We start from the raw sequence: 576716 nt of genomic DNA, 5'->3' as shown, positions 1-576716 counted from the left end.
CAAGCATGTCACGATCAAGTGAGTGAGGCGTCTAATCCAATATTTTTGGATAGCCAAGAGGTTCAGTGAAGGAACCGATTTTCCCCTCAATCAGCAACATCACAGTCAACAAGTCAGCAACTATGACCTGGACAGACCATGCCCTCATTAGGTTCAGCATACCCATCAGACACCACCACAGACCTGCCACCACTGGACCCACCCGCAGCAGCAGAACAAGCATCACAGAAGGGGACTAGGCTTCCACTCTGTGAACTGGCCCAAGCACACCAGCAACTTGGTGACAACGATCAAGAACCCTAACAACTGGATCACTGCATACACCAACACCCTGACTCCTCTGAACTGTGAATTTCTTAATGACGCTCTTAATGATGATTCAACAAACTTTGTTTGCGATATATTTTTCCTCTGTTAACCTCTGTAGAAGAAAATGGGTATTCCAATATACTCCAGCCATTTCTCAAACTTGTCCTGTATTGACAAAGATAACCATCAGGGTTGGGTGGAATAAAAAACAGGGAGGGATAATATTAGCCTCTGTGTCTTTAATAAAATCAAGATTTTCAGTCCACCAAGGTTGGAAAATCAGCATTTTATGTCAAGACCCAGAGGCCAATAGTATGCAAGTTCAAAGCTTATTCACTAAACATCTTGCTGCACTTTCAATAGGTTTGAAATAAAAATGTCTAAACAGAGAGTCTGAAGACCAATCAGCACAACGTAAGATGTCTTGCAGCCTTCCACCCACCATACAGGATTTAGAAGCAGCTGCACCTCAAACTGATTGTGCTCCAAACATACTTATATCTATACCACATTTTTTCATCATTTCTTTCACCCACCTCGCCAAAGTGGGTGGGGAGATGGCCTTGTGGGGGTATCTAAAGAAAAAAGTAATTGTTCCCCCCCAGGGGGTCTTAACAACCTAATTCTACCTTCATATTCCTTCACATAACGCACCACACACAATTTTTCATTTTCCTCCAAATATCGGTAAAAAAATAGTTGAGGAATTAGTTTTTGTTCTCTGTTTTATACGGAAACAAACAACTTCAGGCATAAAACATTGACTAGCAATTTGCAAAGCACGAACATCTGAGACTCTACAGAAAGGTAACAAGCACATCAGCATCATCAATTTGAAGGATAACTGCTTTAAATTTTAAGTATGTGTTGCCATTCCACAGTTCCAGAAAAAGGAGAACATACGAAACATCCCAGAGGGCACCTGGAGATTTAGCCAACGTAATGCTTCTCCACAATCTCCTCACTGTCACATCCTGTCCAACAGTTGGGCCACTTACCAAAAAGTGGCCTACTGAAATAGCTAATCTATGCAAGTTCACTGATCTATACGCTAAACTTTTTGAAAACAAATCAGTAAAAAAATGTAACACTAGAACTACATCTTCTGATACGAGATCAAAATCCCTTCCCACACATCAACTATTCCATTTATTCCAGGCCGATCTGTAGGCCTGCTTAGTTCCAGGTGTCCAGGATTCCTCACAGAGTCTTGAGGTCTCTGATGAAAGTCCTGTCTTTTCCAGACTGTTCTGAAATTTTCCATGCACTACTCGACCGGTGTCTACTAGGCCATGTACCTCTCCTTGAGGTCCCTGTAAGAGCTTTGGAAATATTGGAAGTAGTACTGGAAAATCCACACTCATCTCTAACATTATAGGGTACCATGCCTGAGAACTTCAGAACAGGGTGATTAGCACCATTGTCCCTCTCCACTTGCGAAGCATACCTGCCACTCTGCTGATCACAGCAAATGGAGGAAAAGCATAGGGATGGAGCCCTCTCCAATCCTGGAGATAGGCATCTATCCCAGCCACCTCCAGCCAGCCCGCCAACTGAAGCATCTCTTCATCTGAGCAGTGATTCTGGTCACAAATAGATCTTTCGGGCCCCCCAGTTAGTTCAATTTCAGAAAGACACTTTTGTCTAGCGTCCAAAAGCTTAAATCGTAAAACTTTCTCGAGAACCTGTCTGCCACTGAATTTGATGTCCCTGGAATGTGTTCTGCCTGAACGAATATTCCTCTTTCCATGCAATACTCCCAGACAACTCTTGCTAGGTCCGCCAGGCCCTTTGAACGAGGGCCTCCCAGCCTGTTCACATACATTACCGCGGACACTTTGTCCATTCCGAATATTACTGAACATTTGGCAGTTTGTTCTCCCAAAGCATTTTATCACAAAAGAACCTGCTAAAAGCTCCAAACAATTTATATGTAAGTTCTTTTCCTGCTCTGTCCAACAACCGCCAGTTCTCTGCAATCCGCAGCTTGCACCCCAACCTTCCAAGCTTGCATCTGCTTCCACAATTAAAACTGCATTTTCTCCAAAACTTGCAAGCCCATTCCACGCTTCCATATTTCTTAGCCACTAAGCTAACTTCTGTTTCGCTTCCTGAAAAAGCCATACATTCTCTGAATATTTCAAACCATTCCTCAAATGCAAAGCCTTTAGTCTTTGTAACATGAAGGTCCAGGGAAGATAGCATGCATTGGTGTTCTCTTGTCATCTATAATTCAAGCTAACATCCTCAAAGAAACACAGTGTGACCCAAGTGTATTTCTTAACTCCTTTCAAATCCTTTTCAGTCTTTCCCTTGGTAACCTCAAGACACCCTCCACTGTGTCTACCACAAATCCGAAAAATTGGGTTTGTGGACATGGTACAAACCGATTTTGTTCTGATCACCACAAAGCCCAAATATTCCAGAAAACCCACTGCTAGCTTTGCATGTGATAATAGTTCTACTCTATCCTGTTCCACTATCAACATATCGTCCAAGTAAATTATCAAACGCACACCTAATGGAGCAGAATTCCTCTGCAGTCAGGCATTGTTTTATTTTTTGTGCTTCACACAGACTGCATTTAAATTGCCACGCACATTTTGGTGCAAGTTAAAAACATGGCACATGAAAAACATGAAAGTGAGGCCTATTCAGTCTGAAATGATTTTGCTGAATTAACATGTGTTTTTTTCAGTGTAGAGAAAAGTGGCCTTTTTAGCTTTGAAGATTAATAGAATGTGTTTCTCTCTTCCCAGCTCATCCCTTATAATCTAAATACACTATTTCTGTCTTAAGAGACTTTGACTTGTTGCATATTTTGATAAATATTTTCAGTTAATAACACCTCTTTTTATAATGTGTGTGAATTAATAATGCACCAAACACTACACAGGGGGCTAAATGCTTTTTTGCATCTTGAGTTGGGCACTCTTGGTTCGGCGCTCTAGTCGCCAGTATTTAAACAGCCCCTTGAAAGCGACGCGAGAGAATTGCTCATTACTCTCCTGAGGCGGAAGCCGGGAGGCACTGTTAGTGATTGTGCTTTTATCTCTTTTACTCTGTCACTTGCTCATTGACCCTTTGTGTCCGCTCCCCCCCTGGCACCTAGCGCTTGCGGATCTTATCGTGGTGCTCCTTTCACTTTTAACCTCACATTGCTTGTCACGGGCAATTTCATTTTCTTTGTCTTGCACATTGCTCCGTTGACACGGGTGTTATCCTCTTGATCCTCGCACCCTGGGCGGTTCTCGGCCGATCTTGGGGCTGAGTCTCCCGGGATGCGCAAATCGGCGGCGGCCATCTTGAGTTGGGAACTCTTGGTTCGGCGCTCTAGTCGCCAGTATGTAAACAACTAGTTATGGCTCCGCGCAGCAGACGCGCCGCAATCGTGCCGGAGTCGAGCCAGAGTCTAGCCCGTCTGCGCCCGTCAGCGACAAGGAGGCACCAGGGGCCAGGTATGCTGTCCGCTCGCCTTCCTACACCTTAGGTGAGCCCCTATACGCCTCTTTGCTCTGCGAGCGCTTAAACCATCTAAACTGCCTTGCCATTATTCCTGCGCCCCTGAAATGTTTGTATCCGCTCTAATCTGTGGCTGCAATGACACTACTACCCAGTGTAAAGTCTCTGATACGGCAATTCACTGCCGCCCTCCTCTTATGCCACCTCCTCCGTCCACTACTGTTCATACAGGCTTCCTCATTAATTCCCGCTCGCTGGTCAAAAATAACATCTCTTTTAGGGATTTTATTTCACAGAGGAAACCCTCCTGGGCTTTTATTACTGAAACATGGGCCACGGACTCGTCTGAACCTGACCTGTTAAATGCCATCCCGGATGGGTACTCTCTGGCCAGAATGGACAGAGTGGGTAGAGTGGGAGGAGGCTTGGGGATACTGTACCATAACTCCATAAAATGTCGGACTGTTCATCTGCCCTCCTCGCTCGACCATCTTCAGGCGATGTATTTCACCCTTAATCCCTCCCCCACAATCTCCTTTACCGGGATACTGATCTACAGACCTCCTGGCCTTATGTCTGTTTTTAGCTCAGAACTTCTTAAGATTATTGAGCCCTATATTGACAGACCTAGTCCAACTATTTTAGGGGATCTTAATTTCCATTTGGAAAATCATAATTCCCCTGATACGATTCATCTGTTGGACTCTTTAGCCTCTTGCGGCCTGTCACAATTAGTGACTGGTCCTACCCATTTAGCTGGGCACACTTTGGATGGGGGATTTAGTAACGATTCTCGCCTCCAGACTGGCATCCCCCTTCCCTTGTCATGGTCGGATCATTTCGCCGTTCCCCTTGACTTTTCTTTCTCCGCTCCCACCGGCTTACAGCCTGAACACACCAAGTGGGTTCTGAGGAGGAATTTTGGGGAAATTAACAACGATTCCCTTACCCCCTTTCTATCTACTCTTAAATCCCGGCCTATTGGGGATGCTCATACTGCGGCTCTTGACGTGACTAACATCATAGCGGAGGCTGTCGATTGGCTCGCGCCAGTCCGGCAGCGCTACTCTGCCAGGAAACGGCCCTCGGCCCCTTGGTTCTAGGATTCCTAGACAAGGATGCAGGAGGCAGGAAATGCTCTGGAGGGCACATTCGGACCCCTTAGAGAAGAATAAACATAAAATCCTTCTCAAAGACTATAAAGCCTCGGTACTGACAGAGAAACACGCGTATTACTCTCTTAAGTCACCTAGGGATTTGTTCAAGATAGTTGATAACCTCTCTCTTATTCAGACTCCTGATCCGATAATAGCCTCCCAGGTTTTGTGTGATGAGATCTCCACATTTTTTCACGTGAAGATCTTGAATATTTATACAGACCTGGAGGCCCTTAATTCCATCTCCCCCCGTCCACTCCCTCTGTCCTTATACCGGAAATCCAACTGCCTGCCCCTTCCCATTCTCTCTCTGTTTCCCCCTATCACTCTTGAACATTTTAGTATGCAGCTGGACAAGCTTAAGTCTGGGTCGCCGCTTGACCCTTGTCCTTTAAGGGTTCTTAAAGATTGTTGACAGACCATTCTGCCCCCTTTGAGGGATATAATGAATCTGGCCATTTCAGAGGGGGAGTATCCCCGGTCCTGGAAACTGGCCATTATCAAGCCCTTACTTAAAAAATCCACTCTAGATCCTGGGATATTAAAGAACTTTCGTCCCATTTCCCTTCTCCCTGCCTCTGCTAAACTCCTGGAGACTTATCTGAACTCTCATCTGAGTGCTTTCATTGACAATACCAATGCTCTGGATCCCTCACAACATGGCTTTCGTAGGATTCACAGCACTGAGACGGCGCTCACAGTGGTTGTCGATGGCATCTGGTCTAAGGTCAACACCGGCTAGACCACCTTGCTGGTGTTATTAGACCTTACGGCGGCCTTCGACACCCTGTCCCCTACCATTCTGACTAACCGACTCAGTGAGCTGGGAGTCAAGGGTCCTGCACTCAGTCTTCTGTCATCCTTCCTTGTCCAATGGAAACAGAGGGTTCAGCTGGGCGAATTTAGGTCACCCTTCAAGCCTGTGAAGTGTGGGATGCCTCAGGGCTCTTCGTTGAGCCCGACGCTTTTTAACGTCTACGTTGACCCACTCGTCAGGCTCATAAGATCCTTTGGGTTGGAAGCTCTTTCCTACGCCGACGACACACAGATCATGGTCTCTATTTCTCAATCTGGGGCCATAACTGCCCATAATTTTAAAAACTGTATGGAGGCGGTCGCCGGATGGATGGTCAAGAACTTCCTTAAGCTGAATGGGGAGAAGACGGAGGTCCTCATTTTTGGGGGCAAGAGTGAGATTTGGTCTATGGACTGGTGGCCTTCTGTTCTTGGTACCTGCCCCATGCCGTCCCTCTTTGCCCGCAATCTTGGGGTTATCCTGGACACCACTCTTTCGCTTGACAAGCAGGTCAGCAGGACTGTGTCCACCTGTTGCAATGCTCAGAGGATTCTCAGGAAAATTATTCATTACCTCTCCCCTGATGCACGCAAACAGGTTGTAGTTGCGCTTATTGCATGTAGGCTAGACTATTGTAATGCACTTTGTTTGGGCATTAGCAATGGTCTGGTCCAGCGCCTTCAGACTGTTCAGAATGCGGCTGCCCGGTTTGTTGTGGGGGCTCCTAAATGCTCCTCTGGAACGGCTATTAGAATGAACCTGCATTGGCTCCCCATGCAGGCGAGGATTAATTTTAAGGCTCTCTGCCTTACACATCGTGCCCTTAATGAGTCTGGGCCTGAAGCCATTCGTGCTCTTGTGGCCTATTACACCCCCGGTAGAGCACTTCGCTCTTCCAGTTAAAATCTGCTGGCTGTTCCCCGAATATCTAAAGCTAGATGGGGGGAGGGCCTTTTGTTTTCTTGCTCCCAGACTCTGGAATACGCTCCCCAGTGAGCTTAAGGGGATCTCTTCCCATATCTTGTTTCGCAAAGCTCTCAAGACCTGGCTATTTCAAAAAGCATATCTGTAACTTTTTCCTTGGTGACTCTTGAGTTCTTGAGCTCTCTTTTTACCATCCTTTAGCGCCTTGATGCCTACGGGTTAAGTTGCGCGTTATAAGTCCCTATTAATAATAATAATAATAATATTAAAACACTAAAGCATGTCCACAGATTTCCTTATACACCTTATCCAGATTAACTATCGATATCTGAGTAATTACAGCGTTGGTCCGGGCTCCCATTAAACATCTTCGGGAGGGTTAATCTTATAAAGATGATTATACTACCAAAAGTAACTTTCTTGTTTAATTCAATACCCTTATCTTTCGACACAAAGGCGGTGGGAAAACTACAAGGAAAAATAGGCTCATTCATCTGGAATTCCAAAATGCCCAGAATTTCTGCTAAAAAGTTAAGAAGACAATTAAAAATGGGAGGTCTGGCGCTACCTGACATCTTGCATTATGCCCATTCCTTCCACTTTAAAAATTTTAGAGTTATGGCAGGTAAGGCAGATACATCTTTTTTGGGACGTTTGTTTCAAGCAATATTGCATGGTATCCCCCAAGGTCACGAATACTTTTTATTCAAGTTTGGAGACCCCAGATTCTACAAAAAGGTCAGGCTAAAGGTTTTAGTCACGGCTCTGAAGAATTGGGTTTTCTTCAGGAGAAAATTACAAATTCCATACTACGCCTCTCAGGCCCCAATATGGGACTCTCCAGGGACCCCAGAATGCCTTAGAGACCAACTGTCAACCCCTCTCAAATTAGCAGGGTTAATGCAGTGGAGAGATTTACAAAATGATCAACAGCTATTGGGGTGGGACTCCCTCTCTCTGTTGACGGGAGGAACCCTTACAAGATTTAAATATTACCAGTTGTCAAGCTGGTGGTCTACGGAAATATGGGATTGTACATCTAACCCGAAATTTGAGCTTGTAAATAGAAAGGGGCGTTGGGATAAAGAACTCGCTTTTTGGTATGAGACTTTGATGGAAAAAGAGGGAGTTACTGATTTGGAACTTCAGAGTCTCTGGGGAAATGTTGTGGGGCTGGATAGCAACAAACTGGTAGATTTGTGGGGGGGACTCTTTTAGTCTGGTGAACCGAATAGTAAAATCCGCTCCTCTTAAACGAAACCATCTGTTCACACTGTACAGGGTGTATTTCTCCCCAAAAAGACTGACAAGGATCACAAACATACAATATAGCTGCCCAAGGTGTAAATCTTTAGAGGCAGATGATTTGCATATGTTTGTAGAATGCCCTAGCCTTAACTTGTTTTGGAAAAAAATTGAGGGTTTTTTGATGGATGTACTAGGAACTCGGATCGTGGTTTCACCGGCAATGATTCTGTTCGGTCTAGGGACGGATTACCAGCTTGCGAACCAGCAGACTCAATTTATTTTCTATGTGATGTTATTGGCTAGACGAGAAATATGTAAAGAATGGAAATCTGAAGATGCTCCTACCTTTTCTGAGTGTTTAAGGTATATTATTTATATTAGTGAATCTGATATAGCATGTGATAATTCCTCAGAGTCTAAGATCTGGGAGCTCCTTGTGGCATGGCGGAACAGATGAGAGTATTCCGATGATTTCACCTGGGTACTGTTGGTGCTTAGTCCTCAACCAATCCGAGGGTCGCCAAGTCACAGAGGCTGAGTTGGATAAAGCAAACAGTAAACACTAGAGGGGAGTATCTTTTTCCGGCTCTCTCTGGCGTCGAATTCTGTGGGCGTAACATCGTGATGCCAGGGGGAGGGGAGAGGATCTCCGTCTAGAGCACCCAAATTGGTATATGAGGAATAAAAAAAAAAAAAATATAAAAAAAAAAGAAAATATAAAAAAAAAAAAAAAAAACACTAAAGCATGTTGCTGTGTGTGTTGTATTAACTGTGTGCGCTATATAAACTGTGTGTGCTTTTAAATTTTACACTAAAGCATGAAAATGCTATGTTGCACATTGCACATTTATTTTGCATGTTGTCATAAATAATAGAAAAGTTGCTTGAAACTAATAGCTTGGCTAGGTAAACATTTATAAGGGGTATTAGTATGGAGTTGGGAAACATAATGGTCTGATTTACATGAAATTAATATTCTATTTGTGTTTGTTTTATTTTTGGGCCTACCATTTAATGGCTGCCTGTGAAACCAGCAAGGTTATGGCTTGCTTTGAAAGAGAAGAGAGCATGCGCAGACACCAGCTTGACTCAAACTGCGGAAGGAGTCAAGGACATCTTGAACTGTACATTCTTGTGATTGTGCCAATGAACCAGTTTGATAAAGTATCCGTCCTGCTGCGCTGTGACAGGAAGGAAGGAAAACTATAGAAACATTTTCCCTAGCAATTGTTGCAAACTTATAAAATGTATTTATTATGTATGCTTCTTTTGTTAAGACTGGTTAGTCAGGTTTTTAGAATGAGTCAGGGTGGTGAGAACTCATGCTATTGTGGCTGACCAATCACGTACAGGTTTTCCTGAAAATGCAACATTTTTGTGTGGACTGCCAAAAATTAGAGTATAAATAATGACCTCTCCGAAGGGGCTTTGGCTTCTAGGCTCATTAAGGGGGTGTGAGTGCTCTTGAGAGAAGGAACAGATTAGACCAGACATTCTATGGGTTAGGTACGAAAAAAACGTCCCGGGAGATTGCTGAAGGGCGGAGTTTGCGTCCGAGAAGGGTCAGGGGGAGGTTTCTTGCTTCCACGTCATATTTTGGCACTGCAGGCCACATTCCTTTGAGGCCTGGTGAAGGAGGGGCTGTTTAGCCTCTTTAGACACAGACAGACAGAGAGTGCAGCTGATTAAGATAGAATTAGATGCTAAACTTTAAGTTTATGCTTTGACTAATTAATTAGGTCTGAAAAGATTTATTTGACTTATGCATTTATTTCTCTTAATGGGAGATTTTTGCAAACTATTTAATTATTGATTAGCCTTGCAAGACTATTTTTCTTAGAAACTCTTTAAGAATTTTGACTGATATTTTGCGCCACATTTTCTTTCCTATATGTAATGCTTATATGCAGACTGTAATATGTTCTGTATTAATGCTATTTTTCCTGTTTTCCAAATTCTCTAACCTGATTGATATTTCACTAATGAATAAAGGGTGAGAGAAAAATTAACTTTTGACTAGAAAATAAAACCCTTTAAATACCCAACAACTCTCTTTATTGGCTTAAAATAATAATTGCATTTTTGACTGTTCATCTTTTTTTAAAGTCTCCTGAAGGTAATACATGGTGTGAAGGGCCCAACACCATTTACAGTGGTAAATTAGAGGTAGCATGAGGGTTTTGCATTGAGAAATTACCAGAAGAAATTACCGCTCCATCACAACCCTTTCTCTCATATAAACTGCCACAGGTTGAAGGACCTTTGTAAAGCACCAAGGTGCCGAAAGGCAGACATAAAAACTTTCACATCTTTTTCCACACAAACCTCAAAATCCCTTGGTGATTTTTCCATATTTGAACATTGAGGTAGGAATTTTCCAAATCCAAACATGTCACCCAACCCCCCTTTGACTACACATCCTTCAATAGGTGAATCCCTTCCATCTTGAAGTGATGGTAAACTACCCAGTCGTTCAGTGCTCGCAAGTTTATTACTGGACACATACCTTAGTCTTTCTTTTCTATAAGAAAGATATTGCTTACAAAGAAATCCACTTGATCTCTTTTCGTCACAATGGCTCAATTTTTTATTAGCTCCTGAACTTCTATGTCATTTGATCTTTTGGAAACAGTACATTTCTTGCCAAACATTCTTCAATTATTTTTTTTTTATTGTTTTTATTTGATTTTATTACAAACAACATAACATTAGCCAGTACATTGGGATATACATATTGCATTTTTAACACGTGACAATATAAAATCACATGACAAGAAGTCTGGGCATCCATGGCCTGTATAGAATTCACAACCCCGTTATCCATCACCTGGGTGCGTTCACTGCTAATATCTTCCATACCGTGCAAGTTTTCTGGCGGGGTAGGGGGGAAGGGGAGGACAGTCCCATCCTCTCTTCCCCAGACCTTAGTATGTTAGTGGGGATTCTCCTCCTCCGCTCCTCCATCTCTAGTCTGTAAAAACTCAACCAGGAGGACCAGATTTTCATGAACTTTTTTGGGGCATCCTCTTCCCTTGTATGTCACCCTTTCAGTGACCATATACAGGTCCATGCTTGATCTCCACTATGCCAGTGTCTGGCGCTTGGGTTCTCCCCAGCATCAAACTACATCTGTCTTCGCCACCACCAGTCCTAGATCACATAGTAGGAGTTTACTACGGGGAAGATCTACATCAGAAGGCACCCCTAATAAAACGAATTTTGCATCCACGAGGATTTCCACTCCCAGTATCTTGCTTAACTCTTCCAGTATCTGGGGTCAATAGGTTTTAACTTGTTGAGATTCCCAAAGTGTGTGTATAAATGTGCCCCTTTTGGTCTTACAACGCCAGAAGCTGGGTGCCTGCTCTTCCAATTGCATGCAGGTGTGCCCTGTCAAAATATATCTTGTGCAATATTTTAAACTGGATCTGGTGAAGTCTTGAACTGATGGCCACCTCTCGAGGGTGAATCAAGGCTGCTTCCCGATCAATATCGTCCAATGTTCCTGTGGTGTTCTCCCATTTAGATCTTAATGCTTTCAAATTGTCGGGGTTATTATTAAATAAAGTTCTGTATGTCCATGAGACTGTCTTACTGGGCATCTCCTCCTGCAATAGTCTACCCTCTAGGGGCGCAAATTCTGGGATATCTGTGATGTCTCTCTTCTCCGCCCACCAGGCATGTTCTAGTTGGAGATATTTATATCTTTGGGGGTCGCTCAGTTGGTATTCAGATTGAAGTGCCACAAAGGAGATTTGGGCTCAGTCTTATAAGATGTCCCGCAATCTTTGGCAAACATTCTTGAATCAGACAACTTACAAATTAGATCGAGAAATCTCCGAACAGTTTCTAGAACCCAAAAAGGATACCTTGTGATCAACAACCATCTTCGATAAAACTGGGCAAGTCTGCTGCACAATTTTAAAGGGTAACAGAAGTTTTCCACTTACCTCTGTTTCTTCTATCCCCCATGGTTATATCTTCCCCTTACTCTCTGGGGATAAAAACCTCCTCCACGGAAGGAATGTTGTCCCAGATATCCTCTAGAGCCAAGAAAGAGCCTCTGGTGATGCCTTGCCCTCAGCCAGGGAACCAGCTTCTTGTTCTCCCGGCTGAACCAAAAACACAATCATTAAAAAAAATTTGATCTCCTTCTGAGATTTTTGTAGTGAGCTGAAGGCAACCACACACCTTGAGAGGTCTTTAATAAACGCCTCTCCGAAAAGGAGACCATTAGCCGAAAGCCCTTTTTCCTTATTAGCAAGATCCACCAACTTAGGATCTATTTTGAGCAAGATATTCTTTATCCTTTCATTAGAAAGAGCTGTATTTGGCATTAGCTATTAGACAAAACGCTCTCTGAACCCAATGACGTAATTCATGGACATCAGTATTATTCTTGAAAACATAGGCTTGTTCATCAATATCAACATTTTTGTCAAATGATTGATAGGTTTGTCAGTTATTTGGATTCGGAAGGATGGAAGGGGAAAAAGGTTTGTATTTATATAGCGCTTGTTACCCCAGATGGGGTGTTGAAGTGCTTTTTTTTCCCTTTCTTTTTTGGGCAGTAGCACGCTACTCCGGAAACGCATAAACGATTAGTGGTGAATTAGTATGGTGAAATATGTAAGTAATTTGAGTGGTGGATAATAGTCAGTTATTTTGAGTGAGGAGGATAGTGGAGGGATAGAAGGGGGAAAAAGGTTTACATTCACATAGCGCTTGTTGCCACTGAAGGGGTGTTGAAGCCCTTTTCTGGCAGGTAGCACGCTACTCTGGAACCCATAAAAGGATTAGTGTTGAAAATTACTATAGAGAAATATGAAGTAATTTGAGTGGTGGATAGATTTAGTTTTTTTAATTGGCATTTAGTCTCAATTACAATGCACATTATTACAGGACATAGCAAACTACAATACTCTGCTAAGTGTCAGTCACAATTCAATTCAAATAAGCGATACATAACTTTGTGACATCATCTCCACCCTATACAGATACAGACGGTAGACAGCTCAAAACGTTGGGGTGTGTCCAGCTTTGGTGCCAATAAATTGTAAATCTGCAATGAATTGATAACAAAAACTCCCACCTCTCCCATCCCGTCCTTTGGAGCAACACAGTTCATAACGACATGACCACCCTCAATAGAGTGTGAACCACCTGCTCCCTTCCCGGACTGAGCTATTGGTATTCACGCAGCCCTGTGTAGTGTTCCCCCGCACAACATGTTGGGCGGTCTGATCTTTGTTCCCCTGGTGGTCTGTTATCATGGAATTCCACGCCAGTTTATCGTCTTCCGCTTTGTTGTCCTTTCTTACAAATTTCATCCTAACTAATTCCGCCATCGCCCACTCTTTCATATCTCTTAACCAGTCAGTGTACGTCGGTGGGTGGGGTTGCATCCATCATATAACTACTCGACGTTTAGCCAACACCAATCCTAGATTCACAAATGTCCTACTCAGTGCCTTTTTTGGATTTAGGTAGTAGGCCCAAGAGCACCTGTCTGATTTCCCCTGGTATAGTCCACCCCGCCGATATGTTATTCAGTTATTTGGATTGGATAGGATATCGGCAGGATAGAAGAGGGGAAAGAGGTTTGTGTGTGTATATATACATATATATATAGCGCTTGCTACCACCACTGATGGGGTTTGAAGCCCTTTTTTTGGTGAGTAGCACGCCACTCTGGAACCCGTAAAGATTAGTGTTGAATTAGTATAGTGAAATATGCAAGTAATTTGAGTGGTATATATGTTAGTCAGTTATTTGGATTGAGAAGGGTTGGGGAGGGGTACAAAAGGGAAAAGGTTTGCATTTATATAGCGCTTGTAACCCTGATGGGGTGTTGAAGCGCTTCATTGGCGAATAGCACGCTACTCCGGAAACCCATAAAGTATTAGTGTTGAAAATTAGTATAGTGAAATATGAAAGTAGTATGAGTGGTGGATGTGTTATTTAGTTAGATAGAGAAAGGTAGCGGAGGGATAGAAGAGGGAAAAAGGTTTGCATTTATTTAATGCTTGCTTACCTCTGATGAGGTGTTGAAGCACTTTTTTGGCGATTAGCACCCTATTCTGGGACCCATAAAGGATTAGTGGTGAATTAGTATAGTGGAATATGAAATTTGAGAAGTGTACATGGTAGTCTGTTATTTTGATTGAAAAGGATAGGAGAGTGAAGGATTTGGATTTTTTGTTTTGGTGGTCCTAGCAGTAGGAGGAGGCTTTTGGATGAGTAAAAAGGGGTTGTGGAGGGGAAGAGTCACAGGGAAGAGTTTAGAAAGGTTTATTTTGGGGATTGGTATAGTAAAGGAGGTGTCAGATGATGCAAGGAGGGGTAGAGTAAGGGAGAGTCTAGAAAGGGTTATTTTGGGGACCATAGTTGTGGTATGGGGTTTGGGATAAATGAGAAAGTGGGTGTAGAGAATATATTGATAGATGTATAGGGTGAGAAATAATAGTAGAAAGAAGTTTGAGAGGAGTCAGAAAGTTGGGTTAGAAGATAAATTTAGGGTAGTATAGTGTGCGAAATAGGGTAGTGCATTGGGTATGCTGAATTAGAATAAAATTATAAATATATAGATCCATAAGTACATTGAAAGTATATAGATGCATAAAGGAGGTAGGTACATGTAGATATAAGATACTGATAGAGGGGCAGGATGAGAAATAGGGTAGTGCATTGGATATGCTTTTCAGGAGGAAAGTAACAAACACAAAGATCCAAGTACATGGAAGGTACATAGATGCACAATGGAAGGAGTACTGTAGAACAAAGATGCACCAGATAAACCCCGGTTTTCAAGTGTAATTGTACTTTAATTTATTTTTGTTTTACATAATTATTCTACAAAGCAATACACAAATATAGGGACATATCTATAGGAAAAATAAATGATTATATACAGGGGGATATGCTGTAAATTTCGGTTTGTGTATGGCGCTTATGTGGGGAAGAGCCAATTCTTGAGCAGTTTTCTAAAGATAAGGTGGCTGTCTGTGGATCTTATGTTGGGGGGTAAAAAGTTCCATAGTTTGGCTGCTTGAACAGAGAAGGATGTGCCACCCAAGGTTTTTGTCTTGTATCTTGGGATTTTGAGGCGAGTTGCCATTTTAGAGCAGAGGATCCTTTGTTGAATGCGTTTGGTGATTTTATTTCTGATAAAGAGCGGTCCCATTCCATGTATTGCTTTGTGGGTGATACAAAGCAGCTTGAACGTGGATCTTCTGGTAAACAGTAACCAATGCAGGGCTTTCAAGGCAGGTGAGATGTGGTCCCGCGGTTTGATATGCAAGAGTAGTCTGGCAGCTGAGTTCTGAATCCAGTGTAGTCTTTTGATGGTCGTTAAAGGTGATCCGTGGTAGAGGCTATTGGCGTAATTAAGTTTGGACAGAACAAGGGAGATGGTAGCTTGGACCTTGTGTGGAAATCCCAAATGAGGGAAAATTTTATTGCAGTGTTTTTATAGTGACTAACCTTGAGCTTCCATACCACTTTCTCATTGGTTCTTTTCCTTTCCCTTCAGTTCCCTAGCAAGTGTTCTTCCCTTTTCCAAACCACTTTCCCTTCCCAATGCCCTTCCCTTCAGTTTACGTCACTACTACCTTAACCCATCTATGTATTTATCCTTTCCTAGCTATTCCTTTCCAAAGCCAGTTTTATGCATACCCTATCCATATCTTTGCACTCTTACTTCTCTTATTCTTTCCGTTTCCCCCTTGCTAAATTCTTGGTGGTTTCCCTTTTCCTCCCCTTCCTTCCTTTCTTTTTCATTCTCATCTCCCCTCTTTTCTTATCTTCTTTCTTTCTCTGGTCTTCCATTCCCAACCCCCTTCCCTTGGTTGTTCATTTTTAGATTTCCTTTAAGCCACAAACTAGTATTTAAACATGCTGAAGTTTTAAAGATCATCTTAATACAAAACCTCCACATAGGTTTTCTCCGCATCAAATAATCGGATCCATCCATAATGAAAAAAATACTAGATTTAATTAAAGGCTGCAAGCTGATGAAAAAGCAAACCTGTTACAACAAAGATATGCCCATTATTTCGAACAAGCTTCCAGATTCTTGGCACACAAGGAAATGTTGGTTATTCCACACACAACGAACAAATTAAACTGCTACTGTCATGATCATCCTAGTACTGGTCATTTTGGTCAAAAGCAAACATAGAATTAGTACAAAGATGTTTTAGGTGGCAAGACATACATACGACGATTCTGGAGTACGTAAGTAAGCACGTGTCCCGCAATTGGAGTTTTTAAGACAAGCTCCCAACTTCAATCCAAATTATTTACATTCTGGAATCAATTCAACTTTGGACAGATCTCTAGTAATTCATTACTAATTTACTTATCGCAGACAAAATGAAACAATAACGATAATTGTGGACTATCCTTTGGCACATTTTATATCTTTCATTAAAATACCCGACACCATGCAATAAGCCTGCCTTTTTCTTCTGTATTAGGCATGCAGATTGCATGGCTTACTGTTAAAAAACGTTACTAATCAAGGAACAGTTTACCTTAACGTTTTGGAAGAAACTAAGGGTCTGGTTGTGTTTGTTGGGCAATTTCTATGTAGTGGCTATCCGTCCGCTGTATTTTAAGTGCCTGGTATCCGTTACACTTGCAGTATACTAGACCAAATATCAACCACATTTGTGATGGAGTAACCCGTCTGCCAAACTCTAAATTGTGCCCCAACTCATTTACAGCAATTGAATTAGCATATTCTACTTCTTACCATCCCCAAACTGATGAGCAAATCGAGAGGTTGAAACTCATATTAGAGAAATATCTATGTTTATAAGCTCAAGATCAACATGAAAGATGGAATACATTTTCTGCTCTTATGAAATTTGTATACAACTCCATTGATACAATTCTGGGAAACTTGCCATTCTTTAGCTCTTACGACTATCTACGCTTTTTTTGTTTACCCATATAGTTTCCAAGATGCTTAACTCCTCCTGCTTCTAAATTCATACAAGACACAAAAAATATATAAACATCTTCTGCAAGATTTCATCTTTGTTAAATTGTCCAATTCACATTGCTTCCTTGCCAGCCTGTAGTCTTATTCTTGCCTGCTTCAGCCTTTCCCATGCTTCAACGTTTTTGAGTTATCTGGTGAAGGAAAAGGGTAAGCAAAGTAGAGGTCATTTAGCAAAGGATGAAAGGGGAAGGAAACAGAGAAGAGTATCAAAAAGGAAATGGATACAGAATGGTGTAGAAGGAAAGGTGAAAGGAAGAGGGCTGGGAAAGGAAAGCAGAGCAAAGTGACTACAGCAAAGGAGAAAAGGAAAGAGGGACTGTAGGAAGGAGAGAGAGGAGTATGAAGACAGACATGGATGCTGTATTGTGTAGAAAGGAAGGGTAGAAGTGAAGGGCAAAGGACAAAAGTAGGAGAGGAGTAGCAGAGATCAAAGGAGCAGATAGGAAGGGATGAGACAATGTGCGGAAGAGAGGGACAAGGGAAGAGGGAGAGGACGTGAGGGTCAAAGAGAAGTTAAAAAGAAGTGGGGAAGGGAGAAAGCGTTGGTTGGTAAAGCAAGAAAAAGGAAGGGAAGATGGGTTGGAAAGAGAATGGGATAGAAGGGGCTGGGAGGATAATGAATAGGAATGGCGCAGAGACAAGGAGTGAAAAGGGCAAACAAGAGAGGACAGGATAAGAGAAGATATATAACACAACGGTGGGTAAGGTAAGGAAAGGATTAGAATGAGATGGGGAGAGAGGAACAGAGGAAGAAGAAAGGACGGTAGAAAAGAGACGAGGGGAGGTACGAGAGGAAGAGGGAGAAAGAAAGATGCAACAAGAGGACACTAGAAGGGATGAGGGCAGGTGGTACAAGAGCAGAGAAGAAATGAGGAGGGGAGGAAGGGAAGGCAAGGGGAGAGGAAATAGAGGGGACATGAGAGGAAAGAAAGGCACGGAAAGTGAGGAGGTGTATATGCAAGGGGAGGAGAGAGGAGGGAGGAGAGAGGATGGAGACGAGAGGAGGTAAGGGCGTAGAGGAAGTAAGGGAGAGTAGGGGAGTAGGCGAGTGGGAGAGAGAAGGGGGAAGGAGAGAGGCGAGGGAAGGAGAGGAGAAGAGGGAAAAGAAAGATGAGACCAGCAGAGGTACAAGAGGACGGGGAAGAGGAATAGAGAAAAGAGGTCAGTGGAAGGGATGAGTGCAAGTGGTACAAGTGTAGAGAAGAAAGGATGAGTGGAGAGGAGGAAAGGGGGGCGGGAAGGGTAGGGGCAAGGAGACCAAATCAAACAAGAGACGAGGAGGCGAACAGAAGAGGGGGAAGAAGAGGGGATGGGAAGAAGAGGGAATAGGGAAGGGCAGAGGATGGGAACAGAGTAGGAAAGGAGAAATGAGGAGAGTAGGGAGGTGGGATCAGAAAGGAGACAAAGGGAAGAGGCAAGGGTAAAGGAGGGGACAGTAGGGGTGGAGAAGAGGAGGGAGGCAGGAAAAGAGGGAATGAGAGGGGACAAGAGGTTGGGAGACTAGACTAGTGGACAAGAGACTAGAAAAGATTAGAGGTGGGGGAGAGGCACTAGAGACAACAGAAGAAGGGATGGGAGAGTTGAAGGAAAGAGGAGAGGGGGCATATGATGGGAATGGAGTGGGGAGGGAAGATGAGAGGATGAGTTTGGGGGAGATAAGAGGACAGGAAGCAGCAAGTGTAAAGGAAGGGTTTGTAGGGGTGGAGAGGGACGAGGGGAGAGATAAAGGAATGCAAAAATAAAGACTAAGAGGGAAGAGAAGGTGATGAGAAGGGAAAATGGGAGGGAAGTAGAAGGAAAGGGAGTGGAAGGAGGGGGCTGGGAGGGGAGAGAAGAGCATGGAAGGAGGAGAGGAAGAAAGGGAAAAGGATGGAGGAGGGAAGTGGAGGGGATGGGAGAGGAGCAGATGGGAGTGGGGGATGGGAGGGAAGAGGGCAGGGAACAGGAGTGGATTGGGGATGGAGGGAAAGGAAGAGGAGGCAGTAGGGAGGTGAGTGGAAAGGGACTGGAGGGTAAGGGATGTGGAAAGAGAAGGGGATGGGTGCAGAGAAGTGAAGAGGGGTGAAGGAGAGAAATGTCAAAGGGAAAAGGCGAATGAGGGGGAAGAAGAAGGGAGGGGTAATACGGAAAGGGAGAGGAGAGTGGGCCGATAGGAGTAGGAAGTGGAAGACAAATGGAGTGGGGAGGTGGGAACTGGGGGATAAGAGAAAAATAGGTAGTGGGGGAGGGAAGTCTAAGGGAAGGTAAAAGGGGGAGTGGGCAGGACGGAAAGGGAGGGGGAAATAGTAAAAATGGGTTGTAAGAAGTGAGGAAGAGGGGATAGGGAAGGGGGAGGGATGAGGGGGGAAGAGGGCTGAGGAAGGGAGTGGGAGGAAGAGAAGTGGAAAGGAAGAGGTAAGAAAGGGAGAAAATGGGAGGGAGAAGAACAGGGAAGGGGAGGAATAAAAGAAGTGGGGATGGGAGTAGGCAAGTATAATGGAGAGGAAGAGCGAGAAGAACGCATCAAAGGGCAGCAGCAGAAGAGAAGAGGGCAAGAAGCAGATGAGAGCTGGCAAGGGGAGGAGGGGAATGGAGATTAGATGAGATGGAGGATGATGGAAATGGAATGGGAGGATGGAAATGGGAGAGACATGGAGGAGAGGGGGATGAGAGTGGAAGAGAAGAGTAGAGGATGGGAGGAAAGAGGAAAGTTGAGGAAAGGAAGCGGGGAGGGGACAAGTGGGGTTGGGAGGAGTAGTGTAAGGGAAGAGAAAGGGAGAGGAAAGTGGAAGAAGAAAGGAGGGGATGGTTAGTGGAGAGAAGTGGACGAGGCGAGTGGGGAATGGGAAAGAGGGGTAGGAGTGAGGGGAGGAGCTAAGGGAGGGCGAGGGAAGTGGAAAGGAAATGGGAGGGAGTAGAGACAGGAAGAGGTAAGAAGAAGAAAGGAGAGGATGGAGAGTGAAGGGGGTAGAGAAGGGAAAGAGTAACGGAAGAGGAAGAGGTGAGTTTGGGGTGAGAATGGAGGTGGACCGAAGTGGGAGTGTGAATGGAAAGAATAGAGTGTATAGTGGTAGCAGGGAATAGGAGAATGGTTGGATGAAGAGAAGAGGGTAGTGGGGAGAAAGGATGTAAAAGGGAAGAAGGGGAGGAGGGAAGAAGATGGGAAGAGGAGTGGGGAAGGGGGAAGAAAGGAGTGGGGAAGGGGGAAGAAAGGAGTGGGGAAGAGGGAAGAAAATACGAAGAGGGAGGAGAGGAAAGGGGATGAGGGAGAAGATGGGATCAGATGAGGCAAGTTAAACGGAGAGGATATGAGGGAATGAGGGGAGAGAAGGGGATGGTGTGAAGAGGAGAGGAAGGGATGGGAGGGAAGTTGAATGTGAAGGGAAGAGGACAAGATAGGAGGGGCAGAGGAGAGGATGGGAAGGAAGTGGATGAGAAGAGAAGAGTAGAAGGATGGGCCAAAAGAGAGGGAAGGTGGAAGGGAAGAGGTGAGTGTAGAAATGGAGAAGAAGGGAGGGGTAAGAGGACTGGGAAAAGTGGGGGATGGGGAGAAGAGTGAAGGATGGGAGGAAAGTTGAAGGGAAGATTGGGGTGGTAGAGAAGGAGGATGGAGGAGAGAAGCAGGGAGTTGGGGATGGCAGAGAAGAGGAAAGTTGAGAGAAGAGCAAGAGCGGACGAGGAAGTGGAAAGGAAGAAGCGAGAAGAAAATGGGATGGAGGAGGGGAAGAAAAGGAAGGAAGGAACAAGGAGAGATAATGGGATGAGGCAAGTGTAATGGAGAGGTGGTGAAGGGAAGAGGAGAGAAAGGAAGATGGGAGAGAAAGGAAGAGGAGGGGTTGGGAGATGGGGAGGGAAGTGGAATGGAAGAGCAGAGGGGAAGCATAGGCTAGGAAAAGAGTGGCGGGAGGGGGCGAAGGTAATGGTAGAGAAGGAGACAGAAGGGGGTGGAAGGAAGAGAGGGTATGAGTAGGGCTAAGGGAGGAAGAGGGGAGAGGAAGGAGTGAGGAGGGGATGAGAGGAGGTAGGGGCAGAAAGTGAAAGGGAAGAGTGCAGTTGGCAGAGAAGAGGAAAGTGGAAGGAAAGAGGGGAGTGCACAGATTAAATGAATGAATGAAAGGAGTGAGCAGGGATGTGAGTGCGAAATATGGGAGCGCTGTGAAACCGAAAGATGAAGGAAGAAAGGAGTGGGGAAGAGAGATGAAAGGAGTGGGAATGAATGAGATAGAGGAGGTGGTGAGGGAAACCGTGATGAGAGGGGGCAGGGAAGTGGAAGGGAGAGGAGTGGTGGGAAGAGGGAAAGATGAAAAATGGACAGAAAGATGGGGAAAAGGAAGGCAGAGAAATGGATGTGAAAAGGAGGAGGGACGTAGACAGGAGGAGTGGGGATCCGGGAGGTGGAATGAAAATATGAAGGGGAAGGGCAGTAGAAGGGAAAAAGAGGACGGGCTGGGGAGTAATGTGGAAGGGAAGACTGGGGGAGAAAAAAAGAGTGGAGAAGAAAGGAGCTGGGAGGAATGCAGTAGAGGTGGTGATAGGGAGGGAAGTGAAGGAGGGGATGGGTTGGAGTGGAAGGGAGCAGAAGGGATGGGAGCGGGACATGAGGGAGGTGGAACGGAAGAGGGGAGTAGAGAAGGTGGGAGAAAAGTGGAAGGGAAGAGGTGAAGGAAGGAAGACAACAGGATGGGAGGGGAAAGGAAAAGATGAAGGAAGTGGAAGAGAAGAGTGGGAGGATTAGGAAAGAGGGGGAGAAGGGAATAGGAAGTAAGAAAGGAGAAAGAGTGACGATGGGAGTGGAGTGGTAGGAAGAGGGGAGTGAGCTGGAGAGAAGAGGAAGGGGTGAAAGAAGTGGGGGAGGGAAGAATAGAGGACAGGTGTAGGAGGGAAGAGGGGAGGGTGGAGACCGGAGCACAGGAAATGAAGGGAGTAAGGAGGAAAGATGATGGGACAGGAGTGGGCAAGGGGACAGTAGGAGAGAAGAGGCAATGTAGAAGAGGAGGAGAGGGGAAGTGGGGGAAGGGAATTGGAGGGAAGAAGGGAGTAGAGAGCATGGGGAGGAGAAGAAGTGGGCAGGAGTGGAAGTGATTATAAGGTTTTAAGTTTAAGTTTATTTATTTTGCATAGTTATTAAAAACCATTGCAGTATTTGCTTTTAAAAAGATGCAATAAAATTGTTGTTACACAATAAAAAAAAAAATCAAGCAGAAGCTAACATTATTGTGGATTAAAAAAAAGCGGAAACTGTACAGATGAATGTTTTTTTTTTTAACACAAGTGCTAGTGCTCTGTCCTCATGCAATGAATAGAAACCATAATGAGTAGATAACATTATTATACATTTAAAACAAAGAACCGTTGCTATACAACTGATTATTATTCAACGAAAGAGCAAGTGCTCCGTCCTTTGGAGAAACCCTGTCCCAAATTTTAAGTTAGTTGCGCCGTAGAGGGTTCTCACTTGTCTGTCTGTTGTTCCGCTATGATGATTTTAGGTGTTTTTTGTTCGGCCAGCTTTAAGTATTTTACTAATCTGCAATTCAGCTGCATGTTTCCTGGGTTAAATCAAGCCAACACCGCTTGTCTTCTTGTGCGGGTTCCTAATTGCTTGAGGGAAGCTTTTAATAGCAGTAGCCTTTCTTGATGTAAATTCTTACAGGTGCAGAATGTCTCCTTGCTTGTTGTCACTCAGCTTACACGTGCTAGGAGTTGTAACCCTTAGCCATGGTGGAAGATGCTGAGTGCATGGGAGGATGCCAAGTCTGTACCTTAAGAATTTTGTTTTTAACTCTTTGGAATAGCCCTGATTAAAGTACTTCTGTGGTGCAAGTGAATTGTACAAGTTAAAGGTCATCCAGGCATGGGAACGGTCTGTAAAGGTTGCCTTGTCCTCTACAACTGCAATTTGTTTTACACTTTTCCTTGCCAATTCTTTTAAAGTTGAAGGAGCAAGTGTTCCAGAAGTCCACGAGCTTGGTGCTTTTCAGAGATATCTGAAGATATCTCCTTGCTTGGATTAAAGGGGGTAGTGGAGAGAAGTGAAAGGGAAAAGGAGGGATAAGAAAGTAGAAAAGGGAAGGTGAGAAACAGTGAGAGGAGGGGACGCAGAGAGGGAAGTGAGAGAAGTAGGAAGGTGAGAGGGGAGGAAGGAAGTGGGAGGGAAAAGGGGAGTGGGGGGTGGAGAGAGGAGGGAAAGCGAAAAGGAAGTGAAGAGGGGACTGGAGGTGGAAGATAGGAGAGGGGAGGAGGGAAGTGGAAAAGTGGTGGATTGGAAAGAGGAGAGAGGGAGAGGCAAAGAGGAATGGAAGAGGGGTTTGAGAGAATTGTGGGGAGTAGGAAAGTAAAAGGGGAGTGGAAAAGAGGGTATGAAGAGGAAAGTGGAAGGGAAATTGGTTGGAGGACGACAAAGGAATGAAAATGAGTAGGAGGAGGAGAGCGGATTAGATGGAAGTAGACAAATGGAGGGGAGAGAAGAGTTGAGGGAATGCAGACGAGAAGAGATAGTGAAGGCTGGGAAAGGGAAGAGATGGGGCGGGATGGAAAAGAAGAGGAAATGGGAAGGAGACGAGAAAAGATCAGGGGATGGAGAGGAGAGTGGATTGGAGAAGGGGGCAGTAATGAATGAGGGTATGATATAAAAGTTGAATGGAAAAGAAGGTAAGGGCAGTGAAGGGCAGCGTAACGGAAGTGGAGGAGAAATAAGCATAAATGATGGATGGGCAAGGGTATTTTAAAGAAATGATTTGTAGGGAAGGGGTCCGTCTGACCTTCGAAGAGAAGGAAGGGGGAGGAATGTCAACTTGCAAGGCAGAGGGGATTGAACGGAAGAAGTGGAGAGAAAACACACTGCAATAGGAAAGGGAAGGAAAAGCAGAAAGGGTAGAAAGTTTGAGGGGCGGGTAAGTGAGCTACAGGGAAGAAAAAGTGGATGTAGTAATGGCGGTTTTGGTTATGAAAGGGAAGATGAGTAGGGAGAGGATGAGGATGAATTAACCCGTTCGTCTCAAATGAGATAGCACCCACAAACATAGTTGAAAGTAAGCTTAAGATTCATTAACAAGAATAACACCAAGGAATACATGAAGGTTTAAGGATATAGACAATGCAAGGGCACAGGAGCCGGGTTCCCTTCCATGTGGAAACATCATGGTTCAAGGCATTTCAAGCATTATGATAAAAAAGAGGACTACAATATGATATGAATTGTTTTAATGACTTACAAACATGTTATCTAATTTTACAGTAGGCTGAACGGGGTAGTTTAATATATGATAGGCAATGAAACAGGAATTATATTGCATCTTGGGACATGTAGTATAGCTCTAAATACAAGTCGCATGGGGGCGTGGCCAAGATGGCGGCGGAGTAAGACGTCTTGTTCGGTCCCTCCGTCGCCGCTTTATTTATAGCCTTGTTTTTAGCCCTGTGGCGCTCCCTGTCCGAATACTGCGGTCGTCGCTGGGCGCCTGGACACTGCCTGGAGGCTCCCTGCGAAACGAGCGGCCTTTTGGAGGCAAAGAGAGTGGCCTACGGGGCGCGGCCTTTCATCGGCGCGCGACCGGGGTGTTGCGCCTGGTGCCGCCGGAGCTTGCTTCCGGCGGGCTGCTACTGGAGTCCCCTGCGCGAAAGGCTAGCATCAAGAAGACCTGCGCGGAGAGCTGACGGACACCGTGGCGCCGCCCTGAAAACTAGCGGGCGCTGCTGGGAGCCCTGTGAGAGCGGTGCTGCCCGGAGAACCATCGGGAGGGATTGTGCGGAGCCCGAGGAGCCGGGTGAGCAGTTCACCGTGTGGGGTGCGGATCAAACTCAAGTGGCCCCGCACTGCATACCGGCGGCCCCGGGATCCCGGGGCTCGGCCCCACAAGAAAGGCCTGCCTGCCTTAGGGACCTATGAAGAGAGAGTGCCTGGCGCCTGAAAGTTGGCGAGGTGACCCGGGTGGGTGGCCGCACGGTGGAAGTAGCCTGCGCCCACAGTGCGCCATACGCTGGGTGGACCCCTGGACAGCATGCTACCCCGGGCCCTGCCTGCGACAGAGGGCCCCGGGCCCACAGTTGAGCTCCTCCCGCCTGGGATCGCGCCGAGACGCACCAGCCCAGCAAAGGCGTCGAAGGGTCGGCAGACTCAAAGATTTGGCGTGGAGCCATTGGCGAGAGGCCCTTGCCGAGCTGAGCGTTGTGCCCGTGGTGTCCAAGTAAAGGGGACCGCCACACGAAGCAACCCCTGGGTCTCGTAACGCTACTGCGACCTTGGGGCCCGAGACGGAAGGGAGTGACAGCGCGCCGGCTATCCCCTGGGGGCGCCGAAGGCGAGGAGGCATCATGGCGTCGACCAGGCCTAAGAAGGATAAGCCACCGAAAGATGGGGTTTTGAAGGCCTCGCCGCTGCGGCCCGCGCCAGTGACCGACAAGCAACATACCCCGGACGACAGTGAAGCCCCTGCCACCAAAGCCTTTATGCGAGAACTCTTCACGGCCATAAAGGAGGATATTCAGGAGTTGCGAACTCAGCTGGCCTTAGATCTAAGAGAGGTGTGGATGGACGTCGACGCCATTGGAGATAGTCACAACTCTGGAGGAGCAGGACCTGGAGACGGCTGCTTCAACAAGATGTCCTACGCCTCACGGAGCAGAACCTGGACCTGCAGGCGCATACAGAGGACTTAGAGAATAGATCCCGGCGCAACAACGTCAGGATCAGAGCTGTCCCGTGGAAGGGTGAGGGGACAGACCTGCGGGAATACATCGATAGCCTCTTTCGCCACGTCCTGCAGGAAGAAGACCTCCGTGAGATTCAGATGGACAGGGTCCATAGAGTCGGCCTCCCCCGTGGATCAAACGCACCTCCCCCTGATATCTTGGTGTGTGTTCACGACTTTCAGCTTAAAGAACGGATTCTGAAGAAAGCGCGTGAACAAGCCCCTCTTCTGTTTCGTGATCACCGCCCAGTACTCTACCAAGACCTGGCTGCGTCCACCATGGCCAAGCAAAGAAAATTTCGGCCGATCACCACCTTCCTGCGTGAACAGGGGGTCCCCTACTCCTGGGGGCATCCCTTCCGTTTGGTCTTTAAGTGGAAGGGCAAGTTAATCCAAGTGCGATCCCTAGAGGTGGCTCGTGACCTGTAAGGACTGGAGGGTGCTGAGGACAAGAAGGAGGCCTCGTCATTCCCGTCGAGGCAGCTTCGCCGCTCCATGGAGAGGCAGACAGTGGGCAAACCAGCGAAACCCTCAGGCCCGGACTTATCCATCAGCCTTAAAGAGAGGGGGGCGGCGGTGGCCTCTGCGGCGCAGGCGACGGAGACGCCAGAGGGATACTGATCTCTACCCTTGAGTGCCTGATCTCTGCAGGATGATGGCTGGCGTCGGAGGGACCGGAAGTATAGACTCTGATGGGTAATGTAATGCCACGTTCCCCGAAAATACTGTCCTGTATCAGGACCTGGGTGGCTGGTGGGGTTAAGTCCATGCCCCCAGCCCTTTGGACTTCTGTGACAAACTATTGTTCCCTCCTCTTGTCTACTACTTGGGAGGGTGCTGTCAGACTGTTGGGGGTTTTGTTTTTGGGGTGGTTCCTGGGGGGGGGAGTAGACTTCGCATCAGCCATTGAATGCCTCCATTTTGGAAATGACCGATCTAATGTCCCGTGGTGGTGTGCCCAGCCTTAGAAGAATGATTTGTGTTTTGCTTTTACGATGGGGAAGGATCTGAAAGTGGTTAGTTTGAATGTAAGGGGCCTTAATAGCCCAGTTAAGCGGGTGGCGATTTTGTCACTATTAGAGGGGGCGGAGAGTGATATTTGTCTGTTGCAGGAAACGCATCTCCTTTCCAAGGACAACAAAAGGATGAGAGATAGGCGTTTTCCGATTCAAGTATGGTCCTCATGCACTACGAAGAAACAGGGAGTAGCGATACTGATCAGTGCGAAAGCGCACTGTAAAATACTATCTCAGGTGGTAGAGGTCAGGGGCCGATTTCTAGCGGTCAGGATCCAATGGGGCGACACACGCCTTACGGTGGGCTCCCTCTATGCTCCCAATGTACAGCAGGAACCCTTCCTGACCTCTGCGCTGGCGGACGCTCTAGCATCTCCTGACCCCTGAGTTCTAGTAGGGGGGGATTTGAATATGGTGATGGACTCGTCCCTCGATAGGTCAGAAGCACGCTCCCACCAGACGGGGGCCATGTCCAAAGGGGGTCTGCTGTGGCTACAGGAAGGGGGGCTCAATGATGTTTGGCATTCCTTGCACCCGCTAGAGCGCGACTACACCTATTACTCCGCGGCCCATAAGACCTACGCGTGACTAGACCACTTCCTTGCCTCTACTTCCCTGATGCCCCAGCTCTCCTCGGACGAAGATTGACCCGCGCTCTTTATCCGATCACGCTCTTATCTCCGTGAAGGTGTCGGGGGGCAGCGGCTTGCGATCGCCCGGGGGCTGGCGCCTGCGCGACTCTCTCCTCAATTCCGCCTCGGTGGTGGATCGCCTGCAAGACACTATCACACACTACCTCGCCACCAATGATGTGAACGGCATGTCACTAAGCTCGGTGTGGGAAGCGCTTAAATTAGTCGTGAGGGGCAACTGTATAGCGGTCTCGGCATCGCTAGCTAAACTGCGCAAGCAGAAACGGGAAGAACTCTAGCGCGATGTGCAGGGGTTGGAGGCGATCCACAAGCGAACCGGGGCGCAACGGGTCTGGAGGGAGCTGGAGACGAAAAGGCGCATGCTTAAGCATCTAGACCTTGACCGCGCCAAATGCACAAGTTACTACTTGTGTAACGATATATCTGTAAGAGACATTAGTTAGTGATAGATTCCTAACCTTAGAATATCCCCAGGCGTCAGACTGGATCCGGAAACTTTTGCGTAGCAGTACCCTTGTGCGTCGGTAGGCGTCGTCTGCGGCTCCGCGTCAGTCGTCGGCGTCGTGGGCGCCGTGATGACATCGTTGGAGTACTTAGACGCCGCCTCTGCGTGCTGACGTCAGTTCTTAGACACAGCTTTTCTGCGCCAGAAGCGCTGAGCCATGTTAAAAACCAACACTGGTGCCATTGAAACTAGGGCCCTGAAAGGGATGACCCTAACCCAGAACGGGGAGGATGGGTGGGTCGGTAAGGAATCTATCACTAACTAATGTCTCTTACTGATATATCGTTACACAAGTACTAAATTGTGCATCTGAAAGAGACACGTTAGTGATAGATTCCTTACCTTAGAATAGATACCCCAGCAATACCTACCCCGGTGGTGGGTCTGCGAATCAATAATCACACCAGAAAGTCCTGGAGGGCAGAACGGCAAAAGAAGCCATCCCTCCGGACTTGACTGTCCAGGCAATAGTGTCTTGCAAACGAGTGCTCCGAGGCCCACGTAGCTGCCTGGCAAATGTCCTGCAAGGGCACTCCCCAGCCCAGGGCAGTTGTCGCCGTGGCTCAGGTGGAGTGAGCCCGCAATCCACAGGGGGCTCCTTTCTAGCCAAGGAGTAGCATGCCTGGATACATAAGATGATCCATCGGAGGATGGTCCTCTTATGTACCGCCTTCCCCTTCTTAGCGCCCACGTAGCCAACAAAGAGTTGGTCATCCACCCGGAACTGGCGTGTGCGATCCAAGTAGAATGAGAGCGCACGTTTTGGGTCCAGACGGTGGAGCCGCTCTTCCTCTTTAGAGGGGTGCGGTGGCGGAAAGAAGGTTGGTAAAGTGATGGACTGCCCGATGTGGAAGGCTGTGACAACCTTGGACAAGAAAGATGGCTTAGTACGCAACACAACCTTGTCCGGATGGACAGAAAAAAAAGGAGGAGTACAAGAGAGGGCCTGGAGCTCACTCACTCTCCTGGCAGAGGTGATGGCAACCAGGAAAGCAGTCTTCAGTGTAAGAAGGCGGAGAGGACAGTTGTGAAGTGGCTCAAAGGGAGCGCACATCAGAAATGTAAGTACAAGGTTCAAGTCCCACTGAGGCATCACAAACGGAACAGGTGGAAATGTGTGTGGGATGCCTTTCAAGAATCGATTTACAATAGGGGACTTGAACAAGGATGGTTGATCAGACAGCCTTAAGAAGGCTGAAAGAGCAGAAAGATAGCCCTTGATATTGCCCAGAGCAGAGCCCTGCTGGGCAAGAGAAAGAAGTAAGAGAAGAACCTCAGAAAGAGGGGCAGAGAGAGGATCCACAGCCTTTGCTGTGCACCATGCCACAAATCTGTTCCACCTGCAGGCGTATACCGACTTTGTGGAGGGACGCCTGGCTGCCAGAATGATGTTACAGACTTCAGGAGGCAAGTCAAATGGCCTCAACTGTTAACGCTCAATTGACAAGCATGGAGGTGGAGACTGGACAGGGTCGGGTGGAGGACCGTCCCCTGTTGCTGCGACAGAAGGTCCTCCTGAAGAGGCAGACGAACCGGGGGATCGACTGACATACTGAGTAGCTCGGGATACCAATACCTTCGTGCCCAGTCCGGAGCCACAAGGATGACTTTAGCCCGGTCGCGCTTGATCTTCTTCAGCACTCTGGGCAGAAGTGGTATAGGCGGAAAGGCGTACAACAGACCGCAACTCCACTTGCGACAAAAAGCGTCTCCGAGCGAGTGCCGCCTTGGAAATTCCAACGCGCAGAACTGATGACATTGCACGTTCTCTTCGGTGGTGAATAGATCTAACCAAGGCTCTCCCCACTGCAGAAAGAGAACTTGCGCCACATCCGAGTTCAGACGCCATTCGTGATCCATCATGCACCGGCGGCTGAGTTCGTCCGCCCTGGCGTTCAGAGAACCTGCCAGGTGTTGAACCATCAGGGTCACGCCCTGATGTTCCAGCCATTGCCAGAGGCGCAGAGCCTCCTGGCAGAGGGTCCACGACCCCACCCCGCCCTGTTTGTTGCAGTACCACATGGCGGTGGTGTTGTCCGTGAGCACCTGCACTACACTCCCTCGGACAGAGGGGAGGAATGCCTTCAGTGCTAGACGAATTGCCCGCAGCTCCAAAAGGTTGATATGGAGCCGGGACTCCTCCGGAGACCAGAGGCCTCTGATCTCCGCCTCTCCCATGTGGCCTCCCCAGCCCTAGAGGGACGCGTCCGTCACAACTACGTGCTCCGGTTGGGGAAGGGATCTGCCGCAGACCCAATCGCGGTCTGTGAGCCACCACTGCAGCTGTCTCGCAGTGCCCTCCGAGATCAGGACGTGGTCGGATAGGTTGCCCTGATGCTGGGCCCACTGAAACTTCAGGTCCCACTGTAGAGCCCGCATCCGCCACCTGGCGTGATGCACCAGTAGGATGCAGGAGGCCATCAGCCCCAGAAGCCGCAGCTTCAACCTGACCGAGATCCAGGATAACGGCTGAAAGATGGGAATCAGAGCCTGAATATCCAGGACCCGCTTTTCGGGCGGATAAACCCGAAACTGCGCCGAGTCCAGAACCGCTCCGATGAAGAGGAGCTTCTGAGAGGGGCACAGGTGTGACTTCGGCACATTGATGGAGAACCCCAGCTGGTGCAGGAGGTCTGCCGTCGTCTGGAGGTGGTTGACAACTGTCTGGGGCGAGCCCGCCTTCAACAACCAGTCGTCGAGGTAGGGGAAGACTGAAACCCCTAACCTGCGCAGATGAGCTGCGACCACTGCCATCACCTTTTTTGAACACCCGTGGGGCGCTGATAAGGCGGAAGGGGAGGATGGTGTACTGAAAGTTCTCCTGGCCAACTGTGAACCGCAGGTAGCGCCGGTGGGCCGGCAGGAGGGGGATGTGGAAATAAGCGTGCTGCAAGTCCAACGCTACCATCCAGTCTCCTGGGTCCAGGGCAGCTAGGACCTGAGCCAGTGTCAGCATTTTGAACTTCTCCTTCCGGAGGAAGCCGTTGACGTTCCTTAGGTCCAAGATAGGGCGTAGACCCCCTTTGCCCTTCTTGGGTACCAGGAAGTAGTGGGAGTAGCAACCACACCCTACTTCTGGCCAGGAATGCGCTCGATGGCCCCCTTGGCCAAGAGGGCCGTAACTTCCTCCTGCAGAAGTCGCAAATGATCCCCCGATACACGGTGGTTCTGCGGTGGCATGGCTGGAGGAGTCGCCTCGAAGGGGAGGGAGTAGCCCCTTCGGACGATTTGCAGCACCCACCTGTCCGACGTGACAGTGCGCCAGTGGGAGTGGTGATGGCGATCCCTGCCACCCACTGGCATCACTTGGGCTGAAAAGCACGGACTTGGAAGGTTTTGAGGCGGATGCTGCGGGGGAGGGTGTGGACTGGCCTCGCCGTTGTCCCCGACCGCCTCCACGGCGGTTTCCACGGCCGCCACCGCATTGGGTATTACCCTGCGGGGCGTGGCTGGCAGCACGCGTGGGTGCACCCCTTCCGTGGGGAAAGGAGTGAAAGGCAGCCAATTGCTGGTGTGCGGCCGAGAGGCCCAAGGACTTGGCCGTAGCCCTGGAGTCCTTAAAATGCTCGAGCGCATGGTCTGCCTTGTCGCCAAAGAGGCGACGGCCATCGAACGGCATGTCCATAAGTGTGTTCTGGACATCGGCCGAGAAGTTGGCTGACCTCAACCAGGAGTGGCGTCTGACCGCCACCGTCGTTGCCATCGCTCTACCCAGTGAGTCGGTGGTATCCAGTCCACACCGCATCGAATATCTGACTGCATCCTGACCTTCCACAAGGGTTTGGCCGAGTTTGGCCCGTACCTCCAACGGACACTCAGGCAGCACTTCCGCGACCGTATCCCACAGAGAGTGGGTGTAGCGGCCCAAGAGGCATGCGGTGTTGGAAGACCGCAGTCCCAGACTAAGGAATGAGAAGATCTTTTTGCCATACTGCTCATACCTCTTGGATTCCCTGTCCGGCGGAGCCGACGGGAATGCGGTTTGGGAATTGGAGGCCTGGATGACCAGGCTCTAAGGGGTGGAATGGGTGGACAGGAAACAAGGGTCACCCGGGGCCGGGCAGTGGCGTCTGGCCACGTTCCTATCTACGGGCAAAACCGTAGCGGGCTTGGACCAAGTGCCCAAAAGAACGGCAGCAGAGGCTCGGCTGAGCATGACTGCGGCTTAAGGACCTCGGTGAGGAGGTTAGTCCTCACGGCCGCGACGGGGAGCTTAAGGCCCTGGGCCTTGGCTGCCCTCATCAGCACCACACTATCGGTTGCCCCTCCTCTGCAGCCACGCTAGGAGGGGAGACAAAGCCAGTGTCAGGTGAAGTGTCTAACCCACTGGCTTCCCCAAGTTCACCTGCCCAGTCCTCATAAGACTGGCACTCACGTGTCAGAGGGTCCTCAGACCCTTCCCAATCCTCCTCATCACCCCACCTGGTACTCAGGTTCAGTAAAGGATGGGGCCAGTTCATGGAAAGTGAACTCACCAAACGGCGTCTGAATCGGCGCCGGAACCGGGTTGAGGGAGGCATCAGGGACGGCGCCGCCTGAGGACGGCGCCGGAGGTGACACCTGTGGGATCGGTGCAGGGGAGGTCGTTAAATCCACCGGCGACGACCCGGATTCGGAACCAGATCCAGCGGGACCCTGCGGTGCCGGGCCCGAACGTGCAGGCGGCATCGGGGCCGAAGAACCCGACGGCGTCGGGGCCAAAGGCCCCGACCCGCTAGGACCCCCAGACGGGGCCGCTGGGCCCGAAGGAACCGCGAAACCCGTCGGGGGAGAGAGGGATCTCATGGCAATGAGGAACCGCTCGATCTCCCCCGGCGTCCCATTAGGCCCAGGGACCGGATGGTATGAAGCCGGACGCGACGCTTGAGACTCTGATGCCACCTGAACCAAATCCCCCCCCGTCCCCGCCTCATGCGAGGGTCGGGGGGGGGAGGGGGGAGGCGGAAGAGCGATGAAGTCTCTTCAACTTCTTGTGCTTACCTGGCGAATTTGATCCCGAGGAGTGATGTCGACTCCCGGAGCTATGATGGCTCCGCTCCCACGACCGGTCCCTAGACCTCCGTTCGGACCGGGACCTCTCTCGGCGCGGGCCGACTGCCGGAGTTCGAGTCGCTTACGGGACCGCTCCCGTCTAGCTTTCGAAGTAAGGGCCCGGCAGTCGAGGCAGGTCTTGTCGTCTTGGTCGACGCCGAGACAGTGGAGACACCGACGGTGAGGATCCGTGACCTACATCAGTCGATCGCAATCTTCACAGGGCTTGAAACTAGGCATTTTCCTATCGGCACCGATCGGAGTCGAAGACTCGAAAAATGGAAGATCAAAAGATCAAAAAGAGTTAGTCAAAAAGTGACTAAGGTACCACTTTTTCCGGATCTGCGCTGCTGGTGCGGAAAAAAGAAGAACTGACGTCAGCACGCGGAGGCGGAATCTAAGTACTCAGACGACGTCATCACGGCACCCACGACGCCGACGACGGACGTGGAGCCGGAGACGACGCCTACCGACGCGCAAGGGTACTGCTACGCAAAAGTTTCCGGATCCAGTCTGACGCCTGGGGATATTCTAAGGTAAGGAATCTATCACTAACGTGTCTCTTTCAGATATGCACTCTTGCACCTGCGCCACAAGTTCTATCTTAGCGGCGATAAAGGGGCAGAATGCTCGCGCACCGCTTGCGGGCCCGCATGCAGCAGGCGGCCATCCCGGCTATTAGGGACGCACACGCAGTCGAACGGACGGCGGATGGCCACATAGCGGAGATCTTTCAACGCTTTTATCACACGCTGTACACATGTGAGCCCCCCGAACCCGATCGGGTCCAGGCCTACCTAGCAACCTGTGGAGTCAGGCCCCTCTCCCAGAGCTCGGCAGCTTCTCTTGACGCGGAGATACTCATTGAAGAGGTTATCTCTGCTATTTCGCGCTTGAAGACGGCCAAGTCGCCGGGGCCGGATGGTTTCTCAGCCACTTTTTACAAGAGGTTTTGTGGGGTGCTGGCACCCTTCTTGACGCGCCTCTTCAATTCCTTCAGGGAGACGGGGAATGTGACTCCCACTATGGCCGAGGCAGTCATTACGGTCATCCCCAAGGCGGGTAAGGATGCGAAGGAGTGCGTCTCGTATCGCCCCATCTCGCTCCTCAACATTGATATGAAATTGTTCTCCGGTATCCTGGCCGCGCGCCTTAGCCCGTTCATGGACGGAATCATTGAGCCTGACCAGGGGGGATTCGTCCCGACACGACAGGGGGGTGAGAACACCAAGCGACTTCTACATCTGATGGACTCGGTACACCAATCCCGTACACAGGCCTTCTTCCTCTCCATAGACGCCGAGAAGGCGTTTGACCGAGTCGACTGGTCATACATGTTTGCAGTCCTGAAAACTTTTGGGTTGGGGGACACCTATGTCAACTGGATACGCTGTCTCTATGCCTCCCCTAGTGCGGCGGTGAGGGTCAATGGCTGCCGCTGGGAGCATTTTCCCATCACGCGCGGGACGCGACAGGGTTGCCCCCTGTCGCCCTTGCTCTTCGCGCTCTACATGGAGCCATTTGCTCAACGCCTCCGGGACAATGAGGCCATATATGGGGTCCGCTTCGGTGCTGAAGATCACAAAGTGAGCCTCTACGCTGACAACGTGATCTTGTCCCTCACCCAGCCTCATTCCTCTTTGATTAACTAGAAGAGGGCAACCCAATAGTCCCCAAGGAACTGGGTAGTATAAGCTTATTAGAAAAATGCACCTTGAGGAATTATTTCATACAATCATTCGTTTAACATCAAGTCATATCCATGTATCATTGATTAAAGAGAACATAAGAAAGTAGGTATCTCTTGTTCAGCTTTATATCATACTTTAGACAAATAATTGTCAAGAATTGTTACTAAAAAAATAACAACGACAAGGCAACAAAAACACTACAGTCTTCAATACAACTTTTTGTAGTGCATTATACCGTTGGTACAATATGTATCACACATATATATACATAAAGTGCTCCTGATACATCAGTCAGCTGATTATTCAATTGTTTGCACAGATCCTGTTGTTGGTAATTGCAAACCAAACGGTATAGGGGCGTCAACGTTTCGGTCTTTACTCCTCGTCTCTTTCAGTCAGCTGACTGAAAGAGACGAGGAGTAATCCCGCCGTTAGCTGTGCGTACAAATGAGATGGTATGCCCTTACATTGAATAGCGGACTTATCCCCATTTACAGCACTACCTCGACACGTTTGTGGGAGGTTTATTTTTTAACCATACTGGTCTCCGGTGAGATACCTTGATCTATAAGGCTTATTTGATTGACTTCAGTGCAATATCATGTGCAACACAGAGTCCTGATGATGGTCTTGGTGTGAATTGTACGATAAAGACCTGTTCCCTCAGCCGCACTCCTCCCACACCTTTGAAGTGAAGCTTCGCTTCACTTCAAAGCCCCCTGCTGCTTTCACACCCTCTCCCCGCTCTGCCCCCTCCCCTGCCCGCTGTGTCGCATTTCTCCTCCCCACCTTCTCTGCCTTCCCTCCGTCACTCGGCCCCCTCCCCTGCCTGCGTTTTACGGACTTCCTGGAGGAGGGAGAGAAACATTTGCTGCTTTAGGCTACCAGCTGTGAGGGACTGGTATACAGAACATTGTACACCCAGTATGCCAAAGTTTTCGGTGGTAAACGTGATTCGTCCTATATTAATATTTTAGGACTAGCTACACAGAGATTTTAAGAGTAAAGAAGGCGGTTGCTTAAATAATCCATACAAAAGGCTTTACGATCTCCAGTTACAGCTTGCAATGCCGTGCTGCATAGCTTTGTACTGAATCACAGGCCCGTTGCATGTGCAGACCCATCCTTCTAGATAAACACACTTTCGAGCTGGGATCTCTATTTGTAATGTGCCTTTCACGCACTCAGCTGGCCAGAATTGCTGCGCAAACAGCTTTTCATTGTCAGAGTAAACTTTGAGGAAAATTACACTCCACCAGTAGGAATACTATAAAGATAAATGCCTCTAAACGGCGAATAAAAATTAAACTGGCTAATGTCGCTGAGCTGTTACCAATGCGCCATTCCGTGTTTATTTCTTTTTTTTAAATTACTTTTACTCATGCTTAGATTGGAATTTCTGAAACCGGAGCATGACTTCAGCATTTCACTTCCTTCCAGAGATGATTTTTTAGGTCTCGCCTTTACCATTCCGCAGGAATGGGAAATGGGGAGAATTCAAGTCGGCAATTTTCTCTTCAAACTAAGGGCTTTCAGCCGCGGTTTTCTTGCAGTTCACGTGAATCACGTGAACAAACATGCACGAGCATTCACGGCCAGGGCTTCTCCTCCCCTAGCAGCATTCCTCCCACACCAGCAACTCCCCCCTCCCACACCAGCACCTCCCCTCTCTCTCCCCGCCAACACAGCCTTGCCGTATCAGCACTCCTCCCACACCAGCACCTCCCACACCAGCACCTCCCCTCTCTCCCCGCCAACACAGCCTTGCCGTATCAGCACTCCTCCCACACCAGCAACTCCCCCCTCCCACACCAGCAACTCCCCCCTCCCACACCAGCACCTCCCCCCCTCCCACACCAGCACCTTCCCTCTCTCTCCCCGCAAAGACAGCCTTGCCGTAGCAGCACTCCTCCCACACCAGCACCTCCCAGTAAATAATGGCGGCCGCGCATCTTGTTTGTTTACATCTCTGCCATATCCCACTCCGTGTCTTTTCACGTCCCAGCGCTCATTTCTCCCCCTTCCTTGACCCAGCTTGCTTTCTTTGCCTTCCCTTCCTCCTGCTCGGTGTACCATCTCCCCCTGCTACTGTCGCTTCCTACCCCCACCTCTCCCTCGAGCACGTTTCAGACACATCTTTGTCTTTGTTTTAACAGTAAATAATGGCGTCCGCGCATTTTTTAAAAATATATATTTTGTGGTGACTTGGGCTGTCACCTACAACGCCCTACAGGGTCCTTCAGAGTAAACAAGAAGCACAGCTCACCATGCGTCTCCCCTCTCCCTTGCACACACTCTTTCAGAGAGACGCTTTCCGTTCGTGCAGCAGGTGCAGTGGCACCGGCCTCAGAAATCCATAAAATCGAATAATTTCCCTGTCTTTCACTTGCTGGGACACATACACGAAAAAACATCTCTGTTCGTGTCTCTTGGTTATCCTATCCCAATCACGCCCGCCAACACGCACAACACGCACAAACAGCCCACAGACTTTCTCTCTTTTCCATTGACGCACGGAAACACGCACACGTTGACCACATTTAGACGTGCATCTTGCAAGCAAACCCCCCCCTGCTACTGTCGCTTCCTACCCCCACCTCTCCCTCGAGCACGTTTCAGACACATCTTTGTCTTTGTTTTAACAGTAAATAATGGCGGACGCACATTTCTTTTTAATATATATCTTGTGGTGACTTGGGCTGTCACCTACAACGCCCTACAGGGTCCTTCTGGGTAAACACCAAGCACAGCTCACCATGCCTCTCCCCTCTCCCTTGCACACACCCTTTCAGAGACACGCTTTCCGTTCGTGCAGCAGGTGCAGTGACACCGGCCTCAGGAATCCATACTATCAAATAATTTCCCAGTATTTCACTTGCTGGGACACATACACGACAAAAAACATCTATGTTCGTGTCTCTTTGTTATCCTATCCCAATCACGCCCGCCAACACGCACAACACACACAAACAGACCACAGACTTTCTCTTTTCCATTCACGCACGGAAACACGTACACGTTGACCACATTTAGACGTGCATCTTGCAAGCAAACCCCCCCTGCCTTGTGTCTCATTCATTCATCTACACGTTTCTGCCTTTCATATTCAGACGTGCACTTTTTTATTACTTAAGCATAACACCCTGTCTTTCAATTCCTGAAACAATTACACCAAATCATCTCTCTGTTCCATTCACCACGCAAGACAACTTGCACAAACAGTCCACCAAAATCATCTTTCTGGTCGTGGCTCTTGCTTATCCTATCCCAATCAGGCCCGTCCACACGTACAACAGTTACAAACATCCCTCAGACTATCTCTTTTCCATTCATCCACGGAAACACGCACACGTTGACAACATTTAGACGTGCATCTTGCAAGCATACCCACCCTGCCTTAGCTTATCCCACCCTGTCTTAACTTCAGTCTCATTCATTCATCTGCACCTTTCTGCCTTTTACTCGCGACAATACGCACTAAAAGAACTAACACTCTAGACTCTTTCACATTCATGCACGACAACTTTTTTTTCTTCTTTATTTTCCCCTCTGTAAGGTGGGGAGGGGGCCAGAGCCAAACGTCTGGGGCCTAACCACCCCAGGAGACTGAATTGCTTTCATCACAGTCGTAAAGATTGTAATCTGTTGTCGGCTATCCGCTGGGAAATGCAAATGTTAACTAAAGAGACCGAAAGGCGCCTTTTCCCTGCAAACCATAAAGCAAGGGAAGCAACTTTAGAAACAATGTGTCAAGCGGCACGTTCTTTTACACATTCGATTACATGCACGTACAATGGTCTTATTGTTGTTGATTTATAGTTACGTTTCATAGTGCAAGTTACACACAAAACACGCATAGCAACATCCGTAAGGGCCTGCTTAGGCCATTCACCCACAACAAAACGACGATAATGAGAAGACATCTTACGTGTGCGGACAAAGTAAAACATTCAGTATGAGCCTAGGAAAATGTACTAGGATTACGAAAACCACTATTGTATTTGGATAAGAGTGTTGGGAGTGATGCTTAAACACGGAATCACACATTTGTAACACCTATTTTAAGAAACCATAATCGTGCAAATATTGTGCCCCCACGGAACTCATTGCCGAACAGAGGCAAAATGAATGACTCCCGAATGTGCTATTGCTGCGTGTTGCTTGCTGGAGCTCAGTGATGCTGTTGTTGGGAGAAGTGCTACTGTTGTGGTGCAGAGTTATGCTGTGGTGGTAATCATTGAATACCACTCTACAACGACACTGCTGCACTCATCACCACCACTCATCACCACTACAACATTACTCACCAGACAAACGTCACAGAAACAGAACATAAACAGTGCATACATACTACGTATAAAAAAAAATGAATGTGAGAAAACAAAGGAGAATGCAGAGCGGCGAGACAAAACACGTACGGCGAAACACAAGAGAAAACGAGCCAACAGCGACATAAAAAAAAATACAGGATGCGAGCTCAGACGGAAGTAGACTACAGGACCCGCATACCAGAACGACACGCGCAAACATAACTCAATGCATGGCGAAGAGACGAACTAAATAGCAGCCATTGATAGCATCAAAAAGCACACTCACAATAAAGGAGCCGGACACAAGCCAAGTGCGAGCAAACAAAGACACATAACAATAATTACATTCACATCACAAAAATAAAATTCGTAGCCAAAAGTGTAAAAACTCACAAAGGCACTCTTTAATGATATTAAAAAAAAATAGTAATTACCTGTCGATCGTAGCAGCTCATTCAGTGAAATGTACAGATTAAAAAAAACAACACACAAAGAGAACATAAACAGTGCATACATAATATGTTTAACTAAAAGAATAAAAAACAGCAACAAAAAAATGCCAAAAGCATAGCGGCGAGACAAGCCATGTACGGGTCGAACACCACCCAAAGACAAGCCAAGTACGAGATAAAATTAAAAAAAAGAGTGCGACCTCAGGCGAAACGAAACTACAGGAACAGCATACCAGGACGACACTAGCAAACATGAGTCAATCAGTTCAATACGAGCCAGTGATAGCATAAATAAGAAGAAACGACCCAGACACAAGGCAAGTGCGACCGAAAAATATGCAAACTCCATAATTACAATACATTCACAGCAATGAAAACGTATACAATTTTGAGTAACAAATAACAAAGGCACTCTTTAAATATATTTATTCAAAAAGGCAATTACCTGTCGATCGTAGCAGCTCAGTCACTGAAGTATAGAGATCAGAAAAACTACACACAAACAGACACAGTGCATACATAATACGTTGAACAAAAAAAGTAAAACAGCACCAAAAATAGCACAATGCAAAGGGCCAAAAATAGACAGATACGAGACAGACACTAGCCAAACACAAGGCAGTTGCGAAATTAAAAAAAAAACAGGGTGCGAGCTCAGGCCAAACTACACTACAGGACCCGCATACCAGAACGACACGCGCAAACATAAGTCAATGCATGGCGAAGAAACGACCTAAACACCAGTCAGTGATAGCATTAACAAGCCACATACGGGGCAAACACAAGCCAAAGACGACCCAGGTGCGAGATAAAATAAAAAAAACAGGGTGCGACCTCAGGCGAAACTGTACTACAGGACCCGCATACAAGGACGACACTAGCAAACATTAGCCAATGCATAGCGAAGAGACGAGCTAAACACAAGCCAGTGATAGCATAAAAAGGACACTAATCAGAGACGACCCGGACACAAGCCAAGTGGGAGGCCAAAAAAAAGACTAGTACATCATTACATTACATTCACAAAAATGAAATGTATACAATTTAGTGTAAAACTTCACAAAGGCACTCTTTAAATATGTTATCCAAAAAAGCAATTACCTGTCGATCGTAGCTGCACAGTCATTGAAGTGGAGGGACGATACGGAAAAGAACATAATAACATTTAGAATAAAAATAGGAAAACATACACTAACACAAACATTGCAATTAATTAAAGACACAATGGTGAAAAGGCTAAGAGTAGGCATGTACATTATTAAAACAACATTCCAAAAAATTAAAGAGATACAATAAAGTAGAAGAAGAAAAAAATCTGCATCAGAAAATATCAAACAAAAATAACATTAATTACCTGTATGTCGCTTGAAATAAGTCCGTGAAATATACAAATATCACCAGCGGTAGACGGAAAGGACCCTAAAAGTCAATAGCTGTAAATACAAAAAAAATACATCAAAACATGTACAAAAACCCCTACAATACATTACATCAACAGACAAAAGTTGTTTTTACATGCAGAACTTCACAAAATATATACGTCATTAACATTTACGTCTAAAAAATCACCCAACAGTTACGTATTACAATCAGATAATCACCAAAAAATATTAGGAATAGCACTTTCGACACCTAAATACAGTTAACAATTAGAAGATCATTTTTCATAAATAAAATAACTGATAAAAAGGGAAAAAAAATGTAATACACAATACATGCAAATTCAATATCAACATTTATTTAAATAAAACATTTACCGGTATGTTGCAGCAAGTCGCCCATTGAAGTCGAGAAATATCACAATAATGACACAAACATAAAAAAATAACACATTTACAAAATATTACAACTACTTAGCAAAAACAAACATTATTACATTTATTTAAAAAAACATAATGTTACCTTACCAGTAGAATTTCACAAACATCGGAAAGTGACTTTCACGGACTCAAACAGGAACGGTACACTCAAAAGCTGAAAATAAACAAAAAAAAATAAATATTAACGTATAGAAAAAATAAAGAAAACGTTATACCAACAGACAACATTTGGCCTTACCGCGAGAACTTCACCAAAGATATCGGTAACTGGCATTTACGTAAAACACCTGCCACACCCGTGACGTATTACAATAAAATACTCCTCCTTTTCCAATTATGAAATGCACTTTCGGCAAATATATAAAGCATACAAATCACAAAAAAAATTATATCTAATGCAATTACAGCTATAAGGCAACACAATACATAATACAGAATATAACTGAATGGTGACAACAAAAAAAACATTTTTAGTACCTGTATCTCGCAGCAACTCCGACATTAAGTGTACAAAACCCACAAGCAAAACAAATACATTACATACTTACAAATTTTACAAAGATTAAAAATACCGCTTAAATAAAACATTCTTCCATTACACAGAAACGCATTATCACACAACAACAAGACTTTAACACTTACCTACATGTCCTAATCAGGAGCAAAAAAGGACTCGAACAATGAACAGCTAAAAATAAAAACATTAAACAGGTATCTGATTGACAAACATCCTAAAAACACATTACATTAACTGACAAAAGTTACTCTTACCGGTAGAAATTGGCGAAACATAACGGGAATTAACCTCACAGCAGCAGAGACGGACAAGTGTCGTAAAATCCCAAACGGTCAAAACAGAACACAAAGAAGCTAACTTCATCGAATGAATACCACTAAAAAATTACATCCTAAACAAAATACATTATATTACATTCACATAAAAGGTGTTCTTAACTGCATCAATTGGCAAAATAACTAGACATCTGACCTTTACGTAACAAAAAAATCCCCCCCGCACGCTCGTATTCACATTAAGTATTCAACATAGTAAACGCGAAACAACACTTTCGTATATTAAATTAAATATATATATAAAACTATACATTGGAGATTACATCAACAAACAAAACTTGGTCTTACCTGCAAAAAAGCACGGAAGATATATGTAACAGACGTTTACGTCAAAAACGTCACACAAGCATAACGTATTACATTCAAATATTCAACAATAACAATTAGGATTAGCACTTTCGACAAATATAAGAATTACGAAATTCCTAAAACATTTTAAATAATTAAACATACTGATTAAAAGGAAAAAACACAGTAAAACACAATACATTCAACATCTAAATTAAAATGGATTTTATAAATAATTACCAGTATGTTGCACCATCTCGCACATACGCTAAAGGAAATAATACCAATACATAACACAAATACATAATAAAAGGAATTTACATAACCATATACTACATAAATAAATAATACTAATTTAGCAATTCACAAACTTCTACTATTTCAAGAGATAAAAAGCAAGTACATACAACTAATATAACAACGATCGAAATTTATAAAACAGAACACATACAAAAGTATACATTGCTATATATTACATTTCTAACGATTACAAGTATTAGAACATCTATAGTTTAAAACAGGTGAAAAATAGATTCCAAGTACATACGCTCGGAAATAAACAAATCGCAATACAAAAACATCAATAATACATCCTAATAATTAATATATTTAATAACAATATAAACACAAGCAATAATACATTCAGCTTCATGGACTAAATGTTATAAAAATGTAATCTTACCTGTCAAACTACGCAGCAACAAAAACGGAACAACAACACGCCTTTCCCGCACGAACATTCACACCAATCTGGAAATTTCAGTTGACGCATTGAAAACACAACGCTACGTCACCAAACTTAGCGCTGCAATTGGCTACATAGTAAACGCGGGACAACACTTTCGCTGAAATAAATAAATACATATATATATAGAACAATAAAAATTAACACATAACACATTACGTCAAAAAATAATCATTGCTCTTACCTGCACAAAAAACACGGAAGATATACATAACTGACGTTAACGTCAAAAACGTCCCACAAAAATAACGTATTACATTCAAATATTAGACGAAAACTATTAGGATAAGCACTTACGAGTAATAAAAATATTAATAAATTCATAAAAAATCTATAATAATTAAAATAACAGATATAAAGGAAAATACCAAGTAAAACACAATACATTCAACATCTTTAAAAAAATGCATTTTTTAAAATAATAACACTATGTTGCACCAACTCGCACATACGCTAAGGGAGGAATACCAATACATCACAAAAATACAGAATAAAAGGAAATAACATAAGCATATACTACATAAATACATACTCAAAACTATGCCATTCAAGAACTTCTAGTATTTCCAAACATAATAAGCAAGTACATACAAAAAATATAACAACGTTCGAAATTTAAAAAACATAACACATACAAAAATATACATTGCTATATATAACATTTAGAAACATTACAATTAAAAGAACATCTATCGTTTAGAACACTACAACACTCTATTCTAAGTACACACGGTAGAAAATACACAAGTCGCAATACAAAAACATCAATAATACATCATAATAATTATTTACTTTTTTAAGTATATAAACACAAGTAATAATACATTCAGCTTCATGTACTAAATGTTATTAAAATTTAATCTTACCTGTCAAACGACGCAGCAACAAGAACGGAAGAAGAACACGCCTTTCCCGCACGAACATTCACACCAATCTGGAAAATTCCCCGTTGACGCACGTCAAACGCAACGCTACGTCACAAAACGTAGCGCTGCGATTGGCTAGAAATTACGTCACACTAAACATAACAGAAAAATAAAAAAAAGACTAGAACGCTAATCTCACTTACGTAACAAACGAAAAGGGAAAACATAGCATACGACATTTTTACTTAATAAAAAAAAAACACAGTTTAAAAACATTCACTCAACACTTATAATCCCAATATAAATACACAGATACACACACACATTACATTAAAAATATAAATTAACACATGCAAGACACTCACATATGCCAATAACGCATGCAACTCCACTCACACATGCAACGCCACTCAACCACGCAACGCCACTCAACCACGCAACGCCACTCAACCACGCAACGCCACTCAACCACGCAACGCCACTCAACCACGCAACGCCACTCAACCACGCAACGCCACTCAACCACGCAACGCCACTCACACATGCAACGCCACTCACACATGCAACGCCACTCACACATGCAACGCCACTCACACACGCAACGCCACTCACACACGCAACGCCACCCTAACACGCAACGCAACTCTAACACGCAACGCCACTCTAACACGCAATGCCACTCTAACATGCAACGCAACTCTACCACGCAACGCCACTCACACATGCAATGCCACTCACACATGCAACACCACTCACACATGCAACGCCACTCTAACACGCAACGCCACTCTAACACGCAACGCCACTCTAACACGCAACGCCACTCTACCACGCAACGCAACTCACACATGCAACGCCAGTCACACATGCAACGCCAGTCACACATGCAACCCCACTCAACCACGCAACGCCACTCAACCACGCAACGCCACTCACACATCCAACGCCACTCAACAACGCAACGCCACTCAACCACGCAACGCCACTCTAACACGCAACGCCACTCTAACACGCAACGCCACTCTACCACGCAACGCAACTCACACATGCAACGCCACTCAACCACGCAACGCCACTCAACCACGCAACGCCACTCAACCACGCAACGCCACTCACACATGCAATGCCACTCACACATGCAATGCCACTCACACATGCAACGCCACTCACACATGCAATGCCACTCACACATGCAATGCCACTCACACATGCAACGCAAATCACACACGCAATGCCACTCTAACACGCAACGCCACTCTAACATGCAACGCCACTCTAACATGCAACGCCACTCTAACACGCAACGCCACTCTAACACGCAACACCACTCTAACAGGCAACGCCACTCACACATGCAACGCCACTCACACATGCAACGCCACTCACACATGCAATGCCACTCACACATGCAACGCCACTCACACATGCAACGCCACTCTAACACGCAACGCCATTCTAACACGCAACGCCACTCTAACACGCAACGCCACTCAAAAACGCAATGCCACTCAACCACGCAACACCACTCACACATGCAACGCCAGTCACACATGCAACGCCACTCAACAACCCAACCTCACTCAACCACGCAACACCACTCAACCACGCAACGCCACTCACACATGCAACGCCACTCACACATGCAACGCCACTCACACATGCAACGCCACTCACACATCCAACGCCACTCACACATCCAACGCCACTCACACATCCAACGCCACTCACACATCCAACGCCACTCACACATCCAACGCCACTCAACCACGCAACGCCACTCAACCACGCAACGCCACTCAACCACGCAACGCCACTCAACCACGCAACGCCACTCAACCACGCAACGCCACTCAACCACGCAACGCCACTCAACCACGCAACGCCACTCAACCACGCAACGCCACTCAACCACGCAACGCCACTCAACCACGCAACGCCACTCAACCACGCAACGCCACTCAACCACGCAACGCCACTCAACCACGCAACGCCACTCAACCACGCAACGCCACTCAACCACGCAACGCCACTCAACCACGCAACGCCACTCAACCACGCAACGCCACTCAACCACGCAACGCCACTCAACCACGCAACGCCACTCAACCACGCAACGCCACTCAACCACGCAACGCCACTCAACCACGCAACGCCACTCAACCACGCAACGCCACTCAACCACGCAACGCCACTCAACCACGCAACGCCACTCAACCACGCAACGCCACTCAACCACGCAACGCCACTCACACATGCAATGCCACTCACACATGCAACGCCACTCACACATGCAATGCCACTCACACATGCAACGCCACTCACACATGCAACGCCACTCGCACACGCACGCAACACACACATCCAACGCCACTCACACATGACACGGAACTCACACATGCAACACCAATAAAAAATGCTACGCCACTCACACATGCAACGCCACTTACACATACAACGCAAGTCACACATGCAACGCCACTCACACATGCAACGCCACTCACACACGCAACGCCACTCACACACGCAACGCCAATCACACATGCAACGCCACTCACACACGCAACGCCACTCACACACGCTACACCACTCACGTTGCCAATAGGTATCGCAGTAGGAAAGTTGGAGCCATTACTAGTGCAAATAACAAGGCCTTTTATTTTTTTATCATTTTTAAAACAAAGGGCTTTTGTCATTTACAAAACCAATAGCTCAAACTTTCCTACTGCGAGACCTATTGGCAACGCCAGTGCTTGTTTTTTCCATCAGCCTACACTCCTGTGCCTCGCGATTGTGACTCCAGCAGGAAATGGGAGGCAGAAAAAAAGCAGCTTTTTAACTTTGTTGAAACAATGAAAATGTGCTTCGGAGTTCCTTTATTTTAGTTCGTATTCGTAGCCGCAGGAGCGCTTTGCACGAACCGTATAATTACACTCAGATGGCGGTTGAAAGCATGTGCGTCTAAAAATAAAACTGCTTACCTGGCGATTGGTTACTTTACTTCCTGTTTGCACGTGACTGGATAGGTAATCCTGGTAGTGGGATTTTTCAACTGCCCCCCTATGGTATCTGAACTTGCAATCAAATATGATGGCTATGGTTTAGTAAACTATACATTTACGGAACGCTTTATTTGTATCCTTTCTTGGGCCGTGCCCCCCCCCCCCCCCCCCCCGGCCCCCATTCCGCTGGAATGCCCAGTACTCTGGGGGCTCGGCGATCAAAGTAGACCTGGCGTAATATTTCATGTTAATGATTTACTGCACTTAAATAAATATCTAATTAGCAGTTTTTAGAAGTTGTATGATCCCCTCATCAAGGCCAGCACTTTTAAACATATAAATAGTATTCAATGGAGTCTGTTTAATAACATACTTTGCAGCTAAATTTCCTGGGTCTGCACATTATTCCTACACTTGTACAACCGACCTATCAAGATGAGACGTTGGTGAGTACCTCCTAAAATGTATTTATATTAATGTAGATTTTATTTTAAATATATATATTTGTACTGATTTACCTTGTAACATTACATTTGTGTTGGTTACAGTGCATAGGCTCTCAGTACTTAGATCAGGACACCATACCTAAATGATGTAACTCACAGACCACGAAGATACAATGTTACTCACAGATGACCCGGGTAATAAATGAAAATACATTTGGACTTCTAAAGGTCACATTTTGCTACCTACATAATATTAGTGGCACTCTCCAATATTCCCCATACGTGGATAATAAAACTGTGGCAGCTTGTAATATTGAAACCAGAAGGAGCCTTCTCATACAGGCTTATGTTGATACTTATGACAAAGAAGAGGAATTCCAACACACAATACATTTCAGGATGCCACGACCACACCCACCACCACTACATCCACCACCATATCCACCACAACCACCACCACCACATCCACCACCACCTCCACATCCACCATGACATCCACCGCCACATCCACCACCATATCCACCACATCCACCACCATCACATCCACCACCACCACATCCACCACCACCACCACATCCACCACCACTTCCACCACCACCACATCCACCACCACCACCGCATCCACCACCACCACCGCATCCACCACCACCACCACCGCATCCACCCCCACCCCCACCACCACTACATCCACCACCACATCCACCACCGCATCCACCACCACCACCACCACCGCATCACCCACCACATCCACCGCATCCACCACCACCGCATCCACCACCACATCCACCATCACCACATCCACCATCACATCCACCACCACCACCACATCCACCATCACCTCAACAACCACCACCACCACATCCACTATCACCTCCTCATCATCCACCATGACATCCACCACCACCACATCCACCACATCCGCATCCACCACCACCCCATCCACCACCACCACCCCATCCACCATCACCACCGCATCCACCACCACCGCCGCATCCACCATCACCACATCCACCGCATCCACCTCCACCGCATCCACCACCGCATCCACCACAGCATCCACCACCACATCCACCATCACCACCACATCCACCTTCACATCCACCACCACCACATCCACCACATCCACCATCACCTCCACATCCACCATGACATCCACCACATCCACCACCACCACACCCACCACCACTACATCCACCACCCCATCCACCACTACCACCACCACCGCATCCACCACATCCAACGCATCCACCACCACATCCACCACCACCCCCACCACATCCACCACCACCACATCTACCATGACATCCACCGCCACATCCACCACCATCACATCCACCACCGCCACATCCACCAGCACCACCACATCCACCACCACCACATCCACCACCACCGCATCCACCACCACCACATCCACCACCACTTCCACCACCACGCATCCACCACCACCACATCCACCACCACCACCACTACATCCACCACCGCATCCACCACCACCCCATCCACCACCACCGCATCCATCACCACCACCGCATCCACCATCACCACATCCACCACCACCGCATCCACCACCACATCCACCATCACCTCCACATCCACCATGACATCCACCGCCACATCCACCACCACCACATCCAACACCACCGCATCCAACACCACCGCATCCATCACCACAACCACATCCACCACCACCACTCCCACCACCACTACATCCACCACCACATCCACCACAACCACCACCCCATCCACCACCACATACACCATCACCTCCACATCCACCATGACATCCACCGCCACATCCACCACCACATTTACCACATACACCACCATCACATCCACCACCATCACATCCACCACCGCCACATCCACCACCACCACCACATCCACCACCACTTCCACCATCACCACTTCCACCACCACCGCATCCACCACCACCGCATCCACCACCACCACCGCATCCACCACCACCACCGCATCCACCACCACCACTACATCTACCACCACATCCACCACAACCACCACCACCCCATCCACCACAACCACCACCCCATCCACCACCACCACCGCATCCACCACTACATCCACCACCACATCCACCGCATCCACCACCACCGCATCCACCACCACATCCACCATCACCACCACATCCACCATCACATCCACCACTACCACATTCACCACCACCTCCACATCCACCATGACATCCACCACCACCACATCCACCACATCCACCACCACCACCACTACATCCACCACCACATCCAATACAACCACCACCCCATTCACCACTACCAACACCACCACATCCACCACCACATCCACCACCACCACCACATCCACCACCACATCCACCATCACCACCACATCCACCATCACCATCACTACCACGTCCACCATCACATCCACCATCACATCCACCACCACCACCACATCCACCATCACCTCCACATCCACCATGACATCCACCGCCACATCCACCACCACATCCACCACCACTTCCACCACCACCGCATCCACCACCACCACATCCACCACCACTTCCACCACCACCGCATCCACCACCACCACATCCACCACCACATCCACCACCGCATCCACATCCACCACTTCCACCGCATCCACCACTTCCACCGCATCCACCACCACCTCATCCACCACCTCATCCACCACCGCATCCATCACCACCACATCCACCATACCCACCACCATCACTTCCACCACCACTTTCACCACATCCACAACCACCACCACATCACCACATCCACCACCACCACATCACCAGCACATCCACCACCTCCACCACCACCACATCCACCATCATCACCACCACCACCACATCCACCACCACCATATCCCCCAGATCCACCACCACCACATCTATATGTGTGTGGCTCTGTGTGTGTTTAGGTGCAAATGCAATGTTCTAACAAAAGTTATTTACAAACGTTTAAGCTATTGCCATTATAAATTACAAGAACTTTTATTTAAGTATTAATTATTTACAAAATTAAAAGCCATTGTTATTTGTAATATCAAGACATATAAGTTACGTAAATACATCACACATTGCATTACAAATGCTATAGGTGTCACATTTGCAAGAGTTAAAACTATTGACATTGTAACTGACAAAGCTATTAATTTTGCTACTTTCAAAACCAACACATAAATAAAGTGTCATTTACAATACCAATAGCTCAAACTTTCCTAATGCGAGACCTATTACATTTCCAATGCTTGTTTTACATGGGAGTTAGGGCTATGTAGTATGTGGTCACTCTCCAGGCCCTCAAGCAGTGTCTCTTTCAGTGCCTCCAGCAACCACTATGGCACAGAGAGGCAGGAGGCAGTATGGCTGTATTTTAGCAGTCATTTTGTGGGAAGGGGAGCTGTTGGAGATGTATTTGTATTTGTACTGAAATTTCATATTATTGCACTGCACCTTATACGTTGTACTTTGATTATTGACAGGTTTATCAGCAAACAACAAGAGGACCCCAACCTCCTTTGCTGCTCTCTCACCCCGGCTGCAACCCAGCAAACACTAGTGTTAAAGGTAATCAAACTGATGCTATATATTTTTCCCCTTTTCTTCCCCCGCCTTTCCTTGTTTTGTTTCCCTGTTTTCCCCTGGTGTGTCATTCGTTACTCTACAGTCTTATAGAGTCGGAAGGCCGTAGGGGAAGACTGTGGACTTTTCTTCAAGTTCCTGACACTCCTGCGGAACGAGCCTGGCAACCATTACACTGTTGTGCAACTTCTTCTACTCTTAGAGCTGAGATTTCCATGAAAGTCTTATAGTCTGAATTCAGCACCTGAGCATAATAGGGCGGAATGTATGAAGCTCTGTGGTTATACTGAATAAGCGGCTACCTATGTTATGCCATCTATTAACGTAATAACTGCACTTTCACAATTGCTTTATTAATGTGAATAGAACAAAAAAGAACACCCTGCCTCGAGATATAATGGCCCTAACTAGAGGGTCCAACAAATATATATGGAGGGGTGATTAACCTAGGAGTTGACACTACACACAACAATCACAAGGTCAATCCAAATAGACTCTACAGATCATGTTAGAAAAATATATATTTTTATTTCTTTTTGGGATAACAAGGATATAAAAAGTAGATAGTACTTTCGTATCACAAATACATTTAGAGCATAAAAAAGACAAACATAGATATAGGGGCAACAACGAAAGGGAAGATAGGGCTACATTAAGACCTACCCAGTACCAGCCACACTTCAAACACACTGTCTCACTTACTTCAGTCTCTTCTCACTCTATCTCATCTTATACCATTCACCTTTCATTCTTCCATTCATTCTTCTAATCCTGGCGAGTACAACACATAGATGGTTAATGTGTTGTATGGATCGGGGTGTTGGTCCAGGTAGATGATTTTTACTACGAGTCCTGATGTAATTAGGACAATGACCGTATTCCTGGTGATACGAAAGTACTATCTACTTTTTATATCCTTGTTATCCCAAAAAGAAATAAAAATATATATTTTTCTAACATGATCTGTAGAGTCTATTTGGATTGACCTTGTGATTGTTGTGTGTAGTGTCAACTCCTAGGTTAATCACCCCTGCATATATATTTGTTGGACCCTCTAGTTAGGGCCATTATATCTCGAGGCAGGGTGTTCTTTTTTGTTCTATTCACATTAGTTTCTCCCCCCTACGACCTGCCCATATCTTAAAGTTACCCACGGGGAACCCCCTTCTATTGTTTACAATTGCTTTATTAACCTTCCTGCTTTCTCAAATTTGCTTAAAAATGCACGATTTTTCTTCGTTTTTTTTCAAAATTTTCTTGGGGGGGTTAACCCCCCCCAAACCACCCTTTTGGGGTTCGGGCTCGCTTGCTGCGCTCGCTCGCTACGGTGCTGTATGCAAATCACTTTCCGCCCCCCCCCCCCTTTAAAATCTCACCCACCGCCCCTGCACACTGCTACTAATGTGGCTGGGGCCGAATCTGCCTACAAAATGGTGTCCTACTGGTTTCATACACTGGCCAGGATTCACGGGTGGGACCCCAAATGTCCGAGTCTTTGTTGGCGGGGCTGCGGTGTGACGGGTACCCTGACACATTTGCTTTGGCACTGCCCCAAGTTGGTGCGCTACTGGCAGGTGGTGCTGGATGACATAGATAACGCCTTTGGTATTACATTTTCCAGGGCCCCGGAGCTTGTGCTACTAGGTCTCCCTCACCCTAAAGCATTCCCCTTGCGCTCCCTGCGAGGTAGGCAGATAGCCCTAGCTTTACTGGCCGCGCGCCTAGTTATCCTTGCGCAGTGGCGCTCCCCTGCTGCCCTCGACCCGAGAGATTGGATTAGGTGGCTTTGGTTGTTGTTGGGTATGGAGAGGCTTTCCCTCTGTGTGGATGGCAAAGGGGAGACATATGCGGAGCTGTGGGAACCATTTATACATTTGCTGTCACGGGATATGCAGGAGGTAACATGTCCAAAGTTCCTGCAAGTTTTGCAGCTTATCCCGTTGGAACCAGCGAAGGCTAGTTCATAAAGGGATTGGAATGGCTTTATGAGGGCGGAGATGCGGTGGGGAGCAGAGGCAGAGTCGGAAGAACAGGTAAGGCTGGTGCAGAGTGGGAGGGAGGGGAGGAAGGGGGGGTCCATGGTGGGGGGGATGGTGGGGTTGGGTAGGTTTCTCTTTCCTTATTAGTGTTTGTCTTTCCTTTTCTGTAAAATGCAGCACCAGCACACAAATTGGTTGCGCCATATGGCTGTCAGTTTATCTTCGCCGGGTCGCCCTCCGGGATGTAGACCCCATGGCTGTGTTTCAATGTTGTCAAACTTCGCTCTGCCAGCCGGTGGATGTAGGCAGCCCAGCTGTGTTCATTGATATGTCACTGCTGAATAAAAAATGTTTGATTCTAAATACAAGTCGCATAAGCATCGTGCACTTAGTCCATTATCAATGTTAGCAACAAGCCTTTTTCACACACAGGTGTTATAAATTATTTTGAGGCAACAAGGGCAGAACTTAAAAATAGCTGCTACAGACACAGAGTTTAGCTTGAAGTAATTCAAGAGGAGACGCGCGGCTGTAAGCCAGGAGAAAAAATGTTAGGAGGATTTAATTATTGCATTTGGAGTACCCAGCATGCTATGGTAAGCGTAAAGCGATTAATAATTGCAAGTCTGTTTTTTGGCTAAAATTACGATCTTGAGCATTATATGCAGTAGAAGGAAGTAATTTTGAATTTAAATGCTAAGCTAAACATGGCACAATAATGAAGGGGTACCAGGAAGCAGTATGTGTTTGGAACAGAATGAAAACACTTTCTTTATATAATGGTTATGATTAACATTCACAAAATAACACGTGTTTGGCAGATCAAAGTAGAATTGGTCTTTTAAAAAATAATGTGGAGCATTAAGTTGCAAAAAATGATTGAAATATGTTTATGCTTGTATTTGTAGATACCCCTGACAAAGGGAAGTATATCCCGAAATGCATTGGGTTGACGGAAATAAATCATGGCATGTGAAACCCACTGTGGACTCCTGAACCTTTTATGAACATCGGTGAAATAATGAATAAGATTGAATAAAATGAATTGAACTATTAAGTATGGATGAAAGATTACGGTTTAAATTTGAAGAATAAAGTAAAGAGAAAAGCATAGGAATTTAATTCCTTTGATTCAAATGAAGAAGTGGCAGTGCAGCTCGGTGGAATCGAAGGAGGTTCTGATCGTGGATTTGTAATGTTGCGCGCGCAACGAGACGAAGCGCGGACGAGCTTTGCACGCCTTAAAAAGTGGAATGTGAGAAAAACTGGTTAAAGTTTGAATTAAGAAAAAAAGGAGTGCATCTCATCTTCTTTAACCTCAAGGGTATTTTAAAGAAATGATTTATAGGGAAGGGGTCCGTCTGACGTTCGAAGAGAAGGAAGGGGGGAGGTATGTCAACTTGCAAAACAGAGGGGATTGAACGGAAGAAGTGGAGAGAAAAGACACTGCAATGGGGAAGGGAAAGCAGAAAGGGTAGAAAGATTGAGGGGCGGGTAAGTGAGGTAAAGGGAAGAAAAAAAGTGGATGTGGTAATGGCGGTTTTGGTTATGAAAGGGAAGATGAGAAGGGAGAGGAGTGTACGGCCTGTGTATTGAAGGCTTGAAAAGGACATGGGAAGGGTTTAGGGGAAGGGTCAAGGGACATCGACGTTGTACGAGAAGAAGAAAGTGAAAGAAATATGAAAGTTAGGGGATAAAAGTTGTGGAGAAAGAATGGGATGAAGGAAATAGGCAAGGATGGGAAGGAAAAGTCGTAATGGGGAGGAACGATGACTCAAGTCAACTGCAAGTGATGGAGGGATGGAAAGTGAATAAAGAGAAAAACGTTAAATGAAGGAAAGTGTAAATGGAAAGAAAAACAAGCAGTTACAATGCAATGGTTTCGCCTTTGGAAAAGTTAGAGCTATTGGCATTGCTCACACACAGAGCCCCACACACAAATACACACACACACAGAGCCGGACACACAGAGCCAGACACACACACAGAGCCAGACACACACACAGAGCCAGACACACACACAGAGCCAGCCAGACACACACACAGAGCCAGACAGAGCCAGACACACACACAGAGCCAGACACACACACACAGAGCCAGACACACACACACAGAGCCAGACACCCATTCCTAAATATAATATTTCTACCATGAATAGTTTGCAGGTTTTGCTCTGAAGCATCTGGACGCGACATACCATATTTTTCGTGAAATCCTAAAATAAAAGGTTGATCGGGTTGTGATGAGAGTTCTTCCAATTAATAATGCTACCCGTTCACAGCAGTCTAGCGGAGGAACAGGCGACCTTCACGGAAATATCAAGCTTTGGCTCCTGACTAGGGTTGACATCTTTCTTAGAAAAAATACTAGTCATTGATTACTTTTTGCTATTCTGGAACAGCCAATGGAGCTGGTGGGTGAAAACGATTTAGTGTTAAATTATCAGAATTCTTTTGTAACGTGGCATTTATCCTTCTGTTTCCTCTAATAATTCTGAAACGATTTTTTTTAAAACAGATTTCTTTGTGATTTTGCTGTTTACGTTTGTGCATGAGAAGGGGAAACAATATCGGATTTTTGTGCATTTCCAACATTTTTTACCGGCCTGTATTCTAATGCATTCAACACAAAACAAGCGCCCCACACCGCAGCAATCAAGGAGGCAGTGTGAGGTGCTGGCTAAGGAGGCAGTGACAGAGGAGAGCTGCGGGCTCTAATATAAATGAAAGATTGATTGAGCCACATGGTATATTCTAACCCGTAGAATCCAGGTTAAACTCAGATATTTTGCTGCAGGTGCATTGTCACTTCACCATTGTACCACTTCATCTTTTGTGTAATAAGTTATATGTATTAATTCTAAAAAGTTAGCTTATTTATGCCAAATGTCATTCCTAGCCCATGTACTAGTCACATAGATCAGGCTGGGCTGAAAATGGCGGCATTAGAGACTGCTTGGTTTATTTAAATGAAAGCCACAAAACCATTAAATAAGCCCACGTAAGCATTTAAGGCCTCTAACTGCATTCACGGTGTCATTGGCGCAGGATATCGGTTTCCCCTTGCTGCAGCAGCCTGCTGTGCTCTCATTCACAATGAATTCTGCAGCACCGGCAAGCTACTACCCTCTTCAGAAGCTGCTGTACTAGAACACTGCACGGTGGGTACTCTAAGGGGTGTTTTTGTTTCACAAACTGAACAATAGGTGCAAGGGGAATGCTGATTTGCATAATTTATCTCCTACATATTCATAAAAGACGCATAATCTCACTTATTTTGGAAACACTTTCATTTTGCATTTAGATTGTTATTCCTCTGACTTAAGAACAAATAGTTATGAGGGAAAAGTCTGTATCGCAAATGCAGCAGTCTTCAAAATGCCACAAGTAAAAATTAAGACAAATGTATTTAATTTTTGTATTTATTTTTTGCCTTGCTTGCCGTGCACATAAGTAAAACAATCTTCATATTTCCTGCTTTTTTTCCCCTTTGTTTCTCCATAGAGACTGGTAGTCTTTCTTTCCTGCTTTTCACTCCTGTTTTTGAATGATATTTCAAAGATTTACAACCATTAACCTATCAAACGGGTATGTCCCTTACTTCTAAGCCAATAGGTCTCGCCTACGCGAGAGCTATTAGCTTTGCCAATGACTTTTGGCTGTGTAACTTTTTAAACTAAGACAACATCCTTATTTTTACAATTTAGTGTAAACGTAGCTGTGCCGTGTTTTGGATTGTTATCATTGATCTGAAATTATTGTAAGTGGCAGTGTTTGTATATCGCAATATGACTGTAATAAAAAGTGGTTGATTGACTTTACCAGGTATTTGATTTTTTACCGGCCTGTAAGGAGATGTGATTATGGGCAGAGCTCTGGGCTTTGGAACTGGGGAAGGAGAGCTGCGGGCGGGGAACGGACAGCGGGAGGGGGGCGGGAACACGAGCAGCGGGACGGCATGAGAAGACAACATCCTTATTTTACAATTTAGTGTGAACGTAGCTGTGCCATGTTTTGGATTATTATCATTGATCTGAAATTATTGTAAGTGGCAGTGTTTGTATCTCGCAATATGACTGTAATAAAAAGCGGTTGATTTGGCTTCAAAGAGGACATAAAACATTTGTTGCTTGCTGTAAAACTGACCGAGGGTTTTTTACTCTGAGGATGAAGCAAGGAGATGTGATTACGGGCAGAGCTCTGGACTTTGGAACTGGGGAATGAGAGCTGCGGGCGGGGAACGGACAGCGGGAGGGGGGCGGGGGCGGACAGCGGGAGGGGGGCGGGGAACGGACAGCGGGAGGGGGCGGGAACACGAACAGCGGGACGGCATGAGAAGACAACATCCTTCTTTTACAATTTAGTGTGAACGTAGCTGTGCGGTGTTTTGGATTGTTATCATTGATCTGAAATTATTGTAAGTGGCAGTGTTTGTATCTCGCAATATGACTGTAATAAAAAGCGGTTGATTGACTTTACCAGGTATTTGCATTTTTTACCGGCCTGTAAGGAGATGTGATTACGGGCAGAGCTCTGGGCTTTGGAACTGGGGAAGGAGAGCTGCGGGCGGGGAACGGACAGCGGGAGGGGGGCGGGAACACGAGCAGCGGGACGGCATGAGAAGGGGAAACAATTTCCGATTTTTGATTGTATCTAGATGTCAGAGCGTTTTACACGGACTGCGGGAGGCGGGGCGGACGGGCACACGGACAGCAGGGGGGGCAGGGAACGGCACACGGACAGCGGGAGGGGGGGCGAGAACGGGCACTCACCTGGACTTCTTCCGGCGGCGGTCAGCCTGGAATGAAGAAAAGAAACATTAAAAAAAACCAACACGCCCACCGCAGAGATGACGAGCACAGAGGGGTGGAGAGGGAAAAAATCTCGGGAACGCCCACAAATCTGGTCCGGCCATGACGGACAGATCTCTGTTCCAATGGCTAGCCTCCATTTAAGGAGCTAGCCAATGGAACAGAGGGCGGGACTAAGCCCCACACTGTAGGGACATTAGATTTCTCCTGGGCGGAGCTAGGAGCTCCGGCCCCAGGCGAAACCTAAAATATGGGGCAAAGATGTGTTTAGGAAATGGAGAAATGCGTGGGTTTAGGAGGCAAGAGAATGGACAAGAAGAGACCAGGAAAGGAGTAGGGCAGAGAGAGAAGTGAATCGCAGAGGGTGGAGGGAAGGAAAAAGGAGAACAGGAGTAAAAGAAAAGGGATGAGGTTGAGAAAAAAATAGGTCGAGAAACAAAGAGTGTGAGTAGAAAGGGAAGCGAGTTTTAGAATATGGGTGAAGAAAGGAAGGATTGAGGTAAATTAGAATTTTAAGGTAGTTTTCATTTTGGTTTCGACTTAAGTTTTCATTTGGTTCATGTACTCACCTTGTTCCCCTGCCCCACCCAGTGCCCCCATCCTTTTTGGAACCTGCTCAGCCCCTGCAGTTTACGAATTCTCAGTGCTCCCAGGTCCAGTCACCCACAGTGATCCTCCCGGTCAGGTGTCCTTGTGTGGAATGCTAGAGAACCCTAGATACCCGCCTTTTATATCAAGGAAACGTCACAATGTAGAGCTTTCATTGTGTCATACTACTGAGGGCGATAACAAGATTTTCATGTACAGATGGGGGTCAAATCAAATTCAAAATCCGATATCTTGACGAGATCCGTCTATTTCACACTCACAAATCCACCTGTGAAATTGAAAGACGAACTTTAAAGCTCCCGTGCTACCAGACATAACGTCCCCAACAGTGACTGGTCTTCCATGTTCCTCTGCGGCAGTGGAGGCCACCCCTCTACAGTACTCTGGACCTCTATTCCAGACGTCACGTTGCATGCATGGCCTGTGATCTCATATGTTTTCTATTCCCTGGGTTCTGCTTCTGGTGTGAAGGAGCAGACGCGTTCACATTTTAATGTTGAAATGTTTTTAGGTCGAGCTCGACCTGCATTCAATGCGAAGCATTGATTGCTGTCTGCTCGGCAACTATTGTCAGCCGTTTCTGGGAATGAAGACACGAGTCAGACGTGCGCTTTGCAGTCTCAGTTTTGACCGCGGGAGCGCGCCTCTGAGACGCGCTTGTGCAGATGCACACACAGCCCCTGCTTTCGCTTGGCTTACATGCAAACACAATACAGAAAAGGGGGTGGTGATGAACAGAGTGTCTGAATTAAGCAGACCACCCTTACCCAGTCCAAAGATCAGGGCTTGATCCATCACCGTTATTTATCTCACTGCACCATCCCAGCTCAGAACCTGGCTATATGCAAATCAGTCTGTCCCTGACCCAGTGCATCATGGGAACAGGGCAGACTAAACTACAAAGCCAATTCTTCACCAGAAAGGAGACAAGCTACCGGGGACCGGTTTCTGGCATTTCAGCCTTCTTCGGCCCGGCTTGCTTGAATCCTGATGGTGCAGTGAGAAAGGGACTCATGTCTGAGTATACCCTGCCACACCTATAGTGGCCAAAAACAATACAGAAAAGAGGGTGGTGATGAACAGAGTGTCTGAATTAAGCAGACCACTCTTACCCAGTCCAAAGATCAGGGCTTGATCCATCACCGTTATTTATCTCACTGCACCATCCCAGCTCAGAACCTGGCTATATGCAAATCAGTCTGTCCCTGGCCCAGTGCATCATGGGAACAGGGCAAACTAAACTACCAAGCCAATTCTTCACCAGAAAGGAGACAAGCTACCGGGGACCGGTTTCTGGCATTTCAGCCTTCTTCGGCCCGGCTTGCTTGAATCCTGATGGTGCAGTGAGAAAGGGACTCATGTCTGAGTATACCCGCCTCTGAGACGCGCTTGCGCAGATGCACACACAGCCCCTGCTTTCGCTTGGCTTATATGCAAACACGGCACACACACACAGCCAGCCCCCCACCCCCTGCACACACGCACACACAGGCGCGCGCGCACACATACACACGCTGCCGACCCCCCTGCGCACGCACACACACACACACACAGACACACGCATACACCCGCCGCAGCCCCCTACCCCCCCTGCACGCACACACCCCCCGCCCCCCCCCCCCCTTACAACTAAGCCCCACTCACCGCATCGCCGCCACTCCTGACTTCGGCAGCCACCGGGAGCCCCGCCCGCGTCACCAATGCTGCTCTCTGGCTCTCCGTGGATGGGGCTTCACGCAGAAGGCGGAAGTCCCGCCCCACGACCGGCTTCACGCTGCCGAACTTCCGGTTGCTAGGTTTTGTTTTGAGATTTCTTCTAACGGGGATTGGACTTGATGTCTCGTCTTCCAAATGCTATTTTTTCTGTCATGGTTTCACTCTGCTGCTCAGGAAGTTGCTTTGTCGCACTGAAACACCTCCTCCTGCCGGGCTCTGGTACCCTTCGTGGTCTGTGGGTTAACAGCCCGCAGTCGATTCGTCGGGTGTGGCTCTCTTTAAACAACCACAAGATAGAGCTACCCTGCAACCGTGCCTCTCCGGCAGTCTTCGGACTCATGCCTAATCAAGGTGCCGGTTTTCACTTAGCTGTCCGTAAGCCTCAGCTCTGCTCAACTCGCAGGAAAATAAATTACATGCATCCCCAGACACATATTTATTTGCTCTTGATACATGCACATTTGCCACTATTGCCTTATGTAACGTAACGTTTGCTTTTGTAACATGCTGACTTGTAATTTTTCCTCATGTTTCACTACTATTGTGAAGCGCTCTGACACCTTCGGGTAAAGTTCGCGCTATAAAAAATCTGCATAAAATAAATGGGTAAATTAAATAATACCCCTCCCATTGTTCCTTTACAGACTGGTCGCCCCCTGCACGGGACAGGAGTACTGCCCCAAGGCCCCCCACTGCTCCTGTCCCGGAACAGGAGCTTGAGGTGGAGTCTGTCAGACCAGCCCCACTCCAGCGGTGGCTCCATCCAGATGTGCACGGCAGTAGTCCACACCTGCAGGCCTGTGCCCTGCCTCTGGTGCCTCCTGGGGGGTGAGGCTCCCATGGGGCTGGGGCGCACTGGCAGAGGAAATATCGCGAGGCGACTTCCTGGGGGCGATGCTGACGATTAGGCACCCAGGTAAAGCAAAGCCGAAAGGGCGGAAGGGCACTCCTCTGTTTAGGTTCGTTTCAGATTACAGCCCATGTTTTGATGATTCTCAGCCTCCCACGTACATTGCCAGTAAGGTGAGGAGAAACCTGGAAAGATGGACAGGAAGCTCGGTGTGCAAGTGCACCTACTGCTGAGAGCTGCGCAGACTCATCCAGCGGCCCCTCATTCCAAGGTATAAAACAAGGAAAGAGGGCCGCGGAGCTGGGAAGCGCCTCTCTGAGAACACTACTTAATGCAGGCTTCTAAATCCAAAACAATGGGAAGCAAGCAGGCTGCCGACTGAAAATTTTACAAAGTATGCTGAGCTGCTTTAAGGCCACGAGGCTGAGCTCCCAGACAGTCCTTTCAATCTAGCCTCTTAAAAAAATCACCCTACCTGATAAACATATACTTTCAAATTCCTTACCTCAAAATTCCCCAATGAAGTAAAGTCTCTCGTTTTAATTTTTGTTTTTTTTACACAACACAAACTTTCCACCACCGTGCTTATAAAGTGGTCGTATTATAATAGCACACCAGCTGACCAGACCCATTACAAATCGTACTAATTAATAATTTTCTGACCATCATTAACAATCAGACTGATAGTCTGCCCCTTAAATTAGATAGGTAGCTTACTAAAGCACTGTCCTTGCTTGCTACCAACAAGCATTGTCATAGCCAGTAGGACTCGCATTAGGAAAGTGTAAGCTATTGGCTTTGTGAATAACAATGCTATTAATTTATATATTTTTAAAGCCTACACATATTTAAAAAATGTGTAATTTACAATACCAATAGCTCACACTTTCCTAATGCGAGACCTATTGCATTGCAAATGCTTGTTATTATTATATAAAGAATGAGAAACTGTTGACATAGTTGAAAGTGAATTTTAGAATGTTTGTTTTTCTCCGTTTAAAATTAATTATATTACATACACAGCGAGTACATCATGTTTATTGATGAAAGGCATAAAATATTTTATAAACAAGTGGTTCCGTTCCGTTCAGTATCATTATTATATTGTTATACATCAACCACTGACAGAATGCATTTTCATTCTACATTAATCACAACATTCGTATCATCATTCATATCACCCAACATATTTAGCAGTGTACACAAACTCTATTCAATAGTAATGCAAAATATCTAACAGTAACCCTTGATTTTGAATTATCGCAAAAACAGTCATCTTGATAATCCATTTAAGAGTACAACATACTTATCCAAAATCTATAAAGTGACTAAGTCAACTAGTGCCCATTATAGCTGCCGTATGTTCAGTCTTCTTGTGGCTTTGATGAAAGCCACAAGACTGAATATAAGGCATCTATAATGATAATTCAAAATCAAGGATTTCGGTGTTAGATATTTTGCATTGCCATTGTATAGATTTTGTGTACACTGCTACATATGTTGGGTGATATGAACGATGATACGAATGCGCAACTGTGGCCTTTACTGTTCTTTGAGTTTAAGGGACAATACTACCACCAGACCCAGGGCACTTCCATGGGGAGCACATTTGCCCCTAGTGTGGCCTGCCTCTACATGGCCTATTTTGAGAGACAGCACATTGACTCACAAACGAACCCATACCATAAGAACATCAAATTATGGAAGAGGTTTATAGATGAGATCCTGGTGTGCTGGGAAGGCGACCAGGAGTCGCAGGAGGAGTTCTTCAATTGGATTAATACCCTCAATCCATACCTACGCTTCACGATGTTAGCTTCCACCACACAAATCGCATTCTTGGATCTGACCATCAAATTGGAAGAGGGGCAACTTACGACCACCATGTTCCGAAAAGCCACAGACCAAAACAGTCTCCTGCATTTCGGAAGCCACCACCCGAAATCACTTCGGGAAAATTTGCCTGTAGGCCAATTCTTAAGAATCAGGCGCAATTGCAGCAAACTGGCTGATTACAAGATCGAGTCCAGTATTCTCTCCACGAATCTGTTGGACAGAGGTTATCCTACTAGAGATGTGGCTAAAGCCAGAAAGCGAGCCCAGAACAACAATAGGGAAGTCCTTTCTAGAGAGGAGAATACCAGATCCAGATAAACAAGAACCCATGACTTGTGTCACCACGTTTACACCAGCATCCAACGCGGTGAAAAGGGTACTGAAGAGACACTGGCCAATTCTCAATACCGGCAACCTTGTGTTTGAGCCGCCCAGGTTCGCCTTCAAAAGGTCACAAAACATGAGGGACATCTTGATACACACAAGACCCAAAACACATAAGACTAGAACACAGTCAACCCTGTGGCAACTTCCACCAGTCCAGGGCCACTACCCCTGTGGGTCTTGTATTGTTTGTCCGTTGACCAGCACATACAAGAACATCCAACTAACCCCCACCTTCTCATGGAAAATACGCAGCCACACTAACTGCAATACTGCAAAATGAGTCTACCTGATCTTATGTCCATGCGGACTTTATTACGTGGGCATGACCACTCGCCCTGTGAAGACCCGCATGGCTGAACACTGTAGCAACTTCCGTTGCAAGAAAACCAACACAAAAATGAGTAAACACTTCAACCATAATATGTATCGTCTTTGACCAGGTGCGTTACAGGCTCCTACCAACTTACTCCAGCCACTAATGTTGCTCCATACCCATCCAATATGGCCACTACCTGCACTCTTACCTAGCCCCAACTATTATAATCGGAACCATGCCTGCAATATTATAATAATACCGAAATGCAAGCACAATACTTATCCAGTGGTTTATCAACTTTAATCTAGGGTGGTCCTGGTGCAGTTTATAACACTTAACTACCTGCACTCTTACCCACCCCTTACTATGACATACTCCCCAACAATCTTCATTGGAACCATTTCAATATCGAGATTACAGTGCAATATATACTAATTGGTTCATAAACTTTAATTTAAGGGGTTCCTATCGTAGTTTCCCACATTAAACATTAGACTACCTGACACAGAGAAATGGCCGCTGCTTTCGCGATGCATTTCACTTCCGCTTTTCATGGAACAAGACAGCCCCCACGTGATGCCGGGCGCGGTTATTACCCCGCTGTGGCTCCCGTCCAGCTACCTCCCGGACCTAGCAGTGAGGGGTAGGTCTATCTTTGGAGACCCGGAGTATCATAAGTAAGTGTTTTTATAAGAAGGGGCATTAGGGTATGATCGCGTGTCCGACTGTCCGTTTTTTAATCGGATTTTACATGCCTGCCGATCGCACTACTATGCGTGCTGACAGTGACTCTGACCGGGTTTCTGGGTTGTCTCCAGGCACACCACACCCACGCAGAGGGTACTCCTCTCATTCCCCAAGAGAACAGTATACATACACAGACCTAATCGGTGGGGATTAACCCCGTAAATTACTATTGGCACATGAGACAAATCCGAATTCTAATCATGCCCAAGAGATTATTTACAGATCACCCGTTTGTGCTCCCACGAGCGCCGGAACTAATATACCCCGGTCTTTGGGCTTACACTAGAGAGCCACCGTCCCACTCCGAGGGTATCGCCTCCACTCCCTTTGGCAGTGGTGATAAACGCTTGTGCACAGCTAGTTCAATTTACCCCGAGAATTGCTTTAGGCTAAACAAGTCTGTTGCAGCACTTTAATGTGCCCGGTTTGACTGAGCATCAATCGATACCTATTTATGTGAATGAGTTGGACTGACATTGCCGCCTCCAGTATTTTCCACATAACAGCAGGAGGGGCACACTTTTAGTTTCAAAAGTGTTTTTTATTGAAATTTGTAACAGGCATATAGTAAGACATCTCCGTGAGAAAAGTAAGCTTAGAGCATACATTGCGGGCGGGACAGACAAGCATGTCTTCCCTTGTGCAGCAGAATAAGCAATGAAGATATGCCCAATGAGTGATTTGATATCATGCTTGGAAGGGCAAAAGATTGACCTGAGAAAAACAACACGAACCAAAAACCCCCACCCCCTCCCCACAAAATCCCCCTTCCCTCCGCCCCGACCAGTGTGCCCAGGAAGGTCAGTGACATCTGCATTATGTCGCGGGAGTATGACAAGGCCAGGAATAGAGTCACCGGGAGTCATCGGTGGTGTTAGTGAGACGCAAAACCCTAAGGTATTTGGGGCAGGTAACTTCATTGAACTCCTTGGACAAGAGGGTCAGCAAAGGAAGCCACGTTTTGCGAAAGGGGTCTGTGGAGCTGGTGAGAGTGGCGTGGATACGCTCCATCCCAAGGGTGAACCACAGTTTGTGGAGCCATCTCGTGTGTGTAGGTTTAGTCGTAGTGCCCCATAGTGACAAGATGTGTTGTGTGGCTGCCTGCATAGCAATGCCCATCTGTCGACCTCGCAGTGATTTGAGGGGAAACATTAAGGCATTGGGTAGCCCCAACACGTTGCATGCAGGGAATCTCGGGACTTCAGTTTCGAAAGTGGAGTCTATGTCATCTAGGACTTGTTTCCAAAAGTCTCCCAGCTCGAGGCACTCCCAGAGGATGTGGGTTAGGGTACCTCGTTCCCCGCACCCTCTCCAGCAAAGGTCGCTGCGCTTCGGGTTTCCCTGGTGTAGTCGGACTGGAGTAAGGTGCCAATATATGGCGAGTTTGACTGCCGCTTCCCTTGCTTTGGTGTTTCGTGTAGTGTGTGAGGCTCTGTGGTAAATGTACCCCCATTCTTTGGATGACAAGGTTCTCCCAAGTTCAGCCTCCCAACGCCGTTGACCGGGTGATTTAGCCTGGGAGGGTGAAGGGGCAAGCATTTTATAGAGTTCGGAGATGAGGCGCTTGTCTGTGGTTTTAGTAAGCAGCCACTTCTCGAAGTCCGTCATGGGGCGGCCTACTAGGGTAATGACGTTTGGGTCAGTGAGCCAGTGTCGGAGCTGAAGGTATTGGAAGAAGTGGGGGTGTTCTATCCCGTATCCTTGTTTAATGTCGTCGAAGGAAAGAAATCCGTTCAGGTCAAAAAGGTGACCCGCAGCTCAGCATGCCGAGCCCCGCCACTGAGAAAATGCGCCCGGGCCCACACCTGGGGGGAAGTCAGGGTTGTCCAGTAGGGGAGTGAAAGGGGAAGGGAAAGTAGTCAGTCCGCGTTTAAGTGCTACCCGATTCCACACCTGTAGGGTCGTGCGAGTGATTGGGGACCGTGACATGTATTTGGGCCTGTGGTGTTTGGCCAGGAATGGAACCCGCCACAGCGGCGACTGCGCCATAGCTCTATCTTGGAAGAGCCATCTCTTCTCCGATTCGGGTCTGTACCACTCCACCAGGTACCGGAGTTGGGATGCCTGGAAGTATCGCACCAAGTCCGGGATTCCGAGACCGCCCTCGTCCATGCTCCTGTATGCAAGCAGTTTGTGAAGTCGGGCTCTCTTCCCCTCCCAAATAAAGCCAGACAGTAAGTCTTGTAGGGTTTTCAACGTGCCCGTCGGGGGCATAATTGGGATTGTTTGAAACAAATATAAAATCCGCGGCAGGACTGACATTTTTATAGCCGCCACCCTCCCCAACAGAGAAAGAGGTTGTTTGGACCATCTCGTCAGGTCTGATCGTATCTGTGTGGTGAGAGCTGCGTAATTAGTGGAGACCGTGAGGTCGGTTGAGGGAGTCAGGGTGATACCTAGGTATGGTATCCGGTCGGCCACCTGTAGGCCGCTGTGGTGACCCACTGCCGGGGGCCTGCGGGCGCGCATGTTTGCCTAGAGGTAAGATGAGGGATTTTGCGATATTAATGCGGAAGCCTGAAACAGCCCCAAATGAGTCAAGTTCCTCCATGAAGGCAGGTATAGAGGTATCAGGGCTGTGTAGAGTGGCTATGACATCGTCTGCGTATAAACTGATAGGATGAGGTTCGCGCCCGAAGTCGATGCCCTCTATCCTCGGGTTATCTCGGACTCTCTGTGCTAACGGCTCGATATACATCGCGAATAGGAGGGGGGAAGAGTGGGCATCCCTGCCTGGTGCCTCGCTGGATCTCAAACGGAGGCGAGTGCAGGCTCCCCAGGCGAACCGTGGCCTGCGGGTGATGATAGCAGCTCGCTATGCGCGAGCAAAAACGGTCACTGAGACCGAACCGGCGGAGTACGTGTTGTAAATAATCCCAGTTCACGCGATCGAACGCTTTCTCCGCATCGATGGCAAGAAGCGCAGAGTCCGAAGCTCGAGAATGTGTCTTATCAATAAGGTGGAGCACCCGTTTAGTATTGTCTCCACATTGGTGGCCTGGAACAAAGCCAGATTGGTCTGGCTCCAAAAGACCAGGAAGGCACGGGCCAAGGCGGGCAGCAAGGATACCTGTAAAAAGCTTTAGGTCTAGGTTCAGTAACGAGATGGGGCGGAACGCAGAGCAGTGCGTGGGTTTTTTCCCCGGTTTAGGAAGCACCACCACTTCAGCGGCTAGCATGTCCGGAGGTATGGCTGCTGCCCCCTCGAAGGAGTTGAAGAGGCGAGCAAGCACCGGGGACAAACGCCGATTGAAGAGCTTATAGAAGCCCGCTGAGAAGCCATCCGGTCCTGGGGATTTAAGTGGGCGCAGTCGAGCTATGGCAGCTAAGACTTCTTCCTGGCTTATGGGGGCATCGAGAGCTTCTGCAGTAGACTCAGGGATCGCTGTAATAGCCGCAGTATTTAGGTATGCCTCAATACCCCTGGATGAGACTTCCTCCCCCCCCATATAGGGAAGCGTAGTATGAACGAAACGCCTCGGCCACTTGGGCGTCGTCTGTGAGCACTTCACCATTGGCGCCAACCAAAGTGGTGATTTTGGCCCGTTGGGTCTTGGCTTTTAGAGCACTGGCCAGTAGACGACCCGTTTTGTTCCCTCCGACATAGTAAGTATGTCGTAGGCGGAGAGCTGCAAATTCCGCCCTGTCTGTATCCAGACTGGAGAGTTGGGCCCGAGCCGCCTTTAGCTGTTTCCACACGCGAGGGGCACATGTGCGGCTGTGTACTCGTTCCAACTCCGCCACCCGCGCCGTAAGGTCCTCTCTCTTGCTTTTGCAGTCTTTAGCTTCCGCAGCCGCAGTAGCTATGAGTTCGCCCTGCACGACCGATTTCAGAGCCCCCCAAAGAGCCGTCGGTGAGATGCCCGGTGTGTCGTTGGTAGATAGGTAAGTGTCTATGCAGTCCCCAATACGTTTAGTGACATCAGGGCGTTGTAGCAAGGTTTCGCGGAGGCGCCATGGGCCCCGGGGGCGGCGGGGTGCGCGGAGAGCGAGGGAGAGTTCCACTGCGTCATAGTCAGAGAGGGCTACGGGCGTGATGGTAATGTCCTCAAGGGTTGTAAGGAGGTCTGAGGAACCCAGGAAGTGGTCAAGCCTGGCGTAGGTGCGGTGCACATGTGAGTAAAACGTGAATTGTGAGGCAGTCGGATGGCGGGCTCTCCAGAGGTCTACCAAGCCCCTTTCGGACAGCCATTCATGTCCGGCAGATGACAAGGCCCCAGTATCTCCGTAGCGGTGGCCAGATCGATCGGCATGTGTATCCATAACAACGTTAATGTCCCCGCCCAGGAGCAGGGGTGTATGTGGGGTTTGGAGGGCTTCGGAAATGGCGCCTTTTAAGAAGGCTTCCTGACCTGTGTTTGGGGCGTACAGGGAGCCGATTGTGAGTGTTGTGTCACCCATAGTGAGAGTGTATGCCAGGAGGCGGCCTTTGATTTCCCCCACCTTGCTACCCACCCTCCCTCTAAAGGAGCTAGAGATTAGGATCGCAACCCCGGCCTTCTTTGTTGGAAGGGAGGAAAAGAATTGCTGTGGGAAGGCTCGCGAGCGCATTCTGTGCCAGTCCTCCTGGAGGAGATGCTTCAGAGTTTTCCAAGTAAGAGAGAACAGCTCTCCTCTTGATCGGGTTGTTAAGCCCCTTCACATTAAGCGTTATAATCTTAAGGGTGTTGTCTGTCATCGCGCAAGGGGTGTGTGATGCAGCGCTGATTGGGCTATAGGCATGCCAAGGGAGCACGTGGCGGTCCTTGGCGAATAGTGCATGGTGTGGTCTCTAGTTGTGTCTGGGTGCGAACCTTTTGTGTGGGCGACTACCCCAAGTCGACATATGCACCTTGGTGAAGGGTCTCTCCGCGCGAGAGCAGAATTAGCGTGGCACACTGGTCCCCACCCTGGATCCCACCCTAACCCAACATCCCCCCCAAAAACAGCCCACAGCCACCAAAGTATGCAACGTAGTACATGCAGATAAGGACAGTAGCAGGCCGCAGCATAATAACAAAACCCCAAACCCAGCACCCCCCAACCCAATCCCAACAAAACTGAAACCTGTAGTCCCAATCCTGTCAAGGCACACAGGATCGTGGTAAAGAACAATGAAGGGGTCATTTCCGATGGCGGCTCCTCCGGGCCCCCCGCCCGACCCACCCGCCGTTAGGGCTGAGCAGGTGCGATACACAATCTCCTTAGCAAGAGTTATTATCACTCTGGGGAAGAGGTCTCCTTGATCACCTCTGCCACTGCAGTCTCACGCTCCCGGGAAATGACAGAGGCATCGGGCTTGAAGCGCTGAGGAGGGGACCGTTTGCGGTGTACAGTCTGCCAACCCCCTCTGGAGGAGCCCTGCGAGCTCCTGAAAACCGGTTCAGTATCAACTTGGTCTAGACCCAGGAGATCACAAGTGCCTTTAAGAGATCGCAGCTGCTGTAGCTGTCCGTTCCACTTGAATATGATCCGAAAGGGGTGCCCCCAAGAATATGAAACTTCCTTTTCCCGCAGGAAGTCCGTGACTGGCTTGAATTCCTTCCTATTCTGGAGAGTCGTGGCGGAAAGATCTTGGTAAAGGGCAATGGAATGGCCCTGAAACTGGATGGGCTGAGCTCTCCGGGCTTCCCGGAGGATCCGTTCTTTTAGCGGGAAGTCCGGAAGAAAGGCCAATATGTCCGGCGGCGGGGCTGGGGCTCTGCGGGGCATTCCTACGCGATGTGCCCTGTCAATGCGGATGTGGAAGTCGTCTGCCTCTCCCAGGATGCTCCTGAAGAGGGTCTGCAGGTACGCGGTGACATCAGCCCCCTCTTCCTTCTGAGGGACCCCCCGGACCCGTATGTTGTTCCGTCTGGAACGGTTTTCCAGGTCCTCCGTATGGGCCTGGAGGTCAAGGTGCTGGTCCGTGAGCCGCAGGACTTCTTGCTGGAGCAGTTCGATCTCGGAGCTCCTGGCTTGATCAGCCTCCTCGACCGCGACCACCCGTTCGCCGAGCTCCTCCACATCTCGCCGGAGTTCCCTTACTTCCCCCGCCACCTCCTGTTTCAGGGATTTCAAATCTTCCTGTAGCGAGTTGAAGAGCATCTCCAGAAAGGCTTTGGTGATGGGCACTTGGTCATCCGTGGCCGCAGGTGATGCCTTCCCAGTCCCAGGGGACGGTGGGTCTTTGCCAAGCTTGGGCTGCGATTTAGCCAACAGTTCAGGGAGAGTTTGTGATCCTTTCTTGCCTCTTTGTCCAGTCATGGCGTGTGAGGGGGCAGGGCCTTGACAGGCAGTAGGGCAGTGGAGCGCGTGTCCTAAGAGGGACCAGTGAGGAGGCGGACGGGGAGTGGAGGGTATGGCAGTGTCCAGGCGGCTATATATGCCTGTGCACGGGCAGGGACCAATGTCTCTAGATGACCGCAAGCCCAGGGGGGGGGGGCAAGGAGGCGGCAGACCGCAGTGAGTGGAGTGCGGCTTACCCCCCCCGGGGAGGCGCTCCAGAGGTACCAGTTAGTGTTCTGCGGTGGGGGCCCACAGGGATGTCCGTTCGCCGGGGACTCGATTGCGCCCCCCCCGAGGTCTCCCACTCCCTTCTCCACTCTCCTCACCTGTGGTAGGTCGGTGTGCTCAGGGACTCCTTTCGCAGGCCAAGTCAGCTGTGTTGCCCCGGGTTGCTGGGGGCCATCAGGAGATCCAGGGGGCAGCGTCCAGGGCCCCTCCGGTTGCGGGGCCTGTCGGAGCTCAGGTCGGCTCTCGGCAGGAATCTGAGGTAGGTGGAGGAGTAGCCTAGGCCCGAAGCCGGGGCCTCGAGTTGTAAAGCCACCAGGTCGTTCACCGGGCTGCTCGGGCGGCAGCCGCCGCCTCCGGCGACAGGTGTGGCAGCCCGGAAGGTATTCTATGAGGTCCGCTGTGGAAGGGACGGGCCGGCGCCTTGCTGGACTCGCCGCCGGTCCGATGCACAGGCCACTCGCGGTCCGCGAGTAGGCCAGAAGCCGGGGTCTCGCGTGGTCCGCCGCCGGATCAGGGCGGCCCGGGCAGAAGTGTTGGCGTGGCGGCAAGCCCCCAGGGCCCGAGCGGGCGGTGGTGGGGCTCAGCAAAGCCTTGCCGGGTGTTCAGGAATGCCCCCACCTCACAGGGGGACAACGGGCCTCCGGTGGCCGCAAAGGGGACCTCCTCCGGTCCGGCGGCGCGGCCGTTGCTCAATGGCGCCAAGGGCTTCAGTATCTCGGCAGGCCTTACACCAGCGGTTGAGTCCTCTGACCTCTGAGTGCCGATTAAGGGAGAATCGCGGCTATTTCTGGCGAAATGGCGGGATCGGGCAGGGAGCTCCGGAGACCTGCGTCCGATCACGCCGCCATCTTAGACACGCCCCCCGAGGGGCACACTTTTGACTCTAAATAAGTGCTGTCCATTAATATCAAGTTTGGTATATCCGATGTTTTACATCATCACAACCCTATGTTTACTATCAATAGCCTGCAAATCAAGCGGTTGTTTCCCGGAACTTACCTGCCGGGTACTGATGTTATAGCTTACACCCACATTGATAGGTGAGTGCCAGATCCTTATACTTGCATTAGAGAACATATTGCTGCTCACCGTTTTTAATTGGTTCTTTAGGTCTCTTCACACCGAGCATTCTTACAACTTTACTGTCCTTGAATGAGACCATTCACGTCTGAGTGCATGTTTAGGATACACTTACTGAAGCATGTCACATTTTAATTTGTTTGGTGTCACAATTTGTAGTCAGTGATATACGCGACCTGTTGTGATTTGCTTATTTTGTCTCCCTCTACAGGCAATTACAGCACAACACAGGTACCTTTGACCTTTACATACACTAATATATTTACCTTATCCATGTAAAGGCTCTTTGTAGACAGTTTGAAATAGCACAGACTATCCTTTTTATAGATGGTCCTGAAGAATCGCTGGTCAAGAGACCTTTAGCGAGAAACATGTCTACCTATTTGCACTAGTCTAGACTCGCACTAGGGAGCATTATTTCCCTTCGAGTTTATTCTATCTCTTTTTTTAACTTGGAGTAAGGGACCGCTAGAATAAACTTGATCCTGGTACCCTTTACCCCAATTTTAACCTCCAATAAACGTCTACTGTACTAATCCTTTCACCCGCACTTCACCAATACGGCAGTTGGAAAAAGATCTCCGCCAAAGAGCCCCTCTTTGAGGTGTTGCCCGTTGGGTATTGCACCGCCGACCCAACGAGGAGCATTGCCGATGATGAAGCATGACACCTGCAAGGGTGTGTGAGGCCATTATATCCAACAAATTGGATACCCAAGCGTTTTATCATTACGCACGGGTGTCACCAACACCAAACGTCCACCGGTGTCCTTCTGTGACCTGGCTGCCCTCCCTGGTGCTGCTACTTGCACATCATCACTTCTGAAGAAGCGCTCCTTTGCCTCAGAGCCAGCTATAAGAAATGTGTTACCTGTAACTGCAGTTATCCACTATTGGTATCTTTCATAGATTCACATGCCTGTATCGATCCCAGTCGTCGGTATGGGAGTCCCCTGTACATAAATAAAGTAATGTCCCATTAAACATACAGAGTAATAGGCCAAAGGCCTCACATTAGTAACATATCCAGGTCCTTTCGTAATAAGGACCAAACTCTAGAGAGCAACCAATCAGCTGCCACCACACTCTGGAACCTTCCTGGAAGGAGCTCTAGTCCCTCAGATTTTCTTAAGCACAGTGCTATATAGAGGAACTACTGAGAGTACTAGGTGAGCCCTTCCAAGGGAGGCGGGTGGGTTGCATGTGAATCTATGAAAGATACCAATACTGGATAACTGCAGTTACAGGTAAGTAACGCATTTCATATCCAGTATTAGGGTATCTTTCATAGATTCACATGCCTGATTCAGAGTAGAAAGCAATGATAAGCACATTTCCCTTGCATAAAGAACTTGAGACACTGTTTAACAAATGCATACAAATCTATGCATGTACATATGCAAACATCACAACATTAAAATGCAAAGCAATAAGTTGCAAATGTATTAAAATTGGTAATAGTGATAAGGAAATGTGCGTGGAAAAATAAGAGAAAGGTTGGTGGGAAGGAAGGCTCACCTTTATTGAAATAGATGACGTAACGCCGCCTGTCCCACATAGCATCCTTCGTAAGTTCTGTATCCCAGCATTAATGTTTGGGAAATGTATGCGCCGTCTTCCATGTTGGCGCTCTAAAAATCTCCTTGATGGGCACACCTGCAAATAGTGCCGTAGAGGTAGAGACTGCCCTAGTGGAATAGGCATGTATCCCTGATTGTAAAGGCTGACCAGCCTGCTGGTGACAGAAGACAATAGCACCAGAGATCCATCTGGAAATGCTTTGCTTTGTGAGAGGAAAACACTTCCTGGGTAAGCTGTAAGCCACAAAAAGTTGGTTGGACTTGTGGAAAGTTTTTGTTCTGTCAAGGTAGAATTTCTTTTTTTTTTTTAAAACAGATTTTATTGGTCTGAACGCACATATGAGGCATAGCTCCGAACACCGGGGACTGCTGCAAACATTGGCATGGCAAGAATATCATATGCAGACTTTTGCAGGAAACACAACCCCCCCAATTGCACTGCTGCTAAGATAGAGAAAAAACATTTGTACAAAAGACATGCAGAGTCCAATCAAGACACTTCACAATATTACCAAATGTCCGGGTGTCAAGGCGACGGGAGGGCAGTTCTGTCAGGCAGAGGGTCCAAGTCCAGCCCCTGGTAGTCGGCCCACCTCTTCCAGATTTTAAAGAGCTTGCCAGGGCATCCCCTGGCCAGAAATATATGTTGCTCCAGCCCCATGCAGAAGTCCATGCCGTTACTCCAGGTGGGCAGAGGCGGGGCTTGGGGCGCCTTCCAGGCTTTGGCAATGTCTCGTTTAGCTAACGTAAGGCCCTGAAGTAACAAATGACGCTTGTACCTGTTGCCCCCAATGCCCTCCATAACATGCAGCAACGCTAGTTTGGGGTCCCGAGGAAGCATCCAGGCCAACACCTCAGATAAACATCTAAAGACCCCATCCCAAAACCTTTGTAGTGCTGAACAACCCCATGTAGTGTGCAGGAGTGTGCCCACCTCTGAGCCGCACCGAAGCCAGTCCGGGGAACACACCATGCCCGCCCGCCACAAGCGCTGCCGTGTGAAATATGTGCGATGTAGATATTTAAATTGGATCTGGCGCAGGGGAGTGGAAATTGCAGCAGCCCGCGGGCTTGCCAGGGCTTCATCCCAGTCTTCCTCCTCTAGATCCACCAGTGTCTGATAGATGCGTGAGATTTTCTTATCTGGCAACTCACCCATGAATAGTTTGGCTTCTAGCGGACTAAAGTCGGGGAGCTGCTCTAGAGCAGTCAAGTAGGGTGTTCGAGCATGTCGAAGATATTTAAAAAACTGGGAGCGGGGCATCCCAAACTCGTCCTGCAAGTTCTGAAATTACTTCAGGGAACATCCTATCATCACATCCCCAGCGAGGAAATTCCTATTGCGTCCCATCTCCGGAAGCCCAAAAGCACGGCCAGGTGGGGCAGGCGACCATTATGCCAAAGAGGAGTTTCCTGAGTGAGCACATACCCCCATCCCATTCTACGTACCGCTTGCCTCCAGACATAAAACACCACTTGCGTGGCAGAGGGAAGACGCCGCGGAAGCGCCGCCGAGTACAGCAGCGTGTGGACCGGAGCTGAGCCCATGAGGAAACGTCCAACGGCATATGCAGGGTCACCCCTGTCTCCATACCACCAGTCATTCAAGACCAGCAGATGAGCAGCCTGGTAATATGAGAGCATGTCAGAAGTGGCCAATCCCCCGGTATATGTAGAGCGGAAACAGGTCCGCAACGTCACACTGTCAAGGTAGAATTTAAGGCAGTGTTTTAAATCCAGAGAATGGAGAGTTCTTTCTGCTGCCGTTTGAGGATTTGGAAAGAAAGTTTTTAAGACAATTGGCTCATTTCTGTGGAAGTCCGATGGTATTTTTGTAATACATTTTGGATTAGTCCGAAGAATTACCCTTTCATTTTTAAATTGTAGAAAGGGATCCTGTATCGTGAAAGCGTGAAGGTCACTAACTCGCCTTGCGGATGCACGGGGTAAAAGGAGCGCAGGCTTCCAAGATAGGAACTTGAGGTCAGCTCTGTATATCTGCTCAAAAGGGTGCTTCATCAGTTAAGCAAGGATTGTGTTTAGTTGCCATGTTGGAGATGGCGGCTTTACAGGAGGGAAAGTCCGAAACAGACCCTTGAGAAACTGTTTTATTAATCTGTTCGACCAAAGAGAAGGTCCAGTATAAGATCTCCTGAAACAGGATATTGCTGCCAGGTGAACTTTGATGGAAGCGTGGGCGAAACCTGAAGCAGCAAATGAAGGAGGTATGGTAACATCTCTTCTGGAGAGGAGGTGAAAGGATGCACCTTAGCCGACCTGCACCAGATACAGAATCTCTTCCATTTAAAGGAATAAGTCCTGTTTGTGCTATCTGCTTGGGCTCAGGATAGGACAGCTCTGCATTCCAGAGGAATGTTAAAATCTTGAAACTCGTGGAACTCAGGAGCCAGGTCGATAATTTGAGAGATGCTGGGTCCAGGTGCAGGCATTGTCCCTGGTTCCTTGTGAGGCGGTATGGAATTAGCGGCAATGGATTAGGTGTTTGCAGGGAGAGGAGATGAAGCTCTGTGAACCAATGTTTGCAAGGCCATACTGGGGCTACTAGAATCAGCGTGCAAAGTTTTGCCTTCATCTTCCTGAGGATCCTGGGGATCAGTGGAATCGGCGGAATGACATAGGCGAATACACCAAACCATGCTATGCTATGCTATTGAAAATGCATTTCCCAGAGATCCCTGTTGGGATACCATCTTGTGAAGTGTTGGCATTTAGTGTTTTGCCATGTGGTGAAAAGATCAAATAGGGGTTCGTCCACAGAGGGAAGATGCTGTTGAGTGTGTGTTGGTTCAACTCCCACTCGTGGCAGGTGGTCTGTATTCTGCTCAGTGAGTCTGCCAACGCATTGTCTTTTCCTGGAACGTACTCCGCTCGTACAGAAACTTTGTTCCGAAGGGACCAGTTCCACATTTTTTGCGATTCTTGAGAGAGTGAGAGCGAACAAGTCCCTCCCTTCTTGAATGAATGGGAACTTGTATTGCGCATACTTAACCCCAAAGGGCATCAAGGCGCAAGGAGCACAGACAGACAGAGAATAAGAAAACAGATAATGCAGTTAGTAAGACTGAGAGAAGAGCCATGTCTTTAAGAGTTTACGAAAAATCCCCAAAGAGGGTTGGCTAGAAAGTTTGAGGGGGGGGGGGGGGGGGGGTGTTCCATAATTTTGGGGCCATAGTGGAAAAGGCTCTGCCTCCCCATTTCGCCTTTTTGAATCTAGGGACAGTAAGCAGATTTCTAGAAGCCGAGCAAAGGGTTTTATTTGGGGTGTAAGAACTAACAAAGGTCTTGATACCCGCGGGACCCGATCCAAACACAGCCCTGTGAGCCAGACAGATAATCTTGAAGGAAATCCTGGCATGTATAGGTAGCCAATGGAGATCCTTCATGGCCTGGGTTGCAGATGAAAGCCTGGGTAGGTTTAAGACCATCCTGGCTGCGGCATTCTGGACCATCTGGAGGCGATGGGAGAGATTTCTTGTTATTGCCACCATAGAGCGCATTGCAATAGTCTATCCTGGAAGAGACCAGGGCAACTGTTGACTGTTTGAGAGCGTCGAGCGATAGATATGGGGCAATCTTTTTCAGCATGCGGATGGTATTACAGCAAGTAGAAACCGTTCTATTGACCTGGAGGTCAAAAGAGAGAGCAGGGTCTATGAGAACTCTAAGATTCTTGGCCAAGTTGGTCGGGTGTGGGTAGTCTCCCAAGGAGGAGGACCACCAGTCCTTCGACCAAATGTCCTGGCTTCCTCCAAAGATTAAGACCTCTGTCTTTTCCCCATTTATTTTTAGATAGTTACGCACCATCCATCGCAAGAATGCATTGTTGTTGGATTGTCCGTCCTGACGAGCACTTGTGAACCTTTTATTTTGGGAAGGATAGCTAGGAGGGCTAGGTAGACAGCTCTAAGTTATAGGAGGTTTATGTGTAGTCTCCATTCGAGAGGAGACCACTTCATCTGAAGCTCCTGAAGGTAGGCTCCCCAACCTTCCTGAGACGCATCTGTAGGTCTAACCCGAGGAGATTCTTGAGTCAGGAAGGATAGGCCTCGAGATAGATTGTGTGGCTGAATCCACCAGTTGAGAGCGGCGACCATCTGTGGAGTCACCTGCATGGTGTCGAAGGATCCGCTGACTTGAATCCATTGTGCGGAGAGAGCCTCTTGAAGAGGACGCATGCGGAGACAATAGTATGGAACCAGGAGGATGCAGGAAGACATCATTTAGATGAGGGATTTGAAGAGGAGCACTGAAAGAGACTTTATTATGCGCACACGTTCTGCTAATCGTAGGAGTTTTTGTTGCCACTTCTGCGATGGTTAAGCTTTTTTCTGGACCGTATCTAGGACAGCTCCCAGAAATGTTATCCGCTGAGAAGGCTGTAAAACTGACTTGTACGGATTGAGGGTAAGACCTAATCTTCTGAAAAGACGCAGACAGGCTTTGGAAGACCTTCTTGCGCTGTCGAGAGAGGGTGCCTTGACGAGCCAGTCATCGAGATATGGAAAGATTTGGTGATGCTGTTGTCTGAGAAATGCAGCCACTGGCAAAAGGCATTTTGTGAAGATGCGTGGGGCTGATTTAAACCCGAAAGCCATGACACGGAATTGGTAATGTTTGCCCGCCAAAGTGAACCTGAGAAACCTTTTGTGGATTGGAATATGAAAGTAGGCATCCTGGAGGTCCAAGAATGCCATGTAGTCGTTAGCATTGAGAAGCTGTAGGACTTCCTGGATAGTGACCGTGCTAAATTATTGTTTTTTCAACTATTTGTTTAGACTTCTCAAACATAGGATCGGTCTCCATTTCTTTTCCTTCTTTTGCACCAAGAAGAACCAGGAGTAAAAACCTTATCCTCTTTGATGGACAGGTACTTTTACTATAGCACCCTATGGAGCATTGCTGATATTTCATGAGGAAGAGGGGCAGATGCTTGTGATTTCTATGTTGAGGGGGCGTTTGCGGTGGGGTTTAGACAAATTCCAGGGAATGTTCGAACTGCATCAGTTGAAGGACCCAACTATCTGTTGTGATTTGACTCCAATTGTGAAGATAGTGGGAAATTTTTCCTTCCACTCTGGAAGGTGAAAAAGAAATAGGGCCTGGCGGTAGAGAGAAGTCATTGACGTCGCTCGGAATCATTCTGCCGTCCGGCTTTTCCACGAAAAGACTTGTTGTATGAAGTCTGCGCTTGTTGTCTTTGCTGAAACTGCGGCCTCTATTGATTAGAGGAGGAATATGAAGACCTATATTGCTGGAAGGCTCCTGTATTAGAGTATTGTCCTCCACCCCTTGAGCCACGAAAAGTGGTGTTTTTATATTGAAGGGTACCCAGGACTCTGGCTGAATCAGTGTCTTCAATGCCTTGGAGGGCCTCATGAATATGGGTACGAAAAAGGAGTCGTCAGTCATAAGGCAGATCAAGGATTTTGGTTTTAATTTCAGGTCTGAATGTTGTTGCCTTAAGCCACCCTTGGCACCGCAGAACTGCCGGACCGGCCAATTGGCGGAAACTAGTTGATGCGATGTCCATAGCGCAATCTAGGATTTCAGAAGCTGGCCTTTCGCATTCCAGAAGCAACTTTCTTGCTTTGTCCTTAGATTCTTGCGGCAAGGACTCAAAGTATGGTGCAATATCTGACCAAATTTGTCTATTGTAACGTCCCAATAGCGCCAGTGAGTTAGTCGCTCGTACGGTTAGCACTGACAGAGGAAAACAGTTTCCCCGAGATTGTCCAGGTGCCTGCCCTCTTTATCCGGGGGAGCTGAAAGTGGGACAGAAGGGTTCTTTGATCTGCATTGCGCTGCCCGAGTAATCACTGAATCAGGCTTTGGATGCCCAATGAGACAGGCTGGAGCGTCGTCTGGAACCCTGTATTTCTTGTCCAATCTTGGCGGAACTGGAAGAACAGTAGAGGGATTTTGCATGATCTTGATGCCTTGATCCTAAATATAGTCTATGATGGGCATAGACCTAACAGACTTTTTAGAAGGTTCCTTGAAATCGTAAAGGAAACAGTCTTGTTGGTGAGAGGGCATTGGTAGTTTAAATCGTTGGGCTGCTCTCTCCAGGAGATTATGGAAACCTCATATCTTCAGGAGGAGAGTCCGCCTGAGGAGGTAAAGGCGATGCGGGAAGAGGGATAACGTAGTCGTCCCATTTGTCATGGTGTGACTGCGTATCCTGAAGCTCTCACTCTTCCTGTCCTTCATGCTCATTGTCCATAGATGGAAGGGGTGGCACCGACACCTCAATAGGAATAGGTGGTAGATGTGGTGGAGGTGGGACGTGCACTCTATGTGGCGGTGATAACACTGGAGCAGGAGAAGGCGCAGATGTAGGAAACTTCTTTCTGTAGGCAGATATCATACATTGCAGATCAGAGACTAAGGCTTGAGGAAGACAGTCTGTGGTTGTTGCTGAGGAGTGTCCTCATGATAATACTCCTGCTCATCCATCTCCTGATCATCATAATCAGAATCCTGATACTGAACATTAAGTTCGGAGGGACTTCTTGCAGCCGTAAATATGCTGTCCTCATTAGAATCCTCCTCCTCATCCAAAAGGTGCGAGGGTGGCAAAGGTTGAACCCTACTGGGTGATGCAAGAGAAGGTGACAGGCTAGGTTTTGTAATTTTATGATGAAAATATGACATTTTTAGTCCTGACGTAGGTGTCGTGGACAAGGCAGTAGTCGGTATAGTCACTCCAATGGCAATCTGTGGAGATTTCGTCGACGTCAATGCCATCGTCGACGAGGTAGTCGTCGACGGGGCTGAGGAAGGCTTTTGGACAGTATGCTTCACCCTCGGGGTGTAGTTAGAGGGTCTGGAGTTGGCTTCTTTGACCCTGGAAGGGTAGAAGACTCTTTTGCAGGCAAATCTTTAAGCTTTGGAGCCTCTGAAGACTGTTTTTGCATCTTCCTTTTGAGGTTGCTGCATAGAAGGTCCTGGAGAAACTTCTCAAGGCCTTTTCTGAGGAGTTTTTGAAGAAGATTTTGAAGATGTTTCACTCCCCTCATAGGACAAGGGGTCTTCTTTGTTCTTAAGTCTCTGCAGCCAAGTCAAAAGTCTTCCCGCACAATCTTTTAACGTTTTTGTAGAAAAAGTCTGTCATACCTTGCAGTCTTTAGGAGAATGGTCTGGATAAAGACAGTAGAGGCAGTCTTTGTGCTGGTCATCAAAGTGCAATCTCTTCTTTTTGCAAGTCTCACAGGGTCTAAAAAGGCCTTTTTTAGGTGTATCCCACATGAAGACAGTAAAGACTTCACTCGGATAGAGAAATATACAAAGAAAATATCTTAATTCTAAATATAACGAAAGAACCTGAGCTGAGTGGAGACTCCCTTAGCACGACGTGCTGTAGAAAATCTGAGGGACTAGAGCTCCTTCGAGGAAGGTTCCAGAGGGTGTTGGCAGCTGATTGGTTGCTCTCTAGAGTTTGGTCCTTATTACAAAACGACCTGGATATGTTACTAATGTGAGGCGTTTGGCCTATTACTCTGTATGTCTAATGGGACATTACTTTATTTATTTACCGGGACTCCCATCCCGACGACTGGGAATGATTCAGGCATGTGAATCTATGAAAGATACCCTAATACTGGATAAGGAATATGCTACTTACCAGTATGCATCTGTTCTTGGCATGTAGGGCCGCTAACATTCATATCTTGTGCATAGATCGCCGCCTAGTGTTGGGTCCGGATGATTGCACCTTGTTGTCCTGGAAGAGTCTTTGAAGTATCACAAGATAGGTGGCTCCTCCCCTGGACTACAGTGCGCATGGGCATCCTCAGATTGTTTTTCGCCATTGTGGCAGAGATGGAGTCCAATACAATACTTGATGACCATGCTTATAGATAATTCTGACTACTACAGCTGCGACAGGCACCGGGGAGGATGGGCGGGCGATATGAATGTTAGCGGCCCTGCATGCCAAGAACAGATGCATACTGGTAAGTAGCATATTCCGTTCGAGGCATGTGGGCCGCTAAATTCATATCTTGTCCATAGAATAAATAGCAGTTTCTCCCTTAGCGGTGGTTGCCTGACCCAGCTGCAGCAGCCTGAAAGAGGGACTTTAGAACAGCCTGTCCTACAGCAGCTTGCTGCTTGGAATGTACATCAACACAGCAGTGTTTGGTGAATGTATGTATGTTATTCCATGTGGCTGCTCTACATATGTCCTCTAATGGAATGTTACCCAGGAAAGCCATGGATGGCCCTAGCTTGCTTGTGGAATGCGCTCTTGGGGGAACTGTTAGTGTGCGTTTAGACTTCTGATAACAAATCTGAATACACTTAACAATCCATCTGGCTATACCTGATTTGGAAATGGGTTTGCCTTTGTGCTGTGGTGAGAAAGCAACAAAGAGTTGCTTAGTCTTCCTGAAATCCTTCGTTCTGTCTATATAGTACAGGAGAGCTCGTTTGACGTCTAACGTGTGCAGTGATCTTGCTAGAGCGCGCAGTTTTCCCCAGGTCACCCGGGATACCAATTCTCTAACACGCACTGGGCCCTCGGCGTGAAGAACACATTAATTTCGTTTGGGTGAAAAACTGGGTGAGGATTTCTCCTCCTGCACGCTGCTAGGAGTAATCAAGTTTGGATTTACCTCTGCTTACCATGCACCCGACTTACCACGGGCGCAATTCCTTGACGGACCTGGAGCTGTTAAGAAAAAGTAGACAGGCCTAACATCCAATACACCTAAAAATCCGTAAAAATACTTTCCACAGTTTTGTAAAATGACCACAGACACCTGATTAAGTTTGAGTTTTTATATAAGATTTCAAAGTGAAGAAGCCAAAATAATAAGCGATACACAGAGTAATATATCAAACATCAAAATCAATACCAAAAGGTAACTTTGCACAAAAAATATGACCATTAGAATATATGGGAAACTACAGGGAGAAGTTTAGCACATACTATTCACTGCAACGTTATACTAGAACATAGGAATGAGATGGGACCTAGAACATGTACTTAACCTAAGTGTTCAGATTATTCTTGCTAAGCTCACTGCGATCCACTAAAGGAAAGGGAAAAACGGGAACATGCTATGGTTTTATAAAATCAATGAATTTCCAAAGGAGAGGGGGAGAGAAGGAACCAACTAAAATTCAGGCACATATAAGTTCAATGGCAATAAGGCAATAACACAGGTAAGAATGCTTTAACAGATCAGAGAGAGAGAGAGAGAAAAAGAGATACGCAAACCCACAATCTATATTTACCTAATTTAGATTGAAGACCAACCCTGGCCACGGGTCAGTTGGGAAGACGGGGACAGGGACCCTCAGAAAAGGAATGCCAGACTGTGAGCAGGTACAGCTCACGGAGAATAAGGACAGGATACCCCTCAGGTTCGGATCAAGGACTGGGCCTCCCAGGGTACGACCAACACCCACAGCTTCGGACAGCAACGCCTGCGTTACCCCCTCCTGCAAGTAATCTGCCAGAAACCCTGATCGGATTTTCGAATTCCCCAGCAAAGTGCTTCGCCAGCACTTAGGATTTTCCACCCCTTGGGAGTTTGTGGAAAGTATGGACAAAGTGCTCCGCAGCACTTTCAGGCTTGAACACCTATTGAGATCGTAGGGTCAGTGACAGGTCTGCTACTCGGACAAGTCGGACAATTTCCCTAAGCTAAACTAGGGTAGTTATACAGTTTTGGGGACCCTCAGACCACCCCCTAATGTTGCAAGTGACAGTTTCCCATATTGTGATTGGTCAGGAGAGGTGGTGTGGTCTTTACCACCTCCTGAATTCAACGTTCCCATCATAATTATTCAATTTTTCATACCCGCCCCCTTGGTTCACGTTCCCAGGCATGGAATACAACAGTACAGGATAGACTACGGTAGGTAGCAACAGTATTGCTTTTTCCAAGGTGAGACGCCGTATTCCCAGCGATGTTCCCAGGCGCATTGTGCTTCAGATGCCAGCTGGCTAGGTTTAGCTTCTGCGCAGTTGGAACTTTCTCCGGTCATGTGACGGTGCCCAGCAGAGCTTCAAGCATGGCTCCGCTTATGATCACCCCAGCCCACAAAGACGCGGTACATGAAAAGTAAGCGAAAACAAATTAAAATCATACATAAAATGATCGCACTGTATACCATGATAAAAGATAACCAACCCTTACTTTTATAATAACTATAGCATTAAGGATTAATGCGAAAGAATAGATAGGCTAAAAGCTGCTGCAGTAAGCAGAGAGCGTGGTAAGAGACAAGCGGCCATATTTAGCATCAATGCGCATGAGCACAGAATCCCTCCAGAATGCGAGTGCGTCACATCACATGGGTATGACCGACGCATGCGCAGACTGAATTTGCGGCAAAGCAGCCATTTTCAGTGCAAGCTTCGTTAGTACGTAAAAAGACAAACAAGCAAGCATCCTAGGGACACCCGCGTGTAGGGGAAAACACTTTACAAATGACGAACAATGGTGTTAATATTATTATGCAATTCAGACAAGGGTTTTGCATACGAGCAAGGCGCTATACATGCGAATCCTTGCTCCATCAATCCCCTCTTTGATGATATTTACTATCATCACTACATGAAGGGAACAGATGCCAACTTTTCTCATTCATTCATATCGTCCATTTCGATTTCAACAAACTTATTGTTTAGTTTTCTTTCAGCTTCCCTATGAGAGTGGTGATTTTTCGCCTTCTTATAAATTGCACTCTTCAGCTCCTCTAATTCTAATTCATCAATGTTTCTTTTCACCCCCCTCGGATTTACTGTATATTTCTTTTTACACTTCTGACATTTGCAGCAGATAAAAATGATCAAGACAATCACACCTATTATGACTATTGGCATCAGTATTTTCCACAAAATATTTCTACCTAGATTAGTAAACCAACTACCTATAGCGGAGAGACCTCCAGTCAGTCTCGTCCAGGCACTGTCAACCTCCAATGGTTTGAGTTCCTTTTCCAAATTAGTTATGTTCCTCACATATTGTTTTAATTCGATACTCTTATCAGGAATGTAGGTGCAACAATGTTGCGCTCTCAGCATTCTACAGACTCCGCCCTCTTTTGCTAATAGGGTGTCAAGGGCAAGACGGTTTTGTAAAACCATTGATCTGATCGCAACCATTTCAGTATTGACCAGCAGGAAACCAGCAGCAGTGTCCGTTGATAACCGGTCCACTACTGTAGACAATTTGCAGATTCTATGGGTGTTCAGAACTACCCCCATTCCAGGTATCAGTGCACTAAAAATATCACCTACAATTTCGCCTACACTTTCGCGTTTACTACGCACTAAGCCATTAGTTTCATCATCGCTTCCAGCTGCATTGTTCACATGGTATATTTTCGGGAAAACAATGCCAAAGTAGCAACTCCCATACCAGTGATCCGGCAATTTGAAATAAGCCTTGTTCCCACATATATAATATATTCCGGGAAACACAGGTTCTGACCCGTTTTTGAAACCCCAACCTCCGATTACCTTATAATTATGTTCACACTCGCTGGAACCGATGAATACATTGTTATAGTACTCTGTCTTTTCCCTATGGATACAAAGTTTCCCCTTTCTTTCAAAATCCAGCAACAAGGCAGGACTGGCTTCGCCTTCTGAGGTGTTATCCATGTGCTCAGCCCACCTAGGGATTCTATCTTTCTCGTCATTTGCCTTCTTCTGAAACTTTTCTCTCCTTCTGTCTGCCATCTTTATAAACATCTTTTCCTGCTCTTGCAGTGAACAGGTCAGATTGTCTTCCTTTGCTTGATCTAAGTCTATGGTACCTATAGTCAGGAAATATTCTCCCATATAGCGGGTCACGTCACTTGTAGTATGTACACGGTTCAAATGTCTTCTAATGGGAAGTTCAGAAAATACTACGTCATCATTTGAATAATAGTACTGCAAGGTGCTTCTATAGAACAAGCTAGCTAATATACTGCAGGATATTCCATAGGTCAAAGGTAGATGGTGGTATGTCACGCCTTCAGCCACTGAGGTTGGTAGCTTCATGCAGACATAACAGTCCTCTATTTCCATAGCTTCTACATAATGTACTAACAAGTTAGCAAAAACATTTAAGTGCGTCCTGTTCTTCATTTTGTGAAAGTGTAGTCCATCCTCATCTGGTGCTTCTAAGTCAGGTCGTGGGTGTGTCAGTCCTACTCTTTTGTCGCGTCTTTCTAGTCTTCGTGGTGTTTCTGCAGTCTGTACATCTCCTACATCTACTACTTCGGGTTCAGTGGGGGACAAGTTAGGATTCTTACTTATCATGAAAGGTAGAAAAACTGTTAGTCCTATCCACATTACTATTAGCATAGCTACACTACACAAACATATCTTACAACAGGTTTTGAGACACCCACAGCGGGATCTCCCAGAGACACTCGGATCAGACATTTTAGCTTACAGGTGGCTTTTGCTACCCCTCTTCGTTTCTTTGCACCAAAGGCTCACTTCAGGGCTCACTTAAGGAGGGTCTTCGTCCGAACTCCGATCAGCAATGGACTCGTTGTCACTGTTGCCACTGTGGTGAGGCTCGTCAATCTCTTCCAACACAAAGTACGTCCACTCAGGGCTCCGATACAGTCGGTTCTGTTTCTTTATTCTATCGCTCTTTCTCAGCGATTTGCCTTGGGCTGCATTCCTTTCACTTAAAGCCCTTTTTCGGTCCTTGTCGTTTTCTTCGACTGTTTTTAGTCTGAGCCTTAGTCTCTTGACGTATCGGGGTGTACTTCTTCCCCCGTGCCTCCCAGTAGTTGAGGAGACTTCTCCTTCTCCGTGCACTCTTTTCACTTTGCGTTGTGGCACTTCGGTTTCCCTACCTGTCTGACTAGTTCCAGGACTTTCGTCTATCTCTTCTGCCTGGTCGCTAATCTGTCCCTGCTCAGATTCAAATCGCACTTTCTTTTTACTTCTGGTTACTGTCGCTTCCGTTGTCTGAGCACTTTGATCTAGTTCTATCTGTTCCTGTTCATGCTCTTCGACCTCTTCGCTTTCTTCTGCATGAACGTCAGCCCTAATTTCTAACTGTCCCTCTCCCCTCTCGGGAGTTTCAGGAGGAGTGTCGATGTCCTGATCTGACCCTACTTGGCCTACTTCCTGATCAGGTGGGTTATGGCTTTCATTGACCTGACCTTCTTCTTCTACTCCTGACTCACCTGGACTATCCCACTCACTGTCTAAGTAGGAATATTTCCTTGTTCGTATTGGGTCATGAACTGGTTCGTCGGCGGGATACCATTCATTGTCTCGACTTGTGCTCGGCAGTTCGATGTCAGCTAGCTCCGGACTCTCTTCCTCGGAGGTCTCTTCAGCTGTGCTGCCTTCAGCTCCAGTCGCGTTTTCTCCAGATACCCGCTTTGTGTGGCTGGCGTGGATCCACTTCGGTACACCAGCGCACTTCACAGCAGTGGTAGTGACGAGGATCACTTGTCGTCGCTTTCCCCACCTTGGCTTCAAGCAGCTGCTCCGGGTGTGTTTCTTTAACACCACCCAGTCTCCTGGCTGCAGGTTGTGTGCTGGAGTCTTTGGCCACTCGTCTTCAGTCTCTCCAATCTGCTGAGAGAGAGAACGCACTTGGTCACCCAGCTGCTTGCAGTATTCTAGCACCATATCATCAGAAATGCTTAGCAGTTTGTTTCCGGGTACCCATGCCTGGCGCATCACTCTTCCCATCAACACTTCATGGGGACTTAGGCCAGTCTTTCGATTCGGGATACTTCTCAGACTCATCAGCACCAGGGGTAAAGCTTCTATCCAGTTCATTTTTGTGGAATCACACATTTTCCCCAGTCTGGACTTCAGAGTGCCATTTATTTGTTCCACTACCCCAGAAGCCTCTGGGTGGTAGGCACAGTGCAATCTTTGCTTCATTTTGAATGCTCTACAGAGTTCCAATAGGACATCGTTGGCAAAATGCCCACCTTGGTCCGTTTCGATTGTCTCTGGGATCCCATACCTAGGTATCAACTCCCTGAGCAATAGTTTGGCTGTGGTAATAGCGTCATTTTTCTTAGCTGGATATGCTTCCACCCACCTAGAGAATAGACAAACTATGACTAAAACATATCTATATCCGTTGCATCTGGGCATGGTTATGAAGTCTGCCTGGATTCTTACGAAGGGACCTACTGCCTTTCCAATAGTGCTCTGTTTCACTACAGTCTTCTTTCCTGCATTGAATTGCTGACACACTAGACACCTCTGGCAAAGCCTGTCCGCCTGGTCCCTGAACTTTGAATTGCAGAACACTTGTTCAAACACCCGACACATCGCATCTCTTCCCATATGTGTTGGCTCATGTATCATTCTGACCATGGGATCGATCAAGCTATCAGGCAGTACAGGCACCCCCTCCGGATTTACCACCACACCATCTTCTCGCAACTCGCACTCCTTTGCGGCCCACCTGCCTTTTTCTTGCCTGTCTGTGGCTTGTTGTATCTCTCTTAATTCTTCCCACGTTGACACATTATCAAACAACATAAGTTGGCAGCTGGTTCCATCCCACCGGGCAATTTGTAGGGACATCTGGTGTCGGGCACAAAACTGTGCAATTTGTTCAGCGTACCTATTACCGGCAGTCACATCATCATTTCCAGATCTGTGAGCCGCACACTTGACCACAGCCAATTCTTTGGGTAATTGGATGGCTTCCAGTAAGTTATGCACTACTTTCCCATTTCGGACAGGTGTGCCAGAGGAAGTCATGAATTCTCTTTGCAACCACAATTGGCCGAAGTCATGAACAACCCCGAAACAGTACTGACTGTCTGTGTAAACAGTAATTCTTTTGTTTTTTCCCCTCTTGCATGCTCGGGTTAACGCTATAAGCTCCGCCACTTGTGCAGATTTCACCTCGCGCATGTAAGATGCCTCGACGACTCCTGTCAGAGTAACCACAGCATAGGCAGCACTCAGACTCCCACTCTCATGTCTCAAACACGAGCCATCCACAAACATTGTTTTATCCCCGTCCCGTAGTGCTATTTCACGAATGTCAGGACGGGGCTTGGTGCTATATTCAGTCAGATCGATGCAATTATGTTCCCCACCCTCATCCGATTCTGCATCCAGAGGGACAGGTAACAGTGTCGCAGGATTTAGGACATTGCACCGGGAGATAGTTACATTTTCAGCACCAATCAAAATTCTCTCATACTTAGTCAGCCGACTAGGTGTGAGGTACTGGGTCCTAGTTCTAGTCAGTAGGATGACAACAGAATGAGGAACATAGACAGTGACGGGATGTCCCATGACAATGCCCTCACTCTGTTCCAGGCTGACGCAAGTAGCAGCAACGGCTTTTAAGCAGCCAGGCAATCCAGCGGCCACTGGATCTAGGGTGGCCGAAAAGTAGGCTACTGGTCTCCTGACTGATCCGTGCTCCTGAGTCAGGACTGAAAGAGCACAATTCTCTCTTGTGTCACAGAACAGTTCAAAGGGTTTATTGTACTCAGGCATACCCAATGCAGGTGCGGTACACAGACAGTTTCTCAGAGTTACCCAAGCATTCATGCTCTCACTGTCCCAGTGGACGGGATCTTCCACTCCTTTCTTTGTCATATTTATCAGGGGTCGGGCTAGAGCCGCAAATCCTGCAATCCATTGCCTGCAGTAACCCACAACTCCCAAGAACATTCTCACCTCTTTCTGGGTCGTGGGCAGTTCCATTGCTTTAATTATCTTGATCCTTTCGGCAGTGACCTTCCTGATTCCCTTTTCTATCTGGTGCCCCAGATATTTTACTGAGTTTTTACAGAATTGTAATTTGTCAGGCGACACCTTATGTCCTCCTTTTCCTAGGTGATTCAGCAAGGCAATTGTGTCAGTGACACAGTCGGACTGGGTTTTAGATGCCACTAACAGGTCATCTATGTACTGCACCAAAACAGACTCTCTTGGCAGTACTAGGGATTCAAGGCACTTTTTCAGTATCTGGTTGAAAATCGATGGACTTTCGGTGTACCCTTGAGGGACACGATTCCAGACATAGATATGGCTGTCGAATTCAAAACTGAAAAGGAACTTGCTCTCTGGGTGCAATGGGATGGAAAAGAATGCGTGGCACAGATCGATGACAGTGAACCATTCTGCGTTCCAAGGAATCTGGTAGAGTATCACTGCAGGGTTGGGTACAATAGGACAGCAAGGCACAACAATTTGGTTTACCTTGCGCAGATCTTGCACCACCCGGTACTTCCCACTAGGCTTTTTGATCCCAATGATAGGCGAGTTACAGGGGCTGCTCAGCACTTCCTCTATTATTTCTGCTTCTAGCAGCCTCGTGATTTCAGTCGCTACTCCTGCCTTCACTTCTGCACTCATTTTGTACTGCCTGGTTTTGGGATATACAGCATTTGTTTTTATTGTTACTTTAACCGGGTCCACATTTGCCATCAGGCCTACATCTCTTCCTGTGAAATCCCACACTTCGGGTACTACTCTTAGCTGGAGTTCCTCAGGTAAGTCCTCAATTGTCAAAGGCTTAATATCAGCATCTTGTCTGACTAACATCAGTTTGTACAGGCCATCTTCATCGGGGGTCTGAATTTCAACGCCATTTGGTGTGCAATAAATGGTACAACGCATCTTGCACAACAAATCACGTCCTAGTAGATTTACAGGACTGGAATCACAGACCACAAATCTGTGCATTTCCTTGAAATTTCCTATAGAAATCTCCATTGGTTCAGTTACAGGGGTACTTATTATCTGATTTGATACGCCCACTACTTGGATCGCTTCTCCCGAGAGGGGTAGGTTAGGAACATCCACTGTTCTTACAGTGGATCTGGTAGCACCAGTGTCCAACAGAAAGGTGACATCTCTTCCTTCAACCTTTCCTTCAATGTATGGTCCAGTCTGGTCTACCGGTAAGGAGGCGCCAAGTACGCACTCCTCATCCTCCCCTCTCAGGCCCCGTCAATCTTGATCTTCACAAAGGAAGGTATCACTTAGCAAGTACTGTGGAATGACTGCATTTCTTTCACTCTCAACCTCCCATACTTCCGCCCTCTCATTCTGCTGACCCTGACTCTTAAAATTCTGTCTAGGAGCGCGAGGTACTGGAGGTAATTTTACCTGTTGCTGGGTTTTCCTTGTCCCCTCTTTCGGCACCTGTGGATTTAAACCATTTACAGGGGCATTACCAGCCTGTAGGTGTGGACACTCGTCTCTCCAATGCCCCATCTGGCCGCACCCATGGCACGGAAACTTTTTCATGGCCTCCTCACGACTCATTTTAGGTCTGGGCTTTCCTCCCCCCCCCAGAATTGGTATTCGGAACATTGTTATCAGAAGTCATTTTACTTAACTGTTTTTCTTGCTGTTCGGCTAACTTTACCTGTGCCCACATCACTTTCTCCTTGAGGGCTTTCTTTTTATTTTCAATTTCATCTTCGCAGTATTTTGCATATTTCAGGACATCATCTATGGGCTTTCCCTGCCAACTGATTTTGTTATCTCGAATCCATTGTGATATTTCAGGCCTTAATCCTAGCACAAATCTGTAACTGAAATGGGTCATGTCTTTCATGTCCACATTATCAATACCACTGTAAGTTTTGAATACCTGTAGTAACCTTTCGTAAAAAGAATGCACTGTCTCATCACGTTCTTGGGTTGTTCTATCTATTCGGGTCCAATCTGTCTCTTTGGCTGGCACCTTTTTCTTAAGATACTGTATGACCTGGTCATATTTCCTCATTACATCCGGTGAAGGGGCTCCCGTTCTCTCATCTCTGGGATATTCATCACTAGGCCAATCAATCTCTATTTTACATTCCGTCCACAGATCTACAGGGACCACAATATCGAAAAACCCATCCAGGTCTTTCAGCAGGCATTTCTGAACTTTTATGAAACGCTCTACCTGTCGGTACCAGTCAACTGGTTTCTCCCGTAATTTCGGGAAGTCATTTGTAAATGACACAATGTCTTGTCTGGACCAAGGGACATGGACATACTTTCCTCCCGGGACCTCTCTCATGGGACACAATTTTTCTGTTGGGGTTACTTCTTTTAATACGAATTCTGAAGTTACTGACCCAGCCCTGCTGCCTTCCTTTTTCTTTGCCCACCTTGTTCTCCACTTCCCCACTTCGCCCCATTTCTGCAGGAGTTTCAACAATTCCTTTACTTGGATCTGTTTCCCCATCACATTCAGGCTTTCTAAGTCTTTGTCTGAAAAGTCCACTCGGTAGGGTTTCTGAAGAATTTTGGAGCGACTAACATCAACTCCCATTTCTGTGGCGGCATCCATTATCTTTTCGTGGAGCACCCTAGCACTCCGGGTAAGATTTTTACTGATGAATAGTAACTCTTCTTCATTATACGAGCTCAGGCGCTCAACTCCCACGTTCCCAGCCATCATTTCTTCTATTTCTATTCTTAATTTATATATTTCCAATGTTTTGGGTTGAGAAGTGGTCTCTTTCTCTATCTCCTTTGTCCACCTGTCTAATTCTTCAGGGGAAACTAAAGAGGCGTTCCTGATTCCAGATGCACTTTCAATCACCACTTCCTTTTGTCTAGGCTGACTTCTTGCCCCTACTATACAGGCCCTCGACTCCCTTATGGGCAAATCCATTAAACTTCCAGATTCACACTCACTTTCCTGATCCTCATCTATGAACACTTCTTTCCTCGGGGTCTGGAAGCTAGGAGTGGGCAGTATTGGGGTGATAACAGGAGGAAGGGGACTAATCAAGTCATTCTTGTACATCGGGATAGCAGGACCAATAGTTACCGGAATGGTCAAGGAATCAGGATGGGGATGCAATTGTGCAATGGTTCTGGCTAAATCCTCTCGTTGTTTACAGAGGGCTTCTCTCTCTTTTTCCTGCAACCCCCTTTCAGCAGTATTGCCATGTAATACCTGGGGTACTAAGGATGGATAAATACTCGGGGCAGTCGGGGTAACCAATCGAGGGGGACTTTCCCCGAATGGCTGATAATTCGGGACTGTGGACTTAGGTCTGCAAAACTCATCCCTTCCACTATGTTTACTGCTTGTAGCTGTCCTGTCTGTATCACTTTCCCTCCTACTCCGGGGGTAATTGGTAACAGAACTTTGAGAATGCACCGAATCTGATTCTGCCACATAGGGAGGGGGATCCTTCATTAACAAGTCTTCCAGGTGTTCATCCTCTACATCCCCCATAGGTGCTAGGTGATGGGTTTTTGCTTTACATTTTCCTCTTTTCTCTTCTAATACTCCCATCATGGGAAACAGTCCTTCAGTTAACATAGACTGCCTCCACTGTTTCATTTTCTGTTCTTTGGTTGGCGTTGGAAGTCTGGGATACCACTTACTCACTCCTTTATCCATTCGGGGTTTATCTCGCTCTGCAGCCTCAATCTCCCATTCCTCCAAAGCTTCGTACTGGGTCAACCTAGGTCTAGGGTGTAACTCATTCATGCGGGTCCTTAAGTTAAACAGGATCCGACCATTAAATGTACCTTCAACAGGGAATGCCAGGACTCCGTCATCTACAGTATACTTTGCCCAATTTTCTAGCCAGATACAAGTGTGATACCCTTTATCAAACATCATAAAAGAGGCAGGGGTATTTGGCGGGGGAATGAGTACACCTTCCCTCGTTCTAATGGGCTTGTCAGTTTTAAAGAAGTTCTTCAATTTATCCGAGAAGGACAATTTTCTCTTTATTCCATACATCATGTGCGGTCTACCTCGTATAAGCTGATCCTTATGAAATCCTAGGTACTTTGGATTCGGTATGAAGTCTGGATACCACATACAACTCTCCAGACTCGCTTCTAACTCGGCTTGATTAATTTTGTTTACCTTCGTGCTTCCAATGCTAGCGCGACTTGTATTTCGCGCCACCCAATCAGGTCAGAAAATACAACTACGGTCAACCAATGGGTGCGCGGCCTTTTCGCAAGACAGAGCCTCACACTTCGGCGCTCACCCCTCCTTCACAAATTCAGCTCCGCTACACGCCCGCTATCCTGACCAATACCAGCGCGGCACGGAGTGACGTCAGGGCAGCTCTCCGACTGACTCCCGCCTTCACAAGGTAACGGAAACTTTTTACTCTCTCTAAAGTGCAAGTGCAGGTTTTAGTTAACAATACACAACGTTTGCCACTATGTCTGAGTGTTCTAAAGAGAGAAAAGACTTTTCTTTCGCTACTAGTAAACCACTTCTGTCTACTTTTCATTCACTCTGGATAGACTTCTTTGCCTGTCCCTACACACTAGTAACATAGAACCCGTTATTCTTCTGACTCATCCACCTTGATCGGGGATATGTACTGAGCCAGGATTTCACCAGCGAACTATTTTACTTACCAGACAAGCCTCGGAGACCCTATTACTCCTTCCGTATGCGACCCTTACTAGGTGATATCGCAATGAAAGTTTTATAATGGACTCGTAGCTATCATTCACTCCAGAAACAAAGGTCCTAATTAGTGCTTCCAGTTACTCCTTTAAGCCTGCACTAATGATTCAAACCTAGTGACTTCAACAGCTAACCGGATTCTACTCACCGTTAGCTAAAATACTTCCCCGGGGATTCAGACTACACTGAACATTTACAAACAATTCTGGGTTAATTCAACATGCAGTATTTATAACAGTAATGCAAATTCATGAACATTTACATATAAAACCACATTTCAAAAATATTGTAAAAATACAGTAACAATCAGCAGCACGTTTTTGTATTCACGGTTTGTCTATGACTATCCTGTCTACCTAATCTAACTAGTCCAAACCATCCTCTGCTACCAGAAATTACTGCTAGAGCGCGCAGTTTTCCCCAGGTCACCCGGGATACCAATTCTCTAACACGCACTGGGCCCTCGGCGTGAAGAACACATTAATTTCGTTTGGGTGAAAAACTGGGTGAGGATTTCTCCTCCTGCACGCTGCTAGGAGTAATCAAGTTTGGATTTACCTCTGCTTACCATGCACCCGACTTACCACGGGCGCAATTCCTTGACGGACCTGGAGCTGTTAAGAAAAAGTAGACAGGCCTAACATCCAATACACCTAAAAATCCGTAAAAATACTTTCCACAGTTTTGTAAAATGACCACAGACACCTGATTAAGTTTGAGTTTTTATATAAGATTTCAAAGTGAAGAAGCCAAAATAATAAGCGATACACAGAGTAATATATCAAACATCAAAATCAATACCAAAAGGTAACTTTGCACAAAAAATATGACCATTAGAATATATGGGAAACTACAGGGAGAAGTTTAGCACATACTATTCACTGCAACGTTATACTAGAACATAGGAATGAGATGGGACCTAGAACATGTACTTAACCTAAGTGTTCAGATTATTCTTGCTAAGCTCACTGCGATCCACTAAAGGAAAGGGAAAAACGGGAACATGCTATGGTTTTATAAAATCAATGAATTTCCAAAGGAGAGGGGGAGAGAAGGAACCAACTAAAATTCAGGCACATATAAGTTCAATGGCAATAAGGCAATAACACAGGTAAGAATGCTTTAACAGATCAGAGAGAGAGAGAGAGAAAAAGAGATACGCAAACCCACAATCTATATTTACCTAATTTAGATTGAAGACCAACCCTGGCCACGGGTCAGTTGGGAAGACGGGGACAGGGACCCTCAGAAAAGGAATGCCAGACTGTGAGCAGGTACAGCTCACGGAGAATAAGGACAGGATACCCCTCAGGTTCGGATCAAGGACTGGGCCTCCCAGGGTACGACCAACACCCACAGCTTCGGACAGCAACGCCTGCGTTACCCCCTCCTGCAAGTAATCTGCCAGAAACCCTGATCGGATTTTCGAATTCCCCAGCAAAGTGCTTCGCCAGCACTTAGGATTTTCCACCCCTTGGGAGTTTGTGGAAAGTATGGACAAAGTGCTCCGCAGCACTTTCAGGCTTGAACACCTATTGAGATCGTAGGGTCAGTGACAGGTCTGCTACTCGGACAAGTCGGACAATTTCCCTAAGCTAAACTAGGGTAGTTATACAGTTTTGGGGACCCTCAGACCACCCCCTAATGTTGCAAGTGACAGTTTCCCATATTGTGATTGGTCAGGAGAGGTGGTGTGGTCTTTACCACCTCCTGAATTCAACGTTCCCATCATAATTATTCAATTTTTCATACCCGCCCCCTTGGTTCACGTTCCCAGGCATGGAATACAACAGTACAGGATAGACTACGGTAGGTAGCAACAGTATTGCTTTTTCCAAGGTGAGACGCCGTATTCCCAGCGATGTTCCCAGGCGCATTGTGCTTCAGATGCCAGCTGGCTAGGTTTAGCTTTTGCGCAGTTGGAACTTTCTCCGGTCATGTGACGGTGCCCAGCAGAGCTTCAAGCATGGCTCCGCTTATGATCACCCCAGCCCACAAAGACGCGGTACATGAAAAGTAAGCGAAAACAAATTAAAATCATACATAAAATGATCGCACTGTATACCATGATAAAAGATAACCAACCCTTACTTTTATAATAACTATAGCATTAAGGATTAATGCGAAAGAATAGATAGGCTAAAAGCTGCTGCAGTAAGCAGAGAGCGTGGTAAGAGACAAGCGGCCATATTTAGCATCAATGCGCATGAGCACAGAATCCCTCCAGAATGCGAGTGCGTCACATCACATGGGTATGACCGACGCATGCGCAGACTGAATTTGCGGCAAAGCAGCCATTTTCAGTGCAAGCTTCGTTAGTACGTAAAAAGACAAACAAGCAAGCATCCTAGGGACACCCGCGTGTAGGGGAAAACACTTTACAAATGACGAACAATGGTGTTAATATTATTATGCAATTCAGACAAGGGTTTTGCATACGAGCAAGGCGCTATACATGCGAATCCTTGCTCCATCAATCTTTCTGCTACTGAGTCTGGATTAGGGAAGAAAACTGGCAGTTCAATAGTCTGATTAATGTGGAACTGAGAAACTACCTTGGGCATGAATTTAGGGTTAGTGCGTAGCACCACCCTATTTGCGTGAACCTGTATAAAAGGTTCTTGAATGGTTAGGGCTTGCAGCTCGCTAACACGTCTCAGCGACGTGATCGCTACTAAGAAGGCAACCTTCCAAGTTAGGCACTGTATCTCACAAGAGTGGAGAGGTTCGAAAGGAGGTCCCATCAGTCTGGTCAAAACTATATTAAGATTCCAGACCGGTGAAGGAGGTCTTCTTGGTGGGATGACTCATTTGAGTCCCTCCATAAAAGCCTTTATGGCTGGCACTCGGAACAGCGAAAGGTGTTGCCTGTTCTGTAAGTAAGCCGCTATTGCCGCCAAATGAATACGTATAGAACTGTATGCCAGATTGCATCTGTATAAATGTAACGGGTAACAAATAATGTTCTGTGTTGATGCATCCAGCGGGTTTATGTCATGGTTGGAACAATAAATGACAAAATGTTTCCATTTGGCAGCATAGCAGGTCCTAGTGGTAGGCCGTCTTGCCTCCTTGATGATGTCCATACAATCAGGAGGCAGATTCAGATACCCAAATTCTATGACTTCAGGAGCCATATCGCAAGGTTTAACTGTTGCGGATCTGGGTGCTGAACTTCGCCATGGCTCTGGGTGAGAAGACTGAGTGTAAGACGCAGTCTTTGATGAGGCACCACGGAAAGTTCTAGGAACGTGGTGTACCGTGCTTGCCTCGCCCACGTTGGAGCAACAAGGATGAGAGTCATCGAGTGCTGTCTGAGTTTCCGTGCCACAAGAGGTATGAGCAGGGCCGGCGGAAAAGCGTACGCAAATCTGCCTGACCAGTTCATCCATATCGCATTGCCCTGAGACCGCGGGTGTGGGAACCTGGCGGCGAAGTTTGGGCATTTTGCATTCTCGTTTGTGGCGAACAGGTCGATGTCTGGATGTCCCCACTGCTGGAAGTACGGTTGCAGCACCGAGGGATGAATCTCCCACTCGTGCACCTGATGGCTGTGCCTGCTGAGCAGATCCGCCATCTGGTTGTCCTGGCCCGGGAGGTGCTCCGCCATGAGGAAAATGTTCCTCTGAATGGCCCACTTCCACATGCTCTGAGCCAAGTTTGACAACTGTGGAGAGTGAGTACCTCCCTGCTTCTGAATGTAATACATGGCCGTCATGTTGTCCGTCCGGATCAACACGACCTTGTTGCACAGATGTATCTTGAAAGCCTTCATTGCCATGAAGATTGCCATCAATTCCAGCAGATTGATGTGCATCTTCTGTTGATCCGACCATAGTCCCTGCACAGTATAATGAAGGAGATGCGCCCCCCACCCCAGGAGGGATGCGTCCGTCGTGAACACTATTTGTGGTACAGGCTCTTGGAACGGTCGTCCCTTGCAAAGGTTGCATGGATTCCACCAATGCAGAGAGTTGTGCGTACGACCGGTCACCAACACTAGGTCTTTCAATTGTCCTTGAGCCTGATTCCACTGTCGCGCTAAACACTCTTGGGGCGGACGCATGTGCAGTCTCACGTGCGGGACTATGAAGATGCAGGAGGCCATCATGCCTATCAACTATATGGAAAGAGAGTTCTCCCAGGTTCTTTAAGGCCCAGAGGGGGGAGATAAACCAAGCGAAAAAGGAGACAGCGAAAAAGGAGAAAGTACATTACAATATCATTATGAGAAACACACTCATAATGATATTGAAATGTACTTTTGCACAAATGTCTTTCTATAAATGTTGAAAAATGTTGAAAATGAAAAAATAGTCAAATAAATATCTCATGTTTGAATAATACTTTATAGTTTCTCGTTGGCATCTTTCTAAAAAAGTGTTTGGATATATTCCATGTTAAAAGAAATATAGGTCCGCACAGAGGTACTGCCTCCTTTTTCGCATCATGCCTATCAACTGCAGAAACACTCGCGCCTGTAGTGAGTGTTGTGGTCTGAATTTGCGAATCAGCAGTTGCATGCTATCGATTCGCACTGAGTTTGGCTGGGCTGCAGCTGTCACAGTGTCCAACGTTGCTCCCAAGTATTGCTGTACTTGAGCGGGTTGAAGATGCGACTTGGGATAGTTTAGAGAAAATCCCAAACTGTGCAGAAGATGAATTGTGCGAGACACGTGGCTGGCGCACTGCTGGGCCGACTTCGCTTGCACAAGCCAGTCGTCCAGGTAAGGGTAGACATGAATGTGTTGTCTCCGAAGGTGTGCCGCCACTGTCGCCAAGAACTTGGTGAACACTCTGGGAGCAGTGGTCACTCCAAAGGGTAGTACCTTGAACTGGTAATGCTTGTTCTGTATAGTGAACCAGAGGTATTTCCTGTGTGCCTGATGTATGGGTATATGGAAATATGCATCCTTCAGATCCAGAGTTGCCAGGAAATCCCCCTGACTGAGCAACGACATGACCTGCTGCAGAGTCAGCATGTGGAAATGTTCTGAAAGGATGTATAGGTTTAAGGGTCTCCGATCCAGAATGGGTCTGAGAGACCCGTCCTTCTTTGGGACTAAGAAGTAGAGAGAGAACACCCCTGTTCCGTGCTCCTCTAAAGGCACCAGTTCTATGGCCCCTTTTTGCAGCATGCTGGCCACTTCTTGCTGTAATAAGGTTAAGTGCTCTGCGGACATAGGATGGTGTCTTGGTGGTATGTTGGGTGGAGTGGATGTCAGTTCTAAACAATACCCGTACTGGATAAGTTGCCTCACCCACCTGTCTGTGGTAATGCCTTCCCAGACTGGCAGGAACTGCTGGAGTCGTCCCCCGACCGGTGTTACATGGTCCGGGGGCAGTGACAAGACGTCACTGTTTGGTATTTGCTGAGGACCTGGTGTTATTATTTCCACGTCCTCTGCCTTTGGCGCTGTTACCACGGTATCCACCTCTATTGTTTTTGTTAAAGGTGGTCTGTGCACCACCTTTATTGTATTGTGTTTGCTGAGATGTTTGCCCCCTTGACGGCCCTCTACTACCTGAGCGACAAAAAGAACCCCCTCTGAACTGTTGAGACTGCAAGGCCCCCATAGACTTAGCCGTCTCGGTGTCCTCCTTGATTTTTCAAGAATTGCGTCAACGTCTGGCCCAAACAAGAAATCTGGGTTCACGGGGTGATTGAGCAAACTTGTTTGTATTTCTGGCTTAAACCCTGAAATTCGTAACCATGCCTGCCTCCTTAGCATTACACTAGTGTTAATGGCCCTGGCTGCAGTGTCTGCTGAATCTAGGGCACACTTGATAGAAGCGGTTGATATCAGTTTGCCTTCCTGAATCAACATTTCCGCCCCCTCTCTATATGCATCAGGCAAGTGTTGCAACAATTGCTCTAGGGTATCATAGTGAGCCCCATCGTATCTAGCCAGTAGAGCTTGTGTATTGGCTATTCTCCACATATTCGCCGCCTGCGCAGCAACCCGCTTCCCAGAGGCTTCTAATACTTTGGATTCTTTGTCTGGGGGAGGAGCATCACCACTTGTTTGTGAGTTCGCCCTCTTCCGGGCATTGGAGACCACCAAAGAGTCCAATGGCAATTGACCCCTGATATACGTAGGGTCCACAGGAGCAGGCCTGTATTTCTTTTCAATATGTGGGTTCGCCACCCTTGCTCTGGTTGTGTCCTTGAAAATGTCAGTGGCGTGCTTAAGGACACACTTCAGCATCGGCAGCGTCTTCTCTGATCTGTGCGACGTAGAGAAGGTACCAAACAGAAAGTCCTCCAACTGGGTCTGCATGCATGACCACATCATGGTTCAACGCTGCCCTTTCAAGTAGAGCGTTGAACGCCGCAGTATCCTCTGCGGGGGCTGTCTTTACTTGGTAAGACTGGGTGTCTGCCGTGCCTTGATCGTCGAGCACATCCTGCGAGTCATCCTGATAAGATTCATCAGGATAGTTGAATTGCTAGTCATTCTGGTCATCGCTCCCACCATCCTCATTGCGAGTGGGTGAATGAGTAAAGGCTTGTCCATAAGGCCTTACGGACTCGAAAAGAACTGGCGAGGAAACAGAGTCTCTTTTCCTTTTGAGTGGAATTTGATAGGATTCCATTGGCTTTTCCGGCAAGATCTTCCGTTTGAAAAGGGTGAGTCTTCCGGTTGCAGAGTCAATGTACAACTTCTTTGAGCTTTCAGAAGAAGGTGGAGTGGAACCGATGCCTTCAGGAGTGGCGGTCGTTCCTTTAAGTTTCGACATCATTGTACCAGGGTCGGTGCCCTGTGCCGGCGTAGACGTTTTAGGTCTTGCAGTCGGAGGCAGTCCAAAAACTATAGGTGGAGGCCCCGAAGGCTGTTTGACTTTTTTCACGGCCCCCGCCAACTTAGAGCCAGGTGTCGCGCTGGGATTCCCAAAATGGCCGCGGCTTGATGCGTCACGTTCTAACGCGGCCATTTTGTGCTTGCCTTCGAGAACCTTCACCAGCATCAACTTGTATGCTTCCGGACTGAGGGGCGGCTGCGACTCAAGTCAGTCTTCAGTGTCCACGCCCCAGAGGGCAGCCTTAGATGACGTCACTCCGTCTTTGGGCCTTTGGCACTTTCTTGGATGTACCGATCTTCGGGTTGGCACCCTTTTGTGACCCCCGAAGGGGCAATGACACTTCGAGCCTTCTTAGGATCCAATGGAAGAGGCTTTGCGAAACGAATACTGCTTTGACCAGTTTCAGTTTCGAAGGCGTACCCACCGAAGGCTCTGAATTATTCTTAGCCGGGCCAGGTTGCCGGGCTGTAGAATGAGTATAAAGATCTTGGCTAAGGCCTTCCGGCGATGCTTCGACCTGAGCCTTTGACAAGACAGTGTCTCTTTCGACCCCCGAAGGTTCGGTCGGGTCTTGCTCATCGCTGGAGCCGCCCTCTGCTGCTCCAATGGCCATACCGTCTCTTACCTCGACGGCTTCATCGTCTTAGACGTTCTCATCGTCTACCTCTTCTCCGTAGTAAGAGCCTTGACAGGAGGCAGGGTCGGAGAAGTGCTCCGGTTCCTCCTCTTGGACGCCTTTGTCGTCCCCAGCCTTGAAGATATCCTACACATCCGACGCTGTCCGCGCCGGTAGTCTCGCCTCACGTCGAAGAGCGAGCGCCTCTTCCGACCTGAATTTCGAACAGGCCAAGCAACTCTCCTCGTCGTGGTCTGGAGACAGACATCTGTTGCACACAGGGTGCACGTCTGAGAGAGGGTACTTCGCGTTACAGACTGGGTAACGTTTAAACGGCGCCTGGAATTCCATCGTCTATGTCAATCTTCGATCGGGTCTAAAAGCTGGGAGCAGAGGGGAGGAGCCAAGATGGCGATCGGAATGGAGGCGTAGGCTCCCGGCTCCTCAGGCTTCCGAGCCCCGCACGGAAATCCTGTTCACGATCCTGTGATTGAACTGCAGCGGGGTGAATGTGCGCAGACATCGCTCGCGCAATCCCGGAGCCTCTGCCGGCCTTATAGCCGGAGAAATCCACGAAATCGATTTGCGGACCAGACGATCCTGGAGCCGGGACCTCGACCGCGAAACATGGCCGGGTGCTAACTTGTCAACAGCGGCCAGCTGGGCCTGGGCGGAGTCGGTCCGCCGGGACGAAGTAACGACCGAGGAAAAATTTATTGCAGGAGCTCTGATTGCCACACGACGCGGCCGGAGTACACCCTCGAGGTGGGGGCTAGGTGGAAATACTATCTGACTGCGGAGTGCTGAAGGTGAGCTGTGTCTGCTCGGTCTTAGATTCCGCCCGGTTTTCCCGGGCCGCTCCCGAAGTTGCTGCTGGTGCCGAATCGGAGAGGGGATGGCCATCGCCGGAGACGGCTCCTTGGATGTGTTTTTTGAAGGCCCCCGAGAGTCGACTTGTAGTCTATCCGAGCCGGACTCGTCCCTGTCCTACCTTCACTCTCCCTGCAAGGTGGAAACGCTTGATGGCTGCCTGAACGAGATGCAGTGCATTTACCTGCCTATCGAAACACAATGTGATGGGGAGTGCGAGTTACCGAGTAGTGCTGTGGGATATACAGCCTACCCTGTCTTGCGGTGACATTCTTGCAGCTCTTGGTGACTTACAGTCCGTTTGGTCGATATTACGCTCACACTGGGGCGATTGCGGTCAGATGACTCCCAGGTGCGCGAGGATTTGCCCTTCACTGTCCTTGAGGGGGGTACTGTGGTTGCACATGGGTGCGGAGGAGAACGGATGATCCCGAACTGTGTTGGTACCTATGAACAGATGTCCGATGCCTCTACTATACTGAAGGATTCCTTTCTCAGCAGAGGATGGTGGCCTCGTCCATCGTATCGCCACTAATGGCCCAGACACTGTCTCAGCAACTGTTGGCTCCTGTGACTGCTTCTTCTTTCCTCGCCCTTGTATTCTTGCTATGGAATACGTGTCATGGGATGGAACTGGGGGTGACGGTCGTAAGCGAAGAAGACTGTCGGTGGTTGGCGACGTCCATTTTGTATTTGCATGTTGCTCTTCTACCTTGTGTCGACATTCTGCTCTCCTATGTCGGCTGAGACGGTATTTACTCGGCGGGCTTGCCTCTGAGGACTTACAAGATCAGGCCAAGGCAAGGTGGTTTTCTTTACCGGTTGACATCTGTTTGGCTGGCGGGGGAGCGGGCTGGCGTGTTCCTATGACACACCTATTTGCGCAGTATATGATAATTCTGCCCATTTCTTATCGTATTACTTGATTACTGTTCTTGACTGTTGCTTTTGGGGTAGAGAATAAATTCATGGCAGGGTAGACCGGGAGCCTGTGTGCATGGGTGGCCCTTCTCTAGTTTTATAAAACTTTTTCTTTCTTTCTCTTTTCTGTATCTATATTTCGGGTACTCGTTTTCTGGGCGACAGGCACACTGCTAGGGGGGGTAGGCCGTAGCCTCTGCAGGCGTGCAGGTTGGGTGGTTTGTTTTGTCCTTTCTTAGTTTCCATGGGCCTTCATTTCTTCTCTCTTCTTTTCTTAGATCTTCTCATCTTTCTTCTTCCTTATTTCGGGTCAGCATGGAGGCTAGGTGTAGTGTCGCTCGCCGTTTCTGTTTTTTGGTGTCAACGTTAACATTATTGAGGTTGTTCTACGTTTATGGGGTGGGTAATGCCTGATACGAAATCTGAATATATGCTCCTATATCCTGATCAGTGTAGTTTTATGGCGCTCTTCCGATTATGACTCTCTGCTTTGTTGACATCCTGCTGTGTGCATTGCCCACTCTGTGTCTTCGATGGACTATATGGTCTCTGATCCTTCTTACTTTATATTTAAAAAATGAACCTTATTCACTCCTGGACTCGGTGGTCGCGTCCAACTTAAGTGATATTTGGAATGCTTGCTGTTTTTCGTCTTTGGGGACTGCTGAGCTTTCTTATGGTTGCCTTACGTGCTATGATCTGATTTCGAGGCCGGCCAGATTGGTTGTGGGCCCGTAACTGTATGCTACTGTTGCACAATAAAGGTTTTTTTAAAAAAATTAAAAAATAAAAGCTGGGAGCACACGTGCTCAAGTATCCGGGAAACTGGATAAAAGTTAACTCAGAACCGAACGAAGTACAATACCGACGCTTAAAGAGGCCTTTTGGCCTGAAGAAAACAAGTTTGCCCATGCGCACTGTAGTCCAGGGGAGGTGCCACCTACCTCGTGATACTTCAAAGACTCTTCCAGGACAACAAGGTGCAATCATCCGGACCCAAGACTAGGCGGCGATCTATGCACAAGATATGAATTTAGCGGCCCACATGCCTCGAACATAAAGGATTCCTTTTCCTCGCGCATAGTCATGTTTACATAAAATAACATGAATTACATTTCTCAAGTTGAGTGCCAACAGAACCCCGCCATAGTTATGGAAACAACAGCAGCTTTCGTGAAGCGCGAATCCGCATGCTCAAGCACAGCTAATCATTCTGTAAAGTGTGAAGAAGCTTCCAACTGGAGTATTACAAAAGTTTAGCTTTATTTCTTGTACTTTTCATAATATTTCACTGTAGTGTTTTGCCATGTACTACAATATGTAATGCTTGTATGCGCTAGAGTGCTAATCTTTCACGGAGTGTAGGTGATCTTTATTAGGGTCCTAACACGCAGAAAAAATGGTCACCTATACTCCTCACTGCCTGTGGGGATAGATTATCCGAGCTCTTCCGTGGTTCAACATCATTGTGGGAGCGAGGTGGGTTACAAAGTCTTTAGAAGTCATACAAGCATCTGTGCCTCTACCCGGCTTGGTAAGAAAGTGTGTGTGTGAAATCCAGCTCCAGTGTTTCCAAACTACCCTTGCGAGTTTTTCGGGAAATCGAGTCCTGAGAGAGAGAGATAACAGACCTTCATTCTAAAACCAAGGTACGGAGCGGATTAGACCCGTAGAGAATTCTTGGATAGGTTCTTGGCAAAAGAATACTGACACTAAGCTACACCTCACTTACTTCTTCCCTTGTACTAGACCTAGGTTAGGTACACTGGGGTAGGTGTATTTTAGAAGCACCAGTTGAGTACTTTTTAGTCTTTATTTATTAATGTATGAATTATATTTATGTTATGTCTTAGAAACCATATCATGCTTTTACAGTATTATTTTATAATACTCTTCGTACTGTACGCATTGTACTTTGCAACCAGTATTACGATTGTAGCAGTTCATTTCCTCTGCTTGAGAAAGAAGACTGTTCAATAAATACCTTTTTATTGAAAACGCCAGTCTCTCTATTTCTCTGCACCTCTGGTAAAACGAAGCATGCACGATTGACTGAGTGAAATAACTATCTATTGTTTCTGCAACTCTTGAAATACATTTCTTATTCTTGGGAAACAAAGTGGTCATGTTTATGCGGTTGTCAGAAACGAATACCTTCTTGTTCATTCAAGAACGTTTCTAGTGACCTCTGAGCTAGCTGGCACTCACAATTAAGTCTAATATATTCAATAGAGACCTAGTAGACTTCAGTCCCACGTCAAATCTGTAGTATTTATTATTCCAATGCGCAGAGCCTATTGGGAATATAGGAACTACACTACAGGTAGTGGTAAATGGAGGTTAATCATAATGTTAGGGTTTAGAGGTGGGGAGTGGTAAATGGAGATTAGGCATATTTTTTTTAAGGGGGGATGTGTGTTTAGTTTACCTTGGCTTACTATACTTACCATGTGTGGTAAAGGCATCTGTATTATAATTGCTGCGTGGAAAAAAGGCATGCGTTGTAATGTCATTCATCCATGCTGAAGACCCAAGCATCACATACAAGGTCAAGGGCATCAATCTTTTTCAACCTCAGAGCATTTGCTTTAGCTCTGGCAACCAAAACTTTTTTTCCCTTAGTGAGAAAAGAACAAAAATATATATATTTTTTAAATACATCTAAATAAATGTAACCGTTGGACAGGAGGCAAATGCAGTCCAGTTCACATATGTAGGAGTAGAAAAGGATTACAACCAAATACACTACCACTCTACAGTAGGACTCTCTCCACATACCCACACTCATCATACGGCTGTTCTCTTAAAAGATCTCAGACAAAGTGACCCTTCGGGCGACCCGTAGGGCATTGCAGCGCCGGCCTGACGAGGAGCACTGCCCAATTATGAAGCATGACATCCTTCGGGGTGTGTGAGGGCAACAAGAGACAAAAAATGTTTCCCCCGTCCCTTCTTGCTTCACTTGAGGGGGTCCGAGACCATACCTAGCTTTCCCCTTCTTCTTTAGGATTCCTAACCTTTCGCTTTTATTTATCTGATGTGGGTGTTAAAGTTCACAGCACACACTCGGATGGAACAGTGACCCCCGTATTTGGTTGTAATACTAGTATCAGGAGCAGGGGCACTGGACCTCAACCAGCTCCTGGTCCCCCCACCCCCCTCTTTTTTTGATTTAGTAGAAAAGGATGCTGAAGTCAGACAGGGCACAGCCTAAGACCAAGATGGCACAAGTGAGAGACCATGTACATGGGTACCAGGGTTGAATCCTGTGTCTGTGGCATTTTAAAGATAAAGAAACTATAGAAGTAACAGTATCCACAAGAAAACTGAATTTTAAGGTCGGCCATGCAAGCCATCACACAGTCACCTTAGAAACATTCTTTACTTACCACCAGTTTGTGTTATCTGGCCAGGATAGAGCACATAATCCTTGTAATTTTAAGTAGTTCATAGAAAGAAAAGATAGTTCACCTGATTTATTTCAATTGTTAAAATAATAAAAACAATAAAACCTGTTTATACAAATATTTGTTGCCTCAGAGTAAAAATCTTTTATAAAAGTTAGGAAAATTTGAATACATAAATACATTTATAGATGTAGAGCAAAGACAAGGTAGAGATATCATGTAAGGGACAGAAGTATTTTTTTGCACAAGAAAATAGTCTTTGAATGTTAGGCTACAGGGCAACAAAAAAAAGGTGAGGAATAGAAAGCCTTTCATAAAGCATTTCATATGATTCCACGGTTTTATTACCCAATCTCCAAGAAGCCCCGGCACGTCTCCAACACTCCATGGACAACCCTAGGTCCGTTGCTGTCTCCATAAAAACAATGATGATTCCACAGGTAGTGCCATCGGGCATGCCATCGGGCATGCCAAGGGCTGCTGGGTGAACCATAGAACACATGACTTCCACAGGAGCAGATATTAAACAATTCAAAGGCTTTCAGATCACGGGGCCTAGTGCCAGCAGAGGACAATATCAGGTTGCTGTTAAGTAAGAGTGCTTGTCAATACAAGACATTTGCAGGGACTGCTGTGGAAGGAGTGGCCTGCTTTCACATGGTACCCCTTGAGGACAGTTCATTTTTAGGTTCTGCAGAAAAAAAAATCAGTGTTCATAATCGAGGATTTAGGGTTATCAAAGGTGCAGTTTGCACAATCCTTGTTCTAGAAATGTCTAGAAGCACAAATAAATGCTGCAAATCAGAATGAGAACGTCATTTGGCAGCCATTCTACACTTTCCCAGTATCTGGCGTGAACATAGATTTCATTAGGTGTTTAGTAGGAGACTGCTTCCAACGTATATATCTGATCTGAGCAGGTGTGGATACAGACAACCAGAGTTGATGGTGAAAGTCATTTGACAGGAGGAGTGCCATGGTCTTCAAGAGCTGTAGATTCCATCATGCCTGCATCCAACGCTCGTAGCTTTACAATGTTGCCAAACACTCTTTTGTCAAAACTGCGACTCAGTTCCCTTGTGTGACGAGGACATCTGAGAGGTCCTCCACTCCGCTCAGCTTCAGGTTCTGAAAAGGAGGAAATAAAAAAGACTTTCAAAAACTGGCTGAGAGATTGCCTATCCACTCTTTGCAAGAAAATACGGGGTCCAAGGAGGAGACAGAAGATGGGGTTCAGAGAAATCCCTAGCCAGTGATCTTGTGACCAGAATGTTGACCATTTTAAATTGCAGGCTAAATTCTAGTCCCCAGAAAACCACAACATACTTATAACTGGCATTGCTGCTTGTGCAATACAGATTCACATCCCTTGAATAACCATGTAATGCGGATAAAGGCTTGGATACACTAACAAAATTTATGTGAAAAAAAAAAAATGGATGGAGTCTCTGGGGCTTGTCTAGTCAAAACCCTTGTGATATCAACAAGAACTCCGTCACAATACTAAAATCAATTCAGATATACAAATCTGATTGCGAAGATATGCTGAGCACTCAGGCCCAATTCTCAAATTGTTGGGTTTGTTGCATTAATCCCTACCAAACATCAGAGTTACAGATAAGTAAAAGAAATTTTGGCTGCGTGAATCACATGCGATAGGTACAGAAATAAATAGTAAAACATTTTAAGGCGGTGGGTAGCTTCCTGAACACTGCTTGTATTACCCGGGAATCCTATCTGACACCACAACATAAAGCCAAGTTTTGTGAGGAATAGCAATTACTGCCTGCTGTGTGCCCCCATTACGCTGCTTGCTGGAACTGCCGCTTTGGCATTTTAATCATTGTTTTTACTGATTTGCCGATTGTAAGTGCATTTGTGCTAGCGTGACTCATTGTGCATTTGTGCTAGCGTGACTCATTGTGTGTTCACCTCGCCGCTTTTTCTCTTCAGCATTCGTTTGCCCTAGCGCTCCTGCCGCCCTGACCCCCCCACCTCCATTTTGTTGTTGTTGTCGTCGTCCTTTGCCCGCCCCGCCTCCCAGCTGAAGCGCCCTCCCACAGACAACAAACAGCGCGCCCACACCAGGAAGCGCCGTGACTCACTCTCTGCTTCCAAGCTGAGTGGTCGCTCCCCTGCTGATGCTGCTCAGGTATCGTTTCTGCAGCGCTTAAGCCCTGACCTGGTCTGCATTCACAATTACTGCCTGCTGTGTGCCCCCATTACGCTGCTTGCTGGAACTGCCGCTTTGGCATTTTAATCATTGTATTTACTGATTTGCCGATTGTAAGTGCATTTGTGCTAGCGTGACTCATTGTGCATTTGTGCTAGCGTGACTCATTGTGTGTTCACCTCGCCGCTTTTTCTCTTCAGCATTCGTTTGCCCTAGCGCTCCTGCCGCCCTGACCCCCCCACCTCCATTTTGTTGTTGTTGTCGTCGTCCTTTGCCCGCCCCGCCTCCCAGCTGAAGCGCCCTCGCCCCTCCCCCCCACCTTCCATTTATGGCCAATGCCCCCACGCGCAGCGTCCACGCGCTTCGGACACGCCGAAGGTGCGCCAAAGGTAAGCCCGTCTACGCCCGTCCACGCCTGGACCGCGCCCAGCGCCAGACCCCCTGCCCCTCGCGCTCCCCAGCCCCCCCGCATTACCTACGATGCCGCCGCCCTCCTAGCCCTTAACCCCGGTCGCGCCCCCAACTGCATCCAAGCCGCTCCAGGACGCACCCATGGATCGTTCTCCTGCCTCTCCTGCAAATTCAGCGGCACCGTCAACGTCTCCGCTCCGACCACACCACAGATTCCCGACCCCAACCACCTAGAATGCATCCTTCTCAACACCCGCTCGGTCCACAGGCACGCCATTGACCTTTGGAACCTACTAGACACCATCTCTCCAGACGTCGCCTTCCTAACGGAAACATGGATGAACGCCTCCTCCGCACCAGACATCGCCATCGCTATCCCTGACGACTATAAGATTACACGCAAAGACCGCACCGACCAAACAGGAGGAGGAATCGCTATCGTCCACAAGAAATCAATCCGCATCTCAACCAGCTCTGACGCCAACCTCGCCAACTCCGAACACCTCCACTTCCAGATCCACATCGACCCCAAGACCACACTCAGAGGCACCCTCCTCTACAGACCACCAGGACCACGCGCAAAATTCAGTGAAGACATCACGGACTTCATCACTCCACACGCGCTCCCCTCCAAAGAATACATCCTCCTGGGAGATCTGAACTTCCACCTTGAGAAGATCAACGACCACAACACCGCCACCCTCTTAGACAACCTCGCCAAGCTCGGACTTAAACAACTGGTCACCTCCCCCACCCACATCGCAGGTCACACACTCGACCCCATCTTCACCTCTAGCAACCATGTCTCTTTCAACCACACTACGGAGCTCCTCTGGACTGACCACAGCTGCGTCCACTTCACCTACAACAAGCCGAAACCCATCATCCACCTCCAACCAACTCTACAAAGAAACTGGAACAAAATCACCACGGAACAGATCTCCTCATCGCTCCTTCAAACCTCCCCAGCCCTCTCTTCTAACGCCAACGAGGCCGCCTCCAACCTCACCCTTTGGTTATCCAACACCGCAGACACCTTAGCACCACTGAAAAAACGCCAACACAAAATCAAGAAGGCCTCATGGTTCAACGAGGACCTCAAGAAATCCAAGAAACTATGCCGCTCCCTTGAAAAGGCCTGGAAAAAAGACTCATCCACCAGCAACAAAGTCACCTTCAAAAACGCCATCCGTACTCACCACCAACTGATCCAAAAAGCCAAAAAAACAGCATTCAAGGATCGACTCGACAACAACGCCCACAACAGCAAGGAACTTTTCAACATCGTCAAGGAATTCTCCAACCCCTCGGCCAACTCCAACGACATCACCCCCTCTCAAACCCTCTGCGACTCCCTAGCCTCTTTTTTCCACAACAAGATTGCTGACATCCACAACAGCTTTGACAACCAACCCGGAAGCCAACCCACCCCACCATCAGCTGACTATCTTCCCCCCGTTAACACCCTTAACGCCTGGAACCCAATCACCACTGAGGACACCATCCGCCTGATGAATTCCATCCACTCTGGATCCCCCACAGACCCATGCCCTCACCACATCTTCAACAAAGTAGACTCCGTCATAGCTCCGCACCTCCGAGACGTCATCAACTGCTCCTTCAACTCCGCCACCTTCCCAGAAGACTGGAAACACGCTGAACTCACCGCCCTTCTGAAAAAACCAACAGCAGACCCCACCGAACTCAAAAACTACCGCCCCATCTCACTTCTTCCATTCCCGGCCAAAGTCATCGAGAAAGCTGTCAACAACCAGCTCGCCGCCTTCCTCGAAGCCAACAAATCCCTCGACTCTTCACAATCTGGCTTCCGAGCAAAACACAGCACTGAGACCGCCCTCATCGCAGCAACAGACGACATTCGAACTCTACTGGACAATGGAGACACAGTCGCCCTCATCCTCCTCGACCTCTCTGCAGCCTTCGACACAGTCTGCCACAGCACCCTTTTACAGCGCCTCAGAAACATCGGAATCCAAGGAAAGGCACTGGAATGGATCACCTCGTTCCTCTCCGGAAGAACCCAGAGAGTCCGCCTCCCACCATTCAAGTCCGAGGCCTCTGAAATCATCTGCGGCGTACCACAAGGATCCTCACTTAGCCCCACCCTCTTCAACGTATACATGAGCCCCCTCGCGACCATCGCCCGCCAACACAACCTCAACATCATTTCTTACGCGGATGACACTCAACTGATCCTTTCTCTCACCAAGGACCCCAGCACCGCCAAAACTAACCTACACGAAGGAATGAAAGAAGTCGCCGAATGGATGAAACAAAGCCGTCTGAAACTGAACTCAGACAAAACAGAAGTCCTCATCTTAGGTAAATCCCCCTCTGCATGGGACGACTCCTGGTGGCCGGAAGCCCTCGGAAAAGCACCCATCCCGACAGACCACGCACGGAACCTTGGCGTCATCCTGGACTCTTCACTTTCAATGAACAAACAAGTCAGCGCCGTATCCTCATCCTGCTTCAACATCCTTCGCATGCTCAGAAAAACATTTCGCTGGATCCCCACCGAAACCAGGAAAACAGTCACCCATGCCCTGGTCACGAGCCGACTGGACTACGGAAACACCCTCTACGCAGGTACCACCGCCAAACTCCAGAAGAAACTACAACGAATCCAAAACGCCTCAGCCAGGCTCATACTAGACATCCCACGCAATGAACACATCTCTGGCCACCTTAAAGACCTCCACTGGCTACCCGTCAATAAGAGGATTACTTTCCGACTGCTTACCCACGCACACAAATCACTCTACGACATCGGACCAGATTGCCTCAACTCTCGACTGTCCTTCTACACCCCCTCCCGCCAACTTCGCTCTTCCAGCCAAGCACTCGCCACTGTCCCTCGCATCAACAAAACCACCATGGGAGGCAGATCCTTCTCATACCTGGCTGCCAAAACATGGAACTCACTCCCCGCTTACCTTCGCCTCACCCAGAATCACCTAGCGTTCAGAAAACAACTTAAAACGTGGGTATTTGACAAATAATCCCCCTCCCTAAGGATATCTAGCCCCCCTCCCCTCCCCAAGCGCCTTGAAACCCTCCGGGTATGTAGTGCGCTATATAAATTTTATGACTTGACTTGACTTGAAAGCGAAATCTTGCTAAATTGTCTGCAGGATTTATTTATTTTGAAAGTTTTATATAGCGCGAACCAGATCTTTGCAGATATCAGAGCACTTTACAGAGCATACACAACAGGCCATTAGATATGACGTAATTGTAGGTAAAAAGTGGGGTGGGGAAGGCATAGGAGGGAGCATAGTAGAACAGTTACGTCAATAATGCAAGTGGTACAAAAAAGTGAAAGCATAGACCGACAGGTAAATCAACAACACAAGTAATACAAATAATCGAAGGGATCGACCAGATCATACAGATCGGTGCAGCTACTTTAAAACCGACGTCTTTACTTGACGTCAATAACTCAAGTGTATTTATCCATGAGGATAGCTTTTACTTCTCTCAAAGAGTGTGATGGATGATATGAGCCTGGTTTCAGGAGGGAGTGAGTTCCAGATCCTGGGTGCCATTCCTAAGAAGGAGCGTTTATAAGTTTTTTCCTTCCAGAATCTACGAGGTTTTAGCAGAAGATTGTTTGTGCCTCTAGTGTTTCTAGAGCCGCCAGAGATTGTCAGCTTCTGGGTGAGGTATCCGGGTGAGCTCAGGTGTACAGCCTTGTGTGTCATGCAGGCGATTTTCAGATGTATTCTGGCTTCAAAAGGCAGCCAGTTCAGAGATTTCAAGTCAGGGGAGATATGAGAGTGTTTTTTTGACCCAGTGATGAGTCTCGCTGCAGTGTTTAGAGAAGCTCTTAGGGGTGCAGTAGTAGTTAGAGGGAAACCGCAGAGAGCGGTGCTGCCGTATTCAATTCGAGGAATGACTAGTGCTTGTACTGCAGTTTGGAAGTCTTTGGCTGGGAGGAAGGGTTTAAGTCTCCTCAGGCTATTGATTTGGTAGTTCGCTCCCTTAGTTGCCTTGCTGATATGTTGCTGCATGTTGAGATTGGTGTCGAGTGTTATGCCTAAAGATTTTGCTGAGTCCACGATGGTGGGTTGGACATTGAGTGCAGTTAGGTGTTTAAGCCAAAGTTGAGTGGTAGAGATCTTCGCTGGAGGTAAGATCAGAAGGAACTCTGTTTTCAGAGCATTGAATTTGAGATGATTATCGGCAAGCCAGGATTGGGTGCTTCAGATTGTTGAGTTCAGGAGTAAAATGTCTTTGGGGGATTGTAATTTGAGATATAGTTGGGTGTCATCGGCATACATGGGAAAGAGTACATTGGATGCTTGAAGCAAGGTGGTGAGAGGTTCCATAACTAGGTTGAATAAAGTTGGGGATAGAGAGGATCCTTGGGGGACGCCCAACGATACCGGTATTGGATGGGGGCGCTAGGTGGCGCTTGACCAAGATGGCCGCACTGTAGTGGGGCTCGCGCCTGGTTGAGCCGCTTATAATCCAACAACTCATCCTAACCGGCTCTAAACGCTCTCATAACACCGGGAGCATCTTCTTCACATCGAGCTGAACGCTCCGACACGAAGATACCCTCTGGGAGACCTCAGAGGCGGGAGTTGGCTGCTGCGGAACTGGCGAGCGACCCTTCGCGTTCACTTGCGTGCCTGCTCTCCCGCGGCGGAAGACTACGCAACACTGGGGACTCTGGGCCCGGCAGCCTGTGCACCATCGGTGGTCCGGGCGGCTGGCCCTGAGGGTTCGACTGCGGAGGCCCGTACGGCGGTGAGAGAACATCCCCCCCCCGTGGAGTAACCCTCCCGTGCACCGCTCCCGCATCAGCCACGTTCCCCCTGCGCAGAGACTGGGCCGAGCGCGCCTTCCTGCTTGCGGCCGCAGCCCCCTCCTGCCTGCCGCGAGCCCGGCTGTTCCCCCTGCATGACTTGTTTACCGCTGCCTGTCGGAGCCGAGAGACACCCCCGCATTAGCCTCTGACTCCTGTGACGCTTTGAGGGCCCCTCCCCGGCCGCACTACTGCCGTGGGGGTCCCTGCAGGTGAAGACTGAGTGGGGGCTCCGCTCCCTTGTCCAACAGCCGCCATTTTGGTGAGCCCAGGCTCGTGAACCATCACTTCGCATACCCTGCCTCTGCAATACCCTCTGCCCTCTCCCCCCTGAACAGGCACCGCTGGTACCCTAACCTCCAACGGTCTAGCGATAGCGGCATCAGGGTCTCAAGGGCGTGCCATGGGCCGTGGCGACGCCAAAGAGTCGAAGATCCCATTCGAAACTCGGAAGGCGACCAAGATGACGCCCGGGCCGGGCGACAGCCCTACTGCTACCACACCGCCAGACGAGGACTGGAAGTCCCTACTCCTGGGCATGAGGCACAGCCTAACCAGTATTGATGCCAAAATCGATAGCATGAACTCTCGCATTGATGGCGTTGTGATGAAACTAGACCAACACGATACGCGTCTTAAGGAGGCGGAGGACAGAGTCTCTGGGCTGGAAGATGGGGCCGCCGCCACGCGCCGCCAGGTTTCCCAGATGGACAGACTCCTCAAAGTTATAGCAGAAAAGAACGAGGACTTGGAAGCCAGGTCCCGAAGAAATAACGCCCGCATCCTAGGCCTGGCGGAATCCACCAACACTGGGAAAATGGAGCCCTTTGTGGAGGCCTTAGTGGTGGAACTATTTGGGAAGGACTCCTTTTCCCCACATCTAATAGTGGAACGGGCGCACAGGTCCTTAGCGGCTAAACCACCACCGGGTGCTACCCCCAGGCCCATCATTGCCCGATTCCTTAATTCCAGGGACCGCGATACAGTGCTCCGCCGTGCCCGGGAAATGGGCACCGTGGCCTATGGCAACGCCACACTATCCTTCTTTCCGGACTTAACTCCGGCAGTGCAAGAGGCCCGGCGGAAATTCGCGCCGATTAATAAGAAATTGCAATCTCAGGACATCTCCTATGCCATGCTCTACCCTGCTAAACTGAAGATCTCCTACCACGGCAAGCAGCACATCTTTACAACTCCGCAACAGGCTGAAGATTTTCTGAAGCAGCGAAGCCGCGACCGAGCTGGGCAAGACACAGAGGGAAGCAGATCGCGCTCATGCTCGCCGCTGGAGCAGCAGGATTGACTATGTCCTGAGATAACCAGTCATATGCAGGCCGCATATACTCCCTAGGTGCGGCTCCAGGTCCTTCATTCCCGGTGAGGTACTTTTTACTAACTTTCTTAATGCCGGTTTGAATACTAGACTTGGTTCGACAACCTACCTCCATCCCAAGATGGGCGATCCGGCTGTCGGCTGGTGCCTTTTGGGTGTGACTTGTGAGGTAGGGGGCTGGTCGGGCGCCCCTGGCAAAGCTTCCCCAATGGGTGATCCCCGATATTACCTACTCCCTTCAGGGGAAAGAGTGACTTTGGAATTGTTGGTATATCATGCTTTGTTTCTTTGGGTTGTTGGGCGGGGTGGGAGGTGTTCTATGCCCGGCGGGTTGGGGTGGCTGGGTCGGGGATTTGATTTCTTACAGTCGTACTCACTGTTACTCGACGCGCATTCTGGTTGGGTTGATCTGTGTGGGGTCGATGCTTACTATCTGTTTACATGGCGTGGCATTTTACACAGGAACTGAGCCTCTGCAATATAGGCATGCCTATTTATGTCTCTTGTCATGGGTGAGATAGAGGGGACACAACTCATTCAACAAGTTAAATTGATGTCATAGAATATCCGGGGGCTTAACGACCCAAGAAAGAAGAGATTGGTGTTGGGATATCTGGTAAGGCATGATGTCTCTGTCGCAATGCTGCAGGAAACACACTTAATGTCAGGAACGTCTCCTCTATTCGCGGCCCGATGGGCCTCCAACAGAGTGTTTTCCTCATACTCCAATTATGCTAGAGGGGTGACAATTTTGGTGAAACGTGGTGTGCGTTTTGTTCTGGAAGGTTCAGAGGCTGACTCAACGGGCAGATTCTGCATGGCATGGGGTAGGCTATACTCACAAAAGGTTCTCTTCGCCTGTTATTACGGCCCCAATGTGGATGACCCGTCCTCCCTCATCACGCTGTGGGGTAAGATCCAATCTATGGGGATTCCGCACATAATCCTGGGTGGCGACTTTAATACGGCGCTTCACCCTAATGTAGACAGATCCCACGCTCAGTCCCTACATTACACGCATTCCCAGCGCGCTCTGTTGAATATAGTTGAGGAGTGCCGCCTGCTTGACATCTGGAGGCACCTACACCCAACACAGCTGCAAGGCACACATTACTCTGCAGTACACTCCACCTGGGCGCGCCTAGACTACATCTTTTGCTCTGCAGGGCTCTCCTCTTGGATAGTTTCAGCATCCCACCTTGCTCGCACCCTCTCTGATCACGCTCCGGTTTATGTTTCATTGCATATCCCGCAAGATGCGTCTCCCTATCTGAATTGGCGTTTTAACCCGGCGCATCTCACCGACTCCGCCTTTAAGGCAGAGCTCGAGCAAGATATTCAGGACTTCTTTGACCGTAACATTAACTCAGTTTCTAGCATCACCACGGTTTGGGAAGCTTTTAAAGTCACGGTCAGGGGATGGTGTATTGCCAAAGGTGGGGGGGTCCTTAGGTCCCTTAGAGACGAGTTGCGGAAACTTGAACGTGAGCTGAAGCAACTCGAGAAGGAGGTGGAAGGTGACCCAACCAGTTACACAGCTAGAGTGACACTACGTGAAAAATGTTATGAATACGCAGATCTGGCTGACAAGGAATGCAAATTCCTGGGTAAGCCGTATGTGGCACGCGTCTTTGGTGAAGGCGACAGGCCTGGTAAGGCGCTGGCCTTCGATGTAAACCCCCCCAGATACCAAAACTATATAACGACTCTGCTGGATGAACACAATGTGCCTCAGCGATCACTGCCGGAACAGCTTCGGGTCCTCTCCCACCACTACTCCAAACTCTGCACTTCCCAGCGGTCCAACCCCACTCCCTTGAACACCTACCTAGACGACACTGCACTAGCGTGGCTGGGTCCATCCCAACAAAAATTCCTTCATCACATACTCGAACTGGAAGAGATCACGGATGCGATCATGCCTATGAAGTCCGGAATATCGCCAGGTTCGGACGGTTTGCCGATTGATTTTTATAAGGCCTTCATGCATATTCTTGCTCCAATCCTACAACAGGTTTACTATGCAGCGCTGGAGGAGGGTATCCTGCCGACTACTATGCGGGAAGCTCTTATAGCGTCCTTGCTAAAGCCGGGCAAGCCGCCAGAGTCCTGTGACTCGTACAGACCCCTATCCCTCCTGAATTTGGATGTGAAAATACTAGCGAAAGTGCTTGCATCACGTCTTAATTTGTTGGAGCGGCTGGTTTTACCTGACCAGGCAGGTTTTGTCCCTAACCGCGCCACCTCCCACAAACTGCGCACCCTCCAGGCTGTCATCCAAGACATCACTCCCAAGTGTGAGGCTGCAGTCGTGTTCTTAACACCACCAAGGCGTTTGATTCCTTGGAATGGGACTATCTATTGGCTCTGTTGGAGCGAATGGGGTTCCCTTTTAGCTTCCTTGATTGGATACGACTGCTTTACCGCCAACCGATGGCCTCGGTGCTGCTGAGCGGATCCCGGTCTGATTCCTTCGAAATCCACCGTGGCACGAGGCAAGGATGTCCACTATCCCCGGTTCTGTTTGCGCTCGCTATAGAACCCTTAGCGGCCAAACTGCGACAGCACCACAACCACCGTTCCCTTATATACCCGGATAGGCAGTTGCTCATTGCCCTCTAGGCTGATGATCTGACCCTCTATGTCATGGGTACTCACAAACTTTCCCTCAGGGGCCAAATTTACAGTGTGGTATGCGGCAGAGGGCCGCACCGGTGGGGGCGTGGTCAGTGAGAGAGGGGCGGGCTACAGCCCAAAAAAAACTGTGACCATGAGGTTGAACACAGGCCCCTGCAGCAGATGTCTTCGTCCACTGAGCCACCAGACCCAGCATACACACATCTCTCTCTCTCTCTGTCTCCCTCCCTCTCTCTCCGTCTCCCTCCCTCTCTCTCCCTCCCACCCTCTCTTTCTCTACCTCCCTCCCCCTCTCTCTCTCAACCCTTCCCTCTCTTGTCTCCCTCCCTACCTCTTTCTGACTCTCTCCCTACCTCTTTCTGACTCTCTCCCTACCTCTTTCTGTCTCTCTCCCTTCCTCTCTGTCTCCCTCACTCTGTCTCCCTCACTCTGTGTATCCCTCACTCTGTGTATCCCTCACTCTGTGTATCCCTCACTCTGTGTATCCCTCACTCCCTCTGTCTCCCCCCCCCCCCCCTCCCTGCCTCCCTCCCTTCCTCGGTCTCCTTCCCTCTCCCTGTCTTTCTCTCTCTCTCCCTCCCTCTCTCTCTCTGTCTCCCTTCCTCTCTCTGTATCCCTCCCTCTCCCTGGCTCCCTACCTCTGGATCCCTCCTTCTCTCCCTCCCTCGCTCTCTCTCTCCGTCTTCCTATCTCTCTCTTTCTTTCCCTCCCTCTCTCTCTCTTTCTTTCCCTCCCTCTTGCTCTCAGTCTCCCTCTCTCCGTCTCCCTCCCTCTGTCTCCCTCCCTCTCTTTCTCTCCTTCCTCTCTCCATCTTCATCCCTCCCTCTGTTTCTCTCCCTCCCATTTTCTGTCTCCCTCCCTCCTTCTCTCGGTCTCCCTCCCTCCCCCTCTTTCTCTCTCTCTGGCTCCCTCCCTCTCCCTCCCTCTCTTTCCATCCCTCCCTCTCTCCCTCCCTCTCTCCGTCTCCCTTCCTCCCTCCATCTCCCTCCTGCTCTCTCTCCTCCCTCTCTCCGTCTCCATCCCTCCCTCCCTTTCTCTCCCTCTGTCTGTCCCTCCCTCCCACTGTATCCCTCCCTCTCTATCTCCCTCCCTCTGCCTCCCTCACTCTCTCTGCCTCCCTCTCTCCGTCTCCCTCCCTCTCTCCATCTCCCTCCCTGTTTCCCTCCCTTTCTCTGTCTTCCCCTCTCTCGGTCTCTGTCTTCCTCCATCTCTCTCCCTCCTTCTCACCCTCTGTCTCCCTCTCTCTCCCTCCCTTTGTCTCCCTCCTTCTGTCGGTCTCCCTGTCTCACTCTCCCATGACTCTCGCCCTCCCATGACTCTCTCCCTCCCTCGCCCTCCCCTGACTCTGCCTCCCTCTGTCTCGCCCTCCCCTGACTCTCCCTCCCTCGCCCTTCCCTGACTCTCCCTTCCTCGCCCTCCCCTGACTCTCCCTCCCTCGCCCTCCCCTGACTCTCCCTCCCTCGCCCTCCCCTGACTCTCCCTCCCTCGCCCTCCCCTGACTCTCTCCCTCCCTCGCCCTCTCCATCTCAGTCTCCCTATCTCTGTCTAGGCGAGGTGTAATAATTCTATTAGAAATATCACGAAAAGCAAGAGCTCTTTGCTGCACACATCGAACCACCTTCCCCAGCCTTCCCAAAATCTGCAGCACATTATTAATGACACCCTAATGTAGAGGGTGCCCGAGAGCTGGCTGGACCGCTGCAGCAGAGATCCGGTGTAATCCGGAAGGCAGAGATTCCAAATAAGGCTGGGCTGATTCAGACTTCCATCCCTTCAGTGTCGATAAAAAAAATGCTACCCGGGGGAGCACGAGCTGCGCTGAGTGATCTCCAAGTTCATGCTGGTTCAATTAGTCGTCTTTGAGTCCTGGTCACTGTAATTGTCCAACAATTCCCGGATTACAAGAAAGCAGAGAAAGAAGCGAAGTGGGAGGACTGCTCCCCGCAGCCGCAGATGCTTCCCAAGGCCCGGCTCCAACCATGCGCTGGGTGTAAAGTGAAGCTTTGCCCACTGTTAAAAGTAGGTTGTGAAGGACAGCACTGCCTTCAGCCAGGGGCAAGCAAGCCCATGTCTGTGACCAATAGAAACCTGCGTGCCAGGCCAAAGCCCTGAAGGAAATATATGTGCCACATACGGGCGTGCAACGCCCATTGAGTTCGAAGGCCTACCTTCCCCCCTCCCCCCTGCCCCTGTGTGGCAGCCCAGGATGAGACAGCTTGCCTGGCTTGCACACAGCCGCACCGGAGCACTTCACAGGTCTTTAAAAGACCATTAAATTGAGGCTTTGTTCCGTTTCACCTCTTCTGAGGCCCCTGCAGCTCCACTATGTGTGGAATCTCCCGCCTCCCCCCCCCCCCCCCCCCGCCCCCGAGCACAGCCTCACCGAGTCCAGGATGCATCAACCCTTTACAGACACTCTTGAAAAAAAATTTTTTTAAACTGGTACCTGTCTGCAAGGTCCGCGGGCCGCCAAGGAAGTTTTGCCGGGCCGCTGGCGGCCCGCGGGCCGTACTATGAGTACCCCTGCTCTATGTCCATAAACCCAAAGAAAACCTTAATCCCCTTCTCCGTGAAATCACTAAATTCGGTGGTTTCTCAGGCATTCAAATTAATTGGTCGAAGTCAGCTCTATTTCCACTCACTGACATAACACAGTCCCCCCCCTAGATTACCCTATAATCTGGGAAGCGGATGAAATCAAATACTTGGGTATAAACGTGACGAGGTGTCGTGGCACTACTATCAGAGCCAACTATGGTACGGCCCTAGACGCGCTGACGGATAAGGTCACCAGGTGGATTCACCTTCCGCTATCAATGGCTGGCCGTATCTCGATCAAAATGGTCGTGCTGCCCAAATTATTATACTTGTTCACCAACATCCCATATAATCCCGGCCCCCACTTCTTTCGCTCCCTCACTTCCCAAATGTCCAGGCTGATCTGGGGTGGTAAGCAGCCACGAATTAGCATGCGCACACTAATGCTTCCTTACAACCAGGGGGGCTTCGATGTACCGAATTTTCATAGATATTACGACTGTGCACAGGCTCACTTTGTTGCCTACTGGCTCCACCCCCCTCCATTTATGGCCCATTTGGCAGTTGAAGATGGCTACATGAGGCCGACTCCACCGTCGGGCTATCTGTATACAGAGACCAAAATCTCAGAACACGACCCCAGCACGGTGGACTGCACTGTCCTTGCTTGGAGACGCCTGGCTGAAGCATTAGACACACCCTTTCTATACTCGCCTCTGATGCCACTTTCTCATGACCCTAGACTTCGTATTGCCTGCGAGGAAATAGGACGCAAGATGCTCACACGCTTGGCGGTGCACACATGGGGCGACCTGTACCTTCAGGGTACCTTCAGAACGTCTGCACAGTTCTTTGGGGATGATTCCCCGTCTGGTATGGATACCTTCCTGTATGTACGCTTACGTCAGAATGTGAAGGCGGTCACGCCAAACTTCCCGGACGAACCAGAGAAGGTACAGCCCCTTCATACCCTCCTCCAAACCGACTCTCCAAAGCATGTTGTCTCGCTATTATATAAACACACTCAGGCAGCCGGTTCCCCACCTGCATTAAGAGCTAGACATGATTGGGACGCTGATCTGCAGACCCAAATGACGGATGACCAATGGACGGAGAGCTGTGCCCATGCTGTAGCCGTAACAGGCAATGCACGCCTCCGCCTTATACACTACAAATTTTTGCACAGGCTTTACTATACCCCAGCTAAACTGCATCGTTACCGGCTCCGAGAGGATGACAGATGCGCCCGTTGTGGGGCCGAGGGTGCGGATTTTTTCTATCTCGCATGGTCCTGTCACAGGGTGACTGCCTACTGGGAGGAGATTCGCGGCCGTATCGGACATGATTGGCGTATCTGTCTCTCCCTGCCCTAGGATAGCATTGTTGGGGCAGACTGACCTTCCTTTGCAAGCCCATCGTAAATTCTTTGCTCTGAGTTTCCTCCTAGCAAAACGCCATGTGGCGTGCCGCTGGGGGCGTGGTCGCGCGCCCAAATTTAAGGAATGGCTCGCGACGATGTCTACCTGGCAAGACCAACAGCATAATTACGCCGAACTTCTACCCCTCAAGTCAAGGCCTAAAGACATATGGGGCCCACTTACTGCGTACCTTCTGCGACTCCAGGCTCTCACGCCCATGGACTGACACACCAGACAGAGGGGAGGCCTCTGGGTCGCCCCATCTTGGGCCTCACTCCTAATCTTTCACCGCCGCACTACACTTTGGGTTCCTAGGGTGGTTAAGGTTGCAAGCTCCGTCACCCACTCCCCCACTTTTTTAATGTTGGCCTGATGAGCACTTCATGACCTTGCTCCGCTTGTTAATCCTCTCAGCTTTGGTACGGCCTACTACCCCCCCCCCCCTCCCCCGCAAGAGACCAGTCTAAAATGGCCGCCCGATAGGGAAGATAGAGACGGTAGTCCTCTGTTTGTTGTTGGTGCCTTGAGAACAGGGAAGTGCAGTTTCAGTTTCTATTTGAGCAAGCCCAGTTCCTGGCTTGCTGGGAGGGAGTCTTATCTCTGTTATGGAGGTCTTGTGTGGGGGAGATAAGTTGAGGAGCCTCGTGAGCAGCGGAGGTACAGGAGGGGATTACTACAGTTTTATGACCCCAGCCATTTTGAACAAAGGGGGTTTTTCAAAAACGTGTACAGGCGAGTGGGGGTAAATAAATACCTTTTTTGTGAGTTCTGCTCAGCAAGTGCATTGATGTTGATAGCAAGGTTCTTTATCAATGGTCTAGTCGAACAAGTTACTTACCTTCGGTAACGATATATCTGTAAGAAACATTAGTTAGTGTTAGATTCCTTACCTTAGAATATCCCCAGGCGTCAGTCTGGATCCGGAAACTTTTGCGTAGCAGTACCCCTGCGCGTCGGTAGGCGTCGTCTGCAGGCGTCCCCTGCGGCTCCGCGTCCGTCGTCGGCGTCGTGCGCCGTGATGACGTCGCTGGAGTACATAGACGCCGCCTCCGCGCGCTGACGTCAGTTCTTTGCACACAGCTTTTCCGCGCCAGGAGACGCAGAGCCATGAGAGAACCAACACTGGTGCCATGTACAAACTAGGGCCCTGAAAGGGATGACCTTAACCCTAGGTATCAGTTCGCAGAACGGGGAGGATGGGTGGGTTCGGTAAGGAATCTAACACTAACTAATGTTTCTTACAGATATATCGTTACCGAAGGTAAGTAACTTGTTCATCTGAAAGAAACACGTTAGTGTTAGATTCCTTACCTTAGAATACATACCCCAGCAATACCAACCCCGGTGGTGGGTCTGCGAACCAATACAAAACTACACCAGAAAGTCCTGGAGGACAGAACGGCCAAAGAAGCCATCCCTCCGGACTTGACTGTCCAGGCAGTAGTGCCTCGCAAAGGTGTGCAGCGAGGCCCACGTAGCCGCCTGGCAAATGTCCTGCAAGGGGACTCCCCGGCCCAGGGCAGTAGTAGCCGCCGTGGCCCGAGTGGAATGGGCCCTCAGCCCAACAGGAGGCTCCTTCCGAGCCAAAGAGTAGCACGCTTTGATGCAGAGGACGACCCATCGAGAGATGGTTCGTTTACAAACCGCCCGTCCCTTCTTCGCACCCACGTAGCCAACAAACAGTTGGTCATCCACCCGGAACTGGCGTGTGCGATCCATGTAAAATGAAAGCGCACGTTTTGGGTCCAGACGATGGAGCCGCTCTTCATCCTTTGAAGGATGCGGAGGCGGGAAGAAGGAAGGGATGGTGATGGACTGCCCGATGTGAAAGGCCGAAACAACCTTGGGCAGGAAAGAAGGTCTAGTCCTCAGAACCACCTTGTCAGGATGAATGGACAGGAAAGGAGGTTGGACAGAAAGAGCCTGGAGCTCACTCACCCTCCTGGCAGAGGTGATGGCAACCAGGAAAGCCGTCTTTAAAGTCAGGAGGCGGAGAGGGCAAGAATGAAGGGGCTCAAAGGGAGCACACATCAGGAAAGTTAGAACCAGGTTCAAATCCCACTGAGGCATCACAAACGGAACAGGTGGAAACATGTGAGTGATGCCTTTCAAGAATCGAGTTACAATCGGGGATTTGAACAAAGAAGGCTGATCAGGAAGCCTCAAAAAGGCTGAAAGGGCAGAAAGGTAGCCCTTGATAGTGCCCAGAGCAGAGCCCTGCTGGGCAAGAGAAAGAAGAAACAGAAGAACCTCCGAAAGAGGGGCAGAAAGAGGATCCACAGCCTTTGCTGTGCACCATGCCACAAATCTGTTCCACCGACAGGCGTATACCGACTTAGTGGAGGGACGCCTGGCTGCCAGAATAACATCACAGACTTCAGGAGGCAAGTCAAATGGCCTCAACTGCCGCCGCTCAATCTCCAAGCATGGAGGTGGAGACTGGACAGGTTCGGGTGGAGGACCGTCCCCTGCTGCTGCGACAGAAGGTCCTCCTGAAGGGGCAGGCGGATCGGGGGACCGACTGACATGCTGAGTAGCTCGGGATACCAGTACCTTCGAGCCCAGTCCGGAGCCACAAGGATAACTTGGGCCCGGTCGCGCCTGATCTTCTTCAGCACTCTGGGCAGAAGTGGTATAGGCGGAAAGGCGTATAACAGACCGCAACTCCACTCGCGCCGAAAGGCGTCGCCGTGCGAGTGCCGTCTTGGAAACTCCAACGCGCAGAACTGATGACATTGCGCGTTCTCTTCTGTGGCGAATAGATCTAACCAAGGCTCTCCCCATTGCAGAAAGATGCCTTGCGCCACGTCCGAGTTCAGACGCCATTCGTGATCCATCGAGCCCCGACGGCTGAGTTCGTCCGCCCTGGCGTTCAGAGAACCTGCCAGGTGTTGAACCGTCAGAGTCACGCCCTGACGTTCCAGCCATTGCCAGAGGCGCAGAGCCTCCTGGCAAAGGGTCCACGACCCCACTCCGCCCTGTTTGTTGCAGTACCACATGGCGGTGGTGTTGTCGGTGAACACCTGCACTACACTCCCGTTGACAAAGGGGAGGAATGCCTTCAGTGCCAGACGAATCGCCCGCAGCTCCAACAGATTGATATGGAGCCGGGACTCCGCCGGAGACCAGATGCCTCTGATCTCTGCCTCTCCCAAGTGGCCACCCCAGCCCTGGAGGGACGCGTCCGTCACGACAACGTGCTCCGGTTGGGGAAGGGAGAGGGACTTGCCCCTGACCCAATCGCGGTCCGTAAGCCACCACTGCAGTTGTCTCGCAGTGCCCTCCGAGATCAAGACGTGGTCGGACAAGTTGCCCTGATGCTGGGCCCACTGAAACTTCAGGTCCCACTGCAGAGCCCGCATCCGCCACCTGGCGTGATGCACCAGAAGGATGCAGGAAGCCATCAGTCCCAGCAGCCGCAACCTGACCGAGACTCGGGATAGCGGCTGAAAGATGGGAATGAAAGCCTGAATATCCCGAACCCGCCGTTCCGGAGGATAAACCCGAAACTGCGCCGAGTCCAGAACCGCTCCGATGAAAAGGAGCTTTTGAGAGGGACACAGGTGTGATTTCGGCACGTTGATGGAGAACCCCAGGTCGTGCAAGAGGTCTGCCGTCATCTGAAGGTGGTGGACGACTGTCTGGGGCGAGCCCGCCTTCAACAACCAGTCGTCTAGGTAGGGGAAGACTGAAACCCCTAACCTGCGCAGATGGGCTGCGACCACCGCCATCACCTTTGTGAACACCCGTGGGGCGCTGGTAAGGCCGAAGGGGAGCACGATAAACTGAAAGTGCTCCTGGCCTACCGTGAACCGCAGGTAACGCCGGTGGGCCGGCAGGACGGGGATGTGAAAATAGGCGTCCTGCAAGTCCAACGCTACCATCCAGTCTTGCGGGTCTAGAGCAGCCAAGACCTGAGCTAACGTCAACATCTTGAACTGAAGCCGTTGACGTTCCTTAGATCCAAGATAGGACGTAGGCCCCCCTTGTCCTTCTTGGGCACCAGAAAGTAGTGGGAATAACAACCACGCCCTACTTCTGGCCCAGGAACGCGCTCGATGGCCCCCTTGGCCAAGAGGGCCGTAACTTCCTCCTGCAGAAGTGTCAAGTGGTCCCCCGACACACGGTGGTTCTGCGGTGGCATGGCTGGAGGAGAGGTCTCGAAGGGGAGGGAGTAGCCCCTTCGGACAATTTGCAGCACCCACCTGTCCGAAGTGATCGTGCGCCAGTGAGCGTGGTGATGGCGAACCCTGCCACCCACTGGCGTCACATGGGGCCGAAAGCACGGACTAGGAGGATTTTGGGGTAGATGCTGCGGGGGAAGGTGTGGTCTGACCCCGCCGTTGTCCCCGACCGCCACCACGGCGGTTTCCACGGCCGCCACCGCGTTGGAAGGATTGTTGCGGCGCGTGGCTGGCGGCACGTGTGGGGGCGCCCCTTCCTTGGCCACGAAAGGGACGAAACGAACCCGGTTGCTGACGCTGGGTCGAGAGACCCAAGGACTTGGCCGTGACCCTGGAGTTCTTGAAGCGTTCCAGCGCGTGGTCCGCTTTGTCACCGAACAGGTGACAGCCATCAAACGGCATGTCCATCAGGGTATTCTGGACATCAGCCGAAAAATTGGCGGATCTCAGCCAGGCGTGACGACGAATCGCCACCGTCGTAGACATAGCTCTGCCCAGCGAGTCGGTCGTATCAAGACCACACCGAATTGAATATTTCGCTGCATCTCGGCCCTCAGCCACAGCCTGACCGAGCTTTGCCCGCACCTCCATGGGGCATTCTGGCAGCAGCTCCGCGACCGTATCCCACACAGAGTGGGTGTAGCGGCCCAAGAGGCAGGCGGTGTTGCAAGACCGCAGGCCCAAACTAATGGACGAGAAGACCTTTTTGCCAAACTGGTCATACCTCTTGGATTCCCGGTCGGGCGGGGCCGACGGGAATGCGGACTGGGAGGTCGAGGCCTGGATCACCAGACTCTCAGGAGTGGGGTGGGTAGACAGGTACTTGGGGTCGTCCGGACAAGGACGGTGGCGCCTGGCCACGTTCCGATCAACAGGCGCACCTGAAGCGGGCCTGGACCACGTGCCCAACAGAACGTCAGACAAGGCTTCATTAAACGGCAGCAGAGGCTCCAGTGGGCATGACTGCGGTTTGAAGACCTCGGTGAGGATGTTAGGCCTCACGGCCGCGACGGGGAGCTCAAGGTTTAAGGCCTTGGCAGCCCTCATCAGCACCACAGAATAGGCAGCTCCCTCCACCGATGCCACGGAAGGAGGAGAGATCAAACCAGGGTTAGGGGAGTCGTCCAAACCACTGGCATCCCCCAAGTCACCTGTCCAGTCCGGGTCATACTGGCACTCGCGAGCCAGAGGGTCCTCGGACCCCTCCCAACCTTCACCGTACTCCTCATCCTCTCCGTATTCGGAGTCAATGATGAAGACCGGCTCCTCGGGGTTCATGGGCCCCATCGGCGCCGGGACCGGCGTCGAGCGACGCCCGTCCGGCGCCGCGTCCGGCGTCGGAGAAGGTAAGGGGACGGCGCCGCCCGGAGCCGGCGTCGGAACCCCACCGCCGGCCGGAACCGGCAGCGGAGAACCGGCGCCGCGCGGGGGCGGCGTCGGGGGTAACCCCGATGGCAACGGTCCGGGGAGGCCGGAAGACCAGCCGGCGCCGATCCCGAAGGCCCCTGCGGCGCCGGGGTCGGAGCCGTCGGCGGCGCCGGAGCACCCGACGGCGCCGAGGCAGGGACACCCGAACCGCCAGGGCCCCCAGACGGTAGCACTGGGCCCGAAGGCGCCGTAGGCCCCGTCGGAGAAGCGAGCGCCCTCATGGCCATGAGGAACGCCTCGATCTCCTCAGGCGTCGCACCATGCCCAGGGACCGGAGGGTATGAGGCAGGCCGCGCCGGCGACTCTCGCGGAGCCGCGGGGTTGGGGTCACCCGAGCCCCCGGCCGCATCGCGCGAGCGTCGGGGGGAGTCAGGGGTACGATGACGACGCCCCGACTTCTTGTGCTTCTTACCTGACGAGGATGACGAGTGGCGTCGACTTCCGGAGCGCCCGGCGCGGCTCCGCGACCGCTCCCTCGAACGCTCTCTCGACCTCCGGCCGGACCGGGACCGCTCCCGGTCCCGACGTGGGGCCGACACCCGGAGCTCCAGTAGCTTGCGGGACCGCTCCCGCCTAGCCTTGTTGGTAAGGGCCCGGCAGTCGACGCAGGAGTCCACGTCGTGGTCGGGGCCCAGACACCGGAGACAGAGGCGGTGATGGTCTGTGACCGACATCGTGCGCTCACAGCCATCGCAATTCTTAAATCCTGGCATCCTATCAGGCACAATAGAGAAAAAAGACAATCGAAAAACTTGGTCAAAGACCGGAGTACTGCTCTTCAGATCTGCGTCCACTGGCGCGGAAAAAAGAAGAACTGACGTCAGCGCGCGGAGGCGGCGTCTATGTACTCCAGCGACGTCATCACGGCGCACGACGCCGACGACGGACGCGGAGCCGCAGGGGACGCCTGCAGACGACGCCTACCGACGCGCAGGGGTACTGCTACGCAAAAGTTTCCGGATCCAGACTGACGCCTGGGGATATTCTAAGGTAAGGAATCTAACACTAACGTGTTTCTTTCAGATAGAGTGTATCCAGCTGCAGTGTGCATCGACTTCTGGCAGGTTGCTGGATAATGATCGTGCACGGTCAGAGCAGCAGGGCTGCAGCCCCTACCACCTCGGTAGGCGTTGATGTGTGTTTCCCGATTGACTGTTCCCCCTTTCCTGCAATTCCCCTGTGTTTCTCAGTCCGCCTCAGAGCTCACTCAGGCATCCCCCCCCTGGGCGGCGCCGTTACCTCCAGCTCCCAGCGCGGAAAGGGCAAGCTCCCGACGACCGTTGTCCCCACTGATCCCGCACGCTTCAGGGCTCCACTCCGGCAGCTCCCTGGGCGGCGGTGCCACACCTCCGATCGCCTCCAGCACTCGGCGCAGATGAGACAAGCTCCTGTCGTCCGTCGATGTCCCTTCTGTTCCCGCCCGCATCAGGGCACCGCTCCGACAGCTCCTGTGGCGGCGCCACACCTCCAATCGCCTCCCGCTCCCGGTGCCTATGATGCACCGTCGTCCTTCTGAACCCCGCAGATATCTCCCCGATCCCGCAGTAGTGGTGGTCCAGGCCAGCAATCCGACCCCTGCAGCCGGTACCGGTGGCGGTTCCCTCAGGCGTACCGGACGCCTCGGATGGCCAGATCAGCTCGGTCCAAGCCTCCGACGGGGCGATAAGGGGCCCCTGGATGGCCCCACGAAGGCTCCAGGCAGCGCCCCAGCAGGCTCCGTCCCAAGCTCCGCCGATGGTCAGGGGCCGCCAGGCAGGGCAGCCAGGGACAGCCAGGTGTCCGGAGAAGGCGGAGTCGTCTCGGTCCTCTCCTACGATCACAGCTCCGTGAAAATGAGGGAATACTCAGAAAACTCCAGCCATCGCCAGCCAGGTAGGGGCACCGCCAATAATCCAGTTACTTGATGCAAAATGTTCCTGTTACTTATGTTGTTTAAGGTCCAGTTCCGTTCCTCGACATGCCTGGTGCTAACAGGGATTAAATCCAAAAATTGGAATCCCAAGCACTCGGAGTAATCTTCGATTCAGCTCCATGGTCAAATGTCAAGTTGGAAGGTGCCTCCATTAGACGGTCCAGTTAATGTAAAACTTCAGCATGTATCTAGGCTTGCAAACAATTCTGACAATACAATTATTAGCATCCAATTAAGGATCAGGAGTGGCTGGTGGTATTGAAGTACAAGTTACTTACCTTCGGTAATGATGTATCTGATAGAGACGATTCTAGCCACAGATTCCTTAAAGTAGAATTATCCCCAGGCGTGAGACTGGATCCGGAAAATTTTCTTTGCCACAGCCTTTCTGCGCGCCTGGGGCGGTACCACATGACTCCGCCCTGACGTCGTCTGCGGGCGTGACGTCAGCGAGGTCACATAAGCCCCACCCCGGCGCGCGGACGTCAGTTTCCTTCTGAGAACTTTTCCATGCCATAACGCGTAGCCATCACAAACAAAACTGTGGAGAGTAAGGGAACAGTGTGCGAAAAAGCAGTGAAAACAGAAAAGGGAGAAACAGCACCAGTTAGAAAAATGCCAGGCACTAAAGGTACAGAAAGCCATAGCAGTGAAAGAGCAGAGCACCGCTCTGAGGAGAAACCTTGCAAAGCTAAGGTGACATCCTCCCTGGAGGCAGAAAAAAATTTGAAAAACGTCATAGCAGATGATAGAGAGTCTGCAATCACAATCCACAATCGTGAAGGTCAAAAAGTCTGGAACAGATGAGTAACAGCAAATTACCCCAAGACAACACCATCAAGGAGGGTCGTATCCCCTGGAAGGAGCTAAAGGCTTAGGTACAGCCAAAAGCCCCAAACACTGAGGACTGCAGAGGAATCAGAAACCCCAAGCAATTAAAAGGGAAGAAGAGTAAAAGTAGGCACCCACACTGCAAAAAATCAGGGTGTAGGGATGCATTAGTACACATGAACCAACCGGCCTTGTACCAGCAAGGAAGGGGTGGAACAATTAAACAGAACAAAGCACCCCGTCAGTGAGGAAGTGAAGAGGACACTTGCAGAAGACAAGCCACCCGGAAGGAGGCGACTGCAGAAAACCAAGCTGAAGGTCTTCGCAGAATGAGGAGGAAGGGCGGGTCGTGAAGGAATCTGCGGCTAGAAACGTCTCTACCAGATACATCGTTACCGAAGGTAAGTAACTTGTACATCTGATAGAGACTACTAGCCGCAGATTCCTTAACATAGAATAGATACCTTAGCCATACCCAGAGGGGTGGAGGGCCTGTGAGAGAACCTCCCCAGTTAGGAAGAAACAAAGGGCCACAGCCCCGTCAAGCAGAAGTAAGCAAGTGAAAGGCGAAAGGAAGGCCAGGATACCCCATTTCTCTCCAAGGTACAAGGGACATCCGCCAGAAAACCCTGGAGGGACAGACAGCACCAGAGGAGTACCAAGGAAGAAAAGAACCACCGTAAACTCCAAGGAAAAGAGGCAGAAACCTATGCATTGAGGCAGGATGCGAGGAAGCAGGCACACTGACAACACAACCGGGAGGTGGACACAGTACACTACTATCCTGGATACGACATAACAAACATAACCGATTTCCTCATGGCACACAACTCACAACCTGATACTCTTGGGGGTGGGACGCGGGAGAACCCAGTTGCGCCCCTGCAGATCCTTACATGGAATGTGAGAGGACTAGGGGACAAAATCAAGAGAGGACTGGTACTACAGGCTATAAAACGACAAGGCCCTGCACGGGTCCTTTTGCAGGAGACACATCTAACAGGGAGGGCGTATCAGGCGTTGGATAGACTGGTTTACAAAATGGTAGTGCACTCTGAATTCACACCGGGCTCAAGGGGGACGGGCATCCTAGTAAAGAAGGCCTCTCTCTCCATTATCCTACACACCAAAGTAGATGACCAGGGTCGTTTCGCAGCTATTCAGGGACAGTGAGAAGGCAGGCTGCTAAATATAGTATCGGTTTACATACCTCCAGCCAGTCGCCATACCTGCACTGGGGAAGTTTCTCTTAGATCTACCAGCAGGGGAACTTGTTATAGGGGGTGATTTTAACAGAGGCAGATGAAATAGTAGACAGATTCCCTGTCCGACCCCAAACACCCGGACCCTCCCGATTCCATGGCTTCTTAGAGGCGCTGGGACTGTCAGACATATGGAGACGCATGCACCCCACCATGAAGCAGTACACTTTCTACTCCACGACACACAATAGCCTTTCACGGATAGACTATTTGACACTACGAACTGGGTCACTAACCAGCGACAATGTATATATTCAACCCAGGGGAATATCAGACCATTGCCCCATACTATTAACTCTCTCATGTCACGAAAGGTCTCGCAAGAGAATATACCCAATATACCCTGGTTATCTAAAGATCCCTAAAATGTGTAAAGAACTGAAGAAAACGACAATATTATTTTGAAGAAAACACGACATCAGTGACATCTCCCTCGGTCCTTTTGGAAGCATACAAAACAGTCTTGCGAGGGCAAGCCATAACATCCATTATGGGACACAAACTACTGCGTCAGCGAGACTTGACAGAGTTGGAACTAGCGCTCCACACTGCAAATGCAGCGTATATGGCGGACCCCACACTAGATTCGCCGCACACCCTGCAATTGTGTCAACAGCGATATAGAGACCATCTAAAGCGATGGACTATCGATAATATTACAGCAACCACACACAGAATATATGATGTGGGAGACAAGGCGGGAAAAATGCTAGCATGGCTAGACAAGAAAGGTGGAGGCCCTAAAGGCATATTACAGCTACGCGCGTCGAATGGGATACTTCGATCTCGCCCTGAAGAGATAGTCCACACACTAGCAGAATACTTTGACAGAGTATATACCCCAGACAGAGAAGTGACGAAGGAGGCAGCAATGGACTCCTTCAGCCATATAACCACCCAAACACTTACGCCGGAAGCGGCCAAAGAGCTGGGGGCAGACCTCACACCTGACTAAATACAACTAGCCATCAATGCTGTGCAATCCGGGAAAGCGCTGGGCCCCAACGGGATCCCCATTGAGTGGTACAAAGTAATGTCTGATACACTTAGCGCACCACTACTAGCAATGTATACGGAAAGTTTGGAGAATGCCGAACTCCCGCTAGACCAACAAACCGCGACAATCGTGGCAATTCCGAAACCCGGAAAACCACAGACGGACTGCACTTCTTATCGCCCAATATCGCTCCTAAATGCAGAAGGAAAAATCCTAGCAAAGCTTCTAGCTACTAGGTTGATGTCCCACCTTCCGCAATTGATCCACCCGGATCAATCAGGCTTCATGCCTAATAGAAATACTGCTCTGAACCTCAGACGAGTTCATGGTGTGTTGGTGCGGGCGTCACAGCTATCAACATCGGCGGTGATACTGTCTTTAGACGCTAAAATGGCATTCGACATGGTAGAATGGCAATATCTCTTCGCGGTACTGTCACATATGGGGGTTGGCCCTAAATTTATAGCATGGATACAACTCTTATACACTAACCCGATTGCACATGTCACGGCTAACGGCCACATCTCTCACGCGATTCAACTGGCAAGGGGGACCCGTCAAGGGTGTCCCCCGTCTCCTTTATTGTTTGCACTGGTATTGGAACCACTAGCAACATTGATCAGAGCTACTCCCTTGCTAAAGGGAATCAACTGGGGGGAGGGGTGGGAAGGTCGTCTCTCACTCTACGCTGATGACATGTTAGTGTATTTGACAGACCCGGAGAGTGGTATACCGGAGCTTCGTACACTATGCAATACCCATGGGACAGCGTCGGGCTACACAATAAACTGGGCGAAATCAGTGATTTAAGTACTGAAGGGACCAGAACCAGTCCTTGCCACTGATTGCCCACTAGAGTTCGCAGCAACTTCCTTTAAGTATCTTGGCATACACATCACTAGGAACTAGGCAGAGTTCTTTGACAAAAATTTGAAGCCACCACTAGAACGTCTGCGGAGTGATGTGAAACATTGGGCATTGGGCGTCCCTGACGCTGCTGGACAGGGCAGCATGTACAAAATGATGGCATTGCCGAGATTCCTCTATGCACTTGACAACACAAAGTACCCGGTGTCACCGCGCTACTTTCATCAGGTGACAGCTCTGGTCTCCAACCTACTGTGGGGAGACCGCCCTGCACGTATAGCACATATCAAGTTGAATAGAAGCTGGTTTGAGGGAGCGATTGCACTGCCGAACTTGCAAATTTACTACTGGGCAACACAGCTTAAGACCATCAACCAATAGATACATGCGCCCCAGGATGATCCAGCCTATAGGGATGACAGAGCACAAATGGGCACACACAGCTTGTTAGCAGTACTCTACCACAGGGGCTTGGCAGCGAAACTAATAGGACCCACAAAACACTCAGCGACAATATGGTACGCAGCACTGACTAAACTGAAATGGAAAGGAGTAATTACTAAGCTTACCCCATTGTGGGATACCAAGGCACTGGGTCATTTGAGACGTAGCAAGGGTTTCACACAATTGGGACAACATCGGAATATCGACAGTGGGAGACTTGTGGGACGGGGGGACGGTGATTCCGTTCACTCAACTCCAGCAACAATATGAACTAGGCCCCAACGAAACTTACTGATATGTACAAAATAGGCATGCATTGTTGGCAGCCATACCGGCAGACACCGAAGTCCCTGAAGCCTCCCTGCTGGGGGACCGGCTACTCACAGATTATATGCAGCACAACGCCACATCACTCACATATCGCAAACTGATAAACAAGTTCCCAGACCCTACATCAAAACTGCGAGAGAAGTAGGTAGAAGACGTGGGCGACAGACGATTCAGAGTGGAATGAAGCACTGGCATCCCCGAAGGAGGTAGGAATATCGGCCAAGTTCCGTCTAGTACAGCTTAAAATCCTGCATCGGATATATTACACCAGAACCACTCTACACAAGCTACAATGGGCGCAACATCCTTACTGTCTCAGAGGGTGGGATGGATATGCTGCTGACAGAGCGCGCGGTATACACGATCAGTGCTACTCCACGTAAGTGGAATAAAATCTGGACTCCTTGGAGTGTCTATAGAGGGGACTTGTGTGATCCACTACCAGAAGAGGACATTGCAGATTCTGACGAAGAGGATGAGGAGGAATGAGATAGGTTAACTGAGAAAACATGAATAGTAATGACAGGAATTAACATTAGTAACTGATAGCGAAATGTTGTGCTGCCTCCGGTATGGTCGGTGTGTCAAGGAATACGAACGAATGTATACTTGCAAAATAATGATGTATATTCTGTCAGAACTGCCATTGTTCATGTTTGGTTGACGTTTATCATAAATAAAAAAGGTTTAAAAAAAATAAAATAAATAAAAAAGGCAGAAACGAAGGCAGAGCCAGCCGCAGGAGAACAAACACACAGCGAAGGGACAGCTAAACAGGCATCAGCCTTGAGGCAGCGGACAAGGCAGGAACGGCTCCACAGCCAAGAAGCACAGGTGTGAGAAGAGAGACACAGACGAGCAAAGATCAAGCAGAACAAGAGGCAGGAGCACAAGGGTACACGCCAAGGCCAAAGTCGGTGGACCATAATGAGCAGGCGTGCGCAGCCGGCAGCTGTCAAATACCACGAAGCAGTGTGCCCAGAACAAGCCAAGCGCAAGACGAAGGCAGAAGCCAGGGGAAATCCAGAAAACCCCCCAAAGGAGGACCGTTCCAGAGACACAAACGGACCCACGAAGGTAGTAGGACCAGCCAGAAGAGAAAGAATGGAAATATGTAGGACGGACCGAAGCCGTCAACCAGAACACAGGAGAATACTAGGAGAATCCTAGCCCCCCCTTGGAACACAAGACAGAGGACCAGGCCGAAAATGCTGGACAAGAAGGCGAAAACACCACAACACGACGTAGTAGACGGCATGCCAAGCCGTTCTAGCGATGTAGAGGATACTGAGAATGACAGAACCTGGAGCAGTGCAAGCTGCGCCTAGACAAAGACAAAACAGACCGCACCAGCAGTATACAGTGATGCCAGGAAAGGCGAGGAACCCGAAAAAGAGTGTCCACACCCTCCGAGCTTAGGACAGGGCTATACAATAGCTACAAGTACCCCACTTAGGGTATGACCCGTCCCAAAAAAAACATGGGAACATCTCTTAGGAAAAGAATCCCGCAGCAGAGGAAGAACATAAAAGTCCTGCGGTTAGTACCACAGACGGCTTACCAATCAGCCAAAAAACACACAGAGGGCTCAACCTGAGGACCTATACGGCTTTACCAACACCCAAAGCCACAAGAACCATGGGGCTGTACCAGCAGCCAACAGTACAGAGAGGCCAACCTAAGGACCCCGAAGGCAGGCCAAACCACACAGTCGGGCCAACCGAACACTAGACCCAGAAATAAAGTGGGAGAACACTTCCCACAAGACACCGGCGGACCGACAAGCCAAGCTTACGGAAGGGGAGGAGGCGGAGCCCCGCAAGGAGCCGTTGAATGGCGGAGTCTTAGTGGGTTTTAAACAAAAGAACTCCATCAAAAGGCAGGTCAACCAGACACTCCCTGATATTCTCTGGGAAAACGCTATCCCGCAACCAAGCATGGCGGGGAGAGCCACAGAACACGCCATAGTGCCGCTGAGAGCATGTTGAGCGCTCGCAAAGCAGCACTAGAGGACGCGAAGATCTTTCACCCCCATGAATCCAAAGACCGGGCCTCCCGTGACAGAGGAAACAACAACCAAGGCAAGGAAGGAAAAGCAGTCTGCAGAAGAGGGCCCTGGTTAGAAGGGTGGAAAGAGGCAAACTGGGTCGTGCGGAGCAGGACAGTGGCGGTGTAGGAGCGGCTGAGGCACCTGTGGCAGGACGCCCCAAGCCCCCAGAAGAGAATTGTGGAGCGAAGCTTTGAATGGAAGAAGCAGCTCCCATCCACCAGAGCCCTGGTGGAGAACCTCTAACAAAGGGTCTGTAGGGAATGGGTTGACGAGGTCATCCATTTGCAGAATGATAGCAGCTGTGGAAATGGCCTGGACAAAAGCTGCACTCGTCTCCATAGGGCGTCGCGGAGGAGAGAGCAATTTGCGACGGCTGTAAGCTAAGCCGTCCATTCTGACCTCCGCTGGAGGAAGAAACGACCAAACCCCGAAAGAAGGAAGATCCACGGATGAATGGGGGGGGGGGGGGCCCCCGAGGGGCCTCCGGGGAAGGTGGAGAAGCCAGCGGAACAACCAACAGCGAGTTGAGGAAGAGAGGGTCAGAGGGCTGTGGTCGCGGAGACGGCGAAGAGCCCTCCCTAGAAGACGTCGGGGAGAAAGCAACAATGCGGCATCTAGTCTACGGGGAAGAGGAAACAAGACGACAACAACCCTCCGGAGAGGAGTTGAGGACCTGACGCCGGCACGGCACCTTGGAGTTTGCCACCGGCACGACGCCGGAGCGGACACCGGGGGCACAGAGTCAACCTCCACCACCACTTGCGTTTTAGGGGAATGGGGCGAGGGGGGAGCCAGGGCCGCTAAAGAACTGCGTCGAAAAGGCGCTGACTCGACCTCAGACGAGGCAGCCGCCTGCGTAGAGAGCCGAGAGGGATGCGGGGAAGCGCCCCGGACCCTAGCCACCACCTGCGCCGCCATGGCAGACAGCCGTCGGCGCCTGAACGGCGTTGACTTTGCCTCCGGCAAGGCAGCCGCCTGCTCAGAGGACCGAGGGGGACTATGGGACGAATCAGGAGTCCTGGCGACCTCCGGCAACACCACAGGCACCCCCTGGGGGGTTTGCGGCAAGGCAGAGACGCCATGGGTCGAAGAGGGGAACCCCGTAGGGCCGTACTTAGATGACACCACACCCTCAAAACCTGAAGCCGAACTCTTCGGCGCCGAAGCCGCCGGCAACTCCGCGGAAGGCCCCGCACGTGGCAAGGGATTCGCAGAAGTCTCAGGAAGAGGAGGAGGGGCTAAAGAAGCCTGCAGAGCCATAGCCAAGGCAACGAGTGAGGCAGTCTGTCCCGAGGAGAACCCACGCCCTCCGCAGAACAGGGACCAGGCCTCGGGGACAAGCTGTAAGACTTATCAGTGGGCGAGCTACGCCCCTGGGGCCTCGGTGAAGGACGATGTCTAAGTCGGAAACTGCGGTTTCTGGGCCCTTCTGTAGGGGATGGACACGGCGATGCCACCAATCTGGACAAGCAGGCCGAAAGTAATTAAATAGGAAAAAATGTATTTCTTTACTTTTGCTCACCAGAGCAGAGCATGCACTGGCTCAGGCGAGACCTAAAAAGAGGGGCCATTAACAGCAAAGTGTCATATTGTGTTCCAAGAATGTAATGGGTTGTCTCATTCCAATGAAATTCCTTTGCAATACTCACATTCTAAAGCCAATCTCCTTCACACGCAAATACATAATAGATGAGCCATCCTCGTAAAACCATTGTTTTACATGACCCAAATACTCCATAGATAACATCTATCACATCAGTTTAGCTGTTTAGAACACATTTGCGGCGTTTTTTTAATTATATTTAAACGTCTGGTAGATGAAGAGTTTGATTGATCAAAAAGGATTTATGAACTTACAGGAATTAGCTTGTCCATCGGAGAACTTTGTTTTATTTTCCAAGGTCAGCCAAGCATACCGTAAAAGATTAGATTACCAGATCCCTAACAATCATAAGCAGGCACCGCATTAAGAGTAAGAAGTTAAACAGTGCAGATCACTCATTCCTACAGCAACAAATGGCAAATCAGAGCTGTTATAAGGAGTAAAATATTTACTTGCAGCCCAAAGCCTTCTGATTTCAACCAATTTAGGGCTGGATGGAATATGATGTGGTGTTCTACAACCCATTCCAGACAGTATGTTTTTGGCTAGCAGCAATTGGTTTTATGAGTGCAGTGATATGTGGCTCAAAAGTGAGAAAAATAAACTTTCTAGCGGGTGCCTCTTTACTTCGAATCTGTGGTTCCTCTTCTTTACACAAACAGTTGATTTGTTGCCATCTAACATCATGATGAGTAACTTCCCCTCAAAGATAATCTAATCAGAGATTAGCATGGCCAGCGCAATAACATTTGTTTACAAGGACAGATAGGTGCCAATGGAGCTACCATATATGAATATGGACTCCCCAGTTCCCCAATAGATAGGAGGCTAGAAGAAAGAAGCAGACTGACGAGTTAGTTCTACAATACCGCTGACCACAACTGCTTGAGTAGTACCGGTACAGCATCAGGGCCATACCGGATACCATGATTGGCCCTGGAAACAATGTTCAAGCCAGTCCAACACTTTAGGAGGCTGTGGTTAGAATGGGACCATGAGGGGAGTAAGTGCAGCCCATTCTGGTCTGAAGGCTGCCACCAGCCTACCAGAGAAATTAAGAGTCGGAGTGACTGGTCCAACCTTGTAAACCACCATCTACTGGATATTCATTTCAAATTCTGCAAGGCGTAAGGGATCTACAGCGCCCCTTAACCGCCCTTTCTAAGGTCAAGCCTAGTCCAGAACATTACCCTCTGTGAACCTCCAATGAAACCACCTACCTTTTCATTCGCTAAATGCAAGAGACACGCAAACGCCAACGGAACAGACAAGTTCTGAGCCATGACTGCTGGCAACCTGGAAAACAGGAAGAGTGCAAAAAGATTAATGTGTAAAAACACTGAACGAGCACATAACTGTGAACAGCAGTAGACAGTACGATTCAAAAGTAAAACAATGTTATCCTGAGGGAACGAAGCGCACCCTGAACAAAGAAAAGTGGCAAAGCACAATTTTTTACAAAAAAAACAGTACTGTGAATACATAAATGGATAAAAATACAACAGGGTGCAGAATGCACCCAGAACAAGAGAAATGAAAAAGTGGCACGGTGCATCGGAGGTGGAGAAAGGAAAGAAGGCACTGTGCATCCATGTTAAAGGATTAAACAGAAGGGGCCATCTTGCACTCCTCCAAGTGGGAAATAACAGCCACCCCCAGTGTACCAGGACCTCAAAGAACAGAAAGCAACAGCTGCTCTGTCCACTTCCAAAGAGAGGGAATCCTGTGCAGGGCCAGTGTGCCACTCACGCTGTAGGTGGGTCTGATACTCACCTGTGTAAGACCCCCTTTGTGATGTTGCTGAACACCTTCTCATCCGGCACTGCTAGGTCTGCAACTATATCCGCACAATCCTGGAAAAAAGAAACAGGATGCCATGAGACAGAGAAAGTGTCACAGACAGCAAGTTATGATGCCCTCGCTTCACCTTTATTAGACAGAAACGGGGAGAATCTACTCCACCGTATTACAACAGAGCTGGATTTTTCTTCTACTGGTCAGGGCATTCCAATACACCCCCTAGCTAAAATTCGAGTCAGGTGGCACCTAACCAGAAGTCACTGCTCGGGATGAACAGAAGGCTTTCATGGCCAACAAGCATCATGAGAACTAGTTGATTTCTTTGTTCATTCTTGCAGAGTGAGAAAATAGATTGAAGAGCTTAGAGAAATCACATGAAATCTTTAAAAGCCTATTGGAAGTTAACGTTGCTCGAAAAAAAGAAAAAGAAAAAAAAGCATATTGGGCAAAACAACCGAGGCACGGAGGTGCACAGCAAAGTATGGCAATTCGGAAATCAACAGCTCAGTTCATTTTCTGCCACTGAACTTTCTATTGGCCAACCAATAGAAAATTGCAGTCTTATTTCGAGGCTGTCCATGGTGCAGAATGGAACATAGCTATAACATCAAGACTGTCGTTTAAAAAGGTACTAGAAAGAAAATCTTACAAAGACAAGAACACACTAAACAGTAATACTGGAGTATTTCGAAATCATTCAAGAGTGAAGTATAATGGAGACATTCTTTAAACTACTGAGGTCTGTTACCTAGAGATGTGCACAGCTGGAGCTCGTTCCTGGTCATTTGTAACTATCTGGAGTGTTAACATGTCACAGAATAGGTTTAAAGGCCATATTCTTGAAGATCCAGGACACTATCTCCTTACGGACACGGAAAATGTTGATGTCTCGGAAAGCAATTATATGCATCCTTTCAGAACTATAAGCTAGAACTTTGTAAACAATATATTTGGAAACATGTTCTGGAATCGGGAGAATCTGACCCCACCCTTTCAAGGATTTCTCCACCAAGTCCTCCTGGAGAGCATCAAGAATCTTCCTTTACTTGCTCAGTGATACTGGCATTGCCTACTCCTATGCTATTTGTGTGGTATCAAGGAAAGTCAGAACCCCACTCACACTCTTTAAGTACAGATAAAGCGAATATGAACCCCGGTAGGCCGCTCCGAGAGTGGACCTCTAACGCCCTTTACTGCAGAAAAGTTAGATTTGGTATACCCCATACTGTAAACTGGCTGGAAGCCCGTTTCTTACAATACGCAGGTAGACAACTTTGACATAAAAAAAAATTATAGCAGTCAGTCAATCTGGATTTCTGTAGGAGACCACCAATATTACAGCTTAGGATCTTTACACAACAATCAAAATCAGACTTTCACCTGGCCGCTGATCGCTTTGGGGCTGCAGCAAATGTAACTTCGTGAGAGCTGTCCGTGTCAAAAGTTCTATGTTAATGTGCCCTTTGCAGTGCCACAAACTCAAGAGGCGTTAGAGGAAAAATATATTGTTTCTCTCCTGCACCCAATGAGGATAGCACAAGGATTCTCAGAGCAAAGAATAAGCTACCTATCAACCAGCTCTATGGGCATCAAGTACTGACATCTTCGTCTCATACAAGTCGTAGCATATATGCAGGCTGGGACCCATGGTTACGAAATTGTGCTCTGGGTTACTGGAGTGGACTAATCTTCTGCTTACCAGACTTGTTCGTCAATTATCAAAGTTGGAATTAATGCCCGAGCTGGACGTGGTTCTGCGAGTCCTCATAGGAAAAAAGGGTACATTCAAAGGGACACTTTGTGACCTTAAGTCCAAAATTTGGCAACTTCCATATGTGGACCCACGAGATGTTACAGTGCTCACTGCTCCCAGACACCCAACGTAACCTAGTTTTCCCATTGTGGTTTTCTTCAGCACATGTGCAAATTTCAACACAGGCTGCATCACTCAAAATCCTGTCTTGGAGGGAATCTAAAGACTTATTTTTCAAAGGGAGGAACCAGCACTTATCGGTTCAGCATATGTGCTCCTCTTGGGCTTAGATATTTCAACAAAGGGGATCCGATTCCTTATGGTGTAAAAAGAGTAAATATGTGGTTGCTCATAAACTGGGGAGTCAGTTTCCTCGGGAACAAGAGCCGTCACACCCAGATGGGTGTCATGCTTCATCATAGGGCATGCTCCTTGTCAGGCCGTCACTGCAATGCCCACCAGGCATCTACAAGGGAACTCTTTACTGGATATCTTTTGTTCAACTCCGTATGTGAAGTGTGAGTGTAGGGCTACTCGTGTGGAAGAGTGTAAATGCACGAAAAGTGCATATTAAAATAGACTAAGTAGTCCTCAAATGAAACTTTAATAGGAGTCTACTTGTCCAATAAAAAATGGCAACAGAGACAATGACCTGTGATAGCTCAGAGGGTCAACATGTTTCTTGCCATTTGTAAGTCACGAATGAACTATTGGCAATTCATCAGGACCATTTATCCCTAATCTACATAGTTGATGGGTTCTGAGATTGTGTGATACCAACATTTTTTCCAAACAAGTTACCCAGATTGGTATAGGTAGATGCCTTCATACAAAGGTTTTCGTGGTAGCAGAAATCGGGTAGGTCATCTTGTGGATTCTGCACTACGATGTTCACGCTGTTAGCGTCAACTCTGCTCCCACTGGAGGAGGCATTACCGCTACCCGAAGTGGGTCGGCTTGTAGAAAAACATTACATGAAGGCATCTACCTACACCAATCTGGGTAACATTAATGACTGGCAGAACAATACGGCGCTAAGGTGATATCTTACACCGATGAAACATAGTTATTGGTCACCTGCGGTAAGGATGATGCCCTGAATGGGAACGAGTTAAACATCTGCCTGTCCGAGGTATTAGAGTGGTTTAAACAGAATCAATTTTTGTGCAATCTCAAAAAATTTGAAATTATTTTTTTGAGTGAGGAACGGCGCAAAAGGTGGCCACAGAATATGTCCCCCCCCCCCTGCAAATCCAGTCACAACCGTGAAGAACCTCAGGGTGAAAATGTCGCAGACATGTCCATGAAATCCCAGGTCCAAGCAGTGGCTGGCACATGTTTTGGCCTACTGAAAATGTTGAAGAACTTCCTCCCACTACTTCCGGTTTCCCATAGGAAAACAGTAGTCCAAGCATTGATTACATCCTGCCTCGATTATGTTAATATTCTGTATGTGGGCCTCCCTGATTATCCTCTTGGCCAACTACAGGTGGTGCAAAATGCTGCGGCAAGAGCCATACTCATGGTGGGCCTCAGGACACACATGACCACTCACCTGAAGTCCTTGCACTGCCTTCCGGTGCGCAAGAGGACAATTTTCAAAGCCCTGGTGCTGGCTTATAAGGCCTTCCATAATATAGGGGACTCACTCTTGAGAAACAGATTCCAGAGCTATGTTACACCTAGAATTTTGAGGTCTTCGAGCCAGCAGCTTTTGTTGATTTCTAGGTTCTCTTGCTCTCGCCTGGGTGGTCAGTCCTTTCAGGTGGTAGCCTTTCATTTTTGAAACAGCCTGCCGCCCGCCTTACGTCAGGATCAGGATCTCCTCAGTTTTAGGTGAGGTTTGGAAACCTGTTTTTTCTCACAGTAATCAGCTGTCTGGTGGGTGCCTGTACTGCTCTGTCACTGGTTCTCTTTCTCAGCGCCGGGACACTCCAGGGAGTAGTGTGCGCTTTACAAGTGCCCAGTAACATTAACTTACAAATGGCAAGAAACATGTTGACCGTCTGAGCTATCAGATCATTGTCTTTGAGAGCGATCACATTTTTAATTGGATAAGTAGACTCACCTATTAAAATTCCATTTAAGGACTACTTAGACTATTGTAATATGCACTTTCACACACACACACGCTTCTACACTAATCTACACGAGTAGCCCTACACCCAAATTTCACGTACAGCATTAAGAACATAAGATCTCCAGAAAAGAGCCCCTTGTGGGTGCCAGTCGGGCATTGCAGCGCCAGCCCGACGAGGAGCATGCCCTATGATGAAGCATGACACCCATCTGGCTGTAAGGGCTCTTGTTCCTGAGGAATCAGACCCCTCAGTCTGCTTCCCCAGTTTAAGAAAAAGCACATATTCTCTCTTTTCATTATTAGGAACTGCATACCCTTTGTTGAAATACCCCTCAAGAATTAAACAGATGGAAACAATTACTTCAATGTTAGTTTGTACCTAGCCATCAAAGTATTATTGCAATTCAAGTCCATATGTTATAAAACAGAACATTTGCTCAAAAACATTCTTTGAGACTGCATATCTTTTCAATTTCCATATCCAAACCTCCACCACAAATCCAAATAGATTCAACATAATTCATTACCAACCGATGCATTTTGTTCCGATTGTGACCTTCAATTGGCAAAAATACATATAAATACCACACCAACTATTAAAAACACAATCACCTTAAAAACATCTTGTAAACATAGCGACTTGTCTAACACAGGACTTGTGATTACTCTTTAAAATCCAGGGGTTCGGACCATTACACCACTCCCTCGCAATATAATCCCATGAGCAAATAGACCAGAGTATATTTATAATACCAATATTGCTTTATTCAAACAAATGCAATCATACCTCACTTTATATCAACATTCCTTGTGCAAGCTTATCAAAGTAGTATATTCCTAAAAATCCATATACTACATTGCCAGAATTCAATACTCCATTCCAAGATTATAATTTCTATACAAGTAGTACTTCTCACAAGTTTACATTTTGTGTACAAACAGTGGGAGACCTTCATTTAGATATCCACAAACTGATATTCTTAATACAAATCCATCTGATTTATTAAAAATTAAAGAAAAAAAAAACGGTTATTTCCGGCCTATCAATATTCACAATTGATTACCATTTTTATTGTCACATTCATGAATACAGCACAATTCCAAGTTGTGTTCAGCTGTGACTGTATTGGTACAAGAGTGGAGTGTTACCTGGTAAAAATATTATGAATTAGATCTCGGTGATAGATTTAAGTTGCTAGCTATCACTGATAGACTGTTTAGTGTTTTGTATCATTACTGCATACAACTGAATAGATGTTTTGATGGGCGGCTAACAGTCGAGAGAAGTCATTAATTGAAGATAATTAGGGTGATTTTATACCTTGGGCTTGGGGTATGAAACCAGGATTGAAAGAATTTTCGAAAGAGGTTCTATGTCACTAACTTTGTTTGACACAGGGAGCAGAATTATAGACATGCTACATTCTTTGTGCAGCCAAGGATATTATGCATGTTCTGATTACATTAACTAATAGATCTGCTAACACTGAGACTGCCCTCATCGCTGCCACAGACAACATCAGGCGCCAACTAGAAAACGGCAAAACATCAGCCCTCATCCTCCTGGACCTGTCAGCTTCCTTTGACACGGTCTGCCATCGCACTCAAGACATGCCTCCTAGAAGCCGGAATCCAAGAGAAGGCCCTCGACTGGCCCTAGTCCTTCCTCACCGGCAGAACCCAGAGCGCGCCTCCAACCCTTCCAATCCTAAGCCACCGACATCTGCGGCGTCCCCCAGGGCTCATCCCTCAGCCTGACGCTGTTCAAAATCTACATGCCCCCCCCCCCCTCCCACTAGTGGCCCGCCACCACGACCTCAACATCATCTCCTACGCCGACGACACCCAGCTCATCCTCTCCCTCACCAAGGACCCACACACGGCCAAAACCAACCACCACGAAGGAATGAAGGCCGTCGCCGACTGGATGAGGAGCAGCCATCTAGAGATTAACTCCGACACGACTGAGGTCCTCATTCTCGGATTCACCCCCTCAGCCTGGGACGACTCCTGGTGGCCGACAACACTGGGAACAGCACCAACACCCACCGACCACGCACGCAATCTAGGATTCATCCTCGACTCCTACCTCTCCATGTCCAAGCAGGTCAACGCCGTCTCCTCCTGCTACAACATCCTCCGCAGAATCTACAAGTGGATCCCGACCGAAACAAGAAGAACGGTGACACAGGCCCACGTCAGCAGCAGCACTGGACACAGGGTACAGAAATAGACTGTGGGGGTGAAAGGGCACAAGCTGATATAAGACTAACAAAATTACCCCTGTTCTGTGTCATGGGGCCCTTCAGAGAATTTGGGGTCAGATCTAGTTTAAATTGGTCAAAGGCACATTAGGGTTCGAATGTCATACGGTAACTTGCCACTTTTGTCGATTGGGGCACAGGAAAAAGACGTCCATCGGCATACAACCTTGTACCTAATTTAAGAGACTGCACATCACTTTAAATTTAAGGATGCTCTGTAGTCTGAAAGCAGATGATAATATGCTTAGGGTTAAACACGGGTTTATTCATCACCTAAAGATAAAGATTTAAATATGAAAAATTCTGTTGTCTTCCTCCAGAGTGTAACTCCCTTACATTTCATTTTGGTATAACAAAAGCTAATAAAGAGGAGGCAGCTACAATATCTGATGGTAAAAGGTTAGGAGTGAAAAGTGGGAATTGCATTTACTCAGTTTATTTGGCATTCAATAGATTTTATTTATTTATTTGTAGAGCGCGACATTTATCCCGAGGGATGTCACGGCACTGAGGACTATGGTAGCAGGTGGGAACTGGGGTGACCAGATGTCAAGAATCATTCTTTAGGGAAGAAGTGTGATTTAAGTTTTTTTTTTCTAAAGATGTTGTAATTATTGGTTAACCGGAGTTCCACTGGGAGTTCATTCCAATGTCGTGCAGCCAGGTAGGAGAAGATGCGTCCTCCTGCTTTGGTCTTTTTTATTGTCTTTGTTTTGTCAAGAGCAAGGTGTTGTGATCTTAGTGGTCTGGTGGGGGAGTAGAAGTGTAGTCTATTCTGAAGAATAGTGGGTCCTGTGTTATTGAGTGTCCTGTGGACATGACCTATGAGCTTGAAGCAGGTTCTTTGGCGCATGGGCAGCCAGTGAAGCTGTTTTAGGCATTCTATGGCGGAGCTGTATTTGCCTTTGCTGCATACTAGCTTAGCTGCAGCGTTCTGCACTACCTGTAGTCGTTGAAATAGGTAGTCTGGCATGCCTACAAAAAGTGCATTGCCGTAGTCCAGCCTGCTGACCAGTAGAGCCTGTGTGACTGACTTCTTGCTTTCTAGGGGGATCCATGGGAAGAGCCTTCTCAGACGTTTTAGAGTGGCAAAGCTTTTCCCACAGGGTTCGAATGTGGGCCTGAATGGATAGTGGGTCGTCCCACTGCTTCATTCTTGTCTGCATGTTTCTGCGGTCACCATTGTGCTGCTGTAATCATCTAGATTAGGACACTGGCTCCGCCTAGTTTGGCAAAATGTTAAAACAAGCACCTTGTCTGTGTGTCTGATTGTGGCGCTGCAACCGGGTGAGTCAGACTTTATAGGAAAGCTGCCATTTCCGGTCTTGCAAGACACGATAATGGTCACCTTTGTTATTTCCCAAAAACAAAAGGCTACTTTTTACCGTTAAAAATAATCTTAACGTCCAAAAACGTCGGTTTTGCTGCGCATCAATATGAGAACGCTGGTGTTTGTTTAATTTAGTGACTGGCGACTCTTTATGCATCATTTTGTGCTTCATATAGTTCCCAAGGAGTTGTGGTTCCCTATGTGCTGTCGTCGTTGGGGTGACGGGATCTGACTATCTTGGAAATTGCTTTTGTGTGGCACGCAGGACACTCCGAAGCATCAACCCATTGCCTGTACCGAGAAAATAGAATTCTGCGCCTGCTACTGTTACGTTAGGAGCATTCTTGAACCAACCACTTGAAATTCTTTTTTTAATTGAATGTCATTCTTCAGGAAGTGACATAAAATCGTTAAAGTGCTGCTTGATTTATAAGCTGTACTCCTCTGGTCTTTGGGCCTGCCCTCTGAGGAAGGTAAGCCCCGTAGAATGACAGTGCGGACATTATTAAGGGACAACACACGGCCCATGAGCTTCAGCAATCGCTTAACTAGGTTCTTGTCCTGCAGCCCAAAATCAGGCAACGCTAATTGTTTGTGTTTTTAATTATTCATCTGGGAGGGAATAAATAAATAACAAAAGCCCTCTGCTTGCATGCTACTTTTGCGGCTTCTTTGATGTGCGTCCATTTGCCACCAGCCACTTAGCCACTTTGTGTGCGCGCGCCGCCTCTGCTGCCAGGCTTCAGCACACCAGGCTGCACACCCCCTCACCCCCAGTCACTTCATCCACGCCCACTTCACACGCGCTCTGCAGGTCATAAACAGGACCATCTGCTCCACTCCCAGCGCTGCATGACCGTCTTCAAAGCAAGCTTGTAACACGAGCTGCCCTCAGACGTTCCAAGAAACACACTTTTCATGCTTCTGAGGTCGATAACATGAGCCCCGTTGCATTGACACACACAAGTAACTGTCACACACACAATGCTCTCAGACACACAGGCTGCTCACACATACAGGCACTGTTCACACACACACACACACACACATACACTGCTCATACACACAGACGCTGCTCACACACACCGGCACTGCGCGCACACACCGGCACTGCGCGCACACACCGGCACTGCGCGGACACACACAGCCAAGGGTGCCAGGGAAAACGTATAAATAGAGATGGTTTTAAAAGAAATTTTCACTTGTTGTGCCTTTCTGCCCTCTGCATCACCACACTCACTCAGCGCCACCACATTCTCACTCAGCACCACCACATTCTCACTCAGCACCACCACATTCTCACTCAGCACCACCCCAGCATCACTCAGCACCACCCCAGCATCACTCAGCACCACCCCAGCATCACTCAGCACCATCCCAGCACCACCACAGCACCACACAGCACCACCACAGCATCACTCAGCACCACCACAGCATCACTCAGCACCACCACAGCATCACTCAGCACCACCCCAGCATCAATCTGCGCAACCATTCAACAACTGGTTCAAATATGTTCTCTCAATGGTTCAAGCTTTATTACAAATGTCACAAAAAGATGTTAATATTTCACTTATGTTCTTGGATTTTCGTCACAATAAAATACACTGAACATAATCTTCACAAAAGTTATTTACAAAAGTTTAAGGTATTGCCATTATAAATTACAATCACTTTTATTTAAGTATTATTTAAAAAAAATTAAAAGCAATTGTTATTTGTAATATCAATACATCTAAGTCACGTAAATACAACATATGTTGCATTACAAATGCTATAGGTGTCACATTTGCGAAAGTTATAACTATTGGCATTGTAAATGACAAAGCTATTAATTTAGCTATTTTCAAAACCAACACATAAATAAAAAAATTGTCTTTTACAAGACCAATAGCTCAAACTTTCCTAATGCGAGACCTATTGCATTGCAAATGCTTGTTTAGTAGTGGGGTGACTATGGCTTGTTTCCATATTTCCGGGAAGACGGCTGTTTCTAAAGATTTGTTGAAAAGTTGCATGATGGCAGGGGTTAGGATAGGTATGAGCTGTCTAAAGATAAAATGAGGGCAAGGATCAAGGGCTGATCCAGATTTGATTTACAGCATGGTGCTGGTAACTTCATCTTCTGTTATTGGGGTGAAGCTATTTAGGTTAGCAAGGTTTTTGGGGGAGGAAATGGATTCTTTCGCGCTGTTAGTGTTAAATGTGGCATATATTTCCTCTATTTTATCTGTAAAATAGTTACTGATCATTTTGCAGTTCCCAATTGAAGGGTGTAGTACTTGGGACAGGCAGTTGGGTTTGCACAGTTAGTTTATGATTTTATATAATTCTTTGGCAGAATTTCCGTTTTCGTTTATTCTTTGTGCATAGTGTTTTTTTGAATTTTTTTATGGCTAAGTAGTACGCTCTGAGCTCAGCCTTGTAGGTTAGTTTGTCCGTATCTGAACGGGACATTCTCCAGGTATGCTCCCTGTTTTTACAGTTTCTTTATAGAGTTTTAATTTCTGGGGTATACCATTTTTAGAAAGGAAAATGCTACTTACCAGTATGCATCTGTTCTTGGCATGTAGAGCTGCAGAGTCCTACACTTAGCAATAGATCGCCACTTGGTGTTGGGCTCGGATGATTGCAGGTTGTTGTCTTCTTGGAAGAAGTCTTTGTAGTCACGAGATAGGGGACTCCTCCCTTGGACAATACTGCGCATGGTCATCAACTCCATCCTCAGATTGTTTTTCGCCATGATGGGAAATTGTGTAGTTAGTAGAAGTAAAGAGAAAGGATGTCCATGTGTGTGCAACTAAGTAAGATGAGTACTGGAACGGATGCAAGTCCAGGGGAGGCGGGAGGGCGTGTAGGACTCTGCAGCTCTACATGCCAAGAACAGATGCATACTGGTAAGTAGCATTTTCCGTTCGAGGCATATGAGCTGCAGATCCTACACTTAGCAACGATTGTGCAGCAGTGTCTCCCCTAGCAGTGGTCGCTTGTATCCGTTGCAGCATACTGAAATAGTGTTTTAAGGACAGCTTGGCCCACTGCAACTTGCTGCTTGGCTTGCACATCAACAAAATAGTGTTTAGTGAAGGTGTGTATTGTAGATATTTAACAAGATTAGAGAGTAAAGGGATTTTATCCACTGGGGTGGACGGAAGGGTACTCCCAATCCCCTGGTTAGGTAACTATATAACAAAATTAAGGAGTACCACCAAAGACAAGGCTAGACAGCCAATATTGGTGGAATGAGACGCTAGTGTAAAAGAAGAAGTCCTCCTTTGTTTTTAAGGAACCCCTCACTCACCGACCTGGTCGGTGACATGCTTCATCATCGGGGCCACCTCGACAGCCGAGTGCCGTCAAGGTGTGCTGCGACACCTGAGATACAGTGGAGCGGGTATGTGAGTGATGAATGTGAAAAAAGAAAAAAAAGTCAGTGGGTTAAAAATTGTCCTGGTATGACTTATCCAAACATTATTTATTCTAAGGCTACTGGACAATATTAAAAACAGTGTATGTTGATACAATAAAGGCTTTAATAGGACCTAGTGTATCTGTGATATGTGTTCGGTCTACATGTTTCAAACCAAAATGGGAGTTACTTAGGCATGACACAATCGTGCTTGTGTAAGACTGGTTAAAATATAGAATTATATGTGCCTGCTCACTCTCACACCCATATTGATAGGTGTGCCTTCTCAGGAACAATCAGTTCCTATTTAGAAATTATGCTGATACACCGCACTATGGATAATTCGCATTAACTGATTGTGGAATGAATCACAGATAGAGCGGACTACGTCACTTCACTACGTTACAGGCATGTAAACAGCCTTTATGACTTATGATCCTCTCTCTTTTCACAGGTTTTTGCATTTTTTGTAACCACATTTGGGTTACAATTATATTTACCCATATAGCAATTTTGCTATTTAGGGTCCTGAAAGGGTTGCAGGTATGGCAGGGTGTTAGTGTACCCTGACCACCCAACTCCTTTTACATCTTTTTGGTCCTGAAGAAAAACCGGTAACTCCCATTTTGGTTTGAAACATGTAGACCTAACTCATATCACAGATCACTCACATACCCGCTCCACTGTATCTCAGGTGTCGCAGCACACCTTGACGGCACTCGGCTGTCGAGGTGGCTCCGATGATGAAGCATGTCACCGACTAGGTCGGTGAGTGAGGGGTTCCTTAAAAACAAAGGAGGACTTCTTCTTTTACACTAGTGTCTCATTCCACCAATATTGGCTGTCTAGCCTTGTCTTAGGTGTGTATTGTAGACCATGTTGCTGCCTTGCATATGTCCTCTAATGGTATGTTTCCTAAGAAAGCCATAGAGGCTCCTAGTTTGCGAGTGGAGTGTGCTCTAGGAGAAGTGTACGTTTAGCTTTTTGATAGCATATTTGAATACACTTTACAATCCATCTGGCAATTCCTCCTTTAGAGATGAGATTGCCTTTGTGTGGGGGAGAGAAAGATACAAATAGTTGTTTTGTCTTTCTGAAGGATTTAGTCCTGTCTGTGTAGTATAGTAGAGCTCTTCTAACATCTAATGTGTGTAAAACCCTTTGTGCAACAGAGTCCGTTTTTTGAAAAAATACTGGTAACTCTACGGATTGGTTTAGGTGAAAAGGAGTAATCACTTTTGGCAGGAATTTAGGATTGGGTCTAAGAACCACTTTGTTAGGATGTATTTGAAAAAATTGTTCTTCTATTGTGAATGCTTGTATTTCACCAACTCTTCTGAGAGAGGTGATGGCAACAAGGAAGGCAGTTTTCCATGTTAGAAATTGCAGTTCACACTTCTGTAAAGGCTCAAAAAGGGGGCCCATGAGTCTTGTAAGGACCTCATTTAGGTTCCATACTGGAGCAGGTGGTAAACTAGGTGGGATTATTAGTTTTAATCCTTCCATAAATGCTTTTATTGCAGGTACTCTCAAGAGAGATAGATGTTGTCTATTTTGTAAATACGCTGCAATTGCTGCTAGATGCAGGCTTATGGAAGAATAAGCCAAATTGGACCTTTGTAGGTGTAGAAGGTAGCAAATGATATTTTGGATGGAAATATCCAATGTGATTGTTGTTACAGTATATTGCACATCTATCTTTCCCACTTAGCAGCATAACATGCTCTGGTAGTGTGTTTTCTAGCTTCTTTAATGATATTCATACAGTCTGATGGTAGGTTTAAGTAACCAAACTCTAGGACTTCAGGAGCCAGATCGCCAAATTAAGTTGGCTTGGTTCTGGGTGCCTTATATTTCCATGGTTTTGTGTTAACAGGGATGGCGTGAGCCGTAATTTCTGATGTGGAACCAGTGAGAGATTTAGTAGCGTGGTGAACCACGGCTGGCGTGCCAATGTGGGGGCTGTGAGAAGTTGGCCTGATATGCAGTGCTCACTATTCTAGTGATCACTATGTATCAGTCCAAACAACCCTCATTGATGATTGGTTGTAAGTCAACCGTAGACCAGCTATCATAGTAGCATGGACAAGAGCAGTCTTTAGGCTAGACTCTAGAGGGCGTGTTAAGCCACCTGTTATACCATCACATATACCCCTTGAACACCAAGTGAAAGGACACCACACAAGTTGTTATGAAAAATAAAGTATATTTATTTAGAACACAACAGCCCTGGACTCTTGAGGACAGGGCGCTAAGCACAATACAAAGCTCTTAAGAAAATACACAAAGTCGCACAATTTACGCAAATGCCCGAGGGGCACGAAAAACCATATACTCTAAAAGTGGAATGCGAAATTACTAGCAGGTAAGTACTACTCTAATAGGCTTTAGGATCGCTAGGACTGGACTACTGAACCTTCAGATTACTAGCAGGAGGTCTAGGGAGATCGGGTGCAGAGTGTGCACTCTCACGCGGGATGCGGGACAAAGTCTATGGATGCTAGATTTCGTAAAGTTAGTGTTATCGGACGAATCCGACTAGGTAGAGCTGAAACGAAAAAGGATCTGGACCCTTGGATAGCAAAGCTATGCTGGAGCACCGAAATGCTGAGTTTACCTAGCCATGGGGCTGCGGATGCATAGGTCTGGAAAGACGTCGGGAATCCTCGTTGCAGTCTATGGAGCCTGAAAGAAGAAGTTGCTGGCAGGCGACCAGTGTTGAAGTTCGAAGTGATCCAAGCCTGGATCGAAGATGGAAGACACCTGTAAGCAGAGGGGACCAAGTTCTGAATCACTAGCCAGTGATTAGATGGGCACCAGGATGGCACAGGATGGAGTCACCTCGACCAGGTGAGGGGGCGACGCTGGGCTCTGCAGTCTCACGGACCAGGAGGCGTTGTCGCCGACCAGGATGGATGTGCGAGCTGTCCCACGATGGTATCTGCTGTCGACGTCGCTGGAGCCAGGATTGGGGCAACAAGTCTTGGCAAATGCAAGCCCACGCGGTGGACTCAAAATGGCATCTGGAGTGGACCAGGAGGGTCCGGGGTGCTCCTCTGTTGGAGGGGAGCAAGGCCCAGTCCGGAGCAACCAGACCAGCGGTGTTGTCGTCGTGGAGCGTCGTCAAGAGGGCCACAAGCCAGCAGGCAAGTAGCCGGACAACGCGGTGAGCAGCAAAGAGCAGAAGGGCCCCACGCAGATCTGGTGGATGCTGGGGGGCTGGACTTCGGTGCTGGAGCTGCTCAGGGTTAGGGCTTCTCGAACCCCAAAGCACTCACTCGAGGATCCCTCGGCGGTCGTGCTGGATAAGCGTCGTGCAGTTCGGAAGATGGCCGGTCCCTCGAGGTCTCGTCACACCCACGGATCTCAGCTGGGCTGATGATGTAGGTAGAGGTCAGAGGTGCCAGGGAAGCCGGGTCTCGTCGTGCTGGTCGGTCGGATTCCGGAGGAAGGACGTGCAGCAAACCGCAGTGTTCTTAGATGGTGCCTGCGGGTGCAGGGTGACTACTCCTTAGTCACAAGGGAGAAATCTTGAGAAGAAGTCTTGAGTTCCTTTCGTAGAAAGTAGTTTCAGGATTCAAAGATGATCTAATTTGGAAGGGTCCCCGCTCCCACCTTTATACTAAAGAAAGGGGCTGGTACGGGACTAGGTCCGGCACATGGATGGGACCAGGAAGGGGGGTGGTTACACCCCTCTCCCATGCCGGACTTTCCCCAGCTCAGGGGCTGGTGTGCCCCTGGAACTGGTTCTAGCCGGCAGATGCATAGTGAGCACCGGGGTGCCACTTGCAGTCACCTTCCTCTAAAGCCCTGCCTACCCAGGATACACAAAACCCTGTCTGGGATGGTGCTAGCACCGCCCCTGACAGGAAACCCTTTGTCCAAGCCTCCCTCGCTGGAAGGACTCCCAGCAGCAGGAGGTCAGACTTGTGTCTGTGGTGGCAGCATCCATTTTGTGATGCTGAGGCTCGAGTTAACTTTAACCGGGGTTCACAGTTACATACATGTGTCCCTCTAGAAGGGTGGAATGCTAACCCCGTCACCAGAATTGGCGAGGGGTTAGTATTCCAATTCGTATGACACCTTACTCGACAGGTTTTGATAAAGCAATACCAGAGTTGGCATATAACCGCGAGGATTATAATGCACTTAAGAATACATGGTACGCGTTATCATAGAACAGCTATTAGGACTTGGTTCTGCAAGCTGCAGACGGGCTCAGCTCATGCCAGGGCACCATCTCACATGATTTCACGCACTCTGCCTTCAGGATTGTTAAGGCCTGCCATAGGAGTGACTGATAGGAATCTATGTGTCCATTTTAGGGTTAGATATAGGTATACTATATCTAAAGCAAAGGGTGATTACACCACCTTGCCCCAGCTGTCGTGCAGCCAGTTGTGTCAGATTTAGATGGCCAGCCAGGGGTGGCATAATACATGCTGCAGCCCCTGGTAGGCCCTGGGTACACCTATGCCCTGAGTTACAGGGTCTGATAAGGTGGCCCAGTACCAATTGGTAAATGCACCTAAGGTACACGTGTCAATTTAGTGAGAACAGCAAGGCTGTGGGTCTGATTAGCAGGCCCACAGCCAGAGAAGTCGTAAACCAGTGAAGCAAAAAGCAAAAAGCTGGGGTGATCATAGGATTGCAGACCCTACTCTCCTACAGGGGCCACTAGTATTAGTTTGAGAGACTGTTGTCTGAGCTTGCGTACTACTAGTGGAATGAGTGGGAGAGGCGGAATAGCGTACACAAATTTGCCTGAACAGTTCATCCATATTGCAATCCCCTCCGACCGTGGGTGTGGGAACCTGGAGGCGAAGGTTGGGCATTTTGCATTTTCGTGGGTGGCAAACAGGTCTATCTGTGGATGCCCCCACATTTGGAAGAATGGTTGTAGAACTTGTGGGTGCAACTCCCATTCGTGAATCTGTTGTGACTGACGACTCAACAGATCTGCTATCTGGTTGTGAATTCCTGGAAGGTGTTCTACTGTGAGGTGTATGTTTTGAGGGATGGCCCATCTCCAAATGTTTTGTGCAAGCTTGGACAGTTGCAGAGAGTGTGTCCCCCCCTGTTTTTGTATATAATACATGGTTGTCATATTTCCGGCCGGACTAGGACAGCTTTGTGCTGTATTTGTACTTGAAAAGTTTTGCGTGCTAGGAAAATTGCTAGCAAGTCCAAATGGTTGATGTGGAACTGTTTCGGTTGATTGTTCCACTGACCTTGTGTGGTATAATGCAAGAGATGGGCTCCCCATCCTGTGAGGGATGCATCTGTCGTGAGCACTATCTGTGGAACAGGGTCTAGGAACGGTCATCCCTTTGTCAAGTTTTTGGTGTTCCACCACCATTGCAGAGAGCGATATGTGCGGCTGTCTACTAACACCAGGTCTGTGAGCTGACCTTGAGTCTGTTTCCACTGTTGTGCTAGACATTCTTGTAGTAGGCGCATTTGCAGTCTTGCGTGAGGAACTATAAAGACGCAAGACGCCATCATGCCTATTAGTTTCATGAACACTCTGGCTTGGAGAGCATGCTGGCATTGAAAAAGTGAGACTAGGTTCTGAATACTTTGAATCCTGGCTTGACTGGGATACGCTAGAGCTGCAGATGTGTCTATGGTAGCTCCTAGATATTGATGAGCTTGCGAATGCTCTAGGTGCGACTTGGTGTAGTTTATCGTAAACCCTAAGTCGTGCAATGTTTGAATTGTTTGTTTTGTGTGTTGTACACACTGGTTGAACGATCTTGCTTTTATGAGGTAGTCGTCGAGGTAAGGGAAGACATGTATTTGTTGTCTTCTGAGATGTGCTGCTACCACTGCTAAGCACTTTGTAAACACTCATGGTGCTGTTGTGACCCCAAATGGAAGGACTTTGAACTGATAGTGTTGTCCTTGTATGACAAACCTTAGATACTTCCTGTGCGTGTATAGGAATGTGAAAGTAGGCGTCCTTTAGGTCTAGTGTTGACATGAAAATCTCCCTGTTGTAGTAATGGGAGTACTTGTTGTAAAGTGATCATGTGGAAATTATCCGAATGTATGTAGTGGTTGAGGGGCCTGAGGTCGAGAATTGGTCTTAATGTCCCGTCCTTTTTGGGAATTAGGAAGTACAGGGAGTAAACTCCTGTTCCTTGTTCCTCTAAAGGAACTACTTGAATAGCATCTTCCTGTTGAAGCAGAGTTATATGGTCTGTGGACATTGGACGCTGCCTGGGTGGTATGTTTGTGTGGGGGGGGGGGGGGGGGGGGGGTTGCTGTGAGTTCTAGGCAGTAGCCATGTTGGATAATTTGTCTTACCCACCTGTCTGTTGTGATGGAGTTCCATACAGGTAGGAATGTAACTGGTGATGTCTGAGGATGGAGTCTATGACCATGCGCAGTATTGTCCAAGGTAGGAGTCACCTATCTCGTGACTACAAAGACTTCTACCAAGAAGACAACGACCTGCAATCATCCGGGCCCAACACCAGATGGTGATCTATTGCTAAGTGTAGGATCTGCAGCTCATATGCCTCGAACATAACTTTTAGATAATTTAGATTTGATTTTGGGGGTGCATTTGGCGTTGATAGAGATGGTCTGGCGGGTAGTGAGGGTTGGGCAAATGAGAAGGAGATTAGGGAGTTATCTGTCCATGTCGCTGGTTTAATCTCCTCGATCAAGGTGGTATCTATGCTGGTGAACAGTAGATCCAATGTGTGGCCTGCACTATGTGTGGGTCTTTGAATCCACTGTTTAAGCTGGAGGATGGACATGTAATTGTTTAGGTGTGTGGTGGCTTGATTGTCGGATTTTTCAAAATGAATATTGAAATCTCCAATTATAATGAAGTTTTTGTATTTGAGGCAAGCGGGGAAAATTTGTGAGAGTAGCCTTGCACTAAAGTCTGCATGATGGCCTGGGGGATTGTAAACTACAGCTCCTCCTAGTAGGGTGTGATTGTCTTTGGATACTTGATAAGCTAGTAGTTTGTGTTCATCGTACAGAGCAGTTATGGCGAGACAGTTGAAGTTGTCCTTAAATATAATGGTGAGTCCCCCTCCTCTCCTCCCTTGTCTGTCCTGGCGTATAGTTTTGTATCTTGGAGGGAGGGTGGTGGCAATGTCAGGGCAGTTATTGTCACTTAACCAAGTTTCAGTGATGAAGACTAGGTCGGGATTCGATTCGTTGATAGTGTCCCAGATCTCCAGAGAGTGTTTTGGTACTGATCTGGCATTAAAATATAAACATTTAATTCTTGAGCCGTTTTCCCCTATGTTGTATGCGAGTTCTGTGGTCGTTAGGCTGCTCTATTTGCATTTCAAACAGGTGAATGGTCCTTCTGTGAGTTCGAGTGAGGCCTTGATACAGTCCGCGTGGCTGTGTTGGGTATGAGTATTCCTAGGGTTGGCTCGGCTGGGAGCAGGGGTTCTGGCCCCTGGTCCCAGTCGGACACGGACGGGCTTGCCTTTGGCGCGGCTTCGACACGCCAGCGGCGCGCGTCCTCCGCGCGCACGCTGACAAATTGATTTTATGGCGTGTGAGGCTCAGAACTGGCTGCCGGAAAATGCCCTGCGCGTTCTAGTGCCCGGTCTCCACGCCCTCCACACAAACAGCAATCCGCTGCGGGGACCGAGGCGGGAGCCAAATGAAGTACAGGTCGGCAAGTACAATTGTTTGTCAAGGCAAATATGCAAAAAAGGCAGTTGAAACAGTTTTTAAAATCGCTTTTTAAAATCGCTACTGCATTATTTCCTAGAATTTCATACCAAGCGTCTTTTACCCCCAGTGAATGTTGGTGAGGTCAAGCAGCCGCCTACTCACCGCAATCCTCTGAGGACAATGCTGTATTGGGCGTTTTGTTGAAAAATGAGAACCCGCGCTAGTGGTGGAGGATTTACCAGATGGGGCAAATTAGGTTCCCTTATGGCTTGAAGTATCTGGCTGGGTCTCTTCAACTGGCAAAGTTTCCTCAGCTTCTTTTTATTACAAATCAGTACAATGTCATCTTCCATTGGTAAACTGGCACCATCTCCACTTCATTGGGTATTCAGGATTAGGACTTCTGTCTCTAATGGAACAACATTGTCTCCTACTTTCAATGCAATACCTTGGCAGGTGTTACCTAGCATATGGGCAGTTTCGCTTAGCAAACATGGATCAACAGAGGTCAAGGGGGTTACCTGTGCCAAGAAAGGCTCCTTAATGCTGACGTAGAACATCAATTTTCCAGCTTTGTTTTTAAGAGTCTGAGCTCTTCGAGAATATCAGCTCTTAAGTGTTCAGGAAAGCTTTCAACCAATTCAGGCAAGGATTTTAGTTTAGACTCTGCAGCTGAATGATTCTTGTAAAGAGAATCAGCAATTCTTTTCAGCTGTATCAGTTATAGATTAATTTCCTGGGTCAGAGCCAGCAAGGACAACGATAGAGTTGTAGGTTTAGCAATTGCATCTGTAGCTGCAAGGACTGGGATGAGCAGTGGACTGTCATGTGTGCTCTGATCACTAGCACAGCTTTTGGCAGCAGGTGACCCCCCTCCCCCCGCCCTTGCCACTGCCTGCCTGGGCTCACCAGTCTGAGAAACACATCAGCTTGATGATCTCCACGCTTAGGTGTATCTTTAGTCATACTTTCAAGTTATTGGAGAGCATCTAGGGTCACAATGGTAAATGCCTTCTTGGTCCTGAGAGGGAGATGGCGATCCACGTACCCACAGCTATTATAGTGGACCTGTATTGAGTCAGGACTACTGTTGAATACGGAGGTCGACAGTGTGCCCTCTGGTGCCAGTGAGCTCACAACCAGGAGGTTTATGTCACCACCCATGGTGCTTAAATTCCTGCCATCCATATCAGTGAGATCAGCAACAACCTCGCAATCTAATTTAAACAAACATTGTTAAATGCATTAGATTGTGCCTATGTGAATATTAATAAGCTGTTTATTGTTCGAAGTTGTAGCTCACTGAGTAGTTGTACAATTTAAGCTACAAGAAAGTCTTTTAAAGTGTTACGACTTGCTCATGTGCATAAAGGCAATATATTGTGCGGTTACTAATGGCACAATATGAGTAACAGCAACATTATGAGGTTAGAGGAGTTATGACAACTTTAGGGCCCAGTGCCACTGCACCACCATTGAAATCATGGCGCCAGTGCCAGCTAGATAACTGCACTTGAGTCTTTCTGTTTAGTAGTAAAGATTAGCTTTTAACTGCAAGATAACTGAAATTGTGTCTGCCTGTACAGTAGTAAGATTTAGCAATATTAGGGGTTCGAGGATGTCATGACAATTGTTGGGCCCGGTGCCACAGTACTAATCAAATCATGACCCTGTTGTCTGCAAGGTAACTGTACTTGTGACTGCCTGATGGTACTAAAATACAGCAATATTAGGTGTTTAGTGGAGTATCTAAAGCTGTTGGTCCTGGTGCTACTGCACCTGCTGCACCATTCAAATCATGACCCTATTGCCTGCTAGATAAATGCACTTGTGACCGTCTTGTTAAGTAGTAAAATTTAGCAATAATCTGGGTTTAGTGGGGTCCCTACAGCTTTTGGCTCCAGTGCCACTGTACCTGCTACACCATTCGAATCAAATGCCTTTTAACTGCAATTGTGACTGCCTGTTTAGTAGTTAAATATAGCAATATTATGTGTTTAGAGGAGTTCTGACAACAACATTTGGGCCTGGTGTCACTGCACCTGCTGCACCATTCAAATCATGACCCTAATGACTCAAGATAACTGCACTTGTGACTGCCTGCTTAGTTGCAAAATATGGTAATCTGTGCTTAGTGGGGTGCCTGGAGCTTTTGGTCCCGGTGCCACAGCACCTGCTGCACAATTGAAATCAGGATCCTAGCACTTGATAGATAAATGCACTTGTGGCTACCTATTTTGTAGTAAAATATAGGTGTTTAGAGGAGTTCGGATAATGTGGGCCCAGTGCCACTGCAACGGCTGCACCATTTACATCAAGCCCTTTCACCTGCAAGGTAAATCCAATTGTGACTGCCTGTACATTAGTAAAATATAGCAATATTAGGTGCTTCGAGGAGTTCTGACAACCTTTGGGCCTGGTGCCACTGCACCTGCTCCTCCATTCAAATCAAGTCCCTTTTAACTGCAAGGTAACTGCTAATGGTACTGCCTGTTGAGTAGTCAAAAATAGCAATAGTATGCATTTAGAGAAGATCTGAAAACTTTTGCTACTGCACCTGCTAAACCATTCAAATCATGACCCTATTGCCAGCAAGGTAAATGCAATTGTGGCTGTCCGTTTAGTAGTAAAATATAGTATAGCTCTTGTATATTAACATTTTCAACGTGCAATGTTTATTACAACATTTAGAATTTGATGATCATTACCAAATAGATGAAGTTGAAAAAAATCAATCCGATTATGTCTACAAAGTGCTAAGAAAGGTTCTGAGGCATGAATAGAAAAGGCCACAAACTTTCTAAGGCTAAAAATTCTGTTTTACACAACTAGGTAATAAAAAGCAAGCATACTCTTAGAAGCGGTCGGCCTTTTCTGTGGGTAAAGATCTGATCTCGACAGTGAATGGGACTTAACAGCTTTAGTAGAAGTATCGTAAATGTGTGTAGCCAGGGGAAGTTCACCAAAAAAAAAAGTGCCACACAAAAGCGAATGAGCACCTTTTAAGATGTATTAAGTACAAGAGATTTCATAAGCCCTCTGTTATTGGGACCGGCCTCAATAGGTTTTCAATGGGTTTTGAACGGACAACATAGAAGAACTTATCTCTGTTGGACAATGTGGAGCTTTGATGTTACCGGCCTGTCCAAGGTCAGGGGACTGCACCGCCGCCATAAGGAGGCGGACTGCTACTTTCACGATTTCGGAAAGCGGCAGAATGTAGGTCTCTTTGAAGCATACTGGCAAAACCAATTGGAGGCTCATTTGAGCTTATGATGAAGGACAACATTTTTGTCTGAGGCAGTGGAACCTATCTGTGGGTAAATTGGTGGCACTACAAGTCCCAGAAGGACCATCTGTGGGTGTGATGTATAAACATTTTGGGACTGTGCGTGCACACGTAAACCACCTGCTGCATCCCCGTGATCAAGGGGATGGATCCCCGAAAAGCGTTGGGCTTTAGTTTTGCTCATTTGTGTGCGCTGGATGAAAACACACACACACACACACACATTCGAAGGTAAGAAGCCTCAATGGGCAACGGTGCAAGGGTTCAGAAGGAGAAACCTTAAGAAATGAATGTACAAGATTTAGAACCCACTGAGGCATTGCAACCGGAGTGGGAGGAAACTTATTAGTGAGACCCTTAATAAATCTCATAACTATAGGGGCTTAAAAAGTGAAGACTGATCCAGCAAACAAAGAAATGCCAGTACCCTTTAAGAGTTGCATCAGAGCAACACTGTTGCACCAGGAATAGAGCAACATTTAAACCATCAGATAAATGGGCTTTCAAAGGGTCAATTGACTTCTCTCCACTCCATTTAATGATTTTCGCCCACTTGTAAGCATAAACTGTCTTGATGGAGTGTTTTCTGGCCGATAAAATTACGTCCACCACAACAGGTGGTAGAGAGAGAAAGAACTCTGGTTCAATCTCCAGGCATGAAAGTGCAGGCTCTGGAGGTGGGAGTGTAGAATCTGCCCCTTCAATTGCGAGAACTGGTCAGCCCTGAGAGGGAGACAGAGTGGAGGGCACAATGAGAGGTAAAGAAGGGCCGTGTACCACACCCTTCGTGTCCCCCAACGCTCCCTGCATTGGATGCTGGAGGCTGAGGAACGACAGGTGGTGCGTGCGCTCGCGAGTGGCAACTGAGGAATCCCTCACATCTCGAAAACGTGTTGTACCACTTCCGGATGGAGACACCACTCATGATCGGCTGCATACCGCTGACTGAGACTAACTCAGAGCTTCCTGGTGAGAAGTTATGACCCTACCCCTCCCTGCTTGCTGATATATACCACATCACAGAAGTATTGTCTGTGAAACGAAGATACTTCAAATGCAATTTCAAAATAGAGATGTGAAAATACGCATCCTGCAAATCGATTTAAGCCATTCAGTCTTCCTTCTCTAGTGCAAGAACCACCTCTTCTAGGATAAGGATTTTGAAAATTTGTTTGTGGAAGAAGTTTAAGATCCTGAGGTAGAGGATCGGCTGCAAACGACTGCCCTTCTTGGGAATCAGAAAGTATCAGGAAGAACATTCCTGACCCCCATTCCTGCTCTGGAACCAACTCTATTGCACCTTTTTGAAGCAGCATTTGTACCTCCAGCTGGAGGAGTAGAAGATGCTCTTCAGAGAAAGTCCTTGTCAGGGGTAGGGGGTTGGGGGGTAGAGAAATGGAAGGGGATAGTCCTGGAAAGGTAGGGCATATCCATTTATTACAATGTCTATGACCCAGAGGACTGTAATGACAGACCTCCAGTGAGGCAGTCAATAGGCCACCAGTTCTCCAACTCGGCAAGCATGCTAAGATGGTGAAGCTACAGCTGCTTTCCTGCAATATTGGCCGGGGAGGGGGAGGAGGCTTGTTGATGGGCAGGACCAAGCCGACTACCTCTTCCCCTTCCCCTGTAGCTCTTATAAAGGGGATTTGAGCCCTGCTGCCAATTTCTTCCTTGAAAATACAGGTTCCTGCTAAAACATTGAAACCCATGAAACGGTCTATAGTTATTAGGCTGTTAATGAAGCCCTAAGGACCTCGCAGTCGCCTTGCTATTTTTAAATGTCTGCAGTGCAGCATTAGCCTTGGCCCTAAAACAGTTGAGCCCCATCGAAGGGCAAATCCAAAAGTGTAGCTTGAACATCTAGTGTGAAGCCTGAACCCCTCAACCAAGCATGCCTTCTTGTAGCCACAGAAGAACCCATGGCTCTTGCCAGAGTCTGCAGTTTCCAGGCCCGATGGAATAACCTGGCGGGCCACCTCCTGGGTATCCTTCAATAGCTCTGAGAAATGACCCTTGAGCTCTCCAGGTAACTTTGGAACGACCTCCTTTGCAGAGTCCATTAGGGCATGCACATATTGCCCCAAACAAGTGGCGTTTGAGGATTTGAGGGCCATACTTCCAGAGAAGATCTTCACTGACTGCTCCATCCTCTTAGATTCCCTGTCCATTGATGTAGTAGTGAATGAACCAGATACAGGATCACTTGGAGCCCGCTTATATCTTTTGGTCACTAATCTCGACATTGAGGCAGAGGACATCAGCTTTTGCAATATCTCAAGGATAGACTCCACCAAAGCTTCATTAAAGGGTAACAGTGGTTCTATAGATGAAGCAGTGGAATGAAGCACTTCTGCAATATGTTGGAGTGCAAGTCTGTAGGAGGGAAATAAATCTAAGATATCTGCCGCCTTTATTACCGCATGATAGTAAGTGCCCTCGGGAGATGCCAAACCTTTAGGAGCCAATAACTTCCACGCAGGAGTTATCCAGACCACAGGCCTCCTCTAAACCCTAAAAATCAGGATCCAATCCTACAATCTGTCCGTCACCCTCATGCTCTTTCAAATATCTCTCTTCCTTCAGCAATCTCTGTGCCTCCCTACGGGATCTGATATTTGGCAGCACCAGCATCTTCAGTACTGGCGCCGTAGGCTGATCAGAAGGGGTTAGAAGCGGAGAAGTCTAATCTGGACGATGCTGCGTTGGTTCGGATTCGGACAGCGCTGGTGCTGGTTTATATTTATTTATTTATTTACTCAGAGTTTTATATAGCGCAAACAAGATCTTTACAGATATCAGAGCGCTTCACAGAAACAGGGGTGGGGGTAGCATGAAGGTGACGCAACATAATATTGGGTGCAATATAAAATTCAGTAGCATGATCGGATGGCAGTCATGTTCTAATAAAAGATCAATAAACAATCAAATAAGCGATAATATAAGACGATACTGAGTCTTTCATACAGCTACGATAAAAATCAGGAGAACTTATGCTAAAGGGATTGCTTATGCCAGTATCTAAAAGTTACGGGGAGCAAAGGGGACGGGCATCGAGATTCAGTAGGCTAACGTGAATAGTCTAATAATAGATATTTCGTGAGTAGTATAAAAGGATCGACTAACCATCATGGAATTATGGCAAACAAGAAGAATAAACAAATCTAGATCCTGAATAATATGACATTATTTGACATTAGACAAACATGTAAACAGTAATACCTAAGCGGTGCGAAGTCTCTGAGCAACAAACATTAAAGTTCAGGTGAACTTAGCCATGAGGATGGCTTTCACCTCTTTCTTAAAGACGGCCGTGGAGGAGATAAGCCTGGTTTCAGGAGGGAGTGCGTTCCAGATCCTCGGTGTCATTCCTGAGAAGGAGCGTTTGTATGTTTTTTCCTTCCGGAATCTGCGAGGTTTCAAGAGTAGATTTTTTGTACTTCTATTGGATCTCGAACCTCCTGATATAGTCAGCTTTTGAGTGAGGTAGTTAGGTGCCTTGTGGTGTACGGCCGCATGTGTCATCACAGCAATTTTCAGTTGCATTCTGGCTTCAAAGGGCAGCCATTTCAGAGATTTCAAGTCAGGGGTTATATGAGAGTGTTTTCTTGAGCCCGTAATGAGTCTCGCGGCATGGTATTAAAGACATCAGCTGTTTCAGTGCTGGCGGAGGCCAGGCCACCGGAGTAATCGGCATCAAAGGCATAAAGGGTGCCTTTTGAAAATGGGCCAGATATCCTCCAAGAGAATAAGAAAGTGGACCCATGGGGCCCGCAGACACACCAGCTGGATTTGTAGCCCATGTAAAAACACTAACCATAGCATTCAGAAAGGAGGAAGGATAGGATGCAGGAACACCGGGTACTCCGGAGTCGTGTGCAGAGCAGTGGTTTTAGGAAGTCCTTGTTGATTTGGGAGAGCTATGGGGAAAAGTTTCTGTGGAATGCTGCACATGGGGTACAGTCAAAAGGTGAGGAATCTACAGGCAGATGTATACATCTAAAGGACATCACACTGCGAGGTCTCAAAAGCCTCTCCAATCTCTAAAATTTGTTAGCCCAAATTCCAACCAGCTCCCTGCAGCACCCTAGCTGGCGTAGGCCATGCTGCTGCAGTAGGAGCAAAACTCAACATGGACTCACACAGATCTCGTAGGTCAGCAGAGCCCACCTGAAGCCTGCTGCATGCCCAACTAAAAGGGGTCAGGCAGTGAAGAGAGTCAGTCTTGCAAAGTACAAAGAAGCAACAACACAGCCAAGCAGAGATTTCGGAGGGAGTCTCAAATATACGGCAAACACAGATACTTGCCTCCCACACAGGAGAAAATAAAGAACCCCAGGCTCCCCCAGATATCCACAGATTTGTAACTTTGCTACACCGAGATGTGTTTTTCATGTGCATCAATATACCACAGTGTGACTGGGTCTCGTTGTCAGCAGCCTCAGTGATGTTTTGCATCACTTTGGGGGAAGGGCCAGGAAGTGGGGGTGGAGGTTGATGGCTGGGAAGGCCCGAGCAAGGCTTTGTCAGAGCTGCACTCCATTCTACATTCGGAGTACTCAACAAATTTATATGGTAAACTGTTGTGTGTGTGAGAGCTGGCTGCAAAATGTGAAGATCAGTATTGCAGCTTCCTTCTCTCTACACAGCTTTACTCTCATATACAGGTGACAAACCGATGCATAGTACCTTGCCATTGAACTACATGTTCACTATTACACTGCGTCCAATTTTGCTACTACTCTGGCTAAACGTGCTGATGGAATCAGTGTTTAGATCGGTCTCCACCTCATCTGTAATGTGATTTGACAGCATGTTTCCTATGTTCGGAAATGTAAACACATGGTTGAAATAATTAATCTGAATACAAAGCTCTTTAGTCTGCACCTGTATAGCTTCTGTCAACATTTCCCTTTGAACCAACGGTATATGTTGGTCCCTCGATTAGTGTTAATAAATCCTCATTCATCAGAGGTTCTGACATTGGCTTCTAGAAGTCCACAATCTGAAGTGAGAGAACTTGAGTGTCATCCAATTATTTGCAGTTCAGAAGGGAAAAAAAAGCGCACATTGGCTAGGTGTTTTCCGATTATTGACCACAAATATGCAAAAGATAAAATAAAACCTAAATATATCAAAGGTAGATAAAAAGTTTCAAAAAAATGGGGCAAATGTAAAGGCAAAAAAATACACGCAGTAACATTCCAGATCAATAAGAGAATCTTCAGAAGCTATACCTATTAATCCCTTCCAAAAATAAACCGGCGGTGGGGGCACCAATTATAGTTATTCCTATGCAGTTCCCCATAACGTCACTACATACTTCCGTCTTTCTTGCCAAAGAGGTTTCACTAAACAGCAGACACAAGTTGCTACATTTTAAATTCCTCCGCAGGATATATTACACCCCTGCCCGCCCTCACAGATTAGACCCAGTTAGGCCACATCACTGTCCGAAGTGCTTGTCTCTCTACGCCGACTTAGACCATCTTGCCTGGACCTGCCCTCAGTATTGGTTAGCAGTTCACGCCACGTTGGGGTATATTTTGTCCATGCAACTGCAGCCCACCCCAGAGATAGAATTGTTGGGCTATACAGCAAACCTCCCCCTGAAGGTCAGGAAACTGTCGGCACTGGGTCTTCTACTGGCCAAGCGCGAAATCGCTTTATTATGGGGCAGCAAGAGGGTCCCCACTTTGCAGGCTTGGCTCCGCAGCCTAGCTTACTGTAATGTTAATTGTGAGGTATTCTCCACCTTGATACCCAGCGCCTCCCACCCTGTAGATATTTGGGGACCATATCAGGACTATGTTGACAGAAAGAGCCGAGCTGGATACGTCGGCTTCTAGCGGCATCCCACCTGAGGGCATTGGCCCCCCGTTGCCTGTTATGCCAGAATGGATTACCCTGTGAGAGCTCATGCTCAATGCTAATATTGTTGCCCATGCACAGTATGCATGTCTCTGCTTGACTGTCGTAATGTACCTCCCTTTTTTTCACATTTATTGAATTATGCTGGTCAATTATGTGCAATGCTCTTATTTGTAAGAAACCTGTTGCTCTTATTGCTGCAATTACCACTGTAATGCCAATTCATTTATTATGCAAAAATCTGAAAATAAAGGTTTAAAAAAAAAAAAAAGGAGGGAAGGCTAGTCTGGAAGAAAGAAATGTCAACAAGGCTGTAAAGTAACCCTTTACTGTGCATACCACCAAAAACTGCTGAGCTAGTGAGATGACAAATCAGAAAACCTGAGAAAGGTGAGCATTCAAGGATCTACTTTGTTTTCAGCACACTAAGTAACCAATCTATTTCACCTTTCAAAGTAACACCAACTTACACTTGCAACGTGTAGACAAATTGACATCAACCATCTACAATGGTAGCTGAAAGGAAACTAGATGTTTCACTCGCTCTCAGGAATGAAGGTCTAGACCCTATAGGCTGCGGGGTAGGACTTGCCTCTCTTACAGGGAGCGGAAGTGCACGGAAAGACCGCCCAAGCAGGAGACACAGACAGACCTAGAAAGAACGCATACCACACCATTCTCAAGCCAGTCTATGGCAATTAAAAAGGCCTGGGTTCAGTACTGTCAACTCCTTAACACCTGAGGAATCAAAAGTATGGGAAGAAGGGCGTAGTGAAGTGGAAAATTCCACATCAATGGAACCAGGTCCCCCAGGATCTGTGTAGAAGATACTGGAGAGTACAGAACAGGTAGCAAGGAGCATTGGCACAAGTGGCAAAGAGATCCACCACAGGGTTGCCCCACAGGTCAAAGATATAGCAAACCACCTCCGAATGGAGATGCCTCTCATGGTCGGCAAACTGGCGGTCACCAAAGTTCAGGGGGCCAGCCAGATAAATGGCAATTAGCCGAAGCCCATGGCATTGCACCTACGACTAGAGCTGCAACACCTACTGACAGAGAAGACCTCACTCCTGTCTGCTTATTGACATACCACATCACTGTCCTATTGCCCGTCAAGATCTGGATGGACTAAATACAAAGGGAAAAGAGGAAAACTTTCAGCTCCAGCCAAAGCGCCCTCAGTTCGAGCAGGTTGATCTAAAACTACCTGCTTCTCTGGAGACCAGAATCCTCTGATCTTCAGCTCCTCCAGCTGGCATTTGTCTTCACTTTGGCCACGGGAGGTGGAGGGTAGAAGGACAAGTTCTTCTCCACAGACCACTGTAGGAAAAGTGGATCAACTGTCTTGGCTGTGCAGCTTCCTCGTGTAATAATCTCACAATACCAGTTCAGGCCCAGTAACGTTTTATTTGATAAACCGTAGCTTAGTACAGAGTAGCTGTGGCACAGAGTAGGCACATCATGGGCAGCAAATAAGTAAGAGACAAAACTCTAACACCAATTTATCAAAAATATAGAATAATTTTATCTTTCATTTGAGACCCTCACAACAGGAATCCTACGGAGGATTCCAGAGAAATTGATTTTTTAAATAAGTTAACAAACAAATCCGCACAGGGATGCATTTCACATCCTCTTGTCATGTGGAGCTCTGTGGTCACGAACAGATCCAAAGTACAATTTCACAACAGACTTCGAAGTCATTTTTGGTGGGCAAACCGCAGTCATGGAGACCCACCCTGAGTGCCCCAGGCAGCTACCAGTGGTAAGTCCGCAGATTAAGATGGCCTCCTCCATCATTTTGGATCAGCGAAAGTGGTTGTGATGCTACACAGAGTAGTTGTCCAGTGAAGCTTGCGACCATCTGGCTGTGATGTAGGGGGCAGTCCTTCCAAGGCCACTTAGGAGTCCTCCAACATCGGGAGTGGCTTCAGGCTCTAGGACTGTCTTCAGCAATGCATTTGTGGGGTCCCGTGCCAAACGAATTACAACTGAATGTTAAGGAAAACTGCAGGTGCCTTGTAATCCTGGCTGCTACCTCAGCTGGGCTTAGATGTAGAGTCTACTCTGACCCTTAACAAGTTTTAAATGCCCAGGGATGCATGCACAGGCCTTGGCAGCGGAAATCCCAAGTGGCCACGATGGTCAAAGGGCAGTAGCTTCATTTTGCCTGCTGTGGTCCTGTGGCTTGTAACAAGGAATTAGACCAACTAATTCTTGGATAGCTCTACAGAAGTGGTTCTTCCATTAAGGCAGATGGCCAATACCGTTTTATTATTCTATGTGCCGTCGTCCACGCTAACTCAAGCAGGATGGTGGGGCGGGGCAGACAGATTCATGGATCTTGCACATTACAGATCGGCCAGCTGTACAGCTGGCCTGTCATGAGCACTTTAAAGCCTGCAATCCCAATGCTGTATAACAGCAGAGGGATTGCAGGCACAGGCCCGCAGCTTCAAAATGAAAGCTGGGTTAGCCTGCTGCAACCAATCCTGGAGAAGCAGCTCCAGGATGGGTTGGATTCATAAGCAGGGAGAAAACAAGTTACTTACCTGTAACTACAGTTATCCAGTATTGGTATCTTTCATAGATTCACATGCCTCAATCATTCCCCGTCGCAGAGGCAGGAGTCCCATGGTAAATTACAAAAGTAGTGCCATAAGTAAATAATAGTAGTAGGCTAAAAGAAAAAAACCTAAGGCCTAAATCTTAGTAGCCTATCTACATCATTATAATAAAAAGAACCAAAAGTTAGCTCCAACCAATCATCTACCAGCACCCTCTAGAACACTCTCAGCAGAGGCAGTTCTCAGATTTTCTTAGCACAAGTGGGAAGTAAGTATCCCAAATAATAGAGAACTGACTCACTGGGGAGGAGGGTGGGTGCATGTGAATCTATAAAAGATACCAATACTGGATAACTGTGGTTACAGGTAAGTCACTTGTTTTCTTATCCAGTATTGGGGTATCTTTCATAGATTCACATGCCTGAATCAATGTAGCAAGTAGTATGCCAAATGTACTGTAGTTTGCGGATGGTGGGAAACAAGTGTTCATAAACTCCCAAACTGCATCGCATAATGTTGAGAAATTTAAAATAACCAATATAAAAAATGAATACATAAACATTAAAATATGTGAATATATATATACAAATTTCTTTAGACATAAATATGAATGCTGCATGAATTTTTAAAGTAATAGAACAGCATATAAACAAAGAAAAAATACCTGAATCTGACCTTAATGAAAGATGAGGTAGGACAGCCTGTCCAACTGCAGCATCCTCTTGTTGTGCAGATTGAAGACAGTAATGCTTCGTGAATGTGAGGACATTCTTCCATATCGCAGCACGACCGATATTTTATAGAGTCACTGCAGCAAACAATGCTGTAGAAGCTGCCATAGTTCTTGTAGAAAGAGCTTTGGCTTTCCTCTAACGGTTTGTTGGCCTTGTCATGGCAGAAATTAATTGTAGATGCCAGCCATCTGGCGATTGTTGCTTTAGTCACTGCACTTCCAAGTGTTGCTTGACCAAAGGCCATGAACAGTTGGTTGGATCGGCTGATGTCTTTAGTTTTCTATAGGTAGAATTTTAAACAGCGCTTAATATCCAGAGAGTGTAAAGCTCTTTCAGCTGGAATGGATGGGTTCGAAAAGAAAGTTCCTAATCTAACCGGTTCATTCAAATGAAATTGAGACGGTACCTTAGGGATGAATCTAGGATTTATTAGAAGGGTTACGTAGTCCTGAGTAGAATGCAGAAAGGGTTCCGTGATAGTGAAAGCTTGGATTTCACTAATCCTTCTAGCAGAAGACAGACCCATTAATAGGAAGACCGTCCAAGTGAGGAATTTGAGTTCAGCTTTGTGGATCGGCTCAAATGGACGCTTCATTAATTGCGCTAGCACTGTGTAGAGTTCCCACTCTGGAGGAGGTGCTCGTACTGGAGGAAACGCTCAGAAAAGCCCTCTCATGAATTGTTTGACTAGTGAAGACGAACAGAGAGAATGAAGCTTAGCGTATTTTCTGAATCTGGAGAGGGCAGCAAGATGGACCTTGACCGACGATAAGGTAAGCCCAGACTTAGCTAGAGAGTAAATAAGGGAGAATTTATTCTGCCGGAGCTTGAACTGGGTGAATATTATTCGCCTCACATCAACAGCAAAAACACTTCCATTTCAGGCGATTAGTCTTGATTGTGCTCTGGGCTCGAGATTTTGCCAAAATTAAACGACAGTCTGGTGAAATGTTATGGTCCTTGAACTCTAATAAATCAGGAGCCATGCGTGCAAGTGTAGGGACTCCGAGTCCGGGTGAACCACCTGGCCTTTGTCCCTCGACAACATCATCTACGTTGGAATAAGGCGAATCGGCTTGTCCTGAGATAATAGCAGAAGTTCCTGGAACTAGTACTGCAGTGGCCTACGGGGTGCAATCAGAATCAGACGGCAACCCTCCAGCTTCATCTTGCAGAGCACTTTCGAGATCAATGGTATTGGGGGGAAAGCGAATGCACAACTCCCTGACCATCGCATAGACAGGGCATTCCCCCTCGAGCCCTGCTGAGGGAACCTGCTGGCGTAGTATCAGCATTTCTTGTTCTCTCTCGTTGCAAATAGATCCAGTGCTGGTTTGCTCCAAGCCTGGAATACTCTGTCCGCCTGTTCCTGTTCCTACTCGTGACAGTCTGATTAAGACTTGCTCAGTGTGTCTGCCAGAGTATTGTGGAGACCCCTGACGTGCTCGGCTCTCAGGGTTATCTTGTGGTATGTGACCCATTCTCACAATTCTTGAGCTTCCTGCGAGAGCGTAGCTGATTTTGTTCCTCCTTGTTTGTTGATGTAATACATGCTGGTCATATTGTCGGTACAGACCAGCACTGAGGAGCCTGCAATCCTTGGAAGGAACGCTTGCAAAGACAGAAAGAGTGCGCAGAACTCCAGCCTGTTGATATGCTGTTGCTTGTGTACATGAGACCATTTTCTTTGAATCTGCAAATCTTGCAGATGACCTCCCCATCACTCCATGGAGGCATCTGTAGTTAAAACGAAGTCTGGAATGGTTTGATGGAATGTGAGATACTGGGCTAGATTTGCTGTTTGTGACCACCAATGCAGAGAGTCTATCATGGGCGGTGTGACCCGGATGGAATCGTCAAATGAACCCACAGCTTGTTTCCATGGAAGGTGTAACTCCTCCTGAAGAGGCCTCCTTTTGAGCCGTGCCAAGGGTATGAGATTTATTGCAGAAGAGCACATCCCCAGGAGTGAAGCAAAATCCGGACAGAAATGGACCTTGAAATTATAGTTGCCAGTTTTTGAAGACTTATTTAGCGGTTGTGAGATAAGAATGCTTTGCACTGGACCGTGTCTAACATTGCTCCGAGAAAAGGAATGACTTGGAGCGGACGCAACTGTGACTTGCTCTGGTTGAGAGTCTGCCCCAGAGAAGCGAAGAGATGAAGACATGCTGTTGTGGCAACCTTAGTTTCGTGTTCCGAAGGACCTTTGAGCAGCCAATCGACTAAATGAGGGAATACTTGGATTCCTCGAGATCTTAATGCTGCTGCCACTGGTGCCAAGCACTCCATAAAGATTCTTGGTGCCGATTTGAGTACTTTGAAATGATAATGGGTGCCAGCCACTGTGAAGCAAAGATATTTGAGATTTTTGGGGTGGATAGGTATGTGGAAGTACGTGTCCTCCATATCCAGAGACACCATAAAATCTACTTTGTTTAAACAACTTAAAATCTCGGAAAGCGTGACCATCCGGAAACTTTGCTTTTTGAGGAATTTGTTGAGTTTGCGAAGTCTAGAATCGGTCGCCAATCCCCTGACTTCTTTTTGATCAGAAAGAAACGAGAATAGAGACCTGTTCCTTTCTGAGATGATGGAACCTTCTCTATCGCATTCTTGAGGAGCATCGTTAAGGCTTCTTTGAATATTAAGTGAAGACGAGGGGGACCCTTGGCCGAGTACTAGGTGGCTGTTTGATAAATTACAGGGTGTGACAGTTGGTTACTAGGTTTAGAACCCATCGATCGGATATAATTTCCTGCCACTTGTGAACAAAAGCTGAAATCTTCGCGCCCACTAGTATGGAGGGTAATATGGTTGGCGCCCTGTGGAGATCACTGTTTCCTGTTAGAGACTCGACCTTGATTCTGTGATCGCTTTCGACCACCCTGACGGGAGAAACTAGTCCTAGAGGATTGCCGGTATGACGACTGGTTATAAGGCTGTCTATACTGGGATTGGTACTGCCTGTTTTGTTGGTTTTGATATCCTCCTCTTGATGAAAAACCACTTCCTCTTGCGCCTCTGAAAGATCCGTGCTTGTATTGAAGGGCGCCTTATGATCTAGCGGTATCCGTGTCAGTTTTGATAGCTAAGAGGGCTTCATCAATGTGTTTCCAAAACAAAGATTCTCCGTCATTTGCCATGTCTAAAATCTTTGTTTGCACCTCAGGTCTGAAAGCAGTGCCTTCAAGCCATCCCTGGTGTCTAAGCACTGTAGCATCAGCGAGTTGACGAAAGTTGCTATTCCAATAGAATTTGCCTTGCTTCCTATCGATGGTCCTCAGGAATGAGGTCAATGGGACCCGCCATGTCGGACCATAATTGGCGGTCATAACGGCCGATTATTGCTAGAGAATTAGCAGCTCTAATAGAGGCCGCTGCCATGGTAGAATTTTTTTCGCCTATAAGGTCCAGTCGACGTCCTTCCTTGTCAGGCGGTGTAGTAATAGCGTTGCTGGATTTTTAGATCGCTGTTGGGCGGCTTGTGAAATTACAGAGTCTGGTCGTGGATGGCCAAACAGACAAGCTGGGCTGTTTGCAAGGGGCACGGTATTTCTTTTCTATGCGAGGAAGTACTGCCGGAATGGATGCAAGTGTCTTCATGATCTTAACTCCCTCATTCCAGATATAGTCTATGATTGGAACAGCTCTAGTGATTTTCCTGGACTTCCTTGAAATCATGTAAGGAGCATTCTGTCTGTTCGACAGTAACAGGCAGTTGAAATCTAGCTGCATTAAATTATGAAAGCCCCCGATGTCCTCAGGGGGAGAATCAAAAGATAGAGGAAGGAGTGGAGAAGGCATTGGTATTACATACTCGTCCCAGGGATCTGTAGCATGAGTATTTTCAGGCAATTCGCCCTCTTCAACCTCCTCTTCAGAGGAGGTAGTGTCATGCTGCACATGTTAAGAAAAACCTGAAGGTTGAGCCGGTGTAACAGGAACCTCATACTGAAGTAATGGATCAGGAACTACCGCTGGAAGGGGTGGATTTTCTGGAACAGCCTGTTGTGGGGGAACCTCTGCCAGTAATCCGACAACATGGCCTGGAGATCCTGTATGCGCGTAGGAGGTACGCGACTCATTTCCCTCTGGCGTGACTCTGTGGTGTAATCTATGGCGTGGAACCAAAAGTTCCTCCTGGTAATAATGTTCCTGATAGTCGTCATCACCTTGACACTTGATGTTGAGCTCAGAAGGATGGTGAGCTGTGCCAAAAGGTCCCTCATCCTCCATTTAAGTTTCTAGGAGATGCGAAGGCAGAAGCGGAGAAATCTTGCTGTAATCCTGATGTCTCTGAAAAGTTTTGAGTTGGTATAGTCCAGACGAAAAGGGTGTAGACGGCGTAGGTAAAACTATCACAGTCGATACATTAGACTGGATTGGTAAATCCGTTGTCGACGAGCTCTTCGTCGGTTGAGGCTTCGATGATTTTCTGGTCAATGATTTTTCAACAACAGGCTTCTTGGAAGTGATAGAGATTCTGGTAGTCAGAATCTGCGAAGTAATGGTCATCGTCTAAACAGTAGCCGTCGATGAGGGAGCAGAAGTCACAGAAATCGTCGACGATTGAGTCAAAGTGACAGATTCAACGTGGCTCTTACTCAGTTTTTGAAGAAGACGCCTTCTTGGATTCCTTGACTGATGAAGATGTTGAAGACAGCATTGACCCAGAGGAAATCTTAGTTGACCTCTGTGAAGGGTCAGAAACATCATGGGAAGATTTATGGTGTTTTCTTCCCTCACTTGAAGAGCTATCATGGGATCTAGCTCTATTGCTAGAAGTTGAGGCTCTGTCATCCTCCTCAGCCTAAGAGGATTTGAGCCACAAAAGCAATCTTGCCTCTCTATCCCGAAGAGTCTTGGTAGGGAAAGTACGGCAGATCTTACACTACTTTGCCTCATGCTTAGGATAAAGGCAATACATGCAGTCCTTATGTTGATCAACATGGACCCTCTTCTTATCCCAGGTCCTGCAGGGCTTGAACAGAGCTTTTCTGTCAGACATTCTGAATTTGAAGAGAAGAAAACCGAGTGGCACTCAGGGAGACTCCCTTCCATATGACGTGCAGTGAAAATCTGAGGAGAACTACCTCTGCTGAGAGTGTACTAGAGGGTGCTGGTAGCTGATTGGTTGGAGAGGACTTTTGGTTCTTTTTACTATAATTATGTAGATAGGATTCACATTGTGCTGCCGATCCTGCAAAGGAGTAGGTCACATATCTCCACCTGCAGGTCTTTTGTTCCAGCTCCTGGAAGTAGTTCACACCGCCTGTCAGAAACTAGTCTCAGACAGCAAATGTGTATCACCGTCTCAGGCCCTGTAAGTCTGAGGCGAACAAAAAAATTTAATAAAGTGTACAGTTCAGATAAAAGGGAAAAAACGCAACTCACCCAAAATAGCCATATTTGATTTAGACAACTGGTCTCATTCAATGGTTGTGACCATTGGCAACATGGTTGCTGGGCACAAGACCTGACCAATCAAATGGTGGTGTGCTTCAGCATCGAGCTAGGCTACTCGTTGGGCTGGCGCTGGAATGCACAATAAGCCCCACAAAAAGACTCTTTGCCAGAGATCTTTTTCCAAAAAGCCAACAAAAGCCAGGTAAAAGATACAGAGATCCTGGATTCACCCACGAAGTTTCAACCTTTTTATTAGTAAAGGGTGACGTCTACACGTACCCTTTCCAGATTTTTGCTTTTTCATGAATAATTATAGTGGGCTTTGCAGTCACATGTGCTTTCTAGTGCTTAAAAGTAATTCAAATGACCCGTACTTAATAAAAAAGCTAACACAGAGCATTTTAGATTTGCTTTGTAAAATCATTAAAACATTTTTTTAAAGTAACCTGAGAAAATGTGTTCCGTGATAACGTATGGAGATATTCTAATTGTTAGGATTTCATAGAAAATACCCATCGTGAAAAAGTAGTCTTTCAAAGGGATGTAAACACTATCCCTACCACTATCCCTACCAGGACCTCTATAAACAATATTTAACTGGCCCCACTTCCAAGACTGTACTGCATGACACACGATCAGGTGGCTGCCAAACACATCCCACTAAATCACAATGGTGCAAACGACTCCCAACTGCACAGAAAGAGCACAATTAAAAACTGAAAAATAAAGCAATGCCCTTTAGAAGACATTTTGAGTTACAGACCACCTGTCTTTCTACTAAAATGTACGGAAGAAATATTAGAACTAATTAACGAAAAGGTAATGAAATCGTTACTTAAATGTAGGAGTAGTTTTGCAGCTCAAAAAGTGTTCTGGATTCACATGCTATGAATTATTCTGTTATCTAATGATTGGGTTAGGAACTCGTCTCTTGTAGTGGTCGTTTTCTCGCTCTCTTTCTGTGTAGGGTCTCCCTCACTGCTTCTATGCTACTTCTGCATTTGTTGAAGGAACTCTCCTTTACTAGCCAGTCGTCCAAGTATGGATACATGTATATTCCCTTTTTTCTCAAGTGTGCCGCCAAGCATTTTGTGAAGATCCTGGGTGCTGGTTTTCAGCAAGATAGCACTTTTAACTGGTATTGTGTGCTATCTGTCATAAGCGTAGAAATGTCTTGTGTCTGGGATTCATCAGTACGTCCTTGAAGTCTATGGTTGCCATGTAATTCGTCTCTCAAAGCAATGGGAGTACTTCTCACTTCTCGGCCGAGGAATTACTTTTCCATCTTTGTATGGGTTGTTTCTTTGGTCCCCATTTTGGTGGGTGTTTTATTAGTTCTATGCAATGATGTTGATGTTGAGTATCCACCTGTCTGACGTGACCTCCCTCCACTCCTTGGAAAAAGGCTATTCTACTTCCCCCAACAGGTGCTGCGTGTGGGTCCTTGATGTGCAAGTTACTTGTTTGTTGGAGCTGCCTCACTAGATGGTTGATCTCTGCTCCTTGCTCATTTGCGAAAGCTCCTTTTGGCTTGGCTGCCTTTCTTGCTCGATAGTCCAAGATGGAGTGTCTTTCTGCCCCTTAATGGCGTAAAGTGGCTGCCTCTGTTTCTCCTTAGCTCTGTGCGTTGGGCTTGAAATCTGCCAAAGCCTTGCAGCCCTCTATCTTGCGGCCTTTCAGGAGGCAGATATTACACACCTGATGGTTGTCTCTCTGGGCAAACTTGTGATGGCACTCAAGACCGAATCAGAAAGGTGAGTTTAACATCTCCTTCAGAACAAAGGGCCGCCCTGACCCTGCATTCTCCCAAAGGCTGTCCACATATCCCACCTATGTCGGAGTTGTTTTGGGGGAACATTTTGATTTCACAACAATAATCTGTCTAGTGGTGTTTCTTTCCCCTTAAACCACAAATTTCCCTCGATGACCTATCACCTTATATCTTTCGACGCTTGGAAAGCTTCCAGACCAAAAAGGAGAAGATTCTGAAGATGGCACTACATGCTGAGGTTCCAGGGAGGAGCATCTTACGGTAAGAGGAGGCTGAACTAAGGATCAAATGGTGGAAACAGTCAACATCCAACAACAACAAAGAAAAAAAATAGAAAAGGGACTACTACAAGACAGTATTGGACCCAACCACCATGTAGCGGAATAATGCACAGCATTTGAATCTAGAAAATATTCATGCTGCAAAACTGTATTCACAACTTTCAAAACACTGGACTGGTCAGAAAGAACAAAGTCTTCTTCCAAAAGAGCATCATAATCCCTTCTAGACCCATTCAGGTCTGTGTCAACCTCCAAAATTCTATCTTGAAGGCCATTTGCCTGAGAATTTTTTGCTTGAACTACTTAGCACTTCTTTCACTCACTGGTGATTGTGCACTTTTTCAGCTCACATGTTAAATTGTTATCTGAAATATGAAGAATGCGGTTGGTCTCTCTCTGATGTACTGCTAATTGAATTTGTAAAAGGTGTCTTAATAATGTATAGCTGTTTGATAATGTGATGTTTCATTTGACCTTAATAGGTCCTTTGTGAACACAGATTAACTAAAAACAGTGCATGCCAGGCCCTTTCGTTTTCCTGAATCCATGTACTATGTGATCTAACCTCAGCAGCATCATGGAACCACCTCCTTCTTAGACCATTGATCATCCCAGCCATGGCTATCAGTTCTTGACCCCTAGCCCATGGTTTTAAATGCTTCACCCTATGCAAGCCAAACGTTGCCCATTCCCCCTCACCCTCCTTATCTTGTTCTTTCCTCAGCAACTGAAACTACATTAAACAGGCTGAGTATGATTGCCTCCCTCAGCCACGGTTCTGTGTGTTCTACTTCCAGAATGTATCCTTCTTTCCAGTCACTGATGGCACCACTCACTTCAATCTCTAGTTGCTTCTCCTGTGCACTTGTCAACAGATTCCACATGACATGTTTCAAACGTTTCATGTCCATTTTCTTGGCTGTCTTTGCATAATGCAGCTCGATCTTGTTCACCTGTAACAGAGGACAGAAAAGCAACTTTCAGTCAGCAAGACAGCAATGAATACGGTGATCATGCAAGCCTCTGTCTCAAGCAGTATTGCCAATGGACCACTACACTGACCTGCCAAAGTATGACATTTCAGCACTGGGTAATATTGAGCCCTGCCAATGACCAGCAGCACAGGCTACTATTCCAGCCCAACACACATGTATCTACACACCTCTCACCTGAAATCACTGTTTTAACACTTAAATTGCCATGCATTTGAATGGCCACCCACTCCTGCACCAATCTACAGTTTTGCTCTTCTGCCTATGAATCAATGTTTCCACTGAATCTCATGACCCCGGAAGACACCCAGGTTCAGGAACAGAACTCCCAAGCTTAAGACCACTCTTGTTGAAGGCTCCCACTGGCTAATACATCTACAGGTATTTCCACCAATAATTTTCTATTCACTCAGAGTAGCAGCATGGTTCAAGGAAAAGCAGATTTAAAGTACTTCAAGAGTGAGCTGATCGCTATAGAGGAGTAGGACTGAACAGTAACACCCAACAGCTTTTTTTCAGTCATTAGAAAGTATCTTTCTTTCCCAATTTGAATACACTACACCTCTTATTGGAAAACACTCCACCACTCTCTCCAGACTGCTAAAAACAGAAGTACGGACACATTGCATGATCAAATCATCATGGTTATTTAGAGATCCTAAACCTTAATTCTTACATTTTTCTGACAGACACGCACTCTGAAATGATCTTAAGGAGACATGACGGGCTCAGTAAAATATCAACATAAATGAATTGTGGCAGTAACAGAATTTGACTCCTCTCAATCCCTGCCATGCAAATAGCATTTGTCCGCATCTAATACAGACTACCAATCTCTGCAGCCCTCGTCGCCATCCTACCATGAGATTGCCCTTTCTAACTGTAATGACTATTGGCGTCTCATCTCTGCGAGCATGCGCCGTTTGCCGTGTGATCAGATTATTGATTAGAGATATTTACCTTTAGCGGCTCAGCCACAAGGTTGTCCTCGCCATATGTGGTGATTACTAATCTGTCTGCATGTGCACCCTGCTCAGGGTCCAGATCACCCATTGGGTTGGCAGTGAACTCAAACATTCCATTTGGGCCCATGAAGTCGCCAGGGCCATCATCATCATCATCACTGTCTGCAGCCTAAAGAAAGGAAGAAAGCATAAAATGAGCAGGATAAACAACTTTCCAACTGTCTCTCATACTCAAGCTCTAAACTCAACAACACCTTATTGATGGCCCCTTAACCATCTCACCTGTAATCCAGGACAGAAGTTGGAAGTGTCATTGGGATTATTGTAATCGTAGTCCCCAATTCCATCATCCTGCTCTGCAGTCTCACTTGGTGCCATCATTTTTTTTAACTGGGCAGAAAAAACAAAAAGTAGGTCAAAAACCAAGAATATCCCCGGTCCTACACAGTGCGGTGTCAACAAGCATCCTTTCTTGCAAATGGCTTGCTTAACAGCACTAACCAAGCAAGCTCTGTGCCGACTAAGCACAAACGAACACCCTCCCTCCCCGAATAACTCCCTCCCTCCCCCACTCACAAGCAGTGCCAGCCATCCTCCCCATCAGTCAACATATGTACTTTCTAGATATGAGCACAGAATCCCCAATACCAGCACATTAACAAAGCTGATCATATGATTCATACAAATAATAAGGTTTCTTCACTTATGGAGGATGTTAAGCCAGAACCAGACATGTTGCTATGTATAATTTGGAAGTCAATAAAAATTATGCAAGTAAAACCTCATAACTGAATTGTTGTACAGTTTAACACATCACAAATATAAAACCTGGAACTCATCTCAAAGTTAGCACAAGTTTAAAAAAAAAAAAATAAAAAAAAAAAAAAATCACCTCATCGAGATAACCCTAGGTTTCCAGAAAAGATTTAAAAAAGGAAACTGCCACTTCACCCATCTAAGACCAAAATCATCTCCATTCTGCACCGTACTGTCAAAACTATCTGCAGTTTAACCAACAAATTAAAAGCAACCGGAAGCAACAGTACCAACACTTTATCCAGTTTTATTTAAATCAATATGGACGACGAAAGTAAAATAGGTATACTGAAAGATTTTGCAGCCATTGGGGACGCGCGTATGAAATGGAAACCTCATAGGTATGCTTTCGCCAAGCTAGTTGAGCAGTTTATCCAACAAAAAGCCCAACTGTTGTCTTGAAGATGCGTTCAACAAAACAAATACCCAAATTCAATAGTGACGGTGCAGGGGAATGATGCAGAGATCCTGGAGGGACAGTTCTGCCAAGCAAAGGTCTGGGGGAAGGGGGTTGACACAGTGATCACAGAGACCACCAACATGCACATAAATTGAGGAAGTAAAAGCAAGAGAATAGCCGCCGTAGGCAAAAAACGATATAGGAAGGTCGATGTAATGCAACTAAGGGTTTATGTGGCAAACATAACAAAGTGTCCTGAAAGGCGAGGAGACATGGTACACCCAAGAAGTGGCAGAATGACCCAAGCTGTCTAATGTGTTAGACAAGGGTTCTTCAAAGTCAGTCCTGGAGGGCTGGATCCATACCAGATACATATATATATATATATATATATATATTTTTTTTTTTTACATATTTTATTACATTTTCCGCATACCAGATGGGCGAAGCCCAACAAGAAAGATACAGTGGAAATGCATAAAATGATATCTCTGGATACATTATACAACCCCCCAGTAGCCTGCAGAACATCAGACCAAGGAAACATGACCCCCCCCTCCCAAAGAGCACCATACAGACTTCAGAAACATTACATGTAAATGCCAAGGAAGCTCCCAGCCACGTTTCAATAGCCCCGATACACTAAACCGGTATATTATTCACCACTAATTGTTCAATAGGATCACAAGTGGCAGACTGCGGCATTGGGGGCAAATCTATACCTCTGTAAGCGGCCCACCGAGACCAGATCTTTCCGTGCTTCTGTGGCATCCCCTAGCCTGAAACACTACAACCTCTACAGACATGCATCTACCCAGTGCTTTTTTCCAGTTAGTGACGCTGGTTGGGGACGGGTCCTTCCAATGTTGTGCTATATCACGCTTAGCTAAGGTGAGGCTTAAAAATAAAAGGAGTCTCTTGTAGCGATTCCCCCTAATGTCCTCTGTGCTGTGTAAAAGCGCCAGTCTGGGTCCCAACGGGATATCTCACGCCAGGACACGACCTAGGCAAGAAAACACACCGGACCAGAACGGCTGAATTGTCACGCAACCCAACACCGTGTGTAATAACGAACCATCATCCGTGTGGCAGCATAGACAGACTGGGGATTGGATTGCTCCCATTTTCCAAAGCCTAGTGAGAGTGTAATACACCCTATGTAGGTATTTAAACTTGATCGGTCTGTATCTGGTAGACATGGCTGCATACCGAGGGCTAGCCAAAGCCTCGGCCCAGTCATCTGTAAGGGTGTTGATAAAACTGGGATTCACGCTAGATTTGAAATGACCCAATATGATGGGGGTACGGGTCTCACAAATGGCTAGACCCAAGAGCCATTATAGGAAGGGTAAGTTTAGGCCGTTGGTGGAGGTTTGTACCCCTTAATTTTGAAATAATTGAAAAGGTGTTATCCTTATTTTTTAGTGTCTTTATTTATTTTCATCATTACACCTTGTCACGGTGAACAATGCACAGAGAAACAGCCGACACGTGATTCGCCCGGTGGCCCCTATTTTCCCCCCAGCGCCTTGAGACCATCACGGGTAAGTAGTGCGCTCTACAAATTCTTGATTGATACTGGTTAGAGTATTGCCTGCTAGGGGGGTTGGGGGGCACCGGCAGCGTGGCAGGCGCTTCCCACTTCGGGACGCAGACAGGCTTGTCCTTCGGCGTGCCCGCACATTTTTACGCTGCCAACCCCCTTGGACGACTAGAGCAGGCACTGATCACAATGGCATCCCATGGTGGAGGGGACAGGGGATGGGGGTTTGAGTCAAGAATGAGGAAGTGGAATCGGGCAGAGTAGAGGCGGCAAAGCACATTAACATCAAATTCATCAACAAGTAGGTAGATTCCGTCAAAAAACTTAAAATAACTAAAAACACTTCCAAATTAGCAGCGAGTAAGAACGGTGCTAGATGGGACGTAGCTGCTAACACTATGCACAACTGTGTCAATGTAAGTTTAGTCTACCACCCTTGCACCTCTCATATGTAGAATTGTCCAGAGATAGGCATAATGCACCTATAATTAAGGCCTCCCTCATTAATGCCCGCTCGGTCTAAACACTTCCAGGACATCTTTGATCTACTCACAGATGAGTCCTTAGATCTGCTCTTCCTTACTGAAACCTGGCTTACGCCCCACTCCAGCCCTGTGATCAAGAAGGCCATCCCAAAGGGGTTTAAAATCATTAGAGCAGATTGCAAATCTGGGCGAGGGGGTTGTCTAGCGGTGGTAGTGAGGGAAGAATGGGCATGTGTAGTATCTTCCTGTTGTATTTATAATGTTCTTTTACCTAGGTCCTACCTGCTCAGCCAGTGTGAGTGTTCTGTATGGAATGTTGGTGTGAAAGACATGGGTGGAATGCTTGGGTGCCTGGTGTGTGTGTTGACAGTTTGAAGATGGCCTGAGCAGCTAGCAGGCTGCTTCTGGGGGGTCTGCTACGATTGATTTTATGGACTCAAATAACTTAAGACACTACTCGTCTGCTGTTTCACCTCTGCGCATGGGACTTACTTATTACAGAATGCCAGAGCAATGAAGTAGAGGACACACTGGTCATTGAAGCTGTGGATTTTTGCATATAAGTCTCCCCTCATTACTTCCTGGGGGGTATTCGGTTATACAGACCCCGGGACCCATGGCCAATTTTCTTAATTTACTTAAAGAGTGGATCATGCCAAGGGCACTCGCTACTCGCACAATGCTTCTAGGAGATTTTAACATACACGTCAATAACACGGGGGTGGGGGAAACTCATGATTTTCGTGCCTTGCTGCAGTCGGCATAACTAAAACAATGTGTAACATCCACCACACATAGCGGGGGCCACACTCTGGAGGTTATTTGTGCCAGCTTTTCACTTGTGGTGGCTGCCCCTCTGCTGGTAACATGGTCTGACCATTACCAGATTCATTTCTCGTGGCATATCCCTAACAAATCTCAACCAGCTAGGCCCCGCAGAGACTGCCTGGGTAATGCCACTCATAGAATTGATCCGGGGGTTTTCAGTCAAGTTCTTGATTAATCTCAGCCTGAGTTAGCTGGTGACCTCAACTTGGCACTTGTGAACTTCAATAACTGGATCAAGAAGGTGCTGGAGCGCCAAGGCAGAAATAGAATAGAGACCGGATTATAGCATCAAGGCTAAAGCCTCCCTCTAAACGGCCCAAAAGTCCTAGTATGCCACTATTGTGCAAGCTAAACACAACCCACTATGGTGAACGCATTGCCCTATCTGGCAATAACGTCAAAGAACTTTTTAATATTGTGCAAAGTTATTTAACACCTAAGGCCATGACTAATAACCATACACCATCCCTCATGGTGTGAGGAACTGTCTAATATCTTTATCAACAAGGTTCGGGGACTGCAATCACACTTTGGTGAATGGAACAGCCAGGCAACTAATGGGACATCTTGCCAACAAGCACCCTCCCCTTCCGAGGCCGCCCGGTCTACTCTCAAATCGGGTTTCCCAAACGACCCTTGCCCTGCCAAACCTTTGGCTAGCGGAGCAGCAGTGATCAAACCCCACTTGAATCAGCCACTGTTCCTCCTCCTGGAAGCAGGCATTCATTATTCCCCTTCTCAAAAAGGCATCCCTCGATCCCAATCTCACGGCCAGCTATCGCCCTATCTCTTTGCTCCCTGCAGTGGCTAAGGTCTGTGAGAAAATGGTCAATCAACTGACCTAGTTTGTGGAACAGCATGGCCTCTTTCATCCAGCCCAATCAGTTTTCAGAGCCTCCTACAGTACGGAATCGGCATTGGTGCAAATCGCGGAGGCCATACGTGAAACATTAGGTACTGGGTGCAGGGCAGTTCTGGTCCTGTTGGACCGGTCGGCTGCTTTTGATACTGTGCCGCACTCGCTACTCTTAGCCCGCCTTCAGAAGCTTTGCATCACTAGTTCTGCCAGAAAGTGGCTGAACTCTTTTCTGAAAGGCAGAGCACAGCAAGTCTGGATAACCCCTTTCACGTCAACTACCCAGAAACTACTGACTGGGGTTCCCCAGGGTTCCGTTTTGAGCCACTGCTGTTCAACGTTTATAGGTCAGCCATCATCCAGATGGCAGAAGACTTGGGCGCTAAAGTCGTCGCAAATGCCGATACACTCCTCTTCTCTTCACCTAGAAGAAACAAGAGTCATCATCTTCCCATGTCAAAATCTGTCTCACAGCATTGTTCAATTGGCTCACCACCGGCCAGCTCAAACGTAACGAGGATAATACAGATTTTATTCTTCTGCAATTTTCCCCCTCTGTACTGGCATGCCTTCTGGCCGGATGAGTCTCCCAAGCCTTCCCCTTGGGGCCTTCCAGTCAAGAACCTTTGAATTTGGTTAGACGAAAAGCTATGTTTTAGCAGTCAAATTAATAAACTGACAGGAACATGCTTTGGCATACTGAAATGTCTGCCTCTTCTGCTATTAGCAGCAAAGGAAACAGTCACCACAGAGCTCATCACCTCCCGTATCGATTATGCCAATGCACTGTATGCCGGCCTGCCTTGTTACCTGCTGGATAAATTACAGATGGTCCAAAACGCTGCTGCTAGAATGAATTTAAATCTCCATAAAAGAACCAGTGTCAGGCAATACCTGTGTAACTTACACTGGCTACCTGTGAAAGCATGGGTCAAATTCAAAGCCCTGGTAACGGTTCATGCTGCTATTTACGGTTTCGGTTCAGTCTATTTTAGTAAGCGTTTCCAGTTTTATGCCCCAAGCAGGCAACTGCGCTCTTCCAATATGATGAGGGCGTGCATCCGAAGATTCTGCCTTAAAAGAAAAGGTGGCAGTTGCCTGGCCTATACGCCTGCGGTGGCCTGGAACTCAGTCCTATTGGACTTGTGGAGCCTGCAGGATCCAAACAAATTTAAAAAGAATTACAACTTTTCTCTTTAACTGACTGTATCTCCTCTTTTGCCAAGTCCTTTTGTCACTGCCTTTCCACTCTGGGGCTCACGCAGGACACTCGAGTGTAACTGTGCATGTTACAAATCTTATTAACATAACAAACTTAATTAACATAACTTCTTGCCTTTCTTTGCCCCAAAAAATCCTACAAAGAGCTGATCGTCCACCCGATGTTCCTTGGTTCGATCAGTGTAGAAAATTAAGGCTCTTTTAAGATCCAAACTATGAAGTCTCTCTTCGTCCTTAAAGGGAAGAGGCAAAGCAACGACTGTTGGAAGGGCAAGAGTACATGAAACAGTGACTACTTGTGGTAGAAAAGAAGCTTGGGTCCTTAATACCCACTTGTCCAGAAAGAACTTGGTGTATGGGGGGTTGACATAGAGGACTTGTAGCAAGGAAAGACTGTCTTAAGAGAGAGAAGCTGCTGTGTAGTGATTCAAAGAGGTACACATTAGGACTATGAGGACTAAATAGAAGTCTCACTGTGGCATAACAAAAGGCGCAGGTGGGAACACAAGCTGTAAACCTTATAAAAAAAACCCGCATGATTTCAGTCTAGAAAACCAATTCAGCAACTGCAAACAACGTGCCCAAAGCAAGCACTTGCTGGGCTAAATATAACACAAAAAGCACAAAAAGCAACACTTCAGATAGTTTGGCCTGCAGTGGGTTGATATGCTGGGTCTTGCATCAAACCACAAACTTGTTCTAACAGCTGGCTTATACTGAAGTTGTCGAGAGACAACTTGCTGCCAAGATGAAATGTACATCTTTAGGAGGGAAGTCGAATGCAGTCAACCGTCGCCCGCTCAAGATGCCTGTGTAGAAGAAGGATGACTTTTGAATGTTCACCCCCTCTTTTTAAATGACTTTAGGTGATGGTGTACTGATTGCACCCTGGTGCGCTGACATCCAGCACACCATGTACTTTGACCGCTAAATGTTTGTACCAGTTAGCACAAATTGGCTAATTCGTCATTGGCAAGGTTAAAATGCATGCAAGTCCCTAGTAAAGGGTATTAGAATGCTAGGGCCTGTAAGCTAAGGTGCCTTTAAGGGACTGCAGCACTATTTGTGCCACAACTTAACTGGCAAATGAAAACTTGACAGTTGAAGCACTGTCAAATTCAACCTGTCAATTTAACCTTTTTAATAGTCCAAAACATCACAATTTATTACTATCTTTAAAGTTGACCCCAAGTACCCAGAGGGAAAATTCCATGGTTCTAAATAGCAGACCATGTATTTATTTTATTTATTTATTTTAAAAGTTTTATATAGCGCGAACAAGATCCTTGCAGATATCAGAGCGCTTTACAGAGCATAGAATAGGCCATAGGGTACATCACAGTTGTAGGTATAGGTGGGGTATGTACATGGGGGAGCATAGTAAACAGGTACATCAATAATGCAAGTAGTAAAAATTGTTGTAAGCATAGACAGTCTGGTAATTCAGTAATGCAAGTAATACGATAATCGAGGGATCATAGATAATACAGATCGGTGCAGAGACTTTTAAAATTCACGTTAATAGATCAAGTGTGTTTAGCCATGAGGATAGCTTTTACTTCTTTCCTAAAGAGTGTGATGGAGGGGATGAGTCTAGTTTCAGGAGGGAGTGAGTTCCAGATCCTGGGTGCCATTCCTGAGAAGGAGCGTTTATAAGTTTTTTCCTTCCGGAATCTGAGGTTTTAGCAGAAGATTATTTGTGCCTCTAGTGTTTCTAGAGCCGCCAGAGATTGTCAGCTTCTGGGCGAGGTAACCGGGTGAGCTCAGGTGAACAGCCTTGTGTGTCATGCAAGCGATTTTCAGATGTATTCTGCTTCAAAAGGCAGCCAGTTCAGGGTTTTCAAGTCAGGGGAGATATGCAAGTGTTTTTTTGACCCAGTGATGAGTCTCGCTGCAGCGTTTAGAGAAGCTCTTAGGGGTGCCGTAGCAGTTTGAGGGAGACCGCAGAGGGCAGTGCTGCCGTATTCTATTCGAGGGATGACCAGTGCTTGTACTGCAGTTTGGAAGTCTTTGGCTGGGAGGAAGGGTTTGAGTTTCCTCATTGTATTGATTTGATAGTTCGCCCCCTTCGTTGCCTTGCTGATGTGTTGCTGCATGTCGAGATTGGTGTCGAGTGTTATGCCCAGAGATGTTGCTGAGTCCACGATGGTTGGTTGGACATTGAGTGAAGTTAGGTGTTTAAGCCAAGTTTGAGTGGTAGAGATCTTCGCGGGAGGTGCGATCAGAAGGAACTCTGTTTTCAAAGCATTAAGTTTGAGATGATTATCGGCCAGCCAGGATTGGGTGCTTCTGATCGTTGAGTTCAGGCGAACAATGTCTTTGGGGGATTGCACTTTGAGATATAGTTGGGTGTCATCTGCGTACATGTGAAAGAATACATTGGATGTTTGTAACAAGGTGGTGAGAGGTTCCATAACTAGGTTGAACAAAGTTGGGGATAAGGAGGATCCTTGGGGGACGCCTAACGACACAGGTATTGGCGAGGACAAAAGGTTGTTGCACTTGAATTTCTGCGACCTGTTGTGTAGAAAGGAAGCAAACCACTTGAGAACATTTCCAGATATACCGATTCTTGTGTTTAATAGTTCGAGTAGTTTCTCATGTTTAACGGTGTTGAATGCTGAGGAGAGATCAAGAAGTTTGTTTTACATGCCCTGGTAGTGGAAAATCTGCAAAGTCTGTTTTCCTTATGGAATAACATTGGGAGACGTATTAAGTCTAATAAAGTAACTTCCCAATAGAACCAGACTGGGTAGTCACCCCTCTAGAGTGTTTCACACGGAAAAAGAAGTGTCTGGGCATGCTGGTAGTGGGTAGACTAGTGTATTCTGGAACAGTCAGATACCACATGTACCCGGAAGTAGTCACAAGGTGGGTGGAATTGCCCAGGGGAACGGTAGCCCTATTAACGAGCAAATCATCACCTCCCACAAGCTCTGCAAAGGATAAAATTGGCAACCCTGCCAAGAAAACTGATTCCTGCTGCTGGACCGGTGGAAAACACGACTATACAGACTTCCAGATTTTTTTTCAAGTCCCCCCGTTGAGGATTTCAGAAACAGACACCAACACCGAGGAACAAGCAAAAATATCAAGCTCTCCATCGGATCCCACAGGCCGGCCTCACTGTCGATGACAGCAATCCTTCAAAAAACAAGTCGTTGTCCAAAATTAAAGATTTGACTGGGACGAACATGGTACCTGAGGCAGATTTGCACTCCATCGCGGTGAACCTGAACTTTTGACTTTGACCCGGTCTAGTGCAACCAGATACCAGTGGTTGGTGCTTTGATTTTTGGGGGCACTAGATTCAAGTTTAAAAGCACAATTGTTCTTTAAAAAAAATAAAAAAAAACTTCTCTCCGGTTCCCTACAATATATTTGTCGTTTTGGTGTCACTTCAAAGATTAAAATTTCGCTATTTTTATGAATCTGATTGGGATTTTTATTGTGTTGTGTTTCTTGCTTTAACGGTTTTGGTGTTGTTAAATGCTTTACACAGGTGGTCTCCTGAGTTAAGCTGGACTGCTCTGTGCCAAATTACCAATGATTGAGTGCAGTTTTAATTTACTGAGAACTAACTAGATCTCATAGTAAATTGTGTCATTCTTGCGGGATGAGATCATGCTACCCGATCAACTAATAACCCAGTTTCCTATAGAAAGCATTAAAACGCAGATTTATTTTTTAGATAGCGCGAACTTGACCCAGTATCGGGTATCAGAGCGCTTTACATAGCAACAGTTGCGTTCCATGAGGACACATTCATTTTTGTTAGGCATGGGGAGATAAAGTTATTTACCCAGAATCACAGGATGTTCAGCGTCATTGCAGAGACTAACCCGGTTCCCCAAATTCGAGGTTGACCGCCCTAGTCGTTAGGCCAACTCCTCTCCCCAATCCAGATTGCACAGGCCAGACGCAGTTCCCTGCTCTGCTGCTGTAACCGACTATCCTTCCAAAGCAGCAGAATGATCGGAGGATGGATACTCATACCCAGGTGTTCCGGATACCCCACACTCATTGCCCAAACCAGTGCCACTAGAAGGACATGAGGTGGTTTCTCCGGATCTTCTTCAGAACTCTGGGAAGAAGAGACATAAAGGAAACCCACTATAAGTATAATGAGAGAGAGAGAGGGAAAAATGGTTGACACTGGCAAAATTGGTGGTGGCGAAAAGATTGAGCCAGGTTCTCCCAACTTCACCACCTCCAGGTGTAACTGCCAATTGTGATCCGCTAGGCTTCAGGAGCTGAGTTTGTCCACCCTGGCTTTTAAAAGATCCCACCAGGTGGTGTACCACCAGGAAAATCTCTTGACTGCTCTGCCACTTCCAGAGGTGCAGTGCCTCTTGCCGTAGGGCCCATAGCCCAACTCTACCTGGTTTGCTGCAATACCACAAGGTATTAGTGCTGTCCTTGATCACTTGTACCAACCTTATTTTGATGCTGGGCAGGAAGATCTTCAACGCTAAGTAATTTGCCTGCAGCGCCAACAGATAGATGCCTTCTGCCGAGGACCAGAGTACTCCAATCTTCATCTCTACTAGGTGGCCTCACGAACCTAGAAGTGATATATCTTTCACCACTGTCAGATCTTGGTGGGGTAAGGAGAGAGGTAGGCCACTGACCAAAACACAGTCAGGTAACAACCACTGCAGAGCTTTGCAGCCTCCTCCGAAAACAGGGAATAATTAAACAGATTCCCCCACCTCCATCCTGTGCTACGTCCACCAAGACTACAGATCCCACAGGATATCATTGAGTAGCAGGATACAGGACGCTGGTTGCCAGTAACACTCATCATGGAGATATAGGACAGAGGATAAAACATCGGATGGTAGCCCGAATGTCATGGACTCTCCGCTCTGGGATAAAGGCACAAGACTGTACTGTGTCCAGAAAACCTCAGATGAAGGGGAGTGTTTGATAATAAGTCAGGTGTGTCTTTGGCATGTTGATAGGGAACTCAGCAATGTTAGGAGGTTTGCTGTCTGGAGATGGTTGAAGACTTCCAGGAATGAACCACCTTCAACAGCAAATGGTGAAGATAGGGGGAAGACTGGGACCTCTGAAAACGTGCTGCAACCAACGCCATCACTTTTGTGAATACCCAAGAGGCACTTGTGAGGCCAAAGGAAAGCTGTGCAAACTAAAATATTTGTTGTCCCACCAAGAACCGAGATAGCATGTGTGAACCTGCAAGAGGGTGGGGGGATGTACTAATAAGTGTAACGCAGGTCCAACTATACATTCCAGTCTCTATGGTCCAGGAAATACAGGACCTGGGATATGGTGAGCACCTGTAATTTGTCCTTTAGCAGAGAGGCTTTGAGAGGGTGAAGGTCTAAAACAGGACTAGGTAAACAATGGTATGCGTAAAAGATCAACATTAAATTCCATAAAACACATTTAAACCTAAAATAGGACAATGGTCTTTGTTCTTCATCGGCACGAGACGTAAGTCAAGTACCATCCAATTCCTACTTCTGGTGCTGGAACCCTTTCTATGCCCCTTTAGCCAAAAGAGTGTGCACTTCCAACTGCAAACTAGACAGATAGTCCTCCGTCAGCAAGCCTGAAGACAATGGTAGGTGTGGCAGAGTTGAAAGAAATAGAAGGGAGTAGCCCCCAGTGGACAATTTGAAGGTTCATCTTGTCTGAAGTGATTGCTTATCACTCTTGGAGGAAATTCTGTGCCTTCAACAGGGTGAATGTGTCTGGAAGGCCACCCTTAAGCATTGTTGCAGCCATAGTAGCTGGACAGGAGGGTGCATATCAAGACTATGGCCGTCATCACTGGTTTGTCAGCATACCCAATAACCAACTAAAACTACAAACAAGCTGACTGACAACCATCTGGCATAGTCCTAAAACTACAAAAAACACACTAACTTACAGTTGGAAAACAAGACAGCCCTTCTGAAAAAGGCTAACAAGGATCCTCACAACGCAAATCTTCTACCTCAAGGGTTTATGCGAAATGGTGAACAATGGTAAAACAATCCACTTTAAGGTAATTTCAGCGATTCTTGTAACAAGATATTTCTGTACAACCTTTAAGAAAGCTTATTGACAAGCCACCCTTAAAAGGCATATTGGCTTTAAGCAACACTTATTACAATAAACTGGTCAGGCCTATTGAATTAGCTATACCTTTTCATAAACAATAGATAAGAAGTATGGCATCTAAAAAATGTACCCAATGAACCAGTCAGGCCTGTAGGCTTTATAATTGGTTTGTCGATATAGCCAACTCATGCATACTGAATTCTGCATAACTTTTCCAAATAAAGCAGCCTTTAGGCATAGTCAGAAGACAATACAAGTGCGAGTGGCAAAGCAATAGTCGGCTTCTCGTAAGAGGATTAACAATGATTATCAAAGTGCAAGTCTTCTACCCACAGGTTTGCCAGAGTGGACAACCAACACTCTGGCCCACTCTGAATACCTGTAGCATAGACTTTAACAAAGTTTAAACAATCCACCCCTAAAGGTGTATTGGCCTCAAAATGAACAAGTTACTTACCTTTGGTAACAATATATCTGTAAGAAACATTAGTTAGTTATAGATTCCTTACCTTAGAATTATCCCCAGGCACTAGACTGGATCCGGAAAGTTTGTCAGCAGTACCCCTGCGCTTCGGAAGGTGGCGTCGCGCGGCTCCGCGTCAGTCGCTGGCGTTCTGGTCGCCGAGATGATGTCGCGGTAGCTACTCGTGCCCAGACGTCAGTTCTGTACACAACTTTCCGTGCCAGAAACACAGAGCCATGCAAGACACCGACCACTGTTGCACAAAACTAGGGCTATGTAAGGATGACCTTAACCCTAGAAATAAGTATGCAGAACAGGGAGGATGGGTGGGGTGGTAAGGAATCTAGAACTAACTAATGTTTATTACAGATCTACCGTTACCGAAAGTAAGTAACTTGGTCATCTGAAAGAAACACGTTTGTTATAGATTCCTTACCTTAGAATAGATACCCCAGCAATACCAACCCCGGTGGTGGGTCTGAGAACCAAGATCACACTAGAAAGTCCTGGAGAACAGAACAGCCAAAGAAGCGGTCTCTCCGGACTTGACTGTCCAGACAGTAGTGCTTCGTAAACATGTGCAGTGACGCCCACATGGCTGTCTGACAGATGTCATGTAGAGGAACTCCTCGCCTAAGGCAGTAGTGGCTGCCGTTGCCCTGGTGGAATGGGCACATAGCCCCACAGGGGGTTCCTTTTTAGCCAGAGAATAGCATGTTTTGATGCACAAAATGACCCATCGAGAAATGGCTCGCTTGTGTACGGCCCGACCTTTCTTGGCGCCAACGTACCCGACAAAAAGTTGGTCATCCACCCGGAACTGTTTTGTGCGATCCAGATATAACGAAAGCGCACGTTTTGGGTCCAGACAGTGGAGCCTCTCTTCCTCTCTGAAGGATGTGGAGGCAGAAAGAAGGTGGGCAAAGTGATGGTCTGCCCGATGTTAAAGGCTGTGACAACCTTAGGCAAGAAGGATGGACAAGTCCTGAGAACTACCTGGCCCGGATAAACAGATCAGAAAGGAGGATTGGAGGAAAGAGCCTGGAGCTCACTCACTCTTCTGGCAGATGTGATGGCTACCAGGAAAGCAGTTTTAAGTGTCAGAAGCCTCAAAGGACAGTTGTGAAGCGGCTCAAAGGTAGCACACAAATAGGTTAAAACTAGATTCAAGTCCCACTGAGGCATAACAAAGGGAATAGGAGAGAAGAGGTGAGTTATGCCTTTCAAGAAGCGATTCACCACTGGGGACTTGAAAAGAGGGCTGATCTGGAAGCCGAAGGAAGGTAGAGATGGCTGAAAGATATCCCTCAATAGTGCCCAGAGCAGAGCCCTGCTGGGCTAAAGAAAGAAGAAACAAGAGACCCTCAGAAAGAGGATCCACAGCCTTTGCTGGCTGCCAAGATTACATCACAGACTTCAGGAGGCAGGCCAAAAGAAGTCAACTGTCGCCGCTCCATCTCCATGCAAGGAGGTAGAGGCTGGACAGGTTCGGGTGGAGGACCGTCCCCTGTTGCTGCGACAGAAGATCCTCACAAAGAGGCAGTTGGGTCGGAGGATCGATGGCCATGTTGAGCAGCTTGGGATACCAGACCCTTCGTGCGCTATCCGGAGCCACAAGGATGACTTGGGCCCGGTCGAGCCAGATCTTCACCACTTTGGGCAGAAGTGGTATAGGTAGAAAGGCATACAACATACCTCAAATCCACTCGCGACGGAAAGCGCCGCCTTGGAAATTCCAACAGGCAGAATTGCGCGTTCTCTTCAGTGGCAAATAGATCTAACCAAGGCTCTCCCCACTCGTGAAAGATACTTCGCACCACCTCCGAGTGAAGACGCCATACGTGATCCATCAAGTACCTGCGGCTGAGTTCATCCGCCCTGGCATTTAGTGAACCTGCCAGGTGTTGAACCACCAGGGATATGCCCTGATGTTCCAGCCATATCCAGAGGCGGAGGGCCTCCTGACAGTCCACGACCCCACCCCGCCCTGTTTGTTGCAGTACCACATAGCAGTGGTGTGGTCTGTGAACACCTACACAACTCTTCCCCGGACAGAGAGAAGAAATGCTTTTAGTGCAAGACGAATCGCCCGGAGATCTAGAAAGTTGATGTGGAGTTCGGACTCCGCCTGAGACCAGAGGCCTCTGATCTCCACCTCTCCCATGTGGCCACCCCATCCCAGAAGGGACGCGTCCGTCAGCACTGTGTGGTCTTGTTGGGGAAGCGAGAGGGATTTGCTGTTGACCCAATCCTGGTTCGTGAGCCACCCCTGCAAATGATTTGCACTGCCCTTCAAGATCTGGACGCAATCGGACAGATTCCCATGATGCTCCCCCCACTTGAACTTCAGGTCCCACTGCAGAGCCCACATATGCCACCTGGCATGATCGACCAGCAGGAGGCCATGAGGCCCAGCAGCCTCAGGGTCATTCTGACCGAAACCCGGGATAGATGCTGAAAGATCAGAATCATAGCCTGAATATCCCCGACTCGCTGTTCCGGAGGATAGACCCGAAACCGCACCCTGTCCAGAACCGCTCCAATGAAGAGGAGCTTCTGAGAGGGAATCAGGTGAGACTTCTGCACATTGAAGAAAAACCCCAGCAACTGCAGGAGATCGGCTGTAGTTTGGATGTGGGAGATGACTGCCTGGAGCAAGCCCGCCTTCACCAGTCAGTCGTTGAGATTGGGGGAAGACAAACTCCTGGTCTGCTCAGATGAGCTGCGACCACCGCCATCACTTTCGCAAACACTGAAGGGGTGCTGGTAAAGCCAAACGGGAGCACTGTAAATTGAAAATGCTTGTGGCCTACCGTAGGTAACGCCGGTGGGCCGGCAGGACAGGGATGTGAAAATAAGAGTCCTGCAAGTGAAACGCTACCATCCAGTCTTCCGGGTCGAGAGCAGCCAAGAGCTGAGCAAGCGTCAACATCTTGAACGGCTCCTTCCAGAGGAAGCAGTTTAGAGAGGACCTGAAAACATGGCTTTTCATGAAATAGACCCTTTTCTTTCTCTGCTTTTTTCTGTTGTGTGACTGCCGTTTTTATGCTGTTATTCTTTGCTAAAGCGCCGGGATGCTCCCTGGAGTAGCCGTGCGCTATAAAAGAAATAAAGTAACATAACATAACATGTCCCGGAGATAAAATATAGGAAGCCCTTGTCCTTCTTGGGGACCAGAAAGTAGTGGGAACAACAACCACGACCTACTTCTGGGGCAGGAACACACTTAATGGCTTCCTTGGCCAAGAGAGGCGTAACTTCCAGCTGGAGATGGGCCAGATGATCCTCCTACATGCGGTTGTGTTGCGCTGGCATGGCTGGAGAGGTAGCCTCGAAGGGGAGGGAGTAGCTGCAAAACCCATCTGTCCTACGTGATGGTGCACCAGTGAGGGAGGTGATGACAAATCCAGCCGCCCACTGGCATTTGATGGGCCTGAAATGTCGGACTAGGACGGTTTGGAGGCTGCTGCAGATGGGGGTTTGGTGGACTGGCCCGCCCGCTGGCCCCCGGAACCACGACGGTTGTTCCCATGTCCCCAGCTGCGCGAAGGTTGCGCAAGTTGCTGCGGCCTGTGGCTCTGGGCGGGACGTAGCGGGGTGCCCCTTAAAAGGGACGAAGAGCAGACTGCACAGGCCGGCTGGAGAGACCCAAGGACTAGGCCGTAGCCCGTGAGTCCTTAAAACATTCTAGAGCGTGGTCTGCTTTGTAGCCAAAAAGGCGACGGCCATCAAGAGGCATATTTATCAAGGTGTTCTGGACATACCCCCGAAAAGCCAGTCGACCTCATCCAGGCGTAGCGACGAAGGGCTACATTCGTGGAAATCGTCCTGCTTAGAGAGTTGGCGGTATCCAGCCCACAATGGATGGTAAACTTAGCCGCATCCCTCCCGGCAGCGACAGCCTGGGAGAGCACTGTCCGGGCCTCTTCCGGAAAATGGGGCAGCACCCGAGCAACCATATCCCACACAGAGTGGGAATAACTGCCCAATAGACATGCAGTGTTTACCAACTGCAGTCCCAAGCTGGCTGAAGAGAACATTTTCTTCCCAAGATGGCCATTTTCTTGGATTCTCTTTCCGGTGGGGCAGTAGAGAATGCGCTCTTTGAAGTGGAGGATTGAACCACCAAGCTCTCCGGGGTGGGGTGTTGGGAGAGGAAAGTGGGGTCGCCCGGAGCTGGCGTCGGGCAAGCATCATATCCACGAGAGCTCCCGTGTTGGGCCTGGACCACGTGCTCAAAAGGACGTTGGTAAGGGCCTCATTAAACGGCATGAGGGGCTACGAAGAGCTCGCTGCCGTCTGAAGCACCTCTGTCAGGAGGTTAGTCCTGACCGCCAAGTAGGAAGCTTGAGGATGAGAGCCTCGGCAACCCTACGCAACACAACGGAGTACGACGCTCCCTCCTCTGTAGCCACAATACGAGACAACATGCCACGGTCAGGAGATGTGGCAAGACCACTGGCTTCCTCCAGTTCTTCTCTCCAGTCCTGCTCAGATCCCATCTGATCAGTTAAAGGGTCACCTGAACCCTCCCAGTACTCCTCCTCATCCGAAGGTTGCCAATCAGGCCAAAAAGGGACCCCAGGAGGGAACAGGGGCACAAAAACCCCTCTCGGCGCCGGTCTGGCTCCAGGTCCACTTCGGGATGAAGGCTGGGGATGACGCGGGCCGGGAGCACGACAGGCGCCAGTGGCAGTGCCAGTGGCAGCAGCACCGGACGAGGTGTAATGAGGTCAACCGGCCAGGATCCAAGGGGGGCCAGTGGCGCTGTGGCCGGAGCCGACAGCGGAGAAGGCACAGGCCCCCGCAACAGAGTACACGTTGCCTGAAGGCACGCCAGTGGTTTCGGGCTGTCCAAAGATGGCAAGCATCGCTTCGTAGAACGTACGAAGTTGGGCGGGAGTCGCACCAGTCCCGGAAAGGGAGGGAAGCCCGGAGTCGACTCTTCTGGCTCCGCGCGCGGAGCAGCGGGAGGGGTACTGCCCACATCCCTCATCGTGTTAGCTGACCAACTGGGAGAAGTCGAAGAGTGACGATACTTCTTCAACTTCTTTTTGGGCTTCGACTTACCCAACGCAGAGTGCGAAGACTTCGATGACTTGGATGAGTGGCGATGGCTCCGCGACCGGTCCCTCGACATCCCTCGTGACCTCTAACAGCGCAGAGCCGACTGCCGGCGCTCAAGCTGCTTGCAGAACCACTCCCACAAAGCTTTCTGAACCATCGACCGGCAGTCAGAGCATGACTTGGGGTCGTGGTCGCGCTCCAGGCAAAAGAGGCACGCGGTGCGGATCCGTAACCGACATCAGTCGAGGACCGGAGTCGTAGGCCTGGAAACCGGGCATCCTTCGTACACCAGGAGTCATCCAAATGCGTCAACAAAAGTCGAGAAAAATTCAGTCAAAAAGTGACTAGAGGTACCGCTTTCACCGGATCTGCTCTACCTGGCGCGGAAAAAGAAATAACTAAGTAGCTACTGCGACGTCATCTCGGCGACCACGACACCAATGACTGACGCGGAGCCGACCAACGCCACCTTCCGACGCGCAGAGGTACAGCTGACGAAAAACTTTCTGGGTCCAGTCTGACATCTGGGGGTAATGGTAAGGTAAGTGATCTATAACGAACATGTTTCTTTCAGATATCATTTTTACAATAAATTTGTCATACTTACTGTGTTTGTCGCAAAGTCACACAATAAAATAATTAGATTTAAGTCCACTGACAAAACAAGTCAAGGTACTAATCGGCCCCAAAGCCTTCATCTCCGGCATTTTACCATAACCAACACCAGCTTACTGTATTCTGATTAACCTTTCCCACAACACAAATGAGCAATACAAGCCTACTAGCTTAGGTGGAGAAACAACTTCCGATCAATCAAAGTCTGTACTCAAGGGAAACAGTTTAGCACAATTTGGGCAGAGCCAACCCAAAACCCTCAATAGTCTTCTAAATCAGGGTTTATCATATGAGGTAACAAGCATTGGAAATGCAATAGGTCTCGCATTAGGAAAGTTTGAGCTATTGGTATTGTAAATGACACTTTTTTTATTTATGTGTTGGTTTTGAAAGTAGCAAAATTAATAGCTTTGTCAGTTACATTGTCAATAGTTTTAACTTTTGCAAATGTGACACCTATAGCATTTGTAATGCAATGTGTGTTGTATTTACGTGACTTAGATGTATTGATATTACAAATAACAATGGCTTTTAATTTTGTAAATAATTAATACTTAAATAAAAGTTATTGCAATTTATAATGGCAATAGTTTAAATGTTTGTAAATAACTTTTGTGAAGATTATGTTCAGTGTATTTTATTGTGACAACAATCCATAACATTGCATTTGCACCTACACACACACAGCCACACACATGTAGATGTGGTGGTGGTGGATCTGGGGGATATGGTGGTGGTGGTGGATATGGTGGTGGTGGTGGTGGATATGGTGGTGGTGGTGGTGGATGTGGTGGAGGTGGTGGATGTGGGGGTGGATGTGGGGATGGTGGTGGTGGAGGTGGTGGAAGTGGTGGTGGTGGTGGATGTGGTGGTGGTGGTGGAGGTGGTCGATGTGGTGTTGATGTGGTGGATGTGGTGGTGGTGGATGTGGTGGATGTGGATGTGGTGGATGTGGTGGTGGTGGATGTGGTGGTGGTGGATGTGGTGGTGGGTGTGGTGGATGCGGTGGTGGATGTGGTGGTGGTGGATGCGGTGGTGGATGAGGTGGTGGTGGATGTTGTGGTGGATGTGGTGGTGGATGTGGTGGTGGTGGATGTGGTGGTGGTGGATGTGGTGGTGGTGGTGGATGTGGTGGTGGTGGTGGATGTGGTGGTGGATGTGGTGGTGGTGGTGGATGTGGTGGTGGTGGTGGATGTGGTGGTGGATGTGGTGGTGGTGGTGGAGGTGGTTGTGGTGGTGGTGGTGGATGTGGTGGTGGATGTGGTGGTGGTGGTGGATGCGGTGGTGGATGTGGTGGTGGATGCGGTGGTGGAAGTGGTGTATGTGGTGGTGTATGTGGTGGTGGATGCGGTGGAAGTGGTGTATGTGGTGGTGGATGTGGTGGTGGATGTCATGGTGGATGTGAAGGTGATGGTGGATGTGGTGGATGTGATGGTGGATGTGGTGGATGTGGTGGTGGTGGATGTGGTGGTGGTGGATGTGGTGGTGGTGGATGTGGTGGTGGTGGATGTGGTGGTGGTGGATGTGGTGGTGGTGGATGTGGTGGTGGTGGATGTGGTGGTTGTGGAGGTTGTGGTGGATGCGTTGGTGGATGCGTTGGTGGATGCGTTGGTGGATGCGTTGGTGGATGCGTTGGTGGATGAGTTGGTGGATGCAGTGGTGGTGGATGCAGTGGTGGTGGATGCAGTGGTGGTGGATGCAGTGGTGGTGGATGCAGTGGTGGTGGATGCGGTGGTGGATGTGGTGGTGGTGGATGCAGTGGAAGTGGTGGATGTGGTGGTGGATGCGGTGGTGAAGTGGTGGTAGATGTGGTGGTGGTGGTGGATGCGGTGGTGAAGTGGTGGTAGATGTGGTGGTGGTGGTGGATGTGGTGGTGGATTTGGTGGTGGTGAAGGTCATGGTGGATGTGATGGTGGATGTGGTGGTGATGGTGGAAGTGGTGGTGGATGTGGTGGTGGTGGATGTGGTGGATGTGGTGGTGGTGGATGTGGTGGATGCGGTGGTGGTGGATGTGGTGGATGCGGTGGTGGTGGTAGTGGTGGTGGTGGATGCGGTGGTGGTGGATGTGGTGGTGGCTGTGGCGGTGGATGTCATGGTGGATGTGGTGGTGGATGTGGTGTTGATGGTGGATGTGGTGGTGGATGCGGTGGTGGATGTGGTGGTGGATGTGGTGGTGGATGTGGTGGTGGTGGATGTGGTGGTGGATGTGGTGGTGGATGTGGTGTTGATGGTGGATGTGGTGGTGGATGCGGTGGTGGTGGTAGTGGTGGATGGGGTGGTGGTTGTAGTGGATGTGGTGGTGGATGTAGTGGTGGTGGGTGTGGTGGATGTAGTGGTGGTGGATGTGGTGGTGGATGTGGTGGTGGATGTGGTGGTGGATGTGGTGGTGGATGTGGTGGTGGATGTGGTGGTGGTGGATGCAGTGGTGGATGCAGTGGTGGATGCAGTGGTGGTGGATGCGGTGGTGGTGGATGCGGTGGTGGAGGATGCGGTGGTGGTGGATGTGGTGGTGGATGCGGTGGTGGATGTGGCGGTGGATGTGGCGGTGGATGTGGCGGTGGATGTGGCGGTGGATGTCATGGTGGACGTGATGGTGGACGTGATGGTGGACGTGATGGTGGACGTGATGGTGGACGTGGTGGTGGATGTGGTGGTGGATGTGGTGGTGGATGTGGTGGTGATGGTGGATGTGGTGGTGGATGCGGTGGTGGATGCGGTGGTGGATGCGGTGGTGGTGGATGCGGTGGTGGTGGTAGTGGTGGATGGGGTGGTGGTTGTAGTGGATGTGGTGCTGGATGTAGTGGTGGTGGGTGTGGTGGTGGTGGTGGTGGTGGTGGTGGGTGTGGTGGTGGATGCGGTGGTGGTGGATGTGGTGGTGGATGTCATGGTGGATGTGGAGGTGATGGTGGATGTGTTGGTGAAAGCACAAGGAGGCAATAAGGCTTCAAAGGGTGCCTGGCATAACACCCTCTTCCCCTATTCCCACCCCCAAAAAGATTCTGCTGACTACATAAACCCATTACTGACGTGCCAAAGTCTAACCCAGTATAAGTATACCCTACGTGGTTTTCAAACAGTTGGTGTGCAGGGGTATAGAAGCTGAAATTAAGAACAGAAGAGGACTGGGATGGATAAGCAAGGTTGGAGGTCAAACATGCCATCTCAAATTCTTTCGGGGTGGGGGCAAGGAACGCACGGCAGGAAGTGTCGGCCTGTGTCAAAGCAGCAGCCAGCTGGGAGATGAGCACGTGCCTTTTGGGGGTGGGCTGTTGCAGAGAGTGCAAACAATGCACATTCAAACCCTCCAGGGGAGGGGGCGGGGAGGAGATGAACAATAAACCTCGGCCCTAAATGTGCAGCCGTGCTCCAAAGCATGCATTGGTTTTAATGAGGTAGAGCCACACAAAGACTTCACAGGACACCATCACTGAGAAGGAGTTCAAAACTCGGGTACACGTAAGGAAGAAAAAGTCTAATTAGTGAAGGGGTTAATCAAGTTGAAAAAAAATTAAGTAAAGCATACAAATGAACTCTGGAACACACAGAAAAAAGCAATTTTTCTAGTCAGCAGAACTGCAAACTGCCAAAAACAAAAGAGACATATCGCTCTCTAAACATCCAGCTTCAAGGAACCTAGCGGACCAAGAACAGTAGGTAGGTTTCGCAAGGGGGTATGAAAATGGCTACATTAACGCGCAGACAGGACCGCTCTATATGCTGGCAATAAACATGTTAATTTAAGAATAAAAGCAAGCTCTGCATAGGAGTTTAGCATAACACCACGGGTGCTTCCTAGCAGACACGGTACTCGGAAAAGATAACCCCTTTCTAGTTTTAATTTGCAGAGGAAAACAGGCTACTTATTGGCACAGATAAAAAAGGTACTTATTGTAACCCGAAAAGATCGTTTAAACCCCCCAAAAATATTTAAAAATTGAAGAAAACGATATTGTCCCTGCAGCACTGGCAGTGAAGCACACTTGAGGCAGATGACGTGAGGAGACAAAATGCTATAAGAGAATACGAACCGATTTGTTCAAGTACGGTGACTCACTGCCCCATATTGTATGATGTGGTGAGATTGACAGTTAAAAAGATCAATGGACGACAATTACTGACTCCGAGCCCCTCTAAGTATGCGCACATGCATGCATTATTTTGATTACAAGCGAGAATGAGGAAGGATTGCTTTAAGTGGCCGCTGCCAGCCACAACAACTAATCTTAAAGCAGAAAGCTATACACGACCCCTTCCCCTCCTAGCCGTGTAATATCTATGAGGGACAGAGCGAAACAAGGAGAAACACGAGAGACGGCCAGCGGCCGTCAATGTGAAAGTACGGCCGGCTGAGGGCATTGCAGAGGGGAGGGGGGATGAGAAATGCGACACGGCGGGCAAGGGAGGGGGCGGAGCGGGGAGAGCGGCATGAGGGTGTGAAGCAGCAGGGGAGGAGTGCTGCTGGCGATTGACTGGCGATTTGATGATGTGCACACGCCAGTCTAGGTAAAGCTTATTTAAGCCCCTATAGAGCTTCGTCAGCTATGCGCATGCGCACAGCAGGCGAGCCCTAACAAAAAAACCTTCCCATCAAGGTAATGTGTGAGACTCCATGTAACTTAATACGGGTGTGCAAGCTTTAACACAGTGTAATGACAATCCACCCTTACATGACTATTGGCTTATAATATATACCTTTCATAATAAATAAGTATTGCCTTGGTCTAAACTTTTCGTAATCAACAGGTTGAGCCTATAGCCTTGATCATGGTCTAGTGATGGTCTTGTAATGTTTTGTTACTCAGTCCTATTGTGTAAGTATAGGATTTATCACAAGCTAAAAAGTGCAATACAAGTACCCTATTTCAGTACAAGTACAAAGCTTGTGCCCAATTAATGTCTGTGCTCAAGGTAAGCAACATTTGGGCGGAGTCAAAGCCCCTCTTGCAGTAGTTCTATTAGCTCTTTCTGTTATCACATAACCATTGCAGGTACACCAATGCATTAGTGCAGTCCTGGTTCATGTAGCAAAGCAGGGTTGGACACAAACACCCATTGGTCATTTCCATTTTTAAGATTCTCACCCTGTTGACAGGCTTAAGGCTGAGGCGGATAATGTTGTCTGGATCATAGTGGAAGTCAGCAGGAAGAGTAGTGGATTTCTTGCTCCAGCTTTCTAGGGTCAGCTTTGATAATGTTGTAGCTGCCTGTGGGAGAATAAAAAACATTAAAACAAGGAACCAAATTACTCAAAACAGATGAGAAACCGCTACACACATACAATCGGGTGTGGCAGATCTCTCAACAAATTGCCCATTAAATGTTTCCCTTAGCAAACACCAGAGCCTAGAAATTACAAACATTAGTGTAACCACAGATAAGAGAAACAAAGATGTATCCAGCTACGTCGCCATTGATGTTTACACTAATCAGTCAAGTTTTGAACAATCGTTCTGCCACAACTACAGGAAGCATAAGAGAAATTACCTACCTAAACATTTTTTTTTTTTTTGGTGTAAGAAGTTTATTGCACTTTCCAGATAGATAACTACAGGTTTTCACGCCTACAACCTCAACAGGCCGGCTACATTCTCGTGCATCATAAAAAGAACATTTAAGTTGTACAAAGCCCATCAGCCGACATCCATTGGACCGGCGGCGTCGTGAGTGGTAACTCGAGAAATATAGATCAGTGCTATACTCGCTGACATCTATGTTAATTTTCTTACTTTTTCGCATTTTTTGCATGTGATAACAAAACATAACAGTTTATAACTTAAATAAAAAGTAACCTCGAGTGACAAATTCCCTGCGTCACAGCATCCTCCCTCCCCATCATCACTTTACAGTTCAGTGCTCCGTTCTATGCATACATCCTTAGATCCTACCCTTAACCATCTTCTGTTTCTGTCGCGCCATGTTCCAGCAAATAGGTTCGCAAGTACAGCCAGTAGTCCCTGGGCCGAGATCTGACCGGTAACTCTTCTTCGTATGTGGACAGTGTGTCTCGACAATACGTCAGATCTTCTAGCCAGTTTTTTACCTTTGGGCCCTTCCTGCTGTTCCAATGCAGTGATACCCACCTACCTAAACATTTAAGTGTAATGTTTAACCAACTGGCTGCCGTACTGATGTCTATACATATTAAACTAGAAACACAGGATAGCTTTATGACATATATGCAGGTCATGGGTAAACAATGGAGACATTTTCTGGAAGTAACATGAGCAGAAATGCACAAGTTACTTACCTTCGATAATGATATATCTGTAAAAAACAGTAGTGAGAGTCCTTACCTTAGAATTACCCTCAGGCATCAGACTGGATCCGGAAAGTTTTCATCAGCAGTACTCCTGAACATCGGTAGGCATCGCCGTGCGGCTCCGCGTGCATCGTTGGCACCCGGATGACGTCGCTTGAGCTTCTTAGATTCGCCCACGCGCGCTGACGTCTGTTCTGTACACGACTTTCCGCGCCAGGAACGCAGAGCTAGGCAAGAAACTGACCACTGGTGCCATGAAACTAGGGCCCTGAAAGGAATAACCGTAACCCTAGAAATCAGTTCGCAGAACGGAGAGGACGGGTGGGGCGGTAAGGAATCTATCCCTACTAATGTTTCTTACAGATAAATCGTTTGCGAAGGTAAGTAACTTGTGCATCTGAAAGAAACACAGTGATAGATTCCTTACATGAGAATAGATACCCAAGCAATACCAACCCCGGTGGTGGGTCTGCGAACCAAGATCACACCAGAAAGACCTGGAGACAGAAAAGCCAAAGAAGCCGTCTCTCCGGGCTTGGCTGTCCAGGTAGTAATGCTTGGTAAACGTGTGCAGCAAAGCCCACGTAGCTGCCTGACAGATGTCATGCAAGGGGACTCCCCGCCCCAAAGCAGTTATATCTGTCGTCGTCCTGGTAGAATGGGCGCGCAGCCCCACCGGAGGCTCCTGTTTAGCCAAAGAATAACAAGCTTAATGCACAGAACGACCCATCTAGAGATGGTCCGCTTGTGCACGGCCCGACCTTTCTTGGCTCCCAAGTAGCCAACAAAGAGTTGGTCATCCACCCGGAACTGTTGTGTTCAGTTAAAGTAGAATGAGAGCGCACGTTTTGGGTCCAGACGGTGGAGCCTCTCTTCCTCAGAAGCAGAAAAGATGGGAGTCCTTAGAACAACTTTGTCCAGATGGACAGAGAGAAAAGGACGTTTAGAAGAAAGAGCCTGGAGCTCACTCACTCTTCTGGCAGAGGCGATGGCAACCAGGAAGGCAGTCTTTAAAGTGAGAAGACGAAGAGGACCGTTGTGAAGTGGCTCAAAGGGAGCACATATCAGATAAGTCAGAACCAGGTTCAAGTCCCACTGAGGCATTATGAAAGAAACAGGAGGGGAAAAGATGAGTAATGCCTTTTAAGAATCTATTTACAACGGGGGACTTGAAAAGGGAAGGCTGATCTGGAAGCCACAAAGGCTGAAATGGCAGAGAGATCACCCTTGATAGTGCTCAGAGCAGAGCCCAGCTGGGCCAAAGAGGAGAAATAGAATAACCTCAAAGAGGGGCAGAAAGGGGATCCGCAGCCTTTGCAGTGCACCATGCCACAAATGTATTCCACCTACAGGCGTAGAAAGGTTTTAGTGGAGGGATGCCTGGTTACCAAGATAACATTACAGACCTCAGGAGGCAGGTCGAAAGAAGTCAACTGCCACCACTCAATCTCCACGCAAGGAGGGGGAGGCTGGACAGGTTCGGGTGGAGAACCCTCCCCTGCTGCTGCAACAGAAGAACCTCCCGAAGAGGCAGTTGGGAGCGGGGGATCGATCGCCATGCTGCGTAGCTCAGTATACTACAGTCTTCGAGCGAAGTCTGGAGCCACAAGAATAACTTGGGCCAGTCGCGCTTGATCTTCTTCAGCACTCTGGGTAGAAGTGGTATAGGCGGAAAGGCATTTAGTAGACCGCAACACCACTCGCGACGATAAGCGTTGCCTAGCGAGTGCCGCCTTAAAAATTCCAACGTGCAGATCTGATGACATTTGGCGTCTCTTTGGTGGTCAATAGATCTAACAAAGTCTCTCCCCACTGCTGAAAGAGACATTGCGGCACGTCCGAGTTCAGACGTCATTCGTAATCCATGATGCACCGGCAGCTGAGTTAGTCTGCACTGGCATTAAGAGAACCTGCCAGGTGTTGAACCAACAGGGACATGCCCTGATGTTCCAGACAAGTCCAGAGGCGCAGAGCCTCCTGACATAGGGTCCACGACGCCACCCCGCCCTGTTTGTTGCAGCACCACATGGCGGTGGTGTTGTCTGTGAATACCTGTACTACTCTCCCCACGACAGAGGGAAGGAATGCCTTCAGTGCAAGTCTGATCACCCGAAGCTCCAGAAGGTTGATGTTGAGCTTGGACTCCGCCAGAGACCAGAGGCCTTTGATCTCCGCCTCCCCATGTGGCCACCCCATCCCAGAAGGGACGCGTCCTTCACAACTGTGTGTTCTGGTTAGGGAAGGGAGAGGAATCTGCCATGGACGCGATTCGTGAGCCACCACTGCAATTGTCGAGCAGTGCCCTCCGAAAATCTGGATGTGATCAGACAGGTTGCTCTGATGCTGTGCCCACTGAAACTTCAGGTCCCATTACAGAGCCCGAATATGCCACCTGGCATGATCCACCAGCAGAATGCAGGAGACCATCAGGCCCAGGAGTGTCATCCTGACCGAAACCCGAGGTAGAGGCTGAAAGAACAGAATCATAGCCTGAATATCCCGGACCCCCGTTTCGGGAGGATAAACTCGAAACTGAGCAGAGTCCAGAACCCTCTGATTAAGAGGAGCTACTGAGAGGGAATCAGGTGCGACTTCGGCACGTTGATGGAAAACCCCAGTAAATGCAGGAGGTCAGCCGTAGTCTGGAGGTGGAAGCCGACTGTCTGGGGCGAGCCCGTCTTTACCAGTCGTCGAGATAGGGGAAGACTATGAGCGCAGATGAGCTGCGACCACCGCCATTACCTTCATGAACACCTGAGGGGCGCTGGTAAGGCCAAAGGGGAGCACGGTGAATTGAAAGTGCTCGTGGCCTGCGGTGAACCACAGGTAACGCTGGTGGGCATGCAGGAGACTGGGATATGAAAAAAAATATCCTGCAAGTCCAACGCTACCATCCAGTCTTGCAGGTCTAGGGCAGACATGACCTGAGCAAGTCTGAGCATCTTGAACTTTTCCTTCCGGAGGAAGCGATTGACGTTCCGAAGGTCTAAGATAGGACGCAGGCCCTTGTGCTTCTTTGGAACCAGAAATTAGTGGGAGTACCAACCACGACCTACTTCTGGCATCAGAACGGGGGAAGGAGATGATGGCGAATTCTGCCACCCACTGGTGTTTGATGGGCCTGAAATTCCAGACTAGGAAGACTTTGCAGTGGATGCTGCGGGGTGGAGGTGGACTGACCCGCCCGCTGGCCCCCTGAACTGCTGCGACGGTTCCCACGTCTGCGCCGCGCTTATGTGGTTGCTGCAGCAGCCTGTGGCTCTGCGAACGTGGCCACGAAAGGAGCGAAAAGCAAAAGGTGGAGGAGGCAGAGAGACAGGCCCAAGGACTTGGCCGTAGCTCGAGAGTCCTTAAAGCACTCCAACGCACTATCTGCCTTATTGCCAAAGAGGCAAATGCCATCAAAGGGCAAGTTCATCCAAGTGTTCTGGACATCCCCATAGAAGCCAGTTGTCCTGATTCAGGCATGGCGCCTAAGCGCCACTGACGTGGAAATCGCCCTGCCCAGCGAGTCAGCGGTGGCAAGCCCACACGTATAGTGAACTTAGCTGCGTCTCTCACAGCAGCAATAGCTTGGGAGAGGACTGTCAGGGCCTCCTCTGGACAGTTAGGCAGCACCTGCGCAACCGTGTCCCACACAGAGTGGGAATAACGGCCCAAGAGGCATGCAGTGTTCACCGACAGCAGCCCTAAGCTGGCAGATGAACACAGCTTCTTGCAAAGCTGCTCCAGCTTCTTGGATTCCCTGTCTGGAGGGACGGAAGGGAATGCGCTCTGGGAAGTAGAGGCTTGGACAACCAAGCTCTCAGGGGTGGGGTGTTGAGAGAGAGAGAGAGAGAGAGAGAAAGAAAGAGGGGGTCGGACAGAGCCAGGCGATGGCGTTGGGCTAAGTTCCTGTCCACAGGAGCCTCTGTGTTGGGCCTGGGCCAGGTGCCCAAAAGAACATCAGACAGTACTTCATTAAAGGGCAGCAAAGGCTTCGAAGAGGTTGCCCCTGGTTGGAGCACTACAGTCAGGAGGATAGTGCTGACGGCCACTGTAGGGAGTTAGAGGTGGAGGGCCTTGGCTGCTCTACGCAACACCACTGCGTAACTGGCTCCCTCCTAAGTAGCCACGGTAGGAGGAGGCAGCATGCCAAGGTCTGGTGAGGTATCAAGAGCACTGGCATCCCCCCATATCCTCTGCCCAGTCCGGGTCATAAGCACAGTCTTGTGCGAGAGGGTCTTTAGACCCCTCCCAGTACTCCAAAGTCTGTGGAACAGGTTGAAAATCAGGAGGACTGACATAGGGCAAAAAGGGCCCCATTGTCATGAAACCACCTTCCAAAGCTCCATTTGAGCTTGGAATATCCCCTCAAAGAAACCCACCCCTGTCCCGTGCAACCAGCACTCCATGAACCTAGAAAAAATGCAAAGGGTTAACAAATATGTAGAGAAATGTTTCACGTTATGTCTTTGTCATTTATTTGTATTTCACTAGTGATTAGCAGCATTAATGTATGGAAATAGAATGCTTAGAAAACGTTTGTGTAACTGGTACTGCAACTGCAGCTGAAAGGAAAAAAGACGCGCGTTTAAAAATGACACGCATCTTTTTGGTGCGCAGAGAAGGTCTGACTCATCGCTCATCTCACTGAGCTTACGGCGGCTCATGGCGTGGCACGCAGCGGTTCTGAACGTCCCGGGGTGTGGCTGGTCTATAAAAGCCACACCCAGGGTTCTAGAAGATGCTTAGTCTTCAGAGCATCTCGGGGACATCACAAGCTTCGGAGCTCTTCCGGATTTCCGCTGAAGGTGCCGATCGATTCAAGCCATCCACAGGAACTCTTCTGACGAACAAGAAAAGAAGAGCCTAAGTACTTCCTTTGCCAAGGCGCCCAACGCTAGCATTTATTGGACAATTTTTGGACATTTTGGGTTAATAGAACTCTCGGATAAATCTTAGATTGTTTTCAGATTTACAGCCTAGCATGTGCATGAATCAATGTAATGTTTTAATGCGGGTTGTATATGATGAAGGTGATGTTTTAGTGTATGTTCTGTAAACTTAAGAAGTTTTAGCAACAAGAGCAAAAAAAGGTTTTTGAAGGGATTTAAACTCTAGAATCTTCACGGAGAAGTCGTCTAGATCTACGAGAGAGGGAAAAGAAGTGAGTAAGTTAACTCTTAGATTATTTGCAGGGAAAAAGAAAGGTCTAAGGAAAGTGCAAATAAAGTGTTTAATTTTCTAGAATTCAGTAACAAAGTCTGGGGGCGGACAAACCAACCACCTTCGACAGAAAAGCAACAATCCTTCATTTGACACACCTAGACGACGACATCCAGGACGCGAAGCCCAGACTGGTAGATCGCAGGTAGGAGATTGCTTCTACGATCAAAGAAATTGTGAGAGGAGTTAGAAGTGGAAGTAAGGGACAAGGATAGGAACACTTGCTTAAGGAACTTCTTGTATTTTCGCAGGTCGACTACAAGAACACAAGTAGCGTCAGATCCGGCCTCTCTCCCTGACTGCTACCCATCACCCTAGTGTATGTACAAGGATCACAGGCTGTAAGGTAGGGTTCTGGGAGATTGGTCCATAGCGTCTCTGCAAAACCGATCAAGCACCTTACAGGTAAGGTTGGTGTTCAACTCAGGTAAGAGTGCTTGATCATATCTGATACCCATCGGCTTTGGAAGCGGCGCCGATCCGGCACCGTGTCCGGGCCAGGGATGAAACTCGGGACGGGCGGGCGACGTCTGTGGTGGTGCCGGTGGGGCAGACGTCGGTGGAGGTGTTATTAGGCCAACTGGCGTCGACCGGGGTCCTATCCCAGAGGGCGCTGCGGCGCCAGAGACACCGGGCCGGAGCTGCCGGCGATGGAGGGGCAGGGCCCCCAGTCGGGCTCACGGGGCCTGACGGCCCAAAGAGTCGGGCAATGGCAGCAAGAAACTCTTGCACCTGTGCAGGCGTAGCGGACGGACCCAGAAAATGTGGGTAGGCCGGCAGTGACGTCGCAGGCTCCACCGGAGCCGCGGGGGTGGCACCACCTGCACCCTCAGCCGCGACAGGCGAGGAGTTCGTCAAGGAGCGACAACGCTTCTTCGACTTCTTTTTGGAATGCTTCGACTTACCTGACCCAGAGTGCGAAGACTTAGATCCAGAAGAATGATGGTGACGGCTCCGCGACCTGTCCCTCGACCTCCAACGGGATCGGGACCTTGAGTGGCGCGGAGCTGACTGTCGGACGTCCAGCAATTTTCAGTACCGCTCCCGCAAAGTCTTCGGCACCATGGCATGGCAGTCGGTGCACGACTTGCAGTCATGGTCGCACCCCAGGCAGTAGAGACACACACATTGTGGGTCCGTTACCGACATCATGTGGTGACAGTCGCCACAGTTCTTGAAGCCGGGCATCCCTACGACACCAGGAGACCGACTCAAGAAAATGAGACAAAAGGCCTCAAAAAAACTCAGTCAAAAAGTGACTGGGGGTACTAGCTCTTCCTGGATCTGCACTTGCTGGCGCGGAAAAAAAAAGAACTGACAGCGCGCATCTAAGTAGCTCCAGTGACATCACCCCGGCGCCAGCGACGCACGTGGAGCCTCACGGCGACGCATACCGACACGCAGGGGTACTGCTGACCAAAATGTTCCGGATCCAGTCTGACACCTAGGGGTAATTCTAAGGTAAGGAATCTATCACTACGCGTCTCTTTCAGATACTGGCCTTCAGAGGATTGAAGCATAACATCCTGCTGTAACTGAGTATTTGTTTCAAGCAGTAAAGAAAAAGGCAACAAGCTTCACAATATATCAGTCAGAAAAGTAAATATTTGCAAGTGATCATTTCAAGGTATATCTTATTGCATGCTATTTAAAGTTTCCTGATGGGACAGTAGTGCTTTTCCTGCAGGTCACACAACTGGGAACGTTCTTCATCTTCGATAGTTCAATCTATAAGGTCCAATGTAATACATGCATCATTTTTATTTTCAATCCTTCACGTTGAGTTCAAACAGTAGTTTCAAATACCCGTTTAGATAGTGGGGACAGCAATAAAAATATTTAGGTATGCAATTTAGACAATTTGTTAAAAGAATAAAGCGCCATGACAAAATTGTTATAAAGGGCTGAGCTGGAACTGTGTGTCCCTGCCTATCCAATTCTCAATAACACATAGAAACAAACAGCTCACTATTTTGCCATTCAAACTCAGAACTGACCAGCATCTCTGAGAAATTGAACTGAGCCTGTAGGATGCTGGCTCTGGATAGCTTATGTCACTAGGTGGTACCGTGCACAGAGTCCAGATGATTCCCCAAGGGTGCACAAGGCTCTATGTAACTCCAAGTTTTGCAGCGTGAATCTTTCTGGATTCACTATGCTGTGCATTATTCCGTGGTCTAGTGGTTGGGTCCGGAATCATAGTAATTTCTTTCTTTGTCGCCCAGGTGGGCGTCGACGTCCCACCTTTTGGTGTGCTTCCTGTGACGTCGACACGCTTCCTGCGGAAGCTCCCACCTTTGGGCGCCATCTTCATATTCTTTTTTCCGCCGTTGGGTCTGGATTGTTCCCGAGGGGCTCCACAGTTTTGGAGGAAAGAAGACGCAGAAAAGTCGATTTTTGCATGGAAAAGACTGAGAAAACGTCGAGGAACAACACAATCGAGCCGGGACGACGAAGGAGAAGGAGAACTTTGAGAACTTCGACGTCCAACAGAGAATGCGCACACAGGGGGCCCCCTGAGCGCAAGAAATGGACAAGACACCCTTTAAATTCTGCTGTAACTGCCACCACAAATACGCGCAGAAGGACCAGCACCCGGTTTGTAACCTCTGCCTACCAGTCGACCACGAGAGCAAGGACTGCAACGCCTGCTCCGCCTTCACACCAAAGACTCTCCGGGTTTTAGAGAGCGACAAAGAGCCAATTACAACATGGAAGGCAAGGGACAACCACTGTCCCTTCGAGACCTGGGGCTCTTGAGCGATGAGGAGGACAACGTCGCCAGAGAAGACGACGACTACACGGTCGTAGAGACCGATAAGAAGACTTCTAAAGAGGTAGGAGAGTCGGCGACCCCTAAGCCCCCGAAAGACCCTCGAAAGTCTGAGTCAGACTCTTGAAAAACAGAGTCTAAGTCCTCGAAGGGAACACTGGCGCCGAAAATTGCAAAGGCCGCAGCTGCATCCAGGAAAAAACAGCCCAGCGGATCCTTCGAAATGGACTCCCAGGAGGCGTAGACCGGCAAAAAACCAAGGTCGAAGCATGTCCCCGAAAACGAACGTTCGACATCGAAAGAAAAGGACCCGAAGGTCGCTTCAGCGTCGATTAAGGACCCGAAGCCCATTTCAATGTCGACGTCTAAGAGATCAGCCGAACCGCTCGACACCGAACAGGCCGCCGAAATGAAGAGAAAGAAAAGATGGCTCAAGGCCGAAATGGATAACATCCTACAAAGAAAGAAGGAGTTCGACAAAAAGTTAAAGAGATTCGCGATTCCGTCGAAGCAAAGACAGTGATCGTCTAAGTAGAAGAGGAGGAGGACTTAGAGGCGGAAGAGCCGCCGAAAAGTCCCGAGACCCAGGACCATCCAGATGAAGAAGCCTTCTACTACGAGGAGGAGGACGACTACGATCAGCGGACGATCCTCGGCTCAACATCCTCGGGGACACAGGACCTGGAGTGGCAGGACCTCGACACCGAAAGCCCTGAAGAGGCCGTGGACACGTACCCTTCAAGGCCTTCGCCGCCAGATGACATTGGGGCCTACAATATGGTCATCAAGAACGCGGCAACAGCTTTTGGGGTCAAGCGAGATGAGGAAAAACCGAAAAAAAAAAATCCTCCCTACATCCAAGGATCAGTCACGGCGGACTCTATTGTTGCGGCGACCGCCAGGAAAAGGGCAAATGTGCCAACATCAGGGCCACCACCAGACAAGAAAAGCAGGAGGGTGGACCTAACGGGGAGGACGATAGAAAGAAATGCAGCCATGCATTGGCGCATGGCAAACTAACTCACTGCTGAACAGGCACCAGTACCAAATTCTGGACGAGATCGGACAGCTGCCCAAGCACCTCCCAGACGAGTACCAACAAAAAGCTTCACACCTTGTGGAAGAAGGGAAAAATGTGGCAAATTCTTGCCTCAAAACAGCCCTGGACTGAGCTGACATGTCTAGCAGGCTGATGATGTTGGGAGTCACGGAGAGAAGGTAGGCCTGGCTCAGGATCTCAGGCTTCAAACCAGAGGTGCAGCACAACATTCTTGTTCAATGGGGAGACACTACTCACCCAGCTCAAAAAAGAAAACGAAATTGCAAGGTCCATGGGGGCCTTACAATTCAGGCGGACGAAAAGGGGTACTCAGTCATGGAGACCGAATGGAAGAGGGGGGGGGGGGCACCCGCCAGGAACGTCACACCAGACTCTCCAACAGTCCCGCCAGGGAGACAGCCAAACACAACAAGGACATCAAAAACAAACTGGCACTAAAAGCAAAGGGGCCAGTCCTTTCGCAGGAGGGCAAACTGACGTGGACAAAATAAAAGAGGGGGCCAACAACCCACCTCTAAGTGACTCTGTCACGCAATACGTGCCCACCCACAAAACTCCTCCCAGGGTGGAGCACAAGAAGACCAACACAGGGTTACACGGCCAGAACATCAACGAACATGTAACACTAGCAGGAGGCAGGCTAAGTCATTTCTTCCGGTAGTGGAAGAAGATACCCACAGACAAATGGATACTCAACATCATACAGTTCGGATACTGCATAGAACTGGAAAAGACACCACCAAACAAGAAACCAAAAAGAAGGGCGCTGTCAGGACAAGAGCTAGAGCGACTTCAAAAGGAAGCGAAGGAACTCCTTCAAAAGGAGGCCAGCGAACCAGTACCATACAGCGAAAAGGAACAAGGGAGTGTACTCAACATGCTTCCTGGTACCAAAGGTGGCCGAATCACTGAGACCCATCCTGGACCTAAGGTTCCTAAACAAGTACATAAAGACACAAAAGTTCAAGATGACGTCCCTACGAGAAGTCATTCCTCAGATAGGAGACGGAGACTTCATGGCCACCATAGACCTCAAAGATGCCTACCTGCACATCCCAATAAACAGGCAACCCAAGCATCTATTGAGATTTACCATCAAAGATCACTACCAATTCACAGCCCTAGCATTCGGACTAAAATCCGCACCAAGGGTCTCTACAAAGTGCCTCGCAGCAGTGGCAGTGCATCTAAGGAGGGAAGGGATACATGTATACCCTTACCTGGATGACTGGCTAATAAAGGCAAGTTCACACAGGACTTGCAAAGAACACGCACAGCAAGTACACTGGTGGACCTGGGATTCTCCATTCACTGGGGGAAATCCTCAATGGAACCAGAGCAAGTAAAAATCTTCCTAGGAGCACAGATCGACACCATACAGAGCAGGGTGTTCCCCAGCGACAAGTGAACAATGGCCCTGCTGAAGGAGACGTGCCTCTACCAGAAGGGGCGAGCTCTGACAGCGAGCAAGATCATGGGCATGATGGCCTCCTGCATACATCTGGTTCCAAATGTACGGCTCCACATGGGACCATTCCAGGAATGGCTGCAAGTAAAATTGTCACAAGCTACAGGAAGTTCGGAAGATCTAGTGGTTGTAACGCACGCAGTGCAGGAGGAGATATCGTGGTGAAACAAGGAGAACATAACGGAAGGGAAGCCTTTAACACCACCGACCCAAACGGTGACCATCACCACAGACGCATCCCAGAAGGGATGGGGAGCTCACATGAGAAAGCTCAGGGTGAGGGGTATGTGGACTCCAGCGGTTGTGGTCAAACACATCAACTACCTGGAACTAAAGACAGTGTTCCTCGCCCTGAAGGCCTTCCAGACAAAACTGTACAACCAGAGAGTGTTGATCCAGACAGACAACACGACAACGATGTTGTACATCTCCAAGCAGGGAGGAACACAATCAGCCCCGCTAACGAACCTAGCACAGGAGATATGGAGATGGGCCATCCCACTGAAAATAGACCTGCTAGCCATACACCTACCAGGGAAGGACAATGTGGAAGCAGACTGGCTCAGCAGACAGACATCGGCCTCCCACGAGTGGGAGCTCAATACACAGGAAGCGCAAAGGCTATTCAGAAGGTGAGGAACACCGACAATAGACCCATTTGCAACACGCCAGAATGCAAAATGCCGAAACTTTACATCCAGGCAACCAGGGGAATGGTCACTGGGGAAGGCCCTATGGATAAGCTGGTCGAAAACATTTGCTTACGCTTTTCCTCCGATACCTCTGATACACAGAGTACTCAACAAGTGCAGAACCAGCAACATGAATCTGATCCTGGTGGCACCCCAGTGGCCAGGCAGACCTGGTACTCACAGATAATGGAAATGGGACAGGGTGCACCCCACAAGTTCGGGAAAAGGAAAGACTTACTCTCCAAGCAAAACAGAGAAGTACTACACCCAGAACCAGAGAGCCTCAGCCTAGCAGCATGGCTACTGAAGACAGAGTTTGCACACCTAAAGTTACCTGAAAGCACCCTGCGGGTACTACGAGGAGGAAAGGAGACCTAGCACACAAAGGTGCTATGTGGCAAAATGGAAGAGGTTTACACAATGGTGCAGCAAGAAAAAGCTACACAAGAAGATGACAAGGGAATCAACGGTGCTAAGATATCTCACGCACCTACTGAAGGCAAAACTAAGTTCATCCTCGCTAAGAGTACACCTAGCTGCGATAGCCTACACAAGAGGAGAAACAGGGAAGAGCTTCTTTACTTCACAGATAGTAAAAAGATTCCTGGAAGGGGCAAAGAGGATCGCACCACCAAAGAGGATGCCACCACCGGCATGGAACCTCAATTTAGTCCTAACAGAGCTCATGAAAGCACCCTTTGAACCTATTCATAAGGCCACACTACAAATGCGAACAATGAAAACAGCCTTCCTGGTGGCAATCACCTTTCTGCGCAGGGTGAGCGAACTACAGGCGCTAACGCTACAAAAACCCTACATCCAAATACAAAATAGGTTGTTAATGAGAACTGACCCACACTTTATGCCAAAGGTGGTGTCAAGGTCCCACATCAACCAGACAGTACCAATAACGAATATGCTACTTACCAGTATGCATCTGTTCTTGGCATGTAGGGCTGCTGACATTCATATCTGTGCATAGATCGCCGCCTAGTGTTGGGTCCGGATGATCGCACATTGTTGTCCTGGAAGAGTCTTCGAAGTATCACGAGATAGGTGGCTCCTCCCCTGGACTACAGTGCGCATGGGCATCAACTCCATCCTCATCCTTTTAGCCATTGTGGCCAAGATGGAGTGAAACTTAGTGAATGATGACCATACCAGAAGTATGTGTGAATGCTGCAGCCGCTACAGGCGCCAGGGAGGAGGGCGGGCGATATGAATGTCAGCAGCCCTACATGCCAAGAACAGATGCATATTGGTAAGTAACATATTCGGTTCGAGGCATGTGGGCTTCTGAATTCATATCTGTGCATAGAATACATAGCAGTCCCTCCATTAACAGCAGCCGCCTGTGCCAGCTGCAGCAGTTTGGAAAAGTGTTTTTAGAACAGCCTGCCCTACAGCTGCCTGCTGTTTGGAGTGCACATCAACACAGTAATGTTTTGTAAATGTGTGTGTGGTAGACCATGTGGCTGCTCTACATATGTCTTCCAAAGGAATACTTCCAAGGAAAGCCATGGAGGCCCCCAACTTTTGAGTGCAGTGGGCCCGTGGTGGAATGGTGTGGGTGCGCTTGGCTTTCTGATAGCAGATCTGAATACATTTAACGATCCACCTGGCTATACTAGCCTTGGAAATGGGGTTACCCTTGTGTTGTGGCTCAAAGGCAACAAACAGTTGTTTACTCTTCCTAAAATCTTTGGTCCTATCAATGTAATACATTAGGGCCCTTTTGACGTCAAGTGTGTGGAGCATTCTCTCCGCAAGTGACTCTGGATTTTGGAAGAACACAGGTAGTTCTATAGTCTGGTTGATATGGAACTGAGACACTACCTTAGGAAGGAATTTAGGGTTAGTGCGAAGCACCACCCTGTTAAAATGAATTTGAATAAATGGCTCTTGGATGGTTAGTGCCTGGAGTTCACTAACTCGTCGTAGCGACGTAATCGCTATAAGGAAAGCCACTTTCCATGTCAAGAATTGAATCTCGCAGGAATGCAATGGTTCAAAAGGGGGACCCATCAGCCTGGTGAGGACCACATTGAGGTTCCACTCCGGAGCTGGTGGCGTCCGCGGAGGAATGACTTGTTGGAGTCCTTCCAGAAAGGCTTTAATGGCAGGCACCCTGAAAAGTGAGAGGTGCTGTCTGTTTTGGAGATAAGCAGCCATTGCGGATAAATGTATACGAACGAAAGCATTTGTACAGATGTAAGAGATAACAAATGATGTTTTGAATAGATGCATCCAGCAGGTTAATGTTGTGGTCTGCACAATAAATGACAAACCGCTTCCACTTCGCCGCATAGCATGCTTTGCTGGTGGGCTTCCTTGCCTCCCGGATGATGTCCATACAGTCAGGAGGTAAGTTGAGGTAGCCAAACTCTAAGACTTCAGGAGCCATATCGCCAGGTTGAGCTGTTGCGGAGCTGGATGCTGAATGTCGCCATGGCTCTGCGTCAAAAGCCAGGGTGTGAGGCGCAGCCTTTGATGCGGTACCACGGACAGTTCCAGAAACGTGGTGTACCATGGTTGGCGAGCCCACGTTGGAGCAACCAGGATGAGAGTCATCGAGTGCTGCTTCATCTTGCGTGCCACCAGCGGTGGGAAAAGCATACGCAAATTTGCCTGACCAGTTCATCCATATCGCATTGCCTTGCGATTGTGGGTGTGGAAACCTGGCGGCAAAGCTTCAGCATTTTGCTTTCTCCTTTGTGGCGAACAGGTCTATCTCTGGATGACCCCACCTTTGGAAGTACAGGTGGAGTACTGATGGATGTATCTCCCACTCGTGCATTTGGTGGCTGTACCTGCTGAGCAGGTCCGCCATCGGATTGTCCTTGCCTGGGAGGTGTTCTGCCATGAGGAAGATGTTTCTCTGAATGGCCCACTTCCACATGCTCTGAGCCAGATGAGACAGCTGTGGAGAGTGTGTTCCTCCCTGCTTCTGAATGTAGTACATGGCCGTCATGTTGTCCGTCCGGATCAACACGACCTTGTTGCACAGATGTACTTTGAAGGCTTTCAGTGCCATGAAGATCGCCATCAGTTCCAGAACATTGATGTGCATCTTCCTTTGATGTGGTGTCCATATTCCCTGCACAGTGTAGTGGAGTACATGAGCTCCCCATCCCTGGAGAGAAGCGTCAGTCGTGATGATGATCTGTGGCACAGGCTCTTGAAACGGTCGTCCCTTGCAAAGGTTTTGTGGATTCCACCAATGCAGAGAGGTGTATGCCCGACCGCTCACCAACACTAGGTCCTTCAACTGTCCGTGAGCCTGAGTCCACTGACGTGCTAAGCACTCCTGAAGCGGACGCATATGCAGTCTCGCGTCCGGGACTATGGAGATGTAGGAGGCCATCATGCCTATCAACTGAATGAACACTTGTGCTGGAAGCGAGTGTTGAGGCTTGAATTTTTGTATCAGCGATTGAATGCTGCTGACCCTCACTGAATTTGGCTGTGCTGTGGCTGCCAGAGTGTTTATCGTCGCACCCAGATACTGCCGTATGTGGGCGGGTTGCAGGTGGGACTTTGGGTAATTCAGTGAGAATCCCGAATCGTGAAGAAGGTGTATGGTGTGGGACATGTGGGCGGCACACTGCTGGGCCGACTTTGCCTGGATGAGCCAGTCGTCCAGGTAAGGGTAGACGTGAATGCTTTGTCTCCTTAGGTGTGCTGCCACAGTCGCCAGGCACTTTGTAAACACCCTGGGTGCCGTGGTGACCCCAAAGGGCAGAAACTGGAACTGGTAATGTTGGGTGTGGATGGTGAACCGTAGGTATTTTTTGTGTGACGGGTGTAGAGGAATATGAAAATACGCATCCTTCAGATCTAAGGTTGCGAGAAAATCCCCCTGATTGAGCAACAGTAGGACTTGCTGCAGGGTCAGTATGTGAAAGTGCTCCGACAGGATGTACTGATTGAGGGGTCTGAGGTCCAGTATGGGTCGTAGGGACCCGTCCTTCTTTGGTATTAAGAAGTACAGGGAGTAAACCCCTGTGCCTCTTTCTTGGACTGGCACGAGCTCGATTGCCCCTTTTTGCAGCATGACGAGGACCTCCTGCTGCAATAAGTGCAAGTGCTCGGCGGACATAGGACGGTGTCTTGGGGGTATGTTGGGTGGAGTGGATGTTAACTCCAGACAATAACCGTACTGTATAAGCTGTGTGACCCACCTGTCTGTGGTCATGGATTTCCAGACTGGCAGGAACTGTTGAAGTCTCCCCCCGACCGGTGTCGCGTGGTCGGGGGCAGTGACAAGGCATCACAGTTTGTTAGTGGCAGAGGATCTGGAGTTGTTGTTTCCACGACCTCTGCCTTTGGCGCTGTTTCCACGATATCCACCTCGACTTTGTTTGGTGTATGTGGTCTGCGTGTTGCCTTTATAGTACTGTGTGGTTTGGGAGAGCTGGCCTCTGGAAACTCCTCTAGTGCTTGAGCGACGAAAAGAACCACCCCTGAATTGCTAGGACTGCAGGGCCCCCATGGACTTAGCAGTTTCAGTGTCCTTTTTGATCTTCTCCAAGGTGGTGTCCACCTCTGGGCCAAATAGATGATCAGGGTTTACTGTCTGATTAAGAATGGTGGTCTGGGTAGGAGGAGCTTCGCGGGCAAGCAAGATGGCCGCGTAAGCTCGGAGCTCCTCCGATCCTCCACATAAATCCTGATGAGAATCCTGATCCACGGTAGTGGAATATTGTGGGTGAACGGTTGTTGAGGCGGGACTCGTTGTCCGATTCAAAATCCGACACTCCTAGGTGGAGTTACACCATGTAGAAGATTCGTGCCAGGGACGTGCTACTGCCCGTGCGGTGGCTGACGGCGGCGACATTGTCGCAAGGAAGCGGGGTGGTGTGAGAGTGACTACTCCGCTGGCCCAACGAAGCACGCGGAGTTGCGGAGTGGGACGGTGCTGATCAGCAACTGGTGTTCGCGGCGCCCGATAGTCGCATCGAAGAGCCGGTGTGGCCCCGGTGTGTGATCCAGTGTGCTGGTCCCCAAAACCATTATGGCAGGCAGAGGTGAGTCGGACAAGGCGAAGGTCCGTGGGAGTAGGACAACTACGTATTCCCAATCGAACAATATGGATCGCTATGCCCAGCAGAAGAGCTCGCCGGGTGCAGCTGCCCGGCCTAAGGGCTCAAATCGGGACGAGTCGCCAGACATGTCGGACCCGACACTCCGGGACGTCATGGGCGCCATTGCAGGCATCAAAACGGAGATGCATAAACAACATGAGGTCCTGACGCATAAAGTCGACACCCTGGAGATTGAGGTCAACTTGATTAGAGCCGATCTGGGCAAGACCAACGATAGGGTCAAATCGTTGGACATTAAAACCGCGAGCCTCACAACTGATGTATCGGACCTACAAACTGAGGTCCGAGACTTGAGATCGGCCAACTATCTTTTCGCGAGACGGCTGGATGATTTTAAAGGACGTGCCAGGCGACAGAACGTCCGAATCATCGGCGTACCAGAAGGGGCAGAGGACTCGGCCACCGATCTTTTCGTGGAAGACCTGATACAAACTCATCTGGCCCCTGCGGACCTCAGCCGTTTCTGCTCAGTGGAGCAAGATCATAGACTGCCAGGGGGACGCCCGAAACTGGGTGCCCCGCCGAGGCCCATTATAGCACGGTTGTTTAACTTCAGGGATCGGGATGCTATCCTGCAGGCTTCAAGAAGAGACGGGCCGCTTAAGTTCCAAAATGCGGACATAAACTTTTATCCGGACTTTACTCGGTCGGTACAGCGGCGGCGACAAAGCTTCACGGGGGTGAAGAGGCGACTCAGAGAACTGGGGATGAAGTACTCGATGATGTTCCCCGCGAAACTGCGCATTGAACATGATGGCCGTGCCATATTCTTTGATTTGCCTGAAGTGGTGAGCGAGTGGTTGGACACTTTGCCGCAGAGACATGATGAACGCGAGGAACAATCGGAGGGCGCCTCGGGAGGCCCTGAGCAACAGGAGTAGAGTCTATCTTCGGAACATTGTCGGACAATGGGACTGCTGGTGACAACCGGTATCACATTCCTGCACTTTATAATGAATATCCTTTACTTGGTTATGGAGGGTGGCGGGGGGCCTGCGTGATCTCCATTCTCCTCTAAGGTCTTTCTGTAGCGTAGTTTTCTGGGGCGACAGGCACACTGCTGGTTGGGGGGGCTACTTAGTCTGATGCAGGGGTGCAGGGTGGGGGGTGGTTTGGTTGTTGGTTGTATGTTTTTTTGCTTTTTTCCCTTTCTCTTCTCCAAGGCAATGTAAAAACTGTAATTCTTATGGTTCTGTAACTATGATGCCAGCCGGGACTGGCGAAGGCCCACAATTCGACGATGGGGGGTAGGAACCTAAAAGTATTGTGTTGGAATGTCAATGGGCTGGGGGATCGCATAAAGAGAGGTGTGGTTTTGCAACTGTTTAAAAGATGTATGCCGGACGTTATTTTGCTACAAGAGACACACTTGGTGGGGAACACGTGCCAAGCGCTTAACAGGAAGGGTTTCAAGATGGTGGCGCACTCGGGGTTCTCTTCGGGATCCCGGGGGGCGGGGATCATGGTGCGCGCATTTCTCCCATTTGAGATTGACTCTAGTGTTGCCGATGAGAGGGGGCGGTACGTCGCCGTCTCGGGGAGATGGGAGGGACGGTCCCTGGTTCTGGTTTCGGTTTATGTTCCCCCTGGGTTGCAAAACAACACGTTTCAGGACATTGGGGGCACCATTTTAGGTCTCCCTGAGGGTCTGCTTATTATAGGAGGGGATTTCAACGCAGTTTGTTAGGGGACCCTAGACAGACATCCATCCAGAGATCTCCGAGGTTCGCAATCCTGGCTTCCCGACTTCCTGGAAACTATGGGACTTATTGACTGCTGGCGGCTCATGCACCCTACCCAGAGTCAATACTCATTCCACTCAGGGGCACACGGAAGCCTCTCCAGAATCGATTATGTTCTGGCTCTAGCGGCCCACGCGTCGGCAGTCTCTGAGGCCCGACTACTGGCGAGGGGCATCTCAGACCATTCTCCGATCTGGGTGTCCTTTGACTTCGACATCGTGGCGACCGAGAGGGTGGTATCAGTTAATTTGTGGTACTTCCGCAACCCCAAGACTCGTGGACTCATGGCTAAGGCTATTGAGCTTTATTTCTCTGAAAACTCGGGGTCAGTTACATCGGCTATCTCCCTATGGGAGGCCTTTAAGACTGTCTTGAGGGGTGAGGCGTTATCCCTTATAGCTGAGGTTCGGAGACGCAGGGACGCGGATGTGGTGCGGATTGAATCTGAAATTGAAGATCTCGACTCCCAATTGGAAGTCGACCCGACACCGGATCTACTCCATGTTCTCTCACTTAAACAGTCAGAGTATCGAGCTACTGTTACTGATGCTGCCAAGGTCATGGGTAGAGAGCAACAGGGTAGGATCTATGATGTCGGGGACAAGGCGGGCAAACTCATCGCTTGGCTGGATAAAAAAGAGAGCGAGAGAGCCAGCCGTGTGGTCCCGGAGGTGCTGGGGGAGGACGGCGTGTGTCACCGACCCGGGTGCCATTGTCATGACATTTGCAGACTATTTCGAGACCGTTTACACCTCGGTCTCCGACATGTCCGAGACTGACTCTGGGGATCTCTTGGCAGAAGCGGAGCTCCCGTGCCTGTCGGAAGTGGAGCGGGACGACATGGATAGAGATATTACCGCCGATGAGATTGCCCTCGCAATACGTTCCCTGAGATCTGGCAAAGCGCCCGGCCCCAATGGTATACCAGTGGAGCTTTACAAGATTAAGCCTGATGCCATCTCCCCGCCCCTGCGGAACATGTTCCTGGAGGCACGGGAGATGGGCATGCTTCCCTTGGACCAGAGACTGGCCACCATTGTGGTCATTCATAAGGAAGGGAAGCCCAGAGACCTGTGTCGATCGTATCGTCCCATCTCTCTGTTGAATGCTGAACCCAAGATTCTGGCTGACTGCTTGCCAACCGTTTGGTTGGAGCGATTAGCGACTTGGTTCACCCGGACCAGTCGGGCTTTCTTCCACACCGCAACACTGCCCTTAAACCTCAGGAGACTACATGGGGCCCTCGCGAGGGTCCACACGCTCAGGGAGCCTGCAGTCTTCGCGTCTTTGGATGCTACGATGGCGTTTGACTCACTCGAGTGGAACTATCTGTGGGCAGTGTTGGTGAAGTTCGGATTTGGTCCGGAATTCATAGGATGGGTCAAGCTCCTGTACGCCAGCCCGCTTGCCAACGTAACGGTTAATGGTTGTGTATCTGCGTCCTTTGCTCTCCGCAGAGGCAGAAGGCAGGGTTGCCCCCTGTCGCCCCTGTTTGCATTGGCGCTTGAACCACTGGCGGCGTGGCTGCGACTCCACCCGGATATAAACGGAATACGGTGGTCCCCTGGATTCGAGGACCGTGTGTCGCTGTATGCAGACGACATCTTGCTATATCTCACCTCTCCTTGTAAGTCACTCATTGTGGTGTGTGATGTGCTACGTCTTTTTGGTCGGCACTCTGGCCTGGTTATTAATTGGTCGAAGTCACACCTATACGTGCTGAGAGGTGGGACACCTCGGCTTCCAGGGGACTGCAACATACAGGTCGCGCGGCAGGCATTCAAATACTTGGGGATCTATATTTCAACGGATCCCAAGGTACGCTACACGAATAACTTGCTCCCCCCTCTCGCACGTCTCTGGCGTGACGTAGAGGGATCGCGGAAGCTCCCGCTTTCCCTGCCCGGGCGTGCGGCACTGTTTAAAATGATGTCCCTGCCCAGATTCCTGTATGCTCTTCAAAATACCCAGGATCCGGTCCCATCCAGCTACTTTAGGGCGGTCGAGGGTTTGCAGCGGGCCCTTCTCTGGGATGGCAGGCCACGCATCGCTATTACGAAGCTTACGCTCCCATGGTATGACGGAGGCATAGCGTTGCCTGACATCCGGAGATATTATTGGGCTTCTCAGCTAGCGGCCCTTAATCACGGCCTCTACGGTCCAGCAGTAAGCCCAGGTTATGCCATGGATCGATGGCTCCTGGACGACGGGAAGCATCTTAGAGCGCTATACTCGAGATCTCTGGATGGTAGGATGTCAGGGCCGACGAAGACAGCTGTACATATATGGAGGGCAATCACAAAGTCACAGGGGTGGAAGGGTAGGCTTACGATGGCAACTCCTCTCTTTGAATCTGAAATACTGGGATAATATTGGCACACGAAGGGATTCGACAGGTGGGACATGATAGGCATATCCAAGATGGAAGATATGATTGTGAAAGGGGAGATAAAGTCCTTTACTCTTTTACAGACAGAGTTCCAGTTGGGTGGAACGGAATATTTCCGGTACGCCCAACTGCGTCATGCCATTCTGGCAGTGATGCCGGAGGGCGAGAAGATCCCCGAGTCTTCCCCGTTGGGAGGACAGGGTGCTGGACGGCCATATGCCGGACAGTGCCATTTCCTTAATATACAAAAAACTCAATGTCCGTACGGACCTCCTCCTAGGGGTGAGAGACCAGTGGGTGCGTGATGGGATTGAGCTGGATGATGAAGACTGGCAATATGCAGTGTCCTCCCCCAAGGAGGTGGCGATCCCGGCCAGGTTGCGGCTGGTTCAATTAAAGATTCTCCATAGAGTGTACATGACGGGTCCCAGGCTGATACACATGGGTCATTCAGTGGACGGCCTCTGCAGGCGTGGCTGTGGCGCATTGGCCACTTTCATGCATATTATCTGGGAGTGCCGGGTGGTCGCCTCCTACTGGAGGCGTGTACATATGATCATGAGCGAGGTGACTGGGGTAGACGTGATGGCAGAGGCCCGGCGCTGCCTCCTGAATGTGTGGGTTCCTACTGATTATAATAGTGCAAAAACACAATGGGTCACCTTGGGGAACATGGTCGCGAAACGAGATATTGCTCAGATGTGGGGTGCTGTTACAGCCCCAAAGGTGGTGCAGTGAAAGGCCAACATGGATTGGTTCATGTTCCGAGAGAAGACGGTGTACATGGCCAGGGGTAAACCCAAAAAGTGGCAAAAGATATGGGGGGCCTGGAAAGAGTATAGGGGTGATATTTGCCTGCCGCCTGACACCGCCCCCCTGGAAGAACGAATGTCCCCGTAGCCTATGGCTCCAACATACGACCTATTAGCGGATGTATCCTGTATCCTCGCCCCCTCCATGGTCTTGCAATTGGTGCTGTTCACATTGTTTTTATGTTATTGGGCCTAGCTTTTCCTATGATCGGGCTCTGTTACACAAATGTTTAATTGCCTTGTTTCCTAGCACTAGTTTGGTGCTTTTCCCTTTTTCTTCTTAGTTATTTTTCAAAGATTTTAAAAAAAGAAAAAAAAAACCTTCATACGATTTGGTAATATGCTTATTGTACACCAGCCGATTGACCGATAATATGCTGCCTAGCCTCCGGGATGTAAGGCTAAATAGCTGTGTGCACTGATTTGAAAATAAAGGTTTTCCAAAAATTTTTAAAAAAAAAAGAATGGTGGTCTGTATCTCTGGCTTAAATCCCGAGATTCTGAGCAAGGCATGTCGTCTCAGCATGACACTAGTGATGATAGCTCTGGCCGCGGTGTCAGCCGCGCCCAGTGTACATTTAATAGAAGCATTAGATATCAGCTTTGCCTCTTGGATGAGCATCTCAGCTGCCTCTTTGTATTCGTATGGCAGGTGCTGCAACAGGGTCTCTAGTGTGTCATAGTGTGCCCTGTCATACCTTGCTAGAAGTGCTTGTGTATTTGAAATGCGCCAGATATTGGCCGCTTGAGCTGCCACCCTTTTCCCTGATGCCGCAAACACCTTTGATTCTTTATCTGGGGGAGGAGCATCACCCGTTGTTTGAGAATTAGCCCTCTTCCGGGCATTTGAAACAACAAGAGAGTCCAAAGACAACTGTCCCTTAATGTAAGTAGGGTCAGTAGGTGCTGGTTTATACTTCTTCTCAATTCTAGGGTTTATCACCCTGGCTCTGGTAGGCTCCTTAAAGATCTCCCCAGCATGTTTCAAGACACCCTTCAACATAGGCAGAGTCTTGACAGTTCTCTCCGAGACGGAAAAGGTGTCAAAAAGAAAGTCCACTTCAATGGGGTCAGCATGGAGCTGGACGTCATGATTTTTAGCCACCCTTTTAATGAGGGCATTAAACGCTGCCGAATCCTCCGTAGGCGACGGTTTCACAGCATACAGTTGAGTGTCTGGGGTAGAGTGAGGATCACCTGGGTCAGCACCAGCCGCCCAGGGTTCGTTGGTATCATCTGGGTCGGTGTAGACATGATAGCTGTACTAGTCATCATCATCATCACCTTCCCCAGCGTCCACGTCTGAATTAGTGGGTGAGACATCATGGCCATGTGGAGAAAGTGGTTCCACAAGAACAGGAGTCGAAGTGGAATCCTTTTTCTTCAATTGAATTTTATAGGACTCCATTGGCTGTTCCGGGGCAATTTTCCGTTTATGAAGGGAAAGTATGCCTGTTTCGGCATCGATAAAATGTTCTTGCTGTTCTTCCAACGAAGATTGTCGATGCTTTAAGGCCGGGACCAGCGTCGTCGACTTTGGCACCGAGGGCACTTTCTCGGGCACGCTGGCGACCATCCTAGGGGTGAAAGCCTTCGGCGCCACCTTCGGCGGCAACGTGAAGTGAATGGGCGTCAACGCTTTTTGAGGTTTATCAACAGGCTTCGAAGGTGGAGGATCTTTTGGCCCGACACTCGAGGCCGCCTTCTTGATGCGCTTTAGGGAGTCCGCCACCTGCTTGGAGAAAGCGGCGGACGGCCGCGCCGAGTCGACGGAATCCTTCGAGGAACCACTAGGCGTGGACTCGTGCGTTGTGCCGCTCTTGGCCTTGTCTTGTTGACGCGGAGTCTCGAGAACCTTCGGATCACCGAGTCCTTTGTTGGTGTCGACCGTCTTCGGCGCAGATTTACTCGGCTCGACTGCATTGACGTTCGACTTCGGCGTGGCAGACTTCGTCTCGACGCCTTTGACCTTTTTCTTCGGATCGACAACACCCTTTTGCTTCGTCTGTGCCGACAGGTCCGAGGCCTTCGATCAGACCAATGCAATACGCACTTTCGGTTTCAAGGGGGGCACTTTCGGTTTCAATTTTGCAGGGTGCGGCTCAATAGCAATGTCCGTAGCCGAGCCCGGGGCTGTAGAACCCATTGGAAGATCTTGGGTAAGGCCTAGTGGCGATCCCTCGACCTGAGCCTTTTGAAGCGTTTTGGCCCCAATGTCAGTCTGAGTTAGCTCTTCGCTCGAGCTATCCTCCATGGCCCCAAAGGCCCCATCGTCGTCTCCTACCTCATCGACTACTTCTTCCGCTTCGAGCATTTCAACGTCCGCGTCGTAGTTTGTAGTCGACCTCCGACGCGGGATTTGACAGGTTCTCACTAACTTCCCGGTCAGCTCCCTCATCATCCCCGGCATCGAATATGTTCACAGGCGCCGGTGCAGTCTGCTGGGCATCCTGGCGCGCAGCGCGACAATGCATAAGAGTCTTCTTGGATCGAAATCGAGAACAAGCCATGCAGCTGGCTTCATCATGATCCGGCAACAGACACTTGTTGCACACCGGGTGGACGTCGATGTGGGGATACTTGGAGTTGCACACGGGACATCTCTTGAACGGGCTCCGTTCCATGATGATCAGTCGATAAGGTCTGTGGCGTCGACTGGGCCTTCTGCGTCGAAAGCAAGCGGCTCTCTGGAATCTGGGCTTGGAACAGAGCTGGAAGAATCAGGCACCGAACGCAAGACTATACCGACGAAAAAAATAAAGGCCTTTTGGCCTTAAGAAAGTTTATATCGATTCTGACTAGAGTGAACCAATATACATCCGAACCCAATGGCGGAAAAATTAATCTGAGGATGGAGATGAAATGAGTTACTTACCTGTAACTACAGTTATCCAGTATTGGTGTCTTTCATAGATTCACATGCCTGAATCATTCCCCGTCGTCGAGACGGGAGCCTCCGGTACATAGAAAAGTAATGTCCTATAGACATACATAGAGAAAAATAGGCCTAAGGTCCTCCCCTTAGTAGCCTATCCTTGTCCTTATGTAAAAAGGACCAAACTCTTAGAGCCAGCCAATCAGCTAACACCTCCCTCTAGAACCTTCCTGTCAGGAGCCTCAGTCCCTCAGATTTTCGTACGCACCAAGCTAAGTAGGCGTAGCACTGATAGAGAGATAGGTGAGTCCTTCCAGGGGAGGCGGGAGGGTTGCATGTGAATCTATGAAAGACACCAATACTGGATAACTGTAGTTACAGGTAAGTAACTCATTTCTTATCCAGTATTAAAGGTGTCTTTCATAGATTCACATGCCTGAATCAGAGTAGCAAGCAATGCAGAGTGCACATTTCTGATGGAACAGCATATAGAAGTCCTTAGATAAGACATCCTGCGAGCATGAACCATCACTAGAGCATGAACCATCACTAGGTATCCACAATAAATAACACGAAAGAAATGTGCATACCAGGGTAGGATGGAGGGACGGAGGAAGGCTCACCTTACCGAAATAGATGGCGTTACACCTTACCGAAATAGATGGCGTTACACTGTTTGTCCCACTGCTGCATCATTCATCAGCTCCGTATCCAGGCAGAATTGCCTAGTAAAGGTATGCGGCGACTTCCATGTTGTCGCCCTGTAATGTGAATGAGAACCATAGAAGTGGACATAGCTCTCATGGTGAGCGCTCTCACTTTGGAATGCAATGGCTGTCCAACTTGGTCATGGCAGAAAGCAATGGCTGCAGAATTCCATTTGGAGATGCTCTGCTTGGCAAGCGGTAGACCCTTCCTAGGTCTGCTGTAAGTTCGTAATAGCTGGTTAGATTTCCTGCATGTTTTCGTTTTGTCACTGTAAAACTGTAAACATTGCTTGAGATCCAAGGAAAAAAACAGCGATCTCTCAGCTGCCGTGCTGTGGTTCGGAAAAAAGGAACGCATAACCACAGGTTCATTTAGGTGTAAGTTCGACTGAACTTTTGAGATAAACCTAGGAGTGGATCTCAGAGTCACCCAGTCTCTATTAAACTGCAGAAAAGGATCCTGGATACAAAACCGCCTGTAGCTCACTGACCCCCCTTGCGGATTTGAGCGCCAGGAGGGGTGTGGATTGTCCACGAGACATACTTTGGGTCAGCTCTGTGTACTGGTTCAAACAGATGTTTTATGAGTTGGTTAAGAACCACATTGAGATGCCAGGAGGTGGCAACATCCTTACTGGCGGGAAAGATCTGTATAATCGTTTTAGAACTTGCTTAATCAACCCGCTTGACCAGAGCGATGGACTCGTTGAAATTATTTCATAACGAGATATTGCTGCTAAGTGTACTTTACTGGAGGAGTGGGCTAGGTCCGACTGTGCCGGATGTAATAGATAAGGCAATATTTGCTCCGGTGACGTGGAGAAAGGCCAATTTCCGTGATCTGCACCCTAAACACAAAAGCGCTTCCATTTCAGGGAATATGTTTAGGTGTATCCGCCCCTGCTCTGGTAAGAATGTCCACAGTCTTGTGGAATATTCAGATGGTGGAACTCTGAACCCAGGGGCCAGGAGACTAACTTGAGAGACTTCAGATCCGGACGTTGAACTTGATTATAGTTCATTGTAAGCAGGGATAGGTACTGGCGCAGGTGGGCCGGTGGCTCCAGGGATAGACGGTGGAGCTCTTTGAACCAATGTTGCCTCGGCCAAATTGAGGCTATTAAAATCAGAATACAAGGCTCCAAGTAAATTTTAGTGAAGACCATGGGAAGCATCGGGAGTGGCGGAAAGGCCTACGCAAAGACGTTGCGCCATGCGATTGGAGATGCATTCCCTAGGGACCCTGACTGGGGTTGCCAATTTGCGAAGTGTGGGCATTTGGCGTTCATTCTCGTTGCAAATAGATCAATTTGCTGCGTGCTTTATCTGGAGAAGATTTGGCCAATGATTTGTTGGACAAGCTCCCACTCGTGTGACGATGTTTTCTGGCTGCACAACACCTTTGTGGGCTCATTGTCCGTCCTATTTTTGGCAGGCAAGCTTGAAGGGCCAGGAAGACCGCCCATAGTTCAAGCAGATTGATATGTAGTTTCTTCTCCATAGGAGACCACCTTCCACATATCTGTAGCTCTTGCAGAAAAAACTCCAGAGCCTTCCAAAGAGACGCCTTTTGTGACGACATGAGGAACAGCCGGAAGTAGGAATGACGAGCTTTGAGACAGGTTTTGAGATGATATCCCCCATTGTAGGGCTCCGGCCATATGAGAATTCATTTTTTATGTGGTCGTCAGATGACCCTGTGCAGTGGACCCACTGCTTCTAGAGCGCCTCCTGTAGAGGTCTCATTCGTAGTTGACAGTGAGGAATCAGGAGGATACACAATCACTCTCTGGAAGGGAAAACCTTTGCTGACCGTGTGTCCAGGGTTGCACCTAGGAAACTTATGTAGTGAAAAGGTTTTAGGACCGATTTTTCTTGATTGAGGGTGAGATCCAAGCAATCAAAGCTGAAAATAGGCGTTTTCTTGATTGAGGGTGAGATCCAAGCAATCAAAGCTGAAAACAGGCGTTGGAAGACCTGGACACATCTTGAATGTTTGCGGCGCAGACTTGAGCCCAAAAGGCAGAACGCGAAACTGCAAGCGTCTGCCCACTACTGCAAATCGTAAGTACGGTTAGCTATTCCTGTGAATTGGGACATGGGAGTAAGCGTCCTGTTTGTAAGACCTCCTGGATTATTATGCGAAACGAATGCTTCCGTAGGAATTTGTTGATGGCTCTGAAATCTAAGATTGGTCTCCACCGCTTATCTTTTTTTTTTTTTTTTTTTTTTTTTTTTTCTGGATCAAAAGGAAGCAGGAATAAAATCCTTTTCCCTTATGAGGAGGTATTCTCGCCATAGCTCCTTTCTACAGCATAATCCAGATCTCTCGAAGAAGCAGCCGTAAATTTTGATATCTCCGCTGTCCTCTCCCTGAAAGGACAACTTCGCAAAAGAAGAGCGCTTGTTTTGCTATTGTTGGCGCCGAGGGCATCGCAGTCCATTCTGGCCTGAAGAGCAGGAAGACTCGAATTGATAATTTCCTCTGTAGGAAGACCGTCTTCTTCCTCCATTTCTACTAAAGGACTGGTTCCTATACTGAAGAGTGGCCAAAGCTCTTGCATTGTCTGCTTCGTTAACTTTTTGTGCCAAATAGTAACTGGCTATCATATGGTTTGTCCCAAAAAACGTTGTTCGCACCTCAGGACGGAAAGGGCCCTCCTTGGATCCGCAAGACTGCTGCTCCAGCCAACTGGTGGAACCCTGTCATAGCGATATTCCTCGCGCAGTCTATGGCTTGACGCCGATGCTTCACCATCTAGCAGACTCCACTTTGGTATGGGGCATGTGTGCTCACAATTGTTCACAATAGCGTCCCAAGGGCGTTAGAGCGTTCGCTGGGGAAAGCCTGTTCCCAATGTCGTCCACTCTTATTCCCTCCTTATCAGGAGGAGGCGACAACGGGACCGAAGGAGTCCCGGAGCTCTTCTGGGCCGCCTGTGTCACCACGGAGTCCGGCTTAGGATGTTCCTGTGAAACACGCCGGTGCTGTATCTGGCGCCTTATACGTCTTATCCAACTGAGGGATCACCAGTGATACAGAGGAGGGGTACATCATGACCCTTACCGTTCCTGACTATGGGTAATAGATAATCAGTATTGACCTTACTGCCTTCTTGAAGGGTTCTTCGATGACGAACAAGAGACAGGCCTCTTCCTGAGAGGTTATTGGATCTTAAAACGTTGAGCAGCCCTCTCTACCACCTTAGAAGAGATTCCAGAATTGGCGGATTTCTTCCTTCGTCCACGAGCCCTTCGACGAGATCGCCGCCATAGACCATGCCGTCGTAGACGAGCAGTCATCGACAACGTCGGAGACTAGCCTTTGTAGATGAGGCCGTCGTAGATGAGGTCATCATAGGCGAGGCCATCATAGACGAGTCCATCGTAGACGAGGCCATCGTAGATGAGGCCATCGTAGACGAGGCCATCGTAGATTAGGTCATCGTAGACTAGGCCCTCGAAGACTAGGCCACGTAGACTAGGCCATCGTAGACCAGGCCCTCGTAGATTAGGCCATCGTAGACTAGGCCATCGTATACTAGGCCCTTGTCGACGCTGTAGACAGGCCGCCGTAGACAGGCCGTCATAGACGAGGTCGTCGGGACTATGCCATCGTAGACGAGCCATCGTAGACGAGCCTTCGTAGATGAGGCCGTCGTAGACGAGGCCATCGTCGATACCGTAGACAGGTTGTCATAGACGAGCAGTCGACTCCATAGACGATCCGTCGTAGACAAGGCCGTCAACGCCGTCATAGACTAGCCTTTGTAGATGAGGCCGTCATAGACTAGGCCGTCATATAGACAAGCAGTCGTCGTCGACGCTCTCGCCGTCGACGCTCTCGCTGTCGTCGTCGACACTCTCGTCCGCTCTCGTCGACACTCTCGTCCACTCTCGTCGACACTCTCGTCGACGCTCTCACTTCCGTCGTCGACACTTCCGTCGTCGACACTTCCGTCGTCGACACTTCCGTCGTCGACACTCTCGTCGTCGACACTCTCGTCGTCGACACTCTCGTCGTCGACACTCTCGTCGTCGACACTCTCGTCGTCGACACTCTCGTCGTCGACACTCTCGTCGTCGACACTCTCGTCGTCGACACTCTCGTCGTCGACACTCTCGTCGTCGACACTCTCGTCGGCGACACTCTCGTCGGCGACACTCTCGTCGGCGACACTCTCGTCGTCGACACTCTCGTCGTCGACACTCTCGTCGTCGACACTCTCGTCGGCGACACTCTCGTCGGCGACACTCTCGTCGGCGACACTCTCGTCGTCGACACTCTCGTCGTCGACACTCTCGTCGTCGACGCCCTCGTCGTCGACGCACTCGTCGTCGACGCACTCGTCGTCGTCGACGCTCTCGTCGACGTGCCATTGTAGACGAGGCCATCGTAGACGAGGCCAGCGTAGACGAGGCCATCGTAGACGAAGAGGCTGTCATAGGCAATGATGGTGGTTTTGTCATCGACGATCCAGTTGACGATGTTGGCTTCTTAGTCTTTACCTTAGGAGGTATAGAAGACGCCTTTCTGAATGATCCCATGACCAGTGGAGGTGATTTTGACGGCTCAGAAGTCGTCTTTTTACCTGATTTTTTCTCCAAAAGCAAGTCCTTTAATCTCCTTTTCCACAGAGTGAGGAGAGTTTTGAAGGACTGCGCCCGGAAGACCCTTGAGCGGTCTTTTTTAGGGCCTTCTCAGGACGGTCCCCTGAGGAATGAGTCTGAGGAGATTCTCTTCTTTAGAGGTCTCCTGGACTTTGAGGGCCACGCCTCATAGCAGTAACTGGAGAAAATAAAAACCTCCTTTCTGGTCTGAACAATATTAAAAGTCTCTCTTCACGACTCCTCAAGAAATTACTTGAGAAAGTGCAACATACCTTGCAGCCTTTGGCCTGTGAGTGTGAGGAACAGAGCAAAGCAACCTTCTGGAACAAGAAGCGCAGGCTTTAAAATAAAATTCTTTCATTCATCTGTGAAGGTAATCCATAGTAGAAAGCAAAATTATTGTAAATTAAGTGAAAAAACACAGAATCTGAGCAGAGCTCAGGGGAGACTCCCTTAGCACAACGTGCGGTAGAAAATCTGAGGGACTGAGGCTCCTGACAGGAAGGTTCTAGAGGGAGGTGTTAGCTGATTGGCTGGCTCTAAGAGTTTGGTCCTTTTTACATAAGGACAAGGATAGGCTACTAAGGGGAGGACCTTAGGCCTATTTTTCTCTATGTATGTCTATAGGACATTACTTTTCTATGTACCGGAGGCTCCCGTCTCGACGACGGGGAATGATTCAGGCATGTGAATCTATGAAAGACACCTTTAATACTGGATAACATGCCCATGCGCACTGTAGTCCAGGGGAGGAGCCTACTATCTTGTGATACTTCGAAGACTCTTCCAGGACAACAATGTGCGATCATCTGGACCCAACACTAGGCGGCGATCTATGCACAGATATGAATTCAGCAGCTCACATGCCTCGAACCAAGCTTCTTTCAGAAACCGACCACAAGCGCAGAGAGGGCACTGCACACGCTGGAAGCTAGAAGGGCAGTAATGCACTACATAGAAACCAAGGAGCACAAGAAGACAAAACAGTTCTTTTGTGTCCTTCACAAGCAGTTTCATGGGTAGACCAGTAACAAAGGGAACCATTGCACGATGGATGCACAAACTATACAATTCTGCCACAGACCGGCAGACCAAGAACTAGCAGAGGGGCCACCGGCCCACTCTACTAGGAAAAAAGGGTCAACAATAGCCTTCCTGGCTAACACACCCATTCAAGACATATGCCTGGCGGCAACATGGGCTTCAGTGCACACGTTCACTAAGCACTACTGTGTGGATATACAAATGAACAAGGAATCACAAGTAGGACACAAAGTGCTTCAACATATATTCAACAACCAAAGCTCATCTTCCACCCAGCCACCACAAACATAACAAACCGCTACAAAGTCTATGCACAGCATAGTGAATCCAGAAAGATTCACGCTGCAAAACAAATAGTTTACCTGTCGGTGTAGTTTTGCAGCTTGAAGATCTCTCTGGATTCACTAGCGAACCCACTCACCTCCGCCAGAAAGATGAGGCTGGAGAAGCAGGTGGCAATACAAGGACAATGCAGAAACAGACACCTTGAAGGACAAACTGATAAATCCCTTTCTGTGAAAGGGCTATGATGTCGATCCTGGGTAGAGGGGCTGCAGGGCCTGGGGCCACACTTCGAGTCATCAGTCGGAATGTGAGAGGGATGCTAGACAAGATCAAGCGGGGAGCGATTCTGAAACAAGCTAAAAGAGCGGGAGCGGATGTGGTTATGCTGCAGGAAACGCATCTTCTGGGGACTAAAACACTATGCCTTCAGCGTTTTGGCTACAGTCAGGTTTTTCATGCAGGGTTTGCCAGGGGATCCAGGGGCGTGGCCATCTTGGTGTACCGCAGGGTCCCATACGTACACTCCACTCATTGGCAAGACCCGCAGGGTAGATAAGTGTTTATTCAAGGTACGCTTGGAAACGAAGATGTAGTGGTTGGCTGCGTGTATGCCCCAACCCCCTTGCAGTGGTCCCTGGATGAGAAGATCTTAACAATAGGGGCGACTATCCCAGATGTGTTAGCTATTATTGGGGGTGATTGGAACGATGTGATTGATCAGACTCGCGACAGGTACAGGCCTGGGGGGGCAACAGTATTGTCCGGGCATACCAAATTACAAGATATGGTCAGAAATCTGGGTTGGGTAGACACATGGAGATATATGCATGGCACGCAGCGTGAATACACCTTCCTATCTGCAGCACACCGTTCATTTTCTAGGCTAGACTGGGCAAGGTGGTTTAATCGCCCTTTGCTTTAGATATAGTATCTCTATATCTAACCCTAAAATGGACACATGTATCCCTTAGTATCTCTATATCTAACCCTAAAATGGACACATGTATCCCTATCAGTCACTCTAAGGCAGAGTGCTTGGAATTATGTGAGATGGTACTCTGGCATGAGCTGAGCCCATTTGCATCTTGCGGTACCAAGTCCTATAGCTGTTCCATGATAACGCGTACCATATACTCTCAAGTGCATTATAATCCTCGCAGTTATTGGCTAACTTTGGTATCGCATTATCAAAACATGTCGAGTAAGGTGTCATACAAATTGGAATATTTATTTATTTATTTATTTTTGGTATTTGTAAAGCGCGACTTATACCCTCAGGCGTCTTGGCGCTGGTAAAAAACCGGTTAATTATGATAATTAGCAAGAGGAAGGAGCAGTTATTGGTTAAAGAGCCACGTTTTTAGAAGCCTGCGGAATTGAAGGAGGGAGGGACTCTCCCTGATGTTTAGGGGTAGCGTGTTCCATAGCTTAGGGGCATCCACCAGAAAGCGACGATCGCCCCAGGACACTGTTTTTGTACGAGGAACAACCAGTTGACTAAGGGTAGTTGAGCGTAGAACTCTACTGGGTCTGTATCGTTGTAGCTGATCTTTCTGAAAGTGGGGACCTTGGTTTTTAAGCGCCTTGAATACGATACAGAGGGACTTGAAATGAATTCTGTTTCGGATGGTGAGCCAGTGGTACTCTATACTTGTGGAAATAGATTCGTATTTTGTTTTACCCGAGTGAAGGCGGGCTGCTGCATTCTGGATTGTCTGTAGTTTGGATACTACTCTGGATTGGGCATTGAGGAAAAGACCGTTACAATAATCCAGAGCAGAAAGGACAAGAGAAGTGATCAATGTTTTAATGGCTGATTCCGGAAGGAAAGGACGCATTTTCCTTATCATCTTCAATTTTAGATGTGCTGCAGAGACTGTTTTATTGGCGTGGTGCATGAAGTTAAGACCTTCATCGAAGATGATTCCGAGGTTCCTGACCTTGGCAGTGGGGGTGGGAGGGGTGCCAAAAGCTTCTGGCCACCAGCTTGAAGGCCAGGCTGGGTGAAGGGGTCCAAAAATGAGCACCTCCGTTTTCTCTGAGTTTAATTTAAGGCAGTTGGTGGTCATCCATTCTCCTATGCCTACAAGTCCTTTCTTAAATTTTTCTGCTACTAGATCTCCATCCCCTTTGATAGCCAGAACCAGTTGGGTATCATCGGCGTTGGAGGTTAGGCTCATCCCGTGTGCTTTGATGGTTTTAGCAAGGTCCGACACATAAATGTTGAAAAGTGTCGGACTTAGGGATGAGCCTTGAGGTACTCCACAAGGAGATGAGAGTTGAGCCTGCGTTCTTTTGGCTAGGAAGGAGGCAATTAGGTCTTTGGCAGTGTGGCGAATGCCAAATCCCTGGACACGGTCGACCAAGATGGTGTGGTCGACCGTGTCGAAGGCTGCTGATAGATCCAGCATTACCAGAATGGCTGTTCCCCCCCTGGTCCCTAATCACCCTAATATCATCGGCTGCCTTAATCAAGGCTGTCTCTGTCCCGTGATATTTCCGGAATCCAAATTGCGTGTCATCCAGGAGATGGTATTTTTCAATGAATTCAGAAATCTGAATGTTCATGGCTTTTTCGATCACCTTTGCCACGAATGGGAGACTTGCAATGGGTCGGTAGTTTTTTAACTCATTTTTATCCAGGGAAGGTTTTTTTTAACAGGGGTTTAAGTAGGGTATTTTTTAGGGGGTCTGGGTAAGTGCCTGAGAGTAGAGTGGAATTGCAGACCTGAGTGAGTAATGGTATAATAGCATCCATTACCGGCAGGAGTACTGAGAGTGGGCAAGGGTCCAAAGCTGATCCTGATTTGATAGAGGACAGTATGGTTTTTATTTGGTCTGTTGTAACCGGTTGGAAGCTGGAAAACATGTTATCTGGAGGTGGAATGGGAGGGTTATCTGTCCTAGTAAGTGAATTTGCAGAGAAGGCTTGATAGATGTCATCGACTTTGGTAAAGAAAAAGGACGCGAAGGAGTCACATGAGAGTTGCGATGGAGGGGGAGTGAGATCCGGGGCATTGCCTGATAGAGATTTAGTGATTTGGTACAGTTGTCTGCTGGAGTTTTTGGCTTTTTGAATCTGGTTGGTATAATAATCTTTTTTAGCTTTGATGATCATGGCTTTATAGAGTGTCAGAGATTCCTTGTAAATTTCTTTGCTAGCTGTGTCATAGGTTTTCCTCCATAATCTTTCTTTATTACGGTTGATTTGCTTTTGTGCCCTTAGTTTTTCATTGTACCAGGGGGCAGTAGGTTTGGATCTGTTTCTTGATAATTCTTTAGTGAGGGCTGACTGATTCGTGGCTTGACTAAGCCAGGTATGAAATTGCTGTAATGCTAAGTTGGGCTCAGTAGACAGCCTAGGACAGGTGTCATCTAGTATTAATCTTAAGTCGTCCTGGTTGATATTTTTCCAATCTTTGAAAGACTGTTTAGGGGTGGGGGTGGGTTTGATATCGCAGTTGGTATCGATAGATATGGTAGCGAAAATTGCATGATGGTCAGTCCAGGGCATGGGTAATATGTTAGTTATTTGTAGGCCTTCTAGATTGGAAAAAATAGGGTCCAAAATGTGGCCGGCTAGTTGGGTGGGGGACATAACCCGTTGTTTTAGCCCTAGTGATTCCAGATCAGAAGTAAGGGTGATCGTGTCAGTTTGTTGACATTGATCCAAATGAAAATTCAGATCTCCTAGGACCGTGAAAGCACTTTCCGTGACTACTGATTCCATCATAGTATTTATGCTGGTTAGAAATGCTGTTCTGGATCCCGGGGGGCGGTATATTAGTATACCTTTGAAATTAAACAAAGGAGATAGCTTGATGGCAAATTGCATAGCTTCGCAAGATGTTGATAGGATGGGGGTCATTCTAACAGGGTAAGAATTTCTCGCTATTATAGCCAGCCCACCTCCTCTTTGTCTGGGCCTGTCCTGGCAGTAAGCTTTGTATCCCTCTGGTACAGCTATAGCTAGATCTGGTTGAGATGTATCATCGGTCCACGTCTCGGTGACAAACAGCATGTCTAGTTTAAAGTCAGTTATGAGATCGAAGATCTCCTGCCTGTGCTTTCCGAGTGATCGCGCATTGATAAGGGCGAAGGCGATGGCAGTATTTCTACTGTGTTTTGATGGCAGAAAGTTATCGTCAGATAGTCGTGACGGTATTGTGTAATTACAGTGGGGGCAATAGGTGACACGGAGACTGTGCATCTCTGATGGCATTACGTTTATACAGCGGATATTGGGCGCTGGCCGCAGTGCCAGTAGTTCTTGGCTAGTGTACATCGTTTTGATGTCTGACGCAGTTTGGGCAGGGATTGTGGCCCTGGGCCCGGTCCCGGCGCAGACGGGCTTGCCTCTGGCGCGCCTCCGGCGCGCCCGCCCGCTGCGCGGACGGGATGATCCTTCCATTTTATGCATAGAAAGGGGGGAGAGGAGGGCGGGTGGGTTGAACGACTAGAGCGCAACCCTTACCTCCTCAAGATGGCGGGTGAGGTGGGTCAGGTCACGTGATCGCGCCTGGGAAGGGCAGCGCTATGATCAAGAGAAATCGGAAATCGCGCCTCAGCGAAGCAGTCTCGCTGTAAGGTGAGCAAATGAGCAATTGTTTTTAGTTCTACAATTAAAATCAGCAATAAAAGGTATTTGTCCTCTGCACGGACAATTACGTCACAAGTAGCGTTTGTTTAAAAAGAATAGCAGGAGAATCCCCCGGCTTCCGCCTCAGGGGAGAGCAATTATCAAATTCAAGGTTTTTGCCTAAACGAAGGATATCCACCCCTTAAGTAGGCTAAGAGGGCGAGGGGGTTGAACGACTAGAGCGCAACCCTTACCTCCTCAAGATGGCGGGTGAGGTGGGTCAGGTCACGTGATCGCGCCTGGGAAGGGCAGCGCTATGATCAAGAGAAATCGGAAATCGCGCCTCAGCGAAGCAGTCTCGCTGTAAGGTGAGCAAATGAGCAATTGTTTTTAGTTCTACTATTAAAATCAGCAATAAAAGGTATTTGTCCTCTGCTCTATTGGAATACTAACCCCTCGCCAATTCTGGCGACGGGGTTAGCATTCCAACCTTCTAGAGGGACACGGAATGCATGTAACTGTGAACCCCGGTTAAAGTTAACTCGAGCCTCAGCATCACAAAATGGATGCTGCCACCACAGACACAAGTCTGACCTCCTGCTGATAGGAGTCCTTCCAGCGAGGGAGGCTTGGACAAAGGGTTTCCTGCCTTGGGAGGTGCTAGCACCACCCCAGACAGGATTTTGTATATTAAGTAGGATAGGGCTCAAAGGAATGAGACATGCCTGGGGCACACAAGGTGCCCTGTGCATACACCGGTCAGAACCAGCTCCTGGGGCACTCCAGCCCCAGAGCTGGCGACAGACCGGACAAAGGAAAGGGGGTGTAACCACCCCCCTTCCTGGTCCCACCCAGAGGAGGGACCTAGTCGTAGTGCAGCCCCCCTTTAGCCGGATAAAGGTAGGAGCTGGTCCCATTCCAGATTAGATTAATCTTAACTACTTCCACGAAGAAACTCTTGACCTTCGACCTCCTGATTCCAGAAGACTGAAGAATCTCCCCTATGGTCAGGGAGTGACCATCCTGCTTCGCATGGACCATCAAGCTCCTGTGCAGTTTGCTGCAAGTCCTTCCATCCCGGAATCAGACGACCCAGCTCTACAAGACCCGGACCTCCAGACCTCTCTGACCTCTACCCACATCCACAGCCCAGCTGAGACCCGTGGGTGCGACGAGCAACGTGGAGACGGCCATCTTGAGAAACCTGCACAGCGCTTCCAGCACGACCGCCGAGGGATCCTCGAGTGAGTGCATTGGGGTTTGAGAAGCCCTACACCGACGCAGATCCTGCAACAAAGACCAGCCCCCCAGCATCCACAAGATCTGCGTGGGGCCCTTTTGCCTGGTTGCTGCTCTTTCTGTTGTCTGGTCACTCGCCGGCTGGCCTGTGACCTCCGAGACGACGACCCGAAGAATCTGACACTGCTAGATTGGTCCCCCAGACTGGCCCTTGCTTCCCTGTAAACGAGAAGCACCCCGGACCCTCCTGGTCCGCACCAGACGCCATCTTTGCTCCACCGCGTGGCTTGCATTTGCCAAGACCTACTGTCCAGATCGACGATCCAACACCGCCAACAGCAGCAGACCATGTGGGACAGCTCGTGCCTCCAGCCTGGTCGTGAAGAACAGCTCCGGGTCCACACAGCTGCAGAGAGAAGCGACCCTTCCTTCACCTGACTGCGGCGACAGCATCTGGTTCCCTCCTGGTTCCAGCACCGTCACTGGCTAGTGACCGAGACTCTGTCCCCTTCCCTTTCAGGACTCCTTCTTCTAAGTTCCATCCTTGCAACCACCGGACTCCTCCATCTGGCTGCCTGCCAGCAACTCCTTGTTTCAGGCATCACTGGGATCAACGCAGCAAATCCGACGCAACTTCAGCCCTATGCACCCGCAGCCTGTGGGTTAGGTAACTAAAGCTTCTAGGTGCTGAAGTCTGTGTACACTATCCTAGTGTCCAGGTCAACTGTTTTCCCTCCATCCAGCCGGGTTCGTCCGGAATCCGTAACTTTCTAAATTGTACGATCCATAGACATTGGTACGCATCCCGCGTGAGAGTTTCCACTCTGCACGTGAGTCCCGTGGGCCTCCTGCTCCTTACTTACCTAGTTTGTAGCGTAGTCCCAGCGATCCTCCAGCCTCTGGATCCCCTTACAGTACTTTCCTTCCTCGCATTCCATTGTTTTGAGTATATGGTTTGCCGCGCCCCCAAGGCGCACTTGTAAATATTGTGCGAACTCGTATTTCCTTTAAGTATTGTCATGTGCTTAGCCCTCTGACCTCATTAAGAGTTCAGAGGTGTTGTTAGTTAATAAATAACTGTTTATTTTCATAACTACCTGTGTGGTGTACTTTTCATTTGGTATTCAAAGGTTATATGTGGTAAAACAGCTGGCTTCACATGCCATAAAGAGTTTAGCCTAAAGACTGCTTTTGTCCACGCTACTAGGATAGCTGGTCTATAAGGTTGACTTGCAACCAATCACCATAAGGGTTGTTTGGACTGATACAAGGTGGTCACTAGAACTAGTGAACATCATATATCAGGCCAACTTCTCACAACGAAGATGTAGTGTTTGGCTGCGTGTATGCCCCACCCCCCTTGCAGTGGTCCCTGGTTGAGAAGATCTTGACAATATGGGCGACTATCCCAGATGTGTTGGCTATTATTGGGGGTGATTGGAACGATGTGATTGATCAGACTCGCGACAGGTACAGGCCTGGGGGGGCGACAGTAATGTCCGGGCATACCAAATTACAAGATATGGTCAGAAATCTGGGTTGGGTAGGCACATGGAGATATATGCATGGCACGCAGCGTGAATACACCTTCCTATCGGCAGCACGCCGTTCATTTTCTAGGCTAGACTACATCTTTGTCCCCCTAGCCGCGCAGGGTAGAGTGGAGGCTGCAGATATTTTGCCAAGGGGGCTGTCAGACCATTCTCCGGTGGCGGTCACTATGAGCTTGGACCGTAGGCGACAGCAGTCTCGTTGGCGCCTGTCGGTGTGGCACCTGCAGCTCGGGGATTACCAGGCCCATATGCGGAAAGCCATAGATCAGTACTTGGCTGAAAATACTGGGTCGGTGGCGACTAAGGCGGCGCTCTGGGAAGCCATGAAACCCACATTGAGGAGCATAGATATAGCGTGGTGTGTGGAGGCCAAGAAACGGCGCAGGGAGACTCTTGATCGAGCTGAGGCGGCCATACGGGAATTAGAGCAGCGTCGTGGCTCGAGTGGGGAGGACCAGGTGCTTGAGAAACTGCTGCTCGCGCAGCAGTCCTACGCCTCGCTGCTTCTTGATGAGGCGCGGCAGATGTGGCTGACGACCCGGAGCAGGGTATACCAATGGGGGGACAAGTCTGGGACGATGCTGCATAGGTTGTGTCAGGGCCAGCTTCAAACCCAGACTCCTCCGAGAATACAGGATGACTCCGGCGCATTAATACGGATCCCACATCGCTCTCGGAGGGTACAGCCTACTATACCGACTTGTACTCCCCGCATTAATGCATCAGTGAAGCTTTGATAGACAAGTTCATAGCGGATTTGCCACCTAGGGCACTGACAGACGAAGCCCGCGATAGCCTGGATAAACCATTAACTGAGGAAGAGCTGGGAACCGCTCTTGGGGAACTTAATACAGGGAAGGCCCCCGGCCCCAACGGCTTCCCTCAGCTGGACGTACCTTTTTTCGCTGCTGCCGCGGCTGAACCTGGGGCCGGTATTCCTGTCCTATGTGAAACTGCTCTATACTAACCTCACGGCCTCGGTTCGGGTGGCGTCCTCGACCTTTCCCACCCGGAGGGGCACCAGGCAGGACTGTCCCCTCTCGCCTTACTTATTTGCCTTAACCATGGAACCCCTGGCTGCCTGGGTCCGCATTAATGCGCAGATGAGGGGATTTGAGTGGACTGGCGACCTATCTGACCGCATCGCACTCTATGCGGATGACGTATTGTTTTTCCTCACGAACCTTAATAAGTCCAGGCCCGACTCATGCGCATTTTACAGATCTCCAGCGAGACGTCGGGCCTGTACATGAATCCACGTAAATCCACCCTCTGGGTGTTGGGGAAGGGTCCGCCGGTCGGGGACTAGGCAGCAGAGGTCCAGCAGGCCGCGGGAGGAATTAAATATCTAGGGGTGTTTCTTACCAAGATCCCGGCGGTTGCCTGGGAACGCAATGTGATGCCGGTCTGGGAACGGACGAGAGGCGGACATTAAGGTGTGGTCCCGAATGCCGTTGACCATCCATGGCAGGTCGGCCATATTTAAGATGGTGGCCCTGCCCAGGCTGCTATATCAATTGCAGAACCATCAATACCCGATCCCACCCATATGGTTTAAGCGCGTAAACTCGGTCCTGGGACAGTTCCTCTGGGAGGGTGGCTCTGCGCACGTGCTTTCGCTCCACGTACCAGGCGTCTCATCTTCTCGTCCTCAATGACTGGTGGTATGGGGACAGGGGAGACCCGGCCTATGCGCTGGAGAGACTACTGATGGAACCCCATACACTTCACACATTGCTTTATGCGCCGAAGATGCGCAGGGCCCTGCCGACGATGACGCAGGTTGTCTTCGACGTCTGGCAGCGGGCCCTGAGGCGGATGGGTTGGTGGCGAACACTGACGGAGGAGACTCCCCTCTGGCGCAATGGCCGCTTCCCGGGCCTTGCTACCCTGGAGGGATTTGCGGGTTGGGATGCTATCGGAATTTCTAGGCTGGGCGACGTTATGGCTGGGACAACGCTTAAATCGTTTCAGGAGTTGAAAGTAGAGTTGGACATGCCTAGCACACAATTTTTTCGATACTTGCAATTTCGTCACGCCCTGACTACGGATCTGGTGGGCCTGACTGCACTTCCGGAGTTTAGTCCACTGGAGGCCCGGGTCTTCATGGTGGAATTGGATTCCCCAAAAAATGTCTCGCATATACCAATCCCTGATCATACATTGCTCCTCTGACCTATGTTCACTTAAGGAGAAATGGGAGGAGGATGTGGGGCCCCTGGAGGAAGAGGATTGGAATGAGGAGCTGGCGAGTTCTCGAGGCGTAGCCATCTCGATTCGCCTCCGATTGATTCAATTTAAATACTTCCACAGACTGTACTACACACGACAAAGGCTATGGAGGGCGGGACTCATTGCATCCCCGGTGTGTATCCGGTGTGGGAGCGAGGAAGGTATTTTCCTCCATACAGTGCGGAGTTGTGGGTGCCTGGAGAGGTTCTGGCGTGGTGTTTGGACTGGTCTGGATGAGGCACTCGGATGGGTGCTCCCGCGTACACCGCGCTTGAACTTACTGCATGTCCTGGAGGGAGTGGGGGGCAATCTGTACAAGCGACATCTATTACTGCTGGGACTAACAATAGCTAAGCGCGACCTAGCAAGGGCCTGGAAGGACCCGCAACCCCCATCACTTTTCGCTTGGAAGAGAGGCCTGGACTTTTGTATGGGGATGGAGAGGCCCATATTACTGGCCCGCGGCTGCCCTAGTAAGCACTATAAGATATGGAAAAGGTGGGCAGACTACAGGGGACTCTGGCAAGAGCCCCCAGTGGAGCAGGATCCAGATCCGGACCTATGAATGAGTGTGATAACAGGATGGATGCGTGTGAATGGCTTGATCGATCGGCTACCGGGCAGGGGGGTCCCGGGTGGGTTAGGAGGGGGTAGTTAGGGATGGGGCTAGGGGGCACCGGGTAGGGGGGACTAGTTTCTTGTAATTGTTCCTATTGTTTTGCTCATGAAAAGTAATGACGGATTGCCTTATTGTACAACTTTATTGATACCTGACAGATGTCTCTAGAGCACAGAGTTCTGTAGCTGTTTATATGATCGGTCAATAAAATCTGTTTAAAAAAAAAAAAATCAATACTTAGACCACATAGCATCACAAAACTAACACTGCCAGCGGCACTGCGGCGGCAGGGTGCAAATTTAGCGTCACCCGATCAAACCCTTTTTAATGAACAACTTGCTTTGAACAAAGGATGCAGTCTTTGCACCGGAGGTTGCAAGAGGGAGACCATCGACAGAGGTAAATAGAGGTCCAGGGGCACCAATGCTTAAGTGCTTCGGGTGTAGAGGCGCCTTTAGAGGTCAGATTCCGCTTACCGGAGAGGGTAGCGGTCAGGAGCCGCCTCTGGATTCAGGCTGCAGGCCTCATCGTGGAGTGCAGGACGGGTTCAGTCAACACTGGACTTGAGGTTAGGATCGCTGGGAAATCTGTTCTCTACAGTGGGCCACCTGGACACTGGCCGAAGGAGTCTAGGTCAGAGTGGTCAGGATTCCCATTTACAGCTGGCACCCGGATCCTTGGTGTTGGATTCTTGGCAACAAAACAGCTGTCCTCTGGAGATCTGGTCTTTGTCAAAGTTCAGGCAGTCTTCGTCAGGGGTCTGGTAGGTGCTGGCTGCAGGACAGGGGTCTTCTCGCAGGGTCCTTGAAGCTGGAGACACGTCATTAGGGATGGGGCCAAATCAGTAGTCTTCAGGCTTTGTTGCATAGCGTCGTCTTCGTCCGTCTTCTTAGGTTGCAGGTAACTAGTTTCAAGGTCTAAGGGGGCCTCCTAAATACTAAATTTAGGTGGCGTTTAAAGGGAGTAACAGGTGGGTTCAATGGGCACCCCACCTGAGGTGACTACACCCTCTATTATGCCTCCCTCCTGTGTGAAGGGGCATAGTCCTAGCCTTGATTGGAAGAGACTCCTCATCTTAAAGATGGAGGGGACTGAACGATGTGCTTCACCTCTGCTCCCCCACCCTTGGGATGGAGTAGGCAGAGTTGGGCACACCTCCTGCTCTTCTAAGTTTTCCCACCGGTTTTCCCCCCCAAAGTGATGGTGAACCAGCGGGCTGCCATCTGCTGCTAGCGGCAGAGGTTGGGGCTTGCATTACAAAGGCGACAGGCATTTGAAGCTTCCCCTTCGAGCACTGTGCCAGTCTATGGGAGGAGGTGTAATATCTCCACCCAGGATATGGATTGTTTCTGGTCCCAGAAAGCAGAGGCTCCTAACCCTGGGGTCTAGAAACAGGTCTGTGTGGCAGGCTGCCTAAAGCCAGTCAGTGACCACACCAGGGTCGGTAGGTTTTCAAGGGGCACCTCTGAGGTGCTGTTTGAGTAAAAGTTACAATAAATCCCACATTGGTGTGGATTTTATGAGGAGTAGTTTGTTACCAACACTCCTCTGTTCAGTGAAGTCATCATGGTGCTGTGGAACTCGAATTTTTGAGTTTCCAGCCCATATGGCTTCGCATGCACATAAAACATTAAGGAATAGACCCTACTATTGTAGGGGCATATTTTGCTCATGTAGATATGCCCTCACCTGTGGTATAGTGCACCCTGCCTTAGGGCTGTATGGCCTGCTAGATGGGGTGACTTGCCTATATCGTCAGGCAATGCTGTCTGGCTTGGCACCCTGACTGTCATTTTCCAACTCACTGGGGCATGCAAGCTGCAAGGGCAGCTGCATGGTCCCAGTGAGGGAGTCCCAGGTGACTATCAGCAGCGTTTTGGCCCTAGGTACCCAGGGTACCATTTATTAAGGACTTCCAGGGAGCAGAAGTACCAATTGTGGATTTGTTTTTAGGGAAGAAGAACTGGCACAGGGGACCTGGTTGGCCGGGACCCTGTTCACTACAATCACAACCACATCAATTTCCAGGCAAAAAGTGGGGGCTAACCATGTCAATAGAGGCACTTTCTCACAGAGCCCTTCAACTCTAATCACTTACAAAGTTTTAAATTACATTTCCACAATCATCAAGCATAAAATGATAAGACGTTATTACACAGTCAGCATTTTGCATCAGCTAACTAATGGAATCAGGTGGATACTCCATAAAAGAGAAAGCTTTGCTTGGACAATTTACTTTGGAGGGAAGCTGCAATCCCCCTTTTACATCTTGTGGGGCATGGCTGACAATGACAATGCAGAAATCAGGCAAACCCTTAAATGGAGGAAGACTGGCACCAGAAGGGATCTTTGTACACATAGGGGTTAAATTCTAATCTCACTACACCACCAATCTGTCAGAACCAAGGAGCTACCAGAGGATTTTGGGGACAAGGGAGACAATTGTTTAGGTTGGTTATATGCACACTTTCTACCCCACAGCTATTTAAAGGTATAAAACCATCACTTTACAGCCCACACCTAAGCCTAGAACCACGCTGTTTATTTTTGAATCCGTACAAGATTCTAGCACCATGATACTTAAGGGTTTTAAATAACAAGCCCATTGAACATCACTTACCCGTGTCTCACGAAACAAAGCCTCAAAGTTCACATCATCCTCAAAGTTCAACTCAAAGGCCACTTTCGCCTTCTTTGAGCGGCTGCTTTTTTCGTTATTGTCAACTACAACAGATGAAGAAAAAAATGGGTTTTGTCAGCACCTGTAATCACATCACATTGTCCGTTTTAAGTTAAACAGGAGTGACTGCCAGAGTCCCACTCACAGAAATGATTCAAACACCTATTAAAAACGGCACCGAAAATCTTTGTTACCACATTCAGGCGGTCCATGGGCAAAGGAGAGACAAGGCCACCACTGACTTTTTATGAAAAGTAAAGACTAGATAATAAGTCCAAGTTGGAAAGTTACATACATATACATATACATAAGAATATCCTAAAAAGCTAGCATATCCATGGTATCTTGAGAGCCTGTTTGTGTGCAAATCTCTCAAAGTTGTGAGAGAAAAAAAAGATCCAAATCCAGTCTCATGATAATCATAATGTAAAACAAATGAATATACAAAGAATATAACAGAATAGCACTCTGTTTATAACAGTCTGGGGCATAAAAACAGCACTTCGGCCATAAATCGGATATTAAAGTAAATACATAGAAGAAAACACACCGGGTCACAATTACAATCTACTTGTCAAGTTGCATGTGCAGTTGAACAAAAAAATGACTCGGTATGTCGTCACAAAAACTAAGTGGAAAACAACTGGGATAGTGTAACCTTCCACAAGATGCTAAGGTGTGCATGGAATGCCTATCTAAGCAATGGTAAAGCATGAAAAAACATAAAAATCAAAGCATGAAGGGTGCTGACCCAAAGACAACTCTGTACTAGTACTTATGTACTTTTTACAAGCACTGATGACGTAAGGAATATCACTAGCTAATGCAGCCTGCAGCCAGACCTAAACAAAGAAGGTAAACTTGTCCAAACCAAATTCGGTCAGCATAGGTGCCCCCGTAGACCAACTTATTTTGACAAGTAGAATTCCTAGAATGTTTTACTTTCGTCGCCAGCTGGGGATATTATTGTCTTTTCTAGTGTTATTGTTGCATGCAAAACATTTTAATACAACAGAGACATATGAAGTACTGAATTTGCATACATGACCATAAATAGTGAGGCTTGCTTTAGCTGTGGATTGTAATGCATAGATGACATCACGTTAACAGCAGGGCATCCGCTGAAACCTGTGGGCGGAGGACAGAGCACCCTGTATCCCTACAATGAAGGGGTTCCTGAATGTCTGCTTAAAGTACTATTTGGTGTACTATCACCACTGCCTCAGTCTCCACACAACCAGCCTTGACCCGTCTACCTGTCCTCATCACCTGTTCTCCAAGCCCACTATCCCTGCATTGTTGGCACAACTTTCTGAAGTAGTAGTTAAGTGGGCAAGTTGGAGTTACTCCAGCATAATGTGGGAGTCCTACTACGCTGGGCCAGAACTTTAAGAGGATCAGCAATCCAATAGTTTATTAAACAATTAAAACCATAAACTAGATCATACAGTACATAGTAGTTTAAAAATACATACAAAAAGGATTCAAAAAGATTTGTCGGACAGCTGTTCTGGCCAATGAGCATCGTGTCACAAGCCCTTCACTTTCTTCAACTTTCCTTCTTAGGTATTTAAGTAGAGGTCCCAAATACAGAAATAAATTGGATAAAAGTGGCTAATCAGGGACTGGTCTTTTCCCTAGTGTTCAAAGTGCAAGTTTGCAATAAGGGCGCTGAAATCCCCTTAAATAGATTAATATAGGTAAATAAAGTGCTTATGTGCAGGACTGAGGCAGATATATATATATATATATATATATATATATATATATACACACGATGCCAGATGGGCTATGGTTCCCCCTGTAAAAGTACAAAAGACTTTGCATCACTAAAATACCAAGATAAACAAAATAGTTGCCTGTGCTGAACAGGATAGGTAACAGCTGATTATGGTGGTCTCTAGCAGCCCGTCCTTGAAGATTATATGCTCATGTTAAGTTTGCCTTAGAGGCTACTGATTTATTACGTTTTAAAGTTGGAATTGGGAACCCCCTCCAGATAACTCATCGCCCAACCTATAAGCTGATCATCTTTTTGAAAAAAATTCAACTGGTTTAGTCTAATATTCAGCATTGTGTTGCATGGGTCAGAACTTAAAATCTGCGGCACCACACCTTACGACCAGATATACAGAAGAGAGGGAGGACCATTAGATATGTAAACTCCCATTGAGCATACATACACAAAAAGCACTTTAGGCTTAAAAAAAATTAAGTCTGGGGCGTGGCCAAGATGGCGGCGGAGTAGGACGCACTTTAAGTCCCCTTCGGCTCCTTGCTTTGTATAGCTTTAATTCTAGCCCTGTTGGTGCCCGTCTGCAAGCTTACCCGCAGTGCTGTGCAGCGGGGAGCCGCCGGGCACTAGCTGGTGCCTTGCACGTCGCGCTGGGTCCGGACTGCGAGGGTGCAGCGCCGTGAGACCTGGGGAGACCAGAGAGTCTCGTGACCTGCGGTGCGGGGTGGCTGCGCGGCCCGGTGAGGAGCGGCCGGATCGCGAGTGCAGAGGAGACGAGTCCGCCGCCATCCCGCACATCATGTCTTGAGCAGAAGTGCCCCAGAGTGTGCGAGGCGGAGTGGAAGTGGGCCTCGACAGCAGCGGAGCTCGTGTGAGCGGGGGCCTGGGCTGCCGAGTTTTGCCGGCGGCATCAGCCGGAAGGCGGCCGTCATCGTGAGGGGCCGAGCCAACCGGTAGATAGCAGGCCCTAAGGAGAGCGAGCAAGGCCCGGCAGGAGCTGGGTGGCAAGACGGACCTCACCGCTGAGCAGACACGGAGCCCGCCTTCACCACCCCTCAGTAAACAGTGAGTGGGAAGGCCTGGGGTCTGCGGCTGGGCCTCGGCCCCGGAACTGCTGTGGCGCCGGGCGGAGGCGTGTGTGGCTCTGGAAGACACGCTGCGGCCTGCGAGTCACCGGTCCTAGCACTGGATGTGAGGTAGCAGAGGAGGCGCACCCCCGAAGGCTTGCAAAAGAGGCTGGCGCGATAGGCCCGATCGGGGCCTAGCAGTGGGAGTGGCGGCGGGAGCGGCCTGGAGGAAGGCGCGTTTCCATAGCAGTGACTTGCGGCCCCTGGCAGATCTGAGGCCCAGTGAGCATCTGGGTGCCCCATAAAGCCGTTGGTGCTAGGAGGACCATCGGGGAGCATCAACAGTGTTATTAAGATTGATGAGGACAGAGGTGGGCCGGGCTTTGCGATAACAGGGGCTGGCATGCGCTGGGCCTCCAGACTGCCCTAGAGCGGTGTCCCCAGGGGAGCGAGCGGTGCTGCACTGGGCCTGGCCATGTACCACTCCACTTGGGTATACCTGGATGCTCTGAATTTCGGGGTGCAGAGCGATAGCGGTGGGGCATACCCCTGTGGAGAGTGAAGGTGGGTAGCGATGAGGTGGCCTATGAAGGGCTGACGCAACATAGGAGGGTAAGGTTGGGAGCAGCGCCCGTCCACACCGCACTGAGCCGCGGCAGGCTAAAGATGGCCCAGTATTGCGGCGGAACGTACGGCCGGGAAGCACTGGCCGGGACCTGGAGGTTCGAGGTGGTGCCTATCGGGATTCCGGGAGTGGTAGTCCTAGCCTCTGCCTCAGAGTGACTGGGGGCCCTGCAGGACATGGCGACAACGACGTCCAGGACCCGGAAGGATAGGATGGTGAAGGAGGGGTCCCCGAAGATAGCGGCACAAACCACGGCGCCGGCCTCTGATAAATCCACCAGAACGGACGATGCGGAGGCCCCTGCGACAAAGGCGTTCATGTTAGAACTGTTTTCCGCGATCAAGAAGGACATAGCGGATCTGCGCTCCCAGCTCGCTTCTGACCTTCGAGAGGTTCGGCGCAATGTCGACTGTGTGTGGGAGCGGGTCGCAACCCTAGAGGAGCACGACCTGAGCACGGCGGAGGACATGCACCACCTTCAGCAGGACATGATCCGCCTCACTGAACAAAATTTGGACCTACAGGCCCACGCCAAGGACTTGGAAAGTCCCGCTGCAATAATATTCGGATCAGGGCGGTGCCCTGGAAAGGTGAGGGTACAAATTTGCGGGAATATGTGGGGTCCCTCTTTCTGCACATTCTCAATGAAGAAGACATGAAGGAGATTCAAATGGACCAAGTGCATCGGGTGGGGCTCCTGCAGGGTCCTAAGGCCCCTCCTCCGGACATATTGTTATGTGTCCATGACTTCCAGCTCAAAGAACGAATCTTACGGAAAGCTAGGGACCTGGTCCCCCTTCAGTTCAGAGACCACCGCCCCTTGCTCTCCCAAGATCTTGCTGCCTCTACACTGACGAAGCGCAGGGAATTCAAACCCATCACCAACTATCTCAGAGAGCAGAACGTTCCTTATTTCTGGGGTCACCCATTCCGGCTCATCTTCAAGTGGAAGGCCAAGTTCGTCCGGTACGATCATTGGAAGCAGCCCGAGTCATCTTGGGGCTGAAACGACCTGCCTCCCCATCCGAAACAGAGGGTTCTCCTGGCAGACAGCGAAGGTGGGCAAACCTACCCCAAAGGCGAAGCCCGACCTGACAGAATCTGATGGAGCATGGAGCGGCGGTGGCCTGGTTTTTCGGAGCTTTGTTTCAGTTCTGGGGTCAGGGGTAGGGGGGTGCTGGGGGCTCTGGGGTTTTGGTGAGGGAGGGATGGTGGGGAGGGGGGCAGTGGTGGTAGCACAGGGATGATCATTTACGGCAGGGAGCTGACTGGAGGGTCCTCACATGCATGGTGGGCCAGTGAAGGGGGGTTGGGCAACAAGGAAGGGGTTGGATCTGGCTTGGGTGGGCGGTTCCACGACACACTTGGTAGTGGGGGGGGATTAGAGGCTGGGAGATTCAGTCACTTGTTCGCTCAGTGCAGAGGGTTGGGGTGGGTATCCCCTGAGATGCAGTGTCCTTTGTCCTACCGATGATGCTGCTTACTCTAGGGACGTGGAATGTTAAGGGACTGAATTCTCCCCAGAAGCGCCAAAAGGTGTGGAAGTATATCATCGACCACCAGTTAGACGTGGTTGACCTGCAGGAGACCCATCTGACTAAAACAGATGATTCACGCCTTAAGCACAAACAGTTCCCACTTATTAATAGGTCCTTCGCCGCCACGAAGCAGAGAGGTGTGGCCCTTGTGTTTCGCTCGCCCTTGCACTTTCAACCTATGGGAGTACAGAGTGATAAGGAAGGGCACTGGTTCATGGTGAAGGGTCTCATGCGGGGCAGATTATGTACCTTTATCGTAATGTATGCACCTAACACTGGCCAGAATGGATTTCTCCAACTCATCTTGGGGAAAATTACAGATTTTGCTGAAGGGCATTGATCATCATGGGGGACTTCAATATGGTGTGGCAGAAAGACCTAGATAGCACGCACTCACAGAGATCCGACATGGGCTCGTTTTCCTCGGATACTCAGCAGAAGTTTTTAGACCTGGGCCTTTTCGATGCGTGGCGGTCCCTATACCTCTAATCTAGAGACTATACTTTCTTCTCCCATGTCCATCGCTCTTATTCCCGACTTGACCACTTCTTCCTGAGCCAGTCCTTACGAGGCAACCTTCGCGAGGCCAAGATTTTCCCCACTGTCAGTTTCTGACCATAGTTTGCTGGCAGTATGCCTTTGTTGGGGTGTGAAGGATAAGACCAGTCCTAGATGGTACTTCACGGAGTCCCTGGTTCGGGACAAAACCTCCTGTAACACTCTGCGGGGAGCAATAACAGTTTTTTGCTCCTAACGTTCCAGGGGATACTTCAGTATTCACCACATGGGACGCTTTTAAAGCCTGTGTTCGTGGGCAGCGCATGGGCCTGAATGCTGCTCTTAATAGACAGCGTGGTCGAAAAAAAGGGAACAATTAGAGGAGGAGCTCTCCACTCGAGAGACTGCACACAAGGCAAACCCCTACAGACAAGCATTGCGGCAATTAACGGCAGTTAGAGGTAAACTCCGGACACATCATCACAACAGGGCAGAATATACTCTGCTAAAGTTAAGACGTCTTTCCTACTCCCAGGGTAACAAAGTAGGGAAGCACCTCGCCAGGCAGCTGTGGGACAAGAGGGAGTGGGAATACGTTGGGGGGATCCGGGACACTCAGGGGGTACTGACGCACCAAGATGAGGCGAAGGCTGAGCTCTTCGGTACCTTTTATAAAAACCTTTATTCGGGAGACCCTCTTGATGCTGCCGTGCAAAAAGAGTACCTGCAGGCATTATCACTACCACAGGTGTCGGCGGAGTGGAATGAAACGCTTTCTGCCCCCTTCACCAGGGAAGAGGTGCTAACTGCCATTAAGGCCTTGAAACCCCATAAGTCTCCGGGGGCAGGTCGGTACACGGCCATTTTCTATAAGACCTTTGCCTCTGAACTTAGTCTGGTTGTTCAACAGCATGGCAGATGAGGGCAGGACCGCGGACACGATGGCTGAAGCTCTAATCTCGATCATACCCAACCCGGGAAAGACCCTAGTAGGTGTGCCTCCTATAGGCCGATTGCCCTCCTGAATCTGGATGCAAAACTATATTCCTCCATCATTGCTCAACGGCTCAACGACCTGATGCCGCCACTCATACATCCGGACCAATCAGGGTTCAATAAAGGGCGACAGACCCATGACAACACGAGGCGGGTGATCCACCTGATTGAGAAGGCCAACAAGTTTAAAATTCCGGCGGTTCTGGTGGGGCTTGATGCCGAGAAGGCGTTTGATAGGGTGGATTTGTTTTTTTTATTCCAGACATTGACCACCTTTGTTATGTTATGTTTTGTTATAACAATTTATTATGCGCACAGCGACTCCAGCGAAGGAGCGTCCCGGCGCAGAGACAAGGAGCAAAATAACACAACAGAAGAGATAGGGCCTCAGAAAGATGGCTAAAACAGAAATGTCTTAATGGCTCTACGGAAAGACAACAGGTCCTCAAGCAGCCGGATTTCAACTGGGAGGGTGTTCCAAATTAATGCAGCTTTCACCCTGAAAGAACGACCCCCCCATCCTGCTGAGCCTAAATCTGGGGACAACAGCAAGGTCCTGACCTTGAGATCGAAGATTGCGGGTGGGAGCATAGAAGGAAATTGAGTTGGACAAAATTTCAGGGCCTATACCTCTTAGGATTTTGAAGGTCAAACAAAGGACCTTAAAAAGAATACGCTTCCTTACAGGGAGCCAATGCAGGGAGCGGAGGACATTAGCCACCGGGCAGAATCTAGGTAGGCCGACAATGGCTCTCGCCGCTGCGTTTTGCACCCGCTGCAGACGAGTTAACATAGCCTGGTTAGCCCCAGCCAGCAGAGAGCTAGCGTAGTCCAGACGGGAGATGATAGTTGCCTGGACTACAAGCTGTCTGGTAGGGGCATCGAAGAATTTAAGAACTGGTCTTAAACGTCTTAACAGTCCAAAGCAACAGGCTGCAATTTTTTTGGTATGCCCTACAAAGGTAAGGCTGGCGTCTAACCAGACCCCTAGATTTTTCACCTCCGACACCGGGGTCGGAGTAGGGCCCAGCTCCGAAGGCCACCACTGATCGCCCCAGAGCTCCACTCCCTTCCCGACAACCATAACCTCTGTTTTTGTGGCATTGAGCTGGAGACAGTTACCTGTCAACCAGCTGGCCACCGCCTTCAGTCCAGACTGAAACCTGGGGGCATCCTGTTCCGCATCCCCGCTGAGAGTAACCGCCAGCTGTGTGTCATCGGCATATCAGACCAAGGTTAGGCCCCACTGCCTCGCGACATCAGCCAGCGGTCTCACGTAAAGGTTGAACAACGTGGGACTCAGCGAGGACCCTTGCGGAACCCCCATGGCCAGAGGCTGGAACCTGGACTTGAAGGGAGGGATGGCAACACAGAAGGAACGGTTGTCCAGGAAGGAGCGGAACCATTGCAGCGCCTGGCCACCGATGCCAATCTCCTCGAGCCGCTGCAGGAGGATGCTGTGAGATACAGTGTCAAAGGCGGCGCTAAGGTCTAACAAAATCAGCGCCGCCGTCTGACCAGCATCCAGCCTCGCACGGAGATGTTCCACCATCACAAGAAGGGCAGTCTCTGTGCTGTGACCAGCACGGAAGCCATTCTGTGTGGGATCGAGGGCATTGGTCCGGGCTAGATGTTCAGACAGGGCCAGATTGACATGGGCCTCTGTCAGCTTAGCTGGCCAGGGTAGCAGCGAAATGGGACGATAGCTTTCCGGCTTAGAAGGGTCCAGAGAGGGTTTTTTAATAAATCGGAGACACCACTGCCTGCTTCCAACTGGTAGGAACTACCCCCGACTCCAGGGAGAGGTTGACAAGGGAGCGTACAGCCGGGCGTCCCAAAAAGGTCTGGTCTCGAAAGAGGGCAGGCCTCACTGGATCAGATGGAGACCCAGATTTAACTTGCATGGCAAGTTTATCAAACCCATCCGAGGTGAGAGGGGGAAATGAGAGCAGGGTGGTCTGATGAGGTGTCTCATTGGAGCTCCCCAGCACATTTCCAATACAAGGGAATGTCCGATATATAGCTTGGACTTCTCCTCTAAATTTTTGACAATGATCCGGGCGAATAACCGCTCCCCCAGGTCCAGAGTAGCGGTAAATGGGCATTTGTCCTCCTTTTTTGAGCACACATGGGGCACTAGGCAGGGATGTCCTCTATCGCCTCTGCTTTTTGCCCTCAGCATAGAACCTTTAGCATTGGCGGTTAGAAACAATTCAGACATCCATGGCCTACCCTTCATTGGGAAGTCACATAAGATCACTCTCTTCGCAGACAACGTCCTTCTCTCCCTCTCTGATCCGGCCCACTCCCTTTCCCACGTGCAAGCGGACCTGGAGCGCTTTGAAGTGGTAGAGGGGTTTAAAATCAACTATGACAAATCTTACGTCCTTAACCTCACACTCCCCCAATCTGAAGTCCTCCAGCTCAAGGCGCCAACACCCCTTCCGTGGGCCAACTCCTTTATTCAGTACCTGGGGATCCACTTGACCCCCACGCTGGGAAAACTCTACTCTGCCACCTTCCCCCCACTCCTAGCCAAGATTCAGGCGGACCTGGCCCGGTGGAAGCCGATGTTTATATCATGGCTAGGGAGGATTCATGCAGTTAAAATGTCCCTTCTCAAATTATTGTACCTGTTCCAGGCCCTCCCCATTGAACTAGACGGGGATTTTTTCCGGCGAATGAAATCTATGATGTTACGCTTTATTTGGCAAGGGGGTCGCGCACGCTTCTCCTTCGCCAATTTGCGCAGACTGAAGAAGGAAGGAGGCGTAGGGCTCCTTGACATGCATTTGTATTACAAAGCGGCACAGCTCCGAGTACTGGTAGAGTGGTCGCAACAAGAGTCAGAAAAACACTGGTTACACATGGATCGGAGTGTTGCAGGGAGGACGGTTTGGGACTTGGTGTGGAAGCCCAAGAGCGACAGGCCCAAAAATGCCTATATTAGTACTCCCACTAGCACCACTTTGAAGGTTTGGGATTCAGTCTCCAGGGACGATAGGTGTACTACGTCCCCCTCCCCGTTTACGCCCATACACTTTGTATGTATGTATAGCGACTTATACTGTCACCTAAAGGGTATACTTGGCGCTTTGACTCCATAATCGCAATACAGACAGAGGAAGATCAGATAGCCCTGGGAAAGAGGTGAGACTTCAGACCCTTTTTAAAGTGGGTCAGCTCATTCAGCTTCCTTAAAGAGAGTGGAAGAGAATTCCACAATTTGGCAGCAGTAAAGCCGAAGGAGCAACCGCCTGTTCGCATCCTCTGAATGCGGGGGACCCCAACCAAAAAGGCAGAGGAGGAGCGTAAAGGCCTAGCTGCAGAATACCATTTAAATTTGTTCTGGAGAGCAATGGGTCCCAGTCCATGAAGTGCTCTGAAGACAATACACGAAGCCTTGAAGCTGATCCACTGCTGTTTAGGCAGCCAATGAAGGTCTTTAAGAGCCAAAGATGAGGATGCAGAACGCACGCGTGAAAGAGCCAACTGGGCTGGCATATTCTGGATCCGCTGCAGTGGCTTTATCAAAGAGCGAAGTAGTGCGTTACAGTAGTCTAACCTACTGGGTATAATACTGCGCACTACCTCAGGTCTCGCCAACAGAGGTAACATAGGGAGAATTTTGCGCAGCATTCTTAATAACATCAGGCAAGTGCTAACAGTCTTGTTAATGTGGACGTCCAATTGCAGGTGAGGACCAAAAATTACACCCAGATTACGAGCAGAACCAGCTGACTCAACAGTGTTCCTAGTGAAATCGTCGGGCAGAGGGCGCTGGATTTTATCCAGCGAGCAATGTAGAACTTTAATCCCGCCTTCCCCCCAGCACTGACCGAGGGCCCCTCTGAGGCTTAGAAGGAGGGAGGCTGTCTGGCACTAACACACCTATTCCATAACTTTGACCCGCTCACCTTTGACAGCTGCAAGAGGGACTCCAGGGTTCAGGAGAACGAACGATACCACTATGCTCAGTTGCTTCATTGGGCGCTGTCCCCGCAGGTGAGAGAGGCCGCTACACGGCCCCTCACGAAGTTCGAAGCTTTCCTGACCAAGACCTCCTCCATGAAGGGTGCCATCACTTTTATATATGGGTTCCTGCTTTAGACGGCAATTTCCCCTAGACCTCGTTACGTGTCCCTGTGGGAGGGGGTCCTTCAACAGGAGATCTCTGAAGCGGAATGGACGCACTTATGGTCAGATATAGCCAAATTTAACCACTACGTGGAGCTTAGGGATGCGCACATGAAAACCATGATGGATTGGTACCTACACCCAGCCAAGCTGAGACAGATATTCCCTGGCACTTCAGATAGATGTTGGACGGGTTGTGGGCTATTAGCAGACTTCCAGCATATTTGGTGGGACTGCCCTATTATCCGTCTGTTATGGGAGGAATTTCTTGCCCAAATTAAGGAACTGTTGGGATACCCCATTCCTACTTTGATAGCCACTACCCTACTAGGCTCTGTGATCCCAATCTCGAGCATCAGACAAAAGGATTATGTGGCTCAGCATTGGGGCGGCCAAGCTCACCCTCGCTGCAGCGTGGAAAAGGAAGGAGGCACCAGCCATCTCCCTTTGGCATGCGCGTCTTTGGAAGCTACCGAGTATGGAGAGGATGGCCGACATCTTCCTGGATGATTTTAAGAACTTTGAGTTTCGCTGGGGCCCATTGGTTGATTTCCTCTCCAAGGGTCTTCCGTCCGCAGTGTGTCCTGCTAGCGTTAGATCCCTCCACCTATTTCAATTGTAATCTCATACGCTATGAGTCTTGCCCTTGTCCTATGCAAGTTGCTACCACCACTGGGGGAGGGAGGTAGTTTTACTGTGTTTGTTGTTATTAATGCGATTTCCCTCATATCGTTTCCTCTATGACAATACCTGCCAGGGACTGCACACAGACGCTCTCCGACTGACTCAGCATGAGGGGGCGGCTGTCTATTCTTGCTTGAGGAACATAGGTTATCAGCCGACCCGTTGGGAGGGCATTTGTCCTGAACTTTCCCAGACCTCCCACTTAAATTACAAGCCGCTGGGTATTCCCCATATAAGTCAGGATCTGCACCTCTCAGAGAACTACTCTGTATGTTGAGGGTCTGTCTCCTGGGAGCAGTCCGGCGAAACATGTTGCATGCGGGCTGGAATTTCAATGCTGACCCCTGCGCGGGACGATGTGCGGGATTGTCGCATGTTTTTGTGTTTTAAAATGTCAATAAACATACCTTTGAAGAAAAAAAAAATTAAGTTGTGCATCTTTAAAAACTGTTTGCAGCTCAAAAGGTGTGTTGACACTTCCACCCTTTCCATATTTGAAATGTTCTCCATAAAACACAAACCAAATACCCTTTATGCAAACAATTCTTTAAAGGATGATCATTTAAAAACAAGAATAAAATTACTGAAATGCCAGAATATTTCAGAAAAGTAATGAATTTCAGAAAACATTTGAAGTATGTTCGTTTTTGGAGGGTTACTAGTTATCTATACATTGATAACAGTTCTATTGTCTATTAAAGACGGGCAAAGCTTGTGTACACCTATCAGACGCTGCTGTACTGTAACAGAAATCTGTGCAGTTAATTCTAGCTATTTTGACCATGCACATGCTGCATTTTCAGATTAGATTCGATACAGAGCTTATAAGCAGCATGCAATTTTGTCTTCCAAACACATTTCAATTGCATGCAGCTCTCCCAACTCATCTATAGAGTAAAACTTGCATACCTTTCAGCCGGGGTCGGAACCTCCAGTGCTCCGGGCCAGCCCACATGGACATTGTGCGAGGACTGAAGTAGGAATATTCTCCAGGTTTCACAGAAAGTTGTAGGCACATGGTGCTGATGTCTCCATCCCCAATGGGTATTACCTGCTTACTGAAAAACACAAAAGTAAAAATGCCTTAGAAATAAGGCATCATTGTGAAAGAGAAGAGTCTTCCAAAGTACCGGAGACTGAAATAACAGTATGTGAAATGCTCTTAAGAGGGAAACTCAGCACACAGAGAAATCTAAGGCAGTATTAGCACAGGTATAAAAGAAGTCATATTGGTAAATCCACAATTGTTGCCCCTGCCCCGGTACTGCATTGCACACCACCAAATCACATGCTGCAGCACGGATACAAATACATCAGATGCATCTCCCAAAATAAGCACCGCATCGCAATCTAGGTTCTATTTAGTCTACCGCCCTACCTCGATGCCCAGCTGTAAGAAAGAGCCCTCTTTTTGCATGGTTGCTCCCGCTCTTTGCCAAACTGTTGATGTACTTTGAGTATGCCCTGGGTTCCTGCCGACCAGGAAGCCAGGACCTATGTTCTTTCCCTAAACTGCATTGATACAAAACCCAATTGGCACTATTTTGCCACATGTAACTCCTATGTTAATGGTGCCAAAAGTACCAAGGGCCCTGCGGCCAGGGAAGGCTGCTATGGGCTGCAGCACTTATTGTCCCACCCTTAGAGGCATTGTACCTTTACAGACACTGCCATTGCAGGATGTGTGTTTCGGTGCAGAACAAAGTGAAGAGTCGACATGGCACACATCCCTGTGTGCCATGCCTCCAGCCCGCTGCCCTGGCATAGGCAATCCACCCCTCCAGCTGGGTGCACTATACCAGTGGTGAGGGTACAGGTGCATGAGCCCTACAGTGTCTAAACTAATTCTTAGACATTGTAAGTGCAGTAATGCCGTTTAGAGTATATGGTGCTGGGAGTTTGTCATTACAAATTCCACAACACCATAATGGCTTTACTGAAAACTGGGACGTTTGGTATCAAACTTCTTAGCACATTAATCCCACACTGATGCCAGTGTGGGATTTAATGAAAATGCACTCAGGGGGCATCTTAGAGATGCCCCCTGAAAAACAGCCTAACTCTAGTGTCTTGGCCGTGTGGCTGCTTGCCCCCTGCCACCAAAAGACCTGTTTCTGGACCCCTGGGTCAAGAGCCTGCTACTCTTGGGGGTGTGAAACAATGCACATCCTGGGACGAGGTGCCAATCCTCCTCCCCAAGGATGGGCAGGGTTCACGAAGGGGAAGCTTCAAAGTTTTGCCGCCTTTGTGAGCTACCCAAGCTATTTGCTGCTCCCAGGAGCTGGCTCCCACCAGTTCTGACCTCCACTTTGGGCAGGAGAATCAGCTGGAAAACCAAGTCAGGAGGCGAGGTGTGCCCAATTTTCCCAACACCACACCTCAGGTGAGGGAGGCGAAGTGAAGCATAACTCAGGCCCGCCATTTTGCAGATGGGGGACCCAGCCAACCAGAGTGAGGCATATGCTCCCCTCCCACTGGCGGGTGGCATAATAGGGGGTGTACCCACCCCAAGGAAGGGACCCATTGGTCTCTACCTGTACCTACCTGTAACGCCCCTAAATGTAGTATTTAGGGGCAACCCTGAACCTTGCCTCTTTAGACAAGAACAGACCAGAATAGAGAGGAAGGACCGAATAAGCCATGCTGAACTAAGAAGAGGACACCCACCGACTTGGCCCAAGCCCTACCGGCATGTCAACATCTCGAACCTGCTCCAGCGAAATCCCAGTGTGTCCGGCAGCCAGCAGCCCCCAAGATCCCGGAGGATCTGCCATGCCTTCCCAAAGCAAGACTGTCTCCTGTGAGCACCGGATTTGCTCACCCAGACTATGGCTCTGGCCAAATCCACAAGTCTGCACCAGACGCTCCCACAGCACGAGTTCGAGGGGCACAACACCACGAGGAGGTCTTCACGGCGATCCGGACCGGAGATCTGGTGATCTCTGACCTGCCTCGATTCTCCAATCAACACCTGCCGCCCCTTTCTGGAGGATGCCCCCGACCGGAGCAGGTAAGAAAAACTGGACGCCTAAAGACCCCCCTGCACACAACTTCCCACAGTCTTGGGTGGCACAACCAATGGTGTCCCAGCATCCCCAGGCATCCCAACTTACCTCTCCAACCGGTGGTCACCTCCAGAAGATCTTCGTCCCAGAGACTGCAGTGTTTGTAGCAACCGGAGAATCTCTATTGAAATCAACAGGGCACCCAACGTCAAAAAAGCACCCTGCAACCAGCCGCCCCTGTGCTGCTGCAGGTGAACTTTGTGTTTTTACTCGGATCCCACTTTGCCCTGAACCTAACACCAGGAGCTTCTCTCCCACAACTTTTTAGCCTGCTCGCGAACATCCACCAACCGGAGGACCCCTATTGAGGCCCCCTATTCCCGATTGGAAAACATTGGGCCTCAGCACTCTGCACCCGGCTGCCCTAGGGCCGTTGGGGGGTGTTCTTAGAGTGCATCCTCGACCCTGGTTCTAATCCCAGAAACCCAACTCCCACAAACAAATACTTACCTCTAAACCGATATTTTCATTTCCTTTCATAGGATTGCACTGACTGCTTTAGTTTGAAAATTCTTTTAAGTGTGGAGTTGGTTTGTATGAAACCTTAAAAAACAGCAAATATACAAAAGTGAGTAACCTACTTTTGATCCTGGATATGTCTTAGTGTGATAGCTAAGTAAGCGAAAGAAGGTTCTGTTGTGTAGAAGGTGTTAACTTTCTAGAGCACTGTATGAACTAATTTCAATTTATAGCAACCGTATCTCACCCGCCTGGACAGGGAAACAATTTATTTATTACTAACAAACGTGACTCAAGATGCTCTCTACTGTTTTTGTTTATCAGAATTAAATCATTCATAGATATTCACAAATGTAGTGGATAAAGGTTGTCAACATAAAATGAAATATTTACATATAGAAGTGATCATATGAAATAAGTGCTCAGTGCTCAAGGAGTTTACAATATATACAGGGTGGTCAAGGTTTTATATACGTGAGGGATAGGCCAGATAATTATGTAGGACAAATGGCTCAGTTCACTGATAATGTTCTTTGCGATGTGCAGAGCCTTGGTCAATCTGGGTCTTGCGTAATCATTGAAGTTTCAACCCATAATGTGCTCCGTTCGGTAATCACGTAGGGTCTTCATCAGGACAGGGCGGGGGATGGTGGGGGCGCAGTGACAGCCCTAGGTAAGCCGGACAAAGTCCTGGCTGCGGTAGCAACAAGAGCAAAGGACCACTGGTGGTAGAATCAAGGTGGACCCAAGCGTCGTTTTCTCTAATTTGTGTAGAATCAATGCGTCTTGTGACTTTCGTGTAGAATCAATGCGTCTTGTGACTTTCGTGTAGAATCAATCCGTCTTGTGACTTTCGTGTAGAATCAATCCGTCTTGTGACTTTCGTGTAGAATCAATCAGTCTTGTGACTTTGTCCCCAGTCACAAGACAGATTGATTCTACACCCTGACCCTCTGATAAAGCCTTACTACTCGCACATACTACCACAAATTGAGAGCAATGTATTATCTACTTTTACCTCTGCCTGCCTTTGGGGTTCCGCTGGACTCTACACACTATACCCTACTTTGGTATAGTATATACAGAGCCAGCTTCCTACACCAGCAGGACAACTGTTAAAAAGCTTGATGTCAAGAAAATGGATCCTTAACTTCAAGAGAACAGGAATTGCTAGGGAGAGGGGTACATTTATTAAGAAGTTTTACAGAGCTGCACACCTTTTGGTTGCTTCAGAGCAGAGAAAATCTTGAACAGACCTATTTGAGTCATTTTGCGTTCAACAGTGAAGAGGAATGTTATCTGACGTAGTTAGTTACAACCTCTTTGCACACAGAGGGAGAAATACATTTTAGTAAACAATTTACAACACTGTACGCTGTGGTTCTCCAGTATTTACATCTTTAATAGATTCACATAATTGAATCTTCACAGTCTGAGGTGGAAGACCCACAGTAATAAGTAATGTAAAGCCACATATTGAACAGTAAAGCTTAAGCAAGTTACATTGTTAACTAATTCATAGTTTTAATAAGAACCAAACTCCAGCCAATCAGATAGTAGCTCCTGAGTCACGCATCCCAACAACTATCATACCTCAGATTTCAAACCACTAGTGTAAAGGTAAAAAAATATTAGGTATACAATACAGTGAGCTTTAATGGTTAGGAGAATGGGTAGAATATGAATCTACGAGAGATCAATGATGGAGACCCAAAGGGTACAGATAAGTAACTTGTTCTTACTCCAGAACTGAATCATTACAGAGATTCACATGCTTGAATCTGAATAGCAAGCAGTAATAAACTGATTAGAACATGCTACAATGTGGGGGTGGGGAAAAATATAAGCAAAATAAACTTTAGGTATATAAAGGATAGCTCTCTTTATTGAAATAGAATGCTAGCAGTTTGAACCACTATTGCACTGTCTTTTGTTATGGCATCTAGACAGTAGTGCCCGGTGATCGTATGCCTGTGTTTTTATGAAGCTGCTCTGCATATATCAGGTTATGAAACGCTTGCAAACAGGGTAGTTTGATTTCAGAAGTAAGTTTTCAAAATTATCGGTTTGTTAAGATGAAAGTCAGATACAGTGAGGATTTGTTCTCAAAATGACTACTACTTAGGATGCATTTAAGGCTGTTTAATAGTCTTATATACAGTGAATGTCTGACTCTTGTGGATCCTCCTGGCAGAAGTGACGGCCAGCAATTAATGAATTTTCCAAGAAAGAGGTTTTAATTCAGCCTTATGAATGGGTTCAAAATGACTTTTCAATAATAGGGCTAAAAGAGTGTTCTGTTGCCAAGTAATATAGGTTTTTAGGTCTCGGGACCGTTAAGCTGCGAAGCAGCTTCCGGTCCGGAGAATTAATGTCCTCTAGTGGGGCTTCAGAACCCGCCTCCCTGCTCTGTCTCTCCACCATTGGCTGGCTTACTAAAAGGAGGCCAGCCATTGGAGGAGAGAGCCGTCCCTCCAAAGAAGCTCCGTCTTTTTCGGATTCGGGGGCGTGATTTTTTGCATTCTTTAGCCCTGTGACGCCCCTGAATCCGAAAATGGGCGTGCGTTTCTCCGAGGCATTGTCTCCTTGCCTCGGAGAAACGTGGTGGTGTTTTCGGAGCTGCTCGCCTCCCTTCCCTGCTGCTTGCCTCCCTTCCCTGCTGCTTTTAGGAGCTGCTCGGCTCCGCTCGCCTCCCTCCTCCCTCGCGCTCTCGCCTCTCCTCCCCCCCCCCCTCCGCTGCAGCTCTTCTCCGTCGTGCTCTGCTGCTCCCCGGCCCCCACCCCTCCCTCCCGCATTAGTCAACGCACCTCTACCCCAAACTACAGTGAGACTTGGTAAGCAGCACTCCAGCTCTCCACCGCTCCAATCACACAGAATTAACCCTTGGCCCCGTTTCCCTCTTGCACCGCACCCTGCTCTGTCAAGGCCGCTCCAGCCTGCTCCACAGCACCATGCCGTTCATAGCTGTGCTCTCCTGCGCCACTCTGCTGCCACAGGTATGAGGCCCAGCGTACACAAGCAGTGCACCCCAATCTTCCCTGTAGCGCCCACTTCAGCAGCAGCCACGCAGCGCTACCAGGACACCGGATATTACTGTGTAATGTGCACGCATGCTGCACGGAGACACCCAGCGCCGCCAGCCGAGACGGTGCTCGTGAGAGACTGTCAGAGTCTGGGCGAGTGGGTGAGGCCATGGCGGGGACACTGGACGCCCGGGGCCAGGAAGTGAGGCAGGAAGCGCCTACACTCACAGCACCGGGAAGAGGCGCTGTGCCCTGCCCAAGTGAACCAGGCAGTAGGAAGAGGGCGTTGGCATCTCGTGGCAATGCGCCACCTGCCCGTGACCAGCTCCTGACACCTGCATGGCCCGCTTCGCGCGTGGGGTGGGTGGGCACACCTGGGCGATGGCGGAATGGGGGGGCACAGGAGCCATCCTGGAAGATCAAGGGTGGGGGCGCAGCCAGCAGCCTCTTCCCAACAGGTAGCTCGTGGGGGCACAGTGATTGAGCGCAGACCGAAAGAAATCCAACAGAGACACTGGTGGTAAAACAGGGGGTGCTTAGAGGGCAGTCGGGGAGAAAACCAACTTCAAGTACATATCTAAGCCCGTCCCTCGAGAAGAGGGGAACCGGCTGGTAAGCATGACGGACACACAGCCCCCTTTCCTCGCTCCTCCTTAGCGCCCCCCATGCAGCCTTAAGCGCTTCCTCCCAGGACTAGAGATAAGCCACATCCACAAGCCCCCCTGGGCTAGAGCCCCTCCCACAGCACGGGCTGTCTCATCACTACTGTGACCGGACTCACGAGCAGATAACATTCCTGTATCACTGCTTTGGAAGAGTGCGCTCACGGGGGAAGGAGTTTTTTTTATGTTTAAATGGGAATCGAGTTGCTTTAGTGCAAAAAGCCACGAGTGTGTGCCATCACGAGGGCACTTGTCAGGTGACTGACTGCCCGTGTGACCTGCGGCACAACACGGTATTTGATTAACTGGATACAAATCCATGTAAAATTAGTAAACGTAGCGATAAAAATGTTGCTTTACATTTTTCTCTTTCGATGGGTAACTCGCCAGCCTCGAACAGCTCAGCTCTAGTGTATTGAAATGTGCACAGTTGTTGTTGTGTTTTGTTACACACACCTTTGCACTTCTGACGCTGCTCAGCAGCGATCACGGCTCCCAGGGCCCGTCCCTGCACACGACGGGCTCACGGCTGAACCCGCCACCCGGGCCTCCAGCCCGAGGCCTACAAAACCCGCCTGTCCAGTCACGCGGACCCTGCAGATTTCCATAACGGAGCAGTGTCGGAGCTCATGCATCTCATCTGCATACATTAGCATACGCGCCGCCCCAGGGGGACTCCCCTTTATAAGACTGGATAGGGCCACACAGCGCGGGAACTATAGTGAGAGCACACCAGAGGTAGGCCAACAAGCAGGGAGTCAGTCAGCACAGAGGCTCATTAGTGCAACAGGTTAATTATACAGTCGCCAGCTGCACCAACGGACTTCGGGAACCACACCTCCCACACACTTCCGGTACTGGTGCACTACCTCCTAAGTGTCAGTTGTTGCTCGACACCACTGCTGAGCAGAGATGCATAAACATAAGCCACTGGGTTGTGCACCCACAAAAGATCTAATGTTCCTTTTGTATGTTAGTTATTTACTTTATTGCAAGTATTAGATTTTCTTCAATCACAGCACAGGTTGCAGCCAACGCGTTTCGCTCAGTTAAACTGAACTTTCTACTTTTCTCGCAGTTTTGTAAACTATAGGGAAAACTGGTGATTTTAAATAAAGTCGCTTCGCCGTGCGGTCTTGGGAGGTGGGAGGGGTCTGACAGTGCAGTTGATGTTAAATTAATAAAGGTGCTTCGACGTACTGTGTTGGGAGACGGGAAATATCTGAAAGTGCTGGTTATGGTACATCAATAAAGGCGCTTCGCCATGCTTTCGGGAGCCAGGAAGGGTCTTAAAGCGCTGTGTCATTAAATAAAGGCGCATTGCCGTGTTGGGAGGGGTCTAAAAACGTTGGTGATACTCATTAACTAAAGGGGCTTTAACGTGCTGTTGGGAGTGGTCTGAAATCACCAGTGATGTTAAATAAATAAAGGCGCATTGCCGTATTGTGTTGGGAGGCGGGAGGGGTCTAAAAACGCTGGTGATATTCATTAACTAAAGGGGCTTTAATGTGCTGTGGTGGGAGTGGTCTGAAATCAACAGTGATGTTAAATAAATAAAGGTGCTTTGACATGCTGAGTTTGGAGGTGGGAGGGGTATGAAAGCGCTGGTGATATTAATGAAATAGAGGCGCTTCGCCATGCTGAGTTGGGAGGGGTCCGAAAGCGCTATAATAGTATCTTCAAGAGATGCGTCAGGTGAGAAGGGCATGAAGGGTACAATGAGGATGGGAAAGGAGTAAGTAGTGGGTGAGAGACATTGGGCACCGAATCACTCACCACGTAGGCGGCTCCGCCCTCCCCGTTATGGGTCTTGGACTCTGGGATGGAAAAGTGCATGTCCCCTGTTCTGCTGCTTTCCAGGCACAGCACGCACACCCTGTAATTGCACAGCATATGGCACGGGGAGAGTGTTGTGCATGCGGGTATTGTGGCTTAATAGCTAGGCACCCTTAAATCCAGGATGGAGACAGCACTCACAGCATAACCAAGGGCACGACCTTCTGTTTAAAAGCAAAACGAGCATGGGTGCTAGTGTTAAAAGTGCGCGCCCGTTATGAAAACTGAAAGCCTGCATTTGAAAAGCAGGAGGCAGAAGTCAATTTACAAATTCCCCGTACTTTGTTCCCCAAAAAACAGGTTTTAGAAGACATCTGTCGAGTTTTCTTATAATTTTGCCTGATTGAAATGGCAAGTTTCCTCACGTGCTAGTGCTTTCTTGAGGTTTCTCATAGGGTGATTTCCACAGGACTGTGAGGTCTTTACTCACGCTGACCTCAGTAGGGACTCTCTCCACACACTGTCAGCCAGGGGGCTCCCCACTAAAACACAGTGTGAGCGGCCAAAGCGAGGTCAGGACATGGCTTAATACCATGCACTAATGGTGGGTGTGCTTCAAAAGTGCACTCCTCACCCCTCACATACACTCTTACCAACACACAGTCAGCAAGGGGGCTTCAGAAGTGCACTCACTCGTTGCTTGTGTGCGTGAGCTCCTCAACCCCTCCCCCCTCGTTGCTTGTGTGCGTAAGCTCCTCACCGCCCTCCCCCCTCGTGGCTTCTGCGTGCGTGAGCTCCTCACCCCCCTCGTGGCTTCTGCGTGCGTGAGCTCCTCACCCCCCCCCCCTCGTTGCCTTTTCCTTTTGATAAGGTGGTGTAATGATAGTTAGTGCTTGTGCTGCGTTACCACCCCTGGCTGTGCTTGCTCCCCTGCCCCCTGGCTGTGCTTGCTCCCCTGCCCCCTGGCTGTGCTTGCTTCCCTGCCCCCTCGCTGTGCTTCCTCTTCTGTGTGTGTGTGGGGCTCTGGGTGTGTGTGTGGGGCTCTGGGTGTGTGTGTGTGGGGCTCTGGGTGTGTGTGTGGGGCTCTGGGTGTGTGTGTGTGTGTGGGGCTCTGGGTGTGTGTGTGGGGCTCTAGGTGTGTGTGTGTGTGGGGCTCTAGGTGTGTGTGTGTGGGGCTCTAGGTGTGTGTGTGGGGCTCTAGGTGTGTGTGTGTGTGGGGCTCTAGGTGTGTGTGTGTGTGTGGGGCTCTAGGTGTGTGTGTGTGTGTGGGGCTCTGGGTGTGTGTGTGTGGGGCTCTGTGTGTGTGTGTGTGTGGGGCTCTGGGTGTGTGTGTGTGGGGCTCTGGGTGTGTGTGTGTGGGGCTCTGGGTGTGTGTGTGTGTGTGGGGCTCTGGGTGTGTGTGTGTGTGGCTCTGGGTGTGTGTGTGTGTGTGGGGCTCTGGGTGTGTGTGTGTGTGTGGGGGTGTGTGTGTGGGGCTCTGGGTGTGTGTGTGTGTGGGGCTCTGGGTGTGTGTGTGTGGGGCTCTGGGTGTGTGTGTGTGGGGCTCTGGGTGTGTGTGTGTGGGGCTCTGGGTGTGTGTGTGTGGGGCTCTGGGGGTGTGTGTGGGGCTCTGGGTGTGTGTGTGGGGCTCTGGGGGTGTGTGTGTGGGGCTCTGGGGGTGTGTGTGTGGGGCTCTGGGGGTGTGTGTGTGGGGCTCTGGGGGTGTGTGTGGGGCTCTGGGGGTGTGTGTGGGGCTCTGGGGGTGTGTGTGGGGCTCTGGGGGTGTGTGTGGGGCTCTGGGGGTGTGTGTGGGGCTCTGGGGGTGTGTGTGTGGGGCTCTGGGGGTGTGTGTGGGGGGCTCTGGGGGTGTGTGTGTGGGGCTCTGGGTGTGTGTGTGGGGCTCTGGGTGTGTGTGGGGGGCTCTGGGTGTGTGTGTGTGGGGCTCTTGGTGTGTGTGTGTGGGGCTCTGGGTGTGTGTGTGTGGGGCTCTGGGTGTGTGTGTGTGGGGCTCTGGGTGTGTGTGTGGGGCTCTGGGTGTGGGGCTCTGTGTGTGTGGCTGTGTGTGCGTCTGTGGCTCTGTGGGTGTGGCTGTGTGTGTGTGTGTGTGTGTGTGTGTGGCTCTGTGTGGATAGCTTTTTTGTAGGTGGCTCTATGTGTGGGTGGCTCTGTCTGTGTGAGGGTAGCTCTGTGTAGGGGGCTCTATATGAATGACTCTGTGTGAGTGGCTCTGTGTGGGTGGCTCTGTATGTGTGTGTGGGTCGCTTTGTGTGTGTGGCTCTGTGTGGGTGTAAATGCAATAGGTCATGCATTTGCGAGCGATTAAGCTATTGGCATTTTAAATGACAATGCCATTTATTTAACGATTAAGCTATTGGCAATGTAAATGACAATGCCATTTATTTATGATTAAAAAAAAAATGTCATGAGCAATGCCAATAGCTCTACCTTTAATGATGCCGAGACCATTGCATTGTAAATGTTTGTTTTAATTGCAGCAAAGGCTCTAAAGAGTTCCGTTAATTTCTTGGCCAATCTATTTGACCATAGTTAGTTCTGGTTTTAAGATTTCCAAAATCTTGAAATTGCTACAGGGTAGATCTTGACTGAGTCTGCAATATTCTGGTGTTTCACATGATTAAGTAGATTTAGTAGAATCCGATTGGGTGTGACCAGAAAGGATTAATGTTGTAATTGCTTTTGCCTTATAAGTTTAATTTGTAGACTTGCCTCTAGCTATAGCTAAAATGTCTCTGTATTCCTGAGGCATATTTAAGAGATGGATTTTGTTGCACTCAAGACACTCAGGAACCAACCCGCTAAATTGAGACACTTCGGTGTTGATTAAATAACAATGATCCTTCTTCATTGTTAACATTCCTGCCACTGGCCGGAACAGAATGTTGTTCTGACAAGAGAAGAAATTATGTGTATCAGAACGGTAAGGGCCACGCCAGAGATACAAGAATAATTTTCCACTGCAGCCTTTTCATCTTGTTTTGCAGCCTTGGTCAATGGCAGAGGAGAGAAAGCCTAAGCGATATCTTGGTCCAAGCTACTTGGAAGCAGTGCGAAAATAGGGTTGTTGTAGTACCCCCTCCCCATGTACTCTGAGGGAACCTCTGAGGTGCCCCCTGAAAACCTACCGACCCCAGTGTGGGCAATGTTAATGGGATTTGTAGAGCGCACAGCTGCCCCAGCAAAGGGGCGTCCCGTCAGCCAGGCACCACACATGCTTCTGGACCCCTGGGTTAAAGAGCCCCTGCTCTCAGGGACAAGAAACAATACACATCCTGGGTAGAGGTGTCTCACCTCCTACCCTATGATGTGCCAGTGCTCAAAGAGGGAAGCTTCAACGGCCTGCTGCCTTTGACTTGCCACCCTGTAAGAAACAGGCTCTAAATTTACTGCACCAAAGTGAGGCACAGTGTGTGTATAGTGTCCAAGGGTCTCCAGCGTTTTGGCAGAGGTTAAAGTTAGATAGAACCTTACTCTCTAAAGTAGTAGCTTGGTCGAGCAGTAAGGCAGTATCAGAGGACAGTGTTAGGCATTTGATGTACACGCTCAGTCAGCAAATTAATTCACACAAAAGAACTTAACTCTAGACCAATTGTTTTTGGATAAAAAATATACTGTTTTATTTCTAGAACCAAGCAAGCCTGGTACAGGTAAGCATATAAATACTTTTCCGCTACAATATGCTGTTGTTGAATACTTTCAAAATATAGTAGGACTTTATACCAATTCTAATTTACAGGGGTTACAATGCAATGCACAAACTTAGTAGACTCAGTACATAGGAATCAATAGGCTTTTTCAGGAAAAATGCAATTAATTACTTTTCGGATTACTTTTACTAACAGGGCTGGATCCTAGATTCAGCAACAGTTGAGTAAATGCGTTTTAGTTAGATGTACGATTTTTAAAGATTATTATTGTATTTCAAAAGTTGACACTTTTTCACATAAAATCACCAATGTTATCCTATGGGAGGAAATTCACTTTGCAGGTAAGTTACTTTAACGTTACTTTTCTTACTCAGTGCTGGATACCTAGATTCAGCACTGGGACATTTCCTGAAAACAGTTGAGAAAATGCATTTTGGTTATTCAAGTGATTAAGGAATATTCTTAGTTTTCAAAAGTCGACACGTAGAAACTTTTTGGGAGAAAAAAGTGTTGATGTTATTCTATGAGGAAAAAGAGGTTATTGGGTTCCAGGTAGGTAATCTGTGTTTGGAGTTAGGGTTCTGGGGTTAGACTCTGGGGTCTCCCAGGGTCGGTGATGCACAGTTATTGCACCCTCAGCGGCACTCGGGCAGCCGGGGTGCAGAGTTTGGAGGCTCAATGTTATCCTATGGAGGATAAGGGGACTCCAGGCGGTGGCTGCTGGGAAGCAGGCCACAGGGTTGTGGGAGCAAAGCTCAGGGCAAGTTGGGGACTAAGTTAGCACAAAAGGGGCACCCTCAGCGGTACTAGGGCGGCCGGGTGCAGGGTGCTGTTTTGAGGTCGGGTGCCCTGTTGATTTCAATGGAGATTCTCCGGGACAGAGATACACTACAGGCTCGGGGTACGAGGATCTTCCAGGAGTAACCACCATTTTGAGGGGTAAGTAGAGATGTTGAGGGTTGGTTAGGCACCGCTGGGTTGGGCACACAAGGCCGTGGGGTGTCGGGTGCAGGAGTGCCTTGAGAAGTCGGATTTACTTACCTGCTACTGTCGCGGTAGGAAGGGGACTCTGGATTGAGGCTGCAGGCGTCGTTTGGAGGCTTGAGGCAAGACAGGGGTCGCCGGATCTCGGATCAGGATCTACAGGGTGGGGCGGGGGGGGGGGGGGGGCGGGGAGGGGGAGGGTTCGGTGACGAACTCCTCATGGTATTGTTCCACTCTAGCTCGGGCCGGGTTCGGCGGGTCTAGAGTGGGCTGGATTCTAGTGGTTCCTGGCTAGCACCTGAAGCTGCAGTTCAAACAAGTCTGATGTTCACGGGAGAAACACCTTGGAAAGTGAAAGCAGGCAGGACCTCCGGGGTTTTGCAGGTACAGGTTCGAGGGGAGATGGGCCTGTAGGGCTGGGGCCAAGTCAGTGTGCATCTTGTTAGCTCTGCACGGCTTCTCGGCCTTCTTCTCTTTTTCTAGTGGTTGCTGGATCTGAGGAAGGTAGGTTCACGGTGCCCCTAAATACAACATTTAGGGGTGTTACAGGTAAGTTAAGGGCAGGGACCAATGGGTCCCTTCCCTGGTGTGAGTACACCCCCTATTCTGCGACTTTCCAGTGGGACGGGGCAGGAGCATGTCACTGGTTGGCTGAGTCCCCCCATCCTCAAGATGGCGGAGACTCGAGGTTGTGCTTCACCTAGCCTCCCCCACCTTAGGGGTGGAGTTGGCAGAGGTGGGCACACCTCTCTTCCTCGCTTGTTTTTCCCGCCAGGTCTCCTGCCTAAAGTGGGGGTTAGAATCAGTGGGGACCAGTTGCTGAAAGCAGCAAATGGTCTGGAGAGGTTCACAAAGGCTGCATGCCTTTGAAGCCTCTCCTTCGTGTACCCTGCCCATCCTGGGGGGGAGGAGGCTTGGCACCTCGTCCCAGGATGTGCATTGTTTCAGGGGCCCGGAGAGCAGCAAGCTCTCGACCTAGGAGTCCAGAAACATGTCTGGTGGTGGCACACTAAGCAGCTACTCAGTCAGGTCTCTAGGAGTTTAACGAGTTTCAGGGGGATCTCTAAAATGAACTCTGTTGTGCATTTTACATTAAATCCCTCACTAGCATCAGTGCGGGTTTAATGTGCTGAGAAGTTTGATACCAAACTTACCAGTCTTCAGTGTAGCCATTATGGTGCTGTGGAGTTCGTAATGACAGCCTCCCAGCACCATATACTCTTAATGGCAGCACTGCACTTACAGTGCCCAGCAATGGACCTGGGTACTTTTGGGGTACAGGGCTCATGCACCTGTATCCTCACCAATGGCATAGGGCACCCAGCTAGAGGGCTGACTGATGTATGCCAGGACATGGTTTGTGGGCATGGCACACAGGGATGTGTGCCATGTCGACTCACTTTCTTCTGCACCAAGACAAGCAGCCTGCAAAGACAGTGTGTGAGTGTCAGGGTACAGGGCCTCTAAGGGTGGCACAATAACTGCTGCAGCCCTTAATGGCCATCTCTGGTCACAGTGCCCATATGGTTTCAAAAAGACAGAGGACGGTGCTTCTTGAAAGGAAAGAATCGCATTGGGAAATGATGCAAGAAGATAAATCATTCAAATTTATTTTTAAAAGAAGAGAGCAGTGGGTAGTAGGAGGAATGAAACTTCAAAATCATAGTAGAGCAGATTGAGAAGGCCTTGTTTAATGTCCTTTAACTTTCACAGACTGGTTGTTTCAGATGAAAAGCTTCTGAACTTTGAAGAGACCTAAAGCCTCCTGAGAGTTTTTATTAAAAAAGCATTAAGCTAACTAAATTGAAACGAGCGATTGAGAGTGGCAAACAAATGCTTTTTCAATAAAGAAAACAACTCCATATATTTGATGGAAGACAGACAACGCGTGCATTCAAATTACTAAAAAGGATTGTAAAGGGAAACTAGCTCTAGTCACAGTGCCCTGGGTACCCATGGTACTATTTTCATGGGGCTGACATGCGGCCAGAGTTGCCAATTGGGTTAGCTTTGGGGAAAAAACACAGGCCCTGGGAACCTGTTTGGCAGGGTCCAAGGGCACACCAAGAAAAAGTGCACCAGTAGTCTGGCAAAAGGTGAGGGGGTACGGCAACAGAAACCCACTTTCCTACATAAGACACCCCCCAGCCTCTGCTAGCAGGAGATGCAAGCCCCTGGTTTACACCACGACTTTAGGTGGAAAAATATAGAATAGGAGGTGTGCCCACCTCTGCCAACTCCACCCCTAAGGTGGGGGCAGAGAGATGAAGCACATCTTTCAGTCCCCACCATCTTAAAAATGGGGAGACTACTCCAATAAGGACTGCATAGGAAGATGTAGTCACTTCAGGTAAGGTGCCCATTGGCCCCGCCTGCTATTCACCTAAAACACACCTATAGCTACTTTTTAGGGGGCTACCCCAGACCTAGAAAATAGATTGGTGATTAAGAAGATAACCCTGCAGAGAACCCTTATGACAACGGCTGGCTTGGTCCTAGAACTACTGGCTGGTCACCAGCTTCTGAGAACCTGCAACCTGTCTTGCAGCGAGCGATCTCAAAAACCCACTGGGGACTGCTGCCTTAAAAAAAAAAACGAAACTCTCCCATTGTTAGCAGGCCTGTCTAGAAGAAACCTACTCCAAGGAATCCGGACCCAGGCGGATCCAAATCTCCTGCCCACTTTGCAACAGACGCCCAGAGCCAGAGTTTGAGTGGCTCACCAGTGCATTGAAGTTTCCCCAGCGATCCCGACCTCATGTCCAGTGTTGGCTGATCTCTCATAATCTCCACAACATCTCCTAAAGTGTGACTCGAGAGACTCCCCGCGACCAGCAAGAAGAATCCAAGGTCATCAGGCATGCCTGCACTTGAAGCTCCTGGCTCGCTGGTGAGCTGAACCAACGATGCCCCTACGACGCTCTACACCTCCTCTTACCTCTGCTGTCGGTAGTCTCCCTCCTGCAATCTCCAGTGCTACTCCAGCAGCCTCTTTGCAGAGAGCAGAATCCCCATTGGTAAGCATTGGACGCTTGATGTTGAAATTGAACCCTGCCACTGGTGGTGTATGTTTGGTGCTGCTTTGTGGCCCCTACTCCCAGTGTTGGTGCTAACCTCCAAAGCCTGTTCTCTGCAACCGATTTACCTAGCTGCAAGCAGTGTTGCACCAGGCACCCCGTAGTTACCATTGAAAAGCATTGCACCGAACTTTGATTTTGACCTCTGCACCCGACCGCCCCGTGCTGCTGGTAGTGCAGGTTTGGTACTCACCAGACACATGGCCCTTGCTGACTTTTGGTTCCCAAGACTGGGATTGTAAGTGCAGTACTTACCTGTTTGACTGCAATATTGTTTTTCCCATAGAACATTGGACTGTGCTGAAAAGTTTGACAATTTTTCAAACTGAAAAGTATTTTTAATTAAAAACATTCTTACCTTATTACAAAGATCTTGGTCTTAAAGTACAAACAAAGCATATTTTTCTAAACTTGGTCAGCAGTCAGAGGCCCGTCCACCCTCTGGCTAGTTCCACCCCTAAGGTGGGCTACCTGATGTGGATGTGTAATTTAAAAGTCTGCCATCTTGGTGAAGGCAGAATTAGGAACTTTGGGAGAGGGTTATGCCCACTTCACACAGAAAGTGGTCTTTTGGGGGATGTAGTGACCCCAGACCTAAGCAGCCAATTGGCTACTAACCTACATTCCCCTAAGGCCCCTAAATCTATCATTTAGGTGAGCCCCTGGCACCAGGGAAACAGATTACTGCCACCTACGAAGGAGGACACAGAAGAGCCGTAAGAAGCAAGGACTGCGGAGAAGCAACAGACTTTTTTTTTTAACATTTATTAAAATTTTCCATAACGTCATTCGCAGTTTATGCAGTGCAGTCAGTATATATACAAATCTTCATATTGCATCGTGTCATATCATTAAGCATTACAGGTAAGTTGGGTCCTGATTATCTTATACATTTGCTTGAGAAGCAACTGACTTGGCAGCAACCTTGCCGGCCTGTCTGCTGTGCCCTATAATGAATATGCTACTTACCAGTATGCATCTGTTCTTGGCATGTAGGGCTGCTAACATTCACATCTAGTGCATAGATCGCCGCCTAGTGTTGGGTCCGGATGATTGCACATTGTTGTCCTGGAAGAGTCTTCGAAGTATCACGAGATAGGTGGCTCCTCCCCTGGACTACAATGCGCATGGGCATCGACTCCATCCCCAGATTGTTTTTAGCCATTGTGTCAGAGATGGAGTGAAATAGTGTAAATGATGTCCATGCTAATATTTGAATGCAATAATGCTCTGCAGCCGCTACGGGTGCCGGGGAGGAGGGCGGGCGATGTGAATGTTAGCAGCCCTACATGCCAAGAACAGATGCATACTGGTAAGTAGCATATTCAGTTCGAGGCATGTGGGCTGCTAAATTCACATCTAGTGCATAGAATACATAGCAGTCCCTCCATTAACGGCGGCCGCCCGTGCCAGCTGCAGAAGTTTGAAAAAGAGTTCTAAGAACAGCCTGTCCTACAGCTGCCTGCTGCTTGGAATGTACATCTACACAATAATGTTTAGTAAACGTATGTGGTGTAATCCATGTGGCTGCTCTACAAATATCTTCCAAAGGGATATTACCCAGGAAAGCCATGGAGGCCCCCAACTTCCGCGTTGAGTGGGCCCTGGGGGGAACCGTCAAAGTGCGCTTAGCCTTGTGGTAGCAAATCTGTATACACTTAACAATCCACCTGGCAATTCCAGCCTTGGAAATGGGGTTGCCTTTGTGCTGAGCTGAGAAGGCAACAAACAATTGTTGTGTTTTCCTAAAGTCTTTGGTCCTGTCAATGTAGTACATCAACGCTCGTTTGACATCAAGCGTGTGAAGCATTCTTTCAGCCACAGTCTGAAGGTTCTGAAAGAATGTGGGCAGTTCAATGGTCTGATTGACATGAAACTGTGACACCACTTTAGGGAGAAACTTAGGATTAGTGCGCAGCACCACCCTATTAGGATGAACCTGAATTAATGGCTCTTGTATTGTGAGCGCCTGTAGCTCACTAACACGCCGTAGAGACGTGATGGCAATGAGGAAAGCGACTTTCCATGTCAGGAACTGAATTTCACAGGAATGTAGGGGCTCAAACGGCGGTCCCATCAATCTGGTGAGGACCACGTTGAGGTTCCACACAGGAGCCGGTGGGGACCTGGGGGGAATAACCCGCTTCAGCCCTTCAAGGAAAGCCTTAATGGCAGGCACCCTGAAAACAGAGAGGTGCTGCCTGTTTTGGAGATAGGCCGCTATGGCGGATAAGTGTATCCGAATGGAAGCATACGCCAAATTGCATTTGTAAAGATGCAACAAATAGCAAATAATATCAGGAATGGACGCATCCAGCGGGTTGATATGATGTTCTGTACAGTAAACGACAAACCGCTTCCATTTAGCCGCATAGCAAGCTCTGGTAGTGGGCTTTCTTGCTTCTCGGATAATGTCCATGCATTCCGGGGGCAAACCAAGATAGCCAAACTCTAGGACTTCAGGAGCCAGATCGCCAGGTTGAGCTGTTGCGGATCTGGATGCTGAATGTCGCCATGGTTCTGCGTCAAGAGCCTGGGCGTGAGGCGCAGTCTTCGATGCGGTACCACGGAGTGCTCCAGAAACGTGGTGTACCACGGCTGGCGCGCCCACGTTGGAGCAACCAGGACGAGCGTCATCGAGTGCTGCTTCAGCTTTCTCGCCACCAGCGGTATGAGAGGGGCTGGGGGAAAAGCGTACGCAAATCTGCCTGACCAGTTCATCCATATCGCATTGCCCTGCGACTGCGGGTGTGGGAACCTGGCGGCGAAGCTTTGGCATTTTGCGTTCTCCTTTGTCGCGAACAGGTCTATCTCTGGATGACCCCACTCTTCGAAATACGGGTGGAGTACTGATGGATGTAACTCTCACTCGTGCAGTTGGTGGCTGTGCCTGCTGAGCAGATCCGCCATCTGATTGTCCTTGCCCGGGAGGTGCTCCGCCATGAGGAAGATGTTCCTCTGAATGGCCCACTTCCACATGCTCTGAGCCAGATGAGACAGCTGCGGAGAGTGTGTTCCTCCCTGTTTCTGGATATAGTACATTGCAGTCATGTTGTCCGTCCGGATCAACACGACCTTGTTGCACAGATGCACCTTGAAGGACTTCAGTGCCATGAAGATTGCCATCAGTTCCAAGTAGTTGATGTGCATCCTCCTCTGTTGTGCCGACCACAGTCCCTGCACCGTGTAATGGAGCACATGCGCTCCCCACCCCTGCAGAGACGCGTCCGTCGTCAGGATAATCTGTGGCACAGGCTCTTGGAACGGTCGGCCCTTGCAAAGGTTGTGTGGAGTCCACCAATGCAGAGAGTTGTATGCCCGACCGGTGACCAACACTAGGTCTTTCAACTGTCCTTGAGCCTGAGTCCACTGGTGCGCCAAGCACTCCTGGAGAGGACGCATGTGCAACCTCGCGTGCGGGACAATGAAGATGCAGGAGGCCATCATGCCTATCAACTGCAGAAACACTCTCGCCGGAAGCGAGTGTCGTGGTCTGAACCTCTGAATCAGTGACTGGATGCTGTTGATCCTCACTGGATTCGGCTGAGCTGTAGCAGTCTGAGTATTGATCGTCGCGCCCAAGTACTGCCGCACAAGGGCTGGCTGAAGGTGCGACTTTGGATAATTGAGCGAGAACCCCAGACTGTGAAGAAGGTGAATAGTGCTGGACATATCTGCGGCGCACTGCTGAGCCGACTTGGCCTGAACCAGCCAGTCGTCCAGATACGGGTAGACATGTATGTTCTGTCTCCTGAGATGCGCCGCCACGGTCGCCAGACACTTCGTGAACACCCTGGGGGCAGTGGTCACTCCGAAGGGCAGTACTTTGAACTGGTAATGCCTGTCTTGAATGGTGAACCTGAGGTATTTTTTGTGGGATGGATGGAGTGGTATGTGAAAGTAAGCGTCCTTGAGATCCAAGGTCACGAGGAAGTCTCCCTGTTCTAACAGTGGGAGGACCTGCTGCAGTGTCAACATGTGGAAGTGTTCTGAAAGAATGTACATGTTGAGCGGGCGTAGGTCGAGGATGGGCCTGAGCGAACCGTCCTTCTTTGGTACCAAGAAGTACAGGGAATAGACCCCTGTGCCTTGTTCTTCTTCCGGCACGAGCTCTATAGCGCCTTTTTGCAGCATAACAAGAACCTCCTGCTGCAATAAGTGCAAGTGCTCTGCCGACATAGGACGGTGTCTTGGGGGAATATTGGGAGGAGGTGATGTGAGCTCCAGACAATAACCGAATTGGATAAGTTGCCGCACCCACCTGTCTGTGGTGATGGACTTCCAGACGGGCAGGAACTGCTGGAGTCTCCCCCCGACAGGTGTCAGATGGTCGGGGGGCAGTGACAGGGAGTCACTGTTTGTTAGCGGCAGAGGAACGGCCGCTGTTGTTGCCTCTGCCTCTGCCCTTGGAGTTGTTCCCTCTGTAACCACCTCTCTTTTGCGGTGAGTACGAGGATTGTGCACCACCCCTGGTAAATTGCGTCTGCTGTGCCAAGTGTCCTCTGGCAATACCCCGATTGCCTGAGCGACGAAAAGTGCTGCTCCGAAATGGCTGAGACTGAAGCGCACCCATGGATTTCGCCGTCTCAGTATCCTTCTTAATCTTCTCAAGAGTGGAGTCCACCTCTGGTCCAAACAGACTGTCCGGATTGACAGGCTGGTTAAGGATAGTTGTTTGTATGTCAGGCTTGAAACCAGAGATGCGGAGCCAGGCCTGGCGTCTCAGCATCACACTAGTGTTGATGGACCTTGCCGCGGTATCAGCAACGTCCAGTGCACACTTAATAGCAGCGTTGGAGATGAGCTTGCCCTCCTGGATGAGCATCTCCGCGCCCTCTTTGAACTCATCAGGGAGGTGTTGCAGAAGCTGCTCTAATGTGTCGTAGTGTGCCCTGTCGTATCTGGCCAACAGGGCCTGTGTGTTGGAGATGCGCCATATGTTGGCTGCCTGCGCTGCCACCCTTTTCCCCGATGCCTCTAGCACTTTAGACTCTTTGTCTGGGGGAGGAGCTTCACCCGTCGTCTGAGAGTTCGCCCTCTTGCGAGCATTGGAGACCACCAAAGAGTCCAGAGGCAACTGGCCCCGAATGAAAGCAGGGTCCCCAGGTGCCGGCCTGTACTTCTTCTCAATCCTAGGGTTCACCACTCGTGCCCTAGTAGTGTCAGTGGCATGTTTCAGCATACCCTTAAGCATAGGGAGAATCTTGACAGACTTTTCGGCAGTAGAAAAAGTGTCGAACAGGAAGTCCACCTCCACTGGGTCTGCATGCATAGGTACACTGTGATTAGCAGCAGCCCTTTCAATGAGGGCATTGAACGCCGTTGAATCCTCTGTGGGAGAAGTCTTAGGCCCATAGGCCTGCGGGTCAGGGATATTCTGGTCGTCCCCCTGATCCCCAGATGGCCCCCAGGAGTCTCGCAGTTCATCAGGGTCATTGCCTTCAGGAAAGGTATACTGTTCCTCCTGCTCACCCTCTGCAACATCTGAACCAGTGGGTGAAGGCTCCGGGCTCGCGACTGGTTGGTAAAGAGGCTCCACCAGTTGAGGAGACCCCGGGAGCGGCTTCTTCTTTAATGGGATCACAAACGGCTCCAGAGGCTGAGAAGTGATCTTCCTCTTCTTGAGCGTCAACCTCCCCGTGTCGGCATCGATGTAATGCTCCGACTCGTCATCCGAGGGAGCCCGTCGACCCGAATCGCCACTCAGTTGAGTGTGCCCGCCTTCCATCGAGTCGGCGGGCACCGACCTGGGCGCAAAAGCCTTAGGCACCACCTTCGGAGGCAGGGTGAAGTGAATTGGCATCGAGGCCTGCTTCTTCGACACCACCGGAGTAGATTCAGAGGGGGCTCCCGGGGTCGACACCGACTCCCTACTACGAATCCGCTTGAGGGAGTCCTGCACCTGCTTCGTAAAGGAAGCGGACGGCTTAGTCGATCCGACTGACGCCCTCGATCCGCCCCCCGGCGAAGACTGGAGCGCGGTCGACACCTTCTTGGGCTTGGGAGATGTCAAACCGTCCCCAGCGCCACCCGAGGTCTTCGGGTCGGCCATCGACTTCTTCGGCACTGGGGCCTCCAACGTCGCCGACGCGGCCCGCTTGACAGTAGTCGGCACCGAGGCCCTTCCCGAGCCCGAGGGCACAGACACCTTAGGGCCCTTAGCCGCATCCACAGTCTTTCTCGGCTTGGAGGCGTGCGAAGACGACGGTGTCGATGACGTAGCTGACGTCTTCGAAGACGACGGCGCCGATGACGCAGCCGCCGTCTTTTGTGTCGATGAAGCATCGCCCCCCTTGGGCGTGACCGGTCCGGAAGGTTTCACTTTCGGTTTCTTCGATGGAGGCTCCGTAGAGGTGTCCACCACTTTCGGTTTCAGTTTCGGTAAAACCGGTCCCGTAGGGGCGTCCGTAGCCGGGCCGACAGGCGGGGCGGAGGGACGAGGCATATGGTCGTGGGTAAGGCCTTGAGGCGATCCCGTGACCGAAGCCGGAATAAAAGTCTTTTCGGGGCATAGCTCATCCTCCGAGCTATCTTCCACGGCCCCAAACGGTTCTTCGTCGTCCCCTACCTCCTCAATGTTTTCTCCGAGGACGTGGTACTCTACTTCCTTTCCGTAGTCGGCCTCGACCTCCGCCGATGCCGGCGAAATCTGAAGATTAAGCTCCTGCTCCTCTGCAGCAGGGTCTCCAAAGATGTCCTCTGGCGCCGGAGCCGATCGGTGGGCCTCAAGACGGGCCACGCGCCGAGACTTGATGGTCTTCTTCGATCGGAATCGGGAACAGGCCATACAGTTGGCCTCGTCGTGGTCCGGCGAAAGACACTTGTTGCACACGGGGTGCACGTCGATGTGTGGGTACTTGGAACCACACACGGGGCAGAACTTGAACGGACTCCGTTCCATCGCAGTATCGTCGGGGTCTTGCTGCGTCGACAGGGCCTCGATGATCGAAGAGTCACCGACTCCACGAAAACCCACTCGAAGAGTAGGAATGAACACGAGACCGAACGTGAACAATACCGACGAATTACTAAAAGCCTTTTGGCCTTAAAACTGTTTTATATCGATTCCGAACAGGAGGCGTCGAAATCACATCCGAACCCAATGGCGGAAAAAAACAATCTGGGGATGGAGTCGATGCCCATGCGCACTGTAGTCCAGGGGAGGAGCCACCTATCTCGTGATACTTCGAAGACTCTTCCAGGACAACAATGTGCAATCATCCGGACCCAACACTAGGCGGCGATCTATGCACTAGATGTGAATTTAGCAGCCCACATGCCTCGAACATTGTGCTAATGTTGTCTCCTCCTACACCCGCTGTGCCTCCATAAGCCTGGGAGGTCTGCCTGCCTTCAACAAAGACCCAGTAACTCCTGAGGAGTAGCAGAGCTGCTTTCCTGCAAGCACTCCAAAAGAACCGAGTACTCCAGACTGCTCCAAACCCAGCACTGGAAAGCACCACTGAACCTGTGCCGTGTGACCCCCACTCCCGAGTTGAAATGGGTCAACTGTGCAAGCGTGATCCCTTGACCCTCTAGAGATGAAGCCCACACTTGATTTGCCCAGCGTGGACTCACCGACGCAGCCTTCTTGTGGAGGCCCCCTCTACGCGATTACCTCCGGTGACCAACAGCAGACACCTCATGATACTTCTGCACCCGGACGCCCAGGCAATGGAGAAGGACCAAAAGTGTCTAAGTCCCCAAGCAGAAAAAAAAAGAGGAAGTGGAAAAAGGAGGGATCGATATCTAAATATTTGACTAATAGAGGACTAAAAATTCTCCTATCTTTGTGACATTTGTCCGCTGATCTATTACTATCAAATTACAATAACCATCACTACTGTGAGAGGACGTGATTACATATTTTATTTGTTGTAATCACACGGACTTATTCTCTGCAAATTTCAATATATAGTTTTACACTATAAACAAATGTACATACATATGTACACAAATATATATACAACAAATAAAGAAAAAATACAAATTTATACAAAACAAAATAATCACAAATAATTTCTTCTTCACCCAGCAAAACACTACTAAAGCAACAGCTAGGCGTCCTCCTATTCAATCTAGGGGGTACACTCCGAGGTAGTCAGACACACATGGTTCAAAGAGTAATTAAACAGAACCCAAATCAAAAAATGTGTCAATGGCAATAAATTCCCAAAACATATCAAAGTTGGGACTCCTCTTTATGGAAAGTGTTGACGCGGTCGCCTTTCGGCCTCCCAACAAATCTGGCCTCCTCAGGATAGGGTGATAAGGAACTCCTGAAAATCAATCCAACGACACCCGACTTAAGGTCTTACAGCAGTGGGAGATGCTTAAAGAACAGCTGGCACGCGTTTGCTCGAAACAAGCTCTCACAAGTATCTCGCTCGGGGTACTCAATATCCCAGGATGAACAGCTTCAATAAATGCAACTCCAGTCACTCAATCACAACGAAGGGTTTGCCATAATAGTAAATGAATCACCAGCATCGAGAGACCGGAGCCCCTTTGCTGGTTCAGCTGGACTGGTCTCCCAGTCCCAGCTTGCAGCCTCTTTTTGACTTGACTGATCCTCTTAGACTTCAACGTGGCACCAGGCACTTGAACATCTGCACCTGGCCGACCCAGTGCAGCCTGAGGTGACGTGTTGGTGCAGCCTTGGACCCTGCTCCATTCCCACCTTCAGTCTGGAAGATTGGTCCTGTAAGTCACTAATGTACATGTATGCAGTATATGCTTTTCATCCATAGGATAACGTTACCGCTTCAGAAATTGCATAAAGAGTTGATTTTTCACACATGCACACCTCTCTGATAAGACTGGCCCATTCTGGGGAGGCTTTTATAACTCTGCCCAAGATGGGCATTGTTTCTTGTCCCAGATAGAAGAGGGTCTCCACCCAGGGGTCTAGAAACTGGTCTGTGTGTGGCAGGCTGCCTAAAGCCAGTCAGTGCCCACACCAAGGTCGGTAGGTTTTCAGGGGGCACCTCTGAGGTGCCCTCTGTGTACATGTTACAATAAATCCCATACTGGCATCAGTGTGGGTTTATTACAAGGAGTTGTTTGGTACCAAGGCACTTACAATATTTAAGAATTGGCTTAAGAATTGTAGGGGCATATCTACTCAAGCAGATATGCTAATACCTGTGGTATGGTGCACCCTGCCGTAGGGCTGTAAGTCCTGCTAGATGGGTGTCTTACCTATACCTTCAGGCAGTGCAGGATGGCATGGCACCCAGGCAGGGTGCCATATAGACTGTCGTTTTTCACCTCACATGTACATGCCAGCTGCAGCGGCATGGTTCTGGGGGGTGAGGGGGTACCACTTACTAGGGGACCTACAGCGCAGCAGAAGTACCAATTAAGGATAGGTTTTAGAGAAGAAGCACTGGCACAGGGGATTTGATTGGCAGGGTCCCTGTGCACTACCGTCAAAACTACATCAAACCAGGGAAGACGTGGGGGCCAACCAGGTGAAAAGAGGCACTTTCTCACAACCTCTCCTATAGCTTCCTTACGTAGAAGCAATTGAATGTCCCTCCTTAAACAGGTGAAGATGTTGTGTGACTTCCTGTGAGGTAGATTGAGGAGGATTCTGAATAAATTCTACAGTGTGTCCATACTGGATTAGATCCAGCACTCAATGATCTGAAGAGAAGGAACTCCAGTGGCTGTAAAAGTTGGAAATACTTTTGTTCCCAAAGTGAGTGGTGTTGGCAGGGGTAACGAATGCTCAAGAGGAGTCTTATTGACTCCTACCCCGTAGTAGTTTTCTAGGAAGTTTGCCTTTAATAAGCCACACCAGGTGGAGCCTTGTGTGGTTGCCAAGAGTAGTGCAGGCAGTAACCTTTTTGGGGACTGTTGGTATGGCTGATAAAGGTTTGATAGGTTCCTCTAAATAGATATTGCCCTCTTCCTCTGATTAGAAACTATGTTGCTACAATATCCTCAACAACCCTGCCATCTCTATATCTGCTTTTATGTATTGGGGGCATCACCAACGTACTTTCTGATCAGAGCCTCACCATCATATAGCATGTCTAATATTTTAGACTAAACCACCAGTGTAAAAGAAGTTACCTTTAGGTAGCCTTGGCATCTGAAGACAGCTGCCTAAATTCAGTTAAGACTATGTCCATGGCCGCACCTATAATTTCTGAAGTCTTTTTACCCTCTTGCAGGATAGTTTTTGCTTCTTTCCTTTTGTCTTATAGTAATGATTCTATGCATGACTCTATATCGGTAATATTTGACAATCATAACTACCCAACATAGCCAGAGTGCTGGGTGCTCTAATGGTCTTAGCAGCCAGAGCTGAAAACCTTTTTCCAATATTATTAAAGACACTACCATCATTGTCATGAAGTGTAGAGCAAGTATTAGTAACATTTCTAAAGCATCTCTGCGCTGCTTGCATGACCACGAAGCCTGGCTTCGGGTGCCCAATGAGAAATGTTGGGGAATACTACTGAATTTTGTATGTTTTTGTAAAGGTGAGTAACATTAGCACCACTGTGGCAGAGTTTTTAACCAATTTCAATCATTCCGCTCATAAGTAATCCTGGATAGGAATATCCTTTGTTTCCTTGAGGACTTTAAGGAGACATCTAAAAGTAAGTAATCAATTTGTTTTACTGGTACAAGTACATCAAACCTCTTGGAAGCTCTTTACATTAGGGCAAAGATGCTTCCTAGATCACCCAGAGGAGAACTAGCAGCTGGCGGTGTTGGTGGAGCACAGAGCAGTTCTATGTAATCATCTCACTCTTCTTGTCCGGATGTCTGATCACGAACAGTCTCTCCCTTTTTTGGCTCATCATCATCATCCAGATGCTCATTGTGGATGCAGTTGGGATCCTGGGCTGTGCAGATTGCCTCTCCTCTGCAACTAGACTTTTGTTTCTACTGCAGCAAATTAGGTTGGTGGGGAAAGGAAATGCTGTGAGGAACTGGTGTCAATTGTGTCTGTAGTGGCAGATCAACCCATTCCGGAAATCGCGTTCAATAACTAAGCATTTGAAGTTGGTTTCTTCTGGGCAGGGTCGCAGAGCTCAAGATGACTGCCTTCACATGACATGTAGTGAGAAATCTGAGGTATGGTGTCCCTGAAGGGGAAGAGTGATTCAGGGAGTGCTTTTCTGATTGGCTAGAGTCTGGTTCTTCTGAAAATTATATGAATTGGTAACCAAGGTCTCTTGTTTAAGCTTTAATGCTCTGCTTTATACTGCTCTTTATCATTACTGCAGGACTCCTACCTCGACGCAGGGGGAAGAATCAAGAAGGTGAATCTATAAAACATTCAGTAGTGGAGAATCATTGTTCTGCATCACGGAACAATCATACATGTAAAACCTTCTCAATATGTTGGTGAACAGTTCTTCGACCCCAATACAATAATGAGAACAAAAAAACAGTTTTAGGTTACAGCATGATAAATTTCACCAACATGAATGCTAAACAAGCCTTACCTTCGGGATTAAGGTGTCAGTCTGCCCAGTAGTATGCAAATCTTATTCTCTTTACGATCTGTACAATTCATCTTTTTACTTTGAAATAATCTGCCTATTAATGCTTTCATATATTCTATTAACAACTCAGGCTTTAATAAACAAGCCCCCCTGGTGCTCTTTAGTACAATCTATGTAGAAGCTCAGTACTCTCTTGGGGTCCAAGCAACGATGACTGTCCTCCTTAGAGGTTTGAGGAAGGGCAAACAAAAACGTCTGGGTGATGATTTGACCGATGTGGAACTGTCACAACTTTCAATAGGAAGGATGCCAGAGTCCACAGGACCAGTTTGTCCGGGAAAAAGATAGTATAAAGTGGATTAAGACAAATTCTGTGAAGCTTATTCACGTGCATGCAGAGGTAATGGTAACAAGGAACACAGTCTTGATGGTAAGGAGCCGTAAAAAGCAGTTGTGAGCAGCTTGAATGGAGAGCACATCAGATAGGTCAAGAAGAGCTTAAGGTTCCAATGGTGCATCACGAAAGTAGAAGGGGGAAACGTATGTTGTGGCCCTTTCAAAAAAGCATAACAACTGGTGATTGAAACAGTCAGGGCTGATCTGGCAACCATAAGGCGGGTGAAAGATCACCTTTAACTATGCCCAAAGTAAAGCCTTGCAGGGCAAAAGAGAACAAACAGCAGAACATCAGATAGCTTTGACTGAAGGGGGTCAGTCTGGCGTGTGGCACACCATACCACCAATTTGTGTCAAATACAGGTGTATTCAGATCTCGTTGAGAGAAGCCTGGCTGCCAGGAGAACATCAACCATCTCCGGATGAAGGTTGCCAGTGTTCAGCTGTCACCGCTCAATCTCCATGCATGATGGTGTGAATGCGAAGTCAGCCTGATCCGAGGACATATGCTCAATCCCAGGATTTCTGGATACCATACTCTGTGCATAATCATGAGCTACTGGCATGACATGTGTTCAGTCTGTCCTGATCTTAAGAACTCTAGGGAGGAGAGGCATTGGCAGAAAGGCAAACAGAAGTCCAGAGTTCCACTCGGGCAGAACAAGTCTCTAAGTGGAAGACACCTTAGAACCTCCAACGAGTAGAGGTGCTGCCGTTGTGCATTCTGGGCGGTGGCAAACAGATTGAGCCAAGTCTCTCCTCATCCACAAAAGAAACTGTGCGCCACCTCCAGGTGAAGCTGCTGCTTTTCTGCCTTGACATTCAATGATCTTGCCAGGCGGGTGAGCACCAGGAAAATTCCTTGGTCATCCAGCCATTTCCAAAGGCACAAGGTCTCCAAGTACAGGGGCGATAATCCCCCCACACCCTCCCCACCACCACCACGTCCTGTGTGTTGCAGTACCACATGGAGATGGTGTTGACAGTGAGCACCTGTATCAGCCTACATTTGATGAACAGAAGGAAGGCATTTAACACCAAGAGGATGGCCCTCAAGCTCCAGAAGGTGGATGGGGAGCTGAGACTCTGCTGGAGACCCGAGACCTCGGATCTTCTCTTCCTGATGGCTGCCCCAACCCAGAAGCAATGCATCTGTCACCATGGTTAGCCCTGGACGAGGAAGGGAGAGGGGTCTGCCACGGACTTCTCATCCCACACATGCCGGTGAGCTTGCCCAGCAGCATGCAGGAAAACATCAGTCCCAGCCACAACATATTCAACCTCATTGAAATCCAGGACAGAGGCAGAAATAAAAGTATAATAGTCGTAATGTCCTGAATTTTCGAAACCAAGCTAAATGGCTCATATGAAGAGAAGCTTTTTCCAAGGCAGATGTATTGAGGCCTCTAGTCTCCTGTAAGTGGTCATACCAACTGAACTCATCACCTTGGTCATAGTTGCCTCCTTTGAGGAATAGGAACGTCCAGAGAAGTGTTGCTTCTGTAGGATTCGGGTGCAAAATTGGTTCAAGTCAGACCAGTGAAGTCTCTAAGTCGGGGAGACCCATTTGTTCCTCCTGCTCTGTCAGAGGGAGTAAGCATGGGAATAGAGGAACCCCGGGTCAGCAAAGAATTTGCGGTTGGAAACCACATGGAGGCCCGCAGACTCCAATTGGTGGTGCGGGGGAAGAACCCCCCATCAGTATTCCATAAGGAGGGCATTGTGGCTCCTAGGTGCCAGAAGGCACGTCAGAAGGAGTTAGACGGGATCTAAAGAGCTGCACCATAGTCACACAGAACTCTTCAAGGTGACATGGTATGGCATTCGGCCCCGAAACTAGGGTTTTGCTGGCACAAGTTGCGAATTGACTCTGAATTCGGCAGTTTTCAGGAATGATAGCAAGAAGATTGGTGCCACTCCCGCACTCTGTCAGGTGAGAGTGGCGCGAGGGAGCAGAATTCCACTTCAACTTCTTGTGTTCCTTTTTAGACTTTCCTTAAGATTTGGAGCTTGACGAAGACCCACCTTTTGAGTGGCTCCAACAAGAATGGGATCAGGAACGTACCTTGGATGTGATGTAGAGTTTCGCCTAGCATTCACTGAGGACCTTCAGGTTCATCAATGAACAGTCCTCGAAGCCATGCCTCAACCCCAGCCACAACAGTCCTAAGTGACATCCCTTACACACTGGAAAAAATGTCAAGATACAAATTCCCAAAGACAAAGGAGCAGCACAGGATCCACGTCTGGTGGCAAGAAAAGAAAGGAACGGACGTCAGCGTGCCGGAGTGGCACCTATAGAGGCCTGCATGTCATTTCCGGAGCAGAATGGCACAAGTGCAGACCTGCAAGTCGCCACCTCCCGGCAAGCAGCGGTACTGCTGAAACGTTTCTAGTCCGATGCCTGGGATATATTCAATAGGCGAGGAATCGGTGGCTAGAAGTCTCTATTAGAACTTTGCTTACACAAAGCATGTTAATCATCCCCAAGATGCCGCCCTACAAGTCTAACAGAATCTGTTCATTCCTAAGAGCATATTAAGCTGCAGATTATGGTGTCCTAAGAAGAGAACCTTCTCCCAATCCATGAAACCATGGCTCGTCTTAAATCCTTTGTTAGTTACCACAGTAGATGAATACCTGCTTCAATTGCATGTCTTATTCGTACTAAAGGAGTCTCATCCTGAGGAGACATTGGGGGAAATCAGAAGTGCAAGATGACATTACACCTAGGGGGGGGGGAGAGGAGGAGGATGGTACTGGGGGGGTGGGGGGGGGGATACTGGATTCAGGAGCGTTAGGAGAGTGTAGGGTAGTAGCCAATGGGCTAATGTCCCCTAGGGTCACTAAGCCCCCCTATATGAGCACTTCAGATGGGCCCTGGCCGGGAGTGTTGACATACTCTCCTGTGAGGGAAGCCAGATTTGTATGCCAAAGGCGGTGGGCTCTTTGAAGCTCCATGCCTTGGAATGCTAATTCACAGGTCATCCTGTGGAAGGGGGGACTTTGTTTCTGACCTCCTGAGAGCTAAGACCATCACACCTGGGGGTCAGAAACTCCACTGTGGTGGCAGGCTGGCGGAGAACAGCCAGTTAGTACAATAGTAGTGGGAAGTTTTTTAGAGGGCACCTCTAAGGTGCCTTTGGGTGCATGTATTAATAAATCCATCACTGTAATCGGTGTGGGTTTATTGATATGAGCTGTTTGATATCAAACATCCCTATTTTCAGTGAAACCATAATGTAGGTGGGGAATTCGCTGTTACCAGAGTCCAGCAGGTATTAAGATGGCTTCACTGATCACTTGTACTGGTGGTAACAGAAAAGACCGGTACAGGGGCATACCTGCTCATGCAGTTATGTCCACATATGTAGTATAGAGCACCCTGCCTTTGGGTTGCAAGGCCAGCTGTATGGGTGACTTACTTATGTGGCATGCAATGTCGGCTGGCATGGCACACAGGCTGTGTGTCATGTCGTGTTTTCACTTTTGTCTGCACCAAGACACGCAGCCTGCAATGGCAGTCTGGATGACATTGGTGAGGGGTCCCTTAGTGTGGCACAATAGGTGCTGCAGTCCTTAGGGACCTTCTATAGTACCTGAGTCCCTAGGTACCAGTTACTAGGGACTAACAGAAGGTGCTATAGATATTGCCAATTGAACTACAATTGTACAGCTTTTGGGAAAGAGAACTGGCATTGGGGACCTAGTTAGCAGAAACCTAGGTACACATCTAGTCAAAATCACATCACATTGGAGGCAAAACATGAGTGACCATGCCAAAAAGGGGGCCTTTCATATATACAGGTGTAAATTTGCAAGTGTAAATTCATGACTTTCAGGAATTTATCAAATGTTTCCAAGACATTCCTGGAAAGCATATTCAAGCAGAGGTTTTCATGCACATTCCATTCTCAGTGGGGCCCTATTCTTTTTGTGCCGAGCTCTGAAGACTGACACATGGGGGTAGGACGCCTGGGTATACAGGATCTGCGGTGCAAACGCAAAGATAACTAAGTTAATTAATAAATAAAGGAATAGTAAAATCTACATTTTTCCAGTGGAAGTAAACTCTTGCCCTACACTCCCCAGTAAATAAGGAAGTGATCTGTTCTTATTCCCACCATGGACAGAGGATTATGCAAGCCCTTGGATGAATGCCGACATAAAGCCATATTTGTGGGCATACAAAAACTTCCAAGGCTTACCATGCCTTGGGCCCCCAACTTACCACACCTTGAGCGGGTCAGAGGTACAGAGAGCTCCACACCCAGACAGCACATCTAACTTGGATTATGACTGCCAGATATCCCTTTGTGTATTACTGATAGTTGCAAGTAAGTTCATTTTGGTTATAAACATATGTTTAAGACAAAATTTACCTGTGTGACTAGGCCCCTTCTTGGCCTTTACAGACACCTAAGATGGCACCTCTAGCCATATTAGTTAGCTAAGAGGCAGAATGCCACGAAGACTGAAAAAGTTTTTGTGCAGAAAACCTGCCAATCCACTGCTGACTGCTCCACTGATCATGGACAAAGGAGATCTGTAACAATTGGTCTTGGTAAAATGGGCATGCTTAAGAACAAGCTTCAGATAAAGAAATGTGCTTGTAGACCCTTCACCTGATTGTCTCGCGTTCCTTCCTGCAAGCTTCACGCTGATCTTTGAAGCCCCCAAGGTCCCCTGAATCCATGCCATCACACACATCTGCATCAAAGTCATCCTCTACTGGTCCATCCAAACAGTCCTCTTCATCCGGTTCTGCATGAATGTCGAACACCTGATCACTTTGTTTGAACTTGTCCAACAAGGAAGCAACAGTCTGTGGAAAAGAAAGTACACATTTAAAATCAACATGAAAACTCAAGGAACACCAAGAGTGCTGCATAGATGGAGGCGGAGCAAACTGGACTAGAGCATAGGATTTGGAGCAGGAACAGGGGTGGATGAATAAAGACATGCATCCAACAGTGTATTTGTGTACAGAACTTGCATGCGTAAGCAGCAGATAAAACACTGCCATATGGTTGTGTGATCTTAGGAAACTGAACCACTCCTGCCTGAACACGGAGATAGTGAACTTACTCCTCAAGAAAAAGTATTCGGACTGAGCTACACCTCATGAATAGGGCCCGATGGGAGGACTGCCCTGAACTACTTGTTGGATGCATGTAATGCAGCCCTTCAAAGAGGTTCTGGGTGTCTTGAATGTGAACTTCGTTGACCTTACTGATGCCCACATCTTCTAGGAAAATCTGCCCATGGTAGCACTTGCGGAACACAGTCTGAGGCCTAAATTCTGTATTTGGTCAGCTTTAGAACTACAAGCTCTTTCTAGTCTTCTGCCTCCAAGAACAGCCCACCAGGTTTCGACAGCCTTAAGGAAGTGTCTACACTATTAAAATTAAAATATATAAAAACAGCAGATGCATAGAGATCTGTTACTCCCAGACAAACCTTTAATAATCCACCCACTTGGACTGCTATTCCAATTTATATTTCTCAATTTGTGGGACTATACAGCAATAGCCAGCATCCCACCTTTAAAAGTTTTCATAGGTTCTGTTCCTGTAGCAATTAGGTTTTCTTAATTTACTGTGATGATGCTCTTTCAGTATAAACAAGTACATAGATCTGTTGCCCTACTGCCCAGATTTGTGTTTTAGATTTTACATACATGTATGCCTCTATACTATTGCCATAAACATCTCACATGCACCGAACGCAGCAGATATAGATCATGGTCCTTTCTATAGCTCTTGCCACCATAGCCAAATACCAACATCCAAAAGCACATTAGACTGTTTCCACACAAACAAACGGGGAACTCAAAGAGGACACAGAGCTATCTGTTGTAGACCAACTTCAATTACAATGCAAGGGCATGCCACGTTGTAAAGAATGGACATGCAACTGGTGGAAGCCCTGCACACCCATATACAATGATCAGGAAATCGCCTCCCAACTAGAAACACAAAAGCACAAGCACCCAAACACCATATTCCTGGGAGGCAAACAGAACTCTGATGAAAATGCTGAAATCATGTGGTAAACCTGCAGCAGACCATTTTAGGCAACCATTTAATGGCAGATTGTGCGCTAAACAAATGCTTACAATGAAATGTTAAACTTCACCCTTTGGAGCAGCAAACATGGCTATTACAAGACAGGTTTCGGCAGGGGCAATGGAACTCTAAAGGCCATTTTGTAAATTCACAAACTGGTGTACACCTGATTAAGTGGAGGAACTTCAGTTCTTCGGACTAAAAACCAAAGAAAACGTAACTTTAGTGTATTTTTTAATTGAGAGAATAATCTGTTTAATGTTTGGTATATATCACCAATACACTTTCAATTATTACTTTCTGCTCCGGGGCAGCTGTAATGAAAGTTCTGAGAAAATTGTATTAGGACTCAAACTGCTGAAAAGATAGTTGGGTAACGATGTGCCTCCAAGTAATTTTTCCCTCAACAATCTGGGATGCAACACAAAAAGAAAGAGTTACTTAACTTTGATTATGCCATTTTTGGTAGAGATTATCCAAAAGCAGATCTGTCACCTTAAAATATTTCCCAAGCGTCAGACTGGATCTGGAAAATTCTAAGCACTTACCTCTGTGTGCCGATACGTGGCCTTCTTCAGCTCCGCATCTGAAGGAATGTCACGGTGCCCATATATGCGCCACCTTGGGGCACTGACATCAGTTTGTTTCGTGAATATTTTTGAGTCAAAAACACGGAGCAACGTAAAACCAATGTTGAATCAGTAAGCAGAGGATAATGGGATCTTTTAGGTGAAGGATGGGAGGGTTGGTGAGTCTCTATCAGAATAAGCAGTATGGAAGGTAAGTAAGTTCTTTTAAAAAACATTTTATTGGCTTTATATGGTACCATCTGGGCAGCAGCCCTGCATATACAGTTTAAAATAAAGGAGAACGCAAAAGTACCACATTTGTATACAAAATGAATAACAATTTGTATATATAACAACAACAACAACTGTGCGCAGACAGTCCCGTAATCTGTGTATATGAGTGTGTATGTTTGAGGGCCCACCTTGGCATTGATATGATATTTAGGGTGACATGTAATGATTGATAACGAAAAGGAGGGGGGGGGGTGTGTTCATACATCAGGGGGTCTAAGAGGGATGATCAATGCCCCGATATGTTGTCCATCTGGACCATATTCTCCTGTGTTTCAGGAGACAACCACGTGCCTGGAAAACTGCTAGTTATATACCCATGCATCTGTCTAACTCAGTTCGCCACAGCTGAGCGATATCGCGTTTAGCAATAGTGAGGGCCAGGAAAAGCAGGTGCTGTTTATACAGATTCTCCCAATCCCATCAGTGCTGTGTAATAGAAACAATTTGGGGTCATATGGGAAATCCCAGCACAACACCTCCCCCAGGCAAGACGAAACCCTGCGCCAGAAGGGCTGAATCGCCGTGCAATCCCACACCGTATGCATAAATGTCCCCTCTTCCCTCCCGCTGCGTAGGCACTGGGGAGATTGAATGACCCCCCATCTTCCAAAGCCGAAGTCTGGTATAATAAACACGGTGTATGTATTTGAACTGGATGAGACAGTATCGACCAGACACGGCTACCCCCGGGGTCTAGCCACGGCTTCGGCCCAATTGTCATCGGTTAGGTCTGGTATGTCTGCGTGCAACGCCCCTCTGGTTTTATGTGGTGATGGTTTGGCATATCGTCAAAGTCTGGTATATTTGTCGGATTTTATGGGACCCTAGGTTTCCCATGAGAGAGCGGCCCTCGAGGGGATGGAATTCTGGGAGGGAGAGAGTCCTGGGTAAGGATGTTGGGCGTAAGAGCATGGCAAAGTTTGAAGGTACCTATAAAATTGAGATTTATGCAGTTCCACCTGTAGCTGTTGAAAGGACTTAAACATGGTGCCCTTCATAACGTCTCCTAGAGTGGAGATACTTATGAGGTCCCATTTATGAAATCCCAGTGATGCTGTCACCTGGCGCAAATGGGTACCATGCCATAGGGGAGTCACCTGGGTCAAGCACCCACGCCATCCCATCTGTCCCACAGTATACCTCCAGAGCCTAACCACTATTCTGCTGGCATGGGGGAGGAAGTAGAGTTTCTAGGTAGTATATAAAGCCGAAGGAGGGGAGTACACTCCATCGCTGCATGTTCTAATGCGAACGCTGGATCTATTGGCGTACTGTACCACCATTCATTAACAATTAATAAATGAGAAGCCACATAATAAGCGTACACATCTGCCGCCGTGATACCGCCGCAATACGTTGATTGTGCACAGGTTTGGAGCGCTACACCAACAGCCCCTCCATTTAGGAGGAAATCATTGTAAATAGCGTTTATCTGTGTGAACCATGCCCGCGATATATGATACGGGAAATTCTGCATTCGGTATAATATTCTGGGTAAGGAAACCATTTAAAAAATTGCTGCACGCCCATATAGCGATAGGAGAAGTGACTACCATATATTGGTCTCATCCCGGAGTCCAGCTAGAAGTGAATTTATGTTATATGATGGAGGCGTCTAGTTGGACACAGACACGAAAATGCCCAGCTATCTAAAGCCTTCCTAAGTATGCTTCAACTGGGCCACCCATGTTCCTCTGCCCTGACTGCCACATACTGGGTACAACACAGATTTTGAGGGGTTGGTGTATAGCCCTGAAGTCTGACTCAGAATCTGAAGGATGCGCGGCCCAGAAATGTATGGGTCTGTCATAAAGAAGAGGATATTATCTGAATGCAGTGTGATAGGGTCAGATTGCGACTGCGACCATTCAAAACCCCGGAGCACTGGATCCTTGCACACCCATACCGCCAGGTGTTTAATCGTAAGAGCAAATTAAAGAGGAGACAAGGGGCAGCCCTGTCTCGTGCCGCGACCAATAGGGAAAGGGGCAGAACGGTGCCCGGCGATAAGTACAGAGGCTGTCGGTTCTGTGTATAGTAAGCGGACGTATGCGAGGAAACATGGGCCAAAATGGACTACTTCAAGCAGTTGAAAGAGATACTCCCAACTAAGGTAGTCATATGTGTGAGAAGTTGGCCTGATATGCAGTGCTCACTATTCTAGTGATCACTATGTATCAGTCCAAACAACCCTTATTGATGATTGGTTGTAAGTCAACCGTAGACCAGCTATCCTAGTAGCATGGACAAGAGCAGCCTTTAGGCTAGACTATAGAGGGCGTGTTAAGCCAGCTGTTATACCATCACATATACCCCATGAACACCAAGTTAAAGGACACCACACAAGTTGTTATGAAAATAAACAGATATTTATTTAGAACACAACAGCCCTGGACTCTTTATGAGGACAGGGCGCTAAGCACAATACAAAGCTCTTAGGAAAATACGCAAAGTTGCACAATTTACACAAATGCCCGAGGGGCACGAAAAACCATATACTACAAAAGTGGAATGCGAAATTACTAGCAGGTAAGTACTACTCTAATAGGCTTTGGGATCGCTAGGACTTGACTACTGAACCTTCAGATTACTAGCAGGAGGCCTAGGGAGATCGGGTGCTGAGTGTGCACTCTCACGCGGGATGAGGGACAAAGTCTATGGATGCTAGATTTCGTTAAGTTAGTGATATCGGACGAATCCGACTAGGTAGAGCTGAAACGAAAAAGGATCTGGACCCTTGGATAGCAAGACTATGCTGGAGCACCGAAATGCTGAGTTTACCTAGCCCAGGGGCTGCGGATGCATAGGTCTGGAAAGACGTCGGGAATCCTCGTTGCAGTCTATGGAGCCTGAAAGAAGAAGTTGCTGGCAGGCGACCAGTGAAGAGATTCGGAGTGATCAAAGCCTGGATCGAAGATGGAAGACACCTGTAATCAGAGGGGACCAAGTTCTGAATCACTAGCCAGTGATTAGATGGGCACCAGGATGGCACCGGCTGAAGTCACCTCGACCAGGTGAGGGGGCGACGCTGGGCTCTGCAGTCTCACGGACCAGGAGGCGTTGTCGGCGACCAGGATGGAGGTGCGAGCTGTCCCAAGATGGTATCTGCTGTCGACGTCGCTGGACCCAGGATTGGGGCAACAAGTCTTGGCAAATGCAAGCCCACGCGGTGGACTTAAAATGGCGTCTGGAGTGGACCAGGAGGGTTCGGGGTGCTCCTCTGTTGGAGGGGAGCAAGGGCCAGTCTGGAACAACCAGACCAGCAGTGTTGATGTCGTCGTTCGTCGTCGGGAAGGCCACAAGCCAGCAGGCTAGTAGCCAGACAACGCGGTGAGCAGCAAAGAGCAGAAGGGCCCCACGCAGATTTCGTGGAGGCTGAACTTCGGTGCTGGAGCTGCTCAGGGTTGGGGCTTCTCACACCCCAAAGCACTCACTCGAGGATCCCTCGGCGGTCGTGCTGGGCAAGCGTCGTGCAGTCCTGAAGATGGCCGGTCCCTCGAGGTCTCGTCACACCCACGAATCTCAGCTGGGCTGATGATGCAGGTAGAGGTCAGAGGTGCCAGGGAAGCCGGTTCTCGTCGAGCTGGGCAGTCTTGATCCGGAGGAGAGACTTGCAGCAGAAGGCAATGCTTGGATGGTGCCTGCGGATGCAGGGTGACTACTCCTTAGTCACAAGGGAGAAATCTTAGGAAGAAGTCTTGAGTTCCTTTCATAGAAAGTAGTTTCAGGATTCAAAGATGATCTAATTTGGAAGGGGGCCCGCTCCTATCTTTTTCCTAGGAAAAGGGGCTGGCACGCGACTAGGTCCTGCCCATGGGTGGGACCAGGAAGGGGGGTGGTTACATCCCTCTCCCATGCCGGACTTTCCCCAGCTCAGGGGCTGGTGTGCCCCTGGAACTGGTTCTAGCCGGCAGATGCATAGTGAGCACCGGGGTGCCACTTGATAAAGCGATACCAGAGTTGGCATATAACCGCGAGGATTATAATGCACTTAAGAGTATATGGTATGCGTTATCATGGAACAGCTATTAGGACTTGGTTTCGCAAGCTGCAAATGGGCTCAGCTCATGCCAGAGCACCATCTCACACGATTCCAAGCACTCTGCCTTCAGGATTGTCAAGGCCTGCCATAGGAGTGACTGATAGGAATCAGTGTGTCCATTTTAGGGTTAGACATAGGTATACTATATCTAAAGCAAGGGGTGATACACCACCTCGCCCCAGCTGTCGTGCAGCCAGTTGTGTTAGATTTAGATGGCCAGCCAGAGGTGGCATAATACATGCTGCAGCCCCTGGTAGGCCCTGGGTACACCTATGCCCTGAGTTACAGGGTCTGATAAGGTGGCCCAGTACCAATTGGTAAATGCACCTAAGGTACAAGTGTCAATTTAGTGAGAGAACAGCAAAACTGTGGGTCTGATTAGCAGGCCCACAGCCAGAGAAGTCGTAAACCAGTAAAGTAAAAAGCAAAAATCTGGGGTGATCATAGGATTGCAGCCCCTACTCTCCTACAAAATGCTTTTGCAATATCGGCTAGGAGTATCGCTGCAGGGCGACCCAGTTCCGGGACCAAGGCCATGGCATTATGGACCTGACAAATATTGTGACAGGTGACCCGGTGTGGCATAAAGCCCGACTGATTTAAGTGGATCAGATCCTGAATACAGACCCGCAAATGATCGTTTAAGACCTTGCTCACGAGCTTGGGCTCAAAATTAATCAAAGAAATGGGGCGATAAGAGGAGAGGTCTTCTGGTGGACGCCCTGGTTTTAAAAAGAGGAAAATCTCTGCTAGCCACCATTACTGTGGCAATATGCGTGGTTCAAGGGCATCTTGTATTACCCCCAATAGATGCGCACCCGTGATAGTCATATGCGACCGCAGAAATTCGATGGGGAATCCGTTAGGGCCGGGGTCCCGCCCTGGGTGCAGAGCTACCAATGCAATATTTAATTCATCTATTGTGATGGGGCGTCTAGTTGGTCTCATTAGATTGGTGAGTTGTGGAGGAGGAATATCCCGAAGGATCTCTGCTGAGAGCCTTCGAAAGCTGTTCTTGCTGCATGTATAATGCCGAGAAATAGCGCACAAATTCAGTGGCGACCGCCCCGGAGAAGAGTGAAGGACACCATCAGGTCCTCTGATGGTCGGAATGGCAGCCCGGGACTGTCCCACCTATGTAGCCTTTTGCTTGACTTATCACCCCACTGATAGATCTGGTGTTGCGACGCCATCCAGATGTCCTTCGCTTCGTCCATGAGATGCTGCTGCAACTGTTGTTGAGCTTGAAGTAAATTACGCCGGAGGAGAGGAATGGGATCCTGCAGGTACTGTGCCTTGGGGGAGATGTGGTGAGCTTCCAATTCAGCTCATTGGGCAGTGTGTTTTCGTCACTCATTTGTACAGTAACTGATATCAACCTCCCCGAAAGTGGGTTTTAAGGCTTTCCAAAGGGTTGCCCTGGATGGGGCATAGGCGATGTTTAGATCTAGGTATTCCTGAATCGTCTCGGCGAGTGTCTCCTGATACTCTGGATACCGAAGATGCCATGGGGGACATACGTCATCTAAAGGGAGGCTTGTGGAAATGTAGATGGAGTTTACCAAGAACCGTTGAGTGGTCTGACAGTCCCCTGGGAAGGTGAGAATCTGTGGATGTACCTACCTGGTGTAAATAGATAGTCCAGCCGTGATAAGGAACCATGTACAGCGGACACATGAGTGTATCCCGCCTCTGCAGGGTGATATTCCCACCATAGAGCAGACCATCCCAAAGTACTGGCTTAATGGAATAATTTGGTGGCTTCCGTTGGGGGGGGGGGGGTGCTGGGGGCAGGACCATACCCACACTTTCTGTTCAATGATGACATTCCGTCATTACAGCCCCCGCCCTCCCCCCAAAAGGTTCAGGCCATCCGAAAGCTCAAACTTTGGGCGAGTAATTTTGTCAACAAAGGCAGAGCCCAAGGGGGGGCATAAATACTGTAAATGCGTTCACCATAGAGAGTTCCGGATACCAGTATATATCTTTCCCCAGGGTCAGCCCAGCGCTTCCCGGGGATGAACAGAATACAACGGTGAATGAGTATAGCTGTCCCCTGGGAACCCCTCATGTTAGATTAACTGGTCTCCAAACATGGCCAAGCAAGGGGCCTTGCTACCCAATAAATGGGTCTCCTGAAGGAGGAGCATGTCGGTGTCGTATCACTTGGCCTGGCGAAGGATGGCTCCCAGTTTTATTTTGCTAAGTAGCACCCTAACATTCCATGTCACCACTGTCAAATCCCCCGGTGGGGGGAATATTAGCATAGGCCGCCATCTATAAGGCGTACGCGTAATGTGGGTTTCAGATCTGACCGGAATGGAATTGCGCGTCTGTAGGAACCAAAAGTAACATGAACATTAACCAAGTACCCCCCATACTGCCTAAAAAGAGTATCTGTTGCAGCGAAGAGCGCCCCCGGTCCCCAACGGGGGAACCAAGAGCGTCCCCACCTAATGGATACCAACGTGTACCTGAAACTTTAACATGGAGTGCAAATGTCCAGGACAGGACAGTTACTGAGCGTGTTGGTCACGCGGACCCAGTGCTGATGTAAGTAACGAAAGGGAAATATTACAACAATCGGCAGAGACTAAGACGCCAAGAGTCTAGAAATGGGTCAACTCAAGATGCCCGCTCCGGGATGAAGGAGCGTCGATCCGATCCGGATCTATATCGCCGCTTTGATTCTGTCCTTCTGGATCGGTTTTGCTGTTAACCTCCGGAGGAATCAGACTCCAGCGGTGAACAAGGTTTCAGAGGAGCTTGTTCATCAGTTTGGACAAACACCGCTTCAGGCGTATCGAAGAAATGGGATTTGGAATTGTAGAGAACCCTTAGCCTGGCGGGATATGAGAGCGTATATTGGATGTTGAGATCTCGCAGCCGTCACTTCGCCACCATGAAAGATTGCCGTTGCTGTTGGACCAGGCGGGTGTAGTCTGGAAATATCATTGTAGGTCTGGATTCAAAGGTTCGCTTGTCTCTGTGTACACTGTGGCGAATTGCAGAATGGGACCTCTATCCGCTTAGTTAAGCAATTTGGCGATGACGGGTGAAGTTTGTTCATCAAGGCCCTATGAGCTCTTTCGACCACAAGGCAGGAGGATAACATCATCTGGAAGGAGATCTTTGAGCCACTGGGTAAGGAAGCGGTTCATGGAGGTGCCCTCATAATCCTCTGGAAAACCAACAAAAAGGATGTTGTTGTGCCTCGCGCAGCCCTCCGAAACCTCACCCGAGACGCCAGCTCCTGTGAAATCGCGGCTAGTTTGTTGACTCGCTGTTGGATGGTGGACACTGTATCTTTGACAGATGAGATCTGCGTCCCGCTTCAGTGATGCGATCCACCGCCTTTCGTAGGTCCTGACGAAGGAAGGAGACCTCGGATCCCACCGCGCCAATTTTGGCATCCAGGGTGTCTCTATCCTCCGTGATGGCCACCAAGAGTTCGGAGTTGTCCGGGACAGATCTGCATGCGGCCCTCCTGATCGTCGGCGTGGCGTAGTGGTCAAGAGTACCATCTTTTGTACCGGACCCACCAGGTTTGTCTTTGGGCATCGTTGGGCCACGAGACGAACTATCGGGGAATCCAAGCAGTCCAGCCGCCCACCAACGTGCCCCAGTGCTAGATTCTGCAATGTACTCCAAGGCCCACCAGGTGTCGCCAAGGGCAGAGGATATGGGGCGCTGTGGCAAGCAAAGAGACAGTGCCACCTCTCCTCACACGGCTGTCCACTGATACACCCTCGGATTAGGGTCCCCGCCCTGCCGTAGCCCCTGGGCGGGGGGAATTCCTCTTGAAAATGGAGGGGAGAGGGCCTGTAGGGCCAGCGTGCAGAGTTACCCAATCTGCCCGTGGGCCCCCGCGGGAGCCTCCCCAAAACCGGCCAGCACCTAGAGGGAGTTGTCGGATCAGGTCGGGAGCCGCCCTAAAGTCAAGACCCCTGCAGGGGCACGGCACAAAATGCCACGGCAACCAGCAAGTGAGGGGGCCCGGGAAGCAAACCCCTCCAGCTTTCCACAGCCCACCAACATTGTTGCGGGCTACGGATCTACCGGTCCGGTCTCTGGTCAGTTGCACTGGGCAGGATTAATAGCATGATTTAAGAACGTGGGCGTGCTGAGTTCAGTTAGTCCTGGCACCATGCTGGCTACCCAAGCCACTCACCAGTAACTTGTTCTTTTGATAAATACTTCTAACCACAAATTCCTCATCTTAGAATAGATTCCCAAGCAATACCTCCCTGGAGGAGAGTATGCAAACTGCCTTAAACCAAAAGGTGCTATAGAACCGAGAAGGCAAAATGCTCATGTTAACGTACCAGACTGTCCAAGCAGCAGTGCTTCTTCAACGGGCGAAGTGACGCCCACATTTGGAAGATGTCTAGGACAGGACCCACATGTCAATACAGTAGTAGCGGCCTTGGCCCTGTTGGAATGGGCTTGCAAGCCCAGAGGAGGCTGCTTTGATTTATAAAGTTTTATTAGCTAAAGCTTAGCAGGTCTGCACAGCCTTGTCCTTCATTCCAGTGAACCAGATGAAGAGCTGATCGTACACCCAACAGTCTGTGGTGTAGAAAGAGCTCTCTCTTTGGGTCCAGGTGACTTAGCGTCTCTACTCCTTAGAAGGGTGAGTTGAAGTGAAAACCGCAGGCATCGCAAGGCTGTGGTAGACATCAAAGCGGATGACCACCTTTTGCAGGAAAGAGGTATGCATCAAACTTATTCCAACTGCAGGTGTATACAGTCTCAGTGGATGGACGCCTGGCTGCCATGACAGAACTTGGGAGAAAAATCTAAAACTCTCAAAGGTTGAAGCTCAATCTCCATGCATGAAGGTGGACTGTGCAGGTTCAGGTACAGGATCCTGCAATGTTATTGCAACAGGAGGTTCTTTTGAAGAGAGAGCCCGACCTGAGTACCAATGCTCATGATCAGGAGTTCTGGATATCGTACTGTCGGAGCTTAATCTGGAGGTAATCAGGATGACTTGGGCCTGGTTATCCTGATCTTCTTGAGAACTCTGGGCTGGAGTGGTATCGGCCGAAAGGAGTTCCTGAGTTCCGCTTAAGGCGAATAACCTCCGAGTGACAGCTGCTTTCAGAAGTGCTAACAATGCATGTTTTGTGCGGAGGAGAACAGATTGAGCCAATGTTTTCCCCATTCTTGGAAGAGACCTCACACCACCTTCGAATGCATTCTCCATTTGGGATCCAAAAAGCATGGACGGCTGAACTTGTCTGGACTGGCACTCCATGAGCCCGCCAGGTGCTGCACAAACTGGAAGATGTCCTGGTGCAGAGCTTTTTGGCACAAAGCCCCTGATCCCACCCAGACGGTTTGTTACAATATCACTTGGTGGTGGTGTGGTCCATGAACACTTGAACCAGCCTTGTCTTGATGGACGGGAGGAAGGTTTTCAATGCCAAGTGGATAGCTCTCAGCTCTGGAAGATTGATGTGGGGAAGATTCTGCCAGAAACCAGAGTCCTTTAAGCTTCACCTCCTCCAGGTGGCCGTCCCAACCAAAAAGAGATGCATCAGTCACTGATGTTCACTCTGGGTGGGGAGAAGAGAGAGGGGTCTGCTGTTCACCTAGTCACAGAGTCTTTCAGCCACCACAGAAGATCTCTTGCAGTCTTCTTCAAAATCTGAACTAGGTCAGAGAGATTCCCCCTAGTGTTGTGTCCATTGGGACTTCAGATCCTTATTCAGAGCTTGTATTTGCCATCTGGTGTGCTTCCTCAGCAGGATGCAGTAGGCCATCAAATACAGTAGCCTCAGGGGCAGTCTCACGCAACTCCAGGATTGAGGTTGAAACATTGGAATCATAGCCCAAATATCCTAAACTCTCTGCTCCAGAGGGTAGGCAAGTAATTGCATGTTTTCAGGAACTCCAAGTTGAAAAGGTTTGCCATAATCTGGAGGTGGATAACGACTGATTGGGTCAAACTCACCATCCCGCTTCTAGAATCCCCAACCTCTGAAGATGTGCTACAACCAACGCCATCACTTTCAGGAACACCCAAGGGGCACTGGTAAGGCAAAAGGAGAAGAACAGCAAAGTGGAAATGCTCCTGTCCCACTATGAACCACAAAACAGGGATGTGGAAGCATGTGCCCTGCAAGTTGAGCCTATCAACGTCACCTATCTTAGTGCAGAGGTACTGCTCAACATTTTCCATATCCAATCTGGCACCTGGGAAATATTCTAAGATAAGGAATGTTCAGTTAGAGGTCTCTATCAGAGGTTCATGTTCTTAAAGGCAAAGAGAGAGACGTATTGGGACCACACCACACCTGTTCTTGCAGGATTGCCAGTAAAAGGGAACTTGACCTACTACCTACTTCAATATGATTACAAAGATAGTTACACAAACATAATTCAACTCTGCATTTCAAATCCTTTGAGTTAACAGTAAATATCAATGAATTGCACACTATTTGATGACAAAGGAATGACATGGTACTCAAATCATGACATGACAGATTACATATGATAACTTAAGAAATTTTAACTTAAATTACATTTTGGTCCTTAACGATATATGAAAAAAATAGGATGTATAAGGGGATGCCAAAAAAGGACGGAAACAGTGAAATTTTCTCACACTAGCCATTCAAAAGACCTATCTGGTCGACTGCATGGTGGCCCGATTCCCTGGGCATTTTACCGATGACAAAGGCCCAAGCTACTTACACCAGTTGATTACATCCTACTTCCTAAACAGAAATCTGAGATCAGCTGAGGCCTTCTTAGTTTGTATTCCCAGAGTAAATAAAGCTCAGATTGGAGGCTGCTCTTTCAATTATCTGGCAACTAAGCTGTGGATTTCTCTCCCACTCATGCTCAGGTAGATAAAAATGTAATTATCCTTCCAAGAAATTTAAAATCTGCCTTTTAAGATCAATTTCTCACGGCCTCCTCAGCACATGCTCCTTTGGATCAGAGTGATGAAACCCTAGCGCTGGGACATTAATCGACGTAGCCATGAGCTTTATAAATAATATTATGCTGTCATGTGCTGGAGAAACTCAGGTGTAAAGCCAAGAGTTCCCAAATTGTGAAATCTGATATTAATTTAAAAAAAGGAGACAAAAAAAAAACTGGAGACACTTGTGCTGAAAGCAGTCAACTCATCTACCATCGTTTCAGTGGGATGGGGCTGAGGGGAAAGGTGGGGGGGGGGGGGGGGGGGGGGGGGTTGGTGGGAGGCAAGTAATCCCCAAACATTCAAGACTATGGCCGACATATGATGCCCAAACAAGGGAAAATTATTTTACATATCATCCTAGTTCTTCCCCATGGGTACTATTGTATTCATGAGAGGTCTTCACGCAAACCACTGTAAAACAATGTAAACTGGCTTGCCTCTTTAAATCTGAAAGACCTCGCAATCCTACGATGTCCACTAAGGAATCAGGCACTTTGTTTTTGGAACACACTAAGGTAACATTAATTCAAATCATGAACAAACTCTTGCCTCCTTGGATCTTTCCGGTTGAAAATATCCTGCCTGTTATCTGTTGTAGTGATTAGCTATTTGTTCAGAAATACAAAATAAACTTTAAATGTTATTCTATATTTTACTTTTGATAAATGCATCTATCGAGAAACAGTTTGGGGGCAGCAATGTATAATTACCTGGTCATTTTGTCCCACAAGCAATCCGGGAGAAAACAAAAGGTTCTCCAGAAAGAAGGAGCGGAGAGCACCCAATGTACAAAACACCACCAGTAAGCCGGAAGACTCTTCAGGACTTAGAGTGGTTAACAAACGTACTGACATTGGTGATGCTACACGTGACAATATAGGCACCACAGACATTCACTCAGCTACCTGGTACCTTTTTCTGTGGGAGTTGCAAGGCTAATATACAGCCCCAAACTAGCACCACAAGAACAGGTAGGTTCAAACAAAACATCAACTGGGTTACAGATACAGTAAGCAACTGTTTTAGGATAATAGATGAAGATACGCACAAGCAAGGGCATACAGATACAATCACAAACTAGTACTACAGAAATGATTAAACGTCTCAACAAGTTTATCCCATTCTACTCACATCATTGTGCGCTTCACTGTCCCACTTAGTGAAGCGAAAATCAGCCAAGGATGGGCAGATAGGGCGTTCCTCAACACACTGCATCAAAAATGCTGAAGAGACACAGCCATGAAAAACAAAAACACAGAGGGACCAACATGAGTTAGAATGAGGGAAAAGTGAAGATACAAAACTGAGAAAAGAAATACCACATCCAAGAATGTATCAGCATGGGTGAGAGGTACAGATCAAAGAAAGCGCGCGGAAAGATGGCAGAATACAGAGCCAGACAGTTCTAAAGTAAAGATGAAAGTGTCCAGGGAAACTGAGGGATGAATAAGCCTGGTACACCCCTAGAAAAATACAGCTGAAAAAATACTTAAGGAGGCATAAAGAAAATTGACAAATACTGAAGGATAAAAGCTGAAATACTAAAATGCAAAATAAAAAGTGAGTGAAAAAAAAGTGGATTGCGGAACACAAAAAGCAAGGAAAAGGGTAGTGGAGTGATGTAGGTAGGGATATAGGAAAAACAGTAAAGTGAGTATTAGGTTAAAAATAAAAAGGAGAACAATCTTTAAGGTAGTGTGAGTGAGGAAAAGATTAGTCAAAGATACCCAAAGGAAACAACAAAATCTTAAAGGAGTAGCTTCGTTGTACCTACATTTCAAGTTTGCTCCTTCCACTGTGCCAGAGCTGGGTACTTCCCCAGGCTCAGATGTAGCATTAGGCCTAACATCAGAGTCAAAGAGCAGCTCGCTGTGATAATCATAGCAGTGCAAGCTGGAGAGGAATACACCCACTGTGCTGCATTCATCGAAAGATGCTGCGGTCCTCTGGAACATTGGGTCAATCTGAAAACAGAGGTCTTGTCATACCGGTGTTTATCATACATTAGGTAGGAATTAAGGGCATATTTCTAAACATTGCACTTACAATAAAAAACTAGGGGACACGACCCTGGAGACCCCTCATTCTATTTATGGATCACTCCACAATAATTCCAGAACACTATCTGTTAACAGTTCTCCTCTGTCCAAGAAAATCGCCCTTAAATTTTCTAATGCACAGCAACCAATCATCCCAGTAATTTCCATCCAAGGGCAGTTACTCGTGGAGACAGTTTAGAACCCCAGACCGCTAGTTTTGAAAAAAGTTCTTTCCCAAATTGCCTAATCCCAAACAGTTCCAAACAATGGCAAAAGTAATCTATCCCAACAATTTCCAAACGGAAGGCAGATCACTCTCTGGAAAAGTGCTGCCTCAGCAATGCGGATAACTCAAACACATTCAAAGACTTTAATTTTCATCCAGTTTTCATCCAAGGTGAGATTGCAATCCCTGTCTGGTACTCATCTGCTTAATACAAAAATGTGAAAGGCTATGCATCAGTGGTTATATAGGAACCATGAAAGCAATGTATAATTCTCAAAAGAATTACTATGAGTATATCGTTCTCAAATGGAGAGCAGTATCAGGAAGCCTACAAAGATTCTCAATCCATTTTCTAGCACCTATGCATGTAGAGCTAGCCCATCATGCTAGCTGAGCGTAAATGTTTTCTAATCTGAAAATCTAAAGATGAACGCTTGCAAACAATTGCAGGAAAATGCCCATTAGTCACGATCCCCCCACGTTTTGCCACTGGCACGGATGTGCACTGGGTCGTTCCCTAAAACAAGGTAAAAAAGTCTGATTGTAACAATTGGCACAGACTTTAGAACCCATGTAAGTCCCTAGTAAGTGGTACCCCTGGAACCTAGGGCATGTATACCAAAGAGGGTCCCTTAGGGCTGAGGCATGTATTGTGCCACCTTAAAGAACGCCAATAGAAATTGCATGAAGGCTGCCATTGCAGTCTGCCTTTTATGGTGCAAACCATGTGTGAAAACACAACATGGCATACTCTTTGTGTGCCATGCCAAAATCAGTGAATGCAATATATGGAAGTCACCCCCGCAGCAGGCCATGTAGCCCTAAGGCAGAGTGCATTATATTACATGTGAGGGTATATATGCATGAGCAAAAATGCCCCTGTGCGGTCTAGTTCAATTACTAGTTGTACAAGTGAACAGTGAAGCAATCTGAAGTATATGTACTGGGCACTGGCCATTACGAGTTCTCCAGCTACATGATGGCTTTACTGGAACCTATGGTGTACGGTATCAAACAGTGTCTACAAAATCTGTACTAATTCAAGTACAAGATTTATTATGATGGCCTTTTGAAAGCCTACTTGTCTTCTAGTGTGCTGACTGACTGGTATTGACCAGCCTACAACCATAGACTAGTTTCTGACCCCCCTGGAGAAGAGAGCCCATGCTCTGAGGCCAGACACATGGTCTGCTCTGGAGAAAGGTGATCATGCCTCTTCCATCAGGATGCTTAGTGAATCTGCATACCAAGACCAGGGACTTCAAAGCCCCTGCCACCTTTGATATGCGACCCCGGTTTCCCCCGGACCTTGAATATGTACCCCTGCTCTGAGGCCTATTTGGCACCAGGACAGGCAGGAAATTAGCTATACAAGTAGGCGTTTTTCACTATCATGCTAGTCACAACCCTACGTTGGATTGATTGATGTGCTCCATGAAAGAAGGATTCCAACATTTTATTTGGGTGGAATTAGAAAATCTAGGACAGGATTATGCCCACTCCCCACAGGAAGTGGACATATAGGGGTTTAAGTACCCCATTGGCTACTACCCTTCACTCCCCTTAATGCGCTTAAATTCAGTATTTAGGTGGCCCCCTGACACCAGGAAGGAGTAGTTTCTGTCCTGTAACTCCAGTTCTGTAGTAGGGGTATCTCTGTTATAGTCATAATCTAGTGAAAGGTCCCGCCCATGTGCGTGGAACCCGGCAATCAAAAATAATCTCTTAAATTGTCAAAAATTGCAGAACTGCAAAGAATCTTAAGAGAATTTAAAGACAAATAAGGCAGCCTATATCCACAGGCTACACTGTCCAGTACTTCAACTAGAAATTCAACCAAAAACACCACACATACAACACAGCCTGCCCAGTTTCTTCACAGAGAAACTTGCCTCTACCAGTAAAAACCCTCTGTAATGATAGAGAGGAAGGCATGGACAGACAAGCCCCATAGGCTGCCATTATGTGGCTTAAATAGGATATTGTGCCTTTAAGAGAACTTTCCAGAACTTCTCCCAGTATCCCATAATGCACAGCAGGTCTCTTTTACTTTCAGTTCTTTTTGAAGGCTTAACACGCCAGACCTGTAGCATTCCTTACATGAATAACGTTCTCCACCCGGGAGGGCGTTTATGACTATAACAGAGATACCCCTACTACAGAACTGGAGTTACAGGACAGAAACTACTCCTTCTGTAGTAGGGGATCTCTGTGTATAGTCATAATCTAGTGAATAGAATGGCAAGCCCATACCCACACCAAAGCGGCGGTGGAAAGAAGAAAATTAACACCACTACTGTGCGAACAGATTTCGCAGCGAAGCCTGCCCAACCTGAGCGTCTGTCCTGGCATCAGTGTCCAGACAGTAATGCTTAGCAAAGGTATGAACCGACTTCCAAGTGGCTGCCTTGCAGATTTCTGCAATCGGAACGTTACGGAGCAAGGCTGTCGTGGCAGCTTTGCCCCTGGTGGAATGAGCCTTAGGCTTACCTCCTAAGGTCTTATTAGCTTTTTGGTAACACAACTGTATGCAGGACACAATCCACCTAGAAATGGACTGCTTAGAGGTAGCAAGACCCGTCCTGACCGATCCATAATTGATAAACAATTGGTCTGACCTACGAATATCTTTGGTCTTATCCAGATAAAATTTCAACACCCTCCTAGCATCCAGGGAATGTAAGGACCTTTCCGCTGGTGATGAAGGATTCTGAAAAACGTAGGCAAAGTTATGGTCTGGTTAACATGAAAATCAGAAATAACCTTGGGAAGAAATTTAGGGTGAGTACGCATAACAACCTTAGCAGCATGAAATACAGTATAAGGTTCTTGGCAACACAACGCCTGAATTTCACTCACCCTGCGGGCCAATGTAATAGCCACGAGGAGCGCCGCCTTCCAGGACAGGTGCTGCAACGAAGCCTTATGAATAGGTTCAAAAGGCTCCTTCATCAACCTTGACAGCACCACATTCAATTCCCATGAAGGCGAAGGAAGCCTGACAGGAGGGAATACCTTCTTCAATCCTTCCAGAAAATCTTTGATCACAAGGATCTGGAAAAAGGAAGTCTGTGAAGGGCATTTCCTGTAGGCAGTCAATGCGGCGAGATGGACCTTAATGGAGTGAACATTAAGTCCAGACTGCGCCAAATGTAGCAGGTAAGGAAGGATGACATCTTCCTTGCCTGTCGTCGGATCATAGTTCTTGGACTTGCACCAGATACAGAACCTCTTCCACTTGTAAGCATAGGAAGTCCGAGTGGAAGGCCTCTTAGACTCCTTCAGTATGTCCATGGAATCTTCAGGTAGGTTCAAATGGCCATATTGCACTCTCAGGAACCATGCCGCCAAACTCAAAGATAAGAGGTTGGGGTGCAACATCTGCCCCCCGAACTTCGTGAGAAGGTCCGGCCTGCATGGCAGCCGTATGTGAGGAAGGAGAGACCGGTGAAGCAGGTCCGTGAACCACCACTGCCTGGGCCATTCCGGGGCAATGAGTATCATCCTCACCCTGGACCGGGCAAACTTTATGAGTACCGCCGGAATCAGGGGAATGGGTGGAAAAGCGTACAGAAAGCTGTTCGACCAGTCGATCCATAGCGCATTCCCCAGCATCCCCTGCTGGAAGTACCTGGAGGCGAAGTCTCAGCATTTGCTGTTTACGGCGGTGGCGAACAGATCTACGTCTGGAGTCCCCCCACCTTGCGAAGACTTCTCCTAGTACTTCGCCGTTTATGACCCATTTGTGGTTCTCCTGAATCAGTCTGCTCAGTGCGTCCGCCTGAACATTCTGCACACCTGGTAGATGGGTATGCGTTATTGTCAGTCCTCTGGCCAGAAGCCAGTGCCAGATGGCCTGCGCCTCCTATGACAGAGCGTGTGATCTCGAACCCCCCTGCTTGTTCAGGTAATACATCGTGGTCGTATTGTCCGTCTGTACAAGCAGAGATTTGGTCTGGAAGGACGGATGGAAGGCCTTCAGTGCCAAGTGAACAGCCCTGAGTTCCAGGAAATTGATGCGATATGTGGACTCCATCGGGGATCACGTTCCTTGAATCTGTAAGTTTCCGGAGTGCGCCCCCCAGCCGTGGAGGAAGGCATCCGTCACGACAGTCTGCGTGGGAATGTCCTTGTGGAAGGGAACCCATCTGAGGAGATTCTTCGCCAAACACCACCACTTCAGAGACTCAAGATCCTCTCCTCTGATCCCACTGGTACTCCAAGCACTCTTGCAACGGTCTCATGTGCAGACCTGCGTGTGACGTTAGGAAGATACAAGAGGCCATCGATCCCAGTAGAGAAGACACCGTCCTCACTGTTGTAGATGGAGTGGTCATAAGAGCCTGAGCCTTCCCGAAGGAGTGATAAGCGTCGCTCCTCCGAAGGAGACACGCTTGCTGACAGCGTATTGATGGAGGCTCCCAAGTACTGTATGCATTGGATCGGAGTCGGGACAGACTTGGACATGTTGATGTGCAACCCCAGCTTGTTCAAGAGAACGCACGTCTTCTGGAAGTGTGCTCGAGCTTCCGAGAAGGAGGAGGCCTTGATCAACCAATCGTCCAGGTACGGGGTAGACGAACACCTTGTTCTTCCTCAGGTGTGCTGCTACCACCGCCATGCACTTCGAGAATGTTCTCGGCGCAGACTTCAGTCCGAATGAGACTACTGTGTATTGATAATGATTGGCGCCGACTTGGAATCGCAGGAACTTCCTGTGTTTGTGTGCAATGTGCACATGGAAGTACGCATCCTGTAGGTCTATAGCACATAGCCAGTCTCCCTGTTGCAACTGAGGGTAAATCTGATGCAACAACAGCATGCAAAACTTCTCTGCGAATCCACTTGTTTGCCTGCCGCAAGTCTAGAATGGGTCTGAACTCTTTCTTGTCCTTCTTGCGAACGAGGAAGAACCGGGAGTACAGACCTCTTCCTCTTTGAGACAGAGGTACGTCTTCTATCGCCCTTTTCCTTAACAGGATATCCGCCTCCGCCTGAAGCTCGAGCAGTTGAAACTGCGAGCTGACCGGCGGAATTGCGGGAGGCGGGCTGGTGAACCGAAGACTGTATCCATTGCAAACAATATTCAGCACCCACTTGTCCCGAGTAATTTTTCTCCACTCTGCCAGAAAAAATTGAACACTTCCCCCCACCGGAGTGGGTAACGGATGTAGGGGAAGTAAGCGCTCAGGGCCTAGTCCCGGTCGGGCCTTTGGTCGCTGTTGCTGACTGTTGGCCTCCTCTGCCTTTCTGACGCTTCTGGAACGGCCTTCGGAACTGCTGCTGTTGTTGCTGTTGCTGTCCCGAAGGTTGGCCACACCCTCTGCCCTGTCCACCGAACCACCTCTGGAACAGCCGTTAAGATTTAGTCTCTTTGGGCTTCTCCAGGCCCACAGCCGTGAGCGTCTCAGCCTTCATGCGGGCCATCTCGTCATCCGCATGTTTCCCGAACAGAGTCTCGCCAGAGAATGGCAAATTGGCAACCCTCTGTTGGGCATCAGGTTTCAGCGACATGAGGCGGAGCCATGCGTGTCGTCTCTGGTTAATCCCATGGCAGAAGCCATGCGCCGCCAGGAGGGAAGGATCGGCCGCAGTACTGATGACCTGATTCTCCACCAACATCTGGAAATCCTCTTTTGTCGCGAGGCAGGAGTTCCACAAACTGCTGGAGGGATTCCCAGAGTGTGCGGTCGTAGCGTCCTAACAGGGCCGTAGCACTCGCCGCCTTCATAGACGAAGCCGAAGTCCCACAAACCTTCCTTCCAGCAGAATCCATCCACCTGGATTCTTTATCTGGTGGGACCGTGGATGATGGCGTGGTGGCATGTTGTTTACGAGCCGCCGTCATTATCACAGAGTCTGGAGGGGGTTCCACCCTTAGAAAGGCCGGATCCGAATTAGGAGCCCGGTACTTTTTCTGTAGTCTCGAGGGGGCCGCCTTAGCCACTGCCGGGGTGAGAAAAAGGTCCATGGCCGGATCCTCCAGGCCCGGCACCAGTGGCAGTAAAGGTCGAGACAGATGTTTTTGGTGCAGTATCTCGAAAATTACCGACGTCTTGGGAGTGGGCACCGTCAACGAGATGCCCAACTTAGCTGCACCCCTCAACAGGACGTCGTGAAAGGACACCAGATCGTCCACCGGTGATACTCTGGTCTCCGGTGACTCCAACAGAGTCGGGGTGTAGTCCCTGGTCTCTGATGACCTCGTCAGGGAGCGAGACCTGTGCCTCTTGTGGCGCCGTCTTGATATCGTGGATGACCTGTTGCACGATCGTTCCCTCCTCCTGGAAAGAGAACGCGATCTCCCCGTCTGTGGACGTTCCGCAGGTTTCTGTGGAGGTGTCCTCCGTGGCTTATCCTGAGGTTTCGGTTTTGGCGTCCCCTTAGGTGGTGTTGGAAGGGGAGGTAGTGATGCCAATCTTGGCGGAGGAACGGAGGGTATCTCCGACCTAGGGATGGGCCCAGAGGCGGACGTGGTGGTGGCTGTCCTGAGGGAGGAAGTGGTGGAAGTGGAGGGTTGATGGGAGGGCCTCCTTAGGTACAGGGGGAGGAGGAGCCTTCGGACGAGGTGGTGTATAAAGCACTGAGTACACCGAGGCCGGTGACGTCTTCGGGGGAGGGGACTGTGAACCAGCCCCTCCAGCAGGTGACCGCCGTCTCCGGCACCCTCCACCAGAACCAGCGTGACTTCTGGCGCCAGAACTCCTTCTGCGCCGCTTAGGAGAGTTGGAACAACTCCTAGACGCCGATCTCTTCCTTCTCAACGACGAGCGTCGTGTCTCCAGCGTCGAATGCGGCCTCCGCGACTCCGGCGTAGATCGCCGCCTCCGTGACGTCAAACGCTTCTCCCTCGATGCCGAACGCCACCTCCGCTGCGTCGAACGTTCAGTCCTCGACGACGAATGTCGGCTCTTCCTTGACGCTGACCGCTTCTTCAAGGTCCTCGACGTCGAGGATTCCCTCGACGCCGACAGTCTTCTCGACGCCGACAGTCTTCTCGACGCCGACCGTCTTCTCGACGCCGACCGTCTTCTCGACGCCGACCGTCTTCTCGACGCCGACCGTCTTCTCGACGCCGACCGTCTTCTCGACGCCGACCGTCTTCGACGCCAACCGGCAGTGTCGCCTCGACGGCGAGCGCCGATGCCGGTCCCTCCTTCTTCGGCGTTGACGGCTCGACGTTGACGCCGACGTAGTCGTCGACTGAGATAACAGAGGGAGCCTTCCCAGTCTGCCCAGACCTACCTGCAGCCTGCAGTCGTCTGTCCTCTAGACCTTGAAGCCTAATCTTCAGCCTTTCCCTCAGGGTCCTCGCTGAAAGGTTCTTGCAGATGTCACACTCTTCAGGGACATGTGCTTCAGGAAGGAAGATGATGCAGACTTCGTGCGGATCAGTCTTGGCCTTCTTCCTCCCACATACTGGGCATTTGTCGAAAAGAGCAGGCATTTTAGAGCCCTAAAAAGCCTGAACAAACACAAAGGAGTGAAGGGAAAGCACCAAGACACAAACTGAAAACACTTAAAATCACAAAAACTGCACAAAATCCAATAAACCCTTGAAAAATGGAGAGCTCAATGCACCAGGGTCCTGTTAGCAGGAGCCGGAAAAAAGACCTGAAAGTAAAAGGGACCTGCTGTGCATTCTGGGATACTGGGAGAAGTTCTGGAAAGTTCTCTTGAAGGCACAGTATCCTATCTTTCATTTCTAGGTCATTTGTATTTAAAGTATTTGGTGCTAAATCCTGCCACTGACTTGGGGTGTGCGATGCTGGCTACATTTTATTTGGAATTGAAAATATTTTACCACTGTATGACGTACTTTAAATGTTGAGCTTTTTTATGAACAGCACTCAACTTGATGCAAAGTAGTTGGGAGATAATAAATAAGACTTTTTTAAATAGTACTAGAGTTCTGGCTGTCTAGTCAGCATCTCAACAGCTAAAAATTCAGAGGGTTTTAGTGATCCCCACGAAATACATCGCCACCCCAAAATTTCCCGCCAGCACAGGCAACTACTCTAATAGTATCTTCCAACAGAACACACCTAAGCAATCTTTAATCTGAAATATTAAGCTTTAAATAGTTTCTGCCTATGCAGTCATACGTCACCACAAAACTACCACATCCACCAATGCTTCAACTGCACTTTTTCCAATCAGTTGAGTCTTCTACAGTTGGATGCAAGAAACCAACCCATCAACTTACTCCACCTGTTAAGCAGATCGCAGGCTAACTTCACATGGCTTACTTTCAAATTGATCTTCAAGCTTGGCTGTAGGAACATCGCAACAGCACTAATGATTGAGATGATCGCTCCTAACAATGACTCCGGGTATGCTGCCAAGGAGAAGGAAAAAGGTATACAGCAATACCTATAATCACTCACCTCACACTTGCGTTCTGCCTCAGAGGTGTTGAGACTGTTCGGGTTCTGCTCAATTGTCTTGTAGGAACGCTTCCTCTTTCTTGTTTCTTTGGGTCCATTTTCAGCACCAACCGAGGATGCTTCTGGAAGGAACAAGGCACATAGAAATGTCACGCTTGCAGATAAGGTCAAGCTGTATCACAGTACACCAGCAAAAAGACATGGAAATATGAGCTTCAACTATAAATGAGAAGGCTTTGGAAACAAGAGAAGATGCACCATCACATGCACTGAAACATGGAAGGACCAAATATGAGAACAGTGAAATACTGCAAGCAGTGCAGGCAGGTCAGAGAGAAGTCCTACCACCCTAACCAAATTCCAAATTTACAGGAACAGGGGAGCCTCTAAAAGACAACTGACAGTTAAAGATGTGCCACTCACTTACCTCATCACTAATTAATCGTACGTACACCAGAATAACTGTCAGAGGAAAGCAAAAACCACCATTTCCTGAAGCAACAAAGAAACTAAACAAGGCAGCAAAATTAGTTACAAGCATCCAAGGTAAACCTGAAGGGCCATGAAAAAACAGCAGGAGAAGAAAAACCAAGGGAACCCATCCAAAAAAAAAAAAAAAAAAAAACACATTTTAAAATTAGTTCTACATGGACAGGGTAATAAAGTCCAGTAAAAGTGCATCAGATCGAAGACAGCAAATAGAATGGGTGAAGGTAAATAGGTCAAGAGGCACATTAAGAATAGTGTCATGTAGATAAGAGAACTGCTGTCCTTGAGCATCTCTCAAAATTTGACACATTGCATCTGAGCTTCTACTATAAATATGTAATGTTCATCCTGAACTGACAGGATAATGCCACAGCAATATGGCGAAGGAAGAGTATATATATATATATATATATATATATATATATATATATATATATATATATATTCACAGAAAAAACCATAGGTTATAGTGGATATATAGTTAGGAATTTGCATTTACAAAACCTTGAAAATTCAATGAAAAAACCATTGGTTTTAGGCCATATATAGTTAGGAATTAGCATTTACAAAACCTTATTTTACTCGCATAAAACCATTGAAATTCCATATATAGTTAGAAGCGCTAACTATATATCGCGCACCCGCAATCCACTGCTGATGATGTCACATATTACATCATTCATGACATGGTCAGTGACATCACTGATGACATCACTGATGACATCTCAAATGACATCACTGATGACATCACTGATCACAACATCCAGTGATTGTATGTGTCTGTAAAGTTTAAATATGTTTCACATATTGAAGAATGAGTGGATGTATAAGTGTCTGGATGAAGAATTTAGTAGGTGCATGACTGACTGTATGAGTGAGTGATTAAATGTGTCTCACTGAGTGCATGGGTTAGTGACTAAACTGTCTTAATTTGTGCATCAGTATGTTTGTTGTTGTGTAAGCTGCTGCATGTGTTGATCAGTAGCTATAAGAGTGGCCACATGGGTTATTGATTGGTTGCCCAAGTATTTGAATGGGAGGCTGAGTGTGTGTGTGGGTGGCTGGGAGGTGCGTGACTCTGTGCATAGATGTGTAAGCAGTTGATTCACTAGGAGTATGAGTTCAAGAGTGCATGTGGAAACAGCTATATGGGCGGTTGACTATGCATGGGTGTGTTGGTGAGTGAATGGATTTCTCATTGCTACATGTGCAAGTAAGTACGTATGTAAAACACAATACATGTGAGAGTTGAGATATATAAATAACTGAACATAAGAGCCAGTGAATGTGTGAGTGGCTGTATCGATCACTGTGAGCTTGTATCAGGGATTATATAAGAGAATAAATATGTGTTATTATATGTTTGAATAAGTAAGATGTGTATAACTTTATAGTTGAGGAAATGGAGGTGTGATTGATTCTTTGCATGACTGACTAGGTGTGTGAGTAACTCCATGGATGAGTGACAGTCTGTGAGTGTCTGTTTATACTGAGTGTATGTAAGGTTATATTAGAGTCTGAAGAGGTTCATTGTATTATCACATGAGTGATGTGATCAGTGATGTCAAATGAGATGTCATCAGTGATGTCATTTGAGTTGTCATCAGTGATGTCATCAGTGATGTCATTTGAGATGTCATCAGTGATGTCATTTGAGTTGTCATCAGTGATGTCATTTGAGATGTCATCAGTGATGTCATTTGAGATGTCATCAGTGATGTCATCAGTGATGTCACTGACCATGTCATGAATGATGTAATATGTGACATCATCAGCAGTGGATTGCGGGTGCGCGATATATAGTTAGCGCTTCTAACTATATATGGAATTTCAATGGTTTTATGCGAGTAAAATAAGGTTTTGTAAATGCTAATTCCTAACTATATATGGTCTAAAACCAATGGTTTTTTCATTGAATTTTCAAGATTTTGTAAATGCAAATTCCTAACTATATATCCACTATAACCTATGTTTTTTTCTGTGAATTTCATTGGTTTTTTAATAGCAAATATGAAAAGCTTTAAAATGTCAAGTACGTGATAGATAAAAACATTTTCGTATTTATGCACGCTGATGTGCTTTGAACGCTGTACCCCCCCCCCCCCTCCCCTCTTTTGTCTTAGTAGTACTCTCTCTTTGCAGATACTGAAGGGTAGTTAACGCAGGCCTTTACCCCCGTTGTAATCCGTCGTGCCTCCTTGTCTCTCCATTTGATTGATTGTTGTCCAAGCATTTACTGTTTTAGAATTGGTTCTCTTTGGATCATTCTCTATTTACAAACAAGCACAAGGTCGCAATACTCTGTTTAGTCTTTGCAGATAGTGAAAAATCGTGTAAAAAAATAAAAGTAATCGAGCAAAATCAGTAGGCCACTAATTGGATCTCTTTTTGACCTCGCTAAAATAGAAATATTAGGAACAACCCTTCATGAGAAATACGAAAATAGTGAGATGAACTGAGCTCCACACCATGAGGGCTGCAAGACAGCTCGGCTCCATCACCCATCCCGCACAAAATAACGACAAACCCTATGCAAATATTAAAAATATAGACAACACACCAGCAAAGAAACAGGGTAAAACATTTTATTAAAAAACTATTTACATAACGTTGGTTTATAAGATGATGTCAGTAGTGGACCGATGTGTGAATAGATCGAAAACAGCACAAGGCTCCAAGATCCGGATGGCAAGCTCCTGGATGTTGGGTGCCATAGTTTAGAGTTCTTAATTGCAGCCTTTTTCAATGCCTGTGCTTTGTTGAATCAAAATGGCGGCTTGACACAAAGCTGACTCAAGCGTTGCTACTGATGCTATGCAGACCAAAACTGGTTTTCAGTTTGTACATTTTTCTAGATTTTTCAATCCAAGTTTGGTTGACTTTGTAGAACGATGGCTTCAGATTTTCAACATACGGTGTGGTGGCGCTGACTGGGAGGGGGCGCTTCGCTCCTGCCCCCTCCCCAAGTAAGATTTTCATACGTGAAAGTACGTTAATGGTTTTGGTCCCTGAGATGCTTCGATGTCACTACCATTCTCAAATAGCATAAGTTCTGGATGTTGGGTGCCATAGTTAAGAGTTCTGAGCAGTGCTTGTAACACTGTCTGAAGCTTATTTCCACCTACTGCAGCTTCACTATTCTCAAAGTAAGTGAGTGTCGTTTGTGGACCTGACTGCATTAGAAAACAATGTGATATGTTACCTTCCTAAACAGCTTGACGGAGGCCCCTGAGGGGCGGTGTGATGGCCATGGACTCGGAGAAGACGCTTGGCTCCGACACCCTCCCCAAGTCTTATAGCACTGGTGTAGCCTGAGATCGCCCCCGACATAGGCGGCCGGCTCCCGGGGTCCGGCGGAACTTTTTGCCTTTTGATGACTCTTCAATTCTGGACCTTGTCCCACAATCCGTTTGACCTGAAGACAAGCTGTAGTGGGGCGCCCCTTTATCGTTTTAGTTGCCATTCCGCCCGCTTTTGCTACACTGTGCCTCTTCCGCCATTCAGCTGTTTACCGCCCGCTCTTGCGACTACAGCGTCTCGCTCACCATGTAGTTGAGATGCGCCCGCTCTTGCGGTGCAGCGATAGGCGGCTGCCACAGGACTCTCAAAATGGCGGCCGGCTCTTCGGTTTTGGGCCTGGTCCACTAAAATGGCCCTGGGACACCTTGGAACTCGGACGCTTGTCTGCTAGGGCTTGGGTCCCATTCTCGAAAAGCGTCCCCTCAGCCGTGAAGATTCTACAAAAGTCTTGGGGGCCTCCGACTCCCGCAGGCTTCTGGTGGGGAGCGGCTGCCATGATTGCTCGTGGAATGGCCACGACGGAGCTACGAGATGGTAGTGGTCTCATGCTGACGCCAGCTTTAGTCTGAAACATCCAGAAACACTATAGACTACCAATTCGATCAGTTCCGGTAGCGCCCCAACATGACCCGGAAGAGAAGAACTTGCCCTCCCCTCTTTGACTGATGGTTCTTGTTGCCTGTCCCCTCTGTTGTCATTTAACAGAACTTTTTGGACTGCTGAAAGGGGTTGTGTTCTGAACGCTGGTTGGTGGAGACATTTAGACTATATTCTTGACCTACGTTGTCGCGTAATGCGTTTTATGACACGCCGCGTTAGCGCACCCGGAAGTGATCCGAGGCGCGGCGCGCAGCGCGTAACGTAAGCATAACAGGTCATGTGACTTGTTAATAAAACTTTTCATTGGTTCATTTTACTTTTGTTAATTTAATGATGAAAAGCTTGGTCATATGACCTAAAAATTACGCTTTTTATTATTTTCGAACAATATTTTTTTTTCAAACATATATTATAATATTCCAGGCTAATGTACTTTCCCGGAAAATTTACAACTGTCTTGCAAGTAAAATATATTCCTTTTTCGAGAAAAAGGGCGTTTCTTCCTTCCATGACGGAGCCGTTGAGTAAAAGAGATTCGGCCTGCTGTCTTAGTCGCCGATACGCCTGATTATCAGATTCTTATCGATCACTTTATGTTGCAGACATGAAAAACACAACTGCCCTTGACCATTTATCTTTACTGCGTTCCTACATATTATACCTTTTATCCGTCATGTAATTGGACTGCTTTATTTCACTTGCCTTTTACTGATTCGAAAACAGTCACTAAAAGTAAAAACTTTACAAATGTAAATACTACTACCGTGTTTTGTTTTAAAAACCTTTATTGTGAAAATGTCAGTATACAAATACGGGCCTATAACCACGTGGGCCGGCCACGGAGCAAACTGAAATCGTATATGATGAGGAGACATTTACACTGTAGAAGAACGTAACGAGCGGGCCATTAGGTGACAAGAACAAAGGTGTCTAACAGTTGCGGAATCGGTGGACGTACATTTTGTAATTAAAATACGACAGGGCCACTTACAATAACATTTTCTAGACATACATTTGCGGGCAAGGAGTTACGAGTCCCATTTATACCGGCGCCATTTTGGGCGAGGCCGGGCAGGTCCAAGATATAGTCAAAATGTCTCCACCAACCATCGGCCAGACCAGAACCCCTTTCGGCCCTTTATGCTACAAGATGGTGTCTTCCATTCAGAAAATATTGGTGGCAGCATTTTGAAAGGAAACAGAAACAGCCGTTCTCCTAGTGAGTTTCACATTGTTACATTTAGGAAGAATGTTGAAGAGTAGTATGTGGAAAATCTGAAGCCATTTTTCTACAAACTCTCAATCAGACTTGGATGGAAAAAAAAAACCTGAAGAATGTACAATCTGAAAACCAATTTTTGTCTGTATAGCACCAACAGTAACGCTTGAGTCAGCTTTGTGTCAAGCCGCCATTTTCATTCAATCAATAGCGTCCCCCTGCACACATTCAGGGACCTGGTCGTGTCTTCAGATGAAACGCATTGTAGGAAAAGAAGCAGAAAGGAAAAGGCAAAAAGTTCCGCCGGACCTAGTGAAGCTGCAGCAGGTGCAAATAAGCTTCAGACAGTCTTACAAGCACTGCTCAGAACTCTCAACTGAGGCACTCAACATCCAGGACTTGTCATTCGGATCTTGGCGCCTTGTATTTTTGTTTTGTTTTTGATGGAGGGGAAACAACAAAAAACAGGCATTGAAAAAGGCTCAACAGTGCAGGGCGCCTTGTGCTGGTTCCGACCTATTCACACATCGGTCCACTACTGACATCACCTCATAAACCAACGGGGCACCCCACGCCGACTTTCGGCGCAGCATTGTAGGATGGCCACACCAGTGCGGCAATTTGCTGGACACCACCTCGGTGCCATCCAGATCTCGGCGCGTTCGACTCACTGTACCGCAACAGTGACTGCAACTCAGCTGGACACGCCGTCTTTCGGCGCAGCATTGTAGGATGGCCACACCAGTGCGGCAATTTGCTGGACACCACCTCGGTGCCATCCGGATCTCGGCGCGTTCGAGTCACTGTACCGCAACAGTGACCGCAATTCAGCTGGACACGCCGTCTTTCGGCGCAGCATTGTAGGATGGCCACACCAGTGCGGCAATTTGCTGGACACCACCTCGGTGCCATCCGGATCTCGGCGCGTTCGAGTCACTGTACCGCAACAGTGACCGCAATTCAGCTGGACACGCCGTCTTTCGGCGCAGCATTGTAGGATGGCCACACCAGTGCGGCAATTTGCTGGACACCACCTCGGTGCCATCCGCATCTCGGCGCGTTCGAGTCACTGTACCGCAACAGTGACCGCAACTCAGCTGGACACGCCGTCTTTCGGCGCAGCATTGTAGGATGGCCACACCAGTGCGGCAATTTGCTGGACACCACCTCGGTACCATCCGGATCTCGGCCCGTTGTGCTGCCTTCGGCCTATTCGCACATCGGTCCGCTACTGACGCCGCCTCACGTGCCAACGGATTTTCTACGCTTTTTGTAGCCCTATGCCGCATAACAGGTCATGTGACTTGTTTATAAAACTTTTCATTGGTTCATTTTACTTTTGGTTTCCTAAAGATGGAAGGCTTGGTCATATGACCTAAAAATAACACTTTTCATTGGTTTAGAACATTTTTTTTTCCCAAACGATGAAAGCCCCACCTTGTTTCTGGATCATTCAGACTGAAGCTGGCGTCAGCATGAGAGCACCACCATCTCGTGGCTCCGTCGTGGTCATTCCGCGAGCAATCATGGCAGCCGCTCCCCACCGGAAGCCTGCGGGAGTCGGGGGCCCCCAAGACTTTTATACAATCTTCACGGCTGAGGGGACGCTTTTCGAGAATGGAGCCCAAGCCCTAGCAGGCAAGCGTCCGAGTTCCAAAGTGTCCCAGGGCCATTTCAGTGGACCAGGCCTAAAACCGAGGAGCTGTCCGCCATTTTAAGAGCCATGTGGCAGCCGCCTATCGCTGCACTGCAAGAGTGGGAGCAACTCAACAACATGGTGAGCGAGACGCTGTGGCCGCAAGAGCGAGCGCAACTCAGCTAGATGGCTGCCACCTGGGGAGGCCCGTTCACGCCGGCTCCCCCACGCCCCCCCCCCCCGGGCCGCCGCACGCCAATTTTCGGAGCAGCATTGTAGGATACCAAAACCAGTGCGGCAGTTTACTGGACATCACCTGGGTGCCTGTCGTACATGTTGTGTCAGCCATGTGACACTGGACACAGACCGCTACTGACGAGGCCTCCCCCCGCACCACCCGGGACGCCCCACGCTGTTTTTCTGTGCTGCATTGTAGGATCCCTAAACCAGTGCGGCACCCAGGCGACATCACCTGGGTGCCGTCCAGAACTCTGCACGTTGTGCTGCCTTGGGACTATTCGCACAACAGACCGCTACTGACGAGGCCTCCCCCCGCCCCACCCGGGACGCCCCACGCCAATTTTCGGAGCAGCATTGTAGGATTCCTAAACCAGTGCGGCACCCAGGCGACATCACCTGGGTGCCGTCCAGAACTCTGCACGTTGTGCTGCCTTGGGACTATTCGCACAAAAGACAGCTTCTAACCATTGTTGCTTTTTGTGTTGAGAAATGTTTAAATGTTTTTAGTTTTTGTTCCGTTCGTTAAAGTTAGTAGTTAATAAAGTTTTATAACCTTACTTTGTTGGAGTGTTATCTATTTTTTTTAAAACGGGTGAATGGGGCCTTGAATCGGGTTATTGTCATGTGTGGGCTTTGGAAGTGTGCTGCTGCAGGATCGGACATTTCAAACGCAAATGCACGTTCTTTTTCTTACCTTTCCGAAGCATGGAGCGCAATAGCAAGCAGAGAAAGGGTGATGCACGTGTTGAACACTACCTGACCTGGCAAGTTGCTGGCAGTGCCCCCCCGCCCGCTCCTGAAAGAGGGCACACACACACCGCCGCCCCGAGTACTTCACAAATCTTTAAAAGACCATGCGCTTGTTCATGAGGCTTAAATGGTTTATCACCTCTTCTAGAACCCCTGCATCGACCCTCTGACGTTTCATGGAAAAATTACCATGTAACAATACCAAGCCCTGTCAGCTGAAACCCCCAAGGAATCGTGGGGCATATTATCAAGGGGGTTTATCTCCGCTTTTTTGGCTTTAAAAGCCATGAAAGCGGAGATAAAATTATCTCCCTATTACCAAGCTGTCGCTAACACCAGTTAGTGACAGCTAAAAGGAGATAGCGACCATCTTGGGCCCTGCTTTGCATGTCAGTGATACTTATCACTAATGACATGCAAAGTGGCGTGCCAAGATGTTAGCGACTGGAAACAGTCCCTAACATCGCTACCTTCTATTACCAACTTTTGGAGATATTCGCGCTAAGCGCGAATATCTCCAAAATCTAACACCTGCCCTGAGCAGTTCTTAGCCATGTTATCCAATGGGAGGTGGATAACATGGCTAAGAGCATTAGATCGATAATACATGAATATCGCTGACTTTTCTGCGATAATAGCAAGGTTTATCTGCGATAAAAATCGCCGATGTGCGGCGATAATTTTTGTCTCTAAACAAGTTAGAGACAAAAATTATCGCTAGTTGTTCGTAATATGCCCCCGGGTTTTTGCTTGCAGAAATCGGGAGGCGGGAGACTAGCACTGAAATCAGTACTCACACGCCTGAATCAGGAGGATTGGCATGTCTGAATTCTCTACAGCTGGGGCCATAAACTACATCCGCAGGGTTAGGTGATAGCCTGGGACCAGCCTGGCATCTAAAATGGCTGCCGTGCACGACAAAATTGTGGCATTCGAAAAAAGGCAAGATGGCGCAGCCGCTGGAAGAGATGTATCAACATATATCAGCCTCCTCAGCCACCCTCAGGAAACATAGGGGATTAGGATACGTCTCCCGCACCCCCTTATACCTAGTACTTTAATTAACGAAGCACAAAATGGCGAATTCCCGTTTCGCTACCAGTTTGCGGCCCAGTTCGCGGCCCGTGAAGCGCTTCTACCGTGAAAAATCATTTTTTTTTTATTTTCCCCACGGGACCCTTTAATAACCCCAACAACATTCCTAGGGGGTCAAGAGGGGGATACCTTGCCCCCTTTCATTAAATTCCCCCTTAGTTTTTCACCTTTTCTTCTCTCTCGATCCTACCGAGAGACAAGATGGCGGCCGCTCCGGACTGTCACGCAGCAAAAAAAAAAAAAAGCTCACGCACAGCCGCTGGAAGAGATGTATCAACATATATCAGCCTCCTCAGCCACCCTCAGGAAACATAGGGGATTAGGATACGTCTCCCGCACCCACTTATAACTAGTAATTTAATTAACGAAGCACAAAATGGCGAATTCCCGTTTCGCTACCAGTTCGCGGCCGCGCTTCTACCGTGAAAAATCATTTTTTTTTTATTTTCCCCACGGGACCCTTTAATAACCCCAACAACATTCCTAGGGGGTCAAGAGGGGGATACCTTGCCCCCTTTCATTAAATTCCCCTTTCGTTTTCCACCTCTTCTTCTCTCTCGATCCTACCGAGAGACAAGATGGCGGCCGCTCCGGACTGCTTAGAATGTTGACAGACACCGGAGAGCCAATCAGCTTTCTGCGCGCAAAGTTCCGATAAGCGAAAAGTAAGCGGACCGGATCGCTGCCCAGAGCGCTGTTACAGATATATATCTTGGTTTGAACGTTAATTTCTCAAAAACTACTGGAGCACATATATTGAGACCTAGCAAAGTCACATCGGGCTAACAGTCCCTACAATTTTGCCAAGTTTCGTGCAAATCCATTCAGCCGTTCGAGCTAAAAGTGAGTCCAACCGCCCTATGGAAAAATGAATGGAAAAAACGCGTTTTGGGACCCCCCTTTTTTCTCAGCCCCCCCTTGACGAAACTCCACCAAATTTTCAGGGGCTGCTCAGAATCAAAATGTGCCATTTTCCTGACAATTTCAGCCGATTCCGTCCACAAACGCCAAAGTTATTAGACATAGAATTTTCAGAAGTCCCATAGAGAAAAAATTCTAACTATATATACCTACTGGCTATCGCTAGTAGGTAATATATATATATATATATATATATATATATATATATATATATATATAGCCACACAATCCAACCAATTCGGTCGAGAAAAACAGCAAGCACTCCGATGTCAAGATGTTTTAAAAAGTTTATTTATTTTCCAAACCCTCTTCACCCCCGACAGACGCGTTTCGCAAGTAAGCTTCGTCAGTGTCAGTTTGTGCAAACATTCAATCGCCATTTTAAACCCACCGCCCTTTTTCATTTCATCAACATAGAAGATGGTAAATTCCATGGAAACAGCGGCCATCTTGTAGTGTAGTACTACAAGGATTGTACATTGGTTCAAACAGCGAAAATAAAGTGCTCTAGTGCTAAATTAAAATCATTGACCACAACAAACATTACATTATTCTTATGCACACTATATTCATATCTGTGTGTCTCCTAATATTGTGTAAATTCATATATATACATTCCAAGATTATGTACATTTGGATTCACATCGCTAGTTATGTAGGGGTGTATCCCCTAGCTTTAGATGGGATATACCCACTTCAAAGTTTTACAGTGCATATTACTTTTCTTTATGGAGCCCTGTATGGGCTTGAATCCAAAGTGTGTATGATACAGATATTTACATATTAACAAGGCATTCTCAGGGGATCGTGCAAGTATAGAAAGACATCTTTACCTAAACAGTGTGTGCACACAGAGTATTTCCCAGTCCTGTTTCATAGGTGAACCCACATTTCTGCATCATTATTGAGGCCCCACGGTGTCATTGTTTTGGAGGTCCAAAATATATCTTGACTCTGATGGAGTGATTTTTCCCTGTCCCCACCACGTTCTGATTTTGTAATTTGGTCTATGCAGTAATAACTGAGTAAATCCCTGTTGCTTTTATGAAATTCAGCAAAATGACGGGCTACCGGATAGGTCTTATTATTCGCGATAGCCCTCATATGTTCCAGGATTCTCAGTTTGGTGGGTTTGATGGTACTGCCTATGTGATGCTTGTTACACGGGCACTCCAGACAATATACTGTAAACTCTGAATTACAGTTTAGATGTTTCGTGATCACCCTGTTAGGTTTATCCTCTCCTGATCTTCCTGGGTATTCTTTTACTTTCTTGCTATACTTGCAAGCTTTGCAGCGCAAGCACGGGAAGAAGCCTGTGATCCTATTGGTAGCAGAGGTTGCAGTTGGGGGGGGGGGGGGGGGGGGGGGGGAGTGGCTATGAATCAGGATATCTGATAATGACTGACATCTCCGATAGGTAATCATAGGTCTATCAGAGATATGTTTTTTCAAGATGTTATCTGTTTTTAATATATGCCAGTTTGTCTTAAATGCCTAGACAAGATCACCTGATTTGATGTTGAATGTGGTGATCATTCTGACCTGATCATTCTCATTCTGTGCCTCCTTCACCAACAGGAGATCCCTCCTGTTGATGGTTTCTGCCTTAACGGTTGCCTGATTTAGTATATTCTTTGAGTAGCCCCTAGCCTGGAATCTGTTAGCATCTTTTTGGGCATTTCTAAAATCTGTTTCCGCTGAGTAGTTCCTTTTGAGGCAGAGATATTTACCGTAAGGTACGTTCCTGATTAGACTCCTCGGGTGATGGCTAGCCACGTGTAACACGGCATTGCCTGCCGTGGGCTTCCTGTAGAGTCTAGTGTGGAGGTTGTTGTTGTCCACAAATACTTCTAAATCAAGATAACATACGCTGCTGTCACTAATTGTGCTAGTGAATTTTAGGTTCACATCATTATTGTTAAGCGCGGAGATATAGTCCTCAGCCGAGCTTCTACCTCCCCGCCAAACAATAAAAGAGATAGTCGATGAACCAATGAAAAGTGTTATTTTCAGGTCACATGACTCGGGCTTTCATCATTTGGAAACCAAAACTGTTCTGAACCAATGAAAAGTGTTATTTTCAGATCACATGACCCGACTCGCTTACGCTACGCGACCCGGGGCGCGCCCCGGGGCGCTTACGTAGCGCAATCGTATGCGCGTGGGTGCTTCCGGGTGCGCATCACGCAGACGCGGCTAAGCGATACGTCACAATGATGTTTTCGTTCTCGGCAATAGCGCTAACGGGACGCTCACTGGTACGCGCACCGGGGAGCGCCGCAAGACTGCGCTTACCGGTGCGTTCACCGGTACGCGCACCGGGAGCGCTCCAGGGCACAAAAATAAAAATAAAAAAAACATGTATACATAAAAAAATAGTATTACATAAATATACAATATAGGATTCATTATAAAAAATATTATATTTCATAGCTATAGAAATTTGCTATTAAAAAACCTATTAAATTCACTGAAAAAACTATAGGTTTGACACCAGTTATAGTTAGCTGGAAATTTTACTGACATAAAACCATTGAAATTCCCATGTTATAGTTAGTTGGACTCACTATAACTTGCGCGCCTGCAATGCACTGCTGATGACGTCACATATTACATCACTCATGACATTCAACAAGACCTTAGCAGGCATTTTCATGTATCGGATGAAAAGCTCAGACGGAAGTGGGACATCTTGTTGCTGTGCCTGTTTGACTGCAGCGATGTACCACAGAAGAAGTGGGCTTTAACTACTTTGACCCTCTGAATTGGCACAAAGAGATCTATTGTGTCTGGTCCATGAAGGGTGGGAGACATTTTACAGAAATCCTAACAAGACATTGAGAAATATTTGCTAGGCTTCCCCTCCTAGAAGGCAAATTACATTGAGAAGGCCAAAAAACATTTGGAGGCCACACAGAACTGTTAAAACAGTGGAATGACCAAAAAGCAATCCTGGTTGAATACAAACATGGCTAGAAAGCGTAGGTAGTTGAGACTGTGGTTCCCAGGACCCTCCAGGTCAAGTGAATTGGACCCTCATACCTTGAAAAGTGGGAGACCTGGCCAAGACCCCTGACACCCCCACAAGTCAATTCATGTAATTTGACTGAAGCACCACTATAATTGGGCAGACGTGACCATGTTGATGGAGGCGATATGTAAGAGAGAGCGCTTCATCCAGACAACTTGTCTCACAACACCCACAATGGCTTAATAGAGGGAGTAATGCTCTCCCCTACACTGACAGACTAGCAACAGAAGAACTGCCACCACAGGCCTTAAAAAATCTTTTATTTTATCAGACCTGCAGGTCTAGTGGCTTGACTAATCTTTTCGAAATACCTGTAATGTGCTTTACCCATAAACTCATCTCAAATTGGTGATCTTTGGCAAATATTTTATTTCACCAAGTCGCCTTTTTCTTCATTATCACAGACAAGGACTTTCAAATGTAGTAGTTCATTATGTCTGCTGTAAAAACAACTCTTTAGTTTGATCGAATAGACTAAACTTTTGATTTATGTGTAATAAAGATCTAGCCCACATTTTAGGGTATACATGGTCCCTGGCCTGCCTCTCAGTTCACCAATAGCATTGTCAGACTGGGTGCAGGAATAGTTATCTATTCAGACTTATAATGAATAGATTACTGAAGCGTGGGCATTTAGAAGACAGACATTTTCAATTGAAATGGCCACAAACTTTACCACTGACATACAGTTTTTTTTCCACAAAATATTTTTTTAGATCTTCTTGTAACATTACATGATGGCCAACATGGCTTGTCTAAACTTGCAGTGCAGTAACACCCCGGTGCACACCTCCAATAATTCAACATATGTTGCCAAAATCAAATCCTAGAGAGAAACATGGAAATGGGTGTTCCCTAAATACCAAAAGAACAAAGTTCTAATCGCACATTCAGCTAACCCACACAACCACAAGGAAAATTTATTTATTCAAAGAAATTTTTAATTTTAATTTTTTATATATACATTGTTTTCATAGAAAAATAATTTCATTAAGACAGTGAAATAGTATCTGAAAAACTTTTCATAATCATATACAGAAATACAATATAAAAACTAGGACACGCAAAGATAATTAAAAAAAGGCACAAAGTACATTCACTCATACACTCAAACACACCTTTTGTACAATCAAATTCATACACAAGCATTCACATACATATCACCACACACAAAAGCGCTGACTCGCGTTTCGGACAAGTGCCAATACAGGCTTCCTTCATCAGGGTGCACTTGGAATAGAAAACAGGCAGACACAGTAAATGACGTCTGCCACAAGGTCCTGAGGAGCGGTCCTAGTAGCAGCAAAGGCTGAGGGTGGGTATTCTAGGGGCCCTCAAAAACGGGACCACTGAGATGTTTCAGAGGAATAGCAGGTAATTGGCAACAACAAGTATAAAAGGAATCCAGTAGGTGCATGCGCTCACTAGACGGTCGAAATTCGGAGCATCACAATTTCAGGGGCCTGTAGAGAGTCCAGGCGAGGTTCAGGGAGGGAGCTGAGGTACCACTGCGGGTCAGGGGGCCAAAATAGACCAGCCAAATGTCTTTTAAAAGGGTTCCAAAAGAGCCTGATAAAAAACTCTCCAGATAGGTGAAAATACTAGTAGAAGGGCCAGGAATCAATATTCGGTGGACCTCAGTAATATGGTCGGCTCATGTCCTCTATAAACGGGAAAGCAGCATCGATGAGCACGAACTTCAGGCAAAGTTAAGACAAAAAGGCAGAGCCTGAGACGACCCGAAGGTCCGAACTAGATGAAGACCACGATGGAGGCAGCGGCAAGACTCCTACCTGCGGCGGTAGGATTCACCGATGAAAAAAAATCAAATCCACCACTCCCATCATGAACAACATTCTTAGAGCCTCTATACAGACGATATGTGGATGTGATAGGGGACCGGAAACCTCCAAGGACCGGTGCCAATACAATGCCCCTGTGGAGTGACCATCGTTGCCATATCTTTACGGGTTTCTGTGGCAACCCCCAGCTCGAAATACCGCCATTTCCATTCCCATAAAATTGTCCATTCTTTGCCTACATGTACCTACTGTGGGCGGGGACACATCCTTCCATAGCCATGCAATGGTGAGTTTAGCTAGAGTTAAGTGCAAGAAGACCAAGTGTCTTTTCTATTACCTCCAGCTCCAACTCTATGTAGTAATGACTTCTTTGGGTGAAAGGGAATCTCCCAGAAAAAGGCCCTTTGTAGGCAGGCAACCACTCCGAGCCAGATACTCTCAAGTGTTGTACATTCCAATACCGTGTGCAGGAAGGTGCCCTCAGTTATCCCACATCTTAGAAAGATCTGCGAGGCAATGTCACCCTTGCGCCATAGGCAATATCTAGTAATATAAGCTCGATGAAGGCATTTTTTTGGGGTAAGATGTAGCCTGGACGGTATCTCTGATTCACGTGGCACTATTAGAACCTCTGTCCAGTCGTAATTATCGAGTGTGGGTATGACCTCCAGCCAGGTCTGTCTTAACCCCTTCGATGCTGATGACGAGCTCAGCTCGTCATGAATATATGGCATCCAGGATTTTCCAGCACAGGGGAAAAATAACCACAGCAGCCAAGGTGTTAAAGTTGGAAGTGTGGATGTACTGTGTGTCACTAGTGTCTGGTAAACCCGTCTAATTGTGTGTGTACCCAAATGCCTGGTTAGTAGTTTGCCCGCTACTGGGTTGAATTCCGGTAGTTCATGTAGATCGCGTAGTTAGGGAGTAAGAGCATGCCATAACTAGAGATATCTATAGAGCTGCTGTTGATAAAATTGAAAATCTGTCTGCGGAACCTGAAAAGATTTAAGAACTAGGCCCAGTATGATATCTCCTGGAGTTGAGATGCCAATAGCATCCCACTGCCGGAACCAGAAAAAGGGACATTAGCTGGCCCAAAAAGTTGCCACCCCACATTGGTGTCATCCGAGTCAGTCGGGTTAACCAGCCTATCCATTTTAGTGTCCGTTTCCACAGTCGGGACACCATTTGGGTTGTGTGTGAGATAGGACTCTTATACCCTACTTATTTGTATAACATGTATTCCAGCCCTGCTGCCTCTAGCTGCTCAGCCAGAGTGTGAGTTGGTCATTGGAATGTTAGTGTGTCTGTGATGCGTGGAATGCCTGAGTGCCTGAGTGGATGAGTGTTGGCAGTTAGAGATCGATTGAGCAGCTAGGCAGGCTGCTCCTGGTGGGGCTGGTATCACACTAGGCTGGCTGGAGTCAAGTCTGAACTGGGGACAGAATAAAGAAGACTTAAATATACATCCTGACTCCAGGTGTCTACCTTCATAGGACACAACATAATTTTGGCGACGAGGATGGAATTGAACCCTAGAGACTCTAGGTACAGCACAAACAAAGGAACTACAGAGAAACTACTTGTGAAACCAAGAGATCCTACAAGCTAATACAATTACAATGAGTTTATTTCCAGGCAAGCCAGCGCCAGCCCCACCAGTGTCCTTCCAATGGACAGCCCCAACGAACAGTGTCACCACCAACTGACACTACAGCCAGCTAAAAGATTACTGTGAGTTGGGGGAGTAGTTCAACTACAACCGCATTTAGTGTTCCAGTCACAAAGGAGTACAGTGAGTTGGAGAAGTAGTTCAACTACAGCCACATCTGGTGTTCCAGCCACATTTTTATCTTCAAAAGTGTTTGGTGAGTTGGATGTGTAGCTTCTCTACAACCAGGTGTTGGTGTTCCAGCCACATAGTGCTACAGAGTTTACGTCTTTATGAAAAAGACATTTTGGGATTCTTCATTTCAAATATGGTAAAACTAACAGCGTCCAGTTATTGCACTGAAGGAGATTGCAGCAGAAGGTTTAAAGAAAGGTGGGACCTGCCTCTGGTTTGTCTACCTCTGTATGTCTGCACTAGAGGCGAAGTCCCAGTTCAATGTCTTTGGCTACTACTCGTTTCTGTATATATTGGAGCAGAGATCCCTACACTGGATCTTACTCGGGAACGGACTAGCACAAGGTCAGGAGTTTTAGCCATAGCGACTTCAATTCTACAGTGACTTCATGAACCAAAGTGAGTGTAGCAGTCTCAACACTGCGTGCAGCACCTGCTGTCATGGATAACTCAATATGCTCCACTGTGTCATGTATGTTCATGAACTTTCTTGGGTGCACACTCGTGTTACACAGAAGTTGTGTGACTTGGTGAAAATAGTGCTTTTCAGCCCCAGGGGTAGCACTGTTGCAGGTGTTTGCCTAGGACTCTGCTATACTAGCAACACGATGTGGTGAGCCTTATTTATTTAAAACAAGCTGTGTCAGCGCTGTATTTTATTTGAGTTCAACCACTGAGAGCGTGCGGTCTACTGTACGCGCGCAGCCCTACCTCCTCTGTGTTTTTTTATGTCACCATGGATTCCGGGTGACGTCCTTTAATGTCCGTGCTGCCTTCCTATCTCCAGAAGCTGCATGCATGGCCGTGCTGAGAGCCATCTGGCAGCACGTCTATTACGTGACGCCATCTTGCTACTGGAAGCGTCTCTCAGTTAGTGGTTATTCAATGCCAACTACGTTGTTTTTTTCAATGTGCCAATAAAGTTTCTTCCTGGTTATGGAGATCGGTCATTGCGTGCAGATCGGTATGCTCAGAATGTTCAGGATTCATCTACGAGGGATTCCTTAAGCAGTTTCAATGAGGCAAAGCCGTATGAACTTCGAGGATAACGCGGTGGTACTGACTGTGCAATTGTCTTCAGAACATTCTTTAGGTGGGATCCTCCATTTCACGTATGTTGGAGGGGTTGTCATAATACGGGGTTTTTTTTTACACGCTTTTATCTTCCGCCAACCTGGCCCGTTCACAATTATATTTTATACAGAAGGTGCTATTTTTTTTTATTAGTGCCACAGCTTATGGTTTTCACTTTTGTCTTTTACACTTTTGAGCTTATGTAGTCTATTTAGTTGATTTAGTTCCTTGCTGACCGTGGGTCAACAAGCAACACGTTGGTGTATTTTTTTACAGTTGACATGTATGCTCCTTTTTACTTGCATGTGAATCGGTGGTGCAATTGTACTTCAATGGTTACATTATTCAATGTCCAAGCTTTGCATCTTACCATTCCATTCTGTGTGGTTAGGGAAAAATAGTGTTTTTTATTTGTACTTGTTTGCCTGTTGAATATATGTTGGTGCGTGCTTAACATCTATTGTTTGTATGCCTTGCTCGCACACGGAGGTTGCCTACATTTACATTATTGCTTGAAAGTTTTTAGTTTAAGATTTTCTTGTTTCAGCTTCCACAGCCCATAATATGGTGCCTTTATGTAAGGACGTCTAGTTATTCAGTGGATAGCTGGTTACAGTTACCTTACACGAGGGATGGTTGTGGGTTTAATTTCCCCATTAATTTAGACTGTTAGTTACTCCTTTATGGGGGTATGTAACCTCTACAACCAAACTGGATGACCCAGACACACAAAATTACTTAAACAGTTTTGACCTGATCCTACTTCAGGAAACATGGGAATCAAATGACATCCCTTTACAAGGCTATACAACTCTGACCCATCCGGCAACCAGAGGCTCCCATTATGGCCGATGCTCAGGAGGACTCGCAATACTCTCCTCAATACCTACCATCGGTGCAACGGAAATAAAAAGAGCAAACATCACCCCACCAAACGGAATACAGTGTATATCATTTGCAGTTAAAAACGAACAGGTCATTCAACAGCTACACGTCATAAACACATAAATCCATCCGAAGCACAAAAAATCAGGGTCAAGGGAACTCAAAGAACTGACAAGGCTCATGGCCGAGGGGGACATGGAAAACGTACTTGTGGCAGGAGATTTTAACCTTAACCTTTTCAGAGAAAAAACCACGGACGATATGACAAAGGAAATGGATACCATCTGGAAAATCCCAAGCCAATTTCTCCCCCCCCGAAACAGATACACCAAAACAGCAACCCAGTTTGTACAAGATCTCGAGCAATTAAACCTGAGAGTGCTCAACAGACGACTCACTGAGGACATTCCTCCAGCACCAACTTATTTCTCATCAAGCACCTTTTCACACCTCGACTTCATGCTCATATCTCTCCCACTGTACGAGAAGATAAGCTCGTTCAAGATAGGATACAGCACCCAAAGCGACCACCTGCCGTTAGAATCCACTCTTGAATTGACCAGCGTGAATAAAGCAGTTCCAAGAAGATACTTTGCTACAGAACACACCATCAACTACAGAAGGATAAGATGTGAACCCACCGAGCCCGAGAAACTCCTAAATAGCGCTAAAATAATCTTACATCAGACATCCAGCTCAAACAAAAACCCCCTCAACGCCTGGGCTCGATTCGTCAAGGAAATAGGAGTCAAACATGCAACAGAGATAAAAACCCAAAAAGGCAATAACATCGCCAGGATCACATACGGCAAAAAACCAACTGCAGAGACAAAAAACATAAAGAAAGAAATAAAAAAGACCCTCAAAGAACTCCGAAAACATCCTAACATCGAGGGCACCCAAAAGCACCTCCGCAACCTAAAAGCACTGCTAAAAAAGAAAACCTGGGAAAGAAAAAGGCAACTAAATGAGGACCTTTGGGCAAAAATCCTCCACAACTCCAAACAGAAGAATAGCTCCGGCTTCTGGAAGATCATCCACAGTCTCCAACAACCAGGCCACAAAGGCATTGACTCCAACATCTCCGAATCTGACTGGGATACTCATCTATCAGCTCACTTTAACACAGCGGACCCAGCAGTGATCAAGCCAACAGGGGGAGAGAGGTCAGACGCAGGGTATCAGAGCCTCGACAAACTGGGCACATTCCCCCACAAAGAGAACCAAGCCGGCAGGTCTAAACCAATCAAGGACCAAAACCCAGTCGTGGCTAGAGGTCATTCGCCCATACTGGACCCAACCGCGCACCGAGAAGAAATATTACCCCAGGTCAACCCAGACAGGTTAAGGAAACTAATCCTGAAAGGCAAACTCGAGGGGGCCCCCGGTCCCAACGGGATACCGCCGATCCTATACAAGCAAGACCCAGCCTTCTGGTGCAACACTGTGACACTAGTATTTCACGCAATAAGAGGAACGGCCAGCATACCAACATCCTGGAGAGGCTCAATAATAAGCCCGATCTACAAAAAGGGAGCCAGGAACGACCCAAGTAGCTATCGTCTTATTGCCCTCATCGATACAGAGGCCAAATACTATGCAGGCCTCATTTTGGAGGAATTAACATCTTGGGCAACAGAAAAAAACATCATCGCAGCAACCCAAACTGGATTCCGCAGCGGCCAGGGCACCTCAATCAACATCATGGCGCTAACCCTTCTGTCCGACGCTGCAAAAACCTCTAAGGGGGCACTCTTCACGTGCTTCATAGACTACAGTGCCGCGTTCGACCATGTGGATCGGCAAAAACTCTGGCGGAAGTTGGACAAATGGGGAATTCCAGGCCCACTTTTACAACAGCTGATAATGCTATATACCGACACCTGGGTCAGGATCAAGTTGGGTTCTGGCACGCATCTTTCGAAAAAAATCAAGACCAGTAAAGGCCTGAAACAGGGCTGCGTCCTAGCCCCCACGATGTTTAACCTTTTTCTCGCAGACCTCCCCGACGAAATGGAGAGTCAAATCCCACGCCCCAAGACTAGGCAACATCACGCTTTCAAATCTTCTATATGCTGACGAACTAGTCCTCATCAGTCGGTCCTCTATCGGTCTTCAACATCTCCTCAATAAAACCAATGCATTTTCAAAAACCAACTCATTAACTATCAACTTAAACAAAACAAAAGTAATGACAATAAACTACCATAAAAAACGGAAACCTGCATGGTTCCTGAACGGACAGAGGTTAGACCAGGTAACCTCCTACAAATACCTAGGAGTCATAATAGACTGCAATGGCTCCTTCAAACAACAACTAGATGCTATTCGCCGAAAGGGCACGACATTCCATCTATCGATAAGACCTTTGCAGAAAGTACTCCCAGACCGGACCCTGGGCCCTCTCCTACAGGTAATAAAAGCTCGCTTACAGCCCATGCTCACCTACGGCAGCGAGGCCATGAGAGGGAAAGACGCAACAACACTAGACAATACCATCAGTCGAGCATACAGGGCAATACTCCATCTCCCCAACAACTCATCACCAGCACAAATTCGGCTAGAATTCGGCCTGCAGAAACAAGCGGTCGAGAGAAGAGGCGCATACCTAAAAAGCTGGCGGAAAATCAGAGATGCGGACCAAGGGACAACTCACCTGCAAGGACCTACTTAATGGACTCACTGAAGGTCTTAGGACTCACAGACCTATGGGAGTCGGCAACTGACCCTCGTACCTTCAAAAAAGTGGTGTCAAAAGTCACTAAGATGGTTTCATTAATCGAGGACAAAGCCACCCTAGCTAAGAGAGCGCACGGTTGGGCGGTGCTGAAAGGTTACAGCGCTCTAAAACCACAAGACTACCTAACGATGGGCCTCACACAAAAGACAAAAAAGAAGTTTAACATGCGCATGGGCAGAATTCCTATAGCTCCGCACCTGGCACCATGGGCAAGGGAAAACCCCGCAAATCAATGCCGCCTCTGTCTTTCTGCGAAAGAGGACCTTATACACATAATCTGCATTTGCACAAAACTCCTGGACATAAGGCGCTCTCTGCTACGAGCATTATGGAACCAGAAAGGCATAACGAGCTGCAGGCAGGCCGTGATGCTCTGTTTCAACCCTGATGAAACTCAGCTAAACTGCAGCATAACAAAATACTTTGAGATAGTGGCCAAAAGACTAAACGAAAAAACCAGAGGGTCTTCTCTAGCAGAAGTCAAATAATAACAAAACAAACACCCCTGGCTACCACGGTCATCGAAGTGGAAGCAGTAAGGCCACGAAAACTCCACAGACTCATATACAACAATAGCTGAGACTTTTTACATTTGAACTACTGCACTTTATTTGTTTTAATGAAGATACCGACTTTTTAAAATTTGTACGTTTTATAATTGTGAGTTTTTATTAACTGTACAATAAACAAACCTCAAACCTCTACAAGGGGTTTGGGACATGGGTTAGCTCCCATACATATGTACCTAGGTTAACACTTATCAGGGTTGGATGTGGGTTTTATCCATGTTACACTTGCGCGCAGTACAATAGTACATACCTTTACGGATGGTTCTATGGGTGACGACCCATTTGTTTACCTTACTCTTGGGATTGAAGTTGCAGGGTATTCTACCTTTTGCACTACTCTATGTTATGCTTTTTGGTATTTGTGTTACGGGGTCTTTTACCATTTGCGCTATAGTACTTTACGTCACAGTATATGATTCAAATTGCTACGAACTGTATTTCTTGTAATGTTACGCCGTAGCTTACGCTTCAAAATGTTTAAAAATCTCTTTTTAGGGGGGATTGGGGATATTGCTGTTCAAAAGTATGCATCTTAACCATCTTTTTTTAAACCTTCTCATTCTTTCTTGCCTTAATGGCTTTCACTTGCGATGTTCTGTCTTTATAGATGCATCCTTGAGCCCTGTACCATTATAGATTTTTCCTGTTTATAGTTCTTGCTTGATGTTATTTTATTTACATTTGACGTTTTCATTGAAGAAAAAGGGATAAGGTTATACAAATTTGCTACTTACCAGTATGCATCTGTTCTTGGCATGTAGGGCTGCTGACATTCATATCTGTGCATAGATCGCCACCTAGTGTTGGGTCCGGATGATTGCACATTGTTGTCCTGGAAGAGTCTTCGAAGTATCACGAGATAGGTGGCTCCTCCCCTGGACTACAGCGCGCATGGGCATCCTCTCCATCCTCAGATTGTTTTTCGCCATTGTGGAAGAGATGGAGTGTAATACAGTGAGTGATGTCCATGTTACATAGTAATTCTGAATGCTACAGCTGCTACAGGCGCCGGGGAGGAGGGTGGGCGATATGAATGTCAACAGCCCTACATGCCAAGAAGAGATGCCTACTGGTAAGTAGCATATTCGGTTCGAGGCATGTGGGCTGCTGAATTCATATCTGTGCATAGATTACATAGCAGTCCCCCCTGTTAGCGGCGGCTGCCCGTGCCAGCTGCAGCAGTCTGAAAAAGAGTTCTGAGAACAGCCTGTCCTACAGCTGCCTGCTGTTTAGAATGTACATCTACGCAGTAGTGTTTCGTAAATGTATGTGTGGTGGACCATGTGGCTGCCTTACATATCTCTTCTAAAGGAATATTCCCCACGAAAGCCATGGACGCTCCTAATTTACGTGTGGAGTGTGCCCTTGGGGGAATAGTTAGTGTGCGTTTAGCTTTAGCATAGCAAATCTGTATACACTTAACGATCCACCTGGCTATTCCTGCTTTGGAAATGGGGTTGCCTTTGTGTTGTGGAGAAAATGCAACAAAAAGCGGTTTTGTTTTCCTGAAATCCTTTGTTCTGTCTATATAGTACATAAGAGCCCTTTTGACATCTAATGTGTGTAGGGATCTCTCTGCGACATTTTCTGGATTAGGAAAGAAAACTGGCAGTTCTATGGTTTGGTTCATGTGGAACTACGAAATCACCTTAGGCATGAATGTAGGGTTGGTGCGTAGTACAACTCTATTTGCGTGGACTTGTATGAACGGCTCTTGAATGGTTAGTGCCTGGAGTTCACTAACTCTCCGTAGTGAGGTAATGGCTACCAGGAAAGCTACTTTCCAGGTCAGAAATTGAATCTCACAAGAGTGTAGAGGTTCAAAGGGTGGTCCCATCAGTCTGGTGAGGACCACTTTGAGGTTCCAAACCGGTGAAGGTGGGTGTCTGGGAGGGATCACTCTGGAGTCCTTCTAGAAAAGCCTTAATGGCAGGCACCCTGAATAGTAAGAGGTGCGGCCTGTTTTGAAGGTAAACTGCTAATGCGGATAAATGTATACAAATGGAACTGTATGCCAGATTACATCTGTATATATTCAACAAATAACAGATAATGTTTTGAACAGAAGCATCCAGTGGGTTAATGTCATTGTTGTTACAATATATGACAAACCTTTTCCATTTAGACGCATAGCATGCTCTGGTTGTGGGCCGTCTTGCCTCCTTGATATCCATACTTTCGGGCGGCAAGTCGAGGTAGCCAAATTCTAAGACCTCAGGAGCCAGATCGCCAGGTTGAGCTGTTGCGGATCTGGATGCTGAATGTCGGCATGGCTCTGCGTCAAAAGCCTGGGTGTGAGGTGCAGCCTTTGATGCGGTACCACAGACAGTTCTAGAAACGTGGTGTACCATGGTTGGCGTGCCCACATTGGAGCAACCAGGATGAGTGTCATCGAGTGTTGCCTCAGTTTGCAAGCCACCAGCGGTATTAGAGGTGCTGGTGGAAAAGCGTACGCAAATTTGCCTGACCAGTTCATCCATATCGCATTGCCCTGTGGATGTGGGAACCTGCTGGCGAAGCTTTGGCATTTTGCGTTTACCCTTGTGTCGAACCGGTCTATCTGTGGATGACCCCACTGCTGGAAGTACGGGTGGAGTACCGATGGATGCATCTCCCACTCGTGCATTTAGTGGCTGTGTCTGCTGAGCAGATCCGCCATCTGGTTGTCCTTGCCCGGAAGGTGTTCCGCCATGAGGAAGATGTTCCTCTGAATGGCCCACTTCCACATGCTCCGAGCCAGATGAGACAACTGTGGAGTGTGTTCCTCCCTGCTTCTGTATGTAGTACATGGCAGTCATGTTTTCCGTCTGGATCAACACGACCTTGTTGCACAAGTGTACCTTGAAAGCTTTCATCGCCATGAAGATTGCCACTAGTCCCAGAAGGTTGATGTGCATCTTCTTTTGCTGCGCTGTCCATAGTCCCTGCACCGTGTAGAGTACATGAGCTCCCCATCCCTGGAGAGACGCGTCCGTCGTCAGTACAATCTGTGGCACAGGCTCTTGGAACGGTCGGCCCTTGCAAAGGTGTTGTGGGTTCCACCAATGCAGAGAGTTGAATGCCCGACCGCTCACCAACACTAGGTCTTTACTGTCCATGAGCCTGATTCCACTGACGTGCCAAGCACTCCTGAAGCGGACGCATATGTAGTCTCGCATGCGGGACTATGAAGATGCAGGAGGCCATCATGCCTATCAACTGCATGAACACTTTTGCTGGAAGCGAGTGTTGAGGTCTGAATTTTTGTATCAGCAATTGCATGCTGTTTATTCTCGCTGAATTTGGCTGAGCTTTGGCTGCCAGAGTGTTTATCGTCGCGCCCAGGTACTGTCGCACGTGGGCGGGCTGAAGATGTGACTTTGGATCATTCAGCGAGAATCCCAGACTGTGAAGAAGATGAATGGTGTGGGACATGTGGCTGGCACACTGCTGGGCCGTCTTTGCTGGAATAAGCCAGTCGTCCAGATAAGGGTAGACATGTATGTGCTGTCTCCTGAGGTGTGCTGCTACTGTTGCCAGGCACTTTGTGAACACCCTGGGTGATGTCGTTACTCCGAAAGGGAGGATTTTGAACTTATAATGTTGATTTTGAATAGTGAACCTGAGATACTGTCTGTGTGATGGGTGTATGGGTATATGGAAATACGCATCTTTTAGATCCAGTGTTGCGAGGAAGTCTCCCTGACTGAGTAACGGCAGAACCTGCTGTAAGGTGAGCATATGAAAATGCTTTGACAAAATGTAACTGTTTAGAGGCCTGAGGTCTAGTATAGGTCTGAGACCCGTCCTCCTTTGGTATTAGAAAGTACAGAGAGTACACCCCGAGCCTCAGTCTTCTACAGGCACGAGCTCTATGGCCCCTTTTTGCAGCATGCTGACGACCTCCTGCTGCAATAAGTGCAAGTGCTCTGCTGACATAGGGCGGTGTCTTGGTGGGATGTTGGGTGGAGTGGATGTTAATTCCAGACAATACCCGTACTGGACAATGTCTCTCACCCACCTGTCTGTGGTGATGGATTTCCAGACTGGCAGGAACTGCTGTAGTCGCCCCCCGACAGGTGTTATATGGTCGGGGGCAGTGACAAGGCGCCACTGTTTACTATTGGCAGAGGATCTGGAACTGTTGTTTCCTCTGCCTCTGATGTTTTCACGATATCCACCTCGGGTGTTCTTACTGTAGGTGGATTGTGCACTGCTTTTATTGTACTGTGTTTGTTGTGTGGATTGGCCTCTCGAAGGGCCCCTAGCATTGGAGCGACGAAAGGAGCCACCCCGAAACTGCTGTGACTGTAGAGCCCCCATAGACTTTGCAGTCTCCGTGTCTTTTTAATTTTTTCAAGGGTGGTGTCAACCTCAGGTCCAAATAGGTAGTTCGGGTTAACTGGCTGATTGAGGATAGAAGTTTGTATTTCTGGTTTGAATCCCGAGATTCTCGTCTCCTTAACATAACGCTAGTGTTTATGGCCCTGGCTGCAGAGTCAGCTGCGTCTTGCGCGCACTTGATGGAAGCATTGGTTATAAGCTTCCCTTCTTCGATTAGTAGTTCTGCACCCTCCCTGTACTGATCTGGTAGGTGTTGCAACAGTGTCTCAAGGGTAACATAATGGGACCTGTCATATCTGGCTAAGAGTGCCTGAGTGTTGGCAATGCGCCAGATGTTAGCCGCCTGCGCAGCCACCCTTTTTCCTGAAGTTCCCAGAACTTTTGACTCTTTGTCCGGAGGAGGAGCAAGCATCACCTGTAGTCTGGGAGTTTGCCCTCTTACGTGCATTAGAAACAACTAATGAGTCCAATGGCAACTGTCCCCTTATATAAGTAGGGTCCACAGGTGCCGGTCTATATTTCTTCCCAATCCTTGGGTTTAACACCCTGGTCCTAGTGGTGTCCTTAAAAATGTCAGCAGCATGCTTAAGGACCCCTTTCAGCATGGGCAGGGTCTGAACTGTCCTTTCAGTAGAGGAGAAGGTGTCGACCAGAAAGTCTTCCTCCACAGGGTCAGCATGTAGATCGACGTTATGATTACTGGCTGCTCTTTCAATAAGGGCGTTAAAGGCAGTAGTGTCCGCAGTAGGAGATGTTTTCACACTGTACACATGAGTGTCAGGGGCAGTTTGCGGATCCCTTGAGTCAGCCGGGTCTGTCCATGCTTGATTTTGATATTCGGGATCAGTGTCCGCATGATAAGGGTCATCTTCATGTTCGTCATTGTAGGAAGGTACATCCTGACTATGGTTGCCCCCAACTTTTTGCCCTGTGTTTTAGCTGGTTTTGGACATAGTCGACCTGGGACCCTGCCAATCAGGACCCCAGGCCTACTGCTCTCTCTTTAAAATGGATTCCATGTACCCAAGGTACATTTCCAATTGGTACTGGGCCACCCTATCAGACCCTGTAACTCAGGGCATGGGTGTACCCAGGGCTGCCAGGGGCTGCAGCATGTATTATGCCACCCCTGGCTGGCCTCCTAAATTTGACACAACTGGCTGCATGACAGCTGGGGCAAAGTCGTGTAATCACTCTTTGCTGTAGGTGTAGTATACCTATACCTAACCCTAAAATGGACACACAGATTCCTATCAGTCACTCCTATGGCAGGCCTTGACAATCCTGAAGGCAGAGTGCTTGGAATCGTGTGAGATGGTGCTCCGGCATGAGCTGAGCCTGTCTGCAGCTTGCGGAACCAAGTCCTAATGGCTGTTCCATGATAACGCATACCATATACTCTTAAGTGCATTATAATCCTCGCGGTTAAATGCTAACTTTGGTATTGCTTTATCAAAACATGTCGAGTAAGGTGTCATACGAATTGGAATACTAACCCCTCGCCAATTCTGGCGACGGGGTTAGCATTCCACCCTTCTAGAGGGACACGACATGTAGGTAACTGTGAACCCCGGTTAAAGTTAAGCGAAGCCTCAGCTCCACAAAATGGACGCTGCCACCACAGACACGAGTCGACCCCCTGCAGCTGGGAGTCCTTCCAGCGAGGGGAGCCTGGACAAAGGGTTTCCTGTCAGGGGCGGTGCTAGCACCGTCCCAGACATGGTTTTGTGTATCCTGGGTAGGCAGGGCTTTTCAGGAAGGTGACTGCTGAGTGGCACCCCGGTGCTCACTACGCATAGGCCAGTCTGAACCAGTTCCAGGGGCACACCAGCCCCTGGCCTGGGGAAGTCCGGCATGGCTGAGGGGTGTAACCACCCCCCACCTAGTCCCACCCATAGGCAGGACCTAGTCACCGGGTCAGCCCCCTTTTTTAGTATAAAGATGGGAGCGGGCCCCCTGTTCAAATTAGATCATCTTTGGAATCAAGACACGACTTTCTTCGAAAGGACCTCAAGATTTCTTCCTCAAGATTCTCCCTTGTGGCTAAGGAGTAGTCACCCTGCATCAAGCGGGCACCATCCTAAGAACACTGCGGTCTGCTGCAAGTCCTTCTTCACGAATCCGACGACCCAGCTCGACGAGACCCGGCTTCCCTGGCACCTCTGACCTCTACTCACCTCTACAGCCAAGCTGAGAACCGTGAGTGCGACGAGACCTCGAGGGACCGACGATCGCCAAGACTGCACAACTTCTGCATAACAAGCCCACCGAGTCTTCCACTGGTGAGTGCTTTGGGGTCGGAGAAGCCCCAACCCTGCGCAGCTCCAGCACCCAAGACCAGCCTCCCTGCATCTCCACGATCTGCGTGGGGCCCTTCTGCTGTTTGCTGTGCACCGCGTTGTTTGGCTACTAGCCGGCTGGCTTGTGGCCTTCTGAACGACGCCCGACGACATCACTGCTGCTGGTCTGGTTGCTCCAGACTGGCCCTTGCTTCCTTCTTAAAGAGAGGCACCCCGGACCCTCCTGGTCCACTCCAGACGCCATTTTAGGTCCACCGCGTGGGCTTGAATTTGCCAAGGCTTTGTTGCCCAATCCTGGGTCCAGCGACGCCGACAGCTTCTATCTTCGTGGGACAGCTCGATCCTCCTTCCTGGTCGCCGACAACGCCTCCTGGTCCGTGAGATCTCCGAGCCCAGCGTCACCCACACGCCTTGTCGAGGTGGCTACCATCCGGTGCCCTCCTGGTGCCCACTGACTACTGGCTAGTAGTCTCGAACTTGGTCCCTTCTGCTTTCAGGTGTCATCTTCCATCGATCCAGGCTTGGATCCACCGAACTTTCTTCACTGGTCGCCTGCCAGCAACTTCTTTCTTCCAGGCTCCTGGTCCGTCAACGAGGATTCCCGACGTCTTTTGAGTCCTATGCAGCTGCAGCCCCTGGGCTAGGTAACTTCGGCATTTCGGTGCCCCAGCATAGCCTCACTATCCAAGGGTCAGAATCTACTTTCGTTTTCTCCCTACCAGGTCGGGTTCGCCCGAGAACACTAACTTTGCAAATTCTAGCTACCATAGACTTTGTCCCGCATCTCGCGTGAGAGTGCACACACTGCACCCGAGTCCCCTGGGTTTCCTAGAAGTAATCTCACGATTCTATAGTCAAGTCCTAGCGATTCCAAAGCCTATTAGTACTGTACTTACCTGCTAGTAATTTCGCATTCCACTTTCAGAGTATATGGTTTTCCGTGCCCCTCGGGCATTTGTATATACTGTGCTAACTTAAGTATTTTTGTAAGAGTTTTGATTTGTGCTTAGTACCCTGTCCTCATAAAGAGTACAGGGCTGTTGTGATTCTTAATAAATAACTGTTTATTTTCATAACACTTGTGTGGTGTCCTTTCACTTGGTATTCAAGGGGTATATGTGTGGTATAACAGCTGGCTTAACACGCCCTCTCGAGTCTTTAGCCTTAGACTGCTCGTATCCACGCTACTAGGATAGCTGATCTATAAGGTTGACTTACAACCAATCATCAATAAGGGTTGCTGGACTGATACATAGTGTTCACTAGAATAGTGACCACTGCATATCAGGCCACCTTCTCACAGTCATCCCCTGCATCCACATCGGAGTATGTGGGTGAAAAAGTCTGAGGTCCTTGTCCAAAGGAATGGAGGGGTTCCACAAGAGCCGGTGACGTTGTTGAAACCCTCTTCTTCAGAGGAATCCGATATGACTCCATGGGTGTTTCTGGTATTATTATCCTTTTATATATGGACAGTCTACCAGTTTCCGAGTCGATTAACTGCCTCGACTCCTGGTCTTCGGGCTCCTCTGTAGCCTCCATTTCCGTCGACACTTGTTTAATGGCGCCGAGACCTCTTTTTGGATCGAACATCTTCAGATGCACTGAGGGTGGCAACCCGAATTTGATCGGTGCCGACGCGGTCTGAACGTGTCCGACCAGTTTTGGCGTTGGGTCCTTCTTTGACCCGACCGCCGTAGCCTTATCCTTGATGCGTTGGAGTGACTCCGACACTTCCTTGACTATGAATGGACTCGGCTGCGTCGACTCGACAGGGTCCTTGGAGCCAGTCTTCGTCTTGTCCGCATGCCTCGACCGAGGATCGATCCAGTCTTTCGGTTCGAGTCTTTTGTGTGTGTCGACTCCTTTCGGCGTCGGTCTTGGTGGTTCGACAGCCTTGACCTTGGTCTTCAATGCCCCAACCGTTGGTTCGATGACCTTCTTGAGCTTTACGGCATCGACGGCCATTTTCTGTTTCTTCGGCTCCGAGGGGTTTGAGGCCTTGGAGCCGACCAGAGTTAGTTGCACTTTCGGTTTCGGCTTTTGCAGTGACGCTTTAGGTTTCGATTTCTTTGGATCGACCGATGTCTGTTTTGAAACAGATGGCTCTTTATTAATGTTCGGAGCCAGGCCTTTATGCGGGGCTGTAGAACGAAACTGTAGATCTTGGGTAAGGCCTAGTGGCGATCCCTCGACCTGAGCCTTATTGAGTGAGTCATCATCTGCCCCCATATAGCCGGGTTGGCCTAGCTCCTCGCCTGAGCTATCTTCTACGGCCCCAAGGGCCTCTGCGTCGTCTCCTACCTCTTCGACAACGTTTTCGTCTTCTTGTACCTCTTCGACGTCATACTCGGAGTCATGGCCCGAAGCAGAATCGGAGCGGTATTCCTGATCCTCCAGATAAACGACCTCTTCGTCTTCGGTCCCGAAGATGTTTTCCAGCGTGCTGGCACGTACGCTGGGTCTGCCCATTGTGCATACCACTATTCATTGATCGGGAGGAGATGGAACACAGCATAGTAGGAGTAAATGTCCGTTGTGGCAATGCCCCCGTTGGGAGGTGGACTGAACACAGGTCTGTAGAGCAATATGCACCGCCACCCCACCCCAAAGAAACTGTGTGGGGACCGTATTGACCTGCTTAAACCATGGGGGGGATGCTGAAGGGATAATTTATAGAGCATATGTGGCATAGAAATCATTTAAAAAATCATTGAACAGCCTAGTAGGGAGAGGGACAGCAGGGACCACAATTTAATCTCCTCTCGTATTCGGGACAATACTGGAGCAATATTTACCCCCAGATACTTGAAGCCGTTGGTTACTATGTTAAAACCAGAGGCCCATGTCCAATCCCTCGCCGACTCCCTAATGAAAAACATTACAGATTTCCCAGCGTCCGTGTGTAGTCCTGAGGTCTCCAAAAAATGCACATAATATGAAGTAGTGGTGGACCAGAGGAGCGGGGATTAGTGAGAACAAAATAGTGCATCGTCAGCAAAGAGGGCAATCGGATCATTCCTGTGACCCCTCAAATCCTGTCAGCAAAGGTTGCGAACGGACTTAGACTGCCAGGGGTTCCACTGCCAAAGCAAATAATGGAGAAAGTGGGCATCCCTGACAGGTGCCCCTGCCCACCTCGAAAGGAGCCAAAATCGCTCCAGCGACCCAGACCAAAGAAGTCAAGCCTGTGTACAAGTTTCACATATTTGATGAAATGCTGGCCGAAGTTAATGCTCTGCAGTAAAGCAAATGGGTATTGCTAGCTGACCGAATTGAACGCTTTGTACATATCTGCTAAAAGCACTGCTGCCGGTAGTGCCAGGCGATCAACCATACCCAGGGCATTTTAGACACGCCTGATGTTATGACGTGTGAACCGCTGGGGCATAAAGCCCGGTTGGGGTAGGTGCACGAGATCGGGCATGCATTTCAGTAGTCTATTAGCCAGGGTCTTGGCTAAGAGCTCCACTTTGAAATTAAGAAGGGAGATTGGGCGGTAGGGCGAGTGGAGATCTGGGGGTAACCCCAGCTTCATGAATACAACAATCTCTGCATGTCACCAGTCCCAGGGGAGCATGCTGGAATCGGACACCTCTTAAATGACTTCTAATAGGGTACTATCAAGCTGTGGCATAAAGAGCTTCAAAAACTGGCTCGGGAAGCCATTGGGCCCTGGGGCCTGCCCTGTAGGCATTTTGGCCAAGGCTGTCGCCAGTTCCTCCACTGTAAGTTTCTCCTCCACTTGTACACTCGCCTCTACAGATAAAGCATGTGGAGGATGTCCCTGAGGAATTCTTAGACTAATTCTATGCCAATATGATATTTTGAAGCGTATAGCACTCAGGCAAAACTTGGGGCAACCTCTGCCCGCCCCGAAATCAAAATCCCCTTATGGTCCCGCACCACCAGCTACACAGTCCTCCCTGCCGGACACCGTCTTTGCACCATGCGACTGGACTTCTATCCCCATTGATATATATTCGTTGCTGTGTCACTTGCCACGCTGTTGGGTCAAACTAAGCTGTAGTCTTCCTACAATCGCCCTCCACTTCTCAATTTGTTTTTCTACGCCTACGGTCTCCCATGCAAAAGCTGATGTCCACCCTGCGAATAGTTGGCTTAAGTGCCTCCCAGAGAACTACATCCGTAGAGGCCGTGGATGTGTTGAATGTAAGGTATTCGGTTACTGCTTTTTGTATAGTGGTCCTATAAGTCGGGTTCTGGAGAAGCCATGGCGACATCCACCATCGAAATCCAGGGCGATTGGCACCAATATGAAGCTCCATGGACACAGGTGAGTGATCGGAGACACCCTGCGGGTGAATATGGGGCGATGACACGCTGTGGAGATAGGTGGTTGGGATAAACAGGCAGTCCAAGTAGGCAAAGTACCCATGAACCGTCGGGTAGTATGAATGTATGGTCTCGCCAGGGTGATAGGCACTCCATGTGTCTGCTCATCCCAGAGTAGTCACCAGAGTGACTAGTCTGGAGTCATGTTGGATGTCCCTCCCACGTTGTGGTCGCCACCTGTCCACCTCGAGGTGAATGACGTAATTCCAGCCTGGGTTCTCGCCCCCACAGGCTGAGGAAGCATTCAGTGAAGACGGCCCCCAGCGGAGGTGGGGCATAGACACTCGGGAGCATGAGCTGTTCCCTATGAAGGCCACGAGTGTCTCTGTTGCTGGACCATTCTAGAATAGTCAGGGAAGATCATGATGTTTGCTCCAGGCAGAACGCAGTACCGCAATCTAAATAGTTTAGGAGTTTCACAATGATCAGTCTGGGTCGTGCACCGGAAGGGGACTTCCTCACAAGGGCACAGTGAGACCGAACAACCACAAAGTGTGACGACAGGCTCCTCAGTGTAACCACTGATTTCAGCCACTGCGTCAAGAATTGTACCCCAGAAGAGCCTTCGCATTCTTACAGGAAGCGCACAATCGTAGGTCGTTGCTTCGCGCGCAGCCCTCTGCATCTTCTATCCGTATGGCAAGCTCCTTGGTCATAGCTGTTAATGCTGTGACCTTCTGCTGTAAGGTTCAACTGAATCCTCGACCTCTGGCATTCTTGTTTCAGCCTTAGTGATGTGGTCAACCGCCTTCCTCAAATCTGGACGCAATAAATTCATGTTGGGTCCCAAGACCCAATCTTGGCCTCCAGAGCCTCCCATGATTGAGTAATGCCAGCAAGCAGCGTGGCATTGTCAGGGTAGCTGGAAGAGGATTCTGCTTGGTACATAATGCTAGACTTCGCATTTGTGAACCGTTCTATGGTGCTCGGCTCCGATAAATGGTGGGCCCCCGTACACTCCCAGGGCGGGCTGGCTGTAGTTGCAGCCAGTCCTTGGTTTATCGTTCTATTCGGACCTCCATAGCCACAAACAGCACCAAGACTTAGCCTGGATGCTTCCACAGCTAGGGCCAACCGCAGCGCCATACTCCCTAACGAAGCACCGTATCAGCAGTGTAGATGAGTACACTGCCACCGGTATCCCACAGAGAGGGCTAAGGATAGAGGTTGTAAATCACGGAGACCCACTACCACGGTGAACCCCCGGTTGTGCAGCGCTTCCCTGGGCCAAGGCTGGCCTCTCACAGTGTCATTCATGTCCAAGCCTCCCCACCTATTGCTCTGCCCTGTGAAGGAGGGCTACGGGGAAGCTGCTGAGGCCTGCTCTGCTCTCCAAGTTGATTCTTATCCGCCAGGAGACATCTCAGCCAATACACATAAGATGTCTTGGTCTTCTCAAGGCAGGAGTGTAGGAAGCTGGCTCTTTATATACTATACCAAAGTAAGGTATAGTGTGCACAGAGTTCAGTGGAACCCCAAAGGTAGGCAGAGGTAAAAGTAGATACCTTACTCTCTATTTGTGGTAGTGTGGGCGAGCAGTAAGGCTTTATAAGAGGGTAGTGTTAAGCATTTATTGTACACACAGGCAAAAAATGTCACACTCAAACCTTTAGTTATTTTATTTCTATAACCAAGACAGGCCCGGTGCAGGTAAGTTTAGTAATACTTTGCAATATTAAATGCAGGTTTAAATGCAGTTGGATGATTTACAGTCAAGTCAATAATCAGAATTACTTTTCAGTTACTTTGTAGATTACTTTACATGTTACTTCTTGGATTACTTTTTACGTTACTTTTGCTAATTAGTGTTTTATGCCTAGATAGCACACTGAAACATTTCCTAGACAAAAAGTTAAGTGATTCACTTTTTGCACATATGAGGGTTTTTGAAGGTTTCATACAAATCAACTCCACACTAGGAAGAAAAGCAGTCAATGCAATCCTATGGGAGGAAATGAAGTCATTGGTTTTCAGGGAAGGACTTTGTTGTGGGAGTTGGGTTTCTGGGGTTAGAAGCAGGCTTACCCCAGGGTCAAAGGATCCCCTCTCAAAGCGCCCTCAGCAGCACTAAAGCAGCCGGATACAGAGTGCTGAGGCCCAATTTTCCCCAATGGGGAAATAGGGGGTTCCGGTTGGTGGCTGCTCACGAGCAGGCCACAAGGTTGTGGAAGCTAAGCTCCCGGACTTAAGCTCAGGGCAAAGGGGGATCCAGTTTAGCACACAAGGTACCCGCACAGCGGCACAGGGACGGCCGGTTGCAGGGTGCTATTTTGGCGTCGGCTGGCCTGTTCTCAATGGGAGTTGCCGGTTTTGGATTTTCGCCACAGGTTCGGTCCAGGAAGATTTGTGGGAGAAACAAACAGCTGGACAGGTAAGCTGGAGGGCTCAGGGACATTGGTACACCTCCGGGTCATTTCTCCAGTGCGGCTTGAATTAGGGTGTATTTTGAGCTCTGATTTCCGCCTTACTAGGCCACTCGCGTATGGGGAGGGGGAGATGGGTGGTCCGTGTAGAGGCTGCAGGTAACATCAGGGAATCCTGGAGGGGTCAACCGATGGTGGACTCGGACTCTGGGGGACCTCGCTGGGCCTAAATTCAGTATTAAGGGGGGGGGGGCGTTTTAGGGGTTACGGGGAAGAGAGGTCAGTAGCCAATGGTCTACTGACCTCAGGGTGACTACACCTTGGTGTACTTACCCCACGTGGGGAAGTGAGCACAATCCCTAATCCTGATTTGAGATGGCAATCATTGAAGAGTGGCCTTCACCTCGCCTGTCCCACCTGAGAGGTGGGCACACCTTCTGGGCTGCTCTTATTTTTCTCGCCTGTCTTTCCGCTGAAAACAGGTGCGACAGGAAGGGGGCCTGCTCGTGATAGTAGGAGAGACTGGGGGACACAAAGGTGACAATGCCACAGACAGCTCTTCCTGACCTGGAGAAGGTGTGATCGCCTCCACCCAGGAAAGGCTTTGTTTCTGGGCTAATGGAGCATAGGATCCCACCACAGGGGGTCCAGAAACAAGTCTTGTGGTGGCAGGCTGGCGTGTGTTAGTCGGGGAACCCACCAGAGGCTGGTCGTTTTTCAGGGGGCATATTATGCTGAGAAGTGAGATACCAAACTTTCCTGAATTCAGTAAAGCCATTATGGTGCTGTGCAGTTCGTAATGACAAACTCCCAGACCACATACTCTTCTTTGGCTTTACTGCACTTACAATGTCTAATAATGGACTTAGACACCGTAGGGGGACAGTGCTCAGGCAACTGTATCCTCCTCAGCTGTATTGTGCACCCAGCTAGAGGGGTGTCATATCTATACCATAGGCAATGGGTTGCAGGCATGGCACACAGGGGTGTGTGCCATGTCGACTCTTCACTTTCTCTGCACCAAAACACACAGCCTGAAATGGAAGTGTGTGTTAAGGTACATGACCACGAAGGGTGGCACAATATGTGCTGCAGCCCTTAGAGGCCTTCCCTCGTCACAGTGCCCTTGAGGACCATGGTACCATTTAAAAGGGACATGCATGTGATCAGAGAGATGCCACTTGGGGGTATAAAGGTACAATTTTGGGAAAGAAATCAGGCCGTGGGAACCGGATAGGCAAGGAACAAGGGCACATCAAGTCAAATTGCATCAGAAATCTGGCAGAAAGTGGCGGGCGTTACTGCAACAGAAACAGTTTTCTTCAGGGTGGAGGGAGACAAAGCCCCAGCTGGGCTGACCCGGTGTACTGCAGCCGTCTATTGCACTCAGCAGCCACCCACTAGTAGAGGCCACGGCTCATCTTGTCCCTTCGATTTGGGCCCAGCCGGCATCTCTGCTCACAGCCGACACGGGACAGGAATCTTAAAAGTATGTCTTTTCCCTGGTGTGTGGGCTGTCTCACAGGCCTCCGGGGCAGGAATGCCGCAGGCCTGACCTATTCAAACAGCTCCCAAAGCAGTCGGCGGTGCTGGACAGTTTTCTTGGTGGCAGCAACCAGTCTGACTGGGTCACGACCACCTCAGCGCTGTCTACCGAACGGGCCAGATGGGAGCAGAGAAAGGCCGGACTACACCACGCTGCATCTTCTGCTGAGCTGCGATCCCAGATTATCAGGTAACTATCCTTGCTGAGAGGAGACACAGAGGGTAGAAATGTCGTCCTAAAGGGCCAGGCAGGCAGGATTATCGTCGATTGTTTATGGATCTGCCGGGAGCCCGCTTAATGAGCGTCTGCCATCTTGCATGACAGGCCACGCCCCCAACATTTACAGATAAAACTATATCATACAGCAAATATTTATAATTTGCACATCACTATGATGACATGATTTGTTTTGATCCTATTAAAAAATTTATTTCCGTCTCAATTCAGAGTATTAGAAGAAAAGTACTTTTTTAACTACTGAAATGCATTTTGAAATATTTGTACAACTCATTTACAAGCTTTTTAAATGTTGCATGCCCAACGTGATCAGACAGTTAATTTTACAAAATTATAACCTTGCAGTCAGAGAAAAAAAAGTAAACACCAATCTCTAGGAGAAAATAGCCAGCATTCTGTAAGAAGACACAAGTTGACATTTGACCACTGTCTGAACGTACTACAAACACGACAAGCTAAAAATAAGTTTTAAATGTATCTTTATAGCTAATTTACTTTCTAAATTAACAGAACACCTGTTTTTGCCAGCTTGAGCTCTCTTGCCATACCGGGCCAGTAGGCCGTAAACATTGCTTACACTAACAAAAATCTGACCCGCAAAAGCTAGTAGGCAAGTAGATGTCTCCAGGCCTGCACAACTTACTGGGACAGTTTTCTAGGCATTTTTTGAGACACCTGGGTTAACTCAGGGGCGTGTCTATGATGAAGAAACTGTTGACAGCTTGCCTTTCAAGAGTCAAATCTACAGGAAATCTCAGTAGGTTAAACAATGCAGATGAGCACAAAGTTGACAAAAAATGCGCATGTTTTCTTCCGTGTGGATTCATTTATCATCTAGGAGTGCTCATAATTTAAACATGTCAGGCATTCAAGTATGAGAATACATTTATCACTTACATATAGGGTCAGCTCTATTTTTGTACAAGACCCCAGAAAAAACTGGATAAATACAGAGAAAGTTAGAAAAAAAATTAAATATAGATAAATAAAGACAGAAGTGTAAAAAAAAAAAAAGAAAAAGCGGAAAACTGGGAGTTCCAATTTTAATCTTTAACTTTTGACCTGCAACAGCTACTGACTTCATCCGAAGTCTCATTGTACATTTCGTAAAAATCCAATCCAATGGTAAAGTTTGATTTTTTATTAAATACATGGGATATGCAACCCAGACTGAAGCTGCTTAAAGCTAATTTTTTATTCACTCTTAAACAACTGCCCAACCTGTCCCTTGTGCTGGAATTCCACGTAAAAGGTGTGAAAAGTGCTCCCAGAGCAGAGACAATGGCCTGAGAGTGAGGAGAGGTTTCTTCCCCTGGTAGGAATTACAGTTGGAGTGAGCCCAGTAACTTAAATTCAATGGGGACTGCCCTGCCACAAACAAATGTTAGGTGACCCTTGTAAAGCCCCAGCTTTTCCCCACACAATTAGGCTAGCATAAAATCTAGTGGGAGGAAAGCTACCCCCAGAACGGGTTTTGAGTGGCAACAGAAGAGGTGACTGCTCATTATCCTGGCCACACCTCTGGGTGGGCACATAGGCTCTGCACAATGAAAGAAAGGTTTACTCCATATTGAGGGGACACCATGGGATTTTTGCAGTAAGTGGAGCATGACCTGCTGATAAAGTGGTAGGATTGCACCTGGGGAAGTTTACTCCATTTTTTGTTTGTTTTGAGTGTCTTTCGGCCATCCTGACCCGCTAGCTAGCGCCAGGCATAAACGTGCCACCCCCAAAAACCCTTCTAAAAACACTTTATTTAGGCGAAGATCAGAAGAGGACTGGGATTATTCCTTGTACCTCACGGTTGAGTAGCGCGCTTATAATTCTCTTGATGGATTGATTGCGAACTAAGGCGTCCAAGGACCAGTTAAATGATCTCCTCCAGTGTGACTACTCAAACACAATAACCTGCAAGAGGCTCTTTCCTGAAGTACACAGCTGGTTAGTGGCAACTGAACTTTGACTTTGCTGAGGGCCTTTCCCTGAAACACTGACAGTCCCCATATGCCCTCACTTGAGGAAAATACAAATTAGTTCCTATGGGTGTTTGGGCACTAGAAGAAAGGGCAACTTCAGATATTGGACATGAGACTGAGTTCCACAACTTAAACTGGCACTATCTCGGAGGCAAGGGTACTCTCCATTAGTCAGAACATGTAGACAAATTGGCAAAGGGCCAGCCAGGCAGCATGGATAGACACAAAGGGTGCCTCTCAGTGCAACACAGATATGGAAATAAACTAAGATCTAATCAGTTATGGTGGACATGGTTGAGAAGAGTTGGGTTTAGCTGCAGTTGGGCGGGGATCGAACAACTGATATGTTGGTCTGTTATAAGATTCTTATGCACCGCTCGGTGGGATGTGTACATCACCATTTGTTGTTTTAAAAGCAACATGGTCACCTCCAGTTTTTCCGGGTACATGATGTGATTCCGACTGAAAGTGCAATGGGTTCCTGCTAACCAGGTCTCCAGTGCTGGAGTTCTTTCCCAAAACTGCACAACTGCTCCCCTAATTGGCAAAACCTTGATCACCCTCTGCAAGTCCCTAGTAAATCGTACCCTGGTACCTAGGGCCTGAGGTGCTCAAGAGGGTCCGTAAGGGCTGCTGCACGAATCGTACCAACCTAAGGAACCCCTCAGCAAGCACATGCACAACTGCCATTGCAGGATGCTCGTCTTGGTGCACACAAAAGTGAAAACACCCTATGTCACTTATCCCTGTGTGCCATGTCCCCTACCACTACATATGATATTTGTAAGTCAACCCTACAGCAGGCCTATCAGCCCTAAGGCAGGGTGCATAATGTTGTATGTGATGGCATACCTGCGTGAGCAAAAATGCCCAAGCCCCTTCCACTCCCTCCCACGAGATGACCTGCAGATTAACCTGCCAGAGCAAGGGAGCTTCAAAGCCGCTCCTCTGTCTTTGGTTTAAAACTCAGGTTTCTCTCCTAGGAGAGGATACCAACCCCCGTACTTCCCTACCCCCCACCGTCCGGCTCCACTTTTTGCAGGACAGGCATAAAAATTAGATTCGGAGGGGTGCCCACATTCAGCCAGCGCCACATTTATGGGGGGGCAGGTGATGTGGCCTCCTCTCTTCAGTATCCTCAATCTTATCTTGGAGAAAATTAACCAAACTGGGTCAGGGTTATGCCCACTTCCAAACGGAAGTAGTCATATGAGGGTGTAGCCGCCCTAGAGGTAAGCAGCCTATTGGCTACTACCTGGCACTCCATCTAAAGCCGCTCAATTCAGTAGTTAGGAGAGCCCCTGGCACCAGAGGAGATCCTGCCAACTTAAGAAGAGAGAGGAAACCAAAGAGCCAGAAAAGCAGAGAAGACTGAAGAGTCCACCTAAGTTAGCCCCAATCCCCTGGACTACTTCAGGAAACGCCAAAACCAGACAACTGAAGCAACCACGGCACCAGTCACCTCCGGCCCGAGTAGAAGTGGGCCAACGGTGCCAACAAATCTATCCAGACCTCGAGTCCATCACGGTTTCACTTCTCCTGGACTGCACGCAGGCCCCGCTCTACCGCAACTGCTCCGGTAAGGAAAAACCAGACACCTAAAGACACCTCTGCATCAGTCGGCCTTGGAGAAAAGGACCAAAGGTGTTCATCACTTCCACCACAAGCATCGCAAGGCTAGAACCCACTCGCTGGTTCATCCGGACTGGCTTCCTAGCCAGAACCTGCAGCCTCTTCTTACAGAGAGCGATCCCCATTGAAATGCATTGGGCTTTGATGAGGTTTTGCATCCGGCCGCCCTCGTGCCGCTGATGGTGTACTACTGGTGCTGCCTTGGACCTTGCCCACCACTCACCAACTCTTGGAAATTGGTCCTGTAAGTCTATGTACTGTATCTGGTTCAAGAGCCTGTTCTTCCTTCCATATGATAACATTGCTTAACTTAGAAAATGCACTGTGTCTACTTTTTAAAGTGAAGAGAATGTATATTTGAATATGTACTTACCTGAACGATTTTTCTTTGATGCCTAAGCATATATTAAGATACTTGCTATTTTTATACACCTTCAGTATTGTCGTCATTTATTGAGTGTTAAGCCCATGTGCAATTTTAGGTTCCTTTAGAAGTCTGCAAGCCCGGGACCAAAAATACAGGTGCCCATCTTTCTATCACAAAACAACCTGGTTTTTCGAGGGGGGTCTCCTGCGTTTGTGGTCCCAGGCTCAGAGGCCATCTAGAGAAACCTACCAAACCCTGACAGTTCTGAAAACTAGACACCCTGGGGAGTCCAGGGAGGTGTGGCTAGCGTGGATCTTGCAACATTTCCCTACCCAGAGTCCCCTGCAAACCTTAAATTTTGCTTTAAAAAAATATCACATTTTCCTCACTTTTCTGTGTGGAAATGCTGTGTGATCACCGGGCCGCCACAAACTTCCTACCACACAGCGTTCCACTGGGTCTCCAGATAAAAATTGTACCTCACTTGTGTTTGTAGGCCTATTGCCCGCAACAGGAAATGGCCCAAAACGTGCTGGGGAGACTTCAAAATTATAGATTACAAAACCACCTGGTTTTGAGAGGGAGTCACCTCCATTTTTGGTCACAGACTCAACTGCCACCTAGGGAAACCTATCAAACCCAGACATTTCTGAAAACTAGACACTTGGGGAAGTACAGGGAAACATGGCTTAGTAGCTCTTGAGCTAAAAAAAAATTATTTTCCTCACTTTTCTGTGTAGTCAAGTTGTGGGATCACATGGCTGCCACAAATTTCCTACCACCCAGTGTTACACCCAGGTCTCCTGATAAAAATGGTACTTCACTTGTGTGGGTGGGCCAAGTACTCGCAACAGGCAAGGGCCCAAAACGTATTCTGGAGACATCAAAATTACCTATCAAAAAACGACCATGACTCGGCGGCCATCTAGGTAAATCTACCAAACCCACATATTTCTGAAAGCTGGACAGCCGGGGGAGTACAGGGAGGTACAGCTTCTATGGACCCCTCAACGTTTTCCTACCCAGAATCCCCTGTAAACCTCAAATTTAGCTGGAAAAAAAATCACAATACATTTGCCAATAGTTAGAAGTTACAGGGGAAAAGGATGGCACAAATGGCAGTTTTTTCAACTCAAGTTCAATATTTTTTATTTCAACTGTTAGTTTCTATAGGAAAACATTAAAGCATCTACACAAATAACCCCTTGCCAAATTCAGAATGTGGTCTACTTTTCTGAAATGTATAGCTTTCCGGGATCCATCATTGCTTTCACACCCATTTCTACCACTAACCGGAAGGAGGTTGAATGCACAAAAAATAGTAATAAGCATTTGCAATGCAATCGGTCTCGCCTTTGGGACCTTATAAAAATGTAGCCATGGGGGCAGAGTTTGCCTGCAACCAAGATGGCCGCATAAGCCGGAGCTCCGCTGCGTGGTCTGCAAATATCCTAAATAATCCTGCACTAGCCTTCTATATGAGCGTTGGAACTGGCTCCCCTGCACTGATGAAGAGCTGAAGCGCACAGCAACCTTTCCCCGGCAGCGCTGCGCTACTGGAAGCCGGAGTTTGGAGGCACGTCGGAGCGGTGAAGATACAGGCCGGAAAAGCTCTGACTCGCGGGAGCTGTCCACCCATGCGACGTCGCACGACGTGCGGCCAAGGAGACGCAGCGGCTGGGGACGGGCGGATCGGGACACTCTACTCTCGCCGGGCAGCAAGGAGCGGACCGGAACACACACAAAGAGGCTTCCCTGTTTAGCGCCTAGGCTCCACACCATACTGGGGCCCGGGGTGCCGACTCGGACATTCTGGGCTCGCAGAGGAAGTGGCGCGCAAGACTTGGGAGGCGGTGGCTACCGGCGGAGAGCGGTGCGGATCCCGGCACCGGAGGTGTGAGCAACAGGGACGCGATCTCATGGCCAGAAAATAGTTCTGTGTGGCCCTGGTGACAGCTCGAGGCGAGAGAGAGCGCCTGCATCGATGTGCTTGTGGGGCCCACCAAGTGGGAGTCTGGCCCTCTGATGGCCCACTGACTCGGTTCCTGGCGCAGCGCTATTGGCATACCAGCCGCAGGGAGAGTGCTGTACCACGTAGAACTAGGTAATAAGCCGCCGCGTGCGTGCCCATTTCAAAGGCCGTGGAGCACGTGCATGGGCTCTGACCAGACCACACGCAGCACAGCGAGGCCTCGAAACACCTCTAGACGGCGGGTAGCACCCTGAGTGTGGGGCTGCGGACGTTGCCTCTCCTCCAGCAGAGCATTGGGGGATGAGCCATCTGGCAAGAAGCACAAAGCCTCAAGACAAGCCAGAGGTGCCACCGACTTGGCAAAGGGGAGCCCTGGGCCGCATCTCGGAACTGCCACCGTACACCTGCGGCAAGTGGAGACCGGCGGACGAGGCCATGATAGTTACTATAAGACCTGCAGCACAATTGGCCTTTTTTGCAGCGCGGGAAGTTATAGATAACCACGGAGCCTAAACTGCACAGCGGCACTTACAGCGCTCTGCGCCATCTGTTGCTACACGAGAGTGGGGCCCAACCGGATCTTAGCACGCTTTCTCTGCCGGGGTGCTGGCTGCCGATCCGGTGATCTGCAAGATGAGAAGAGGTGATAAAACCCCAGACTAAAATCTCCTCCGATCATAGACGCTTGAAGCCGCAAGAAACTGCAAACTCTGACATGGTGGCCTTTCAGGAAAGTGAAGAAGCGGCAGCCGACTCGAACCTAAAGAATATATTACTAGCCATGGAAAAGGGTCTGCAGAACAGCTTGACGGCCCTGGGCTCAAAAATGGACGCCCTCACATATAGGATAGATAGGATGGCGGAGCGGATTGATAAACATGCAGAAAGGTTGGACATGTCCGAGAGGAGATTGTCGGAGGTTGAGGAGGCGCAAACGGAACTGGATACAGATCACAAAAAAAAAAAATCACAAAGCTTATGCAGACTCTACAGGACAAAAATGAAGATTTAGAGGCGAGGTGTCGTCGCTGCAATCTAAGGATAACGGGCCTTCCGGAGACAACGCCGACAGGCAACATGGAGAGATTTATAGAAAAATTGCTGACCACCCTACTGGGGAAAGACTTTTTCCCAGATGTTCGTGGTGGATCGCGCCCACTGCTCCTTGGGTCCGCGCCCTCGCCCGGGGGCCCCACTGTGACCGATCATCGCAAAATTGCTTAACTATAGGGACAGAGATGTGGCTCTGCGCTTGGCCAGAGATAAGAAGTCGTTGCAATACGAGGGATCGGAAATATCTTTGTATTCTGACTTCACCGCCAGAGTGCACTTTGCACCGTACAAACGCCAGCTTAGGTACTTGGGCCTAGACTATGAGATGCTATACCCAGCGAAACTGAGAGTCAACAGTCAGGGGCAATCACACCTGTTTACAGATCCCAGAGCCCTACAACAAGCCCTTCTGAACTGGTCGAGGGACCAGCGCAGGGAAGCCTCGGAGCCGAGGGAAGAAGCCGGCGAGAGCAGTCGACTGGATGAGCAGGAGTAATGGACTGCTAAAAGGTGGCTTCATAAGGCGGTAAGACGCAGAGATTGCGACCAGTTAGGAGCGGTCCTCTGAAAGCCAGTTGTACAGACGGAGATACGATTTGAGGCACTACACTCACGTAACGAGTAAGTCCGCAGTAATGGACTTGGACTAATCTAGTAGCTCAGGGTGATAATAGAACCTGGATACGTCCTGCTTCCAGTGGTGCTAAACTGTTTTCAGGGGATTGTGCCATATACACTGAAATGTAGAATGTTAGTGATAACAGTGCGGGGGTATGACGCTGATTGATATCCTGTACCTGGTGTTGATAGTCTTGATAGGCGACGTCTTTCTCCACCAGGGCAACTAGTGCCTGCTATGAACCACACCGCATAGCGAGTGACGCGATCACAGTGTAGCGCACTCTAGCACTGATAACTGGTGGCATGGCGACTTTGGCCCCGCGCGCAATGCTACCACTTCACTCTCTGAAGTTGTTTCTTAGGAAGTTGAGGGTTAGACAGAGGGTGAGGGAGGGAAAGGGCTCGGTAAGGCCAAATTGGGAGCGATCTGCTTCGGGGTGGGGGAGGGGCGGTTTTGTTGTTCACTAAGCAAGTTGAAGTGTGGGGAGACAGTCTTTCTCTATATGTGCACACACTGCCCACCCAGGGCTCACGAAATTTCTCACCACACGAGATATTCTCACATAAAAGACTTGACAAACACAATAGAGACGACTGCACATGATCAGCCAGCTGTGTTCAGAGCACTCACATGGAACGTTCGGGTACTTGATGACCACCGAAAACATTGCAAGGTCTTAAGTTATTTACAACGACAAAGGGTAGACTTGGCCCTCCTACAGGAGACCCACCTTCCACTCTCAAGTAAGATGCTGCTCAGTAGGGGACTGGCGGGTAACTCCACAGCGGCAGGGTTTACAACACACTCCAGGGGCGTATTGACATGGGTCAACCAGAGATCAAAACTGACGCCGTCGCTTCTGAAGGCGGACCAGGAGGGCAGATTTGTGATATCTCACTGTGAGGGAATGGGGATGGATCCAGTAGTCATAAATGTTTATGGCCCGAACTAAGACTCCCCGGAATTCTATCATGATCTAGCGACAGCTGCACACACTTATTCCACTGCACAGATATTATGGCGGGGGCGACTTCAATTTAGTGCTTAACCCGGCTCTAGATAGATCAGCCGGCCCACCGCGCAAGCCTTCAGCTGCTGCGCAAACATTACTAGCGGAAATCATTAGTATGGACCTGGAGGATGTATGGAGGTGCAGACACTCAACGCAGGGAGGTTACACACACTACTCTGCATACCATGACATTCACACCAGAATCAACTACTGGCTGGAGTCTTCCTCTTTGATGGAAAGCATAAAGGATTGCGCAGTCCTGTCCCGCACACTGTCTGATCACTCCCCGCTCCTGTTAGTTCTAGCAACTCCTACGAAGCGGATCCCACCATTCACATGGCGTTTCCCTCCATACTCACTGCTTGATCCGCTGTTCAGGGGTGAGCTGGCGGAAGCGATCAATACCTTTTTTGAGACTGGAAGCAGTCTACTGACCCAATGTTAAACGGTGTGGGAAGCCTTCAAAGTATACATTAGGGGCATAGCTATGTCAAAACACTCTAGCGTACTTAAATCAATTAGACAGAGGCTGACAATGTTAGAGAAACAATTAGCGATTTTAGAGCAGCGGCAGCGGATTACGTCCGATGCGACAGTAGCGGACGAGATAAAGTCCCTTGTAACTGAATATAACGAGTAAGCAGACAGGGAAGTGCAACACATGGGGAAATACGCTACCGCTCGAACTTATGGAGAGGGGGAACGTCCAAGCTTGTTACTAGCTAGATTACTTAAGGGCAGTAGAAGAAAGTCCCACATCACAGAGCTGAAGAGGCCTGACAGCCAAGTGGTCACTGACGAAACTGAAATAGCAAACTAGTTTAGGAGCGATTACGCTGATCTGTACTCCTCGAGAAGCGGTACCGTGACGGAGGAAATCACTGATTATTTGGAACACAGACTTACCCATGCTAACAAACACGCACCGGGAGTTCCTGATGCTACTGAGAAAGATGAAATCACAGAGGCTCTGGCGAGCATGCGCTCTGGAAGCGCGCCAGGTGCTGATGGACTCACAGTTGGCTTTTACAAAACATTCCAAGACAAACTGATCCCACACTTATCCACATTGTTCGATGACATCTGTGTTGAGGGTATTATGCCGCGGTACATGAGGGAGGCTCTTATAGTCACAATACTTAGGCCAGATAAGACACACGACGAATGCAGCTCGTACAGGCCACTATCACTCCTTAATGTGGATGCAAAAATCTACGCTAAAGTGCTTGCGACCAGACTTGCGCTCTTGGCATCCAGGCTGGTTGCTCCAGAACAGACGGGTTTTATCCCCAGTAGAAATTTGAACTATAAAATTTGCACGGTTCTTTGCTCTATGCAGCATGTTAAGCAGGAAGCGAAGGCTATTGCGGTTTTCCTAGACATGGAGAAGGTTTTCGACTCGGTCGAATGGCCCTTCATGGGACAGGTGTTACAGCGCATGGGACTGGGAGAACCATTTCTGCAAATGCTGGGAGCCCTATACCATAAACCGACGGCTAGGCTCCGATTAGGCGACTTGGTCACAAACCCCTTCCCAATTTGTAGACAAACTAGACAGGAGTGCCCGTTATCCCCCTTGCTGTACGCTCTAGTAGCTGAGCCGCTTGCCTGCGCGCTGCGAGAATACCACAGCAATGAGGGCGTGAGTTTCCCAACATATAAAATAGTGGTCTCGACGTATGCAGATGACACCCTGTTGTATGTAAGGGACCCAGAGAACAACTTATCGCCTATGCTAAGAGAGGTAGTCCGTTTCAGAGCGCTCTCAGGACTAAGGGTCAACTGGTCGAAGTCAGTGGCCTTCCCCCTAACACCAGCGACCAGCAGATTTGAGATGGAATTCCCACTGCAGTCGACTGTGGATCCGGTTAGATATCTAGGTGTACGACTGCACCCGGACTTGGACACTACTCAGAAAATTATGGGGTTGCTTACAGCAGGCTGGAAGCCGACGTAGAGGCGTGGTGCAGACTGCCACTATCCCTTATGGGGCGCATAGCCATCATGAAAATGGTGATACTGCTCTGATTCCTATTCCTATTCAGCGCCATTCCGATGGTATTGTCAAAAGCCTTCTTCCAAACCATGACGCAGCTTATGATTAAACTAGCGTGGGCAGGCAAGCAACCTAGGGTGAAATGGACTGTCTTACTCTACCGTAAGGTATGGGTGGATTGGGAGCTCCGGACTTAGAGAGCTTTATTACAGGGTAGCGCAAGCCGCCCACCTGCACACTTGGATACATGGAGATACGAAGATTACCCATGTGCGAATGGAACGTGTTTTCGCGGACCCTCTGCCTCTCCCAGCCACGATATTCAGACCGATGGATAGACGGACGGGCATATCAGACTATCACTGCTACGAACCATGCCTGGCACTCTTTTGCAGGCACAGAGTGGCGCTTTGTTATACTCGCCGAGCATGACTCTGGAGTGGGCTCTTTGGCTACCACAAATTAGAGAGAGAGGAGTGGTGCAAGCACTAAATCCATTGGGCATAAGATTGGCTGGTGACCTATTCTTGGATGGCATAGTCATGACCTGGGTCCAGACAGCGGCAGATGGTGCAACAGCTCCATTGCGGCTTCGTTTCCAGTATCATAGGGTGCGATGTGCCCTTTCAGACCTGCTAGGGCCTGACTTGGCGGAGCCGCCAGAGGTTACAGAACTCACATATGTTATCAAAACGGAGACACCCCGGAAGTTAATAACAAATTTATACAAAACGGCACTGTCACACCGAGAGCAACAGCTCATTAAAGCCAGAGCGGCCTGGCAAAGATCTGCAGGTCACCATTGACGATGATATGGGGAAGTATTGCTGTACGAGCACACAAAATATATCACTAAACAGTAGACACAGACGAGTACATTTCAAATTTCTTCAAAGAGTGTACTACACCCCCGAGAGGCTAAACAGATACGGTCTCAGGCAGTTGGCTGAATGTGAACGGTGCCACAAACCAGTTGCCGACTTCATGCACCTCGCTTGGCGCTGCTCTGGGGTACTGCAATACTGGGACAGCATCTTTACGGCAGTAAACGCAATACTGGAACTTGAGCTGACCCCGGACCCAGCGCTGGCGCTACTTGGCCACTCCAGAGGCCTACCGGTGGCAGACAATTCGTGGACATGGGGATGCTAATAGCTAGGCGCGTGGTGGCGTGCTGCTGGGTGAGGGGCTCGCTCCCGACGGCTAAGCGATGGACACGCGACTTGTTGTATTGCTGCACGCAATCAGAGAATTATAGTGAGCTACTGCCCCCAACAAGTCGACCAAAGAACTTTTGGGGCCTGTACCAAACCCATCTGAGAGCAGGAGATACAGGGACCACAGAGGCGGCGGCACCGATGACTGAGAGGCCGCAGTCAGTTGAATCAATCATACCAGGAGATGATTAGTTGACACCTTCAGGACGGGACACATACAACAGGAAAACTCTAGAGCAGTAGAGGGATCACAGGGGGGGAGTGGTAAATAAATGGGGGTGCGGGAGTCAGGCTAACTTCCTCTAATGCACAGTGACAATTAGATAGGTGAGAGGTTTGGCACAGATTTAGCTTTGTCACAAATGAGGATTAGGGTGCTAGACCGAACAGTTGCTGACTTTAGGTTAGAATTGACTAGTGTGTGATTGTGAGCTTGGATATCTGTTGACGGGGGGGGGGGGGGTTAGGATTGGGGTGGGGGGGATATTGTTTACTATATCTTGATATGTCAGAAGTCTACGAATGGTGGGATTATTGAGGAAAGACCTAGGAACAGGTAGGGACGGGGGGTGAAAGATAGGGTGCCATAGTTCTCTCTTGAGGGGAATAGTAAGACATCCTACAACTTGAACACGAATAGCATAATGCACAACAAATGTCTGCCCCACCGCCGGACTCCAGGTTTGTCGGCTAAAAGGCTGTGTTAAACTTGTAATTCTAGGTTCCATCCTTCTCACCCTAATGCCGCCGGCCTCCGGGTTGTAGGCTACTGGCAGGATGTTACCATTGAAAAGAACAATAAAGGTTTTTGAAAACTAAAAAAAAATAAAAATAAGAAATAAATATTTAGCCATGCAGCACATTATGCAGGGTGCTGTAATATCTACTGTTTAAAATGGAGGCTTCGACATTAATAGGCACATTACTATATTATACAAGGTTTATAATATTATAATATTTACAGAACAGTTGCAGCGGCTCTGTTAGAGTGGAAGCGACCTAGGTAAACACCTCACCACTTAAGGCCACTCATTTCAAGTTTATGCTAGCAGCCGACATTTGTATCAAGTTAGTTTCAAATGTCGTAGTGCTTCAGTGATTTTTCTATGTTCACAATACTAAAACATTTAACAAAATAGTGGGGACTGTGCTTTTTTGTTTTTAACCAACAAACAGGCTTCCAGCCAAGTCCATCATCACAGGATGGCACAGACTTAATTTTTTACAAAACATGACTTTTCTGGGTTGTGTGCCAAATAATTATGAAAGTCTTGCTGCACATGATTCAGTTTCAAATCTTTTGATATGTAACACATCTGAGCATACAAAGTTGAAATAAACATGGCACAATATGGGCCGGCTCGAAATAATCAGGGGGCGGGGCGGAGCCGAGGCGGAGGTGATCCGCCTCGGCTCCCGACCTGTGTCCCCTATTCGGGGGGATAACGCTGTCATTCAGCCTACAGACTGCGCCATAGAGGGGACTTCTGCTGTCCGATACCCCAGAGCATGTCTGGCTCGAGTTTCAGGGCAAGTGGAGCAGTGGTGACTGTAACGGAGGGCGATATCTGTGGACGCCGTGGACAAAGACCGCCATCTTGGCAGCAACGGCAGGGAATGGCCGCAACGTACCGCGCCTGATGTAAGCGGCGTAACAAGTAGCCCTCGCCACAAAATAACCGGAGCACCGGAGGGACCCTGACCTGTAGGGGTCGTCAGGAGGGCATAGTCAGCGGAGCGGTGTGTGTCCCAACGCGCGTGCAATAGGGAGCGCACCGGCGGGCTGCGGCGATCCTCCGCGGAGGCGATCTGGGAAGAAAACGCCCGTCGGGTGCTGGAACGGAGCACACACCAGCTGTAGTGGTGAGCCAGACTTGGAGGGCAGTTGCGGGGCGGACCCGGGGCACCGGAGTATTGCCCCCACACAGTGCCTGACTTTAGGATGGCGGGCGGTGGCTGACATTGCAACAAAGGCACTCTTGGGCTGAATACTGATTGAAGCGGAGGTCACGCACAGCACGGAGCATACAGGGAGCCCGCTCCGGTGATCACACTGAGGATTGACATAGCACTGCAAGGGGGGACACCGGAGGCTCAAAGGCAGATGACACAAGGTCTGCCTGCTTCCAAGATGGCCGAGACCACACATGATGAGCTCGATTCCATGTAGCACCAGAGTGCACCTTTACAAGCAGGCATCAGGCCGGACAGGGCACCTTATTTTGATTAGGGGCACTCCTATAAGACGCTTTGGAGAATTGTATGACCATAATTACAGCTCCCGACGCAGGCTACGGGAACACGAACGCAGAGGATAGTGCCCTGGTGGACTCTGGAGGACTTTTTCGTTGGACTAGTCCCTCCCTCCATACCCTGCATCCTACCCACCCTTCCTCTATGCGGTGAATGCTGCTGTTTATTCTTGGACAGTTCTCGCTGGACTCTAGCCCTTCCTTCCCTCCAGACCTTTGCATCCCACCCACCCCTCCTCTATGCTGGTACTCGTGTAGTGTTTGCAGCGGTCCTTTGTACTCTCTACCACCCCTAGAGTGTTTCCAGTCACATCCCTCCTGTCAAGATAGAAGATAACTCTAATGACTAGTATACTATTTGATTTTTAGATTGTATCCATGTGTATCCCCTCCCTGTGTTAGAATTATAGCTTTTACGACTAATCGCCGGTGGAACTGTTGGAATATAGCCAGGTGTACCCCTTCCCCCGTGTGAAGAGATAACCCTATCCACTAGAGCAAAAAGAAAGGTGTTCCTGAAATGTGTAACGTAACTGATTTTATGTAAAGTGCCTTGTAAAGGGGCAGCTGAAATTCCAGGAGCCTAGTCCCGACAGCTCGACGACTTCGGAGGGCTGGAAGTGGTCCCCCGCTACACGGCGGAGGAGGGCACTGGACATCGAAGGCTGTCTTATGTAAAGCGCTCTGATAACCTAATCGGTTCAAGATCCTGAAATGTGCAACGTAACTGATTCTATGTAAACTGCTGTGATAACATGTAACGGAACTGGTGCTATGTAAAGCGCTCTGATAACCTAATCGGTTCAAGTTCGCGCTATAGAAAACTCTAAAATAAATAAATAAATAAATAAATAATCAAGACCGAAGTCACTGGAGCCAGTGACCAGGCTGCGCTGCAGGTAGTTCTGTACACAGAATGAAAGATGAAGCTGTGCAGCTGCACATACTTGGCAGAAAATAAACATTTAATCTTTCTCTTTGTTCGCTTAAAATAAGCAACCGGTGGTCTCCAAACACACATTTTATGCTAAAACCAGTCTTTTGCAGGTAGAGGTTAAGCAAAACGTCACTTGTTTTGTTGTACTGGATGAGACTGTTCTGTGGTAAGATAGGTTTACTGCACTATATGGACCCTTTTCTGGGCAAGCGGAGGGAATGTTCAGCATAAAAACGCCACGGTCTGTTTTATAGAACTCTTGATCTGGAGACTGCAAAGTAAATTGCATGGCACGGACCCGACAAAAGACATTTTTGAGTTACATAATTAGATCAGGACACATATTTCAAATAGCGAGCTGTGAAAAGAGAATACAACGTTCCTTTTTGTGAAAATATTTCCCAATAGTTCAGAAAAAACATTTTAACATTTTATTTTTCACCCACATGTCTTGAATCCGCAGTGGTGCATTTTTACATTGATAAGGGGAGGGAAGCTAGTGGTCTATTGATCCAACAAGTCTCTGTTTGCTGACTTTCCAGGAGCTGTCTGTTTTATGCTGGCAAATGAACCTGCTTAGAGCTTTTGTTTCAAAGTAAACCAGGTATGGGAACACATGGAGAGAAATAATGTCTTTCAGCGGTAAATGGTATAGTCCAAAGCTCTGTCTTTAATATAAAATCAGGGCATTCGGTGGTCATATCACTGAAAATACAAGATTTGAAAAAAATATTATTGTCTTCGGGTGCTCGTGAAAGAATTTCAATGAACTGGAATCTAGAATGCTAAAGCAATTCTGGTAGTTTACTGACACTCTACTGGTCGTTTTCTATCAAGACAGTTAAATAGAGGAAGTTGAACAGAAAAAAAAGTCCCTAAGCGGAAGCAGACAAGTCCTAGGGCTGATCTCCAGAGCCCACAAAGTACATACACATAAGTATATACTAAAGTATACACAAGAGGTCTCGAATGCTCGACCTAAAAATGGGCTATGTCCCAGTAAAATGACAAAACTGTAGAAAATGTTTGTTGACAAAAGTAGGCCTGTCCCTGAAAGCTCAGAATATGGCGATTTCTGCACCTCAAACCCTTTTTTGGTACCATTTGCAGGGAAAACCCAGACGCTTTATTTTGCAGCACTTTTTCCCCCATTGGCCAAATAAAGCACAAACTGTTGCTGTATATTAGCTAATTTCTGGGTTTCCTCCCGGGAATCCACAAACCCTGGGTACCTTTAAAATCCTTAGAAAGTTGGAAGAAAAGGACGCAAATTTGGTGTGAATATCTTATGTGGACAAAAGGTTATAGGGGCCTAAGCACAAACTACCCCAAATAGCGTAAAAAAAGGCTTAGCACAGGGGGGAAGGCCTAGCAGCGAAGGGGTTAAACAAATCACTATTCTGGCCAAACAGGAGTGCTACGAACACAGTTTAAAACTTAAAAGCAGATTAAGCAATGTCTTAGAAACACTCTGCTTAGCCTCGGAGGTGTATTTTGATTTTTTACCTTGTTAAAACAAAAAGGAAGGTGGAGGTGAATTGCCTTCAACAGGCCTCAACACAGTATAAGGAAAAACTAGGAGGGAAATTTAAACAGTCAAGGAAAGAACGTATGCAGGTTAAGGACAGATGGGTGGATATTTGGAGCATTTTCCGGTTAGGAACAATTGATGGATAGTCCACTGCGGCCCTCAAGAAATTGCTCACATTTTAGTCTGCTCTTTGTCTCTATTTTCGGACAAACAATATTTGATTGAGACACCTTTAATTGCGCTAACCAGGAAATAGTTCATGTATCTTATATATAACGAAGGTTGCTGGCCAGACTTTAGAATGAGAATCTTCACTGTGGTTGGGTAAGCGCCAGGATGCCCTCTGGGTGACAGGTCTGCGCTTTATAAGTACACAAAATATTTATCCAGTGTGAGTTTTCCCCACTTTGACCTCAAGGATCCGAATTAATAAGATACTGTATTTGTAGGTCTAATCTTGTCATTTTCTGCTAGTCTGTATTATGCTACCATGGAAAAGAAAATGTTATGGCGATTATTTATTAAGTATAACACCACTAATCGTGAGGGTGCTGTACACGTTTTGGAGGTTATGTATTCATACACAGCGCTAGATAAATTATGTATGCAAAAAAAAAAAAAAAAGACATTTGAGAAAAGTGTTTTACATTTGGTTTAGAAAAACAATTTAAAAGACTTTTTCAATATATCTTCGTATGCGACACATTTAACACTTTTCAGGCCTATCGATGCAGAATAGTATTAGGAAAATATTTTTGCACTCAACTCCGGAACACTGAAAGTGTTATGTGCCTTTAGCTGAGAAACCAAGTGACAAAAGAGGACTGGGATATCTTGTAATCAATGGTAGCTTAATTAAGCAATATTACCACACTGTAATAAATGCAGAGATAGACTAAACCAATAAGAATTCTGACAATTATTTGCCTGCATTCAAGATTCATTGGTACCATGGGCAGGGCCAGGCATACAATTTACACATCGCTACAATGCCACCATGGGGGATAATGCACTTTACAATTATACATAACACAGGTATGAATGAGACAGACCGTGAATGTTTTTATTTTATTGTGTGAATTGGGAAGAATGGATGCCAAGCGCCCTATTGCCACATGTTTGCTGGGTTTCAACAGCTGTTCAGCATTTGCTGTGACTAGCCATCTAGCGTAAGAGCTGATCATTGAAGATCAGTCAATTAATAGTAGCCCAAAAAATTCCAGGACTGGCATATTCTGTAATTACACACACTGAACAGAAATTAAGAGGCAGACACGCGTAAGCTGTGTCGCCAGAACCTAAATGCCTGATGGAAACTACTGAACACTACATTTCATCTCTGGATATCTAGTCAGCGTCTACGTATAATACATTTCTGAACAGAAACCCCCTTATAAGTATGCATGGCATTATGAATTAGAAATGGCACTGCTAAACACATTAAATTACCATCATTAAGGCTGAGCACTCTAGTTTGAAGCAATTATATGCTATCTTCAGTGTGTGGGAGGACAACCTTCTATAACAGTCACAATAAAGTTACTACTCTATTTATATTATCAAGAGATATTCACTGCAAATGGTTTCAGAACATAATTTCGATATTTTTCATTTCTGGGGAAGGGAACGAGGAAAGAAAGCATCAAGAGAAGGATAATCATACATTTTATTTGTCGCTCTATTTCGTTGGCACATATTGACAAATTCTGAAAGTATATAATGCCAGGGGACATTTGGGGCCACGGCATATGAAATTTGTGATGGCCTAACATACATACAATTGGGAACAAAAGGGGTTAGGTCCTTTATGTGGTGAGGACTAGACCTAATATCAATAGTGAACAACACAAAGTACCCAAACCACAGTGACTCAATACGTTTTTTTGATACAGGGTAAGAAACCAATTTATTGTCGCTTCCCTAGACACCATTATTTCGTGTCAATCATTTTGTATTTTTTATATTTTTAAAGAATTGCTGACAGAAAAAGACATTGATTGCAAATATTTACAAGGCTAAACAAACTTTACCAAACATTAAAGGCAAAGACTATTTACACATTTAGAAACCATTATGTCACACATTAGAAAGTATTCTCACATCAGACATTAAATAAAACAATTATTGGAAAAATAATACAAACATTTTGATTACAAACAACAACAAAAATTGCAAACACTGAATGAGAGAAACTAGGGGTTAGGAGGATAGAATATAAGTAATTAAATGACATATATATTTTAATGCTGGACCAGCCGGTCCTAGGTTTTGTACAACAATGATACTTTGTGGGGGGAGGAGCCAGGTTGCGGACCAAAATGGCCGGCCGCAGTCTCCCACCACCACATCCAGCTTCTTAACCAGCACCTCTATTATGTTCCTGCACGGCGGAGGTGAAGCGGCGCAGATCCATGCGCGCCCGAGTGCTCTGGCGGCTTCATAGCCGGAGATGTGCCGTCTCGAAGTTTGCGGCCCGCCCCTGCCTGAAGCCGGGGTCTAAGGTACTGAAATGCCCGGCCCAGAACGCAACAACGGCAGGGTGTGTGGCGGAAGTACCGGTCTGGGGCAGATGAAGACTTGGATTTACCCAATTTTTTACGGCGATTCTCATACAGCGCCACAGCAATGTTGAAATTTGACTTGATGCTTTTCTGCGGATGCCTGAGGTAAACCCCCCCCCCCCCCCCCCCCCCCCCCCCCCCCCAGCTGGTCATTCTGTGGATGTGTGACCCGTGCAAATCGTATCGATCCCGACGGCGGTGAGTCTCTCCCAATACCCCCGCCGGGACTATTTGCCTGCTATTTGATAAGCGACCTTGGGACACTTTTTGCCTAGTGGGATGCGCTCCGTGTGGGAGCACCTTGCACGCAATTGCGCCTGAAGGGATCTCGAGACCGATCCTGAAATGCTCTGCAGGGGCCACGAAAATGACGCGACCGGACACCTGGAGCGGATCGGCCTGGTGTGATGGAGCCTCGGCTGATGCTATGACTGCCGCTACTGGGGGAGAGATGGAGGTCCTGCGGCTGGGGGATGTTATGGCGGCCATTGCTGACTGGCACTACGCATGCAACGCCGGATGGAGACCGTGGAGAGAGACCAGGATGCTGTTGTGCGTTGGGGTCGTCCAGGTGGAGCGGCTCCTGCCCTGATTCGCGGATTGCTCGAGATTGTGAGACATGTTGATTGTTGGCAGTCGGCTCATGGGTGCCCCCAGGACTTGGTGGTCTCGGGGCTGGATGGTGACATCCTGTGGGCCCACGCTCGACAGAGGGATAGTGGCGCTGTGTGCTGTCCGTCAAAAACAGCGGAGGCGGAAGATCCGATGATGGCGTAGTTATTGGGAGCATTACCTTGTTCCGATGATCAATTGCTCGATAGCGGCGGGCAGCGGTGGCGCTACGACAAGTCCTTTTCCCTTTGTTTCGGACTGATGCTGAAGAGCGAGCGCCATCTCTTATGCTCCCTGATGGCTCTTAGATATTTGGATAATTACTTCTTTCGAGCGACATCACTGTGTATTGCCGTACCACCGGATGGCATCCTCTTCCCAGTCTGGTACTTTGACTCACCTACACCTGTAAGAGAGAGTCTGGGTTGCAACCGTAAAGTGGACCGGGCGGGCCTGGGTTGAGTATCGTAATGCTACTTTCAGTGTGGGGCCAATGCGGGACTTTTTTACTTATGTCATGATGGCGCTAACGGCAGACTGGCAAAGATCGAACCCACTCAAAATACGTTTATTGTATTGCATTCCGGTTTTCTATATGGAGTGGGTATTTGCTGTGGTGGGGGGAGGGGGGTAGGCGTGGGCTGTGGGTCTGTCCTGGTGTCCTCCTCCGTTCTCTTTTTCTTTTTTCCTTTTTCCTTCCTTTAGTTTTTTCTTCAACTTAGTCGAGCGATAGCTCTCTTCCGCTCTCTTCTAGATTTCGGGTTCATATAACGGGCGACAAGCACGCTGCTGAGGGGGAGGCCGTAGCCATAGGCAGGGTTGCAGGGTAGGGGGTTCGGGCAGGGGTATTACTGTTTTTCTTTTTCTGTTTCTAGGGCCCCTTTTTTCTTACCTTTACTCTTGGCTTTCCCTTTACTCTTCTTTCTTTCCCTTCCTTTTTGGGAACCGAGTGATAGTTTGCTCACCGTACGTTCTTCTGGTTCTAATTACGAGGGTGGATGTTTCTTTTAAAAGTTTTAAGATGCAGCAGGCATGTTCTGCAGGGGAAACGGCCTTTACAACGAAGCCGTTTCCCCGAAATCTTTAACCACGCATGCAGTACAACGCATGCGTGGTTACCACTAATGCCTTTACCACGCATACCTTTACTACGATGTTTGTAGTAAAGGCATATGTGGTAAAGGTAAAAAGAAAAAAAGGGGGGCTTGGGGGGGTCTCCCCCCCAAATAAAACAACTCACCATAAGTCACGTTGGCGTCAGCGTCGTTAAAGAGAAATCGGAAAAAAATGCCGTTTTCTCTTAACGACGTATGACGTCACCACGCAATTATTCGAGGAAAAGTTTATCCGTGGTAAACGAATTCCGTTGTAACGCATGCGTGGTAAAGGCATGCGTTGCAACGGAATTCGTTGTATCATCATATATTCGTTCTGCATTGGCGTGCGAACTGTACTGTTTAATTGTCTATCCTGTTTAATACGCACTAGTGTCAACGCCCTGCCTGTATTAGTCCTGACTGCGAAGATCCGGATTACTGATAACCCTTGCTATGATGATTGTTCGACGCCGGATCCTGTTTTTTCCTAAATCTTAAAAAGAAACCTCTTTAATCCTGGTACCTATGTGGTACGGTCATTATCCTGAGCTGCAATGGGGCAATTGGGAGGTGGACTCTTGCGTACTTATGGCTTTTACTGATTTGCTGCCCGTGATTGTAACTACTTATTGTATCAATAAAGGTTTACCAAAAATTAAAAAAATTAAAAAACAATGATTCTTTGTATCTCCCAAACACTGCCGACGCGTTTCTAGACCAGACTGGAGTCACTGGTCTGTCATCACATACAGCCCTGATGACAGACCAGTGACTCCAGTCTGGTCTAGAAACGCGTCGGCAGTGTTTGGGAGATACAAAGTATCATAGTTGTACAAAAGCTAGGACCGGCTGGTCCAGCATTAAAATATATATAAGTCATTTAATTACTTATATTCTATCCTCCCAACCCCTAGTTTCTCTCATTCAGTGTTTGCAATTTTTTTGTTGTTTGTGATAAAAATGTTTGTATTATTTTTTCAATAATTGTTTAATTTAATGTCTGATGTGAGAATACTTTCTAATGTGTGACATAATGGTTTCTAAATGTGTAAATAGTCTTTGCCTTTAATGTTTGGTAAAGTTTGTTTAGCCTTGTAAATATTTGCAATCAATGTCTTTTTCGGTCAGCAATTCTTTGAAAATATAAAAAATACAAAATGATTGACAAAATAATGGTGTCTAGGGAAGCGACAACAAATTGGTTTCTTACCCTGTATCAAAAAAACGTATGTGGTTTGGGTACTTTGTGTTGTTCACTAACATACATACAAACACCAAAATTTCAAAAAATCTAGTTTTTGCAGTATGAAGTGTTACAATTTTATTTTGTACTTTTGACAGACCCAAAAGGATCAAGATTTAACATCCACCATTCAGAGAGAATTCTATTAATAAAGGTTCAATCAGAGAAAAAGGTCTTGATCAGAGTTAATTTCTTTCTGGCTATCAGATATATATATTCTGTATATTTATACACAGAAGGAAAACACACCACCCTTAGAAGTGTGCCGGCGTCCAAACTCTGGGCAGAAACTTGAATATATGCGTCTCTTTCCTCGCCTGACTGCCGCTGGGAGAACTCAGGAAGTGGTTTGAGGGTTTCCAGATATATATATATATATATATATATATATATATATATATATATATATATATAAATAAATGGTACCACAATGGTAACTGCAAAAATTGGCAGACACCTGTTTTACAGACCACAAGTTTGAGGCCTCTCAGGGACCAAAGAAAACACAGGCTCTACGAGAGATTGTTCAGTCCTTTTGTGTGATCAGTGTGAAGACTCTCCTGGTTTCTGAAACCTACAAGTAGTGACAGAGTTGCTTTCCACTGCCCACAGAAACCCAAATAGCAGCCTATGGTTTACTGTCCACACACTGCCCCTTTGTTGCTGCTGGTAGTCACATTACCTGGATTTAATAGATCAGACTCCCCTGGAACCTGAGATTCCGTGCCCAGACCGCCGAGCACCCTGTACACATCAGCATGAACAGCATCAACTCGCACTGCATAGATCTTCGCACTGGCGTCCAACGTGCCTGCCGCAATCTGGTAATTAAAGAAGTTGGGAACGTAAGAGTCATGTCGGTAGTCTCTAATGCCACCATCTGTGGCAGAGGGCAGGAAGGTAAATGGCAAGCAGCGGCCATTATAGAGGAGAAGGACAGCGACAACTGCTCAAAAAAGCCATCAATGGTAGACTCGGAGGGACAGAGAAAAAAATAGGTGTAGCAGTACAAATAAAAGGAATACAAAAGCGAAAAAGTCTGAATTCAGAAAAGGGGCATAAGAAAGAAGAAAACCCAGGAGGGCAACCTGTACAAGTTTGCAATGTTTGTGGTGCATGCAACAGTTATGTACACTATATATCTAAAATCTGACAATTCATGGGATCAGCTGTTGTGAAAATACACCCTTCCCCAAATGCCATAGTGTAAAACAAACAAAATGTTCAGGACTAAAGTAACTCACCTTGAAATTAGTGAGTTCAGAGTCTTTCTGTTTTAGGATATCAGCCATATAGTCGATCAAGTGGAGGCCGAAAGCATTCTTTGTGGTGATTTTCTGCAAAGACATTTATTAGCATTAAATGAGAATCCCCCAATGATCACCATGGAGAACTAGGAGGGATTTTCAAATTGGCTCAAGGTCAGATTCTATTGCGAAGATAAGGACTACAGTACAGAGACAGATAAGTGGCAAACTAAGACACACCTGCACATCACAATTATCCCACCAATAAACTAAATAAGATGAAGCCCTAAACCCTAATACTCAACACAGCAGTGTACCCAACCTCCCCAGAAGGACCAACATCACGCCACATCATGATCTACACTAACTCTGATTCAGAAGAGATGCAAGTTCACAATGCTGGCCCGCGCCTACAAGGCACAACGAAGGACCAGTCTACATCAACAAACGCCTGACCCTCCACCAACAGACCAGACACCTTCGATCTACTTCTCTCTTCCTTGCAAAACACCCCCAATTATCAGTCGAGCAAACAGCAGAGGACACTCCTTCCCACACCTGGCAGCCAAGGATTGCAACAACCTCCGCCTGCACCTCAGAACCACACCGTTGCTGCAGTGATTCAGAAGAGAATTAAAGACATGGATGTTTGAAGGATCAAACCACCATGAAGCAGCAAACTGCTTCAGCGTCTTGAGACGCTCACAGGTGATTTGCAACACTCAATAAATGTTTGATTGACTAAAAAAAAAAAAAAAAATCCTCTCTAAACAAAAAACAAAAGTGTGATGCATATCGGAGAATAACTACACAATACACTTCCGCTTTTGTTACTGTGTATTCAAAGCAAGAATTCAATTCCGGACCTTACCTCTTCCATGTCAGATATGTCCAGCTTACCTGTCCTAATAAGGAAGTACTATCTAACTCATCATTATGCACTGTAATTCTGCCTTTGGATTAACACAAACATCCCTCTTCACCCTTTCCGTGCCGTAGACGTAATGGTTATGTCCTCGGCAGCGGTGCTGCTGTTCCAAGGACATAACCATTACTTCCTGCCACTGGCCCAAGGGGGAAGCTCTGGCACTCCCCCGTGGATCACCCACCAACATGCCCCCACTGGGGTTGGCAGCAATAGCGCTCACGGCGCGCTGACTTAATCATAGGCCACTAGGGATGCACTGGAAGCCATTTGCTTCCAGCGATTCCAGATAGAGGACAGATTTTTGGTAAGTCGTTCTTTCGGCAGGAGGGGTTGGGGGCAAGGTTGGCGGAAAAACACAGGTGGAAAGAAAGAGTTCTTCCTTTTCGCTTTTACCCGGATTCCTGCTCCACAATCGCGGGTGAGGCCCACGATAGTGAAGCAGGAAACCATCCACTGGACGACCAGGCATGTTCCTTTCTGCTGTTGGGGGAGCTACCCCTTAGGCATGGGTCACTCACTTGGGGGCATGTGTAGCAGTGTTCTGCCCGCCCCGCCTTCCCGGGAGCTGTTTTGGCCAATCAGCCCGCCACTCCCAGGGAGGGGCTGAAACCCACTAGGCGCCAGGGTTTTACATTTTGCGCATTTTGAGAGTGTCCCCTTGTGTAAGGGTCATTTCCTAGTAAGCAATATGCTTTTTCGGTGTTTTGCCCCCCTGGGCCTAGATTGGTTGCATTTTCGGCCAATGTACTGATGGACTGGGGGGTGATGTGGGGAGTAGGGGTGCTAAAACCCACTAAAGGCCAGAGATTACTTGTTAATTGGGCAAGGGAAGCTCCGAATTTTGTGCCTTTTGGGAGTGGGTAAGGGTCGTTCCCCAGTGGGCAATATGCTTTTTTTGTGTTTGGCCCCCTTGGGGCTAGACTGACTGTATTTTCGGCCGATCTAGTCCCCCGCGGGGGGATGTGGTGGGAGGGGGGGGGGGGGTTGAAAGCCCACTAGAAACCAGTGAGTACTTGTTAATTGGGCAAGGGCTGCTCCCCTTTTGAGATGAATGAGGTGCCCATTTATCCCTCCTCGGGGGTAGATAGACCTTATATTTTTAGGCCCATCTTCCCCCAAAGGGAAAAAGCCACTAGACCACCACAGATTTGTTTTAAAAATATAGTGAAAAGTGTTTTGAGAAGTGGCCCCTTGGACAAGGGTCACTCCCCTTTTGGGGGTGAATGTTTTGGCCATTTGCCTGCTTCTGCCCCAGGCTTTTATTTTTAGTCCCCAGAGCCCCCCCCTCCTCCCCCCAAGGGGGACAAAAGCCACTAGACCACCAGGGAAAGTTTGTGTGTGAAATGTAGTTAGGCTGATGATCTGCATGTTGTGCAATCATTTGCGATTTTAACGTCTTTTTCTACTTTTCAGTTTAGTGCAAAGCTTATGGGTTTTTTTGCGGATGAAGTGCAGCTTTTAGAGGAAGACACTGGTGTGCCAATAGTGCAGCAAGAGGCATCTGGATTGCAGACTGAGACAGCAAGGCTTTCCATTGGAAGTGCTGGACTCTGGGTTGACCCAACCATGGTGCAGCCGGTATTGCATGCCCTTTAGTAGTGTTGCAGGGTGTAGAGTAATTTTTCTTTTTTTTTTTTTTTAAAGTTCAAAAACCTTTATTACATTCCAAAGCTAGGTACATCAATACAGTGTATGTATGCAATGATACAGAGCATGGCTTAGCAAAATACCCAATATCTTCCCGTGCAGGGCAGATTCTAGCAATAATTAATATGCATCTGAAAGGACCATCAACAGCTGGCCTGAACTCCTGCCCACCCAGAACGCCCCACATTACAACAGTAAAATCATAGAGTGTCCGAAGTAAGCAACATAGCACATTACTGAAGCTTCACAAAAGGGAGGAGACTCCCACATCTCACACCACGTACACAAGCAAGCTGGTCCAACAGACAGAGTAAGTAAACAACAGTGTCATGTTGAGTCCGCCAGGTGGCCATGACATTACAGGTCGGTGCCTTTCAGGGATATAGACCCGTTCCATGTGGAGACAATATGCAATTGACACAGCAGGAAAAATCAAGCATTACATATGAGTGAGTATGGTACATCTTCACTAGCAACATTCGCCCCAACTTGTTCACCTTCCTCCTCAATGCGTTGCCTATATAGGTATGCCATAAAAGTGTGCCCACACATCTTTAGGCGGAGACCGTGGGGGTAGGAGTTCTGCATAGTCGTGTAATCTCTCCTGTCGTGTAATCTCTCCTGCCATGTAGTCATGACTCGAATCCAACACTTAAACTTAGGGGCACGCCCACTCCGCATTCTACAAGAAACTAAGCGTTTGGCCAGCAGGAGACTAAGGGCTAGGAATTTTCTATGAATGGTGGTAACGGACTGGGTCAGGCCCAAGAGGTGGGAATGGAGTCATAGCTACCCCAAGCATGTCAGTTAGCCCCCGGAAAACCTGATCCCAGTAATTGGCGACTTGGGGACAGGACCAGGCAAGATGGATAAAGTCAGCACCTGCAGCACCACAGCGAAGACAGCAATCCAATTCACGCAAATGAAATTTATGAAGTTTGGCGGGGGGTGGGGGTGTAGAGTAATTTGTCAACATTTTTGCCAGTACATTTTTTTCCAGTTGTTTATGGACAATGTATTTTTGGATGCTATTGTTGAGCAGACTAATGCTGAGGGACAACAGTGCCAGACGTAAGCCTCACTCTAGAGCTACTCTGACTCCCACAAATCCGGATGAGCTGAAGTAGTTCTTGGGTTCAACTTTTTTGATGGACCTGATAAGGAAGCCGTCACTGTCTTCATATTGGTTTACTAAACTCTTGATGACAGTGGTTATATTTCTTGCAACCATGAGTTGTAATCAGTATTTGCTTCTTCGGATGTTGCATTTTGTTGAGAATTATTTCGCGTTGCCACAAGATCATCCTGATTGTGAATGTCTTCTTAAGATTCAGCCTGCCCTCGATCACTTGGTAGATAGATTTTCTGAGATCTATGTGCCAGGGAAAGAAATAGCTATGGACGAGTCCTGTTAAAGGGCGGATTTTTTTTTTTTATTTTTTTTAAATTAGGTGGTACATTCCTAGCAAGAAGGCACGTTATAGAATTAAGATGCATATGCTGTCTGAGAGTAGTACTGGATAGGTCTATAATTTCTGGGTACACCAGTAAGGATTCCAGTGATAAACCCCCACCCCCCACCCCCACCCCCCCCACCCCGGTTGTCCGTCCACTTTTGGAGTAAGAGAAAAGTGAGTGAGAACTTGATAGAGGACTTTTTAACAAGAGGTCCCCAGTTATACCTAGATAACTTAAACTGGTGTGCCATTGTTCAGGGAATTGTTCAAAGTGGACATTGTTGCTTGTGGCACAATCCATTCTAACCTTAAAGGTTACTGAAAAGAGCTGGTTTGTATAAAACCTTTGAAGGGACAGTGCAGTGCCTTGAATAGCAATGAACTTCTGGCTTTGAAAATTTCTGACAGGAGAGAGGTCTATATATTGACAACCATCCATGATGAAAGTACTTCACCTGTGACCGTTTTATAGTCAGGTTGCTGAAGTGCACATTTTAGACTACAATAAGCACATGGATGGTGTAGTTAGAGTAGATCAGAGGTTGAGACCTTACACTGTTGTTTATAAGGATTACGTTTGGTATAAGAAGTTGGCTATTCATTTAGCAACCTTCAATGCTTTTGTTGTATTTAAGGATTGTTCTCCAGTGTGAAAGATTACATTTGTTCAGTTCCAGCAGTCTCGGATAGGCTGCCTTGATGTAATGGAACAGGCAAGAGTTCCGAGAGAAGCAATGGTGGAGGATGTGGCTACATTGAAAGATTGGCACTTGCCTGATCACATTCCTTCCAAAGTAAGGGATCCCTTCACTTCAAACCTATTGACCGTATTCATATGAAAAGAAAATTTCAGACATTTGCAATGTAGAATATACTAGTACAATTGATTTTAACATTAACCTATACTTTTCTAATCCATAAACAGACTTTCTAAACGTTCTATAAGCACATACAAACTCAAGCTCAGCACTACATAGCACAACAAGATCCTTCAGCACATTCAAGAGATTGTTCACATGGATCAATATGGCTTTATTTTGCTTTGTAAAAAAACGTTTAGCTGGGTATAGATCTTCTATCCAAATAACAGATTTGAGGACTTTAGAAGAAGTAGGAAATACCAGCTGAAGCGGTTTAAAAGTACATTAAAGCATTGCCTCCTTTCACTGCTGGCTTTCTATTTTTTTCAACACAAAATAGCTTTAACATCTGGGATGCAACGAAGTCCAAGTGTAAAGAAGGTCGAAGAGCGACGTAGTTTCAGGGTTGAGGCTTGTCACACGAAGAATCTAAGGAGTCAACCACAGGTAAGCCCTTAGGTACCCCAAGGAAAGGATTTGAACAACACAGGGGTCCCTCCCAGATGGGGCACTAGACAGAGGGGAGGATACTTCCATGTGTTTTGTCCAGTTTTAAGCCAGAGCTGGAGTCAAGAGCTCCCTAAATTCGCTCAAACTAGAGTATCCAAGGAGGGCACCAAATGTGCCTTTCAAAGAATTCGGGTAGCGCTGGCAATCGCCGCCACCCCAGTCCAATACACCAAGTCCAGTCTGGGAGGTGATTACACCTTCCTGTGACAGGAAACCTTTTGTTCTACATTCCCCTGCTCAATCTTGGCTCAGGAGCAAGAGGGCAAATCAGGTCTGTGGTCGGCAGTAGCACTAGTTTGCTGGCAGACCCTGAAAGGCTGTTACCAGAACTACAGGGGATACCCCAAGGGAGCTCCCTAATGCATGGGACCATACTATCAACACTGGAATCAGCGTTTGGGTATGATCCCAACATGTTTGATACCAATATATAGCTATACATCTCATAATGACTGACGTCCACTATATGTATTAAAATGGCTGAAAACACTCAAAGCCTAGAGAATCGACTCAAGGGTTTGTAGGGGTTTCCAGCTCATGCAGGGGCACCGTCACTTCTAGACAAGCACCCTGCCTTCAGGACTATAGGGTCTGCCATAGGGTATACTTATAGGTTTTAAGTGCAGTGACCTCAGATATAAGGAAGCAATCACCAACTCACCGGCGGCAATGGCAGGCATGTAGTCAAAGTTTAAGTGGACTCACATGGGTGGCACAATACACGCTGCAGCCCATGAGAGGCCCCTGGGGTACCTATGTCCTGGATATACCGTAGTACCATATTGTAGGGACTTACAAGGGTACAACAGTAGCCAATTGTGGATGTACAAAAGTACTTACCATGGTCAATTTAGAAAGAAAGCACAGTGACTTGGCGGGGTCCCGGATTAGCAGAATACCAGTTAGACTTGGTCAAAAACACACGGACACCAAGCAAAAAGTGTGGGGGGCCATTAAAGCAGATCCTACTTTCCTACACCATCCAAGACAGTTGGCAATTAATTATTAAACTACCCAGGACGATTTATCGCATTTCCTAAAAGCAAACTACAGTGATGTACTGACCTTGAAAATTCATGTATAATTGGTGTAGGAATTGTATTATGTGGCGTTATTATGTTGCGTTTCTTACTTTTTTGGGGGTACTTGTAAATGCTTTACACTTGTTCCTTCAATTAAGCCTCATTGATCTGTGCCACAGCTACCCAGGACGGAGACAAAGGTTTTGTTAAAAAAACCTAACTGAACTCAATAAAGGTTGTAACATGATTACATGGTCTCACAACACCACCACATAATAATTCACTTTCCTACACTGTCTTTGCCTTACACTGTCTTTGCCTTTGACCCTGTACTGGAATCCTCTATCTTTTGGCAATGTTTGTGATATATAAATAAGCCATACACATGAGGAAAAGCTACCAAGGAGATGATATCCAACTCTCACTCTATGAAACTCTGTTTTAATGGGAAAGTAGTAGGCTTTCTGGATATGGACGGATTAGCCTAGGTCATGTAGAAGTGTCATTATACTTTGAAGGTGGTCCATGGCCAGCGCAGGGGACCCCACCTACAACAGCAGCAAGTCATCCAAAAAAGAAATGCAGACTCCTGATTTCTTCAGTGAAACCACAGCCACCAATTTGGAGAAGACTTGCCAAGCATTTGAAGACCAAATGGTTGTAGTCCCAGCAAGTGCTGTTATAGGACACCACTGTGAAGGGAGGCACATCTTATGTACAGGAAGGATTGGTAGATGGAAATTGGTGTCTTGGATATCCAGGGAGATCATCATTTCACCGCATTGAGTGTCAGGAGCATCTGACTCATTTTGAACTTGTTCTGCCAAATAAAGATATTGAAGAGCCTTGGATACAGGATGCGCCAGAGACCCTGTCTTTCTCGAAAACGATAAGTAAAACACCATGCCCTTCTGCTCCAAGGACACTAACTCACTCTACAGCCTCTATTTTCAAACAAGACAAGCACCTCCTCTGAAAACATTAAGTCATGCGCCCCCAAAGATCTTCCATGATGAAAAAGGGCAGTGCAGGGGATGGAAAACAAGAAAATTAGTAGCCCTTGCTGATAAACTGGAGCTCCCAGGGAATTCTCACTGAAAGCTAGTGGTGGGGGTAAAACAAAGTCAGATAGGCTCTGGTGAAGTAGACCTAGCTGATAAAGGTAACTGGAGCGTTTGGTGACCAGTAGAATCTTTGAGGGGTCCAGAGCAGATGGGAATACTTTGTTGCTGTGAAGGTTATACTTTGAAGAAGCCCAGTAAGCAAAGGTATTGTTGGTGGAATGGTTTCTCTGGAGCAGCAAGGTACAACAAATGAGACATGGTGCACCTGCTCGGAAAACATTCCACAAATGAGTCCGATTTCTCTTCAAAGTGTCTTTAGCAATCAAAGGACTTGTTCGTTAATGCCACCTAGACATCTACCAAGAAGCCTGTATAGCACACCAACGTGTGCCTCCAGAGTGTGACCATCATCATGTTGACAGATTACAGCCGAACTTCAGAATCGGTTTGGAAGCATCCAAACTGAGGCTTGAACATCATTACCAATTTCAACATTGCATGGACATAATATTCAAAAAGGTACACGGGTAAGACTAAACTAACCAAAGCAAAAAAAAACTGGCACGTGGAGTAAAGTCATTTGGGCTCACGATCCAGGGAACCAGTAGCCCTAGTGCTGGGAATCAGTTTAGTTGGAGTAGTTTGAATCATCAAAATCTGTTGACTGAGGAGCAGACAAGAACTTGGAATGGGAGGCACTGACCTAGAATGTTGTGCAACAGATTTGTGAAATCCCATGCCCAAGAAAGGTTTTATCCATTGAGACAATAAAGGCTCCAACAAGGCTTTGTTAAATGGAAGGAGCAGTTCCTTAGCAGTTGAAGAGGGCTAAATGATTTCCATCAGGATGTTAGATTTTACCAAGGGCCCTTCTAGATCATTTGCTGGTTTCCCTACCACAGACATAAAGGCATAGACTCACTCAGAGGGAGGGCCTGAAGGGTAAGGAATGTCACTTGTTGCACTTCCATTTTGGACGTCAAGAATAAAGCCATCATCCACGTGATAAGGCAGAAGGCACTATCCACCTGTGAATCATGTCATGTGAGCCTGAGCTGAGAACTTCCATCAGTTAAGAACATCCATGTACTTTGGAGAGAGGCTGCATCAGGGGCTGGCCCTTGAAGAAGGTCCGAACATTTTCTCATCAGTCAAATAAGGTCAGTCAGCTTTGAGGGCTGAAAGCAAACGAGTACACGCCTGGGTAGACAAGGTCTTCCTTGAAGGCAATGCAAAGGATGGTTTCTGCAGAGGTGCAGAGTTGGGAGCCATCGAATAAGAGTCACAAACTCTGAAGTCACAGCTTCCTTGGGCAGTGGTTCTTATGGGTCGGTCTTGAAGATATGCAGAATGGCTTGTCTAAAGGTCTGGATGTGCAAAAGGGCCTACAGATGGAGCAGGAAATACAGATTGATAATTTTAAAACTCGAGATCAGTTCCAAAGATGAGGAAGAGACTGGCCCCAGTAAAGCGCTGTGGATTCTTCAAATGTTCCTGGGATTAGGAATGTTTGCTGAAAAAAAAGTACTTTTTCTTCCTGTGGCCCAAAAAAAGATAAAAAATAAAAACAAAACGTTTCCCACCAGGAGACGTACCCAGGGAAGGTAAGAGGGATTATTTTGGAGTATCCATACCGGTTTGTACCAATTAGTTGGCCTTGTGTTACAGAATTGTTTTCGGATGCATGGACTAACGAGTTGCATGCTGAGGAGTCCTAATAGGATCCCACGCACAGTATGCAGATTGTATATGGCTCAAAGATCTTATGACAACATCGGCATGGTTTAAACCAACAGATCTCAGCAGTAGACACTGGACCTAGTTGCTAGGAAATCTAATCAGAAGACATTGAAGGAGAGGACATGAACTGCAATGGTAAGGCACAGAAAAACAGTACCTGATGCAAGCACCAAATATAAGCAAATGCTGTAATTTGCTGGGAAAGCGAGTGAAACTACATCCTGTGTTCCAGAAATCCATCTGGAAAACTATTGCTGGGGGAATACATTTCTCGATTCAATCTGATATCCGGAAGATATACATAAAATGAAATCCAAAGGAAAAAAAATCCATAAGAACAGCCCTTCAGCATTCCTCGACTTGCTATGAGATGCAGTACGACAGCAGGGCATTCTGTAAAAGGACTACACGTATGGTCATTATGCTGGACAATGCCATGGATGTGAACTTTCTTCCCAGGAGGATGGAATAAAGTACACATACTCGGTATTCATATATTCAGTACATTAGTTTAACCCACGACTGTTTATACACAAAAATAAGTGAATCAATCAAATTCTTCATATAGATTAACAGATCTTTTTGAGGAATATGCCACGTTGGTTCGCATGCGTTTACCACACATGCCATTACAAAGAAGTTGTTACAACAACCGCACTGTTACCTCGCATACCATTAGAAAGCAAGTCTGAAAAACAACTTGCTGTGTGGAGGACGCTGGATTTTTAAATAGTAAAATTTACTATTACAACTTTAGTCCGTGCAACAGTAGGGAAGGTGTTAGATTTTAAATCCAACACCTTCTGCCCCCTACAGCAAGTCGTCGTTCCGATTTGCGTTGTAATGGCATGCATGGTTTCGCACTCATGGTAAACTAGGTTTACCATTTTTTAATCTCTTTGCAAGAACTCCTTACACAACTAGCAATAGCGCCTGTACAATTGTAAAAGTCCAAAGAGCCAAATCCCAATTAATACTAAGACAGGTTCTTGCACTAGTGGGTGGACAAACACATACATACTACAAAGAACATCTAATCTGCTGCTGCACAATCAAGAAACAGACATGTAGCTGTGTAGCAGGATTATTAACCGACTCCAGAAAATCAGTCCTAAAAGAGTAGAAAACAGCACAGTCACTTAGCCAAGTTGATTCCATCAGTGCAGCCTGGACAAAGATCCATTCACTGTAAATAAGACGGACTGGAGAGGAGATGAGAGAAAGGGTGTTGTACGACTCACATTCTCAGTTGACAGCTTAATGCAGGTCGAGTAATGATCTGTGATTTGTGTATTGTTCAACTTTGGGATGAGAGTTGGAGTTTCAGCTTGCCTGAAATAGAAAATTATAATTAATTTCCTTAAGGTGGTAAAATGATACTCGTGCATTTGTTATAAATATAACGTAATAGTTTGAACAAGACATTTGGTCATAGGAGACGTCACTAGAACAGTCATGTGATAGTGTTCGGCCTGGAGGAAAGTCGCCTTGCACTGAACTGAATTCTTCTTTCAATAGTATTTTATACTTTCTAAATTCAATATTGCAACCAACGTTTTAACCTGGTTTTCGGCATAAGAGGCAACCACATTAAATATAGATGTAAAAAAGAAGCAGAGAGCTCTGGGTAGTTCCCAAGTTTCGGTGGAGAGCAACTCCTTTATGGAGCACCTTACAACACCATAATGAAAGTGAAACACACTTGTCTGTGGTTGCTTTTATTCATTCCAGGTTGGCTTGGATGATATTTTAGCAACCCAAAGATATTATACTGTGCCTGGAGTGGTAAAAGGCTTTTTTTATTTTACAGCTTGGCGTGGATGGCACTGTGATAATCCTAACCTTAAAGACTTGGCTGCAGAAATGGCAAAAAAGACTCTGTCCCTTTCTAGCTCGGCACGGATAGCACTGTGCTTGCTAATCCAATGCTTTAAAACTTTGCTAGATCAAGCATTGGCAAAGCCAATAGGCCTCGCCTATGTGAGAGCTATTGGTTTAGTTCATTTTATCTGTGCTGTCCAGCACTGTGGTTGTACAGTATGTTTTAAGTTTTATTCTAAATTGCCATGAAACAGCCATTATTCTTTTATTTATTAAGTTGTGAGGAATGGTTAGAGCTTTGAAATAAAATATGAAATGGAAGGGAAGTAGCAACACTAACAACGGTTGTCTTAATAAAAGTATTATGACAGAGTGAGCACAACTTTATGGTGGTTCCTGGGGTACTTAATATAGAGAATAGGATGGGTAGTGGTAGGTAACCAGTAAGGTGGATATCGGGTATTGCGATATTACGCATCATATTTGGTGAGAAGGGTTCTTTAATTTTAATTCATGAAATAATTTAGATTAATGGAAATGATTACTATTATTGTGCACATTAATTAATAGGCAAGCAGGTCCCCACATTTGATACCGTGTGCTTGTGCTAAGAATTAATGCAATTAGTTTCTAATAGCACAGCAAAAGTGTGACCTTGAAGCTCATTTTTGGCATAGAAAAGTTGAAAATAAATCTTATGTTACGGGAGAGTTTCAGTCGCAAATATTGTTTGAAGGTGAACTTAAATGATAGGCAGCATGGTTTGCGGTGGAATAAAGGTACATTTAAAGCGGAATGTGAATGTTGCCTTCTTGCTCGTTTTTTGGACACCCAAAAGCTAAAATAAGTGGAAGGTAACAATTTCCTGAAAACCTTGCACACATCCTGTGTTTTTGCTGACACAACTAGTGTTTAAAGCTGCCCAACAAAATATTGAAAAGGTAGCGTTGTTCAAGGGGAATAAGGTTCTAGGTTGTTGTTGCAGTGTAGTCACGAATATTCTTTTAAGCTGTCTAACATAACAAATGAAAGGCAGCATTTTATGAGGTGAAATAAAGGTAAATAAACATTTCCTCACATGCAAGGTCTGTTTGGCTTGATATAAGAAGATGTGCCTCCCATACTGCTTTTACTTGCAATGTAAAGGGGGTGAGACCGGATTATTCTTTTTTTACATGTCCACAATAACTAATTTTCACAATAAATCATGAGGACTTGTGGCATATCTGGGACCTGAATGGGGTTTCCCAGCTTCAAAGGTCACAACTCTGCACATAAAACACATACCAATGCAAGTCTCCTCATCTCTAGATTAGTGGCCTTTAAAGCTGTGGAACTGGTAATAAGTCCAGCATCAGCATTAGAAGCACATTTTCTTATTTCAAATGAAATGTAATGCAACAGAGTGTGCGTGTATAACAGACAAGCAACACCTCTCCACAGTCACATGTTAAACACCAGAAATCATACAAATGAAAAGTGTTTTAAAAAAGAAAGAAAAAAAAAGTACATTAAGGACGTGGCCAAGATGCAGTCGCAAACATTGGTGAAAGCTACATAAACAAGCAGACACAATCAACAAGAGGGTGGGAAGTATGCAGACCAGAGCTAGCTACAAAAGATGCACTCTGTAGAGAGGCTCAATAAAAAGAAAAAAATAGCTGTCAAAAGTGCGAGCAGTGGAAGGACACAAGTACTTGGGCCATGCTCTAGGGGATTGTCCCATGCAAGAAGAGGGAAGTACCAAACAGCAGGAAGCTAGAAAAATCGAGAGTTGCTTTGAAGCCCATCAATTGTAAGTAATGGGGTGGCCCCAAGTCTAAAAGTAAACAAAAAGTCTCGAAGGGACAGCATATGCTCTGTATAAGAGAGACTTAAAAACAGACGCTTGAGGTAAGCAGATTCAGAGAGTTGCTGGTGTTGTAGGGTGCTCTATATAGAAGCTGCTCTCCACCTAAACTTGGGTACTACTCACATTTCTCTGCTTCTTTTTTGCATAATTTATGTGGCACTATAAGCATGAAAGTGTATTGTTTTTACATATAAACATACATATATACATATATATATATATATATATATATATATATATATATATATATATATATATATATATATATATATATATATATATACATATACACACACACACACACATATACACACACACACAAAACACGACATGTCACACATTCCTGTGTGCCATATCCTCTAACCCAGCATGTGATTTAAGTCACCCATACAGCAGGCCTGATCGCACTAAGGCAGGGTGCTGAATATTTCATGGGAGGGCATACTTGCATGAGTAGATAAGCCCCTGCCCTGATCAGTCCCATTACTGCTAGCACAAGTGACCCGGGAAGCCACTTTAAAACATGTGGGGACACTGGGGAAAACGAGTTTCCAAACTACAGGACTGCTTCACTTTAGATATGGATGTTTGGGGGCGTGGCCAAGATGGCAGCGGTGTGAAATGTAATATATAAATACATTTATATATATATATATATCTATATATATCTATATCAATGTCCTGTTTGGAAGGGAGCAAAATATTTTTCACAAGGAATTAAGTATCGCGGCACACCTCTTGGTTGTCAGATATTATTTATTGCAGACCATACATTTTCTCTATTTTATGTTATTAAAGTGTTTCTAAAGCATTCGAGTGGATCTCTAAAGTGGGCTACAATTATTAAGAGCCACATGTGTGAACTTCTCAAAAGATTTCAGTTGGGCAGGATTCAAAAAGTAAACTTTTCTTTACTTCTGGGTGCGAGAAGCATAGGACACAGGGTGTGAAGAACTGGAGGAACAGTGGACTGAGAAAGTTTACCCTCTTCGTGGAAAAACAGCACACAGCCTCATGGCAAAACAAGGTTTCCTTTCCTCTGAAAAAAGCTGACAATTGGTGGAGCACATTACTTTAGTTCCTGGAGTCATAGGGCGACGTGGCCTTACCTGCTGGGAGAAACTGCAGTAGCTGGAGACTCTGTGTTACTAAGAGCAAGATCGATGACGCGTGAGCGCCTTCGCCGCTTCCTCTCCTCCTCGTCATCATTGCCAGGAATGTTTTGCAAGTCAGGGGTGCCAGATAAATTTATTGGCTGCCGGTGGGTGCCAGGAGATACAAAGACGCTATCAGGAGTAGCCTCCTGTGACCTTGCAGCTGACTGAGGTGTAGCCACCATGGTACCTGAAAGAAAAGGGCATCAGCAAAAAATTAGAGCTAAACAAGCTGTAAGCAAATTCAACAGCATTGATAGAAAAGGTAGTATATAGAATCTGGTTAAATAGAAGATAAAGGCCTGTTCAACTAGGCGCACTAAAGATCAGTCACAAGCATGAGGTTTTGGAAAGGCACTGTGTAGGGTGCAGAGTTCATGTTGCAGTACTGCCCCCCCACACACTTTGACTCATATTTAATGCAACTTTAACTGAAGTGTACTGGGTGTTCGTTAACCAGGTCCCCAGTACCAGTGTTCTTTCCCTAAAACTGCACAATCTTTTCCCCAACTGGCAAAACCTTTAGCACCCTCTGCAAGTCTCTAACACATGGTTACCTTGGTACCTAGGACCTAAGGAACCAAGCATTTGCAATGCAATAGGTCTCGCATTAATTAAGTTTGAGCTATTGGCGTTGCTAAATATTGCAACACCAATTGCAACAAAAGTCTATTAAAGGTAGGCCAAATTTTTTTTAATTTATTTTTGTAGCAATGGTGGCATGCTGCGCTTTAGATTAATATGTTTAAAAGTAAAGTGCGCCATACTGCGATTGCTACAATAGTTAATTGTGGATGCGCTAACAATTGATGTGTGCACTGATGGCTGGTGGTGTGTGTGCCTGGTGGAATTGTGCACTGCCAGCTGGTGGTGTGTGTCTGGTGGAAGCGTGCACTGACGGCTGGTGGTGTGTGTGCCTGGTGAAAGCGTGCACTGAAGGCTGGTGGTGTGTGCCTGGTGAAAGCGTGCACTGAAGGCTGGTGGTGTGTGCCTGGTGAAAGCGTGTACTGAAGGCTGGTGGTGTGTGCCTGGTGAAAGTGTGCACAGACGGCTGGTGGGGTCTGTGTGCCTGGTGAAAGCGTGTACTGTGTGTGTGGTTGTGTGTGTGGTTGTGTGTGTGGTTGTGTGTGTGGTTGTGTGTGTGGTTGTGTGTGTGGTTGTGTGTGTGGTTGTGTGTGTGGTTGTGTGTGTGGTTGTGTGTGTGGTTGTGTGTGTGGTTGTGTGTGTGGTTGTGTGTGTGGTTGTGTGTGTGGTTGTGTGTGTGGTTGTGTGTGTGGTTGTGTGTGTGGTTGTGTGTGTGGTTGTGTGTGTGTGGTTGTGTGTGTGGTTGTGTGTGTGGTTGTGTGTGTGGTTGTATGTGTGGTTGTATGTGTGGTTGTATGTGTGGTTGTATGTGTGGTTGTATGTGTGGTTGTATGTGTGGTTGTATGTGTGGTTGTATGTGTGGTTGTATGTGTGGTTGTATGTGTGGTTGTATGTGTGGTTGTGGTTTTGTGGTTGTGTGTGTGGTTATGGTTGTGTGTGTGGTTGTGGGTATACAGCTTTTGCTGAATGCGTGAGTTGTGTGCAACATGTAAGGTTGCAGCTGCCACCACAACATACACGGATTCAAAGGCATCCAAAAACTCGTGAAATGTGCCCAGTCAATGTATTGTTGAACATGCTGTTTTGCCAGTGACTCATTTCCTTGCAAATGCATGGTATGCAAAGGCACCCACATGACCGTATGTCTTTTTAGCAACCATCCCAAGTGACAGCGGTCCACAGCCTTCTCCTGCAGCCCGCCAGCTGTATGCACAGGGCTTGCCAGAGTGCAGATATTGAGATTTCGAAGGTAGCCTTACGAAATGTGGGTATAGTGACAGATTCATTTGGATGTGTCTGCAATTAGACCGTACTTGTGTCCTGTTTGGACTGTAACATATAACATATTTCCCTTTAATATGGATACAGTGTACTTTGCTATTTTATAAACATCTAAGCTGCTGTCGCTCAGCTTCAATACGCTGCACGAAAGAAGCCAACGCTCGTTCTGCATGAGATCAGTTTGGTACGAAACTTTGTTTACAATCAAGGAATGCTTTATAAATGGGACAGGTTACAATAGGAGGGGGGCCACAGTCCCGAGCAAACTGTTTACAAGAAAAAACAAGATGGAAAAAATAGCAATAATCGTGAAAAAGGAAAAAGACAGATTGCGAAAGTGAGAAAAGGACCTACGAGTAAAAAAAAGTTGGTATAGACAAAAAACTGGTGAGGATAAGAAAACCGAGAGAGAGAGAGAAGATAAAGAGGCCACAGTCCCGAGCAAACCGTTTACAAGAAAAAACAAGCTAGTATTTAACAAACATTCGGAGTGGCAAAAATGAAAATAAACAAACATATAGCTCAAATATTGTCAGTCAGTCAAAATACACAATGACGGAACACCTCAGCCAGAACAGAAAAAGTTGAGCAGGCCTAGTACCAACAGGAAAATATTAAACACCTTTTCAACATATCTCTATGAAATAAAGAAAAGCATAATGTAAAGTCCTGGTACAATGATCTTCAATCAGGGTTGCACAAAGTTACAAACCGCATCCTCCGCACCTTACAGGGTGGCTCATTTCAAAATTTGACGTATACAACGCCATCAGGTCGCTTAGTGCACAGCACCTGAAACGTTGACACTTTTGATAAATAAATAAAGTATAAATGCAACAAATGATACAAGCATACACAGTGTGGAATAAAGTCATACTACACGGTTGAGCAAGCAATGATTATTAACGTAAAGTACAAACTCTGCAGTTTACCTGTGCGGTCGGTATGGACTTGAACCAGGAAAAATCGGTGCTGAACATCCCTGGTAAAAAGAACGCTTGCACGCCATTTCAGAGTACATCGAAAACACTACCAGAACTGCGGCGGGGAGCAATAATCACACGGAAAGGTACCAGAAGCATGGCAGGGTTTTAGTTTCACTTCCCAACAAAGCTTTAAAACGTCACGTTGAGAAGTCAATGGAAAGTAGGTGCACGCCGATTTAAACGAGTCATCATCTTGAAAATAAATAAAACACATCTACGCCTACGGAGCAGTGGATGAATCATTAAAGCGCTCACCTTCAAACGTAGTTGTTATTATGTCCCGGGTGGAAGTCAGGCAGGCCTGGGGCGGGACGTGAAGACACACCAGAAGCCCGGGCGGGCTCCCGTGAGGTGAGAGCCTCGCACGCACAGAAGGATGAGACCGCCGCCGCCTGCAACGAGCCCTCACCTGGAGAAGAGTACCGGTGAGTGGGGGCCTTTGCAGAGCTGCGAGGGCGGGGGGCATGTGTGTGTGCGTGGGGCGGCGGGGGGGGCTCTGTATGTGTGTGAGCGTGCGTGTGTGTATGTGTCTTGGAGTCTGTGTGTATGCGTGTGTGTATGCGTGTGTGGCGACTGCGGGGGGGGGGGGGAAGAGTGTGTGTGTGTGTGTGTGTGAGCGAGCGAGTGTCTGTCTGTGTGTATGCGCATGCATGTGTGTATGTGTGGGGGTGTGCACGGTGAATGTGGACGGAGCCGACGTGCGCGTGCACGAGGTCAAATCCACAGGCTAAAGCACGTGGCACCCTCTTGTCCTAATCCCCCCGAAGTCGATCACTATAGTTGTCGAACTGGACTGGAGCATCCTACGGATGCTAGTCCAGCTCGACCTAATAAAAAGAGTCCCTAAGGGCAGCAGCACTAATTGTGCCACGCTAAGGGACCCCTCACCAACCACATGCAAGGCTGTCATTGCAGGCTCTTGGTGCAGGCGAAAGTGAAAAACACAACATGTCACGCATCCTTGTGTGCCATGTCCTCTAACCCAGCATGTTGTATTTGTAGAATCAACCCTACAGCAGGCCTTATCACCCCAAGGCAAGGTGCTGAATATTTCATGGGAGGGCATACTTGCATGAGCAGATAAGCCCCTGTGCTGTTCAGTCCCATTACTGCCAGTACAAGTGACCAGGAAAGCCATTTTAAATCATGACACTGGGGAAAACGAGTTCCCAAGCTACATGATGGCTTCACTTTAGAGAAGGATGTTTGGGGGGCATGGCCATGATGGCGGCAGTGTGAGATGTGTTCTTTGGTCTCTCCTGCCGGGTGCCCTGGGCTTCCCCGAGAACCCGCATAAAGCATGGGGCCATCACTCAGCTGCGCGACCCGGGAGAGCTTTCTCAGCGCTAGAAATTGCTGTGTCGCCCATCGATTGGCAGCTTTTAGCACCTGGAGAGGTGCCCCGAGACTAAGGGTGTAGGCCCTAGTGAACGTCCAGCATAACCTCCATAAGTAGGGGGGGGGGAGTGCTGGAGCTGTGCCGCCACGAGAGACTGAGCCGAGCGGATACAGACAGCAGGCAAGGTGTGGAGGAGCTTCCGGATCGGGAGAAGTCTCCTTCACAATGCTTTAGGCCGCGGGCCCGCCCCGGCCTGATCGGCTAGGCCCCCACAATCTCACCAGTCCTAGTGGAGGTCCGGCGGCACCCGAGCAAGCAAGGAGTATCGCCGGAGACGCGGCGGCATGGGAGTGTCGGTGTTGCTGCCGGACCATCACCAGACAAGGGGTGACATAGCAATCGGATCGGGAGGGTCCCTCCCGCAACGCTTCAGCCTGTTGGGCCAGCTTGACCAGATCGCAAAGGCCTCCCACCACTGAGGCGGCTGTCGCAGAAGATCGGCGGCATTTGGGCTCCCAGGGGAAAGTGCAGTCACTGCTACGTCACACTGCTCCTCTCCGAGAACAGTAGCAGAAGAGAGACAGAGGAGCTGCCAGATCAGGAAACAACTCACTCAACGCTGGAAGTCACAGGGCCTGGCTGGATGAGTGGCTTGGCCTCCCCCATAAACCTAGATCATCGGATTGAGGTCTAGGGTATAAGGGCATACAGGCTCTTTCAGTTATCCTTCAAACTTACCTTGTGAGGCAGGATCCAGAGTGTTCACCTGGGTCCCATCTCTATCATCATAGGGTCAGTTTACGCACTTCACAAGGGCCAGGAACAATTTCTATGGGGAGCGGGGGCGAACATCATGTCCACTCCGGATCAATGGGTGGTTCTGGGAGGGGATCTCAACCTAGTGTCCACAACAAACTAGACCGTTCAACAAAGCACCATGGGACAGCAGGAGCCAGGACTCGAGAAATCTGAACAATGGTACTAGTCCTGCAGGTCTAGTACTTTAAAAAAACTCCACAACCTAACAGTAACCTACTTGACCTCAGTCGCTGAAAGCAGAGCAAATGTGACAAGATAACAAGATTTAAAGGCATCTTTATTGCTCATTTGCTTGGTGAGCAATAAAAAGGCCTTTAAATCTTGTTATCTTGTCACATTTGCTCAGTTTTCAAAGACGGAGGACAAAAGTTAGTATGTTTTCCTACTCGCCAGAAAGGACGAGTAGGACCTAAAAATAGCTCGACCTCATAAAATTCATCTCGCAAATGCGAGCGGTCGAGTGGATTTGTCGAGCCCTGAGGAGCACTTGGGCCGGGAGAGACTCAATGGTTACAAGAGCTGGACTTAAAGGGTTTATGGCGTGCCTCTCATCCCAGGGGATACACATTTTACTCTCATGCCCATAGGTCCTATGCAAGGCTGGATTATTTCTTAGGTTCCAGGGAAGTAGAGGCTGCAACCAAGTTCACTTGGCGATCCCATTTGATATCGCTATCCCGCGTTGGGGCCAAGTTTCCCGCTCATGGCAGCTGAGAGAGACTTTGCTTCGTAGACCAGAAGTTACTTTGCAGATGGACAAGGCGATAAGACATTATCTAGAGGCTAACTAGAACGCTGAGACACCCATCACTATAACTTGGGACGCCCTGAAGGCAGTGATAAGGGGAGAGTTTCATGCTTACTATGCAGCAGATAATTAGGTGAAGAGGGAGAAGCGCACTCAATTGTAGCAACCAGTGCAAGAACTTTAACAAATACACCATCGCACTGGTGCCCCCAGAGTCTGGCGCCAATTGGAAACTGCCAGGAAAGAGTTAGCTGTGTTGGACTGGGTCAATGCGGAGTACTTAATACCTTCGACTTAATCATGCCTTTTATGTCGGGAGCAACAAAAGCGGGAGAATGCTCACGAACAAACTCAAAAGCCAGCGCCAAGTTAGCACTGTAGATGCGGTCTCATCAGACAAGGGCGCTTAGATGGAGTGTGACAAAGCAATAGCAACGCGATTCGCAGCGTTCTATGGGAAGCTTTACGCCGCACAAGATCTCCTGTGCCAGGGAACTCAGTCATATCTGCAAGGTGCAAGGGTCACCCGCCTGACTGATGACCAAGCGACGACTTAAGATGCGCCCATAGAATAGACAAAGTTATTTACGCGAAAACCTGACTGAAAGCCCACAAAACTCTGGGTCCTGACTGATTCACTGCAGCTTTCTATAAAACTTTCTGCAACGCACAAGCACCTTTCCTCCCTTGTGTGTTTAACTCCATCTCTAGCCAGTCAACACTCCCCCCCCCCCTCCCCCCCCCCCCCAACTTCCATGACAGAGGCATCAGTTGATGTTATACCAAAATCAGGAAAGGACAAGAGACCATGTGGGTCCTATCAGCCTATATCACTTTTAAACATTGATGCCACGCTTTTTACTGGGATCCTAGCGGCGCGACTAGCCCCCCGCCCCCCCCCCATATGCCTAGCTTAGTGGGCCCAGATCAAGCTGGATTCATTCCCAATAGACAGTGTCCAGACAACACTAACCAGATATTGCATCTCGTGGATAAGGCGGTCCGCTCTCCACGCAAATCCATGCTTTTCTATATAGATGCAGAGAAAGCATTTGACCACGTTCACTGGCCCTATTTAACGGCTGCCCTGAAACACTTCTGACTAGGAGAGCGGTTCCGCACTTTGGTTCTAAGTAGCTATAGCAAGCCAAATGCATCGGTTTGGGAAAATGGCAGGGCCTCTCCTTGTTTCCCCATTAGAAAAGACAGGGGTGTCTCTTGTCGCCCCGGTTTGTGCTTTTTATCGAGCAGTTTGCTCAAAGAATTCGGGACAACCCAGAGATTACAGGGATCCAATTTGGGGGCAAAGAGAACCTAATAACGATATACGTGGATGATGTAATTGCTTCTCCCGAAAACCCCTCCCCGGGTTCTTAGCAGTAATGGATTGTTTGGAACTGTGTCAGGGTTTCAGGTTAATCTGGCCAAATCCCAGGCACTAAGCCGCATTGGATCTTGAGATACGCAAGATCTAACCCGCCTTCTTTCTATCCAATGAGTGGGAGACTCAGTCCCATATCTGGGGATCCAATTCGCCCCGACCATAGAAGAGGTGATCTCTCCGAGTTACCCTGGTCTTGTCACACAAGTGAAGTCTGACCTTTCACAATAGTAACAATACCCACTCATGGATGGGCCAAACAGCGGCCCTCAAGACTATCCTCCCCGTATATTGTATGTCTTCCAGACATTACCTTTATAGGCCACAGCGGGGACACTTCAGACCCTCCAGAGTTTATTCCAGAGTTTTGTCTTGGCACGACGGTGCTCCCGGATGAAACGAGACAGAAGTAGGCAATCGCCAACAGATGGCGGCTTAGGCATCCAATACATTTTGAGCTACTTCCAGGCTGCTCAACTCCTATATCGTGAGTGTACCCGCCCTGAATCCGAAAAGGGATGGATGTTCATGGACAGGGCCCTTACTAAAACTGCCCTGTAGAAGATCCCCTACTTAGATAGGCCTGCCCCACCCTCGGGGTTTGAGACACAGTGGTGACCCGTAAAGTCTTTTATATGTTCCCTTCTCCACTCACCCCAGTGGTGGAGAACAGGGACTTCACACAGGGGTTGGATAGCGCCCCTTTTAAAGAATGGCAAAGAGCTGGTTAAAGATCTAAAGGTCACCACTTTGACGAGGATGGCCTCATCCTATTTAACACACTACAGACCAAGAACGAGATCCCAGAGACTGAGCGATTTAATTCACGCAGATAAGACATTGGGCAATGCAACCTACAGTGCGGGAGGCTGCACAGCGAAACCTCACAAAGTTCGAGAGATGGCTCCTGGCTAAATAAACAGAGCGGCGCCTTGTCTCAGAACTATATAGGATGCTCTCGCAAGAGCCACCTGACTTAGACAACCCTCCACAAACAAGATGGGAGAGGGAGATGGGCCGGCACTTCACCACTGAGGAGTGGGAAGCTATATACTATACAGCCAGGCACACAACACCTAACGTGCCCAGTATAGAAACGGCAACAAAAATTGCCTTATACTGGTATCTAACACCGGTAAGTCTCTACAGAGAGAAGCCTGAGAATGGAGACAGCTGTTGAAGAGGCTGCAACACCCCTGGGACATTGTTTCATATCCTCTGGGAATGCCCTAAACAAGCGCAGTTCTGGGCGGACATTTTGACAGACGTCGACACATTTCGACACCCAACTGCCCAGGTTTCCTTCATTTATTTATTTTTTTAAACAATTTTTGGGGGGTTTTATCACACAACATACAGGTCAAATTATGTTTTCCATGCTTCTCAAACATCCAAAAGGACCCCGTAATCACATCTTCAGGCATTAGAGCAGAATGACATTCAGATCATGTATGGGAGTCCTCCTACATATACACCCTAGTGCGCCTTCGCCCAATAAACTAAAAAATACCTCATAGTCACCCCCCTCCCTGAACGCTCATCAATCGGTGGTTACGGTCAGTGTCAGTTAAAGTAGTGTGTGTGGGGGCGCACTGCGGGATGGCTGACAAACGGCAGCTCCGCCGGACGGACGCTAAATAGCGAGAATTACATCTGCATCAGCGACCTAGCGCACCACCAACAGACATGTTGTGCATTCGGAACATGTTGTGCAACCGATGGTGACTTTTAAACGGTGGACTTGTGGAGCTATGTCCTGTAATCCCCCTTGAAAGAGCCGCGGATGAGACTGCGACGGATGGGTAAGATGGCGCCCGCTAATGAGATGTCACACCAGTCTCGATTCTTAGATATCAAAACCTCGAGCTACTGCCCCATACCCCTACAATCAACCGCCTAATGCGGAAGCGGCTCATTTATGTCTGGGCGAGGTCAAAAAGCGACGTATAACGGGTTACAGCACAAAGACATTTGCTGCGCCGAGCAAGACAAAATGGCGGCCCCCCAGGGAGCTCCGGTGGTGCGACAATCGGACTACCAAACGCTATCCTATGATGCAGACTGCCTAATACACGGAAATGATGCACAGCCGGCACCCCGCGCGTCGATCAGATTGAAGAATAATACTGCCCGGAGCTCTACGGAAAGCGATGCCAAACTTGCACTGAGCACGGTGCTGCTGCAGATACGAGACATATTAGAGATGTCGTAGAGACAGGCGCTGCCTCCTGTATATCTGCGCCTCCCGGTGCACGCTGGAGAGCACCAAGCCCTTCTGACACCGTCTGCTGCATGGAGATGTGATGTACATTGCCAGGAGTAATTTGAGAAGTTCATAGGCCAACCACGCTGCACACGCTGCACTGCTTTGAGAAGCTCCGGTTACGGCAATAAGGGGCACTGGACTGTTGGCGTAACGGTGGAGCATTACATAAACGTGCCACATCACTAACATCATATGTCTGGTAACGACAAGCCGCATATAGGGTAAGTCAATCTCCAGGTGGACACGGAATTACTTGGCTGCCGAAGTTGGCTAAACTGCTCGTGTCATCTACCCTGATCGGGGCATAACGGTTCTTCGCACCAAGCGGCCATTTGGATGAGAACGCCGGATGGAGTAAAACGAAGGGCACAGGTCCAGATCACTTCTCTGAAGCGCAGTCTCGGACACCAGCACACACGCGACCTCCTGCACACACTTTCTGGGCATTCGGACTTGGCACAGCAAAGTGGAACCGTCTGAACAAACGACATTGATCTAGGAGGCTGATATATACACGCATGAATAGCGGCTTCTTCACTGATGACAACGAAGCACGATCTCATTGCCACCAATAAGTGCTTTTCAGTGACAACGTCTGGCTATCATTGTAGTGTTGTATTATATTGCGCCTAATTGCGGATCTAAAGCAAAGATTGCCGCTCCAAGATGGGGAAACCGGACAAGCAGCAAACAAAACTCAACTTTGAGCAACGCAGGACGACAGACACCTGCATCGCATTCGGAGACGGACGCAGACAGTGGCGCAACGCAGGGGATGGAGTCTATTCTGAAGGCCATCCAGTCCAGCCTCCAGGACAAACGGTAAACTGGATCACCTCACCTGCCGTGTAGACAATATGGCGGCGAAGATGGACAAGCACGATGAAAGGTGGATGAGGCTGAAACCAGAATATCGGCGTTGGAGGATGAAGCACGCACGAGCACGTCTAAATACACTGGTTTTGAAAAAATACTGGAAATCATCAGGTCCAAGGCGGAGGATTTGGAAGTCAGATCGCGTCGCAACAATGTACGCATCGCAGGTGTGCCGGAATACACAAACACGGGCAAGATGGAGACGTATGTGGAGGAACTCAGCCTGGCGCTTTTTGGAAAAGATGCACTATCGCCGATATTTATTGTGGAGAGGGCTCATCGTACGATGGCACCGCAACCTCCACCGGGCACACCACCAAGGCCAATAGTGGCGCGCATCTTGAATTATCGGGACCGGGATGCTAAGTTGCGGATGGCACCCGAGCACAAAGACCTCACCTTCCAAAATAACCTACTGGAATTCTACCCTGATTACACGATGGCTGTGCAGCAGGCCCGCAAAGAATTTACCACAGCAAAAGCCAAACTGCGTGACTTAAAAATAGAGTACGCCATGCTGTACCCAGCACGTCTGAAGGTAACGTGGAATGGCAAATAGGCGGTGCTCTCCACACCCAAGGCCGCGAACGACTTCATCAAAACCATTGTGGCCGCTAGAAAGAACAGAGGAGGACAAGATCAAGAGCAGGACGAGGAATGAAAAGTTGCTGGGAAATGGACACTATCGGAGTCACTAATGCTCACAAATGAACCCAGACGGCCTGGTAAGGACTAAACGGGCCGATATGACTAATGAACTATGTCGCGATGACTGCCCCATCAGCGGAAAGTCCACATTCTGCATTATTGCCCACCACTAGTAAGCACGAACTTCGAGGCATGGATGTGTATAAACTATCTCGATATACCATAGGTGATGCATGGCCTGGAGGACGTAGAGACTCAACACACCAATATAGTGTACTGTGGGGGAGTGAACCCACATCCTCACTGAGGTGGCTGGGGTATAGCCCTAGGAGCAGAGTGATCACTGCATAGGCTGGGGGGGCATGGCTGTAACTACGGATATAGCGCTTGATGTACTTTGAGACAAGCTGCAGAGTCAATACGCTAGATACACCTTCACGTATGTCTCCGCTTGATCCCATCACAGGCTTTCAGCACGTTGTGAGCAAATTATATATCTGTTACAACACTATGGTACTGTATTCTTTATGTTCAATTTTTATAAAGGTGGGTGAACTATACCTAATGCCCACACACTTACACTGGGTTGGAGGGAGCCGTTATGGATCCGTCGCTGCCGCTTAATTGTGATGCGGCTATAGCTGTACTCTATAGAACACTGGGTATGCATTTTGGACTTGTTCATACAACAACTCAGGTATCCATGCCACTGGATGAAGTGGGGTGATAAGGTGCTACAGATTGGAACGGTGGACTCTGGAGTGTATGCAGTATGCGCCTGGATCACTCTGCGCATCTATATGCCGGACTCTGCCAGGGTTTACTTGTTATGTTTACTCTGTTATTTCTATATCTTTGGTATACTATAGCTCCTACTACCACTGCGGGTTCTGACACTGCATTTACTCACTCTCAGGTCAACATTGCTGGTACACTGCCACATGTGTTGTGCTATACGCGGCAGAGTAGGCTGCGTTCCCTGCCAGCTGCTGTGCTATATATGGACTCTATGCATTGCACTGATAATTACTAGTACGGAATGTTACAATGTAGTACTCAGGTTGCTATTAGATAGTTTAGTCCGTCCACATCGGTTAGACCGGATGGAGACGTGCAGCTCAGGCGGACCCTCCAATGGGTGATCCACACGAAGGTTTTATGCAATTGGGATGTTTAATTGGGGTATGGCATCAGCAGGATTGGGCTGCTGTTGTGGATTGGGGGTGGGCCACGAGGTTCGCTGTTTTAGTTCATGGATCAGACTGCTTAAGATGCACTGCCTACATCCAACTGGAGAATAATTGCTGTTTTCAATATGGTGCCTACATGCAGTATATATTATCTTCCATAAGGCGATCTTGTCTAGATCAGACAGAGAACGTTCACTGGTCACACTGTCGGGTCCTATGGCTACGACTACATTAACTGCACAAACGTTAAACTTACTTACTTGGAATATAAGAGGATATGCAAACCCCAAAAAGATATGTCAGATATTCACATGCCTGGACAGATGGCACATTGATATTGTAAGTGTTCCAGGAAACGCACGACACTCCACACTCGCATGCACAGGTGGGAAGGAGGTGGGCGGAATCTATTCACTGCTCAAAATACTCATCGTACTCTAGAGGGGTCTCCATCCTGGTGAAGAAAGGTACAAATTTCAAAATTGACACAACGGCACTAGACACGAATGGCCACTACATTATAATCAAAGGTAAACTACGGGGTCGGCAACTGACACTGGTTAACACATACGGCCCAAACACTGACGCACCTGACTTTTATCACGAGGTTTGGCAACATCTAAACCCTGAGGCTGATCAGTCTTTGCTTTGGGGTGGTGACCTAAATATTGCTCTAGATGATAGTATGGACAGATCGGGTAACACGACGGAACATACACAGGCCTGTGCCAAACTCCATGACGTTATGTCAGAACTAAATATCAAAGACATCTGGAGGGCGCGTAACCCGGGAGTTAGAGAAAAGACACATGCGTCGGCAGCACATGACAGCTGGTCGCGCATAGATTACTGGCTGGGTTCGGATGACCTATTGTGGACCCGGCGATCAAACACATGCCCAAAACTCTTTCGGACCACAACCCCATCAAGCTGTCCCTACAAATTCCTAATTACACACCACCACCCTACAGCTGGAGGTTCAAAGCTGCAGCACTTACTGACTCACTCTACGCAGATACCATAGAAAAGGCGATTAGGGAATACTTCCAACTGAATGAAAACTCAACTGACGCCGCTGGCCTATTATGGGAGGCGTTTAAAGCCACAATACGTGGTGTCTGTATCAGCACAACGGCAGGGATATTGCAGGATATCGGAACACAGCTGACCCGCTGTGAGTCCAAACTCAGTATATTAGAACATCAGTATGAAAGAGCTCCACATCCTTCTATACTTAGTTATATTAGAAGCACATTAACTGAGCAAACATTTGCAGCGGACGAGATTAAATATCTGAGTAAAAGACACATAGCCAGTGCTTACGGAGAGGGTGGGCGTCCCGGGCGGATACTGGTGTCTAAAATTTGTTCCGGCCGCAAAACCAACACTAACACAGATTAGAGGAGATGATTATATTACACACACAGATCAAATGGGTATACTGCAGAGCTTTGTCCAAAATGATAGTGACTTCTATACATCACGTCCGGTAGCTACCCAAAACGAAACGCTCCACTATCTGGAGGACGTTGCCATTGCATGGCTCTCCGACACACAGAGGGAATATTTATCTCTGCCAATCACTGTAGAACAAGTGACGGAAGTGATCCAATAGTTATTAAAATGGTAAAGCTCCGGGCCCTGACTGATTCACGTGTGAATTCTACAAAACGTACAAAGATATCCTAGCGCCTCGGCTCGTTGCTATGTTTGGAGCTGCACATGAAGCCCAGATACTCCCACCTACGCTGCGGGAAGCAATGATCATAGCGCTTCTGAAGCCGGACAAAGATCGTGATAGATGTAACTCATATCGCCCGCTGTCTTTGCTGAATGTGGACTCGAAAATTCTCGCCAAAACACTCGCCACACGATTACAACCCGTAATGGAAAACTTGGTCCTCCCGGACCAGTCGGGGCTAATACCCTCTAGAAACACCACACACAACACTAGGTCTCTCTTTGCGGTCTCTCACTACCTGATTCCGACCACAAAAGCCGTAGCAGTTATGCTTGACGCCGCAAAGGCATTTGATTCCATAGAATGGTCCTATCTTATCACAATACTTCACAGGATGGGTTTCCCCCTAATATTTATTCAATGGATCCGCGGGGACGAAGCTTGCCAGCGGCGATGGTGGACGCCTGAAAGCCGAGCTCCGCCGATTCGCTCTAATTATCCTTATATAATCCTTCCTTCACGGCGCAAACTGGCCGGATAGCACGGCGCACTGCCCCTGGCCTCCATCGGCACTCCCGAGGCCCGGTGTGAGAGGCACACGAACCCTGTGTGGGAGCGAAACGGCGGAATAGCGGACCAGGACTGAGGGCCTCGGAGCTGCGGCCTGGAGTTGATCTGTCCCCGGAGAGCGTGACGCGACGTGCGGCGCGGGCCGTTCCAGAGGCCCGGCGGCGCCGGAAGCGGAAAACTTTCATCCCCGCCACCGAGAGCAGGACAGCGGGCGAACACAGCGGTGAGTGCCGGACGCTGCGGAGGGTGGTGCCCGGCACGGGAGGACGTTCGGAAAGGACACTGAGGCCCAAAGCGGATGCTGGGAGTACTTGGCCCGTCCGAAATTGGAGCGTGGTCGGACACGTTGCTGGGCTGCGAGACAGAAGCAGGACCTGTATCTGAGCGGTCGGGGGACCGCGGGGATCCCCTTGCGACGGTGAACGGACCGCGCCCCTGGGAGCTGGAGGGGGGCCCTCGACTGCACGGAGCACCCCAACTGTATGGCCGGGGAGAGGGTCTTGCTGGGAACTACGTATACACTATCGGCATCCCATATTAGCTGCTCATCCCCCTCTACATGACGTAGCAACTTACCTCTCCCAGCAGTTGGCACATCCTGTGGGATTAGACCTGGGGGAGCCGCGTTGCGACGACTGCAGTGGGCCTAAGGCAAACCGGAGGCCATCAGGCAAGACGGGCGGCACGCCATTTTGGCCTATTCCTGCTTCCTCCCTCCCCCTTTGACGGGGAGACAAACAGCTGCGCTGTGTGTGCCCTGCACGGTGGGTCGGGAAGTTGGACCAACTAAGCTACACAGCGCCTACTGCAATAGATTCGCTGAAGAGCTGCCCAGAATAGCCCTGCGGCTCCGCATCCGCGGCAGCCAAACCGCGACGGCCACTCCCACTTGATGAGAGCAGCTACCACGTCGAGGGAAACGTAGGTGGTACTAGGTGCCCGCACGGGAGCACTGTCACGAAGGCCACTGAGGCCATCTCTCCCCCGGAACTGTTCCGCGCAAGAAGCCACTGAAGGTCAGCAACACTGCAAGATGGGGAAAGGCGACAAAACGCAATCCAAACTGCCCTTCGAGCAACGGCGCAACACGGCCCCGGATTCTGGGGACCAGGACAATGGACAGCCCACGGTGACGCAGGACAGCTCGATCTACTCCGGAATAAAGGAATTACTGGTTAATATGGAAAAGGGCCTCTAGGACAGCATGGCATTGATCGGCACGAAGATAGACGCACTCACATACCGCATGGACAGGATGTCGGAAAGGGTCGATAAACATGCGGAGCGCCTCGACATGTCTGAGCGGCGGATCACAGAAGTGGAAGAGGGCCAATGGAACTTGACAAAGATCGCAAGCACATGGCAAAGCTCCTGCACGTGATCCAAGACAAGTCGGAGGATTTGGAAGCCCGCTCCCGGAGATCAAACGTGCGATTCACGGGGGTCCCAGAGACGACCCAAACGGGTAAGATGGAGCTCTTTGTCGAGAAGCTACTCACCACCTTGCTAGGGGGCGACATATTCTCCAACATATAAACTACCGGGATAGGGATGCAGCGCTACGAGTCGCCAGGGAGAAAGGACTATTACAGTATGAGGGTTCGAACATCTCCCTGTACCCGGATTTCACCGCCAGAGTGCAAGAGGAGCGGTGAGATTTTGCACCGTATAAACAGCTGCGTGATCTAGGACTGGACTATGCGATGCTGTCTCCAGCGAAACTGAGGATAAACCGACGCGGTCACTCAAATCTTTACGAATCCTAAAGACCTTCAAAAGGCGCTGAAGTCCTGGACTACAGAACAACGGAACAGCCCTAGGGAACATACAAATGAACAGGACCTCGCCAGCGGGCTGGAAGAACAGGAATGACCGCTCTGTTTCTACTGATTCAACCTGAGCAGTGGTGGCCTGCGGGACATCGCTGAGAAATGCCAAGCTGGGGGCGCAGATCGTTTGACGACTGGAGGTTGCGGACTGCCCTGATGGAGCGATTTGAGAGTTCTTCTTGCGCAACCACGGACCCTGCGACATGGTGAGAATGTTCCAAGTCAATGTTCCACACTTTTTCTATTAGACTTTTTGGCCTGTTGTATCTGTCGACTTGTGGACTTGTGGACTTTGGGCTGCTGCTCCCTAATGTGGTTCTATTTGACTAGGGGGCTGTTGGGGGCTGGGTGGTGGGTGTGTTTTGCACCGGCAGAGACTGGTCATTATCTTACACAGACATCCGTACATGTGGAGCCGTTGTAGGTTACGCAATGGGTGAAGAGGCGGCGAGCCGGAAGGCAGACACTGTCTCGAAACAAATGTTACCTGCTTTAATTTTGGCGACCTCCGCCCTAGCGCTGATGGCACATCAGGTTCCAGTTGGGACCTATGGGGGTCTTTTGGGGAGTTTGGTTGGGGTGGGGGCATACAGTTTGGGCCAAGTTGGGGATGGTCTGCTGTGAGAGGGGGGGGGGGGCTGTGAAGCTTTGGTTGTTTTGTTTTGTTCCATTGTGTCTTGCCTCACAATACGCAAAGTGCCTGCTTCGAACACTTGATTGCCTGCAATATGACCTGTCCTACATATTCGGTTACGCCAACACAAACTGTGCAGCGTCATTATGGCTGAAGTAGGTGGTGAGCGGGCTGATGGGCGGCCTGCACAGATACACGCCCTCACGTGGAATGTAGGGGGACTTAATGACCGCAGGAAGCTCAGGAAGGTATTGTGTTCTCAGGCGCCACAATATCGATATTGCACTCTTGCAAGAAACGCACCTCCCATTGACGAGTACTATGCTGCACACTAGGGGATTGGTGGGGCACATAGCGGTTGCTGGGTTCACCTCACACGCTCGGGGGGTCCTCACCTGGGTAAACCCAAAATCGGGCATCTGGATACAGACAGTGGGTGTTGACACGGAGGGACGGTACATCATAGCTTCCTGTAAGGGGCGGGGGATGGACTTGCTGGTGGTTAACACATATGGCCCCAATTATGACACTCCTGATTTCATGATGCCCTAGCCAATGAGATAGCCAGACACGACAATCCACATATACTCTGGGGTGGGGACTTTAATCTGACACTAGACATAGACAGATCATCGGGACCCCCAACCCCCCGCCCCCCCCGTCGGCCCTCTGCAGCTGCGCAGTCGCTCACGGCAAAGCTGGTGATGCTGGATATGACTGATGCATGGAGGTACAGGAATGAGGGGAGGGGCGGTTTTACACACTACTCCGCATTCCACGACATACACACCAGAATAGATTATTGGTTCATCACAGCGGGAATCAACAGAGCCATTCGGCATTGTAAGGTGCTCCCGCGCACCCTTTTTTACCCTCCCCCATCCTGTTAACTTTAGATACCCCAGTGAAGGGATTCGCACCGTTCACATGGCGTTTCTCGCCATACTCCCTGTTAGACCCGCTCTTCCGCGGCGAGCTGGCGGAGGCGATTGATGTGTTCTTCGAGAAAAATGTGGGGTCTGTGGAGGACTTCCAAACAGTTTGGGAGGCGTTCAAAGTTTATATTAGAGGTATAGCGATGTCCAAGCACTCCAGTGTCCTAAAGACTATCAGGGCCACCTTAGCAGATCTTGAGCTCCGATTGCAGGCGCTTGAGGCACGAAGTCACTCTAGCCCCGATGACGCAACACCTAGGTAAATACGCCACGGCCCGCACCTATGGCGAGGGAGAGAGACCGGGCTCGGTCCTGGCCAATGTTATTAAAGGCCAACGGAGAAAGGCGATCATCTCAGACTTACTAAACTCGGATGGAGAACGGGTGACAGATGAGGCGGAAATCGCAGCGACCTTCAGAGACTATTACGCGGAGCTATATTCTTCCAGGAGTGGCGACATGTCGGCCGACATTCTGGACTATTTAGACCACATACAACTCCTGTTCCTCCCTAACTCAGACAGGGAGTTTCTGATGTGCCTATTCAGATTGACGGAATCAGAGACGCGCTAGCTTCCATGAGAACAGGCAGTGCGCCAGGCATCGATGGACTGTCTGTCGAATTCTATAAAGCGTTTCAGGAACAACTGTTGACGTACATCCATACCCTCCTGGAGGACATATGTGTGCAAGGTACCATGCCCAGCTCCATGAGAGAGGCGATGTTAGTTACCATTCTGAAGCTGGGTAAGCCACATGACGACTGTAGCTCATACCACCCATTATCGCTCCTCAACGACGACACCAAGCTCTATGCCAAGGTACTGGCGAACAGGCTTGTGCTGCTGGCTTCTGATTTAGGGGCCCCAGAGCAGGCGGGATTTATCCCATCCAGAAACTTGACTTACAACATAAGAACGGTGCTGGGTACCATACAACACGTGAAGCAGGACACACCAGCGGTAGCGCTCTTCTTAGACATGAGAAGGCATTCGATTCCGTCGAATGGCCATTCCTTTTTCAAGTGTTATGCCGTATGGGACTTGGCGAACCCTTCATCCAAATAATAGGAGCACTATACGACGGCCCCTCGGCTAGGGTCCGAGTGGGCAATGCGGTCTCCCGCCCCCTATTCATAGGGCGGGGCACCCGTCAGGGATGCCCATTATCCCCTTTACTGTATGCACTCGCTGCAGAGCCTCTCGCTTGCGCGCTCAGAGAGTACCACAGCCACGAGGGGGTTCGGTTCCCCACGTACAAAATTGTTGTATCTGTGTATGCGGACGATACGTTGCTGTATGCCCACAACCCCGCTACTACGCTTCCCCCCCTCCTGAGAGAGGTGGTTCGGTTTGGTGCACTATCGGGGCTCAAGGTTAACTGGGCGAAATCGGTAGTGCTGCCGCTCACTCCGGCGACCACACGAGTGGATACAGAGTACCCTGTCCAGTGGACTGAAGACCCTATTAGATACTTGGGGATCCAGATACACACGGACCCAGACCAACTGCTAGGACAGAACTATGGGAAGGCGGTCAGTAAGCTAGAGGACGTTATAGAGATATGGTGCAAACTCCCCCTTACACTGCTTGGCCGCATTGCCATAATGAAGATGATAGTGCTGCCGAGATTTCTGTTCCTCTTTAGCGCACTGCTGATTGTGCTCTCTAAGGCCTTCTTTCACCGCTTGAACAGCCTGATGATAAAACTAGCATGGGCAGGGAAGCAACCGAGAGTCAAGTGGACAACGCTCACCCTCCCGTACAATATGGGGGGACTGGCGGCACCGGACCTCGAGTTGTACTACAGGGTAGCCCAGGCGTCGCACTTGCACACTTGGGTACATGGCGACAGGCAAATCCCACGCGTTAGGATGGAACGACTATTCGCCCATCCAATACCGCTCCCAGCGACGATCTGCCAACCGCAGGACCGCCGGACAGGAACGCTGGATTCCATCTCCTGTACTAACCACGCCTGGCACTCACTACTGTTCCGACAAGGGGGGGGGGGATTTATTCACCGGAGATGCCGATAGAGTGGATGCGTTGGCTCCCGCCCATGGTGGACAAAGCGGTCACGCAGGGTCTAACAAACTTGGGACTGTGCAAGGCGGGCGACCTGTTCCTAGACGGGACTGCCAAAACCTGGGACCAAACGAGGAGGGATGGAGTTGAGCCACCGCTACTCCAAAGATTCCACTTCCATAGAACTCGGAGCACCCTCTCGGAATTTTTGGGCCCGGACATGGCGGAGCCTCCGGAAGTCCCAGAACTAACGTACATAATCCCACACAAAGATCCCAAGAAGCTGTTGACCAACCTCTACAGCATAGCTAGATCACATGGGGAGCACAGACCTTTGAAAGCTCGGCTGGAATGGCAGAGAGATTTGGGAACGACACTGGACGACGCGACGTGGCGTTACTGCTGTGACAACACGAAACGTATTTCCCTAAATGGGAAACATCGGCTCATACACTTTAAATTCCTCCAAAGGGTGTATTACACCCCAGCACGGCTTCACAGATATGGGCTGCAACTGGAGGCCCACTGCGAGCGCTGCCGGGCGGCTGACGCAGACTTCCTACACCTGTCCTGGGAATGCCTGGGCATACAGAGGTTCTGGCGAGATATATTCACCGAGATGAGCAAAATACTGGAGGTGGACTTGGACATCGACCCGGGGTTAGCACTCATAGGTAACTCAAGGGGGCTCTCGGGGGCGATACGTAGACTCGCAGACATGGGGATGCTAATGGCCAGAAGAGTAGTGGCCCAGTGCTGGATGAGAGGCACTCTACCGACTAAGGCCAGATGGGCCCGGGACATGCTGTACTGTAGCACACAGACGGAGACATACAGTGAACTGTTACCTCCGCAAAGCCGCCCGAAAAAGTTCTGGGCCCTCTACAAAACCTACCTGCAGGGGCAACAGGCTGAAGACGCAAGTTCTACGGACAACGGTCCACACGGGTTGGCGGCAGACCCCATGTATGAAGTGGCCTAGCGACCTGGCGCGAGCGAGGTGTTGCGGGAGCGAGTCGGGGTGAGCCAGCAGAGGAAGGGACAAGGTGGCAGCGGGGACAGACGGGGTGCGTGGTATACCAGCAGGGGGTTCACTAAGGGGACCACACACCACACGGAGACGCCTCTGGATGTCACACTAAAGGTTAGAGGAGGGCCGGGATATCCATCGGGCCCTTCTACAATTGACCTCACAGATACCATCAGATACAGGGTTTGGGGGCGGGTATGGGAGGACACGGGCAATGGGGTACGGAGCGGGGAACTGTTGTGAGGCAAAGGGCGAGGGTAGTTCAATAAGGGAGTAACAGGGTTGTTTTAGTGGGAGAAAAAGTTAAAAACGCACATGAATATTAGAGGTCGCCGGCACTTCTGATCAATACTAGATAATGAGAACACGAAACCCACACTGCGCCGCCGGACCCCCGTGTTGTCGGCCACCAGGCTGTGTACTGTATGAGGTGGAGTTGACTGTAATACCTGTGACACGGCCGGCCCGGGGGGGTGGGGGGGGGGGGGGGGGGGTTGTAGGCCAGAAGCTGTGTAACCTGAAACTACCTATATGTGCAATAAAAAATAAATTAAAAAAAAAAAAAATGTATTCAATGGATCCAAATATTATATTCACAGCCCATGGCCAGAGTTAAAATCAATGGCTATGTCTCGGAGGCCTTTCATATAGAAAGGGGGACCAGACAAGGCTGCCCGTTGTCCCCTCTCCTGTTTGCCCTCACCCTGGAGCCCCTGGCCTGCATAGTTTGGCAGAAACATCATCACCTGGCGCTCCAATTCCCAAGTAGGCCCCTGCATATATCCCTTTATGCGGATTACATGTTACTATATGTTCAAGATCCCGCACGTAATCTGGACCCCCTCTTACGTACATACATTAAATTTGGGGGATTTTCAGGGTTACAGATAAATTGGGAAAAATCCTCAATATTCCTGCTATCGGACACTACCCTGCCACACGCGATGGAATACCCATTGGAGTGGCAAACGGATCCCATACGCTACCTGGGAATTTGGTTCCATAGGGACCCAGAACTTGTCATACGGACTGTTAGAACTGGCTGTTTCTGGTAGGCCAAGGCTGACGCCAAAGCCAGGCAGAAACCACCAATCTAGTAAGGGCAAGGAAGTCACACGCCAAGATAACCCCTGCTCACCCCCTTGGTAGCTTGGCACGAGCAGTCTAGGCTAAACTCGGAGGCAATGTGTAAAGCATTTGGGTCAGCGCACAATAGCAACAACATACTAGGTACACCACAAAAGAGACTCCACACAAGGTTATTATAAAAATAACTTTTGTATTGTAACAACACATCTCAGATAAACATCACACATGTACATTGTGCCAATTGGCACGGCAACATTCATAAGGGATTATTTACAAGACAGGGCCACATAGGCCACTGTCCTAATCAGCACCTTTAGAAATAGCACTTAGAAATTAGAATAAGTATATAAAATCACTGTAGCACAAAGTAACAGTTATGAATCACATCCAGTAACTACTGGGAACAGGTAAGTACTCACTACGCAACCCTAAACACCTTAGGAGCATGTCACGCAGGTAACCAGGACCTCACTAGGACCACCTGTACTAGAAAGAACAACCACCTAAGGATAAAATCCACTTAGGGGTATAAATCAGAACACATTACCCATGATGCATGAATATACATTCAGAGGAGTGGTAAAGAAAGAAAACACATGATGTATAGACCTACACATTCAGCGGTGTTAAGGACAGAGCACATGATGCAATCAAAATACATTCAGGGGTGCAGCGCAAGAAGACACATGATGACTAAACATTCAGAGGTGCAGCGCATGAAAAGAAAGACACATAATGCATAAAACATCCAGAGGTGTCAAGAGTAATACCATAGCGCAAATATCACATGAGGCCTAAAAACCTTCAGAGGTGCAGGAATAACACATGATGCAAGAGATCACATTCAGAGGTGCAATAACCATACCATTGCGCAAACTCACATAAGCCACTACCTGTGGCAGTCCCTAGGCCAACGGCCTTGTTGGGGCTCAGACGCCCTGAGTCTCAGTGTCAGGGGTGCGCTGCCATGCAGCGCCAGTCTCAGTACAAAAAGCCTAAACGTAGCAGATGCCCACTAAGTGCTGGGCAACTGGGGAAGAACAAAACTGCGCCAGGGCCCTCACTGGCCCTTAGGCGCCAACTGCGCCACTGCTGGAGCCACACAGGCTCTGGGCATAGCACATGCCCCAGACGTTGGAGCCACAGAGGCTCTAAAGCACCATGCCAACCGTTGGAGCCACACAGGCTCTTAAAACAATGATGCCCCCATGAGCCTCACCGGACTCTAGCCCTCACACTCGGGGGCAGGAGGGGACGAGCACCGACAATATGCACCCGAAGCCCCCCCCTCTCGAATATGGCCCTCTCTGGAGCCAAACGGGCTCTACACACCGTTGGGGCGGCCCGCTGCCATCCGGGGCCGCCCTGAAGCAGTGCCTCTAAACCGGCACCAACACGAAGCAATGCGGGCCCTCAAGAGCCCCTCGCGGGCTCTGTGCTCACGGTGGGGCGACCCACTGCCATTCGGGGCCGCCCTTCCTTGGTGCCTCGACCGGCACCCCGAGAACCCATCTGCTCCCTCACGGAGCAGCAGCATCACGGAGCCCCCCCAGCCCTCTTGACTCACCGGGCTGTTCTCGGCGGGGGCTCCTCTTCGCCCGGTCTCCCTCCCTGGGACCGGGTCTCGTCACCGGCAGCGGGCGGGGCTCTTCGTTCACGGTGGGGCAGGCACCGCCAATGTGCCTCGCGCCCCCGCCGCAAGTCTCCGCCTGCCGCTCCGCCTTCACTCGGGGCTCCCTCGTCACACGGGAGCCCCAGCAGCGGCCGCCATCTCTCGCGCCTTCTCCTTTCTTCCTCCCCCCTCACAGGCTGCGGGGCGGGACTCGCTAGGCAGGCAGGCGGGCAGGTAATCAAAATATCGGTGTTGGCAGCCGATCCAAAAACGCCACATAAGCGAGGTGGGCACTCGTAGATCAAACAAAGATCTAGCGGGGCAAATCCACGCCGGGTGGGCACCGGCTCCCAGCAATAAAGCGCTCCTAGCGCTAAACACGATCCACAGCGCTACGGAGCAGGAATAAAGCGCTCTTCCAGGGCTGCATGCACCAAAGCGCTCCCAAGGCGCTAGACCACCAAGTAAAAAGGTCCTTCCAGCAATGCAGCTCCACCATGCTGCACAAAGGTCCCAGAGAGTCCCAGGGGGCAAAGCAAAGTCCCCCCATCAGCCCAGGCAAGGCAGAGGGGTCCCCCAAGGAGTCCAGGAATCCAGGGGCTGGGCAGCGCCCACCCCTGGTAGATCCAAGTCAGCCACAAGAGCAAGAACAAGAACAAGTTGGAAGGAGACACAGCCCCTTCTTATACACAGGAATGCCTTTGAAGTACTTCGTGCAAGGGGCCCCGAGTACTGGAATGTTTCTGGCTTTCGTCTTCCTGACAGCTTCAGGGCCAGAGGTGACAGTGGGCCGTCAGGATGGAGAGCCAGCAGGGTGGGCGACAGGCACGGCCCGGCACCACCAAAAGCTCTTTACTCCCATCCCTGACAGCAGAGGGGCCTTTCATCCACGGCTGACTCAGACCCCCTCCTCTGGGGCCTTGCAGACCCTGTCCTACTCAAACCGGACAGTCCATCCACCAGCAGATCCAGGCACTCCTGGGCAGACTCACCAGCCAATCACACGCCAGAACCAACTTACACAAATATACCAACTTCCAAAAGTAGTACTTCCAGACTAGGCACAGTCATGCCGCATACATCATTTTGCAGCATTCATTCTCACGAGTTTATACATACCAAACTCGACCCCTGCACTCCCCACACAACAGGAACTACCATGGGCATACATATTCCCCATTCATTCCTATGGGAGGGCAGGTCACTCACCCTTCATACAGAGAGCTCCAGCACTTTACACTGTACCACAGTGAAAAAAGTGCGCAGAGGCCTAGAATCACCAACACCAGGTTCCAGAAACAGGCTAGGAAAAAGCAAAACGTCTAGGGGTGAACCTGCCCATAGGGCCGGGTCCAACACGGACGAATTACGGTAGAGCAATAGACACACTAGAGGACTAAATCAAGAGGTGGATCCAGCTCCCTTTATCACTAGCTGACCGCATAGCAATAGTAAAGATGGTCGTGCTTCCCAAACTCCTCTACCTCTTCAATAATATCCCCATTCAACCTCCAAGGGAAGTTTTCAAGCGTATCACCGCGATGGTGTTGAAGCGGATTTGGGCGGGTAAGCAAGCAAGCATCACCCTAGCTATATTGATGTTACCATACTCCAAAGGGGGATGGGGAGTGCCAGATTTCTTACTGTACTACTTATGTGCCCAGGCCCAATATGCCACCTTTTGGTACCATAAAACCCTGTATCTGACCCACGTAGCTATCGAGGAGGGAGACGCGAAGCCTGTCCCACTGGACGCCATCATCACACATAACAGATCCCCACTCCACAACAAAGACATTAACACAATTGACACTACAAATGCAGCATGGAGACGATTAGGTCAACTAGCACACAAACTGCCACTCTACGCTCCTGCTTTGCAAGTCCATCACCACCCTGATTTGTCGGTAACGGCTGAAACTGTGGGTATGGGTCTACTAAATGAAGTGGGGATAATCTCAATGGGTGACTTATATAAGGAGGTAACATTCCTCACTGGACATGATTTGGCCTATATACAAAACCCAACGCTATTATTTCACTTTACATTTCACAGGCTTAAAGGCGCAATCAGACAACCTTACCCTACATTTCCTGATGAACCGCCCACTTTGGATACATTACAATTTGTCCTGACGTCTCACAACACCACACACTTGGTCTCCCGAATCTACGCAAAGGCACAGACGGAAATAGGCTGCAGGGCAACCAGAGCTCAGGAACGATGGAACTTGGTGCTGGAGACCCCCTCACAGACAATGATTGGGAGGCTGCTTGCACACTGACTAAAATGCTTACACCCAGTGGCAATTTGCGAATCATACATTTTAACCCGTTGCCAGCGCTGAAAATATTCGGCGCTAGTGCAGAACGTTCCATTGAGCGAATGAGATTGGAACGTTCAGCGGACGTGCGCAGCACTAGCGAGGTAGTGCACGCGACGACCGCTGAACGTTCCCCGCACTTAAGGGGTTAAGTACCTGCACCAGGCATATTACACCCTGGCTCAATTACATAGATGTGGGTTACGTGAAGAGGCACGATGCAAAATATGTGGCTACAGCCCAGCTGATTTTATCCATTTAGCATGGCACTGTGCGAGGATACAGAACTATTGGGTAGAAGTCGTAACTATATTAACTGAAATGGTGGGGGCTACTGTTGAATGTACTGTTCGCTGCTGTCTCCTGGGACTACTGGGAAACGTGAAAGCCACAAAACATAAGTTCTGTGCGGTAGCCTTGCTGTTGGCTAAACGCAGAATCTCAATGTGCTGGGAGAGTAATAATGTACCATCGGTCAAACAGTGGCTGAGGGGTTTGTCATATTGCCAGGACACGCTACGCACTTATGAAGAAATGTTGCCACCTAGGTCCAGGCCTAGTGATTATTGGGTATATTTTACAATGACGCTGATTGAATGTTTTTGATGTCTGTTACGTAAAGTACCTCCTACAATTACTGCTGTGACAATGGCACAACGGCACCACATCTATATTTACGTTGTATTATCGACTGATGGGAGTGCGGTAGTGGAATGATCCAGTTTCGTTTAGGTTTGTTCCGCATGAGAAAAATTTTAAATCCGAGACCAAATATTACAGTTGACGCAGCCGGCCCGTAGTGGTTGTAGGAGACTTGCTGTGTACTTATTTATTTATTTTTTTTAATTCTTTCTTCACAGCTGTTAAGCATCAATCATAACATTATAGTAATTAGCATGTGTATTGCAGCCGGGTTTTATATTTTCTCCCCAACTTAGTTCTCCATTTCTCACAGCAGTAACTGTCATATAATAAATCAATACACAGGCGATCGTCTCAAATTGTCCCGACATTCACTGTATAAGGTAGTGAAGTAACATCAATCTAACAATCCTCCATCCGCCTGCCTCCCCCCACCCTCTTATACCCTCTTATACCCAAGGAAAAAAAAAAAAAAAAACTAGTCGTCTCTCGGCTGTCCAGCCGGGGCAATCATTGAGATGAGAGGTTAAACAAGCTTAGGTGCCAATGTGAGTCAATGCACGGATTACTCCACCAAATATTATTGTGTGACATAGGGGAATGCAAGTGGGGGCCGGGCCAACTGTTGCGTATTTAACTCAGTGCACCCATCCCCAACTAATTCTCCTGGTCAGTGTTCCTCATTCGTGTTTGGTCTTCCTCCTCCATCGTAATAAGCAGAGCCTCCCATTCCAAGGAGATAGGGAACTTCCTAAGGCCTCTCGCTTCTTCCCTCCTGAGTATCGTCCCCTCCACCCGTCCCCACTTAAGTACTTCTGTGTGCCAGAGGTGCGCAGCGGGCGGCCTTCGCGACTTCCATCTCATAGTGAGCTTTCTAAGTGCAAGCAGCAGTGCCATATCCAAACATTTCAGCTGAGCCTTCCGGTCTTTCGGCTTTCTGCGCAACCCCAAGAGGCAGCATTGTGCCTCCTCCGGCACCGGAAGGGTCGTGACCGTCCGACTTGCTGTGTATTTATGCGCTGTATATAAAGCTTCCATATGTGCTACTTATTTAACGGATCAAAACGCTGCCGGCCTAATCAAGGTTGTAGGCACCAAGCCGTGTTTCTATAACTTAAATTTTCAATAAAGGTCTTAGAAACAAAAAAACAAAAAAAAGTAGTGTGTGTGCCCAGGAGCCGTTAGGACGTGCTCTATATGATGTACCTGGCATGTCGTGGGGGAAGTGTTCTGCTCAGAGTGCTAGTCCGTAGCTTTGTCATGTATATCATAATCGCGCAATGCTTGTACTAATGCGTCCCAAGCCTGAGCTGTTTCCAGCGCTTTGTCATTTCGGTGTCTCCGGGCAGTGCAAAATCTTAACATACTTTCACCCTGAGCCCATTTAAGAAACTCATTTCTCCATCTAGCGCCATTGGGTCTTGCCGCTGCCTTCCAGTGTCGTGTAATTTCTCGCTTTGCTAATATGAGCCCTATGTCTATAAACTTACTAGTGACCTTATTCTTGGGGTTATGAGGGAACCAGTGTAGGACACTCACGGCCATGTCAAATTCTAAGCCCCTTTCTGTGATTGTGTTCAAAGTGTCACCCACTTCCTTCCAATACAACTATAATATCGGGCATGTCCATAACATATGGTCTAATTCTACGCCTAGCGTTGCACACCTGGGGCACGCTGCAGTGTCTGCGTCAAAGTACTTTTTAATCTTTCCCGGCGTCAGGTAGGCGCGGTGGAGGATGTAGAAGTGTACCAGCTGGAATCTTGCATTGCGTGTGCTCTTCCAGGCCCTCCTCACGATCTGTGTCCACACGGTGTCAAGGATGTCCTTTCCTATATCGGCTTCCCACTTACCCTTCAGTGTCTCTAGGGGAGCGAGCCCTTCATTAATCAATCTGGAGTAGAGGCATGTGACTGCTTTGAAGGTTCCCGCGCCATCATAGCATACTGGCAAGCCAGTGTTTTGGGCTCCGTCAGACCCCCCTTCCAGTGCTTCTGTATCGCTTGTGTTAGAGCTGCATGTAACAGGAAACCCCCCCCTAGGTAGATCGAATCGCTCCAGAAGTGTTGGATAGGGCAATAATACTCCCTCTTCATATAAGTAAGTCCCCTACTACCTGGATACGCACTTCCTCCCAATCCTGCAGTTGTGACCAATCCTGCAGTTGTGACCAATCGCCACCATGCGGTAGTGTCGTCAGCATCCCCAGGAGAATTTCGGGGGCGTAACACTCCCGCCTTATGTTGTGAGCGATTCCAGCAGAGTCTGATCGTTTTTTCTTCCTGTGTCAGGTCTCTAAGAATTAGTTTCTGTTGTAATGCTATAAAAGAATTAACATGGAGAGGAATACCTCAGCCCCTGATATGTTCTGAGCCCCTGAATTCTCGAACTACCTCCTGTGTGTAGATCTGTAGTTCAGCTGCCAAGTAATATAATTCGAAAACGAGGATCGCTAGCTCCCCCCCTCCGTTTTAGGCCGCAGCAGGGTCATTAATGCCACTCTACGGCGACCCGATCCCCAGAGGAAAGACACAATCGTGGATCTCCGAAGTCGGAAGGTAGAAGCGGGTACCCATACGGGCAGCGTCCTAAAGTAATAAAGGAGTCGTGGAAGAGCCACCATCTTCAGTAGTGCTGTACGGCCCGCCAGGGACAGCGGGAGGGTGGCCCAGAAGGTCATGCTGCTCTTCAGGGCTCTTATTCCGCAGCCTACATTGCCTTCCAATAAGTCGGATGGCATGTGGTAAATGTACACGCCTAGATATTTCAGGCAACTGGGCTCCCAGCGTACTGATCTGGTCATGGATGGTTGGGTTTCCCCTTGGCAGACAGGAAATAAGCACGTCTTGGCCCAGTTCACTTTCAGGCCAGACATTTCGCCATAGCTCGTTAGCAAGTTTTCAGCTCCCATCAACGCTTTGTCGGCATCTTCGAGGAAGAGCAAGAGATCATCCGCATATAATGATATATAGTAACGCCCAATTCTACTTCGTAATCCTCCATAGTGTTCCCCTGTTCGTATCGACATTGCCAGAGGTTCTATACCGCCAGGGCAAAAAGCAGTGGCGACAGCGAGCACCCCTGCCTCGTGTCCCTCTCTACTGGGTATTGCTGCGATATCAGCGTGCCCGTTTTCACTCTAGCCACCGCTGAGGTATATAGCACAGTCGTCCACCTCAGGTAATCCTCACCCACTCCAAAGCGTCTCAACACTGCGTAGAGGTATTCCCACTCAAGGCTGTCAAACACCTTCTCAATGTCCACCGACAGTAACATTGGATGTCGAGCCTCGGGGTGGTCACCCTCCATCAACCGCAGCAAACGGCGTATGTTAGAGGTCGTATTTCGCGATGGTATAAAGCCAGCCTGGTCTTCATGCACCAATGAGGTCATGTGTTCCAACAGGCGAGACGCTAGGATGCTGCTAAGTATTTTGTAATCAGTGGTTAGCATCGAGAGTGGTCTGTATGAGGCTGTATTTCCACTTTCCCTTCCTGGCTTCAGTAAGGGTATTATCAGCGCTTCCCGCATGGAGTGTGGTAGTCGCCCCAAGTGTTTCGCTTCTCTATAGACCTGTAGGAGTCTTGGCGCCAAAAGGTCAGCATATCTGCCATAGAATTCAATGGGTAGCCCATCTAAACCCGGGGTTTTGTTATGTGCCATGTGTTTTATGGAGCGTCGTATTTCCCCTAGTTCGATATCTCTGCCCAACGCCTTCGCCTGGTCACAATCGGATTCTGGGAAGTGGAGCTCTTCAAGAAAGGCCTCCATGTCTGGCGTGTCGGCCGCCAATTTGCTTTTGTATAGGGATTCATAATATCAGGTGAAGCAATGCAAAATTTCAGTCTGGGTGTAGACGTCCTCGCCCTCCGCTGTTCTCATAGATACTATAGGTGTTCCCCTCTTCGTGGGGTTGGCAAGCCAAGCCAGCAGGGTCCCAGCCTTGTCGCCCTCTGCATGAGCCCTGGCCGTATACTCTTTATAGTCGAAACTACGCAATCGCTCCGTTTCTATCGCTACCGTTTCCTTAGCCTCGCTAACTACTCCTTGTAGCTCGGGGGTGACCAGGTCGTGCGAGTTCTGCATCGCGGAGTTTCTTATCCGCCCTATCTAGATCTAAGAGAACTTTTCGCACTCCCACTTGCTTCCCTATGCAAAACCCTCTCAAGACTACCTTGAAGGCGTCCCACTCAGTCGCCCGCGCCTCAGTCGTGCCAGCATTATTTTCAAAATACTGTGTGATTCTTTCCTCCAACACCCCTTGAAAAAAGGGGTCCTCTAATGTCTCAGGGCGCAACTTCCAAGTGGGGACGCATGACCCGCTGGGAAACCACTGCAGAGCAATTAACAAAGGGTTATGATCTGATACCGTCCTCGACAAGTATTCAGTGGGGAACATCCTTTTCAACTCAACTTTTACGACGCATGCCTTTACATCGCAGATTTTACAACGCATGTCATTACAAGGCATTGCGCTGGGGGGCGCTCTAGGATAGGGAATAGATTTAATTTACTATCCAACACCTTCCCTACTATCCACGGGGACTGGAGTTGGAATAGTAAATTAAACTATTCACTATCCAGCACTCCTCCACACTATGCGTTGTAACAGCATACGTTGTAAAACTTGCGATGTAAAAGGCATGCGTAGTAAAAGCATGCGTTGTAATGTCATACAACCGTATTCAGTTCTCGTGATCATTGACCCTAGGTCTGAGGAGCAGAGCATCGCGTCCAGTTGCACGTGAAGCTCGTGCATACCCAAAAAATGGGAGTAATCTCGGGCTTGTGGGTGTTGTGCACGCCAGATATCTATCAATCCCCATCTCGCTTGCCATTCCATTCTGCCCTTGGTGATGCAGTGTGTCGGGTAGTCCGCCAGAGGGGGGTGCGACCTGTCAAGTGAGCCATCCAGAACAGAATTACAGTCACCTCCCATTAGTAATGGTCCCACGAGAAAGTGAGCTAGGGACCTGGACAACCTTGCCAGAAAAGTCAGCTGATCAACGTTGGGTGCATAGACACTGCAGAAGGCCATGTCCTTACCCCGCAATCTTCCCGTTATTGCTACAAATCTACCCTCTGGATCTATAAGTGGTTTGGTTAATTGAAATGGGACTCCTGCTCTGATCCAGATTAAAGCGCCTCTAGCGAACGCCGAGTAAGTAGTATTAAATACTGGTCCGCTCCACCTGCGCTGCAATGCTATCCCTTCGGCCTGTGTCAAATGAGTTTCCTGAAGCATCGCAACCTGCACTCCTCTACGCACTAAATAAGCATGAATTTTGTGTCGCCGTGTCATGGTGTGGAGCCCTCGCACATTCCAAGTTATACCTCTCAAGTTAGTCAGGTCAGCCATTGTCCCAGTGTCCTGTGCATTCCACCATACCCACATCCTAGTCTTCCTAAGCGTGGGAAAACGTCATCCCCCAACATTTCGAAACAAACCAACCCCCGCCAGAACGAGACCTAGTAACCTCCATCTAGTTCCCGTCCAAACATTCCCAATTAACAACATTTGACTAACCCAGCAGAAGTTGCTGTGGGTATGCCTTAAGGGCAATATGGGAGGGTTGGTCGCCAACGGGCAGCCACCTAAGCACTAAGCCCCTTACTAAGCAATCGAGCCCCAATCAATGGAACATATCAATGACCAACCGCCTCCCAATCCCGATCCCGATCAAACAGTCCCTCCCACAATATATAGCGAATCGTCTGTCACAGTCTATATGTGGAACTCATACAGCTCACCGGGTGTTTCTAGCCTTCGTCTATCATTTCCCCCGCCGTCGCCGGGGTAACCACTGGTAGAGGTATACTGTCCATTTCAGAGCGCTCTGTGTCCGATTGTTCACCTCCCTTTTCTGATTCCTCGTCTTCCTGCGATGGCGAATCTTGTGTTCCTGAGGGGCACGAGGCAGGGGTGGTCACCTCCAAGACCCCCAACTGCTCCGCCGCCGTCTCGGATTGCGATTGCCCTCTCAGGCCCCTTTGTCGGTTTCGGATCCGCCGTGATTTTCGTTGCGTTAACCCTTCGGCTCCCATCTGGGGCCGGCGATCCAGGACGTCTTTTCCGGATTTGTACAGTTCTAGCCAGGCGCAAGCATCATCAGGAGTGTCAAAGAACCTGGTGGTATCATCCACAATTACTCGCAGCTGAGCCGGAAAGAGCAAGGAGTACTGTAGGCCCTCAGCTCTCAGTTCTCTTTTGACCGCCAGGAAAGAGGTCCGCCGCCGTTGCGTCTCATGTGTAATCTGGAAAGATGTTGATTTTACTGTTCTCCACCTGGAAAAGACCGTTCAGTCGTGCTTTCTGGAGCAGCAAATCCCTGTCCCGATAGTGCAATAGTCGGGCGACCACCGGACGTGGGGGTCGGCCCTGCTGCGACGGCCTGGCTGGGACTCTGTGAGCCCGCTTCAGTGTGTAGAAAGATGAGACCCTCTGGTGCCACCACTGTCCGGAGCCATTCTTCGAGGTAGCGTACCATGTCCTTCCCTTCCACTTTCTCCGGCAATCCAACTACCCTGAAGTTGTTCCGGCGATTTCGTCCTTCCGCCTCCTCTACCCGTCTCTCCAGCGCATCCATTCGGTCTAGTGGCTGTGAGGTCTTTTTGCGCCGGTTCTAGCGTGTGGATCGTGCCCTCCACCAGCTTAACTCTGTCCGACAATTTTCCGTTGTCGGCCCGCAGGAGCCCCAGGCCGGTAGCCACCTGCGCAATGTCCTGCTGGAGTGTCGCACGGGTGTCCACTATTGCTGACAGAATTTTGTCTAACTGGAGTTGTAATTGAGGGTCTCGCGACTGTCCGGAGTCGGTATGGGCCTCCTTCTCCAGTATCTGAAGTGGGTTGCGCACCTTTTTTGGTCCCTTTGGGTTTTCCCATGTTGGTGTTTTATGGTCTGGCGCCCCGGCAATGGGCAGAGAAGAGCAGTGGGCTCCGTATAACTAGCCGCTCCAGAGTCCGTATTCCAGGAGCCTGTTGAGCTGTAGTAGTCCAGGCGCTGTAGCGTAGGGGCCCTCAGCAGCAACGCCGCCTTAGGCATCCAGAGGGAGCAGACAACGCCGTAGTGTTGCCGGGAACCAACTGCGGGAGTTCGGGACAAGATAAAACTCGCTCCAGTAGTGCGGCTGGGTGTCAGCAGCAGGCCCTCCCCAGCAGCAGTTAATGATCAGACCCACACCATCCTGGAGTATCCTCACCGGTCAGCCAGCAGCGCAGTGTCCGTCCAGGGGCGGTCCCCCGCCTGGTCAGTCGGCGCGCGCCCTTCAGTTGTGTTGCAGTAGTCTAATGACTCCCGTGGTGAGCCCTGGAAGGGCTACCTTCCACAGCAACGTTGCGCACGCTTGTTACTGAGGTCCATGGGGGTAGGTCATATCCCAGGGGTACATGGCAAGAGGGGGGATGGAAAAATCCGCGGGCATGGAGTAATACCCAGAGGCCGCACCAGATAACCCTCAGCAACAGAGTCCTGCACTGTGTTCGTTGCCTGGTTTCCCTCTGTTCACACGTGGAATTAGGGCCACACTAGTGCATTTGCCAGCGCCTCGAGTTGCTGTGCAGCACCCACAGGAATCTTCTAGATTGGCCTCATCTGCCCGTGGCCGGTGTTCGGGAGGTACCAGGAGATGTCTGTGTACACTACCCTGTCTCGCCTACCCTGTCTGTGTACACTACCCGTTTTCCCGTCGCGCCGCCGTGGGATTTCACCACTTCCTCCCGCCTTCGGCTTTCATCGCGCCCACCCCAACCTCCGATCTCCTCTTAGTAGTCTTCTCTTGTGCTCTCAGACAATGCTGTCCATCCCCTCCTGCCGCAAGTCTGGGGGTAAATTTAACGGAGGCTCCGTGTCTGACCGAGGGCGTCCTCCAGCGCCTCTCCGGGACGCCCAGCTCGTGTGCCTTGCAGTTCAGAACAATGCTGGCAAGACTGTCCCTTCAAAGAGGGCAGAGATTACACGCAGGGAGCCACAGGGGTCCGGGGAAGCCACACGTCCGCGTTTCAGCCGTAATGCCACCAACTCCCTCGCTCCGGGGGTATTCAGCACTGTTCTTTCGGTCCCCGGTGGCCGAGGGGGAGGGGAGAGGCCCTCGTCTGAAACTGCCAGTGAGATAAGTGTGATAGGAGAGCCGCGGGGCTCAATCCTGCGATCTCCTCAGTGGCGCCTCTTGCTCCCGTAAGTCCGTAGTCAGCAGTGCCTTCAGTTCACAGGGCCTGACGTGGGGGAACCAATCTGCTCACCTCCAGTGCGTGTGCTCACAGAGCATCAGTGCAGCCTTCAGGATCGGGCGATCGGGTCTTATTCTCGTCTGCCTGTGCGATTCCCACCGGCCGGCAGCCGCACCAGAGGCCGCAGCCCCGACTCCGCTTTCAGCCTCCGTGATATCATGGGTCGGCAGGACCTTCCGTAGCTCTGGACATCTAGGGATTTAGCCCGTCTTTGCGGACGCCATTTTAGGTGCGCTCTCGGTCGAGACACTCCGGTCAGCGCGCCGGCGATTTTTGGCACGTTGAGCAGTTGCAACTCAGCGCTCCGCAGGTCCGCCACAGGGGACCCCTCTCCCCCATTGTGGCAGGTGGACTGGGGGTCAGTAAAGTCGATAATGCAGGATTTATGAGAGCTCGATCGCGGAGCTCAACGCTCTGGCGGCCTCCTCCATCGGGGCTCAAGCCACGCCCCCTGCCCAGGTTTCCTTCATACGTGGAGTTGGGGCTTTTTACCCCACAGACTTTCCCTCTTCAATCTAGAAGAGGCCAGCACATAGCGTTAGGGGCAACACACCAATTCATACTGGCATACTGGGGTTTAGACAGGGTTCCTACAAGATTGAACTGGCTACACCAGTGGTTCCCAAACTTTTGACTGAGGGCCCCCATTGACTCACCACTGGAAGCCGGGGACCCCCAGCAATTTGTATGATTTAATTTTCAAACATTATAAGAGTAATTCGAAAAAATATAAACACATGTGCACACAAAACAACGACTAATTACGAAGGATTTTAGTATTTTACATTGAAAGAGTTTGCAAAAAACAGAACATTTTATTGGGAAGGTTGGTGCTGCATCTCCGTGACTACATTTTAAATGGTTAGTTTTATTTCTCAGTACAAGGCTCCTGCCAGGGCCAGAGTGGAAACCCAAAGCAGCCCTGGCAAATGTTTTCAGACCAGTCCCCTTATAGTGCACACCAAGTGCAGTGAGTGAGCGAGCCTGACCACTACACAGGGGGCTTTTGGGGGCGCTCTTCCCCCCCCCCCCCCTCAAAGAAAATGTAGGATACAATGATGCATTCTACAACACATTTATCATTATATATTGAATTGTATTAGCTTTTAAAAAATAGTAAATTGTGATCTTACTATGCACCAGTATACAACAATCTTTGTTGGGGTTCTTCAATGATTCCCTTATTATGACCCTTCAACGATTTCTCCATAGCAAAACTCACATGTATTTCATTTGTTTTATAGCATCTCTCATACCATTGTAGGATGTCAGAGCACTTTACATAACACACATATAGAGACAATGAATCATACTTGTAAATCTGTGTAGAGAATATGTTACATAAGGTCTAGGGGACTACAAGGTGTAGCATTCACATGTCATTCATACTGGTAGGCATTTTTAAAGAGCGAATGGTCTGGAAAAGCATAAACTCAGGATTCAGAACGTAACAGTGGTTAGCTTTGACTAACAATAAAAATGTATTTCCACCCAAATAAACTCCTTTAACAGCATCAGAATAATGAAAGACTGGAATAAAACATAAGTTGTACCATGCAGTGTGTAAGTAGCTCTTTGATGACCGTTTATAGGTCACTGTGCTAGATTATGATTGTCTCTTATGAGCTGCAGAGTAATAAAAGAATCTGAGACAAAAGCAGTAACCCACTGACCTATGCACATAAAATACTGCTTTTTAAAATGCACGGTACACATTCTTAGCAGCAGGCATATTAACCCTCTGTGCTATATTAGGAGTCAAACCTGCCATTGGACAAAACTCTAATCTCTCTCCAGCAGGTACATTAATCACTGGTGTTATCTTGACACTTTATATTGTTGCTCGAAAACTGCTAATTCTACAAGGAACTTTGCAGTGCTTTTAAAAGTGCTGTCTGCGGATCCCTGGGAATGGGTCACAGACGCCAGTGTGGGAAACACTGGGCTACACCGTTTATGTCATCTCTTTGGTATGGAAAGGCTATCTAGCACACAAACACAACAAGGCGACACCTATAGCAAGATCTGGAAGCCATTCAATGTATTATTGTCACATGAGTTCACAGAATTAACCTGCCCGAGATATGTAAAACATTTCATACTGACTACACCGACGCAGCACAATACCGCCGCCCAGCCTAAATGAGACACGAATGAATAGACCTTACTGGGCAATTTGTTAGCACTGGCCCCCAAGGAACCGTAAGGGTGGGAGGGGGGCATTTCCATCTCTAGTTCGTCATTTGCTCGTTTTTTTATTATCTTAGTCCTTCTCTATAAAAGATGTTGTGCTGACTGGGGCTAAATATTGCCGCTCCAACAGCTGCTGTGATGCGTGACCTTAGTTCTAACAGCAACAATAAAACAAATGTAAACATAGATAGGGATGTTTGGTATCAAACATCTCCTATTGATGAACCAAAACTGATTACAATGTTTGATTTACCAATACATAGCTCCCAGAGGACACCTTAGACGTTCCCCCTGAAAACCTACCATCCACTGGTATGATCCCTGACTGGTTTCAGCCAGCCTGTGACCCGAGACACTGTTCTAACGTCCTAGGGTGAGAGCCTTTGCTCTCAGGAGACTGAGAACAAAAGCCTGTCCGGGAAGAGGGTACAACACCTCCTCCCACAGGATGACCTGCTGATTAGCCTTCCTTAGTCAGCAAGCTTCAAAGAGCTGCTGCATTTGAAATGCGAAACTGGCTCCCCTTCTCAGGAGGGAAAGCCGACCCCCTTTCGCACCTGGAATGTCGAGAAAATTAGCTGGTCAGGTAGGTATGCCGCCCCCAGGCTAGTACCATCCCTAAGTTGGGCTAAACCGAGGTGAACATGATTTTTCAGAAGTATCAATCTTCATGATGGCATACTTGGACATTCTAGGACTGGGTTATGCCAACTTCTAACAGGAGTGAAGTAAGTAGGTAAGCACATTCCGTTACTCAAGATTTCACAGACAAACTGGTAAATCATTACACGGACAAAGCAGACACGTTGGACTCTTACTTAAAACCAGAGACAAATTATCAGTGCTAACCCTTTTACAAAACAACATTTCAAGGATTCTGTAACCAGCCTCTCCGTTCATTCCAACACACTTCACACAATGGCTTTAAGGACCTGGTCAAAGCAAGCAGGCCTGCCGGCAGACCTTTTGACCCGTGCCCACCACAAACCTTCAAGACAATTCTTTTAACAACCTCTGCGGCCATTCTAGGAAGGAGAATAATCAACAACCCTAAAAAACCCTAAAAAAGTCATACATACGCCCATTACGTTACTGACTAAAACAAAGTTGGACCTACTGAACCCTAACAACTACAGACAGATTACAAAATGGACCTTTCCTGGGGAAACTGATAGAAAGAGCAGCATTCAACCGGACGTCACAATTCTTTGAGGAAAATGCCATAATTTCAGACTTCCAAACAGTATTCTGTCCAGGAAGAGGCACAGAATCTGTCCTCCTTGCCATCTGGGATGACCTGAAGAACAAAGCTGACTGCAACCTGGTTGTTGCTCTACTTCTCTTGGACCTTACGGCTGCCTTTGACATGGTTGACTATGCCACTCCGATAAAAAGACTAAGCCGGCAGAGGGGACTGCATCCTACCTTCACAACAGAACTAATGTCACCCGTACCTCCACCTTTCTCGTCCAAACAGTACTTCACAACAGCGGTGGTCCCTCAAGACTATTATCTCGCCCATGCTTTACATCATCTACATGAAGTCAATCCCGGCACTGATCAATGTCACCTCACATGCTATAACTATGCAGATGAAACGCAAATACTCCTTCAACTGGAATACCCCAAACTCACTGGAAACTCGCCAATTTTCAGTTGTCTCAGAACCATGGATCAATGGATGAACTGGAGCCATCTCACATTAAATGCTTCCAAAATGGAAATACTCATGTGTTGCGATTGGAAACATTAATTTGATCACATCACTCCTCACCTGAAAGCTTTGAAATGGCATCCCTTCGAGGCTAGGATCCACCTCAAGCTGGCATGCATCACGCACAAGGCCTTACACTCTAACTCCCCTGCGCATCTTGCACAGAAACTGGTGATATCCGGAGGAAGCAGAAACCTACGATCGACCAATGCCCTCCTCCTCCGGCCTGCACGCTTTAGGAAAATATAAACCCACAATCGGGCTTTCACCGGGACTGCACCAAGAATATGGAACTTTCTCTCTCCTTATATCAGAAGAATCCCTTCCCTGGCAGGCTTCAAAAAAGAGGCTAAATCCTTCCTCATGGGTAAATTCTTAATCCCACTCCACGGCCACCTGAGAGACTATTTCTGCGACCCTGTACAGGACTCATGTGATATCCTGCCTATTGTATGACTATCTCCTCATAATGCCCTGATGTACAGTTTTCCCCTATCCCTAATGTACTGTACTTGTTTGATATCCTGCCTTCCTTATGACCCGCGACCCTCCCTGATGTACTTTTTCCCCTACGATGACCCGCCTCTGTATTACCTCATTAAAATGTAAAGCGCTCTGATACCCTCACAGGTCAAGTTCGCGCTCTATAAAACCTTAAAATAAATAAATAAATAAATAAATAAATAAATAAATATGACCAGCTCGCAGCGTGGCGTGATGATCTGGGAACACTGACTAAAGTATCGAAGGAAATAAGAAACCTCAGAATGACCGTGGACTCCAAGCTATCGATGAATGCCCAAGTGGACAAACTAGCAAGATCAAGTTACTATAAAAACTCTGCGACAAATCTTCCACCGTTTGAGATCTCCGTACAAGGTCCGGGCTACCATCTCCCTTGACCTGTGAAAACTATTATGTCAATAGCTTCTACCACGGATCAAATTTAACCACGAAAAGACTACAACAGATTCAGATCTCTGCAGTCAGACTACTCAAATATAAAATCACAAAGCCGCATTTCCCCTGCCTTAAAAGCCCTGCATTGGTTACCGGTTGCCAGAAGATCCACGTTCAAGCTACTTTGCATCACCCACAAAGCGATACATCAAATAGGACCGTTCATCATCAGGAATAAAATCACCAAACACATTCAACACAGGAACCTCGGGTCTAGAGTGGCACCTCGCCTCAAAATCACCCCCAAAAAAAAAAAAACACCACATGGGTGGCACATCATTCTCTGTTCAAGCAGTAAACTATGAAACTCTTTACCCACCTCCCCTCCAACATAAGATCCACCGACAACCACCTTATCTTCAGAAAACTACTCAAGAATTGGTTCTTCCAAACATAACTACCATACGCAAACAGAAATTTACAGCATATCTCTGTATATACGCATTTATTTGTTCTATAGATATGTACCTCTGTGTAATGCTTTGTATGAACGTGCACAATTGTTTTAAAAAAGTATATAGATATTAATTAGTTCTGGTTAACAAATGTACGTATTACTGATAGTTACAGTATTCTGTTTTTAACATGTTTATAAGTGCATAAATAAGTAAATATTTTATAATAACTATCTAGAATTGCTTCACTATTGATTTACAAAAAAATACATCTAAAAATGCAATTCTTTAAAAGTACAACAATTGAAAGATGTAGTTTCTTTAATGCGCTATTAATTTTATTTATTTTGAAAGTTTTATAGAGCGCGAACCAGGCACTTGCAGATATCAGAGCGCTTTACAAGCAATAATGAAGAGTTGAACAAAAACCATACAACATATAAATATACATGTACATAATGAGGAGACAAAAAGCAAACGATAGAGGTAGACAGGATCTGCAGCCTACGTTGTGCAAAATAAAAACGGAGAGAAGTGCTGGGAGAGAGAGCCTCACTGCCATATGGGTTGTCTGTTGGCATCAGATCATTTTAACCTTAGGTGAAGATCATGTGGATTTTTTCATGAGAATTGCTTTTACTTCCTTTTTGAACAATGCAGTGGATGCGATAAGTCTGGTTTTTGGGGGTAGTGCGTTTCATATCCTAGGGGCCATCCCTGAGAAGTAGCGTCTACATATACTACCTTCCTTTATACATCTCTATACCTTCCATGTACCTATAGATCTATATATGTATTACTTTTCTTCTAATTCAGCATATCCAATGCACTACCCAATGTTCCAACCTATACCACTCAATATATCCTCTACCTCAACTCAGACTCATCTCAAACCTCTTTCTACTAGTCTTTCCAATGCACTAACCTATTTCTCACCCTATATCTCTGTAAATATATATCCTCTACCCCCACTCTCATTCATACCAAACCCCACTACTACTATGAACCCCAAAATATCCCTTTCTAGACTCTTCCCTACTAAACTCCTCCTTGCATCATCTCATATCTATTTCTTTTACTATTCCAATCCCCCAAACAAGCCTTTCTAAACCCTTCCCAGACACCCAAGCTCCACCTCCCTTTTTACTCGTCCCAATCCTCCTACTACTGCTATGAGCTCCAAAACAAAAACAAAAAAAGAAAATATTTTCTCAATCCTTCCCTCTTCTATCCCTCCACTATCTTTTTCAATCCAAATAACTGACTCACATATCCACCACTCAAATTACTTTCATATTTCACTATACTAATTCACTACTAATCCTTGGTGGGTTCTGGAGTAGCATGCTACTAGCCAAAAAAGCGCTTGGACGCCTCGCCATAGGGAGTAAATGCCATCTAAATGTAATTACAATACAATAGAATATAGGGGGCATAGTGGCCCAACTATTAGTAACCCATTGGCTAATACCCTACACAGTATTAAGGGGAGCCCCTGGCACCAGAAGAGTAGATCCCAATGACCTAAGGAGAGAGAGGGGACAACGAAGAGCTGCAAAGCAGAGAGGAGAGAAGAAGCAGCTGACCTGATACCAGCCCTGCCAGCCTGTCGGCATCCCTCGTTAAAACTGTGCCAAAGGCGACAGTCCTGCAGCCGTTGAGTTAAGAAATTTGGGAGGACTGCCTACCTTCGATAAAGTACCAAGACCTTCCGTGGGACAGAAGACATGTTCCCTGCATCCTGCAGAAACTCCAAAAGAAAGGACTGAGGCCTCCGGAAGAGGCAAAAACCGACACTGCAGCAGTTGCTCCAAGCCAAAGTCAATGGGGGCCAACGGTGCAAACAAGATCTGCAGGCCTTCAGAGTCCATCGTGTTTCACCCATCATGGACCCTCCGTCGTCGCCTGCTGCCTCTGCACGCAGGCCCCCTCTACCTCAACTACTATGGTAAGGAAAACCTGATGCCTAGGGAAATCTCTATACCCATCACCCCACAGCAATAGATAAGAGGACCAAAGGTCTCCCTCCCCCCCATACCTGTGCATCATGACGCCTTGGCCTCCCGGTTGGTTCAGCCCACTTGGCCTCCAAGTCAGAGCCTGCGGCCTCTTTTCAAAGAGACCAATCTCCACACTATAAGGCTGGGCTGCAAACACAATATGGCGCTCTGCACTCGGACGCCCTCATGCTGCTGAAGGTGTACTGTTGGTGCTGCCTTAGACCTTACCCACCACTCACCTTAACTCGAGGAGATTGGTCCCTTAAGTCACTGTAATATACCTATTTGCAGAACTTGTTCTTCTTTCTATAGGATATATAGGAAGCTGGCTCTGTATACACTATACCAAAGCAAGGTATACAGTGCACAGAGTCCAGTGGATCCACAAAGGCTTACAGAGGTAAAAGTAGATAATATCTTACTCTCCATTTTTGGCAGCGTGGGCGAGCAGTAAGGCTTTCTCAGAGGGTAGTGTTAAGCATTTATTGTACACAATCAGGCAAGAAATGATGTCACACCCTCAAAGACTGATCTCAGACCAATTGTTTGTATTAAAAATATTTATTTGTTGTATTTTTATTTATAGAACCAAGCAGGACTTGCTACAGGTAAATATGATTATAATTTTCAAGACCGATTGTTAAAAAGCAAGCTGGACGAAGAATAACTTTTCTAAAAGGTTTGTAACAATGTGCAAATACTGTTGCAATTACTTTTGGATTACTTTTTCTACTCAGTGTGATAAGCCTAGAGATCACATTGGGACACTTCCTGGATGAAAGGCAAGTCAGTCAGTTTGTGTCAAAACACAGTTTCTTAGGTTCTCAAACAATTTTCAACTTCACACTTAGATCTGTTTTATAGAAAAGCAGTCAATGCAGTCCTATGAGGGAAAATCAGGTTATTGGTTTAAAGGAGAGTAATCTGTCTTGGGAGTTGGGTTTCTGGGGTTAGACCCAGGCTTTCCCCAGGATCAAGGATGCACTCCAAGAACACTCTCGGAGGCACTAGGGTGGCCAGTTGCAGAGTGCTGAGGCCCAATGTTATCCAAAGGGGGATAGGTGGCCTCCAGTTGGTGGCTGCTCACAGAGAAAAGTTACTAGGGCTTCGCTCCAGGCAAAGGGGGATCCAAGATAGCACACAAGGTGCACCCACAGCAGCCCAGGGGCAGCTGGGTGCAGGATGGACACCAGGATCCCCGTCGCTTTCAATGGGAAAGCTCTGGTCAGAACAAACACTGCAGGGGGGGGGACCTCCAAATAGAGACTGCAGGCGCCGTCAGGAGACCCGAGGTAGGTCAGGTTCACCAGATCCCAGGTCAGGATTGCCAGGGAGACCTCCTCTTGGTGTTGGGCCACACTAACTCTGGCCATGGGTGTCTGGTGCAGACTCGCATATTTGGCCGGAGCCAGAGTCTGTTGGTGAGCAAAATCAGGTGCTCACAGGAGAAAGTCTTTTTAGGGAAGGCAGGGTAGGTAGAGGTCGGGACAGGCCGGTAGGGCTGTGGCCAAATCAGTTGGTGTCCTCCTCTTCCTTCAGCAAGGCTCTTTGGTCCTTTTCTCTTGTTGTCTGAGGAGGCAAGGTTCAGGTTGCCCCAAATGCTACATTTAGGGGAGTTTCAGGTAGCTACAGGTTGGGACCAATGGGTCCTCTCCTTGGGGTGGGTACACATCCTATTATGCCACCTTCCAGTGGGAAGGTGACATAAGCCTCACTCTGGTTGGCTGGTTCCCCCATCTTCAAGATGGAGGTAACAGATTTGTGCTTCGCCTCGCCTCCAACAACTGAGGGGTGGGGTTGGCGAAGGTGAGCACACCTCTCCTATCTTGGTCTTCCTGCCGATTCTCCAGTCGAAAGTGGGGTAAGAACCAGTGGGGGCCAGTTGCTGGGAGCAGCAAATGGCTGGGTCAGCTCACAAAGGCGGCACGCCTTTGAAGCTTCCCCTTCGTGGACCCCACCCATCCTTGGAGAGGAGGCTTGGCCAGGCTGTGCTTTGTTCCAGGACCCAGAGAGCTGGAGGCTCTAGACCAAGGGATCCGGAATTATGTCTGGGGGTGGCAGCTGGCGAGCAGCCACTCAGCCAGGACATTAGAGTTAGGTTGTTTTTCAGGGGCATCTCCAAGATGCTCTCAGAGTGCATTTGGCAATAAATCCCACACTGGCACCAGTGTGGGTTTAATGTGCTGATAAGATGGATATCAAACTCCCCAAATTTCAGTAAAGCCATTATGATGCTGTGGAGTTCGTAATAACAAACTCCCTGGCCATATACTCTTTATGGCTTTACTGCACTTACAATGTCTAAGAATGGATTTAGACACTGGAGGGATACAGGGCTCATGCACCTGTGACCTCACCAGTGGTATAGTGCACCCAGTTAGAGGGGTGGCTTTTCTATGCCAAATGCAATGGATTGGCACACAGGATGTGTCCCATGTCGATTCTTCACTTTGCTCTGCACTAAAACACGCAGCCTGCACTGGCAGTGTGTGTGCCTTAGGGTACAGGGCATCTGTGCTGCAGCGCTTACAGGGTTTCCCTGTCACAGTGCCCTTGGTACCTATGGTACCTTTTACATGTGGCCAGAGAGTTGCCAACTGGGTTTTTAACACTACATTGTTCACCAAGTGAAAGAGCAATACAAACGCCATTAAATCTTATGTCAGATTTGCTGGCTTTCAGAGACAGAGGCCAAAAGTCACCTTATTTTATTACATTTATTTTTCTTTCTGTGACTTAAGTTAGTGGATTTGGTAAGTGAACTGAGTGACAATTGAACTGTGCAAAGCATGTTAAATGAAGGGCTGTAAGAAGTCAGGCTCTTTTCTAACAACACTGAAATAGCTAAGTGAACTGTACAAACATTTCAAATATATTTCACTAGTTATGAAGTCCCATTTTGGTAGTTCTCTGGTAAAAAAATATTTGTATTCGACAAAAACAAATTAGAACACTTTACTTGGTGATGTGTAAATTTTATATATTTTTCCTGAAACCCAATTTACAAAAATTGTTTATGCTCTGCTATCAGTAAAACAATATTTTAGTGGGAAAGTTTTGTGACCATTTCACTGGAAAATATGCGATCTATAAATGACAATGCACTAACACATCATGCTTTGGTAATATATTTATTAATAAAGAGTTTTTAAACATGAACTGGGAACTATTACTGCTCCTGCCCAGATGACAATGCAATTAGTGAACTAAGAGGCAAGCCAGGAATCATGTGCACCCTATATATGGGCTTGACTCTGGTTATACATGGAGCAAACATTTAGTCTAGTAAATAAAAAGTTTTTTGTACAGCAGAAATAATGAACTAGCACATTAGAAAGTGCTCTCTTTGTGATAATAAACAAAAAGGCGGCTCCATATGACAAAATATTTGCCTAGAATCACACAATTGGAGACCAGTTCATGGGTCAAGTACATTACAGTTAGGTCGAGTAGATTATTAAAGATACTAGATCAGCAGGTCTAGTAAAATTTTTATGGGTTTTCAAGCCCTACTTTTACACACATTTGCGTGCGTGACAAGCTTGGGTTAGTTTCTCTGAAACTGCTTCACATACAGATTCTGCTCCGCCTCAAATTATCATGATTCCTTTAACACAACGTACAAGGTCTCGACACACATTCTGCAAATGTCGTTCTACGTTTCATCCACAGGGCGACATGGCTATCTATAGGTCAAAACAATGCTGACCTGCACAGAAGTCGCAAGGATGCTTTTGTTTATAAATAAACATTTCCGGATTTAGGCAGAGGAGCGTTCAGCTGATATTGGTGAGATCTATACATGTGGATTTGTCACCCCAGCAGCTTGCTGACTTCTCCTTGCGAGGGTGTCCAGCTTGTGACCAAGACTGGGACTTAACTGATGGGAAAGAACATAACAGGGGTGGATCATCCAGTACGGGGATTCTTGGCTAGACGTACACACTCGCCCTAGACACTTAGGTTAGGGACTGCATAGGAGTACAACCAATTTATGACAAGTATTTTATGCCTGCATATATACACACACACTAGCAGCCCGTCCCGATGTTGTCCGGGTATGAATTGCTGCCGGTCAGTTGTATATTTTTTTGTAGGATTTCGTTTTGATAGCATTTGTTATCTGCGACAAGCCTGTGAAACGCTCCGATTCACAGTGCACTGCTGATGCACTTAAAGAGTGCGCATTCAGTAGTGTGTGAACTCTAGTTTCCCTACTTTAGTTTTCCTTGCAATATTATATAGCGCGAACTCGACAACATGGCATGAGCAGAATTTACATTACAGAAGAACACATTCATTTGTGGTAGGCACGGGGAGACAAAGCGATTTGCCTGGAATCACAGGATGTTGAGCTGATGCAGAGATTCGAACCTAGCTCCCCAGCTCTAAAGTTCGCAATTCTAGAACTTGTGGCGGGAGGTGTGTCTAAAAGTGTATGTCGGTGCTGGCCATCAATGAGAGAGACCTGTGCATTTTTCAAATGGGTGGTGAAAAAATATGAGTATGTTGCCCGAGATGTGGCCCGCCGTGCCACCAATGTACTTACCTGGGGAGGGTAAACACCCATTATTCCGCAACTTTCTTTCTGCATACCATCACTCCACATACTTTCATTACGAAAGTACCATGACTCCGCAATACCATTATAATGCATGATATTACATTTTATATGCTTTTACCACGCATACATTTACAACGAAGTTCGTTGTAAATGCCTGAATGGTAAAAGCATGTTTTTTTTTAATGTTTGGATAAGGTAAGTATGGGTATAGGGGCATATGGTTTGGGGTACTGAGGTATATGTTTTGGGGTGTTTGGGTATTTTAAGGGTACAGATAAAGTTTTGGGTTATGGGGTACAGGGGTAGTTTTAGGGTTTAGGGATAGGTATGGGTTTTGGGGTACAGGGGTATTTTTAGGGTTCAGGGCTAGATTTGGGTTTTGGGGTACAGGGGTATTTTTAGGGTTCAGGGCTAGATTTGGGTTTTGGGGTACAGGGCTATTTTAAGGGTTCAGGGCTAGGTTTGGGTTTTGGGATACAGGGCTAGGTTTGGGTTTTGGGATACAGGAGTTCAGGGGTAGGTTTGGGTTTTGGGGTACAGTGGTATTTTTAGGGTTCAGGGCTAGGTTTGGGTTTTGGGGTACAGGGGTATTTTTAGGTTTATGGGGTAGGTTTGGGTTTTGGGGTACAGGGGTATTTGTAGGGTTTAGGGATAAGTTTGAGTTTTGGGGTACAGGGTATATGTTTAGGGTTAAGATGGGTTAGTGTTTAAGGGTGTTTAAGGGGGTATTTTAAGGAGTAAGGGTGGGTTATGATTATGGGGTGCAGGGGTATTTAAAGGGAGCAGGGTGGGATTAGCACACAATATCAGACATGGCATGAAGGGCGTAACGTACCACAGCGTTTGCCACGCCCCAAGCACACGCCCACAGCACAATGCAGACACGCCCACAAGGGACTACTTTGCTGGCACAGTTCTTTTACCTATTAAATGTATATGATGGGCGTATGCATAGCCTATGTCCTTCTGCTGCAACTGCCCTTTCCAACGCTGTATTGGGTGTTGTGATTGGTGCTGTGGTTCCTAAGATTACCCGCCTCAAAGGTTTGGGCTCTCTATTATATTAGTATAGATTGTTTTACCACCATGATGGAGCTTTTTATTCTGTTCTCCTTTCTGGTGCTTTTATTAACTTACATTTTCTTCCGTCTATTAATCATTGTAGCACAACAGCACGAGTGACTGAGCGAAAAGGGTTCTAGATCTGTTTGCATGCTTCCTGGGGAACCAGGATTATGTTCATTGGCTGCCAGAAACCATTCGCTGCCCAGCTAGGTTTTGGGGGCTTATGGTGGCACTGTGAGGTAGCTGGTCTATACGACAACAGATCCTGAGGAGGTGCATAGAATCATTCTGGCACCATCCCAACGTTAATGCTCTCCACAAACGTGAAGTTCCTATCGTGAGGTGCAAAACACCACAACAGAACAATTTCTCCCCGATGCCTAATTAATAAATATACTGGCTATTTCTATCAATTGGTGAGGATCTCCTCGAGTCGTGTATGTCCTTTATAGATCATTGCAAATGTTTTGCACTCCTCTCGGTTACGCCTAAGGCTACTTGACCACACTAACCCCAATAGAGCACACTAGAATTGCTAGAGCATGCCTCTGTCCACTTATGAGGGAACCCATGAACTCTTTACACCGTATATCAGATTATTGATATATTCACATAGAGAGTGAGCTTCCTACACGAGGACAAGAGAAATAACCCTGGTGTTTCAACTCAATCACAAGGCACCAAAGGCTGTGAATTGAAGACTTTTGCGCAACAATCCAACTTCTTTTCTTCCTACCTAGGTTACACCATGACACACAATGAATAACAAAATCTGGTCATTTGTAGCTGTTCCACACACATCCAATAATGCCTATTCAAAGCACAACAGCAAATACCACACTTTGATACCACTCCAAACCCCTATTTTTTTTTTTTATTAGGTGGGCAATCCTCGCTTAGGTCTCCCAAATGGGTGGTGGGGTTTGACGTTTTTTGTTTCAGCATGTTAAACCACAACAAATGACTGGTTAAAACTACAAGCAGTCTAGGATAAAAGAAGCAAAATTAGATTTAGAGGAAGAGCATTTTGCAGCACTACCCGGCCTGAATTGGCTCACAGCTCCTACTTTAATTATGGAGGAGAAGACTTGTGCTCCAGAGTTACACATGTGAAAATTCAAAACGCTTACATACTCCCTCTGAGATGCCAACTACCCCCAAATTCATTCTCCTACAAACCCCTATCGTACACATGCCACTCCATAGTCAAACCTCAACAGTATAAACTGCCTTCCAATCTAAAATATTAATGACTGCACTTTCGCAACACATTGGCACTGACATTGGTCCTAAGACTGCCTCTGCTGTTTCACGGCAGTGACCAAGAACGTTTGTTCGAAACGCGTAGGAGTTTTGCTGAGACCTAAATAAATCTACCGTGATCAGAAGAGTGCCGCGTCCTTGCCTTTGTTACTAAATTACAAGGAGACACGCTCCCGGTCGCCAACGCGGGCACCAACAGAGAGAGTTCCCTCTGCTACGGGAACATTTGTATTGAATATATATATATATATCTGCAATACCTCGCAGATCAACCTCGCATGCACGCGAAATCACGAGCGTGGACCCAATTGTAGTGCATCATTTTATTTCCTTTTTTGCAAAAGTGAAGACGCATTTCGGCCGTCCAAGCTGCCTTGATCACATGACTTACACAGTCTGACAAGCCCTTTATAAAGTGCACATGCATCAGTTTTGTCATAGACATAGAAACAATACTGTCATGTTTAAATACATATGTATAAAAATGCTTTTACATGTGTGGTCTTTTGTATATAACCTTTTAAATAAGTTACAATCAAAAAGAATGTTAATAAACGCATAAATGCTTGGTATTTTAGGACTGGTAAAAGCAAAAAGCACAATGGTGGAGGTTCTCCCAAGTTACATATACTTTTTCTTGGTACCTATAATGCTATAGAGCCTCAACAACCATATGGTCATAGACAAATTTGATGCACTTCATCTAAATTTCTCAAAATAGAAGTGCTCACCACAACGTGCAAAAATTAAAATAACCTTGAGAATCACTGTTCTCCAAATAATATACAAAAGTAAAAATTCATCAGATGTTAATAAAACATCCTTTTCATAAGCGAGGACATAATTATATTCACAATGTTGAATTATCGATGCAAGATGTTGTTTAACAGGTCTACCAATACTTATTCATCTAAAGTGACCTGCGCTTCAGTGCAAAAACGCGAAAGTGCTCTAAGTAAAGTGCAAAAAGAGTCAAAGTTACAGTTCTTTCGAGGGAATAGGGATGGGTCTAGGTGGAATGTGCAAAATGTCAGATGTGCAAAATACGCAATAGATCAAAAACAGCAGACATATATCATAGCTATAGGACAAGTTTTAAAACAATTGATTTAAAAGACAAACAGATAAAAACTACCCATTTTGCCTAAAATCAATCATAAAAAATACTATATCACTATTCATGGAGGCTATGCACATGTTTCTGACTGGGAATCCCACAGATGCTGCTAATTGATACCACATCTGATCTAAAAAATACTTCATAAGAATGTGTGCAAATCTTCAGTCGCATTCAGCCCCCCTGGCCATTTGCAATCGAATTCTAAAATATATTGTGTTTCCAATCGCCTAAGGCATGATTCTCTATCTCCTCCCCTCTTTGAAAACGGGACACAGTCAACTGCATAGCATTTGAGGAATTTGGGGTTACTCTTGTGCACTGACTCAAAATGCCTAGCGACTGGATAATTCTTGTCTTTGTTTGCAATGGCTCGCAGATGCTGCAATATATGTTTGTGCACCTGCAGTTTGGTACTGCCTATATATTTGAGATGGCAGTCGCATTCCAGGACATAAACACAATACTTACAGGTCAGATGTTTTATAGTTCTTTTAGTCCCTGAGAATGCTGTGGTGTATTCCTTGGTGTTAACTGACAGGTCTTGCATGTCAGGCATCTATAAAAACCCTTTCTGGAGGCTAACCAAATACCCTTCTTAAGAGCTTTCTGACTGTTCCTGGATAACATGTTACCCATACTTCTTCCTTTCCGAAAGGTTATAGATGGATTGGCTGGCATCAGATCCCCAATTATCGGATCAGACTGAATGAAGTGCAAATTCCGCCTTATGGAACTTCTTAACTCTCTCTTGCTTAGAGTACGTAAGGATCCCACGACAGGGGTAGATTTGGATAATCCCTCTTCTGGTGTAGTCTTAGACTTGTACCTGAGGAGTTCCTGCCTTGGTTTCTGTTGGGATTTCCTCATGGCGGAAGCTACCACTTGGGGGCTATAGCCTCTTTCCATGAATCTAGCGCAGCTCTCCAGTTGTTTTGCTATAGCATCCTCCACATTACTACATATGCTTGAAATGCAAAGCATCTCACCATACGGACTGCTTTTAATTAAATGCGGAGGATGGGCACTAGTAGCATGGAGCAATATATTGCCCGCAGGGGGCTTTCTAAAAAGGGTAGTGGTTAAGATATTCTCATTTATAAAAACCTGTACATCTAAAAAGGTTACTGAATGTTTGCTGATGTCTGAAGTAAATCCAAGATTAAGATTATTTACATTAATTTCATCTATAAATTTCCACACACTCTCCTCTGGCCCACGCCAAACAATAAAAAGATCATCAATGTAGCGCATCCAGGAAACTATGTTGTGTTTACATTCAAATTTATATTCGCGTCTGAGGACCAGTTCTTCCCATCATCCCATAAATAAACAGGCTTAACTTGGGGGAAAACTGGCCTCCATCGCTACACCCTGGATTTGCTGGTAAAATTGGCCATTAAATAGAAAGTAGTTATTTTGCAAACAGAACAGCAGCATATCCAACAGCATTTTCGTGTGCTGAGTGAGTTCCAGTGGTCTAGTGTTCAAAAAATATTCACATGCACGTAGGCCATCCCTATGCTTGATACACGTATATAGGGAACTCACACATATATATATATATATATATATATATATATATACATACACATACATATATACACACACACACACACACACACACACACACACACACACACACAGTAACCCTGCCTTCTCCAAAGCCCCTTTAGTCAAGGAAAAGCAGGAATGGACCACAGAGTAAGAGCTTGAATTTTCTTTATTCGAAGTTGGCCATCTGCATTTCAGTCCGAAGACCTTGATCACATGACAACACTCATTCATGCTGAAACCCCTTTTAAAGTGACAAGTGCATTAATTGATTTAATGCTGGCGCGTAGACATAAAAGAAAAACTATATGAAGTGTTTCTTCATTACCATTTCATTTAGAAATAAATAGAATAAATAAGACTTTTTGATGGACATTAACAGCCCAGAGCATGGTACATAGACAATCTTTATAAATAGATTATTTTTCCATAAATAAAGTATAAAACGATTGTGTTGGTCCTGTCCTTGAACTAAAACCCAGTATCAATAAAATAATTTTTATAAAAACATGGTGTCAAAAACATGGAATAAATAAATATATATATAAATATTAATTTTTTTTAAATTCATGATGTTAGAATCTTATATTGTCTGTACGTCCATATGGGCCCAAAAACACTTTTGTTCAGAACCAAAATTGTAGCATAAATGCATAGTTCTCATGTTAAGTCAACCATCTCTTATTCGACTCCCTATTTACAAATCTGAATAAATCCTCTTATTTACCAAAATTACTTTAGTCTATAGCCTTAATTGTCAAAAAATCAATATATATATATATATATATATATATATATATATATATATATATATATATATATATATATATATAGGTGTGTGTGTGTGTAATATATATATTACATATACATATACATTCGCCACGATTCGCTGTATTTCACGAAAATAGACGGCACTCAAAAGTCTATTTTCCAGATGAAAATTTTATTGGCAGACCCCCTGCCCCCGCGACAAACGCGTTTCACCACTTGGGCTTCGTTAGTGTCTACGGTGTTTTTAGCAGCCATTTGGTGTCAAAAATTCCCAGAAGAAGCAGCGTTGTAGACCTCGAAATGCGTCGGAAATGTACAGAGACTCCAAAGGAGAAATGATGTGAGCGCTGCCTCGAGGGATAGTGAAGCAGGATGGCGGAGTAGCGCTGGGCTGCCTTCTTGAAGTTAAAGGGCTTTGCTATTGAACATTACCCCACACGGCTGCACTGGCCGTGAAGAAGGGCACCATCCGCCCCACAGAGATGGCACCAATTGTGGGAGGAACTGCGCCAAGGCATGCCCCCTTGGCCTTGCAGAGCGCTGCTCAGAGATCATCAGCGCTACATCGATTTCCCCTGCCTACTCAAGGTATGAATCATGATATATAATCAGAACACTAATGGACTGCGCCTACTTAAGGTACAAATAGGACAAACACCGTCTTGAAACTACACCGACCAGAAGTCTGATCGGTGACATCGTCAGAAGCCACGCCCACTTAGGGAGGTGCCGATTTCAAATAAACTGCATTTGAAGTCCCACGGTGTTTCTAGCAGCCATTTCACCACTTGGGCTTCGTTAGTGTCTACGGTGTTTTTAGCAGCCATTTGGTGTCAGAAATTCCCAGGAGAGGCGTTGTAGACCTCGAAACGCGTCGGAAACGTGCAGAGACTCCAAAGGAGAAATGATGTGAGCGCTGCCTCGAGGGATAGTGAAGCTGGATGGCAGAGTAGCGCTGGGCTGCCTTCTTGAAGCTCAAGTGCTTTGCTATTGAATATATATTCACGTTGCTTCACATGGCTTACCTCGCAATAATATCCTAAAGCTGTGCCTCCCACGGACACTCTCTCTGAAAATATCACCCCATTCAGGATGCATCCAGTCACACTGTGCTGAACATTGGGGCATTTTGGGACATGCAGTTCCACTACGCGGGACTGCACAAGGATGCTGACCACATCAAGAGGGCGGAGCATGTCAGTTAAAACAACAGAGGGGAAGGACTGTACTTACTTCGCAGCGCTAGGAGCAGTTGGAGAGGGGCGCTGAGGAAGGCTGATATTGCCGAAATGCATTCGCCTAAACCATCTGTTCAATAAAGTGCTCCTGATGGTCTCCCTTCGGGTCACGGCCTTTTTCTTCGGAGGAGGTAGATATATATATATATATACCTGTGCAAATTTATCACCAAAATAGGTAACTAGTGCATGTCCCATACCTTAATAGTGCAAATAATTAGAATATATATATATATATATATATATATATATATATACACACACACACACACACACACACACACACACACACACACACACACACACATACACACACGCATGCATATACACACACATACATACATACATATACACATACATACATACACACACACACACACACATACACCTTCCTCATGTTATTTCTGGTACACCTCTTACTCCAGCAGTCTTTGCGCTTCCCTCCTGGAATGCCGCTTCGGGCACCAGCGACGCCGGTGTCTACAGAGTCAAAAGAGGACCTTCTGGGGCGTGGCCAACATGGCTACATGAGCGGACAAGCCTTCCCGGAGCTCCTGCCGACAGCCAGATTTAGCACCTGCCCTGGGCCCCAAATAGCGATCATCGGCGCCCGGTTTTAGTGGGTGCACCACCGAGAACACGGGGAGCAGCAGGAAAGAGGTGATTGGCGAGCCGTGGAGGATCGACGCGGCTAGCGAGACTGATGCGGAGGCAGAGGCCGGCGTGAGCCACGGAAGACACAGCACTGTGGTGGCCGCCTGACCTGGTGCCTGCACGGGTGACGGTCCGGAGGCAGCAACGGGAGCAGTGGCCCGCGAGGCAGCGATCGACGGTGCGGCTTGCGGCCAGCCACCAGACTTAAGCCGTGGGGGAGACGGCAATCTGGCTGCCCATCTTATGAGTGCGGGAGGCCCTGGGAAACACTCCGGGGCAGCGGCGGCAGCTCTACCCAGCGGCCTGCCTGCTGGGAAGCGGATCGTAGCGGCTGCCCAGCGCGTTGGGAGACGCTGGAGGCAGCGCGGGCAGTCCCGCGGCAGGACAGAGGTGAGCCGCCATTTTGTGACGGAGTAGGGCTGAGGTCTCCGCGAAGCTAGGCCTCAGCATCAGGAGGGCTGACAGACTCGGGGTGACCCAGACTACCAATCGCCACGGTCCCTTGGTAGAGGAGAGTGGATAGCAGGAGCGAGGGGAGCCCTGATGGTCACGGGAAGGAGCTATTTGCAATTCGGCGGCCGTGGAGCCTGAGGCACCTGGTTTCACTTTCGGGGGTGTGTCATCAACAGCGAGGACCCGCTGTAAAGCGGGGAGCAGAGGTTAGTCCCCCCGATCCTCGCGGGGAGGAACAGACGTCTTGGCCTGGCCGAGTGGGATCAGGGCCACCGGTGGACGGCAAGGGCAGATTACAGAGCGGCAAGGAGGGCGGACGCCTGGAGCTACAAGGGCGCGTGCGGAAGCCCAGAGGAGCGGAGGAGCTGGGGTACGGGGAAGATTCTCTGGAGTGGCCTAGAAAATGCACCATGCGAGCCCAAGCCTGGGCCTAGTGCCACTACAGCGAAGCAGGCCTGGCCACCTCTGAAGCCGGTGGCGCAACCCGAAGAAATCTCCTTGTGAGTGGGCGGCTGTGGATCTCTCGGTGAGACGGCGGTTGTGAGGGTGCAGGAGGAGGGCCACAGCACCAGGTGGGCCCGGGCAGCGAGCAAGGCCCTAGCGCAATCCGGTGTCACTGGAGCCCAAGGATGTCCACCACGAGGGTGAGGAAGGAGAAAACAGTCAAAGACCTTTTCGCTAAGGCCCAGACAGCTCAACAGGCCAAGGGCAAGGCAACCAACGCAGCCCTGACAGCATCGGAACAGGCGGACGGCGCGGAACCGATCACTAAAGCGTTCCTGGAGTCACTCTTCACCACTCTGCAGGGGGACATACATGCCCTGCAGAAGGAGTTCGTGGAGTAAATCAAGGACGTCCGCAAAGACGTGGATGGCTTAGGAGAACGGGTGGCGGACCTGGAGACGAAGAGCAATTCCAGGGATACCGAAATGGAGGCGCTCCGTCAGGAGATAGTCCGGATTCACGACCAGCAAGTGGATTCACGACCAGCAAGTGGATCTCCAATCACATGTGGAAGACTTGGAGAATCGCTCCCGTCGCCATAATGTCCGTATCCAGGGTGTAACGATGACTGAGGACACCAGGGACCTCTTTGGCTTCACCGGAGCGCTGTTTCCCCACATCCTGGGATGCCCAGTAGAAACAGAAATAAGGATTGACCGCGTACATAGGGTGGGTCCCCTGCACAACACCTCGGCCCAACCACCGGACATTCTCGCTTGCGTGCAGGATTTTCGCACCAAAGAGGAGATATTGTTGAAAGCGTGACAGAAGCACCCTCAGTCCTATTTCAAGATTTGTCCGCCCTTACCCTGCATAACCGACGCTGCTTTAAGCCAGTCACTACTTACCTTCAGCAACAGAACATTTCCTACAGCTGGGGTCATCCCTTCCGTCTGATTTTCAAAAAAGATAATAAACTGCATCAACTCCGGTCTCTGACGGAAGCATGTAGATTACTGGGTCTCGAGCTGCCAGTTGAAACGGAACAGGTGGAGAGGAGTACAACAGAGTCAGATTATGGTAGACCGCGTTGGTGACAACAGTCCAGAAGACGTTGAGTCCGGAAGCCGCCAGCAGCAGAAATCAAAGATGGCCAGCGGGCAGCGGTGGAGGCAGGGTCATCGGGTGCCGAGGCATCTCATCCCAGTTGACTTTGGGGATAGCTCATTCTGGCGGGGTCTTCTATGCTTCCAGTAGTATGCTGTCGGCGGGAGGGTGGGGTACTCTTCGACCTGACAGACTACCCCGATGTTGCCTTCTACCACCCATCTCCGGATGATGGACAATGTTGTTGACTATATCCTTGTTGCGGGCGATTTTCTTATTGCTAAACTGCAAGTGCTTGGGGGTAGTTGGGGAGGGGGAGGGGGTTCCAGGTCCACGAATGAGTGTATGTGTGCAGGACGGGCTGAGGCAAGTGGCGAACGATTGCTGGAGTGTAGATGCATCCCTACAAAAGGGACACAGAGAGTTCGGGGTTGATGATTGATTATGCCAGCGACTGAATTGCGTCTTCTTACCCTGAATGTCCAGGGCCTAAACAACCCCGTGAAGCGGCGGGCAGTCCTCTCTTTCCTGGAGAATTCAAAGGCTGATATTTGTCTACTTCAGGAAACGCACCTGCTAGCCAAAGACTGCTTCAGGATGAAGTCGCGCTGCTTCCCGCTTCAGTTCTTCTCCTCAGGCCCAATAAGACTGCAGGGGTGGCGATTTTGGTGGCCCAGCACTTTAGGGGGAGGGTTGGGAGGAAGGTAGCGGAAACACGAGGCACATTACTCTCCAATAGCTTTTCACTGGGGGATTCCTCCTTCACTGTTAGCTCAGTCTACGCACCCAATGAGGGACAGGAGAATTTTTTTCATCAGGCACTTACTGAGGCAGCGGCTGCACCAGACAGGCATGTTTTCATCGGGGGAACCTGAACCTAGTGTTTTACAATCTATTGGACAGGTCAGGGCAGCGCACCACGCAGGCAGGTACCTTATCCCGAGAGCGGCTGGCCAGATTGGACGAGATGGGGTTAGTTGACCTCTGGCGCAGCTTTCACCCAGGAGCCCGGGACTATTCCCATTACTCTAATGCCCATAAAACCTACGTGAGATTAGATTATTTTCTAACCTCCACATCACTCAGAGCACTGGCGACAGAGGTAGAGTTTGGTGCTGCGGCACTCTCAGACCACGCACCGTTATCGGACGTGTTCTCCTTCCCACCTGTGACTAGAGCTGCGCGTTGCTGGAGACTGCGCAATACATTGCTACACCGTAAGGACACTGTAGAGAGAATCAAAGTGACTATCAAAGACTATTTATCACATCGCACCGCAGACACATCTCTGGCTACACACTGGGCGGCGCTCAAGGCGGTTCTACGCGGGGAATTTATAGCGGTCTCGGCAGCGGAAAATTCAGAGAGGGCGCGCAAAAGCGAGGAATTTACATTAAGGACGAGGGAGCTAGAGCAGATGCACCAGAGGACAGGAGCGGAGACAACTCCACCAAATACGACAACAGGTGGTGGCATTGGACCAGGACAGGGCAGAATTTGCGGCGCTAAGGACACGGCACATGTACTACACTGGGGGGACACGTGCGGGCGCCGGTTGGGACGAGCACTCCGGGAAATTCAACAGCGGCACAAGGTACAAGAGATCGCCACACGGGATGGGGGTGCGCACCACTGACGGTGATATAGCAAAAGGCCTTCAGTGACTTTTATACTTCCCTCTATGCGGGGGCACGGCTCGATCCCGCAGACAGTGAGGCCTTTCTAGAGTCTGTCTCCCTCTCGGTCCTGTCAAAGGACCAAGCGGAACATCTGGACGGTAAAATTCGACCTGAAGAGGTAATTTTGGCGATCTCAGGCCTTAAGTTGGCCAAGGCCCCGGATGGGTTCACAGCAATTTTCTACAAAACTTTCTGCCCCAGGTAGCTACACTATTGACCGCTTTATTTAATTAATTTGAGGAACCCGGAGCGATTTCGCGGGACCTACTAGATGCCACCATTTCGGTCTCCCCCAACCCGAACACAATGTGGGGCGTATCGCCCCATATCTCTCAATGTCGATCTCAAAATTTACACTGGCATTCTGGCTGCACGGTTGGCACCGCTTTGCAGTGGCTGATAGAGCCATATCAAGCAGGATTCATCCCAGAGCACCAAACGGTTGACAACACCAAAAGGGCCCTGCATCTGATAGAGAAGGCCACACGCACCGACGGGGAATACATGCTGCTCGGGATTGACACAAAAAAACATTTGACAGGGTCCACTGGCCATATTTGGAGCGTGTCCTGATAAAAGCAGGGATAGGAGTGAAGTTCAGAACTTGGGAACTGAACTGTTACACCTTCCCCACAGCGACGGTGAGGGTCAACAGGTGCTCCTCGCCGCGTTTTACCATTGAACGGGAGACGCGACAGGACAGGGGTGTTCACTGTCGCCTCTGTTGTTCGCGCTCTATATGGAGCTGTTGGCACAGGCATTGAGAACAGACCAGAGGGTGCAGGGGATTAAGTTTGGTCCGTACGTACACACGATAAGCTTATATGCGGTTGATGTCCTTCTCTCACTAGGCTCCCCCAAGGCCTCACTGTCAGCATGTGCGTAGATCCTGGAGGGTTTTGCTGGAGCGGCAGGCTTCAAGGTTAATATGTCGAAAACAGTGGCTCTAGATCTTTCGCTCGATGGGCAGACGCAAGCCTACTTGCAGGCACATTTCCCCTTCCGGTGGGGGTCGGAGGCTCTCACATACTTGGGAATCCAGTTGGCGAACACTCTGCAAGGCACGGTGCGTATCAACTATGCCAGGTTGCGTCAGACGCTTCGCACGGAGCTCGGCAGATGGAGGCATCTTCCTCTGTCCTGGCTAGGTAGGCTAGCTGCCGTAAAAATGACCAGCTGGCTGCAAATTCTACATGTCTTTCGTGCTATCCCGCTCCGTCCCCGGGAGGGATTGGATCAGACAGACACAGTCAGAACTCGCCCAATTCATTTGGAATGGCAAACGCCTGCGAATGAAGCTCAGACTGGCCATGCTGCCAGCGGAGAAGGGGGGCCTGGGTCTCCCGGATCTGCAGCTCTACAACCAGGCTGCCCAACTCCAGACCTTGGTGGAATGTAGCAGGTGGGAGTCAGAAAAACATTGGCTCTTCCAAGACCAGGCAGTGGCGGGCCGACTGTAGGAGAGTAGGGTCTGCAATCCTATGATCACCCCAGATTTTTGCTTTTTGCTTCACTGGTTTACGACTTCTCTGGCTGTGGGCCTGCTAATCAGACCCACAACCTTGCTGTTCTCTCTCTAAATTGTCACGTGTACCTTAGGTGCATTTACCAATTGGTACTGGGCCACCTTATCAGACCCTGTAACTCAGGGCATAGGTGTACCCAGGGCCTACCAGGGGCTGCAGCATGTATTATGCCACCCGTGGCTGGCCATCTAAATCTGACAACTGGCTGCACGACAGCTGGGGCAAAGTGGTGTAGTCACCCTTTGCTGTAGATATAGTATACCTATATCTAACCCTAAAATGGACACATGTATTCCTATCAGTCACTCCTATGGCAGGCCTTAATCCTGAAGGCAGAATGCTTGGAACTATGTGAGATGGTGCTCTGGCATGAGCTGAGCCCATCTGCAGCTTGCAAAATCAAGTCCTAATAGCTGTTCTATGATAAGTATATGGTACGCGTTAAGTGCATTATAATCCTCGCGGTTATTTGCTATCTTTGGTATCGCTTTATCAAAACATGTCGAGTAAGGTGTCATACGAATTGGAATACTAACCCCTCGCCAATTCTGGCGACGGGGTTAGCATTCCACCCTAAAGGGACACGACATGCATCTAACTGTGAACCCCGGTTAAAGTTAACTCGAGCCTCAGCATCACAAAATGGATGGTGGCACCACAGACGCAAGTCTGACCCCCTGCAGCTGGGAGTCCTTCCAGCGAGGGGAGCTTGGACAAAGGGTTTCCTGTCAGGGGCGGTGCTAGCACCATCCCAGACAGGGTTTTGTGTATCCTGGGTAGGCAGCGCTTTACAGGAAGGTGACTGCAAGTGGCACCCCGGTGCTCACTGTGCATCTGCCAGTTTGAACTAGTTCCAGGGGCACACCAGCCCCTGAGCTGGGGAAAGTCCGGCAGGGGAGAGGGGTGTAACCACCCCCCTTCCTGGTCCCACCCATGGGCAGGACCTAGTCCCGTACCAGCCCCTTTCTTTAGTATAAAGGTGGGAGCGAGGACCCTTCCAATTTAGATCATCTTTGAATCCTGAAACTACTTTCTACGAAAGGAACTCTCGACTTCTTCTTAAGATTTCTCCCTTGTGACTAAGGAGTAGTCACCCTGCATCTGCAGGCACCAACTAAGAACACTGCGGTTTGCTGCACGTCCTTCCTCCGGAATCCGACCGACCAGCACGACGAGACCCGGCTTCCCTGGCACCTCTGACCTCTACCTGCATCAACAGCCCAGCTGAGATCCGTGGGTGTGACGAGACCTCGAGGGACCGGCCATCTTCAGAACTGCACTACGCTTATCCAGCACGACCGCCGAGGGATCCTAGAGTGAGTGCTTTGGGGTTTGAGAAGCCCTAACCCTGAGCAGCTCCAGCACCGAAGTCCAGCCCCCCAGCATCCACGAGATCTGCGTGGGGCCCTTCTGCTCTTTGCTGCTCACCGCGTTGTCCGGCCACTTGCCTGCTGGCTTGTAGCCCGCTTGACGACGAACGACGACACTTCCATTGCTGGTCTGGTTGCTCCAGACTGGCCCTTGCTCCCCTCCAACAGAGGAGCACCCCGGACCCTCCTGGTCCACTCCAGACGCCATTTTGAGTCCACCACGTGGGCTTGCATTTGCCAAGAGTTGTTGCCCCAATCCTGGGTCCAGCATCGCCGACAGCAGATACCTTCGTGGGACAGCTCGCACCTCCATCCTTGTCGCCGACAACGCCTCCTGGTCCGAGAGACAGCAGAGCCCAGCGTCGCCCACTCACCTGGTCGAGGTGACTTCATCCGGTGCCATCCTGGTGCCCATCTAATCACTGGCGAGTGATTCAGAACTTGGTCCCCTCTGCTTACAGGTACCCTCTTCAGCTGATCCAGTCCTTGGATCGGCCCGGAACATCTTCACTGGGCTAGGAAAACCGAGTACCACGGTGCTCCAGCGTAGACCAACTCTCTAAGTGTCTAGATTCACTTTCGTTGTTGACCTACCTAGTCGGGTTCGCCCGAGAACACTAACTTTGTAATTTCTAGCAACCATAGACTTTGTCCCGCATTACGCGTGAGAGTTTCCACTCTGCACACGACGTCCTTAGGCCTCCTGCTTCTAATCCAAGGGTTCAGCATTGTAGGCCTAGCGTTTCTAAAGTCTTTGAGAGTAGTACTTGCCTGCTAGTAATTTTGCATTCCACTTGTAGAGTATATGGTTTTTCGTGCCCCTCGGGCATTTGTGTAAATTGTGCGACTTTCAGAAATTCTTTACGAGCTTTGTATTGTGCTTAGCGCCCTGTCCTCATAAAGAGTCCAGGGCTGTTGTGTTCTAAATAAATATCCTTTTATTTTCACAACAACTTGTGTTGTGTCCTTTCACTTGGTGTTTAAGGGGTACATGTGATGGTATAACAGCTGGCTTAACACGCCCTCTAGAGTTTAGCCTAAAGACTGCTCTTGTCCATGCTACTAGGATAGCTGGTCTATAAGGTTGCCTTACAACCAATCATCAATAAGGGTTGTTTGGACTGATACATAGTGATCACTAGAATAGTGAGCACTGCATATCAGGCCAACTTCTCACACCGACCACTACAGGAAGTCCCCTACCTTCGCAAGACGCATCGTCCTGCTAATCTATATGCTTCGTTTATCACGCGAGTGCCCATGGAAGTCTGGGACCAGACTAATAGGAAGCACGAGATGACCACATTTCCATCCCTACTTACACCGCTGATAGAAAACTCAGATTTCGGGACGAGACACTCAGGCCTTTGCCAGGAAGCTTCCGGTGGGGAGCAGATACTTGTTCCATTTGTACACGAGGGAGTGGATAGCCCCTTTCGAGTGCATACGGCGGGAGTATGGTCTGACGGAGCGGCTCCGTTATCTGCAAGTGCGGCATTGGGCACTCAATGCTCAGGTACGGGCAGAGGCGGATCGAAAGCTTAGCCCTTATGAATATTGGCTGATCACGCGGACGATGGACAAACGGCTCATCTCAGACCTATATTGCATGTTGCTGGAGCGGTTCGCTCATGTGTATAATCCAAGCAGGGCCCGCTGGGAGAGGGAACTGGGTCGGCAAGGAATGGGAGGGCATCTACTACCGAGCAAGACACTCAGCTTACCACGACAGACACCTTTACCAAACTAGTGACATATTGTTATTACACACCGGAGAGGCTGCACGAAATGGACCCCACGAAGGACGCCACCTGTTGGCGGGGCTGTGGCGAAAAGGGTACGTTAGTTCACCTGTTATTGGAATGCTCCCAGATCCAGGGATATTGGAAACTGGTTCTGGACGAGGTAGATGCACACTTTGATACAGAAATCCAAAGGTTATCTGCTTATGTCCTACTGGGTCTGCCGAATGCTCTGACCTACCAGTTGAAATCGCGTAGGGGTAGACTGATTGCTATCATCCTGGGCTCTGCAGTTCAGAACGTTTTATCTTTCTGGCGCACCACACACATTCCAGGGGTGGTTGTTTCGCCTTTGGTCAGTGTTAGGCATGGAAAAATGTTCCCTATTTAAAGCTGGGGAAGGGTCCAACTACCCAGAACATGTGGCAGCAGTTCCTGTCCCCGTTGGCTACAGAATTCAGAGAGGTGACATGTCCCCGGTATCTGCATTTGCTACGCCTGTCACAGGTTGATCCTTGAGATGCTCTGGTGTGGATGGATGTTTGCATGTGTGTGGATTCTGGACCTGGAACAGGGGAGGTGGGTGGATAGGGCTGGGGCTGTTTAACCGTAGCGGTCATAGCATTTCAATGCCTCTTACATTGTATTGCATATATTTATGATCCGCAGAGTATTATTGTTCATGTGCGAGCTGCTTTTTCAATAAAAAGATTTAATACTAAAAGAGGACCTTCTGAAGTGGGCAACAGCACCGCTCAAAGCACCGCTCAAATCAGGGAAGACGAAGGCCCAACACCAGACGGTGCCAGGGATTGAGGTATCGAAGTCGAAAACCTCGGTGCCGGAAACTGCCATGACAGAGTCGTCGGCATGAAAGGCACAAAAGGTGCCTGGGCGTACTGCTGGGGGATGCCCAAATTAAAAGCAAACAGACCCATGGGGCCAGACAGCGAACCGATAGGGTAAGATGCATTGGCAAACCTGTCAAATATCGCATTTAGGAAATGCGACTGATCTGCTCCTGGTCCTGAAAAAAGGAGGATAAGGATCCAAAGCCCCCTGGTCTGGATCCATCCGAGGCCTTAATGGGGGCTGAGGCTGCGGCGCCGGAGACATCGGAGTTGGTACACGTGAAGCCGCAGGAGAAGACTCCCTGTGTACCGGGGAATCCCTGGGCGCCGGCGAATCTCTCATCGCTGGAGATTGGGCCATAGTCGCCTGCGGAGAAGGAGTAGGCGAAGGCAAAATGGCATCCTTGTCACAACGCTGCTGTACGGGGGAGGCCGACCTCCAGCCCTGCCCTTTGAAGATCGACGTCGAGACCCGTGTCTTCTCTTTTTCTTATGTTTATTCGACTTCGAAGTATGCAAGGTCGACGACTTCGATCTCTTGCGAACCCACTTCTCTTTTTCCCCCCACGCCATGAAGAGTTTCGCCTCAAGTTCCTTCAGTGCCTTCAGGTTCATCTTACGACAGTGCAAACACCCTTCGATGTCGTGGTCCGAAGAAAGACAACAGAGACAGTCATTGTGGGGATCAATGATGGACATATGGCCCCCACACTCCCTGTAGGGCTTGAAACAGACTTCTTCGAAGTAGCCATTCTCACTGCATCACGAAGCAGAAACAATATCACAAGTAAAATGGAGAGTCCAAGAAAAAAAAGAGTTAAGCGTTGACGGAGCAGAAAAAAGTCCTAGTTGACATGGGAGGGCTAGGAAAAGAATTGCCGTAGAATGCTGGCACAGGGGTAATTCAAAAGTTGAGGAATCCACAGACAGATGTATCCCTCAGAATTGTAAATACCAGCCTACCAGCCTGCCACCAAAAGACACATTTCTGTACCCCTGGAGTGGGAGCCTTCGCTCCCTGGGACCAGAAACAAAGCCTTTCCTGGGCGGAGGTGTTCACACCTCCCCCAGGCCAGGAAGAGCCATCTGTGGCAGGAGAGCTTCAAAGGTCTTGCCGCTTTTGCAACGTGCCCCATGCCTCTCTTGCTATCAGGAGCAGGCCCCCTTCCTGCCTAACCCCCTTTTCGGCTGCAAGACAGGCAGGAAAATCAGGACAGCCCAGAAGGTGTGCCCCCCTCTGCCAATCCCACCCCTCAGGTGGGAGAGGCGAGGTGTAGTCCACTCATCAGTGCCCACCATCTTGCAGATGGCATTCACTCCCCAATCAGGATAAAGGATTGTGCCCACTCCCCCACGTGGGGTGAGCACACCAAGCGTGTAATCACCCCAAGGTCAGCAGCCCATTGGCTTCTACCTCCAGATCCCTAAAATGCCTCCTAAGTACAGTATTTAGGGGGCAGCTCTGAACCCAGAAGTCCAACAAGCAAGAAGAAGATGGACCAAAGAGCTGTGCTGAAGGAGGAGGAGGAGGACACCAACTGCCTTGGCCTCAGACCTACCTGCCTGTCCTGAACCCGACCTGCTCCAGCAGAATCCCGGTGTTTTCTGCAGCCAGCAGCCCCCCAGAACCCATAGGACCTGCCATGCTTTCCTTACAAAGACTGTCTCCCGTGAGCTCTTGACAACGCCTGCAGCCTCTATCTGGAGGGCCCCCTCCCCCGACCGTCGCTGGAAAGGAAACTCTATGCCTCAAGACACCCCTCCACTCAACTTCCCACAGCCTTGGGTGGCCCAACCGACTGTGTCCAGGCAACACACTGCATTCCAACTAACCTCTCCAACCGGTGGTCACCTCCAGAAAGCCTTCCTGTGCGAACCTGCAGCGTTTGTTCGACCGGAGATCTCGCATTGAGACCAACAGGGTACCAGACACCAAATCAGCTCCCAGCAGCCCCTGTGCTGCCGTTTGTGCACCCTGTGTGCTAACTCAGATCCCCCTTTGCCCTGAGACTAACCCTAGGATGGATGCAGCAGTGGCGGACGATTGATTCCCGATAGCAGGGACTATTGCATTAAGAAAGGCAGACACCAGGGATTGACAGAGTGCGGAGGACTCTTTTTAGAACAAGTCTCGTTGTTTTCCCCGTACACAATTTCCTGGTTATTAAGAAAACAGAAAATATATGACATTGGAGAAATTGGCTACTCGAAAGAAATTTGTTATTGGTGGTAATCCGGATGGATCTCCATAGGTGATTTTTGAAAAAGTGATTACTCTGAAGCCCAAGTCCTAAGGAGACCCGAGAGTTGATGGGTTGAAACGAGTCGACAGCATAATTGAAGACACCCATAAAATTTTAAAACATAAATAAGTTCATGAGCATTGATTTAAAAATAAGGGCATACTTTTATAGCCTTAAATGCTCGATTGTTAGGGTGATCTTTTGTACAAGGAATGCTCGGTAGGGAATTTTGTTTATAGAGCATCCTGTTCAAATAGTAGGGCTACGAGAAACAATAAGTGAATTGAATACTTTTAGTTTTTGTTTGTTTTTGTATAAATATTTTGTATATATAGGTCTATGTGTTGTAAATGTTTGTACATATATATATATATATATATATATATATATATATATATATATATATATATACAAACATTTACAAGTCGGAGTATTACTTTTATGTGAGTCTTCACTAAAATATATAAAAGAAATTAAGAAAAGTGATAAAAAATAAACACTTTGTTATCTTAAGCATTTGAAATTTGTTTTGAGTTAACCTTTGGCTAGTGATTCCTTCTAAATCGTCAGATTTGGTCTAAAGATTAGTATCGGTAGGGAGAGTTAATTAAAGTATCTCTCCAACCTACTTAGATTCGGTTATTTATCCCAAGGCATTATTGTTTTTTATATCTGTGTATTGACCCAGATGCCAAAGGGTTATGTAGGGTACCCCCTGTTTAAATATACCTAGGATGATGATAGACACATTAATCCTGAAAAGAGCAAACATCGTCAAAATGAATAGCAATCTGAAACAGACCATATACATTTGTATATGCTGTTGTGGTATACAAGAACAGTTGACCACTTCTATGGTACAAAACAGCTCATGGTGTCTCGCATCCCAACTCAGCCTTGGGTGTCTCAATCTTTGGCCCAAGCTCAGCATCTGCCTTTTAGCTAAGATGAGCGATGGGCTAGACAGCTTCACCTACGTGCTTCATCAACAGAGACGCCACCATCACAACCAACACCAACCACAGACTGACCACCTGGAATCTACCTCTACCCAGTACACCACCTCCACCATGAAATCCATCCACTTGGGAGCCCCCCCATACCCTTTCCCGCGCCACATCTTCAATCGTGGAACCAAAGGATCAGCCAGGAACTGACCACTCTACTCAACACTTCCATCAGCATCACAACATTTCCTGATGCTTGAAAACACGCCACAGTCAAACCACTACTCAAAAAGCCCTCCGCAGATCCCAGCGTACTCTTGTCAATGCCCCCTTCCCATTCCCATTCCCAGAAAAGGTACTGGAAAAATCCTTAACAAGCAACTCATGACTTAGCTGGAGCAGAACCAGCTACTCCATGCTTACCAATCAGGCTTCCTCAGAAATCACTGCACAGAGACCGCCGTGATCGTAGCACCAACAACATCTGAACTCTCCTAGACCAAGGAGACACAGCAGCCCTGATCCTCTTCAACCTCTCGGAAGCATGCTACACCATATCCCATGACAAACCAATCAAAAGACTGCACCATATCTGCATCCAAGGGGATGCACTCTGATGGCTCGCCACCTTCCTCATTGGAAAAACCCAGAGAATCCAAAGACCTCCTTTCACCTCTGAACCAAAAAATATCAACTCGGGTGAACTCCAAGAAACATCACTTGGCCCCACGCTTTTCAATGCATATATGACCCCGCTAGCCAATATAGTCAGATCAGTCTCAACATCATCTCCTATGCAGATGACGCCAAACTCCTTCTCTGACTCACCAACAACCTCCCCACCACCACCACCAAAACCAACTTCCACAGATATATGACAAGTGTTGCAGACTGCATGAAAGACAAATGCCTGCAGCGGAATACAGACAAGACAGAAGTTCTAACCTTCGGCAACACATTGAACGATTCCTGGTGGCCTTCAGAACTAGGATCCGCACCCATGTCACCGGGTCAATGGAACTCCTGCACTAGGGCTGTGGGCGATGGGTGCAAGGATCACGGATCCACCTGGTTCTGCAGTCCTTGGGGTTGGTTCTCGATGGACAAATCTGGTGCCCACATGAGAAAAGAGTCCTTATTGATGAAGACAGCATAGGTCCCAAGGGATCCTGGAGGTTGCTGGCTGCGGGCCACTCCTGTTTCTTGAAGCAGGGTCACTGGAGCAAGAGCCAGGCCGGTAGGGTTGGGGGCCCAGTCAGTTATCTTCTCCACTGCTGCACGGCTCTTCGGTCCTTCTTCATAGGTCACCGAATCTGAGGAGCAATGTACAGGGAAGCCCTTAAATACTAAATTTAAGGGTGTTACTGAGGTTGGGGGCCGGAGCTAATGGCTACTGACCCCTAGGGTGGCTACACCCTTTAGTTGCCCCCTCCCTTTGAGGAGAGGGGCGCATCCTTATTCCTATTGAGCCTAATTCTCCAAACCAAGATTGAGCTTTTTCAAGAAATGGATTCACCTCAACTCCTGGAGACCCTAGGAATGTGCCAGGCTAAGGTGTACACTCCTACTCCGCTTACTTATTTTCTCGCTGCCAAAAAGTGGGGCTAGGATAGGGTGGGTTATCTTCACTACTTGGAGCTGTCCAAATCAGCATAACTCAAGGTGAGAGCTTTTAAGGCTGCTGTTTCTGCTAGGGGGAAGTGAGAATCGCCTCCACCCAGAGCAAGCTTTGTTTCTCACCTCTGAGAGCACAACGACTCTCACCCCATAAGGTGAGAAACCTGTCTGGCGGTGGCTGGCTGGCTGGCAGGGACCAGTCAGCCCAGCCAATACACTAGAAGTCGGTTGTTTTTAAGGGGGCATCTCCAAGATGCCCTCTTAGTGCCTTTTATAATAAATCCAACACTAGAATGTGTGGGTTTATTATGCGGAGACTTTTGATACCAAACTTCTCAGTCTTCAATAAAGCCATCATGGAGCTGTGGAACTCATGTTGACAAACTCTCAGCCCATGTACTCAAAATGGCATCACTGCACTTACAGTGTCCAAGGATGGACTCAGACACTCTCGGGGCATACTGCGCATGCAGCTAGGCCCGAACCTGTGATACAGTACACCCTGTAAGGCCTGCCAGAGGGTTGACTTACCTATGCCACGGGCAGTGGTGGGAAGGCATGGCACCGAGGTAGGTGTGCCATGTCGACTCTTAGTTTAGTCACACCACAACACATAGCCTGCAATGGCAGTGTGTATGTGTTTGGCTCTTTAGGGTGGCACAATCCATGCTGCAGCCCTAACAGACCCTATCTGGTCACAAGGCCCTTGGTACAACTGGTAATTTTTACAAGAGACTTATAAAAGGTGTGCCAATTGTGGCAACAATGGTACAGTTTTGGGAAATAACACAGACAATAGGGCCTGGTTAGCAGGGTCCTAGCACACACACAGTCAAGTTAGCATCATGTATCTGTAGGAAAGTGCCCTTGCTGCATGGTTTCCTCTTAACTTTTGCTAGATACCCGATGCAATTTGAGTGTGCCCTGGGTCTCTTCCACTCAGGTTCCCAGGACCTGTGTTCTCAATTCTGACCTAACTGCAAGTCCCTTGGATGGGATACATAGGTACGAAGGACATGGTAGCCACGGAAAGGCCTCCGAGGGCTGCAGCTTATAATATGCCACCCTCCGAGACCTCTCATCACAAACATGCACCACTGCCATTGCAGCCTGCATGCTGTGTTGCAGCTAAAAGTGAAGAGTCGACATGGCACACGTTCCAGTGTGCCATGCCTGCCCAGGAACGAATGAGGCCTAGGTAAGTCACCCTTAAGGCAGGGTCCCTATACCTTGTGTAAGGACCTATCTGCAGGTCCTTATAATATGTCAAGCCATTATTATATAGTTAAGGGCCCAGTAAAGCCATCTTGAGTTTATGGCATAGAAACTGTCTAGTACGGGTTTCCTAGCACCATAATGGCTTTACTGATCCTTGGGATTTTTGTTATCAAACATCTCAAAATAGTAACCCTGCACTGATCCCAGTGTCAGATTTATTATTCCATGCACTCAGGGGGGTCCCTTCTAGAGGGGACACCTGAAGCAAATAAACTACTGGTGGGTTCTTGACTGGTGAACACCAACCTGCCACCACAAGACAGGTTTCTGGAACCTTGGGGTGGGAGCCTTCGCTCAGAGGGCCCCGAAAAAAAGCTTTACTTGACAGGAGGTGTTCATCTGTGGCAGGGGAGCTTCAAGGGCCTTGCCCCCTTTGCAACGCGACCCCCAGCCTCTCCTGCTTTCAGGAGCAGGCCCTCTTTCGGTCGCCTGTGTCGGCAGGGAAGCAGGGCGGGAAAACTTTAGCAAGCCCAGGACGTGTGACCACAGCTGCCAACTCCACCCCTCAAATGGGGGAGGCGAGGTGAGCCCACTCCTCAGTGCCGACCATCTTGATGATGGGAGGCATCCCTTGTTCCCTTTACCACGGGATCGGACGTATACTTGGCCGCCGGAAAACAATGCCGACCGGATTCTTACGACCGAGGTCTATTATAACTTCGCTCGTCCTGGGGGATGCTCACCATCTACAGGTTACGGATAAGATTACGGTCGGAATACACTTCCAGTTCCAATATCCGTGGCTAGGGCGACTGACTCTGGAATCTGGGGATCACGGTGCGATCCCCGGCACCGGCGGCAGATTAGCCCAGCACCATGTGACTCTGGGCAATAGCTTGCTTAATCTTCCCGACGGCCCCCAGCGCCTAGAGACCCTTACGGGTGATTGTGCGCTTTACAAATGTGGATTATTATTATTATTATTATTATTATTATTATTATGATGCATGTGGATATTTAAGTGCACTCTCAAACTCTTTGGAGATTGGATGTACAAAGCTTGTACTATTACATAGAATCCATCTAGATACCCTTGAGGTATCCACCACAGCCAACAGAACTCAGTTGAAACCTTGTGCAAACCTAGTCCAGAACCGGATACCACTTTGTCCGTCTTGTTGGGCTTATCGTTTTGATCTACTTAATGGAACATGGTCCATACAGAAACTTCTTGCCCTGATGAAGTTCCTATAAAAGGAACAAAACGAGTTGGCTGATGTCCTGTGTTGTTTATTCAAAGAAGAATAAAATATTTGAAAAGATCGTACTGGCTAAAGTGTGGATTCATCCCTTGTGCTGCTCCCTTTTTAGGTCTCGCCTGTCGATGCGCATGCGCATCGAGCAAGGCGAGAGTATTGCGAGTTATCCACTCTTTATCTGCACTGCAAGGAATCGTGGCGATTCCTTGCAGTGCCCGTGACTTTTAAGGTCAATGCGCATGCGCATTAAGCTTATGCGCATGCGCATTGACCTTAAAAGTCACGGGCGCGTGCATGTCCGTCTTCCCGCCGTCTCGCATTTCCCCTGTCGCACTTCTCCTCCCCTCTCTTCCCTCCAGCTTGTTGTTTATTTGACCCGTTCCGCCCCCTCCCCTTCCCGCCGTGTCGCATTTCTCCTCCCCCCTCCCCTCTCTTCCCTCCGGCTTCTTTTTTTTTTGTTTATTTTACTCGCACCTCTCCCCTCTCCGCCCCCGTTCCGCCCCCTCCCCTTCCCGCCGTGTCGCATTTCTCCTCCCCCCTCCCCTCTCTTCCCTCCACCCTTAATTAACTTGTTTCGCTAATGTTGTGGAGTTGTGTTCTATTGTAAGACGAAGCCCCGCACTTTTGGTAAAATATCTTCATTTCTTGGCGTCGATATTTTTTGACTCGCTCTCCCTTAAAAGCAAGTGGCTGCTGGTTTTAGCAGGGCTCACGGTCGACACTTTCCGAGTCTAACATGTGCATAGCACTATACAAAATAATGGATTGGGCTGATTTGAGTGGTCCCTCTAACGTTTCCTTCCTCGCTGTGCTGTAATCTACGTCGAGGATTACTTTACGAGAAAGAGAAAGAATATGAAACTATTTCCCAGATAGCGAATAAAGTCATTTGGAGAGAACGATCGTTTCACTTAAAGATCACTGTTCGTCGTATTTACATTTATTGTCCCGCAAGTTAGGCTTGTTTTCATATGTAATTATTGAAAATGTGCTGGGGTTTACTCAATATCCCCTTCAACTTTATTGTACTCGCATTGGAGTATGATCCCCGTTACATGCAAAATCTGTTTAGTTGCTTCTATGTCAGTGGAAAACGGAGCCCAGATGTGCAGCACAAAGCGGTAACAGCCTGGAGGTTACAGGCTTTTGTGGGGTCTTTTAACTTCATTTACTCTTGCCTTTGGAGCGAAGTCCTCGCGCTAAAATCGAATGTTGTGGTCAATTTGTTCTCACATTTACTAAAACATTATCCGCTTTTATGTATAGTTTGTTTTCTGTTCTTAAGTTTTATTTTAAAAAAACATTTAAAAAACTGCTATTTTCAGTAACTAGAATGATTATTTTAGTTCGCTGTCAATGTCACCTTTACAAGTACAAGTTTTCCTTTAAGAACTCGTGTGAGAAATAATATATTTTATAACTACGCGTCTTACGATTTTTCTCGTTATATCCCGTGATATGTTTGCATTAAAAAAGCACTGTTTTTTTTGTCCCACTGAAAGCACACTTTTGTTTCAAAGCACCGAAGATAAACTCTCGAGGCCAAAAAGACAGAAGCACGCTGTTACTAGGAATGGCAGCCTTGAGGGAAAGCACGATGCCTTACAGCGAAACAATCAAGAAAACAAAACACGAATACAAGCAGCTCAGGATCAATTCCACGTTAATCCCATCAAAGCCAAGGTGACAAACCTTGTTGTCCTGAAAAGTGAGCAAGGGAAACTCTGTCTCAAGAGAGCGCTCCAGTCAAAATCCCTAGATCACTGTAGACACTTAAAAAAAATAAAAAACTTAAAACTTTCTTTTTACATACTTGAATAACTCGCATTTTCAAGAAGTATCCCGCAATGTCTGGAGCGGAACCCCACTACTTCATAAAATGTCTTTAATAAACCTTCGCTTTCCTATTTATCGTTTCTTCGTAAATGTCAGATTTAAACTGATTTGGACAATAAAAGGAACTTCTACACATGGCGTGTTGTGTTCACCTATCCCGCGTTGTAAACCTTTGGCTCTGCAAACGCCATTTGCTCTCACTGGAAAGCCATTTCCCGACTTTATGGGCCCTTGTTTGTGTTATCTGCATAGCGCCTTTCCGGGCTGCTTGGGGACATCTTTCCCTTTTATGGTAAACAACCAACAGAACCCCCCCCCCCCCCGAACTCTAAGAGCACGGTATAAAAAGTACTATAGCGGTGATGGATATATCTAATTTATAGGCGCTAGAATAGAAGGGAGTTGTGGTGATATTGTCTCGCCTTCAATGGCTGAATCTTTTCCCCTCTCTTCCCTCCGGCTTTTTTTTTGTTTATTTTACCCGCTGTGTCTCCGATCCTTTCGCTCTCCTCCCCCCTCCCCTCTCTTCCCTCCTGTTTTAACCTTTCACGAGTTTAATTTTTTTTCTTGGCAAACGTCTCGTTAGTACGTAGACCCTAAAAACTTGCCTAGTCTGGAGGCAGTGTTCGTCGAAGGCAGGGTGTAGCGAGTCAGTCTATTTACATCAGTCGGAAACAGTTAACAATAAGGCATTGGCCATCAGGTCGGAGACCAAGGTTCTTGCTAATTAAGGATCCGTTTTGCACATTTAGTCTAACAACTGACGGAAAGCCAACCACTTTTTTGAACCCTGGGAGTCTTCCGTATTCAGCAATATAAATCCAGTTACTCTGGTGTCAATTGGGCCGTGTCGCAGGTACATTACCGCAACCAATCCCTACCTGCTTCCGCTGCCAGCACTGCAGCAGGCCACATAGCCCCTTCCACTCCTGATACCCTCCGTCACTGTTCCCCGCAGAGGGCCTTCGGGCCTCGCGCCGCTGAGACGCCCATGCGCTCATCTTTTCGTCTCGGCGCGTGCGCAGTCTACAGGCACGGGACAAGATCACAGCTGCGCGCGTTAGCAAGTGAATGTCTCGAGTGTGGGCACGTGGCGGTCCTTGTGCAGGCAAGCGCGTGACGTGGCTCTTCCGCCCCTCCCTCAGCGTTCCAAAGAGTCTGAGACATTCTAGAACAAGATTGAGCTCTAACCTGCGAGGCCTAGTAGAAACTACGCACGCCTCATCTTGGACATGCAGACTATGCAAGGAACAAATGTATGGTCTGAACATACATTCAATTAAAATAAAGCCGTACCAGCCAAATGCTGCAGTGCCATGCGCGTTTCGGCCATGTAAGTAGTGGCAACTATGGAATTATTTTGTGCTGCAACATTCAGATTTGACAAAAAGCGCATTGCTCATCCTATGTAATGGCGCCCTTTAAAAATAGAGCAGGATACAAGGGCTTGCAAGGTGCTGCAGATGGATTAAAATCTAAAATGTGTTCAATCACTGACCAAATGCTCCAATAAAGGCAAACAGTTCTAGTACTAAACGGACTGTGCCCACATCCGAAGGCAATACCCAGAGTCACTTAGCAACTTAATCAATGTTATGCAAATCCGCAATTACGTTTTGCAGGCTATGTACTGCAGATTTAAACACGGCCTGTAAATTTGTGTTCTGCCACTACAACAAAACTGGTGCGCCTGTTACTAGTACTACAAAATAAAGTTAAGTAGGATTTTCCGACCCATACGATGTTTCCTTCTCACTACATACACGTGTGCTCCATGAACATTCAGAGACTACGTCCCCAGCAACGAATTAAACACGTGAGCATTTCATGCACCAAAACAGCAAGAACATGAATCAACTCTCGTCGTTTAAAATGTTTGTCTGTGGCAGTAGTATGCATTCCACTTGCAAGGCTTCAAATGCAGTGAAGTCAACCCATTCACTAAATCTTGCTCTAACACCACAGCACGATTGACTCAAATTTATCACAAGGTTGCTTCATTACGAACCACTGGTTTCAAATACCAATAATAGCCTCGACTGACTTGGTGACAACAAAACCTTTACAATGGGACAGAAGGTTGGGGTTGTGTTTCACTTGATGTAAATTTCGTTTCCTGCCTTACTTCTCTGCTATTAGAGTGCATTGGTTATCCTGGTGCACATAACAGAATCCTTGTTTGAAGGTGGTTTAGATGCAGTAAAAAGTGTTTGTATTCTTATTGGAATGTTGAGCAGTTGTGATGACGGTTGGATTACAGTCGGTTGTACCAGCCCGATGCCAAGGGTTGTGAGAATGCAATAAAGCTTAGTAGCCACTAAGCTTGTACACTGTTATTTAATGAACAGTTTTGTTGAGTTGTCTGAACCCGCCGGTAATGAGCCCATGCTACCTGCATTCAAGACAGACTTTACTTGGGAGGGAGCCCAATGGAGCACCCACACCCTCACCCTCACCCACCCTCACTCACCCTCACTCACCCTCACTCACCCTCACTCACCCTCACTCACCCTCACTCACCCTCACTCACCCTCACTCCCCCTCACTCCCCCTCACTCACCCTCACTCACCCTCACTCACCCTCACTCACCCTCACTCACCCTCACTCACCCTCACTCACCCTCACTCACCCTCACTCACCCTCACTCACCCTCACTCACCCTCACTCACCCTCACTCACCCTCACTCACCCTCACTCACCCTCACTCACCCTCACTCACCCTCACTCACCCTCACTCTCACTCACCCTCACTCACCCTCACTCACCCACACTCACCCACCCTCACTCACACTCACCCACCCTCACTCACACTCACCCACCCTCACTCACACTCACCCACCCTCACTCACCCTCACCCACCCTCACTCACCCTCACCCTCACTCACCTTCACCCTCACTCACCCTCAACCCCTCACCCCCACTCACCCTCAACCCCTCACCCTCAACCCCTCACCCTCAACCCCTCACCCTCAACCCCTCACCCTCACTCACCCTCAACCCCTCACCCTCACTCACCCTCAACCCCTCACCCTCAATCCCTCACCCTCACTCACCCCCACTCACCCTCACTCACACACCCTCACTCACCCTCACCCTCACTCACCCTCACTCACCCTCACCCTCACTCACCCTCACTCACCCTCACCCTCACTCACCCTCACTCACCCTCACCCTCACTCACCCTCACCCTCACTCACCCTCACCCTCACTCACCCTCACCCTCACTCACCCTCAACCCCTCACCCTCACTCAACCCCTCACCCTCACTCACCCTCAACCCCTCACCCTCAACGCCTCACTCACCCTCACTCACCCTCACCCTCAACCCCTCAGCCTCACCCTCACTCACCCTCAACCCCTCACCCTCACTCACCCTCACTCACCCTCAACCTCATGCTAAAGATTTACAAAAAAACCCATAAACAATTCTAAATGCACTAACTCTAATGCTGCGAGACCTATTGCATTTCTAATGCTTGTTTTCTTCAGGGTTAGGGAATGTGTCAAATCCCCCTCGTGGAGTGAACACTCCAAGGGTGTAGCTACCCTAAGGTCATTAGCCCCTTGGCTACCACCTCAAGGCCCCTAAAACTCCCCCTAAACACAGTATTATGGGGGTCAGCCTGTAACCCACAATTTTGTTCCCGACGACCTAAGAAGAGTGGTGAGAAAACGGCACAGCAGAAGATGATCCAGGCAACCACTGCTTTGGCCCTAGCCCTACAGCCCGGCCTGCATCTTCAAAAGACGCCTGCAGCATGACTACTTCTAGCCTGAAGACCAGAGACCTCCAAAAACCCTGGGAGAACTGATCAGCTTTGAAAGAGACTCAATACTCCAGAAGACAGCGGTCCAGAAGAAGTTCACCAGCTGTCTCGAGCCCAAATCCATTGAGGGGTGAGGTCTCTCAACATTCGTGATGATGCCTGCAGCCTCTGCACCAAGCCAACAACCACCCCCTCGACCTTCCGGGTAAGGAGAAACCGGACGTCTAAAGACACCCCTGCATCCTCCATCCTTGCGTCCTGGTGTCAGAACCAACGAGGCCCGACGTCCCCTGGCATCTCAACTTCCTCCCCAGGTTGTTTGTTCCATCGAAGAGACCTTCTGGTCAGAGCCTGCAGCCTGAAACCAGAGCTGTCTCCATAGGGTAAAATTGGCAATCCGACGCTATGTGAGCACCCACCCACCTCCGTGCTGGTGGGGGTGTTGTTTTTGTGCTGCCTTGGGCCCACCTTTTTACTTACCTTAACTCCTGAAGATTGCACTCCAAGGCGGCTTTTCCTTGCTGTGAGCAGCCTCCAACTGATGTGACCCTAGTCCCCATTGACTAGCATTGGCACCTCTGCACCCGGCCACCCTAGTGCCGCTGGTGGTGTACCTCGAGTTCAGAATTGACCCTTGGTTCTACCTCGAAATGACAAACCAAAAGTTGATTTTACTTACCAGCAGTGGTAACCTCGTTATCTCCAACGGATTGCTTGGAGTGTTTTTCTCTGATAAATGTTTTAAGTGTTAACTATGCCTTGTATTGCAATAAAAGTAACTTAGTGCTTACAACTGGGATGTCCTGCTTACTGATGTATTGCAGTGCCTAAACTGTATAATGATTTTGTTTCACCTTAAGGTAGTAACGTAGCAAAAATGTAATTAGAAAGTAATTAAAAGTAATTACAAGTATTATAAAGAGTTTACGACACAATTTCTCTTCTGCAAAGTAACTTGTATGCTGCTACAAAACCAGTACACACCATATCGTGAGAGTATTAGTGTATTGAAAGTATCATTTAGCTGCTACCAAGTAAATCTTAGTTCTAGTAATAAAAATAACAAAGTGACACTTATTCATACAAACAATTGACTGGATTCAGTCTTTGAGTATGTGACATTTTTTGCGTGTGTACAACAACTGCTTAACACTACCCTCTGATAAGCCTGACTGCTCAACCAAGCTACCACAAAAGAGAGTAAGGTATTATCTACTTTAACCCCTGCTATACCTTTGGTGGTCCACTGGACTCTGAACAATACAACTTACTTTGAGCGACAGCTTCCTACAGTAACCATGCAAGAGAGGGCATTGTCATACAAATGTGTTTCAGGTTTAACTTTTGAAAACAAAAAGTGCATAAAGCACAAAGAGAAAGAAGTTTGGGACACAAGAAAGGACAACCACAGAGATCACAACCTTTTCTAAGATACAAGAGTAGCAAATGATCATGTTTTCCGTTATATGGTGACACTTTTCAATAGGAGTGTTTCGGCTCATTTGGAGACAAGGGCTTATGAGGTGAATATTAGTCCTCAGAAGCAATCAGGGTATAGACTTAATCATTTAGGTACAGACAATATCGCAGTGTCACAGACTATTTTAGATAGATATGCTGTGAGAAAGAAAAGTTGTAAATGCAGTTTTATTGACTTTTAAACCGCTTAAGATCGAGTGAATAGATCAACACTATAGCAAAAATTGTTCTCTCTGGGTATACCAACCAATTTACTGAGAATAAATATTTCACTCCACCCATCACTATGTTGTAAAGTACTGCTGGGGGCAATAAACGTCTCTCTCCTTATCTACTGCCATCCATAATGTCTTAAAACAGAGATACTAGTCGACATCAATTTTATTTGGACTTTCTGAAACAATTTTTGCCTTTCAAATCTTTTGCACCAAAACTGGGATTTAAATTGATGTATACTCCCATGTACAGTGTTATACTGTTTGATTAAACACCATTAGGCCTCCAAAGTAATTTCAGGGAGTTGAATAATTACACCAATAAGCATTTTAAAAGATTAATATTTCCAAAGAAAAGATCTTAGACTGTCTTGAAAAAACGGGAAAACATATACAATGACACCTGGGTCAAGAAAACAGAGACAGTGAAAAAATGGATACAATTAGGCAGAACCTTTCCTAGTAGTTACGTTACAGTTTGCCGGAGCACTCTCAATGAGTACACAGATTGTTCAGTAACAATTAAAGTCCATATCAACACCAATATGACAGAAGTACAAGCAATCCAAAAGATGAGTGAATCTTGGAGTCTTTAATGGAGATTACAGCCAGCCGACACGTGTTTCGTCGCCTTCGCGATTCATCAGGGCTAGAAGGCCGTATCGACGTCACGAAAGGTCGCTCAGCTGGTGATATTTCCGACCCAGCCGGGCCCGTGACCTATGGAGCTGGTACGAGTGCGTCCAGCACCAGTCTATATCTTGTTTATAAGTGCTGTTCTGGGCGTATCGTAGTAAACTCGGAGGTAGCCACAGACAGTTGTTTGTGTGTATCAAGGTTTCATCAGAAAGTACTTTCTTCCTTGGCGGTAGTGTTTACAAAGGTAGGAGTCCCGGTTGAATCCCTTTCATTAGCGTAATGGTGCTACAAGGTACGAGTTCCCAATATAATACCTCACGAGGCCGTGTGCTGGCTCTCGTAGCGTGTACGGCGGGTGTGCCTCCTCCGAGTGCGGTTCCTGCCCCTTTTTGAGTGAAGGTGACTTTAGCCTGCTATCATTCTAATAGGAGGATTAGAACCTCAGACCTGGCCTATTTACAAGGTGTTTGATATAATTCCCTACCCTTTTCCCTATTCTAGGGTCTATAAACTTATGTTAAGGGATAAATTCCTTAGTATTAGTATTAATTCATCCTTATGCAAGGTTGCTAGTATATTTCTAATGGAGTTATGCTTATTTCGGGCCTTGTAGGCCTCGAACGGGAGAGACTCCATCTTTCTTTCTTTCTGCCTCGGCTGCTTGAGATGCTTTTAGGTCAAATGTAATGTTTTAGTTATAAGGTGTTGTTCGCTTGGAGAGAACCGGCTCAGGCTGGCCCTTATCGAAGGATTGTATTTTTCTTCGTGTTAAAGACATAACATCAGGCCGGCCGGCTGAGAACGTGTCCTTGGCACGGGGTGGTACAAGAATTTGGTGGGCGGCAGGTTACTGGCCGTAAATTTATATGCATGAACAAGGTTCCATATTAGCGAAAGCACGGAGAGGTCAGTCAGTCAGTTAGTAGACGGCAGCTAGTCGTTAGCATTATTGTAGTTAATCAACTCAAGGCAGACAGTCGCCATTTTGAAGTCTGAAAAAGACCGAGGGCTGATACTCTCTCAGAAAGATTGAAGTTACTTTAGTAGGAGCAGCTGGCGAGCTTTGATACTGAGATCAGAGCATGCAGAGTGAAGAAGCTAGTGGAGCGAACAAATTCCAGAAAGGTCAAAACTAAGTTATAGGATCGAAGTTGGGAGGTGAAGATAGTTCGTGATTGAGAGGAGAGAGGAGTAGTGCAGAACAGCGAGAGTGAAGCAAACGAAACAGAGAATAAGAAGGAGGTTCCAGTGACTTGGAGGGGAGCAGAGGAGACAGAGCATAGCGGTGCAGACGTGTATCCGTGACTGCAGGCGTGATCCTAAGATGAGCCAAGGCACAGACGAGAAGGGAACCCAGATGACAACTGAGTCCAGACTTCGTACTCATAAGGTGACGTCGACCCTTTCTTATTAGCGTGCACACACATTCTAATTCTTTCTTTTGCTTTTCAGGCTATGTGTTATATTGCAGTATTATATTGTTGTTATAATTTACTATTGTTTAAATAAAGGGACCCAAGTTCTTAGTGAACTATTGTGTAACTGTTGTTTTCTTATAAACAAGTTTACCTTTCTTCTAGTCAGATGCTGTTATGGGAACGGATGCATCTCCCGTCCAGGTAAATGGTAACTGAGCAAGGGAGTAGAGGCGCACTTGAATTAGGAAATAACCTTTGCATATTTTAATTTGTCCATTCTTGTGTGTGAGGATCAACCTGTCTATCACATAACCCATAATATTTCATCCCAAGTAAATATCGGATAGAGAAACTTCCCAATACAGAGAGAGCGAAAACAAAGTATTCATAGGACAGTGATCGTCGTCGTGTAGCGGCGTTAGTGAGAACAATGATTGTGATCAATGTGTATACCCACAGGATCGTGGCTTGTGCGAGCACTGATTGTGGTCAGTGTGTAATGAGATCGCCGCTAGGGAAAGTGGAGTTAGTGAGAGCATTGACCGTGGTCAATGTGTATACCCACAGGATTGTGGCTTGTGTATGTGTGAAATAGTGAGAGCACTGGGGGGATACAGTGCCTATACCCACAGGATTGTGGCTTGTGCGAGCACTGATCAGTGTGTAATGGTAAGTTTTCGGAACTGCCTCAGTGTAGTCTAGTCTGGGCCTATGTTGCCGCGAGACAATAAGGTATGAGTGTGGTGTGGAATAATCAGTGAGTATTTCTAGTAATCCCTATAGATTTAGTGGTGTTTTTGATGATATGAGCTTGTATTTTGCTAATTCCCCATACTCAGGTAGGTACCCAGGTGCCTTAGTAAGTAGGTCCTGAGGAGGGAGGTGGTTACGTTTCGGCTGGTTTGGTGGTGTTTTGTGAGCTGATTCTACCTGGTCCGAAAATCCGGTCATTACAGTAGTCTAAGTAATAATGTCCACTTTTCTGACAAAGGGAAAAAAGAGATCCCTCACACAGGTACTCTCCAATATCTTCAGAGATCCTTGGGGAGAGGACACTGCAACTTTTACTGTATACTTACAAAATTACATGCCTGCCCACCTTAAGCCTATCTCAAAACGTTTTCTTTTATTTGTAATATATATGAAGTGAATATCCTACAAAAATCCTGCACCTTAAGCTCAGCAATTTCTGTGCAACTACTTAAGTTAGAACTTGGACTATCTAGTACCTATGTTCAAATACTGGCAAATGTTAATCGCAGGGGATATAAGCTTCTACACATCCCAAAGTCATACCTAAGGGCTCTCCTTAGTGTGGACTTAATTAGGTGCTCTGAGGACCAAATTGCCTTCCCAATAAATGTATGATTTCCAATCTATAGTTGTATTTGTAATCCTGAATTGCTTAAATCGTGGTCTCCTGGGCATCTGCACTTATTTCTCAAATTTCAAATTGACCTTCTGAGTTACACCTAGGATGTAGAACACTGTAGTAAATTGAAAATATAGATGTTTAAACCCAAATATCTTAACTAAGCCAGGTCCAGCTCTACCTTTTATCACACTACCCACATTGTACGATGATTAACAACAATTCTTCAAATCTGTAACCTTCCTCTTAAATTGACAGTGTGATAGGAGGGTAACTCTTCAAACGCCTCTCCATCTGTAATCTCTGCCAAGTAGGAACTCAAAATCTATTGCACTGGTTACATGTCTGTCCATCTTTAATGGACTCTAGAAGATAATCAACAATCTTAATATTAAAACACACAAGTCAGCAATTTTTAAATTGGTCTCTTTACCTAGAGTACTATACCGGCTGCATAACTTTCCATATCACATACCACGATCCTGGTTTGCACAAATAAACGTCATCCATAATAAATTGCTATGGAATGGTGGGGTGGCACTACAGACTTGCAGTCACGGGTGTATATTTCTATTACACAGCCTCCCATTTATTAATCATAAATGAATGGGGTATAGCTCACTAACTGACCTGGCGTTTGCATTGGAGCATACGGCGATGGAGGGTGTCCCTCTCCTTCGGCTATTATAGCGCACAGAGCCTAGACTTCCCACCTCATGCCAGCAGAACAGTGGTTGGGCTCTGGAGGTACACGGTTGGACAGATGGGTTGGCGTGGCCGCCTGACCCGAGCGATTCCCCTGTGGCACAGCACCCATTTACGCCAGGTGGCGGCTCTAACGGGATTCCATAAATGGGGGATGTTATGCAGGGCACTGCACTAAAGTCTTTCCACCAGTGACAGGTAGAATTTCAGTTGCATAAGACGCAGTTTTATAAATTCCTCCAATTGCACCACACTCTTAACCCCACGATTCTCTCCATGGACACCCTGCCGGAGTTCCACCTCCTCGAGGGGCACCTCCTCATGGGAGACCTGGGTGCACATTAAATCAGTCAGATGAATCAGATGTATCAGACTTTAAAGACACACACCAGAACAACATTACATAAGACTAAAAGGGTGAGAAAGGACAACATACCAGACTTAACCGATGACGACTAGGCTGAAGCCTTAGCTAGCCCCCGGGGAGTGGCTGTGCCTTCTCGATACCGCCTCATCCAATGTAACTACATACACCGTGTATACTATAAACGACTGTCTCTGGAGGATGGGTGTCATCCAATCCCCCCAGTGTTTACTTTGCGAAAGGGAAGAGGGAACATTTATACATACAGTCTGGAGCTGCACAGCTTTACAGCCCTTCTGGTGCAAAGTCTCAACCTGTCTGGGCAGGGTATTATCATGGGATCTCCCATATGACCCAAAACGATTTCTACTACATAGCACTGACGGCATGGGTGGGGGGGGGTTTGGGGGAGGGGGGGACCGGTATAAACAGCACCAGCTCTTCCAGGCCCTCACTATTGCTAAGCGCGACATCGCCCAGTTATGGAAGGGGGCTTCTCCCCCGGCACTGGGGAAATGGAGAAAAGACCTAGGCAGATACATGGGAGCAGAGATTGCGGTGTTCCAAGCACGAGGCAGCCCCCAGAAACACAGGAAAATATGGGCCTGATGGGCAACATATCGGGGGTATAGACATACCTCCCCGGCTTCTCTCTCAGACCCCGATGGGAGATTCTTTCCACGTTCCCCTGACCACAGCACAACATACACTATACTACATCATTGCCCATACATGTACTCAGCTGAATTTCCTAAGATGCACTGTATTGGATCTGTATGCACAAAGTTTATTTTGTTATATATGCAAGTTTTGCGGTTAATAATGTATACATGCTTGGTACATCAGAATCATTATTTTTTTCAATATGTATATACAGGTCTGCAGCCCAGACTGTACCATAGAAATTCAATAAAATGTGTTATAATTTTTTTTAAACAGACAATAAATGAAAACTTCTCAAGAACCTTCCAAGTGAGCAAGTCTGTTTTAAGGCATTTACATTTTTTAGGAGTTTTTTTAACAATATTTCAGAAGACTATTTAGATATCTGTATGTGTTTATATCTTTTGAACTACAAAAGAAAATGTAAAAATATCTGTTTACAAATGAAACACTATGTACAGTGTTTTGATTTCAGTAGAGTTATAAATCAATTTTAAATAATCTTACAAATTGCAATTTAAATGAGGCAGTGTTAAGACTGATTTGCATATGGCTGGGTCTAAACTGGGGTGGCGGAGTGAGCAAAAGAATAATGATGTTTTCAACCAAGATGTGTGACTGGTGGCAGGTGTCTGAAAGGTTTCAGCGCTCCATCCATTATCTCTGTGGGTTTGATTTGTTCACCCTAAGTTGGCAGGGTATGTCTAGATATGGGTCCCTTGGTCACTTTGCCACTGGATTCAAGCTAGCCTGGCTGATGGGAACCCAGGGGAACCGTGGCGTGAGCCGGTGTCCCCCTGGGGCTGTTCGCACAGTGGAAAGATCCACACAGTGCGTGGCGATTTTCTGTCAAGAAAAGGGGCAGGGTTTGGGGAGTATTATATGCAGGTGACGGTTGGCGGGACAGTTATTGCGCGGAGGAGAATTGGAGGCTGTTCTGAATTGACCTGCAGCCTTGGTGTTTTCTCCTCATGGTTTCGGTCAAGTTTTTCTTTGTTGCAATGGCGGAGTAATCATCAGTTAAAGGCACGCTTCGTGTCATTTATGAAGCGGGCCGTGAGGATCTTTTGATCCCAAGTGTGCTGGCTGCGGCGGGGAGATGCCCGAATCGCGTTGCAGCGCAGGGGGTCTCAGAGTCTGTGGCGGTGTGCCTACCTTCACGTTGCTGATCCGAGGCAGAGAATGAACGGGTTGACTCAGTGCGGCAGCGTCTCCCTCACAGAGGCCGTTCTACGCGTCATGCTGGTGGTGGCAGGCTCCAGTCTACACGCGGTGCTTCCCTTTCTGACGGGGGATCAGGTCAGTTAAGGGCGCTCTCTGCATCGCGTGCGGGAGGTGTGGAAGGGGTGGAGCTGCCTCTGTGAGCCTTCCAGCTTCCCTGACTCGACTAAGCAGTGGGAGAGGGAAGGGTTATGTTAAAGGGGACAAGGGAGTTTTTCTGTTACCGGCTTCTCATAACACTGGAAAAAGAGCACTGTTAAGTGGCACGGTGCCTAAAAGGAAGGCTCTATTCAATGAACGCACACTGTGACGGGGTGGGTTCTCCAATGGGGGTACAGTCCCCCGACATGGACTGGTGGTCAGCCACCCCGCTTTCACCTACTTCCCTTCTTTCAGCAGCCTGAGCGGCCCGCGGGATGCGTGGGCAGTACAAGACAAGGACCGCTGGTGGCAGGACGAGGAAGTGACGGATCCCTTTAAGTGGGAGTATACAACGCACGTAGACACACCCTCCACAAGCGTCACGACGTCAAAAGAAGGGAGGACCCAGGAAGAAACGGACGGCGTTTCCACGGAGGAGAAAGGAGTTTGCTACATCGGAGAAGAGAGGAAGACCGAAGAGGAGAGTGTCGAAAGAGCCCTGCAGACCAGGAAGGAGTCGGAGAAGCCAGGAGGCCACTGTTCCCACAAGTCGCCCCGCCACGCTCCCACAGGAGGAGCGTGGCTCCAACAGGTACGGGGCTGGGTGGGTCGTAGGAAACCGCCTGCCGAGTAACCTGTACAGTGTAGATAACAGCCTTGTGTATAGTCCTCAACTCCCCTATTCCCTGCACGAGCACTTCGCACTACGGCTGTAGAAATTCACTGAGAGCACTGGTTACCCTCACTCCCGGTCCTTATCTTTCAGAGTCCCTATCCTTCCACTAAATCCGTCCTCTTTCTCCTTTTCTTTCGGTGACTGCCCCGGAATCTGCGAGACAAGCGGCCACCTGAGTGAGAAACGCTGGAGTCCATAAGAAAACCACCCATCGACCCGGCTGCCTCTGCCAGAGAGAGAATTACGAGCAGAAGGCGGAAGTCCTATATAAAAATAAAACCTTCCCTTAAAACTTACTTTAAAGTCTATGACTCCATCTCTTCCACACAGTCCCCTCCTCACTCTCCAACCCTATCGAGCCCAGGACACACACGTTATTAATATTGCACCTCAGGTTTCTCTGGAGGGACGCTCTGCTGCTCTTGTTGATTACTCCAGTGACAGTGGGGTGGAAGACATTGATTTACAAGGTATGTCACACGATTTCAGCAGCGTTTCTGGTAATAATAGTGGTCAGGTTGTGGGTTCAGAAGTGGATGGTCATGTTTCAGGAATTATTTTGTCGCCAGTGCCTAGAGGCACTCCTGGAGATAATAATAGTTTATATTTACAAGACTCTATGGCCACTTAAAAAGGTGATTTCATTGAGACAGTCATGGGGGATGATGTTCAAGAGTTCCAAAATTATGTTGACATTCCGTTTCACAATGCGCGTTCTTCTTCACAAACAGATCCTAGTGTTTATTCTTCACGGTTTAAATCTCTCTTTCCGGAATCTCGCTCTCCTCCTCATTGCTCACTATTTCGTTTGACTCTGAGTTATCACCTCAACGCGGTCAATGGGTTTGGGTGGAGCATTCCACTCCTTCCTCATCAGCAGCTCCTCGCTCAGCCCAGGTGTGGGATTTGGGTAAGTTTGTATCGCCTTCGGGCCAGATATGGCACCTAGGGTTTCCAGGTTTATTAATGCGGAGCAGTTTGCGGCTTTGGGTAAGGTTGTTGGTAAGCAAGGCGGATCAAGTGCGGATTTTTCGGTTATGGCCAGGCATTCTGAGCAGCGATCTGTGAGCAATTGGGATTTCTATGATGGTGGGGGTCGGGGATGGGGAAATGCAGAGTAGTAGCCATACTTTTTTGAATTTACCCGAGGACAATCCTGGTCATGTTATGGTAACAGAGAATATGGATGCAGAGTTTCTTGATAATACCTCGAATGTTGTTTCAAGAGCTATGGGTCAGGAGCGGACTTTGTCACAAAGGGTTTCGGGGTCAAATGATTCTTATAGTTTTTTACAGAAGTCAAGAGCGGACAATTCGGCGGGGCAAAAACGGCTTCTTGGTCAAAGTCATGACGATCCAAGGGAGTTCCAAAAGCCTGCTGCTCAATTAACACAGGTAGCCCTCAGTGGTGGTCCTCTTGGCCACGACCTTTAGCGGGCAAGCACAACACACGTTCTGTGGGGGTTGGTGATGCATCTGTCAATGACGTTACGGGTTTGGGAGCAGGGGAGGTGGGGGCGAAAATATCAGATTTGTTACAAGTTAGTACGATTTTATCTGAGTCAAATAAAGTGTCACATACTGATAAACAGGTTCCGGAGGTACCTAAATCAAATTTGGATCAGGATTCGGTGGGCATTGGTTCCAGTCATAAGACACTACCTTACATGGGTTTGGCTATGCCTCTGGGGACACATTTGACAGAAAAACCAAAGAGGAGAATTTGGGATCACGAATTTGTTGATGTTTTCAAACTCTTACATGGGAACATTCAAGCTAAGAAAGGGTCCAAAGAGGAAGAATGGGAGCCTGCTAGACGTCCCAGAGTCCCAAAGAATATTGAAAACTGGACAGCCGCATTTTTAATCTATGCCAGTGTTTACTGTGAGAGACATCAAGACAGGGCCGTGGCCATGTTTAAATACATGGATATTATTCGCAAAGCTCACTTACAATTTGGTGGTTTCGCATGGCTCAGCTATGATGAGGAATTCAGGGCTAGAGTCAGTATGTTTCACGACAAATCTTGGGGGGGGGGGGGGGGGGGGAGGTGGACCAGGAACTTTGGCTTCAGTGGATGTACTCTACTCAACCGCCTGCAACGACGCATACCGCAAGTGGTCTTCCAATTACTTACCGGCCCTTACTGCCTCGCCCCGCCCAGCTTGGGGCGGGGGGCTTGGGTAGAGTGCAACTACCAATTACAGGATCCTGTTGGAACTTTAATCGGGGATCATGCTTCAGGCAGTTTTGTAGGTTCAAACACAAATGTTCACAGTGTGGAGGGAAACATGCCATCATCCAATGTTTTGCCAATCACAGGTTCGGTGACCTAGGGAAATCACCAAGAGGCAGGGGTTCTTTTCCACAGTTTATACCAAAGGGCTCATATGCCAATTAAGTTATCCGTCATTATACCATGGTTAGAAGGGTACCCTGATTCAGACTCTGCCTCTAAACTTTATTGGGGTTTTAAGTTAGGATACCAAGGTCCACGTTACAAAAGATGGTCTGACAATTTGAAATATGCCAAAGAATTGCCGCAAGTGGTTCAGGAAAAGCTAGATGTGGAGTTGAAAGCGGGCAGAACAGCAGGTCCTTTTGGGCAGTGTCCCCTGCAGACATTGATAGTATCCCCGTTGGGTTTAGTTCCTAAAAAAGTGGCTGGTGAATTTAGACTTATTCATCATTTGTCGTGGCCGGAGGGCTGTTCTATTAATGATTTAATTTTCCCTTCAGATTCTTATGTGTCGTATACGTCTGTTGATGATGCCTTACGGATGATATGTGGGGTCGGGTATGGTACTCAGCTGGCAAAGTGTGACATTCAGTCAGCTTTTCGCTTACTACCCATCGCACTGAGCTTCTAGGCATGTTTTTCAATGATGCTTTTTACATCGACAGAGTCCTTCCAATGGGTTGTTCAGTGTTCTGTGCTATGTTTGAACTGTTTAGTGCTTTTTTGCAATGGTGCTTTTCAGAGAGAACTGGTCACAGGCAGATGTGTCACTATTTAGACGTTTTCCTTTTCATTGGTAAGGCACATTCAGACCAGTGTCATAGACTTTTACTCATATTTCAAGAGATGGCTGAGGAGTACGGTGTTCCGCTGACTCCGGAGAAAACAGAAGGCCCATGTACCAAACTTACTTTTTTGGGTATAGAAATTGACACAGAGGAGATGATGGCTCAGTTGCCAGCGGTTAAGGCGATTGAAGTCATATCCTTTTTGTTGGAAATTATTGACAAAGAAAAAAATGGAACTCAGGCAGATAAAACGTTTGTTGGGCTAATTAAACTTCGCTTGCCGGGTGGTCCGTGCGGGCAGAACATTTTGTAGGCATTTGGGGATGGCTATGTCAGGAGCATTCCTCCCGCACCATCGGATTAGACTCACTAAAGCTATCATGATCTGGTTGCACTTTTTGAGTGATTTTAATGGCGCCTCCCTATTTTTCATCGAAGATAAGACTGTTTGGCAGTGTCAGATTTTCTCAGATGCCTCTGAAGCACATGGTTTTGGCCTTTTTTGGGAAGGCCACTGGTGTGCGGAAAAATGGCTTCCTCATTGGCTTATACAAGGTTGTAGTATAGCGTTTCTTGAATTGTTTCCTCTCATGAGGGCCTTGTTCATATGGGGTGAGGAATTTAAAGACAGAAATGTTCTCTTTCATTCTGATAATATGACTGTTGTTGAGCTAATAATTAATCAAAAGGCAAAAGATGTGTGGGTACTGCGTCTTTTGCAGTTTTTTATGTTACAGAGTCTTAGATTAAATTTTTTTAGAGCTAGACATATTCGGGTGTTAATAACTCAATAGCGGATGCACTGTCTCGCTTCAATTGGCAGAAATTCCGCAGCTTGGCACCGGGGGCGGACAGCGTCCAAACTCCAATCCCGCAAAACATCTGGGTGCTGGGGTGTGGAAATTCACAAAATTGATGTACATAAGCGGCGTTCATTTGTCTTTTCCCATTCCCCTCCCTGTACACACCACGAATGTCGTGAGACGTTGACCGCATCACTCCGCCAGTAAAGGCCCATGCCCGCATGTACCTGACAGCCATTTTAGGCACCATGGCCTCTTTGCCCGCTCATTGAAAGCCCCGGCTTCCCTCCTGCGCGCATTTGAACACACCCCCCCCCCCCACTCTCAAATGACCCTCTCCCTCCGCACACCCTGGCTGCCCCCTCCCTCACATGCACAGGTCCGCATGACCCTGTCCTTGGGAGTCATGGCCGCGCCTGACCAACACCTCCTTTCCTTTCATGAATAACCCCTCTGTTGGTAAACCCTCCCTCCGCGATTGACTGTCCACACAGGTCCGAAGCCATCGCCTAAGCCGGGGGATACTGTTTACTGCCCCTTATCGTATGGAGTCACTCCTCTTCAAAGGACCCACTATTGATCCTGGCCTCCCCACCCCCTGGGGTACGATCAGGCGCACACATTCTAAGAATCGGCGGAACACTCAGCTGCGTGATTGCCCCCTCCTCTTATCAGCAGGTTAAGGGCCTCTATTGTGGATATATGTGGGGTAGGATTGACACGAGGATTACAGGGATGTCTTTTCCTTGTTTCACAATGTCGTTATTGTAATAAGGAATGTTTTGTAAGGTATAAAAGGCGATGTCTCAGAGAACTTGTTAGAGCACCTCCCGAAAGACACTGTGTTTCGTGTCCGAAATGACGGGCTCTCCTCATGAGTAATAAATCCTGTTCTTGTGATTCCTGCTTCCAGCGCCCGTCTATTTGGTAATTATTCAGAATGGGAACTAAGAGGCGTCTTGCGCCAGCCGCCTGGGCATCGATAGTAAATTGGGCTCACCTTCCACAGGGGGAATGAGAATCGTTGATTTGGTTGAGAATTTAATAGCCCCTTCTACCAGACGCAGTTACCGGCAGGCCCGGATGGAATTTTTAAGTTATGCTAAGTTACAAGGTCTTGATCAATCTTCAGTGGGTAACAAAGGTTTTCTTTTACAGTTTGTTCTGTATTTAATTAATAAAGGATTGTCACATACAACCATTTTGGGTAAACTAGCTGGTATTTCTTTTTATAGTCAGTTGTGGTGGGGGCAAGATTTGGTTTGGGATGTTTTGCTCAACGTGTGTTGAAGGGTTTGGGGAGGGAACGTTCTATGTCCTTGCCTCTATGCGAACCAGTTACTTTTTTCCTGTTACAGCAACTTTTAGTCCAATTACCAGTTTGCTGCTATGACGGGTGGGAGATTTCGCGTTTCAGACTTTGCATGATTTGGTTGGTTTTTGGCGCTTTTAGAGTTTCTGAATTGCTGGGTGTGCGGGATCAAAGGGGTATTCAGACAGAGGAGGTTCAGGTGCAAGGAGGGAAGCTCAGGATTCTTTTGAGAAGGTCCAAAACTGACCAGCTGGGTAAAGGCACATGGATTCAATTAAACAGTAGTGGTGTACAAGACTGCTGTCCTTTAAGGGAATGGGAGGTATTCACACTTTTGGATGATTTTCAACATGGGGCCATCTTCACTCATCATAATGGGAGCAGGATTACTAGTGCACATTTATTGGCTGTTTGGAGAAAAGCTCCGATATTGTTGGGAAAGGATGCTTTACGTTTTGGTACTCACTCTTTTCGTAGGCAGCTACTGAAGCGTTCAGATTGGGATGACATTAAAAGAATTGGCAGATAGAAGTTGGATTGTTGTACCCGTTATGTGAGGAAATAATAACACAATTATTTTGTTTTACTTAATTCCAAGTTAATTTATTTTTTCTGTCTAGGTGGTGTTAAAAGTCCATTATCAACAAAGAAACGTACGTGGATAGTAGGCCATTCTTTTGTCAAATGGTCAGCCATTTTCGCAGAACAACAGATCTAAGGCAGAGCGCTTGGTTTGCCTAGTAAAAGTCATTAAGTCTTATGGGAAGGGAAAGGTGGTATGAAATGGGAGGATCTATTTTCCATGCTTTCTAGGTTGTCATTGGCAAAAGGTTTTCCAGATTTACTAATTAATCATTTGGGGGAGAAGGATCTTGTGAAATTGTATGGTTTATCACTTTTAAAGAAAATTTAATTGGACTTAGCTCTGATCAAGAATAACTGGATAGGCACAGCACTGGTTTGGACAGAATTTATTTATAGGCACCACCGGAAGGGAGCTCGTACTAACACTGCATTGGAAAGGGCTCGCAGAAAGCTTAATAGAGAAATGAAACTTTTTTGTTTGGCAATGGGCATTAAGATTCTGTCTCATGATTATATCACAGGTGTTAAATATCATCTGTTTCGGGAGGATGGGGTTCACTTGTCCCAAATGGGTCAAGCATACTATTTAATGGAATTGCGAGACTTGTTGGCTGAATTTTGGTCCGAAAATCTTCGGTGCTCTTCTAACCCAGATTAAACTTTGCTTTCTCTGAATCTTTATGGGTGGGGTTTTTTGGGGGTTGGAAAGCTTGATTGGGATTGTACATTTCATGGGATATTTTTGCTGAAAAAGTATTGTTGGGAATTTTTGGGTTTTCTATCAAACGTTTAATGCTTAATGACAATGTGGTGAATTATTCAACAATGTTTATTTCCAGGGGAAACTATTTTTCTGTTACCTGGATTAATAAAGTGACCTTCTATGCTAAGTAAATTATTGGTGTGTGGTTTGTTCTTATTGCGCGATGAGGAGTCTTACCCTGAAACCGGCCCCACGATGCTCGTTTCTGGTCCCGGGAAGACATGGCTTGACAGTTCAGGCTGGTCTGTTCCCATGAGGCACAGGGTCAAGAATGATTTGCATATAGCTGTGTCTAAACTGTGGTGGCGAAGTGAGCTAAAGAAGGACGATGGATTCAACCTAGATCTGTGACTGGGGGTGATGGAGCGAGGTGGTAAAACAAAATTTTGTGCACCCCTCTCGAAATCAATGTTCCATAACGTTAATATTTATTAATGGCATACTAATCTTGCCTGCATGATGCAGTAAAATTAACTAATTTGTGTTGCAATTGTGATGTGAAATAATGCATAGCTTAAATATATATATAATGCAGTTTAAATATGCTTATTGTACACGTTTTTGTGCCAGAAAATCGTCGGATATGTAAGTTTAAAGCGCATTTATGTGGCTTATTTGCTAGATAACAACTAATGGGGAAACATTAGTAGGGTGGGAGGTAAACAGAAGGGCTTAAGTTCCATATTTAACATGAATTTGTGTTTGTTTCTACGATAGTTCCAAAAGTGGCCTCTGAGACCCACTGAGAAAATGGCCGTTCTGATGAACTACGAGCTAATGTTAGACTGCGCATGTGCATCCAAAGCCTGCAAGCGCGAATGAGCTGCCTGTGCTCAGATGGGAAGTTCATGGCTACCTTGCCCCAGATCCTAGGATGAGTGCCAAACATGGACGTTCAAATGTTCTGATCCTGGGAAAAAGTCCTAAGTTGCAAGTGAAGGAAGTGACTAGGCCACGGACTGTCCTGAACAAAGTCCCTTTATTTTTCTGCTGATTCATTGTGAAAATGATGCTGTAATGATGAGGACGCTCATCTACCCCAAATTTGTCCAATCAGAACCCGAATTGGTGATGTTAGATACTTTTTAGATAGATTAAGTTAGGAAATTAGTGTATAAAAACCCCCGATTTTGCTTAGAGGCATCGCTCCTTTCGATTTCCTCTGGAGATGCTGCCGGACTGAAGATTGATTCCTGGATGTAAGAACTTTTCTAAATCTTTGTTTTCTTTGCAGGACTGTTAGGATAAGATGATGGAGATAGCTAGGGATGTTAGGAGAGAATGAAATTGGAACTGTCCTTTGCTAAACTTAACATTAATTTCTGAAATAAATGTCTATTTTCTGAGCTCTTACATAAATTATCATTTTTTAACTAAAATTAAAGATTTTTACTGAATAAAGAATTAATAAATGCCTAAATGTCAGACATACTAAAGTTTGCTTTGAATAAAAATTAAATAAATGGAGAATTAAAAGCTGGTCTTGTATTTTCCTACGCCTGATTTTCGTTCCAGCAGATCCATTGCCACTATGGTGGTGTGTCTGAATAAAATGGTGTTTAATGAAAACCATGGTAAATCGTTTTAAACTATAAGTGTAAATAATAAATAGTTAATTAGATCTAGACACCCCGCCAATGTTATAGTAGGACTCTTGATTCTTTCACCAAATCCCTGAAGTTGAGTTAGAATTTATTTTTGGAGTACCGCTGTCGCAGGGGCGAGTGTCTGAAAAGTTTCAGCACTCCGTCCATCATCTCCTTGTGGATGCTTTAACTGTAAACACAACACTACAGATCTCTGAATTTATCACGAGAAAAAAATGCTTATGTAATTTTTGTTAATATTAAAGGTTGGTGGTGTTTCTATCTGAAATAGCTCCAGAAAATAACTTGCGTAAAAGATTATTGGAAAGTGCATCTAATAATACCCAGATTACAAAACATGTCATATGTACGATTCCTTATGTTAACAAAAAGGTACCTCAATACGAGCGGGGGGGGGGGGGGGGCTATCGGCATTACACCAGCTTCTGTGCTCGTCAGGGACAGTCACATGTGAGAACACTGCCAGCAAACATGACACACGCAATTATAAGAATAAAACTGCAATGTACCCTCCCCATCTTCTATAGGGCCCCCAGATAACTGTACTGTAAAAGACTGTCCTCAAGCATTAGGCGCTTCCCAGTCTTTTGGAATCAGGTTTCTCTGTGCTAGCCAGCCCCGTGCATTCATCGTCTCTATCCCAACCTCTAGTCCGGCAGCTTCTTCCTATCAAAGTATGGCCTGGAGTCAGACTTCTGTTCTTCCGGAGAAACTGTCAAGTCCTGAGTATCCCAATGCCAATGTACTTCTATTCAACTCGCACCATGTACTTGTCTCTTGGTCCCGTGGTGCCCCCACTCCAAGGTCTCTGCAAAAATCATCCCCAGCTTTCGCACGGGTATCTGCGAATCCCTCCCCTAAACCTTAGTGGTTCTTTCCCACTCCCGGCCCCGTACCTGAATAAGACTCCGAGTTTGCACCTCGCCCTCTTTTCTTCCTGTCTACCATTTTCAAAATTTGTGCGGGCTTCAGCTACGCAAGCGCAGAAGGAAGGATGTACTACGAAGGCGTGTTAACGGTCCGTCGTATGAACACACAGAATATGCGCATGCGTGCTCGTAAGGTGGAAAGCTTACTACGGCCATCTTTGTTCGTCCTACAACTGACACGCAGCAGTGACAGAGTTATGGAAAGAGAGAAGAGACCAACACAGTAGTGTAAACAAAATGTGTTGCGCTTGCGCATGACAGAAGTGGTGGTTTGCCATTACCCTACTCTTGAATTATCTGGTCCTGAGCTCCGATGTACCGGCAAGCAGCGGGTTTAGAATCGCAGCATGCTTACGTTTTTCAGGAAAAAATGGCTCATATATGCGCACCTACTTTTTCATGGTTTTATCAAGCAGCATCTGAACTAAGCATCATCGGTTTCCCGATCCCGGCAGTTGGCTCTCCTAAGCTTTTCTATTCGGACCAAACACTGCATTTAAAATGGTGCAATTGAAATCACATTTTAAGATAATTTAAAATATACTTGGCTAAATGTTGTGATTTATAGTGTTACAACACTAAATTAGAAGACAATCGATGGAGTTGGTACATTTGAGGAAGCCGGTGTGGAGCGGGACTGACTAGCTGAGGCTTGTTTAGATAATTCACTGATGTAATCGGGTAGGGAATTCAGGGTGCTAGCTTTGTGTTTTCGAAAATCCGCAAGTAAGTGTAAACAGTAATATTTGAAAAACAAGGAGAGTAGGACACGTGATTTTCAACTCATCGGCACCGTGTGGTTAAGTTTCAAAATGATGCATCTAAAGCGTAAGAAAGAGGAAGTGAGATTGTATAAACTATAGGGAGGGTTAGAACTGGGAGTGAGCCGTGAAAGCGACAACTAAAGGCCACATTTGTCACATTGCATGCTCAAAGCGACCTACAGTGTTGGGGTAGATGTGCCATGGATGAGGTCGTGTGTCATAAAACATACCTCATCCGCAGAACCCCCACCTCAATACTATTCCTTCCTCGTGAATGACAGTAGCTCTGCTCATCCCAGACTGCGGTCTGTCCTGAGACTAACTTTCCCTTCACAAATCATGGCCCTGATGGTGCACCTCTGTGATGTCACTAACGGAGTCACTATTGTGGCCGTGCTGTGTGTGGCTTGAGGTTACGAGCAGCCAAGACACTCAGTAATCACAGAGCGGGCCAGACTCCGCATCAGCTAGGTAAGGTCGAATTTTATCTCATTTTCGCAAATTACAATTTTTCAGTGTTTTCAAAGGAAATTAAAGCCCGCACTCCTTTCATTGTCATCCTAGATTTTAGTTATGATTGTCGGGTGACAGGAAACGGCACTCTGTCGCTAGGCTGCTGTTCAACAACCTTTATCTCACAACTTAAATACTTTGAAACTTTGTGATGTACTATTTTACAGAGGTCACGTTACAATAGGGATCACTGTGAGGTCCAGAGACTGTGATTGGAACGAAATGCAGGGCAATAATTCTTTAACTTTTTAGAGTCATACCTCATCCTAGACTCTTTAGAGATATTTAAGTATCAGTCCAGTAGCCAATAATAGTAGAGTGGAACTGCCTGGACAGCTTAAGGAATGCTCCAGTTACCAGTATTCATTGTCCTGAGGCTGTTGAGCATCCTCATCACAATCATTACTTATGAGGTGAACTCCGCTCACTACAGGAACAAAAACCAGGAAACACTCTGAGACCAGAACCTCTAGGGTTTGGAGGGAGGTCAGTAACGACTGACTAGGCGGCTACGGAATAAGGATGATGATTTCCAGTAGGTGACTGTAGCATCATCCCTACATCCTCATTCAAGTTATTACTTAGGGGTAATGTCAAAGCTAATCTGGCCAAAGAGATAAGAAAGCTAAATCCTAGATTCCCATGACCTTGAAATCCTCCTACAGGTTCTCTATAGGCTCTAATCGTGCCTACTGAGCTCGAAAAGTTGCAACTAGTAAGCCCTTGTTGAAACTAACAGAAATTGTACTACCACACCAATCTCACAATTTATAGAAGAACTGAGTCTTTCCAGGTACCATTTCTGGAAATATTTCTAATGTCTAGAAAATGCTGATAGAGGGGCGTCTAGACTGCTAAATTACAGCTGCTAAATGTTCTGGTACTTGTTTAGCTATCTGTTTCAACTTCCAAACCAAAAGATTAAAGTACCCTGGAAGAAGAGATCCCTGGTTCTCTAGGGGAAAAAGAAAAGAATGTTCCAGGGAAGCAAGTGAGACATTGACAGGAGGGGAGGGGTGATCTCCTTGTCCAATAAGGAACTACCACCACTAACTGCTGCTTCTGCCATCTCCCTCTGAATCAGTAGCAGTCTGGGGATTAGAGAGAAGGGAGAAAATGCATAGAGGCGCTTCTGAGGCCAATGAGTTACTAGTGCATCTACCCCCCCAACCCCCACTGTTCTTTGAGTTGGAAACTGTGCACAAGGCCTCTAGATGTGCTTTGTTAAGAGATGCAAACTGATCCAATCCTGTATCTCCGAATTCGTGACGTAACTCCATGATTGTCCTTTTTTATAGACACGGATCCCTAGATGTTCTTAATTTTGACGCAAGGAATCCACTTTGACATTGTCCTTTCCCTTTATATACTTGGCCAACAATGGCAGCAGCAACTTCTCAGCACAAGATTCATACTTCACTGCTACCAAATTCAAGAAAGATCCTTTCAATACTCCTTGTCTGTTATTGTAAGCTATTGCCACCCGATTGTCCATCTCAGTTGTGAACATGATGGTGATTTAGAATGCCCTGAAATGTCTTTAGAGCTTTCCAGTCACTGAAAGCTCCCTCCAGTTCGAAGACTGCAGTTTCTCCATCATAGTTCATCTCTCTTGAGCTTTGTGAGTTTCCAGGTTGCTTCCCATCTTGCTAGTCTGGCATCCTTTGGCCAAAGATGGGGAGGATTTGGTTTCAGCAGAAACCCCTTGTTCAAGAAAGACTTCCTGAACCTCAGCAGAAACTGTGATGAAATTTGTTTTGTTACTGGAATTTTCTTTTCATACTCCGTCGACAATGGCATCTAGAACTTTAGAAGATAAGCTACTAAAGGCCATATGTAGTTTTGCCCAAGGAAGTAGAAAAACACAAGAAGCCAGGTGTCCATGAACTTTCTTCCTCAGTCTTGCTTTTTCTTGTCTCAGCAAATGTCTTAAATTCTGTGTCATTCTCTCACCTTTGCTTTATGGAACAAAGACCATACCATTCCTTTGATTGTGTCGAACAGAGCTTCTACAAAAATTCTTGAGATGGGAGTAGTTGACACTTTGTATAGTTCAGAACAAGAGCATGGGCTTTCAGGTAGTTCTCCATGATTTGCACTCCCTTTATAGATTCTTCCTTTTGTTTTGGCTACCAAAAGCTAGTCGCTCAGATACAGGAATATTTTTAGACCTTGAAGATGTAGTGAAGCTACAAGAGGAGCCATCATTTTTGTAACGACTCTCTGGGCAGATTTGATCCAAATGGCAACAGCTGGAGGAAATAAGGAGCCCTGAAAATGCAGATTCGTAGATATTTTTGAAATGGGGATATGAAAGTATGTTTCCATTAGATCAGTTGTCATCATGAAATACCCTGAAGAAATCGTAGCAATTATCTTTTGAATTGTCTCCATTTTGTTAATTATATTCTTTATCCACTTGTTCAAATTCTTTAAGTCTGTCGCAAGACTAAAGCCTCCGGCCACTTTTGGACTAGAAAAATTCTCAAGTAGGACCATTTCCCTTGTTGATCTTTCAGAACCTCTGTTATAGCTTTCTTGCTGAGTAATGATCTTAGTGATTTTTAACTTCTGTATGCAGAAAGGATTTCAAATATTAATGGTCCCAGTCTCTGGAGGAACTTTATTTTGTAGCCCTTCTCTAGTTCTTGCAACTAGGAAGTTTACAGTCCTTCCTCCAACTGGCCAGCCTAACCCATTTTGGCAGAGTCAGGACCTCGGTAATTTCCCCCCATAAACATTTGCCCTTATTCTCCGACCGAGATTGAAAAGACTTTACTTTCTGCCTTTTTCCTTGATTATATTGTCTATGAGATTTTTCCAAAGGATGTCTTTGATTTGCACCACCCATAGGAAGAGGAGACAGATGTCTGAGACCTTCCTTGCCTAAAAGATGACAATCGTTTCTTTTTAAAATTCTGTGAAGCTTTTCATCCAACTCTCTGCTACACAGCTTTGCACCTTAAAAAGGCATGCGTAGCACTTCATTTTTCTGTGCAAAAACCAAATGCCAGTCTCTTCTTACTACTATATTTGCTCCTTACAAGGCTGCTGCTCTAATTACACCAAATGCTATATTCAACAGAAATTCAGCCTGCTTTTCGAGATTTTTAACAAAAGGAGAACACCTTCCCTTGTACCACCTTCAGTAGCTCCATAAACTCCGAAAGCATTGATTTGACTGGTGTATGCCCCATAGATTCCAGCTCTCATTGCAAGATTAACCCCTGCATATGCTTTCTTTACAGCTGAGTCTGCCTTGTGAACGAGTAGTCCGTATGTCTGGATTTTCTGTGATGCTTCCCCATTTTCAAACAGCAATCAGGAAAAATGAATAACTAACAATGCTAATAAAGAGTTCAAAGAATGTTGCACCTCAAAATTAGTCTTGTATTGCAAATCTGTCTTAGCCCTTTTCCCCTAAAGAAAAACCACTTAGTTTCTGCAAGCTCATAAATCTCAAGAATAGAGCACACTAGAAATGAAAGCAGGAGCATATGCGCTAAAACTCACTCTACCAGGCATGCTATGTTTGGAGACACTGATTACAGATGCGCATGAGTGGCTCAGACTACCCCAGAGCCTGTAACCGCAGCTGTTATCAAGGAACCAGATCTAGGCCAACTAAAAGAGGTAGTGAAAGCACACTGCTTACACGTTTCAACACTATTACCTCTTTGCATCTTGGTCGATGTAGTACAAAATCTCGTGCTCAGTTCTAAGTTCATCAAAATATTAATCATCTATTGCCGTATCTTTAGGTCGTATCTCTAGACACATGTTTCTGGATTCCTCCGTCATCAGTGGAGAAAATATTTTGGGGTTGCTGGACATGCTGCCACTGGATTCAGGCTAGCCTGGCTGATGAGGGGTGTTACCCTGAAACCATTCCCAGGATGCTTGTTTCTGGTCTAGGGAAGACCTGGCTTGGCAGTTTGGGCTGGACTGTTCTCATGAGGAACAGGGTCAAGACTGATGTGCATATGGCTGGGTATGAACTTGGGAGGCGAATTGAGATAAAGAACCATGATGGATTCAACCCATATCTGTGACTGTGGGTGAGTGTCTGAAAAGTTTCAGCAATCCGTCCATCATCTTCTTGTGTTTGCTTTGTTTGCCCTAAGTTGGCAGGGTATGCCCAGACATGGGTTTCTTGCTCACTTTGCCATTGGAATCAAGCTAGTCTGGCTTATGAGCAGTGTTACCCTGAAACTGGCCCCAGGATGCTTGTTTCCCGTCCAGGGAAGTCCTGGCTTGACGGTTCGGGCTGGACTGTTCCCATGAGGAACAGGGTTGAGTGATTTGCGTATGGCTGGGTCTAAACTGGGGTGGTGAAGTGAGCTAAAGAACGATAATGGATTCACCCCAGATCTGTGACTGGGGGGGGGAGTCTGAAAAGTTCCAGCACTCTGTCCATCATATCCTTGTGTTTGCTTTGTTAGACGTAAATTTCTCAGGGACAATCACACTCTGGGCTCGCTGGAGCTCCAAAACTTGTCAGCTTAGCGGCTCGTAGGCGCCTTTTTAAACAGTGAAAAGGAGGTAAGGGCAGACTGCTTACACGTCTCAGCACCATTGCTCCTTTGCATCTCGGTTGATCTAGTACAATATTTTGCGCTCAGTTCAAAATTAATCAAAGCATTATTCAACTATTGCTGCATCTTTATGTCATACCTCTAAACATGTGTTTCTGGATTCCTCTGTCATCAGTAGAGAAAATATTTTGGGGTTGCTGGACATGCTGCCACACAATTTTCTCAGTCAAAATCCCACTCCGGGCACGCAGGGGCTCCAAAGCTCATCAGCGTGTGTCACCTTTCGGTTACAAGAATGGAAGGAGCCAAGACTAGAGGGCGACTGTTTCTCTAATTTATTGGGGTTATAGTTTGTAAAACACCAACACAAAGTCCGTGATGTGATATACAAGAGCAGTCGCAAGGTCGTTGTCCTCGGGACACTTCCTGGGGTACTTCCTGGGGCACGTCTTGGGTCAAGGTCCGGGAGTCTCCAGCACATGAAAAGGAAAAGAAGAATATGTGGCTTTTAGAGTCGTGCTCCGACTTACTAAAATGCTCGGAAACAGGGAGGGGGTGAGGGAGAAAGGAACAACCACCACCACATTCAGTGCTCTGTGTTTGACTCGGCTAAACAAAGTGCCCCGGTGATAACTCGGTTTCCTATCCCGACCCCCCTTTCTTGAAATTTAATAAAGAACCCAAACGAGCACGCACCTGGGAGAGCCACGCGTCCTCCTTCGCGTGGCTGGGCGATACACGGTGTCGTTGGCCTCCTGGCTTTACAGCTACCTCCGTCCACTCCTCCTCGGGTATCGGTCCGGCACCTTCTCTGCTCCTGGTGTCGTCCACGTCCAAGGATTCCGCCTTCCCGGTACTCCCCGTTCTCCTGGTCGCGTGGTCCTCCTGGCGTTTCAGTTCTTCCTCCCACGACGGACAACCAGCGTCTTCCTGGTCTCCTCTCATATGGTAAGAGGACGTTCCTGATAGGCCCGCAAAGTCAGGTGGTCCAGATGCGAAGCCGTCCTCTCGAGCACACAGGCTGTCCTTAAAGGGCCCGTAGTAATCCGCCTGTTGAGGAGACGGACAATCAGGTAGCCCTGCCGGGGCTGAGCACGGGACCCCCTGACAAACCCCTCCCCCAGACTTTTCCCGTTCGGGGGAAAGTGGATAGCGAGACAAATAGTCAGCATTCGTTTGAGCCGTACCCTGTCGGTGACAAACTTCAAAGTCATACGGTTGCAGAGACAAAAACCAACGAAGAATGCGCTCATTTCGTCCCTTGTTTCGCTGGAGCCACTGTAAAGGGGCATGGTCAGAGTACAGTGTAAAGCGCCTACCGTCCAGATAATAATGAAGCTTTTCAATGCTCCACTTGACAGCAAGGCACTCCTTCTCAATGGTGGGATACACCGATTCTCTGGGGAAAAGTTTCCTGCTCAAATACAGTATCGGGCGCTCCCTACCATCCTGATCTAATTGAGACAATACAGCCCCCAGACCCACCCCAGAAGCATCTGTTTGCAAATAGAAGGGTTTGTCGAAGTCAGGAGTGATTAAGACTGGAGCTGAGGAAAGAACATCCTTCAATGCCCGAAAAGCTGCCTGAGCCTGAGAGGAAGGTTGCTTGAATGGAACAGAAGAGGCAGTCTTTTTCAACATATCGGTCAAAGGAGCAGACATTGTGGCAAAATGAGGTATAAACCGTCTGTAGTAACCAACTAACCCAAGGAAAGCTCGGAGGTCACGTCTATTACGAGGAAATTCCTGTTGTTGGATGGCTTTAACCTTTTCTTGTTGAGGAAACAACTGGCCGTTACCTAGCATGTAACCAAGGTACTTCACTTGGGAAAAGGCAAAGCGTGACTTTTTGGCATTAATATGGAGCCCTGCCTTTTCTAAAGCCATTAGGATTTGACTCAAGTGTTGTAAATGAGTCTGCCAATCAGGACTATGGATAACGATGTCATCAATGTATGCAGCCGCAAAATGTCCATAGGGGGCCAATACTGTGTCCATAAGACGTTGGAACGTAGCAGGGGCCCCATGAAGTCCAAAGGGTAAGACAGTGAAATGAAAGAGACCATCAGGGGTGGTGAACGCTGTCTTTTCCTGATCTTTAGGAGAAAGAGGCACCTGCCAATAACCTTTGGTGAGGTCAATAGTTGTTATGTATTGAGCCTCCCCAAGGCGCTCTATCAATTCATCTACCCTAGGCAATGGATACCCGTCTTGTTTGGACACCTTGTTCACTGCCCTAAAGTCAATGCAAAACCTCTTGCTTCCGTCAGGCTTTGGCACCAAAACCACTGGGGAAGACCAGTTACTTTTGGAGGGTACAATGATCCCGGCTTCCAACATTTTCTGTACCTCCTCTTTTATCACTGATCTCCTTGCTTCGGGGACCCTATAGGGTTTCTGTTTTACTACTACCCCCGGGGCTGTCGGAATATGGTGTTCAGCCAAAGTGGTTCTACCTGGCTGATCCGAGAATATAGCCTGGTGTTTTAGCATTAACTCCTGCAATCCTTTTTTCTTAGACTCAGTAAGGTCAGGATTTACCACTGCATGTTCGATGGTATGAACAGGTGGGGTTGCGAGGGATACAGTCACATGAGATTTAGGCGGGGCACCTAACCACTTTTTCAACAGATTAATGTGGTAAATCTGTGTTCGGGAAGGAGATATCTGCAACTTATACGTTGTCCTGCCTATTTTCTTCATTATCTGAAAAGGTCCTTGCCATTCCTTCCTAAGTTTGTGAGTTGATGTAGGAAGCAGGACCAAAACCCAGTCTCCAACGTCCAACTCTCTCCACTTTTTGCCTTTATCATAAAAGGTCTTTTGTTTGTCTTGCGCTTTTTCTAGAGTTTCATAAGACAGAGTCCTCAACTTGTGCAACCGGGACTTCAACTGCTGGGAGTAATCCAACAACTCTTCAGCGTCTTTAGAGCTAGTTTTTTCCCAACTGTCCCTGGTTATTTCGAGCAACGTACGGGGTTTCCTGCCAAACAGTAACTCGAAGGGGGTGGTCCCTAAACTACTTTGGTACTGGCTTCTTAACACATATAAAGCCAATGGTAGAAGTTGGTCCCACTGTTTACCATCTCCGGTCAAAAGCTTTTTCAGAGTGGTTTTGATTAACCCATTGTAGCGTTCTACCAGACCATCGGTTTGTGGGTGGTATACCGATGTACGAAGATGTTTGATATTGAGGATAGTACAGACCTGTTTCATGAGGCGAGACACGAATGGTGTCCCCTGGTCTGTTAGAAGTTCTTTAGGAAACCCCATCCGTGTGAACAACTCTACCAATTTTTGTGAAATGGCACTAGTAGTGGCGGCTCGTAATGGGAACGCCTCAGGATAACGAGTAGCATAATCAACTATTACCATAACATATTGGTAACCTCGGTGTGATTTCGGTAAGGGTCCTATGATGTCTAATCCTATCCTTTCAAAGGGCTTACCAATGATTGGAAGTGGAACAAGGGGTACCTTAGGGGGAATGTACGGGTTCCTTTTCTGACAGATCTGGCATTCTTGACAGTATTTCTTCACTTGTGCATACACCCCGGGCCAATAGAAATGCTCAACTATTGAATTAGTGGTCTTTTCGGCCCCCGAATGACCTGCTAACAGATGTGCATGAGCATAAAACATTACTTGCTCACGGAACATGGTAGGGACGATTAGTTGTGGGGTAGCCTGACTCTGCCCTATCCTGTACAGAAGACCATTTTGTTCTACAAAACAAGGATAAGTAAGAGTGTTCTGATTCTTATTGTCCTGCGCGTTTTTCCAAGCAGTTGCCAAGGAGGCATCATTCAACTGTGCAGCCCGAAAACTAGTATCAGTGGACCAAGGTTCTTCGGCTAACAGACCTTCACTAACCCCGCTTCTACCTTGCTTCTCTAAAACTTCTGCCATCAAAGTAGAAAACCACTTATTATCTGTGCCTATAATAAGCGGTTCGGGGAGATTAGGAAGGATTCCTACTTCACACTGTACCTGGGTTCCCTTTTCTGTTGTAATCATGACTCTAGCTAGGGAATAAGTACGGATATCTCCATGCACACACTTTATCCGTACACTACGGTTCAATAGCAAAGAGGAACTGTTCAGAGTGTCTTTCCGTATTACCGAATGGCGACACCCTGAATCTAGCAGGGCACGGGTTTTCTTACCGTCTACCAAGACACTTACATAAAATGCGGGACCAGTCTCTTGTGCATATAAGAGAGCACGCGGAGCATACCCCACTTCCATGGGCTCTTCCTCCTTCTCTCTTTTTTTCCGACAGTATTTGGCAATATGTCCCCACTCGCCGCATTCATAACACTGAGGACTCGTAAAGACCGGTGGTTCAGGCTTCAACGGTTTAGGCTTTATGGGCGGAGGCTCATTTGTCGGTTTGTACGTTTTTTTCTCTGGTTTTACAAAGTTTTTATTCACAACAGGTTTTTCGGTTTCGCGAAAAACGGGCCTAGTTTGAGCTCTCGCATAGGAATTCGCCATTTCAATAGCGTGTTCCAGGGTCAAACCTGCATGCTGCCGCAGCCACCTTTGGGTTCCATAGGGCAGTGCTTCAAGAAATTGTTCCAAATAGATTTTATTCATTACATTTTCGATATTTCCTTCCTGTGGCTTTAACCACCTATCGGCAGCGTCTTTCAGTTTGTAAAAAAGAGTTTTGGGAGCATCAGTGGGAGTTCCTCTTTCTTGTCGAAACTTTAACCGATGAGTCTCATCATCGACTCCCAATCTATCAAGGATGATTTGTTTCACATGTCCGTAAGCTGCAGTTCCATCCTTGTTTGCTAACTGATAAGCTGCCTGGGCTTCTCCCGTAAGGAGAGGTGCTAAATAAAAGGGCCATCTCTCACCCGGCCATGCACTAGCTCGGGCTGCCCTTTCGAAATTCAAAAAAAATGAAACGGGATCGTCTCCTGGAGTGTATTTCTGGAGCGGCACCACTGCCCCTGGTGGGTGTGCAGCTCTGCTTTGACCCAATACTGCCAGCAATTGAGTTTGACCCTCCGATAATTTTGTAAGGTGATCTGCCTGTGTCTGTATAGACGCGGTGAACGTGGCTCTATCACTGTCCGCTTGCTCGTTAGACCGATTAATTGCCCACTCTAGCTTGGACTGGCCTTCACTTAACTGGGTTAGTAAGGTCTCCATCTTGTTTATTTCAGACGGAATGTCTCCTGGCTGGCTCGCCACTTGTCACCTTTCGGTTACAAGAATGGAAGGAGCCAAGACTAGAGGGCGACTGTTTCTCTAATTTATTGGGGTTATAGTTTGTAAAACACCAACACAAAGTCCGTGATGTGATATACAAGAGCAGTCGCAAGGTCGTTGTCCTCGGGACACTTCCTGGGGTACTTCCTGGGGTACTTCCTGGGGCACGTCTTGGGTCAAGGTCCGGGAGTCTCCAGCACATGAAAAGGAAAAGAAGAATATGTGGCTTTTAGAGTCGTGCTCCGACTTACTAAAATGCTCGGAAACAGGGAGGGGGTGAGGGAGAAAGGAACAACCACCACCACATTCAGTGCTCTGTGTTTGACTCGGCTAAACAAAGTGCCCCGGTGATAACTCGGTTTCCTATCCCGACCCCCCTTTCTTGAAATTTAATAAAGAACCCAAACGAGCACGCACCTGGGAGAGCCACGCGTCCTCCTTCGCGTGGCTGGGCGATACACGGTGTCGTTGGCCTCCTGGCTTTACAGCTACCTCCGTCCACTCCTCCTCGGGTATCGGTCCGGCACCTTCTCTGCTCCTGGTGTCGTCCACGTCCAAGGATTCCGCCTTCCCGGTACTCCCCGTTCTCCTGGTCGCGTGGTCCTCCTGGCGTTTCAGTTCTTCCTCCCACGACGGACAACCAGCGTCTTCCTGGTCTCCTCTCATATGGTAAGAGGACGTTCCTGATAGGCCCGCAAAGTCAGGTGGTCCAGATGCGAAGCCGTCCTCTCGAGCACACAGGCTGTCCTTAAAGGGCCCGTAGTAATCCGCCTGTTGAGGAGACGGACAATCAGGTAGCCCTGCCGGGGCTGAGCACGGGACCCCCTGACAGCGTGGCAGCTCAGATTAACCTTTTTTGACAGGGAAAGAGGGTTAAGAGCAGACTGCTTACATGTCACTGTGCCCATTACCTCTTTGCATCTGGGTCGAAGTAGTACAATATTCAGCCCTCAGTTTAAAGTTAATCAAAGTATTAATCTGCTACTGTCGTATCTCTAGACACATGTTTCAGGATTCCTCCGTGACGAGTAGAGAAGATATATGTTCTTGGGCACAATCCCACTCCGGATATGCAGGGTCTCCAAATCTTGTCGGTTCACGGGAGCCTTTTTAAACAGTGAAAGGGGGATAAGAGCACAATGCTTACACGTCTCGGCCCCATTAACCCTTTGCATCTTAGTGGATATAGTACATTTCACACTCAGTTCAAAGTTCATCCAAGCATTAATCAGCTATTGGTGTATCTTTATGCCGAATCACTAGACGTATGTTTCTGGATTCCTCCGTCATCAGTAGAGAAAATATTTTGGGGTTGCTGGACATGCTGCCACTCAATTTTCTCAGGCACAATCCCACTCCGGGCATGCAGAAGATCCAAAGCTTGTCAGCCAGCTTGGTGGCTCATGGGAGCCTTTTTAAACGGCGAAAGCGGGGTAAGAGCACACTGCTTACAGGTCTCCGCGCCATTACCCCTTTGCATCTTAGTCAATGTAATACAATATTTAGCCCTCAGTTCAAAGTTCATCAAAGTATTAATCAGCTGTTGCCGTATCTTTATGTCATATCTTTCGACATGTATTCGTGGATGCCTCCGTCATCAGTAGAGAAAATATTTTGGGGTTGCTGGAAATGCGGCCACGCAATTTTCTCATAGCATACACACACAAAAACAGGCACAATTCCACTCTTGGCACGCAGGGGCTCCAAAGCCTGTCACCTTGGCGGCTCACTGGAGCCTTTTTAAACAGTGAAACAGGGGTTAGGAGCACACTGCTTACCCGTTTCAGCACCATTACGTTTTTGCATCTTGCTCGATGTACAATATTTTGACCTCAGTTTAAAGTTCATCTAAGTAATATTCGGCTATTGCTGTATCTTTATGTTGTATCTCTAGATACATCTTTCTGGATTCCTCCGTCATCAGTAGAAAAAATATTTTGGGGTTGCTGAACATGCTGCCACACAATTTTCTCAGGCACAGTCCCACTCCAGGCTCACAGGGTCTCCAAAGCTCGTCAGCTTTATGACTCCCGGGAGCCCTTTTAAACAGTGAATGGGGGGGTAAGAGAACAATTCTTGCTCATCTCCGCGCCATTACCCATTTCGATCCTGGTCGATGTAGTATAATATTTAACGCTCAGTTCAAAGTTCATCAAAGTATTAATCAGCTGTTGCCGTATCTTTATGTCGTATCTCAAGACACATGTTTTTCTGGATTCCTCTGTCATCATTAGAGAAAATGTTTTAGGGTTGCTGGATGTCCTGCCACACAACTTTCTCAGGCACAATCTCACTCCGGGCACGCAGGGGCTCCAGAGCTTGGCAGCTCACAGGGTCCTTTTTAAACAGTGAATGTGGGGGTGGGGTAAGAGCACACTGCTTACACGTCTGAGCGCCATTACCCCCTTGCATCATGGTCGAACAATATTTTGCACTCAGTTCAAAGTTCATCAAAGTATTAATCAGCTATTGCTTTATCTTACTGTCATATCTCTACACATATGTTTCTGGATTCCTCTGTCATCAGTAGAGAAAATATTTTGGGGTTGCTGGAAATGCTGCCACGCAATTTTCTCATAGCATACACACACAAAAACAGGCACAATTCCACTCTTGGCACGCAGGGGCTCCAAAGCCTGTCACCTTGGCGGCTCACTGGAGCCTTTTTAAACAGTGAAACGGGGGTTAGGAGCACACTGCTTACCCGTTTCAGCACCATTACGTTTTTGCATGTTGCTTGATGTACAATATTTTGACCTCAGTTTAAAGTTCATCTAAGTAATAATCGGCTATTGCTGTATCTTTATGTTGTATCTCTAGATACATCTTTCTGGATTCCTCCGTCATCAGTAGAAAAAATATTTTGGGGTTGCTGAACATGCTGCCACACAATTTTCTCAGGCACAGTCCCACTCCAGGCTCACAGGGTCTCCAAAGCTTGTCAGCTTTATGACTCCCGGGAGCCCTTTTAAACAGTGAATGGGGGGGTAAGAGAACAATTCTTGCTCATCTCCGCGCCATTACCCATTTCGATCCTGGTCGATGTAGTATAATATTTAACGCTCAGTTCAAAGTTCATCAAAGTATTAATCAGCTGTTGCCATATCTTTATGTCGTATCTCAAGACACATGTTTTTCTGGATTCCTCTGTCATCATTAGAGAAAATGTTTTAGGGTTGCTGGATGTCCTGCCACACAACTTTCTCAGGCACAATCTCACTCCGGGCACGCAGGGGCTCCAGAGCTTGGCAGCTCACAGGGTCCTTTTTAAACAGTGAATGTGGGGGTGGGGTAAGAGCACACTGCTTACACGTCTGAGCGCCATTACCCCCTTGCATCATGGTCGAACAATATTTTGCACTCAGTTCAAAGTTCATCAAAGTATTAATCAGCTATTGCTTTATCTTACTGTCATATCTCTACACATATGTTTCTGGATTCCTCTGTCATTAGTAGGGAAAATATTTTGGGGTTGCTGGACTATAGTTACAGTGTAAGACATGACTTCATGCCTACCGTTGTAGCCTGACTGTATTGCAATTAGACCTGTTAAAAAAACATTTGAGAGCTCAAAACCTCCCTTTTAAATATTAAATCACCCCTATATATGCCTTGTAGCCCAAAATACAGGATGCCTGGTATTTCAAAGTAGACCATGTAGAAATCTAATGTTAGGATGTCCTAACAGTGACTAGCACCCAAAAGCTATTTATCACCATGGCAGGTCTAGCTGTGCTATGTCGAAAACCTGAGTATAGAATAAAATCCTAATGCTGTATCTCAGGAAGGGGTCTAGCTAGAAGAATAATTAAGCTCTTTGATAGTTGATAAAATCCAATTTAATTGTGAAATTAGTTTTATACTATTAAGGAAACATAACTTTTAGAAAGTTACCTTTTCCATTAACGAATTCCTGGAGGCTAATTTGCATTTGCTGCCCAACTTTTCCCAGCCAGTAAATAGCATTTTAATAGGTGTAAATGAGGCTTGAATTTCCTCCTTGGAGCTACATAATAGGTCACCTTGGCAGGTCAAGCTGAATGGGCAGGGATGACTCCTTTGAGCTTAACAGATAGGTAGGAGCTGTGAGCATGCTTTTTTAATTCACAGTGTCAAATCCTGCCTGATAGTTCTTCTAGTTTTAATATAACACTGGGGGTGCAATGGAAAGGAAGGAAACAGGATGCCAGGAAAATTCTTGCGTATCACTGTCTGGTTGCTGGAAATCTCTGCTGCTTTTGTTCTACCAGACTTCTGTCTTTCATTTTATTGGGGACACAGTGGCTGCTTCAAGCTGACATTTGGTGTTAGATGTGGAACAACACTAGGATTATCATAATACATTCCATCCACACACCCCCTGCAACCCTCGTAGCTCAAGATTAGAGTGGCCAAAAAATGTTTTCATCTTGAAAATGCCCAAAGTGGACAAGAATGACCACCGGAAAATTTACCCCATTGGGTCAGGCGTGTCCAATAGGCATTCTCACACACTAGCTTGTGCCAGGTATAAATAAATGTGGCATCTTCAGTCACCCACTTCTGAACACTCCTGGATCTGAGGAAGAACAGATGAAGGCTGAACCTGCTGTCTGTGACCAGAGGAGCCCTCTCGGACCAACACTCTTTTGCACCCAAGACAAATAAGTGGACTTCCTGTTCAAACTACAGGGATACAACAAATTGCCAGAGATCTTTCCTGCAGCTGGCCAGGTGACATCAATCAATGATTACTTTTCATATAATGGTGGCAGTGATGGGATCCAGGACTTGGGTTTTGCAGTGCCATGCAGTGAGTTAAGTTCAAAAGAAAAAAAACCTTTTTTGATTTGACACCTAAAAATTAACATTTTGAGTTTTTAATTTGCTTTTGGTCTTAATTGGATAATTTGTAAAAAAAAAATATATATATATATATATATATATATATATATATATATATATATATATATATATATATATATATGTATCTAAATGTATTCTTGCCCTCAGTTTTCTCAACATGGAGGTGGATCTAGATAACATGGATACCCTTGGCATGGCAGAGATAGGTAAAAGAGTCCACATTGCCAAAGACCTGGTGCCTATGTAGTGGGGATAACATGGATAAGTGGTTTGCAGCACCTGAGGTGCCCTACTTATGCATAGAGTCACAGGCGGGGATTGGGGAACCTGTCTGAGGAAGCATGTGCCTATTGCAAGCAGGAATACCTTTTTAGCCCTTGAAATAGCTGACCAGATGAAATATCCCCCATAAAGGAATTGATTTTTACTACATTTTGTCTCACTCCTGAGAATTATCGCCTAAAGTTCAGAGAGAGCCAGAAGCAGTCACATCAGTCATGGATAGAGTTTGTGGATTCTTCCAGTACACACTAGATGGTTGAGTGAAGGGCAGAAAAGTAAATGATTATCATGGGCTGTGCAATTTGATATTGAAAGAGCACAATTTCACTAATTGTTTTACACAGTGGTGCGAGCACCTAATAGACACCGTGCCAGAGATCTTGGGAAGGAAGCTGACCACTTGATCTGCACCACACTGTTCAGGAAGGTACCCAGAAGTGACCACATTAAGGGTGGTTCAGGTTCAGTTCCTCAGAGGGATGGGGAAGACCAGGCTAATGAAGAGAAGGACCAGAACGGGCCTCTAAAGAGTTTTGAGGGGAAGGATTCCCAGACCTCTTCAGAACACAGAAGGGTTGGTTTAGGTAGGTAGATGGTCAGGGTGGGCGTTCAACCGCCTCGATGATGTGACTCTCTTCAGTCAGGGCATAAGAAAGGGAACTCTGTATGTCCCACAAAGCCACTCACAGGTGGGCACTCCACAGGGTGGCTAATGTAGCCTCTGTGCAGAAATCAATGACTAAATTAACCCCACGATAATATTTAGTTTAGAAGTTAGTTTTGATCTCTGTGTACACATGTACGAATGTGAGGGATGAGTCTGTTTGTGAGCCCTTTACCCAGATTTTTGGTCTTAATGTTGAACAAGGATGTAGGTCTATATGAACTACATACGTCAGAGGGCCTCCCATGCTTACGTAGCACAACAATTGTTGCTTTGTCGAGGTCGTGGGACAGATGCCCTCCTTTTGTCGCCTCCCTAAACAGAGTCAGCAGGTGTGGGGCAACCTCCGATGCAAACATTTTAAAGAAATGCACGGGTAACCTATTGGGGTCCTGTGTTTTCCATGAATGGAGTGCCGCAATGGCTAACCGGATTTACTCTTTGTGATTGGTTTCTCCAAGGGCACACATGATCCCTCTGGCCCTCATCCGTGCACATGACATCAACATCCTCTCCTACGCATATTAGATACAGCTGACATGCTCCCTCTTGAACAAGACCCCCAACACAAGAAACAAGTTCACAGCCTGCATGACCAACTTTGCTAAGTCTATGAAAGCCAGCTAACTCAAGCTCAGCTCTGACAAGACGGAAGTAGTGAACTTCAGCAAGAACACCTCCTGGTCGGACTCCAGCTGGTGATCAGACGAACTTGGACCCACACCCATGCCAGGATTATAAAGCAACTCACTAGAAGACTACAAATTATCCAGAACTCAGCAGCCAGACTCTACCTGAACCCCCCCACACAGAATTCAGATCACACCTCAGGGAACTACACTGGCTCCCGATACATAGACATACTCAACTCCAACTCGTCACACGCCCATACAAGCACTACACAACTCATGTCCCTCCGCCCTGAACAGTTCATCTTCTTCCACCAACTACCCATATATCTCCGCTCTGCAGAACTCCTACTCGCACACATCTCACGCATACACAGAACCAAATTGGGGGCAGGCGTTCTCTTATATATCTCCTAAAGCATGGCAAGACCTCCCACTCCACATCAGAGGCTCCCCTCTTCTTGAATTCCGCAAAACACTATAGTCAGGGCTAGACACCCACACCAGCGCAAAGCCAGGATACCTTTGCGGGTGACAGTGCACTATGCGAATACACATAAAATATCATCACATCCTATCCCTGAGTTCCAACCTCTCCCAAGCCAAGTCTGAGAGCAACTGGCAAATCTATTCTACCACGGGTGGAGGGCGGGCGGCATGTAGAATAATATAATACGAGGCAAAGGTCAATGCAATATTTTTTGCCACAGTCACCAAGCGGACAGAAGCATTGTGCACTGAAGGTATGACTGTAGGAGTGTGGTCCCCCGTTACCAACCAATAGAGCACTTTTATCTGCCTTATCTCCAGATTCATATACCCTGGCCTGTGGGCCCCAACCATATCCACCTAGACATATCAATAGTGAGATTTTGCAACTATGTTCTTTAAAGTTTTGTCTCTTCTACCAAATGCGTGCCTCTCCGGTCATACATTTGATGATCTAACAAAATGATCTCAGAATCTAGTGCCATCATCTTTGTGTCTTTAACATATCTCATTGCATTGCCTCCTACCACAGCTCTGAAGCCCCCCCCCCCCACCCCACCCCCAATACAGTATGGTATGACCGGACTGAGTCCTTATTAAGTGCAAAGATCTCCAGTTTTAAGGAAGAAACAAAGTCACCCTGCACCAGCTACCATTCATGTCATGTCAGTACATATCAATGCCACATCCTCTGCAGCATTTCATCAAAGCAATAAAGGAGTACATTTGGAGAATAACCAGAGATTCCTCTAGGCAAGATTGAGAATCCCCACAACATATTATATGTTGGTTCTGGGAAGGAAAAAGTAATCAATGCGTGAAGAGGACCCATGGACTCCAGAACGGAATGTGAAAGCTCTATTGGCCCTATGCAAGCTCTGCCAGGCATCCACGATCCCCTGGGAAGCCACCCACTTCGATCATTTTGAAGAAACCTGTCTGAGTCCATGACCCTATTGAAATCTGCCCCAGTTATGAGTTTCCCTGTGTCTCCTCTGTTAATGATAGAGGTTAAGCAAAAGAGAGTCACCTCCCTCAGTGCTGATGGAACATAAACCGACATGAATGGCCAGCAATGCTCATCAAGTGTCCCAGACAGCAGGATCTATCTATCCAACTTGTCAGTTACTACCTCTTGAATCACAAAAGGTAGAAAAATATCGAGATGAACAGCCACCCCTTGGAACCTGTGGTAAAACCAGGAATGGTATACCTGATTAAACCAGTTTCTGCCCAAAAAGGTGCAATTTGTGCCCAATAAATGGGTCTTTTGAAGGAAAAGAACACTTGGGGCTTGCCGTCTGGCAAATTGTAGGACTGTGTATCTCGTTTGATGTGGTTATTGAGTCCATTAGCGTTCCATGACCAGAACTTAAGGCCCACCCCGATCATCCTATACCTGTGTCTGAGTGTGTGTACATGGGAGACTGTGAATGTATGTACTTTGCCATCGGTGACTGTGGTGATGCCATCCAAACTAAAGCTTCGTAAAACTCCCCTCAACTCGTCCCACCTTACACCTCCAATTCGGAAATATCTGTCGCCCCATGAATACAATCACCCTAGTAAAATAAAACTAGAGGGACCAAGCAGCAAACAAAACAAATAAAATAATTTTGTAGAAACAACAAGGGGGAAGCCTCATGTAGGCAAAACACTTGAATAAACACAGAGATGGGTCCGATCATGTAAGGTAGATCCTGTGTATATTTATTGTAAATACAGGAAACAACGAATGAAAAAAAAGGCATAACCGGGGTCTTCAGGTATTATCCATTGCGTCACTGGGTTTCCCACCCCCAATAAGAGGGGCAGTTTGAGCTTACGGATAAGACTTTGTCATAGCAAAGACATCTACTGCTTGTGTCAACTTCATTTTGTTCTTTTCTTCCAACTATTCGATTTCAGCCAGGTAGTTATAAACTGAGTAGAGGATGAACCTTCCATGTCCTCCCGGACGCCCTCGATCCTGATACTGTTGCGCCACGAGCGCCAAAAATGTCCACCCTTCACCTGAGTATGAGCTGCATTGTACTTGTATGATACAAACTCTACATGTGGAATTTCTCCACCTTGTATTATTAACCCCTTCAGTGCTGATGACAAAGCCAGCTCGTCATGGGTGTTACCTGCCCTGTGCTTATGACGAGCTGGCTTTGTCATGAATAATGGGGATCTTGTTATCGCAGCACCCAGCGGGAAAACCCATAGCAGCCAAGGTGTTAAATAAGTCTGTGGGATTACTCATACATTGTGGTAAAGTTATGCTTTGTCCTCTGTGTGAGGTGGTGGTGGAGGGAGAGATTGTAGGGGGGTTGGAGAGGGGGGTAGGAGAGGGAAGGCAAGCTAAGTTGTGGCAGTTGGTAGCATTGCGTGCAGTAAAAGAGTCTTGGCTACTGCTCAAAGACTCGTGCAATAATTGTATTCACAGAACTGAATACTGAGAATACGTACAGGTCAGTGTATGGACTTTCTCCTAATCAACTCTGGTGCATGATCACAATATATGGTGAAGATGAATAGGGAGCTTAAGGTTTTGCTTCACTCTTTGCAGAAGGGTTTGTCACTGGGTGACGTACGTCTGTCTCTGGTGACATGGTAGGTAGGAATTCATATATGGCAATTTTCCAACAAATAATCAACCAAAAACTCACGAGCACCTTTTATTTGGAAATGATATGTAATATGCAATGTAAAATATAGGCGTAGCCCTATGAATAATCTGCATGCTGACAGATTGAGTCTGTCAACATTTACTTTATGTTGCATGCATAAATCATTTGTGTTTACACCTTTATCTCAGGTACAAGTAGTAAGACTGGGAGATTTTCCTGGGGGGCACATTTGTTAGGCTTGACTTTCAAATTGTGCAATGTCGTTTATTTTAACATGAAAACCTTACACTGTACATATGTATGTTTTAACCTGTAGTGTAGTTCCTATATTCCCAATAGGCTCTGCGTATTGGAATAATATATTCAGAGTGTAGACGTAGGACTGAGGTCAACTAGGTCTCTACTGACTATATTAGACTTAAGGCTTGCCAGCTAGCTCAGAGGTCACTAGAAACTTTCTCGAATAAACGAGGAGGAGTTTAACCTCCCTGGATAGACAAGAAGGGATTAGCTTCTGACAACCATATAACATGACAACTTTGCTCCCTCAGAATAAGAGTGTATCTCTAGAGTCGTGTGAAAACAATAGACAGCTATTTCACTCAGTCAATTGTGCGCACTTAGTTTCACCAGAGTGCAGAGAAAAGAGAGACGGGCGTTTTCAATAAAAGGTGTAATTTATTGAACAGTCTTCTTTCTCATGCAAGAGAAATGAATTACCATAATTGCAATACTTAATGTAAAGTGCGTACAGTAAAAGGAGTATTATGAAATAATACTGTAAAAGCATTGATATGGTTTCTTAGCCATAAGTTACTTAAAATGGATAAAATCTATACATACATATATACAATGACTAACGTACTAAACTGGTGCTTCTAAATACGCCTACCCCGGTGTACCTGACCTAAGCCTAATATGTGGGAAGGAGTAAGTAAGTAGCAGTTTAAGTTAAGTTGGTTTTGCCAAGAATCTGAATCAAGAATTCTCTTTAAGGGTTTAGTCAGTTCCGTACCTGTGTAATAGACTGTAGGAGGTCTGGTATCTCTCTGTCAGGACTCGATATTCCAGCAACCCGCAAGGGTAGGCTGGAAACACCAGACCAGGATTTTCTCGGCTGGAGAAAAAGACATCGTCTTTCTCAGCGCGTCAAGAGGGAGGGGCAGCGTCCATGGGCTCTCGCATCAGCTGGGCCCTCGGGCAAGATGATAGCTGCTCTGCTCCAAAACCACCACCGTGTGTTTGCTTAAGGCAACGTTGGTATATTTATACCTGAAAAGTGCCGGGTTTGACGTAAGGTTTGGACATAAGACGTCAATAAAGATGTCACTAAGAACTGGCCGTTCTTGCAGTGCTTCACAGGAGTTCTAGGATGAAATCAAAACAAAAGCAAACGGGGATATGCAAGGTTGCTGGAGGTTTGGTTTGTTTAGAGAACTCGTTGTGCTTTCTAGGAGTCCGGGGAAGTAGCTTTGCTTAATGTGACTGCATGGGCTACAACTTAATATGGATTTGATTCCTATGCCTTTATAGGGATATTATTGATTATAACCGCACAAAGGCATAAAATAGAAATATTGAGTTAGGTTCCTAGATAAAAACACAATACCCACTCCACGATCTAATGTCCATCATTACTAAAACTAATCAATAGTAAACATTTAAAGGTGCATGTGTATTCTAACCCACCCCAAAAATACATTTTTTTGCATTCAAAATGGTGTATGTGAAATACACGAAATTGATTATTGGTACTGTACGCTTTTCAAGCAGTGTAATCATTCAGTAAAAGATGCATATATATCAGCTGAATGATTTGCGAAATTGACACATGAAATGGCTCTTAATACAGAAATAAAAAAGGTTGAGACCATTCCATCACATATAAATACAATTGCTGTAAATGTGCTAGAGGCAATATATTGTCTCTAGAGTTCCTAAAAATAGAAGCTCTGTTCTTTAAGAATAGTTCTACTTTAAGCAGAGTACATGTGCCAGAAAAAAGGTAAATATTTTGGAAGTTGAGAAAAAAATAATTTCGCTTTCAGGGGAGAAAATAGTTCCAAATGTTTTCAGTAGCTTTTGTTTATCAAAGCTGAAGGCCGAATTCAGAGTTCAGGGAACGCTGTGTGTTCGTTGCTTAAAAGTTATTCTTTTTGTTCAGGGGAGAACATCATTTCAGACAGATGTGCAAAAAAGCAGTCATCATCATCATCATCAATAAGCTTTATTCGGTTGAAACAGAGCAACCATAAAAGCACAGTACAAAATTTAAAATACATTCATTACAATACATAATAAAAAGGGAAATACTGTATCAAAGAATAATAAAGTTAATACACCAAAAAGAAGAAAAAATAAATAAAAACCTCATTCGTTATAAAAGAGATGCAACCCTCAATGTCTCTTGGTTAAAACAACCTACTCATAGTGGCTTTTCCACACTTAATACTGTGTTACAAGTTCGAGTCCGAAGTTCGTAAAGACTTATTCAAGTAAAGACCAACCCCAAGCTTCAAGTCATTATTAACAGGCCATTCAGAAAAAATGATTACGGATGAGTATGTTAAAGTTGGTGGGTATATGGTCTCTATTGCCTCTACAGTGGTTCTTTTCTACGTTTACAGGGGGCAAGTATACGGTTCTAGGATGGAAGTCTCTCAGTTCCCTAGTAACTATAGGGCCGTCTCCTATTTGTGACTGCCAGCCTTGCAGATATGGGACAACGCAGGGATTTCTAAAGTTTACAATGATTAGGTCATCCACTATATCTTTAGGTAGAGGCCCCAATTACTTCACCCTTCTAACATTTAAAAATTTTCCTTCGATGTTTGGTGGAAGGGGCCTGTTCTTGGTTAGCCAGAAAGATACCTTATTTGCCAAATCCGCTTGTCGTTCAATCTTACCATTGGTTAGTTCGGGCACGCCTGAGAGAATGCACACAAATGGAGCGGCCTCCGGCGGTAGGTCACTGTAGGTGAGCTTTCTTTGCATATGGCCATGGTTGGGAAAAGTCCCCTCTAAGGGCGTGGGAGCATTTATCGGCCCTACACTATTGACTGTGCTCTGCTGTACTACCAAGTTTGGTGTCGGGTTCCGAGTATTTAATGTTATTGGCGTTTTTGGGGCAACTAACTGGGCTGGAGCAGTAGTGCTTGTGCCAAAATTTTAGGAACATCAGTAGTGGCTAGAGGTACTACCTGCTTCGATCCTACCAATCTTTTTAAGAGTTTTGTGTTCTCCTTCATTGTCTCTTCTATACTAGTGACCTTATCCCCTATTACCATGATTCTCTTTACCAGTGGGGATATTAAGGATTTGACAAGAAGTTCGATCAGGGTCTGTAGAACAGATGATAGGGTAGATAAGGGGAAATTTGGAATTGAACATGCCCTGGATGATTTTGGGGTGTTGCTAATGACTGGGGGGGGGCTAGAGTACAATGTATGTTTTTTTGATAGCATACCCCTTTGTTTGGCACCTCTGCGCTTTCTTTTAACAGAGGGAGTCTGAGGGTTCGTTATCGAATGAGTGTTGACTTTTGCTGTAGGAAAAAGGGGGGTTCCCGGATTACTTGCTGTAGGTATGGATGGGACGCCTGATTGTTTGTTTCCCTCATCAACATTGGCATATGCAGTTTGGCATAGCAGATTAAGTTCATCCAGTAGGGTTAAATTTTGACATTGGTCTGCTACCGTCAAAGGGGATTGGCAACTATATGTGACTTCTATTAAGGGACTTTGTTCAACTCTCTCTAATTCACATTCAATGTCCGATGGTACCCTAGTTAGGTAGTTGTCCAGAGTCCCCTTCCGAGGCCCACCCTGAGAGAACACATTTTTTAAAACTTCTTTACCAGTCATGATGTGGATTGTTTTGGTGGTAAGAACAAACTCCTGCGCTAGACCAACATGTTACGTGGTAACCGCGGTAGTCTTTAAGTCTTTAAGCGATAGCCAAAGTGTTCGAGGCAGTTACTGTTAGGGGTCTAAAAGGTCTGAAAGGTGTACCTCTTTTTTCCAGTGGTAGGCAGGCAAGAAACAAGTGAGGTGGCCCTGCCCTGCCTCTTCCGGCCTCTGAGGGCCACAGAGGGCCCGCCCTTTGCCCGGGCTTAGCCCGGCTTTGCCCGCGCGTGTCCCGCGACGCGTGGGCTCTCGCTGGGCTTAGAGCACCTCCAGGGGCGGGACAGGGCGTGCGCGACTTCCGGTCGCGAAGGGGCCGCTGGGGGATGTAGTCCCCGTTCCTCCGTGCAGTGGCTGGTATGATGAGCGTCATGGGTGCAGCTAGGTGGCAGAGAGGCTGGAGACGGCAGCGGCAGCGGCAGTTACCACGGGTGAAAGGTGCTGCTCCCAGGCTCTCCCCGCAACACCCAGGTCAGTGACAGCAAGTCCCCCGCGACGCGGGGGCTCTCGCTGGGCTAAGAGCACCTCCGGGGGTGGGACAGGGTGTGCGCGACATCCGGTCGCGAAGGGGCCGCTGGGGGATGTAGTCCCTGTTCCTCCTTGCAGTGGCTGGTATGATGAGCGACAGGGGTGCAGCGAGGCGGCAGAGGCTGCAGACGGCAGCGGCAGTTACTGCGGGTGAAAGGCGCTGCTCCCAGGCTCTCTCCGCAACACCCAGGTCAGTGACAGCAAGTCCCCCGCTCCCCCGGGGCTCTCGCTGGGCTAAGAGCACCTCCGGGGGCGGGACAGGGCGTGCGCGACTTCCGGTCGTGAAGGGGCCGCTGGGGGATGTAGTCCCCGTTCCTCCGTGCAGTGGCTGGTATGATGAGCGTCAGGGGTGCAGCGAGGCGGCAAAGAGGCTGCAGACGGCAGCAGTAGTTACCGTGGGTGAAAAGCGCTGCTCCCAGGCTCTCCCAGCAACACCCAGGTCAGTGACAGCAAGTCCCCCGCTCCCCCGGGGCTCTCGCTGGGCTAAGAGAACCTCCAGGGGCAGGACAGGGCGTGCGCGACTTCCGGTCGCGAAGGGGCCGCTGGGGGATGTAGTCCCCGTTCCTCAGTGCAGTGGCTGGTATGATGAGCGTCAGGGGTGCAGCGAGGCGGCAGAGAGGCTGCAGACGGCAGCAGCAGTTACCGCGGGTGAAAGGCGCTGCTCCCAGGCTCTCCCCGCAACACCCAGGTCAGTGACAGCAAGTCCCCAGCTTCAGGTGAAAGTTCGACCAAGTTCGAAAAAGCCGAAACAGCGCAGTTTTCTGCGTGATTGCTATCATCGATGTTTGGATCAGCAATGCTCACAGAAGGTTGTACCTGTATGGTGCTGCTTTCCTCTCATACCTCACCGCCACCTATTCGTAGTGGTGAAGTCTCAACGAATGCCGTCATCAGAATTGGTAACCGCTGGGGACAACACGATGCATGAGTTGTTACAGGACCTAGCAAAGTATCGATATCCATTGGTACTGCTGATTGTAGTGTAAGACAGGTGTCCAACATGCATTCTTCTCCGCATAACAGACATCGAAGCACAGGTAAGATGCAATTTTGCCAGATAGGTCTGAATGAAAGAAACCAGGTCATATTTAGGCGTGGGCGGAAAATCCGTTCCGCTCGCGGATTTTGCGGATTTTCGGGAAATCCGCAATCCGCGAGATTTGCGAATTTCCCGCAAAATCCGCAAATCCGCGAGCAGCGGATTTTGCTCGCACTGCTCGCACTGTTCGCGTGAGTTCGCGCCCCGCGAATAAGTGCAAAATTGCAGAAATACGATCTTAGCAAAACTGAAAGTAACTACTTACCAGGTTCAAAAGTTCAGGCTCATCATTAGTAGCCATTTCCTGGAGTGCTTCCTGAGGGGCCCCTCCAGAGTTCAGTTGCCAGTTGAAACTATTATGTGACCCTGCTCTGAACCTCAGAATAGTTACACATATGCCACAAAGGTCCTGAATTACAGCTAAGGGAGACAAGCAGGAGCCAGGCTGGAAGTTAAAATCCATTAATCAGCCCCTAATTCATTATTGTCAGTTGGGGCAGGGCAGGTGTTGTAACTAATTTTGCAACAATGAAAGCACTTAGCAAGTGCAAAAGATCACTAATCAGGGCGCACTAAGGAAGCAGGTGCCAGCTAAAAAAATATTCTGTGACACATGAATCAGCCCCAAATTAATTCAGGTCACTTGAGGCAGGGAAGGTGTGCTTTGCTTTGCCGAAAATAATGTACACTGGACAACCAGAGGGTGTGGTGATGAAACAGAGGGTGGCATGGGTGGGCCAGAGGGTGGCATGAGTAGTCAGAGAGTGGCAGTGGTGACAGAGAGTGGCAGTGATGAAGAAGAGTGTCCCAAACAGGCTGGACACGTAGAAACAACAAGTTCGCGAAACTTGCGACCCGACAGGTAAGTTCGCAATTTGCGAAAGTGTACAAAACCCTCGCGAACTGGCAGAAACACGGGCGAACACAAAAAAAAAAAAAAAGCCGCAAATTCGCGGGAATTCGCGGATTTTGCGGATTGCGAATCCGCAAATCCGCAAAATTCGCGAACGCGAGATCCGCAAAATTCGCTCATGCTTAGTCATATTCAGATCTCTTAGCCGGGCTAATCCAAGGACTTCAGTTATGCGGTCCCGATAGCGTATAGCTAGGATCGTTTCTTCCATCGTTGCTGGAGTTTTGTCTGCAACTTGGCTCGGAGCAGAAGGATCAAAAATAAAATACTTGCTACGAGTCCCAAAAGTAGTGGTAGGCCGCCAAAGACAGAATGGACAAAATTGGGAAAGATGCCCAGAACTGCTTCGAAGGGTGTTAACAGTCCCGAAAAAATTGTCTTAAATACATGTGCGATGCCACTGGTATCTGACATGTTCAGGATTTGGCTTAGCATTTCTACGAAATGCACGGGGCAATTTGTTGATAAAAGTGTATGTATCTCTGCCGTTGTCCTTGCGACTTGCAGATCATACGTTTCTTTTGATGACGTTAGGGGCACGTTTGTCTGTAAAAGAACAGACTTCATTCTGCTTAAAGTATCAATTCGAAAAGAAGAGATATTCAAACGAGGCCAAATTGTTGCCTCCGTATCTGGAGAGCTGTTTGGATACAATACTTGCATACAGCAAGTGACCATGGAACTAACACTTACGAGATAGGCTTTCCCTGGCACCATGCCACAACAGCTGTGGTCCGTTATTAGAATGTAACTCCAGTTAGAAAGTTGTCTAAAGAATGGCTCTATTTGTGTTGCAAGTGTGCCGTGCTGGTGACATGAAAGGTTATTTGAAGTCCCCTCACAGGCCCCATGCAAGTTAATACCTTGGCACAGAAGAATACCGCTCAGTGATCGTTTACAATTGATACCACTAAGAAATACATTCTGTTTCTTTTCACTATAACATGTGTGAGTGTAAGGCAATTTCCATGATGACTTAATGTACCCTTTACCCAACCTTTCATACTGGCCCACTGGTATATATTCTTGGCAGTATTTAAATTGGAAAGTTGTTATCGGAATTGTAATTATTCCGTGTATTATCCATTCAATTACAGGTCTTTCTGACATTGTCAATGGTAATCTCTCAAGTTTTTCAATGCTCAGAATCGTATAGTCTGCTCCTTTCTGTTCCAAACTGATTTGTTTATCAGTAAGGTTAAAGATAGAGAATATTGACTTTGCGTTGATTAAACACCATGGCACGTAGCCTGAACGCAGATTTTGCAACATCCAGCCAAGCTGTACAATAGAACGTAATTGGGACTGGCCGTGTTGCAACATTAGTAAGTCCTGCTCTATTATATCAATGGCAGATGATACAATACTGTCCAGTGAATATATTCTGGAGGACAGAGTCATTAACCCATTGTTCACAACAGAAAGTGATTTTTAAATTAATACAATCAATTTCTCGTATTTTTTCTGCTGTTTCAATTTGCATTACTTTCCAAGCTTCATTGTACGCAGCGTATATACCGGCCGCTATGAAACGTTTTTGACGCTGTTTGCGTGGTCCCATTATGAAATCACGCAAGTCAGCACCGTCTTTAATTAAAGTCAAGTGTGCTTAATTTCAGCCAGTGTGGATTTTTCTAGCCACTGGAGGCATAGTTTCCCTACACTGTATGTTGTAACTATCCCTGGATGTTGACTCTGGGAGTATCTAGGGTCTGGCCTGGTCATTTTGAACCCCTGTTGTTTGTTCACAGGAATCTATCTTGACAGTTATTTGTGTCTGTGGGCCAGATCAACCATTTTTTCCAATCAGGATGTGTTCTGTTTTGGTGTAAAATATGGGATACATCTATCTCAACATCTGTAGTGCTATTATAGTCAGGTGTTGGCTTAGGAATAGACGGTTTGTTTAAGTCTTTAATTTTGGCTAGGCCAAGACAGGTTGTCTGTTGAATGGTGTCATTCAAGAATATAATTTGTTCTGGGACCATGCAGGCTCTAAATAATGATTCTAAACCTTGGACCTGCCAATCTTTGGTACCCCAGATTGTTTTTGTTTCAATGTTGTTTTTCAAAAATCAAAACCAAATGTAGTCATTTTTTCATAAAATGTTTCTGAATAGATTAATTTAGTATTTGTCAGCATTGTTTTTACCCCTGTCTTATTTAACAGTTTGAAATATAAAGTTTCTGCATCACTCGTGTTAAACCCTGAGAAGTATGGGAATTTCTCATAAAATGTTTTCGAACTGCTTTTGGGTGGAGTTGCACAATGTTCCCATTGATTATAATTAAAAACATTTCTAGGTTGAGCAGATTTATGCAAGTAGTGATGTGCAAAGTGATTATAACAATACATTTGTTCATAATTCGATGAACCCTGTAAGTAATCATGTTCTGTAAATTTTGCTGACATTACTAAATCTGACATCATATTATTTATGCTTTCAAAGTCCCAATCATCAGAGAATGTACTTGGTTTTACAAAGTCACTTAATGAAACCTTGAACTGATGTGGATATTTCAAGAGTTCAACCGGGCCATAGATTTCGTAATCCGTTTTGTCCCAAGCTACCCCGCCGGATATTGGAATGATTGTGACATTTACTGATGAAAGTTCTCTTTTCTTGATGTGAGATGACTTGTGTGGCTTTAGGACCAAGTTGATGTTCTGACTTGCTCTGTCCATTGTACTGTATTTTCCCTCAATGATTTTTCCCAGGCAAAGGACCATGATGAGCCAAAGCAGGAGGAAAAGTACACCGTACACAACCCAAAATTCAATCCATGGAGAAATCAGATAGGTTTCTTTCAGTTGATGAAAGAGTTCAGTTACTTTATCTTTAAAAGTTTTTGTTGCTGGCCTTTCTTCTGGTTTGCTTGGATCTTCAGAAAAGTTATCAAAATTGATGAAGTAGCCAGATGCAGTTCTGTCAATTGTTTGAATTGCTTCCGAATTTTCCTTTGTATTTTCATTTTTTCTTTCATTAGCATAGTCTGAGGCTACATCGTTGTAGACAGGTGTTTCTTGACGAACTGTTGCGATTTGGGTTTCAAGAGGCACAAGTTCCATGGCATTGTTGCATAGTCCTTTTTTATTCACTGTAGGTTTATCGAATGTGATTAGTCTCTCAGTTTGAACCTCTTGGATTGTAGCAAATTTTGGTACTCTGCTATTTCTTGGGAGTCCACTGGGCCTACTACTTATTATTGGCCACATGATTGTGGTTTTACCAGGTCGATGGATACAACTCGGTTCTCCTTTTTACCAGCAAGGGGCGGTAGTACAACTGATCTTGTTCCGCTGACAGCTAAGACAGGTACTGCTTTTCTGTAAGAAGGCCAAAATTCCTTCTTCACTGCGATCTTCTCTCTGACCAGATCCCCAATCTTTGGAATCTAGACAGGCCTTGCTGGGACATGTGGTTTATCTTCAGTGGCTGTTGGCTGTTGCTTTAACTTTATGTTGCTCAGGGCTTTTCTTGTTTCATTTAAGTCCTGTAAAACAGCCAAACGGTCTTTGATATCAAAGCATTTTTCTTTTACCACTGAAGTTTGACTATCTAGGTCCTGAATACGCATTCCTGTACCGAACAATAGTTCGTACGGACTGAAACCTTCTAGAGAATTTCTTGGCAGATTGTTAAGACTACGTTGGACACTTGTTAAATGTTGGACCCACCCGGCACCCGAACCTAATATCCTTGCCGTTATAGATTGCTTTATGTCCCGGTTTTTTCTTTCCACAATCCCATTTCCCTCAGGATGGAAGGGACAAGAGTACCGCAATGCAATGCCCATGCTGGTCATGGCCTCCTTATAAGCTCGAGAGCTAAAAGCAGGACCCTGGTTAGAGTGTAGCATGCCAATTGCGTATGTGCCGATAAAGACTCGCAAATCTTTTATAACAGTTCTGGCGTCAGCCGAGCGCTGGGGCCACATCCAAACGAATCTCGTGCAGGAATCCACTGCGACCATGATATATTTATAGTTACCATCCCTTTGTAAGGGACCACAGTGGTCCAGGTAAACACAAGCTAAAGGTTTATTTGAGATTAGAAGGGGCGTCTGTGTTGGTCATTTCACTGTTAATACTTTCATTCTTTGACATATTTCGCATTCTAGAACATATTTCTTAGTTTGTATTCTCATGCGCGGCCACCAATATCTCTGTTTTAATAATGATATTGTGGCGGAAACGCCAGCATGTGCAGAAGCGAGCCCTTCGTGTGCCGCTGTAATTAGTCCTAACCTGTGTTCCATGTTTGGAATTGCCCTATCCCTCACTCCAGGGATTTGAGCAAAAGGAACATTATTCGCATCAGTTATGTATGAGTACTTTACTGGAAAGCCTTTCGGGAGTGTTTTTCTGTCCTGTTTTACTGACGCACTGACAGCTTGCATTATATCGCTGTCTATTTTTGTTTTTGATCGGGTGATAGCAGCTACGGAAGCCGTTTGCACAGCTGCCTTCGCGGCTTCATCAGCCAATTAATTCCCCACAACGTGAACGCCATCTCGTTGATGACTCAGTGTATGTATCACCTGAGTCTTTTGTAGTTCTTTCTGTAAAAGAACTACTTGTTCCCAAAGCGTTTTATGCTTGATTGTGCCACCTTTTGCATCTTTGAAACCGTTTGAACACAGTTCTGCAAGTATTCATTATAAGACTGACCCAGTAATATGAATCGCACACTATTAGTGTGGGGAATTTGCCATCGGTATTTTCAAGCGCCATCTTAAATGCTAGTAGTTCAGCTCGCTGAGCTGTACAATCTCCTAGAGATTGCGTTTTAGTGACCAGTGGTCTAAATTTTCCTTTGTGCCAACGACCTTTAACAATCGCGCACGCAGCACTGTAAGCTAGGTTACCCCCAACTGCGGGTTGTGCTGATCCGTCTGTATATATTATACAGCCGTAGTGTTCTAGGGGCAGGATTTCGGTTGGCAGAGGACATTCATATTCATATTTTTGAAATTCTTGTGTTTTTAAATTAGGATCAAATTCGTATACTACGTCTGTTGCAGCAAGAGAATTAACCCATTGGATCCATCTCGGATGTAATGCTTTAGCATTTGGAATGCTTGCTTTTGTTACCGCTTCTAGGGCGGGCACTGGTGTAACGATTATTATTCGTTTACCTTGTGCTAGGGCTCTTTCTTTTGCTACAGCCGTCTGAACTGCAGTTAGAATTTTTTCAGTTGAACTGAATTTCATTTCAGCTTGTGAGTACAAATGTGATTTGTAAGCTATTGGTACCATTTCGCCCTCATTAGAGGTCAGGTACGTGAATCTGCATCTTCCTGGGATGACTCTGATTACAAGGTTGCGTGTGTTGTCGCGAGTTTTTAATGTTGTTTTAGCTAACATGTCTGTTTGCAATGATCTCAAAATTTCTGTGTGTGTCTGAGTCCAATTGATCGGTTTAAAATCAGGGTTTATTAATTCATAGAGAGGTTTAACCCTCTCTGCATAATTTAGAATGTAAGTTCTTCCGCAATTCAGGAAACCTAGTATTGATTGTAAGTTCTTCAGCGTTTTTGGTGCTTGGAGTACAGCGCACTTCTCTAAGAAGTTGTCTGCTAGGCTTTTGCCTTCACTTGATAATTCATATCCTAAAAACAGGACAGTTAGATGGGCAATTCGTGACTTTTTAAAGTTGAATTTGTAACCCTCTGCTGCGAACCCAAGTATTATGGTGTTCACTCTTTCAAGTGAGTATCCAGGTCATCATCCGTGAGATTGATGTCATCGACATAAGATAATGCCTCATCATCATATATTTGTAGTAACTCTGTTACCCTTGCTGAGAATAATCCTGGGTTATTCTTGAATCCCTGTGGGAGTCGACAGAAATTTTCTGTGACCCCATTATTGAGAAAGCGGTCAAATATCTGCTTTCAGGTGCAATGTTTTGACAAAAGAATCTATTAGAGATGTCTAATGTTGTTTTGTATTTTTTGCGCACTATGTTATTCATTAGTGCTGCACTGTGTGAGTTTTGCACTGCAAATGTCTTGCAACATGAGTTAAGGTGTCTGTAGTCCAAGACTAGACTATATAAATCGTCCGGCTTGGAGACAGGAAACAAAGGATTGTTCATTTGAGAGGTGCATGTTTCAATCACCCCTTGGTATTCAAGTTGATCTAAGATCTCCCTGACTTGTTTTTTAGCTTCTTGCTTAATTGGGTACTGCCTTTGTGCAGTGGGTTGACATTTTAACTGAATTTTGTGAGGAGGGGAGTCCTCATCCCATCCTACATGAATTTTATATAATGCAGGTGCTTGGGCTACTGCCCATTTTCTTGCATATGTGTATTTTCTAAGAATTGGAATATGATTTAAGAAGGCAGGTATAATTATTTCTTCGCCATGAGGGCACTCCCTGACAAACTCTGGTGGCCAGTCTTTCTCAGCTAACAGAATGTCATAGCCTTTTGAAAGTTTTTCCCAAAACAGACTTTTTATTTTCCTGGTTTTATCTCCCTCTATATGTAATGTTATTTCATATAGTTTGTGGGGCACACTAACTCGGGTGTCTGCAGTTTCTACTTGAATGTACTCATTCGTGTCCACAGTCTCCAGAAGATTCATCAGGGTCTTGTGAGCTATGGTCACTTCTGCTCCGCTGTCTAGCATTGTCTGTGCCCACTCTCCGTTTTTCAGCTGTGTCCTCAGTATCCTCGGCATGTTTTATTATTTTAATACTGGCTACCTTCTTTCTTGGAAATTGTGATTTTGTACTTTGAGCAGGTTCCTTGTCTTTGGACTTGACGTGCTCTTCCCTGTGTTCTGACCATCCTCTTCTTTCCGATTTCTGCAATGAAGTCTGAAAAGATCAAGAGGGACGCTTATCAATATCTTGGTATCTATCAGGTTTTTTCAAATTATCCCTATTTCTAAGGTTGTATTTTTTCTCAGAGGGCTTCCTCTGGGGAGACTTGTGTCCTTGATCCGGAGATCTTTCTCTCCGCCGAGGAGACCTTCCTCTGGACTGGAATCTTTTTTCTTTGGGAGTGGATTGTTTGTTTCCATCCCAGCTCTTTTTTTGAGTGTTCAGATTATTTTTAATAAATATCTTTTCAGGATTTTCAGTTAGTTGGGGTTTTATCGGTTTCCCACCCAAACTATCTCTACCTAGTTCTTCATAAGATTTTTCTATGATTCTGGCAAGTTCAATTGGTTGGTCTGTTATATCTGTTTCTTTCAATTTCTGGCGGATCGCCACAGATGCTGCTTCACCTTTTATGTTGGCTAATAATATAGCCGAGACCTGCTTGAAGTCTTTTAATAATTTCATACCCCGAGTTAAAGCAGGTTCTGGACCGTATTCGTTTTGTCTGTCTTAGTACATCTGGTATTACCACCATGGACGGAACACCATGTGTTTTTGTGTAAATGGAAGCAAAGACTGTGCCCCAAGTGTCACAGTCCTCCACATGTGGTGCGATCCCCATTGAAAGACAGATAGTCATAATTCTGTGTTTCTCAGTTGGAGTAGTATCAGGAAATACCGCCTCTATTTGAGTTATTTTTTGTGCTAACCAGAATGGGATTTGTTCCCGTTTTATGGGTACTTTACCAAGACATGATTGTATATTCTGTGGTGTAATTTTGTTTGTGTTCCCCTGGTCAGCTGTGGAATGTTAATAGCTGGTTGGTCTGTTGAAGTCCACATTACATTTTGGACTAATTGTCTATGTATTTTAATTAGTACTTTTAGCTGGGATACAAGTTCCCGGTCTGACATTTTTTCGATGTCTGGATGTGGAGTGTAGCTGGCTAGAACTGGCCACGTTGCTCCTGGTCTACCTAGTGGACCGAGCCTGGTGATGTGATTATTATGTTGTAGGGCGCCTTTGAACCAGAGCAGGTGCTCTTGGTAATTTAATGGGATTTCAATATCCTCGAAAGGAATGTAATCCTTCGGTGGTTCCTCTATTTTGTAATAGTGGAAGTCGTGTGTGACAGCGTTTGCTGCTGGAAAGTTTATCCATGTATAGAATACCTCTGTCTGCCGATATTCATGGGCCTCTACCACAAATATGACTGGACCACCTCGTGATGTCAGTCCATTTTTTATAAGTTTAAGAGTTATAGTTTTTCTTATGTTGACCGGAATGAATATAGCATTCGGGTCATTGGCTTGGATGGTTGCGTCATCCGCTAGGAGTTGAGCTGCTATTGTAGCTGTCTCCCTTTCTTCGTCTCCGTCAGGCATTTTTACTGACGGAAAGGTTTTAGTTTTTTTTGCAGATCAAGTTTCAAGGAAACAAAGATTAGGTGAACAATATTTTGGAACACTGACCCTTCAACGTTGACTATACCAAAAACTATACATAGGAATCTCTTCCTACTAAGTTCCGACGGATTTTAACCTCTCACCCACTCGGACGTCTTTTGGAGTATTTACTGGAAAAAGGGTCTGTGTGAAAAAGCACGACTGAGTTACTCTAACGTCCTGCGTTAGTTTTATCGCCTTACCAAACGTTGGGCGCCATTTTATTTATATTTTGTGTACTTGTAGAGCGCAGACCTGTCACCCAGAGGGCATCCTGGCGCTTTGAACTTCGGGACGATTGCACTTCTCACTGCTCAGGCAATTTTCGGAAAGAGATGCGTTTTCAACGCTTTCCTAAACGGCAGGTAGTCCTTATGGCTTCTCAGAGACAGAGGCAGGGAGTTCCAGAGTTTGGCCGCTGCAACACTAAATGAGCGGCCACCCATCCTAACTCTCTGAAACCTCGGGACCACCAGCAGTTGTGCCGAAGAGGAACGAAGGGTCCGCGAGGCAGAGTACCAGGCAAACATATTACGCAGTGGTACTGGGCCCTGTTGGTGTGCTGCCTTGAACACCAGGCACGCAGCTTTATACAGCACTCGCAGATGTACCAGAAGCCAGTGTAAGTCTCTTAGAGCAAGAGTGGAAGAGCTGGACCTAGGACGAGAAAGAGCCAACTTGGCGGCCATGTTCTGCACCCGTTGTAACTTCCCCAGCAGATTTTTTGGGGCCTCCAGAAGTAGCGCATTGCAATAGTCTAATCGACTTAGAATGGTACTGCGGACTACCTCCGGCCTGGCCTGGGCGGGGAGAAGGGGCAGAACTTTACGCAACATGCGTAACAGCATCATGCACGTAGAGATGGTTTTATTAACGTGCAAGTCGAGCTGTAGATTTGAGCCGAAGATCACCCCCAAGTTGCGAGCTGATTCCGCCGCCGCTACTGGCTCGGGAAAGGTGGTAGGCCAAAAGTTCTCTGGGAGAACTCGCGGAATCCGGTCTATGGAACAGTAGAGCACCTCCGTCTTTGAGCTGTTAAATTGGAGGGAGTTGGCCCGTAGCCAGTCCGCTGTGGCTGCCATACAGCGGTGAAATGTCTCCAGCGGGACCGCGTTATTTCCTTCCAGAGAGAAGACCAGCTGGGTGTCATCGGCATAGTTAAAAGCCGAGACACCAAAAGATTTTATAAGCTGGACCAAGGGGCGAAGATACAGATTAAAAAGTATAGGGCTGATGGCCGAGCCCTGTGGGACCCCCTGTCCAACTTTCCGTGGTTCAGAACAGAATGGAGGGAGCGAGACCAACTGTTGCCGGCTACCCAAATAGGAAGTCAGCCAGTCTCTTGCACCCTCTGTGACCCCACACTCCTCCATTCTTCTGATAAGGGTTTGATGGCAAACCGTATCGAACGCGGCCGACATGTCGAGCAGCACTAGAAAGGCTGCCCGACCACTGTCGACACGCGAACGAAGGTTGTCCAATACGGTTACCAGTGCAGACTCCGTCCCGTGCCCGGGGCGGAAGCCAAACTGTGCCTCGTCAAACCAACCGATGTTCTCCAGGAAGCCTGAGAGCGAGCGGGTCACCCATTTTTCCATGATCTTGATAGGAAATGGGAGCAGAGAGATTGGCCTATAGTTAGAAAGGCAAGCAGGGTCTAGCGTTGGCTTCTTGAGCAGAGGTGACACTACTGCTAACTTCCAGCACTCGGGGACCGAAGCCAGCTCCAAAGACTGGAGACAGATGGAATGCAGAGGCTGAAAGAGTTCTGCGTGGAAGGCCTTCCAGAATTTGGGAGGTAATGGGTCGAGCGGAGAGCCCGAGGCTACCGTGTGTGCCAAGCTACAGAATTCCTCATATGAGGGACAGGGGAACAGTCTTAGTTGGGGTCGACTGGAGGGGGTCTCCGGAGCTCCCAAACAAAGAACTGGGTCACTCGGCTGGGGTCGACTGGGTGGTCCATCTGGAGCTCCCAGACTGGGGCCAGACGTACCCGTCTGGGGTCAACTGGGCGGACCAACCGGAGCTCCCACGCCAAGAGTACCCTGTGTGAGAGCTGCAACAATTGGCTGGGGTCGACTGGATAACCCGTTCGGAGCTCCCGAGCCAGGACAGAACCCGACTGGCCGGGGTCGACTTAGCGGGCTAACCGGAGCACCCGGACCGAGGGCCGCGGGCAGAGGGTTTTTTAAGCCCTCTAAGATCTTTGCAGTCTTCTCCTCAAAAGCACCCGCCAGGGCATCGCACAGGGCCTGCGACGCCACGACCGTGTTGGCCACACACACTGGGTGAGACAAGTCCCTGACAATTTTGAACAGGGCTTGAGATTTATTAGGCGCCTTATTCAAGGTGGATTCCAGAAAGGCCGCCTTTGCCAACTTAATCTGCGCCTTGTAGCCCTGCAGTGCGTGCCTGAACGAGGCCCTAGCCGAGGGTGAATACTGCTTCCTCCAAGCTCTCTCAGCACGTTTGCAGCTCAACTTTAGCTGTCGTAGCTCTTCCGTGTACCAGGGGAAGGCACGATTCACTCTCCCTCGGGACCTACGAAGAGGCACCAGCTTATCCAACGAGTCAGTAATAGACCGACACAAGGAGAGGTAGCTTTCCTCCACCGAGTTGCTCAGACAAAAGTTGGCTGGAAGTAAAGAAGGTAATGAAGATGACTTAAAGAGTCGGGACCAAGGTCTGCCCAGTTTCGATACTCCTACCCCGGCAGCTTCAGAGGGATAAACCCCTATACAAAGGGAGAAGGCCACCAGTGCGTGGTCGGTCCAGCATTGGCGTAGGATATCGTTGACCACTACTAATTGAGCATCAGCGAAAATCAGGTCCAAAACGTGACCTCCCCTGTGGGTCGCAGAGCCGACAAGTTGCTGCAGCTGAATGTCACCAAAAGCTTGGCAGAGTGTCGTGAACGCCCCGTCCAGTGGAACGCCCTGCCATAAATTGAAGTCCCCCAGGACCAACAGCTTAGAGTGAGTATTCGATAGGTCATATATCAGATCAAGAAAATCTGATAGGGAGGGAACAGAGCCCGGTGGGCGATAACATAACACACCTGCGAGTAGTGTTCTTTCCAGGTCTTTAACGGAGAATCCCATCAATTCGAAGCCCGAGACCTCACTGATTTTGAGCTGGAAAAGACCCAACGACTCTCTATAGATGATACCGATTCCACCACCTCTGTTCTTCAGTCGAGGGGTGTGAATAATTTTAAAGCCTGGGGGGCAGGCCAGTCCTAGCTCGACTAGACAGTCCTCCAGAGTCCAAGTTTCTGTTAAAAACAGCAAATCCAGCCCTGAGGATTCAATCAAGAAGGCAATCTCTATGTGGTGCTTGCAAAGCGACCTAACGTTAAGAAGTCCGCAAGACAAAGAGTGTAGTGTAGCTCCTATATTCCCAATAGGCTCTGCGCATTGGAATAATATATTCAGCAGTGTAGACGTAGGACGGAGGTCAACTAGGTCTCTACTGACTATATTAGACTTAAGGCTTGCCAGCTAGCTCAGAGGTCACTAGAAACTTTCTCGAATAAACGAGGAGGAGTTTAACCTCCCTGGATAGACAAGAAGGGATTAGCTTCTGACAACCATATAACATTAACAAAACAGAGGGGAGAGGGTCCTAGGGACAGTTTAACGACCCTACAATGCTACTATCCCTATGAACAGTTTAACCAACAAAGAATAGCAAGGGGTCAAGTATTATGCATTCCAAATTTCATTACTAGGAATGGGGATCCTCATTCCTATCATACAAAAAACTATTGATGTGCTACTCCAGTCACACACGGGGTCTCCCTCTTTGTGAGAAGATTCCCATCAGTCACGACTCGGATCCGCACTTCATCATCTTGGAATCCTTCACACATGAAGGTAAGGTGACATACCCACTGTGGACTGGCAGATGTTAAAGCCTAGACCTACACGTGGGACCCAGTGATAGAGTTGTAACTAGTGTTGATAAGGGTGACTGAAAGCAGTGCTCTAAGGGCCCGATGTAGGTAGGGCTTTACCGATCGGTATCGGCCGAAAATACCGATTTTTGGCCCTTACCGATCGGTAAACAGCCATCGAGATGTAGGGAACCAAAAACAGAACGAATCGGATAGAAAACCGATTCGGAATGAGTACCGAATGGGAAAGAATCCGATACGTACATACCGAAAATCGGATATGTAACGAATCGGAAAAACACCGATTCGGATGCAAAGACCGAATCGGTCCAATTACCGATTCGTTAGTGACACCGAATCGGAAAATCACCGAATCGGTCCAATTACCGATTCGTAAGTGACACCGAATCGGAAATTCACTGATTCGGTCCAATTACCGATTCGGTACAAATACCGATTCGGACATGATCCGAATCGGAAAACATGCCGATTCGTATGATTCCCCGATCGGGAAATTCCCCGATTCCGACAGTTGGGGAGATGTAGGGAGGCACAGAAACACCGAAATCGGCTCAAAATCGGTAGAATTCACTCGGTATTTACCATGGATTGCAATCAGGTGGTAACCAACTCCAACCCATATAAACAGTCCCAAAATGCATTGCAACTTGCAGGATGGCAGCTTTCTATGTCATTGCGAGGCGGCTACGGCTACAGCAGGAAGGACAGAGGGAATGGCTAAGAAATGAACAGGTCTACAGACAGAGGATAACCCTGTTCATGCTCACAGAGGCAGAGATACTACAGAGATACAGGCTGGACTCTGACACCATACTTGAGCTCATCAGGGATCTCAAGCCATTCTTGGACCACCACACCCCAAGGGCACACGCCATCCCTGCGCACATCCAGGTGCTATGCAGCCTGCACCTGCTAGCGTCTGGCAGCTATCAAAGTGGTGTAGCAGCAGCAGGAGGGGTGAGCCAGAGCAGCCTGTCAAGGTTCTTCCACACATTCCTTGACGCCATGATACACAGGATGGACCAATACATCTCTTTCCCTGCAACCCACGCAGAACTGCTACAAACCAAAGCTGACTTCTACCAGATGGCACAATTTCCCCAAATCATCGGTTGCATAGATGGCACGCACATTCCGATTTGCCCACCAGCGGACACCGAATACATATACCGCAATCGGAAATCTACACACACCATCAACGTGCAGGTGATCTGCAATGCCAAGTGCACCATCACAGACCTGGTAGCAAAATTTCCAGGGAGTACCCATGACTCCTATATATTCCAACAGAGCGGCATATATGCACGGCTGATGGCTGGCGAATTCGGAGAAGGATACCTCCTAGGTGAGACACATCATCAGACCCCCATAACACATAGTAGGTAGGTGGAATACATGTATGCATCTGTCTAATGTGACCCCTTTCTCTTCCAGGCGACAGTGCATATGCCCTCCGCTCATTCATACTCACCCCCTACCTCAACCCCTCCACACCCAGCCAAAGGAGGTATAACCGGGCCCACATACGCACAAGGAATGTTGTCGAACGGACCTTTGGCATCTTGAAAAGTAGATTCAGATGCCTGCACAAGAGTGGAGGTGCAAGGCAGTATACCCCCATCACCTGCTGCAAGATCATAGCTGTATGTGCAATGTTACACAACCTTGCGGTCAAGAAGGGCACTGAGGTGGAGTTGTCTGACTACGAGGACTATGACGACGACGAAGCTGTGCCACTGACACAGCCAGCTGGGGTGTGTACGCCAAGTGATGGCAGATACAGACGTGAGGAGATCACTGAGAACTATTTCTGACTGAGTACAGATGCAAAGACTGCTAAATGTTGCTTGCAAAAAATCAAATTTTAATAGTGATGCACCACAGTTACAGCACTGATGTGCATCAAAAAATGGAGTTTGTAAAATCAAATAAAGTCCAGGGTACTGGTTTGCTCATCCCCCCTTGTCAGGCTATTTTTTGGCCCGCTTGCCAGACCCACTGGGGTGTCCCTCGTCCCCCTCCGAATGCCCAGCAGCATCAGCGGATCGCCTGGTGCTCCTCTGTGGTTCAGATGCAGCGCTGGCCGGGCTGCTGCGGCTGCTGCTGTCTCCAGCATCACCCAGGTCCAGGGCAGGATTGGAGGCGGCGTTTGATATTAACATGGCCTCCATGGCCGTGGTGATCCTGGCCATCCCCCTGGTGAGCTCAGCCGTATGCTGACTGAGCACAGATTCTTGGTTGGAGCTGCGATGGCACAGTTGTGCGGTCGCCGCTGCAAGGCGGGCCATGGCCCGGTTCAGCACCCGGGCATCCCTCCTGCGTGCAACCTCATGCTCCTCCTGTCTGGCAGATGAGTGGGTGATGGCAGTGGTCAGCCTGCCTAACCCTGCTGCCACCTCCTTGTTGCTGTCCACAACAGCCTGGAAACCCTTCACCAACTCCCCCATCTGCATGTTGTGCTGCAGGAGCTGGCGTTGGCAGGCCATGGTGGATCTGGCCTGTTGGCGCTGGATTTTAACCATCTGGCCCTCCAGGCCCAGGAACACACTGCCCTCCCGTGCTGGTGCAGCAGTGGTGGTGGTGGTGGCACGGCGTCGGGCACTGCTGCCTCCGGCCTGCTGAGTGGGCTGGGGTGCCACTGGTGGGGGTGTGGTGCTGGCCGGTCCCGGAGCCCCTGCTCCCAGGACAGGTTGGACGGGTGGCAAGGCCACGGTTGTGGCAGGAGCTGGTGTCGGCGGAATGGTCTGCCTTGTAGGGGAGTTTTGTGGTGAGAATTGCAAGGGGGGTGTGCTGGGCAGTACTGGTGAGTGCACTGCTTGGAAGTCAATGACCAGGACTCCCTCCATTCCTAGCCCTGGGGTGTCTCCTTCCTCATCCTCCTCCTCCTCCTCCTCCTCCTCCTGGCCAGCCTGGCTGGTGCTCGGCCCTGCGACTGCAGTGTTGGACGTTGCTGCTCCCTCTGCTGTCACAGTTGTGCCGCCTGATGGTGCCCCTAGGTACAAAGAAGCATTTGTAAACTGAGTGCCGATGTATTACAGTCAGTACAATTATGGCATTCCACATGTCCTTGCATCTCCTTACACCGTGTCACACTGTTTCCTGTCTTGTGATTCTGCACTGACATATTTGGCTAACTTCTGCTGACTACATGTACCATGATGCTTGTCTCTTGTATGTTGGTGACAGTACAGTGCTGGTGTTTGCCTATGCATTGTGTCTAATGGGGAGGTGTCTGGTAGGGTGTGTCATGATGCGCATGCTTCTTACCTGTAGCTGTGGCTCTGGCAGAGCTGTCCAGGGTCCCGATTCCTACGATGCTCTCCCTCTCGATGGTGCTGGAGACAATCTCCTCCAGCTCGGTGAGGGGTGGCGCCGGGTTGTTGCCTCCTCCAGTGAGTCCAGCCTGCCTTTGAATGTCAGCCAGCTTCCTCTTCGTGAGGCTGCGGAGGTCGTAAAACCTTTTCTTCAGTTCCTCAATGGACCTGGGGGTGACACCAGCAGCATTGACCTTCTGGGCGATGTCGGCCCACATTCTCCTCTTGGTGCTGTCTGGCACGTTGAGGGACAGCTTGCCAAACAGCTGGCGGTGCACCCTCACCACCTCCTCAACCAGCACCTGAAGTTCGGTGGTGGTGAACTTGGGCTTCCTCTTTTGGGAGGACTTCTGGCTTCCTGCCTGATCTGCCATTTTTTCCTGTTCAGTTTGCAACCTCCTTCTCCCACTGCTGCTAACTGTGTGTGTTGGGCTCAGGCAGGCTTTCCAGATATTTCCAGAAACTTCTTAATTAGCTGCACCTGCCAGGGTTGCCACTCCCTGTTTGGGTGGGGGAGGGGGAGCCACCTCATTGGCTGAATCGCCTATTGCCGATTCGGCTTTTACCGATTCGGTAATATCCGATTCGGTAAAATCCGATTCGGTATTATCCGATTCGGTAAAAGCCGAATCGGTTCTTTCAATGCATTCCTATGGGCTTTTTCGCTATGGGTCTATGATTGCCGATTCGGATTTTACCGATTCGGCTTTTACCGAATCGGTATTCGCCGAATCGGGAATATCCGATTCGGTGGTAGCCGATTCGGTGATTTCCGAATCGTTGTTGGCCGATTCGGTACTTTCCGATTCGGACCGAGCAGAATCGGAACGTACCGAATCTCATTACCGATGCCGACCGAATCGGTATTCATTCGTTTTTTTCCCCTACATCTCGTTTTCCGATTTCAGAATACCGATTCGGCCCGCCTCGGTATTTTGAAATCGGAAAATCGCGTTTACCTACATCGGGCCCTAAATGTGAAGTGTAAGTGAATGTGAATGATTATAAAATTAGGTAAAGAAGAGAAAGACAACTTTAATATATTCTCTTCACTCCCAAGATAATAAAAAAAGTGCGTAGTGGACTAAACAAATAACCACTATTGATGGAAATCGGTCGACATGTTTCTGCAGACTAATTTGATCCAGATGGTATGATGCTGCTTCCTCAGGACCATATAACGCTACTGCTTTGTGAGAAAAATATAATAAATGGTAAAATATCACCTGATTTACAGTGATAGCATCCTTCTACTGACTGCAAAGTTCAACAGGATATGGATCCATTCCCAGAAGGACAACACAAATATAAGAAAAAGAAACGTGGAATGCATACAATTAACCATGGACCACTGAAGAAAATTAATTCATATCAACAGTGTCTCACACTTAGACTAATGTATCGAATTATTGACATCAATCAACATCTATTTCAGATGCTCACTTACCCTTGTGGCAGGAGAGAACAACCCCACCTCATCTGGCTGTAGCTCAGGTAAAACGGAGCACCGCTCTATATTGCGAGATTTGGAAAAAAGGGGATATAGGACACATAGAAGTGTCAATTCATTCAAGAGCACAACCATCAAACATTGGGACACTTCACATCTTGCCACTGTCAATGATAACAAGTTCCTCTCGTTTCCAAAGGAGATGGTAACATGCATACATGATTAAGCCCGTATCTATGTAAAATGACCACGATGTTTCATTAACTATTACTGATATTGTATGATGTCAGGCCACAGTTCGAATCTGCCCAAGCTTTTTAAAATCTAGAGCCACTGGTTGCCATTGTAAATACGGGAGTAATTACGCTACTTTATAGTGGACGCTGTTTCGTGTATATTCAATTGGCCCACCATACACACAAATCGCAACATGGTTCAGAAAAAGTGTTGTATCCCAAGCATATTTTAGATGTTAACAGGTAACCACTCTGCAAACATACATGCTTGTTTATGGTGAGAGCGGTATCATCCATTCTCAATTAACCCAACATCCATAAGAGTGGCAACGTGGATTGTGCACTAAGTAATTGACGAGTAACCACTACGCAAACATGCCCTTAAAGTTGAGACAGTTACATGCATACGAATTCCAGGATATCGTGAAATGAAAGCGGCAATTGGTTTAGCAACAAGAAGACACTGATGTCTACATGTTACAAAACGTTACTGCCTTTGTGGCAACGTGGATGGTGCAATAAGTACTTAACAAGTGACCACTTAAAGTTGAAACAGTTCCATGCGTGCGAATTCAAGTAAATAACGAAGTATAGACATCGTTAAGTAAAACCGGCAGTTGGTTTAGCAAAGAGATGACACTGACGCCTACATTTTACAAAACGTTACCCCAATAGTAAGCGCCTCAGGATAACACGAGGCGAACGCTGCTGTGACTGCCACAAAACGGAGCCAAGGCCAGATAGTATTACGGCTCACCTGTCCGTCGGTACCCCGGGCGTCCCTCTGGGCTGTCGTGGGAGGTACTGACGCGGCGCCGAATGAATCTTTATCTATTGGCTCCCTTTTGGCGCGCGTCCTGCGTCATAACGTACGCAACTTACTCAAAGGAGCATGGGAATTGTAGTTTTGCAGGCTCCTCGTCTATGTTTTGAATATGTCATTTGTTAAAATCAGAAAGCGTTCGAGACTGTTGGTAATCGCGAAGCCTCTGATGACAATTATATACTGAAATCCCAAGTACTCACTGGGGAAGACGACGCATAATTTGGCCACTCCTTATTTTGAATCCAAAATGGAAATTGTTAGGTGTACATTTTTTCGGGACCACTTGTAATAATAATAATTCAGGTTCATCTCCGCTAGGAATTTGAGACGTGGAGGTTGCTGTGTTGAGACACATCTACACCTGATACAAAGTGTATCTCCGAATATCAAAAAGCAAGGAACTTCGAGATAGCCACTGACTTTTCTAAAGTATTTCTGAAAGACCAGCTGCAGAATTGTTATATATAAAAACTCATGGTTATGTAGAAAACGACATCCATATAACTATGGGTGCAATATACGGTGGCTAGACCCTACATTGCGACCACATGTATACAACGATTAAAATTCAATCGAGAGTCGAAAATGATCATGTGTCTCAACGAACATATGAATGGAAAGATATTTCAAGCATAATCTATCAGGGGTATTCTATCTCATGTTAGAGTGACATCCATGGGATGTCTTCATTTAACCCTTGCTTGTCCGACCTGAGTTTGTGGACCCATCTCTGTTCCTTTTTAAACAGGAAATTGCTGATATCGGTCACATGGGGAGGAATCAGTGGTTGTTCAATGACGGTCCATTTCAGTTCTGTAGGTAGATGTCCCATCTCAATAAAGTGATTAGTGAGTTTAGTTGCTTGTCTGGAGCATCTGATTGCACTTTTGTGTTCTGAAATACGGACCTTCGCTTTGCGCGTAGTCATCCCTACGTATTGCTTGTTGCAGGGACATCTGATCAGATAGATCACATTTTGACTATTACAATTTGTAAATCGACGTTGTTCCCATGGACGGTCAGTTCCAATGTCGATTTGTATGGACTTAGTCGTTTGAGGGCAAGCTACACAGTTACCACAAGGGTGGTGACCAGTAACTGCAGGCATGTCCCACAGGGTTCCTATAGTTCGAGGAACACTGTTTTTTGGTCTAGTGTGGACCAACTGGTCCTTCACATTCTGACCGCGCTTAAAAGTGAAAAGGGGTGGAGGTAAATCCTCATTGTCATTACCTGTGTTGAGAATTGCCCAGTGTTTTTTGACAATTTTTTTGATGTGGCTGGACTGGGTACTGTAGGTGTTGACACATGTTATTCTTTTCTGTTCCGGTTTGGGGGGTAGTAGTTCTAATAGACCTTCACTATTATTGTTTGAGGCTCGTTTCTTGGAAGACCTAATCAGTCGTTTGGGATACCTTTTTTCCATCAGATGTTTTTCCAGGGTCTTCGCATGCTCCTCAAATGAAGATTTAGTGGAGCAGTTCCTTTGAATTCGAAGAAACTGCCCATAGGGAAGGTTATCTCGAAGTGCTTTCGGATGAAAGCTATCGTAGCTTAGAAGTGAGTTCCTAGCCATTGGTTTACGATAGATCTCTGTTTGTAAACCAGTGGCTGTTGACGTGACTAATAAGTCCAAAAAGGCTAATTGATGTTTACTGTAATCAATGGTGAATTTCAGAACATGTTTCCTGTTGTTTAACCAAGCATGGAAATTTTTCAGCTCATCAACCGATCCTCGCCAAACTACCAGAATATCGTCTATGTATCATTTCCATAGACGTACGCATGCAAGGAAAGGGTTGTTTGCTTTGAGCGCATGTTGTTGCTCAAACCAGAACAGAAAAGAATAACACGTGTCAACACCTACAGTACCCAGTCCAACCACATTAAAAAAATTGTCAAAAAACACTGGGCAATTCTCAACACAGGTAATGACAATGAGGATTTTCCTCCACCCCTTTCCGCTTTTAAGCGCGGTCGGAATGTGAAGGACCAGTTGGTCCACACTAGACCAAAAAACAGTGTTCCTCGAACTATAGGAACCCTGTGGGACATGCCTGCAGTTACTGGTCACCACCCTTGTGGCAACTCTGCAGCTTGCCCTCAAACGACTAAGTCCATACAAATCGACATTGGAACTGACCGTCCATGGGAACAACGTCGCTTTACAAATTGTAATAGTCAAAATTTGATCTATCTGATCAGATGTCCCTGCAACAAGCAATACGTAGGGATGACTACGCGCAAAGCGAAGGTCCGTATTTCAGAACACATAAGTGCAATCAGATGCTCCAGACAAGCAACTAAACTCACTAATCACTTTATTGAGATGGGACATCTACCTACAGAACTGAAATGGACCGTCATTGAACAACCACTGCTTCCTCCCCATGTGACCGATATCAGCAATTTCCTGTTTAAAATAGAACAGAGATGGGTCCACAAACTCAGGTCGGACAAGCAAGGATTAAATGAAGACATCCCATGGATGTCACTCTAACATGAGATAGAATACCCCTGAGAGATTATGCTTGAAATATCTTTCCATTCACAACTTCGTTGAGACACATGATAATTTTCGACTCTCGATTGAATTTTAATTGATGTATACATGTGGTCGCAATGTAGGGTCTAGCCACCGTATATTGCACCCATAGTTATATGTGCGTCGTTTTCTACATAACCATGAGTTTTTATATATAACAATTCTGCAGCTGGTCTTTCAGAAATACTTTAGAAAAGTCAGTGGCTATCTCTAAGTTCCTTGCTTTTTGATATTCGGGGATACACTTTGATTCAGGTGTAGATGTGTCTCAACACAGCAACCTCCACGTCTTAAATTCCTAGCGGAGATGAACCTGAATTATTAATATTACAAGTGGTCCCGAAATAATGTACACCTAACAATTTCCATTTTGGATTCAAAATAAGGAGTGGCCAAATTATGCGTCGTCTTCCCCAGTGAGTACTTGGGATTTCAGTATATAATTGTCATCAGAGGCTTCGCGATTACCAACAGTCTCGAACGCTTTCTGATTTTAACAAATGACATATTCAAAACATAGACGAGGAGCCCGCAAAACTACAATTCCCATGCTCCTTTGAGTTAGTCGCGTACGTTATGACGCAGGATGCGCGCCAAGAGGGAGCCAATAGATAAAGATTCATTCGGCGCCGCGTCGGTACCTCCCACGACAGCCAAAAGGGACGCCCGGGGTACCGACGGACAGGTGACCCGTAATACTATCTGGCCTTGGCTCCGTTTTGTGGCAGTCACAGCAGCGTTCGCCTCGTGTTATCCTGAGGCGCTTACTATTGCGGTAACATTTTGTAAAATGTAGGCGTCAGTGTCATCTCTTTGCTAAACCAACTGCCGGTTTTACTTAACGATGTCTATACTTCGTTATTTACTTGAATTCGCACGCATGGAACTGTTTCAACTTGAAGTGGTCACTCGTTAAGTACTTATTGCACCATCCACGTTGCCACAAAGGCGGTAACATTTTGTAACATGTAGACATCAGTGTCTTCTCGTTGCTAAACCAATTGCCGCTTTCATTTCACAATATCCTGGAATTCGCATGTATGTAACTGTCTCAACTTTAAGGCCATGTTTGCGTAGTGGTCACTCGTCAATTACTTAGTGCACAATCCACGTTGCCATTCTTATGGATGTTGGGTTAATTGAGAATGGATGATACTGCTCTCACCATAAACGAGCCTGTATGTTTGCAGAGTGGTTACCTGTTAACATCTAAAATATGCTTGGGATACAACACTTTTTCTGAACCATGTTGCGATTTGTGTGTATGGTGGGCCAATTGAATATTCACGAAACAGCGTCCACTATAAAGTAGCGTAATTACTCCCATATTTACAATGGCAACCAGTGGCTCTAGATTTTAAAAAGCTTGGGCAGATTCGAACTGTGGTCTGACATCATACAATATCAGTAATAGTTAATGAAACATCGTGGTCATTTTACATAGATGCGGGCTTAATCATGTATGCATGTTACCATCTCCTTTGGAAACGAGAGGAACTTGTTATTATAGACAGTGGCAAGATGTGAAGTGTCCCAATGTTTGATGGTTGTGCTCTTGAATGAATTGACACTTCTATCTGTCCTAAATCCCCTTTTTTTCCAAATCTCGCAATATAGAGCGGTGCTCCGTTTTACCTGAGCTGCAGCCAGGTGAGTTGGGGTTGTTCTCTCCTGCCACAAGGGTAAGTGAGCATCTGAAATAGAAGTTGATTGATGTCAATAATTCGATACATTAGTCTAAGTGTGAGACACTGTTTATATGAATTAATTTTCTTCAGTGATCCACGGTTAATTGTATGCATTCCACGTTTCTTTTTCTTATATTTGTGTTGTCCTTCTGGGAATGGATCCATATCCTGTTGAACTTTGCAGTCAGGAGAAGGATGCTATCACTGTAAATCAGGTGATATTTTACCATTTATTATATTTTTCTCACAAAGCAGTAGCGTTATATGGTCCTGAGGAAGCAGGATAATACCATCTGGATCAAATTAGTCTGCAGAAACATGTCGACCGTTTTCCATCAATAGTGGTTATTTGTTTAGTCCACTACGCACTTTTTTTTATTATCTTGGGAGTGAAGAGAATATATTAAAGCTTTCTTTCTCTTCTCTTCTTTTATAATCATTCACATTCACTTACACTTCACATTTAGAGCACTGCTTTCAGTCACCCTTATCAACACTAGTTACAACTCTATCACTGGGTCCCACGTGTAGGTCTAGGCTTTAACATCTGCCAGTCCACAGTGGGTATGCCACCTTACCTTCATGTGTGAAGGATCCCAGATGATGAAGGGCGGATCCGAGTGGTGACTGATGGGAATCTTCTCACAAAGAGGGAGACCCCGTGTGAGACTGGAGTAGCACATCACTAGTTTTTTAGGTCTCGCCCTGCGATTGCAGGCCAAAGGCCTGCTGTCGCAGAGCGAGACTATTGCTATCATTCCGGCTTTCAAGGAGTCAAGGGAGACAGGAGACAAGTGATGTGCACGCGCACGTAAACGGATCAGGTCACGCGTGCTTCCTGTCTCCCATGGCTCCTTGGAAGCAGAAACGTACATACACCCCCACCCCCTCCCCACACACACACACATAGAGAGACCCCCCCCGCATACACACAGAGAGAACCCCCCCCTAGCCGCGCAAGCACACAGAGAGAACCCCCCCCCTAGCCGCGCATACACGCACGCACACACACACATACAGAACATAGCCACTCTCCTCCTCCCCCCCACCCCCCGCCGCCGTGCGTACACTGTGATACACACACACATACATACATACAGAACACCCCCGGCGCTTACAGACACACATCCCCTACCTCGGCTCGGCGTGTCTTCTCATCTCTGCTTGCGCAGGGACAGCCAAAGTGCACACGCACGGCGTCTCCTGCGCTACAACCGTGGTTTCGGTTTCGCGCACTAACCTTGTTTTGTATTGTGAACGCAATCAGGTATTTTAGGTTGCCCTCATTGAAACATATATTATGATCTACCTTTTCAGAAACAAAACCCTTTCATAAATAGACATATGTAGTAGTTACTGATAATAAGAAACCCTCTGAAGTCCATCACATAAGGCTGAGTAGAATCATCTTTGTGTGACTATCATTCACAATCACATTTTCAGCGGGGCTAAAAGTCTGCTTAAAAAGGGCCGTTTTTTGAGACAGACCTGCACACAAAGGACCGCAAATGCTCCTTAGAGACTAACACGGTCGCCCCCGTCACTCTCCTACCTCCAGCGCCCGTAAAATGTGTCTAATGGAGGCTTTTACCCACGTGGAACCCTACCCACCTCTTTTCTGTCCAAAAGAGCAGAGAAAGCAGACCGCCTGTGATCTTGAATCGGGCCGAGATTTTATCGTCGTAATTTTTCCCATTCCGTATTCCTGTTTCGAACATCCTCTGTGACTGTTTGATGTTTCTGAAGTGAGAAAGTGCCAAATTTATTCCAGGTTCCGGCGCGGATTGAGCAACCCTTCCCCCCCCCCCAAAAAAGAAAGGAACCGTGAAAAACTGTCAACCATCCCGGAAACGGACAAAGGCCTAGCTTTTTCTCAAAATATTTGAAATTGGTTGGGCATAAATGGGAGTGACATAATACAATGAAAATGATTTGTGTGGAGAAAATGTTTCATTAAATTTCAATAAAGGAGCACCAATCGTCAAGTGCAACGTCACAGATCACCCGGAAGCTGGCAGTGCGTGCAGACAGGTAAATAAATACACTGGAGATGCAGACTGGAGCATGGTTTTCTATACGTCTCGTTCGGCGGGCACCGTCCACTGGGGTGTACTACCTCTAAGGCTCTCGCCTCGACATATCCTGACCGACAGTTGCTCATTGTTCTTACTTTTGTATACAAAGCTGTCCATATGGTCATCCCTGCTCCTTACCCTGTACAGCGGCCGCAGCTGGGGTCCCCCTAGACTCAGGCGTTTCATAGCCGCCAACCAGACACCCTCCATGGCTGCTCGTCAGTAATCTGATTCTGTACCTAAAAGGCCCCTGCACAGCAGCCAGTAAAGACCCGTACACAACACTTCTACGATGCCTTCTGTGCTGCTGCCATGCTCTGTATCACTTGCCCTCATCAGACACGCTTGTTACCGTGCATCTGTGAACACAGCACCCTGCCCCAGCGGGGTCCTAATGTCCAATACATTAACGCTAAGAGCGCAGCATCCTTTGTACGGTATGAGCGCTGTAGAGGAAGCCCCATAGATCTCTGTCCTGTGGTGGAACTCTGAGAGAACCCAGAGAACTGCAAACAGCCCCAGTAACCATACTTCCTAAAAGCATCGCTTCAACAGCTCCAACCTGTAATTAGAAGCCAGTTCATTCATTTATTTACTTATTAAGCACAACTGTTACTTGTAAAGGTATCCTGGCACTAATAGTTCTGCTCCCGCATGGAAGTCCTGTTCGAATACAGCGGGGACTATACATTATGCCATCCTACTCCGACCATGTGCCCACTGCTCAACACCGATATAAGAAATCGCATCTCATGTAACTCGGTGCTCATGTCGTTTCGTATAAAGCAGTCGTAAAAGAGCATTTAAAAAACATATCATCACGGTCTGTAACGTGCCTCGCATAGTATATTACCAACACACACCCCAGCCCTCAGAACCCTGCAGGAGGCTTAACTTTAGTGCTTTAGTCCTGCCGCATGGACGTCCGTGGCCCTCTATAACGAACACTGGCATTCCCCATCATTCAATATAGTGTATATAGAGATAACTCTAACCACTAGTATATGTAGCAGACCTTTGTACTCATTGCCATTCCTATGTGATTCTTAGAGTGTAACCATTTCATCTCTTCCTTGAGTGACTTTACAAACTTTACAACTGTACATTTGCAATGTTTTTCTATCTGTATCTCTTCCTTGTGTGACTTTACAACTTGTACATTTGCAATTTTTTCTGTTTCTATCTTATATGTAACTCATGTAATCCTAAATCCTTATGTATTGCAACTGGTTCTTTTGTAAAGCGCTCTGACACATTCGGGTAATGTTAGCGCTATATAAAATCGCATAAAATAAAATAAACCCCGCGGCTCCTTTGCTTTTACCCCATTCGCGATTGACCGGGGCCCGTGGCTCCTCCCGCCTCGGCCACCGTGACAGAAATGGTCAGTTACGCAAATACACCGCCGCCCCCTCTGGCGGGGCCTCCGTCGATGAATTCGCGGAGGGATCAAAGATAAACGCCAGCAAAAACCAGCAGGACGAGGGGTAAGCGGGGTAAACGGAGAGGGGCGCGTGCCGCTGCTTGTTTTTTTTTGGGGGGGGGGGGCTGTATTGTAATTTGATTTATATAGCGCAAACAGTACTATCCCTTGTTATTTATTTAAGTATCGTGGCAAGCCTCAGTTGGATTACTGACAGCCGTGCCTTTCGTTTGTTAGTTGTAGACAGAGGCACTCTGTCCGTGGTTCTCCGCGGTTTGTCATCACACATCATGTAAAATATTGAAGTTGAATGCCGGTTTTGAGTTTCTATTTTCTTTGAAACAATTAGGTGTAATCAGAAGCATTCCGAGGACGTCTCTTCCGTTCTGTGCAATCCCCCTCCACGCTTGTATTTTTTGCTGCCTGCTGAAGGGCACAGCTGTGCGGCCCTAAATGGTGTAATGGGACAGTCATGTTTGTGAAGACGCTGAAAGGCTCCAGATGAGGAAGGCCACGTGCCAATATTTTTAGATTGAGTAGGCAAAAGAGGCAGAAAATGACACAACTACTGTTTGGATGAGCTATAAAAGGCAAGCGATGCGCCCCAGAGCTGTGTGCATTTTATACTAAGCATTTGATACCGAATAGAATTACATTCTGATATGATGCTTTAAGTATCAATAATTTCATGCAGACGTACAGTTTGTTACTAGCACATCTGAAAACAAGGACGTGTAAAAGAAAGCCCGGAGGACTGGGGCATTTTTTTTTCTTTTCTTTGTTCACGTGTAGTCATGTATGCTGAATAAAGGGAAACTTTTATTTTATTTATTTTTATTTAGTTTCAAAGGTTTTATATAGCGCTACTGGACCCAAGAGTATTAGAGCGCTTTACAAGGATGGTGAACATAATGAGATAAAATTAACAATTAAGCGAAATAGAGTTACAGTATGATAATGCATTCAACAGAGCTAAGGGGGCAAAGAAACAGAGAGATAAAATTAAGTGGTAAGTGAATATTAAAAGTTAGGAGAGAGAGGGGGGTGAAGAGAGGGGAGTGAGAGGATGTCTCTAGTCACTGGGATGGCATGTGTACAGTACTGAGGTATCAGGTGTAACGCTAGTGCATTCTGGTAATTGTAGTCTTGATTTTGTTTCTAAACCCTTTTAATAAACAACAAACAATGGTAACGGCTAATAAGAGCGCACAGCAAAAGTCCAGGCATAAGTAATCCAAAAAAATTATAAACGTGGTGCTCAGGAAGAGATGGGGGCTGGTTACCACAGCCTCCAAGACAAACCAATGGTCCAAACAGTTTCTGCGTTCCTCCGAGCACTCATTCAATATCAAAAAGTCTTTATACAGTTTTCACTATTCCATTTAATGTCCAATCTTCATTCAAATTCAAATCCAGTTCACATCAATGATAATTCGCAGCCAACACGTGTTTCGTCAAGTCCGTGTAGGACAGATTGACTTCTTCAGGGCTGCAACCCAAATATTTACAATAAGTCATAGTTTACAGAAATCATAATTACAGAGCAATAGATGTTCTACACTTTCAGCGTAAAAAGGAAGAGCAATTGAAAATTATTATTCAGCCTTAGCCATGATCTAATATAAGGTTGCAAGTATTTACAAACTTAATTTAACAAAAGAAGGAGCATGTATACCAAAATCGTGCTCTTAGCATACTGTAGCATAAACCATTTTCATTTCAAAGAATAACAGACTCTAATTTTATATGAGTCAAGAGTATAGGGCTGTGGTCACCGATAACACCCATAGGTGCCAGGTTCGCGATCCTGTGATAATATAAATCACTAACTCACCTATTTTATGATAGATATGTCGGATTATTGGTGACATCAAGTAGTTCTATGTAATAGATTCAGAACTGCGTCCTCTACAGTCCTGTGGTTTGCGTCGTATATACCAATTCCTATAAGTAAATCAATAGTGCTGTCAATACTAAATATTCACTGCTTGACAGCACCATTAGTAACACACACCAGTCTAGTGTCATTATGTAAAATATAAATCAACCAGTAATTTAAACTCACCAATTGTGAAGTAATTTTCCCCTTACAAATTGTCGTGCGCGATAAGGTAATTAAGTTTCCCTGTAATCCTCTGCTTCAAGTAATGTAACATCCAAGTACGGGTATAAATCGTATAAGCTCCTAAAATGAATTAACATCGCTGTCAGTAATCTTTGTTGGAAGCATGACAGCATTATAGTAATATCCCATAAAGCCACACCAGTCGGTAAACAGGTACGATATGCAGGTCTCACCTTTCACGTTTAGTATTGGTGTGTACCCTTAAGTTTTATCTCTAATTGTTTCTTCAATCGCGAGTGTCCTCCACACGAGTCCGTGTCTAAAATAAAGAGGTACACTTATGAGTTCTATAACTTAACTATTGTGGTCCATAAAGCATAAAACTGATCCCTGCACTCACCGTTATGTATGTCCGTAGTAATCCGACTTTGGCGTTCAGCACGGGCGCCATCTTGAAATGTCTTTTTATAGTTAACCGCCAACCCCGTGGATATACTATAAACTCAGGGTTTGCCGGCACTCCATCTTTGAATGGGTATATTTAAAGGCTATAGATCCGTATTCAAGATATTATCTTATATTAAAGTGATGTTAGTGTCGATACCTAATGGGATATTAACGCTGTATATTTGTACGACCTTTCCCACATATTTAAATTCAAATCGTAATTTATAATTTATTAGTGGACCCTCGTTGTCGTTAATAATCGTTTGTTGTGATTTACAACAGAGATTGTAGACGAATTAGATGTACGTTATCTGCAGAAAGCAGAGGACACATTGAATTTAAGTTGTCTGCTACTTCCGATATTTACTCACGCTTACTTCTATATATCGGACGATGATCATAATGACGGAATATTCGTTTCAAGTACCTTTTATAATATTGGTCCAAGTTACTAAACAGACTCTTGTATTAATTCCTCTCATTTCATCTCACTCGAGAACCTGGAGACCGGAGGGGTCCTCAGGTTAACCACAGTCCATTTCCTATTGCTATGTTATCGTTTTTGTCATATTGTCGTGTTCATTGCATAAAAACAATCCAGAGAGGTAGTGGGTTCAATATTAATTACCATTTCATTGTCCCTTGAGCTCTAACATCCATATATACAAGTCATAAATATGTGCTAACTTAATACATCAAAATACTTTCTCATTCTGTAGAGTTTTCTGTGTTGGGATGAAACAAAATTGGCACCAAACTTGTTCTATATAAGCTTCACACTAGTACCTTTTATGTTATTTCAGTTTCCTAGGTAAAACTCAAACTCATGGTCGACATTGAGGCCACATTCCACCGCTTTCAATCTCGAGTGAGATGAAATGAGAGGAATTAATACAAGAGTCTGTTTAGTAACTTGGACCAATATTATAAAAGGTACTTGAAACGAATATTCCGTCATTATGATCATCGTCCGATATATAGAAGTAAGCGTGAGTAAATATCGGAAGTAGCAGACAACTTAAATTCAATGTGTCCTCTGCTTTCTGCAGATAACGTACATCTAATTCGTCTACAATCTCTGTTGTAAATCACAACAAACGATTATTAACGACAACGAGGGTCCACTAATAAATTATAAATTACGATTTGAATTTAAATATGTGGGAAAGGTCGTACAAATATACAGCGTTAATATCTCATTAGGTATCGACACTAACATCACTTTAATATAAGATAATATCTTGAATACGGATCTATAGCCTTTAAATATACCCATTCAAAGATGGAGTGCCGGCAAACCCTGAGTTTATAGTATATCCACGGGGTTGGCGGTTAACTATAAAAAGACATTTCAAGATGGCGCCCGTGCTGAACGCCAAAGTCGGATTACTACGGGTGAGTGCAGGGATCAGTTTTATGCTTTATGGACCACAATAGTTAAGTTATAGAACTCATAAGTGTACCTCTTTATTTTAGACAAGGACTCGTGTGGAGGACACTCGCGATTGAAGAAACAATTAGAGATAAAACTTAAGGGTACACACCAATACTAAACATGAAAGGTGAGACCTGCATATCGTACCTGTTTACCGACTGTTGTGGCTTTATGGGATATTACTATAATGCTGTCATGCTTCCAACAAAGATTACTGACAGCGATGTTAATTCATTTTAGGAGCTTATACGATTTATACCCGTACTTGGATGTTACATTACTTGAAGCAGAGGATTACAGGGAAACTTAATTACCTTATCGCGCACGACAATTTGTAAGGTGAAAATTACTTCACAATTGGTGAGTTTAAATTACTGGTTGATTTATATTTTACATAATGACACTAGACTGGTGTGTGTTACTAATGGTGCTGTCAAGCAGTGAATATTTAGTATTGACAGCACTATTGATTTACTTATAGGAATTGGTATATACGACGCAAACCACAGGACTGTAGAGGACGCAGTTCTGAATCTATTACATAGAACTACTTGATGTCACCAATAATCCGACATATCTATCATAAAATAGGTGAGTTAGTGATTTATATTATCACAGGATCGCGAACCTGGCACCTATGGGTGTTATCGGTGACCACAGCCCTATACTCTTGACTCATATAAAATTAGAGTCTGTTATTCTTTGAAATGAAAATGGTTTATGCTACAGTATGCTAAGAGCACGATTTTGGTATACATGCTCCTTCTTTTGTTAAATTAAGTTTGTAAATACTTGCAACCTTATATTAGATCATGGCTAAGGCTGAATAATAATTTTCAATTGCTCTTCCTTTTTACGCTGAAAGTGTAGAACATGTATTGCTCTGTAATTATGATTTTTGTAAACTATGACTTATTGTAAATATTTGGGTTGCAGCCCTGAAGAAGTCAATCTGTCCTACACGGACTTGACGAAACACGTGTTGGCTGCGAATTATCATTGATGTTAACTGGATTTGAATTTGAATGAAGATTGGACATTAAATGGAATAGTGAAAACTGTATAAAGACTTTTTGATATTGAATGAGTGCTCGGAGGAACGCAGAAACCTTTTAATAAACAAACCTCATGCAGTGATTTGCAAAAGGAAAGCTAAGGAAAATCATCTGATAGAGGCCATGGAAGGCGATACTTACTGACGAATGCACAGGGATGCAATTATCCTATATAGCTAGTATGTGCGAGAATTTTGCCGACATATTTGTGTACGTTCGACTCTGAGCACAGTCAACCAAGCCCTTCATCCTGCCATGGTCAATGTAAAAAGTACTCCAAAACTCAGTAATAACTCCATGTTGTTTATGGTCCAGGAAGAAATGTATTATGGTGTAAACCCGGTAAATTAGCAGGTGCATCAAAAACATAGGTTTAGCTTCTCCCCGGCTGGGCAGAGGGACAAGTCAGAGTTGTAGAACCGCTTGACTGTTTGTGACTGCTCCCGCCCCCCTTCCCGGGTGGAACTATTGGCCTATCCTGCTAGTTATATAGGATTCTGTTTCTGGCATCCACCCCTTGAGGCTGAGCGCATTCTAGCTGATTTTATATTTAGTGTATCCTTCCATTTATGTGACACAACCTTCACCGCTCAGTGACAGATGTGCTCTCCCTCTGCGCCTCTGCTGTTTCGTAATATGATTTTATTAAGTGGTGATGTATTTAGAGCGCACTCCATAACAGTAAGCACTGGGCCATGGGCAGTGCTTGAAATGGAAAAATCGAAGTGCAGGTACCCTGTTTCAGAGTGCCTGCTTGTTTCTGAGAAGTGCCGGTACTCTCCAATGAAAAATATGACTTTTTCTTCATAAGTGAGGGACTCTCCCTCTCAAATTAGAAAAGTGCCGGTACTCAGTACCGGACAGTACTGGCCTACCATGGGCTATAATAAAAATATTTCATGCAGTCAGCTACATCTCTTTCTTACGCATCCGAGAGATGGGTTTTAATCTGAATTTCACATGCAGGGGCATATCTTCAAAGGACAAGACCGAGTTCTCCCTTTTTATCCTAGAGCACCTTGATGCTGAATCAGGGTAGGCTCAGCAGCGGCCAAAGCACAACTATAACTCCCAGAAGTCAAAGTGCTGCTGGTTAGAAAACCAGGACTGGTGTGCAGAGTTTCTGCTGACTTGGGGCCAATTGACAGCTATTTAGTTAATGCAGCTGCAGGAGTGTAAAGCAGGTCTCTGCCAATCACAGGAAGCCCCACATCCGCTAGGCCCCCCCCCCCCCCACCCCCTTGAGTCCAAGACCAATGATTATATCTAGCATATGGGAGACTCAGAGGCCCCTGGTGCCTATTTTAAAAGCAGTGAACCTAAACACTGCTCACATGTATAGCCTTGAGTCCTTCTGTGCTGCACAAGCTCTCCTTGGCAAGCTAATATCCTCCCTAATAGCGGGGTTTATGGATTTAAATACAGAATACACAAATATGCACCAAATGTTAGTAGGGATTAGATTAACAGCATAGACATGGCTCATACATGTTATGCCAAAGCATTGTCATTTACAATGCCAGTAACTCAAACTTTAATGCTGCGAGACCTATTGCATTGTAAATGCTTGTTGTATGATAGGAATGAGGTTCCCCTTTTCTAGTAATGAAATTTGGAATGCATAATACTTGACCCCTTGCTATTCTTTGTTGGTTAAACCATATAACATGACAACTTTGCTCCCTCAGAATAAGAGTGTATCTCTAGAGTTGTGTGAAAACAATAGACAGCTATTTCACTCAGTCAATTGTGCGTACTTAGTTTCACCAGAGTGCAGAGAAAAGAGAGACAGGCGTTTTCAATAAAAGGTGTAATTTATTGAACAGTCTTCTTTCTCATGCAAGAGAAATGAATTACCATAATTGCAATACTTAATGCAAAGTAAAGTGCATACAGTAAAAGGAGTATTATGAAATAATACTGTAAAAGCATTGATATGGTTTCTTAGCCATAAGATACTTAAAATGGATAAAATCTATACATACATATATATACAATGACTAACGTACTCAACTGGTGCTTCTAAATACGCCTACCCCGGTGTACCTGACCTAAGCCTAATACGTGGGAAGGAGTAAGTAAGTAGCAGTTTAAGTTAAGTTGGTTTTGCCAAGAATCTGAATCAAGAATTCTCTTTAAGGGTTTAGTCAGTTCCGTACGTGTGTAATAGAATGTAGGAGGTCCGGTATCTCTCTGTCAGGACTCGATATTCCAGCAACCCGCAAGGGTAGGCTGGAAACACCGGAGCAGGATTTTCTCGGCTGGAGAAAAATACATTGTCTTTCTCAGCGAGTCAAGAGGGAGGGGCAGCGTCCATGGGCTCTCGCATCAGCTGGGCCCTCAGGCAAGTAGATAGATGCTCTGCTCCAAAACCACCACTGTGTGTTTGCTTAAGGCAACGTTGGTATATTTATACCTGAAAGGTGCCGGGTTTGACGTAAGGTTTGGACATAAGATGTCAATAAAAATGTCCCTAAGAACTGGCCGTTCTTGCAGTGCTTCGCAGGAGTTCTAGGATGAAATCAAAACAAAAGCAAACGGGGATTTCCCAGGTTGCTGGAGGTTTGGTTTGTTTAGAGAACTCGTTGTGCTTTCTAGGAGTCCGGGGAAGTATCTTTGCTTAATGTGACTGCATGGGCTACAACTTAATATGGATTTGATTCCTATGCCTTTATAGGGATATTATTGATTATAACCGCACAAAGGCATAAAATAGAAATATTGAGTTAGGTTCCTAGATAAAAACACAGTAAACCTAGCCATGAACAAGTTGCATGTACTAATTTGTAAGAGGCGACGAAACACTTGTTGGCTTGTGAAACAAGAACGCTTAACATCAGGAAGTTTGATTAAAAGAAGAGAGAGTTGACACAATTGACCCACATTGTTGTGTATTTTTACTAATCTCTGAAAAGACGTTTTTCATGAAAATTGCGTGTGCTAGGGTATAATTGTTGTCTTGTTCTGATTGGTTTTACCACAGAGGTTTAGACAGGCGGGTGGTTCTCCCCATCCCTATAGCACCGTTATGAATAAATATTGTCCACATTGAAATAACCTAGAGTGAATATCCCTACAGCGCCTATATACCTATCATCGAAACCACCAACCTTGCTCTAAAAATTTTGGTGATCAACAACTTCTACTGGTGGACACGCCCAGGAATATTGCCAACCTTGTATATACAATCACATTTGCAAATGGAGAAATTTCTCTATAGTGGCAAAATATCTGCATTTAGAAATTCACTTTCTTCATGTAAAAGTGTGCCTTAATTGATAATGTGATTCAGAATTGGGGATTTCTGTATGCACATTTGATATTTTGTGTACCCAAGTGTAAATTTTAATAAGAATGAGGCTCCTCATGATTTACAACAGAGCATCTTAGCTGTTTTGGTAACTACTTACTGCTTTTGTTTAACTGCTTTTGATTAGGAATAAAGGTCCTATCCATACAATGAAGTGATTTTTTGCTTTGCATCTACTTGCACTGTCTTCATCCAGATTTGTAGATGAATGCTATGTCTTAACTGAATAACGCATGATGTATAAAGGCAGGAGATGCAGAAGGAGCAGTGTGTGAAACCAGATGCCTGTACCCTTATTACTATACGTCTTTCCAGAGCTATTCCTCATTAGTTTGACTATTACATTCTCCTTCCTCCAGCCTCAACAGATATCCACATCACCATCATGGCCTTGCTCGGTGTGTACTTCCTTGTCGTCTTGCTGCATCACATGACAGGCCCTCCACTTTTCCACGACAGGGCCAAACCACACACCATAGCCCGCTCTGAACAACAGAAGTTGCTGCGGCTGCGGAGGCACAAGCTGGACCAGGAGTTTGAGTGGCACTGCCTGGAGGAGCGATGGCGGGAGCAGCGGGAGCAGCAGCAGGAGGTTGCCTGGAGTGACGTAAAGACACAAGAGGTTGATTGGGGCTGTGGTTTGTGGAACCTTGGACTCTTTGCAACATTCCTTCTTGTTGAGCTGTGGTGGCATCAATTGCAGCGGGATGCCATGTTGAATCCAGGGCAGAGCGAGGAGGAAGACTATGACTTAGACATGGTTCTCCCATCCACACTACTCTGGCCTGGCTGTATGCCTGGCCAGGATGCCTTGGATGCCCTGTATGAGAGACACATACAGCATGGAGTTCACGATCTGGCGAGTGGTTGTGACTTTGTGGAGGGATTCACAGACAAGCTGCTGGAAGCTTGCCGGATCCTGTGCCGCAAAAAGGGTGGGCTGTTGTTGGAAAATGGGCTGGGCATTGGCAGCACCTTTGAAGGTTGGGGCAGGAGTAAACAGGCCACCTTTGATGTTCTAGTACCATTCCAGCCTCCACACGGTTATACATTCCGAGCAAATACCATGCCCTGGCAGAATGCTATTGATAGATGTGGCATGTGTGAAATCATACTTGAATCCCAGTGTCCATGCACATGTGGTGAGGCACCGTGTCAACTGCACCCTAGGGGGAGGGTTTATCATAGCCGACATGGTGTGCCACTTGACACTCTACTTTGCACAGATGCCCGCCTGGACACACAGAAAGTCCACACCTGGTTTCAAGTCTTGATAGACAAGGCATGGGGACTTATTTCTTATAAGTATGACTTCAAGCTCATTCTGGTGCCCGCTAACACATGCAAGCTGCGGCTGGAATACAAATCTAGTAGGGTGTTACATATTAACTTGATACCTGCAGTGCGCTGTGGTGACTCTTGCATCTTCCTGGTGAGGCAGGTGTCCGAGCGAGTAGATACATCTGGCATCTATTGGATGAAGTCCTTTGCCGTATATGAGCGCCAGTTTCTGAGGTTAATGAGGCGCTTCCTGCCAGAGAACAGTTGTCACCTGAAGTGCCTCAGTATCCTCGCCCACCTAAAGGAGGAAAAAGAGATGTCCGACAAAGCCATCCTAACATCTTACCACTTCAAAACAGCTCTTATGCACCTGCTCACCAGAAGATCTCTTGATGCCTGGCGGGCAGATAGGATATCCCAGAGAACACAGGATGTGATGCGCTTCCTAAGGCGTGGCCTGAGTGAGAAGCACCTTTACCACTTCATCATTGGGAACCCTTCTTTGCCTCGAGAGATTTCAGTCCCTGGAGAATATAGGAGCAAAGAGGCCCAAAATCTTTTGCGCCCTTTGGTGTTGGAACACAAAGCCTATGGTCAAGCCGAGCATGAGTATGAAGGCATGGTGTGTGCACTTACCAGCCTAACCTCTCAGACCTCTGATGCACCTGTGCCCATGACCTCCCAGTGCCATGACCTAGCAGCACTATTGACGTCCCAATGCACTGAGCTACCACCCCCTCTGACATTCCAGGGCCCTGATATAACAGTGGCCCCTGCCTCTCAGTGCTCTGAACTCACTGTGCCTCCACCCTCCCAAAGCCCTGAACCAACAGAGTCTGAAACATCCCAATGCCTTGACCTCCCAACATCCCAGATGTTCACAACTCTTGACCTCACTGTGCACTTACCTCAGACAGCATCTGACTTTCCAATTGCATAATCTGATGGCCTTTTAAGGTCCAAATTCCAAGACCTAACAGTGTCCCTAACCTACATGTCCTACAACCTGATTGTGCCCCTACTCAAACTATGCCCTGACAAGATCTTGCCCTTGTACCCCCAATCCCCAATCTAGCCGGTGTTCCAGACTTTCCTGTCACATGACATAAATATGCCCCTCTGTTTTCAGTTTTGATGTCCTGACAACACACCTGGCTTTCCTATCCTCTGACCAATATGCAATATGAGATACTGATGTGACGCACTCCTTTATGTCCCAGACCTATGACGTGACCTTTTTCCTACATTCTGCAGCCATTTAAATTACAGAGCATCATTAAAAAAAAAGATACATTTATCTGAAATGCATTAAAGATCCTGTTCTCTGCAACCTAAGACTCAGGCTTATTTATCCGACAGTGGCGGCTGGTGAATTTTAAAAGTGGTGCGGTGTACATTTTCCACCCAAATATATAATGAGCGAGCAAATATGAACAGGAAAATACAGGTGCGGGAAGGGGCACTCTTGCACGAAAATGTTGAAAAACAAATATTCTAATAGATTTTAAAGTATATATTTACTGTCAATTTCTGAAACTGATGATCCAGACTGACTCTGAGTGCAGGGGGCTTCCCGTCTCTTTATAGACTGTCTTAGCTCACGGCAGTCTATGAGTGAATGCCCCCTGCAGGAGGCAGGATGACAAGAGAGAACATTACATTGCCTACAATTAGCGCTGCAAAGCTACAGAAATAGGACTGAGTTTGAGAGCACTTCAGCCTTCTCCTGCTTAGAGAGAGCAGCTTAGCGCCCATTCGCACCATATATGTTTCATATTTTATTCTATTACAATAATAACTTGCTTTGGTTAGAGCATCATTACCACTCTGGTCTAAGTTGAAATTTGATGAGCGTGTATGCTTCTTAAAAGGTGATGACCCACAAACGGGTAACTCTAGATGTGTCTGGGCACAGTTTGGCTTGTTAGGCCTCAGCCTTGGATACAATATTCACAGAACGCTGTCCAATGAAATTGAATCTGTCATGAACTAGACAGGAAGGCCCTCCATGAAATACTTAGAATTAGTCATCAGTAGTTTGGAAAATACATTTTTGGGGACATAATCCTGCTTACAGTGATCCCAAGTTGCCCCATGGGAGGTGTGAGTGCCTCTTCCAGCCCACAGCCCTAAATCTGCCCCATGTCAGTTATGAGCAGTAAACACAATGAGTATCTGCTATCACACCACTACCCATTCTGGTTGTGGGTAACCACTGGCAGAGTATAGGTGCAGAAGAAACATGAGGGTTAATGCTCTTCGACCGAGGTTTCATTACACCATACATTAGCTACTCACTGATGGGACTCGGATCCGTTCCGTTTTATACAAATCTTTTCCATGTCAATTTCTTGCGCATGGTCATCACAAGTTACGGACACTCCTCCACTAAAAAGATGCCATGAAGGCGGGAAACATGGTCTCAAAATAGAGTTCAGTCCTCTTTATAAAGGCAAGAGCTTTTGAACCGTATCAGCCTCTTTATGCAATTTATTACAACTAACCATGGCTTCGCTGCAAAAGCCTCTTGACATCTGTTGTAACGCCTCCAGTGAAAGGAACTTTTTATGGTAAATTGTCGGTGGCACACATATGCCTCCTGGGCTCATAAAACAAGATTCTGTGTTTTCAACTAGGATTGGAGACTTACCATATAAGGAGTGATGTGTCATACCAATGCAGCTCCAGCAATGCAGGTGTTGTGTGCATTCTTCTGGGGACATTTGTGTTAATCTGGAGTGTGTTATTTTGGACCATCTTTAGTTGACTCATCAAATGCTGTGGTATTCCAGCATGTAATGAACTACAAGAATGAAATTTGCCACCGACAATCGCCCTGTTGGCTAAATGGCCCTTGCAAATACATTTCCTATTCCTTGTATACATCTTAGAGTAGTACGAGGATCATTGGAGCTTCCATTGAAAGTCGGAAGCGAATAATGACACTGACATGTAGCAGAGATTTCTAGATGCTGGGTGCTGGGTACCAAACCTCTACCACTCTACCTCTTCCGCTCTACCATTCTTCTGAGTGAAGTCTAACTTGGAAGGGTAGTTGTCCGTAGTCTTGGAGCAGGTGGGCATGAGATGTAGCTTCTCCGTTGCAGTGTGTGCAAGGACCCTGATTTGAAAGAATAAGCCTCACCAACAGAGGAAGCTCCTCTAAATTGTGGGAGAAAGATCTGCTGGGTACAGGGCATTAGCAGTCAACAGGCACACGCAAATAATACCGGGTACTGTAAATTCCCATGGAACCAACTAAGAAAACACAGCATAGAGCTAGCAACTGTTCTTAGTGTATCCACTTCAAACAATGCAATATAAGACAATGCAACTACATACATCCCCGAGTCAGCTCCCAAGAGCACACAGCTCCCCAGAACACATAGCTCCCCGCCTCGTACAGCACTCCCTTCCTCATGATCTGGGCTTGATGGTATCACATGAGTTGGGACCCTTTTTAGGAAGAGGAAAGGGGTGAAGTAAAATGTGGCATGATCTGGATTGTAACCCTTTATGTATAAAGGGGAAGATAGAGACATTCTCTCATGCACCATATCCTTACCACAAAGAAATCAGTACCCAGGAAATTCTCTTAGGTAACCTGCAGTCTTCCAAATAAACTTGCAGTTTGGACATTGTTCACATAAACTAACTACCCATGGTTAGTCCTCTCAAATTTGGCAAATAATTAAACATTTACTTTGGGCGAATGAGGAGAACTGCAAAAGTTAGTTGGAGAGCCTGCAACTTCAAAGCCTTAATCTCAATACCAGGTCAACTCTAGAACGCAATCAAATAATAGTTTGTTAGATTCCAAGTCCATATAAATAAACAACACAGAAATAAATATATAATACTAATAAAAACAAACATTTTTAGCAGATAAAATACTAAAAAACATATAAAATCATGACACTGTGAAAACCTAGCAACTAAAAAGGCAATAGCAGGTGTGGTCAAGCCAGTTAAACATTGTAATACTTTTTTCTGTGTGTAATTCAGATACATGCAGTATTGGCTTTAAGAAATATCTCTTTTGTGATTAATGGATAAATTCATTGCTTGTGGAGCAATGTGTCTTTTTGTCCTGTGTTGCAGCGTCACATCTCATTCGACTTAGAAGTGTCCCCCCATTACCCCCTGTCCCACTTTGTTGGGAAGTCCAATCTCTGCTTCAGCAATAGGAATCTATGATTTAGATGGGGAAAGCAGTTAGATGTATATCTGGATATATGCCCAGCCCCTAATAAGATATAGATTTCAAAGAGCTCTTCCACTCGATATAACTGAGGTCTTGTATGAAAGAATAACTTCTCAAACAGACTTTTAAATCACTTATTTTCAGCATAAACTTACCCGCAGGGCGTGCACCTTAAATATCGACTCCAAAACCAGAATGTTGATAAGACAATATTGAGGACACATTATTGAAAAAAATATTGACAGGTAAGTTAGTCTAACTTCACATATATGTTACTACGCTGAACATATATCTTCAATGTACGTAGATATGGGGTTAGGAATAGTAAGTGTATACGTCCCTTTAGTTTCTGCATGCATTTATCTGTCGATATTTTGTCCCACACTATTCTCGAGGTCAATATTCAGCAGTACAACCACAATCCATATATGGCTGGGTCCACTCCATTATGTCAGGGAAGCATTTTCCCTGCAAGGTCATACCAAAAGGATTTACATAGCATAAGTTCACAAATATATAGACCAGTCATTGCTTTTTCTGGGTCGGTAGACACTGAGCAGAAAATGTTCGGCTGCTTTACAGTCAAGGGTACTAGCACTAGGATATTAGTCTTTTGATAATAATTTTACCTACATGCTCTTACTTACTTATCTTCTTGTATACTGGTGGTGACATTAGGGTATAGCTGATCAACTTGTAGACCATGTCACACTACAGCACAGGTAGCTCAGCAACGGATTCACAAAAAAGTAAGAACAATAATGCAAGTGCGCTGTGCAAACAGGAGGGTGAGCACTAGAGAAATAATATACACTCATGTAATGGTCTACAAATAGAAATTTTAATCTGGAGTGGATTATGCATCACAAGTTAAAAAATGGGTTTGCCATGTTACCAGAGGGTTTGAGGGAAACATGGTGCCTGAGTGGACTAGAGAGATCTTGCATTAGGATGGGTAGAAAGCATTATTAAATCGCAGTGATAGCAGGTTATCTAATGTCGTTAGAGATTTATACAGATTCTTGATCACAAATAGTCATCCATTTGCAAACCAATGCAATAGACAGGGAACTAAGGATGATGCACTGTGCCAGTAAACCAGTGACCAATATGATTGTGCTTTAAAAGGGCTCTGCTGGCCTGACACAAAGGACCTGATTTAGATCTTGGCGGACGGGTTACTCTGTCACAACGGTGACGGACATCCCGTCCGACGAAATTTAAATCCCATTATAGTCCATGGGTTTTACATTTCGGCTTACGGGATATCCGTTACTTTTGTGACGGAGGAACCCACCCACCAGGATCTAAATGAGTCCCTAAATCCTTAATGATCTTTCAATATGGACGCAGTGACACAGTGAGACCGATACAGCAAGACATTGTGAACCTGCAGATATTCTTTTTTCCACCTGAAATTCCTGGCAAAGATGGACTGAAGCAGTGATCTGGACTACTTGGTCTGTCCAAGACTTGTGGAGTAGAAGGTGGACTGTGTGCACGAATGCCTGGAATCCAAAGCGAATGGCGTGATTTGGTCAGGGGTAGAGAGCAGGGTTGGACTGGCCTATAGGGCATTTGGGCAATGCCCGAAGGTCTGGTCTGACAGATCAGAGTGTGGAATGTGTATTTTAGCAGTTTGTAGGCCTGTTTTATGGCCAGGTGAGCCAGTTATTGTTGTCGATTTCCCTGATAGTACCACAAACAGTGTCTGCCCCAAGCACCACTACTGCATGTAGTCTCCCATACCTTGCAAAATACCTTTACAGGGTGTCTTTACAAGTTCAAAACTGGCTAATTTGCAAATCTGGGCCACATTTTTGTAGCTATCTGGTTCGTAAATGGGGGTGCTTTTTAGTTAGAGTCCGGACCCATTTTTTTTCCCAGCCCGACCCTGGTGGAGAGGTTGTGCAAAAGTGCAGTGGAGAACAACTTCATGACAGCAGACTCGATTCACCGGTGCCCTGTTATAGCCTATACATACTGCAGAGTGCCACAGTGCTAGATAGGAGGGGTGAGAGTTTGCTCAGTATCAGAGAAGTATGCAAGGTGTGGGCGTAATGGGGGCTGGTTGAGTACTGCCGGCAGCTGAAAGGCCTACCTGTACGTTGACCTGGCACCAGGAGCCTGATTGTGGCAGAGCTCGGTAGGCGATACAGCCCCTACAGTGAGGCGGCGAAGAACAAAAGAGGCCCACAACTGATCTGTGGAATTGCTGAGTGAATGCTGACAATGTCCATGAATTCTGAAAAAATTTGCCTGTAGCCTTTAAGAAGGAAAAACCATGCTTACCTTAGCTATTGTTTAGCATTTGACCATGCCTTTTTGTGCCGCTGCCTATAATGCTTTTTACGCTTTCAGGAAATGTACCATTGCCTGTAACCCGCAGACGGATCCTCTGGTTAGGAAACTAACTGGATTTGTTGTCTCTGATCGGCAGAACATCCCTTTCTTCAGGCCCTTATGAAAACACTGCTATTTCCAAACATTCTCCTCAATAAATGTTCACCTTTATACAAAGCTGTAAAGGTATGCACGTGTTTTCAAAATGTCCATAATTTGCACCAGTGGGCTTCAATTATATCTGATAACTTGTCTTGACACTGTTTCAGTTACATTTACAATTCCTTTTCTGTTTATCAATGCACTTTGACCATACAACTAATTAAGTCAGGATCCAGATTAGATGCAATGCACACCTTAGCCTCACCAATACATCTCATGCAGTCTGCCCTCATAATGGTGCTCGCATCCTTACCTAAATGTTAGCAAGTCCTCTCTTTAATACAAATAATCCCCAGTGTATACCACAGACCACCAATCTGTGCTACAGGGATGTGTGATCAGATTTGAATTAAACTTACCTTCCCCCCTGTGCATCCTCCAGCTCACCCTTTACGCCTACTTTCTCATATTCGGCCAATAAATCCTCCTATATGTAATCCTCCTCTTTTAAATCTAGTATTAATGAATCACTGTTTTGATTACCATCCCTAAATAAACTGGTTCTCCTTCTCAGGATGCAATGTAAACTCCTTTGTCCCACTGGGAACTCTTTTCATTTGCATGCCTCCCTGGACACTCGTTCTTTCGCCGATGCAGAGGACATCTTCTCTCAAATACTGAAACACATTTCCACCTTATTTAATTAATTTAAATGCTTAGTTTTCTTCAGACACTTTCCACCTTTAACATTCCTTAAATTTCTCTCTTCAGCCTCTGCAGGTGACAAATGTTTCTCACTTGCCTTGTTTTAACTGACGCTATTCAACTGCTTCTTTAATTGAACTATTTAAAATATATTTATGTCATCTTGTACCAAATTAAATTTGAGCATGTCTTCCTCATCTCTGTCATTTCTAAATACATTCTGCACATACTTCAACTTTTATGACTCAAAAGATGCTTTCTCCTCTTTTCTTATCCAATATTTCATAGGCCATTAGTGATTCTTGCTCAGCTGTTTTACAGCTGCATGAACTTGTCAGTTTGCTACTAATTCCGTCTTTTAATTGAAGTCCAGTCTTCCCTATTCTAAATGGCTACTTAGTCTTGTGGTACTTGTGAGATTTTATAAAAATGTTTTGAAACCTAACCAGTGAAAGGTTTGTTCTTAATCACATGAACCACAGACACCCTGCAGTCCAGTCCTGAACATCTATTTTCAAATGCAAATAATTGTTCACACACAGGCATTGCCTATATATTTTGCTTTGTTTATCCATAGAAAAAATTGCTACTTGCATTGGCATGGCCGTGCAGGATTAAAATTCGTAATATTCAATCAAATTGAAGATTATACACTGAACCCATTACTGAAATAGCCATCTAATCCCCAGTTTAATCAGAAGCAATACTACTCATACTGCCTTATATTACCACAACACTTTACAACCTTCTGTAGTCAAAACCTCCACAATTACCTTCCTATTTAAAGATTAGGATGCAAGGTACGAAACTGTCAAGGAAAAACTTTCAAATTAGGACAATGTTGGACAGCTGGGTTGCTATGCAGCCGAAGGAATCTAATTCCATGGTTGCTAGGGTGCTGTGTTTGTTCCTTAAAGTGTTGGGCGGAGGAGCAATACATAGTTATGCATAATGCGAACCACTGTTATTGCCATAAAGTCGATGTATAGTTATGAGCTTCATATAGTGTGCTACCTGGCAGCATCACAGACCGGGCGTGGCATCTGAGAAGTAAAAAGGGTGTACGGCCAGCCAGTCAGGACCAGATTATTGGTGTTAGTGGCTGTCTTTAGGCCTGGTACAAACGGCAAAGCTCTGTGGCAGGCCTGCCTCTGGCAATGCTACACTGACAATGAAAATCTGAACCCTTATTGCACCAAAGCTCCATCATGATGCTGTGGAAAGCATGCCAAGAAATGGACAGAGAGTAATTTGGAAGCAGTGCATATCATTCACGGATATAAGATGGTAATGCACAAAACCATACTTCAGAAACCTGATATGTCTGTATGCGTACTCTGGACCCTTGGCGCATCACACAAACTGTCTGAAGATAGGGCCAAGCACAAATTGAATGTCGATAAATGGAAGAACCCAAAACCACTTCTTCCTTGAAAAAGCATTTACAATGCAACGGTCTCGCCTTTGCAAAAGTTAGAGCTATTGGCATTGTTAATGACAACATTTTTATGTATGTGTTGGTTTTGAAAACAGATAAATAAATGGCATTGTCATTTACAATGCCAATAGCTTAATCTCTCGCAAATGCGAGACCTATTGCATTTGCACCCACACACAGAGCCACACACACACACACAGAGACACGTACACAGAGCCACACACACACACAGAGCCACACACACACAGAGCCACACACACACAGCCACACACACACACAGTCACACACACACACACAGAGCCCCCCCACACACACAGAGCCACACATACACACACAGAGCCACACACACACACCGAGCCACACACACACAGACAGAGCCACACACACAGAGCCACACACACAGAGAGCCACACACACATAGCCACACACACACACAACCACACACTCACAGAGCCACCCCCCCACACACACAGAGCCACACACACACCCACAGAGCCACACATACACGCACACAGCCACACACACACACCCAGAGCCACACACACACACACAGAGCCACACACAGAGCCAGGCACACACACACACACACACAGAGCCACACACACACACACACACAGCCACACACACACACACAGACAGAGCCACACATACACTAGTTAAATTATTTCAACATTCAAAGTATATAAAGGTTTCTTTTATCGTTAAAATAAAATATAATTATAAAATAGGCATTATCATTTAAAAAGGGAATAAACAATGAATTATTAATACATGTTAATAATTAGGAGCAAGTAATTGCATAACTACTATTAATGTATTATACCTTAAGGTTGTACCTATTGTATTGTATCTAGAAAGTACAGCCCAAATAAGCACATGAACAGGAAGGCTGCTTTTACCACACCAGCTTCCATTCCTGCCTGCTTTCTTTACATTCTAGTGCAACTGGGCATTTTAGTGTGATTGTCTAAACTGACACGACCAAAGACTACAACTCCCTGAATACAGCAGAATGTAAAAACAGATGTGCATATGTTGGCACATGAACACTCTGCTGTTTGGGCTGCCCTTAATATGCCCACCCTGCCAGGCACCGGCGAGGAGCCAGGTGAGGTCAGGCAGACCCATCGCTTGGGAGAGGGGACAGGCAGAGCTGGGGGAAGTAGGTCAGTGGGGCATGTGGTGCTGAAGTACAAGCAGCGCTGGGGTTCATGAACTCAGGCAAGGCCTAGGTGGTCAGGTGATGGGGAGGGAAAGGCCGTATCCCGGAAATAGGCAGAGTGCGGGAAACCACAGACCTGGGGCATGAAGGGCTGAACTGATGTCTAATCAGTAGTAGAGAACCAGCAGGGGGCGCTAAACAGCCAAGACCGAGAACAGGTGGTCTTGGTGGCCAGGCAGGAATGGTGGAAAGACATAGCAGGAGACAGGCAGCTCTGGGTGGACAGCAGTTATGAAAACTCAGGCGGAGAAAGCAGTACTAGAGCCAGGCGGGCAGTGGGAGCGAGGAGGGCAGTGGGAGAATGAGAGACAGACAGGGCGGAGTGCTGGAGGGTTACAGGCAGGCGGGTTTGGGTGGACAGGGAGGGCTGTAGTAGGAACAGACGGGGCGGGCAGGGATGGAGACACAGGCAAAGCTGAAGGCAGGGCAGGGTGGACGTACGGGGCAGGCAGGGCTGGGGACAATCAAGCCTATATGGGCAGGTGGAGGTGAAGGCATAGACAGGTTTGAAGGCAGAGGCAGGACTGTGACGTATGCGGGGCAGGCAGTGCTGGGGCCAAGCAGGTCTACTTGGACCTGTGGGTGTGTGTGGACGGGCAGGGCTGTAGGCGCGGCTGAGCCGGTCGATGAAGGACTGGCTCTGAAATGGTTTTGCAGTGAGGGGTCTCTGCAGGTTAATGAGCTGACATGATTACAGCTGACCATTTGTAATGTGTCTGAACCCCTGTGCACAGCCCGGAAAAGGTTAATGTGCTAAATAAGACTGCCCCTGACTCTCACCCCTGCACCTGCCCTCTCACGGGAGAGAGGAGATCAAAGAGCGAGGCAAGAGATAGAGAGTGAGGGAAGAGGGTGGAAAGGGAGAGGGTGAGGGAAGAATGAAGGGGCGAGACATGACTTGTTTCATGTTTTATCAAAACATATGCTCCACGAACGGCCCAGCATTCCAGTTTACTTGCATTTTAATGTTTTGCCTTTGTAGTAAAAAGCATGGTATTCTGTGCCTCTGATTTCGATTGCAACCATTTTCAAATATCGACTTGGCTCTTTCAACCCTGCCAAAATTAGAAGCGGGTAACATGATATTTTAAAGCAGCAATGTGCGGGACACTGACCTCAACCAGGGACTTGAAGCCACAAAGCAGAGAGAAGCAGCTTTAAAGCAGAGAGATCTGTTTATAGACATGTAATAGCCATTATGTGCCTCCTTTCCACTCCCAAGAGTTTGCCTTGCATCAGGGAGTACCGCAGGGTTCAGTGTTAAGCCCCCTACTGTTCAACATCTACGTCCGGCCTTTGGCCGTGTTGGCGAAGGGAAGGGGCTTGTCACTGGTATCGTACGCTGACGATACCCAGTTGGTGATTGCGTTTTCCAAAAAAAGGTGTACCAATCTGACCAAGTTCAAAGAACACCTCTCAGCTATTGCGGACTGGATGGCGTTGAACTGTTTGCAGCTCGACGCCAGCAAGTCCGAGATCCTATTGTTTGGGAAGGATCAGGGGTTGTGGTCTGAGCAATGTTGGCCAGACTGCCTGAATCCCGCCCCGTGCCCAAGGAGACAGTGAAAAACCTTGGGATGTGGTTTGATGGTGGCCTGATATTTGACGCCCAATCTAAGGCAGTGGAGGGGGCTTGTTTTGGGCTTCTGGGTGACTTGAAACCACTGCTGGGTTTTTTCCTCCAAAAGTTTGTCAAATCATTCTTTAGGCTACAATTTTGTCTAGACTGGGTTATGGGAATTGCCTATATCTGAGTGTGAACAAGGCCAGTGTTAAGCGTCTCCAAAGAGCACAGAATGCAACCGCCCGCATGCTGGTGGCCCTTCCTAAATCATGCTCTGTTTCCCACGTACTTCGGAAACTCCACTGGTTGCTGGTGGAGAAGAGCATTCAATTTAAGGCGCTCTGTTTGGCGCATAAGATCCTGTATCTCCAGGCCCCGTGGGGCTGGTGGGGCTGCTAGAGTTCTACGTGCCACAGCGTCCTTTGAGATCCGCCGCTTCAGCTCTGGTTTGCACCTGACGTGTCTTGAAAGCCAGAGTGGGTGGCCGTTCCTTTCGCAGTCTGGCCGCGCAACTCTGGAACTCGCTTCCTGTTTCCATCGGAGTGATCCAGAACCATCTTGCGTTCCAGAAGGCCATAAAGACCTGGCTTTTCCCTGTATAATCTTCTGCTCTCTGGTTCTTGTCTTGGAGTCTGTGGTTTGCGCTGGGATGCCCCCGTTGCTGGGGCAGCTATACGCATTATAAATTCGACAAATAAATAAATAAATAAAATGATGTGCTAAACTATTCTCCCCGACATGCAGACACACACACATATATATCACTGTTGCAACTAGCTGTCTGTGCACGACTTACATTTGTCGTTATGATGCACAAGCAGTCCATTGCTCTGGCATAGCAGCGACTTGCACGCACATCAGAGTAGCTATCGGTACATCGGAGACTCCTTCAGCAATCGATAAACTGAGTGCAAAAATGAGAATGCTGGTCATCAGATTCAGCCAGCGGGCTTGGCAAGTTCCCGCTCTGACCTAGACGCGGAAACCCAATTTCATCATCTGAGCACCAGCTCCGAAGATGTAAGCAGCCCAAATCTGGCTCCTAAGCCGCTTTCTTTTCTAATTATCGCTGTTTAAAAGGCCAAAACTGGAAGATGACAGTTCAGTCTATGGCGGTTCACAACTGCTGCCTGGGAGGTGGGCTCCTTAATCTACCCCCCTGTCAGGATTACTTGGAACATTAGGGTTGCTGAGCGGCTTTTGATGAAATGTTGTGCAGAATGTGAACTGACCTTTGTTGAAAAAATAGGGACATGTGTTTAGAATTAAGGAAAGCGTCCAGACACCGGGACAGTCCTTCGAAGACCAGGATTGTCCAGGGAATTCCGGGATGTCTGGTCGCCCTATCTATGTGTAGAACTGCAAATCGGACCTTCTGTTACAGCAGCGCAAGCTTCCCTGGCAAATCCATGCCCAGTGCCCATCATGTCCAGCGGAGGAACGGTCGGAGTTTAGACTCCCTGACAATTTAGTACTTGGCAACTCTGCTAAAATTGACAACTAGCTGTCTGAATGTCAATTCATTTTGTTCTCTTTGCACCCAGGTTCAGTTTCGATCTGTCGACTCTTAGGTGAAAGGTTCTGTGACCCTGAACCGATCTGCTGAGGACTGTTTTCGGGCCAGGCTCTAAACGTATTCAATGCTGGGGCTGGCTGAGTTACTGTTCAGCTGGTCAAAGCATTTTTTAACCGGAACGAAATTGCCGAAAGGCCATTGGGATTTCCAGTTCATCTGCTATAAATCCGTGGAAGGGACCTTCAACATTAAATATGACCGGGAACCCCAATGAATTTCAAGTCGGACTGACACAAGCCTAGCTGTGGCAGCCGCCGCTCTGAGGAGCAGCTGCGGGAAATGGAAGGTGTGTACACAGCTGAATCATTCTTTTCAAAATGTCGAGAGGAATCCCTTGATCGGGCCTTACCCGTCTCGGTTTAAGTGAATCGACAACAGGGCTTTCTAGAAGATTGACTGCACGTACATGTTTAAAAGCTTGACATCAGCCGACGAGGCCTCATGAAAGTAATAGCCTTGCACAGCGCCCTAGGGGGGAGCATGGAAAGATGCCCGCAAACCCCAGGGAGAAAAAAAGGTGTTAATTCCGCCTGCTGTCTGGGGGCGTGCTGCTCGTCTGTGAGACTGGGGCACAGGATAAGCGACTGGGAAGAGTGGCCGAGTGACAGACCCCGAGCGCGAAGTAGAACATAATAAATTTCTCTTTTAGCCCCGTCCTTATCAGACGGGCTTGGCATGACTTTCTGCTGCGGTAAAAGATTAATTATCTTCTTTATGGGACGAAACAGATGGCCCCATAAAGAAGATAAGAAACCTTTTACCACAGCAGTAAGTCAAGGAGCCCAGTCTGAAAAGGAAGGGGCTTAGCGAGAAAGAAGAACGTCACTAGGACCTCTTATCCAATGGCTGGTCACCGTTTAGGATACCAGTCAATGGAGAAGAGGGGCGGGGCTTAACCTCGCTAGTGAAACTCTCCCTACATCATTAAATCTTGCCAGCTCGACTGCACATGTCTGCGCAGCCATCGCAGGCTGAGACCTAAAAATGGAACCCATCATGCATGGCAGTCAAGCTGCACATGGGAGACCAGACAATACTCATCTGAGAGCGGTATGTGCAGCATGTGTGGCTGCCTGTGGATCAGATTCACACACAGCAGCCCAGTGCCCAACACAAGGCAAAATATGTGGCAGATTAGGCAAATTCAACCAATACATTTGGGTATGCCGGGTGAAAAACAGGAGCGCACCCCCAAAAAAATTAACATGAATTCAAAACCCTCACCCCAGCACGAAGGGCAGACCGGATTCTCGTTCATCCTCCCCTCCTATCTTGAAGGCGAGTAGGAAGACAAGGAAATATTTGTTATTTTGCTCACAAATGACTTACAAAGAAAAATCTATGTGAAAGTTGTTTCATCCGGATGCTTGACCGATCCCCCCAGTTCTAATAGAAATGGAGGCTTCTGTCAATATCATGTGCTTCCGCAAATTCCAGAAACTAACACCATTTTTGCAACTTAATTGATGACCAAGCCTATGGAAGCAAGGACACAATTCTAGTACTAGAGACCTTCATGACAACATTCTCACATGAGGAGGAGAACAGCCAAAGGTTTTGTCATCAAAACTAGTTCTGACACACTCATAAGTAGTGGGACAGCAGAAACACTTAAACTAATAGCCTTTGCAAAACAAGTGCATGAAGCAAATGTCAAAGACTTAGTGAGAAAATATCAATATCTAAATAGAACTAAGATGTTTGGAGACAAAACGAATATCACTGCACATCAACAAGTCCATAAGCCCTGAGACATCAGAGGGTCCCGTTAGATCTCTGACCATTAGTGGAAGAAGCACTACCTAAACTTGAAGAACGTGATGTACTCAAAAAAGTATCCGTGTCAACACCTTGAGTATCACAAATGGTTAACTCCCAATCAATGAGGGACATGCACATTTAGGTGCAAATGGCAAAGCCAAATAAGAAGATATGTAGACGAATAAACCCCTACAATTGACAATCTGATAGACCTGAAGACCAGCTACCACCAGATTTCCCTTGATGAAGCACGTTGATACTACACAACTCTTTTCAGATACATGGGACTACACTACTACAAACGTCTGAAATGTGGAATATCATTAGCTGCAGATGTATTCCATTACATGATAGGAAAAGGCCTCTCTGGACTAACAGGGGTCCTCGGTATTAGCAACACCATTCAAAACATATCCAAGAACATCATCAAAGACTGAATGTACCCTTCACATAAATATCCAATTATGAGCTACCTCTCCACCAAGAGAAGTACAAGTTCCTGAAAGATAGGCCCAAGTTCTACAAGCTCATATTTTCAATTAAGGTTGCCAGTCCTGACCCAAAGAAGAAGGAGAATATAAATGAAGCAAAATAACTTCAAACACAACAAATGTCTGAATCTTCTTAGGGATAGGCACATATTGTGGTGGGTTAATTTCTAACCTGTGTATGCTGGTAGAAGCCCTCCAACCAGTAACAAAGAAAAACAATTCCTGACAATGGTGTGCAGAACACTTGGACATTTCCAAAAGCATAAAAACTACCCTGCTGAAAGAGATTGCAATGCTATATTTCAGCCAAGCACTGAGCATGAAGATAATAATGGATGGCAGTCCAGTGGGATTAGTGACTGTGTTGCTACAACTACAGACCAATGAGTGCTAGACATTGGCGGTGCTCACCAGCGGAGCCCTTTCCTCCAGTGAGGCTTGATACAAGTCGAGAGAGAAGCACTGGCAATCCACTGAGGTTGTGATCACTTCCACCACTTTGTCTAGGGACAGGACTTTTTAATTGGTTACGGACCAGAAATCCCTCATCCATTTCTTCTCAGGATCAGCTCAACATGTGCCTCTATGCATAGGAAAGTGTATTCTGCAACTGTGGAGATACACTCAAAGTATCATACAAGCCTAGCAGTAGCAACCTTTTGGACTTCCTCTCATGCCACCCTGGTGTGCAAATACAAACTAAAGGGTGGTACCAACCTGATAGTAGAAAGGGCGAGACCAAGATCCATATCCAGAAATTAACTAATAATTTGTAGGCACTAATAAGAAGGATTAATGCCTACAAATAGCAATGAATGGAACTGAAGAAATCTCAGTGTGAACACTACTGACCCAGAACAAAGAAAGGAGCCTGGAAGACCAGCAAATCCTCCTGGCCCTATCAAGAATACAAAATGAACTAGGCTCATCAGTAAAACCTCTCCTTTTTAGAGGGGGGAAACTTATCAGTGCATCTTTCTATAGAAACAGAACAGTCAAACCATCACATGAGGCCACTAAGGCAGAGTCAAAGCCAAAGCACAAATAGAGAGAAATAATGCTATCCTGTGATGGACAAACAATTGCTGAGTGAATTGCATATGTCAAGCATCAATGAGCCCCAATCTGCCTACACCAGTAATCATAGTTGAAGCCCTCACAATTCTGTGGGAAAGCCTCAGGGCAGACAAATACTAGTGATCGTGGATAGATACACAAATTCCAAGTGGTAGAAATTGGGTTGTTTGTTGACTGGGGTGTGAGCCCCGGTCAAGCAGCAACCACAATCCTTGTTGGGGTGAGGCACAAGTCAACCCTAAATTAACCTGAGCTCAACCTTCTGGTAGCTTGGCACAGTGCAGTCAGGCTTAATTCAGGCGCAATGCGTAAAGTATTTGTGCAACACTTCAAACACTAATAAAGCGACAACACTACACAAAAAGGATTCCAGACCAGGATTGGACAATAGAGTTACTCTTAACAAATTAAATGAAACCAGAATGACAAAATTCCAATCAGTAGAACTGGGGATCTGCAACTTTAAGATTTTAGTGAAAATAGTGCCAAAAAGCACAAAGCGACAACAGTGGATACCTGGATGAGCTGGCGAGGGACAAACTCACAACTTCAGGCTGATCGTGATGGAGCGCGGGCCGGCTACAGGGATCCAGATTTGCAGAACGTTGCGAAGGTCTGCATCGAAGATATGTCACACAGCTGAAGTGACGAGTCGGTTGTATGACATTACAACGCATGCTTTTACTACGCATGCCTTTACATTGCAAGTTTTAAAACGCATGCTGTTACAACACATAGTGTTGAGGGGTGCTGGATAGTGAATAGTTTAATTTACTATTCCAACTCCAGTCCCCGTGGATAGTAGGGAAGGTGTTAGATAGTAAATTAAATCTATTCCCTATCCTAGAGCTCCCCCCAGCGCAATGCATTGTAATGACATGCGTTGTAAAACGTGCGATGTAAAGGCATGCGTTGAAAAGGATGTTCCCCGACGTGTCGGTTCAGAGACGCGCTGAGGCTGCGATGCGAGGGCCTGTGTCGTCGAGGATCCCATTGATGGGGCTTGCTATGCAAAGTCTGGTTGTATGTGTTGCACAGTTGTGAGGAGCTGCTGGGCTGCGATACGGAGTCAAACATACTGCCATCGACGAGGGATGCAAGGGCCTACTCATAGGATGCGTGATGTTGCAGATGTTCTGGTGAGGCGATGGCCTACAGTGTGACGCAGGTTTTTGTGATGGGGAAGATCCACGCAGTAGTGACAATGTGTCAGATGTGCTTGGGGTTGTGCCACATAGCAGAGGAGATGTGTCAGTCCCCCTGGATCCACAGAGGCTGGCAAAGCACCTTGAACCCACTTTCAAGGGTCCAGGACGGAGGTGGCACCACTTGGTAGGTCCAGGTGCAGGTGTCAAGGTTGTTGGAGCCTTCTGTCCCTGAGACTCAAGTTAGGAAGCCAGCCAACCAGCTCTCGGAGTCACTCTGGTGGTACTGGATTTAACAGATGCAGCTCCATTCCTTTTCACCCAGGCAGGATAGCAGCAGGTCAGCACAGCAAGGCAGCAGTCCTTCAGAGCAGCAACCCTTTCAGCAACACATCAGTACTTCCTGGCAGAGTATCCACAAGTCCAGAAATGTACTGAAGAGTTGGTGTCTGAGGTTGAATAGTTATAACCATTAGTGCTTTTGAAGTGGGGAGAAACTTCTAGAGGTAGGTTTCCCTTTGAAGTCCACAGGCATGCTGCCTTCCCTGCCCTGGCTCTATACTAACTTCATGGGGTATGCAGCTATTTGTGTGAAGACAGGATACAGTCTATTCAAGTGGCAGTAGGGCTGTTCCCAGCATCGCCTGCCCATCCTGTAAGTGATTGCCCATCCAGGCACGCCTAAGCTCTCTATCATGTGTGGTTGTCTAGGAGGATACACAAAGCCCAACTGCCGACTACACTCAGTCATGTGGCCCAGAGACAGGCTGCAGGCACTAAATGGCTATGGCTTGAAAATGCAGACTTTCTAAAAGTAGTATTTTCAGAATTGTAACTAAAATTCCAACTTCACCATAAGATAGGATTCTTCATTACAATTCCAAAGACACCAAACATGAACTGGTTGCCTGCTTTCATTTGGAAATTACAGTTTAGTAAATGTAATAAGGTAATTCAATCAATCAATCAATTTGATCTTTATTCGATTATGTATCATAATCATAAAAGATAAAAACATAAAAGCCACATAAAATCTTTAAAAAACATGCTATACGCAATCAAGTACATTTCATATATAGCTTTATTCGGGGTAAAAAAAAAGTACATTTCATTCAAGTTAAACAATCTATGTATGTTTAGATACAATTTAGAAAATAACAAACCAGCCTGTCAAACACAACATTATATCTTAGGAATACATTATTTTATTCAAATGTAAGGCTCCTTTTAAAATACCAGAGAACCGCCAACATCCCCACCTGATCAGGTAAAAGCTGTAAATGTAAAAAGGCAGGTAAAAATTGAAAAAAAACCCTGTTCTTTTAAAAGTGGTAATAGGTACCTTTTGCGCAAGAATTCATTAAATTTACATAATAAAACCATGTGTGTTAAGGTTTGGGGAGAACAATCATCACGAAGACAGATTGAAAGGACGTGGGATCAAACTGGCCCGGAGAGATACAGATCATTGTCCGGATAGAAGTAAACTAACTTCTGTCCCTAGGATGTTTAACTACTGTAAGATAAGGTTCAGTGCCAACTACTGATTTCAGGAGTAGGTAGGATCTGTGGGAGTGTTTCTTCAGCACCCTAGTTTCCCTCCCATCTTTTTTTTTTTTTTTTGCGCAAGACCTTTATTAACACAAAGCAGTTGACACAGCATGAGCCTACAACCCTGGGGCTGGCTCGCTACGTTAATATCAGCAACCAACATTGGATACGGTCGTTTCAACTAACCATTTCTGCAGCGCGAGGCGGCGTCCATCCGTGTGCCTCTCGCCTGGTTGCTAGCTGGTAAAGGAAATGAGTCTCACTTTTTCACATTTTATAACAAAGAACAAAAGAACAACATTCCCCAACTTAGACCGTACAGTGCAACCCTCACATACTACACTTCAGCTGTAATGGTTGTGCCGGTTTCCCCCAGGTATCTGCCGCCATCCTGCTCATGCACGTGTGGTTACCTACATAGTTTCCCAACCGATTCAATCCAGGGGTTGATTCTCCTCATCACCCTGTATGGAAGCGAGGTATACCTCCAAATAACCCCAAATACTTTTGGGCTGGATTTTGCCGGTAATAGCTCCTCGTAAGTTTGTAGCTTGTCCCGGCAGATGGACATGTCACGCAACCAAGTTTTCATCTTCGGCACCTTGCGACTGTGCCAGCATTGCGCCACCTGCCTCTTTGCTAACAGTAAGGCTATTACACAGAACTTGCGCTTTAATGCCCTGAACTGTGGCACTATTCCCAGCAGGCAGATTTTGGGCGTACATTGCACCTCCTCCTCCAAAATGATAGATAATGCGGCAGTGACCTCCACCCAATAACTCGCTATCTTGGCGCAGTCCCAGGCCAGATGAGCGAATCCCGCTCCCTCCCTGTTACACCTTTTGCACCTGTCTTCATCCTGCAACCCGAATCTAAGCAGTTTCGTTGGCGTGTAATAAATTTGATGAAGGAATTTAAAATGAATAATCCTCAAATTGCCGTTTGGTGTCAGTATTTGTGTCAGGGCACAGGTGCTAGTCCATTCTTCGTCTGTCAATGGTGTGTCCAATAGTGTATCCCACCGCCCCTTGGCCTGCAACGTGTGACCCGCTAATTCTGATTGTGCAGCTGAATACAGTCTAGAGACCAAGTGTGATAAATCGTTAGTTGTGATCAATAATTGTAGTGGCGCAAGGCATTCTGGTTCCGATGGGAATGTCGGGTAGTGTTCCCTCAAAGCTCTAGTGAGTCTGTAATATGTAAAGCGAAACATGGGAGTTTGGTTCTGAATATAACCCATCTGGTCTAGGCTCGCAAATGTGCCCCCTTGAAACACATCTCCCATCCTGTCAATACCTGCTCTACTCAGCAGGGACATTCCGACCCTCTCCCCAGTGACCGACAACTCCTGATGATGGTGTAATGACATGGCTGGTGCACACAGTGGGGTTTTATGGGCCAGTTGCCCCAGCCTGTGCCAAGCCTTGACCGTAGTATCCACCGTGTTAATATCCCTAGCATGTAGCGGGGGACGTGTATGTGAAATTATCGCCGAGAGGGGTACAGGATGCGCATCACTCTCCTCTATAGCCGCATGCGTGAGGTACGGGACCGCATGATACCAATATGCCGCGTATTGCGCCTGCGCACAAAGGTAGTATAGGAGGAAATCAGGCACACTGAAACCACCCTGTGCAAATGGGAGTGTAAGAGTCTGCAGATCCACCCGTGCCTGTTTGCCAGCCCATATGAGGGTCCTCACCAGGGAGTTAATGCGACAGAATATTGCCTGTGGTGGTGTGATTGGGATGTTGTTAAACAGGTATAACAATTTGGGCAACACGTTCATTTTAACAATAGCTATCCTGTCGGCTAACGAGAGGAGCAAATGTATCCAACGCTGGATACTGTCCTCCAGCTTCGAGAGCACCACGCCGTAGTTCGCCCGCAGCACCTCCTCAGGATCTCTATGGTACATGACCCCTAGGTATCTGATCGGGTCATGCTGCCACTCCAGCGGGTAATCCACAGCAAAGCGTGAGGTGGTGTCAGTGAGGGGTATTATAGAGGATTTAGCCCAATTGATAGCCAGCCCTGAGTGCCCTCCGAATCTGATGTATTCCCTGAGCAGTGAGTTCAGGTGAGTCTCAGGGTCACGGACATAGAGTAACATATCGTCCGCATACAATGATATGTGAAGCGGCCTTGTTATGAAGTTTAACGCCGAGTCTTTGTAGTTCTGCCGTATCAGACAGGCCAGAGGCTCTAGTGCTAGTGCGAATAATAGAGGCGAGAGCGGACAGCCCTGTCTCGTCCCTCGCTCAATTGCAAATTCATCCGAAACGTAGCCGTTGATTCTGATCCTGGCACGCGGCTTTGTATAAAACAAGGAGACCCACTGCACAAACCGTTTAGGAAACCCCATTCTGTTCAGGACGGTGATCATATATCGCCACTCAATGGAGTCGAACGCTTTTGCAGCGTCAAGCATGACCGCCACCGCTTTGATCGAGGGTTGCAGGTAGTGTGAGAGTGCAAACAGGGATCTGGTATTATGCGTGGTCGATCTGGAGGGCACGAAGCCAGACTGGTCTTCCCTCCCATCTTTAAATTTGTTTAAAATCCACTTCTTGAAAAGGCCCCATTCACCCTTATTTAGAATATGTGGCCTGTTGAAGATATCTATACAATACAGGGTACAGGTAGTGGTTTTAATATAATTTATCAACTGTATGTTTTGACCATAGGTACACCCCAAACAGTCTTCAATCACCCTCCTATTGAACCACAGTCTCTCATCTACCCAAATTGAAATCCAAAGTAACAGTGGAGCCAGTTTTACCTTATCCTCCACATAGTCTAAGCCCGTTCCTCATGGATTAAATAAATAGGCACTATTTGGACCCAACACCTATAATTTTCTGCAGAATCGGTCCTCTTCTTGCTGGATTACCCTGCACTTACGGTGCCCCCATATGGCTGCACCATATGTCAGGACTGGGAGACATTTAGTTCTATAGATTTGCAACAGGGCAACATAGGCTTGTTACCCAACAACATTGGTAATCTAAACAGGGCCCAACAGGCTTGGGTGAATTTAGAACAACAATTGGAAATACAAGAAAACCAGTTGTTCTGTTGATCATATAATACACCTTAATAGGGAAAGGTGGGAATCCTGGTGATTTTATGCCCCTTGATATCGATGGGTTCTTGTTTTTGTAGCCTTCCTCCCAAAAACCATGTAATGGGTCTTTAAAATATTTGTATCTAAAAGCAGATCATCCATGATATTGACAAACCTATCAACCAGAAGCTTCAACCCATTTGCCTTTCTGGCCATCAAAATGGCGTTGTCTGCATAAAGCAGGGCAGGCACACTGTCTGACTTTACCTTAGGCAGACCAGCCCCATTTTCAAATAGGTAGGTGTTTAGGCTATTTATAGATAACAAAAACAAGATTGGGGCCATCACACAACCCTGCCTAACCCCCGTGGGAGGCAAATGTTTCGGTTGTCTCCCCTCCAAACCATATCTGATACAAGCATTTAGGTCCATATGAAGGGCTCTAAGAAAATCTATCCACTGAGCTGGCAGTCCCAATACCCTAAGGATAACCCAGAGTTTCAACCTTTTTACACGATCAAAGGCGCTACTGAGGTCCATGAATGTGAGAAAAATGGACCCCTGTTTTGCCACTACATATTTCCCTATTATATTGTTATGGTTCAAGCACTGTTCCAGCATGCCCATCCCCTCTCTGAGTGCATATTGGACGGAGCAAATATTATCGTTAGCCTGGGCTCAAGCTTTCACTCAGTGTAAAAAAATATGGCATACCACCTTCACAACTGAATTTAAGAGGGAAATGGGTCCATAACAGGTGAGGTCCTGCAGATTCCCATTCTTAAACTGTCATGTGCTTATCTAGGTTCCTGATCGATACTGTGACCTTATGCCCCTATTCGGCTATAAAGCCATTTATTCCCTATATTGGCATAACCGTTCAAGTACGATTTTCTGAAAAGTCATCTCTGGCCTCACACGAGCAGAGCCACAGAGCCACATTCCAGCATGACTCTCTGCTACTTCCTTTGCGACCAATTAGTGCAATGACAGAGCAGCAGTCACTATCTGATATTCCTAGATAACACTCCGAGTTCTTCAACAAGATAAAAACTTAGCAAACCTGGAAATCCCCGCTTGCTATGTTTTGATTAGTAATGGAACTCTAATGAGCAACTGATAACTATCACTTCCTAGTGACATCTTTAATTGACGTCTTATGTCCAGCAAACTTGCGTCAAACCCGGCACCTGTCAGGTATAAATATTACCAACGTTGCCTTAAGCAATGAGCGAACATGTTGCTGATGCCAGCTGCCTGCATGACCCTGTGTTGGTAAAAACTAGCACTCTGTCGCTGCAGCCTGCTATCCTGTGGTGGTGAAGCTACTGATTACCATTATCGCCGCTACAGCGCGACCTATGGTGCAGTACGCTTGAGGAGCCGTGCAGCCGTCCTCTGCGAAGACATCCAGCCCAGCTGCCCGCGGACGCTGTCACCCCTCCTTCCTCGACGCGCTGAGAGAAGCCGCTGCCTTTCTCGTGCAGAGAAATCCAGTCCCGGCGCTTCCGGTTTACCCTCGCAGGTGACTGGGATATCGAGAGAGACCCCTGAAGGAGATACCAATCCTCCATCATTCTATTCAGAGGTATGGTGTTGACTAAACCCTTAGACGAGAATTCTTGAAACAAACCTTGGCAAAACCAACTTAACTTAAGCTACTTACTTACTCCCCTTCTCACGTGTTAGGCTTAGGTCAGGCACACTGGGGTAGGCTTAGTTAGAAGCACCAGTTGAGTATGTTAGCCTAATGTATATATGACTGTATATATGTTTTATTACTTTTAAACCATTGTATGGCTAAGAAACCATATCAATGCTTTTACAGTTCTATTTCGCTATTCTTATCTTACTGTACGTACTTTTTATAATAACAGTTATTGCAATTGTGGCAATACATTTCTCTTGTATGAGAAGAAAGACTGTTCAATAAATGTTAACCTTTATTGATACACGCCCGTCTCTCTATTCTCTACATACCGTGAAAGTAAACTGCACTAGACTGACTGAGTGAAATCTATGTCTATTGTTTCACACGACCCTAGAGATCGACTCTTGATCTGAGGAGCAAAGTTGTCATGTTGCACGGTTGTTGGAAAACTGAATCCCTTCTTGTCTGTGCCAAGGAAGCTGATCACTTCCTATGCAGAGAAGAAAGTTTCCAGTGACCTCTGAGCTAGTTGGTAACACAACCCAATTAAGTTTAGCATAGTCAGTGGAGGCCTGGAATATCCGCAGTTCCACGTCGATACTACTGTTTATGTTATTCCAATGCGCAGGGCCTAGTGGGAAACTAGCAACTACACTACATGGCGCCCAACGTTTGGTAAGGCGATAAACTAACGTAAGACTTGTAGAGTAACTCAGTCGTGCATATTTCACACCCTTTCTCCCGTAAATACTCCAATAGACGTCTGGAGTGGGTGAAAGGTTAAAATCCGCCCGACCTTAGTAGGAAGAGATTCCTATGTAAAGCTCTGGTTTATTCAACGTTGAAGGATACAGTGTTCCAAAATATTGTGCATCTAATCTTTGTCTCCTTGGAGACCTACTCTGCAAAAACTGCATTTATACAATGTCAGTAGAAAACAACGGCACCACTGGGGCCGCAGTAGATGCGACTCAGCAAGGTCCCGAATACACAGACCCGGATGCTATTATCATCCCGGTCCAGTTAAGAAGATCTATAACTTTAAAACTTATAGAAAACGGACTGCCACCTCAAGGTGGTACAGTAATTTTCGTGATAGAGGCTCACGAGTATCGGCAGACAGAGGTATTCTATTCATGGATAAACTTTCCAGCGGTAAACGCTATAACACAAGAGTTTCACTATTACAAAATAGAGGAACCTCCGGGAGAGTACGCTCCTTTCGAGGAGGTTGAAATCCCACTTAAATTTCAAGAGCACCTGCTCTGGTTTAATGGCGCCCTAAAACACAATGATCACATAACCAGGCTCGGTCCACTAGGTAGACCAGGAGCCACGTGGCCGGTTCTAGCCAGCTACACACCACATCCTGACATTATAAAAATGTCTAGAGAAGAGCTGTTAGTACAGCTAAACACATTAATAAAAATACATAGGCAATTAGTCCAATATGTAATACGGACTGCAACAGTCCAGCCAGCTGTTAATTCACACCAGCTGACCCCTCATCAGGGGAACACAAATAAAATTACACCACAGAACATACAGTCATGTCTTGGTAAAACACCCGTAAAACGGGAACAAATTCCTTTCTGGTTAGCCCAGAAAATCACTCAAATAGAGGCAGTATTTCCTGATACTACCCCTATTGAGAAACACAGAATCTTGACCATCTGCCTTCCTATGGGAATCGCACCACACGTGGAGGACTGCGACACTTGGGGTACAGTCTTTGCTTCCATTTACACAAAAACACACGGTGTTCCGTCTATGGCGGTAATACCAGACGTGCTAAAACAGATTCAAAATGAATTCGGTCCAGAACCAGCTTTAAATCTAGGTATGAAATTACTGAAAGACTTCAAGCAGGTCACGGCTATATTATTAGCCAACGTAAAGGGAGAAGCAGCATCTGTGGCGATTCGCCAGAAGTTGAGGGAAACATATAAAAGATCCTGTTGAGCTTGCAAAAATCATAGAAAAATGCTATGAAGAATTAGGTAGAGACAGCTTGGGTGGGAAACCAGTTAAGCCCCAACTGCTCGAAAATCCAGAAAAATTATTTATTAAAAATAATTCAAACACTCCTAAAAAGAGCTGGGATGGAAATAAACAATCCACTCCCAAGGAAAAAGTTTTCCAGTCCAGAGGAAGGTCTCCTCGACGGAGGGAAAGAACTCCGACTCGAGAACGCCAGTCTCCCCAACGGGAGCCCTCTGAGAAAAGATATAACCTTAGAAATAGGGATAATCTAAAAAAACCTGATAGATATCAAAGTATTGATACACGTCCCTCTCGATCTTTTCCACAGAATTCGGAAAGAAGAGGACGGTCAGACCCAGGAGAGCACACCAAGTCCAAAGACAAGGAACCTGCTCAAAATAAGAAATCTCAATTTCAGAAAAAGAAGGTAGCCAGTATTAGAGTAATCAACCATGCCGAGAATACTGAGGACACAGTTGAAAAACGGGGAGTGGGCATTGACAATGTTGGACAGTGCAGCAGAAATCAGTATAGCGCGCAAGAACTTGATGAGTCATCTGGAGACAGTGGACACGAATGAATACATTCAGGTTGAAACTGCCGACGCCAGACTTAGCGAGCCCCATAAAATATACGAAATAACATTGCGTATAGAGGGTGATAAGACTAGGAAAATTAAGGGTCTATTTTGGGATAAGCTCTCAAAAGGCTATGATATTCTGTTAGCTGAAAAAGATTGGCCCCCGGAGTTTGTCAGGGAGTGCCCTCGTGGCGAAGAAGTGATTATGCCTGCCTTCTCGAATCACATACCGATTCACAAAAAATACACATATGCAAGGAAATGGGCAGTAGCCCAGGCACCTGCATTGTATAAAAATCATGTAGGATGGGATGAGGATTCACCACCTCACAAAATCCAACTAAAAAGTGAACCAACTGCCCAACGGCAGTATCCCATAAAGCAAGAAGCTAAAAAACAGGTCAGGGAGATCTTAGATCAACTTGAGTACCAGGGGGTGATTGAAACATGCACCTCTCAAATGAACAATCCTTTGTTTCCTGTCTCCAAGCCAGACAATTCATATCGTCTAGTTTTGGACTACAGACACCTTAATACATGTTGCAAAACTTTTGCAGTACAAAACTCGCATAGTGCAGCCCTAATGAATAATATAGTTAGGAAAAAATACAAAACGACATTAGACATTTCTAATGGTTTCTTTTGTCAAAACATTGCACCAGAAAGCAGATACTTGACCGCTTTCTCCGCATTTGGGTCACAGAAAAAATTCTGTCGACTCCCACAGGGGTTCAAGAACAGCCCAGGACTATTCTCAGCTAGGGTAACAGAGTTACTACAAATCTATGATGATGAAGCATTATCTTACGTAGATGATATTTATCTCACAGACGACGACTTGGATACTCACTTGAAAAGAGTGAACACCATTATACTTGGGTTCGCAGCAGAGGGTTACAAATTCAACTTTAAAAAGTCCCGAATTGCCCATCTGACAGTACTATTCTTAGGGTACGAATTATCAAGTGAAGGGAAAAGCCTAGCGGACAACTTCTTAGAGAAGTGCGCTGTACTCCAAGCTCCAAAAACACTGAAGAATTTACAATATATACTAGGTTTTCTGAATTTCGGAAGAACTTACATTTTAAATTACGCAGAGAGGGTTAAACCTCTCTACGAACTAATAAAACCTGATTTAAAACAAATCAATTGGACTCAAAAACACACAGAAATTTTGAGATCACTGCAAACAGACATGTTAGCAAAAACAAAATTAGATACACGTGACAACACACGTGATCTTGTAATCCGAGTCATCCCAGGAAGATGCGGATTCACATACCTAACCTCTAATGAGGGAGAAAAGGTACCAATAGCTTACAAATCACATTTGTACACAAGGGCTGAAATAAAATTCAGTTCAACGGAAAAAATTCTAACTGCGGTTCAGACTGCTGTAGCGAAAGAAAGGCCCCTAGCACAAGGTAAACGAATATTAATCGTAACTCCTATACCGGCTTTAGAAGCGGTAACTAAAGCTAGCATTCCTAATGCTAAAGCTTTGCATCCTAGATGGATTCAGTGGGTTAATTCTCTTGCTGCAACAGACGTAGTTTACGAATTTGATCCTAACTTAAAAACACAGGAATTTTTACAATATGAATACGAATGTCCTCTGCCAATTGAAATCCTGCCTCTCGAAGAATACGGAAGTATTATATATACTGACGGATCAGCACAACCCGCAGTTGGGGGTAAGCAAGCTTACAGTGCTGCGTGCGCGATTGTTAAAGGTCGCTGGCACAAAGGAAAATTTAGGCCATTGGTCACTAAAACACAATCTCTAGGAGATTGCTCGGCTCAACGAGCTGAATTAGTAGCATTTAAGATGGCGCTAGAAAATACTGATCGCGAATTCCCCACACTAATAGTGTGCGATTCTTTTTATTGCGTACAATCTTATAATGAATACTTGCAGAATTGGGTGGAAAATGGTTTCAAAGATGCAAAAGGTGGCACAATAAAGCATAAAATGCTTTGGGAACAGGTAGTTCTTTTACAAAAAGAACTACAAAAGACTCACGTGATACATACACTGAGTCATCAACGTGATGGCGTTCACGTTGCAGGGAATTCATTGGCTGATGAAGCCGCGAAGGCAGCTGTGCAAACGGCTTCCGTAGCCGCGATAACTCGGTCACAAACAAAAATAGACAGCGATGTTCTACAAGCTGTCAGTGCGTCAGTAAAAAATGATAAGAAAACACTCCCAAAAGGCTTTCCTGAAAAGTACTTGTACTTAACGGATACAAATAATGTTCCTTTTGCTCGAATCCCTGGAGTGGGGGATAGAGTAATTCCAAACAAGGAACACAGACTAGGACTAATAAAAGCGGCACACGAAGGGCTTGCTTCTGCACACGCTGGCATTTCCGCAACAGTATCACTATTAAAACAGAGATATTGGTGGCCTCGCTTGAGAATACAAACTAAAAAGTATGTATTGGAATGCGACATATGCCAAAGGATAAAAGTTTCAACAGTGAAACGACCAGCGCAGACACCCCTTCTCATCTCGGATAAACCATTTGCATGCGTTTACCTGGACCACTGTGGTCCCCTACAAAGGGACGGTAACTATAGATATATCATGGTAGCAGTGGATTCCTGTACGAGGTTCATATGGATGTGGCCCCAGCGCTCGGCTGACGCTAGAACGGTTATAAAAGATTTGCGAGTCTTTATCGGCACATACGCAATTACCACGTTCCATTCTGACCAGGGTCCTGCCTTCAGCTCTCGAGCTTATAGGGAGGCCAT

At 47.5% G+C, this 576716-nt stretch overlaps 2 protein-coding genes across 2 annotated transcripts; one reads left to right on the top strand and one right to left on the bottom strand.

The window, feature by feature from the left end:
* Positions 1 to 106253: 106253 nt before the first annotated feature.
* NCAPH (non-SMC condensin I complex subunit H) lies at positions 106254 to 485306 on the bottom strand. The gene is made up of 18 exons (XM_086943336.1): positions 485177 to 485306; positions 390979 to 391213; positions 387438 to 387528; positions 376966 to 377058; positions 376404 to 376542; positions 316317 to 316438; positions 307439 to 307628; positions 306796 to 306887; positions 292380 to 292579; positions 260110 to 260258; positions 247861 to 247964; positions 203070 to 203192; positions 179905 to 180012; positions 179618 to 179791; positions 178502 to 178618; positions 139225 to 139304; positions 138672 to 138747; positions 106254 to 107327 (listed from the first exon to the last, which is right to left on the bottom strand). The coding sequence occupies exons 1-18, from the start codon at positions 485226 to 485228 to the stop codon at positions 107268 to 107270; spliced, it is 2205 nt and encodes a 734-aa protein (XP_086799462.1). The 5' UTR covers positions 485229 to 485306; the 3' UTR covers positions 106254 to 107267.
* A 786-nt stretch (positions 485307 to 486092) lies between these two features.
* Positions 486093 to 548818, top strand: ITPRIPL1 (ITPRIP like 1). The gene is made up of 2 exons (XM_086944752.1): positions 486093 to 486444; positions 546575 to 548818. The coding sequence occupies exon 2, from the start codon at positions 546601 to 546603 to the stop codon at positions 548434 to 548436; it is 1836 nt and encodes a 611-aa protein (XP_086800878.1). The 5' UTR covers positions 486093 to 486444; positions 546575 to 546600; the 3' UTR covers positions 548437 to 548818.
* The last annotated feature ends 27898 nt before the right edge of the window (positions 548819 to 576716 follow it).

The sequence above is a fragment of the Lissotriton vulgaris genome, chromosome 11 (assembly GCF_964263255.1).
Source record: "Lissotriton vulgaris chromosome 11, aLisVul1.2, whole genome shotgun sequence".
Lineage (NCBI taxonomy): Eukaryota > Metazoa > Chordata > Amphibia > Caudata > Salamandridae > Lissotriton > Lissotriton vulgaris.
The sequence above is the reverse complement of the archived record's forward strand: the minus strand, read 5'-3'. Positions and strand labels throughout refer to the sequence as shown.

Coding starts and splice junctions, on each gene's coding strand:
- NCAPH (XM_086943336.1), bottom strand. CDS start 485,228: ATGGTAGACAGGAAGAAAAGAGGGCGAGGTGCAAACTCGGAGTCTTAT. Junction 307,629..316,316: donor AGGCAGAACGCAAGTGTGAG/GTGAGTGATTAT, acceptor CTCTGTTTTCAG/ATTGACCCAATGTTCCAGAG. Junction 180,013..203,069: donor GCCTTAAGCCTGTCAACAGG/GTGAGAATCTTA, acceptor TTTTCTGCCCAG/TTAAAAAAAATGATGGCACC.
- ITPRIPL1 (XM_086944752.1), top strand. CDS start 546,601: ATGGCCTTGCTCGGTGTGTACTTCCTTGTCGTCTTGCTGCATCACATG.